Source organism: Mesoplodon mirus, assembly GCF_964341445.2.
Source record: "Mesoplodon mirus genome assembly, chromosome: 13".
In the NCBI taxonomy this organism is placed as follows: domain Eukaryota; kingdom Metazoa; phylum Chordata; class Mammalia; order Artiodactyla; family Ziphiidae; genus Mesoplodon; species Mesoplodon mirus.
Window position 1 is genome coordinate 39,877,891 of NC_138989.1, and position 576,716 is coordinate 40,454,606.

The 576,716-nt window shown below is 44.2% G+C and overlaps 6 protein-coding genes and 1 long non-coding RNA gene across 27 annotated transcripts; 4 read left to right on the plus strand and 3 right to left on the minus strand.

Annotated features, from left to right (window-relative positions):
* Positions 1–20,728: 20,728 nt before the first annotated feature.
* TMEM241 (transmembrane protein 241) lies at positions 20,729–128,267 on the minus strand. 8 transcript variants are annotated; one of them, XR_014295786.1, is made up of 15 exons: positions 128,142–128,267; positions 125,279–125,325; positions 118,654–118,731; positions 104,673–104,754; positions 91,296–91,373; positions 85,234–85,259; positions 81,679–81,730; positions 79,433–79,481; positions 78,018–78,063; positions 76,864–76,899; positions 73,586–73,620; positions 66,370–66,439; positions 62,531–62,624; positions 22,620–23,021; positions 20,729–21,749 (listed from the first exon to the last, which is right to left on the minus strand). XR_014295786.1 is itself a non-coding variant. In XM_082641297.1 (15 exons), exons 1-15 carry the CDS (start codon positions 128,211–128,213, stop codon positions 22,961–22,963), a joined length of 891 nt encoding a protein of 296 aa, XP_082497423.1. In that variant the 5' UTR covers positions 128,214–128,267; the 3' UTR covers positions 20,729–22,960. The 8 variants fall into 8 exon arrangements, 7 of the variants coding, with proteins under 7 accessions (XP_082497423.1, XP_082497422.1, XP_082497425.1 ...); XM_082641297.1 differs by adding an exon at positions 33,118–33,182 and having other exon boundaries at positions 20,729–23,021; XM_082641299.1 differs by lacking the exons at positions 20,729–21,749; positions 22,620–23,021 and adding exons at positions 27,204–29,102; positions 33,118–33,182.
* Positions 128,268–136,269: 8,002 nt separating this feature from the next.
* RIOK3 (RIO kinase 3) lies at positions 136,270–160,729 on the plus strand. Of its 2 annotated transcripts, none has more exons than XM_082640436.1 (13): positions 136,270–136,496; positions 144,136–144,251; positions 144,870–145,015; positions 145,109–145,216; positions 145,403–145,512; positions 146,947–147,090; positions 147,988–148,115; positions 153,338–153,535; positions 154,749–154,908; positions 156,848–156,928; positions 157,019–157,108; positions 157,987–158,094; positions 159,064–160,729. In XM_082640436.1, the coding sequence occupies exons 1-13, from the start codon at positions 136,434–136,436 to the stop codon at positions 159,169–159,171; spliced, it is 1,560 nt and encodes a 519-aa protein (XP_082496562.1). In that variant the 5' UTR covers positions 136,270–136,433; the 3' UTR covers positions 159,172–160,729. The 2 variants fall into 2 exon arrangements, with proteins under 2 accessions (XP_082496562.1, XP_082496563.1); XM_082640437.1 differs by lacking the exon at positions 159,064–160,729 and adding an exon at positions 158,256–159,043.
* Positions 160,730–161,264: 535 nt separating this feature from the next.
* Positions 161,265–172,889, plus strand: LOC309814501. The gene is made up of 4 exons (XR_014295701.1): positions 161,265–163,489; positions 169,692–169,751; positions 169,886–169,926; positions 172,440–172,889. It is a non-coding gene; the product is annotated as an uncharacterized lncRNA (long non-coding RNA).
* A 1,719-nt stretch (positions 172,890–174,608) lies between these two features.
* Positions 174,609–195,954, plus strand: RMC1 (regulator of MON1-CCZ1). Its single transcript, XM_082640435.1, has 20 exons — positions 174,609–174,802; positions 175,496–175,572; positions 178,266–178,350; positions 179,196–179,252; positions 180,591–180,677; positions 184,141–184,281; positions 184,591–184,694; positions 186,299–186,388; positions 186,480–186,585; positions 187,330–187,441; positions 190,338–190,382; positions 190,635–190,688; positions 191,320–191,448; positions 191,939–192,045; positions 193,721–193,840; positions 194,153–194,230; positions 194,528–194,632; positions 194,719–194,787; positions 194,879–195,104; positions 195,830–195,954. Exons 1-20 carry the CDS (start codon positions 174,701–174,703, stop codon positions 195,907–195,909), a joined length of 1,974 nt encoding a protein of 657 aa, XP_082496561.1. The 5' UTR covers positions 174,609–174,700; the 3' UTR covers positions 195,910–195,954.
* Positions 195,693–244,902, minus strand: NPC1 (NPC intracellular cholesterol transporter 1). The gene is made up of 25 exons (XM_082640434.1): positions 244,737–244,902; positions 233,995–234,117; positions 232,965–233,071; positions 230,841–231,016; positions 223,177–223,344; positions 222,361–222,610; positions 220,531–220,604; positions 219,580–219,950; positions 217,915–218,141; positions 214,866–214,966; positions 212,559–212,661; positions 209,503–209,692; positions 208,882–209,064; positions 207,996–208,110; positions 205,721–205,848; positions 205,485–205,625; positions 204,249–204,338; positions 203,655–203,845; positions 203,222–203,337; positions 202,441–202,570; positions 200,275–200,475; positions 199,166–199,397; positions 198,083–198,196; positions 197,105–197,267; positions 195,693–196,502 (listed from the first exon to the last, which is right to left on the minus strand). Exons 1-25 carry the CDS (start codon positions 244,791–244,793, stop codon positions 196,420–196,422), a joined length of 3,834 nt encoding a protein of 1,277 aa, XP_082496560.1. The 5' UTR covers positions 244,794–244,902; the 3' UTR covers positions 195,693–196,419.
* A 13,417-nt stretch (positions 244,903–258,319) lies between these two features.
* ANKRD29 (ankyrin repeat domain 29) lies at positions 258,320–301,956 on the minus strand. Of its 9 annotated transcripts, none has more exons than XM_082640303.1 (11): positions 301,802–301,956; positions 298,059–298,182; positions 290,937–291,047; positions 287,304–287,402; positions 284,415–284,513; positions 280,887–280,985; positions 276,721–276,819; positions 268,633–268,731; positions 266,943–267,038; positions 264,609–264,707; positions 258,320–259,316 (listed from the first exon to the last, which is right to left on the minus strand). In XM_082640303.1, exons 4-11 carry the CDS (start codon positions 287,382–287,384, stop codon positions 259,233–259,235), a joined length of 756 nt encoding a protein of 251 aa, XP_082496429.1. In that variant the 5' UTR covers positions 287,385–287,402; positions 290,937–291,047; positions 298,059–298,182; positions 301,802–301,956; the 3' UTR covers positions 258,320–259,232. The 9 variants fall into 9 exon arrangements, with proteins under 9 accessions (XP_082496429.1, XP_082496430.1, XP_082496424.1 ...); XM_082640304.1 differs by having other exon boundaries at positions 290,918–291,047; XM_082640298.1 differs by lacking the exon at positions 298,059–298,182.
* Positions 301,957–325,259: 23,303 nt separating this feature from the next.
* On the plus strand, positions 325,260–566,858 carry LAMA3 (laminin subunit alpha 3). Of its 5 annotated transcripts, none has more exons than XM_082640137.1 (75): positions 325,260–325,658; positions 345,687–345,839; positions 380,086–380,203; positions 381,483–381,601; positions 382,838–383,008; positions 386,073–386,164; positions 389,430–389,545; positions 392,775–392,893; positions 401,362–401,452; positions 403,372–403,503; positions 404,884–404,946; positions 418,146–418,280; positions 425,617–425,754; positions 428,718–428,764; positions 429,702–429,801; positions 430,489–430,541; positions 430,753–430,858; positions 431,605–431,704; positions 434,973–435,129; positions 437,588–437,720; positions 440,419–440,561; positions 443,526–443,623; positions 444,130–444,283; positions 450,573–450,733; positions 453,679–453,787; positions 455,895–455,992; positions 456,875–457,019; positions 458,617–458,743; positions 458,826–458,965; positions 460,469–460,584; positions 461,724–461,935; positions 462,896–463,100; positions 475,354–475,498; positions 476,200–476,340; positions 477,804–477,965; positions 480,843–480,941; positions 483,361–483,444; positions 485,789–486,019; positions 490,024–490,137; positions 493,653–493,762; positions 496,207–496,287; positions 502,707–502,813; positions 505,682–505,732; positions 506,645–506,796; positions 511,951–512,061; positions 512,181–512,292; positions 512,503–512,670; positions 514,120–514,316; positions 515,496–515,612; positions 516,595–516,749; positions 517,028–517,169; positions 518,013–518,115; positions 520,088–520,204; positions 520,290–520,469; positions 521,020–521,162; positions 529,780–529,950; positions 531,607–531,758; positions 531,921–532,083; positions 532,511–532,644; positions 533,501–533,645; positions 535,677–535,796; positions 536,562–536,695; positions 542,579–542,696; positions 543,071–543,211; positions 545,432–545,571; positions 546,991–547,122; positions 547,945–548,098; positions 552,186–552,355; positions 556,531–556,714; positions 558,917–559,057; positions 561,430–561,589; positions 561,705–561,835; positions 563,858–563,951; positions 565,197–565,316; positions 566,311–566,858. In XM_082640137.1, exons 1-75 carry the CDS (start codon positions 325,365–325,367, stop codon positions 566,454–566,456), a joined length of 10,017 nt encoding a protein of 3,338 aa, XP_082496263.1. In that variant the 5' UTR covers positions 325,260–325,364; the 3' UTR covers positions 566,457–566,858. The 5 variants fall into 5 exon arrangements, with proteins under 5 accessions (XP_082496263.1, XP_082496260.1, XP_082496261.1 ...); XM_082640134.1 differs by lacking the exon at positions 425,617–425,754 and adding an exon at positions 437,311–437,364; XM_082640135.1 differs by lacking the exon at positions 425,617–425,754.
* Positions 566,859–576,716: the final 9,858 nt, after the last annotated feature.

Below are 576,716 nucleotides of genomic sequence, written 5' to 3' on the forward strand. Positions count from 1 at the left end.
ATAGGTTAATTACTATTTCTGGGGCACCTACTGTTTATGAGGCAAATTGGGAAAGAAACAGGAAGTGTTCAGAATGTCTCCATCACCTGAATATAACCCGCCCTTGACCTTCCTCTGCTGGTGTCTGTCACCTGCTTCTCCCTGATGACCCCACCCTGGTTCCCAGCCCACTCAGCTCCCCGGTGAGGGTCCGGTGGGTGGAAAGCCTCTCAGAGATGCAAGGCCACTGGCATCTAGAAATTGTAGCTCCCCGCCACCCATCTGCCTTGAGTCTCCCGCCAAGCTCAGGGGATATCCAAGAGGTGACAAGGGCCACCGGCCCAGATGTGCGGAGGGCAACACCCTGCGTCCTGCCTGTGTCTTAAAGCCAGGCTCAGGTTCTTGGGTTTGGGGCAGTTTGGTTTGGGGCATTTATGAGGTGGACTTAAGAAGTTGTGGGTCCATTTTTTTTAAGACAATTTAAATATCTATTTTGACCTGTGGGTTTGTTAAGTGGGGAGTTTATTGGTTTTAATTCAGTTGGGAAGGAGGCGGAGAATGAAAGATTTTGTCCAGAGGTCTCCTTTTCCTTGTCCATCACATGAGCTTTCCGAAGGAAAAGGGGAATGAGGCGGAGGCCAGGGCACCAAGGTCACTGCCGGCGCCTCCTGGGATGTGGTGACTGCCAGTCACTTCCCAGCCTCGGGCTTTGGCAAGGAGTCGTGGAGGCAGCCTGTGCCTGTGTGGAGAGAAGGCGGCCGCTCAGCAGACTGTTCTAGAAGACCCCGAGGCTCTGCCCTTGCACCGTCCACCACAGCGGCAGGTTTGGACCCCTTGCAAGCCCTGCTCCCTCTCGGGTTGCCTGAAGCCTCTGCAGTTCTCCTCAAGGCCAAGGGTCTGGGGAAGCCCACGCTCCTCGGGATGGCAGGAGCCGCCCCACCTGACTTGGTTTCCCCAGACTGGCCTGGTGGACCGGGGGTGTCTCTCCTCTGGTGCCCTGACTGTGAAGTCAGGTTAAAGATGGAAAGCAAGGAGCCGCCGGCCTGGTGGCGGCTGCCCTGTCCCCAAGCAGTGGGCCCACTGTGCGCCCTGCCCGGGCAGGATCAGTCCCCATCCCCCAAAGGCCTTGAGGCCTCAGGCCAGTGACAGTAGAGGTCACTCCTTTCCCTTCTTTCCCCCCAATCAAACCTGCATTAAAGCAGGAAATCCGCACCAAAGGCAAAGCTGTTTGTTTTCCTTGGTTTTTTTCTCCTGACCAAAACTTCCTCTATTCTTTTGGTGGCCCGCCCAGCAGACCCATTCTGGGCCTCCCCGTACTCTGCACAAACCACTGTGTACTGCGGGCCCCTCCGTTCCCGCGGCAGCACATAGGTCTGTTTACCGCCCTACCGCTGAGCTCTTTCTCAGACGTTTCCAGTTCAGTGCGGAACGGCCCGCCTTCTTGCCTGCGTTGCAATCTGCCTGTGCAGAGGAGGGGTAGGCTGGAACAAAGCAAATGTGAGCCAGGTAGTTTTGTTACCTGTTCATTGTTTTCTCTGTGTGGGGCGGAGCATCCCAGGTCTCCCCTGCCCCAGGGCTCCCCTGCCCCAGGGACAGCCTGAGTTCAACTCCTAGGAGCTGTCAGGACCGTTTGGTTAAGGACATTGCTGGCCAGGTCCCAGCAGGGCCAGGTAGAGTGTGGAGGACCGGACAAGGGAGGAAACATCAAGGCTATTATTTGGAGTCACATATTGTCAGCACCAACCTGAAAGTGTCTTCCAGGAGCGCAAGTGCAAGGCAGAACAAGGCAAAAAGCTATAAAAGAAGAAAATAATAATTCAAGGGCGTGGTCCTCTCACTGTCAAGGCAGGGGGTGCTCGCTCTGACAGCCCCCATTGCACAAAGGGCCATGCAGACTTCTAAAGAGATATTCCAGAAAGTCTGCAAACACTGGGCTGGCTGAACCCTGAAGACACACCTGGCGAGGATGGCACTTACCCGTGTACCGTCTCCCACTACCATCTTGCTACTCAAAGTGTGGTCTGAAGACCAGCAGAGTTGGCATCCCCTGGGGCCTTGTTACAAATGCAGAATCTGCATCTCAACAAGATTCTGTGGACATTTGTATGCATTAAAATCTGAGAGGTATTATTCCTCCATATATGCATAGGAAATAAATTTTGTCTGAAAAAAGATACTATTCATGTATAAAGTTGTCTAAAACAGAGGAACTGTAGATTTTTTTTTTTAATCTAGTGGGAAGAGTGGCATTGTTTTACTTTCTTTTACAAATCTCTGTAATGTCTTTTTTTTTTTTTTTTTTTTGGCTGCGTTGGGTCTTCACTGCTGCGTGCAGGCTTTCTCTAGTTGCAGTGGGTGGGCGGCTACTCTTCATTGCGGTGCACAGGCTTCTCACTGCGGCGGCTTCTCTTGTTGCGGCGCAAGGGCCCTAGGCATGCGGGCTTCAGTAGCCGTGGCTCGCAGGCTCAGTAGTTGTGGCTCACAGGCTCTAGAGCGCAGGCTCCGTAGTTGTGGCGCACGGGCTTAGTTGCTCCGCGGCATGTGGGATCTTCCCGGAGCAGGGCTCGAACCTGTGTTCCCTGCATTGGCAGGCGGATTCTTAACCACTGTGCCACCAGGGAAGTCCTGTAGATGGTTTTTAATACCAAAAAGAACAGTGCCAGTCTCTCACTGAAAGGTAGTTTTGACAGTTGTTTACCTAAATGCCTCATTTAACATTTTTGTGGATGTACATGGCCAGAAAGATTTAAATTGGATAAAGATACAGTTAACCGATAGTAGGTCCCAAGCGCAGAGCTGGCTTACAGGGATCGCTTCATCTGGCATTGACTAAGGTCACTGCCTGGATGAGGCCTGTATCTCAGCTTCTCAGGTCCATGCCCAGGTGGAGAGTTGCGATAGTGGAGGGTCAGAGCCGCAGTGGGTGCTGGAGCATGAGCCCCCTCTACCAGAGCTGGGGAGCTATACAGTCATGACCTTGGGACATCATGATGAACAGATCTCCAGTTTAATTCCAGACTGACCTTCATTGAGGTCCATGTAGCATTTTATAAAATGTGTCTTACCCTGTGTTCTGTGGGTGACAGCAAGGACCCCATGTGCCTGCCCCTGAGATGCTTCCAGAGGTTGGAGAGAGACCACTGGAAGTGAGTAGAAGGCACCCTCTCCAGGTGCCGTGATACTGTTCTCCAAAAGGCCCCAACAGTGGGGATGCTCCAGGGGCAGGACAGACTCCCCGGATGGACCTGGAATGGACGAGCCCAAGGCAACAGGGTTGGAAATTGCCACTCAGGAATCAGCCTGGCACACAGGTGACAAGGTGGGCAAGTTAGAGCAATTGTTTGGTCCAGTGAGTGAAGATCAAGAAGACAGGATGAAATCAAGGAGACTCCTTACTGGGGCACCTGGACAGATTGGTGAGAAGCCAGAGACGGAGATAATCCCTTGGACACAGTGTTTGACAAGGGCCCTTAATCACCAAGCAGATAGCACCTGCCAGCCCTGTGCTTGGCCCTGAAAGCCCATGTTCTTATTTTACCCTTAACAAACAAACTGTAAAATTAGGTATCGTGCTCCCATTTCAGAGATGAGGAAACTGAGGCTCTGAAAGTTGAGTTTACTTGCCCCAGCCATGAAGTGGCAAAGGCAGGGGATTTCATATCCAGGTCTATCTGATCCCCAAGCCCAACCAACTGTGTTGCCTCGAGCTCGGGTCAAAACAGAGAAGCTAAGAAAGTGGAGAGGCCAGAGCCAGGCTGATGTCAGATGTCGCTCTGGACCGGCTGCACTCATGGCCTCTCTGATGAGGTGGGGCCTTCTCCCCACCCCACCCAGCAGCCACCAGCCCTTCCATGCAGCGGGGAGAAGGGATCCAGAGCTGCAAAGTCCAGACCTCCATCCTCTCAGCTATGAGCAGCCTTCATAGCTGATGTGGGACACTGTCCTGAGCCCTGGTAGAATGTGGGCTTTGGGGGAAATGTGCTTCTGCAACAGGTGAGCTAAGAGGCTTTCTGAAGTAAGCAGAAGATCACAGTGAGGGTAACACGGCCAGGGTGGGAGTCCACCGGCGTTCGACCCATCAGTTTCTCATTGCGCGCGTATGGCTTTTCCACGGTGTGTCCCAATGAACACAAATTCTCTTTGCCCCTCTGCTCTGCGTGTCCCTTGGCTGCTGTTCCTCCTGTGTGTGGCTAGGAAATGCACATTTGTTTTGCTCTAAAGCTAAGCCAAGTATACCTCGGGCAGGCCATCCACTGGCAGGGAAACTCACATCACACAGTGGAGCCAAAGAATGGCTTAGGGATTGTGAGTTGTTTGAGACTATTCGCGCCTCAGCCCCCAGTCATCATATGCAGGACTCGGGCATTTGTCAGAGGTTCAGAGAGGCACTTTCACGGTCATTAGCTGCTACTCTAGACCACAGGGTTCAGAAGGGCAGGAACGGTATCCATTGCCGTATCCCTCGGCGCCCAGCACAGTGCCTGGCACATGGAATTTACCCAATATTGGTTGAGTTGAATGAACCATCACAAAACAATCACCACGCTGGGCGGGTTGTTCTCTGCAGCTCTCAATTCTCTCCTCGGGTCCCACTCAGGTTCCACCCTGCAGACCACACCACCCAGGTCCCCTTGCCCTCCAGCTGCTGAAGAGGTTCTGACAAGGAGAGACGCTGAGGGAGAGGGAGAGCAGGAGGAAAACCAGGTCCAGGGATGTGTTCCACAGTCAGCCCCCACCCCACCCAAAGGACCCTGCTCATCCCCGGGTCTCACCACCGCTTCCTGGTCCCTTAACCTGTCCACGCCTCCATAAATAGTTTCCTCACTGAACTCACTTCACTTGTCGCTGCTGGTGCCAAGCCCGCCTGACACAGCCAGCTGGCAGAGTAGAGGGCAGGGTGTCCCATCAAGGATGGCCTGTCCAGGGCTGCCTGTACTTCCAAAGCATTCTGGAAAGCAGGAGGACATGGATGGGAAAGCTCACGATCACACAGCCCTTAAAAAAAGGCGGTTTTTTTGGCTACAGTGAACCTGACCTTGAACAGCCCTCCTCAGGGCACTGGTGGTATCCAGTCCCCCTCTACCAACTGGGCTTTCCCTGGGGACCTCGGATTCTTGGTGGTTTTCTAATGAGGGGTTTCTGAACAGGAGCTCATCATAAAGGCTGACCAGAAAGAAAATTCGGGGGTCCAGGGGGGAGGCTGATGGGATCTCTGCCGGAACCACTCACTCTCTATATTTTTTTACTGACTTAAGAAAAAGGAAGCAGATCCCCTTTGAGGCATATCTGGAAGTCCCTGGGGAAAACTACAGACTGTTTTATGAGATTCTAAACCAGGTACAGTTTTTTCCTAAGGCAGCTGCCTTCTCCCATGAAACCAATTTTCATTTTTATTTGCAAACTATAAACAAGACACAAATGGAATAGATTCCTTTCCCCTCTCCTTATGTATTGGAGAGAGGTGCGGAAGCAGTTTTCAAAGGGAGACTGCAGGCAAGAGATTTATCTGGGAAGAGCATTCAGCCAGAAGCAGGAGGGCCCAGAACGGGAAGGATGATTTTCAGTAGCAGCCCGTGGGGAGCCCAGAGGCAGTGACCCTGGGAGAGCTGGGCAGAGAAAGGAAGGAGGGGGGTCCAGGGCCGGCAGACCGGGTGACCTCAAGCCAGCCACTGAAGGGTGCTGGCCTCCTAAGGGGGTCTTAACACCTCCCATCAGAGGGGTTCTGGAGGATCAAGTGAGATGCTACAGTAGACACCTGTAGGTGTTCCACAAATGGACATCATTATTTTTATAACTGAACTTCACTGAGTTAGCAAAGAATATAAATAAAAAATCCTGCTCTATAGAGGAGGCTATTGGAGCACAGATATGGCATCTAGGACCAGATGGGGAAGGTACAGTAACTCACTTGGATTCCCAGGGTCTAGGCGACCCAGGGTCTCCATGGAGTGCACAGCTGTGCAGCTGTGAGGAGGTGCTGGGAGGCAGGCTGGACTTCAGCTGTAACTTCACCCACCGAGTTGTGTCCATGGCACAAGCCTGGAGGAAAGGACACCTTTCTGACTGCTGTGCTCAGAAGATGACCTTCTGCCAGGCAGCTGGAGAAAGGTAGGTCTGCCCCTGATCCTTCAGAGGAGCTGGGTGGTAGGAGGGCAGGGAACAGAGGGTAGGGGTAGAGGGAATGCCGGGACCCCTACAAGCCTAATGAGATGAGCCCCGTCTCATGGGGCAGCTGGCTGCTGGAGCCGTGTGGTGCAGCTGGGTGATGTGACCCCTCAGAGGACCAGTAGGACACGTTATTTATGGTCAGGGGTGCAGAGGGTGAATGAGCTCCCTAGAGACCCAGAGGAAATGGAACGGCCTCTGTGCAGGCCAAGCAGGGGTGGTCAGGGCTGCCATGCAGAGAGGCAGCAAGGACCTAACTGCCTGGGCCACTGGCCAGGGAGGGAAGAGGGTGGTGGAGAGGCCAGAGCATGGTGGTTATGGAGGAGTGGTACAGGGCGCAGGGACCCAGCTCTCGAACCATCTTTACCTGGCGGAGGCTGGGCAGGTGGTCACCTCTTGGAAGGGGGTCAATATAAGGAGTTTGGCGAGGCCTATTAACACCTGGGAGTCCTACTTCACCTTGACTCCCAGACGCTCTCCTGGGACCTCTCCCCCTTCCCTCACAAGGTCACTTTCCTGCAGGCTAAACTGGGGGAAAGACAAGGACACCAGGGGCCTGAAGCCAGCACTTTACCCACTGAGACAGGGGCACAGATGTTTCCAAGGAAGGGCCTTCGGCTCAATGAACCCCCGAAGCGGAGCCGACGTTGCACTTGGCCTCTAGGTCACTTTCGTCCAGAGTTCCAGGCCACCCACCAGCTTGGGTTTAGTCAGACAGACCAGCCCTGGGCTGCAGAGCTTGGAGTGAGAGGATGGGAAGGGCTGAGACCACCTGCCCTGGCCTCTGATGGACCCTAGACTTGAGGAGTTCGGATCTCAGGAGACTCAGAGAGATGACAAGGAAGTGTCCTTCCTCAGCGATCCTCCAAGTGCCCTGATTCCATTTCCTGCTCCCAGCCCATTTCTTTGGGTCCAGCTGGAAGTCTCCTGATTCCCATGGCATTTCACTCATTTACTCTCCGCCACCCAGCCCAAGGGAGTCCTTGTGGCTCCTTTCGTGTCCCCACTGCTGGGCAGACACTGGTGCTGGCTGCCCCTTGGCGACCCAGCACTTGGGAGAGGTGGCAGATGGGCTCTGGGTGCCTTGCTGCTCCAAATTACCCCCCAAGTGCTGCCCCCAGGAACTCGACAGGGAGATGATGAGGCCCCCGTGGCATCCAGGCTTTAGCGTAGTGAGCCCTGCTTTCCAGGGAGCCAGGGAGTTGCAGGGCTAAGGAATGAGTGGGAGGGGAGAACATGGCCTCAGCAAGCAGAGAAGGGTTTTTCTGAGAAGTGTAGTCGTGAACAGGAGGAAGGAGGAGGGTAGAAGCTCGAGGTTGAGAACCAGAACGTTCTACCCACCCTCAGCCTAGGTGAGGGAAGTGAAACCACCCCTTACTGCCCACCCACAGTCGCAAGATGGGGCTCTTCTATTATCTTCATTAGCATTTCTTTACTCTTGGCGGGACTGTCCTCCCAAGCAAATAGTGTTTGCTATGGAAACTGGCCCCAAGACAACTCTTCCGTGAAAAGCATCTCCAGTTTGTGCCTGAAGATTCTTTGAACCCCTCACCTTGCTGTCTCCACGCATCCTGGACTGTGGTATCGTGATCGTTACCTGATCCTAAACCCCCACACTGAGATACAGGACTCACTTCAAACCAAAATTCTGACCTTGTCTTCCTGGCTTTGAGATCCAAGCGTTGCTGGTCTCCCCTCCCTGACAGGGCAGCAGTGATGCCCTCGGCTTTGTCTTATCGGGAGGTGTGTTGGTCACACTTGGCGAGCCAGCTTATGACAGTGAGGTTAGAGAAAGAAGTCAAGTTCGACATTTTGCATTCTTGTTTTTTTGTTGTTGTGTTGAAAGACTTGAGGGTATGTCAAGCCAGCTGACAGGGAAAGTTCAAATAACCAAGAGAGGGCAGGTCAGTTTCCTGAGGAGGCAGGAGGGGTCGGAATCAAAATGAGCAGAGGCGAGGGAGTCACGTGAAGTTGGAGAGGAAGGACTTCTCAACTGGGGAAAGCAGGGGAGAGACGTGCCCGGGTGAGCAGGTTTGTCCGGATGAGATTGGGAAGGTGACAGCTCTCCTCTGACAGCTTCCATTTTCCCATTAAGTGGCGGGGCCCACCCAAACGGGAAGGAGGAGGGCAAGAAGGGGGTGGGGCTTGAAGAGAGCGAAAATGTTTGGAATAGTTGTAGAGACAGGGAAAGTGAGCCAGCCTGAGAAATGATTGTTTCCATAGTGCAGGGAGCCATGTGAGGTTGGTGCTTTTGAACGTGTAGAGAACGTAATCTGCCCTGTTCTGTGACTTCCTGAAGGAACGAATGAATGTGTGAGGGCTTCTGGGTGACAGCATGTTCCACGTGCTAAGAGATCTTAAAGTCACTCTACCGGGCTTCCCTGGTGGCGCAGTGGTTGAGCGTCCGCCTGCCGATGCAGGCGACACGGGTTCGTGCCCCGATCCGGGAAGATCCCACGTGCCGCGGAGCGGCTGGGCCCGTGAGCCATGGCCGCTGAGCCTGCGCGTCCGGAGCCTGTGCTCCGCAACGGGAGAGGCCACAACAGTGAGAGGCCTGCATACCGCAAAAAAAAAAAAAAAAAAAAAAAAGATGTTAAAGTCACTTTACCTTGTTGTCACACTCCATTTGCTCGGACACCCCAAGTCCCCTGCCACAAAAAGCCAACTGCTAGGGAGAGTCCCAGATGATGATAAGGGTCACCAATAACACTTATGGCTTATGATGTGCTGGGTGCCGGGCTAAGCACCATACAGTCATAAATGGTCTGCGTGCGGTGCACGTACACGTACATGTGTACAGACATGTGTGGTGAATGTGTGTTTACACATGCATATCATATAGACATAGATAACTTTTTCCTGTGTAAGGCTGCAAACCTACGAGGGTTTAGATTCTAGATTACCTTTCCCACTGTAAAGAACTGGGGCTCCGTGGGGTTCCTCAACTCCAGCCCAGAACCCCCTGCCCAATAGAGGCAGCCATGCACCCCCCTGACCAAGGGGGCTGGGAAAGACCACGCAGGAAAGGCAAGTAGAGAAGTCTCAATAATGAAGAATCAGCTTCAGAATGAAAGTAAAGAATGAAAATAAACTCCTTGCCTGAGGACAAGGTGGAATTTATTGTCTGGTGCTCCTGCTGGGGGCGAAGCTGATGGAAGGCAACCTGAGAGTCCCTGGGGGTGAGACACTGAACAACAAGCCGCCAGTCCTTGCCCCTCCTGGCCCTTACCTTCCCCCTTCCCTCTCCCCCCACCGCCTTGGGTGTCCTCAGGCCCTCAGGCCTCTTGAGGCCGCCTCCTCACCTCAAGGGCCGCCTCTGCCCACGGCCCCCAGGTGCTGTCCCCAGGGTGCCAAAGGGCCAAAGCAGCACTGCGCTCTCAAGGAAGTGAGAAAGAACCCTCTCTCTCCCTCTCAGGGTCACCTTTGACCTCACGGCTCACAGCCCCCAGGGTCCTGTAGAACACATCTTTGATTTATGCCCGGGGTAGCCCTCTCACCTCAGGCCTTGAAAACATGAGTCCCTGAGGCAGGTGTGAGCAAGTGTGTGAGTGTGTGAAAGAGTATGTGTGTGAGTGTGTGTGTGTGTGAGGCTGTGTAAGCTGCACGGAGGAGCAGCAGAGGGTGGAAACTTAAATATTCTGCATTTTCCCCATCATCTCCTTTACCTCATTGACTCATACAGACAAGCTGCCTACAGACCTCAGGCTCCACCGGGGTGTTCCGACCCCACTGGGCTGGTCTGATTCCAACCCACCTCAAGCCAGGGCTTCTGCTATTGAGGCTCAGCTTACTTGTGGAGCTTTTGACCTAAAACTGGGCCCCTTGGGGCTGCTCAAGGAATGTGGACCCTGCCCTCTGGGGGTCGGTTAGACAAACCTGAGGCTCACAGTGACCTCGATGCTCCCCATCCAACTGGAGTGAGTGCAGCCAGGGGTGCGGAGCGGGTGGTGAGAACAGCTGGGCCCAAAAGGCGGAAAGGAAAATGCAGGGCGGGGCATCCTCACAGCTCCTGTTCAGTGTGGTCAGGAAGAGTGATTTGTGTGGGGTTTTTTTCTTTATTTAATTTTTTTTTTTTGCGGTACGCGGGCCTCTCACTGTTGTGGTCTCTCCCGTTTGCAGAGCACAGGCTCCAGATGCGCAGTCTCAGCAGCCATGGCTCACGGGACCAGCCGCTCCACGGCATGTGGGATCTTCCCGGATCGGGGCACAAACCTGTGTCCCCTGCATCGGCAGGCGGACTCTCAACCACTGCAAAACCAGAGAAGCCCCCGATTTGTGTGTTTTGTTTGGGGATTTGATGGGGACAGGGACACCCCAAGGCCAAGGTCTTGTAACCCGACACTTGCAGGTCAAAGGAAGGGGGATGGGAATTAAAGAAAGTGCATAGCCCTGGTGGGCTGCTTTTCAGATGTCTGGAAACAAAACTTTTGGTAAGAATAAAGGGCTGAGGTACTTCCCTAGTGGTGCAGTGGTGAAGACTCCATGCTCCCAGTGCAGGGGCCCCGGGGTCCATCTCTGGTCAGGCAACTAGATCCCACATGTATGCTGCAACTAAGAGTTCGCGTGCCGCAACTAAGGAGCCCAAGTGCCGCAACTAACACCCAGCGCAACCAAAAAAAAAAAAAAAGAATAAAGGGCTGAGAGGCACAAAAGGACAAATACTAGTTGGCCCAAAAGTTCATTTGGATGTTACAGGAAAACCCGAACAAACTTTTTGGCCAATGAAATATATGATTCCACTCAAATGACGTACCTAGAATAGGCAAATCCATAAACACAACACCTAGAGTAGAGGTTACCAGGGGCTGGGGGCTGGGACGCCGGGGAATAGAGGGAATGGGGAGTTATTATTTAATGGGTACTGAATCTCTATTTGAGATTTTTTAAAGTTCTGGAAATGGACAGTGGTGATGGTTGTACAACACTGTTAATGTACTTAATGTTACTGAATTGTACACTTAAAAATGGTTAAAAATGATAAATTTTACCTTATGCATCTTTTACCACAATTTTAAAAATTAGAAAAAGAGTAAAGGGCTGAGGGGGCAAGAGAAGCTGTGGGGAGGACAGGAGGCCCGGGCAGGGTGGAGCCCCGGACTGAGGAGGAGAACGTTCGAGGGGCGACTTTGACTCCGGCACAGGGTGCGCTCCACCACTGACACTGAATAGCTCAGTCCCAGTGCCTCCACTTGAAGGGATTTGGAATACAGGACTTGGTTGTTCCCTAGCTGGCACATCCCATGAGGGCAGCCCCGTAACTAGCCGGTCCCTCCTGCCCAGTGCCCCATCCTCCCTCCCTTCTCTGTTGCAGCCTGGTGCCTGTGGGACCCACACAGTCAGCTGCAGCTCTAGTCCCTGCTTTCCGGCAGTGGCAGCCAAAGACACAGGGCTGTCCCTCACTATCGCTACGGGAATCGTAACACCGTGCAGGACCCACGGTGCTCAAGACAGGGGGAGTCTTTCAAAAGGTCCTGCTCTGCTTTTCTTCCCTTTTCTTCTCCTCTGTACCGATAGGCTTTTTTTTTTTTTCTTTTTTTTTTCTTTTTTTGCAGTACGCGGGCCTCTCACTGCTGTGGCCTCTCCCGTTGCGGAGCACAGGCTCCGGACACGCAGGCTCAGCGTCCATGGCTCATGGGCCCAGCCACTCCGCGGCATGTGGGATCCTCCCGGACCAGGGCACGAACCCGTGTCCCCTGCATTGGCAGGCGGACTCTCAACCACTGCGCCACCAGGGAAGCCCCTGATAAGCTATTGACACAATATTGCTGCAAATCAAATCACCCCAAATCATAGTGGTGTAAACTAACAAATATTTATTATTTCTCATGAGCCTTGGGGTCGGCTGGCCTGAGCCTAGTTCATCCAGTCTTGACCTGGCTTGTTTATGTGACCGCAGTCAGCTGAGGGCATCTGGTCTAGGACGGCCTCAGCTGGGAGGACTTAGTTCTGTTCCACGTGGTCTCTCATCCTCCAGTAGGCTAGTCTGGGCTTGTTCTCATGATGGAAGCAGTCAAAGAAAACGTGTATCAGGTAGAGTTAAACAGGCAAGGAAAACTTCATTCAAGACTACTGCAATAGGGGTCAAGACGATTGGAATAGGAGATAAAAATTGAATGCAACTCTGAACACAACAGAAGCAGCTGGGGGGGGGTGCGGATTTATAGCCAATGGGCAGGGTGAGAGAGTCAGTGGATGGAAAAATACCAAGAGGAACTTGGTTAGGTACCAAGTGGAGGGAGGGGGTATTCTTGCTAAACTGGCTTGGCAGGATTCTTGCTGAACTGGTCAAGAAGAGGGCTCAGAGAAGTCTAAGAACACAAGTGGAAGTGTCTGAGACTTCTCAAGGCCTTAACCCAAAATTGGCAGTGTCACTTTCACTGCATTTATCAGCCAGAGCGAGTCACAAGGCTAGCTCAGACCCAAGCAGTGGGGAAATGGCTCCATCACATTGCAAATGGCCTGGGCACTGGGAAGGGTGGAACATTGGGGCCATCTCTGCTGCTCTCTTCATGGGAAGGCCCTCTTCTATGACCAGGACCATCAGATAGAATGTAAAGCCCCCCATGCTCCCTGTGTCCTGACTTAGATGATCACCAAGCTGAGCATGGAAGGCTTACCTGCACTCAAACGGACAGACTAGGAGATGCCAGAATTGGAACCCAGGCAACCCAGGGACTTGTGTACCAATAAGGTTCTCAAGACCAAAAGAAGTCAAAGAGAATAAGACGGGAACCTGATGAATACAATGTGCGTATGTCAGAGACTTGCTCTTAGGACAAAGCAAAAGTCTGGTCATCAGAAGTAAATGGAGCATCACACTGGGCCTAGAACTAGGATTTTGTAGAAAATGTGCTCTTAATACTAATAAGGACTACCGTTCCTTGGACATTCAACAAATGCTAAATGCTATACATTTATTCATGTTTCATCTTTAATACAGCCCTGGTATTATAACCTCCTTTTTTTATCATTAATGAAATTAAGACTCAGAGTCCAAGAGCTGGTAAGTGTAGAGGATTTGAAATCTGTTCAGATCAACACTCAGTGACCACTTTTATGTGCAGCTCTGTGCAAGGCACCAGGAAAACAAAGACAAACAGACATGGACCCTGCCTTTAAGGAGCTCACAATGTAGGGGGAGGGCAGACAAGCAGAGAGGTCATTTCTATGCTGTGAGACAACTGTGTGTATAAAGGGTCCAGAGGAGGGTCCAGACCCAATCAAGTCTGTCTCGTGCCAAATTATTAATACATGTCTTCCCCACGGCACCATCCTGGCTCCTTGGAGGCTTTTTCCATTAGGGTTGCCATCGGGGGCTAGTAACAGAGACTAGAAATAACAAAGGAGAATTTTTTATTTTCCCTCACTTAAAATGGTTGGAGGTGGGCAGCCCTCAGGTGGCATGGTGGCCCCTTTATCTCATCAGAGACCCAGGCTCCTTCTAGCTTCTGTTCCACTATCCTAAGGCCACAACTTCCAAGTTCAAGGTTGTCTCAAGGCCCAAGATAGATGCTAGAACTCTAGCTATCATGTCCTCAACCCAGGCAAGAAGCAGAAGGAAGGCAGAAGATTTACCAATCTGAGCTCTTTTAAGCAACTGTCCCCAAAGTCTCACCCACCAACTTCTGCTTACATCTCCTTGGTTGGAACCTACTCAGATCAGCTGCATGGTTACAAGAGAGGCTGGGAATGTATCTGTTAGCTTTATACACAGTCACTCAAATAAATCTAATTTCTATTACTAAGTGTTATGGGTTGAATTGTGTCCTCCACCCCATAAAGATATGTTGGAGTCCTCACCCCCAGTACCTCAGTGACCTTATGTGGAGATAAGGTCTTTGCAGTGGTAATCAAGTTAAAATCAGGTCATTAGGGTGGGTCCTCATCCAATATGTCCTTATAAAAATGGGGAATTTGCATAGAGAGGAGACCATGGGAAGAGATAGAGGGAGAGAGGCCAGGAACAGAGCCACACCTCTCAGCCGTCAGAAGGAACCAACTGCACTGACACCTTGATCTTGGACTTCCAGCCTCCAGAACTGTGAGACAAGACATTTCTGCTGTTTAAGCCATTCAGTCTGTGGTACTTTGTTACCAGAACCCTAGCAAACAAATACACTAAGGAAGAGGAAATGTATAAGGGGTTAGCAATTAGCCATCTGGATCCTGAGCTCGTCTGGGTCCTGGAGACAGGCTCAGAGCCCCAGAACTCCTGGGGCAGCTGGGGCCAAGCTGAGCCGTAGCCTGCAGGACAGACAAACGGACATGGCTGGGAGGGGTGGGTGGTGGGCAGCCGAGGGGGCAGCCACGGACCCTCCGTCATAGAATCTGTTCCCCATGCGCAGAGGTGAGGTTACGAACTGCCTCCACCGTGAGGCCAAGGCTGGGGCTGGGGCTGGAGACAGTCAAAATAGTAGCTTTAAAACGAAACATTGAAGAGGCGAAAGAATTTTCTGTAAGTTGCTTATCATTGGTCAGAATGCTGTTCTGCTGAATTACATTATGCAGCATAAACCTTAGGTGCTGTTAGGAAGTTGAGAACTGCCTTTCTCCCCCAGGACTTCTAAGGAATTGCTACAAGTGATTTTTTTTTTTTTTTTTTTGCGGTACACGGACCTCTCACTGTCATGGCCTCTTCCGTTGCGGAGCACAGGCTCTGGACGCACAGGCTCAGCGGCCATGGCTCACGGGCCCAGCCGCTCCGCGGCACATGGGATTCTCCCAGACCGGGGCACAAACCCGCGTCCCCTGCACCGGCAGGTGTACTCTCAACCACTGCGCCACCAGGGAAGCCCCAAGTGATCATTTTTAAATGCTGCATATATCTTCATGATTTTCTATATTTCTGTTAAACTCAGCTATAGTTAATGCCAGAATCTCCTACTATGAGTAAATATTTGGATGTATTATTTAAATCTACTGAAAAGAAACTTGTACTTCTTGGGGGGATTAGGAGATGTGAAGAATATACATTCACTTTTAAGTTATTGAAAATATGTGCAATGTTCTAAATAATAGCAAATATTAGTTGGAGGTAATGTTCATGGTTTGGTTATTCAGCTTAACTTTGAACTGTAGCTTATTTTACACATGCTGTTGATATACATTTTTTCTGATTGTTTTCTATGGTTTCAAAATTCTCACGGCAGTGCCCTTGGTTGCCCTCCTGGTCCACGTCCTCTGTCACCTGTGGGCGTGAGTCTGTTCTGTCGAGGGCGAACCTGCAAACCCACCACGTCTGTTCTCTCCTTTCTCCCGGGAGAGAGTGTTTTACTTAGAGAACGTGTGATGAGTAGTCGACACACACACACACACAAATAGAATGACGGGTTTGACTCCATTGTACCTTCAAGACCCCTGGAGAGACAAGGACAGATCTGGGAGCTTTTTAAAGTGGTACCAGCGGCTGGATACTGGTGGCCGGGCCTCCTCTCCCCTGTCCAGCTTCACCACCAACGGTGGACCCAGGCCCTTTATTCCCCAGAGGACAGCCAACACCAGGCTGTCCTGTGTAACAGACTTTACTGAAGCCCTGAGGATCATAAAGGGCGTTGACTAAAAAATAAACCTTAACCGTGGCCACCAGGCCCTGGAAGAGTATGGCCCACCCCCACCCACTGCCGCTCCCTGGAGTTCCCTCACGCACCTCCAGGTGCTGGGGGTCCCTTCTTCCCACCCGCAGTTTTTCCATGCTCCATGTTCAGGATCCCACCTCACCCCTCATCCCACCCCCAGGCAGGGGCATGGCTGCTGGGGAAGGCAGCCTTTGGTAGAAGGACATGAACTGCTCAAAAACCTGAGTCCAACACAAAAGGCCACATACTGCATGATCCCTGTTCATAGGAAATCTCCAGAACAGGCACGTGTGTAGAGATAGAAAATGGATTGCCTGGGTCAGTGGGAGTGGTGGTGGTGGGGGAATGAGTGACAGCGGGTACAAGGTTTCTTTTGGGGGTGACGGAAATGTTCTCAAATTAGATAGTGGCGATGGTTGCAGAATTCTGTGAATATACTAAAAGCCACCGAACTGTACACTTTAAACGGGTGCATTTTAGGGACTTCCCTGGCAGTCCAGTGGTTAAGACTTTGCCTTCCAATGCAGGGGCTGCAGGTTGGATCCCGGGTGGAGGAGCTAAGATCCCACATGCCTCACACCCAAAAACCAAAACGTAAACCAGAAGCAATATTGTAACAAATTCAATAAAGACTTAAAAAAAAAAAAAAAAAAGAAACCCAACACCTTAAACAAAATGGTACATTCTAGGGTATGTAAATTATATCTTAATAAAGCTGTTATTTTTTTAAAAAATATCAGTCTGCAGGTCTTCTTGTCTTCTCAGGGCCTCCCTGAGAATAGGGAGGGTGTATTTTCTGTACTCGACAGTCACATAGAGGGTCGCCAGAGCTGCTCCGCCAGGACAAGGGACAACTTGCAGCTTTCTCCGTGCGAAGCAGACCCTGCCCACAGCCTCCCCTGTGTGAAGAGCCGGGCCTCCCCTCCAGCAGCGGCCAGATCTGCGGGAGAGTAGGTGTGTGATGAATGAAGGGAAGAGGAGATAAATGAAGGAATGATTGCTATCACTTGCCGTGGCGGTGAGAGAGCCTGGACAGAACCTAGGGGTATATCTCCCACTTAGAGCCCTTTTCGCTAAACAGCTACTCTTAATGCGTCCTGCAAATCCACTGGCCAGGGAATGGTGCCTGGATTAAATCCCCACGTTTCCAAGGGCTCCACTGCTCTCCCGGAGGCTCAGAGTGATGGGTGTGAAGACAAACAGGCACAGAGGCCTTGTGTTCGCCCGCCCGTGGGCCTCTTCACACAGCGAGAAGGAAATAAATGACTCAAATGTTCCTTTTGGCTCAGGCGGTTGTTTAAATGGGATTCCACCCTCAGCGGCCAAGGGAGGGGAGCTGGGGGGTGGAGCGGGGCGCGGTTCCTTCAGACCCCTCCCCGGTTGGGCCTGGATGGAACTGGAGGAAGGTCTGTGTGCCAAGGTTTGCTTTTGCACAGGGCAAGCCTCTGCTGGCCAGGCCACCGAAAATCAGCTCACAGCAGGAGCAAAGGATCCCCCGTTCCACGAGGAGCACAGGATGTCTGAGTCTCCGAAACGTCTCCAGAACAGAGAGGGAGCCCCGTGTGAGCTCCAGGATGGGCTCAGCCTTCCCAGGGGTTTACTGCCCAGGTCAGAGGACCCAGGAGCTGCCAGGCAGACGGCCAGTGTGGGGTCCGAGTGGCCGACGCCCACGGGGGACAGCACTGCCCTGGACCTTGTACGAGGGCCACCAGTGGGGGGCTTGGCTCGTCTGGTTTGTTCAGAACCCAGTGGTCCGTGGTGGGGGTGACGCGGGCAGTGCCCACAGACAACGCATAACACAGCACGGGCCAGGGCAGAAAGGTCGTGAAAGCCATCTTGGAATCTTAGCTCAGGAGTGGTGAGCGTGGCGAGGTTTCCTGTCCGGTCAGGCTCTCGGAGGCGTCCTCTGTAAGTCCAGGGTTGTGAAGACGAGGTGACACAGCATGGGGGAGGCACCTGCACCCCATCTAGAGCATCACGGGTGCTCACGAACATAATTTCCCAGCCAGGCATTCAAAACACCCCTTGCCTGACCCAACCCACCTCCTGGCCTCTTGGGCCGTGCCTCACCGGCGGTTACTGCCTGAGCGTGGCTGGAGCCCCCAGCTCCGGCTCTGCTCACTCGGGTCCCCTGTCACTTGCGTGGGGAGGGCAGACACCGTGGGAGCTGACAGGCAGGGCTGGGAGGTCACAAACGTCCCTCAAATCCTCACGCACCCTCCACCGAGCTGAGGGCCTCAGGGATGTGACTTACCTTCTCCGTGTCTGCCTTCTCCTCTGCAAAACGAGGCCAATGGCAATTCCTCCGCCAAAGGCTCCTTGTGAGGATTAGCTGAGACGTCTCAGGAGTGAAGCCCTTTGGGCAACACTCTGCACGGCCCACAGTAATTCTCGGTGATGGGCTTCGCAGCTGGGACTTCTCCCTCCCGGCATCTCTCCAGGTTCCTACCAGGTGCGTCATGCCCTTGAAATGGACCATGAGATCCATGTTCAAGTCTGCGCATCTCCACCACACCAGCCTGAGAGTGCCCCCGAGACAGGGCCGAGCCTTCTGTGGCCGCCATTGTCTGCACAAGGCCTAGTGACCTGGCCTCCACTCAGACCAGTGGGGGGCGGCAGCACATTCCACTGTGGGCACCCCTGACTTCACCCCATGTCCCCCAAAGAGGTTCTCACTCAGTTGTTCTTAACCTGGAATCCAACAGAGGCCCAATAGATGGACTTCAGGGAGAATAAATCCCCCAACTACATGCTTAATTGTGTGTGTGTGTGTGACTGCACATTTCAGAAGAGAAATTCCTTACTTTTCATCAGATTTTCAGAAGAGTCTGTGTCTCCATCTGGGCTTTATTTCATTAAAAGCACTAAACTCTCTCTGAAATTCCATTATTTACTTGTTTATTGTCTGTCTCCTCCCCTAGAAAGTAAGCTTCAGGGGGACTCATCTTATTCATGGATATATCCACAAGCCCAAAACAGAGCCTGGCACACAGTGGGTTCTCGGTACTTTCTGAATGAATGAATGAGTGAATGAGGTTCTTTGACCCAAAGGCACAGATCCTGCCCTGTAACAGGGTTCTGGGAAAGTCCTGGACACTCAGCGGGGCCCCCTTCTCCAGGCAGCTCCAGGGTGGAAGGCAGCTGGAGCAGACTGGTTCTCCTGGAACAAGTCTGTTCAGGGGAGGGTCTCAGAGTGCTCAGATTGGATCCACCTGAGACGAAGGGAATTCGAGGCTCTCTATCGTATAACAAGTTTTCCCAAAACTTAGTGGCTTCAAACAATTTTGCTGTATCTCATGATTTTGTGGTCAGGCATTCATGCAGGCTCTGATGCTTCTGCACCGCGTGGCATTGACTGAGATCACTTGATGGCACTCAGCTGGCAGATGGGCTGGTCCTAGAAGGTCCAGGGTAGCTCCCCTCACATGTATGGTGGCCTGGTGGGGTGGCGAGAAGGCTGGGTGCAGCAGCGACTGTCTACAGGGCTCCTGTACCTGGTCTCTCCAGCACAGCAGCCTCAGGGGAGTCAGACTTCTACAAGGCAGCTCGGGACTCCCAAAGGCTGTTCCAGAAGATCAAGGCAGGCGCTGCAAGGCTTTCAACCTGGCCTTGTAAGTCTGGGATCATTCCTTCTATCACCTCCTACTGGCAGCAAGCAAGGCAGAGCCAGACCGGATTCAAGAGAAAGAGACCGGAACTGCAAGGGGTGTATATACCATTGAGGTAAGTAGGGGTGGGGCACCCTCTCAGTACTCAACGGCCACACATGGCTGGTGGTTACCCTACGGGACAGGGCAGGGCTAGAGGGAGGAGTTGGGTGGACCTCCCTCTGCAGAGCTAAGTGGCCTGGATGCTGGAAGAAGTCTGGGCCTGTGTTTAAGATGCAAGAACTCACTCCCCAAGGATAACAACCTTTTCTGCAATACTCTCCTGTCGAGGCTGAAGAGAAGAGAAAGGCCAATTACCGAGAAAATATATGGTTTATTTTTCCTTATATCCATAGCAGATTAGTAATAATACACAATCACACAGAACTTTGCTTCTCCTGACAGAAAGTGTATTCGTTATTTGGACAAATAAAAAGACAAAACACCCTGGCTTTGACATGGGGCCAGCAAGGACATGACCCAGATAGGACATGACCAAATGGATCATTTCAGGTAAAAGGGAGCGCTGGGGTAACCTGAGGATTCCCCACCAGGGGGGCCAGGGGCCCAGAGAGCCACAGAGAATGAGAGCAGTAATCTAGGCCAGTCCCTTGATTTACAGCCCTCTAGGCTCACCCTGAGTTCAGAGCTGAGCACGTGAACTTGGGCATAAAAGATGGTGGTAAAAGCTTGAAGAAAAAATCCCAAGAAGAAATGGAAGCTGAAGGAAACAGGATGGTATATTGAAGAAACATCTTATCCTTTGCCCCTTGCTAGTGTCAAAGTAAGAAAAGACCTGAGATTTTAAAAACAATGGGACTCTGGAATGAAGTTAAAAAAATCACACAAACAAAAACCAAAAAAAATCCTTGTTAGAGATTCTTTAAAAAGAAAAAAAAAGGTCTAAAACTCTGCAGCAGAAATTTTGTTTTTTGGTTTCTTGAGGTACATTTATTTCTTTTATTGAAGTATAGTTGATTTACAATATTGTATTAACTTTCAGGTGTACAACATAGTGATTCAATATTTTTATAGACTATACTCCATTAAAAATTACTACAAGATAACGGCTATAATTCCCTGTGCTGTACAGTATATCCTTGTTGCTCATCTTTTTTATATATAGTAGTTTGTATCTCTTTTTTTTTTTTTTTTTCTTTTTGCGGTATGCGGGCCTCTCACTGTTGTGGCCTCTCCCGTTGCGGAGCACAGGCTCCGGACGCGCAGGCCCAGCGGCCATGGCTCACGGGCCCAGCCGCTCCGCGGCATATGGGATCCTCCCAGACCGGGGCACGAACCCGTATCCCCTGCATCGGCAGGCGGACTCCCAACCACTGCGCCACCAGGGAGGCCCTGTATCTCTTTTTTGCGGTACGTGGGCCTCTCACTGTTGTGGCCTCTCCCGTTGTGGAGCACAGGCTCCGGACGCACAGGTTCAGCGGCCATGGCTCACGGGCCCAGCCGCTCTGCGGCATGTGGGATCCTCCCAGACCAGGGCACGAACCCATGTCCCCTGCATCAGCAGGTGGACTCTCAACCACTGCGCCACCAGGGAAGCCCAGTAGTTTGTATCTCTTAATCCTATACCCCTAATTTGCCTCTTCCCTTCCCTCTCCTTTTTGGTAACCACTAGTTTGTTTTCTATATCTGTTTCTGTTTTGCAAATACATTCATTTGTATTATTTTTTAGATTCCACATATAAGTGATGTCGTACAGTATTTGTCTTTCTCTATCTGCTGCAGAAGTTTTTGAGGTCAGTCCTGCTGGAACAGGGGACGGGGTTTGTTAACTGTACATGGCTCTTTCTAGCCTTAGGAATCTCCATTTGCTCAAATGAGACTTGGAAAGACAGACATAAGATGACATTTGGACAGACACCACTTTCTGCAAAGAGAGAACTGGCCTCAGGTGTACGGACACGGTTTTGTGGGAGCAAAAGAACAAAGAAACTTGTAAACCCAGATTTTCTATTTGATCCTTGGTAGAAGGTTTGACATTTCAGGTTAGGAACAAAAAGCAAAGTGAAACTATATATGTATAAAGGTCACTGAACATGTTTACCTTAAATGACAAGCAGAGACCAGGAAAAGACAAGGAAATGAATTTAAGGTACTCAAGGTCCAAATATACTAATCCATTCCTATTTGTTTCAACTTCTGTTTCGTTTTTCAACAACTTGGAGAAAAACTGCAGGAAGAATGGCCTGACTGAGCTGACCTTAGTCTTCACAAGGCCAAGAATGGACAAGGCTTGTTTCCCAGATGCTGGAGGTGGTCCTTCATCACTAACAGGGTGTCCAACCCTGCAGGGCCTGGATCCTTCCTGGACAGGACTCCCTGGGCTTCATTACCTTCTGTGTCTCAAAATGACGAAAACTGACACCTGGCAGAGTATAATGCATTCAGAAAACCTATTATGAGCAGGAATATTTGGAGCTAGACATTATTTTCTTAAACCTTCATTGGGGTTCAGAATCAAATGACCATTTCATGCAAATTCATTTCTTTTGACTCTCATAAAGGCAAGGTTTAGAGTTTTCATCCTATTTTTAATCTGGCCTGAAAAATATATTTCAGTGTTCAATGATCTGAAACCTCCTCTGAGATATCAGGGAATTAAATGGATTATGAATATAACTGTGTGTGCGTTTACACATCTATGTTTTTGCTGTTTGTTTGTTTTTGCGGTACGTGGGCCTCTGCACTGTTGTGGCCTCTCCCGTAGCGGAGCACAGGCTCTGGACGCGCAGGCTCAGCGGCCATGGCTCATGGGCCCAGCCTCTCCGCAGCATGTGGGATCTTCACAGACCGGGGCACGAACCCGTGTCCCCTGCATCGGCAGGCAGACTCTCAACCACTGCCCCACCTGGGAAGCCCCTACATAACTATGTTTGTTTGGTGTTTCCTCCACCAGTGCTTATTAATCCTATTCCCTCTGGTAATCATTAGTACCAAGTTAACCTAGTGGTAGGCAAAAAAGGGTGTATGGAATTCAACACAACACACAACCATAAAAAGGCTTCAGCACGCACTCTGGAGAAGTAGTGTCCTTGCTGGTGTCTTACTTGGCCCAGAACCCCCATTTACCTCCTCCACCCCCGCCCCGAGTGTTAGCCCCGCTCGAGGAATTCTCTCTGCGCCCCTAGGTGGGGGAGTATGAGTTCTAGGCAAGCCAGCCTGACAGCAAGGAAAGGGTGTCGGAGTCTCCAAGGATGTAAAATCACGAAACAAAACCAAAAAGGCAACGCAATACCTTGGGCCCACTAGCAGGCAGTGAACGCTTATCTGGGAAGGGTGTTTAGTAAGGAGGCTTGCGTGGCAATCAAGGTGGGCGGAGCCATCCCCATGCCGGTGAAATCCTGCATCTGTTTCTGCACAGCTGGGCTCACAGCACAGTCAGCAGGACTTGGGGGAGCCTCTCGACACAGTCCACTCTCTGCAGCGGCCCAGAAACCCCAGAAAAAGTTCTCCTCGACACGGCGAGCAGCAGCGTCTCATCGTTCTTGCTTTCTTCATTCTATCGCCGGGACAGGGAGCTCCAAAGCCCAGGGCGGTGTTCTCCACCTGCAGCCTGGGAGTCCACTTTCCCTGTGTTTAGGAGCCCTTCCGCTCTGAGAAAACCAGCAAGGCCTCTCCAAGGCCGCCGAGCAGGAGGCTGCAAGAAACAGCAAGAGGTCATCTTTCCCCTCCCCGGAGCCTGGGGGCTGTGGACGCACGGAGTTGCCTGGTGCCCACATACCACAGGGCAAGGGATGCCCCCTCATCCCGCAGCTGAGCATCTTGTCCCCCGCCCGCACTGCCCCGCTTTGAGGTCAGGCCCAGGGACTGCCCAGTCGTCCAGGGTAAGCCTCAGCTGTGCGGGGGGAGGGGAGTGGGCTGCAAGGTGGGCTGTGATACCTCCCCTTAGGGAAGAAGGTGATGTATCCCAACCATCCTGACCAGGTGACAGTGACTGCCTTTCGTTAATACTCTCTGGCAGAAATGTTGGAGGAGGGCTTCCCACAGAGCCACCTGGTACTTTTTGCCATAGAGGGTTGATGAATATAAAATCATGCAGATATCCATAATCTTATCATTATTAAGCTGACAATCTCTGAATCCTTTTATTTCATTTAGACTAACAGAACACTTAAAAACAAAATACAAACAGGGAGGGGACATCCCTAGTGGCGCAGTGGTTAAGACTCTGCGCTCCCAATGCAGGGGCCTGTGTTCAATCCCTAATCAGGGAACTAGATCCCACACGCATGCCGCAACTAAGAGTTCACATGCCACAACTAAGGAGCCCAACTGTGGCAACGAAGACCCAGCGCAACCTAAATAAATAAATAAATATTTTTAAAAAAAGAATAATGAAGAAAATACAAATGGGGAATCATGAATTTCCCACCAGAGCAGAAAGATATATATGGTCAGTGATTTGAAAATGAAAAAATAGCAGGAGAATGGAAGAGTGTGAGAAAGAGAAGAGCTGGATATTTCAACATGCCTAAAATGTAATACAATGAAAGGTCTGCACATTTCCTATTTTAAACTTCTCAGCAGACAACCTGGTGTCTGTCTGAATCCCCTGTCATTCTTCCCCAAAAGCACTTCTAAGGCCTGGGCTGGGCCATGAGTAAAGGATTTTGATGGGGGTCCCTGAGGATGAAATGCTCTTGTCCAGAGGTGCCAACAACCCCACAATCCCACCTTCTTCTTCCTTTTTTCTCCCATTTACCCGCCCAGTATCCCACTCCTCCTATACACCCACTCCTCCTATACACCCACACACCACACTCTCACATTTGGGCTATTGCATCTCCATATTTGTAACATATACCTACGGCACCAAATGTATGAAACACACTTAGGCTGTGCATATCCTGTTTCCAGTGAAAAATGTCACCTATGTGGGTGACTTTGACATAAAGGTAACTTGTACCATGGACCATTTCCAGTATAGCAGTGAACTGAATAAGTGTGAGAATAGAAAAACAATAAGCTGAGTTCAAACTGTGCTCAGGTGTTTTTAGCTACGTAATCCTGCAAGTGTTATTCGTAATCCTGCAAGTGTTATTCGTAATCCTGCAAGTGTTATTCGGCTGTTTCCTCAGCTGCACCACAGGAGACAATCACATCTAATCATCTCTGTGAGGCTTAGAAGGACATACTTGAAGCAGCTGACCCCCATGTGTGGCCGACAATGGGCAAGCAATGAAATTATTCTTTTCTCGACTGCTCTCCCAGAGTACGGATCCCTTTCTCAGCAGCCCTCACCACTGGCTGGCTTCCCCAACTCTGCTAGAAAACTCCTTGTGAAGGACGCATCTTGCTCTGCAAAGCCAGCTCTAGCCATGGGATTCAGGCAAGCATCTATGGGCATCTACGGGCATCTTGTGGCAGGTCCCGGGCACAAGGTTCTTCCCTCCTGGAGGAAGTCCTGTCTCATACTGACCTGACAGCTGCTTCTTACAACCTCAACTGTGAGTCTAAGTTCTGCTTTCTAGAGCAACAGAGAACAAATCTACGCCCCCATCACCCATCTGCCAACCCTACAGAGTGGGAAGATCCCCTAAACCCCCGCCATGTCCGCTCCCTGGTGATGTCAGGCCTCTCTCTCTGGGTGAGGGCAGAGAGGCGCTAGTCAAGTAGCCAGTCACTGGGGAGTGGGCTGGGAGGATGACCCCCGAGCCCGCTAACAAGGGGGAAAGCGAGGAGAGGGGCCCGAGGGAGATGTCTGCCTGACAGCTTAAGCTCCAAGTTGGAATGTACTTTCCTCTTTCCTACAGAAGTATTATAATAGTGACAATAAGTTGATGAATTCTCTTTAATGCATACTAAGCTCATAATAACGTAGCTGAAGTTTGTGTCTATATTTCGAACCGAATAAATTTCTGAGGACTTTCCTAGATCTATATTCATCATTTATAGGATTGTTCCTGGGAGAAACTAGGGTCCAAGTTCCAAAAGACCGTACTGTGAAACATGACCCATTTGTGCTTGTCCCTGGTCTAGTTCAGGGACAGACCCAGATGCTGGTGGTTTCTATTGCCTCTTCACTTTGGATGAAGAGGAGCCTGGGAAGGGGAAGCCGTTCGTTTTGTACACAGGCTCACCTCTAAAGATCTGGCTTTTCCTTCTTAGCCAATCTGCTGTTTCCTTCAACAACCCTTAAAGAACGCACAGACCAGCTTCTTAAACCCCTGGGAAAGCACAGAGTCACCGTGACCTGATGCAAGATCTGTACAGAACTTTGGCTTTGGAAGAGTTTTATTTCTGCAAATGTAATGGGGGGCGGGTCACAGTCATTTCCACTAATCTTCCTTAATCACCAGGGAGAACAGGGTATCGATTGGCTCTTTGCCACCCTCACACCTGCAGCCTTAGAACAATGCTGCAGCATAATAAACTTGCATTTCATCCCCTTGGCTTAGCGAGTTAATGAAACACCTAGCAGCTTAGGGAACGCGGACAGGAAAACAAACCTGGTTCCGTCTACTGTTAAGAGACCCAGGGAGGTGAGCTTTGATGCTGTCTTCTAAACAGCGGGAGATGCTGACACAAGGAGGGGGGCAGGAATCTTAATCGCATTACAGCTGGTTAAGTCAGAGCTTTACTGGACTGTTTGCAAATCTTATAATCCCCATCATTCCTGAAATGAACAAACTTCATGTAACAAGGCATAAACATCAGATTGCAGAGCAGAGGCAGCCAGAAATAGTCATCACTCGCTTCTCTTCCAGGGGGTTATTTTCAGCGTCTCTCCACTCCTTCTCTTTTCTCCCATCGGGCGCCAAAGGTCCCATCTCAATTATACATTTATTACTGTGGTGATTCAATGAATTCCTATGGAACCCTCCAGACAGAGGACAGAGACTGTATCCTTTCCCCAGCTGCAGGCCTAGCACTTACCACAACACCCAATAAATATTTCCTCAGTGAGTGATGGAATTCTTGTAACTGCTCCCCCTTTTCCCATCTGGATTCCAAACTAGTTTTGTTTTTTTCTCTTTTCCTCACCAAAACTAATTCACCACTCCCTTGGGGACTTGCTGAGTGACAGTTCACAGTCTGATAAACTACTCTGTGTCGAAATGTAATGAGCATAGTTATGAAGGCCTTTCTCAGCATTTTAAAGAAGAGGTTTCAAATTTTTAATTCAGATGAAAAACTGAAAAACCTCAGACACTGTGATCCTAGATGCACTTTGGGGTGTGTGGAAGTTCTTTCTTCACCCCCAAATTCACTCTTCCTACAAAGAGACTTGGGCAGTCTCCAAGCATTCCCTAAAATGAAAGGCACAGACATCTCTACTCAGAGAGGATATGACCATTTTCTAAAGACTCTTGGTGTTAATGAGGTTGGGACTGGGATCAAGTTGAAGCGATCCTCATGTTTGTAGCCCAGGATCAATGGCAGGCCCGGTGAATGACGGGCAAAGGGGAGGAGCTGATCACGAAATCCTACAAACAAACAGGATGTGTTTTGGTTATTCCTTTCTCTCCTGGTACCTAAACCATTCCACAGAGAAGAGTGACTCTCTTTGTCTAAAGAGGATGCGAAGAGGAGGCACACACAACTAATTCTACTCGACAGGAACAGCACTCACAGTTCAGAATTTTTTTCTTTTGTACGTGTTGAACCCCCTTTGCCGAAATTTTGGAATAGAGGGAATTCATTATCGATCTGCACCGTAAAATGTTGTTCATTAAAAAATGAATACATACTAATCTGGAAATTTAAATTACTGGGCTTGCAATAGATATTAAAATACTGGGCTTTTATAGTTAAAAACAAGGTAATTAGCTGGACAAGAGCAGTTGCTTTTTTATATATATATTTATTTATTTATTCATTTATTTATTTTTGGCTGTGTTGTGTCTTCGGTGCTGCACACGGGCTTTCTTTACTTGTGGCGAGCGGGAGCTGCTCTTCGTTGCAGTGCGTGGGCTTCTCATTGCGGTGGCCTCTCTTGTTGCAGAGCACGGGCTCTAGGCACGCGGGCTTCAGTAGTTGTGGCACGCAGGCTCAGTAGTTGTGGCGCACGGGATTAGCTGCTCCACGGCATGGGGGATCCTCCCGGACCAGGGCTCAAACCCGTGTCCCCTGCATTGACAGGTGGATTCTTAACCACTGCGCCACCAGGGAAGTCCCCAAGAGCAGCTGCTTCTAATTAAAGGCTTTAAAAGTTGACCAATGTTGGGGACTTAGGCTTATCATTTTTCTCGGGTACAGGATTGAGAAGCCTAGTACCTGTTGATTCAGCAAACGGTGCCAGAAGGAGAGACGCAAAGGTGAGCGAAACGTGGCTCCTTTCCTGGAGGAACTTCAGCCAGCAGGTGGGCAAGGAGTGCACACCTGTCACGCCGTGTGGTACATGCTGATCGTGGAACACAGAGCGGGCAGCAAGCGCTGCCCAGGACCTGACCCTGGAGCTGATCCAAATCTCTAATTAGGAGATAAGCAAGTTCCTTAAGATCTTGCTGAAATTTCAAACGGCATGTCTCCACTAACCACCTCACAACTTCAGATCCGTGATTCCCAACCGGGGCGATTCTGCCCCTAAGGGGACCTTTAGCAATGTCCTGAGACGTTTTGCATTGTTACAGTTGAGGGAGTGCTACTGGCATCTAGTGAGGTGAGGCTCAGGTTTGCTGCTAAAAATCCTACAGGACACAGGACAGCCCCTCACAACAAAGAATTATCTGGCCCAAAACGTCAACAGTGCTGCGGGTGAAAAACCCTACTTTAGACAATGAGCTATTTTGTGCCTCTAAGCTGTTGCCCACCCACGAAGGTGGACAATTAATTACCTGGGCCCTCGTCTCCTAGAGGGTGACCTCTCTGGGGTCTTGGACTGTGTCAGAGCCCAGCAAGCACTTCTTATAGAATGAATGAACATACAAGCAAATGCAGGCGAGGATATCCGCTGATCCAGGGTCCCCGCCCTCAGCCAGACTGCAGCGGTGGCAGCTACGCTCACTCACGGAGCCTGTGTCCACTGAGCAGGCAGCCTCGACCCACTCCAGCGACTGCTGCTGTGTGGACGTGCAGGCCCAACTTAACAGCTGTTCCGTATTTTCAAAAGAATCTGGAGATCTGGACTTTTACAGGGAAATCACCTGATTTCTAAATGCTGAGTAATTTGAAATTTGAAAATCAAAAAAGAAGAAACAATGACTATACAGGCAAACACAGTAGGTCCAAACAAAACAGGCCTGCAGCCCTGCCTTCTGACTTCCGATCACTCTAAGCTCCCACAGGACAGAGACTGGCCTCGGATCCCTGCCCAGGATCCGCGAGCTGGTCACCCAGTCACAGCTTGAACACACCCAGTCTATGGACAATGCAGATCAGCTCTGTGCAAAAGACAGGAAATCTGAAACACAGTCTGACATTCCTCTTCTGGTCGTTCACTTTGTGGTTGGAAAATTCTTTGAGGCTGAAAACACACGATCCTTAAATTCGAGAGTTCTCAAAAATCAGGAAATTCCAAAGTCAAGGTTCCTTTTGCAATAATCACACGTGCTGTTTCCTTGATTTGGGTACACACAGCCCTTCTTTCCGTCTTGTTCAGGGCATACCACGAAGTCCACAGGATGTGGAACAGCCTGGAGATATGGCCTCGCACAGACGGCTGCTGGAACCTTCAGATTAAGCGCGGCCTCCCCACTGGAGAGTATCTCAGGCTTATTTCTCACACTCAGTTCAACACCTGGGTGTTTTTTGTTTTTCTGCTGTTTTTTAATTCATTCTGAAATTGTATACAACATATAATCAATGAGGCTTATTTGTAAGAAGGAAAATTACTGTCAAGAGTTGAGACGATCGCTATGAAGGGTAAGATACAGAAACTGGGAGAAGAGTCGCGAGGATGCACCAGGATATCTTGGCAGTTAGGTTTTTGGACGTCAACCTGCCCGTTTGTGTCCTGCCTTCCCAGAAAGACAGGTGCAGAGTAAGGAGGAGGGAGTGTAGGATCAGCTCCCTGCCCCCCAGCACCAGCTCTGGTTCCAAATCGCGAAGTCTCACCGTTGGCACCTCTTCCCCTCCATCCTTCCCTGTCCTCCCAGGGCCGTAGGGACCAAGTACTCTTCCACCCCCAGTCTGACTAAGCCTCTCCCTTCTGCATCAGGTCCAGTTTCAAGCCAGTTCCAAGGCCCTCCTGCTCACCCCACCCTCTATCTCTCCTCCAGTCTTCACATTCATTGTGCATTCAAACGGTTACTATCTTACTGCAGAAATTATCTTTACGACTTCTTCTCCCGAAAACTCTTTGAGGGCTGGATGATGTCTTATGTTCCACATGCTTTGCATACAGCAGTCACTCAATAAATATTGTTAGTTGATTAATAGAATTATAGTCTCTAGTATTAAAAATCTAAGGCAGGACTCCCCTGGTGGCGCGGTGGTTAAGAGTCCGCCTGCCAATGCAGGGGCGCGGGTTCGAGCCCTGGTCCGGGAAGATCCCACAAGCCGCAGAGCAACTAAGCCCGTGCACCACAGCTACTGAGCCTGCTCTCTAGAGCCAATGAGCCTGGAGCCCATGCTCCACAACAAGAGAAGCCACCACAGTGAGAAGCCCGTGCACCGCAACAGAGTAGCCCCCGCTCGCCGCAACTAGAGAAAGCCCGCGCAGCAATGAAGACCCAACACAGCCAAAAAATAAAAAATAAAAATAAAATAAATAAATTAAAAAAAGAAATCTAAGGCAATGAAATCCTTTTCCTAAAAATGTTCCACTGGACATTCTTAGTTCACCGTGTCAGCCCCTGAACAAGAAATAGAGCCGTTTTGTCCTGGGTAACGCTCCTTCTGTACTCCTGCCATATCATCTAGATACTCTTTATAAATGATCAGATTGGTGGGAAGAGAAACATTTAGGCCAATGTCTCTTCCACCTCTCCATGACCTGCTTCTACCTAGACACTATTTACGCTACTGCTAAGTCCTTGGCGTTTCCCACGTCATTTCTAGGGAGGTATGTGAAGTTTATGGGATGTTGGACACACACAGACCTGGGTTTGAATCCTGGTCCAATCACTTAGTAGCTCTAAAATCTTGGGACAATCAGTTAAATGTCTCTGAACCTCAGCTTCTTCATCTTTAAAACGGGGCTAACTTGGAGGGTTGTTGTGAAAGTTAATGAGATAATATTAATATAAAAATGTCTGAAATATAGTAGTTGCTCAATAAACGGTTATTATTATTCAAAGGAAGAGGTGAGACTAGGAGGAGGAGGAAGAAGAGGAGGGTGTGGGAGTATTTCCTAATTTTTCTTTTCCTTCCGTTTTTCTTCTTGGGGCAGGAAATGCCCCATTAGGGGCTCCTGAGAGGAGTTGAAAATCGCTTTCACTTTCACCGAATGCCATGAGCAAAAAGATTCATTTCTGTCAGTCTGGATGGTTTAGGTACAGACCTGCCCTCAGGCAGGGAGATGAGCAATAACAGACATCCCAGGGGCAGTGACTTTACACTTTTATCCGAGAGCTGTTCCTGGCACACAGACCCCCAGGAAATATCTGTTTATTGAACCAACCCCTTCCAGCCCAAAGCCACATGAGATGCAAAGTCACCTCTTGGACTTCCTCATCATGGTATTCCCAAAGCCTGGTCCTGACCCTCGCATTTATCTTGCAGGAACCTCATATTGATGTTTAAAAATGACACCATTTTTGTGTGTGTGGCTATGACGGCACAAGACAGGGGATTATTTGCAAGACGTCCTGGGAGAGGGGAGGCTGCCCTAGACACACCGAGCATGAGTACCGGCCCCACCAACCAGCACTGTGGCTTTTGAGCAAACAGGTGACAATTCTGCAGGTCCAATGTGCACATGAATGCAAAAAAGTGGAGGGAGGGGGTGGGAGGAACCAACCCTTAGGATTACTCTCAGCCCCAGAATGAGAAAGAATATGGATTTTCTAGAACTACGGCTTAGTTGAGCAAAGCTAAGCAACAATATGCTTTTTCCTTCCATCATGCTGGTAAAGAAATGGAAAAACCTATTCCAAGACTTGTCTGCAATTCAGTTTTGGAGTGCCATTCTTGGGGCAGGGGTGAGGGGGGATTGCCAAACCATGCATCCAAACTGGAATGGAAATAAGCATTATCTTCAAGTGGCCCTAGGCTTGTTTTCCTTTTTAAAACAGAGGTTAAGAGACCAGTAAGTAGCAACAACAAATATGACTTATTCTCCATAATGTGCTGCATTAGTGATTCAGGCCAGACAGCAGGCAGCCGTGGTCATAGGGGAGGAAAGCTGTGGGTCATCCGGACAGCAGCCGGCAGGCTGGGTGAAGACTTGGCAAGGACTGACCCATTCCCGGGTGACTGAGAGGCTTGTCTTGCTTGACAGGCACCCGTCGGTGTGGTTTCACTTGGCAGATGATAGAGCCCACCTCCCTCAGCGTGGACATCCTGACCAAACGGTGCATTGTTCTCACTGTTGAGTCAAACTGGTGTGACTTCTGGCAAGTGGAGACAGTGGAAGCAGAGGATGACAGGCCTTTACTTTTTTTTTTTTTTTTTTTTTTTTGCGGTACGCGGCCCTCTCACTGTTGTGGCCTCTCCCGTTGCAGAGCACAGGCTCCGGACACGCAGGCTCAGCGGCCATGGCTCACGGGCCCAGCCGCTCCGCAGCATGTGGGATCTTCCCGGACCGGGGCACGAACCCGTGTCCCCTGCATCGGCAGGCGGACTCTCAACCACTGCGCCACCAGGGAAGCCCAGGCCTTTACTTTTTACTCGATGCATTTCTGCATTGTCTTAAACGTCTCACAAATAGCACCCGTTACTATGAAGATTTACAATACATAAGTATATACCCCCAAAATAAAGCACGCCCACTAATGAGAGGAGCATCAGCAGTCTTAACAGTTTAAACTCACCATCACTCCCCACCTCACCTCATCTTCCCTGAAGCTGACAACCACAACCCTTGGTAATGATCACATCAGCTGGTTTGAATACTAGCAAGCTGGAGTGGATCAGAGTCTTCACTCCGTCAGCTGTCCGATCGGCCGTCTGTGTAGAGAATTCAGAGGTAGCACCCTACAGCCCATCTTCCACACAGCAGACTGAGGAATGTGTTGTAACCTGGGAGTGAGTGGCTCCTCTGCTCAGAATCCTCTGATCGCTTCCCCCTCACTCTTACAATGGCCTTTAAGACCCCACGTGGTCAGCCACCAACCAGTCTCATCTCCTACTACTCTCCCCCATCAACCTGTTCCGGCCACACTGCTCCTTGAGCAGACCAAGCACACTCAGGGCCTTTGCACTTGCTGTTTCCCCCCAGGGTCCCCAGGGTTCGTTCCCCCACTTCCTTCAGGTCTCTGCTCAAATACGGGAGGGAGAGGCAGTGCTGTCTTTAAGCAAATGTATGGGTGCGTTCTAAACAAGGATGATCTGGAACTTGACTAGGAGAAAATGAATTGAAGGGCCAAAGGCAAAAACACAAACATAGTTATAGTTATATGCACACATAATTAGTGGTTCACCTATAGTGGTTACTCTTGTGTGGATGAGTGGCTGAAAGGTATACCATTGAGGCTCTGGTTCCTGCTCTGGATGCTGGCTGTAGCAGGTGTGGTATATTCAGTTTGTGAAAATATTCATGATAGATGCACTCTTCTGAATGTATATTTATATGTCAATAAGATACATACCCAAACACACACCCTTTCTTCAACATTTGAGAGCAAATATTAGTATCCCAAGGAAACACAAACAACGAATTTTCTTCTCCTCTCTCTATGCAAAAGACTTACCATCCCACGGTGGCCCTGGTCAGGATCATATCAAACAGCAATATCGATAAACCAGCCGTGATCACCTGCAGAAATCATTTCAACAAAAGGTCATCAGAGCAGCAGGACCTCGGCAACCTTCTCCAAAGCCATTCTTCACAAGCTTAGTTTGTGCTAGTTCAGATCCCAGACATCAGCCATGCCTTCCCACTTCATGACTTTTTCCCCCAAACACTTCCTAGTCCCCCTAAATAGCTTTCCCAAATACCCCTGTATTTAGCGGAAAATGCTAAGTTCTAGCCTGTATTGAGGTGAGAATCTTCAAAGAAACATTTAACTTCCAAACTCTTCAAAGGAGGAGTTTGGAAGCCAACATCCAAACTCATCTCTCCCCTGGGCAGGGGCATAGCAAGAATCCCTGTTTCCATCTTGTCTCAGCTGTGCAAAAAGAATCCTCAAGGTCAGAAGTACTCATTCACCTGTTCCCAGATCCTCCAGCTAAAAACCCAGCTGTCAACCTGCCTTTGCTAACAGCACCATCTCTCGCCCTGCCCTAATGCCCCTGTCTTTCCGGCCCGTGACACACATTCTAAGAAACCAGGTACTTCCTAAGGGAGGGAGCAATGAAATTAATTAATTACTTGCAAACATCTAGAAGCCACAGGAGAGGGAAGAGGTTAGTCCACATCTCTCAGAGCCAGAAATTACATAAAAGTCTCTTAGGAATGGCAGTAACAGGACTCAGCCTCCAGCGGTGCCTCTAAACATCAGCACAAAATAGTTTTGAGAATCAAAGACCCAACTTTGGAATGTCTGCTCAGGAAAGATGAGCAGAATTCCCAGAATTCTGCATTCTGGAATACAAAATGGCTTCCATGAGGAAGGTCACCCTAAGGACTTGCTTCCTTGCAATGAGAAGAAGTAAGAAGCAAGCCGTATCGGGATGGGTCACGCAGGCCGGATGCCCTCGGAGATGTCAACTGCCATCTCACTCAAGGGGACGTCATGTCCGGTCTTGGAGGCCTCTTCAGGTCCCAAGCAGGGAACAAGGCAACAAGCAGATGGTCAGAAGGAGGGAGTGTGTTTAATGGGTCTCATCTTCATTCAGTTACCATCTCAAAAAGAAGTCTGGAAATATAAACCAGGAATGTTCAGTACAGAAACTCTGTGAACTCTTAGAACCTTTGTAGTAGTTTATTCATTTAAGGTCACTTTCTGTTTGCTTTCCTTGCTTAATTTGCAGCAAAAACCTTGATAACGAAAAAGACCTGTGGTGTCTTCAGGAACAAAAAAGAAGTAGCAACAAGGTCACAGAGACAGTTGCAAAGTAGAAAGCAAAGGACAAGAGGAAACAGATTTCTCAAAGTGAAAACGGAGCGGTGGCTGTTATCTTAAAGAGCTTTTATCTCAAAGAGCAGTTCTTCTTCCCCCATCCTGCCCTCTTCTCATTTGGCATTTTATTTAGGACTTTTGTGTCTATGGTCATAAATGAAGTGGGCCTAAAATTTTATTATCTTGCAATGCAATTGTCTGGTTTTGGAAACAAGGTTATACAAACCACATGAATTAATTCAACAGCTTCCCTGCTTCTTTTCCTATAAAGGATACAGATGGTCTTTACTGTGGTCTCTACTCTGACCTGACTGCCTCTGGACCTGGAGCTTCTAGTTGGGGTGGCCTTTAATCCTAATCAAGTCTTCTCTTTCTCCTGGATTCAAGTTTCTCATTTTCATTTTTTCCAAAAATGTTTTTCATCTATGTTTTCCACTCATTAACATTTAGCAGTTTGGAGAAATATTATTTTATCTCATTTGTGCCCATTTTTATCACCTTCCCTTTATTTAAAATAAATTTAGTTATTTACTTTTGGCCGCGTTGGGTCTTCGTTGCTGCACGTGGGCTTTCTCTAGTTGTGGTGAGCGGGGGCCACTCTTCATTGCGGTGAGCAGGCTTCTCATTGTGGTGGCTTCTCTTGTTGCGCAGCACGGGCTCTAGGCGCGCGGGTTTCAGTAGTTGTGGTGCGCAAGCTCAGTAGTTGTGGCTCGCAGGCTCAGTAGTTGTGGCACACGGGCTTAGTTACTCTGTGGCATGTGGGATCTTCCCGGACCAGGGCTCGAACCCATGTCCCCCATATTGGCAGGCGGATTCTTAACCACTGCGCCACCAGGGAAGTCCCTAACACCTTCCCTTTTGTTCTTAGTCATTTTCTCTTACTTTTTTTTTTCCTTTCCTTCCTTAGTCTTAACCAAAGTTAATCTTGTTAATCCCTCTTTACTTTTGCAACTTCTTGGACATTTCCTGGGACGGTGCCAACAGAGATTTATTTCTTGGAAGTGCTGAAAAGGCCTCTATTCTGCTCACGGAGGTTAGTGATGGCAGCTTGGTGTTAACAGAACAACTCATAACGTTTCTGAAGACTTTCTTAACTCTTCACCATTGTCTTCATCTCCTTTGCCCTTTTTACCAGCTTTTTTCTTTTTTTCCAACTTTACTGAGGAGTAGTTGACAAATGTAATTGTATATATCTAAATTGCACAACATGATGATTTGATATACATATACATACATGGCCTCCTCTAATTGTCTTCTCTGATGGCTTTTTTCGTATGACTTACAGTCTCCTTTGTGGAACCATCACCTCCCACATGCCCTGCAACAGTCACAGCTGAGGGCTTGTGGCTCTGTTCCTCTATGGGTTTCTTCAGCTTAGGAGGAATCTCGTCTTCCATGAGATAGACAGCTGGCCTGCTTGTTCCTATTAACTGCACCTTGCCAAGAAAAACACCTCTGAGAATTTTCAAACCAGCCCTTACTTGAAAATAAGGTTGGTTTATAGCCAGACTGGTGCCTTTCCATCTGCTGCTTCCTGGAAACATTTGCATGGTCTCCTGCCTTTCTCCTGGGCCCCTCTTTCAAACTTCTCTAAATTTTTCTCTCTCAATGAGCAAATCTGCTGGCTGAGACACTCAGTGAAATTTCACAAGGAGGTTTGTCTTCTTTCTGTAGGGAATTTATAGTGAACTTGTTTATTCTGTAGAGCTACTGGGGAGGCAGATGGGCCACTTTTTAATCTATTTCCAGAAGGACCCTCAGTTTCTTAGGCTTCTCTGCTTTCTTTTACCTCCATCACCAGCCCCAGCAGTCAGCTCTCTTTTTAGAAGCATTTCCCATCACCCTCTTCCCCGCCCCCCCGCCCCGTGTGTGTGTGTGTGTGTGTGTCTCTCTCTCTCTCACACACACACACACACACAGTCACCAAAGTTCTACCACTTCACAAAAGTCACAGTGTAAGAAGGGATGAGTAGCAGCCGACAACACCCCACTGAGGGGTGGACCCTGGGCAGGTGTCCAGCCCGACTCACCCACTAAGTGACTTGCACCCACACATCCATCTCAGCCTGTATGAGCTTCAAGTTCCTGCCCCAGCAAAGCAACAGATTTCCATATGCCATGGGCCGTCAGGGCTGCTCAAAAACACTGGGAAGTGTGTGAATGACAAATCTACTTGTGCTAAGAGTCCACTCCACTTCTAACTCCACCGAGGAACAAACAGAAGCCAGGTGAACAGACCTTTCACCTTCACCGCTGACTGTGCAAGTCTGGGTACAGAATGTCCCATGCAAGGGCACCTGGGGGCAGAATTTGGGGGGTGCAACCGACTCCCTAAGCTCAGAGGTGGGGAAACTGTGACCCAGAGATGGTGTGTGACTTGCTCCAGGCCCCGGCGACTTCATGGCAGGGAGCAGTGGAGTCAAGGCCCTGACTCCCAGGTCAGCCTTCTCTCACAGCCAGAAAGGCCCCACATGAGCTCCATGCAGCTTTTTTGAAAATAAGAGTCCACTAAAAGCAGGGACTCAGATATCTGCAAGCCCATGTTCACAGCAGCATTATTCACAATAGCTAAAACTTGGAAGCAACTCAAGTGCCCATCAATGGATGAACGGGTAAGCAAAACGTGATATATATATATATATATATATATATATATATATATATATATATATATACACACACACACAATGGAATATTATTCAACCTTAAAGAGGAAAGAAATTCTGACGTATGCTACAACACGGGTGAAGCCTGACATTATGCTCAGTGAAATAAGCCAGATGCAGATGGACAAATACTGTATGATTCCACTTATATGAAGCACTTAGAACAGCCAAACTCATAGAGATAGAAGGTAGAATGGGTGTTACCAGGGCCCGGGAGGGATGAGGAGTGGGAAGTTAGTGTTTAATGGGTACAGACTTTCAATTTAGGTTGATGACTGTCAGTAAAAGGATAAACTTTTTTTTTTAACCTTTAAAACGGCTAAAATCTGCCCATGAGAAAGACTCCAAGTTACTCTTGGGGCTTGCCATTCAGGAGATGGAAGTAGCAGCCATACTGTCAATCGCTGTTCTTGCTTTCAAAAGGCATTTAAAAAAATACAAATCTAAAAAAAAAAAAATACAAATGTTTCCCCAAAGAAGAAAGAGCCCTGTGGTCTGAGGAATGTCTGCCTTGCGCACATGAGGACCTGAATGACAAACACCAGGACCTGCCGCAGTTCGGGCTGCCAACAACAGCAGAACTCAATACATTGTGTCAACGGCGGGGCTTTGAACTTCCTGGATTTGTCAATGGATGTCACAACCTCCGTGTTATTTAAACAGATTTTAGTATTTAAAGCAGATCGGGTTTGTTTTTTAAACATTCATTTCGATCCTGAGACAAATTTCCTGTTTGTTTAAGGGAAAATACAGAGGAACAGTTGTTGATGGGAACCCGCGAGAGTCCTGTATTTGGAAGAGAATCAGAGACTGTTTTGCTGTTTGTTATTGTTTTGATGTTGCTGTTGTTGTTGTTGAAACACATAGGACGTAAGGAAAAAGTGGCCGATGGCAGCGTGTATACAAGGCCCTTCACCGAAACTGCCCCGGTTCCAGCCATGCACCTCCCACGTAAACTGGTTACAGGTTTTCAAACCCTGTTTCATCCCATCATCTTGCCTTTGCTCAGCAAGTTTTCTCTACCTGGAATAATTTCACAGGCCTCCTCAAACAATCCCTACTCACCTTTTGAAAATCCATTTCTAAAACTTTTCCTGAGTGGATCAGAAGCTTCTTCTAGGGGCTTCCGTAACCCCTTACCATTTCACATGTCAAATTCTACTGAAATGGTGGTCTCCCCACACAGGAGGTGAGCTATTCATCTTTGTATGTTCGGGGCCCAGCAACAGAGACTTGCATACAGTAAGTGCCTGAAATAGTTTACACAAATGCACTTGATCGTCAGAGCTGGTAACATAACCCCAAAGTGTTGTTTATTTTTAAATCACTTTTCATATATTAGGGACATTGGAACCCAGACCTGAGAACCCTGGGGACAATCTCTCTGTCCCTCATCTGTGCCTCTTGGACCAATTACCTCCATGGGGCTCCACAGAGAAGATCTGAGACTGGCTCTCTGGTTCCAAGTCCAAAAATGCCAGGGAAGGTTCTGATTGGTCCCTGAACCAATTGACTGTGGCCTGGGAAACAGAGTAATGTAAGAACATGGAAGCTCACCCTTGAACTTCATGGTTGGAATGGAGGAAGGAAGGTTTCCCTGGAGGAAGGTAGGGAAAGTGTTGGGCAGACAGAAGAACAGCTTTTTCTATACCCTTGCCATCAAAACCATCTGGGAGCTTGCAGGAAATGCAGGATCTCAGGCCCTACCCCAGACCGACTGAGTAATATCTACAGTGGAACAGACCTCTGGTGATATGCATGCACATTAAAACGTGAGGTGTTCTGCTGCACACCATCCAACTCCAGCACTGTCCAGATGGTACTGCCACATCTCCAGGGAAGGGTGGACTCTAGCTTTCTCACAGGCTGTAGAGGCACATGTCAGACTGTCCTGGAGTCCATCTGTGTTTCAGATTCACATATGAATGTAATCAACCCAGCCTTTCTTTTAGGTTAAAGAGTAAATCTAATAAAAATGTATAATCTTGGGCTTCCCTGGTGGCGCAGTGGTTGAGAGTCCGCCTGCCGATGCAGGGGACACGGGTTCGTGCCCCGGTCCAGGAAGATCCCACATGCCGCAGAGCGGCTGGGCCCGTGAGCCATGGCCGCTGAGCCTGCACGTCCGAGCCTGTGCTCCGCGACGGGAGAGGCCACAACAGTGAGAGGCCCGCGTATGGCCAAAAAAAAAAAAAAAATGTATAATCTCAGAACAGGCTGTCTTTCTCACCTAGGACCAAAGAAACTATGCCAAATCCACTAGACAGAAACCACATCTAAGGCTGAGAACTCTGTTTGGTGTTTTATTTATTTATTTTGGGGGGCTGCATTGGATCTTTGTTGCCGTGCACAGGCTTTCTCTAGTTGCAGCAAGTGGGGGCTACTCTTCATTGCGGTGCGCAGGCTTCTCATTGTGGTGGCTTGTCTTGTTGCGGAGCACGGGCTCTAGGCACGTGGGCTTCAGTAGTTGTGGCATGCAGGCTCAGTAGTTGTGGCTCACGAGCTCTAGAACGCAAGCTCAGTAGTTGTGGTACATGGGCTTAGTTGCTCCACGGGATGTGGGATCTTCCCGGACCAGGGCTCGAACCTGCGTACCCTGCATTGGCAGGCAGATTCTTAACCACTGCACCACCAGGGAAGCCCCTGTTAGGTGTTTTTAAAATATTGAATTAATTTATTCAATATCAATCCTATGATTTATTCCAGGATCAGTTAATGACAGACAAATCATGCTAAACTCCAGGCACAGATATTAACAGCATTTGGTATCACCTCATTAAAATATACAATGAGCCATTACTTTTTCAGGTATCAAAAAATGACATTTACCATAAGCACAGTGGGACTGAGAATATAGCTGAGGAACATAAAGAGATCAAGGTCATGTGAAGAAAGGATAAATTCTAAACCTAGAGAAACCTCGGATGACTTTTAACAAACTCCTACATTTTACGGAAAAAGCAATAATAGAACAAAATTAGAAAAAAAAGTGACATAAATATCTAGTTCATGGAAGGTAAGAGAAGAAAGTAACCAAAATTTAAAGAGGGCAGGGACTTCCCTGGCAGTCCAGTGGTTAAGACTCCATGCTCCCAAAGCAGGGGGCACGGGTTCAATCCCTGACCGGGAAACTAAGATCCTGCATGCCTCACGGCAGGGCCAAAAATTTCTTTTTAAATAAAGAGGGCAAAAAATGTCCCGGGTGTCAGGCTCAGCAGTGTCACATGTATGAATTCATCTGCTCCTCGCAACAACCCTCCATAGGAGGGGAGGGTGCTTTGTCCCATTTTACAGACGAAGAAACTGAAGCTCCTTGAGGTCAAATATCTTGCTCAAAGCACACAGTCACAAAAAGGGAAGCGTGCAGACTCAAACCTAGGTCTCCTGGTTCCTGTGCCAATCCTCCTTTTCCACTTCCAAGTTAACCGTCAGTGGTAGCTCTACTTAACCCTGGAGATGTCAACTTGACTCAGTAGCTCTCAACCCTGGCTGCATAACAGAATCTCCTGAGAAGTTAGAAAACAAAAACAAAAACAAAAACAACTAAAGTCCTGTCCCATATCAATGAAATTGGAATATCTTATAATAAGGTCCAGGTATCAGCATTAAAAAAAAAATTCCCTAGGAATTCTCATATGAAGGTAGGGTTGAATCCCTCATTAGCGATGTATTCTTTTTTTTAATTAATTAATTTATTTATTTTTGGCTGTGTTGGGTTTTCATTGCTGCATGCGGGCTTTCTCCAGTTGCTGCAAGCAGGGGCTACTCTTCGTGATGGTGTGCGGGCTTCTCATTGCAGTGGCTTCTCTCGTTGTGGAGCACAGGCTCTAGGTGTGCGGGCTTCAGTAGTTGTGGCTCGTGGGCTCTAGAGAGCAGGCTCAGTAGTGGCGCACGGGCTTAGTTGCTCTGTGGCATGTGGGATCTTCCCGGACCAGGGCTCGAACCCGTGTCCCCTGCATTGGCAGGCGGATTCTTAACCACTGCACCACCAGGGAAGTCCCTAGTGATGTGTTCTTAATTTCAGTAAAAGTATCCGCAAAACTGCCAAAATTCACAGAACCACTTTATAACATTGATGAATAAGCCAGAACCTGGTAAATAAGACATCATCATTACCATCATCATCACCATCTTCACCACAGGAATAATTTATTACACCATTTTACATTACCACCACAGTGTATGAGGGTTTCAATGTCTTCACATCCTTTTTCTTATTTGTCTTTTTTATTCTAGCCATCCTCGTGGGAATGAGGTGGTATCTCACTGTAGTTTTGATTTGCATGTCCCTAATGGCAAGTGATGCTAAACATCTTTTCATGGGCCTATTGGCCATTTATTTATCTACTTTGTAGTATTGTCTCTTCAGATTCTTTGCCCATTTTTAAACTGTGTTATCTTTTTACTATTGAGCTTTAAGAGTTCTTTATATGTTCTAGATACAACTCCCTTATCAGATATATGATTTGTCTGTGAGTTGTCTTTTCATTTTCTTGATGGTGTCCTTTGCAGCTCAAAAGTTTATAATTTTGATGAAGTCCAATTTATCTATTTTTTTCTTTTGTTGCTTGTGCTTTTGGTGTCAAAGCCACATTTTGAGTAGCAAGGAATTCTAAATCACTATTCCATCCAACACCTTAACTGATTCACTATACATGAATCATACCATTATATCACAGTTTCCTTTTTATAAAGCCATTCATTCATTCTACCTTCAAACATTTATATTCTACTTTAGAACATGATCTATCCAAATTAAGTACTACTTTACTTGATTAATAATGAGTTTCCAATGTGAATTTTAGAAGCCAATATCATGCTATGTGATGTGAATCCAAGACAACAGAAATCTGAGAATTAGGAGATGAAATAAGCATGTATATTTAATGAAAAAGTCTAGAAAACCTCAAGTAGTAATTCTCCAAACATATTCATAGTAATCTTGAAGAGGCTGGTGACTAGTTCTTTAAGGTAGGAATAGAGGAATGGAGTGTTGAGATTATCTAATCTATCCCCTAAATTTCAGCACTTTAAAGATGTCATTCCATTGTCTGTTGGTATTCATAGTTTCAGTTGAAATGTCAGTTACTTTTTAAATTTAAGGTAATGTCTTTTTCCTCTGGTTGACTTTTAAGATTTTCTCTATCTTTGGTTTTTAACATTTTAACTAGGATATGCCTAAGCATACTTATTTTTCTTTGTATTTTTAGTTTGGGGTTTGGTGAGGTTCTTGAAGCTGTGGGTTGATGTCTTTCAGCAGTGTTAGAAAATTCTCAGCCATTATTCCTTCATATATTGCTTCTCTCCTTACCTTCTAGAATTCCAAGTACATATATATTAGACATTTTGACAATCTCCCCCATGTCTCTTATACTTTGTTCTATTCTTTCCATTCTTTTTTCCTCTCTATGCATCACTAATCCTGTAACACTGTGTCCAGTCTACTCTTAGACCCATCCACTAAGTTATTAATTTCACACATATTTTTTTTCCATTCAATAACTCTTTGATTTTTTTTTTACAGATTCCAATTTTGCATTGAATTTCTCCCATAATTTAATTCATGTTTTCCACTATTTTCTTTAACATATTATTCATAGTCACTTTTAAGTTATCACTAGCTCCAACACCCAGATCATTTGTGGTTATGCTCTCATTATTTTTTCCACCTAATTATCAGTCATGTTTTCCTGCCTCTTAACATGTCTACAACTTCGTACGTTGAACACTGCATGTAAAAGAACCACAATCAGGGATTGAGTAAATCAGAGATGGGCTATAGCTCTAGTAAGGCTTAGTCCACCTCTACTTTATCTAGTTCTTCAGGTATTGCTCTTCCAGACTTGTGTGTAAGAGCCAGGTAGATCTCTGACTTCTCATTCCTGTAAGTTCTGCCTTTCAGAAATTTTTTTTTTTCTTTTGCATTACGCAGGCCTCTCACTGTTGTGGCCTCTCCCATTGCAGAGCACAGGCTCCGGACGCACAGGCTCAGCGGCCATGGCTCACGGGCCTAGCCACTCTGCGGCATGTGGGATCTTCCCGGACCGGGACACAAACCCGCGTCCCCTGCATCGGCAGGTGGACTCTCAACCACTGTGCCACCAGGGTAGCCCCTTTCAGAAATTTTGACCTTAGCTTTTTAGCTTCCCATCCCATGTAGATTCAAAATCTGGCAACAGTCTTTAGGGGAAGAGTCATTGTATATTTGCTTCAGGCTCCTCTTTTTAGCAAGATTTTGTCTCCTAAGTACCCCCAAGATTATGAGCTTTTGCTTTGCCTTTCTGGGCCAACCAGAAACCTCCAGAACTGCTCCAGAGTTCAGCAAACGTCTCCTGGGAATACTGGACTTGCCTTTGGGGCTCCTCTAGTTTCCAATCCATCAAGCCAGTTCCACATGACTGCCAAACGCTCTGCTAGTTTCTCTTTCCCACAGAATATTTCCTTTTCTTGGACAAAGTCAGATCCTTAGGCCACACCCAGAATCAGCAAATATCCTTCACCTCCTCCAACCCCATGAAGAAAATAGCCTGTGTCACTCAGTATACCTAGGAAGGTTCTTCCTTCTTGGGAAATGTTTTTAATTTAATTCTCATTGCTTTCACAGATCTCTGATTTCTTTAAACATATGATTTTTGCAGTTTACTTGCTTTTCCCCGGTTGTTTCAGCTGAATGTTGGCCTGTCACAATGTACAACAGTCTACTCTGCAGTAGAGGATTTCCGTTTACTATACAGATGAGAAAACTAAGACATAGAGAGATGGTAAGACACTGGTTTTCAAACCAGATTTGGCTGACCACTATTTCCCTAGAGCCACCTTGGATGTCATCATGGTGAGGCAAGGTGGGGAGGCTTTATTTGATTTGTTCTGAACATCTTCCTGATCAGTGACAATCTTATTAACTCATCATTACAATTTAAATTAGCTTTGTATTTTCATCATAGCCTAGGATCTTGTATATATCAGCCGAGGGCAACAGGACTTTCTTAAGGGCACAGTTTCTTTCTCTTCGGACACAGAGATTCAGATATGATGCAACTGGTGATGATTAATAAGGCAGACTGGAGGTGAGAGGAACATACAGTTTCCTTTCCTCATGATTCTCTCTGCCTGGGGGGAGGAAACTCTTCTGCTTTCCATCCTTTCAATCTCTTCTAAGTTCACTCTAATGGGAAGAATTATTCATCTGATTGTACACTTAATGAGGCTCATTACACTAGTTAGTGGGATTCCAGTGTTTTAAAGGCAAGAATCCAGACTCCACATGATTTATTTCTTCTCTTGAATCCATGCAATAAAATTTTCTTTACCCTGTCTTCACCTGTTGGGGGGTGGGAGTGGAGGATGGAGAGGAAGCCATGCCTCCTATAGGGAGCAGAAAGCCTTAAGTCTCTAAACCAAGGTTGAATTTTCCAACTCAACTTTGTTTCCCACTTGCCTACTATTCTTTGCCCATATGTTCTCTTAGTCCATATATCAAGAAGGGAGAAGTGGGTAGAAGAGTTCAAGTACCAGAACTCTGAACTCTTTAACACATGCTGTATGCTGAAAAGACCCGTGTGTCTTTTATGCCATCTGACACTGATCCCTTGGTTCCAGCTTCAGAAATCTGTGACCTTTGGACCTTTTATCTTGGACTTGCAATCTTCCTGGATCAGCAGTGCAGAAAGTGTTGGCTCTCCCTCAGAAAGGGTTGGGTGTCAGACTTTTCTCTTCAGTACTCACGTTTCTCAAGAGGCTATATTAAATCATGTCTGCTGAAGCAGTGCTCCCTGGTACCTTTTGGGGGGCTTCTTCCTTTCACCTATCTCTCTGGGCATTCCACTTCAGCTCATCCTAAAATACCTGATTTGGTTGGGTTTTTTGTTTTGTTCTTGTTCTTGTTTGTTTTATTTTCTATAATATACTACAATTTCTTTGAATAAAGGGGCTATAATTTGCCAAGTATTGCTCCTTTGCCAAGAAGTATAAAGAGCAAAATAATGTAGACATACTCAGAACATCCAATCGTCAAAGACAAATGGAGAATTCGAGACTACTCTAATTTTCCTTCAAATTCAATTCAGCCTGGTATAGTATTAATAGATTCTTCATTCCAGTATTTTTTCTCAACTTTTTCAGTCTCATTTTATTCAGTAAATGTACTCACTTATTGACAGACTTACTTTTAGAATGATGGATTTCTGCCAAAGTTATTTTTCAAACTTTGCCTTGTTGATTAAAAAGTTCTATCAGTCTCCCAGCTAAGCAGTACTCTGTGCTTCTGGAAAGGAGGAGCATGCAGCTAAGGTGTTTTTATATTCTACGTTATTTTGATCCTCTCAAAGAATAGATCTAATCTCTGCAGTCTATTTTTAGAAATGAAATGAATTTAAGCTCAAAGGAGCTTTAAATAAAAGCACCATAATTACACCTACTCCAAGGTCATGAGGATTTTTTCATCTCCATTTAACAACAACTTCAATTCATGTTATTGTTATACTTAGTAATAATGGAGGTGAAGGAATAGATTTGCCAAAAGATATACAACAAGACCTGCTTAAAGATAGGAAATGTGGTGCTCATTTGGTAAAAACCTTTTTGCTACTTCTAACCTGCCTTCTTCCTTAATCCCAACAATTCCTGATGAAATATCAGTTGGGAGAAGTGAGCCTATGATGTCGAGGGCTATACCCCAGCTCCAGGTCTAGTCACACCCAGTTTTACATGACCAGAGAGTGAGAACTCCTTAGAAATGTACAAAGCTTGCACAAGACTCACTCTACCAGCTCAGTTCCACTTGAGGGATTTACACAAACCATGAAGACTTTCTAGCTCTTGTTACACAACTCTTGGCACTCACTGCAAAACGTCAGTGGGTCACCTGTGCACTCTTTTGCTATGGACTGAATTGTATGCCCCTCCTCCACCCTAAATCCATATACTGAAGTCCTAACCTCCAATATTATGGTATTTGGAGATGGAGCCTTTGGAAGGTAATTAGGGTTAGATGAGGTCATAAGGGTCGGGGCCTCATGATGGGATTAGTGACCTTACAAGAAGAGGTCAGATAGCTTGTGCCCTCTCTCTGCCATGCAAAGACAGAGCTGAAGACAACCACCTACTACCCAAGAAGAGAGCTTCCTCCAGACACCAACCCTGCTGGCACCTTGATCTCGGACTTCCCAGCCTCCAGAACTGTGAGAAATAAACGTCTGTTGTTTAAGCCACCCAATCTATGACATTTTGTTATGGCAGCCTGAGCTAAGACATAATTCCTTGCTCTTTTGGAGAGTTTACAAAAGGAAAGCTAAAAAGACAACAAACTGTTTAGGAAGAAGCTTTCACTGAATTAGAAGTGAAAAAGGAAAAGGGCTTTGAGTTATTGCTGGAAGGACACTAAGGCCAAATTCCCTTCACTGAGCCCCTGGCTAGGAACTAGAGAGGCAAAAATGAAAGGCAAGAACCTGCCCCCAGCACCCCATTCTAGGTTAGCTACTTCCAGAGGTTACTAAGCCAATAATGTCAATACCATATGATAAGTGCTAAGACATGGGTATACTCAGTGTTGCAGGAACAAGCCCACATCAAGATGATGCCTGAGCTCATCTTGAAGGACAGATAAGAAGTACCAGGTGAGGAAGGGTGAAAAGGGCTTTCTACGTGGAAGGAACAGCAGGAACAAACTCACAGACGCTAAGCCACTGGGTATTAACGGAAAATGCAAAGTGTGAGTTGAGTGGAGGCCACCATTAAAGCTGAAGGAAACCTGAAGAGAAAGAAAAAACCAGTAGCTGGAAACTGCTTTTTCCTAGCAAGGTATTGAAAAAAATCCCATGGGAATCCTATTCCCTTAAAGACCGTAGGCAGCTGGGTCCAGGATGACTGGGCGTGTAGCATGTCTGGACTTGGACTTCAAAAGAACTCATCCCAATCTGTTCTTGTGCCGTGTCCGTGGGAGAGCAGCGGGCCAGCACTCTGAGAGTCCCCAGTGTCCCCTTGCTGTGTCACAAACTCACTGACTAATCTCAGGCTGGCCGTTCCCCTCTCTAGATTTCAGTTTCTCCCTCCCTAAGACAAAGGAATCATCTATAAAGTTATTTCTCAGGGACTGAAATTTTATTCTCTCGCTTACAACTTTCTTTTGAAAGGGATGGGGGAATTTTATTCATTCCTTGACTTGTTCCAGTGAGAATTTTCAAGAAGCTTAAAAAGACAATCTTTACAGACTTACAGCATCTGTAGGAAGTAGATAAGAGAGATGAAGATAGGGGGAAAACAAAGACAGGGAGGCAGAGATGAGGCTATGACCCCAAGTCCACGCCAGAGATGTCTACTGATGCAGTGGGGAGGGGACCACACGTAGCAGGGGAGGAAGCAGCTCAGGAGTTTGGCTGTAGCCACAGCTGTGAAGGTCCATGGTCAGCCACACAAGCGGTGTCCCTAAGATGCAGGCAAACGGACTGCTTGGGAGAAGCCATTTAATGTCAGTCTGTCTCCGAAGTTTAAACTGAAAACATAGTTACAGACATTCAAATACATGTTTCAAAAAAGCATAGAGCAGTTAATTTAGGAAGCCTGTCAAATGCCACAGTGAAGCCCAGTGTAGTGACCCAGAGGGAAGAAAATGTCTTGTCTTGTTCCCATGCCATTTACAAGGTACACCCGTGTACAATTTAGGAAGCTGAGAATAGAGAAATCTGCACCACGGTCCTCGCCTGGGTTCCATTACAGAAAGCAGAAAGTCTGAGTGCAGGGAGCTGGCGGTGCAGCCAGGAGCCCCGCCCGCCTCCATCAAGGAGACAGCTTAGCAGAGGCTGCTTTTCTCTGAAGAAACGGTAAAGCCTGTGGAGCAGAAGCAGACCAATAAATACTTCTGCAACGCTACCGGGAAGCCTGAGCTCACTTTCTTTACATTGGCACTGAGCTGAATATTGATTAGAAACCCTCTCCAACCATGACATTTAAGAGAACTGGTGGCCGGTGCCCAGAAGAGTGAGGCACCACTCTGTGGGTTCTTCTCTTTCCCCAGTAAGTGAAACCGCAGACCATCTGCAGTGCAAAGACAGGGTCAAAGCCAGAGGTGGGAGGGTCTGCTGGACCCAACACCTGGGCTTCCCAGGGACCAGCAGGAGAGGAGGCTCAGCTGTGCTTTCTGAGGATGGCACCACTGCAGCACCCACATCAGATTTTTAAAAACTGAATCATAACATAAATAAAGTAAAATGCACGACGAGCTTGAATTTTAAGTGTAGGGCTTGTTGAATGTTTACACCTTTAAACACCCATGTAACCACCACCAGACAGAGAAGGAACCTAGGTTCCTTCCCAATCAATAAATCTGAATCACCTATGTGGCTGTAGGCTCTTTTTTTACTGCAGTCTACTATTCTATTGTATGGAGAGATCAAACTTTATTTCTCCTTGATTGATGTATGGTCTATTTCCTCAGTTTGGGGCTGTCATGAGTAAAACTACTGTGGATATTCCTATTATGGATTTAAAAAAAATAACAGTCTTACTGAAATAGAGTGCACATACTATAAAGTTCACCCTCTTAAAGTGTACAATTCAATAGCTTTTTTAGTATATTCACAGTCATGCAACCATCACCTCTAATTCCATACCACTGAACATGTCTTGTGGGCATACGTCTTCATTTTTCAATTGAGTGTACACCAGGAGTGGGGTTGCTCAGTCATAACAAACCTTATTTAGCTTTAGTGTTTTCTAAACCAGAAATGTTATGCCACATCCTCACCCACACTTGGTATTGTCAGTCTCTTTAATTTTAGCTGGCCTGGGTTGGGGCGGGTGGTGTATGTGTGGTTCCACATCAGATTTAAAACCACTTCTGTCTCAAATCTCCATTCTCTTACAACCAACCTGGCACAGACTGTGAGCTGCATTCCCCTACTGAAGACTCATCCAACAATCTTTAGGATTGATGCTTCTTCTTTTCCTTTTTCTTTCTTTTTTTAAATAAACACCTGTGACTTCCAAAATATTCCATCAAATGATAAATTAGGTGCCCTGAGTTACTTGAAAAATTGAAAAAAGAACTTTAAAACCCACGGTGCCACTTGAATCCAGTAATTTTAAATTCCTCTTGACACTAGAATGACAAAATGGAGCAAAGCAGAAGCAAAGGTTCTCTAACTACAGGTCAGCAGTTCTCAAATTGTAGCCAAATCCCAAATACAGAAAGCGCTTCAAACGTTTCTCCATCTGCAAGGGAAAAGCTCATTCCTTTCAATTAACATGAACAAACATTAACTGCTCAACATACATTATTTCATAGAATCCCTGCAATATTTCTGTAAAGTTATACAGTTACTCCCATTTTACACATGATAAAACGGATACATACAGAGGCGAAGGAATCTTTTTAAAGTTACACTGCTGGAGAGTGGGATTCTTATCCAGCTCTCTCTGTCTCCAAAATGCGGGGCTATTCGTCACTACTCTCTGCTGTCTCAGCTTCTTAGCCTGGAATATGACAGGTCACTCTATAAATCTCTGCTGAATAAACTTGCTGAATATACATTTTCTCATAAAGTAACTTGAAAAAAATTTTTTCAGGGAAAAGAAAACCCTCATAAGAAGCATGAGGGGCTTCCCTGGTGGCGCAGTGGTTGAGAGTCCGCCTGCCGATGCAGGGGACACGGGTTTGTGCCCCTGGTCCAGGAGGATCCCACATGCCACGGAGCGGCTGGGCCCGTGAGCCATGGCCGCTGAGCCTGCACGTCTGGAGTCTGTGCTCCGCAACGGGAGAGGCCACAACAGTGAGAGGCCTGCGTACCGCCAAAAAAAAAAAAAAGAAGCATGAGTACTGAAACGGAGTCATGCATTGTGTAATTCTTAGAGTGAACAGTCAACCACCCAAGGATAACATGAAAATAAGAGTAACTCTGACTGGCTTCACAAAAGATAACGGCAGGACTTGATTGGATCCAAGTGGTTCACACAGCGTAGCTCAACCTAGATGTCAGAGCAGGGATATTTCAGTGGAAAAAGCACCAGTTCACTGGGCTCAGAACTGGGCTGGTTTTTCCCTTCAAGCGAGAGTGAGAGATGTCCTCACCACCTCAGGCCCTGCATTCCCACCTTAGAAATCCTACCCTAAGCAGTGTCAGCACCGCTATTCCAAATTGCCAAGTGTTTGCTGCCATTTGGCCACACCATTCAGAGCTTTTTACTTCTCTCCATGCACCCTTAAAACGTTAGGATTTGGGGGACTTCCCTGGTGGCTCAGTGGTTAGGAATCCGCCTGCCAATGCAGGGGGCACGGGTTCGATGTCTGGTCCGGGAAGATCCCACATTCCACGGAGCAACTAAGCCTGTGTGCCACAACTACGAAGCCTGTGCTCTAGAGCCCGCGAGCCACAACTACTGCAGCCCACGTGCCTAGAGCCCGTGCTCCGCAGCAAGAGAAGCCACCGCAATGAGAAGCCCGCGCCCTGCAACAAAGAGTAGTCCCCGCTCGCCGCAGCTAGAGAAAGCCCGCACGCAGCAACGAAGATCCAACGCAGCCAAAAAATTTAATTAATTAATTAATTTTAAAAGTTAGGATTTGGGAGCTCAACACTTTGGGAGAGAGGGTTTTGGCAATTACTCGATTTCCCCTTTTGCTGGAGTACACTTTATATGTTTCGTCCTTCACAGATAGCTAGAACATTCGAGAAATTAGAAAAGGAGTTGTTCACTCCAAATAACTGAAGGAGAGGTGTCTCTTTGTATCCCCCAGGGCACCCCCAGAAGTCACATGACAAGAAGACAGATGTGGAAATGTAGACAGAGAGAGCCTGTTCTCCTCATAATCTACCCCCCAAAACCACCCAGATATGCAGAGAAACAATCAAATAAAATTACAAACACAATCTAACACTAGTTTACATGGTATCAGGCAATTCAGTATTGACTGAAAAAAACCTTTCCTGCCACATATTTGACTAACAGACTGGCTATTTTGGAGTCACATAAACAAGCACACCTGCTTGTACTTAACTGCCTGGCCTTACAGTTAGATGCAGTCTACTTATAGAAAAACAAAAACATCAGAAATCTTAACCTAAAGAACCACTGGGTCAGTTCAAAGTGACGATGAAGAGTCAGGAGGGGAAAAGCAAGTTTGGACTACTTTTTGTAAGGGAGGACATTTTAAACAGGAAAAAAAATGAGCAAATGATTATCATAAGCAAATTCCACTCTGGGGGATAAAACAGGAGAACAAGTGTGGGGCGGGATCCGATGGGGTACTTGGGGGCCCCGGGGGGCCAGGCCACCAAGATGTCTCTAAGGCACAGCGGGAGAGAAGAGCTATTTTCACAAAATGGCACCAAGTAAATATCTACTAAGTCTTTCACATCCACATGTCATTCCTTTCTATTATGTGTCAAAACTTAGCTGTCCCATAATGAAACTATGTTTCTTCAGATTTCCCAAAAACTGCTTCATTTTATTAGCTCTGATTACGCCTGCTCATTCTCTAAGGACACGGGCAGTTGGTGCTGCCTGAAGCTTGCCCTCTGGTTTGGGCACATACAGGCCATGAAATGCTCCTTGCTAATTACCCCATGTCCGGCCATACCTTGGGGGACTTAGTTCTAGTGATTGAGATAGAAGATCTTCATAACGAAAGGTGAACTCAAACTGGATTAATGGCACAATTAAGGGAAGGAATATGTACATTGCAAGAGCATCACTGGGGGCAGTGGAAGGTACTTCCATAGATACATGTGGGATTGCACCTCTGTTTCTGACATGAGTGCACAAACCTGCCAAGATGTGTAAAATAAGATCAGTGTGTTTAAGCATTCACTTGGCACTCATTTATTCGATGCTATCCTACAGTGAACCAAGGACACATTGATTCATCCCCCCAACAGAGGCTTTGTAAACTTTCCCAATGAACTGGCCTTTGTGTTGCAAAAAATCACTTTAATTTAGGTGTTATTAATTGTCTTGGACACTGACAGCACTCTTATAAACCTTGCAGTCAGAATATTTACAGAAATTCCAGGCATTTCCTTTAAAGCGAATTCATTCAGGTCAAAAGTTGAGAAATCCAGAATCGTTATCATATTTTTGTAGTACAGAACATTGGGATGATCAATGGTGCTAAAAATAGCCCAGAAAAAATTAGGAGTTCATAATCGGAAACAAGAAAAACAACAACCTTCTCCAAAATAGCAAAATGTCCATTAACATCACTCACTTCCTTAGGAATTATTTTGACAATAGGAAATGGAATTTAATTTTTTTTCCCTTTAATCCAAAACTGTATTTCCCCTCCCATGTGTCCTCTGGGAAAACCTTGCTTATAAACGAATCATTCCCAGATAACCAGCTTCTTGCTGACTGTTTCCATACAGCTCAACAAACACAGAGAAGCTCCTGAACTTGCTATTTCACGTTCCTGTTGCTTCAGTGGTGATGTCATGGAAAGACACAGACATGTTATTATTGCCCAGCTAGAGACCGTAAAGGAAAGTTATGCTGTGGCCTCTAGGTTTCCATTTTCCAATGAAAATTATTTTCATTGCCCTAGCCGCTTAGACTGTGAAAAAGAAAAATGATTTAATTAGGAAAACAGTCATAACTCAATTTTGTAAGCGCATTCTTTCAACATAAAAATTACATGACAGCACAGCTTCATTGGGTTTCATCATTTATTTTCATCGGACCATTCTAGAACACATCAAGGTGCTGAATAACAGCTCGAGGAAGTAAATTAAAAAAATATGAAGCTGCTCCCCAGAAAGGAAAGCTCCTCCCCAGAAAGGAGTGTGGAATCTTAAGAAGCTGAGAAAATGGGAAGAAATGCAAATAGCGAACTGAGAGGAGTGGCCTTCTCTTTTGTGATTGCCTTTTACCATCCAGGAAGGGAGGAAAGACAGCAACAGGCTCTGCACACCCAACAGATGGTGATGAAGATGATGAAGATGATGATGATAAAGAAAAAGAAGTAACTGTGCTTGTTTCAGCAGCACACATACTAAAACCAGAATGATACAGAGAAGGATGACATGCAAATTCATGAAGCATTCCATATTTTTTTGTAACTATGGGAGCTGAGAGATGTTAACTAAATATATTGTGGTAATCATTTTGTAATATATACAAATATCAAATCATTATGTTGTGTACCTTAAACTAACACAATGTTATATGGCAATTAAATTTCTATAAAACTGTTTTTTTTAAAAAAAGGAGAAGAGTAGTAACGGAGCAGGAAGTAGAAGGCAGAGGAGAACTAACACTGTTGAGCATAGACTAGACCCAGTGAAAACGAAACATGATGGGGGTCATTAACTATACTTCCAGGACTTGTCTATAGTCTGTCCTTGAGTGTGTATGTGTGTTTGTGTGTGTGTGTGTGTGTGTGTGTCTACGCGCACGCACGCGTGTTTGCATGCACCAGAAATTGAATCTAAGTCAGATTCCAGAACCTGGAAGATTTGTTTACTTGTCACCTCCTCAGAAATTCAAGGTGTGATTTCACGTTAAGCTCTGGAACTTCCCTACAAATATATCTAAAAAAAATTCAGTGGAGAAAAAAATTATGTTATTTAGAAGTCATAAAATCTGTGTGATTCCAATATAAAAGACACTAAACTTCTTTTCTTTCTTTTTTTTAAATTCCACCAGAAACAGCAAGCATTTCACCCATGGTCTTGGGAGACATTTGAAAATTCTGAACATCAAACCCTGAGAGCATCTGTTGAGGACACTTTTACAAGTTCATCCTATATTTAAAACAGGTTGAATTTTACCTAGTAAAACTCACATAGCCAAGCCTCCTTCTTAATTCAATATCTTGGCAATAGGTCAAGAGAAATATCAACATGTCACTGGAAAAAGAAAGATGTCAGGCCATGCTCCCAAGACCTGGCCAAACAGCCTGAGAGAGAGGCGGTCAAAACTCAAGAGAAATTCCTACCCACTTAAGAGTTCTTCATAAGGATGAATCAAACGGAGGCTAAAACTTACCAGTATAGTCTTCTCAACTCTTTTAAGAGAAACTCCTAAGTGGGAAACACAGTTCAGGACTTCGGTCCCTTTACTACACAAGGATGTGTTGTTATGGGGACAGCTTTGCAGGCTCCCTGGCAACCCTGGTGTATAATTAAGGCCAGTGATCACAGAACAGCCAGAGGTGGTCTCCATGGAGACCAACAAACACACATTTCCACAGGCACAGCAACTGTTCTGAATCAATGACTCTTTATATAGGTTTAAAAACATTGTGAATGGTACATCAATTGCTTCCTTTGTTAGGCAATGCCTGATTAAAAACACGGTGAGAGAGCTGGTTCTCTTGCACCCTAAATTCTGAGCAGTGCCTAGATAGGCAGTTCCCAACTCAATTCATAACCTAGAACTAGCGAATACAAATGGAAAATCCAGACTCAGGAATCACTGGTTAATCTGGAGGAAGAATTAAACTAGTGGTCGACAGAGCCAAGGAGGGCCTGCCAGCTGCCGGCACTCACTATTCCAGGGCTGTCTAAATATTATTGAACCCTCTAGCAAGGTAGACATTATTATTATACTTGTTTACAGATGAGAAAATGAAGCACACACCTAGAAAGTGTGGCCGAGCTGGGACTCAGAGCTAGGTCAAAATTAAGTCTTGGTCGGGATTTAAGTAACTTTACATAATGCTCTGTGTTTGCATAGCACTTTGTGGTCTCTCTTCTTATACATTCTGCCTTTTTCTTGAAACGTTGAGGAGTCAGGTTCTAGAATTTTCTCAGTTTGCAATATTTCACCCCTTGTTCCTTGCCTCCCTGCACCACTTCTGCACCCACCACACGCTCCAAGTTCAAAGACTCACGTGGGACCCCATGTCAGGAGGCTGCACCAGGCTTCCCTGGTGGCGCAGTGGTTAAGAACCCGCCTGCCAGTGCAGGGGACACGGGTTCAAGCCCTGGTCCAGGAAGATTCCACGTGCCACGGAGCAACTAAGCCAGTGCACCGCAACTACTGAGCCTGCGCTCTAGAGCCCACGAGCCACAACTATTGAAGCCCACACGCCACAACTACTGAAGCCCACGCACCTAGAGCCTGTGCTCTGCAGCAAGAGAGTCCACTGCAATGAGAAGCCCACACACGGCAATGAAGAGTAGCCCCCGCTGGCCACAACTAGAGAAAAGCCCGCACACAGCAACAAAGACCCCACGCAGCCAAAAATAAAGAAATTAATTAATTAATTTTAAAAAGAGCTAAACCTATAAAACATATAGAATAAATCATAAAGGAAAATCTTACTGACCTTAGATTTGGCAAAGATTTCTCAAATACAACCCCAAAAAAGAAGGCTGCCCCATCTTCCACCTGGACTGCATGAGCAGCACTCTAGCCTAAGCAGCAATGGGAAGGGAAACCCCATTCCCTAAGCTTGAATTGTGACTGTCCAAACTCTAAAGAACAGGGACAAACATTCCAATTAACCACATATGGCATTTATACATAATCTTCCCTGAGAGAAGGAATTTGGTAATAGAGATGGAAGAAGGTCGTATTGCTGAGTGGTTTCCTACTTTACTCTGATCGGTTCTATTAAAGACTTTTTAAATCTGGCACATGTTTCATTAAGTAGGCACTGACAGCTAATGATATGGTTCCCAGCAGATCATCATTATATATAATCCTACAATTGAATGTAAATGCCATCAGCATTCAGTCCCAAGTATCAGATACAGTCAGCACTGTCAGAGCTCAATTGAATCACATTTTTGAACTATCTTTAGATCATCTAGTCCAGACCCCTTGCTTTATGGATGAAAAAGCTGAGGACTAGAGGGGTTCGGAACAGAGTGATCAAAGCCGAAGAGTCCTTCCTTCCCTGAAACCCCTGAAATCCGAGTTCCCTGCCACGTGACTCAAGGAACAGCCTCCCTCCGACCTTTGCCCTTCTGCCAAGGCTCAGGATAAAGGCTTTTCATTTTCTCTAAAGTTAACCGCCCCCACTCTTTCCATTTCCCTTTGAAACTCATTCTCCCAGTTTCCCCTCACTCTCTGGCATCGTGAAGTCTCTGTACACAGGTGTCTTCCAGTCTCAAGCACGCCCAAGTCCTTCTTTTCCTAGAACAGAAGTTGTCTTTGTTAGATCTACCCACCGCCAATCACAATCTTCTATCCACTTTTTATGTATTCTTGAGTATTTATGATCCGGCTTTTGCCCCACTCCGACCCCTGCCCTTTGCCTAAAACTGTTTCCTCAAAGGTCAGCAAAGTCCTTGCTCTAGTCTTTTCTCAGTCGGATCTCTTTGACCTCTTGGTGGCATTTTGCTTTAAAAAAACTCCTTAAAATTCTCCCTTAGACTTCCCCGCTCTGAACTCTCCTGATCCCCCTTCTACCTTCCGGCTATTACTTCTCTCTCCTGCTCATTATTGGTCCCTGGCATCTAAGTATCGCCCAAGCTAAGTTGTAAGCCTCTTCTCTGTTCTCCCCAAATTCTTTCACTCTCTCAGTGAACTCATCAATTTATACATTTTCTTGATTTCAGCTCCATCTTTCTACAGGCGAAGCCCAAATGGACATGCAGAGCTCCAAGCCCTTGCCTACCTTTGACCCCATGTTTCCAACAAAAAAGAGCTCCATGTAGATGTTTTATCACCATACACATTTGTCTAAAATGTATATCACCAGCTTTCCTCCCCAAAGATGTTCTTTCACAATCACCCCCATTTCTGTCTGTAATGCCATGGATTTCCCACGTCTCTAGCTACAAACCTTGGAGCCATGTGTGACCTTCCATACCCATCATTCCTATGTCCAAACTATCCCCCCACCTGTTCTAAAATGATTTGTCTTTGTTATCTAATTCTTTTATCACATCACAGAACAATTATATGGTAAGTTGTGTACTTAAAATGTATTTTCCTTCTAATTGTAAGTCAGGTTTGACCTTTCACCTTTCTTCTTGCCATCACTACCTTGATTCACCTCCCTTCTGAATGGTTGGAAGTCATTTCCAATCTGTCTTAAGCACTGCCGCTATATTAACCTGCTTAAAACATTACCCTTGGTCAGTCTCATTCTGAGGTTCACAGTGGTCTCTGTGGCATGGCTTTTAGGGATACCTATAATCTAACTCTTCTATGCCCAGTTTTTCCCTTCCCCTCTACATTCTCCTCCCCCTCTAGCTAAATTTATTTCCTCCTGGTTCCCCACCTGCACATCCTTCTGCTTAACCTCTCTGCCTGTGAGTTTTTCACAGAATCCAAATTCTCCTCTGGGCCAACGGAACATCTTTTTGAGTCACTTTCTGAATATACTGGCACCCAGCAGAGTCGCAATGACGTGGGGGAAAGGCTGTATGGCTAAGTACAATTATGTTGTACTCCAAATGTCAGCACTTTTTTTTTTTTTTTTTTGCGGTACGCGGGCCTCTCACTGTTGTGGCCTCTCCCGTTGCGGAGCACAGGCTCCGGACGCGCAGGCTCAGCGGCCATGGCTCACGGGCCCAACCGCTCCGCAACATGTGAGATCCTCCCAGGCTGGGGCACGAACCCGCGTCCCCTGCATCGGCAGGCAGACTCTCAACCACTGCGCCACCAGGGAAGCCCCAAATGTCAGCACATTTTGATGTATAAGTGGTCCATTATGATTTGCAAATATTTTCTCCTAGACTGTGGCTTATCTTTTCATTTTCTTAATGGTGTCTTTTGAATTACAAAATATTTTAACTTAAATGCAGTCTAATTTATCAATTATTTTATGGCTCATGCTTTTGGTGTCATATCTAAGAACTCTTTGCTTAAACCAAGGTCATTAAGATTTTTTCCTGTGTTTTCTTCTAAGAGTATTCCAGTTTTAGCTCTAACATTTAGGTCTATGATCCATCTTGAATTAACAATGCAAGGCAAGGGTCTAAGTACTATTTTTTCCCAGCATACGGACTGTTACAGCCTAATTTGCTGAAGAGAAAACCCCTTCTCCATTGAACTGCCTAGGCACCTTTATCAAAAATCAATAGACTGGGGCCTCCCTGGTGGCGCAGTGGTTGAGAGTCCGCCTGCCGATGCAGGGGATACGGGTTCGTGCCCCGGTCTGGGAGGATCCCATATGCCGCGGAGCGGCTGGGCCCGTGAGCCATGGCCGCTGAGCCTGCGCATCCGGAGCCTGTGCTCCGCAACGGGAGAGGCCACAACAGTGAGAGGCCCGCGTACGGAAAAAAAAAAAAAAAAAAAAAAAATCAATAGACCTTGGGACTTCCTTGGTGGCACAGTGGTTAAGACTCTGTGCTCCCAATGCAGGGGCCCGGGTTTGGTCGCTGGTCAGGGAACTAGATCCCACATGCATGCCGCAACTAAGAGTTTGCATGCCACAACTAAGGAGCTGGTGAGCCGCAACTAAGACACTGTGCAACCAAATAAATAAATAAAATAAAATAAAATAAAATCTTTAAAAAAATACATTGACACCCTTTAAAAAGAAAAAAAAGAAAAGAAGATCAATAGACCTTAATGTCTACCCTTATGCCAATACCAAAATGTCTTGATTATTCTAGCTTTATAGTGAGTTCCAAATTATGTAGCTCAAGTCCTCCAACTTTGTTTTTGTTTTTCTTTTGTTTTGGCTATTGCATTTCCAAATAAATTTTAGGATCAGTTTGTGAATTTGTACAACTTAGGAAGAATTTCCATCTTAACAATATTGAGTCTCTCCATTTATTGAGATCTTCTTTAATTTCTCTCAGAAAGGTTTCGTAGTTTTCAGTGTATAAATCTTACACCTTTGTTAAGTTCCTAAGTATTTTTTTCTTTTTGATGCTATTGTGAATGGAATTGTTTCCTTAATTTCATTTTTTTGAACATGACTGTTCATTATTAATACATAAAACTACAATTGATCTTGCACCCTGAGACCCTGAGAAATCACTTATTAGTTCAATTAGGGTTTTTATAGATTCCTTAGGATTTTCTATGTATAGGATAATGTCATTTGTGAGTATAGACATTTTTTTTTCTTTATTTCACTGCCCGAAACCTCCAGGATAACGTTGAATCGAAGTGGTGAGAGTGAAATTGTTGTGTTGCTCCCAATATTAGGGGGAAAGTATTCAGTTTCACCATTAAGTATAATGTTAGCTATAGGTTTTTCATAGATGCCTTTTATTAAACTGAGGAGGTTCTCTTCTGTTACTAGTTTGTTGAAAGTTTTTATCATGGATGGATGTTGGATTTTGTCAAATGATTTTTCTGCACCTATTGACATGATCATGTATTTCTGTTCTTTATTTTATTAATATAACATTAATTTTCACATGTTAAACCAACTTTGCATTCCTGTGATAAATCTCATTTGATCATTGTGTATAATCCTTCCTGTAGGTTGCCAAATTTGGTTTGCTAATGTTTTGTTAAAGATCTATGTTCATGAGGGATATTGGTCTGTAGTTTTCTTACAGTTTTTTGTCTGGCTTTAGTATCAGGGTAATTCACCTTACAGAATAAATTGGAAGTTATTCCCTCTTCCTCTATTTTCTACAATAATTTGTAAAGAAAATATATTTCTTCTCTAAATATATGATAGAACTCATCAGTAATGCCAACTGGGCCTGGGCTTTTCTTTGTAGAAAGATTTTAAAATTACTACTTACATTTATTTACTTGTTATGAGCGTATTCAGATTTTCCATTTATTCTTGAGTCAAGTTTCCTATTTTGTGCCTTTGGGGAATTTGTCCATTTCATCTAAATCATCTATTTGCTGGCATAAAACTATACAATACTTTTAGTTTCTATAGGATAAGTGGTGATGTCCCTTCTTTCATTTCTAATTTTGATTATTTGTATCTTCTTATTTTCTTCATCAGTCTAGCTAGAGGTTTGCCAATTTTGTTGATTTTTCAAAGAACAAACATTGATTTTCTCTATTGCCCTTCTGTTTTCTATTTCATTACTTTCCACCTTGAACTTTATCATATCCTTCCTGCTGCTCATTTTGGGTTTATTTTGTTCCTATTTTTCTTGTTTCTTAAGGTGCAAGCTTAGGTTATTGATTTGAGACCTTTTTTCTTTTCTACTGCCTTCTGGCCTCTGTTGTATTTGATGAGAAGTCATCTGCTGATTGTCATTTTGCTTTTTCTTCTAACCTTTCTTCTTCTGGAATTCTTATTATACATTTGTTGATATTCTTGATGTCGTCCCACAGGTCTCTGAGCCTCTGTTCATATTTCTTCAATTTTTAAAAAGTCTTTGTTCTTTAGACTGAATAATTTCTTTTGTTCCACCTTCCAGTTCACTTATTCTTTCTTCTGCCCGCTCAAATATGTTGCTGGGTACCTCTAGAGAATTTTTCATTTTATTTCAGTTACTTTTCAACTCCAGAATTTCCATTTGGTTCTTTTTTTAAAAATCATTTCTACCTCTTTGAGACTCTGTATTCATTGAGTCTTTCCTTTAATTCTTTAAACATGGTTTCCTTTAGCTGTCTGAACATATTTAAATAGCTGCTTTGCAGTCTTTTTCTGCTAAATTCTACCTCTGAGGATAGACATTCAGGCACAATTCCTATTGACTGCTTTTTTCCTGTGCATGGATTATGCTTTCTTGTTTCTCTGAATGCCCTAATTTCCACTGAGTACTGGACATTTTAGATAGTATAGCAACTCTGGATTCTGACTTTTTCCCAGAGCATTTTCGTTGGCATTGTTGTTTTGCTTGTTTAGTAATTTGCCTGGACTAAGTCTGTGAAACCTGTCTCCCATATAAGGTACCATTGCTGCGGTCTTCACTCAATGTTTTTTTCTTGCTTTTATTTTTAAGCCGGCCTTCCTAGGGATCATCCCCAGTCTGCATAGCTTAGTGTTCTGGCAAAGACTAGTCAAGAGGTTTTGCTCAAACACCTTAAGCCAGAAAGCTTTCTCTCTGCTTCTGACTCTGTATGTGGGCTGGGGAGCACATTCAAACTTTAGGCTGTTTTCATGTCTGCCCCGGCTTTTCTTTCTGCTGGTCTCTCATGTGTCCTCTGTGTGTGCACACAGGCTCTGTTGACCAGGGACGTGTATGTGTCTTGGGCATGCTCCATCTCTGCTGCTCATGCACACAGACTAAGGTAAATCTGGCATTTATGGAGAGCTAGCAAGCCCGGTGGCTGTCTCACCTCCCAGAACTACCTGGTAAGTCCCCAGCTAGACCACTGGTCCATTGCTTGCCCCAAAGAGGTAAACTCAAGCTAGTGGAGCTTCCTGTTCATTTACCACCTAGACGGCCCCTTTACCTGACAGTACTCCAAAGAGAGTGAGCCCCTTCTGGAAGCAGAAGCAGGCCTGTTGGTTTTCACAGCCTGCCCTGCTCCGGTTGAAATAGAATACTTATAGAGATGGGGAGAAGGGAATGAGAGCAACCTAAAGCAAGAACACCACTAACTCATGCTGTTCCTACCCGAAGTTTAGGAGTTTTCATGAACAAATGCCTCTCAGTTTGTTGTGTGCTTTTGGTCAATTTTTAGAGAGCTGAAATGGATATCTTTGACAGTCTTTTTCCAGCTTTCTAGTTGCTTCTGGGGGAGAGGATTTATCAACCTCGTCATTCTGTCATGCTCTAAGTCAGTATCACAGCCAACCTTTACATTCTTCTGGAATGTGAATTATTAATGCTATTAGAAAGTAGACAATGCAGGTGGAAACATCGCTGTGAAATCTTACTTTCAAATAAAAGCGTTTGTTTTTGCTTTCTGGGGGAAAAATCAGCCAACAAACATAAAGATGGCTAAAGGTACAAGTTTAAATGATTACTGTATTAGATTAAATTAATTAAGAAATCTCACTCAGTGGAAGCAGCACCTAGGGCACTGTAACTTGACTCCTTTACAGATTTTAGGGAAATGAAATGCTCCACTAGAAAGAGCTAGCCCCAAAACATTAACATCCTGCATCCCAGAGCTGATTTTTCTGCTCCTTCTTATTTTCCCACCTCTCTATCTTATGCTTCAACCATGATCAATACACACTGGGCATTTTTATTAGTCCCTTTTTTGAAGGGTCCATCAGAGTCCCCCAATCAGGCCATCTGTCTGTTTTCCTTTTTCAATTGCCTCTGACAGGCTGAGACCTGGGCAAGTCACTGGAGCTCTGGACACCCTCACAGCTCCCAGGAAGGAAGATAAGAACTGCCCCATGCATCTGGGGGTCCAGTCTCTTCGAGCAAGAGAAGGCTTAGAGGTGTTTTGTTTTGTTTTGGCAAAACCTCTCTTTTTCAGATGGGAAAATTAAGGCTCTGGGAAATTAAGGGGCATACTCAGGTCACCTTCCAGGAATGTGAGAGATCAGTATGTCATGCTGATAAAATAGGCAGAAACCCTCAGAAATTGTTACCTGAACAAGTGAAGGATCAGGCTCAGGGCCAGGGACTAGAGATGACTCCATGAAGACCAACCTGACTCTGAGAACACTGGACACAAGGGCTCCTGAGATGGATTCTTCCCACCCCTCCCCTCTCTCTTACCTTAGCAAAGAAAATCCAGGCTGCACACTGCCCTGGGGTCATAAGGCTTTTTAGCTTCACTGTGTTGACCATGAGAAAGAATCCTAAAAATCCACTGGAAGGAGAAAATATACTTTTGTTAGTGAGACTTGCCTTCCTATAGCCAGAAGCTAAATATTTCCTGTTACATTTTGTATTTACCTTTACAAAAATTAGTCGATATTTAGTTATTACACCACCCCTATCTCATCTCTGTTTTCTAGTGATCTCTGGATAAAAACACCCAAAATTAAAAAACCCATTAAGCTCTACTATGCTAAGGAGCTATGAAGAGATCATTTCCCTGGAGGCGGGGAGTGGGTATAGAAATTTGGGAGATCTCTGGCTAAATCATGAAAGAAAAAAAAAATCTGGAGGACAGTATCTCCTGCTTCCTCCTGTATTACTTCTGGAGCTTGGTGCTTGCCAAGGTAGAGCTTCAACTTTTTTTTCAAGCACAACAAACTGTTAGGAAAAGACTTCCAAAGAAACACTCACCATATGAAGTCAGAGGGTCTGGACTGGCCCCTTGGTTCAAGGTAAGAACCTAAAGGGGAGGGTTGCATAACAGAAGTCCCCTAAAGCAGGGTGGCCTACACAGACGCTATACTTTGGGAATGATGTCTGAAAAAGCCCTCACCTCCCAAGGGAGCCTGAAGCTGGACAGCATCTCGGGGGCTATCCAGAGGTTTGGAGCTCTACATACCTCCTCCTTTGTAGCTCCAGGGTGTCGGGTGCCACACTGCCATCTGACCTCTATTATAGGTGCTGGGGTATGGCTCCCACCCAGATCATGAGCCCTGAGAGGGAAGGGCCCCATCTTGGGCTTCTCCATATTTCCCCAACAGAGCCAAATAAGGTGCCCTGATCATAGCAGGTATTATGTAAATGTTTGGCAGGTGTACTTGGAAGCAGGTTGAATTGACTAAACGCACCTAAGGCCAAATTTCACAGAAATGTGCGCCTTCATTTCATTAGATTTGATTAGGTCACAGCCATATTCTTGGGGCAGGACCAGGGACAGGGATTAGGTTTCCTCTATATACATTTCAGCCTGTTTGGCCTAACTACCCACAAAGTTTGCACAGGTCTGCACTTGCAGTCATGGGAGCCTGGGCACTGATTAAGGCGTTGAGTCACTCTCACAAGGAGCCCCTGTGGGGAAACAGGAAGCTGGAAATCAAGTGATCCAGGATTCTATTCCTGGCTGTGCTCACCAACCCTCATAACCTTGACCAAATCCCCACTTTTTTTCCCTCTTTTTCTTGCCCCAGGTTCGGTTCTGTGGTCTTAAAGCAGGAATAAGCATAGTGCTCTTCATCCTATTTTATGGAAATCAGAGATTTTCAGAACAGAAAGTTTCCCCAGCCCCAAGTCTCACTTTATTAACAAGCAAACTGGGTCACAGGCGTAATGAGAGTCCAGGTTTCCTGGCTCTTCCGAAGCTCTCCCCGGCCCTGCAGACCTCAACGTGGAAATGTGCTCTCAGCCAAAGAGATGGAGTGAGATGCTGCGGGTGCCCAAGGTCGCGAGGCTGGTAGAGGACAGTGAGGCAGCCAGCCCTCCAAGGCTCCTCTTGATGGTGTCCACCCCCTGCATCCCCAACAGGTGCCTGTCCCATCCCCCATACCTCGGTCCCCTTTGGGCTTCTCCTGTCCTCTCCATACCTGGCCAGAGGAGGGCATAGTTCCACGTTGACCCTTGCCCTCAGCACAGACTCTGCTACTAGGACTGAGTGACCGCTGGCTTGTGACCCACACGCTCCTGAAAGCGTCCATGACTCTTTCCCATCACCTGACTTGCATGTCGGTGAATCATTTGTAAATGACTCATGGATCCCTCCCTCATCTCCCTCATCTGTGTCTTCCACTTCCAGCTTGTCTACCCCTTGCTGTGGAGGCAGGTCTTAAGAGCACTGGGCAGATCCCAGGAGTGAAGGAGCCTGGGGCTCCCTATTCACGGGGTCTCCAGGCCACGGCTACCACTGACCCCTGAGGCCTCCATGACCCCTCCTGAGCTCCCCCAGGACCTCTGAAGGTGACAGCTCTTAGTCTGAGGTACGGCTATGGGGGAGTCATGAGATGATGTGGGGAAAAGCGCCACGTTCTTAAAAGAGGGTAAGCCAGAGGTAGAATGTAATAGAGAGTTAAACCAATTCAGATAAAGATTTCCAAATCTTTCAAATTAAAAAAAAAAAACAACACCTGAGTTTTCATGTTGGATTAGAAAAACTTGCAGATTAAAAGGGGGCAGAAATGGAGGCAGAAGGTCACCCTACAGGGACTTCCCTGCCGGTCCAGTGGTTAAGACTCTGCACTTCCAGTGCAGGAGGCACGAGTTCGATCCCTGGTCAGGGAACTAAGATCCTGCGTGCCGCGCAGCGTGGCCAAAAAAAAAAAAAAAAAAAGGTCATCCCACAAAGCCATCACCAACAGGCTATGAACTGTCATGCTCTGTTCCAAATAACCAAACCTGGTGGCCCCCTTGGCACCCTGGCCACCCATGCGGCCAAAGAAGCAGGCCCAAAGGGAAGCAAGTCCACAGGCACCAGAGTGGCACTGACACTCCTGCCACACAATCCTAGCTAGTGGGCAAGTGACAAGGCCTGACCAAATGGATAGGAACTGAGAAGACAAATTCTGTCAGTGTTTTCCTGCAACTTTTCTGAGAATGATAAGAAAAAAAAATCATTCTGAGGCTCAAATGCAGATGCAAATTCTATAATACTGATTTTTTCTGTCCTAACACACCCCCATCAGAAACAGCACCTAGCTGCATATCAGCTCTTTAACTCTCTGTGAAGAATCACTGCTTCACAAGATACACTCTCTTTTGGGTGGAAATAGGTGGTCTGGCTTTTATGTAGCAATTGCTTCTGGTCTGTTGACATTTTATCTACAGATAATAATAATGCCCATCATTTGCTGAGCCAGGCAAGATGCTTCGAGCTTTGTGTACCTTATTTAATACACACAATCACCCTGTATTAGTATTATCTTTCCACTTTACAGATGGGAAAACTAAACTAAGGTTTGGGAGAACTAGGATAACTTGCCCAAAGACACAAATTAGCAAACAGCAAGGCTGAAATTCAACCCAAGTGTGGTCTTTCAACCATATCAGAATCCATGCTTTGAGACTGTCCACAGAAGCCTTTCCATTCCTCGGCACAATACAGTCAAGCGAGGTGGGGGTCATGGCAGGAAAGGGGGCGGGGGTAGGATGGGGATGAACCTCTTTGTATCTAAATGTATCCATCTAATTGGTCCACATCTCTGATACTTCCCAAGGCCAAATATTAACCATCACCTTGTGGTCTAGACAATTCCTAGTCATTGGTTTCAAAATCTGTCTCTCAGAGTCTTAGGGTTCAGTCAAAAATTTCTGGAGGCTGCCCCTTAGAAACAAGAGAGAAATCAAGGTAGATGCTGAGAGGGTGTGATTCGGTACCCAAATCGTCCCTTGAACTGAGTCAGCGTCATCATTTTTATATACCGAAGTTCTGTTTAAGAATTGCTTGTGGGGCAAAAAAAAAAAAAAAAAGTGGGAGAATTCTCTCTTTTCTGCAAGTCTGAAAACCACTGCCCTGGCCGAGAAAATTCTTCAGGACAGGGGTCCTCGCAGGTCCCAGGCCAGCCCTGAGCATGTTCGTAACAACCCTCTGATGGCCGACGGGTCAACTTCCTCACCTGCACCAGGCACCACTTTCTTCTGACGCTCATTCAGAGAACAGACAGTGACCCTGGGCTTCACGAAGACACAGCTAGAAGTACAGAAACATACAAATCCACAGTGCAAGGGGTTTTCCGAGTTAAGATTACCTGGCACAGCAGCTGCCGTGGAATCTGTAGAAACACAGGAACGGAAAGTCCAGGACGCTGAGGAGATCACCTGAGGCAAACAGCAAGGGTGAGACACACACAGCCTGAAAGCCCCCTGCCCCCGGCTGCCCGGAAACACAAGGCAAGGATCTTAATTACATCAGCCCTCTGAGCGTTGAGCTGGCCAGCAGTGAATTCACTCCAGCATTCGAGGGTTTCTGTGTCATTGGCATTGTCTTATTATAATAATAGTACGATGATAATAACACCCATTTAGTGAAAGCCTGCCCTGTGCAGGGCCCCGTGTGAAAAGCTTCCCGAACATCGTCTCTTTCAATCCTTGTAACAACTCTGTGAAGCTTTGTTATCCCCATTTTAACTGCAGCTCAGAGAAGTGATTTGTTTATGTTTGCACAGCTCTCTAACTGTTGAGCCAGAAAGTGGACCCCAGTGACTTCAAGTCCTAAGATCTTTCCTCTTCACCAGGCAGCCATCCCTGGCCCAGAGCGTAGGACAAAAAGAATCTTTTTTTAAAGATTCTTCTATTCTTGTCTGCCTTATATCTAAAAAAGGATCGTGAACGCATGCCTCTGACATCTTCTCTCATCTTTGTGTTTAATTACCGCACAAACAGAGGAGGGGCCAACCGCCCGTGCATACTCATTTTAGTTTAAGGTCCAAAGGGTACATTTATTTCTAGTGAAGTAAGTTCATTCTTTTAGTTCCACTTGGTGCAAGAGGAAATAATCACACATATTGGCCGCTTCCCTCTCTGGAATTTGAACTTGGTCACAAACAAGAAGTCAGGAGATTAAAAAAGCAGAAAGCCTTCCAAAAATGTCCAGAGAAAAGGAATTAAGCATTTCCACAGCAGATAGCCTAATCCTTCCAAATCTGGAATTTCTGAGATTCTGGAGGCGCCAGACCTTCCAGACCCCTGGGCCTCGGTCTGTCTCTCAGTTCTGGATGGACTGGAGCAAGAAAGGTTGATTTTCCTGAGTACTCACAGCACGTTAGGGGCAGTGGAACATCCTTCATCACTACACTTACTAATCAAGAGTTTCAGAACAAAAGACACAACACATCGCTACACTTCCTTGTACCTAAATGATCTCAAATGATTCAACCATCGACTGGGAAGGAAAGGTCTGAATTCCACTTCTCTGGATGGTTGCTTTTTTCTACCATAACTATTGTTATTTTGTTTGATTTCGTTTGTACCTATGTATGTGTATTTAACTAAAAGGAGAGGTCCCCTAGGATCTGGTTTTCGTGCAGCCCAACAAAAGACTAAGAGTTTTTGTTCTCTTTCTGCTACGGCTCCACTGGACACCCCTGTCATTTCCTAGGGACCTATACTGGTGGAGGGACTTTGTAACTGACATCAGGCCCAGACATCCAGTGCATGAGGAGCTCCACTGCTTCTGTAGCCCCTTTTCCCACAAGTGGCAGCCGAGGAAACCCTGAGCGCCCAGATCCTAGCAGGCGTCCCCAGCCCCCTGTAAGGTGGGTGAAGGCATGTTCGTGGAGGATTTGCTCCGTCTCTTTGGCAGCTCTTGGTTCTTGGCTTTTTCCCAACCGCCCTCTCAGCGTGAGAGAAACTGCAGCGCAGTCAGTGTGATCAGGAGGACTGAGCAGAGAAGAATAAATTAAACGCAGGACCTCAGGATTCAGGGGAGGGGACCTGGACTCCCGGTGTGGCCCAGGCTATGGAGGGGTCTGAAGGGCAGTGGAGTGGGCGGAGGTAGACTGGGAGGAAGGAAGATAAAGAAAAAAATCACCATCCTAGGGAATGGACCAGCTGCATAATAATCCTCACTCAAATCCTAAAAATGCATCCTGTAAATTATTGCGAGCAAGAGAGAGAACAGCTCGCTCTTCTCTTTGAGTCATTTCTAAAACCTCCACACATTTCTCACGTAGCGACCTGCATGACTGTCTCTCCTTCTAGAGCCATCAAGTCCTTGCGAGCAAGGATTCTATTATACTCAGCACTTGTATCCACTGTGTTAGGACCATCTCTGACAAATAACAAGCACTCCTGAACCAATAGTATCTGGAAGACTTCAACCCCTCTTGTTGTCCCTGGAGAGAATGTTCCAAACACTTTCCACTTGGCTCTGCTGGTCCTCAATCTCAAATTGGCCCCTGGTGCTTCCCCCCTGATGCCTTCAGCCGGCCTCATCTTTTACTTCAACAGAGAGGGTGCACACCAACCTCTAAACAGCAAAGGTTAATGACTGTGCTACAAAGATAGCCCCGAAAGGGTTGCAGTATGTGGCTAGCTGGCCCCAACCACGTGAGAACTAGACCCAGGAACTAAAAACTGTGTAAAGATGCTCAAAAGACAACACTTCTGCACCACCCAGTGCAGAATGCACACTTTAAGCACAAAGTAAGTGGTTCAAGCTCTGTAAACAGGCTTTGTGGCATCAACATGCAGCTTATGCACAGAAGTCTGAGTTAAGCCTTCATCCCTGTGCTCCACAGTTAAAATTCTGCTGACTCTCTGAGTGAGGGAGGGAGTCCCATCTCTCTGAAGATAATGGAGCATGAAATCGCCACGGTGCAAAGTGTGGCACAATTTTACCACATCAAGAACAATGGATACTTGAACATCAAGAAAATTTCCTCTCACCACATTTTAGTCCTCAGAGTCAGTGGAAAAGTGGAAGGTCAGCTCCAGGATGTAGTTAGTACTGCTTGCTTTATCTCAATACGAGCAGTAGGCACACCACGTAACAAGGTCATCTCTGGTCAGATTCCCGAAAGTCTTCCTGCCCTTCTGGTTCCTTGAAATGTTCTCTCTTGAAAATGCCACAGCAGAGGGACCCCATACAAAGATGAAATGCAGACTTTCAAACAGAGGAAGAATTTGTTTTCTCTACTATTACTTAAAGCAGTCCTGGGGGTGCAAGTTTCTAAGATTCTTGGAGCTTCTGCATGAACTGTGACTCTGAAAGATTAGAAGGAGAACTAGATCCCACCCATCAAGAAGCAAACCCAGTGCCTGAAATAGGAAAAGTGTCAGGGTCTGCACCTAGGACATGGAGAACTATCTACCTGGTCCCTACCTACCACTATATCCCAATGCACCCCAAAGGTGGTGACCCAAAGCCACACCATCCGCACTGCAAGAAAGCCTATCTTTCTAGTCACTCGGGAGTGAGTGAGAAGGGCTGCTCAGTCAAAAGCACTACCGAGAGACCATCACCCACCTAGTAGAATAGCTAACGTAAGACAGACAACACCAAATGTTGGTGAAGACATGGAGAAACCGGAACTCTAACGCACTGTTGGGTGGGAGGGTAAAATGGTACAAATGCTTTAGAAAACTGGCACTTTCTTTAAAAGTTAAACATATATCTACTGTAAGACTCAGAAATTCTACTCCTAGATATTTATCCAAGAGACATTAAAACATAAGTCCACCAAAAGCACTGTATGAGAATCTTGATGGCAGCTTTATTCATAACAGCCCCAAACTGGAAACATCCCAGGTGAGCATCAGTAGGTGAATGGATAAACAAAAGGTTCATATACTGGCACACTAGTCAGCAATAAAAGAGAATAGACTAGTGAGGCACCCAACAACCTGGATGAATCCCTAAATGCTATGCTGAATGAAAGAGCTAGACACAAAAGAATACTTCCTGTGTGTTTCCATTTATATGAGGCTCTAGAATAGACAGAACTTATGTATAGTAACAGAAATCAGATCAATAGGGGCTTCTGGTGGTCGGTGAGAGGGAGTGACTAAGAAGGGACGTGAGGAGACTTTCTGGAGTGACAGAAGTTTTCTATATCTTGATAGAGGTGTGAGTTACATGGGCATATACATTTGTCAAAATTGATCAAGCTGCACATTTAAGATATGTGCATTTCCTACGTGTAAATCATATCTCAATTTTAAAATGTTTTGAAAGTACTACTAAATAATGAAGATACAAGTAAAAAAAGAAAAGGTAAGAAGAAACCAAAAAGAATAAAGCCCTGTTTTAAAACATGAGAAATTAACAGAGCCTTTAAAAATAAATAAATAAATAAGGCTGCACCCATGGGTCCTGACTCTTACTGTGTCTTAATTGGTGCAGATGTGGGAGAATCAGGAAGCTGCTCTCCCTGACCCACACCCAGGCCTTGAAGTGGACATTCCAGATGGAAATTATAATAAGCAAGTGCGAAATAACGAAGTGCTGTTCTATCTTAAAAATGGGCTGGACCACCCACGGGTCCAATGAGAAAGCTAACAAATTGGCAGGAATTGAAGCTTCCCAATCAGAGCAGTCATCGAATACTTCCAGAGGAAAGAGATTTTCCTCAGCTGTTTTATTTGCTTAAATTTTGTAATCAACCTATGCTCCTATGAGAAGACATCACCAGGACCCATCAAAGAGTTTAGGACAGGGCTTCCCTGGTGGCGCAGTGGTTGAGAGTCCACCTGCTGATGCAGGGGATGCGGGTTCGTGCCCTGGTCCGAGAAGATCCCACATGCCGCGGAGTGGCTGGGCCCGAGAGACACGGCCGCTGAGCCTGCGTATCCGGAGCCTGTGCTCTGCAATGGGAGAGGCCACAACAGTGAGAGGCCCACATACCGCCAAAAAAAAAAAAAAAAAAAGGGTTTAGGGCAACTGACCTGGCTTTATAAAGCTGGGAAAAACTGATCCCCAAGGGGTCTTCTAGATTCTCAGCTTCCATAATCTCCCACACCAAATTCCTACCTTCATATCCATCTGCCTTAATTAGCTACTCGAGCAAACCTGTGTGCTTTTTGAAACAATGGGCCACTGCTTAGAGCTGCACAAGGTTGTGCATTACACAACTTCAGTATAAACAACTGCACTGTTTATAAAGACCACAATTGTATTTGTTACTTAATTCACGTAAAAGTAGGTGTGGCTCCACAGTGTTTCCCTGGGATGTTCTGGAAGGCTGCCGCCAGTTCGTAGGTAGCCTCACACCTACCTTCCCTGGGACCTTTGCCTGAGCCCTGCTACGATGGCTACTGAGGCCCACAGGACTCCTGACCCCTACGGCTGTGGGGCATCCCCTCGCAGGGAAGCTTCAGCTAAACTCCAGTCTCCCTCTGCTACTTACCTCCTCATCTTGGTCACATCACTTAACTCCTCTGGGTTTCAATCTCCTCATTTGTAAAATGTGGTGGCACCTTGGATAATCACTAAGGTTCCTTCCAGCTCTGATAAGCGTGAGTGTAACAAATGAACTAGCATAACCTCTTAGTGAAAGGCAGAGTGACTTCTTTAAGTGAATATCATTCACCCAAATCCACTAGAAATCACTCAGGGAGAAAATGAACATGTAAACCAAGAAGAACCAGCAAGCATAACTCTCCAAAGGTCTTTTTTTTTTTTTTTTTTTTTTTTTTTTTACGTGGGCCTCTCACTGCTGTGGCCTCTCCTGCTGCGGAGCACAGGCTCCAGACGTGCAGGCTCAGCGGCCATGGCTCACAGGCCCAGCCTCTCCACGGCACGTGGGATCTTCCCGGACCGGGGCACGAACCCGTGTCCCCTGCATCGGCAGGCGGACTCTCAACCACTGCGCCACCAGGGAAGCCCTCTCCAAAGGTCTTTGATTAAAAACCTATTTGAAATGCAGAAGACACTTAGTAGGTTCTGAAATATCTGTTGGGTGGCAACCCTATGGCTGCACGAAGGAATGCTGAGAGGCAGGATTTGGAGGCGGACACTCAGCGGTACAGGTAAATGTTTAGGGTCAACACCAGGGTTTCATATGACTTGTAATTTTACAAAGGATAGGTTTTCAGGCTATGGGAGTGGGCAGAAAACAGTGGATGTGCTTCAGTATGGGCAAGTGTAGAAGCACTCATGGAGAAAACGTAATTCAAATTATGCTCATGAGACAGCGGTTCGGATATGTCCTGTCCAACCTAGAAACATGACCCGAGTCACCATCAGCAGGTCCCTGAGGATATCAGTTCAAACAGTCTGAAGCAGCTAAAAACACACACAGAAAGGGGTTGCTGTTTGGGGCACAGTAGGGAGCTAGAAGGGGCTTCAGAAATAATCCAGTCCACCTTTCTTAATTTCCGGATAAGAGACTGAGACCCTGAGGGCTTGGGTAATGCCTCATGCATGGCAGAGGTCAATAAACATTAGTTTAAGGAGTGTGACCAATCAAATGTGTATTTCCAGCCATGCTGCACACAGGTATTTTTGCTTTATCTTTGCATCAACTTCAAAGCCTTTCAAAGTAAAAAAACACAATGAAATAGAGTATTATGGAAAATTCCTGAATTTGGAAAACAACTCTAGGGTAAAAGGAGGCAGCAACAGGGTAAAGGTAAGTTTTCTGGTTTTTTTAAAATTTAATTCTATTTATTTATTTTTTACACAGCAGATTCTTATTAGTTATCTATTTTATACATATCAGTGTATATATGGGTGAAGGTAAGTTTTAAAATGACTTCTTTAATCTGGAATTATGAAAACTGGATAACAATATATGATAAAAATGTACAAAAGGCTGTCACTGAGAAAGAGGCGCAATTTGAACTTCTCCACCAAATCTTTAGCCCTAGGATTGAAGAGCAATTCTGGATGCTTGAAGGGAGAATTTTAGAAAAGGACAAAGCAAGCACTAGTTTATTTGGCAGATAATAAACCTGCCTGTATACCTGAGATTGCACCAGATGAAAACATCCACAATAAAAGATGGAAAAAGGTTAAATTCATGGGCAATAAATCCATAACGGGATACTAATAACAGTTTCAAGTATGTGGGCCATTCCTCACCCTTAAATTTGACACCCTGGAAGGCAACTACATTCTCTTACAAAATTTCCCCCAGAGATATAACCAGGGGCTTCCCTGGTGGCGCAGCGGTTGAGAATCTGCCTGCCAACGCAGGGGACATGGGTTCGAGCCCTGGTCTGGGAAGATCCCACATGCCGCAGACCGGCTAGGCCCGTGAGCCACAATTACTGAGCCTGTGCATCTGGAGCCTGTGCTCCGCAACAAGGGAGGCCGCAATAGTCAGAGGCCCGTGCACCACGATGAAGAGTGGCCCCCGCTCGCCGCAACTAGAGAAAGCCCTCGCACAGAAACGAAGACCCAACACAGTCAAAAATAAATAAATAAATATTAAAAAAAAAAAGAGAGAGATAAAACCAGAGTCAGAGCACTGGGTCGAATGGGCAATGTAAGATACACAAACAAACAAACAAAATGATGCTTACCTGTGGGGTGAGATGCAAATGCCAGGAGCACCACACTGAAAAAGAAACAGCAGACTCGTGAAAGAAGCTTCCCCAGCACTGAGAGTACAACATCCATTTTCACCCATTCTACTTGGAAATAGTGAGATTTGCCTAAAAGCAAACTATCTGCACTGAATGGTCTCATTCTGCCTAAATCCAACTTGTCAGGGAGAGAGTGAGAATCTCCTGAAATGCCTCAGGTTTTGGCAAGAGGGCTGGATTTCCCCTGTGATGGACTCTGAGGGTCCGTGCCCCTCTTGGAGGGTCAGCCCTGCCACTAATGATTATCATATTCACCTAATCTACAGAGAGTATTTGTCAGCTAAACAAAGCAGAGTCTAAATTACAAATAGGCTGCAGCCTAAATGTTAGCTGTTGAATGTGAGCTAAATCTATTTGGGTGAGCTAAATCACAAAATTAACTACACAGAAGAATAGGCAAATTTCCAGGAAGCTAGCCCACAAAATGACCCATGCCATCCACCCTGTGTCTGAAAACTACCTGGACCAATTTGCAGTTGATGCTGTATGGGATGATGCAGGCCATACCTGTGCTTGACTCTCTCCCATCTTCAACTCTGGAAGCCTGTCCCATCTCCCGGCGCCTGTCTACAAGTGCCTTTGTGCGGTCCTAAGCCCACGTTCCATACCCTCTTCCATCAAAACTCATGCCACGCAGGCAGCTGATTTAGTTGGAGGTTAGGAATGAAACTTCTAATTCAAATATAAGAAGGAAAGTTTTCTTAAAGCGCTGGATGGCCTGCTCTGGTTCTTAACCCTGGATACACATCCAAATAGTGTAACATCCTGGCTAGAATCTCTAAGGGTATGGTCCGGGCATCCATTGTTTTTATTTGTTATGGCTCCCGGAAGCTATAAAGTACCAGGATCAGGAACCACTGCCACAAATCTCCAGTTGGTGACATGATAGCCAGGGAAACCAATGTTAGCTCCTCAGCCCTGCCCTGCTCTTGGGTTATTTCCCAGCATCATTTCTGTTTTTCTGATGGTTTTCAGAGGAGCAGCATCACAGAAAGAGGCAGGAGGAGAGGAGGGTTGTGACAACGGCCATAAGAATAGTCACATTCTGGTCATTCGGAAGTTGTAGGTTTGTGAGACAAGGGTTTACAGGCAGCTAGCTGTAAAACAATACACACACTACAGACAAGACTGGAGATTTCCTGTCCTTCTCATGGGCGTCTGCTTGCTGTCTCTTCTTTCTCCGGAAAACACATACCCTGTACATTCTCCATTATTCTATCTCGCTAGATCCCCTTTCAGCTTCAACTTCAGCAGCCGAAGTTATTGCTCCTACGGCAGGATGTGAGGGGCCCCTTTCCATCCCAAAACATCTCCCAGGGCCTGACATGGTATCCCAAATGCCATCATTGGAATCATCCCAAAGGGTGACTCTAAAAGAAAACACTAGGGAGTTAAAAATAAGAGATAATTAAATAAAAGAGTTGGCTCTCTAGTCCATGTCTGAATTTTGTAAATATAGAGTTACACCCTCCTAATCCTAATCCCATATTTTATTCATCTTTGGAGCTCACATATTTAGCAGGGCCAGATACATAGCAGGTCCTCCCTATGTTTTCAAACCAGCAGAGAGAGATCAAACCAGCAGGCAGAGCTCTGGGCTGGCACCTACAGGTACAGCTGCCCTACAGAGCTGAGTGAATGCAGATGTCTGGAGGCTGATACCCAGGGCCTGTGGGAAATCGAATCTCAGCCCTGGCTCATCTTCATCACTTGTACTGAAAGAAGACGTGGAAACAGCAGCGTGGCTTTGGCGGGGTGTGCAGTGGGCTGAGGCAGGAAGCCTTGAGCACCTGGCTCCCAGGTAGTGAAACCCTCACACGGGGGAGGGTGGGCAGGGGGGAGGGCAGGAGAACTAGCTGGGGGTCACAGTGGCTGTTTTTTTCCACCCCCAAAACCCTCTGCTGCTCGCCTTGGCTATAAGCTCTGTGGGGAAAAAGAACTGTCTAAAGTAGTCCGATGTCATGGAAACATTTCAAACACCAAGAGTCTTCTGCATTTTCAGAAACATCTCTTGAAAAGGCAGCTGGTGGGTCTGAGCAGAGTGGAACTAATGACTGTTCCACTGAGTACAAAAGAGGCCCCAGCTATGTTTGGGTTGAATCCTGTCTTCAAAAAGGCATTTTCATAAATACTAAGATATTTAGGAACTTTACCTATAGGTAGAGAACACAGCTCTTGAACGTTTTAAGCTAACTTCCTGCAGAAATCCATGTGGCCAAAGGCTGAGAGGCACCTCTCCGACCTTGGTCCTCTGGACTGAATGTTGTTGCATTAGGCAAACTTGAGTTCTAGACAGCAAAACCTCACTTTCTCAATTAGGTCCCTCAGTGCACCATGTGGGACTCTCAGAATGCAAGAAAACTCCCCAGCTATTCTATTTAGCAGCCAACCCCTATTCTTTACTCGGCTTGGGGCAATGGTACAAATGGAAATCCATATACTACACTTACAGATTATAAATCAAGCCTCAAACTTCATCCTACCTTAACAAATACACCTTCAAAGCAACCTGAAAGTCCAGACTAAAATTTAACATTCTTGGAGTCCTTGGAGCTTCTTGTCAGAAGGTGTTAGTGTGGGGACATCCTGCCTCTGGCTCCCGGCTCCCAGTGCACCCTCTTCTCTCCCGACACCAGGCTCCATCCTGCACCCGAGGACCTCAAACATGTGTGTGTGGACACCTCAGTCTGCAAGCCCACCCTCCATGTACATCCCTCATACTAACAGCCTTTCTTTGGACATCCATTGGGTCTCGGAATGAGTTAAGAAGACAGACCCAGAGAGGCCTTGGAATCCACTTGGTAGGAAATTCCAAGGCCCAGTCTAGAAGGAAGGGTGTGGGCTCTTAGCCTTACAGACTCCATATGCCTTGGGGAGAGGCATGGCTCTCTGAAGTGTGGGGCTGGATGGAGGCCCTTCTTGCCTGGCCTAACGGCAGGACTACTATTTAGTCTCCACAATTCTGATCATCTCACCAGTTATTTAGCTTGCCTTCCTGGCAGGCAGGCACACTGGCTCAGATCTCCCTTATCAAAATATTACTGGATATAACTGACTCAATTTGTTGTACAGCAGAAACTAACACAACGTCGTAAATAAACTATACTCCAATTAAAAAATGAATTAATAGAAAATATATACATTATTGGAAAATAAAAATCCATTAGCTCTAGAAGAATATGAGTTATTCTTTGAAAATTTAAATTATATTTTACCTGAATAGATAGTTTAAGTACTGCTGGTCAATGTCACTAAGAAATGAGAAAAAAAAAAACCATAAAAGGTGAAATAATATAAGTGTTTAACATACACAAAATAGTCATTTTCTTCCATTAATAAATTAGATCTATGTACAAGTTCCTACATTTATAAATCCTTAATAAACACTAAGAAAAGTACTTTATATTCAAAACCATTTCCTGGCTCATTTTTTAAAACATTTCCAATTTAGTACTATCACATGCATTTTCACTTGTGGCCGATTATGTGTACATTTGCCATTTTAAAAGGAGTGTCAGCTCTCTCAGGTCACTGGACGGGCTTCTAGGGCTACCATACTTGACAAATAAAAATACAGGACACCCAAATAAATCTGAAATTCACATAAAGAATAATGTTTTAGTATAAGTACGATATCCAAATATTGCATGAAACATACTTAAACTAAAAAAATTATGCGCTGCTTCTCTGAAATTCAAATTTACCTGGGTATCCTGTATTTTATCTAACAACTCTACTGGCTTCTTGCTGAAAAAACACTTTATTCAAAGAAAAAATGGTGCTCTAGGGACCCATCACATACCCTCAGCATGTATAACCTTCTCCCAGGAGTCAGTCCCTTCAGACCTTTCTTTGTGGGCCTCAGACGGCCCCGAAACCCAGGGGCCAGCTGGCCAGTGGAGGGCTCTGACCTGGCGGCTCCAGCCCAACCAAGGCCTGAATTCTCATCTTTTTCATTTACATTCAGCAACTCTGTTCCACTGACTGCCCTCAACAAAGGTCTCATTTTACCCCAGAACAGAGCTGGTGACGGGGGAGGTTTCCGGGTCTAAAGTTAGGAAGGGGTTGGAGAAACAAGAAAAAAGACTTGTGCCTCTGAGCTGGAGGAAGTGAACTGGGGCCCAAGGCAGCTGGTCACGCAATTGTTGTCAAAATGTCATCTAAAGGGCCGCCCTGAAGGAAGAGGAGAGAGACTTCCAGCCTCTTTGCACATCGCTGGCAATGGTTCAGGTACTGATGGGCCCGGTCTGCTGCCCTCCCCCCATCCTGGACTCATGGAGTCTCTGGCTGATGAAAGAAGCTCACGACCCCGTGGGTCTCACCCCTTTCCTTTAACCAAAGGACGACTCACCAAACTTTAAAAGTTTACCTTAACGCGTTGGGTTTCTGGGATTTCTGTAGTATCTTATAAGCCCCTGGAAAGGAAGCAACACAAGTCACTGGCACGCGGCATTCTGTGGAGGGGGCGGCTGGTGCTTCCTGGGAAGCATGAAACCCGCAGGGAGAAGGGTCCCTCCTCCCTGCAAGGGTCACCTTTAGCCAATAGGGGGCGACCAAGAGCACTTTGGAGAATTTCAAGGATGCACATTCGATAATCCCCCAGATGATGCAGTTCATAGAGAGAGTGCTGGGCTGGAAAGGCTCGTGGTCCCCAAAAGGACACAATTAACAGGATTGTTAAGCCTGGATTTCCTTTGATGGTGCACATGAGAAACACCGCTGGACTTCTGACCCATGTGTCACAAAGTCAGGGCACTGTTTTTCCCCCTAAGACTACAGATAGGAAACACTGGTTTGAAATAAAGTAGATGGTCCTTTTATTTCACCCAGTTAATTTTTTTTTTTTTTTTGGTATACTGCTGAAAGAGAGTGTTTTTTGTTTTGTTTTGTTTTTTTTTTTTTTTTTTTTGCTGTACGCGGGCCTCTCACTGTTGTGGCCTCTCCCATTGCGGAGCACAGGCTCCGGACACCAGGCTCAGTGGCCATGGCTCACGGGCCCAGCCGCTCTGCGGCATGTGGGATCTTCCCGGACCGGGGCACGAACCCATGTCCCCTGCATCGGCAGGCGGACTCTCAACCACTGTGCCACCAGGGAAGCCCGAAAGAGAGTGTTTTTGACACAAACCTCTGGATCTGGATCTCTTCTCACCATTTTTAGAGAAGACCAACCAGCATTGCACAAGTGGATTTGAGCAAGCAAAGCCTGGGCCCTGGCGAGTTAATTAATGTTTGTCATGAGAAAGGCGAGACTCTATGGAAACTGCAAACATTTCAGGAAAGCTCCAAAACAGAAAAATCAAACCAGAAAAATGCCCATTTATTTTCAACCTTGACACCTTGGATTTCCTCTTCCTATTGTCCAGGATCACTAAAAAGTGGATACATGATAAGGAATAGTAAGTCTCAATTGTTTCAGTAAGACTTCTGTAAAAACTTACCGACAGGGCTTCCCTGGTGGCACAGTGGTTGAGAATCCACCTGTCGATGCAGGGGACACGGGTTCAAGCCCTGGTCCGGGATGATCCCACATGTCGCGGAGCAACTAAGCCCGTGCGCCACAACTACTGAGCCTGCGCTCTAGAGCCCGCGAGCCACAACTACTGAAGCCCGTGCACCTAGAGCCCATGCTCCGCAATAAGAGAAGCCACCGCAGTGAGAAGCCCACACACCGCACGAAGAGTAGCCCCCACTCGCTGGAACTAGAGGAAAGCCCACACAGCAACAAAGACCCAACACAGCCCAAAATGAATAAATAAATAAATAAATTTATTTAAAAACCCTTACCTACGCAGAATAAGTGAATTACAGCCCAGAAATAACCATCTGGATCGAACTGTAACACAAGATTAAAAAAAAAATGGCTGTAAGTACAGACAAACAGGATCCAGCATGATGATCAGAAACACTAAATGTCAACGCACAGTGCCAGGCATGGTGCCAGACAGGACTCTAGGGCCTTGGGCCAGTCCCTCCTTATTTCTCACCCAGTTGCCTACAACATTTCCTAACAGGGCTCCCTGCCTCTAGCATCTCTTTCCCCATCCCCTCCACTCCCCAGCACTGCATCTCTAAAAAGTAGACCTGATGGTGCCGCCTATTGTTTAAAATCATCCAGCCATGCCCCAGTGACTTCAGGATGAAATCCAAACTCAGGACACCCAAGAATCCCTATGACAAGCTCCTGTCAACCCAACCAGTCCCATCCACTGCCCATCCCCCTCCAGACAAAGAGAACTTGCACGTCCCTGGCCAACTCAGCTGAGGGGCACTCCCGCCTCTTCTTCCCTTCCTTTTTCCATTTATCTCACCTGACACACTCTGTTTTACTTGTGACCTGTCTCTGTCTCCACCCCGCACTAGATGATTAATTCCAAGAGGGCAGGAATTTGCCCAGGGACGCACACATAGTAGGTGATCAATAAACTTGAATCACAGGCCACTTAGGACACCTCTAGGGCTCTGTCCGTACCTGCCTTCTTCTCCTGGGTTGCTCCTCCTCACCCTTCAAGATTTAGGTACAGTAAGCAGAGCCTGGCTCCAGCATCAGAAAGATCCGGGTTAATTCTCTTGCCCCCTTCCCTTCCCCACATCCAAAAGACTATTGCCCATCTGCTATAAACTAGCATGGTAATTAAAAACATGTCTTTTGGAGGCAGACAAGTCTAGGTTTGAAGACTGGTTGTGCCACCATCTATACACTGACTATACCAAGCAGCTGAAAAAATTATTTTAATCTAAGTCTGTTTCTTCTTCTGTAAAATAGGAATCCTAACTATTCAAGGTTTGTTGTGAGAATTAAACGAAACAGAATATACAAAGATCTTAGCACAGTGCCTGGCACACAAGTGTTCAATATATGATAGCTTTCATGTTACTAATACTTGATATGTTAACTGGAACAAAATAAAGGATCAGTGACTTAAAAAAAAAAAAAGAGGGGCTTCCCTGGTGGCGCAGTGGTTGAGAGTCTGCCTGCCAATGCAGGGGACACGGGTTCGTGCCCCGGTCCAGGAGGATCCCACATGCCGCAGAGCGGCTGGGCCCATGAGCCATGGCCGCTGAGCCTGCGCGTCCAGAGCCTGTGCTCCACAACAGGAGAGGCCGCAACAGTGAGAGGCCCGCATACCGAAAAAAAAAAGAAAGAAAGAAAGAAAGAAAAAAGAAAGAGCTGGGTTAAATTCTAAAATCCCCACTTATTTGTTAGCTGGTGACCTTTCGGGCCTCGCTATTCTTCAGCTATGAAACGGAGATAATAATAGCTGCTACCCTTGTGGAATTGCTGTGAGATTAAATAAAATAAGGCACTAAAGCATTGGCACAGAGCCTGGCACACAGCAAGCTCCCTATAATTGCTCCCTACTCCTGCTCTGAGCCTCGAAGGATCCCACACCTCCCCGGACAGAGCCCTGGCCTCCGTGTTATAATGATCTGTTCATCGTCTGCCCCCTCCCCTTTGCTCTGACTAGACTCCCACTTCTGCCTGGATGACGGCAATTCCTCCTTGTGCCCCCAGAGCCTGGCTCGGTGCCTGACACTTGATGGGAACTGAATAAATGCTGGGGAAGAAAAGAAAGAAAAAAAAGAGCCCGAAAGGAGATGACTCCTGGAGGTGGGGGTGGGTTCTCAGTGCCTAATAAAGAAAAACTCAGTCTGACAAAGTGAAAATCACTGTGCAGATGAGGCCCTTGGGATGAGGGGAAAAGAAAATCAACTTTGCCTCAGTGTGTGGGGCTGGAGTCATTTGGATGTGCAGGTCCTCCCAGCACGTACAGAGGGTGGACCGCCCCCATAGCGGCACCCAGAGGCCCGAGGTCTGCGGGCTCCCCTGCTGCAGCCTTGGGAGGAGGCAGAGACCTGAGGAGAGGTGTTGGCCTGGCCAAAAAGTGCCCTAGGGCCCCGAAAGTTTGCTTTTACATGCCTTTGTATAGGCCAGGGTTATCCTGCTTCTCAAAGGAAAGATTCGGAAATTCTGCTCATCCACGCAGGCTTCAGAGATACCTGGAAGGCAAAGTGAGTCTGCCTGAACTCACCTGGGAGTCGTTGAAGGGCAGGCACCCTGCGGCAGCCAGGAGGAAGAGGGCACTGTGGAGAGGAGGTAAACACGCAGCTTCACTCGTCAACATCAGGGGTGAGTCGCGGAGAGTGTGGAGATTGAAATACACGGACTAGAGCTCGGATGAGGCAAAGATCTCGCGAGACCACATCCAATTCCCCCGTTCATCCTCTGAGAAACTCACTACCCGTGTCTCTGGGGCTCGGCGAGCCATCTTCCCAGAGACAGGCATTTGCAGGACATGTGCAAAACCACAGCTGGCTCACTCGAGAAAAACAGTATATATAAAAGGAGGCTTCTTTAAACTACCGATCCCCAAAAATACACTAGTGGAAAATTGGGCAAGCAGACTACACTTATTCCGCTTACCAATAAGAAAACACCACGGAAAGCACATTACAAACTTATCGCCTTATCCAAATGATCAAACTTAACATCTCCAATAGTGGGATGGAGCTGCATCATGTGCCTCCTGATATGATGTACTGAGAAGGGCACAACGTCACTCATGTGGTATTCCTGCCAAATATGCATAACCTGGACTGAATCACAAGGAAACACTGAGACAAACCCAAATTCAGGGATAGTCCACAAAACAATGGGCTTACACTATTCAAACTATGAAGGCAATGGAAGGCAATAAAATGTCGAGAAACTGTTCCAGATTAAAGGATATGAAAGAGACATGACATCTTTGGGGTAAGAGATTACTATAAAAGACAATATCGGGATAATTGGCCAAATTTGAACATCAACTCAATATTACATAACAGTATTGTATCCGATGTTAATTTTCTAAACTTAATCATTGCACTGTGGTTATACAAGAGCTTCGTATTTTTAGGAGATACACTTTGCAGTATTTAGGGGTAGAGTCATAACCCCTGCAACTTATTCTCAAATGGTTCAGAAAAAAAAGAGTAAGAATAATTATGTATATATTCTTACATATTTTATGTGATATATATGTACATATGTATATATGGAGAGAGAAAGAAAGCAAATACAAAAAACGTTATCAGTGGGTGAATCTAGATAAAAGGTATATGGGAGTTCATTGTAATATTCTTGCAGCTTTTCTATCGGTTTAAACTTTTTCCCAAATAAGGGAATTCCCTGGCGGTCCAGTAGTTAGGACTCGGCGCTTCCACTGCCAAGGGCAGGGGTTCAGTCCCTGGTTGGGGAACGAAGATCCTGCAAGCCATGAAGCATGGCCAAAAAAAATAATAATAAAATAAAACAAACAAAAAAAAGTTTCATTAGAAAAAAATCTCTTATACATACCAAAATATTTATGGCTGAAATGCTACAATGCCTGGGATTTGCTGAAATGAGGCGTTGGGTAGAGGCTTAAGTTGAAAACTATTGAATCTGGGGGATGAGTCTACAGAGCTTCATTATACTGTTCTGTCTACTTTTATATCTATTTAGAAATTTCCATAATAAAAGGTTTTTTTAATAATTCTTGCACAAAAAAGTAACATTGCCAATCACGATATTTTCATATTTTCTCATTCATTAGAAAGTCGATTTGGAGATACTTTTTGGCTTAGAAATCAGTGGTTTTTAGATGGTATATGGGCTTCATATACCAAAATATCTTGGCCTATGGCTTTTGCCAGTCATTCTCTCCTCCTAAAGAAAGGCACCAGAAAACACAAACCCAAAGGACCACATGCTCTTTCACCCTCTTTCCATTTTATGATGCAACAACATATTCAGGGTTGGGTCCCTTCTGACCATTGCATTACGTGGCGAACAGCAAAGGATCAACGACATAAACGGGGGCAGTGAATACAGCATTTTCACTGTTAGGGGACTTTATCATATGACATCTCACACCAGTATATGTTCTATATATGTATCAAATTCTGTATTACTTACATATATATATGTAATACACAACCACCTGATACTCATAACCTAAGTAGGCTGGCAATAGTGATGCTAATCAATTCTGTCCACAACGCCCCCCCCCACAGTCCTCACTGTTGTCATCACACATAGTGTGTAACCCTTAAAAGACTAGCATGGCTGCTGGGCCTGAGGCAGGAGGATGGGTACAGAGGAATCCTCAGAGCTGGGGCCTAAGGGCCTCAGGAAGGGCAGGACAACATGGGACAGGTTCTAACCACTCCAGTCCACCCACTCCTATAGCCTCGCCAACTTTAAAGGCACACACTCAAACAGCCTTGAGACAATTCCCTGGCACCCGACTGCTGAGGGATTTGGAGGTCAGGGTCGGGTGAGAGGAGGGAGGTTGTCCAGGAGGGTTTCTGGGACTGCACAGGAATAGGCAGGTTGTAGGCTGGGGGAGAGGAGAACCCTCATGGCTTTGGTGTCTGCCTGCAGTGGACAGAGGCTTTAGAGGATGCGGGATGCTTCCCCATCCACAGGCAATGAGCTTAGATCCCCTCAAGCAGACAAGCCCTCAGGGCTGAGGGGAGAAGTGCCAAGTGTGAGGCAGCCCATGGTTTCCCACCAAACTTGGCCTTGAGCAACACCTGATTACATCAGGCATAAATGGGGTTTTTTTTGGGGGGGGGGTTGTGGTACGCGGACCTCTCACTTTTGTGGCCTCTCCCATTGTGGGGCACAGGCTCCGGACGCGCAGGCCCAGCGGCCATGGCTCAGGGGCCCAGCAGCTCCGCGGCATGTAGGATCTTCCCGGACCAGGGCACGAACCCGTGTCCCCTGCATCGGCAGGTGGACTCTCAACCACTGCGCCACCAGGGAAGCCCCATAAATGGGTTTTAATGCCTCTCTTTAACACCTGCTAATCTTTTAAACAAGAGGATGCGTCCTGACAGTGGGATTTTTTTTTTCTTCAAGTAGCAGCCTGTAATAAAGGCAAAAAAAGGAGATTGGATGAAAGCCCAGAAATATATGAAACAAAAAGTCCTAAATCCACGTATCAAAACATTCTGCTGGTTTTCTATCTTCAGGACCGAGCTTCACAGCTACTGCCGAGGAAGCAGGAAGCCACCAAAGGACAAGGCATCCAGGTCAGAATTAGCACAACAGGAACACAGGGACCTTCCAGAGGGTCCAGCCCAGTTCATGTTTCAGCTGGGAAAACTGAGGCACAGAGAGATATGAAACCTGCCCACAGTCACGGTGCTGTGTGGCCCAAGACCACGACTCAGATCCGTGGATTCGCAGGCCAGTACTTTTCCACCATGGGAATTCTTAAAAACCCAATGAGGTTCAAACATTATTTTTAAAACTTTAAGTCATTTCCATTTTTCCATTTTCATTCTTCATCCGTATTGCACAACTCTTAGTGAAATTCTGGGCATCAATGGCTGAAATCTAGCATGAGTTGTTTTCCCCTTAGGGATAAAATATTTCAGAAAAAAAAAGAGCAAATTTGAGAATAAGACACAAAATAGGGATATGTGAGTGTCTGTAATAAATTCCTCTGTCAACTCTCAAGTATGAACTGTCAACAGACGGTTTCTCATGAAAGTTAACATCAGATTAAATCTTCTATTTTAGATGTTTGTGAAGCTGTTGTTTTTTTTAAACTTACCTACAGATCTTTGCAGGAGACGTTTTCTGTATGAAAATAAAGAGACATACAATTAGTCTTTAAAAACTCTTTTTTGTTCCCCTTAAAAGTAAATATTTAGATCAAGAGGCACATAAATTATGAATAAGTTTATTGGGGGCTTAACAACTTGCTGCACTTCAGTATTTATTGAGGCTTTTTCTGCTTGGACCAAATGAAGGATGATGACTCAGAGGTCCAGAGTTGAGTCACTTCGGCAAAGCACTCTGGATGAGTAGTTTTACCACTCTCACCAGGAGAACTATGTTTACCCACAAAAAAGCAAAATGACGCCACGCCCAAGCCTTCGAATATCTTACACACCGTGAAAAGGAGAGAGAAATCAATGTACCCTGTGTAGGAAAAGAAATTAAGCTCTTGTTCAACTTCTCTTCCGGTCTGTCTCTTTAAACTTTCCTTTCATTAATCCAGCTCTGACCCTGAGCAGTGCTATAAATTCTCTGGTATGATGTGTAAATTAGGAAACAGAAAAAAGGAGAAGGGACATTTGACTCCATCCCTAGAGAGAAGGAAAAAAGGGCAGATTGGGGAAATCTAAAGTTGCCGTTTAGAGCTCCCTGAAATGAAGAAATTCTAATGCATACTCTACCTTTGTTACCTCCTTTTTATTGGTCAGTTTAAGGGAATTAGTCCTTGGCACTTGGGAAGAAGGCTCTAGCAGGAGGAAGCATAGATTTTTTTCATATTTGACAGGGGAAATGGTCAGGCAAGATAATAGATTAATTCCGGACATTTCAGAAGGATTATTTTGCTAGTTGAGGACAAACTGCAATTTTCTTTTACTCCAGTTCAGATAAAGTGTGAACTATGAACATATTGTTTAAAAATGAGGCACTCAGTCCGGAGCCTGTGCTCCGCAACGGGAGAGGCCATGGCAGTGAGGAGCCAGTGTACCGCAAAAAAAAAAAAAAAAAAAAAATGAAGCACTCAAAAGGTACAAAATTTCAGTTATTATAAAATAAGCAAAGCCTGGGGACGTAACATACAATGCGGTGACTATAGTTAACAACAGCATATTGTATTGAATATATTCGGAAGTTGCTAAGAGAGTAGATCTTAAAACTTCTCATCACAAGAAAAACAAATGCGTGGTGATGGATGTTAACTAGACTTATTGTGGTGATTGTTTTGAAATATATACATTGAATCATTATATTGAACACCTGAAACAAATATAATTTTATCTGTCAATTATATCTCAATTTTTTTTAAAAAGTAAAGCACTGGCAAGAGAAACATGTGGTTTGCTATGAAGGCTATCTTAAGCTTTCATGTGTGACTAAATAATCCACATTGCATTGTTTTAATAAACACATGATGTGTGTGTACAAAGCAGTGGCTCCCATCTTTAGATCCTCTGCTATCTCTTATACGTTATCTCTCATCTTTGTGGAACCGGCCTCAGCAGAGACCAAAGGCAAAGCCAACCTTGACTCCACTGCCCCCCAGTGGGGACACTTATCCCTCAATACAGAAAGGATGACACACGCAGAGGTGACCTGGCTCCCACCTGGATAATTGCCCCCAACATGGGAAAACGTGTCACTAAAAGATTCTGAGCTAAATAAAGCTGACATCTCCAGAGTCTGGAGGAGGAGAAGGAGTGGAGAGGATGGGAACAAAAAGGATGCTCAACTCTTCCATGAGTGACATGTTCACCAGCAGGTGCTCGGGGGCTTCCGTTACAGGGCAGCAAATCAACCTTAGTGCCCGAAGGAGTTTGCCCATCCCACAGAGGAGAGAGTCCTTTTTATTTTGACCTCCTCTGACTACAGGAGCCCAGAACCTGAGACATGGAGAGTGAAAACCAGCAAGAAATTCATTACGGAGCTCCAGCCCCCAAGGCTCCGAGAGCAACTGAGGAGTCTGTGTCCGGGATTCCCCTCCACAAGGCCCTCGGTCCCCAAATCACCCAGTGATAAGTCCGAATGACATCTCAGCTCTGCGTGGGTCCCTATAGCTCTTCAAGAGTCACCTTGCCAAAGTCGCAGTAAGTAGCTGACACCGCTCTGGGTAAGCTAACGCGCTCTGAGGACCGCTGGTGCTGTCCTAGGTACTCAACACATATTGACTCGTGTCACTACGGGTTAATGTACAGTCCTGGGTTACGTGCTACAGATGAGGATGCTGAGGCACAGAGAAATCGGGTAGGTTGCTCGGGATCACAGGGTGTGCGCCCAGGCGATCGGGCTCCAGAGCCTGACCCTTTTGGACTCTATTCTGTCACAGCCAGTCCTGCAGTGATACCCACCGGCCCTTTCAGGCCCCTGGCCTTCATTGGCTGCTTCCTCTCTGCCTGGAGTGCCCAGAAAATTCCTACCCATTTGTGTGACTGGGTTCAAATCTGGCCCTTGCAAGCAGACTTACCAGCGGTCGCCCCCCAGTGCACCCACATGCCTGTTCCATCTCATAGGACATTCTATGGGCATCCCAGCACCTGTTTACATGTCAGCTCCCCATTCAGCCTGAGTTCTGTGAGGGTGATAAATGTGTCTCTCCACATCTGTAGCTGTAGAGCTTGCAAGATGTTTGACATGTAGCATATACTTCATAAATGTTGAGTGAACCAATGAATGAATAGCAGTATTCTAAGGTTAAACCGTGACAAATATATCTGCAAGTTAGTGAGAGTAATTCCACAACCCACACGCTTGGAGTCAAACCGTGTGCGTGTGTGTGCACATACACAAAGAACTAGTTATGGACGGTGACAATGAACCACAGCCCAGATAGAGCTTATTGTCATCATCTGGGAGCGAGGTCATGAGGAGGTCAGCTCTACTCTCCCAGGGCCATTCTAGGGGAACCTGACACATAACGGACCAAAGAGCCCACGTCCGGAGTCACAGGTCAAGTCTGAGAGGTGGCGTCCAACCATGTTCCTCATGACACCCGGTCGCTTGGTCATGGCTCCAGGCTCAATGATCAGGAATGTAAATCATATGACGAACATATCACGGTCATCTTCATCACAGAGCAGATTTTAACACCAAACTACTAGAAACCACCTACAAGTCTACAAACAGGGACTGGCCAACACACTGCATTCCATGTGGAGAGAAATGAGGCATTTAGGGATTCCGACAAATCGATCAATGGAAAAACAGGATGTATTTTATCATTTCTGTAAATATTCTACATACGTTTGAACTGAAAGAATGAAGTCGTTTCCTCTAGGAAGTAAGATCACAGTTGATTTCTGACATTTTTTTCCTCTGCATTTTCTACGACTTATTACATCTTATGATATTCGTAAAGGAAAGAAAGGGTTTTTTTAAAAAAAATAACTAAATAGATATGTAACCCACTCAATTGTTTCCTAATTTGCCCTGACAAGAAATGATGTGTTTTGTGTCAGTAATGAAATGGAGTTGAAGATTCACAATATTTTGGTATTCACCCAATGGCTTCCGAGGAAAGGTCCTCTTGGCCTGGGAGTCTGGCCCTTGGGCTCTGCTTGGTGGAAATACACTGAGGACCCTCCAGCCCCATGTCCCACCCTCACCTTCACCTACCTGATCTGACTTGTCCATCAAGAAGCAATACCCCACTGAGGGACTTCCCTGGAGGTCCAGTGGTTAAGACAGCGTGCTTCCAATGCAGGGGGTGCAGGTTCTATCCCTGGTCAGGGAATTAAGAACCCACATGCCAAGTGGTGTGGCCCCCCCAAAAAAGAAAGCAGTATCCCTGAAGATGGCTGGATCTCATCCCTAGACCAGGTAAATCTTCATTTTTAATTCACACAAAAGGTATCCATTTTGTGAATAAGAAGTCTTCTTTGGAATTTGAGTGGAATTGAGTCAGGGTCTGACTAGTCTCGCAGAAGCTGAGCAGCTCATGGAACCTAAGTGACCAGTTAGTGAATATTTCAGCTCAGCTCCAGTCCTTGGGCTGAGACCTGGGGCTCCAAAAAACACCCAACCACAGGGTCACTGCAATGAGAGGGCTGGAAGCAGGCAGAGATACAGGGAAAATCATACTGTATTTCACTGAATTTAAGATGCCACTGATTGTAAAATTAGTATTTTTTATACTACTAAGAAAAAAAAAAAATTAGACCAGGACATACCATTGACTATAAAAGCACCCTGATTTTAGATAGTGAAAACTTATTTTTTATTTTTTGAAGAATTATTTTATTTTTATTTATTTATTTTTTTGACCACACCATGCAGCATGTGGGATCTTAGTTCCCTGACCAGGGATCGAACCTGTGCCCCCTGCAGTGGAAGCACTTAACCACTGGACCGCCAGGGAAGTCCTGATAGTGAAAATGTTAGATGTGAGAAAAAGAAGCACACGTTAGAATTGATGAAATATGGAAATTGCAAGCTGGTGTGATAAGTAAAATGTCAGCTGAAGGTGCCCAAGTTGCCTGAGGTGTCAGGGAAGGTTCCCACGGCAGGCAGATTAGCCTAAAGTATGGAGCCTTGCTGGAGTCACTACAGGCTTCCCTCGCCTCCTGTAATCCGTTCTCCTCCGCAGAAACTGGGGGAGCTTTTAACACTGTGAAGCTGCACAGTGTCTGTGGGCCTTATAACCCAACCGGTTCCTCCCAGTGCACTCAGCATAAATCCCAAATTCCTAGCTCAGCCCCAAAGGCCCGCCTCCAGCCTCGTCCTAAGCGCCCCCTCTCTTTCTCATCAAGCTCCAGCCACACAGCCCAGAATGACTTCCACCAAGTCCCTTCCTCTGTCTGGTCCTTTGCCTCTGCTGCTTCCTCTTCCAGGGCGCCCTCCCCTCCCCACCATGTCTAACTCCTGTTCATCCTTTGTCTGGGTTTAATGTCACTTCCCCAGAGTGGCCTGCTCTGGCCACACAATCGAGCAGGTGGGTCTAATTCTTAGTTTAATGTCTGTCTCCCCTTCTGGGCTGATGCTCTGTAAGAGCAGCAATCATGCCTCTTGCTTACGACTGTAGACCCGGGCCTGGCAGGGTGGCCATGCACACAGGGATGTAGAAATATTCACAGAGTGAATGGGACAGGGGTGCACGAAGAGGTTTGCTGACAGATCAGATGAGAGAAACACTATGACATGGTCTAGGGAAAGTGAGACATTTGGTTGTGGCTGGAATTTCTGAAGCCAGAGAGGTGGATGGGCCCAAGTGGTGAAGGGCTTTGCAGGCCTCCAGGTAGCTTCTGGGTGGTCCTGAAGGGCTGTATGTAGGGGGACATGATCAGATCCATGTGTCAGAAAGGTCCCTCGGGAGTGGTGGTGTGTGGAGTGGCCTTGGCCACAGGAAAGGTGTCTCTCTGTCCCTGGCACACCTGTAAGAAGTGTGCTGCTGCCTGCATGGCCCACTAGCCTCTCTCGAGCTTAAAAGTTCCAAAATTTTGATGTGAAGTCATTTGAAACAGGCAGATGTCAGAAAAAAGGAACTCTCAAAAGAGGTACCAAACTAAAACCACCACTAACATTAAAAATCATAGCTAAACTACATAGTAGGTACAAAGCACCTACTATGTGCCGGAAAGTGTTGGGAGCACCTACCAGCACCTGTGCTGCATGGTGTCCTCCCAATGACTCTTTGAGTGGGTGACATTTTTCTCCCCTTTTCATGGATGGAGGCCCGGAAGGTGAGGAAACGTGTTCCAACTGGTGGAAGGCAGAGCCGGGGTCGGGAGGAAAAGAGGATGTCCCCAGGGTGGGCTAAAGCTCCTAGCACCCTGTGGGAAGCTCGCCAAATATTTCCTCATGGTTCTGGGATGCGGTGGGGGGAGGGGGGGAATGCCCCCCCCACCATCCAGGCCCACAGTCATCTCTACCTTGGCCCCCCAGGCCCTGGCTCAGCGCTGGCCTGGGGTTGAGGTCCATTCAGACCCACAAGCATCCCCACGTATGTTTGGTGAACTGAAGGGATGTCAAAACCATGATCCTTGAAATTAGTGACCACCGTCAGGCAGGCTTGACTGGAAACAGATGGCAGGAAAAGGCAGACACTAATATGGACCATACATAAAAAGCACGTCTTTGAAATTTCAAGCAAGGGAAGTGAAACTAGCCTTTTGCGTAATCATTTACCTCTTTCTGAAAACACTTCTGGTGCCCACAGATTATAACTTCGGCTACATTATGCAAAGTCAGAAACACAGGAATGGCCTGAAAGAAAACAAAGGAATAAGCATGAAAATATTTTCTTGGATCTCATAATTACATAATTCTTGATTTATGCTTAAAAATAAAGATCTGTGGGCACTTTTGGCATTCACGTTGATACTGCTCTCCAGCAAAAATTCTTCTGCGTGGATCAGTGTTCTTGCTTGCAGCATTGTGCTCAGTAGGGTGGATGTACAGGCTCCCCTCTTACGGGTATTCTCATCATTTATTAAGCACCTACTGTGTGGCAGGTGCCATGCCAGGTGCAGGGGACACATCCTGTGAACAGGTGGACATATGTTAGAGAGGCTGTCCCTATTGAGGTAAGAGCTCTGACCGAATGCACAGAAAGGCATGACCAACCCAGTGTGGGCAGAGCACGCCTTCTCGGAGGAAGTGAAGTGCAAAGTCTAAACGAGAGCAGAATGATGAACTAGAATGAGCCCAGGGACTTCCCTGGTGGTCCACTGGTTAAGACTCCACACTCCCAATGCAGGGGACGTGGCTTCGATATCTGGTTGGGGAACTGAGATCCTGCATGACGCATGGCATGGCCAAAGGGAAAAAAGAAAAAAAAAAAAGAATGAGCCCAGCAAAAAGAGACAAGGCGGGAGAGGGCTGGAGGCACACACAAGGGCGCAGAAGAGTGAGGAAGCCCACCTCCTCGGGGAACCAGGGGGACCTGAGTGGGGTGGAATATAGTGTGGAAGGGAAAAGTGGGGGAGAGGAAGGTGGAGAGGTAATCATGGGCCCTATCAGGGAATCAGGACCATCCCAAGGCCCATAAGAGACACTGAAGAGTTTAAAGCCCACCGTGCATGATTTGATCTGCATGTTTAGGGGACCTTGGACTGCTGGGTGGGGCAAAGGAGGCAGAGATGGCTGCGAAAGTTCAGTGGTGTGGTAGACGGAAAAACGGCCCTCCAAACTATAGCTGCATCCTAGTCCCTGGAACCCATGAACGTCACCTCATAGGGTGAAAAAAGGGCCTTTGCAAATGTGATTAAGGTGAGAATCTGGAGGTGGGGAGGTTACTCTGGATTATCCGGGTGGGTCCCAAATGCAAACACAGATCTCCTCCTAAGAGACAGGCAGATATCTGACACACACAGAGGAGGAGGCGATGTGACCCCAGAGGCAGAGACTGGAATGATGCAGCCATGAGCCAAGGAGTGTCAGCAGCCACCAGAAGCTGGAAGAGAGAGGCAAGGAGCAGATTCTCCCCTATAGCCTCTGGAGGGAGCGCAGCTCTGCTGACACACCTTGGCACTCACTTCAGACCCCTGGCCTCCAGAACTGGGAGAGAATAAATTTCTGTTGTTTGAAGCCACCTCGGTAGGTGGCAATTTGTTACAGCAGCTACAGGAAACTAATACAAGGAATGACAAGATGGTGGCCTGAACTTGGTAGTAGCAGCGAAGATGGAGAAAAGGGGCCACATGAGGGAAATATTTAGGAGATTGAACTGCAGTAAATGATGGGATAACTGGGATCAACTTTGTACCCTCAGAAAGGGGGGGAGGGAGAAGATATAAAAATAAGGTAACACTCCAGTGGGTTATCAAGATACACAGAGTACCCACTGCACATTGACTATCGCTGGGCTGTTTGCTAAGAACAGCAGTCTTTCCTAATTTGATAGATAATCTTGACAAGGTAAAGGGGAGGGATTAAGGGGCGAGGGATTGTGCTATTGTCTTTGTTGCTGCTGCTGATGATAATGTCTCCTGGAAAGCAGACAAAGATCAAGAATAATGCATGGGTTTTGGCATCAGCTGGGCTTCAGGCTCCAGCTCCACCATCTGCTAGTGGAGCAGGGCACGTATCCAAACAGTTTGCTCCTCTGTAGTATGAGGATAACAGTATCTACGACCTGGAGCTATAGGGAGGAATGATGGAAATAATGCAGGAGCACTGCATGAAGGCTGTCAATATTAAGAGGTACCAAGCCCACGCTCAGTGGCCTCGATGGAGGACCCTGAGCTGAGAAATTTTTCCAGCTTCGAGGACTCTTAAGTGGGTCTTTAAGCAGATGTTGCTGCCCAACCACTTCCAGATGGATGTATTCTTCATCTTTTGGCTGCGTTGGGTCTTTATTACTGCGTGCAGGCTTTTCTCTAGTTGCGACGAGCGGGGGCTACTCTTCGTTGCGGTGCACGGGCTTCTCATTGTGGTGGCTTCTCTTGTTGTGGAGCACAGGCTCTAGACACGGGCTTCAGTAGTTGTGGCACGTGGGCTCAGTAGTTGTGGCATGTGGGCTCTAGAGCGCGGGCTCAGTAGTTGTGGCACACGGGCTTAGTTGCTCCACGGCATGTGGGATCTTCCCGGACCAGGGCTTGAACCCGTGTCCCCTGCACTGGCAGGCAGATTCTTAACCACTGTGCCACCAGGGAAGTCCCTGGGAGTATATATTTTTACCTTGTCTTTAAGGCTTTTATAACTGTATAGCTCTGACCTATTTTAGTATTTTGTTCTAACTCACACTGTTTCATTTCATTCTGAACTCTCACCTTACATTTTTCTTGCCTTTTTAACGTTCTCTACTCCTTTAAAAGTTCAGCTGAAACTTTTTTCCTTTTAAAATCATCCTTTATTTTAATTATTTTCTATGTTTTTCATCTTTTGTGCTTCTTTTTATCCCTCTTAAACTTTTATATTTTCAATTATTCTTTATGTATTTTAAGATTATTAAAGAGATTTTTTAATTGGCTTTATCCATTGGGCTCATGTTTGGAAAATGTGGGCCCTGGCCTTCTAGGTCTGAGCCTAAGAAGATAGCACAGAAAATCTTAGAGAGGTTAATCCTGTGGTACGTGACATGAAAATGAAAGGGCAACCTGGATCTTATTTATTTAAAATTAAGCCCTGATTTAAAATGCTTTTGCCTCCTTGACTATAAAATCAGTAAGGAAACGAGATTTAGGGTGACTCTAGACGCTAACTCTAGACTTCAAGGAGGCTTAATTTTCTCAATTTTATAAACCGTGGACAGGTTTCTCCATCTCCCTAGGAGATTCTGATCAGATTCTGGAAAAGGATCTATCTACACATACAGAACTGATTTTATTTTATTTTTTATTCTATTTTATTTTTAATTTTTTAAAAGAAAGTTGCCTTTTAATTTTTTTAATTAAAAATTTTTTTTAAACTATTTATTTATTAATTATTTATTTTTGGCTGCACTGGGTCTTAGTTGCAGCATACAAGATCTTTAGTTGCAGCATGTGGGTTCCTTAGTTGTGGCATGCTAACTCTTAGTTGAGTCATGCATGCAGGATCTATTTCCCCGACCATGGATCGAACCCAGGCTCCCTGCATTGAGAGCGTGGAGTCTTAACCACTGGACCACCAGGGAAGTCCCCAGAACTGATATTAAAGTTCTCTAATAATAGATACCAACAATGTGTTCAGCACAGTGCTAATTATTTTAATTGCATTCTCTTATTTAAACCATATCTCAACAACTGTATCCACGGATGCTTGTTGCCCTGATTTACAGACAAGGAAACTGAAGCTTAGAGTGATGGGGCAGCTTGCTGGCGAGCTCACAACTAGTTCTGGGTATGACTCCATGACTCCAACCCAGTAATGGCAACGCCCACGCTCCCAGCCTCGATGTTATAGGAGCCAAATTACAGCAAGCCCCCAGTGTAAACTTCCTGGACCTACAACTGTGCAAAGTCTAATACCATTGTGTTCCAAATCCTGCCAGTCTGCTTCCTCCAGCAATATAACTGGTATGATCTAAAACAGATGACCTCGGAGTAAACTCTATGCCATTTTTTAAAGGGATATCTTCCATTTCCACTTAAAAAATTTTTAATCTGAATTTCTCAAGCCATTTTTCCGACTGAGGAGCTAACGGGCTTTAGAAACAGTAATTCTACGACTGATTTTATCAGCCTCCATAGAGATCTATCAAAAACAGTATTAAGGCAGTCTGCAATTTATGATTACTGATTTTCCCTTGGCCTCTACCTCTGTGCATGAAGCCCCAGTCTGAACTACATTATTAGTTCAAGAGACTCCAGTGACTGATTATTTTAGAAAACCTGCCTTTTATCTTTATGGAGTGAGGTTCAGCAGGACTTATTTTTGTGAAATCAGACAGAAGTGCTGGGAAATGAGGAATTCCCTGGTAATCCAGTGGTTAAGACTCCACGCTTCCACTGCAGGGGGCACAGGTTCGATCCCTGGTTGGGGAAATAAGATCCCACAAGCCACATGGTGCAGCCAAAAAAACAAACAAAAAAAGTTCTGAGATATGATAATAATAGCTAATATATACTGAATACTTACTATGTACCAGACTCTGTTTTGTTTTTTTTAATGTTACTGCTGTCACTGTGCGTTTTATTTTTTTTATAAATGTATTTACTTAATTTTGGCTGTGTTGGGTCTTCGTTGCTGCACGTGGGCTTTCTCTAGTTGCGGGGAGCCGGGGCTACTCTTCGTTGCAGTGCACGGGTTTCTTATTGTGGTGGCTTCTCTTGTTGTGGCGCATGGGTTCTAGGGTGCACGGGCTTCAGTAGTTGCAGTGCACGGGCTCAGTAGCTGTGGCTTGCAGGCTCTAGAGTGTAGGCTCAGTAGTTATGGCACATGGGCTTAGTTGCTCCGCGGCATGTGGGATCTTCCCAGAGCAGGGCTCAAACCCATGTCTCCTGCACTGGCAGGCAGATCCTTAACCACTGTGCCACTAGGGAAGCCCCCAGACACTGTTTTAATTGCTTTTACATATTCAATCATCATAATAAATCTATGAGGGAGATACTATTAACATTCCCGTTATACGGATGAGAAAAAAGGAAGGATATATTTTGGTTCTCCTTTTTAACCTGCCTCTTAATAATTTGAAACCACTTTTAGACGATCTAGACACTAGCTTGCTGCTATAGAGAACAGAAAAACAAGTCTGTTCTTTCACGTCAGGACTCTGGGAACGGCCTCAATAACAAAAGGTCCCCACCATCTTTCATCAGGAAAAATGGCTCAAGATCAACTACCATGAAGCCCAAGTTATCACTTTTGACACAAAATGTAATTGACCGAATTCAACTACCCTACAGTTCAATTCATTTCATTACTTAGGGGCACAGTTTGCAACTAATTTATTCTTAAAATTTTAACATTCACTTATAATTTTACATTGCATCCATGTACCATTGGAGATTTTTCTCTGGATGTAAAGAGAAATTGGTAGTTATTACTTAAGATTTTTCATTATTCCCATGCTTCCCAGAGTGGAATTTTCAAGCCTTGATTGTTATTTGTTCAGGTGTTGGAACTGACTTAAAACAGTTTTCTACCGAAAATCCTGGCCCTGCCCACAGGCATGGCCTCGGGTCACGCTGTAGGAGTGGGGATGACTCCCTTAGCCAAGTCTTGGGTCGACTTCTAAGTTTTTATAGAAAAACATCAATCCTACCTTCAGTTTGGGTGATTTTTAAATATGTGGACGTGGCCTTAATCTGCGATATACAATTGCTGGCCAGGCCCTTGCCAAAGAATGTAACTTTGAACCGTTGGCTGCCTAGTTTTCATCAAAATCACGCATGCCAGACATAACTGTTCCTACAGGAAGGGAGCCGGATAATTGGAGAGCAGAGATTTTAGCCCCAGAGAATTGCTCCCACTGAACTGCGCTGTCATTAGGCCTCCGAAATGCACTAAGAATCCCAGAAATCAGGTTACCATTGTGTTTGTTATAAGGACGCAATTGAAGACCCTAAGTAGCCCAGTTTACCCTTTATGAGGACTCAGGACCTGACAGCAAGGAAGAAGCATGTCTGCGGCAACAACCTGCTTTTCTCTAAAGCACTGAGAGTCTCATAACTTCTTCATTCGGCTGCAGAAAGCTGAGAGCTGAATCCAAGGCCCAACTGTATTTATTTCAAAGGCATTACAGCATAAATTTCTATGTGCTAAGTCTCTCTGTGGTCTCATCTAGCTCTTCTTCAATTACCCTTGACCTAGATTTCTTTTAAATTCTATTCATAAGAAATGCTTATCTTATTTTCATCATCATTATTCTTTTAAGCCACAACACATCCTTTTGGGAAGACAGTTGAGGTGTTTGAATATGTTTATGTGTACATATAAATGAATGTGTTCACAAATTGATTGGCATGAGATAAATTTGAGTGCTTATTTACATTAATTTTATCATTCTGTCGTTAACTGGCCAACGCCTTTTTTTTTTTTTTTTTTTTTGGCCTCACCAAGCGGCTTTTGGGATCTTAGTTCCCCGACCAGGGATCGAACCCGGGCCCTTGGCTATGAAAGCACAGAGTCCTAACCACTGGACCTCCAGGGAACTCCCTGGCCAACTCCTTGAGGGCAGAGGGCCAGACTCCCTCTTTGCCAGAGTATCTCCAGCACCAGCTTGGAGGCCACGTCCCTCCTTCATCTGCTCATCACATAAAGTAGCTGACCTGTGTTTAGGGGCCTTTTTTTTTTTTTTTTTTTTTTTTTGCGGTATGCGGGCCTCTCACTGTTGTGGCCTCCCCCGTTGCGGAGCACAGGCTCCGGATGCGCAGGCCCAGCGGCCATGGCTCACGGGCCCAGCCGCTCCGCGGCATATGGGATCCTCCCAGACCGGGGCACGAACCCGTATCCCCTGCATCGGCAGGCGGACTCTCAACCACTGCGCCACCAGGGAGGCTAGGGGCCTTTTTATTTGAAAAATAGGCAGCTTAGAATACCAGCTTGTAAGATGCATGGGAATAAGAACCTCACTTGGGGGCATAAATGCACGTGCTACTACAGAGGGCAGGTTGGCCCGCTCTCAGTGAACTGCTATTTTTCTCACCCTTTTTTAAACGAGTGCATAGGAATGAATTCAGTTAAATTAAATATGCTCCTCCTATAGCACCAGAAAGGGCTCTGAGGGAGGCGAGTGAGAACATATCCCCCTCCCCCATATAATCCTCAAGAAAATCTCTGTTGTAGCCTGGGGAGGGGAGTTATAAACATATCTTTTTAATTGTGGTAAAATATACATATAACATTTACCATTTTAACCGTTTTTACGTGTATAGTTCAGTGGCATTAAGTACATTCACATTGTTGTGCAACCATCACCACCATCCTTTCACAGAACTCTTTTCATCTGAAATTCTGGCCCCATTAAACAATAATTCCCCATTCTCCCCAGCCCACAGCTCCTGGTAAGCACCAATACTCTCTGTCTCTATAAATTTGACTATTCTAAGTAACTCATATTAGTAGAATCATACAGGACTTGACCTTTTGTGACTGGCTTATTTCATTTAACATAATGTCTTCAAGGTTCATCCATGTTGTAGCACGTGTCAGAATTTTCTTCCTTTTTAAGTCTGAATAATATTCCATTGTACTGATATACTATTTTGTTTATCCATTCATCTGTCAATAGACACTTGGATTGTTTCCAACTTTTGGCTACTGTGGATAATGCTGCTGTGAACACAGGTATACAAAATATCTGCTCAAGTCCCTGCTTTCAATTTTTTTGTTGGGTCATATGGTAACTCTATTTTCAACTTTTTGAGGAATCACCATACTGTTTTTCATTGCAGCTGTACCATTTTGCATTCCCAAAAGCAGTGCACAAGAGTTCCAACTTCTCCACACTCTCACCAACACTTGCTATTTTCTATTTTTTTTGATAACAGTCATCCTAATGGGCACGAAGTGGTATCTCATGATTTTGATTTGTATTTCCCTAATGCTTAATGATGTTGAGTACCTCATCATGGGCTCAGTGGCCATTTGCATATCTTCTTTGGAGAAATGTCTATTCAAGTCCTTTGCCCATTTTTCAATCAGGTTGTTTGGTTTTTGTTGTTGAATTTTAGGAGTTTTTTATATGTTCTGGATATTAATCCCTTATCAGATAGATGATTTTCAAATATTTTCTCCCGTTCTATGAATTGCCATTTTACTCTGTTGACAGCGTGCACTGATACACCGAAGTTTTTCATTTTGATGAAGTCCAATTTGCCTGTTTTTTTCTTTTGTTGCATGTGTCTTGCTGTTATAGCCAATAAATCACTGCTAAGTCCAGTGTCATGAAGTTTTCCGCTTGGAGCACAGTTTTAATAAGTCATTTTATAAGGGTTATGGAAAACATCTTTAGATGGGGCAGGAACATAACAAAATGCAGAGGACGGGGTTATTATTTTGCCACTGCGCCCACATCTTAAGTAATCCTTGCAGTCGGACTCTGATCACCTCTGATGAGAAAACCATGTGAAAGAGGAGAACTGCCTCTAACCACAGTGACAGGGAACCTTAGGGGAAGGGTCTCCATTCTATTGATAGATCAACATTTATGTTCTTTTCCCTATGGATCCAAGATCCCTTACATGATATTGGAGCCAAACCAAGTGGGAGGGAACCCACAGGCTCCAGTTTGCTTAACTGAGTAATTTCACTCCATGCGAGTCTGATTATCCATGTGTGTTTCCTCACCGACACCCCCGGCCAATCTCTATTCCATTGTGTTGAGTGAAGACAGAAACCCTGACAAGCAGTTAGGAAAGGCTCAAGATCAAAGTGCTGGGTAGGTAACCAAGGCCAGTCCTGTCGAGATGCCTCAATTTAGATTTGCGGAGTCTTCCAACTGCTGACCCTGAGCAAGAAAAGAGCATGGTTTGAGCAACCAGATCACCAGCACTGGGATGGCTTCTCCCTGGCAAGGTCCCGAGTGTGAGAATCTGCACATCTGTTCTAAACACTCACCAGCACAGGCTTTGAGGCAATCCTGTCCAGCTGAGAAGGGCTGCGACAGGGAAATTATCATAAGAGTAATAACGACTGGTTCAAGTTGTCCTGTCCCTCCAAAGGCTGACATTCATGCCATCAGCCCTCATCACTGTGACCTTACTCAGGGCAGGAAAGCTGGCCAGGCAGAGCCAAATTAGCCCCTGTAGAAGGGAGGACAGCCACACGGCTCCTCTCCCCTCCTCCCAGCTCCATCCTGATGGGCTCATCTCCTCTGCTTGTTGTGATTTAGGGAGGAAAGAGGGTAAGCGTTGCAAATGAACCGCTATCGTTGGACAGGCTTGAGTCTGCATCTCTGCTTTAACATTTACTAGTTGGTGACCTTGGCCAAATAATTTGCATCTCAGTTTCCTCAACTGTAAATGGGAGTAATGAAGTCCTACTTCATATGTCATGAGGGTTGACAAGAGGAAGTGCCCGGCACACATATATAACACTGACTATTCGCGATGCCTGTTCCCATGGTGAGTTGTGTGTCTCTCATGGATTCCCCTGGAAGTTCTTCAAGGTCAGGAAGCAGGTCTTATTCCTCATTAAGCCCCCAGAAGTAGATTCCCCAACAAATATTTGCTGAATGGAGAGCCACAAGAATAATCTCCTTCCCTTAATTCTATCATTCGGTTGTGAGTTCCAGGTAGAAAAATCAATAAAGAACTGTCCCCACCTCGCCTTTGCAGAGTTAAATCAGCTTGCTCTCAGGAGTTGCACATCAGAAGAATAGCTTCAAATTCTTGTCAGATTAAGGAGGCCTTTATGGAGCAAAGCAACTTCCTAAGTGTTTTGCATAACAACACACCCACGGATTTTAACTGAGCATGTTTCCCCCAGGTCCTCGTGGATTCATGAAACTGCCAGCCTGGCACCAGCATACTTACACGGGTTTTCCATCTAACACAAGCTGTACGAGTGCCTCGTGTTTCATCCACTCTGTAAATTTTTAAGCAACTATGTAAAAACAAAAAACTCAGAAAACAAAGAACAGATGCTGGGTTGAGTTATTTCACTAAAAAAAACAATAATAAGTGTCTCCTTTCTGTCCTCCTCCCACTCTAATCGGGTATATTTGGTTTGGGGTTGTTTCCCTTTGCTCAGAGTTTGAATTGCAGCAGCTTCGTTCTGCCTATGAGAGAAGTCTGTGCTCTAGGCCAGGGGCACTCAAATGCGGTCCCTCCAAAAGATAAGGGGCTCACACAGAATATAAGTCAGTGCACTGCTTCCTTCCTCAAAAAGTCCTGCTATGAAAAAAAAAAGTCAGCTCAAACTAATCAGCGTGTTTAGTGCCAAGCGTGATGTTCATTCTGGCACAATCTCCTTACAGACAGGTAACAAAGAGCTCACAGGCTATCACCTTCTGTGGACCACACTCTAAGAAGCATTGTTCCAGGTTACAGAAATCTCCATCTGCCTGAGACATACTAGATTGACATTTACAATGGACTTTTGAGGGGTTTTTGGCCACCTAGCCTCCTTATCCCTTCCTTGGTAAAGCACTCCAATATAAAGCATCTGCCTCACCCTTTCTCAGTCTGTGGGTCCAGCTGGGGATCCTGTATGGCCAGGGCTGGCCAAATGCCCTGAGTCTCTCCAGTCACAGTGAATGGTTCAGAAAAGTCATGATCCAGGACTGGTCAATCAATGTAAATCCATCCAGCTTTTAGACCTGGGATGGGCAGTGGTCCTGATTGATGCAATCAGGGTGAATTGTGAGACTCATGCAGAAGCTACAAGGAAGACAGTCTCTCCATTAGACTTAAAATTGTGAGGATGTCAGCCTGAAGTCAACAACACCCATGAGGCGAGAGCCTGGCTCTGAAATGAAGCAAAGACAGAGAGGAGAACTGAAAGAGAGACAGAAGCTGGATTCTGAGTAGGTCATTGGAACCTCTGGGTCAAGCTATGCCTGAAGCAGTTTCTACACTATGACTTTTCATTAATGTGAACCAGGAAATTTCCCTTTTCTTAGACCAGTTGGTGAGCTTTCTAACACTTGCAACCAAAAGTCTCAAGTTTATGCATGACTACTGTACCCTGGGCTCATTCTAAAATCCATATACATTGATCCTAAAGAGACAAATCTGAAAAGGCAAAAGGTGGGAAGTCAGAAGAGCTGCCATTACCTGGAACTAGAGACAGGTTACCAAGACTTCCCACACCTAAGTGTTTTCCTCTGCCAGGTTATTAACATCTGCCTCACATATCAGGTGACTGTGAGACACATGAAAAGATACAAAGGAAATCACTCTGGAGAACACATGAAAAAGCACTATACAAACAAAAAATTATTAGCACAACACCTTAGTTATTCAAACTTCAAAACTCTGGCACCCATAACTATCCAGAGCCTACAAAAAATTTCAAGAACTTTTGTACAACAATAGATTGTTTTTTGTTTTTTTTGTTTTCCAGTCAAATCCTATACTCTGCTATAGAAGAGGAAGCTCCCCCTGCAGGCCAGAGGCCGTAAAGAGAGGCCATGGACTTGGAGGAGCCTGACAGCATCAAGAGCGGCAGCTGAGAGCCAGCCTGGCCCCCTGTTCTGGGCTCAGCACCAACGTGCTCTGTGTCTCACTTCTTAGGTCACCCAGGCTATTTTCTCCCCCATCACACACATCATCCCATCTACTCAAGCTTATGAATCATGAAAGGAAAATGATGATTTAATTTAGAAATTATCGATTTAATTTAGAAATTATCGCAGTTAATTCTCAGCCACTATTTTGCAGCTTTGGAGTTGTCCTAACAATACTATTATTATCCAGAGAGGCAGATTTTGTTTTTACTGTTTTCATATCTGAGGCCTAAGGGGCCAACATAACAACAAACTTTACATTAAAAGACTGAATTGTTTGAAAATTTCGCATTTTTTCAAACATTAGAATACAATCATTTTCTGATAGATTAAAAACAGCAATTAGAGTATAAAACCATTCCTGAAGACCTAAACAGATGTTTCTCCAAAAAAGACATACAGATGACCAACAAACACATGAAAAGATGCTCAACATCACTAATCATTAGAGAAATGCAAATCAAAACTACAATGAGGTATCACCTCATACCAGTCAGAATGGCCATCATCAAAAAATCTACAAACAATAAATGCTGGAGAGGGTGTGGAGAAAAGGGAACCCTCTTGCACTACTGGTGGGAATGTGAATTGGTACAGCCACTATGGAGAACAGTATGGAGGTTCCTTAAAAAACTAAAAATAGAACTACCATATGACCCAGCAATCCCACTACTGGGCATATACCCTGAGAAAACCATAATTCAAAAAGATACATGCACCCCAATGTTCATTGCAGCACTATTTACAATAGCCAGGACATGGAAGCAACCTAAAGTTCCATTGACAGATGAATGGATAAAGAAGATGTGGTACATATATACAATGGAATATTATGCAGCCATAGAAAGGAATGAAATTGGGTCATTTGCAGAGACGTGGCTGGACCTAGAGTCTGTCATATGGAGTGAAGTAAATCAGAAAGAGAAAAACAAATATCGTGTATTAACACATATATGTGGAATCTAGAAAAATGGTACAGATGAACCTATCTGCAGGGCAGGAATAGAGATGCAGATGTAGAGAATGGACATGTGGATTCGGTGGGGGAGGGGGAAGTGGGATGAATAGGGAGATTGGGATTGACATATAAACACTACCATGTGTAAAACAGATAGCTAGTGGGAACCTGCTGTATAGCACAGGGAGCTCAGCTTGATGCTCTGTGGTGACCTAGGTGGGTGGGATGGGGGGTGGGGTGGGAGGGAGGTCTAAGAGGGAGGGGATATATGTATACATATAGCTGATTCACTTCGTTGTACAGCAGAAACTAATACAACATTGTAAAGCAACTATACCTCAATTAAAAACAAACAAACAAAGAAAACCTTAACTATATGAAAAAAAAGTTCCTGATTTTTAAGCCACGTTCTGAGACTCTGGTCAATGCTGATATTTATGGATTCTCCTCTGGTGGCAAAATAACTAAATTTTTGGAGTTCCATATCATATATAACATAGCTGGAAGAAATCTGTTCTTCACAGTACCCTCCTTTGAGGAGCTCAGTCCTGGGGTCTGGGTGGGAGGACAGAATGAACACTTGTTTCACTAGTGTCCCCGTGTACTGGGCATCAATTCCGTGCCAAGCATGCGAACCCACGACTAAGCCCAGCCCACCCAGGCCGTGTTATTGATGGGCAAGGTCACGGTCCCCGGAAGCAAGGAGCAGACTGAGCCCACCCTCCCTGATCCCAAGGACGGGGTGTATCCACGCAGAGGAGACTCCACAAATATCACTACTTCCTGCATCTCCATCTGCAGCTCTCCATCTTGTAAAACAAGTCAGTCCTTCCCTGTTATCTGGTTATCTTCAATTCAGGGAGTGGGAGCACTCCATGTTGGCCTCAGCCCCAAGACTTGTTCTTCAATCTAGCTGTACCATCGTTAAAGCTGTTGCTTTGCCCCCTATTGATCCAAGGTGCAACAAGTTAAAGGCAAAGGGGAAGAAGGGAAAGGGACCTCTAACACTTACCAGTCTGGACAGTGCTCTGGAACCAGCATAGATGATACCCACAAACAGCACTGAAGCAGGAAGCCATGTCAAAACATCAGATCTGTAAAAGGGAAAGAGGCCATAGATTTCTGTCACTTTATGTCCAAAAGACCTCGCTGGAAGGTACGACGCTCGCATACACCAAATACAGCACTCATGGTTGTCTAAACATCCCCAGGTGACTTGTGAAGCATGATTTGCTCTGTATCGTTGAGAGGGACAGAAGCTGACCAAGCCATCCTGCCTACAGTCCATCACTCAGCCAACGATGCGGCGTTACTGATCCCACAATCGGGCACAGACGGGCTGGAGATGGAAAAGGTTTCCTGCAGATTGGGAGAAAGAACAGATCTGATTTTTTTTTAAAGAAGCAGTGAATGTTATTCTTTGGAATTTAAGTAGCCGGAGGCTTTGAACACATGCCAAAGTATTTTTAAAAAATTTTAAAGGCTATTTACCTAGGCAAGGTACCAAACAGCTCCAGGGAGCCACAACAAAAGGAACCACAGTGTGAAAGGATGGAATTGAAAAGAGTGCCTGAACTTGAGCTGGGTGGCCACGTGCTGAGCCTCAACCGTTTACCTGGGATGCCAGTTCAGGGAATCTCCGAAGACCTCTCAAGGGCACATTTCTTTGATTCCCTTGTGGCCACACCAAGAACTGCTTTTTCTTTTTCTTTTTCTTTTTTTTATCTTTTTTTTTTGGCCACACTGCGTGGCTTGCAGGATCTTAGTTCCCTGACCAGGGACCAAACTCGGGCCCCTGGCAGTAAAAGCATGGAGCCCTAACCACTGGACAGCCAGTCCCAAGAACTGCTTTTTCAACAGTTTAGAATCTTGCTCTCCTCAGAATACCTTTCCTGTAGTTTCAGTTCTACAGTGAAAACCTGGGGGAAGAAACTTCATTTTCTTCTTTGCACAAATCAGAAAAATAGCTACTGTGCAGTTTCCTTGTTGACAGCAGATGGACTGGACCAGTAGTGTTAATTCAGATTTAAGAAATTATCTGAATCTTGGTTTGAGTAAACTTGTGATCTGCATGCAATATTAACTAGATCGGATAGCTTTTATACTTTCATACGTACACATAGGCTCTCCCCACCCTCATCAACATCCATTAGTTATTGAACTTTGTGAACTGGCATTGAAACATTACAACAATGTTTTGTTGCACCAATTTTATAAACTTTTACAGTGCAGTACGGTTATTTTTCAGAGACAAACCAAAGTTTAATTTCTCAAGGTTCATGCTGTTTGCTTTAGCAGCATTTGATGGTGGATCTTCTATACACATTTGTTAAAGATGAAAAATAAGCCAGATTGCAAATGCTTTTTCTTTCTTTTTTAAAGCAAACCGTGTACCACGTTTTTTGGTCCAAATTGTGTAGGATAAGTTAAATTTCATTCTAATAACCAATATGAGTGTATTTCTGTAAGTATAGTTATGTTGAAATAAAGTTTTAAAAAGCAAAAAAAAAAAAAAAAGCAAAATCTCAGTCTTTCCATACAGTACACATCACTGAGGGTGCAACTTGCTTCCCCCATCAGTTACAAATGCATTCAGTTCGCTAATTCAAGTTCCCAGAGTTATTCTAAAATAAATATAAATTAATGAAGACATTCCAGCAGGATATAACATAATAATCCCAAGTAACTCAATGAACTGCTCTCCTGGGATGGAGACTGTTCAAGAAGTGTTCTTTGTTAATTTTATTAACATGGGCAGGCACTCTATCATCAGACCTGCTTTTGTACAACTTCCCAGGGAACACGGCATGAAAATGTTTCTAGTCTCAGATAAGGCCTTCGAACCCTACTTCCTGTATATAGTCATTCAGCCAAACTCACAGCAACTTGCAAGGTGCTCACAGCGCCAGAGTTAATATTAACAGCAGCATCAGGGACTTCCCTGGTTGCACAGTGGTTAAGAATCCACCTGCCAATGCAGGGGACATGAGTTCAAGTCCTGGTCTGGGAAGATCCCACATGCCACGGAGCAACTAAACCTGTGCACCACAACTACTGAGCCTGCGCGCTAGAGCCCATGTGCCACAACTACTGAAGCCCACGTGCCACAACTACTGAAGCCCGCACACCAAGGGAAGCCACCACAATGAGAAGCCCACGCACCACAACGAGAAGCCCACGCACCCGCAACGAAGAGTAGCCCCCGCTCTCCACAACTAGAGAAAGCCCGCTCGCAGCAACAAAGACCCAATGCAGCCAAAAATAAATAAATTACTTTAAAAAACAAATCACAAAAAAAAAAAAAGCAGCATCACCAATGACATTTTTTGAGCCCTTGCTACAAACCAGGCACTGTGCTAAATGTTTTCTACACTGTAATCTTTTTAAAATCTGTGGGAGTTCCCTGGTTACCAGTGGTTAGGATTCCAGGCGTTGACTGCTGTGGCCTGGGTTCAATCCCTGGTAGGGGAACTGAGATCCTGCAAGCCGTGCAGCGTGGCCAAAAAATATTTATCTAAAAATAGATAAATAAAAAATAATAATAAAATAAAATCTGCACAACAATCTCACGAGGAAAGTATCATTATTATTATTATTATTATTATTACCCCCACTGTGCAGATGAAGAAACCGAGGCACAAAGAGTTTAAGTAATTTGTCTATGGTCAGAAAAGCTGGTAATGGCAAAGCCACAATTTGAATTCAGGTCTGTCTGACTTAAAACCTTGCTTTTAACCACCTCTCATACTTTACCCTCAAGGATCTCATAATAATCTAATGTGAGACAATGATATATAAATAAATAAGTTGCAAACACAACATGATTTTGCTCTGGTAGCAGCTCAAGCAGCTAGTTATCTGAGAAATATTCTGCTATTACTAGTCCTGTTGCCATCACAGACATCTGTACTTCCAACCAAAAGGTGAACAAAGAATGGAAATGCCAGCCTCCATCCTAGAGGGCCACGCTAATACCGACCAATTGCTACTCTTCTAGGAAAACGCTTTCCCATTAGACATTAAGGGCCAAGTCCCATGGCCTGCTGTGCCCTAGAAGGAAGCCCAGAGCATGTACTGTGGGGAGCATGATGAGGAAGGAAGGAAGGCATGTGCAGGGGGGAAATAGCGGCTGGCCCAGCTGCGGCAAGCCCGACACTTCAGAATGGAAGGTCAGTGAGGCCCCAGACATGCGTGCCCCACCCACTCCTAAACAAAGAAAACTCCTGCCGACTCGCATACCTACTACAGGCGATGTCAGGGTATCTGAATGGCCATGGACGTGAGGAAAAGAAAACAGCGCTAGGGAACCTCTTGTATTTTAACCCCTCCGCCCTAAAATACAAAGAAATAACTTCAAAAAGAAAGTTTAGGCAAAATTAGAAGATACGTATAAATATAATTTTTTCTGGGGAAAAATTTCTGAAAAGGAATTGGGACCTTTGAAAACTTAAGATGTACTGTGAAGTTTTGTAACGTAAAAAATGCGGGAAAAATTTCCTAATTGTAACAAATTCTTTACAGCCAAAGACTTTTTATCCCGGTGAAACCATTTTGGACTTCTGAATTCCAGAACTGTAAGATAACAAATCTGTGTTATTTTAAGCCAAAAAAAAAAAAAAAATTCCATCTCTGTAAGTACAGAGCATAGCACAAGGTCTGACTAAATTTTCCTCTGTATCTTACTACTAGAGTAGAATTTTTCTCTCAATAAAGGATAAGTTTCTTTTTGTTGTTAAAAAAAAAAAAAAAGGAAGAACTTCAACCAGAAAAAATATACACAGGAATTAGAATTTGGACCTCTGGCTTCCAGGGTTTCCACGACTGTAAGTGTGATCTTACAACATGGAGGGGTCAGATCTTTCAACAGCTACTGGGGCAGATAAAATTCATGATGACTGAATTTTCCATACTCTTCCAGGCAGTGTGGAAACAAGGTGAGTACCAGCTACAAGGGCGGTGCTTCTTTGTGTTTTTGCCATCTCTTGAAGTATTTCTTTAAAATCCTTTCTTCAGAAAGAAAGGAAACTAATTTTTACATCCTAGTTACGTCTGCTAAAACTGAGGATTCTTTCCTCAGGAGATATAGCAATAAGTGATGGAAACTGTACCTGGTTCTGGGCACTGGACAGTATAATCTTATTCACATGGTTGCTCAAATCTTTGGAAATTATAATTAGCTCTCTTCACTCCCAAGGAATGTTCCAGCAGTTAGCTGAAAACTTTAACCAACAGCTCTGAGGGATGGACAAACTTCACACATGTCCCTGGGCTGTGCCCTTTCTTCTAGGTCAGGGCATCTAGGGCTGGGATCATCTGGGGGTCATCTAGGTTATCTAGAGGTGGGAGTAGGAAGGATGCACAAGTACAGAGCAGGAGGCTCTGTGCAGTAGAAAGAATGTGGTCAGGCAAACCTTCCTATTTAGAAGATTTATATCCAACTCTAAAGCTAGTTGATTTATATCCCAACTCTAAAGCTAGTTTGCAGTGAGAGCTCAGTTTTACATTTATAAAATGGTGATAATAATGCTCAGAAGGCTATTGAGACAATTAGCTAAAAGAATGAATACGCAGCACTTGGGGTAGTACGTGGCACATTGAAAACAACAACACTCAATAAATGTTCTCCTTCTGGCTTTTCCACACATAACTCCAAGTTCAGATGCCACTAGGAAAGACTGACAGATCCACCTAAGATGGCCATAAGATCGCCAAAACACCATAAAGAAAATGAAAAGATGATTAGCAAACCAGGAAAAACACTGGTAACATATAAAACAGGTTGGAGTTTAATATCCTTGATGTATAATGAGTGTTTACAAATCAATAAGAAAAAAACCAACTCCCCAAAAGAAAAAAGAAAAACACTCAAAGGACAGAAATAGGTAATTTTCTCTCTCCTTTTCCTGTCTGTCTGTGTATGTGTGCGTGTGTGTGTCTCTCTCTCTCTCTCTCATACACATACACATACACACAAGAAACACAAATGGCCAATAAACATGTGAAAAGTTATTCAACTGCCCTAATACTAAAAGAACTTTAAAATAAAACAATGATATACCAAGTTTTGCCCAAGAAACTAGCAATTTTTAAGAAATGGTATCTTATACAGGGGGTCATAAAATTAATGCCTTCATATACTGCTGTGGGATATAAACTGATACCTTTCTGGAGGCTACATATATACTACTTGACTACACTTTATTATTTATTATTATTGTTGTTGAGGTATTTAAAGATATCTACAGTGATGTTTCCATTTACAAGTGGAATAAAACTGCTTCTGACCTCATGGTTGATCATCAAACATTCTTCAGCCTGGAGCCCTCCCCCTCCAGATACCTGCATGGTTCACTCCTTCACGTATTCAAATCTCTGCTCAAAAGTCATCTTATCCATGAGCCCTTCTTACCCACCCTATATAAAATAACAACCCCCCCCATCCACTGGCCCATACTCAGGCACACAGACATACACATTATCCACTTACCCAGCTCTATTTTTCTCTACACCTATTGCATCATCCACTTTCATTTTTAGTTGTTTCTTGTCTGTCTGCATCAATTAGAATGTAGCTCTATGAGGGCAAGGATTTTTGTCTGTTTCGTTCATTATGCACCCCTTACACCTAACACAATACCTGGCATATATAGTAGAACTCAAATACTTACTGAATGAATCACCGTGTATTATTTTTGTAACTTAAAAAGTTGTCCTTTCTCTTTTGTTTGGTACAAAGTTTGGTACAAAGCAGCAAGATACAACAGGAAACTGCAGTCATGACTCTAATTCACATTTCTTCCTCTGCTTTTCTCAAGTGCTTCAGAGACTTTGCCCTGAACAGAATTGCTGGCGCTTACAGCTACTCAGTTGTCAAAGGCAGGGATGCAAGCAAAAAGTTCCATATCCTGCCATCTGCCTGTGTGAAATGGCCCCAATGCGAGAATCCTAAGGATTTCAAATTCAATAAACATTTGTAACGATAATGTTGTAGCCTATAACTGTGACAACAAAAAACCAACTGCATTAAAAAACAAACATGTTTTTCTTCAATAGACGTGAACTTAGAAACTTGAAATGGAGGCAGTTATTTTGTTTCCTATAATAATTTATCTCTTTTTCTTATTAAAAAGTGGTACCTTCCATGTTAGAAAATTTTGAAAACACAGATTATCAAGAAAAACATTATAATCACAATCCTACTAGCCAAAGATAACCACTGTTCATACCTTGTTCCATCTCCTTCCAAACAGCATCCATATGCACGTATATGAACATTTCAACCAAAATGGGATGCAATTGCACAGGTTGTTTTATAACCTGCTTCACATCTTTCCATGCCACAAAAGTCATCCCCAATTTGTTAATACTTGAATACCAGGCTACTGCTGGACATTGAAGCTTATCTTAGGTTTTTACTATTCTAACACAGTAATGATTATCCTTGAATATATTCTCTGCTCATATTTATGATGTTTTCACAATATTCAGAATACATTTCCTGAAGTGGAATTGCTGTTCCAAGATACACACGTTAAAGTTTGTGACTGGTTACAAAATTGCCTTCCAGAGATGTTATACTGACTCATTCTCTGCTATGATCTGCAGGTTTATGTCCTCCCAAGATTCGTATGTTGCAACCCTAACCCCTAGTATGACAGTATTTGGAGGTGGGGCCCTTGGGAGGTAATCAGGTCATGAGGATGGAGCCCTCATGATGGGATTAGTGCCCTTGTAAGAAGAGACACAAGAGAGCATGCCTCCTCTCTCCATCTCTCTCTCTCTCTCTCTCCCCCTCTCTCTCTCCCCCCCACACACTCCCACCATGTAAAGATGCAGGAACAAAGCAGACATCTGTAAACCCACAAGAAACCCTCAACAGAAACCAACCAGACTGGCACCCTGATCTTGGACTTCCCAGCCTCCAGAACTGTGAGAAATAACTGTCTGCTGTTTAAGCTACCCAGTCCGTGGTCTTTTGTGATAGCAGCCTGAGCTGGCTGAGACGCTCTTTGGCAGCTCTAACACTGCATGATTCTGAGACACCCAACAGCCTGCGCATTAGGAACAAACGAGGCACATCTATTAAGGCACCTCCTCTCCACCTTTAATCCACAAGGTGGCACCATCTGGGCCTTCTGTGCTGACGCAAGATGGGATTAAATCCTAAGGAGGTCCTGACAGAATCTTGAGTCTCTGTGGTGTGAGGGCTGAGCCAGTGTGTGGTGTGTGTGTGTGTGTGTGTGTGTGTGTGTGTGTGTGTGTGTGTGTGTGTGTGTGTGTGTGTGTGTGTGTGTGTGTGTGTGTGTGTGTGTGTGTGTGTGTGTGTGTGTGTGTGTGTGTGTGTGTGTGTGTGTGTGTGTGTGTAGGAACTCCTTGGGGGAAAGACTGCAGGCTGTACTCTATTGAAGGACTATTTGCTACAGGGTCTGCTTTGAAAATAGTGGTGATACACAATTTTTCCTACGTGAGTTATAAGCACAAATGCTGCATCTTGTTTGCATCGTGTACTTTTTCTTTTCTGCTTTTGCACGCTCTACTGTCCCTAAGAACCCTGATGAATAAAGCATTTTACAAGAAGCTAACAATAGTCTGTTGGCATGAATCATAAAACTGTTGCTATTGAGATGAAGGCTAATTAAATTAAATCATTTGTTTTTCAAATAGAGCATGCATTATTGAGGGAACATCTGCTCCCTGAAAACACTTCGTTTATCTGTTCATGGGAGCCTGGTGGGATCCTTGAGCTGAATTCTTAAAAATTCTCTGCATTACACTGACACCTAGTGACCTCAAAGCAGTTTCCAAACATGAAAATAACACCTGACCAAGATACCAGAGTTGATGTGTTGACTATTGATTGGCACTGCCTAAAACAGTAACACACCTTATAACTGTAAAATCAGTATTTGCTTTACAATTCAAAAGGACTTCTGCATACATTAACTTCCTACTTATAGAAGACACCTAATTTCATCTTTTTGGTCCATTCCTGGTGAATATAGTCCTCAAAGTGTCTTACTCCCTTTTCCCACTGTTTCCTCCTATTCTTAGACCTTTCTCCTTCATTCCTTACTCTCTCCCTGACTCACAGAGGGCCACACTCCTTTGTCCAGCCCTAATATTACTTGGACCCAAGAACCCTGTGATGACACCGTTTCTCAGAGAGGATAGCTTAGAGCCGGGAGGCAGCAAACAAGGGCCCGCGGGCCAAATCCCGCCTGCTGCCTGTTGCGGAAAATAGCATTTTATTGGCACACAGCCACACCCATCCGTTTACGTTGTCATGGCTGCTTTCCCACTACAACAGCAGATTTGAGTAGTTGTGACAGAGACTGCATGGCCCACAGAGCCTAAAACATTTACTTTCTGGCTCTTGTTTGCTGACCGCTGATTTAGAGTAAGGCAGCTTGGGTCCCAACGTCTGGAACTTTTGAGTGGTGGTACCCTTGGGCGTCTCACCCCTCCCCTGGGAGGACCAAGGCTGGATGTGCAGTTAAGTGAGCCTTAGGAGACAGATGGCAGGCATGGCACAGAACAGAGAAGTCAGTACTAAGAAATATAGTCCAAAAAAGAAAAAAGAAAAAGAAATATAGGCGACCCAGGTCCCCGAATAATAAGTGAGGCAGGATAGAAGAGGCACATATCTCATCTCTAATAGATGTAAGAAAGAAAGAAAACCCAGTACAAGCACCTTGCCCATGCACAGTCCACAAGGGACTGCAAATCCAAGCTAATGTGCAAGACATAACTCCTTTGATCTCAGTCTGGGGAGGTTTACATTTCACACCATGGACTTAAGAGGCCAGAAAGGGTTGTATGGACTCAGAGTGACTTCCACACGTGGTGTATCTATGACAAATCGTGAGTTCAGCAGATTCCTATGCACTGAGTGGCGTGGGCATGACCTGCAGGTGTCAAAGGTCAAAATATCCCATCCCGAGAAAGACAAACACTGCATGGCATCACTTATACATGGAATCTTTTTTTTAAAAGTCAAACTTATAGAAACAGAGAGTAGAAAAGTGGTTGTCAGGGACTGGGAGGTGAGGGGAACAGGGAAAGTTTGGTAAAAGGGCACAAACTTTCGGCTGCAAGATGAATAATGTATATTGATTACTCATGAATGATGAATAACGTATCCTATGAGGATCCAATGTATAACATGTTGACTACAATTGATCACATTGTACTGTATAACTGAAATTTGCTAAGAGACTAGAACTTAAATGTTCTCACTAAAAATTAAAAAAAAAGGGCTTCCCTGGTGGTGCAGTGGTTGAGAGTCCGCTTGCCGATGCAGGGGACGCGGGTTCGTGCCCCAGTCCGGGAAGATCCCACATGCCATGGAGCAGCTGGGCCCGTGAGCCATGGCCGCTGAGCCTGTGCGTCTGGAGCCTGTGCTCCGCAACGGGAGAGGCCACAACAGTGAGAGGCCCGCGTACCGCAAAAAAAAAAAAAAAAAAGATAAATATGTGAGGTGCTGGATGTGTTCATTAACTAGATGGTGAGAATCTTCCACAATGTATACATACAGTAAATCACCACATTGTACACTTTAAACATCTTAAAATTTTATTTGCAAGTGACACTTCAATAAAGCTGATACTTCAGAAACTCCTGTCCTTTTGCCATCGCTGGCCTCCTGGACTCCCCCCAGGTACCAGCCCAATCACCACACCAACACCAATCAGCTTTTATTCAATATTTTATCCTTTTGGTGGCTCTAAACATGTTTCCTGAGGAAGTTTTGAAAGTTCACTGTATTATCCCCAAAAAGTAATTTCAACATATGTATATATGTAAAGCATTCCTCTGGAGAGAAAACAACTGGGAAGAATATCAAAAATACTTGAATTTGAGTGCTAACTTTCCTCTATGAGCAGAGATGACTTTTTAGAAAACTAAAAGAGTCACTCAAAATGAAATATCAATACATTACATGATTTGGGAAATTCCAACCACCAGTAGCTTTCATAAAGGTGGGCTAGCTCACTTAAAAAACAATAAATAATCAATAATTAAAAAGAAGTACAATCTCGACCCTGATTGTCTCACTATTCATTTCTTTAGGGAGAAGGATGAGTTAATTTGGAGGTTTTATCAAAGATATTCGTTATGCTTCCCCAGCAAAGACTCTTAATGTAAAATTATGGTGTGAGGGCTTCTTTATCTATTAGAAATCTCTGGTCACAAAGGTATTATGGCATAGGTTTTTTTAACTTAGAATTTCTCATACTTGAAAATCTTGAGAATCAAAATTTTACTCTCATATGCATAGTGGACACAAAGTGGCATGTGGGTTAAAGATTACTTTCAAAATGTTTTTATTTAAACATGCAGCCTGGTAATATAGGAGCCAGGAGATGGCATCTAAAGACTCCAATGAAATCATGCCTGAGTCGGTCCTCAGCGATGATTCTAGAATCTAACAGAGTGACACGGTCTCACTGTGCTACCAGACTTCCAGTCAGCTGAAACAGGTCAAAGTGTTCGTTTAGGATCATGTTTTAGAAATACAAAAAGCTTTCAGCACAGGACTTCCAACATCTGCTAGAAAAATCACTTCAATGCTCTGCAAAGTCTTGGCTACAACAGTTGCCACCACATAATGACAAGCTTGTGACTGAAAACCAGTGTTATCTTTCCCAAGACAGAGGCTTCCAGGGCATCATCCAACACCCAGTGATAACAACTGGCTGCCAGGGAAACATCCTGGGAGAAGAATGATTCCATCAGATCACTAGGTGGAGTCAATACATGATGTGGCCAGAGGCTGACAAACACAGCAGGTATGGCCTCTTTGCAATGTAAGAAACATGGTGCCAGGGTCTGCGACTTGTTTGCAAGGGAATCTGGGATTCTGCTGCTGTGCTCCAGGCTACAAGGACAGTCTAAATGAGCTCTCTATGGCATATGCTATTAAGGACCAATTTGGGGCCCACCCTCCAGCCCCATCACTATAACTCCATGATGACATTCCATCATGCCATCAGGGACTCCAAACTGTCTTCCACCTGTTGTTTCCATTTTTAGTAGAGCCCAACCTCTGCTATCTCTGCACAAGTACACAGTCACACAGCAAAGCTGGGCTTTGGTTCTCTAATGACATCATTAGAAAACCAAGCCCAGTAGGAAACAGCAGCCACAGCAAACACAAACCCAGCCCAGGCACACACAAAGGAGCACTGGAGCTGGGTCCTTGCTGCTTGCTACCTGCTAACACCCCTTTGCCCAGGGCCCATGGTAACTGGAAATGCTGAGCAGTAACAGCAGTTATTAACCACAAGACCCACTACAAACTAAGACACTAGAATCTTTGACGAGATGCTTAACTGAGCTGACATCATGCGTGCGTGGCTGTGAAACCACCTAAGGAAGTCCAGGGGATAGAGGTGAAAAAGTCTCTGGGAGATTTAGCAAGGGGACCAAAAAGGGATACGATTATGGCTCTTCTGAGATGGGTGGCACCTAGCATCATGCAAGTTAAAGAGACAACAGTGTCTAGTGGATCCTTCTCTGTCAAGGACCACTTCTTCCAGGAAAAGCATCTTGAGAATCTTTGACTTCACCCAGTTCTACTAGTCATCCCCTCTACCCCCCTCCAAAAAAAGCAATAAAAATATGAAGAATTCCATCAATGGATGAATGGATAAACAAAATGTGGTATATAAACAAAATGTGCTCTATACACACAATGGAATATTATTCAGCCTTAAAAAGGAAGGAAATCCTCACACATGCTTCAACACAGATGAAGCTTGCAGACATTATGCCAAGTGAAATAAACCAGTCACAAAAGGACAAATACTATATGATTCCATATAAAGGAGGTACCTAGAATAGGTAAATTCATAGAGACAATGTAGAACAGAGCTTTACCAGGGGCCTGGTGGGGGCGGTGGAAGGAAAAAGGGGGAGCTATTGTTTAATGGGTACAGAGTTTCTGTTTAGAATGGTGAAAAGGTCTGGAAATGGATGGTGGTAATGGTTGCATAACATTGTGAATGTACTTAATGCCACTGAATTGTACACTTAAAAATTGTTTAAAAATGGTAAAATTTATGTTATGTATATTTTACATACAAAAAATGTTTGAGTATGAACAATGGCATCGCTTTTAAGGAAATATGACTAAGGTAATGTTTATTTTATTTTAATTTTTTTTTTTTTTTGGCCGCACCACACAGCCTGTGGGATCCTAGTTCCCCAACTAGGGATCGAACCCAGGCCCTGGGCAGGGAAAGCACGGAGTCCCAACCACTGGACCACCAGAGAATTCCCTAAGGTAATGTTTAAATGACCATTATGAACAAGTAAATAATTCACATCAGAAGTTATAAGATAATCATAGTCAGGGACAGTGTAAAAGAGGAAGATCCATGTTGATCAGCACCGGTGGACCCCAGTGCAAAACCTGACGGCCAATTCTCTGATTCTAGTCCAATCTCTTGCTTCTGTGGAGGAATACATTCAACTAATTAGAGTCAAAATGCTTCATCATTTAACTAAATCTTAGAACTATCACAGTCCTTGTGAATTCAGGGCTCCTATTCGTTTAAATGAAGACCCATTCTCTTTGAACTATCCACCATAACAATGAGGTATAAAGTAAGACCTGTGCTTAATATCACATATAAAATCCCCAAATTTTATATTTTGGGGTTTTATCAAGTGGAGGACGCTCTACCATGGAAATGTAAAATTATGACTTAATGAACTACTCCTTTGGATTAGTTAAGCATCTTGTGTGTGATAGTCTTTCAGAATATGGACTGTGATGTAATAGGGTCAGGGAAATTAATCCACACCTGAGTTCCCAGGGCCTCTCCCTTGTCAAACTTCATCATACCAGTGTTTTGCTCTCCAGTTAAATATTTTCAGAAGAAGCCAAACTTATTAATATTTATACTGGACTCATTCTCAAAGCTTCTCCAGAGTGCCAAGCCAAGGGATGACTTAGCAATGAAGCAGTTAATCTAATTCATGGAGAAGTTGGGCAGATAACTTGGACCACGAGGCAAATGATTTGGCCTGATCATTCAGTTGGGTTGTTTACCTTATTCGTGTAAACCTTGACTTCATTTTCTTTTCATTTTGTGCATGATTTCAGGCAAGGCATGATGTTCTCAAAGAATCTGAGGGTTTATTTGGGTGAGGCAGGACTGAACAGCCAATTCGGATTACAATTTTGGTTGAAAAATGTCATTGTCTTTGACATTTCTTTTAAATCTATTTGAAAAGCGGTCTTAATAGGATCATAACAATAATGTGTGATTTGAATCGGACCCTGGATCAAATTTTTGTGGAGAGGGCTATAAAGAATATTACTGAGAAAACTGGCAAAATATGAATCGGTCTATACATGAGATAATAGTATTGCATCAATGTTAACTTCCTCACTTTGATAACTACTGTAGTCCTGTAAGAGAACATCCTTGCTCTTAGGAGGTACATGCTCAACAATTCAGAAGTAAAAAAAAAAAATCTGCAACTTACCTTCAAATAATTCAGAAAAAAATTACATATATACAAATATGTATGTATATATCAAGTGAAACTGATAAGAGAAGCAAGGTGAAATAATAATTGGGGAATCTGAGTAAAGGATATGGGACTTCTTTGTACTATTTCTAACTTTTCTGTAAGCAGGAAATAATTTCAAAATTAAAAATTTACCCCCCAAATTTAAAGCTGATTTAATAACTTATTCAGAGTAGTCCTATGATCTAAAACAAAGCCAAATTAATATGGTATTATAAATTGTATATCTCAATTTATTTTAATATTAAAAGAGTGGCATTATTAACCAGGAAAACACTACTTGAGCTCTATTTGATTACAAAATCATTTAATCTCAAGATTAGAAGGGAATTAAGAGATCATACAACTCAAATAAACACCCGTGTTTCCCAATGTAACACCAGAAGAAGTTAAATAATACACAAGGAAGCTGGGTATGAGTCATGAATCAATCACAGAAGAGGTGGTCCTACCTTGAACTGCTGTTGATCTCCGCCCAGCCCAGTTTCCATGACACATGAAGCAAAAGTCCACCAATTAATGTCTGCCACCTGAAAAGGATAAGGGCCAATGTGAATTTAACAGAGTGCCATGGTCTCAAATGCCATCCACCCCCAGCAGATCTGTCGAGTGACACAAATATACACATGTGATCCTTCTTACAACTCCTTTCTCCCACTTTCTCCAAATTATCATCCCAATTCTCAGACCCATCCTTCTCAACCTCTACTATTCCCTGAGTCCAGCTGTACCATTCAGTGCTGACACTGATGTTCTCCTCTTCTTATTCTAGGCTTTTCCCGAACAATCTCACCCACAGCCACCACTTCTCTATGACCTCTGCACTAATGATTCCCATATCCCCCTTCTCACGAGGATATGGCCACCCTGATACCCCACAAGCTCCCAATGATAACATGCCTAAAACATTACCTTGAACTTCCCTCTCCCCATCCTGGTCATTCTCCTACTATCCCCAATCAGCCAAACCAGAAACCTAGATGTCATCCCAGCCCTCCTCTGTCGTCACCTCCCTCAACAACTTACAAAATCCTATTGACTTTATCCCCATAACCTCTCTGAAACCCGAAGCCTTCCCCTCCATCCATCTGCTTAATTCAGACTCTCATCATCCCACACCTGGACCATAGCATCAGTTCCCTAACCGGTCCCCCTCTCTCCAGGGTTGCCCTGCACCATCCATTCTCCATCCTGCAGCCAAAGGGTCTGTTCTAAAATGCAAACCTAATTGTGCCCCTCGCTTGTTTTAAAAATGGCTGATTCTTCCTGGTGCTGTAGGCAGCAGCCCTCAGCCTCTTTTCTGCTGCAACACACTTGGGGTCATGAAGCTCACGTGAGGCACATTTCCTCACGTGCAGAGTTAGGGGGAGCACAGGTGACAAGATAAACACCCCTCCCTCTCCCACTGCAGAAAGCACAGCAAGATGCCAAATGAGTGACCAGTACTACAGGCATAACTGTATCGTATTCCACACTAATTGCTTTTACTCTATTTTTGGTGAGTCATTCATAAATTTCAAAACCTTATTTTTAGTTATGACTTGAGACACCTACCTCGGAGGTTATTACAGCACACCCGTGTGTTGGGACACAACACTGGAGAACCCCTGGTCTACAGAACAAAGTCACTTGCATGTGACATAGAAGCCTTCCAGGACTTGCAGCTGCCCCTCTCCAGGGTCAGCTCCTGTCCATCTGCCAGTGGCAGCCACATTCCAGCCACACCGAACAGGCCATAGCCTAGGTAATGTGCCAGGCCATTTCATACTTTTTAGAGTTTGCACATGCGGCCCTCATGACCCATAACGTCTTCCCTTCTCCTCCGTGTTGGTGGACGCCTGCTCATCCTGTAAGATCCAGGTGTTACGTCTCCCTTGTGAAGACTTCAATGACACCGCCAGGTGGAGTGGACAGATATGCGTGGTGTCCTCCAACAGCTTGGTCTAGAGCAGTGGATCTCAATCATGTGGATCTTCCCCTCCAGGGGACATTTGGAGACATTTTTGGTTGTCACAACGGGGGATGGGGGAAGGGTTGCTACTGGCACCTGATGAATAGAAGCCAGGATGCTGCCCCACACCTTACAACGTGCTGGACAGCCCTCCACAACAGAGTTATCCAGTGCAAAATACCAATGGTGCTGAGGCCGAGAAACTCTGGTCTCGAGGGAAGGAAGCTAATTAACCAATAATTACCATAAACTGTGATACAGTCCTAATGGGAAGAGTACCAAGTAGCACAAAACACCCTAGCAGAGGCAGTTAATCCAGTCTAGGGGGTTGGGTGACTCTTCCTAGAGGAAGTAAATTCAAGCAAAAGCCTGAAGCCTGTTCAAAGCGGGAGGCCCAGAATGGACCAGGGCCCACAGGTAAGAGAGACAATGGCTCCAGCAAAGCTTCTTAGAGAGGTTCAATTGGCCTGACCTTAGCATGTGAGTACTCAAGGCGGGGGCTGGTCATGAAGGGCCATGTCAATCGTCAACGAGCTGGGGCTTCAAACTGGTGACCCCCTGAAGGGTCTGCAGCACAGGGGCGACACTGCCACATTTACCTTGGGGAAATCTCTGTCCCTTTACAAGGGAGAGAATGTTTGCTGAGAGAAGCAAGACCAGGGGCCAGGAAGCAAGTTAGGAGTTGTTAGGGTGATTTGAGAGATGACAGTGGCCCAGGAAGAGGTGATGAAGAAGGTGGACAGGTTCTATAGATGTTTAGAGGTCCTAGTTGTTGATTAGACGTTGCGGTGAAGGAGACAAAGAAATCAAGAATAACACAGGTTTCTGAGTAGGGCGAATAGAGAGAAGGTACCATTCACCGCAGGTAAACTGAAGAAGAAATGAGCAGGCTCTAGGAGGGCAGGGATTTTTCTTTCCTTCACTGAAGTAGTCCAAGTGTCTAAAACAGTGACTGGCATATGCATGTGATCAATTTTCTTAGAATGAGTTATTCTGTCCTACTATGTGCCTCCTGTGTACCTGGCGTGGTTCTAGGCATCAGGGATACGCCAGTGACAAAATGGATTTTTTTTGTTTAATTCTTGCATTTGTAGACCTTACATTCTATCAGGGGAGGTGCATTCAGTCTGATATCTACAGAGAAGAAGAGGAAAAGGCAACTGAGGTGAAAACATCACCTTTTCCCACTAACTTCCTTAAATCCCTCTACCCGGAGAGAAGTGAAAGGACAATCAGAATCAGAAAATGAGAAAACAGGGACTTCCCTGGTGGCGCAGTGGTTAAGAATCCGCCTGCTAATGCAGGGGACACAGGTTCGAGCCCTGGTCCGGGAAGATCCCACATGCCGTGGAGCAACTAAGCCCGTGCGCTACAGCTACTGGGCCTGTGCTCTAGAGCCTGCAAGCCACAACTACTGAAGCCCGCATACCACAACTACTGAAGCCCACGTGCCTAGAGCCCAAGCACCGCAACAAGAGAAGTCACTGCCATGAGAAGCCCGCACACCACAATGAAGAGGAGCCCCCGCTCACAGCAACTAGAGAAAGCCCGTGTGCAGCAACGAAGACCCAGTGCAGCCAAAAATAATAAATAAATAAAATTAAATGAAAAGAAAAGAAAATGAGGAAACAATATCCCAGCTTTATTGACTGAAATATACACGATCATGGATGATATTTTTTTTTAAGTTTTGCTGTGAAATATTATGGAGAAACGACGAAGTAATTCTAAAGTTCATCTGAAATAACATATCGGTGATAATATAAAGAACAAAAATTCAAAAGCATAAAAAAGTGGTGAAAAGTCTTCTCCCCTTCTCTGTCCACTATCTGCACTTCCCTGTCCACCACCTTAGTGGTTTCCTAACGTAACCACTCTTACTAGTGTCTTCATCTTTTTTTAAATAAGGAAAACATACACACATTTCTACTTGATGGTAATGTGCTATACTGTTATGGACTTGCTTTTGTTCTCCATTAAATGAATCTTGAAGACCTTTCCTTGTCAGTACACAAGAGCTTCCTTATTTTTTAACATTTGAATAGTATTCCATTAGGAATACAATATAATTTATTTAATTGGTTCTGTATAGATGAAAATTAGGTTGTTTAAAAATGCTCTCTGGGACGTCCCTGGTAGTCAGTGGTTAAGAATCCGCCTTCCAATGCAGGGGACAAAGGCTCAATCCCTGGTTGGGGAACGAAGATCCCACATGCTGAGGGGGAACTAAGACCCGCGACTAAGACCTGACACAGCCAAATAAATAAATATTGAAAAAAAAAGTCATTATTAAAAAAAGGCTCTCTCGTGGATGGACCTAGAGACTGTCATACAGAGTGAAGTAAGTCAGAAAGAGATAAACAAATATCATATATTAACGCATATATGTGGAATCTAGAAAAATGGTACAGATGAACCAGTTTGTAAGGCAGAAATAGAGACACAGATGTAGAGAACAAACGTGTGGCCACCAAGGGGGGAAAGCGGCAGGGGAGGGGGGGACGAATTGGGAGATTGGGATTGACATGTATACACTGATATGTATAAAATGGATAACTAATAAGAACCTGCTGTATAAAAAATAAATAAAATAAAATTCAGAAAATAAAAATGCTCTCTGTCACAAACAGCTGCAATGTTTCACATGTATGTCTTTGTACATATTTCATTTACATAAATGCAAGTAAACCTCTCAGGTAAATTACTGGAAGTGGAATTGCTGGATTGAAGGATTCAAACTATTGCTATATTCTGCCAAAGTGCCAATCATAGATATTGTACCAGTTTGCCACCCATGATCAATATATGAGAGCACCTGCTTTCTACATCCTCATCAATGCTACGTTATCAAATTTTGAAGTTTTATTTTGCAAATCTTGTTGGTAAAAATATAACTCAATACAGTTTAAAGTTATATTTTCTTATGAATGAAGAATATCTTTTATATGTTCAAGAGCCCTTTGTAGGTAGGGATTTTTGTTTTTGATATAAAGATCTGGTTTTAGTGCACTGGGATTGTATAACTGCTTTATATTTTTTAAAAATAATTGATGGGGCTTCCCTGGTGGCGCAGTGGTTGAGAGTCCGCCTGCCAATGCAGGGGACACGGGTTCGTGCCCCAGTCTGGGAAGACCCCACATGCCGCGGAGCGGCTAGGCCCGTGAGCCATGGCCACTGAGCCTGCGCGTCCGGAGCCTGTGCTCCACAACGGGAGAGGCCACAACAGTGGGAGGCCCGCGTACCGCAAAAAAAAAAAAAAAAAAAAAATTGATGTTTTATTCATGGTGAATATTCCATGGGCATTCGAAAGGGGAGCATAATCTCTATTTTCAAGATACAGAGTTTGATATTTATCTATTAATTGTATTATTTATCAAATAAATATATATGTTCTAGTGTTTTGTTGGTCCAATTGATCTGTCATGGAAAAATAGTAGTAAATTTGTCTCCTATCACTAGTATGTTCCTATTTATCCCTGGTATTCCTGCTGTTTTTATTTGACAAATGACGATGCCCTGTTGTTTGGTTGATAGACATTCATCACTGTTTTATTTTCACTTTGAACTGCATGCTCTGGCATTATAATGTGCCTTTTCATTTTGAACTGCATTGCTTTAGCATGGTTAACGCAGCTTTCTTCATTTGCTTAATGTTTTTGTCTTGAATTCAACCTTGATTGATATTAAGATCTCTATCCCTGCTTTTCCGTGTGCAATTGTGTGATACGTAAAAAAAAAAAGGAAAAAGACAAGAGGGATGGCGGACTCTGCCACATATTTAAATGCTATAATAATGAAAACAATTTACCACTAGCCCCTTTCCATAAAAACTGACAAATAAGTGCTCAAAAATAGACCCTAGAAAAATGACTTTACATATGATACTAATGACCCAAAGGCAGAAGGAAGGATTATACAATAAAATATAATAAATGGGGCTAGTATAAATAAAAAACCATTAAGGGAGGAATGATTTCTTCACATTGCACCATACACTAAACTAAACGGATCATAATTAAGAATTGAAAAAAGCTTTAATGACTTATAGGTGAATATCTATATGATCTTGTGATAGAGAAGAATAAACATAAAAGCAATGGTAGCTATCACAAAAGAAACGATCAATTTAAAGCTAAAATATATTTTTTTAAAAGATGGGGGCGGGGGTGGAGGTTTGAGGTGAGAACGGGAAATGTGAACGCCAGAGCACTCCATGCTGCCTCTACCATTTCTCTAGACTGTTGACCTGACTCTACATCATTTTCTATCTTCTTCCTAATAATAGCATCTCTCAGTCACAAGATCACACACTGGATTCATCTGTGTTTCTCTTGCTACTTCATTCGTATGTTCAAATGATGAATTCTCTATGATGTCACTTAAAAAAACTAAATAATCAAGGTAATTATAAACAAAATGAAATGGCAAAGAAAAAATTGAAAAAAAAAGAAATTCCAATAAATGATAGAAAAGTGGTTGACATCCTTTAAATATGAAGAATTCATTAAATAATAAAAAAAATACTAAAACCCTAGTAAAAATAAAAGGGTTAAAAAAAGAAAAAATAAAATAAAAGGGTAAAAGGCACAAATAGACACTAAAAAAAGAGATACAAGTGGATAACATAAGAAAACTGTCCAATTTCATGAATAATCTAAGAAATGATAAGACAAAATAATATGATACCATTTTTTGCTCATGAAATCAGCAGAGAGAGGGGAAAAGTAACAGTCATGGTTTGAGTACAATATCATAGAAACTTTCATACACAGGCTGGGTTACAATGTAAATTGGTAAAAAGATTCTGGAAAAGAATTTTTTAATATTCAAGCACTACTAAAGAAGTTCATGTTCTTTAATCTAAATTTCTTATATAGGAATCTATTCCAAAGAAATAGTTAGAAATTTGGCAGATTTGAATGCAAAAAATGTCTGAGAACATTGCTGTGTTTATACCCCCAAAATGGGACACCATTCAAATGCCATTAATAGAATGACTAAATAAATTACAGTATGTCTATCTAATGAAAAAATCTATGCAGTCATTAAATATATTTTGAAGAACATTAATGATGCTGGTTGGACATTTCCTACAAATGTATATAAAGTGCATAAAAGATACTCACCCTTGGAATAATGTAGGATAGGTAAATTTCAAGACAGACAGGACATACTGAAAAACAAATACCAAATTAATGGACATTTTCAAATTATAGAGAATTGATAGACCATATAATCAAAGAAATCCCTACTAAAGAAACATAAGTATACTCAAGTTTCAAAAATGCTTTTTTTATTCCTCCCCCAAAAATCACACACTGGGAAAAAAAAATGACCTTTCAATTCATACTAAAGAGAGGGACTAAGTGAAGTAAGTCAGAGAGAGAAAGACAAATATCATAGCACTCACTCACATGTGGAATCTAATTTTTTTTTTAAGTGATACAAATGAACTTACTTACAAAACAGAAACAGACTTACAGATATCGAAAACAAACTTACGGTTACCAAAAGGGAATGTTGGGGGGAGAGATAAATCAGGAGCTTGGTATTAACATACATACCCTACTATACATAAGATAGATAACCAGCAAGGACCTACTGTATAGCACAGGGAACTCTACTCAATATTCTGTGATAACCTATACAAGAAAAAAATCTGAAAAAGAATGAATATATGTATAACTGAGTCACTTTGCTGTACACTTGAACTAACACAACATTGTAAATTAACTATACTCCAATAAAATTAAAAAAAAAAAAAGAGAGAGAGGGGAAACTTGCTTTCCCCAGGGTCACCAGAAGCCTGACCATCTCTCAGTTGGGGATGCAACAAAGTGGAACACACAGCAGCTGGGCCAGATATTGTGGACATCTGACCCCTCAGCATCGTCCCAGACCCCGGAAGTGCCATGTTATAACTGCGGCAACTCCAGAGAAAACCGGACAAACCCCTGGACACTGTCTGTTTTCTCAGGGTATCCACTTTATCTACTGCCCAGTTTACCTAAAAATCCACCGCCTTCTGTGTTTCTCTTTAATAAGAACTGCATCCTGTTCATTCTTTCCTTTGTTTTCCTTCCATTTTTAGGGTTTTGTTTGGTTTTTTTTTTTTTTTTGGCCGTACGCGGGCCTCGCACTGCTGTGGCCTCTCCCGCTGCGGAGCACAGGCTCCGGACGCGCAAGCCCAGCGGCCATGGCTCACGGGCCCAGCTGCTCCGCGGCATATGGGATCCTCCCGGACCGGGGCACGAACCCGCGTCCCCCTCATCGGCAGGCGGACTCTCAACCACTGCGCCACCAGGGAAGCCCAAATGGAAGCTACGGTTTTTGGGGTTTTTTTTTTGCGGTACGCGGGCCTCTCACTGTTGCGGCCTCTCACGTTGCGGAGCACAGGCTCCGGACGCGCAGACTCAGCGGCCATGGCTCACGGGCCCAGCAGCTCCGCGGCATGAGGGATCTTCCCGGAACCGCGTCCCCTGCATCGGCAGGCAGACTCTCAACCACTGCACCACCAGGGAAGCCCCTTAGGATTTTTTTTTTCTAACTAATTCTTCTTAGGTATATTACATTTTTAGGTGTGTTTTTTAAGGATTTGTTTAAAGCCAACTCAGCTAAGGTCAACTTGTATTTCTATTATGTCTTTTAACCAAACTTACAGCACATTATGAATGGGAGAACTGTATTTTATCCTTCTGGGTATCTTTCTCTATTTTTTTCTATGACTGAACACTTTAAGAATTTTTTAAAAGCCTAAAAACCATTAAATGGCTTTAAGCAAGGGTTCTACTGATACTTCACATGTTCTGAAAAGCGCAATAGACTGGTGTTGGGCAAGTTTACATTTATATTTTTTCCCCCATGGATTAATCAACACGTAATTCCCCCTGTATGAGCTCCTAAATGCCACAATTATGGTTAACTACCTGTGCTCTGGTCTGTGTTTCCTAGAAATGGACCTTCATTCTTCTCTGACGTCTATTTACTCATACAATTCAGTTTGTTCCCCTCCACTTTTCCATGATATTTTCTTTGTAAAACTGAGACAGAGAAAGGATTGAGCATGTGGGCCATGACCTACATCATCCTCAACAATGTTCATGACTATAACAAATGCTCATTTATCGCTATTTGCTAATAGTTCTTTTCCAGACAGCAAGAGGGTTTTATTCTCAAGAGGGAGTGGGGAGAGAGCAGTCAAGACCTTACAGTGGGGGAAGGTGGTCCTGAGCTCCCTATTGCCACTTTGGCTTGGTGTCCACCCTGGAGTCCACGACAGGGGGTGATGCCCCACCCTAGCCCACAGGGATCCAACATTTCCCTGCATGGTACCAAATCCAAGGCCAGCTTCTCCCTCCTAACAAAACAAAAACATGGTACCACTGCTTTTCTGCCTCTTCATCAAAAGGGTTCTATGACATTAAACAAAATTAAGTTTACATCTTATTTTTTAAAATAATTCCATGAAAAAATCTTGAATATACTGGAAGTGCCTGGGATGGAGACATAGAAAAAATAGGTTTGAGAGAATCAGTGGTGTGAGGCAGAGATGGAGATGGATTGATATCTTCTATTTAAAGGTTTCTGGAACCTTGTGGGGTACTGGGGCAGGGGCATGTTTAGAAGAGAAAGCAGGATATGTATGATTTCTTCGCCTACACTTCCTCCTCGAGGGAACAGGAGACAATTGCTTTTTCTTTCCCTAAAAAGTGGTCCACATATCCAAAAATTAAGTTCCTGGGAATTCACCAGTCAAAAAATCCAGTTTCCCAGGAGATGTAAAGAATGCATTACAGGACGAGAAATGGGGACAGTACCGTCCAACAAATCTTATTTCTAAAAGAGCATCGTACACAGAGTCGTTTTCTTCTCCATCGTCATCAGGAACAAATCAGGTAAAAAGCTGGAGGCAGCATTTGTTCTACACACGATTTAGGGGCTCAGATCCCCCACGGGCAATCATCAGCACCCCGCGCCCGCCCTCCTCACCTTGTTCGTGAGGTAAGAAGCCAGGTAGCAGGTACAAAACGTGAGGCCGACCAGGCACCTCCTCATGCACATCTGTTAATTTGCGCCCCTTCCCGGGGACCCGCAGGAGCCCCACGGCCGCCGGGCGAGCCGGGTCACCGCCACCGCCGCTGCTAGGACCGCCACGTGGCTGCGAGCTCAGCCAATCCGCGCAGGGACCGCCCCCGGTGCCTGCCTCTTAAAGAGGCCGCGCCTTCGCCGGCCTCGTAGCCTCGCGGTGGGCGGGGCGGCACCCAGCTGCACAGGACAGCGGAGGGAGGAATAGGTCCCCCAGGGCTGCGACCGCTTGTAGAGCAAGAGCGGACAGTAGTCGTTGTAAAGAAGTAGAAAATGGTAGAAGTGGGGAAAAAAGCAGCTGACAGAACAGTTCACAACAGTCCATTAGCATTTAAAGAAAAAATGCCCATAGCTAGCTCTAAGCGGTGGGAGCAAAATGTTGTTTGTGCTTTACTGAATTTTCCCAATTTTCTTCATCGAGTCTGTACTACTTTTGCAAACGACACAAGAAAGCTAACAACAAATGTTATTTTAAAAGGGGCAGGAACTATAATCAGTGTAGTTTTTTCTTTAGGAGAAGTCAATCCAATTGCTTTGAAATTTCCATAAAATAAATACTTCCAGAAGTAGAGTTTCAAGCACAGCCCCTATTTCTAGTCTCTAGGGAGGAAAAGTGACCTAGTTAGGCTTCGGGCAGACAGTAGTAAACATGCACAAAAACATACTGAGGGACTTTGTCAGGAACTAGAGGTACAAGTGTCCGCACATATAGAAACATACAGATTTTTAGAAATACCTCATGCACCAGGAAGCCTTCACTCTTTTTTATCTGTATGCCCAAGGTAAAATTGCTTATCAAACTGTATTATCCAAGAAAATACTGGATATATTGTCTCCACATAAAACACAAATAAACTACAAATTTATTTTTCCTTGACAATATTTAGAAAACCTATTTCAGAGCTAAACAGTCCTTACAAAGAAAATTTTTGCCCAATAGAATTTGCTTGAAATAAACGGTTGTTATATACCTGAGATTTCCCTGAACTCTTTTAAGAGGTGAACAAATTCAATTCAGGCCTTATTATTTCCTAGTTATTGCTTAATTTATTTTCTTTGACAAAATTTGCTTAACAAGCAGGAACAACCAGAACAGTAAAGAACCATGCAAATAGAAGTTGACATTTGTAGCAAAAGTGCTGTAGACCTTACCAGAAGTATTGATTTTTCCAAAGCTGCATTATTCTGTTCCACAAAACAAACTAAACTAATACTGAGTAAAAATGAAATTATCAGGTCTTACATTGTTAAACAACAAGCTGCTATATATGAGACTGTGTTAGACCTTCTATTCACACAAAAAGATTTAACTAGTTGTATTGTTAATTGAGATCTTTGAGACTCAAGGGTCATAGTCATTAATTTACTTTTTGAAAATTGACTGATAAGTGCTCAAAAAAATGTTTCTTGAATAAACAAAGAAGGGAGCTTGGATTAAACAATAACTTGTGGGGGGTTTCCCCTCACAAATCTTTTTTTTTTTTTTTTTTTCGGTACGCGGGCCTCTCACTGTTGTGGCCTCTCCCGTTGCGGAGCACAGGCTCCGGACGCGCAAGCTCAGCGGCCATGGCTCACGGGCCCAGCAGCTCCGCGGCATGTGGGATCTTCCCAGACCGGGGCACGAACCCGTGTCCCCTGCATCGGCAGGCAGATTCTCAACCACTGCACCACCAGGGAAGCCCACAAATCTTTTTTTAATAATGAATTTTTTGACAGCACACATGGACAATTCTCAAAAGACGGCAGAAGTGGCTGCACACTTTTTGAAACTTCCTAAATTTCCCTTAGGAAAAAAGAATATCAATATCTCTTATGGCTATAGATGCAAAACTCCTCAACAAAACACTAGCAAATGGAATCCAGCAACATAAAAAAGGAGTATACACCATGACCACATGTGATTTATCCCAGGAAATAAGGTTGTTTTAACATCCAAAAATCAATTAATGCATTACACCATATCAATAGAGTAAAGGACAAAAACCACATCACCATCTCAAATAGAAACAGATAAAGCATTTGACAAAGTTCAACACCCTTCCATAACAAAAACATAAAAAGAGGAACTTCCCTGGCGGTCCAGTGGTTAAGACTCTGTGCTATCACTGCAGGGGGCATGGGGTTCAATCCCTCATCAGGGAACTAAGATCCCACCTACATGTTGCAAGGCATGGCCAAAAAAACAGGGACTTCCCTGGTGGCTCAGTGGTTAAGAATCCGCCTGCCAATGCAGGGGACGCGGGTTAAAGCCCTGGTCCGGGAAGATTCCATATGCCGCGGAGCAACTAAGCCCGTGCACCACAACTACTGAACCTGCGCTCTAGAGCCCACGAGCCACAACTACGGAGCCTGAGTGCCACAACTACTGAGCCCTCGCGCCACAACTACTGAAGCCCTCACGCCTAGAGCCTGTGCTCCGCAACAAGAGAAGTCACCACAATGAGAAGCCCGCGCACCACGACGAAGAGCAGCCCCTGCTTGCCGCAACTAGAGAAAGCCCGCGCGCGCAGCAACGAAGACCCAACGCAGCCAAAAATAATTGAATAAATAAATTTTAAAAAAACATAAAAGAAATTAGAAAAGGAAGGGAACTTCCTCAACATAATAAAAGTCACCTACAGTTAACATTATGCTTAATGATGAAAGACAATGCTTTCCTCCCTAAGATCAGGAACAAGACAAGGATGACCATTCTTGCCATTTCTATTCAACATTGTATTGGAGGCTCTATCCAGGAAAATAAGGCAAGAAAAAAACTTTAAAGGCATCCAGATTGCAAAAAAAGTAAAACTATCTCTGTTACAGATGACAGGATTTTGAATACAGAAAATCTTAATGAATCCACTAAAGAAATACTATTAGAACTAATAGATGAGTTCAGAAAGTTTGCAAGACACAAGATCAAAAAGTCAACTGTATTTCAATACACTTGCAATGAACAATGTGAAGAAGAAATTAATGAAACAATTTCATTTGAAATAGCACCAAAAAGGGGAGCTCCCTGGTGGTCAAGTGGTTAGGATTCAGCACTTTCACTACTCTGGCCCGGGTTCAATCCCAGGTCAGGGAACTGAGAGTCTGCAAGCCCCACAGCTGTGACCTCATTAATTAATTAATTAATTAATTAATTAAAAATAGCACCAAAAAGAACAAAATATTTAGGAATAAATTTAGCAAAATAAGTGAAAATTTATACTCTGAACACTACATAACATTGTTGAAGGACACTGAAGAAGACCAAAATAAATGGAGAGATACCCCATGCTCATGGATCAGAAGACTTAATACTGTTAAAATGGCAATATTCCCCAATTTGATCTACAAATCCAACACAAAACCCCATCAAAATTCCAGCTGGTTTATCTGTAGAAATTAATAAGCTGATCTTAAAATTCATATGGAAATTCAAGAGACCCATTATAGATAAAACAATCTTGAAAAAAACAAAGTTAAAGGACTCATAGTTCTTGATTTCAAAGATTACTACAAAACCTCAGTAGTCAAGACAGTGTGATACTGGCATAAGAATATATATATATAGATCAATGGAATAGAAGTGAGATCCAGAAGTAACTCCTCGCACTTATGACCAATTGAATTTTGACAAGGGCACTAAGAGAATCCAAGAAGCAAATTTAACCAGTAGTTCCAGGACAACTGGATATCCACATGTAAAAGAATGAAGGTGGACCCCTACCTCATACAACATACAAAAATTATCTCAAATGCTAAGTGAAAGAAGCCAGTCACAAAAGACCACATGTTGTGTGATTCCATTTATAGAAATAGCCAGAGTGGGCAAATCTATAGAAACAGAAAATTGAATAGTGGTTGCCTGGGGCTAGGGGAAATGCAGAGTGACTGCTAATGGGTGTGGGGTTTCTTTATGGGGTGATGAAAATCTTCTAAAATTGATTGTGTTGATGGATGCACAACTTAGTGAACATACTAAAAAATAATTGTATTGTACACTGCAAATTGGTGAATTATATGGTATGTGAATTATACCTCAATAAAAATGTTAGGGCTTCCCTGGTGGCGCAGTGGTTGGGAGTCCACCTGCCGATGCAGGGGACGCGGGTTTGTGCCCCGGTCCAGGAGGATCCCACATGCTGCAGAGCGGCTGGGCCCGTGAGCCATGGCCGCTGAGCCTGAGTGTCCGGAGCCTGTGCTCCGCAACAGGAGACGCCACAACAGTGAGAGGCCTGCATACTGCAAAAAAAAAATATATATATATATATATTATAAGAAAAAACACACACCTCTAGCAAAACCACATCCCATGGAGACCACCAACTTCAAAACTAAGGGAAAGAGGATAATGACAATCCTTGAGAGTGCTAGGATTGGAAGTGGCCATGAGGGGTAGCTCTGGAGTGCTGGTACTATTCTGTTTCCTGATGGTTCCATGATGTGCTCACTTTGCAATATTCATATAGTTGTGTATGTATTACTTTGTATGTGTATTTTACTTCAATAAAAAGCACACAGCACAAAGAGACAAAGATATGGAAAATATGAAAATGTGGTTAAGAGTCATGGTGGGCAGAATGAGCAGGTCTAATTCTATTTAATATGAATTCAGGGACTTCCCTGGTGGTCCGGTGGTAAAGAACATGCCTTCCAATGCAGGGGACGCAGGTTTGATCCCTAGTCGGGGAACTAAGATCCCACATGCCACGGAGCAACGAAGCCCATGCACCACAACTACTGAGTCTGAATGCCTCAACAAGAGAGCCCGCATGCCATAACTAAGACCTGACTCAGCCAAAATAAATAAATAAATAATTCAGTAAAAAGAGAATACATAGAACGTGAGAGGCATTTTTTCCCCAGAACTAATGTAAGGCATGAATGCTCAGATACAGTGAATCCTGAGCAAACCAAATGAAAAGAAATGCACTCTTAGACATACTTACATATTCAAATTCACATTTTTATTGTATTAAAAATATACAGCATATAATTTGTTATATAACCATTTTAACCATTTTTAAGTGTATAGTAGTGTTAATTACATGCACATTGTTATGCAACAGATTTCTAGAACTTTTGCATCCTGCTAAACTGAAGTTCTATACCCACTGAACAACTCTTCTTTTCCTGCTCTCCCGGCTCCTGGGAACCACCATTCTACTTTCTTTCTACTACTTTGGATACCTTATCTAAGTGGAATCAAGTACATGTATTTTATTTAAAATTATTCACCTTTTGTTTATCCTTTATAATCAGAACATTACATCATTTTTTATTTATTTATTTATTTATTTATTTATTTATTTTTGTGTTACGCGGGCCTCTCACTGTTGTGGCCTCTCCTGTTGCGGAGCACAGGCTCCGGATGCGCAGGCTCAGCGGCCATGGCTCACAGGCCCAGCCGCTCCGCGGCATGTGGGATCTTCCCGGACCGGGGCACGAACCCGTGTCCCCTGCATCGGCAGGCAGACTCTCAACCACTGCGCCACCAGGGAAGCCCTACATCAATTTTTTAAAAGTAATGTGCAGTAAAGAGAACAAAACAAAATATTTGTTATTAGAAAATGGCAGTGGGGAATTCCCTAGCAGTCCAGTGGTTAGCAGTCTGGGCTTCCACTGCCAAGGGCTTGGGTTCAATCCCTGGTTGGGGAACTAAGCTCCCATAAGCCCCACAGCTTGGCCAAAAAAAAAAAAGAAAGAAAGAAAATGGCACTGGGTTGCATAACGTTCAAAAGCCACTGTGTCCCAACTGAACCTAACTGACCTATATCCATAACATCCCACTCTAGAAACCTTATGAAAATACTGAGTCATCACTAAACATATAATGGACTTTCCTATCCTTATACCTAGTCTTATACTGTTCCTTTCAGCTAAACTAGCTTTATAGCTTCTCTCCAAACTTCGTGGTCTAATTTGGTAACATCTCCTCCATGTAGCCTTTCCACATCTCATCAACCCACAATGAATCCTGAAACGTTTGTTGTCTATAGCTGTCATGTGGCAATTAATCATGCACACTTTCTAGACAGAAGTGTTGTATTATCAGTCAATGTTGTTATGTGAATATGTTATCTCTCCAACCATATCTCACAGTCCTTTTTTTCTCCCACAGGACTTTAGGAATATCCTAGGCAGTTAGTAAATATTTGTTGATTGCCTGAAACAGGTACTTGCAAAATAGACTTAACTAATTTCAATAATAAAGACTAAAGAGCTTTATTTCTGTTCCCTTTAGAGACTGAAGAATCTGCTGATTCCACATGCTGAGGCAGTGCAAATTCTAGAATAGCTTCATCTCTGTTGATCACCAGCGAGTTTATCAACAGAGATGATAGGAGTAAAAACTGGAACTAAAACTTTTAAACATTGTGCTTATTCCACTTCACAGCAAAATGGCGTTACACCATTCAAGAACTCACTATTAAATAGCATAGGACTAAACAAACAGATAACATACAATAACATGCTGTCGTTGGTAAACCCCATTTTTCCTATTACTAATATTTGTAAATGTAAACTGTAAGTATTGTAAATTTCTATTGTCCTTTTTAAGGAGCACGTAGTTGGTGGCATCAGGTATATACCTTAACTGTTGACACACAACCATTAAAATTGTTAACCCACAAACTCTGTTCTAACCTGGAACTCCAACTCAGGATGAATAAACTTCCCTTGTCCCCACAGCCCACCCTCTCTCTTCCCTGTCTTGAGTAAAACCTTAGCGTCCTCTGAGACTATTCATTTTTGTCTAGTGTGCAAGGCAGGGTAGAGGGTCTGCACTCTTTGCTCTCTCCAGTGCAGCTCCCAAAACATGAATCCTGCTGCCTCAGGAATATGGCTCTCCTCTGGCATCTCTGCCCATCCCGCTGTCACTGTCTCTAAGATTCCCTAGCAGCAGCATCTACCAACCCCTCTGGATTACAATCTGCACATCTTCTGAAGACTAGCACCTGCTCACACTCTTCCAATTCCACCCCAAGCCCTGCCATCTTGCTGGGTAATTTCAAGGCCCATGTGCATCACCCATTTAACACGCTGGCATTCTACCCTGCTCCCTTAAGCTTCCCGACCTCATCCTCACCATTGTTTCACTGTGGTTTCCTCTGATCTGGGAATAACCTACATCTGCTCTACCCCTAAAACCCTTAAGGAGTTCACTCACACTCTCTCTCTGAGGTGAAGTTCACTTAACATAAAATTAACCATTTCAAAGTGTAAAATTCAGTGGCATTGAAGAGATTCACGATGTTGTGCAACTATCAACTAATATCAAGTTCCAAAACAGTTTATCACTCCAAAAGAAAACCCTTTACCCGTTAAGCAGTCACTCCCCGTTTCCCTCCTCCCCACCCCATTCCCTGGCAACCACCAGTCTGATTTCTGTCTTCATTGATTTACCTATTCGGGATTTTTCTGGTCACGTTATGAAAATCTCCCTACAAAATACTGAATCAAAACTATGCTTCCAATGCAGGGGGCGTGGGCTGGATTCCTGGTTGGGGAACCAAGATCCCACACGCTGCGGGGCGGGGCCAAAAACAAAACCAAAAATAAAACCTTTTATTATGCAGTTCTCTTTTTGCTCAAAGTTACATTTTACAAAATTTCACATTCCACGCCCCGCCTCCTTCCGACAACTGCAATAAAAACAAAATCCGACCGTCTTCTTCAGTCTCTCCTCTCTAAACCTGCTATTTTCTGTCTCCCATACCATCCCAGTTTAGAATTCACCCGGGAAATAATACATGAACAGAGAGCCTGATTTGCTTGTTTATTTATAGTCCATGCAGTCGGATTCCGTTCAAAGAGATCCAGCTGCCCTCTCGGGCAACCGGGTAGGCGCTTCAGGGAGAGGGTACAGCCTGGCCAGCGGAAGCCACACCCATCCGCTGCTCTCCCGGGCAAGGGCGGTCGCCACCACCAGTCCCGGGCGCCGGGCAGGACCGGAAGTGCGGTCCGCCGGGGGCGGGGAACGGTGACCCAACGCGGAGCCCGGGGTGGCGGCCAATCGGAAGCTAGCATTCCAGCGTAAAGGGCGGAAGAGAAGAGGTCTACTTCCGGACGCGGCTGCCGCCGCCGCTGTGGCCGCCATCTGTCATCTCAGCTCCGGCACCAGCACCCCGTCGCCCCTACCCCGCTGCCTATCTCCTCGGCGGAGGCTGCTTCCCGATCCTGCCACCTCTCTGCTCTGTTCTCGACGCTGACTTCTTCCCCCACATGGATCTGGTCGGAGTGGCATCCCCTGAGCCCGGGCCGGCAGCGGCCTGGGGACCCAGCAAGGTGAGTGGCGGTCGAGACTGACGTACCTGCCACAGTCGCCTGGGCTGGTCCTCTCGGAGGGCCCGGAGAGGGTGGCAGGCGCCGAAGCGGCTCCGCAGGCGATTCGGGAAGTTCTGGGCGGGACCCTGACCACCTCGGAACGGGGGACGGGCGGCGAGGCTGCGGGGCTCGGGGTGGGAGAGGCAGGGAAGGGGCACAGGCTACCAAAGTCCGCCCTGGGCGGTTTAGAGTCTCCGTCTAGTTCTACACTTTGATTTCTGAACCTCCGTAACATATATTTGGGCAGGACTCGCTTAAAGGTGCTGACGTTTGACGGAAAACAAGCACGAACTTGTTTTTCACCGGCCACATGAATCAGTTCAGTTATACACAGAAAGCCCGACAGAAAGGTGGTTTAGGAAGCTGTTTCCTTAACTTGGCAAGCGTGGTTATCCTACTTGGGCAGTTTCTTGTTTTTGAAGTAGTAAAAGGTAAATCCAGGCGCACCCTCCTTCGGCTCCAGGCTAATTCTCAAGTGTTTACATACTGTTAAGACGGTTATGAAATTCTCATTTGCCTGGGTTTTAACGTTTAAGCTTTTCCCTGTAATGGCCAACTAAAATGTTTATTTCACATTTGGTTTCTGGTTTCAGGCTGCTTCTTTTCATGATACTTTCATTAGAAGGATGAAAAGATTCTTTTGCCACTTTATGGAGGGTTTACTTGAAAGCAAAAGTGGGTCAATTGGGATTTTGTGTTCCTCAAATTAAGGTTGTGAAGGTTTTTTAACTTCATAATGGTTCTTTTTTGATTTAATGGACATATAACAACATATTTAAGGTGTACAGCATAATGATTCGATATGTGTATATATTGCAAAATGCTCACCACAATAAATTTAGTTAACATACAGGATTACAATTTTTTTTTCTTGTGATGAGAACTTTTAAGGTTTACTGTCTTAGCAACTTTCCAATATACAGTACAGGATTATTAACTATAGCCACCATGCTGTGCATGACATCTCATGCTTTATTTTGCAGCTGGAAGTTTCTACCTTTTGACCACCTTTACCCATTTCAGGCACTTCTTTACATGCTAACACAGAACATTTGTTCCATATAAAGGGTCACTCATGATTCTTACTTGATCTTCAGACTAGGTCTTAACAGAAAGTGGGGGAAATAAGTAGCTTTTAGGTAAAGCTTTTAGGTAAATTTTTATAAAAGTTCTCATACAACCATAGAGAGAATCAAATATTCCATTGGCAAATGTGGTTACATCTGTGTGTTACTTTGCGTATTTTTTTCTATCAAGGCTTTGTTTTCAAGGCCAAGATCAGTAGACATAAAAGGATGAAATCAGTAGAGAGATACTAGTAAATATATACTTTACATGTTAAATTCCTCCGGGTAGGCATCTATAAAGCTTGTAAAAATGTCAGATGAAACAAACGTTGCTTAGAATACCTAACCTCAGAACAAACTTACAAAACTAATGCAGTAATAAAATATTTGATATCAGTCATTTTCATTTAGGTGTACATCATCAGAACTATCAAATTTCATTTTAATTGTTCAACAAAAAATCATCTTGGGGTTTATTGGTGTTCTGTTGAGAAGACAGCATTTTCATATGCAAAACAAATAGAAAGATGCTACAAGTATTACATAATCATTTCCTTCTCTAACCTCTTGAAAGACTGAAGTGATTGTAGAAGCCTCTGTGGAGGAGGTAGAGGTTTGAGGAAAGTCTTGGAAAATGGAAAGAATATTAAAGGCTGGCAGTTCTCAAAACTTTTCCATCAGGACTTCTTTACACTCTTAAAAAACATTGAGGACTCCAAGAATTTTTGTTTATATTGGTTATATCTATTGAAATTTGTCATATCAGAAATTAAAACTGAGGTATTGAAAAAAATGTTTATTAAGTGATTATGTTAATATAAGTAACATTTTTATATTAAAAAACCCCCTATTTTCCAAAACAAAAAATCAGTGAAGAGTAGTATTGTTTTGTATTTTTGCAAATCTCTTTAATGTCTGACTTAATAGAAAACAGCTGGATTCTCATAGCTCCTTTTTTCTTCAATCTGTTGCGATATGTGTTAGTTGAAGTATATGATGAAAGTCTATCCTAACAAATATGTAGATTATAGCAGGCATAATTGAAGATGGGTAATAAGAGCACGGTAGACGCACTAAGAAGAAACTGAGTTAATCTCTAAAAATGCACATTTAAAAAAATACTGAAGTATAGCTGATTTACAGTTGTGTTTAATTTCTGCTGTACAGCAAAGTGACTTAGTTACACATATACATACATTATTATTTTTTAAATTTATTTATTTTATTATTTTTGGCTGCGTTGGGTCTTCGTTGCTGTGCGCGGGCTTTCTCTAGTTGCGGCGAGCGGGGGCTTCTCATTGCGGTGGCTTCTCTTGTTGCAGGGCATGGGCTCTAGGCATGCGGGCTTCAGTAGTTGTGGTGCACGGGCTCAGTAGTTGTGGCTCACGGACTCTAGAGCGCAGGCTCAGTAGTTGTGGCACACGGGCTTAGTTGCTCCGTGGCATGTGGGATCTTCCTGGACCAGGGCTCGAACCCATGTCCCCTGCATCGGCAGGCGGATTCTTAACCACTGCGCCACCAGGGAAGCCCAACATACATTCTTTTTTATATTCTTTTCCTTTATGGTTTATCACAGGGTATTGAATATAATTCCCTGTGCTATACAGTAGGACCTTGTTGTTTATCCATCCTATATATAATAGTTTAAAATGCACATTTATATCCTCAGCCTACTTACTACCTTTGAAAAGTTGAGAAAACATGAGAATACACATGCACACATTCTAGTAGCCACCAGAGTGCTGCCATCATATCTGATACAGACTCTGGAAAACCTCGCTCTACACTCTTGAGAGAATGAGAATGGAGAAGACAAAAACTATCTTAGAACTACTATGAGAATAATTTTGACCTCTTAGACACCCTGAAAGGGACTTGGGGTCCCCAGTTACAAAATCCCAAACTGCTGTTATGAACCAAGAATTTTAGGGAATATTCCAAGAAGGGAGAATTGACAAACTGTAGGCCAAAGTGAGGAAGTGTGTAGCTCTGTTGGAAAGAGCTGTAACAAATGGATTAGTGGTACTCCTCAAAACTGTCAAGGTCGCCAAAAACAAAGTCTGAGAAACTCAGAGCCAAAAGGAGCCTAAGGAGACATGATAGCTAAATGTTATATGGTATCCTGGATGGTATCCTGGAATAGAAGAGGGACGTTAGGGGAAAACGAAGGAAATCTGAATGAAGTATGCACTTTAGTTAATAATAATGATTTGGTTCATTAATTGTGACAAATGTACAGTATTAATACGGGGAAGCTGGGTATGGGGTATCTGGAGACTCTCGATACAATCTTTGTGATTTTTCTGTAAATCTAAAAATACTATAAAATTGAAAGTTAAAAAAAAGAAAGATTAGTGTTGTTGTACAGACCCAGATCACGTTTTGCAGAGATCCCTGTTTTGAGGAGTAAAATTACCCACTTAAATATTTTGCCTAGATTGTCTTCTACCTGCATGCATGAGCAGAAAAGGGACCTTCCTGTAGGGTTATGGTTCTGTTGACTTGCTTCAAGTTGAGGACTGAATTTTTTTTATTATGTGCCTCCTTCATGTTTGCTTTTTTTTTTTTTTTCAGTTTACTTGATTCTTTCCCCATAGTTGTGTGCAGTAAAACCTTAAAAAAAAAAAGTGGGATGGGCAGCTGGGGATGCATCTTTAGGAGTAGAAGGAAGGGGAAATGATTTCCCGCTAATCTGCAGCCAGCCGGATGTGGGAGAATGGTAGTTGTGGTGACCCCAAGTTACTGAGTTTAGTGGCGGCAGTTTCCCAGAGGAGAGGAAAACAGGGTGGGTGAGGGGTCTTCAGCGAACCGGAATCAGGGAGCTAGTGATGGGCTTGATAGATGTCATTTAAAGCAGAATAACTAACTGGAAAGGATTGTGTGGCATTTCCCATCAGATCTTGATGCAGTGGGAAGTTTATGTTGGTGAAGGGAGTAGTGGGAAAGGACGTTGGATCGCTAGGATAGAGCAAGATGATGAAGGGCCTTTTACTCTTATCTCCTTAGATTTATTATTATTTAAACATTTGACAGAGTTTCTCTGTTCACAAGGAGTGTTTGACTTACTGAAGAGTTACAAGATGACGACACAGGATTCGCCTCCATACACCCCCTGGTGCCCATTTGTGGGAGGAGCCCCCAGTGCCTTTTGTAAGCCCCCCTCAGGGTGGTGAACCGCTTGTGCCTGTGGAGCACTGTCCCTGCCCGGCAGCTCTCCCTCCAGCCCAGAACATTTTATGGAGGGATTTTGGCTACTGCTTTGAAGAGTTTGGATTTGATTTCAAAGTTTAGAAGTTGGCACACTTTCGGAAGTCTTCACTTATTTATCCCACCCAAGGAGACTGGCTCAGTGTGAGGTTGCCCAGCTGAGCCAGTCAGCAGAGGTGCAGGGAAGTACAGCTCTAGAGTCTGAGGCTCCGAGGAGCAAGATCAGTAGGCGTGGGCAGTTAGGGTGTCCTGGTGCCCTCTTGGTCTCTGCATGTTTCCCTTTCTGATTCAGTCTATCTTGGGGGTAGGTAAATCTCTGCCACAAAATAACACAGTTACTGCCTCTCATTTTTGCCTCTCCGGGGGATTTTCCGCTGATGTTTTAACACCTTAGAATTGATTGACTGCTGGCAAGAGATTAGAAGCATCAGAAGTGGGTGGGCAGGGCTTCCCTGGTGGCGCAGTGGTTGAGAGTCCGCCTGCCGATGCAGGGGACACGGGTTCGTGCCCTGGTCCGGGAAGATCCCACATGCCGTGGAGCAGCTGGGCCCGTGAGTCATGGCCGCTGAGCCTGCTCGTCCGGAGCCTGTGCTCCGCAACGGGAGAGGCCACAGCAGTGAGAGGCCCGCGTACTGAAAAAAAAAAAAAAAAAAAAAAAAGTGGGTGGGCAGGGACTTCCCTGGTGGTCCAGTGGTTAAGACTCTGAGCTTCCACTGCAGGGGGCACGGGTTCCATCCCAGGTCAGGGAACTAAGCTCCCATATGCCAAGTGGCACAGCCAAAAACAAAACAAAAGAAATGGGTGGGCAAAGCGGCTGACTGCAAGGTGGAGAGAAGGACTTTAATATAGGAGGGGTGTAGAAAGGCACCAGACCTCTACCGCCTAGGCACAGCCTGGCAGTTCCATGAGATATCTCCAGGTTTCCTTTTGGCACATCTTGTTCAGTAAATACTTGAATGCCTCTTTATGTGTGAAGCTCTACACTGGACTCAGAATGAGAAGACCTTGTCCTTCAAGGGGCTCTTGCTGTGTTGTGGCTGATGCATTTAACTATCTAACACTGATATGGGAAGATAAAGGAAAGGACCTAATTTTGTCTGATAAAACTGAGATAACCCTATGGAAGAGCTGACACTTAATTGGGCGAAATAGAGAAGGAAGAAAAACCTTTGAGAGAGAGGGGGATGTGTGAGGGGTGAAAGGCGTGGAAGGGTGAAAGTATGCCATATTTAGCATTTAATTAGTGTTGCCAGAGTCTAGGATAGGTGAGAGTCAAGACTGGAAGGATAAATTAGGTCAAGCTGTGAAGGGCATTCCTTCCTGAGAAATTTGGATTTTAGACTGCAGGCAGTACAGCAGTTTGCTTCTCCCATCCCAGGACAAGGTGCTTAGGGAAGCAGTATAGCAAAACACTCTCAAGCCCTACTGCCTTGGTTCAAATCTCAGCACTTCCATCAACAGTGTTATCTTGGATTAAAAATCTTTTCTGTGTCTCAGTTTCTGAATCTATAAAATGGGGATGATATTGCAACTACTCCAGTGTGTCACTTAATCTATGTAAGTTAGGTGTATTTAGCCAATATAGAGAATATCCCCGTGGTGCCTGTTATGCTACTGTTAGTCATTGCAAAATGTGATTGACAGTTCTGAGCTAGAGAATACAGTTACTTGCCTTTTGGAACCTGGACTTTGATCAGACCAAGCATTTCTAGGCTAAGAGGCAGCATTTTATCTTCTACCTAGAAGATGCAGAAGCAAGTCAGCAGAGTCATGTGGCCAAAAGATTAGCTATATTCTCCAGATTACAGAGAGCTTCAAGAGTACAGACCTCAAAATCCTCACCAGGAGAGTGCTCAGTTGCTGACAAGATCTGAGTCAGTGAAAGTCATACCACCTTGAGGAAACCTCCCTGTTGTTTCCAGGCCTGGCCTTATAGAAGGCCAGAACAGTTCTGCAATAGGCTAGTATAGGTGGGGGTTGGGGGCATCTCACCAGTCTCAGGGTGAGACTAGATAAAACTTGATTCTGATTCACTTAGGCATAAATATAATGATCATTTATCACCCTTATGTGCTTCACCCTAACAGTTTGAACCAAATAAATCCCTAAACCTCAACGTTACGGAACTTGAGCAAGGGTAAGTTGCCCAGTTATCCCTGGGGGTCACCTCAGCAGGCCCTTAGACCAGCTAGAGGGCCTGTACTGGCTAAACTTGATAAAACAATTTTGTGGCCAAAACACTTAATCATCATATGCTATATTCTAAATTAGACTCTCAGTAATAGTTAAGCAATGAGTTTGGGTTTTATCCTAAAGGCAGTGGGAAACATTAAAACAATAAAGAGCTTTAAGTAAGGAACTGAACCAATCAGATCTGCATTTTAGAAAAACCATTACGCTGTGGTGTGGAGAATGGAAGCAAGCAGAAAGATGAGTTAGGAGGCTCTTATAGTAGCCCAGTGATGGGAGGATGTTACCTTGGAAAGGGGATAGAGAGCTGGGCAGGTTCAGGAGATACTTAGACATCTTATTCAGTATTAACGGTCTTAATCACTAGACTATCAAATGGAATCATTTGCTGCTGCTAAGTAAAGCCTGCCCCCCGCCTCAAAAATTAGGAGTTGTGAAGTAAACCTACGGTTTGTACATATTTCAAGAGGGCTGAGATAGTGATGCCATTGAGGAGGGCTGAGTGGCTGGCCGCTCTAGAAGAGTCTCACAGAGTATTACTTGGCTCTAGTAGTATTGTTTCAAGAATCTATTTCTCAGCTTCCAAAGTTCAGAAATATAGGATTCATTGTTTGTTATTGCTGTTTTTATTTTGGCATATTCCAAGGTGTCTTGAAAGGGGCTGCCACACACTTTTTACATGTAGAAGACTTACTGCTTAAATTAGAAGGAAGCGTAACTTCTAAGTGGGCTTTGAATTGTGGTAGTTGCTATAGCCTGTTCCTGTAAGAGAATCTGCCCAGAAGCCAAACTATAAGCAGAAGGTTGCTTGGTGAGCATGGAGTCAGAACAAGGGGCATGACATGAACTCACTGGCTAGTTGGTGATGCTGGAGTAGCCTGTGCTTCCCCTCAACTATAAGGACATACCCACCAGGCAGGCTAGAGAGTGCTTTTGGCTGTCGTAGTTTAGGTTTATCTGTGATTAGATTTGAGCTGGGATATATTTTTACTTCTAAGAGGATTTCTGCAAAAAAGGTAAGCATTCCTTTTGAGTTGATTTAGATAGTCTAATTCTCAAAAGATAACCTTATTTCCAAGTTTGGAAAGTACTTTAAGTTCATTATTATGAATTGTATTGCCCTTTTTTTTTCATAGTGTCCATGGGCTACCCCTCAAAATACAATATCTTGTTCTTTGTCTGATGTAATGAGTGAACAGTTGGCTAAAGAATTGCAGCTGGAAGAAGAAGCTGCCGCTTTTCCTGAAGTTGTGTAAGTAAAATTCATAGAGACTCTATTTTATCTGGCAGCTTGTTATAGCAGTCTTAGGATTTGATTAGTGATTGTCATGACAAATGGTTCAGAAATACATTTAGAAAAGCAGTGCAATAGAAAGAGCACCGTATTGGGAGTTCACTGATACATGGGTTTTGGTCCTAATTTTGTGACTAGTTTTCAGTATTATCTTGGGCAAACCACTCTGTTTCTCTGGGTTTTAGTCATTGCAACAGTTGAACTCTATGATCAAATAGATTAAAAAATAATGAAGTAGGGTACAGTTTTGATCAAATGTTTGTTGTTTATCTTTTCATACATATGTTATCTCTCCTTTGATCAGAACACAGAACGAATGAATTTTGGGTCTGTTTGGTTTTTATTATAGGCCCTTTAGCTTTCTCTTGAAGCTCTCCTAATCCTAGTTGGTGCTTTCACAGGTGCCTGCTATTGGTCAGAGGGCAGCTGGGCAGGAGAGGGTGAAGGGTTTGGTAAAGTTATTTTCCATTGTTTCTTCAATACAGTTAACACTGAAAAGGCACATCTCACCCATAACTGGTAGCATCTCTTTACACAAGCACATTATATTAGTCTATACTGCCTTGTTTTGAATAGTGTTGCTGAAGGACCATTTATTACTGGAGAAAACACTGACACTTCCAGCGACCTAATGCTGGCTCAGATGCTACAGATGGAATTTGACAGAGAATATGATGCACAGCTTAGGCGTGAAGAAAAAAAGTTCAATGGAGATAGCAAAGGTACTATGACCTTATTGTGTCAACTCCATCGGGTGGTAGAAAATGCTTGTAATGTGCCCCTAAATAAATCTTCAACCATTTTTGCCTTTTAAGTTTCCATTTCCTTTGAAAATTATCGAAAAGTACATCCTTATGAAGACAGTGATAGCTCTGAAGATGAGGTTGACTGGCAGGATACTCGTGATGATCCCTACAGACCAGGTATCAGTGCTTTTATTTTCTGGGGGCATAGAATGGGGATGTAGGAAGACTAAGTATTTTATATTTGTCTTTGAATCTCATTTGGTAACTTACTATTAGGTTCAAATATCTTTTTCAGATAATAGTGAATGCAGCAATTTAGTCTTTGCTATTTTTACCTACTTGGCTTGTCTTAATCACCTTTAGCAAAACCAGTTCCTACTCCCAAAAAGGGTTTTATTGGAAAAGGAAAAGACATCACCACCAAACATGATGAAGTAGTATGTGGGAGAAAGAATACAGCCAGAATGGAAAATGTAAGTTACAGAAGTATTACTGTGAATCAAAAGTTTTATTAGAATAAGTTAAAAACATAGCATTCTAAATACAATATCTTTAAATTTCTAAAAGTATCCTTCATCCTTTCTAAAGATATTTTAGATGACAGTATAGCAACACCGTGGAAACTGAGCCACTAATGAGAATATAATGTACCTCAGAATAAAATCCTACATCAATATTAAGAAAACTAGTTTGATTTACATTGATTCTAAAATTAGGAAATGGTTCTTCTGAAAGTAACATTTTTCAGCATCTTATTTTCCATAAAATACCCGAGAAATAGATAACAATGGTGATTGGGGGTTAAGAATGGGAGATAAAAATACTTTCTACTGTATACCCTGTTATAATTTTTGAATTTTTTATCTTGTGCCTGAACTACCCCTGCAAAATCAGAAACACAATGTAATTTTTAAAAAATAGGAGAGGGCTTCCCTGGTGGCGCAGTGGTTGAGAGTCCGCCTGGCGATGCAGGGGACACAGGTTCGTGCCCCTGTCCGGGAAGATCCCACATGTTGCAGAGCAGCTGGGCCCGTGAGCCATGGCCGCTGAGCCTGCGCGTCCGGGGCCTGTGCTCCGCAATGGGAGAGGCCACGACAGTGATAGAGGCCCGCGTACCGCAAAAAAAAAAAGGAGAAAAAGAAAAATGGCATTTTTTCCTCCTTCATAATTATCGTGGTTAATATAAAACATTTAGACTTTAGAATACAAATACTTGTTAAGTAAACATATTCTAGAAATAATCCAGATCTGACTCTAGAACAACCCTGTCCAGTAGAACCTTCTGTGATAATAGAAATGTTCTGTGTCAGTGCTGTCTAATATGGCAGCCGTATTCGACAATTGAGCACTTGAAATTTGGGTGGTACAACTGAGGAACTGAATTCTTAATTTTATTTTAATCAATTTAAATTTAAATATTCACATGTAGCTAGTGGCTTCCATATTGGACATAATTGTCATGGTGTGGGCATAGCTTGTGATTTTAACCCACTCTTCAAAAATAATTGGCTATGAAAAATTTTTTTTTTGGTAAGATTTGGTATGATTTCAAAATATAATGTATCCTTTGTCTGATGTAAAAGCATAAGGTATTTTAGCATATGTTCAAAGCATATGCTAAAATACCTTAGTTTTTAGATGTGTTTGGATGTTTTCTATGCATATAATAAACCTTCCCTTCCTTTGGGATACAGTTTCTTTAAAAGCCTTGTTTCCCTTTCTGTTGGGCTTACCAGTGAGTTATTTTGCTTTTCCCTCTGTAATACCTGTGGGTTCTGCTTTCATAGCATTATCATCTATTGAGTAGAAAACCCAGTCCATGTAAAACTGATTTTCTCATTGTTTTTTGTTTTCACTTCCCCATTTTAAAGTACTCAGATGCTAATTTTTCTTCTTCTTTTTGGCAGTTTGCACCTGGGTTTCAGGTAGGAGATGGAATTGGAATGGATTTAAAACTATCAAACCATGTTTTCAATGCTTTAAAACAACATGCCTACTCAGAAGAACGTCGAAGTGCCCGCCTCCATGAGAAAAAGGAGCATTCTACTGCAGTAAGTATTCTTAACGTTTTTGTTTCTGTTTTTTTAGTGGAAAGATTCATATTAGAAAACTTCATGTTCAGGGAAAAAACAAGATAAAACTTCATGTTTGATATTTTTTTCATGAGATTGACTTTTCAAATCAAAGATGTAAATAAAACCCAAGTAGCTTTGCCATTTGACTTTTCAGATTTCATGTAGTGGTTATTGATCACTTATTCAAAACTAACATTTCAGTGGTCATAATTAATTTGGACTGTATAGTTTACATTGCGTATGAAAAGTTGTTTCCTGTCATGACATATTTATAATAATAGTGTATAATGTTTTACCTTAACAAAGATAGTATATAGTATCTTTTTTTTTTTTTTTTTTTTTTGGTGGTACGCGGGCCTCTCACTGTTGTGGCCTCTCCCGTTGTGGAGCACAGGCTCCGGATGCACAGGCTTAGTGGCCATGGCTCACGGGCCCAGCCGCTCCGCGGCATGTGGGATCTTCCCGGACCGGGGCACGAACCTGTGTCCCCTGCATCGGCAGGCGGACGCTCAACCACTGCGCCACCAGGGAAGCCCAGTATATAGTATCTTAAGAATAATTTTTAAACCTTTACAAAAACAAACTAATGGTAAGTACATTAGGAGAGCCATTTAAAATTCGGAGATAAAATTTTGACTAAGCTAGAGTCTGATTTTTAATGGTTCTTTTAGATACTCACTTTCAAAGACATTAGAGTTACAGAAATGAATTGTATCTTGACAGCACTCTTTTAAGAGCCTGTTGTATATACACCTAGGTAAATTAATAAAGGTTAAAAAAAGTGTATATTTTGAATGTTAGATATTAGAAATGGCTCAGAAAATGTTTTGTGATTACCAGTTATTTTCACTTACAGTGCTTTATCTTTTGCAGGAAAAAGCAGTTGATCCTAAGACACGTTTACTGATGTATAAAATGGTCAACTGTGGAATGTTGGAGACAATCACTGGCTGTATTAGTACAGGAAAGGAATCTGTTGTCTTTCATGCATACGGAGGGAGGTAAATGAGCAAAATACAATACCATCATATCAACAAAAGCTTAGCCCCTTCTCCCTGATATGAATGGATTTATACAAAATCAAAGTTCATTCTGCATGGCAAGCAGTAATTTTTAAACTGTTACTGTAGGAAGTCTCAGCAATATAGGGATGTATAAAGAAAAACACAACCAGGGGAGTTCCCTGGTGGTCTAGTGGTTAGGATTCAGCTCTTTCACTGCTGTGGCCCACGTTCAATCCCTGGTTGGGGAACTGAGATCCTGCAAGCCGTGCGGTGCAGCCAAAAAAAAAAAAAAACCACAATCATCCCAATTCTGCCATTCAGAGATAACCATTAATAATTATGTGTAGACTCCTCCAGTCTTTTTTCTATGAATATATTATTTTTCACATTATTGTAATTATACCATAACATACAGGCAGCTGTAAGTGGCATAGCAAAATCTGAACCTGAGTTTGACTCAAAACCCACGTCTTTCTACTGTGGGACCCTTTGGTACCAGGTTGGGAGGGCCATACTTAGATCAGTTACCAATTCCTACCCTTTTCATAATGCTTTCATTATTTAAAGAAATGTCTTTAAAGATCTTATGCCATTTTAGAGCTAACCCACTTTACTTTTGTTATGAGGGCTTAGTTGAGTAAAGGATGTTACGAGGAAGAGAAAAAATTTTAAACGTGGATGCTGTTGAGAGAACGTGCTTAAGCCAGGAATAGGAAGTCATCTAGTTACTTAGCTTTGAAGTCTTACTAGTTCAGCAAGGCTTACTAGCTCAGCTATTCCTTTACCTGAACATTATTTATAAAGAAAAATGTTAAAACAGATTACAGATTATTCTAGTTTTTTTTAGGTTTAGAAGGTATTTATTGTATACTTAAGGGGATTCAAACAATTATCGGTCAAGTCCTTGTCTTTGGTTTTCTCAATTATTTAACTAGTCTCCCTTTCTAAATGAGACATATAAATATAATCATGTATTGAATTATACTAAGTTCCAAAAGGAAAGGGATAAAATGAATTTTAGGATAAAATGGCTCAACATTTTTCAAGCAACGTGATCTGGAGCAGTTTACTAAATGTCATTTAAAAACTGACCCTTACCTCATAGGATTTTGTTGGGGGTAAATGAAATCATGTTTTATAGTACCTGGTATATATTAATTTTAGTAAACATTTATTTTTTTCTGGCTTTAAGCTCTGTTGCCCTCTTTCCAAATTTCAGTTGAGCTTTCCCTGAGACCAGGCAGACATAACTTAATTGCACAAATTATTTTAAAATGAAAGATTACTCGTGGTAGAAATTAAACTGTACAGAAAGGATTAAAATGAAGGTAGCCTTCATCTTACCAACTGTCGCCCCACAGGTTTTTCCTCTAAGGGTAACCACTGTTAATAGTTTTTAGTCTAGCCTTCCAGAAATTTTTATGCATGTATTTCTTATTTTGTTTGTACGAAAGAGATTATATTCTGCATTCAGCATCTTCATTTTTCAGTTAATGTATCTTATATCCTTTTATATTACTGGTTTATATCATACCAGTTTTATAGTAGAACATTCTACTTTGTGAATATATAGGAATATCTTTGTACCTATACTTTGGTGTGCTTTTGCAAATAAATCCTTAAGCTAAATTCCTAACATTTGAAATTTCTGGGGCAAAGACTACATGCATTTTTTTCCCCTTTCTGTTAAACAGTGGAAGGTCTTACTGAATGGAAAGTACCAGATTTTGCTCACTGTTTGGGCCTCTGAGCTGGCTATTGTAGCAAGCAATATTTCTTGATTTCTTTTATTTATTAAAACTTAACGAAAAATTTTTTTCTTGTGTGTCACACCAAAGACCAGAAATCTCGAATTTGTGTTTACATTTTAATGGTAGGGCAGATGCAGTTTTCTCTACGAGCTAGTCAAATCCTCATACGTTCTGAATGTCAGTAGGTACTACCAAATTGCCCTATGAGAAGGTTGGCCAGTTTATGCCACCACCAGCAGTGCGAGCCTGTTTTCCTCATCCTCATCAGTGCCTAGTCTTATCAAACAATACTTTGTTTGTCAGTGTGAGAGATGAAAAGTACCTTTCTAATATGTTGGTGTGCATTTATTTACTATGGTTAAGTTTTGTTTTCTTTTTGAGTGTATTGGCCTCTTAAGTTTCTTTTTCTTGTCAGTCGCCTTGTTTAGCCTTTTCCATTTTCTGTTTTACTTAATGACACTTTGACGTAATGAGTGAGCTCCCTTTCCTACTGGTGGAATTGGTATTGTAATCTGTACTTTGGCATTTGTAAATTAGCAAAGCTAGAGAGCATTCGGTTTTCAGCAACTGAGTAAATATTTTTTAAAGTGTATGTTAGTTTTCTCTGCTACATAACAAGTTACCACAGATTTAGCAACTTAAAACAACACCTATTTATTATCTCATGGTTCCTGTTGATCAGAAGTTGGGGCAGGCACGGCTTAGCTGGGTTCTCTGCTCAGGCTCTCCCAGGGCTGCAATCTGCGTGTCAGCTGGGCTACATTCCTTTCTGGACATGGGTTCCTCTTCCCTTGGCACAGTTCAGTTCCCTGCAGCTGTAGGACAGAGGTCTTCACTTTTTGGTTGGCTGTCAGCCAGGGGCTACTCTCAGCTCCTAGAGGCCCCTGCAGGTCCTGGTCATGTAGCCCTTTCATACTGCAGGTTACTTCTTCAAAACCAGCGGGAGACTCTCTCCCTTCAGTCTACTGAGACTGAGTCTTAGACAATGGAATGTAATCCTGGGCATGACTATACCATCACCTTTGCCATATAATGTAAGCTATTCAAGGGAGTGGCTATCCCTCCCACACTCAAAGGGAGGGGCTTATACTGGGTTGTACACCAGGGGCTGGGATCTTGGGGGCCATTTTAGGTTCTGCCTGCCACAAAGCTCTTCTGGGTTCTGTCACTCTCAGGTTGGCCAAGTAATCAACAGTTATTTGAATAGTAACATGTTCTAGATTTTTCAGGGAATAAGTGTATAACATGTTTTCTACTGTCAAAGAGCTTATGGTATAGCCAAGGGGAGAATGTTACAGTAAGAACCGTTATGGTCCATTAAAGATAATGCATAATAGAGTACGCAGTTAGACAAGTGAGACCTCGGGATAGGAATAGAGAACAGAAGAAGATCATTGCCGGTCACATTCAAGGAAGAGGTCATGATGAAGTTGGATCTCAACCTGGATTTTAAAAATAGGTTAAAAAAAAAAAAAGACAACCCTCCCCACCCCCCAGTACTGTGTGCAAAAAGCTAGTTGCAGAATTTATACAGTATACCATCTATTTAAATTTTTAGTTATACAGAATGTAACATACATGGTTTTTTAAAAATGTATGTTTGTGGATACTTACGTATGTGTGTGTATCTTTTTAAAAAGACTAGAAGGCTACTATTCATGATTGTGATTGTCTCTAAAGAGTTGGAATGGGGACTGAAACTACCAGGGGTGGTAAATAATCAAAGGGAACTTCAGCTTTATCTGTAAAGTTTAATTCTTTAAAAAAAAAAAAAAGTGGGGTGGGGCAGGGGTGCTGAAAATGGGAGGATTGAAATTTAGGCGATGAGATTTGTCAGTGAGGAAATTAGAAGGTATATATGTAGAGGTGATAAGATGTAAACTTGTGTAAGCAAACCAGAAATTGGTAAGGAGGGCCTTAAAAGCTAGGCAGAGGGATGTGTAATTTAGTGAGAAACACAGAAGTTTTTTTAGTAAGAGAATGACGAGATGAATCTTACAAATTAGATTTTATCCTAGAGACCTTCCAAGTTAGGGATCTTCTAAGTGGTGTTTTTGATAGGGCCTCATCTACCTATGGTTAAATTATTTCAGTGACAGGAAACTTACCATCTCAAAATCCAAAGACGTCTATTATAACATCTTTAAATTATTGGGAATTTCTTCCTTGTAAAGGATCTCTAGTCTGTCTCCCTGAAAATTGGTTCATTCATTCACCAAGTGCAGCTTCTGTGTTCCAGACTCTTCTAGGTGCTGGGGCTACAGCAATGTATGGTACAAGGAAGGTCCCTGCTCTCATAGAATGTGCTTCCTCCCCACCCCTCCCTTCAATCCCCTTCCAGGACTATCAGATATGTGCTACGCAAATAGATAAAATAGGGTGATGTCATAGTGACTGGTTGACTGCTTTTTATCTGTAGGACAGGGGAACCTCTGATGAAGGTTTTGAAGGTGAGGTGTGTTTCAAAGGTGAGAATGTACAGTCTGTGCTGTTGGATTGGATGTGGGGTGTGAGAGGATAGATTCTTGGCTAGAGCAGCTGGGTGGTGCCATTTACTGAGGTGAGAGGCTGGGGATAGGCAGGTTTAGGGTACAGTTATCAGGAATTCTATTTTGGGCATGATAAGTTTGAGGTGCCTTCTCGACATCCAACTGAAGTCAAGTAGGGATGAGATAAATAGGCCTGAATTTCTGGAGAAAGTCAGGACTAAGGATAGAAATGTAGCAGTTATCTGTATTTAGATGATATCTAAAGCCATGGAGCTAAGTCACACTTCTTAGGAAGAGAAGGCAGTTAGGAAGAGAGGACGTTACTTAGAACCAGTTAGAGTTTGTACTGTAGCCTTCTGAGGCTACCTGGAGGAGGAGGAGTCTGCTGGGAAAATATGGTCCCAGAAAGAGGGGATTGGGAGTTTGAGTCAGATTCTGTGCTCTAGATATAGTTCCTTTCTTTTCCAGATTAACATCCCTTCAGAGGTTCAAAGGTAAATCTTGTCTCTCCTTCCACCTTTCCCCTTTGGTTCGAACTGCCACCACCATGATTCAGATCCTCTCAGTGGCTCGCTGTAGTGGGACTGTTGAATTAGCACCCTAAGCATCGTCTAGACTCTTTTGCTCCCTTCCATCGAGTTTTGCCTCTGAACCATCCCAGGCAGACCATAGCCTATTTTAAAGTGTCTAGGTCTTCACTGTTCCTCAAGTTTAATTCCATAGTCATTAAATGAAGATTATATTATGGGTTGTTGAAAACTGTTGAGAATTTATTTGAAAGTGTGTTTTATTAAAAAAGCTAAAACCTAGGCTTTTCTTAAGACCTCAAACTTGAAGGCTTAAAATAAAAAACAACCCAAGGCTTGACATTCTCAGAGAAGGCAGGTCCACTTTCATGTCATAAAATCTTTATTTTGAAATTGTTTTGAATTGTTATCTGGTGACTTGAACTGACTTAATGTTTGTTTCTTCCACTTAGCATGGAGGATGAAAAGGAAGATAGTAAAGTTATACCTACAGAATGTGCCATCAAGGTATTTAAAACAACCCTTAATGAATTTAAGAATCGTGACAAATATATTAAAGATGATTTCAGGTTTAAAGATCGCTTCAGTAAACTAAATCCACGTAAGATCATCCGCATGTGGGCAGAAAAAGAAATGCACAATCTCACAAGGTAAAGAAAATCATTGTGCTAGAAGTCATCTTGGGTGATCACCTGTTTGTATTAGGCCTACCAGCCAGGCAAAAAACCCACACTTTCTTTTAAATTCATTTATAGAAAGTATGAAAGGCCTTGAAATTCTAGTGCTTAAGGAAAGTTTCTGTAAGAAAACATTTCCATGTATATAACCTGAATTCATACTTGTAGGATTAAAAATCCATTTTGTTTTTCTTTCCTCAGTAAAGTTCGAGGGAAATTAAGTCATTTTCAACTGCAGATATTTTGTCATGTATCTAAATGCTATCTTTTCCAGTTTCCAGTTAGGCATATTACAAACAATGATTTCCTTTTTTGTTTCAGAAAATGTTTATTCCATCTAATGTTTGTTCATTTGGTGAGGGCAGGGTTTTACCAGTCAAATTGCATTTTGCTTTATTAGACTTGTTTCTCAATTCTCTACGCAGAATTTTTCAAGGAATTTGTTTTGTCAACCAAGAAATTAATAATCTTTCTTACATACAAACCTGCCCACATCTGAACCGTGAAAGCTTTTAATTTTAGTTTGCTTTTCCTAAAGATGTTTGCTTTCAAAAGTAATTATATCTGTTAGCTGCAAAAGTCTTCTACTTAGTAGGACTTCTAATTAGAATAATTTCCTAAGAGGTCTTGCTGCCCTCCGATCTCTTTTCTGGATTACTAAGATCTCATCACTGCCTTTCTTAAAATTTTTCAGTGGCTCCCATAGTCTTTGGTGTAAAGTTCAAAGTCATCTTGTGATGTGGAGCCTGCCTGTCTCTGTAGCCTAAACCCACATTGCCCTTCCTCCTACTCATGATCCAGCTGTGTTGATTTATACACACTCCCCGCATGGACTGTGCTCCTGGACTCCTCTGTGCATCTCCACAGCATCTCCCCACAGCATCTCCCCACAGTTTGAACCTGGCTAATTCCTATTTGCCTGCTTCTTCCTTGATGCCTCCTACCCCCACCTCTGCCAGTGCATGTACCACATTGCACTGTAATCATCTCCTCACTTGTCTGTTGTTTTCACCAGGCCACAGGCTCCGTGAGGGCAGAGGCTGTTCTTAACTGCCTTTGCCTTCCAACATTCCCCAGATTACAACATAGTGCCCCCTCATTTCAGGACCTCGTTAGATATTTGTTGAATAAATGAAATTTCCTCTCCTTCTGATCTTTACATTCTTAATCATTTCTTTCTGTATAGAATGCAGAGAGCTGGAATTCCTTGTCCAACAGTTGTGTTACTAAAGAAACACATTCTGGTTATGTCTTTTATTGGCCATGATCAAGTTCCAGCCCCGAAATTGAAAGAAGTAAAGCTCAGCAGTGAAGAAATGAAAGAAGCCTACTATCAAACTCTCCATGTAAGTTGTGCCTTTCAGACCATTCACACCCCAACTTTAAACAATATTTCCTCTAAACTAAAAAAGAAATTCCTAAAATAGTACTATTTTAAGGCGATATAACGAGGACAAACTGAAGTTTGTGAAGGAATGTTAATATTGAAGAGTTGTCTTTATGTCATTATGCGTGTGTCTTGAGATGTTTTAGGAAAATCATAGTGGAGAAAGCGAAGGCTCAGTTGTTAGCATTAATGACATAGAAGCCAGAAGCTATTGTTGACAAAACTTCATTAAATAAAATTTGATGTTACTGTATTTAGCAGATACAGTGCTTCATTAGTTTGTATGCCTTCTTGAAACAGTGAAGGAAATACCTTTCCTGTTGGGAAATTAGAAGGAAGCAAATTTGGTCAATCAAAGTAAGTGATGATGGGGCTTCCCTGGTGGCACAGTGGTTGAGAGTCCGCCTGCCGATGCAGGGGACACGGGTTCGTGCCCCGGTCTGGGAAGATCCCACATGCAACGGAGCGCCTGGGCCCGTGAGCCACGGCCATTGAGCCTGTGCGTCCGGAGCCTGTGCTCCGCAACAGGAGAGGCCACAACAGTGAGAGGCCCGCATACCGCAAAAAAAAAAAAAAAAAAGTAAGTGATGATGAAAAGAAGATAGTAAGGAGTGGTTTCTCCATCTGTGCAGGCATTAGAGCTGGGAGGCACTTGTCAGGAGTCTTGAGGAGGCTATTTGTACTTTGGGACAGCAACCAAATTCAGTCTGGGGTCCTTCAAGCTTAAGAAAATGCTCATATTGTTGTTGTTCCTCTGTATTGTCTTTTTTTTTTGTCTTAATTGAATAGTGGAGAAACATGTTTTCTTGGTTTATTTATTTATTTATCTATGGCTGCATTGGGTCTTCGTTGCTGAGCATGGGCTTTCTCTAGTTGTGGTGAGTGGGGGCCACTCTTCGTTGCGGTTCGTGGGCTTCTCATTGCGGTGGCTTCTCTTGTTGCAGAGCACGGGCTCTAGGCACGTGGGCTTCAGTAGTTGTGGTGAGTGGGCTCTAGAGCGCAGGCTCAGTAGTTGTGGCGCACGGGCTTAGTTGCTCCGTGGCATGTGGGATCTTCCCAGACCAGGGCTCGAACCCATGTCTTCTGCATTGGCAGGTGGATTCTTAACTGCTGCGCCACCAGGGAAGTCCAAAACATATGTTTTTAACACAGTCTCTGCGTGGAACTCTTATATCATGCGGCAGTTGATGTGAATGTGAACGTATTATCCAAATTAATTTTTTAAGATATAGTTAGAGAGATAATCCAACTTTCTCTGCCTTCAGTTGGAAAACATTCAAAGAAAATTAAGCCAACTTTTCTGGCTTCTTTTGGCTGTGGGGTGGCTGGGGAAGAGATGAAGTAGTGATGTGCCCTTCCTACTTGATTCTATTAAAGCTGGGAAACAAAGCATTAATGCTGATTTCTACTATGAGGCTAGGGCTCACCATCAATCATGAATATATAATGCCACTTAATTAAGAAGAATACTTCTTTCCCACTCTGTCTGGCAGGAAGTACTTTTTACCTTGGAGTTGTATACACTCCATAGAGCTTTCAGTGGGGTGTTTGCCCTTTTATGAAGGATAAGCCTAGGTCCCCTGGTTAGTGACCATAGCTGTCTTACGTATGTGGGAATCCAGGACTACCCTTTGGTCTCTTGATCTCATTGCTGTCACATGGATAGGGAAGTAGAGTGTCACGTGCTCTTCCCTTCCGTTGTCTCACTGTGCTCTCACCCTCCTTCAGAGTAGGAAAAAAAAAAACAAAACCAGTCCTAGACTGTACAAAGAAGAAGTAAGTTCTTTACCCTAGTTTTGCTCTTTATGGAAGATATTGGGTGACATAGACATTTTATTTGTGTAGGTAAATTAGAGTTTTTCCTTCATTTTCTAAATGTCTGCCTTGCCTCCTTACAGTTGATGCAGCAGTTATATAATGAATGTACGCTCGTACATGCCGACCTCAGTGAGTACAACATGCTGTGGCATGCTGGGAAGGTGAGGAGCATCTTGTTAACGTTCAGGTTAAGTGACGTGATGTAAATTACTGAAGGTACAGAAATCACTGTGTGCTCTGTATTTAAATAGGTCTGGTTGATCGACGTCAGTCAGTCTGTAGAACCAACGCATCCTCATGGCCTGGAGTTCTTGTTCCGTGACTGTAGGAATGTCTCACAGGTAGGCATGTAAACTGTCTTTTTTATGGGCTATAACATATTCAAACATTTTTCTCACTCCTAAGGCAAGTAAGGTGACTGTATTCTTAGAAATTAAAGGAAGGGTTTAGTTAACTGGTTGCTTTCAAGGTAAAGAGACAAAGATTTATCAGATTTCATTGTTTGCAAGAATTTGATTGCATGCCTCACGTTTGGGCCACGGAATTAAATTTCCAAGAGAGTAAGTTTTTACTTTGGTTCTAAATATTTAAGCAGTCAAGTAGACATTTAATATATGCACAGTGCTTTAAGGAAAGCTGGCCTGAAGCAAGCCTGCATGCTTACTGCCGTTGTTATTATACTAAAAGAATAGTTTTCCTAGTGGTATAGTCTGACCACATTCTCTGAGGCAGGGTGAACAGACTAGGGAAGGTAAAACTCAGTAATCACAGAGTTGGGAAGCATTTGTTTGCTATTTCTAAAGGAAATAAATTGTCAGCAACAGATTCAGATAGAGATGTTCTTTCTAAATATGACAGAACAACTTTATTTTGGAAATACTTTCTGAGCCTACTGGAAAATTTTACTTCATGGGATTTAGTGATTATTTTGTGTCTACTCATTCAAAGCAGTGCCAAACAATTTTATATATACCACTCATACATAGCTATAGAAGGTGCAATATGACAAACTTACTAAATCTAGAAGACAGCCCGGATGTGTGAGGACAGTAAGCAAGTAGAACCTGAGTGTAATTATACTTGAATTGGAAACATCTGTAGCTTAAAAATTATGGAAGGAATTCACTGGTGTTTTACAAGTACACCATTCCCTGTTTTTGTTTGTTTCTAGGAGAACCTTGCTAATAAGTCTACTGACTTTCTTATATTTCTTTACTAGTTTTTCCAGAAAGGAGGCGTAAAGGAAGCCCTTAGTGAACGAGAACTCTTCAATGCCGTTTCAGGCTTAAACATCTCAGCAGATAATGAAGCTGATTTCTTAGCCGAGGTAAGTGTTATAAGGCTGTTTTTCACCTTGCTGATAGTGGGGACCTGGATAGAGTAAATAATGAAACCCAGAGCTAAGTTTATCCTCTCATCCCCTCAAAAACAAAATTAATTAGAGATTTTTCCTTTCTTGAGATATTGTTTTTGATCCTTCTTTTCCAGGCTTAAACCCTAGGATAAACATAACAGCAAAACACTTCTTCAAGGAGTTCATAGTTTGGTTGAGATGGACAGATAACACATTTCCAGTATATGCCTTTTTCCCTGACTGGTAAACACTCCGGGTGACACAAAAAGCAGTAACACTTGGTCTCTGCCTGCCTTTAACTGAATACAGAGATTCAGCAGTGGCCATCCTTGGAAATACCCAGTCATTACAATATGGATCTACAGAACAGTACAAAAAAAAAAAAAAAAAAAAAAACCTCCGGGGAAGGTCTCTTAATATTGAACAAAAACTGAAAAGTGAAACAGCAGCTAATTATTCCCAGCAACCTGCCAAAGCAGAGAATGATTATAGAATCTGTTCCAGAAATCCCCATATTGACTTGAATTTGGCCAAGCTGTGCTGGAGTCTAAGGCCAGAAGCGAAGTAACAGGAAGATTGTAAATCCAGCCTTTTGTTCAGTTGTTCTGTACAGTTACTGGTTATTACTGCTGTTGAATCAACTTTGGAATTTCCTTTTTCTTGTTCCCTGAAAGCTGTTATATATGTTATATAGTAAAACGTATCTGATGCCAATTGCTAGCTTGATAAAGACACTAAACATCAACCCTGGTAATGTAATCAAGTAAAAACATACATGTATGTGACCCACTGTAATATGTGTCACACACTGTAATTCTAATTCAAGGCCAGTGTCGTTAGGAATGACCTCGTTTTAAGAGAGTAAAAATACTGGTTCAGTCTCAAGCATGATTGCTGTGAAGTAGGATTTTGACAAATGGATTTAATATATTAATTTTATAGATAGAAGCTTTGGAGAAAATGAATGAAGATCATGTTCAGAAGAATGGAAGGAAAGCTGCTTCATTTTTGAAAGATGATGGAGGTCCGCCAGCCCTATACGATGAATAGCACTAATATCCACTGCTTTCAGTGTTGACACAGTGGTGATTGTCAGCTGCCATTAGCAAATGAAGTTATGCGTGACTTGAAATACTAAAACGTGCGGAGTGTACAATGGTGCTTCTGTGCTTTTTTTCCCTTGTAACCCGTATGCCAGGTATGTGGCATTTTTAGCTCGGCATTGAGAGACTGAAATGTCAACTACCTCTCATGATATGAATAGGATAATATAATTCTTAACAGCTACAGGTTATCTAGCTGAAATGAACCTGATTTTAAGGATTTGTGGCATAAAATGTTTTGATGAGAATTTTTAACATTTCCAAATATGGGAGGAAGGACAGATGTGTTTACAAGGGAGGTTTTTATTACAACTTACTTGCTTTTTTCACCTCCCTGTTTTGTGTTGCGTCTTTCCTCATATATTTTATTTGCCTAAAATTAGCCCTTCTCAATTCTTTTTCCAGACTGTGACCATGATTCTAAAGGGAAATTTCTTCTCTTTAGTAGCTGATATAAATGGAAATTTGGTTTCAGAATGGCTGACAGAAATAGACATAAGCAAAGTACTTTTTTTTGGTACATCTTGAATTATGAACTGAATTCTTCTTTTCCACACTCATATGCGAGGAAAGGCATCATCGGTTTCTGAAAGAGATAAATATATAAGTACTTTTCAACTATCCAAATTTTTTAAATTTAACTTTCAGCTTTTATACATTTAGGTGAAATGGTTAGGATATAACTCACGGTGCAGCTGCTCTGCATTTATAATGAAAATGTAAATTATCTAGAAGGACAAAATGGAATCTTTAACCATGTTTGACATATTTTAATGAAGTCAGTGAAACAAAGTTCAGTTTACGTTTCACTCAAACTATATACTTACTAATCGATTTTGAGAGAAATATAGCAAGCTAATTAGAAACATTGTACCATCAAATGATGAAATAATCAAATGATGAGAAGTATGTATAAAACAAGTTGGGTACCAAATTAACCAACTAATTTGAACTATCTGGCCCCACTTTTAATAATGTTTAGTACTGGCTGGACTCCACTTCTTAATGCAGCCAAAGTACATTGGCTTTGTTAGGATTGAAGCTCATTCACTGCAACAGAATCATTCCTCCTATTGTTGGAATCAGATTGGAATCACTAAAGACCTAAACTTTCTGTCTGGTAATAGAAAGTAAAAATCTGAACTTTACACTTGAAAGCTTCTACATTAAAACTATTTTAAAATGCCAAATATATTCTTTCTAGAAAAATATTTTTGTTTCTGTTGTATAACTTTTAATTGCATTTCAGAGAAGTGTGATTTGGGGTACTCATTACATTTCTGAAATGTTTACCACTATGAAAGAAATATTTAGTTGACTGGTGATTATTGGCTTTACAGAAGTTTCAAAGAACCAATTTTAAAAACAATTAGCCATTAAATTTTGTTTTGTTTTGTTTTCTGACATACTCTGACAATAGCAGCAAACTGTTGCTGTGCGGCATTCTTGGAGTGTGCTGTGAACATGCTTTTTAAGAAATTAAAAATGAAGAGATCATTTTAGAATTGGTTCTTTGTGTGGATTCTTCCTGTTCCTTGGAAGTGTTAACTTATGTCCTGGCACCAAGTTACCCCTTCTGTTTAAGTTAAACAATGCTATTTTCAGCAGTTTTTTTTCCTCTCAACTTCCCATCTTTAGATTTCACTTTTAAATGACCTACTTCACATTAGAAACAGGTTTTTCCTCTCATATAGATCAGAGAGTAAATTTTTCACACAGTGGAAAAAGAAAGTGAAAAATACTGGTTTGCTAAATAGTCAAATACAGATGGGAAAAATAAATGGAAATAAGCATATTTTGTTTCACTTTAATGGAAGTGGATATATGAATATCTATAAGATAAATTATCAAAATAAGGAAGATTATGTGTAGAGAATTTTTATTTCAACAAGATAATTTTTTGCCAGTTTCTTTTTTATTTAAAAAAGAATCATCGGGCTTCCCTGGTGGCGCAGTGGTTGAGAGTCCGCCTGCCGATGCAGGGGACACGAGTTCGTGCCCCGGTCCGGGAAGATCCCACATGCCGCGGAGCGGCTGGGCCCGTGAGCCATGGCCGCTGAGCCTGTGCGTCCGGAGCCTGTGCTCCGCAACCAGGAGAGGCCACAGCAGTGAGAGGCCCGCGCACCGCAAAAACAAACAAGCAAATAAGCAAACAAATAAATAGAAAAGAATCATCTTTTCTGCTTACAGGAGTAAGACGTGCATGCTCGTTTATTTGATTTTTATTTTATTTATTTATTTTTGGCTGTGTTGAGTCTTCGTTGCTGCACGTGGGCTTTGCTCTAGTTGCAGTGAGCGGGGGTTACTCTTCATTGCAGTGCACGGGCTTCTCATTGCGGTGGCTTCTCTTGTTGCGGAGCACGGGCTCTAGACGTGTGGGCTTCAGTAGTTGTGGCTTGCGGGCTCTAGAGCGCAGGCTCAGTAGTTGTGGTGCACAGGCTTAGTTGCTCCGAGGCATGTGGGATCTTCCTGGACCAGGGATCGAACCCGTGTCCCCTGCATTGGCAGGCAGATTCTTACCCACTGTGCCACCAGGGAAGCCCGTGCATGCTCATTTAAATATAAATATTATAGAAATTCAGAAATGCTAAAGTAAAGGTCCCTTGCATTCCAAAAATCATTGCATATAGTGGGGCATACACCCCTGACAATTTTTTTCCCTCAGCAAATGTTATATTCTCTTTAAAAAAAAAAAATCTTTGAACAGAAAGTGAGATGAAGCGAGGTGGCTGATGGTGAAGTGATGATCATGGTAAACCCCTAAGGAAGATGAAGGAGATGGAGGCCCTGAGATACGGTAGAGGCAGTACATTTTCTGTTGTTGCTCATTTAGACCCTGGGCATAAGAAGAGATTGTTGTCTGCGCCTTTGGAAAACTTCTGAGCAGTTTCCAACCCTTTAGAAATTGCTAGGGAAAAGCTCATCTGATTATATTTTCAAACCTCAATACTTCTATTTTTGAAGATACATATTTTAAGCATGATTATAAGTTCTCAAAGTATGTTTATTTTTAAATTTATTTATTTATTTTTGGCTGCGTTGGGTCTTCGTTGCTGCACGTGGGCTTTCTCTAGTTGCGGTGAGCAGGGTCTACAATTCGGTGCTGTGCACAGGCTTCTCATTGCTGTGGCTTCTCTTGTTGTGGAGCATGGGCTCTAGGTGCATGGGCTTCAATAGTTGTGGCACGTGGGGTCAGTAGTTGCGGCTCACAGGCTCAGTAGTTGTGGCACACGGGCTTAGTTGCTCTGTGGCATGTGGGATCTTCCCCTACCAGGGCTCAAACCCACATCCCCTGCACTGGCAGGTGGATTCTTAACCACTGCGCCACCAAGGAAGTCCCTGAGTTCTCAGAGTTTATAGTTGGAGCCATATCAGTTTATTCATTTCAAAGCCTGTTGTTTTTATTCTTTGATTTCATATTTGTTTCCCAAGTCATTAATATAAAACAGTTACATTTGGGAGCAGCCTTACTTCTGCTGTCCTAGGCTTTCCAGCTTTTCCCCAAACGTAGCTAGCTTTTTGAGGAGTTAAGACCAAATATAGTAGAAAGATAAGAACAAAGCAGATGGAGGGGGAAGGTGGGGTATTCATTTCAGAATAAATGAGTGAGATACAACTTATAGCTCTAAACTGTTTTTCTCTCTCTAATGCCTTCTGGCAGGGAAAGAACACATAATCAAATAGAATGCTTGATGCAAAACCATAAGAACAGTATCTGGGTAAAGTGCCAAATGATGAGCCAAAATTTATGAAGAATGTGGGAAATATCAAAAAGGATTTGAAAAGTTAAATCTTAAGAAGAAGCACGAGTCCATTGCTTGAAGTTTTAATATATTATTATTAAGTAACAAAAACAGAACTACTCATTTCCTATTTCATCTTTTTGAAGTTGAGTTATATTCGGAAAAGGATAAAACAAATATTGGACAGAGTAATTGAAGCCTTTTCCTCCAAATGTTTTCTCCCCTAAATCCATATGAAGCCTTAACCCCTATTAGGAAAACTGTATTTAGAAATGGAGCCTTTAAGAAGGTATTAAAAAAAAAAAAGAAGGTATAAATGTTAAGTGAAGTCATAGGGGCCCTAATCCAACAGGACTGGTGTCCTTATAAGAAGAGGAAGCGACACCAGAGATCTCCCTTCACGCAAGCACAGAGGAAAGGCCATGTGAGGACACACGAGAAGGCAGCTGTCTGCACCCCAAAGAGAGGCCTCACCAGACATCAGCCCTGCACTTTGATCTTGGACTTCTATCCTCCAGAACTGTGAGAAAATTAATTTCTGTTTTTTAAGCCACGCAGTCTGTTGTATTTTGTTACAGTAGCCCAAGCAGACTAATACAAAACCCAAGGTAGATACGGTGTTTTTGGTGGGTGGGATTTGGGGAGGGCATCCTACTCCTTCAGCTAATTTAAGAATTTTGCTAAGGTGAAAAATATCCAAGATATTTGGGGAAATTTATAAAGAGAGAAGATGGTATATGGTAAGACAGTATATTGCACATACAGAATTATTAAAATTATGTTGTTACCATTTGAGCTTGCATGAATTTCTAAAAAAGCTATTAAGCAGGGTTATTTTTTTTTTTTTTTTTTTTTTTTTTTTCCGTACGCGGGCCTCTCACTGTTGTGGCCTCTCCCGTTGCGGAGCACAGGCTCCGGATGCGCAGGCTCAGCGGCCATGGCTCACGGGCCCAGCCGCTCCGCGGCATATGGGATCCTCCCAGACCGGGGCACGAACCCGTATCCCCTGCATTGGCAGGCGGACTCTCAACCACTGCGCCACCAGGGAGGCCCAAGCAGGGTTATTAAAATAGGGAAATACAACAGGTAGGATTTGGGACTTTAGGTATCTCTGCTACCCACCCCCCTAAGCTAGAAGAATGTAGACAACATGATGGTAACTTTAGGTTAGTTACAGAGCAGCTCCAGACCCTTTGTGTCTTCAGTCAGACCTTCACGTGGCAGCAACCCAGGCCAACATCATAACTGCAGCTCGGGTGGGTCCCTGAGCCAGAGCTACCCAGGGAAGCACGCCCAAAGTCTGGTTCACAGAAACCGTTAAAGAATAAATGTGGGGCTTCCCTGGTGGCGCAGTGGTTGAGGGTCCGCCTGCCGATGCAGTGGACGTGGGTTCGTGCCCCGGTCCAGGAGGATCCCGCGTGCCATGGAGCGGCTGGGCCCGTGGGCCATGGCCGCTGGGCCTGAGCGTCCGGAGCCTGTGCTCCGCAACGGGAGAGGCCACAACAGTGAGAGGCCCGCGTACCACAAAAAAAAAAAAAAATGTTTGTGGGAACTTCCCTGGTGGTCCAGTGGCTAAGACTGTACTCCCAATGCAGGGGGCCCGGGTTCGATCCCTGGCCAGGGAACTAGATCCCACATGCCACAGCTAAGTCCCAGCACAGCCAAAATAAATAAATAAATAAATATTTTTAAAAATCATAATAAATGTTTGTGGTCTTAAGCCATTAAGTTTTGTGGGTAATTTGTATTGGAGCAATAGATAACTAATACAGTGGATAAGAGGTTCATTCAAAGTTCAAGAAAGACCAATGGATTTTAATGTAACAGAGTACAAAAAATTCATTGATAGTTTTGGATTCCACATTGCAACTAGCCTTTAAGAAATTATGACTTGTTGAGTATTGGTGTATTAAAGAATATTTACAATGATCTGAAAAGGTCATTTATTTACTTTTTCCAACTACCTATATGTAGGAGGCCCGATTATCCTCATATACTTCAACTAAAACAAAATACCTTAACAGATTGAATACAGAAGTAGATATAAGAATTCAGCTGTCTTCTGTTAAGTCAGACATTAAAGAGATTTGGAAAAATATTAAAATGCCATTTTTCTTACTGAAGTTTTGGAAAATACAGTTATTTTTTACTTGCAAATATCCTTTATATTGACATGTTTTGTTATTTTTAAGTTTTTTTAATTTCTCAGTTTTAATTTTGAATATCAGTATATTTAACTCACATAAACAAAAGCTCATTGAAGTCTTCAGTAATTTTTGAAAGTAAAAAGGTGTCTTGAGGCCAAAAGTTTGAGAACTGCTGCTCTAACGGATAGAAGCATGAGAATGTACTTAAAGGAAAGCAGCTTGAATTGGGCTAGAAATCATATCATGTTTTATGTGGATTAGCCAAAGAATTTGAAGGTGGTTAGCCTGGAAAAGATTTAGGACCTAATGTCTATCTTCTAAAAGGAAAGAAGCATTGATTTGTCATAAAGGCAATGTAGAATGGGAGTTAACAGCAGGAGTTTGGTAATCAAACAGACCTGTGTTTGAGACCCATTTATGGTATTAAGCTCTGTGGTTTGAGCAATTAAATCATGTTTTTCCTTCCTCTTTTTTTTAATTTGATTTTTTAAATTGTGATTAAACATACATATCATAAAATTTACCATTTTAACCATTTTAAAACATACAGTTCAGGGACTTCCCTGGTGGTCCAGTGGTGAAGAATCCGCCTTCCAATGCAGGGGATGTGGATTTGATCCCTGGTCGGGAATTAAGACCCACATGCTGTGGGGCAGCTAAGCCCACATGCCACAACTACTGAGCTCGCGCGCCTTAAAGAGAGAGCCTGCGTGCTGCAAACTACAGAGCCCACACACTCTGGAGCCCCCGTATGCCACAACTAGAGAGAGAAAACCCTGCAGGCCACAACTAGAGAGAAGCCTGTGCACCGCAACCAGAGAGAAGCCCGAGCACCACGGTGAAAGATCCTGCCCGCCTCAACTAAGACCCGATGCAGCCAAAAAAAAAAAAAAAAGCCATACAGTTCAGTGGCATTAACTGCGTTCACATTTATTTTTTAATTTATTTATTTATTTTATTTATTTTTGGCTGCGTTGGGTCTTTGTTGCTGCACACGGGCTTTCTCTAGTTGTGGCGAGCAGGGGCTACTCTTCGTGGTGGTGTATGGGCTTCTCATTGCGGTGGCTTCTCTTGTTGCGGAGCACGGGCTCTAGGCATGCGGGCTTCAGTAGTTGTGGCTCGCAGGCTCAGTAGTTGTGACGCACAGACTTAGTTGCTCCGTGGCATGTGGGATTTTCCCGGACCAGGGCTTGAACCCATGACCCCTGCATTGGCAGGTGGATTCTTAACCACTGTGCCACCAGGGAAGCCCAAGTGCATTCACATTTTTATGCAACTGTCACCACCATCCATCTCCAAAATTGTTTCATCTTCCCAAACTGAAACTCTGTATCCATCAAACACTAAACTCCCCTTTCCCCCAATCTCTGGCAACCACAGTTTTACTGTTTCTCTGAATTTGGGTACTCTAGGTACCTCATATAAGTATTAGTCAGTTTGTGCCTGGCTTATTTCACTTAGTGTAATGTCTTCAAGGTTCATCCAGGTTGTAGCATGTGTCAGAATTTCATTGTTTTTAAGGCTGGATAATAGTCCATTGTATGGACATAGCGCATTTCCTTTATCCATTCATCTGTCAATAGACACTTGGGTTGTATCCACCTCTTGGCTATTCTGAATAATGCTGCTGTGAACGTGGGTGCACAAATATCTGTTTGTGTCCCTGCTTTTTTTGTGTGTATATACCAAAAAGTGGAATTGCTGAATCATTTAGTAATCCTGTTTAATTTTTTGAGGAATCTCCTTACTGTTTTCCATAGCCACTGAACCATTTTACATTCCCACCAGCAATGCAGAAGGGTTCCAATTTTTTCTCATCCTCACCAGCACTTGCCATATATATTTTTAATAGCCATCCAAATGCGTGTGAATCCGTGATTGTTTGAAATTTAAGTTTTCCAACTTTATTTTGAAAAAACTCAAACTTACAGAAAAGTTGTATGCCAGTCTCCTAGATTCACCTGTTAACATTTAACCACATTTGCCTGTCTCTTTATATTCTTCATTGTTGTTTTCCTGAATCATTTAAAGGACATTGCGGACATCATGCTTCTTCATGCCCAAGAACTGTCCTTCAAGTGTGGATCACTTAAGAAGGATAGTCTACAAATTAACATACTTCTATTGGGTTGGCCAAAAACTTCATTGGGGTTTTTTGGTAATATCTTATGGAAAAACCCCAACGAACTTTTTGGCCAACCCAATATATATTGTCTAATAAATATGCAGTTTACATTCAGATTTCCCCAGTTGTCCCCAAAAATGTTTTATAGGGTTTTTTTTTTGTATGTAGGATTCAAACATGTTTCACTCATTGAATATGACTGTTATATCTCTTTAGTTTTTCTTAATCTAGAAGTGCCCCACTTAGACATATTAGGTCTCTTTGTTTGCATTAAAAAATAAAGATAACTGTAGTATATACTGTTTTATGAGTCTTATATGTCATAATATAGGTGAGGCTTCACTAAAATGTAAGCTTTATGGAGGGAGGGATTTTTATGTTTTTTCACTGGAATTCCAGCACCCTGAATTGTCTTGCATACAATAGGTGCTCAATTAATTTTTGAATGAATGAGTGAATGAATGAATGCCTAACTAAATAATGAGTGGAGGAAGGGAACTTAACGCTGTACAACATTTTCCAGTTTTTATACCCAACGTCTTTACTTGGACATCTGGTGGGCATCTCAAACTTTCTTTTGTGCTTCACATCTAATTAAAATGTATCTAGAATCTGACCACTTTTCATTGCATCCACTGCTACCTCCCTAGTTCAAGTTAGTCTTTTAACTGGTCTCCCTGCTTCTGTTCTTGCCTGTCTCTCTTCCTGTTTCGAACAAGTCTCAACACAACAGCCAGAGTGATCTTTTTTTTTTTTTTTTTTTTCGTGGTACGCGGGCCTCTCACTGTTGTAGCCTCTCCCGTTTCGGAGCACAGGGTCCGGACGCACAGGCTCAGCGGCCATGGCTCATGGGCCCAGCCGCTCCGTGGCATGTGGGATCTTCCCGGACCGGAGCATGAACCCATGTCCCCTGCCTCGGCAGGCAGAGTCTCAACCACTGTGCCACCAGGGAAGCCCCAGAGTGATCTTTTTTAAACAGAAGTTAAATCAGGTCACTTTTTTGTTCAAACTACATGCAATCGGGTTCAGTTTAAAACAAGTCTTTACTAGCTGTTCAAGAAGGGAACAAGTTCTTTGGCAGGACGTGAGCTTCTTACTACCTGAGTTGTAGATACAGGGGCTGGATGACCTCATGGTGGTGTATAGAGGGGCATGAGATGGTTGGTTAGATTAGTTAATTGTTAGCGACTTTTCTATATCTTCTATTACCCTAAACTTAAAAAGAAATTTTTCTGTTTATGAAGACGATGCACATTTATTTTTTTAATGCAAATAATGCCAAAGGTAGAAAAAAACCAGAAATTACCCACAGTACGAGACAGCCACCATCAATACTATTCCTGACACTTCTTGTATACACATATACATGCAAATACATATATGTAAGGAAACATGAATTCACACACGAAATACAAAATGAAAAGTAGGTTGTGAAACAGTGATAGTCAAGATTTGCCAGTAAATATAGGCATACAAACTTTTAAAGATAGTTCCTTTTATAAAAATTACACTCATTGTAAAAACCAAGGGGAATTTGAAAAGGTCAAAGACGAAAGTGAAAGTCACAGGCCGTGAGAACTGATATAAAAATGTTGATACATATCCTTCCAGATGTGTCATAAAGCCTGAAAAAATTAAAAAATAAGACAAAACAAAAACAAAACTCAGACAAACAGAAAAGCCTGTGTGTTTTGTGTTTAGGTTTTAGAAGCTGTCAGAAGCACCTTTTAAGCTACTACGGGAGGAACACAAGCTTGTAAAGCTGCTTATCTTAAACACCAGGAGTTACACTGAGCTTTCGGTGGCTCTGGAAAACACAAGCCCACAGTAAAATAAGAAAGAAGAAAAAAATAAACCAATTATGAACTTACAGCTGATTCACTAACACTGGGGCAGTCAGAGCTGGGCAGGTGACCCTAAGCCCATTAGGGGTTGAGCTGATTGGAGGCCACCCCTGTTTTCCCTTCTGCCGATTTTGTAGTTTACCTACTCCTCCTGGGTAGGCGTGCCCTTTAGGGCATCACTGAAAGCCTGGTGGGTACCAGCACCACTCCTCCACTGCAGCCCCGAAGGTATCTAAAAATACAGTTTGCTCAGCTTCTCAGCGTCTTATCTTTCCCCTTCCGCTCAGTGCCTCAGCCTCTCAGCCATCGCTTTCAAAGCAGCAGTTTCATTGTGGAACAAAGTGGCAGCAATGCTGGACTCTCATCTCTGGCCTCCCTGCTCCCCAGGATCATGACTTCTTGGGCTCCAGCTGCCTTGGTAGTTCTCCAGCGCCTTCAGGGAAGATACAAGATCTCCTGCTTTCCCCAAATAATGAAAACAAAGATCCTAATCTTTTTGCTAAATATAAATAATAATAATTCACAAACTTCTATGACTTTAAGTTTGGTTTCTGGAGAACTGTCATTTTCTTTTTGTGATACCGTGTTACTGTGTTTTTTTTTCACAGTGCTTGAAGAGTCGCTCCTCTTCCAGATATTTGAAGTAGCAAAACACCTTTCTTATTTAGGTAACCTTTTTTGGTATATAAAGTTACACAAGTAAATTCTAGAACTAAAAATAATGCAAGTAACAAAAATTGAGAAGTATGGGGGAAAGGGAGGTGAGAGGCAGACAACGTGCTAAATTCCTCATCTTTTTCAGAGCAGAAAGTAACATATACTACGTGAAGCTGATAAAACAAGGTAAGTATCTGAGAGTTAACGGTGTTATCATCAGAGCTAGAAAGAGAAATTAGTAACAGTGGCTTCCTCTGGGCTGTGGCCTTGAGAATTGCTGGGGAGGAGGAATAAGGAGATTTTTTTTCACTCTATATCTTCTGTACTATTGGAATTATTTTAACCCCCATAATGCACTCCTTTCGTATGACAGCATGTTTTTGTTGATTATTTTAACTCTTTTTTTTTTTTTTTTTTTTTGCGGTACACGGGCCCCTCACTGTTGTGGCCTCTCCCGTTGCGGAGCACAGGCTCTGGACGTGCAGGCTCGGCGGCCATGGCTCACGGGCCCAGCCGCTCTGCGGCATGTGGGATCTTCCCGGACCGGGGCACGAACCCGTGTCCCCTTCATCAGCAGGCGGACTCCCAACCACTGCGCCACCAGGGAAGCCCTATTTTAACTCTTGATTCTGACAACCAGCTGGTTGGTTCATGGAGCCATTGAACTAGACAGTCTTGGGAAAAGTCTTTGAGCTCAAACACTCCTGTGAGCTTTTACTCCAGGAGAGTCGCAAGCAGGGTGGGCAAGAGGCCTACTGTCCTTCCATGGGTTTCAACGTAAAAGCAAGTTTTTAGGAAATTTTGGCTCAAATTATCTTCTAAAACAACGCAATACAGTTAAAAGAACAATGCTTTGAAATTGTTTAATGAATTATTTAAAAATACAACTTTTAATTCCCAATAAAAGTGAATTTTATTTTATTTTTCTAAAGGAAACCAGGAATTTTTTTTCTAATTTTATTTTTTGCTGCGTTGGGTCTTTGTTGCTGCATGCGGGCTTTCTCTAGTTGCAGCGAGCAGGGGCTACTCTTCATTGCGGTGCGTGGGCTTCTCATTACGGTGGCTTCTCTTGTTGCAGAGCACAGGCCCTAGAGCACGCAGGCTCAGTAGTTGTGGCGCACGGGCTCAGTAGTTGTGGCGCACGGGCTTAGTTGCTCCGCGGCATGTGGGATCTTCCCGGACTAGGGCTCAAACCCATGTGCCCTGCACTGGCAGGCGGATTCTTAACTACTACGCCACCAGGGAAGCCCAAAAGTGAATTTTAGATATTAAAATTATTCTGATTTGTATAATGAAGTTTTATTTTTCTCTGAAAATCAAATTGAGCAGAGAAAAAGTGTGGCAGCAATGAAAAGACACCAACACAGAGGTAGAGCTTTGCATCCCTTCTTCGATTTAATCTTTAAAAGAAACAATGGAAACAAACTGTTACACAAATAACTGAAATGAGGAAGGAAACATTTACCTAAGTAACAAAGGAAATTAATGGAAAGAACTTTCTGGTAACAGAAGTAATTATCAGGTGTGGGGGTGAGGGGACGCAAGACAGAGAAGACTCTCGATTCTAATGCTGGCCCGTCATTCATGGTGATTTCCAAGCTGATGCTGGGCACCTACAGATTTGAGTCCCGGTAACATGTGGAACCTCAAAACTCTAGAAATGTCTGCTGGTCCATTTTTAAAGAGTCTTGTTGTTTCCCAATGAAAAGATAACTTTTTTAAATCTGGGAAGAATAGGGAATCCTATATGAGTATGGGACAAATATTCAAGTTGTCTTTAATGCTGAACTCTACAGAAAAACCTAAGCTTGCGACTGAAAGAGATGGAGAGGCAAAGACTTGGTTTGCCCAGGGCATTTCTGGATCCTCTGGATTCTTTGTGGCCTACAGTGGCTGCCCACGTGCTCAGCATTTCCCGGGCCACAGCCGCTGTCGAGATCACTGTGTTCCTGGGCCTCTTGCCCACAGCCGGGCAGATCTCAATGCTGCTTGCAGACCCAAGGTAAGCTGCGCAAAAATTAAAAGCCTAGGGCTTCCCTGGTGGTGCAGTGGTTGAGAGTCCGCCTGCCGATGCAGGGGACGCGGGTTCGTGCCCCGGTCCGGGAGGATCCCACATGCGGTGGAGCGGCTGGGCCCGTAAGCCATGGCCGCTGGGCCTGCGCGTCCGGAGCCTGTGCTCCGCAACGGGAGAGGCCAGAACAGTGAGAGGCCCGCGTACAGCAAAAAAAAAAAAGAATTAAGCCTCGTTGTCTGTCAGGAGCAAAAGTCTGCCATAATCGACTGAAGCTACCTCTCAGGGAAAAGGGATAAGATCCCCAGAGTCAAAGAGACACAACCGTCTTTTCAGAGCGACCCTCACCCCCCAGCCCCCCACCCCGGGCCGACACAGCACACTACCTCCCTTGCTGGTGTTTGGCCAGCATCCCTGTGGGAGTTGTGTTCAAAATACGCTCTTCTGTGGAGAAGCCTGGGTTCCCTTGGGAGCCCCTTCAATCTCCAAACTTTTCTCATTCCCAATTGATGGCCTGTTGGTGTTAGGGCATGGGGATGGTGAGAGAGGGGGAAGTGACCAGGAGGACTCCAGCTTCTTGGTTTGTGCAACTGGATGGATGGAGGTGCTGTTACCAAGGCTGTTACCCCAGAATTACCCCCCTGCCCCTCCCTCGACTAGAAACCAATTACTCGTATCTGAGTTTCAGGAGAAAGCTGCAAAGAGAAAACAAGAACTGGTTAGAACCAACTAGGCCCAAGATGGCGGCAGATTTGACTTCCTGTGGACCTTAAGCCTCATTACCTGCTCATGATAATACGTTAGCTAAATGCCATGCCCACCAGCAGCAAGACAGTTGACACCTGCCATGACAACAACCGGAAAAGCCCACATAAGGACTGAGAAGGAGAGTTGCATCAGTTCTGGGTCCAAATAAGACCCCTGTTCTTGAATAACTCATGAATATTCCTCCCACTCTTTCCAATTCCCTCTGTTTTACCTCAACCCTTCTATATTTTTGGTGTCTCTGCCCAAATTGGGTTGAGAGGTTGATTTGCAAACTAGGTTCTTGCTTCTCCATTCTCTGGCCATTGAATAAAGCTTGTGCTGCTCCAGTCTCCATCAGTTTCACGGTTGGCTACGCAAATCTGATTGGAAAAAGAGCCTCCTCTGTGGTCAAGACAAGGGGTCTCACCCGGGCTAGGACCCCGGCCGGAGTGGGTCCAGTCAACCAATTCAGTAACAGTGCCGTTTACTGGGATAGGGGACCCTTGGAGAACACCCTGGTGGGGGTTGATCAGGAGTTTTATTTTAGAGATGTTGATTTCCAGGTGCTTTGAGACATCCAAGGGGAGATGAGGAAGTAGGCTACTGATGTAAGGGGCTGAGAGACTGATACAAATGACAGCCCCTACTCTCACGGATCTCACAGTGCAACAGGAACAGATTATAATCAAATAATTACAAAAATAAATATCAACAAAGTTTCAAGAGAGTGAGGGAGTGATTAAGAGGCACTGAACGCTTCTGGGAAATAACATACAATGGCCGAAAAATCTTCACAAACATAGTGACACGGAGGTCTCTGGGGACCCTGAGGAGCCGTGTTTTGTTCAAATTGATGGGGCAGCATCTGAAAAACGCAGGAAATATGCATGAGATACTATTATCTGGGTACTTAAGAGAGGAGCTTCAGTAGGGGATATGGGGGAGGGGGTCTATCCCAGGAAGGCTCAGTAGGGTCCTGCTCCGGAACATTTTCAGTGCTCTCTCTAGCCGACTTCCCAGCGCCTTTGTCAAAGCGGACAGCACCCGCTTCCTGAAACAGTCTCCACACGCAGCTCCAGAAACAACCCTCTCCCTGGTTTTCTGTCTACTTCTCTGGCAGGCTCTGCTTGTCCTCCTTTGCTGATTCCTAGTCCTGGCCTCTAAAGGCTGGTTGTATGTGTGTTTTCCTTTATGTCCCTGTCTCAGGTGATCCCACCCAATTCCACTGCTTCAAATATTCCAATAACTCCCAATTTCTATCTCCAGTTTTGTTACTCTTCTGATGAGCTTCAGACCTACATATCCATCTGTCTAGCTGTCATTTCTCTGGATTCACATGTTGAAAACCCAACTCTTGATATTTCCCACTTCCCTGCCAAACTTCTCAAGCCTCTGTATCTTGGAGAATGGTGCCAAAATCCATCTGGTTGTCGAGAATGGACACCTAGGGCGTCATCCGTGATCCTCCCTTCTTCCCTCCCATCTCTCTCTTCTATCTCTTGAATGAGGAGCTACCCCCACCTACCCCCGCCCTCCCCCTCAACTATCAAAGCCATCAAAAGAGGCCTTCAGACCTGCAAGCTAAACTAGGTTTCCCTGTTACAAGCTCACAGCGTTCAGGTGCTGACCACAGTACTGTTCTCCCTTACTAAGCTCCCACAGAGGCAGGCTCAAAGAAGCCCTCCCAAGAGAAAGGATGAGCTTTCCCTAGATCCGGGGGCAGCCTTGCCCCCCGCGAGCACGCGGCCCTGAGCAAGCCTCCCGGAACGGAGTGGAAGCCAGGCCCGGAACGTGTCAGCGAAGGTACGGCTGGGATCCAGGGCGCCGACGCCCTCCCTCGGCACCCGACAGGCTTCCGGGTCACCCCTCGCTCGGCCCTCCGCCCTCGGCTCTCGGCCCTCCGCCCTGCGCCCGGTGGGCCGCAGTGGGACCCCGCCCTCCCGGAAAGGGGAGGAACCTCTAGCCGAGAGCTGGCCGTGGTCTCAGCCGGTGGGGCGGGCCCCCCTCCCGCGGCCAGGGGGCAGGCGCCGCGAGTCACGTGCCGGAGTGCTGGGGGCGTGGCACCAGGAAGCGGCCTCAGCGCCCGCGAGATCGCCGCCGCCGCCGCCGCCGCACTGCCGGAGTCCCCGCGCCCGGCACCGCTAGCTCAGCTCCACGCTGGCGGCCGCCCCCGGGCCCACTGCCGCCGCTGCGGCGCCCGCCATGGGCGAGGAGGACTACTACCTGGAGCTGTGCGAGCGGCCGGTGCACTTCGAGAAGGCGAACCCGGTCAACTGTGTCTTCTTCGATGAGGCCAACAAGCAGGTGCGGGCAGGCCCGCGCCCTTCTCCCCCGCGCGGCCCGGCGCGCCCTGCCCGCCGCCCCCGGTGCCCCTGGGTGTCCCGCGCGCTGGGGCCGGGAGCCCGGGGACCAGGCCTGGGGCCTCTCCTGCCGTGCGGGCGCGGGATCCGCGCCAGTCCCTTCCTGTGGGACCAGGCTCCGCCGCGGCCGGGGCTTTTCCCCCCCGAAGTGACAGCGGGGCGGACCCCATCCCCCGCGCCGACCCTGCGCCCCACGGCCGGTGTGGTCAGCTGGTAGCACTCCGGTGTTTCCTCGGCTCCTTTTGTTGTCAGTATTTGTCATTAGTTTCCCTTGCATTCAAAGATGTAGACGTTGAGATTTTCATTATTGGAATCTTGTAAAGGGGCGGGGTACGGGGGGCAGCGGGGCGGAGGATCAGGGTGTGCGCAAGTGCCGCCGCGTCGCCTTTGCCGAAACGGATTAAAACTTGGAGCCTTGCTCGGCGGGCTGCTCTCGGAATGGGAGACTTTTTTGGTCTCTACTCTCTTGTTTCTGAAGATTCATGTGGACACCAAGCCTCTGCACTTTGCTATGCGCCACGTTAGTTTAGTTGAACCAAGGGTAGGGTGTAGCAGAAATCATCGTTGCAGGTTGGTATATGTGCCTAAAGCCTTTAAAAGTTCAGGCCGTTAAAACGTTGCTGCTTTTCCCTCTCAGGTTTTTGCTGTTCGATCCGGTGGAGCTACTGGAGTGGTAGTTAAAGGCCCAGATGACAGGAATCCCATCTCATTTAGGTAATGATTGTATTGACGTTTTCAGAATATTTCAGCATGTAAACAAAATGGTATTTTTCTGTTGTCATTCAGAAGATTGTTTTAAATTTTGTCCTTGTCTCCCCTAAGAGGGCTGAAGTGGGGGGCATATCCCAGTCTGTAGGAAAAGGGAAGCAGACACCTGCTGTGCAGTCTTGGTGGCACAGCTCAGTACCTCCTGCAGAGTGAATGTGTGGAGGCCTTCCCTGTTGTTTTGGGATCCAGATACTCCAGCGCAGGGCACCTACTTCCTGGCACTTGAAATTAGCCGGTCGGTGCGTTTATGTGCCTATTTCCGGTTTCTTGGGGGGAGGGCCTTCATTTCCTCTTTGGGCCCAGGGTCTTTGCAGAGCGTTTGGGAGGTGGAGAAGATCCCTAGGTCAGTGTTTCCCATCTAATACAGTGCATTAAAATCTCAGCTTCCACTATACTTAAGGGGAATGAATAGCAGCCTCTTTCACTTTCAGAGATATCTCAGTTTGGATGATAAACTATCTGGTCACCTTAACTCTTTTGATTACAGAAGGGGAAAGTACAGTGTATGCCCTCACTTTACATTTTACAATTGGCTTGTGTAAATAGGAAACAGTTTTTGAAGCAGAAAATGAATCAGCCTCTTTTTCTTTGATCATCATCTGGAAAACACTGATTGCAGCCCCTGTGCTGGGCACCAGGCGTGGGAAGGCTTTGAGTTAGCTTGGCTCCCTTCTGGAAAAGTCATACATTTAGTGTGGGAGGCAGGTGAGTGGACTCACACAGTTGACTGTGGTAGGTGCTGCAGTAGTGCTCTGTTCAGAACGTGGCCCCAGAGAAGGGACGGACGTTGGTCTTGGGATGGGCTGGGGAGGACCACTGCCCAGGCGGGGGAAGGCCTCCGAGTGGAGCGAGGCTTGAGAGAGAAGATTCTAGGTAGAGTCATCCAGAAGAATCTTCTGGATGGAGAGAACAAGAAGGCATGCAGGCACCGTGTTGGGGGGACTCCGAGTGTGACTAAAAATGAGGTTTCATGCAGGGAAGGGGTGGGTGGTGGTGTGACCTCTGGCAGCAGTCGGCTATATTCTGCTGTGGATTTCGGGCTTTATCTCGTTCCTGAAGGTAAAGGTGGGGCGTGGCTTGATGAGATCAATGTTTGGAAAGAGCGCACTGTTGCAGCATTGAAGCTTGATTATTGGGAGCCTGTCAGTCAGGGATCCCATTAAGAGACAATTGCTATAACCTGAGCAAGGCGCAGGGCAGACCAGCCTGAAGGCACTGTAGACCAGCAAGCGATAGGCACTCAAGGGTTGCTTAAGAAGGTCTGGGGTAACACTTGGTGGTCTCTTGGGTGTGGAAGCTGAGGGTGAGGCCATGATTATCCAGATTAAGGGGCTCGGGAAGGCTTGAAGGGGGAGATACTGAACTTAACCCTCTTTTAACAAAACATCTTATTTACTTTTAATAGCTTTATTGTGGTCTGCTTATCATTAATTGCATATATTTGACATATGCAGTTGATGAGTTTCGACACGTGTATCCATGAAACCATCACCAGTCAGGACAGTGAACATCCCCTTTCCTCTGAGAGTTTCCTCTGTGGTCCATTTCTTAACTTCCCATGTAACGTCCGATTGAGGCAGTTGTGAGACCCGAGGTGGAGCCCACCTGGTGGTGCAGCCCATTGGGTACTGGGTGGCAAAGAGTAGACTCCTTTCAAAAGCGCTGCTGTACGTCAATCAAAAATAAGTAAGGAGGGCTTCCCTGGTGGCGCAGTGGTTGAGAGGCCGCCTGCTGATGCAGGAGATACAGGTTCGTGTCCCGGTCTGGGAAGATCCCACATGCCGCGGAGCGGCTGGGCCCGTGAGCCATGGCCGCTGAGCCTGCGCGTCCGGAGCCTGTGCTCCGCAACGGGAGAGGCCACAACAGTGAGAGGCCCGCGTACCGCAAAAAAAAAAAAAAAGTAAGTAAATAAATATTTCACAGCTGCCAGCATCTCAAAGAAAAAAGAAAGTGCGAGGGCGATGGAGAGGGAAGGCGGCAGTGTGTGGAGAAGGTTACTGCATGGGTCTAGACTTAGTTACGCCGAAAGGGAGGCTCAGGTGGAAGTGCACTGTTCTCAACACCTCAGTCACTTGTTACCTGCAATTCTGTCGATTTCTCCCGCCACACCCGTTGCCAGTTGGACTTTGTTCTTTGAAAAGCAGTCCTACTGATAGCTTCAGAAACATAGTTTTAATTTTAAACTAAGATTTGCTGCTTCCCGAATTTTTTTTTTTTTTTTTTTTTTTTTTTGTGGCTGCGTTGTGTCTTCCTTACTGCATGTGGGCTTTCTCTAGTTGTGGCGAGCGGGGGCTACTCTTCCTTGCGGTGCGTGAGCTTCTCATTGCGGTGGCTTCTCTTGTTGTGGAGCACGGGCTCTAGGCGCGTGGGCTTCAGTAGTTGTGGCTCGTGGGCTCTAGAGCACAGGCTCGGTAGCTGTGGTGCACGGGCTTGGTTGCTCCGCGTCATGTGGGATCTTCCTGGACCAGGGCTCGAACCCATCCATGTCCCCTGCATTGGCAGGCGGATTCTCAACCACTGCACCACCAGGGAAGTCCCTTCCTGAATACTTAACTTGTCTTTTTTCTTCTCACAAAATGATAGATGCTAGAATGCAGTTTTGAAGTGTAACTCATAACCTGCTCTCTCTTCTTTTAAAGAATGGAGGACAAAGGAGAAGTGAAGTGCATTAAGTTTTCCTTAGAAAATAAGATATTGGCTGTTCAGAGGACCTCAAAGACCGTGGTAAGACATATCTTTAAATACAGTATGAAGAAAAGGACATTAGAAATACATTTGGAAGAGAATGAATTGCAAAATTCCAGTGTTAAAGGAACCATTTATTATTTTAATGTCATGGAAGCTATAGTTATGCTGCATTGTATTTGAGCCTTTGGATTCTTGAAGGTGAGAAAGACATTTAAATGGGTAAATACTTATGGCCTTAGTTTTTTTTTACTTAATTTTTTTTTAAGTAAGTTGGAACCTCAGGTATCTTTTGTATTGATTAAGATCCGGCACCATAAGTTATGCGAAGCATATCTTTGGTGACTTTGTGAGTTAAGCTTACCAGAGTAACTCCATTTATTCAATTCTCTCATCTTTGAATGCTCAACCTAATAGGAGCAGATATTCAAAGCTGGAGCAGCCCGTCGGCATTTTAGTCTTCATAAATCTTCACCATCGCCATTTGTGAAGTAGAGGAAAAGCTGTCGGGAAGGAGGCAGAATCCTGTTTCCTTCTGTCAGTATTAATTACTAAAATTTTTGGAAAGCCCCTAGTAAAATACAGTAACCATTTCTCTGAAATCAACCATTTGAGGAATGAACTCTCAAAATCAGTTTCTAAACCCGAACAGTATTTGGATTAACTCGTTTTTAAAAAATTGAATTGTCGACCTGCTGCTATTAAGGGGGCAGCTTGTCCAAATCAGTCTTTTTATTTTTCCTGTCTTTGGGTTTTGTCAAGTTTTTTTTCTGATCACTTTTTAAATTTATTTGTCTTTTTCTCTTGTCTCATTGTATACCAAAGTAGGTCGGCAGTATGCTGCCCAATCCACATTTCTCCTCGTGTGTGTTTTTGTTTTCCAGGATTTTTCTAATTTTACCTCAGATAGTCCTCAGCTGGAGTACACTCAGGAGTGCAAGGTATGGGCCTGATCCTTTCCCAGCTGGTGAGCGTTAACTCCGGGGGTAGAGGCACAGGGTGGCGTGGTAATTTAGAGCACGAACTTGGAAGCAGGTTGTGCTTGAATGCTGGGATCTGCCTCACGTTGGCTCTGACTTTGGACACTTCTTAAAGTTTTTAAAGCCTGTTTCTTCGTCTGTAAGATGGAGCTGGAAGAATTAAATGGACGCAGGATGCTGAACACCGAGCCACGTCAGCACTTGGTGGCTGTTGTTTTCCTGTTGCCCCTGCCCTCCTCTGCTGGGCGGCGATAGCAGCCTCTTCGGAGGTTTTTGGAAAAGGAGTTCTTTTTCCCTTTTTCCTGACGATGTTTTCTTTTCTCGACTTGTGCTCTTCGTGTCCTTCCCCTTCCCTCCTCCCTCCCTTCCTTCCCTCGGTGGAGATTCTAATCCATTTTAATTAGATTTGCTGGCTACGATGAACTAGGCTAGTGGGGGCTCAGCTCAGCGGGCATCGCGGCACCCGGGAAACCCGCAGAAGCTGCAGGTGGATAGGGTATAGCTTTTTCATTTTTGTGACGGTTTTGCTGATTGGGGATCCAGGTGGGTCCCTCAGCAAGGAGGGGTCCATCTGCAAATGCCTGAGCCCCTGGCAGAGCTCTGGGTCCTCTGTGTGCAGCAGAGCCCTGGCCCAGCTGCCCCTTGGCTCCCAGCGCTGCTCTTCACCACGTGACTTGGGACAGGGCTCAAGGCCTCCAACCCCATTTGGGGCAAGAGCCACAGAGAATCTTTAGGCCTTTATACTTTTTTTTTTTTTTTTTTGCGGTACGCGGGCCTCTCACTGTTGCGGCCTCTCCCGTTGCGGAGCACAGGCTCCGGACGCGCAGGCTCAGTGGCCACGGCTCACGGGCCCAGCCGCTCCGCGGCATCTTCCCGGACCGGGGCGCGAACCCGCGTCCCCTGCATCGGCAGGCGGACTCTCAACCACTGCGCCACCAGGGAAGCCCTAGGACTTTATACTTTTATAATGCTAGCTTTTATGATGTGTTTGACTCAGAGTGTCAGCTGTCCTTTGATTCCTAAAGTAGAGGTTGGTATCGGTGAGTGCTGGGCAGTTGCCTTTCCCTCTGTCCTGTTGACGAGAAGGACTTCAGATTCAAGTGCTTCAGTGAGGCGTTACAGGTGAAAATCTGGGAGCAGTGTATTTAAAAGAAAGTTTGATTTGTTCATAAGTAATCAAATCTCGGTAACTTTAATTAAAGAGCAATACAAACAACAAGGTATTTTAAGCTTTTGAAGAGAATTATACATACATTTTTTTTCTTTTAATTAAAAAAAATCTTTTACAATTCTTTTCAGACCAAGAATGCCAACATACTAGGATTCTGCTGGACCAGTTCTACTGAAATTGTCTTCATCACAGATCAAGGAATCGAATTTTACCAGGTACTGTGTTACTTATGTGTGCTAGAGAGAGGTCTGTGGTCATATTCTGGCCACCTTTTGAATTCACTAGATAGATATTTTGAGATTCCAGAGCTTTAGTCTTTCGTTTGGGTTTTTATTCTTTTTTTCTAATTACAAGTAATACATGTTTTTTGTAAAACATTCAAACGTTACCAAGATATATGGAAGGTAAAAGTCCCCCATAGTCCCTAGAAGTAACCATTATGAACCATTTGATGCATCTTCCTCCATTTTATTCCTACACAGGTAGCAACATTTAGTTTACAGAAATGGTTATGTTGTATATAAGCTTGTGGCTGGCTTTATTTATTTATTTATTTTGGGCATAGCTGTCATTAGATGTCTTTCCATATTTGTTCTGGCTGGTATTCTGTCGTGTGGACCTGCTACAGTTCAACCAGTTCCTGTTGAACTTCATGCTTGCTTTCATTATTTAGTGATTACAAACAATTCTACAGTGATTTCAAGCAGTGAACGGGTTTGTAACCATTGTTTTATATTCTTAGGTGAGTCAATTGTTGGAAGGGAAATAACAGCCTAGGTACGAACATCTAGAAAGCTGAAAAGATATCACTGAATTTCTTCTAGAAGTTGCATTCTCACTAGCAATGTAGGAATCTCCATTTTCCAAACCTTTAGCAGAACTGGATGTTATAAGTCTGTAGACATTTGCCAATCTGAGAGGTGGAAAGCCATTTTAATTTGTATGTTTCATTATGAGGGAGGTAGGCATCTTTTGTATATTGTGTTTCCTCTTGAACTGCCTCTTCCTCTTAAAAAGAATTTTTTTTAATTGTGATAAGAAGCACATAATGTGAAATTTACCGTCGTAACCATTTTTTAAGTGTACAATTCATTAGTGTTAAATATATTCACATTGTAGTGAAACAGATCTCTAGAACTTTCATCTTGTAAAACTGAAACTCTGTACCTATTAAACAACAACTCCCCCATTTCCCCTTTCCCAGCCTGTGGTAACCACTGTTGTTCCCCTGTTTCTATGAATTTGTCTGCTTTAAGGACCTCTGCCTCATATAAGTGGAATCATACAATGTCGGTCTTTTTCTGCCTGTCTTATCTCACCTAGCATAATGTCCTCAAGGTTTATCCATGTTATAGCATGTGTCAGAATTTTCTTCCTTTTTAAGGCTGAATAATATTCCATTGTTATACATACACCACATTTTGTTTATCCATTCTTCCACTGATGGACACTTGGATTGCTTCCATTTTTTTTGGCTGTTGTGAATAATGCTGCTATAAACATGAGTGTGTAAGTATCTCTTTGAGACCCTGCTTTCAATTCTTTTGAGTATGTACCCCTAAAATGGGATTGTTGGATCACATGGTAACTCTGTTTTTAATTTTTGAGGGATTACCATACTGTTTCCATACTGTTTCCAGTGGCAGTTATGCCATTTTACATCCCCACCAACAGAGCACAGGGTTCCAGTTTCTACACATCACGACCAACACTAGTTGTTTTCTGTTTTATTGACAGCGGTCATCCTGCTGGTTGTGAGACGGTATCTCATTGTGGTTTTGACTTGCATTTCTCTGATTAGTGATATTGAACAACTTTTCATGACTTTTTGGCCATTTGCATGTGCTCTGGACAATCTCTATTCAAGTGCTTTGTTATTTGGGTTATTTCTTTTTGTTGTTGAGTTGTAGGAGTTCTTCATATATTCTGTATATTCACCCCTTATCAGATAGATGATTTGCAAATGTTTTCTCCCGTTCCGTAGGTTGCCTTTTCACTCTACTGATTTTTACTTTGCACCTTCCTCTTTATCTTCTAATATGTTCTAGCTGCCTGACCTATTGGGAAAGCTTCTGAGATCTCGCTAAGTGGAGCCAATGTGGAGAGTGTTAGTAGTCTTTCAGGTGTTAAACTTTGTTGCCCTAACGAAAGCAGTGTAATTTAGAATGTACGAATGGAGGAGATACACCTGTATAACAGTGTGCAAAGTGAATGTTGTGGTGCTTTGCTGTAGGGCTGTAATCAGAACCTTAGCTGACCAGCAGAAAGAAAGAAAAACTACACGAATCCCATACGTACAGAAATAGAATTTTGTACCTATGATAGCAAATGACTGCTTGCTTTACAGAAGGGTTCCCTGGGGCAGTCATTTAAAAGTATAGCTTTCTGTTCTCAGTAGTAGAAAAGTGTACATTCAGGTCATCTAGATGGTTTTCAGATCTTCAAGAAATAAGTTAGAAAGAAAGAGGACTCTAGCACATCTTTATTTTATTGTACCTGGATTATCGAGAAACCCACGCCCCCAACCCTGACTTCCAGGTCTGTTCTGCAGGGCAGTGTTCTGGGAGCATTAACATCTTGGGGCCGTATTCAGCATTCCTTGATGTATCAGAAGATTGAGAGTATATTTGAAATGTGCCTTGATTATAAAATGCTAGGTTTGCATGCGGAGTCTCATGAACATGTCTGTTAGAAGAAGGGAGCCCCTCCCAGCCTCAAATTGAGACTGCAGGCTGGGTGGTGCCTGGTTTGGTACACGTGGCTCCAGGGGCTCGGGTTTGTTTTGACCGTTTCCATGACGAGTGAGGATGCTGCTCCTCCCTGCCCTTCGGTGGACGGTGTCTGGGAATGAGGAGGCTCAGCGCTGCCCTGCAATGAAGTGGGCTGCCTAGGCTGTCACTGGGCAGGCAGGTCCCCTCCACTCTCCGAGCCTTATTTTCTCCCCTCAAATTGGCCTAATGATGCCCAGCTCTCAGCGTTGTGGAGAGGGTAAATGAGCTAAGATTTGGAAGCGCTAAGCATAGGGCTGGATAAATGGTAGCTGTGATAAATAAAAATGATTATTTTCTTCTGTTTAACCTACTGGGTTTTTTCTTCTGCTTTTTATTATTTTATTTACTGTGTCAGTCTTAAGACTTTTTTTTTTTAATTTATGGCTGCGTTGGGTCTTCATTGCTGCGTGTGGGCTTTCTCTATTTGCGGCAAGTGGGGGCCACTCTTCATTGCTGTACACTGGTTTCTCATTGCAGTGGCCTCTCCTGCTGCAGAGCACAGGCTCTAGGCGCGCGGGCTTCAGTAGTTATGGCGTGCAGGCTCAGTAGTTGTGGCTCGTGGGCTGTAGAGCACAGGCTCGGTAGTTGTAGTGCATGGGCTTAGCTGCTCCGTGGCATGTGGGATCTTCCCAGACCAGGGCTCGAACCCGTGTCCCCTGCATTGGCAGGCAGACTCCCAACCACTGTGCCACCAGGGAAGTCCCAGTCTTCAGACACTTTGCTGTTGTGTTTGTTTGTTTGTTTGTTTTTGGCCAAGCCGCGTGGCATGCAGGATCTTAGTTCCCCAACCAGGGATTGAACCCGTGTGCCCTGTAGTGGAGGCATGGAATCCTAACCTCTGAACGACCAGGGAATTCCCCATTTGCTGTTTTTAAGTGAAGGCTCTCTTTCTTGAACTTTGCATCAGGTATTACCAGAGAAACGGAATCTGAAACTCCTGAAGAGCCAGAACATCAACGTGAACTGGTACATGTACTGTCCTGAGAGTGCTGTGATTCTGCTGTCCACCACGGTGCTTGGAAATGTGCTGCAGCCCTTCTATTTCCGGGTGAGAGTCAGCTTCCCTTTAAAAAAAATGTCCCCTCCTACCTTGTTCCTCTAACATCCTAACTGATCCAGTAACTTCAAAGGGGCACGGTCCTCCAACAAGAGCCTTGCCACTTCCAACCACCAGAGGGCACCCCGTACCATCCCATTACCGCCAAGAATGAGTCCTTCTGGGGACAGGCCCCTGGGACCCTGGAAAGGATGGAAAGACATAGTGCGTGTATATCCTCAATGATTTGATGTGGCAAGTGCTAAAACATCAGAGGGGGTTTAATAAGCTTTTCTTAAAACTTTTTTCTTCCCCAAACAGGCTGGCACTATGTCAAAGCTGCCCAAGTTTGAGATCGAATTACCAGCTGCACCTAAGTCAACTAAACTGAGCCTCTCAGAGAGAGACATTGCCATGGCGACGATGTACGTCTGTTCTTTGAGAGAATTCCTTCTCGTAATTGCTTTCAGGGATATCATGATAGAAGAAGCATGTTGTAAGAACTCCAGGGCTGCCCGTGCTCCAGTAGCCTTGGAACACATGATAAGGACTCCGCCTTCCCTGCTTTGTACCCAGATCTTATGAATGTAGAAAGCCCATCATCTTCTTGACATTCTTTTTTGATTTTATTAACTGTGATCTTAGGGAATTTTTCACCGTTCTAGTCTGATAAAATGAGAACATTGAACCGATTTATTTCTTAGGTTTCTTAGTTTTAGAAATTTCTTTTCAATTGGTGAGTCAAAACTTATCACACATTATTTTTTAGCTAAAATATATCATACTTGTTCTAAAGAAAAACAGTTTACATTTTTGATCTAACAAATGTAGACCTGAATTACTTATGTAGGAAGGTATATTTTCATTTGGAAATGCAGATATCTCAAATTTTAAAACTTTATTATGAAAGTATCAAACACACAAAAATAGAAACTGATACAAAGAATCTCCTATATACCCATATTCAACAAAATATAAACAGTTTGCTCCTAAATTACTTCTGATTCTTCTATGGTTCTTCTATGGCCTAAAACAGTGGTTTCCAAACAGTAAAATTTTTTAGCATTTAGAATGTTTTTTTTTTTTTTTTAAGAAATCTGCAGCATCCTGGTTTAGAAAAAGATAAAATGAGAACAGTCCTTGCAAAGGGGGAGACCCTTCCCCCCGTCTCCTCCTTATCCCTGAGGCAGCCCCAGCAAAGTGTGAACTCCTGGAATAAAAATGTACATGCAGGAACTGGTCACGGCAACATTTATCAGATGAGGCTTCAAAATCAAGAGTGATAATATTTTCCTGTGATTAAGGAATGTACTTATTATATAAAACTCGGAAATTACAGAAAGTTAAAAAGAAAATGGACTTAGCATATTACTCAAGGGTAGCTATTGACAACATGTATTTCATTCCAGTAGTTTTGGACATTCTGCATAAGTCATTCTGCAGAAGTTTGTGTTTTTCTTTTGAAATATTGTGATCAAGCTATATTTAGTTTTGTTTTTTTAATTTTACTTTTGGCTGCGTTGGGTCTTCGTTGCTGCGCGTGGGCTTTCTCTAGTTGTGGCGTGCAGGCTTCTCACTGCGGTGGCTTCTCTTGTTGCGGAGCACAGGCTCTAGATGCACAGGCTTCAGTAGTTGTGGCTCGTGGGCTCAGTAGTTTTGGCTCATGGGCTGTAGAGCACAGGCTCAGTAGTTGTGGCGCACGGGCTTAGTTGCTCCACAGCATGTGGGATCTTCCCGGACCAGGGCTCAAACCCGTGTCCCCTGAATTGGCAGGCAGATTCTTAACCACTGCACCACCAGGGAAGCCCAAGCTATATTTAGTTTTGCATCCCCCCTTTTCACTTAACTTTATAATAGGCTTTTTTTTTTTAAGCTAACTGCACTGTCTTTGTAAATATTTGTTGGTTGCGAAATACCCCATTAAGTGAATATCTCTTAATTTACTTAACTATGGCCTTATAACTCTGCAGTTAGAACGGAGGGACGTCAAACAGCCAGCCTGACTTACGTCTCTTTGTTCTGTGATTAGATACGGACAGCTATATGTTCTCTTCCTGAGGCATCATTCTCGGACCTCCAATAGTACTGGAGCGGAGGTAGTCCTATATCACCTACCACGGTATATTTAATGCTTTCTTCCCTCTTCTCTGATTGTAAAATAAGAACTAAAGCTTGTCGATCTATCTTTTGACCTTTCTGTTATCCTACAGAGAAGGCGCCTGTAAAAAGATGCACATGTTGAAGTTAAACCGGACAGGGAAGTTCGCCCTGAACGTGGTGGACAACCTGGTGGTCGTTCATCATCAGGACACGGAGGTACGAGTGTTGGGGGGTGTCCTGCTTGAAAGAGCTGTGAAAATGGACAAAATATTCTGAAAGAGACTAGAAAGTGCTTTTTATGCTCAAAGTTTTGATCTTCCAGGTGGAAATGGGTTTGGATTTCTAGATGGTTTAGGAAAACCCTACCAGTTGATTAGCATAATTAAAAACTGTTTCACAAAGTAACACATGTGAGGAGATTGGACTTTGGAACAACTATTTGGTCGAATCATCTAAGCTGGGGATTCCCTGCCGAGCCAGTGTGTTGTGTGAGCACGTGAGCCCTGTACTTCCTCTGTGAGTGTAGATGATGATGGCTTTGAGGCTCTGTGGCCACAGAGAAAGAACTAGAATGATCCTGCTGCTTCTACCCCATCAGCTGGGTGTCTGGTGGGAGACAAGCCACTTCCCTCCTTGCCTCCTGGAGGCTGGTAACACCCGTGTCGATAACTAATAAAGATGTTGCAAGTTAAAGTGAAAAAGATCTGTTCAAGTCACTGGAGCTCTTCAGAGGCAGCATGTCATAGATTCCAGGAATACTTCTGAGAGCTGATAGACATGTACCAGAGAGCTGGGATGTTCCAGCAGGTTCCTCCTCAAATAAGAACCAGCGTGCAGGGGTGGAACGCAGACACGGGGCTCCTTCAGCTCATCCCAAACAGCAGATGTGAGGTCACGAGAGGGACGGGTGGAACCGTGGTTTGTCTGGGCTGATACCAGTCTTGTCTTTCTCCCCCTCAGACATCAGTGATATTTGATATCAAGCTGAGGGGGGAGTTCGATGGCACCGTTACCCTCCATCACCCGGTGCTTCCAGCTCGATCCATTCAGCCCTATCAGATCCCTGTGGCAGGTAAAAGGGAATCTCTGTGTGTGCATGGATGGGGGAGTAGATAAAGGGCTTGCCAAATCTGTTTGCTTTTGTAAGGGGTGATTCTGTTTTTTGTTTTGTTTTGTTTTTTAAATGATACTTCTGCTGATTCTTTAAAATTGTGTTCTTGTGAAAGTGTTTTTTTATTTTTTGGTCCTGTGGGATCTTAGTTCCCTGACCAGGGATCAAACCTGCGCCCCCTGCAGTGGAGGTGCAGAGTCTTAACCGCTGGATCGCCAGGGAAGTCCCATGAAAAGTGTTTTATAAGAGAGAAGAATCTTCCTTTGAAGAAAATAGAATGATTCTCTTCTCTGAGCTTTAAAATGGAGAGTTGTGATTACCCATTGAAGCCCAAAGATTTTTTTAATGTTGAATAAGACCTTGACATTTCTGTTGGTCTGTGCTCTGTAGCCCTGAGGTTAAATTTGGCTGCTTATGGCTGTTGTTTTAACCTGGGATCACTTTTCCTTATCTTTCTCACATTCTGCGTCATAATTATAATAAATGCTGCGTTTTCCCTTGGCTGATGGTCACAGTAAGTACTTAGGCTGTGGTCCTGAGGTTATTCTGAACCACTCCTCCCACCTGAAGAGATGGCAGTAGGAAGTCAGAGAAGAGAGAGGCTCGGGATTTCAGAAAAAGGGAAGGAAACCATTTGGTTCCTTTTGCTTTCTCCCAGTGTCATCGATTTTAAGGTAGAACTCAAATCATATTCTCTTCTTTTTAAGGAGATTGGAGTCTAGAGTAAGCTAGTTGACGTTTCAGTGTGTAAACCGTCGTCAGATGGTACACATTTGGAACTCTGGCAGGAGTGTTTTCTTAAAAGGAATCCCCGTCAGATAGCTTTGGTGTGTCAGCCTCGCCTGCTGGCAGGATATCCTTGTACCTGTCACAGGGAAGAATCAGATCAGGCTCTGGCTGATGATAGTTTAGCAAGAGCACTGCCTCTTGCCTGCCCGCCCAGTCTTGCCAGATCAGCCAGAAGCTGAGCAGAGGTTGAGAATAAGCTACAGTGGAACCTTGAACAGTGGGGTTAATCCACATATAATTTATGGTCCGCCCTCCATAGCCGAGGTTCTGCATACAAGGATTCAACCAACCACAGTGGTTTTTACTGTTGAAAAATATTCCTGGGCTTCCCAGGTGGCGCAGTGGTTGAGAATCCGCCTGCCAATGCAGGGGACACGGGTTCAAGCCCTGGTCCGGGAGGATCCCACATGCCACAGGGCAACTAAGCCCGTGTGCCACAACTACTGAGCCTGCGCTCTAGAGCCCGCGAGCCACAACTACTGGAGCCCACGTGCCATAACTGCTGAAGCCCATGTGCCTAGAGCCCGTGCTCCAAAACGAGAGAAGCCACCCCAATGAGAAGCCTGTGCACTGCAACGAAGACCCAACACAGCCAAAAATAAATAACTTTAAAAAAAAAGAAAAAAAATATCCCTGTATAAGTGGATACATGCAGTTCTAACCCGCCTTGTTTGAGGGTCAGCTGTAGTTCGCACGTTTGATTAGGTCTCTTGGCCCTCTGTTCTTTCCAGCTTCTTCCTTTTCCCAGGGTAGTGATGTTTAAAAGGGTAGAGTGTGTCAGATGATTGGCTTGTATCTGCTGCTCACTCAGCATGAAGGTAACTGCTGGCGAATTGGGGCAGAAACAACTATAAACGTTTCAGCCCTTCAGCTCTGTTCCAGTTGTTTAGGACCAGTAAGAAGGTAGTCAGGGTTCTGATTGGCTGTTTATATAAAGCAAAGGCCAGGTGTGGCTAAAACAAGAGCCCAGAGATGAATAAGAATTCAAGAGTCCGTGAATCTCTGGGCTTCTAGAGTGGGTTGGCAAAGCGTTTTTTGTGGTTAATGACTCTTTGTTTTTCCTGCTGGACTCCAAGCCCCTCACAGGTTTGTAGCATCTTTGTATCTTGCCCACCTGAGCTGTCGCAGGTCAGGAAGAGCTTGTTGGACTACTCTGAAAGACGAGACCAGCAACTTGGGGAAGAGCCAGCCTCCCTCATTTCCCCTTCTGGTTTTGGTCTGTTCGACCATTGGCTCTCGAGCCGGCTACACGTTAGGATCACCTGGGGGGCTTTCAAAACCGAAGCCATCTGGCTGTCACCTGAGCGCATTAAGTCAACGTGATGAGTAGCCAATCAAGGCCCACATGTAGGACCCTCACTTGTAGGTTTCAAATGCAAGTGTTCTTTGCCTCAGCTTGTCTGGCCCTGTCCTCTACTGGGGGGTCTGTGCAAAATTACCACCTTTTCCAACCTGCCGATTGAAACCTATTTTCCGATTGTACCTGGGTAATTGGAACAGAACTAGGAATAGTCATGTTCAGTTTGCAGGCTGCATTTCTCCAGGTCACTGTGGGCTTCCCCCACAGACATACACACTCGAGCAATGTCACTGGTCGTTGTGAGACCCTGTCACGTGAGGGTTTTTTGGGGGGGGTCTGCTTCCCAGGTGAGATCTCTGCCCGGACCTACTCTGCAGTGGAGAATTGAGCTCATTATTTAGATAATTAAGCCACAAAACACTTTATTTGAAATAGTCTCAGTGAATTATCTGAGTATTTGATTCTGAATCACTCAGGTGAATTTCTCAGTTCTTTAATGTGCACGTGTGTAAAAAAGAAAACGCTGTGAATTGAACCTTGACCTGCTTTCTCCTTGGCGAGACATCTTCATGGATGGTTCTCGACTTTCCCCTTCCCCCTTCTAGGTGTTATCAGTGGGACACAACAGTTCACTTCTTCGTTATTTAACTACAGTCGAATGAACAGTTACTGAAGGAAGTATTAAGTGTTACCTTTACGTCCCAGTGTTGGCAGCACTTTCTGGCCGCATCACCAGCCCTCACACACACGTGTCTTCTCTCTTTGTAGGTCCTGCTCCCGTGACCAGCCAGTCCCCCATCCCGTGTAAACTCTGTATCCTTTCCGAAGGCCTTGGCCGGGCACAACAGGGGAGCTGTCACCTCTCCTTACACTGGGGTCTGAGGGTGGTCCGAGCCCCCGGTCAGGTGTGAATAATGTCGTGGGAAGCGCCTGTGGGGTTTCCTTCCCATCGAGGGCCGGGCACCTAGGGCGGCCTCAGCAAACAGGGTGGGAGGATGCTAATCGGAGCTGGGTTTGCCTTTTGTCTTCATCTCTTCCTGGTTTAGAATTTCCTATAACATGTAGATTCTTCATCCTGGATTGTCTTTCAACCTGACATCATCATCAGTGCAAGCCAAGGTGGGTCGGGGTGGGGGTCACCCTGTTAGAAAGCTGTGCTTGCTGATGGTCTCCCGTCTGTCTTGAGGGGTGCCAGCCCTGGGAGGGTGGAGAAGGGGGTGACTCAGATCATTTCCAGTGAAGCCTTTGGTTCTTCTCTCCTGGAACCCCAGTTGAGAAGGGCTCTGCCCGCCTGCCTGGCAGTGTGGGTGTCAGGAGGTTCAGGGCTGGTGGATGGCTGAGTTACGGAGCTCCTTTGGGAGCCTCAGGAATTGCCTTTTGACTAATGAGCCAGAGCAGGAGAAACCGGAGCCCAGGACCGAAGTTCGTGCCCTGCAGACACCCGTTCTCCCTTCAAGGTCAAAGGGGGCTGGTCAGGTGCGGGGAAGGGTCGCCTGTCTGTATGCAGTAGACACTCCACGGGTACACGTGGAGGGTCACTGTGAGGAGTCAGCCGACACGCAGAGATGCTTTGGCTGCCAGTCCCACTGTTGTCAGACGTGTCTGAACATTGCAGCCTGTGCTTTGGCGTGAGAAGCAGCCACTGGCTGTGCTTTGCAGCACTTGCCCCCATGAATGTTGAGGGGAACCAGCTTTGCGGCTTTTGTTTTGGTTTGCATCCCACTGTTAAATTTGCTGCCTCTCAATCCAGGTTACCTCTGGAACCTCCAAGTGAAACTTCAGCCCATAGTAAACCTCTTGCCAGATAAAGGAAGGCTCATGGACTTCCTCCTCCAGAGAAGGGAATGCAAGACCGTCGTCCTGTCGGTGTGCTCGCAGAGTAAGTGGGGTCCTCACCCTGCGGTCTGATTCCTGACACTGCCTGTGCCGCCCCCTGGGAGACGGGCCACATTTTTATCTTGTCTGCAGCCGGTAGGCTCAGTGACAAGTGGCTTACTTAACCCCCTGGAAAGGCTGCTCAGTATAAAAATGACTTGTCTCTACGAGACATTTCCTGGGTAAAGACTAAATAAAGCAGACCTAAACATGGGCACACATGAGGGTAGAGGCTGCCCTCCCCAGCTTGAAAACAAACCTTTTTCAGAATCCAAGTCACTCACGACATTTATACCTACTTTGAGAACCTTCTGACGCCCTCCGTAGCTACGTTAGTAACCAGCAAGGGCTGGCGAGTGCCCTTGGGCGCCGGTCTCTACACGTTTCTCGGAATGCCCTGGCGACCGCAGGAAATGAGTCATTTCTCTCACAGTGTTTAAGTTCTAACGTTGACACAAGGTTGGCCGACCTTTGTGAACCTTGACTCCTTCCAGCGTTGACAGAGTCAGACAGAGCAACGCTGCCTGTGATAGCCACTGTTTTTGATAAACTCAACCAGGAGTATAAGAAGTACCTGGACGCCGAGCAGAGTTACACGCTGGTAAGTTGTATGTACGTGATGAGGGCCTCCTCCCCACCCCACCCCGGGTATATTGTCTGTGTAATTATGACACAAGATTCTGACAGAATGACACCACTGAGGTTTGCCGTGTGCCAGAGGGCAAGGTGGCCGGCTGTAGGGAAAACGTAAATCCAGAGTCCCTGTGTCCCATGAGCTAGAGGCTGAACATCATTTAATGTCTTCACCTTCTTTTGTTGTTTTTTAAAAATAAATTATTATTTTTTCTTTTGGCTGCGTTGGGTCTTTGTTGCTGCGTGCAGGCTTTGTCTAGTTGCAGCGAGCAGGGACTACTCTTCATTGCTGGGCACGGGCTTCTCATTGAGGTGGCTTCTCTTGTTGCAGAGCACAGGCTCTAGAGCGCAGGCTCAGTAGCTGCGGCCCAGAGCATGGGCTTAGCTGCTCCGCGGCAATGTGGGATCTTCCCGGGCCAGGGATCAAACCCGTGTCCCCTGCATCGGCAGGCGGATTCTTAACCACTGCGCCACCAGGGAAGCCCTCTTTTGTTGTTGTTGTTTTTCCAGTACGCGGGCCTCTCACTGTTGTGGCCTCTCCCGCTGCGGAGCACAGGCTCCGGATGCGCAGGCCCAGCGGCCACAGCTCACGGGCCTAGCCACTCCGCGGCATGTGGGATCCTCCCGGACCGGGGCACGAACCCGTGTCCCCTGCATCGGCAGGCGGACTCTCAACCACTGCGCCACCAGGGAAGCCCTCTTTGGTTGTTTTTAATCTATGTTTGATCTTACACGTAGATAGCTCCTTGGTCTGCCTTCATTTTATGGATAAGAAAATCAGTCTCAGTTTGGTTATTTTATGTCTTTCTGCCAATCCAGAGCCTAGACTCAGTAAATCAGAAATATAATCATTTTGCCGCTTGTTCTTCCTTTCCTTTGAGGATGTAAAAGCTATAAAAAATAAGACGTGTCCTGGCATTCAGTCAAGATCCCCTTAGGACTGTGATGACTCAGTATTAGCACTGTGCTTTTCCTATAGTAGGCTCAAGTGTTTGTTGTGAAGGGCTGGAAAAAACTAACATGGCTTATCAGGGTCTGCTGTACTGTTTGTTTCTTATTGTATCTTCTGAAGGTAGAAAGAAGTTCAGGACAAGTGGAATGAATGATTCCACTTCAAGAATCTGATTAGTCCAAAGGCTAAAAATGGAAGTGGTTTTAAACAATAACAAAAACCCCAGAACGCCCGTCCCCTTCAGCTTACTCAGGGATACCCAAATGCTAGATGGTCTGTGATTAATAAAATTAGGGAGTTATTTTAAGAGGTTAAAAAAAAAAGTCTCCCTGGCAGTCCAGTGGTTAAGACTCTGCGCTTCCTCTGCAGGGGGCGCAGGTTTGATCCCTGGTCAGGGAACTAGGATCCCTGCATGCAGCACGGTGCAGCCAAAAATTTTTTTTAAAAAGTCTCGATAAAACTATGACTTAGGCTTTTTAGTTCCACCCGTGAACACTGGTGTATTTCCTGACCTCCTAAACTCCTCCCCGGCCAGCACAGGAAAGAGTTTTGTCCAAGTAATGAAGTTAAGTGTCATCCTCTGCTCACGTCTTAGGCTCCCAGCATCTAGGGGTTGAGTCTTTTTGGATTAACTGCGAACACGCCATGTCCCGGAAGACGACTGAGGTCCCGTCTGTGATGTATTGTGCAGGCACTGGAAGCAGGGCAGAGCCGGAGCGGCCCGTTCCTCAGGAGGCCGGCGCGCACCCAGGCCGTGGTTGACCAGTCTGACATGTACACCCACGTGCTGTCGGCGTTTGCGGAGAAGAAGGTAGGGGAGGCTCGCCGCCCCTTCTGGACTGAAGATTCCCAAAACAAGGATCTCACTTGAAGGGGACTGAGGAAAATGAGTAGAACTCAGAATGTGATTAGAGTAACCGGGTTATCTTGGGTGAGGACTGAATGCTCATGGTTTGGCTTCTAAGACTCAGGCCTAAAGATGATCCCCGACCCGGGAGGTTCTGGAGGGGTTTGTGCAAAAGCAGCCAAGTAGAACCCTGGAAGCAAGGGGGCAGATAAACAAGGAGCTGTTACACGGAGCCTCCTCTGCCACTCGGGTTCTAAACACTCTTCCCCTCTGTAGGAGATGCCTCAGAAATTCGTGATAGCCGTGCTCATGGAATATATCCGCTCTCTGAACCAGTTTCAGATCACAGTACAGGTACCTTCAAGCCAGCATCTGTGGTCCCACGTTAGAGGGGCAGGGGGCTATTAAAGTAAAAGCACTGACGGTGCCTTAACTGAGATGACCCTCTACGCCACAAGAGCCTGCACGCGTGTCTCAGACTCAGTGACCCTCCTCACGTGACCCCATGTTCTCAGGTGGGATGATCAGTTTCAGGCCAGGTCGGGCTCTTTCACCTGTCACTTAGAGCAGCCGTGGTCTCGGCATGCTGAGCCTCTCGTCTGTCGTAGTTGAGCGACGTGGACCCCGTCTCTCCTTCTGTCTCTGTCTCAGCATTATTTGCACGAGCTCGTCATCAAGACGCTCGTCCAGCACAGCCTCTTCCACACGCTGCACCAGTTCCTGCAGTACCATGTCCTCAGCGACTCGAAGCCTTTGGTAAGTGCCACCCAACGTTTACTTTTGTAACTTACAATTTGACCTTTCAACACATGGCAACTCTAATCTGAAAATGGGTCTTCCAGGCTTGTCTGCTGCTCTCCCTGGAAAGTTTTTACCCTCCTGCTCATCAGCTGTCTCTGGATATGTTGAAGGTAACTCTGATACAGCAGAGTTTTAAGCCCCATAGAAGGCTGTTCCTATTGCTTGCACTGACCCGGATTTCTCTTTCTCCCTTACTTCTAGCGACTTTCCACAGCAAATGATGAAATAGTAGAAGTTCTCCTTTCCAAACACCAAGTGTTAGCTGCCTTAAGGTTTATCCGGGGCATTGGTGGCCATGACAACATCTCTGCACGAAAATTTTTAGATGCTGCAAAGCAGACTGAAGACCACATGCTTTTCTACACTATATTCCGGTTTTTTGAACAGCGAAACCAGCGTTTGCGAGGGAACCCTAGTTTCACACCAGGTGAGAATATAGCTGCAGGGAAAAGACCTGGGGCGACCACAGACTCGGACAGTAGCAGGAGAGCACTGGCAGCTGAGGGGTGTGCGAGAAGCCTTTTGGTTTGGAGAACTCTCAGGTTAGTTTTTAAAAGACAAAATTTTGTACCAGCCCGCATAATCCTTAGCCTGTTGTAGTGAGAGTGGATTCAAGGTGCTGATGGAACTGGAGTTCTGCTCTGGAACTGCAGTGGGGTGTCGGGGTAGAAGGTAGGGTAGCCTGGGCCCAGCTCTGTCTGACATCTGGGCCTGGAATGGCCCTTTCTGAGACAGGAAATGGCTGCCCTGCGGAGGGTTGTAAATGGCCCGGGGCTTGTTGATGTTTTAGCTTTAGGCAGAAAGCATTGGCTAATCACTCTTATCTCCAAAGTTATGAAATCTAAAGCACCCTCTTCCTTAGGACGGGGAGGAACCTGTAACTCTTTGAGGGCTCCCAGCATTTACTGATCACCCTGCGTCTCCCCCATCTCTCAGGGCAGAGGGCAGTTTGCTGGAGGCTGTAAAGGTTCTGTAGTGGCACAAGCTGGGTAAACAGAAAGGACAACTCAAGAGCTTAGGAAAACAAAGTATTTTATGAAAGAAAAATAAGTTAAAACCCAGTATCCACATCTAGGAGCTGCAAAGTGTTCATTCTTGTTTTCCTCCTTTCGTGCCTTGTCTAACAGATTAAACCTGTATTTTCCTTTACAGGAGAACACTGTGAAGAACACGTTGCTTTTTTCAAACAGATTTTTGGAGACCAAGCTCTAATGAGGCCTACGACGTTCTGAGGTCACTTGCTAGTTTTTTTTTATATATATATATATAAAATGTGTACAAAGTTAATTTATTGCGTTAATAAAGCTCTTTAAACTACAAGATGTTGTAATAAAGTATATCTACGACATCCTCAAATGTTACTAAAAATATGGTATAGAACTTGTGTGATGGCTTACTCCTACAAAAGGAGAAACATTGCATTGACTGGCCTTTAGAGAGTGTCAGTGAGCAGACAGCAGCCTTCCTAGCGTCCCCTCCTGCCTGCCCGGGAACCAGGCTTCGTTCCTGGAGAACCGGAAGGCGCTCCAGCGTCTTGGGGCTACCTCCAGGCTCAGTAATACTGCTTCAAGGCAGAGTCTGCATTCCTGAGTTTAAAAGCGCTATGGCCGAAGCTGCTGCTGTTAAATAGCCTGACATCTGCTCGCACTCAGGGTTCAACCGAGCCTTGACAATGCAGCTGCTGTCCAGTGGTAAACCGACCAACTGACCTGCAGAGTCTGTCTCCGAAGCCCGTGAGCGGGCTAGAAATTGAGGAGCTGCTCTCGCTCTGTACCTCTGTATCGCTCTTGAGCGGCCAAACTTTTGGCTTTATTTATCGATGGTCCTGTGAGGGATAAAAAGAATGAACTTTCGGATCATTTCTTTAGGAGAAAAGGAGATAGTTTCTACTGTAACACAACTTCCTATCCCCCAGAGATTAAGGGGGGGGAAACCCCTCATTTTCTTAATCACAAAGCTATAAATCAAGCAAATTAGTACTATTCTTTCAGCCACAGGTCATTTACAGAAGCTGAAGTGACCACAGAGGCAAAAAGATCCTAAGGAGAACTCCAAATTAGAGATGAACAGCAGAGGCAGTGTTCTGCTAGAACAGCGAACGGAAATGAAAGCTGTTCCAGGGCACCGCTGGGCTGTGGCTGGACTCGTGTCCTTCACCTCAGCAGCGAGGAGCCCTGGGCTGCTGACGCACAAACTCACTTCCAATCTGATGACGCGAGGCCTCCAGTTCTCTAATGAAGTAGTATGGACGAACATGAAGCCCCAGGATTGAAGTTCTTCTCTTAGAAGTTTTTTTACTCAGTGTTATTTATCAAATGACCATCAGTATAAGTACATTTAAATACTTCAAAAGAATGTTTCAGGGTATCCTTTTCCTTTAGTATCATGCGTCCTCCATCCCACTAGGTTAAAAATAAAAACTCTTACCTATGTAACTGAGCAAGACAGGGAGGAATATTAATCCATGAGTGGCTCCCAGTAAGACCATAGCTAAATACATCCTGAAGTAAAATATCTGGAAAATTTGAGATTTGGCAAAGGCCAAAACCATAATGCCTCCAAATTTTGTTAGTGTGATTCCACTGAATACCTAAGAGAAGAGAGATGGGGTTAGAAGCAACTTTTATCAACCTACCGTAATTGAACACTTCCTCATAGAGGGATTTCTTAAAAGCCAAGGTCCAAAGTAATGGGGGACCGAACCCCAGCTTTCAGATTTACTGATAAGTAGCATTAGGCTTTGCCTAAATTGTTTTATTTGCTACTTATGAATCTGAGGGGGGAAAAAAGGTGTAATAAGGGTAAAAGCTGTGTATTCTGCATAGACCCCATGGCAGCCCTGCAAGTCTAACAGTGCCATTTTTCCAACAGCATTATTTTTCAATTAAGATATGTACTATTTTTTTAGACAATGCTATTTATTACACACTCTTTGTTGTTACTCTGTAACAATGTTGTCTGGTGGTAAAGTAACTGGTTCATAGTTCAGCCCTGTATCCTGGTTTAGCCTGAGAAGATTCTCCAAATGTGAACCACAAACTGCACACTGGGCTCCAAGCATGGCAGCTCCCCTGCTTTTCAACACACATGGCTGGCCTGGGTTTTAAACGGCTCTCAAATCAAACTTCTCTGTTTTCCTGCTTCAGCCATACTGTCGTCTGCAAAGGAGGCTCCAGCAGTAACAGTTGTAAAGAATTTCAGGGTGGAGCTCTGTATGCAGGATACAGCTATTTCATTAATTGCCTGAAAACTTGGAATCCTTAGGAGCTGCTGCTAAGTAAAAGATACAAATTCTGCTTTCCCTACTGAATCTTACAGTTCCTTCTCCTGAGAAACACTCAGTCACCAAGCTGGGTACTTCACGGTGAGGTACCTGCCCGAGTCACCTGCTCGGGCTGTACTCACAGAGCTGCCCATGTGGGAGAGCGCCTCTTCCGCCCGTTCCGTGCGGCTTCCCTTCGTGCTCACCGTGAACGCTCTCGTGATGTGGCTGCAGAACTCCACGGAGATGCCACAGCTCTGAAATAAAGTGCTTCCTTTACAAGTGCCCTTCTCCAGTTAAAAACAGTAAAAACAACCACCCCTTTCCCGGGATCTGTGGTTATCAGGGCACCTGGGAGGTAAAGGAGCCCGGAGCACCCCCTCTAACTTGTAAGACGAAGCTCCCATCACACCAACTTAAACTGTCCCAGGAAGCTTGTGGAACCCTCCAGGCACAGTTTCCTCCAGCAGATCTGCCTCTATTAGGGGGAAGCAGCTGAAACTTCTCAAGGTCCCCCCAACCCCCAGCCAGACAGCACACTGTCATTTCTTTAGCTGGGCCTCACTACCACTCCCCCTGAAGCCACATTCCGTTCGTATCTGAAGAGCAGATGCACTGTGTCTGTTTTCTGTTAATACTTTCTCAAATGTGCACGTATTCAAGACTATTAAAATGCACCTGGCAACCACGTGGAAGGCAAAAGGTCTTGGTCAGAAAATTCCATTGAGAAGGGGCAGTTTTTCTAACTGAAAACTGAACATCATGCTGTCATCAGGCTACATACTTTGGCAAAACACCCTTCAGAATAATAATTTTTTTTTTTTTTTGCGGTACACGGGCCTCTCACTGCTGTGGCCTCTCCCGTTGCGGAGCACAGGCTCCGGACGCGCAGGCTCAGCGGCCATGGCTCACGGGACCAGCCGCTCCGCGGCATGTGGGATCTTCCCGGACCGGGGCACGAACCCGTGTCCCCTGCATCGGCAGGTGGACTCTCAACCACTGCGCCGCCAGGGAAGCCCCAGAATAATAATTTAAAGGCAGAATGCCTAAGCCAGACCATGACCTCACATTTCCATTGCTATACGTACCACCCACGTCCAACTCCACCTGCCACTGACCCCACCTGACCATGTGCGCCAAGAGCTGGCCTTGATCTCTCACCCCAAGAAACAATTCACAGCAGTGACATAAGGAGTGAGGGACAAACTGAGTGGACCAGGACTCACCATAACCAAGTTGACCAAAGAAACCGCATTCAAACTGATGCCCCAGAGCCACATGACACCGAACATGTTGACCAAGATCATAGCGATGGTGATGCACATGATCACTGCCGACCACAGCTCACAGCCCAGGAGAACCACGGTCACCAAAAAGATGGCACCCAGGGACACACCGAGGTTAAAGATAGTGTCGTCAATCACGGTCAGGTACTGTTCGTAGAAGACGTAGAACACACTGGAGAGGGGGAGAAGGTTCTGTTACAGCTTGTTTTTGCTTCTGGAATCTTTCCTCCTCATCCTTCCACAACTGCAAAACGGAAACTACCTTGAGAGACATCCTCACATAAAACCTCCCTGTTTGTGCAAGACTCACCTCCAGCAGTTAAGCTGGACCTCTGACCACTGACACCCAAAGAAGGGCCTCCGAGATGTGTATTTTATATAAGGTTTTTGTTCATGTGCCCAATCCATTCTGCTTTATAGGCATTTATCGACAAAGAATATTCCATGGTATTTTGGGAAAACAAGCCCTGGTTTATCCTGAGGGCTACCCCCAGCCAAACAGGGTCTATGCAGGGCCTGAGAAGAAAATGCTTTTTTGGCAAAGTTAACCAGCTCCTCTAAGGAGTCAGGACACCCACTCCAAGAACTCCTTCCACAGGAAAACAGGCTGTCCTCCTGCCAGGAACAGGTCCAGACTCCCTTCAATGAGATTAAAGGGGTTGGGGGGAAAATCACTTGTTTCTCCTACTTTTCTATATGTTCCAAATTCAGTATTTCATAAAATATTTTCTTTATGAGGAAAAAAAAGAAAAACAATAAATGAAAAAAGAGAAACCTCCATAAAGGCACTGTCCCCAGCCATCAGTTGCCGGGCCCTCTCTGTGAAGCTGCTCCCCAGGCACCGTGACCCCTGTCCCCCGCCTGTTTTGCAGGGTGTGAGCTCCAGCCCCGAGACCTCAGTAGGTGCTGCAGATTCTGGCCCAGGTGCCGTTTCCTGAGACAGGCTTCACCTGTGCTCAGGACGGAGCCGGGTTCAGAAGGAAAGCCGAGTGTCGGCCCCCCAGCAAGGGAACCCCAGGGTACCCTCATTTACAAAATCCACACGTTACCTGTATGGGAACACACGGTGATCACTTCCTTCCAGGCCCATGGTTCTGGTGATGTTGCTGGCGATGAGGCGGGCCTTTTCCATGGCATCGATGAAGTCAGCGGAGGTCTTGAGCACCGTGTGGTAGGTCATGAAGTAAGTGGCTCCGACGCCCGTGCCGTTGCTGAGGATGTTAACTGCCGCACTGTAAGCGGCGTGTCCCCTGGGAGAAGACAATGGTATCAAAGGCCACACCTCGTGCCGTACCTGCAGAATCTGAGCATCAAGGCTGAGTGGTGTCACCTGACCCTGGACTCAGGGATCAGACCAGCTGTCAATTTCAGGGACAGGGAAGCCCCTGAAAAGGCGCGATGAAGGTTTAGCTCATTCTTTCCCACACTGGCTTTTCTTTGCTGCTTTGGTTTCTTTGATGCGTAGCTGCTACTGTTTCTGTAGCTGGCTCTGCTCACAGCCCAGTGTGTTCTTCTACAGGGTTTGCTCAGCAGTGCTGTGTAACAGGAGGCGCGAATGGACAAGGGCCCTGGAGTCAGACCGCCATGAGGTCGGCCTCAGCGCTGGAACCCTGGGTAGAATTACTAAATTTGGGCTGCAGTGTCATCTGCAAAGGGTATACCACCACCTACTCATGGGGCTGTGTGGTGAGTCAGTGAAATACTGTCGGTGAGGTGCCTAGCACAATCCTGGCACACAGGAGGCTCCCTGTCTGTTGCCCTCCTACGAGGTGAGTTCATTCTGACTTCTTTTATGTAGCCGAGCATTCAGTCTGCCAGGAGACCAAGCTACAGGGTTCATTTCTTCTTTATTTTTAGGGACAGTCCTCCCATGGTACCTAGTCTAGGTCTCAAAACACAGACGTGAGATGTATGACTGACGGGACTCTGGTCACATTATGTATTTTTATGAAGAACAGGGATATCCAGCGTTTACCTAATGTACACCTGGACACTCACCTTCCTACCAAAACATCCAAATCTGCCCAACTCCAGACTTCAGTCATCTTTGCTATTTCTGGGCCAGAGATCCTGTTTCCACGGTAGCTGGCTGCCTGGCTAGATGGGGGAGTCAGACAGCCCATAACCTCATGTACAGACAGGCTGGCAAGAAGCACAGTGGGGCTAAAAGAATCTAAACCTTCGGGGCTTCCCTGGTGGCTCAGTGGTTAAGAACCCACCTGCCAATGCGGGGGACACGGGTTCGAGCCCTGGTCCAGGAAGATCCCACATGCCGCGGAGCAACTAAGCCTGTGGGCCACAACTACTGGAGCCCATGCACCGCAACAAGAGAAACCACCGCAATGAGAGGCCCAAGCACCACAAGGAAGAGCAGCCCCCACTCGCCACAACTAGAGAAAGCCCGCGCCCAGCAACAAAGACCCAATGCCGCCAAAAATAAATTTAAAAAAAAAATCTAAACCTTCATCCCGGGTGACATCACCAGAGCAGAGCTGCAGGGCCCCATATGCCCCAGACACAACTGGACAAACCTTTTCCCATCCTGAATCGCCCACATCCCTCCCCGCGATCTGCCCTGCCGGTGGTCTGCACAGGACTGTGTCCTTCACGCCGCCATGAGGGGCGCGTGAGACAGAATGCTCAGGCCAGGATGGAATCGGGCCAGAATGAGGAGGAGTTTTCTTTTTTTTAACATCTTTACTGGAGTATAATTGCTTTACAATGTTGTGTTAGTTTCTGCTGTATAACAAAGTGAATCAGCTATATGTATACATATATCCCCATGTCTCTTCCCTCTTGCATCTCCCTCCCACCTTCCCTATCCCACCCCTCTAGTGGGACACAAAGCACCAAGCTGATCTCCCTGTGCTATGCGGCTGCTTCCCACTAGCTCTCTATTTTACGTTTGGTAGTGTATATATGTCTATGCCACTCTCTCACTTCATCCCAACTTACCCTTCCCCCTCCCCGGGTCCTCAAGTCCATTCTCTACATCTGCGTCTTTATTCCTATCCTGCCCCTAAGTTCTCCAGAACCACTTTCTTTTAAGATGAGGAGTTTTCTTTAAAGGCGTTTTGGTTTTTCTGCGGGACAGGGTGGGGAGTGGCAGAGAAGAGGACCTTCCCGCCCACCATTCCCACCCCAGCCCTCCCCAGCTTCCCAGTGCAAATTAAAGGGGAAGCGGGCACAGAGCTGAATGGTTCCGTGTCACTTACCCTTTGCCACACTTGGGGTTCGGGTTATCGGAGAGGAACATGGGCAGGAACCTCATGAAGTCTGCGCCCTGAGGCCTCTGCTTGCCCTCTGGAGTCAGAGGCCGGCAATGGACGCAGGCAGGGTCAACCACTGTGCAAACAGGTTGGGGGAGCCACGGTGAGAAGGATGGGTCTCCATATTAAAACATTTAAAAATAATGATAAAGAAGTGACGGGAATTCTTTTCCTGAATCCTTCTGTTTATCCAAAAGCTTCAAACACATGGTTTTCACAGTCAAACTTGAGGTCCCATCTTCATCTAACACAGGCTATACAAATTTTCTTCCCCAAGGCAGGTTTCCTGCTTTAAGGACGACCTCAGTATGTTATTATCAGAGCCCAGGACATCCATGTTTTTATCAAGAAAATCCTAGGACAGACTCAACGCTTTTACAAAACCATATGGCAACAGTGATAAACAAAGAAAAGCACTCCCATGAGAAGCTACGGCCAGATACCAACCAAGAGAGACCAACAGCATTGTTGGGAAAAGATGACAAACCTGAAAACCAGGGTCCCCTGACCTGGGCCTTGTTCAGCCTGCAGCCTCATGGGGGGCTGGAAAGGGGACAACAAGGTATCTCCAGAGTGAACAATGGAGGAAGGGGATGATGACAAGGGGAATGAGATGCAGCAATGGCAGACAAACAGGTGGACGTGGAGGTAAAATGCAAATGATTTTTAAATTATAATGTTAAAGTTCTTCAGAAAAGAGGGAAAGATCTGGAAAAGGATCAAGTACCTGACGCATTGCAGAACCGATCTGTGCTGTTGTAGACTCTACAGCAAGACGACTGTGGCTTGACCCAGTCAAAATAATCGTCAATCCAGGACGAGGGAGCAAAGCCTATCCGGGTACTAGAGAAAGGAGAGAAAGGGTTACTGATGCCCCCACAGGGAGGAAGTCTTCAGTTTCAGTCCCTTTTCTTGAAATCCAAAACTTCCTTTTCTACACCTTTTAATGCCACCCAGTCAGAAGACAAACCACATTAGTGCTTAATGGGAAAAGCTTCAGAATATGAGGTGGTAAATTTGCCCTTTAAAAGGTTTTGCTTAGGTAAAGCTAGAGTCAACCCACATTGTACAAGATAGATTTTCCAGAAAAAGCTATCTTTAGAGAGAGGTTTCAGGCCGAGGTCCCGGGCCAGGAGCCCGTCTGCGGCTGGGGTACTGACTAGTTGTCCAGCTGGGCGGCGGTGAAGATCTGCTGCACCAGCGAGTCATTGTTGCAGCCCAGGCCCCCGCACACCATGTTCTGCCCTTTCAGAGAAGCGTAGTCGTGCCCTCCCTCCACGACAAAGTACACGGGCGGGCCCGCGTGCAGGTAGCGATTGAGGGACTGGAAATAATCCGTCACGTAGGAGTCCTGAGAGAGAGAGAGAGGACAACAGGACACAGTGTGAACGTCCTGTGCAAGCGAGAGGGGGGCTCCTGGCCGAGATGCCTCAAGCCCAGGTTCCTGACTCCCTCCACAGCCAGCGCCCCCTCCCTACCCTGGGCCCAGGGGCTTTTCCAGTTGGTCCCACCGTCAGGAGGGCACCTCAGGAGGTCAAGACCGGCTGCTCGCGTTCTGTAGCCATGCCCAAGGCCTGTGAGCTCAGAAGGCCCGGGCCTCATGGGCAGAGCTCTGGGGAGGTTCCTGCAGTGCGGGAGAGCCTGCCAGCACCCACGTTTAGAAGCGGACATCAGCTGAAACACCCGCGTGAGTATTTTGAAAAATGCATTCACCATGGGCTAAATGAGTTAGAATAAAAAAGAAAGCGTCTTACATCCGGCATTGACAGAGACTGATCCAAGCCGATTTCTACTTTGTTCAGGACTGCGATACTGAATGACAGAACACCCACAAATACCGCTACCTGGAATGCGAAGTGAGTTACAGAGTTAGAGTTATCAGGATTAAAAACATAAATCATTTATCTATTTATTTATTTATTTATGGCTGCACTGGGTCTTAGTTGCAGCATGCATGCAGGATTTACTTCCCCGACCAGGGATTGAACCCGGGCCCCCTGCACTGGGAGCGCTAAGTCCTACCCACTGGACCACCAGGGAACTCCCTAAATCAAATCTTAAACACACAAAACAGGACTTTCCTAAACGAAAAGCAAGTTTAAATGACACGCTAAGATAACAAGGAGTCTGGGACAGTAGCCGAGGTCACGGTCTCAATAGTCAAGCCACCTGGGTTCAAATCCTGGCTCTGCCACTTACAAGCTGAGTGACCCTGAGGAAGTCACTTAACCTCTCTTAGCTTCTATTTCCTCCTCAATAAAACAGGAAAAATAAGACTTGTAACATCAGATAATTTTGTGGATTAAATGAGAAAATTCTAGGGATAATCCAGAATTTAGTGTAGTACCTGGTTCTGAGCACAATACCAGATATTAAGTGTTCAGTAAATGTTAGGTGTTACTATTACTTTTACTGGAATGAATTTACATTCTTTTAGTGGAAATGTGATAGATTATAGCTGTTGGTTATATCCAGTGTGTAAACTGTACTACAAAATGCTCTTGCATGGTTGCTGGGGATGAGGGACAGTGCAGGGGAGGGAGGTGGGTGACACTGAAGGTGCAGGACGAGGGTGATGGAACAGATCTATATCTTGGTGCTTACACGAATCTGCACATGTGATAAACTGACACAGAACTGGACACATACACTGTGCCAATGTCGAACTCTTGGTTTTGATATTGAACTACAATTATGTAAGACCTTGGGAGGAAACTGGCAAAGGGCAGCTGGGTCCTTCTCTGCACTACCTCTGTGACTTTCTACGAATCTGTAATTATTTAAAAACAAAACAACCAACTTAAAACAGAAACTCTTGCTTATATTGCCTGCTAAAAATATTTTATATATTTGTATATATTTGCTTCTGCATTCTTGTATACACACACACACACACTTAACAGCTGTCAGAATCCTTCCCAAGCACTCTGATTTCTTAGAAGGCATGTGACAACTTTGTTTGGGGAGAAAAACCACAGACAGGCTCCTACCACAATGGGCCGCATCCAGTCCTTAAGCAGAAGTGGAGCATAGGCGTCTCTGAAGAAGCGAAATAAGCAGCTCTCCGAGGCCTGGATGCCTGCTCTGTCTGCCGCGCCCCCGACACAGCAGAGGACATCCAGCCGGTTCTTCTGAGGGGATGAAGAGGAACAGAGGTCACCCTCCAGCCGCCTCATCTAGATTCTAGACTCAGATGAAACAGGCTGCACGCCTGATGACAACTTACCTCTTGCCGCTTTATGTCTAACCCCAAGAGACTCACAAAGCAGGTAATCTGAAGGAGGAAGTCAATGAGGACCGCCATCCCCGCAAAGAGAGAGAAGGTGTGCACAGCCGGCATCACGGACAGGCCTCCTGCGGGGAGAAGAGAGCAGCCACGTCCTTCCCAGCTGAGGGCTCAGCAGGCCTCACAGGCACATGCACGTATGAACACGCAGCACCAGAGCAGGCCAATCCCACAAGAAGAATCCCCCCAATCCTCCCACCCAAAGGCACTCTGCGCAGTCTGCGGGTGTCACACCAGAACCACCTGGGGAGGTTAAAATGTACGTTCCAGGGACCGGGCCCCATCCTACTTTATCAAGACAATGGGAATTCAACCCTAATTCTACTGTTCAGAATTCTGTGATCCCAACTCTATAATTTAACAAGCTCTCCAAGCAAATGCATGCACTTTCACATTTGAGATCCATTAACACAGGCCATTTCTTATACCACCTGCTACGTTTCAGTCCACAAGAGGGATGGTATTTCCCATCTGCTATTATATCATCCAGTCAGTCTCTCGGTTTAGTTACAAATGAGGATGCTCCAAGCGTCCTCCAGGCTAAGACTCAGAAGCTGAAAACTGGCTGCCCATGGGCCAGATATATATAAACCCATTTTAGAATTTAAAAAGTTTTAAAAAAATAAGTAGCCAATATTTAACAATGAGATTCACAGTGTCACTTGAGAGAAAAAAAAATCTAGATTCACAGCGTCGCTTGAGAAAAAAATTGGACCTGGCAGCACTGGGCCAGCAACACATAGCTGCCTCTTGCAGATGGGAGCCCAGACTCTGGGTGCCACGGTCCCCGCTGCTCCTCCTGTCCCCCCAAAGTCACTCCAACCTTGAGGCCCAGGGTCAGCTGCTATCACCAACACACTTGCACTGGGTTTTTTTTATAATAGAAAAAGAGGAAGTAACTGTTTTGCATCTGTATCCATCAGAAGAAACCAAAAGAGCCACAGGTTTGTTTCACAGTGCACTGCTTTGTGGAAATGGGGGATGATATATGCTAATGGCGTGTCTGTGTCCAAAGACCACACATACGATGTCCCTCCCATGGCCCCCTGTAAGATGACCTGGTGGCCCCTGCAGGCATTTCCATTGGAACCCACGGATAGTGTGTCTTCCCTGGACTTACTGGGCGATTCTAATCAGCATCCTCTGCAGAGGATGTGATCAGTTTTCTCTTACTACATGCCATACATGGGGGTGGGGAGTGCCCTGCTGGTAAGACTACCGATTTCTCCACACGAAAGAATACAGAAGTGCTGGGTTTTGTGCCAGCTTATTCTGGCTCCTTGTATTGAGGAAAGATTGAAGAACTTCTGCTCATTTACGAGGCTGCTTCCCAGTGACCTGTGTGTGCAGAGGTGGGGAGACTGCCTTTCGGAACAGTGGCAAACACCTTGCGAGCTAATAACGCCTGTGATTTTGGAGTTGCTGCCGAGAGTGCTGTGATGGGAAGGACTCTGTGGCTGTCCTTCAAGAGTGCTATTTTCAAACCCCAGCACTCGCCATGGGTGCCCTAAACGTGGAGGGGGAGGAGTCCTAGGTATCTGAACCCCAGCATCAACACCATCCTGAAACAATGTGATAAGGAGGACACTTGCTGGAAATTCCCTGGTGGTCCAGTGGTTAGGATGCCATGTTTCCACTGGTGGGGGGGCACAGGTTGGGGCGCGGGTCCAATCTCTGGTGGGGGAACTAGGATCCTGCATGCCACGTGGTGTGGCCAAAATTTGAAGAAATTAAAAATTAAAAATAAATAAATAGGGCTTCCCTGATGGTGCAGTGGTTGGGAGTCCACCTGCCGATGCAGGGGACACGGGTTCGTGCCCCGGTCCAGGAGGATCCCACATGCCGCGGAGCGGCTGGGCCCATGAGCCATGGCCGCTGAGCCTGCGCGTCCGGAGCCTGTGCTACCACAACGGGAGAGGCCATAGCAGTGAGAGGCCCGTGTACCGCAAAAATAAAAAACAAACAAACAAACAAACAATAAAAATAAATAAATAAATAAATAAATAATAAATAAGAAAGAAAGAAAGGAAGAAAGTAGTTTAAAAAAAGAAGACACTTGCTAATGGCACCTGGGATACTGCCACCAATTTTTCTCGTGCTCCACTCTGACACTTTCCAATCACAGAATAAAACTTAAAAAAGAACGCAAAGGGTCATATACTGATACACCCAGGCTCAGCAAACCTCAGGGTTGGCAGATTCAAAGAGTAATTACCTAAGAAAAATGCTACCGTCTCTGAAAAGGACGACAGGAAAATACTTGGAGCCACTTCTCCCAGGACCCGGCCCACCTGCTGGTCCAGCGTCTCCCCTTGGAGGCGTTCATCTCTCTTAAAAATAAAAAAAAAAAGTTAAACACATGACATTAAAGTTTCTCAATTACAATGCCACCTTTTTGCTTCTTTGGTGCCTTGTGTTAACCTGATGATAAAAAATGATTAGTAGCATCTACTTGTTGTTTGTAAACTTTATACAATAAAGCGGAGGACCCCAAACTTCTCATGTTGATTCATTCGGGATATTTCTGAAGCCCGGAGCCAGGTAACAGGTGAGAATCTAAAGGAAGGACTGCATCAGGTTATCAGGAAAATACATGCAACGCAGGCTGCAGGTGGCTGGACCTTTAAATAACACTCCTACATGCCACTGGGTCTTTGCCCAGGTAAGCGCTACAGGACAAGGGACCCTGGGAGAACCAACGGATTGACGTCATTTTTTACATCAGTGGGTCCTGTGTTGACCTTTTGCCTTTTAGTGGCACCTCTGACAAATCCCTCATTCTTCTACACTATATTGAGAATCATTTTAATAGCTGTTGTGCCCAAAATATTTTCCACAAGTGTGTTAGCCCTTTTTGCACACATGTTGCACATATTTTAAAACCAAATTCTCACTTTATATCTATGCCACCAACCAAAGAGAATGTTGGTCTCAATCTTCTTGGTCTCAAAATGTCCAGAACAAGTTACAGGCACCAATAAGCAACACAGAGGAACGGAAACGACGTCTCCACGTGTCACACTCAAATACTCTGCATGGAGCTGAACAGCCGTATGTGGAGTCTGGTACTCGGTCAGACTCTGTGAGACTCTGAAATGCACCTGGTAGGTCTGGACCAGAATGAAGATGTTGTCCACTCCCACAGCCAGCACCAGGAACGGGATGACTTCTATCACAATGAGGGTGAAGGGGATCCCGATGTAGCTGAAGATGCCCAAGGAGCACACCACCGAGCTCAGCACGATCAGGATGCCCGCGATGCCCAGGGAGATTTTCGAATCCACCTGCAGATGCCACAAAGACATAAATCCTCATTTAGGGTGTTTTTTGTCCTGTTCCTAAAAGGTCCTCATTTTCACCTCTTTACCTGGATACTGCCCATCTAGATTTAAAAGTACAGTTCCCGGTTTGAGAGAAGATACGAAAAGTTGTCTAGGTCTTCCCTAGCAACATATTTTATCAGCCTACATTCTTAGGTGATGGCATGTTAGAAAAAAAACTGGATTATGTGAAATAAACTTTAAGTTGAAGATAAGAAATTGGAACTGAAGAAAACAGATGCAGGAAGCAGAAAATGTGACAAACAAGTAAAACACAGGACAATTTAAGGCAGTTCTGAACATAATGAATTAGGATTAAGCAGAGGCAAAAACATGCCATCACGCTGTGTACTGCCATTTCCCTCTAACACACACACACACACACCTACACACCCCACTTACCAGAAACGTGCTACAGCTTTTGATATGCCCCAAGGCTATGGAAATATATAAAAACATGATGCCATAGCTGATTAGAACAGTGAAGACATCACTGTTACTTTCACGGTTTATTTCATCTTCAATACTTCGTTCAGCCTTAAAAGAAATGGTCAGATTTGGATTCTTGTAGTTTTTCACAAAATTAATAAACCTAAAAGGGTAAGCAAAATTTTGTATTTTTAGTTAAAACTTAGTGACAACTAAGTAAGGAACTTCTTCTTAACTTCTATGACACAAAAGCCACACTTAACCCTTATACCTCATTAGGACCTTCTACACTGGCAAGGAGAAGGTAGGACACTTCCAGATTACGAAGTTCCAGACATGCTGAGTTTTCCAGTATTTAAAACAGGTTTAGAACAAGTTTAAAAACTGCTTCATGGTCTCACTTCTTTTTTACTAAAAAAGATTTCTAAATGAAGTATATTATACTACAGACATATGCTCATGGAGCAAAAAATTTAAAAGTTGATCTACAGATTCAATGCAATCCCTATCAGAATCCCAGCTGACTTTTTTGTAGAAAGACAAGCTGTTCTAAAATTCACATGGAATTGCGAGGGGCCCAGAATAGCCCAAATCTTCTTTTTCAAGAAGAACAAAGTAGGAAGATTCACACTTCCCAATTTCAAACTTAATACAAACCAATAGTAAGCAAGACAGTGTGGTTACCAGCACAAGGCAAGACAGGCATACAGATCAAAGGATCAGAACTAAGAGTCCAGAAATATGCCATGTATCTGCCTTCACCTAATTTTCAATAAAGGTGGCAAGACTATTAATGGGGGAAAGAATATCTTTTCAACAAATGGTCTGGGGCAACTGGAGAGCCATATACAAATAAATGCAGTTGGACCCTTACCTCACACCATGTATAAAGATTAACTCTTAACTCAATGGATAAAAGACCTTTTAAATGTAAGAGCTAAAACTATAAAACTCTCAGAAGAACACAAAGGTGTAAATGTCTAGGTCCTTGGGTTAGGCAATGGTTTCTTGGCTATGACACCAAAAGTATGAATAACAAAAGAAGATAGATAAATTGGACTTTACTGAAATTAAAAACTTCTGTGTTTCAGAGGATACCATCAAGAAAGGCAAAAACACAGACTGGAGAATGGGAGAAAATATTTGAAAATCATACATCTGATAAGGGACTTGTAGAATATATAGCAATTCTTATAATTTGATAATAAAACTACAAATAACCCAGTCAAAAAAGTGGGCAAAGGATATGAAGAAACATTTTTCCAAAGAAGTTATACAAATCGGTGCCTGAAAAGATGCTCAAATTCATTAGTCATCAGGGAAATGCAAATAAAAACTGCAATGAGGGAATTCCCTGGTGGTCCAGTGCTTAGGACTTGGTGCTTTCACTGCCGTGGCCCGGTTCAAGCCCTGGTTGGGGAACTAAGATCCCGCAAGCTGTGCAGTGTGGACGAAAAAACAAAACAAAAAAACTGCAATGAGATACCACTTCACACCCACTACGATAGCTAGAATCAAAAAGTCAAATAATAAACAAGGGTTGGTGAGGTGTGGAGAATCTGAAACCTCCATACACTGCTGATGGGAATGTAAAATGGTGCAGTCACTTTTTTTTTTGGCTGCGCCACACAGCATGTGGGATCTTAGTTCCCCAACCTGTGGAAGCAGAGCCTTAACCACTGGACTGCCAGGGAAGTCCCATTGGTGCAGTCGCTTTGGAAAAAAGTCTGCCAGTTCCTGAGAGTTACCGTATGACCCAGCAATTCTACTCCTGGATATATACCATCCAAGAGAAATGAAAACATGTTCACACAAAAACTTGTATACGAATGTTTGTAGTATTATTCCTAATAGCCAAAAGGTAGAAACAGCTCAAATGTTCATCAACTAATGAATAAATTTAAAAAATGTGGTATATCCACAGGATGGGATATTCTTCAGCCATAAAAAGGAACGAAGTACTGACACATGCTACAACTTGGATGAATCTTTTTTTTTTTTTTTTTTTTTTTTTGCGGTACGCGGGCTTCGCATTGTTGTGGCCTCTCCCGTTGCGGCGCACAGGCTCCGGACGCGCAGGCTCAGCGGCCATGGCTCACGGGCGCAGCCGCTCCGCGGCATGTGGGATCCTCCCAGACTGGGGCACGAACCCGTGTCCCCTGCATTGGCAGGCGGACTCTCAACCACTTGCGCCACCAGGGAAGCCCGGATGAATCTTGAAAACATTATTCTAACTGAAAGAAGCCAGACCCAAAAGTCCACGTACGTGATTCCATTCATATAAAAGTCTGGAATAGGAAAATCTAGAGACAGAGAGTAGATTGGTGGATGTGTAGGGCTGGGTATTAGGAGGGTGACTACTAAAGGAGACGGGATTTCTTTCTGTGGTAAAGAAAATGTTCTAAAATTGACCATGGTGATGTTTGCACACATCTGTGAATATACTAAAAGCTACTGAACTGTACGCTTTAAATGGGTGAACTGTATGGTATATGAATTATATCCCAACAAAGCTGTTCAGAGTCCCTGTCCTCCTCGGTCCCCTCTTCCCATTCTCTAGAGGTTATACCACAGCTAACCGGTTCCCAGGTCATTTTTTGATATCTTTTCTAGGCATGGATGGCATGCATAGCATATATTTGTCCAAACATGCTGACTGCAGTTTTTATTTACTATCTTGAACCATTTATTTATCTCACCATCTTTAATGACGAAATAATATTCTACTGTACTTCTCCCTACTAATATACACTCAGCTTGCTCAGGTTTTGCTGTTAGAAAATAATGCAAGGAACATTTCCGCATGGATACTTTTGCATTCTTGTTGCAGGGATATGTATTAAAAGAATGTTTATAGGTAAATTTATTTCTAGATTTTTTTTTCGTAGCGCCACCAGTACCAAGTGAAACAAATGGCATAACTTAGATCTGCTGTTGGTTAATTTAGTTGAACTAAGTGTAAATGCCTCCTGCTACGGCCCACCTCCCCGCAGAAAGAACAGCTTGTTTAGACCCTGTGAGCGACTCACTCTCTTTCCCAGGCCTGGGCCCTCTGGAGCTTCTCTGTATCATTACGGTAATTATTGACAGGAAAGGTAATCACCAGGGCTGTGGCGTTATTGTAGTTTTGATCTAGAAAGGAAAAAGGTGACATCAAAAAGCAGATTACAACCTTGCAGAAAACTAGATCAATACGAGGGGAAAATCACAAGCCAGTTAGGTGCCTGGTTTCTCATGGGGCTGGAGCCTATACACACCTGAGCTCGAGGAACACAACAGGAGATCTGGTGCCCGTGTGGTTCAGCTAATGAAGAAAAAGGACCCTCGTGTGGAAGTAGGCACAGTTGTCATTCTTATCATCATTACTACACGGCACGTGCATGGTGACAATTTCAAACAGAGCGGAAAGGTGTTCAGGGACAAGCCTCTCTCCTCCCTGAGCCCCCGTCTGTGTCTCAGCTCTCCTCCCCACACCGTGGCACTGTGACTCCTTCCAGCCGCGGTCCACGTGCATGAGCACAGTCTCCCCTTCCCTCCTTGTTTACACAAGCACTGACACACCCTTCTGCAAGTGCTGCTTTTAAAGTCACGTCCTGAGAATGCTCTGTTTTACTACACAGAGAGCGTCCTTATTCTTTTTTCTGCTGTATGATATTTCCTAGTGTAATTCAACCAATCTCCAGTTGATGGCTATCTTTGCAAATGTTTTTGCTATTATATACAGAATTACTACAAAGAATAACCTGATATTTCCAATATGTAAGATGTAATTTGTAGAATCAATTCTTATAAGTACCATCACAGAATCAAAAAATATGTGCATTTCTAATTTTGATAGATTCCCCCCAACCGCCCTCCAAAGAGGCCATCCTGTTTTTCATTTCTTTCTTCAACAATATATTTACTGAGACCTACTCTGTGCCAGACATTATCTTAGAGACCATGGATACATCAGTGAGCAAAGGAGATAAAAATCTCGGTCTTCCTGGAGCTTATATTCTAGCAACCATTTATACTTCCACCAACAATGTGGTTTCCCCACATTCATCCACAAAAGATTTTATCAGGCACTTAGATCTTTGCTAATCTCTTATGTAAAAGATTGAAGTGAGAGGCATTTCACTAATTTGCAGTGAGGTTCAGCATTTTCCCCATGTAACTGAAAGCCACTTGTATTTCTTCTTCTGTTAACACTCATACGGCTCTGCCCACTTTTCTTTTGGGTGGCTGACCTTCTCTCTTTTCTCCAAGAGCTCTCCACGTATTAAGGAAATGCTGTCTGTTATGTATACTAACTTTTTTTTTCTCTCCAGTTGGCTGTTTGTCTGTTTTTTAAACTTTATGTTTGTTCTCTACACAGGAATTTTAAATTCTCATGCAGTCAGATTCATCAGTGTTTCCTTTTGTGGCTTCTGCATTGTCTGTCCTGCTTAGAAATGCCTTCTCCATTTAAAAATTATTTTAAAAAATTCATCCTGCATTCTCTGCTAGTACTTTAATAGTTTCACTTCTTATATTGTAATCTTTGTTCCATCGGAATTTACTCTGGTGGAAGGAATAAGGTAGAGAACAAATTTAATTTTGATGGCTGTGGCTACCCAGCTGGTGACACCATCTTTTCCCCACTGAGTAGAAACCACATTGTGTTACATAAGGCAGAGTAAAATTTAAATACAGCTCACAACTTCTCCCTTCCCACTGGATGAGGAGAAGAACATCTGGCTTCTTCATTAGGCTGGAGAAAAACCTGTTAGGCTGCCTGTAATTAGGCTTCAGATGCCAAAGCTGTCACATGATTCATTACCCCATCATACCTAATATAATCTGCTCCAAGGTGCTGCAGGAACCAGCAAAGAGCAAACCCACAGCCTCTCCCACTATAAAAGTGTTTGAATTCTTAGCCAACTGGTTTAGAAGGAAAAAATCTATCCACTTTGTTTCTTTCCCCCATTTCACATATTCTCTCTCCCCCATTACAGATGTTCTTAACCAGAGGGCCACAGACTCCACAGGGGCTCTCTCAAGGAGTTTCAAGGGTTCCATGAACTCCCTGAAACGGAGCAATGTATTACGTGGATGTACACAATGGCATTACTCTGGGAAAACGTCCTTAGCTGTCGACAGCTTTCCCAAGAGTAACCTAAAAATGGCTAACACCACTTCCTTCAAATGCACAATAAAACCCAAAGCCAAAGGAAATATTATATTTGGGACCCAATATACTGGGTAAATAATAAGAGTGCTCGATAGATGAAATCGTCGTTAATTACCACTTGACTGTTAATGACAGAACCAAGACTACGTTATCTAGCAGGAAAAGTAAAAGCTTCTCTCACCATCATAGCCTCCTAACACAAGCCACGGGAACACTGGTCCACCAAAGGTCCCCAGGCAAGGATCGTGGAGCAAACTGGTGTCATTCAGGGAGGCGGGAGCCCTGCCAAGAATTCAGAAAACACCACCCGATTAGAACAACCTTAAGACGTCACAGAGACCTAAACATTTACGCAGCAGTCATGAGGCGGATTAAGAATGTGGGCCTGAGGTTGGTTCCCTGGATGAATAACAACAGTTCAGTAGTTGCTTTTGGGAGCTCAGCATCACTGAGAGGCAGGCACGTGCAGCGCAATGTGGTTGATGTCACCTGCTGCACAGAGGAGGGGGCCGCTAATCCGTGGGGAAAACCGCCACCGTAAAGAGAAGAGCTGTAGGGCCTCCCTGGTGGCGCAGTGGTTGAGAGTCCGCCTGCCGATGCAGGGGATACGGGTTCGTGCCCCGGTCTGGGAGGATCCCATATGCCGCGGAGCGGCTGGGCCCGTGAGCCATGGCCGCTGAGCCTGTGCGTCCGGAGCCTGTGCTCCGCAACGGGAGAGGCCACAACAGTGAGAGGCCCGCGTACAGCAAAAAAAAAAAAAAAAAAAAAAGAGAAGAGCTGTACAGACCAGGTCTCTAAGGCTGAGGGGGGCTTCACCTGGGAGGGAGGAAGTGAGGGCTTCCACACACCACACTGGCGGGAAGAGAAGAAAGAGCGTGAGGACAGGTACAGGAGGGGATAGAGTGGACGGTGGCCTGAGGGACCACAGGAAGTCCTGGGTCTAGAGCATGGGGTACCCATGAAGGGGGGCCTCCCAGGCAGGGGGTGGGGCTAGGAAGGAAGAGGGAAGCAGTGGAAAAAAGGGGTAGGCGCCGTGCTAAGCAGTTTGGATTTTTATCCTGTAGGCACTGGGGAACAATCAGGTTTGGGCAAAAGGGAGGTCATGAGCTGTTTGACAAAGATAACTCCGGTGGCAAAGTGGAAGGAGGTCTGGAAGTAGGAAAGAAAGAAGCAGGGAGACCAGGCCAGGGACGCCAGCAGTGCACGAGAGACAGACAGACAACCGGTGACAGGGAACCAGCATTTTAGCACAGAAGTCAGGCGGAACCTGGGCACACGTGAAGGTATATATATATATAATAATGTGTATATAATGTGAACCACCGCCCTTCAGCGCCGAGGGACAAGGGACAGGCTCAGGTCCTGGAGGTCAGGTCACTGCTGGGGGCGAACAGCAGGGCTTCAGGGCTGCACAGAAGCTGAGTCCTGTCAACCCACACATGTGGGGCTCTGCCGCCACACTGCAGGCTTGAGGGCTCATGTTGAGGTTAAAACCCACAAGAGTTACATGAGGAAGAGTCCAGGCATCCCATAAGCGGTAGGCGTTGATGCCATCATGTGATGCGGAGGAAGCAGGAGGTCTGTGCTTGGTTCTGGGCCAGCCCGGCTCCTGCAGGGCCTGCGTGCCCCCAGGGGGAACAGCCCAGGGAAAGGTGGAGGGTGAGGAGGGAGCTGAGAGCTGGGGACGCACAAGCAGAACCACAGACAACACACACCCCTGCTGCGCAGGAGAGGAGGTGCTCACGGTGGCGTTTCCACACCTGTGTGAACCACGCTCCCCTCGGGCAAAACACCCATCTCATGCGTCTCCCCTGCGGCCAAAATTCTGTTGATTTTTATTTTGTAAAACAAACAAAGAGAAAATAACTTTTTTCTTTAAAAATTAAAGTTAAATAATACTGAACCTTTTTTTCCAATTGCCCGTGGCTGCCCTGTACCACCTGTCCTTCGGAGAACACTGCTTTGGGTACACGGGCTACACTTATTGTTTCACGGGCTTGTGTTTATAGATGTGACATCCTGAAGAGAGTAAACACAGCCCAACCACCTAGAGTCAGTCATATTCCAGTAACAAAAAGAGACGGAACCTAAGGTCACCAAACCACAGGTGACAAGGAATAATTTCTCTGCTTCCATAATGAAGAAACAGCCAGGGCTTCCCTGGTGGCGCAGTGGTTGAGGGTCCACCTGCCGATGCAGGGGACACAGGTTCGTGCCCCGGTCCGGGAAGATCCCACATGCTGCAGAGCGGCTGGGCCCGTGAGCCATGGCCGCTGAGCCTGCGCGTCCGGAGCCTGTGCTCCGCAATGGGAGAGGCCACAACAGTGAGAGGCCCGCGTACCGCAAAAAAAAAAAAAAAAAGAAAGAAAGAAACAGCCACAGTGGTGGTCTGATTGGCTGAACAGCTGTCTCTGGGCCAGATATCAGGCCAAGGTACATGGCATCCAGAGACAGCAGCCGCAAGCCGCTCCTCCTGCCGCGGGACAGGCCTAAAGATCACCTCACAGGTCACCAAGCACGGCTTCTCTGTGTCTAATTCAAGCCACACACGCACCCTGCCCAGCCAGTCGAGCCTCCGAGGGGAAGCAGCTTCAGTGCCCTCCGATCTAACTGCGCTCTAACCCAGCCCCCACTCCTCGAGGGGCTGCTGTACGTTCTAAAAACTCAGTATCATGAAATAAATTTATACTTGAAAGACAAGAAAAAGCACTACAGGCTTCTATTTTTGCACTATTTAACCAGCTCAGGAATGCCTGGGGTGGTGTGGTAGATGCAACTATGTGTTATCAATCCAGGCGGGAGTCAGGGGCTGAGTGGTACCTGCTGTTCCTCAATGACACACCATGAACGCCCCGCCCCAGGGCCTTTGTACCTGCTGCCCGTCTACACGGAACACTCCCCCCACCCCCCCACCCCAACTCTCCCAGGCCTCTGTCTTCCCTTCTGCTGAGCAGGTCTCCGCTGCACCGAGAGGAGCACGCCCCCTGCACTCCCCGCCCTCGCCCAGCTTCCTTTCCCCACAGCATCGCCTCGACCTGGCACCATCTCAACCCGGGCGTCAGGGCCAGCGGCTACCGTTCACCCTCTGCCTCCCTTCATTAGAACGAAGGCTTTGCCGGGAGGATCCCGCTGTTTATCCCTGCTGGGGCTCCAGTACCTACAGCGGCGTGTGGCCACAGCAAGGGCTCCAATGTTGGAGGAATGAAGGAAGGACTGTCCCCGCCACTTACCGAACGCAGTACAGGAAGTGTGTGTGGTAATCCGCGTACGCAAAGTAGTAGTCTCCTACTCTGTGGTCCAGCACGGAATGGCTGTTCTGGAAGTAATTTAACACGCTCATGATGGTGCAGTGCTTGTTATATGGTGAGAGGGGGGCCAAGCAGATGTCCTGGAGAGTCACAGTCTCATTGTTGTAAGATGCAGTAATGTTCTCGATGGCTGTCTGGAAGTCAAGAACCTGAAGGATGATTTTGAAAATAAACAAACCCAGAAATGTATCAGGTTTCCCTCAGAGGTTGACTAACCGTTATCACCCGGAGGGGTCAGAAGGTAAAGAGTATTTGGCGAAACTCCTTCCTGAGACAGGGAAGGCTGAGACACACGATGGGTAAAAAAAAATAAAATAAAATAAAAAAATTTGTCTTTAAACATATGTTTGGTGACTTCCCTGGCGGTCCAGTGGGTAAGACTTCACCTTCCAATGCAGGGGGTGAGGGTTCAATCCCTGGTTGGGGAGCTAAGATCCCACATGCCTTGCAGCCAAAAAACCAAAACATAAAACAGAAGCAATACTGTAACAAATTCAATAAAGACTTTAAAAATGGTCCACGTCAAAAAAAAATCTTAAAAAAAAAACAAACATATTTTTGCTGAGGAACAGCAAACTGGGATGGAGACCCCACCTACAGGCACCCAGAGAGAGGAGGGGGCACCACGAGAGGTCAGGTCCCAGCGCAGGACACACGAACATCTGCCCTCCCACCCTTCTCCACAGGGACCCACGAGGCCACAGAGGGGAGCCTGGGGTCATCTGCCTGATCTTCCTGACACTCCCTCCCCTCACAAACAAATACCACCTTCCTCCATACTATGATTATTTATGTATATTCTCGTACTTTCTAATAGAGAATATATTCCAGGAGGTAAATGACAACATTTGCACCTTTTGCAACAAGCTGGGAAAAAGCAACAGACAGTCATTGGGTGGAAAAAAGATCCTACTAAAGTCTTGAGAATATTTTGATGTTTTTTCAAGCTATCAAGACTTTCTGTAGGGCAAGAGCAATGTTTATAGGAAAAACCATGCAACTGTGCAATTGTTCATTAAAAAATAAGTGGATGCAGTTTATTTAAAGATAAGTGTGATAAGGGAGAACGGGCAGGTTTAAAAGCCTCTGTAAGACCACGGGATGGATCTCGTTCCAAATGCACCTCCCACCAAATGCAGGCAGGGAGCCCACATTCAGGCAACACTAAGTTCATTCCTGCAGGTGGATCAGCAGTGATCCAGCAGCTCCTTCCTAGGTCCCCAGGACAGCGTAAGAGGCTTTATCCCTTTAGGTCCTGGTGTATTACTTTTTAATTACCACGGGAAAAATTCCATAAGTTCTTAGGTGAATTATAAATACATTCTGTTTCAAAAGAGAAACGCTCATCTCAATTTCAAGCAAGACCATCTGTATGAAATAAATACCAAAGCGGTCTACAGGAAATTTTTCATTAAATTCAACAGCTATCACTTTTTTGAAAATTAAGTGAAAAGCGCCTTTACTTTTATCATTAAGGTTCACAAGATAAACCACCACACTCAGCCTCAAACCCACATCAAATAAACTGGTCAAAACCTGACAAAGTGCCATGTCCCCCGGAATTGATTTCTGCAAAGAGCAGATTACCTGGTGCAAGATGTCTATGGCAAGTGGAGGCCCAAAGGGCACGTCGGCTCCAGAGGGGTAGGGCTGGTACACGTGCGGCTGGGTGAGGGGGGCTTGGATGATGAGCTGCTCGGTGCGGAAGAAAGGTCCGAAGTGTGTGTCAAAGTACTCCTTCTCCCGGCGCGCCTGGCTGCCGGGCGCAGACCAGAGGTCCACCGGGTCTGTTGTGACCTGCACGAACACCAGGCCCGAAGAACAGGCGGCGATGAAGGCCACGGAGAAGAACACGATGCATCCGGGGTGTCGGACGCAGAACGAGCCCCACTGTGCGAAGAGCCGCTGGAGACGGGCTTCGAAGGCGGCACCCAGAGAGTCACAGCAGGACGGCCCCCCTGGAAGAGCGGGAGAGGAAGAGAGGGTGGAGGTTAAGAGCCAAGCCATTCCTGAAAGTCGGAACGGGGAGAGCATCAGCTACCACTGCCCATAACGGGACTTGCGCCCACACAGGACACACCGGGACGTGCACAGGACGATCCCCTGCCCGCCCCCCACCAGCTACTTGTCTGCTCTGGAAGCGGCCCTGCTCACCTGCCCACACCTATCCCCACCCCTAGAGGAACAGTGCTCACACACAAGCCTCGGAAAAACAAAGTGCTCTCAGCACTCTGTCCAGAGTAGTTCCCTCCAACCTTTCCTGCTACCCTGGCTCTCAGCCCGCCACGCTGGCGCCTCCACAGCTCTCATCCCAGGCCAGGATCATTCTACTGCTATTATTAACTGCGTGGCTCTGATCTGCCACCCTGACCAGGTTGTTAGTGCCACAAAGGCAAGGACCCTGTCTCCATCACAGCCGTGTCCTCGGCACAGGCTCAGGGCCTCTCCTGGAACAGGCATATAAACGTTTGTCAAGGAAACGAATGCTCTCGTGCCAACATGGTCCCAACCCTTTTAGTTAAGTACTAACGTGCCTACCTTTGTCACTGGCATTTACAGAGAAAGCAATATTGCCATCAATGGGGGTGTACTCGGAGACAAAATACCGTTTTCTGGAAAATAAAAGCATGCAAGTCGTGTTCATGGACCTCGGCACAGTGAGGCTGTTCTTCTAACGTTCCCACGCGAGCTTTCCCATTGAAAGCTCACTTCCTCATCCTGTTTGCTTCCTCCCTAATTGGTGCCTGCCTTCCCTTAAGTTCTCTTGCTCTGGGTCTCTCTGCTCATCAGTCTCAGGGGAGAATTTATGAGGGTATTAGAAAAAAAGTTAATAAAGGATAATTTCACCTTGTAGCCCTCATTTACATTTAAAAGTTTTAGGTTCTTTAAAAACACAGTAAACACTATATTGCAGGAGCCACGAGCACATCTAGTGCCTGGATCTTGGTTTCCACACACCAGTGTCCAATGAGAGGGGCCAGGACTCCTCGCAGAAGAGGACGCTTCCAGGGCTGGAGCAGGGCAAGTAAGAGAACACCTTGTGATTCCAGAAAATAAGAACAAGCTTGAGAATTGGGGGGGGCATGCTTAAAAAAGCATAGGAGCCACCAGAAGATGCTCCCAGTGGGTGAAACTGGGAAAATTTAGCAATAAGATAAATGATGATACTGAACAGAGACCACAGAATGTTTTTTAAAAGTCCATGATGTAAACGTAACTGAATAAATAAATAAGTAGAGAAGAAGGGATAACCCTGTACAGAGTAAGCCCAGTTAGTAAATGGAGAAGGAACGAGGGAAATACAAAGGCACCAGCAGGCAAACACCACAGGAAATAAGTGTTGAAGACAAGATCCACGGGTGGATGCTAAAATCAGTGGGCGACAGTTTGAGGAGAAACAAGGTATTAACATAGTCTCAACATACCTCCTCTAAGATACTTATCAACTCCAAAGGGAGAAATAGTAACTTCACTATTACTGTAGTGGAGAAACCCAGCAGACACCTTCTTAACCAAGTGATCGAGGCTAACCTCACCAGTGATGAGACATATTGACATCATAAGCCCTTGATATGATACATTGAGAAAGACACGTCACTTCTGTGATATTGTCAAAAACACCTAACCTCAACCTAATCACGAGAAAATATCAGATAGAGCCAAACTGGGGCACATTTTACAAAATAACTGACCAGCACTCATCAAAAGTGTCAAGGCCATAAGAGAAAAGGAAAGATGAGAAACTGTCACAGATTGGAGGAGATGAATAAAACAAAAAGTGAACGTGACATGGGATCCTGAAACAGAAAAAGGGTGTTAGAGAAAACACTGGTGAAACTTGAAAAAAGACTGTGGTTTAGCCAACAACAGTAAACCAATGTTATTTTCATGGTTTTGATTAAATTATATCCCATGGGTGATGTGCGTTGTAACACTAGAGGAAGCCAGTAGAGGATATAAATAAACTCTACTATTTTTGTACCCTTTCGGTGAGTCTAAAATTATTTCAAAATAAAAAGTTTTAAAAACATGTGTTGTCCTAAGTCAAGACGCAGATATCTAAAAGGACTACAGTATTGCATTTGAAAGGATTTGAATCAGATTTGGCTCATGAGACTCTGTTAAAGAATGGCTGCTTTAAATCACATGCCATTTTGAATAAATCAATAAAACTGACTTCAAATGTTTCAATGGCTAAATAGGCTTTTGATTATTGACTAGTTGCAGGGCATAAGCAATTCGTGGAATGGTATTCATGCAGATATTTGTTTCCTATTCTAATGAACCAAAGTCTACTGAGCGAAAGCTAGAAGTGCCACTTGGGTAATTTTGCTCTTCTTGTCCTGGAGGAAAAACAAAACGGATTACCTGTAGCACCACACGGCAAAGAATGCACCAAAAAACACGAGCAGGAATGCCATGTAGGTGCTCCACATGATGACGTACATGGCGTCCAGACCCAGGATCCTCCAGGGAACAGGAGGGGCTGGGGGCTGGGGCTTGGGCCCACAGACGATCGAGCAGTCCTGGCAGCTGCAGGGCCCCGTGACCTCATCCACGGACTCGTCACAGCCCTTGGTGGCATTGTTCATGGGCTCCATCCCATGGGCTGGCAGATCTGTGGGAAGGATTGTGTTGAGTGAGAAAATTTCCATTAAAAAAAAGCAAACACTACAAGGCTTGTATTAAATTCTATTTAAACCCAATGACAAGCACACTGAAAGAAGTAACACAAATGGAAGAATAAAAAGGACTGGAGGTTTCTGGGGGATCAAGTTATGTTTTGCTGCTTAGTCCTGTAAAATTTTAAGTTAACCTCTATAACTCTGGGCATAGGGTTTGTCACTGAGATCCAAGTCCACCACATTCCACAGTAAACCTTCAATCAAGTTTTATCTCCACTGAGGAGCTAGTCTAATGCTATGGCAGAGCTTTTGAAAAAACTTTTTTTAAAAAACAGCTTATTCCTTCAATTCTGTAGCAACACCTGAAGGCAATTCTTCTCTCTCCACTCCCATGCCCAGCCCCTAACCAACCAGGGGTAGGATAAATGCTCTAGTTACCTCTCTCGCTGGAGGAAACTCTAGGACCTAGGGATCTGAATTTATCTTCCTACTGCAGGTTAAGGTTCCTGGGCTTTAAAAGAAATCCTAATACACCAAACGTGGAGGTCTTCATCCCCACCTGAAAAGACGGGCGTGATGGTGAAGGGCGCCTGGCCGTTGTCCTTGTTGAACATGTACTCGATCCAGTTAGTGGCGTTGCAGGCTTCGGCCTCCTTCCCACACAGCAGCCCCAGGGCTTTCTCATTACTTGAGGGGGCCTCCACGTCCCTGCAGGCATTGTACATGGCTGGCAGGGGAGTAAGGGAAAAGGCTGAAGCTGCGCTGCTTTAACTCACCAGATGAGATCTTACCAGAGGCCTCTCACGTGTGACCTTGGAAATCCAGACACACTGCAAGCGGGAGCCGCGGGCTGGGACTCGGGACAGTAAACACTAAGGGCGGGATCGGAGGTCACCTCTGAAACCAGCTTGTCACCCTACAAGTAACATCAGGCCAGGTTCCAAGCAACTTAAAAGTCAAAGACAGTAAAGGCTTACATCATCCCGGTATCACCCCCAGTGCATGCAACAGCATCCTGAAGGCCGAGCAAGGAGAAGCGAAGGATCTGAGTGCCTCTTCAGCCAGCAAAGCTGGTTCCAGGAAGCTCTACAGCTGAAGAATGCTGGCACTTCCAGGGTGAAAACTGGTTTCAGGACAGACTTCACATATGAATGACCCTAATACCACTCTCTTTTGGGGTTTTATTTTAGTATGCATAAAGACAACACACGAAGTAAGAATGTCAATGACATTTTGCACATAAGGAAGCAGTGGTAACGGGTCCTATCTTAATATTCAATTACCCGTCCCTGCTTGTTAGAAACCTCCCAGGACCTTCTTCCCCTAAACTTTAAGGAGCTACTTATAAATTCATTGTGCTTTACCCTCACTCTTGAAAGACAATTTAGCTAGAGCGATAGTAGCTTCTTTAGAACTATGATAATTCCATTGCCTTCAGGCCTCTATCATTGCTGGTTAGAAAATCTCCAGTTGTCATTCTTTTGAAGTGATTTCTATCTTTTCTCTACTTGCTTTGAAGTGATTTCTATCTTTTCTCTACTTGATATTTGTCTTTAGAATTTTATAGTTTTTATGAGCTATATTTAGGTATGGATTCCTTTTTTAAATAGCTTTATTGAGATAATTCACATACCATACAATTCATCAATCTAAAGTTAAAATATAATGGCTTTCAGCATATTCATAGATATGTGCAATCACCACCACAGTCAATTTTAAAACACTTTAATCACCTTAAAAAAAGAAACCTGGTATCTTTAACTAATGCTCCCTTATCTCCCCCTCCCCTCAAGCCCTAAGCAACCATTCATCTACTTTTGTCTCTATAGATTTGCCTATTTTGGACATTTCATATAAATGTAATCATATAATATACAGTCTTTTGACTGGCTTCTACCACTTAGCATGATGTTTTCAAGGTCCATCCATGTTGCAGCATGGATCCATATTTCATTCCTTTTTATGGTCAAATAATATTGCGTCATATGGATGTACCACATTTTGTTTATCTATGTATCAGTTGATGGATATCTTCGTTGTTTCCACCTATTATGAACATATGTTTTCATTTCTCTTGTGAGTGGAACTGCTGGGTCATATGGTAACTCTGTGTTTAATTGTTTCAGGAACTGCCAGACTGTTTTCCAAAGTGACTGCACCATTTTACATCCCCACCAGCAGTGTATGAAGGTTCTAATTTCTCTACATCTCCGCCAACATTTGTTATCTTTTTGATTCTAGCCACCCTAGTGGGTGTGAAGCGGTACCTCATTGTGGTTTTGATTTGCATTTCCTTGATGACTAATGATCTCAAGCATCTTTCCATGAGTTTATTGACCATTTGTATAACATGTTGGAGAAATGTTTACTCGTTTGCCCATTTTTAAATTGGGTTATCTACTTATTGAGTTGTTAGAAGTCTTTGTATATTCTAGATACAAATCCTTTATTAAATACATGATTTGCAAATATTGCTTTCACCTCTTTTTGATGGTGTCCTTTGAAGCACAAGTTATTTATTTATTTAGTTAGTTAGTTATTTTTGCGGTACGCGGGCCCCTCACTGTTGTGGCCTCTCCCGTTGTGGAGCACAGGCTCCGGACATGCAGGCTCAGCGGCCATGGCTCACGGGCCCAGCCGCTCCGCGGCATGTGGGATCTTCCCGGACCGGGGCACAAACCCATGTCCCCTGCATCGGCAGGCAGACTCTCAACCACTGTGCCACCAGGGAAGCCCAAGTTTTTTATTTTGATCAAGTCCAAGATATCTATTTCTTCCTTTTGTTTGCTCATGTTTTTGCTGTCATATCTAAGAATTCATTGCCAAATCTGAGGTCATGAAGATTTATCCTGATGGTTTTTTCTTTTTTTTTAATTTTTAATCCTGATGTTTTCTTCTAACAGTTTTCTAGTTTTAGCTCTTACATTTAGGTCTTTGATCCATTTTAAGTTTTTAAATGCAATTTTTAAAGGATACACTCCATTTAAAATTATTGCAAAATACTGGCTATATTCCTCATGTTGTACAGTACATCTTTGAGTCTATCTTATACCCAATATTTTGTACCTCCCACTCCCCCAGGTTTATATGCTGCCCCGCCCCCGTTCGCCACTGGTAACCACTAGTTTGTTCTCTATATCTGAGTCCCCTTCTTTTCTGTTATATTCACTAGTTTGTTGTATTTTTTAGATCCCACATATATAAGTGAGATAATAACAGTATTTAATTTTGTCTGTCTGACTTATTTCACTTAGCATAATGCGTCCATCCATGTTGCTGCACACATTTTAAGTTAATTTTTGTATATGGTGTGAGGTAAGGGTACAACTTTGTTCTTTTACATGTGGCTATCCAATTGTCCAAGACCACTTGTTGCAGACTATTCTTTCCCCCATTGAATGGTCTTGACACCCTTGTCAAAAATCAGATGACCATAGATGTATGGGATTATTGTCAATTCTGTCTCATTTCTTTGTATGTCTATCCTTATACCAGTACCATACCATCTTGATTTCCACTCCTTGGTTAGTAAATTTTGAAACTGGGAAGTGTGATTCCTCCTATTTTGTTCTTCTTTTTTAGGATTGTTTTGGCTATTCTGGGTCCCCTGTAATTTCATGTGAATTTAAAAATCAGCCTGTCCATTTCTACAAAGAAGTCATTTGGGATTCTGATAGGGATTGCACTGGCTCTATAGATCAATTTGGGGAGTACTGCCATCTTATAACAATATTAAGTCTTTGATCCATGAACACAAGATGCCTTTCCATTTATAAAGATCCTCTTTCAATAATGTTCTTTAGCTTTTAGAATATGTTTCACACTGTTTTTGTTAAATTTATTCCTAAATATTTTATTCTTTTTGATACTATTGTAAATGGAATTTTTTTTTTAAATTTCACTTCCAGATTGTCCATTTCAAGTGTATAGAAATACAACTGACTTATATATATATATTCTCTCTCTTTTTTTTTTTTTTGGCCACGCCATGCAGTATGTGGGATCTTAGTTCTGCGACCAGGGATGAAATCCACGCTCCCTGCAGCAGAAACAAGGAGTCTTAACCACTGGACTGCCGGGTAAGCCCCTATTCTATTTCTTCTTAATTTACCTGGTTTAAGGATTCATTTTCTTTTCCTAAGTCTGAAGATTCATCTCTCATCCATTTTGGAAAATCCCCAGCCGTTATCCTTTTGCTTACTGTCTCTCCCCAGCTCTCTTACCCCCATATGTCACTTTTAATGATTTCCAGAACTTTATATCTCTGTGCTGTTTTCTGAGTAATTCCCTCATATCTTCCAGCTAACCATTTGGTTTTCAGGTTTTAATTTATCAAATAGTTCAAGGATACGGAAAATATGGAGAATATGATTCTCATGTACTTGCCACCCATCTCTACCGATCTACTATTTTACAACATTTGCCTCAACATTAACAAAAACACATTATAGATATAGCTGAAGCTCCCTCACTATCCCTTCCTATGGGCAGCCCCCCTTCCCCAAGGTAATCACAATCCTGAGTTTGATGTTTATTTTTCCCATGCACGTTTGTGTACTTTTATGATATACTGTATCCATAGATATGTAGTACTGTTTAATATAAACATACTACATATGTTCTGTTACTTTCAGTCAGTATTTTTAAGTGTCATTCACGTGACTGACACAATCCTAATTCATCCATTTTAACATAACAGACTATGACTATGCTCCAGTATACTATCTGTTCTCCTCTTAATTAGCATTTAGTGTCTCCAATGTTTTTGTTAAATGGCCTTTATTTTTTAGAGCATTTTAGGTTCACAGTAAAACTGAGCAGAGCGCAGAGGGTTCCCATATAACCACTGCCTCTACACAAGCACAACCTCCCCACTATCAGCAGCACCAGAGTTGTGCATCTGCTACAAATGACGAATCTACATTGACATCATATTCGCCCAAAGTCCACAGTTTATGTTACGGTTGACTCTAGGTACTGCACATTCTTTAGAGTTTTGGCAAACATATAATGACACACATCCACCATTATAGTATCAACTATTAGTTTTACTGCCCTAATAATCCCTGTGCTCCACCTATTCGTCTCTCCCTGTCCCCAACCCCTGGCAACCACTGATCTTTTTACGGTCTCCATAGTTTTGCCTTTTCCAAAGTGTCAGAGAGTTGGAATCGCACAGTATATAGTCTTTTCAGGTTGGCTTATTTCACTTAGTAACATGCATTTAAGGCTTCTCCATGTCTCTCCATGGCTTGATAGCTTGTTTCTTTTCAGTGCTGAATAATATTCTGTTGTCTGGAGGTACCACGGTTTCTCCATTCACCTACTGAAAGACATTATTGGTTGCTTCCAAGTCTGGCAGTTATGCATAAAGCTGCTACAAACATCCACGTGTGGGTTTTCATGTGGATATGTATTTTCAACTCTTTTGGGTGAAAACCAAGGAGCATGATTACTAGAATGTGTGGTAAGAATGTTTTTCAGTATACATATAACTGATTCACTTTGTTATACACCAGAAGCTAACACAACACTGTAAAGCAATTATACTCCAATAAAGATGTTAAAAAAAGAATATTTTTCATTTTCTAATAAGTTGCCAAATTGTCTTCCAAAGTGGCTGTACCATTTTGCATTCCCAGCAGCAATGAATGAGAGTTCCCGTAGCTCCACATCCTCGCTAGCATTTGGGGGTGTCAGGGTTTTGGATTTTGGCCATTCTAATAGGTGTGTAGTGGTATCGTTGTTTTTTTGTTTTTTTGTGGCTGCATTGGGTCTTCATTGCTGCGTGCACACTTTCCCTAGTTGCAGCAAACGGGGGCTACCCTTCGTTGTGGTGCGCAGAGCATGGGCTCTAGGCGTGTGAGCTTCAGTAGTTGCAGCACGTGGCTCAACAGCTGCAGCACACGGACCCTAGAGCACGTGGGTTTCAGCAGTTGTGGCACGCAGGCTCTAGAGCACAGGCTCGGTAATTGTGGCGCATGGGCTTAGTTGCTCCAAGGCATGTGGGATCTTCCTGGACCAGGGATTGAACCCATGTCCCCTGTGTTGGCAGGCGGATTCTTAACCACTGTGCCACCAGTGAAGTCCCTCGTTGTTGTTTTAGTTTAGAATTCCCTAATGACATGATGTTGAACATCTTTTCACATGCTTATCTGCTATTCATGTATCTTCTTTGGTAAGGTGTCTGTTCAGGTCTCTTGTCCACTTTTCAATCAGGTTGTTCACTTCCTTATCGCTGGGTTTTAAGAATTCTTCATATATTTTGGGTAACAGTCCTTTATGAGATTATGTCTTTTGCAAATATTTTCTCCCTGTCTGTGCTTGTCTTCTCATTCTCTTGATGTCTCCAATTTTTCATGATCACAGAAATGCTACAATGAACGTTTTTATATGGTTCTCCCTCCTTACATGCATTAAGAGTTTCTCTAAGGTAGGCACCTCTAAGTGGACTTTCTGCGGTGAGGGTATATTTATCTTCAAGTTTACCAGGTATTGCAAAACTATTTTTCAAATGGGTTTCAAACACTCACACCGAGCTACAGTTTCCAGTGGAGTAGCATATTAGCATTCCTCTGCCTCTACATCCCCACCAATGTTTCGAATTGACCAATTTTTAAATCTGTGCCAATCTGATATGTGAAATGGTAGCTCACTGTTTTAATCTGCATTTCACTGATTGCTACAGATGCTAATTATCTGTATTTATAAATCCTTTCACTTCTAGTTTCTGCTTTTCCTCTCTTGTCTAGAATCCTTTCTTACCTTAAAGTCATAAAGACATTCTATATTTACTTCTAAAAATTTCCAAGATTAGGATTTTTACTTTGTTAATCAAAAATAAAAATTAGATGAATAATTAATTGCTCACTCCATTTATCAACTAGCCCACTCTTTCCCTTAATGATTTATAACACCACACCTGTATCAACTGTCCACATGGATGGTTCTGTTTCTACACAGAATGATCTCTCTTCATCCTGTCAGAGTGTCTTTTATGTCACATCTTTTGGTAGATTTATTCCTAGGTACCCTACTTTTTGTTGCTTTTGTGAATGGGATCTTTTTTCTAGTAAGTTTTTTTGTTACGTTTTTAACTGATCATTATAATTAAATTTATATGTTGCTCTTATAGTCAACAACTTTGATGAATTATTTTATTTTATTTATTGTTTTGGGGCACATTCTTTATTCAGCTGCATCTAATCTTCTTTTAATCCACTTAAATGACTATTCCTTTTTTTTTTTTTAATTTTTGGCTACATTGGGTCATTGTTGCAGCACGTGGGCTTTTCTCCAGTTGTGGCAAGTGGGGGCTACTCTTCGTTGCAGTGTGTGGGCTTCTCATTGCAGTGGCTTCTCTTGTTGCGGAGCACAGGCTCTAGGTACGCAGGCTTCAGTAATTGTGGCACACAGGCTCAGCAGTTGTGGCGCGCAGCTCTAGAGCGCAGGCCTAGTAGTTGTGGTGCACAGGCTGAGTTGCTCCATGGCATGAGGGATCTTCCCAGACCAGGGCTTGAACCTGTGTCCCCTGCATTGGCAGGCGGATTCTTAACCACTGCCTGCCTGTTATATATCTTAACCACTGTGCCACCAGGGAAGCCCTACAGTTCTATTTCTAATCTGTTCATTCTTTTTCCTTAGTGTCCTATTCTTATAGAATTCTTTCATTTCAGTCATTTTCAACAAACATGACATGGTCTTTTTCAGAGTGTTCTATGATTTCTAGTTGCTGGGGTACCCTTCCTCCTATTTGTTATACCTGCTTACTTTCCCTTCTCATGATCTGTTTCTTTTTTTTGTTTTTTTTGTTTTTTTTGTGTGATCTGTTTCTTTAAGGTCAAAAATCTCTCCTCTGCCAACTAGCTCTACCTTCCACCCCATCTCCTCAGTCTTGCAGTAATTCATGAAGTTATGCCTTTCATGTCCACTAGAACCAAAGTTCCAATGGTTTCTAAAATGTATAGAAATAAGCTTGCACATACTAAAAATTTCCATGTGGGAACTTATACTTAGGAAGGCGTTAAAGCAAATACTTTAAGGAGATTGTATAAAAGGTTGTAGCTCAAGTCCCAGGATACAAGCAAAGCAACAACTCACATTTCAAGGCCAATGGAACTAAAAACTGTCATTTTCAGAGTTGACAGGACAACAAAAAGGGACAATTTGATCCACTGTCCTGATACCAAATATAAAAGAGGAATAATTTAAAAGTTTACTTACCATTGGCAAAACTGTCTCCAACATAGTATTGTAATTCTTTTACGTTTGTTTTTGTCTGGTTTGTAACAGGATCAACATAATCTTCCATTGCTGTAACGTTCAGAAACTGACTTTGTCGAGGGCTACATGTCAGCTCACAAAACAGGTTCATTAGGTTATAAAAACAGGATGGACATCTAAAAGGAAAAGTAAACTACTGTATATGATTTCACGGATAATACGGCCAGCAAAAAGAATGTTTAAAATTTATTGTAAAATGGCAAATGGATTAACATGAGGACATATTAAACCCAGCAATTCCAAACCTAAAACCTCATGTTAAAATAGACACCTGTTTAGAAACTGCCCTAATTACTACATTTGTGCTGCCCAGATGTAATTTCAAAAAGAGACAAATGCTCTCTGAATTCTGCACTTTATAATTCAGACATGTTTTCTCTGTCTTGAAGTTAGAAGGACTTAGAAGCATCATGGTGACAATTCTGACTGAGAAGAAAAAAGGGAAAAAATGAGATTTACACATTAGTTTTCATCTTATATCCTACTGAAGGACTCTCTTCCGATCCCCAGATAATCCTAGGCTCTCTCTAAACACAAGAGGATTTCCCCGTGACATGAGAAGATAAAGAGAATAGCAGTGGGATCCCCTGGCTGCATGCATTTCAGAAGCACCCGGGTTTTCATAAGAACCACAACTGTCTGCTGTCTTCCAGGTTCAAAGTTTAAGCTTCTAATGTTGACCAGTTATGTGGCAGAAGACCTCTCTCTCCTCTTTGGTTCACCATTATCTGCAAAAGCTATTGCTTCATCAGACTTGCATTCTGGCAACAAAACCAATCAAGATTGCTCTCTACTCTGAACCCATCCAGACGACCACACGCGGCGACACAGAACAAGGAAGGTGTGGTCCCAGCCTTCAAAGCTTCTGGTCTAGTGAAGGAGCAGACACCCACAATGACTTGCTTTCAGGAGTTCCGTGCTTTACTGTGACAAACAGGAACAACAATTACACCATTCAAACAGAATTCGCTCTTGGGGTGCACAGTTTTCTACTACTTTCCGTAAATTACAAACCTCTTTCTATGTTACTCCATTTAATCTCTACAGTCATCAGTTTGGACAGCTGCATAGTATTCCATATTAGCATCTCACTGTTTGCTATTATAAATAAAGCTTTGCTACCTCTGACAACACGGGGAAAACTTGGTTATCTTTTGATGTTTACACCCATAATACCTCACTTATGCCCATAATACCTCACGTAGAGCAGGTGCTAGATAAATGTATTTTGGCTAACTGACAGCTCCAATCTGGCTACAGCAACATCCACTAGGCTTCCTTCCACAAGATAAGCTGGCCTGATTAGAGTCTCAACTTTCTGATCTATTATATTGTTTGTTGTCCTCAGAGAACAATTTACAGATGGTTTTCCACTCTACATTGCCGACTGAAAATCTGAGAAGAAGCAAGGTTTCCTAGCGGACACCGACTTGTGCCCTGTCACCTGCAGTGACACCTGCATAGAGAAGCACATGTCCTTCCCATCTGCCTTTATCACGGTGCTCAACGTGCTGTTCTAAAGACCACCACCAGTTCGTTCTTCTGCACATTCGAGAACCGCTGGGTAAGTTTAGAGAACATGTATTACGAAGCCCTTTTCACTGCCCGGGTCACACAGAACACACTGGATGGCAAACTAATTTTGACAAAACCAGCCGACTCTGCCAAAACAAGCTTTGAGCAGTTACCAAAGGCCGGCTCTACTGAGGCCTGGGTCACCATAGGAAGAGAGAACCACGCACAAAGCAGGGGAGGGAGGCAATGCAGAGGACTGCTCGGAGGAGGGTCTCAGGTCAGAGAAATGGGCAGAAACCCCTCTCCTCCCCACAGCACGAAAGGGCTCAAGTCTGAAAGGACCCAGACCCCAGTGCAGGTCCCCTTTGGGATGAAGACATCTCAGAGGAAAACCAAGTAGCAACTCTGAATGTAAAGAGAGAACTGAGTCTGATAATTATTACTTTATCAGAAGTTACTGTTTATTTCTGAGAAGTCGTAAGATAGCATTCTTAAAACAAGAACTAACTTTTAAACCCATTTTTCCTGCATGCCTGGCGGTCAACCCACCTGGACAGAAACTGCAGAGGCAGCTGCAGGTTGTCTTTCAGTGTCCGAAGCTGCTGAACATCACAGCAAAGACTGACGTTGCCGAAGAAGAACCCTGGACAGAGTTCCTTTCGGGTGAGAAAGCACGGACATCAGAGGAGCACAGTTAAATAAGGACAAGCATTCCTCAAATATAAGACCATTTTATTCATATCGCCCTTTTTAGGTACACAAGGGTGAGACACCTATATGCAAAGTGCTTGCAGAATTCTTTTAAAAGGTTATCAGATTTACTGTTTATAACTAGGGATTCACAAAAGTAGAGGCAGTAGAAGCATTTTAATTTTTTTTTTCTAATTGGGAAGCTCACTTTCCTCCCTTGACCATCATTTTACCTCTTTTTAGGTTATTTGGTTAAGTTTAACCAGAATGCTATTTACTCTTTCCCTCAGTCACTCCAGGGAATGTCGAATGCCTTTAATAATTCTGATGAAAGGAGTAAGTCCAGGTGACCCGCTATCGTGTCAACTGCAGCCTCTAAGACCCGTCTTTCCACCTGGATTTTTCCAGTTCTTTTCTAATATCCCTGTGTATCAGGGATGGGGAAAGAGACAACAGGAAACAGATTCCTGGTAGCAGCCAAAGTTCATAGGCTCTTGGTGGAAACCGGAGGAATCACTAGAGTGAACAAAGGACAAGGGAGTCACAGCCACTTAGCAGCCTCGTCCACTCAAGTCCTGAAATCTAGGAACAAAAAGAGGTAACTTTGAGTGTATTTTGAAGAAGCTGCTAAAGCAACATCTGAGGTACCAAGATCAGTTCCTAAGTAGTAACCTGATAATGGGAAACTTTATGAGCAAGGTATAGTCAGCCCCCAAAAATTACACCTCTGGAGTTATGTTATCTTCTTTGTGCTACAAATAAGAGTTTAGGATAGGAAAAGCCCATTCATTTCATCTCTATCCCCACCCCACAGTAATATTTAAGGTATAATTGCAGAGGATCTCTGATTAGCATTTTGTGTTCCCAACGCCCAAGACAACTAACTCACCTGCACCAGGTCATAGCCATCCTCTGGCAACGGCTTTGGTAGCCCAGAATATCTGCAATTGTACCTCTTATCTCCAGATGCAATTCCACACTCTCCATACCAAACACAGGACTGTGAAAATACCTACAAAAGTCAAGCCAAAACTCGCTTCATTAGGGCCTCAGGGATAACACAAAGTTCAACAGCAAAGGGCACCCACTCAAGCCCCATTCACAGAAGCTTCCAAGGTTACCTGCAAAGCCAAGTAACAGCAAGAGGCACTGGTTAGTTTAACATTTTGACAAATATTAATTAAAATAGACCAAAATGGACTTGTCAAGTCAGTCAGCGAAGGAGGTAATAGAAATTCCTCGTTTACATGATTTCTACTTCCTGCTAGATTATTTATTAAAAAGAGGAAGCTACAGTTCCACATAAGAGTCACTAACAATCAGTGTAGAAGAAAGCAAGATAGTATGTGAGTCTGTGATTACTAAGGCTCTATTTTTGCACATCTGTAGGAGGAACTGTGTCAGGTCTAAATAATGAAAGATCATTTGCGTATCTGTTAAGGTTAATTAATATCAGCACACCATGAGTAATGTGAAGAAAAGACCGTAAGGAGGAGAAGAATGAATACCTTGTCCTTGAGATTTAAGTAAAAGGCAAGAAATGTGCTCACTTTAAGGAAAATCCCCTCAGAATCTTAAAAATATAAAACCTCTTGTGTAAAGATTTCTCAAGAGCCACTCCTATTCCCCACGTGAGAGTCACACAGCAGTGGGGTTGGGGGGAGGAGGGCACCACGTGACTCATCCCATCAGCAAGGCCACTGAGCTCCACCAAGCTGGCCAGGGTCACGGCCAGCGTGACCTTGCAATCAGCTATCGTGTAGGGAAACAGGGACTGTCGAGAAGCAACCATGGATCCCAAGATACCTGGTGGAAAAGCCATTAAAGAAATATCGGCATAGAAGCAAGAGAGTGAATTCTCTCTAGGGGCAGTGGCACGTGGGCCGCACACCGCAAGGAGTTAAGCTGGGCTGTGTTGGTCGCCAGCATCAAGACACAAATCCTACAACAGGCCCTGAAAACATGAAAGGAAAAACAGGCAGGAGGTTGAGGGGTGTTGAGGGGAAATCTAAAGGCCCAAATGACTTGTCTCTGAATTCATTCTTCAGATATTTTAAAACAGAAATTATGACTTACCCCATCTTGTTTCATTAAAAGTCATATGTTTAGGCCACAAGGAAGGGAAATTATACAAATGAGGAAGCAACAAGCATTTAACAACGTCATATCCCAAACCTTTGGCAAGAAGTTGCAAAATTCCACCATTTCTATATAAAAAGACTCATAATTATGTCCATAAACCTAGCGAATCTAGAGAAAGTACTGCTCTTTCCAAAACTCTGGGTTTCCCACTAAAAGGTCATTATCCATCTACTGAAGTTTGAAAAGGCAAATAAGCTAAGAAGGGGTGACAACTGCTGATACTGACCCATAATTTACACACAAGGGACCCGTCCCTTGGACTCCCCCTCACAGAATTCTCAACAGACCAACAGGGCAAGCAGGTCCCGGCCAGGGGGCACTCTGGCACGTCACCCACAGGTGTGGCAGGAATCCAGTCATAAAACTGCAACTCTGGCATGACTAACAGGACGGGCATCTGGAGTCTAAGTTCCCCTTCCTCGGCACTTAGCACTCTACGGGAAAATAAAGATGACCCAATACTGTTTGGTCCCTATTTACAAGATCGTCCTTTATAATCTACACCATTTGTTTCAAAGCAAAGTTGTTTCCACCCACCAAGTAGAAGAGATGGGGCGGGGGGGGCGGGTAGGGAGGAAGGGCTGAGGGTTGAGCTTGAGGGGCGGGAGATCAGGAGTCCTGGGTTCCTCAATAAATGCTGACCCCGGCTGCACCTGGAGCAGGTAACCTGGCTGAGCAGAGCAGGCGTCTCCCACCTGTGAACTGCACTCATAACCCCGCTTATGTCACAGTTCTGGTGTGAACACTGAATGCGGGAATAAAGGAGCAAGTGCTTAGGAAACTAGAAAGCACTACCACTCAAACATAAGGAATTATTCTTAATGCCTTCCAACTGTTTGGGACCTCACCAAAGAGGATCCAAAGACCTGAAGAAAATAAACTGCTCGTGGTTTCTTTGGGGCCAGGAAAAAACTGGGCTTGAGTCACTGCTCTTAGGTTTGCTTTCCCAAGTCACCTACCTAAAGAAGCATGAACCAGCGGGGCCCAAAGGTACTCACAGGCCACTCGCTGTGTGCCAGGCACTGTTTTAACTGTTCTTACATATTAACCCAATGAATCCTTACAACAAATGCATGAGGGAAGGTTTTTTCTTTTTTTGGCCACACCACGCGGCGTGCGTGATCCTAGTTCCCCGACCAGGGATGGAACCCGCACCCCCTGCAGTAGAAGCACAGAGTCTTAACCACTGGACCGCCAGGGAAGTCCTGGGAGGTGCTATTATGCCCAATTTACAGATGAGCAAACAGAGGCAGAGAGGCTAAATAACTTGTCCAAAAGCAGCAGAGCCAGGATTCAAACCAGAACATTCTAGTTCCAGAAACAGACTCTCAATATATAATTAAGGTCCTCCCTCAAGGGGGTCCATCACCCATCCCTTGTGCAGGCCTGTGCGCCTGTGCACTCACTCACACGGCTGCACGGGTTGGGAGGCCTCTTCCCCACCTCAAGTCTCTCTCCCAGCCTCCCCTCGGCTCACCTACAGCTGAAACCCGAGCATCTCCTTCAACCGCAGGGCCCGGCTGGTGCTGAGCCCCCCTGGGGACCTCCACCACCTGGCTTCCTCCTCATCCACATGTTCAACCTCATCTGTGTTGGTCCCTTCACCTGCTCCTGCCCACGAAGGCTGCTCCATTTCACCCTCCCACTCAGTCAGACCACCCACAACTCCTCTCCAGCTGCACCTCCAACCACCTGCTGCACAGCCCAGGTGCTCAAAAGGAAACCAGTCTTTCCTCCATCGCCAGGCCCTCTTCATCAGGGGCTCAGGCCCAGGTACCTTTCCCACCAACCTCCCGGGAAGCCTCGCCGGTGCAGCCTCCCTCACCCCTTCCCCCCCGACCCCTTCCCTGCGAGCCCACAGCCATCCTCTGTCCACCTCATCACCTCCCACCACGTGGTCTGCTCCCATGGGGGTACACCACGCCCACGGCACCCAGGCACTGGATAAGGGTGCCCCTGTCACCTCAATCCCGCAGCAGATCTGTGAGGCTGGCACTAAAATAACACCACTTCACATATGAGGAAACTGAGGTAAAGTGACCCATCTGAGGCCACATGTGAGAACGGCAGAGCCAGACCCGACCCAAGGCCTGGCTGGTTTAGAAGCTGGAGCTCTTACTCCTTATGCTGCACGAGGGCCACTCCTCAGCGGACCACTGACTAGGCCGAGCTCATCTATGCAGCCCGTCAAGAACCTAGCCGACATCCGAACAACTGGGGCTTCCAGGCTCCAAAGCGCCAGGGCCCAGCGGTCAGACTTTATCAACGAAGACAACGGCTCACCTCAAGATCCCTGGAAGATTTCCTGGAACGTCAGGGCGGCACAAGCCGACACCAAGACCAAGGGCACGCCGAGCAATCAAGGGCTCAGGTACAGGCCACATACTTCCTTTCTCAGGGAAGCAAGGTGTCTGGGTGAAAGCTGCCTTCACTCTGATACAAGAACAGCTGGTGCTGACTTCACACCAATGATACTCACCTGGGGAAGGCCATCTCCTGCCCGATACTGAAATAAACCCACCAAGGCTGGCGGTCTGCCAGAGCCCAAAGGGCACCAGACTGCATGTGAGCTCAGCTCCAGAGATGGACGGTGGCGGTAGTTGCACAACATGTGATGTACCTAATGTCCTTGAACTGTACTTTAACTTAAAACGGTCGATTTTATGTGTATTTTATCACAAAACATGGGCTCGGATGCCCTTCACCATGGAAGAGAAAAGCCCAGTGGCAAGGACTGCAGACAGCACGTTCTTGGTTATACTGAGACTAAACAGAGAAGGGTGACCGTCAGTTGAAACACCATGGGTCTGAGTGTCATGCGACACAGCCAGAGCCTCTAATAACAGGTGTTGCCAAAGCTCCACCTGGGGTCGTGGGGGACAAGTCCAAAGGATGATAATTCTTCACAGTTCATCTCATGGGCACCGACCAGTCTTACAGAGCTATTCATGACCACAAGAACTGTCTTATTTAAGCATTTAAACATTTGACCGATTCCTAAAATGTTAAATGAGTGTAGATTCTATTTTCCTTAATTACAGAGTACCCACCCATCACAAATATTCAAACATTACAGGTGTATATGAGATAACACCGGAAGCTCCCCCTCACCTCTCCACTGCCACCCCATTCCTCAGACTTAACCAATGCTAACTTATTAGATCTAGGTCTTCTGGGCTTTCAATTCCCTCCCACAGGCAAACCTGTAGACATATATCCACGCAAACACACACAAATGCAGTAACTTTTACATAATCTCTACTACCCTCCGTGACTGGCTGTTGACTCTACCTGAACTGCCTGTAACTGTATTTATCGGGGTTCCCAAGGCCGGACTCCAGCCCTTGTCTGCTGTCCCTCGTTTTCTCCACACATTTCAGTCCCCCCCCCATCTTGGAACGGCCTCCCTTTTTACAAGCCTCACCCAAGACTCACTGCCTCCACTAAATTTAACTCTGACTCCTATCACCTGGATCTGGTCACGGTGCTCCCCCGTCGGGTGAGCTGTCCTGGGGCAGAGGCAGGTTGGCCCCAGGCAGCACGTGGCTGGTGCTCACGGGCATCCATCCTCACTGAGTCAGCAGGTGTCCTGCACCCAGAGCTCAGGCGAACCATTTCTTTGTGACTTACATTCCACAAGCTCCCCTGGGGATCCACCAGGACGCGGTGGATAAACGTTTCCTTAGAGGGCCAAATATTAAATATGATAGGTTTGTGGGCCCTAAGGTCTCTGCGCTACATACTCAACCTTGTCTGCTGTAGCTCAAAAGTAACCACAGACAATGGGTAAAAGATGGGCGTGGGTGTGTCCCAAGAAAACTATCCACAACTACAGGCTCTAGCCAGGTCATAATTTGCTGGCTCCTGCTCTAAGATCAAGGAGAATTTATGAGCATCACAAAGTTGTGCATGAAGGCAGAGGTTGCAAGAGTATTTTCTTGTGTTTGTCTCGAATGCCCTGTAAGACCACAGAATCCTAAAGGGCAGAGCCCAGGTGTTATACTTCCTTTGAAATTTTCTATAGTATTGCATCCAGTGTTCACTGATTCAGAAACTATCAAACCGTACAAGATGAGTTAAAGGAGCTTGACTGGATTATGTAGGAAGTTGCTTTGGCTTTAACCGAGAATTTAGTAGTTACAAGCCTAGGCCATCTCTGCTTTATTTCACAACATGCTCTAGAGTTTAATTATTGGATATATGACTGCACAGGGAAGCATCTTTCAATAATAATAGGAATAGTTCAGGAAAGTTAAAAAAAAACATGCCCCTTCTGCTACGTCAGCAACTCTAGCAGCTGCTAAACAGACTGTACTTGGGAGCTCCCTGAAAGCGCATCTTATCACAGGGAGAAGCTCTGAACATCAGCAACAGAATTCTATACTCCAGGGTGAATATTAACTCATGTTCAAATGCTTAATGAACATCAACCGAGGGCCAGGCACAAAGTTGAGTGATTTCTCCCTCACTGCCTCGTTTATTTCTCGGACATCCCATGGAGTAGTATCACAGAATTTTACAGGTAAGGAAACTGGAGCTCAGAGAGGATTCTCTGAGGTCACATGGCTCATAAGTGACAAAACCAGTAATGAGAAACAAGATTCTGAACGCCAAGTTAAGCATTCTCCCTCCTATTCACCCCCATGCCCACCCCACCAGCTGCTGCACTGTTCAAACTTCAGCTCAGTTTGTACACGGACGTATCCTTAGATTGTGACAATGTGCTAGGGATGGGCTGTCCCCTCCACTATCATCCTACACAGGTGTCCCTCTTTCCACACAGCCTTGTTCACCTACAGGACCAATGACTACCATTTACATACAACTCTAGGCAGCCGTCAAGTCCTGACTCACTTTCTCAGGACCACTGACTGTCCTCAGCCCCAGGCCTGTACCTGGCCATCCCATGCAGATGCAGTGCAGGGCCTGGGCCCCTCACCTCTGCTGCTGTCCTGGATGAGTAAAGCTCACGATGGAACCTGGAGACACACCCAGCTGCAGCTCTGGCGAGGGGTGGAGCTGAGGGGCTGGCCTGGCCAGTCAGGATAACCCAGGAGGCGGTGGCCCAGAGAATCCTGTCCAGAGATTAAGCTGCCTGCTGTGTCCTTCGGGGTCAGGTACGCAGAACAAACAAATATGACAGGACATTTGGGGTGGAGGCTGGTCTGCTCTGACTTTTAATGACGGAATTCTCTGGAACTCTGTTTTATAGCCAACCTGGGGTAAACATATACACACAACAAAGGATAATTTGTGTGAGCACCAGGCGCGCCTTTAGATGGGTATTTTAGATATATTTTTCGAGTTAGATGGGCTCAGGCAATCTTCACTTTACAGATAACCCCTCCAGCTTGCCGTTTAACTGACTTGCCCAAGGTCACACTATTAGTTAGTCTTAGACATTTCTGAGCTCCCACACTCACAAGTTTGAAAAATAATCCAAAAGCCACAAGGCTAAATCAAAACCATGAAAGTGGGTGGGGGTGTATACTGTCCGCAGGTTTTTTCCTAAGGAATGTTCACACAACGTGACAATTAAACCAAGGGTCAGGCCAGTAGGCTAAATCCACACCTGATCTATCACAGGCTTTTGGAGAAGCCACACTGGAGCCAGGAACATGCCTTGAATGTTACTGGCCAAGTAGAACATCTGCTAAACACCCATTCAACAGAGCTTGCTAAATATGAATAACCTGGCGGCAATATTCTGAATTTGAATAGAGCCCGGAAGTCAGAAGACAGTGGCTCAAGCCCCAGTCTGCCATTTACCAACTATGACCTTGAGACAAACTTCAGCCTTAATATCCACATCTGTAAAACAGGAAAAACAGCATCACACCTATCTTAAGGAGTCTTGGGAGGTTAAAACAAGACCAGAGGTGTCATCGCAATGGAGTACTATGCAAAAATTAGGCAATTCCTTTTTCCTTAGTCTCTTGTAATCCAGGATGCCATTTAAAAATATTGAGATAATTTACATACCATAAATTCACCGTTGAAGTGTACAGCTTAATGGTTTTTAGTAACAACTGGGTAACTTTCCCCCCTATTTTCTCCAGTTTTCCTTTCATCCGCCTGATAAGCATTAATTCACCCTCCAACACTCAGCTCGAAAATGGACTCCCCAGCACATTCTGTCCCTTTATTAGAGCACACTTTTCTTTGCACTGTAATTTTTTTTATGTATCCACTCGTCCTCCCATCAACTATGAACAAGACAGGGATAGTGACTACTAACTTTTACATAGCACTTTACAGTTTATAGACAGACCACTTTCTGGCTAGGTGATTCTTTCGATCTACTATTGTATCCTACACTGCACTCACTTCACATTTATGAAATTACTGAATGACGGTAATTTGAGTTCCTCCGTGGCCCAATTCTAAAGATTCCCTCTCAAATCCCCCAAGAGCACACTTGCATCAGAGAGAGCAGGGGTTTTTTGGGTTGGTTTGTGTGTGTGTGTGTGTGTGTGTGTGTGTGTGTGTGTGTTTTAAAGTTTTCTTGCCAAAGCAAATATTCTAAAGACTGAAAATAACAAGCATGTTGCAAGCAAAGGAAAGCCTGTCGGGCCACCGTTGATCTTCGCAAACACCCAGACAACAAATGCAAATCCAATTCTGATCTCTACTAGCCTCTGAATGCCCCACCGATCTTATCCCCTCACCCAAATCCATGAAGGCCCAATGATTTGTTGATTCAGGCCACGCTGGAGATGGTAAAATATAGTTCTTGCCCTCAAGGAGCCTGCAGCGTGGTAGTTCAATTCAAACAATATTTCTCTGTCTTTCCACAAGCACCCTGAGAAGCAGGCGAAGTTGTTAACCCCCTTTTACAGAGGAGGAGACTGCCTTTGCCCAAGATCACTCCTGGTAAGAGGAAGAGTCAAGACCCACACCAGGTCTTTTAACTCCAAGTCTTGTGCCAGGCCGTAAACGCCGCTCCTGCTGCAGCAGTTTAAACAAAGATTGAGAACTTCAGAGGGAAGGCATTCTAGTTGGGGGAACAGAATGACAATGTCACAGATGAAGATACTTTTGAACTGGGCCTTGGAAGATGGGCAGGGTTTTGACAGCAAGTAGTTTATTTGGCTGGAGAGCTGGTGCCCTTCACAGATCTGTGGGTGGAAGAGCAGACGAGGCACCTGAGCTCAGGTTAGAGACGGCCCACTCCAGGCTTCCGCACAGGTAATATGTCATCTGTAAAACACCCCTGAAAAGCATCCCTTTTAGGAGGAGTGGAGGGAGGGGAAGGGTTACCCAGGAAAGAGGATTCTTTGTTCTGGGTAATATGACAAACACTGAAGGAATACAAAGACCTATTCAGCAAGGCGTTTTCTTTCTGCCCACTTGCTAATAATAAAAAGCCTCATTTTCCCTTGATTACTTATGTTAGTAAAATAACTGATCACAGCATCAATCAAGGAATGAAAGAGACTGGGGAAGATTACCCACATTCGCTCCAATTTCAGAAAGTTATTCTTCAATGCTCTCAGGCTGAAAGATTAACCCGTTCCCGATCTCCTCAGGAAAAGCAGTTTTAATGGCTTAATTCCTACCCAGGCCTCATTATGGTGCAAGTCCCTCAGGAAAAAGCTTATAAATATTACAGTCAGGAGAGATGTGTACTACTACTCAAAACTGCACACATTATTTGGATGAGCACAAGGTTTAAAAACCACGCAGTCTTAGTAATGTGATTTCATCATCTGTAAAACTTAAAAGTTAAGGAAAGCAAAAATCCCCCACCCCCCAAAGGTATTTCAGACTTTATGAAGGACAGTTAGTCTGCAATTCCGTGACAGAACTTTACTGGTGCTCAGACTGAACCCAGACGAGCTGCTTATCACTGGTGAGAATTCTAAAAGTGGGAACCGCCCGCCCCCCCATCACATTGCAGGTGTGAAGAAATGCAGGTACTGAAAGCCTCTGCAGACATGAGGGAGCTAATCTTAAAAATATCAACACGAGGGTCTCCAGTTCATATTTGCAAACCTTCTCAAGGCTTCCAGGCGTTTTGCAAGAAACTTGTGACCAACCCCTGACCTATCCCAAAAGTCCTAGGAGGAGAGGCACTCATTTACCATCAGCCCTGGCTGCTACCTTGAGGTAAAAGGATTTCAGAGATAAATTAAAGCTACTTAACCACGTGAAGTCTGCCTGTTAGAGCCTAACCTAAAACTCTCGGGAAATTGAATAGTTGTATTTTCAAAGCAAATAACTGCTGCTATTTCTTGAGTTTTTACTACAGTGATGCGGTCTCTCCAAACATCATTATGCATGGAGGGACCTCAATGATCGTACGAGGTATTGCTTATCTTCAGAAAAAGTGAGGCTTGAAAGAGTAATGAGCCCAAAGCCACAGGGCGAGCAGGCGGTCTACCGGTTGACCCCATTCCAAAGCACCTCCCCGAAACCTGCTTTCCTCTGCCTCCCCTCCCCACCAGGTGTGTGCTCTTCCACAAGCCCACACCCCTGGCGATGCCCACACGCACATACAGGAGGCCCTTCCCGGGTCAGCCACACCTACCCCCCTGCTGAGAACTATGCAGACGTCTCAGGAGAGCTTTTTCTGGTGCAGGAAACCCCTTGATCTGCCTTCCCCTGGGACTCACTGCCCCCTCATCACTGACACATCTATGAGTGGGCACGAGAACCTGGGATTCCCATCCGGATCTGGTTTAAACGGCACTAAATCCTTAGACATCCCTCCGAACACCCACAGTTTTAAAGGACAAAACTGAAGACACACAAATAGCAGCGAGGCGCTCATGCCCAGGGCTTCTACCAAACCAGGGGAGAGCCGACCCAGGGAGTTCCAGGCCCCATCCTCTCCACGGCTGGTATTGCGAAATCCAATTAACACGTGAACCTGTCAGCCTCAGCTTCTAGAGATGTAAAGGGAGTCAGTAAGAGGTAACTTGCACTCTTTAGAAGACCAAGCTGCCTTCTGTAAAGTACTTAGGGCTGTTCCAATCTGGGGCCTGACGGATTGCTAACTTTATCTCCCCTCCCTCCTTCACCTTTAGGGGAAGAGGAGAAGAAATAAAGTGGTCAGATCTTCTAAACACATTTACAAAGAATTCGCGTGCATCTGGCAGAAGTACGGGGGGAAAGGCAGGTTAAATAATACGAACCCTATTTCCTCTCTGCCCATGTTCTTCCTCCTCTCTTCACCCCACACCCTAAATCCAGAAACGAGGTGACCACAGGTGAAAGGAGCTCCAAACAGGTCAAACAAGCAGCCCCCAGTTGCCACCTTCTTCCAGACCACAGGGAAAACTGCGTGGCCGGAGAAAGGCACCGGAGAGCTGGGGGGGACCTCCAGGGGCTCCATCGCTAGACCAACTTCCCCGGGACCCGCTGGACCCGCATTTGGTCCTCTCTGGGGCCGGGGACGCCTGAGCCGCTGGACAGCCCGCCGCCCTCCCCGCCTCGCGGCCTCACTACGTCCCCCACAGCCTGCCCGGGTCGCCGGCGGCCGCTCACCTGCGCCGGGCAGAGCAGCAGCAGGAGGAGACCGAGGGCCGGGCCGCACGCACTCATGCTGCCGTGGCGCCGGGCTGCAGACGTCGGTGAGAGTCGGCTGGCAGGCTCCGCTCAGCGTCCGGGTCTGTCTGGGTCCGGCGCCGGCGGAGGGAGTGAACAAGCGCCAGCTGCGGCTGATTGCGCGCGCAGGTCAGGAAGGACGAAGGCGTCGTCGGCTCCTCCCACTTTTGGGTGGGGCCGTTGCCAGCACTGCCTGGACCCGCCCTAGACCTGTCCTGGGGCGGGGCCGGCCCGGGGTGGGGAGCGGGACAGGGGCGGGGCTAGTCGGGACCCCACCGCCGGATCCCACAGCGCCCTCCCCAGTCCCAGCTCGGCACTTCTCCGCCTTGAAGCGCTTGGGGGCGCAGCCTCAGGCCAGTGACTCGCAGACCCGGGCCCCTGAACATTTGGAATCCGGCCCGGGAAGGATACTTCTGGAGCTGTCCCAACGGCGTGTGGTTTTGATGATTTAACTCCTTTCTCCCCTTTTTGTCTTTCCTCGATTGGAGACGGTGGGCGAGGTTTTAGCACATGGGATTGCGTGCGGACTATCTTCCCAATTAAGACCCCACTTCTCAGCGGGTCCAATTAGCACCCTAAGCAAGTTCTCCTTCCAAACCCAGTAACCCAAAAGGAATCCATGCCTGGGCACTTCTAGCAAAGCGGGGGGCGGCGCCACGCAGTGGCCTGACAGTGTTGTGATCCGAGAGCTCCAGGGGCGGTGCGTGGCTGTGGACGATGCCTCAGAGCTACCCAATCTCTGTTTTCTGTCCTCTCAGCCCACTTTTGGAAAAGCGCTAGAACCGCACCATCTGCTGGCGGAGCCAAGCGTGGCAGGGAATGTGCGGACGTCAGAAGAGCCCGCCACCAGCCCGGGGGGAGGTTTGACCCAGAGGTGGGACCAGAGTCCGTTAATTTCTAGGTGAAGTGAAGTAACACAAAGATAAAGAAGCATCTACGTTTTTAAGTCTTACACTTATTATATCTTTCTACACTTATTTTTGTTATATGTATCATAAGGTAGTATGCTTCATGCAGAGATACTCAAATAGTTGTCACTGAACCAGCTGGCAGCACCACCACCTGGGAATTTGTTAGAAATGCAAATTATGGCTCCCACCCTGGACCCACCGAATCAGAAAGCCTAGGGGATGAAGCTGCCCTTTTTAGTTTAACAAGCCCTCCTGATTGTTCCAATTCACATTCCAATTCAAGAACTACCTCTGTAATGTATTCCCTGGATCCTGGTGGGTTAGTTACCCTTCCAATTTTACCAAAGTCCTTACGGGGGAAGCAAACAAACAACCTTTACTAAATAATTGACTTGAATAAAGGTAATTTTAAGCACCACATGAAACATTTCTGGGATGGGCAGAAATTTTGATACCCAACAAATTATGTCTACTATTCACCAAAATAGTAACTAAAAGATCTTTTAACTATATATATTTTTTCTGGTTCTGTTTTTTTGTACAGCTTTGACAATATCCAAAAGGCTAGAATATATTTTAAAAATAAACTATCATATTTTGAAGAGAAATTTGTTTTGCTGATAAAGTAATCCATGCTCATGGTGGAAACTTTGAAAATACACAAAAGTTTACAGACAAGAATAAAAAAGTCATATATAATTCCACCATTATGGATAATCTATGTCACATCATGGTGTATTTTCTTCTTCTCTGAAAATTGTTTTCACTCATGTAAAGAAAAAAAAAAAGTTGCCTGCCATCCCAATTCTACAAGAATGAAGCCTTTAACCACTGCAGTTGCTAATGTGTGCACCCTGAGGGGCATTCAGGATGGAGAAAAACTGGAAGCATTCTGTGCATTGGATATACTGACCACTAGGTAGCTAAGATAGGTAGCTAAGGAAAAATTTCAAAAAGACCCTAGATTCTTTCATCTTCCCCTACTTAGAAAAGCACTAAAATCATTAACTTGAAATGTCAGTTCTTTGTGATTAGCAGTGATCTTTTTATGCTTGATTACAAGTTTTTTTCCAAGCAGAAAAGTTCACATACATCCTGGTTCCTCCCTTACCTCTTTGGAGCAGTTTCTCAGAGCTCTCTGAGAGGCTGTCTCCCAGGCTCTGGTCCTCAGGAAGGTCCCCAAACAAAACTTGACTCACAACATTTACATTGTGCATTTTTTTAAGAAATATAGATTTATTTATTTTTGGCTGTGTTAGGTCTTCATTGCTGCCCATGGGTTTTCTCTAGTTGCGGTGAGCGGGGTGTGGGGGGGTCTACTCTTCATTGCGGTGCGCGGGCTTCTCACTGCAGTGACTTCTCCTGTTGCAGAGCATGGGCTCTAGGTGCGCGGGCTTCTGTAGTTGTGGCACGAGGGCTCTAGAGCTCAGGCTCAGTAGTTGTGGCTCATGAGCTTAGTTGCTCCGTGACATGTGGGATCTTCCAGTGTCCCCTGCATTGGCAGGTGGATTCTTTACCACTGTGCCACCAGGGAAGTCCTACATTGTGCGTTTTTATTTCAGTTGACACATGGTTGAGGTCCTAAGAGAGACTTTTTGTTTAAATAATACTCAATACCTCTATCATTATAAACACCATTCAGCATTGACTGCATAAAAATAAAGGACAAAACAAGAGGGTCAATGAAATTATTACATGTATGCATCTTTAGAAATGTGCAGAAACATCCTCCAGAAAACATCTATGTATTCGAAAACATGTACGTGAATAATATATGGATGGGCTTTTTAAACAAGTGGGAACATACGGTATACAGTTTACAGCTTGCGTTTTTTTACATTTAGCAATATGCTTTTCCACCTCAATACTTTTACTAGCTTTATGGATTTCATTGTGTGTATATGACATTTCTGAAGCTAGCACTGTAGGCCAGTCTCAGAGCTGTGCCTAAGTCAGTGAAATAGAGTTCATCACCAAAAAGTATTTCAAAATGACTTAAGCCTCAAAATTGCATTTCTGAAACATGGGAAGGGTTTGTATATCTCTAGTAATATTGTATAAATTCACCTTTCTTTTCCTTATGCCTCCTCACATTCCTGAGCTTGTCTGGATTCCACAAAGCTTTGCATCTTTCTGTGCCCTCTGCTTTCCTCATGGTATTGCATCACAGAAGTCTAAAAGCTATTGAACATTTTCCTTAGGGAGAGAGATGAGAACGTTGACCCAAAACAAATTTCTTTTTACCTAGCAGATGGAAGGGGAAGGCTAGAAATAGTCTGTTAATAGTTTTTGATCCATTACATAATTTATTTAATCAATCTCCTGTTTTATGTTTGGTTTGTCACTTTTGTTACAGGAAACAATGATGCAGTGAACATCCTTGTACCTAAATCTTTACAATCATATACAAATAGAACTGTCAGAAAAATGCATATATTGTTGGATCAAAGGAAATGTGTCTTTTAGTTTTGATTATTGCCAAATTGCCCTCCAAAGAGATTGCAATTTACACTTTTGCTAACAACATATGGAAGTACTCGATTCCACCTCTTTGCCAACACTTATCTTTGCCATTCTGTTAGGTGAAAAATAGTATCTGTGATTTTAATTATTTTGTTTCTTATTATGATGCTTTAATTTGTATTTTATTAATTATAAGTGAGATTAAGAATCTTTTCATACACTTATAAATTTTATTTCTTTTTCTGTATTCTTCATTTTCTGTTAGTTTTTTTATATTGATTTGTAAAAACTATTTATTAAGAAAATTCACCTGTTGATCTAGCAAATGCAGTGCAGAAACTTTTACTAATTTACTAGTTTACAGGGTTATAAAAAATTATTCCATGTTTTCCTTTAGAGTTTTAATGATTTCATGAAGATAATGATCCATCTGGAATTATTTTGCTGCAAGGAGTGATGTAAAGATCTGGCTCTCGGGCCTCCCTGGTGGCGCAGTGGTTGAGAGTCCGCCTGCCGATGCAGGGGATACGGGTTCGTGCCCCGGTCTGGGAGGATCCCATATGCCGCGGAGCGGCTGGGCCCGTGAGCCATGGCCGCTGGGCCTGCGCGTCCGGAGCCTGTGCTCCGCAACGGGAGAGGCCACAACAGTGAGAGGCCCGCATACCGCAAAAAGAAAAAAAAAAAAAAAAAAGATCTGGCTCTCCACCTCCCCCCAGAGCCTCAGCAATCAGATGGACACCTGCTCTTCTAAAAGTCATCACTGGTTTTTGTGTTGCCAAATCAATGACAACTCCTTTGTTCTCATCTCACTTGCCCTCTTAGTAACATTCAGCAGATGATCACATAGTCTTCATAAAACATAGTCTTCTTTAACCCTCATTCTCCTGGGTTACCTCATTGGCTAAGCAACCACTGCATCTCATTTTCTAGACTAGGGATGTGATTTGAGCAGGATATTCATGTTAATAAAATTTTATTCCAATAAAATAACTTTGAGTTCTTCTAATATAGAAACTTTTTCTTTTTTTTTTTTTTGCTGCTGCTGCTGCTAACTTGGAACTGCAAAGTAGGCAGTGATTCAAGTAGGCAAAGAAAAAAGAATGCCTAACCTCTGCACAGATTGCAAGCTTGCCTAGTTTCTAACTTGAAGGCTGAAATTCAATAATAGGAAATGAAGATAGAGCTGGGCCTTTGGGGTACTAGGATACAACTGACTTAATCTGGTGATACCTGAGACCGTTCCTGTTGGACTCAGCATGTCTTCACTTTGCTCTTTTTTTTTTTTTTTTCCACTTTTCCCTCCTTGTATTAGTCAGCTCAGGCTGCCATAACAAAATACCATGGACTGGGTGGCTTAAACATCTGGAATTTATATCCCACGGTTATGGAGACAGAGAAGTCTAAGATCAAGCTGCCAGTGAGTTTTATTTCTGGTGAGCCTCCACTTGCTGGCTTGCAGACGGCTGGCTTCTCATTGTGTGTTCACATGGTCTTTCCTTGGTGAACGTATGTGGAGAGAGAAATCTCTTCTTCTTTGTAGAAAGTCACAGAATCCTATCGGGTTAAGGTTACACCCTTATGACCTTATTTGACCTTCATTACCTCCTAAAACCCTGTCTCTAAATAATTATATTGGGGGTTAGGGGGACATATAAATTTGGGGGAGGAACTGTTCAGTCCATAGCACGCCTCCTTGTGCTCAGGGCTGGGTTATGACTTTTGTTGGCTCTAAGTACCTTTGCCTTTGGGGGCCCCTCCCTCCTTAAGAAAAAACACTTAAAATTATATTTTACAACTGCATTTGGTATAAAGATGGATATAATCCAAGCTGATTTCATTATTATATATTTATTATTATTATATTTTTATTTTTCTTCTGATTTTAAAATAAATTGATGTTAAAACATTTTATGAGACCTTGAAAGTGTCAGGGGCCCTAGGCACTAGGCCTACTGGGCTTAATGGAGAAGTCGGCCCCACTTTTGTAGACATTGTAAATTTTGCTAACAGCCCCGAAAAAGGTCCAGGAAGAGCAGCTAGAGCTGACTCTAAAAGCACCACCTGTACACAGTCGGAGGATGACCAGTTCAACACAGGGAACAGGAGAAGGTGACCAGCTCACACATGTCTCCCTCCGTCTGGCTACACACTGCGAACACATTTTGGTGAAATATAGGAGACCTTGAGTTAATGCTTCTGCCAAACCTCTAGGGAGTTTCAGGTTGAGTGTTTTTGACAGCCTCTTTTTGGTAATAGACTTTTTTCTTTTTTATTATTATATAACCCATATATAAAGTATATAAAACTTGCCTGTACAGTTCAATGAATTCTTACATATAATATACTTATATTATCTATTACTTGATAACCAATTATCCCAAAATGTAGTAGATTACAAGAAGAAACATTTACTATATCAGAGTTTCTGTCAGCCAGGGATTAGTGTGGTTCGGGGTGGTTTTGGCTTGTGAGGTTGTGGTCAAGATGTCAGCTGGGCTACATCATCTGAATGCTTGACTGGGGCTGGAATATTTGCTTGCAACATGCTGCTGGCAGGAGGCCTCAGTTCCTCTCCATGTGGGCTTCTCCACAGGGCTGCTTGTGTGTTCTCAAGACTTGCAGCTGGCTTCCTCCAGAGCGAGTGATCCAAGAGAGAGCAAGACAGAGCCTCAACTCAGTGGCATGCCATCACTTTTGCCATATTCTGCTGATCACACCAAACAGTCCTGATACAATGTAGGAGGGGGACTATACAGGGACAAGAATTCCAGAGGAGGGGAGCATTGGGGACCTTCTTGGAGGCTAGTTACCTCAGATCCATGTAGCCACCAACCAGAGGAAGCCTATAGAACATTTTCAAGACCCAGAAGGCTCCCTCATGCCTTTTCCCAGTCAATATCATCCCCTCCTCCAACCAAAAGATAGCCACGATTCTGACTTCTATCATCATAAATTGCTTTTGCTGTTTCTGAACTTCATGCAAATGGAGTCATATTCTTTTGTGTCTGGTTTCTTTCACTCGACATTATGTCTGTGAGATTCATCCCCATCACTTATAGCAATAGTTCATCTTTTTTTATTGCTCAGTAACATTCCATTGTATAAAAATACCATGGCAGACATTTGGGTTGTTTCCAGTTTGGGCTATGATAGAGTTGCTATGAACATTCTTGTACAGGTCATTTCTTTGAAATAAGCCCTCAATTCTTTTGGGTTCTGCAATAGAGTTTTAAAACTCCATATTTAAGCAAGCCAAATTTTACAGACATCTTCATTTAAAATAGATTACAGACACAACTCATGACTTCAGTGTCAGTGGTTTATGAGGGTTTCAGGAATGGGTTATTTTTGGTCAGACTTATGGTAAAGTATTACTCACCATACTAAGGATACTTGAATTGGTGATTAATCCAGTCATGGGTTGCGGTGTAGCTTACAGTCACATAGGATGCTATTAGCATGGGGATACCTTGAAACATGGCTGTCAGTGGTTTTCACTTGGCATTCCCTAATCTGGAGGATTCAGTCACATATTACAGTTTCCCTCATCTGGGGTGGCTTTTGCTCTTATCTTTCCTAAACTAGGGAGTCTAACTTGTAAACACAAGACTTTTCTAAGGCTATTCTTAAAAGTTCAACTGCGAGAAATAGGAACAATAACAGCATTTCCTTCATTAAAAATTAGAGGGTTAAATTCTAGTGAGGGAGAGAAGAAGAGACCAGCGATGGGAGAAGTGATTCTTTCTGTTGCCAGAGATAAAGCTGACAAGGCATCTAATAAAAACTGAAGATCTTGGGAATTCCCTGGAAGTCCAGTGATTAGGACTCGGCTATTTCACTGCCTGGTTGGGGAGCTAAGATCCCGCAAACCTCAAGGCGTGGCCAAAAAAAAAAAAAAAAGCCTGAAGATCTTTAACTTCCTTCAATTGTTAAAACATGACTTCACTTATATTTTTAAATTATCTTAAAATATTGCCAAAAAATAAGGGTAAGTCACCAGGAAAAGATTCTAAGACTTTCCAGGCCCAGTAATGCATAAATTATTTAACTGAGGACTAACTACAGTCAGAGAGCTTGGAGAAAACACCTCAGTTAGTATTAATGGCTTCTCTCATTATGTTTGGTAAGTTAAACAGAGTAAAGAGACAGGCCAGTCTCAGTCAGAGGAATGTGAAATAAATTATTCTAAATTTGCCCAGAGAGCATAGAACATATTTTTTGTCTTATTTCGTTTTGATTTTGGTTTTTGATTTTCTCTGTATTTTGAAGCACAGGTAAGTACATGGGTGTGAGCTGATGAGGGGAAATGGCATGAATAATCATCACACAGTGTGAGTCTGTACATAGCTGGGTCTCAGCATGGTTCTACATGCTCATTTTTTAGCACCTTCTCACAGTGAGATAGAACTCACTAATTAAGACCAACTGACCAGCATAGATAAGTATATTTTCTTGCACTTTACCAAGAAGGTAGTAAAACATTAACTCTCAGGCACCACACAGATCCTGCACCAAGTTCCTTGTTGGTGACAAGCAGAGGTAATACATTCTGATGGCTGCCAACAATCCCTAGAAAGTGTTAGGAGTGGTTTCAAAAAACAATTCTACCAAGATAACTAGAATCATTTCAAGTCAACCATTTAATTTATCATTAGCTGCAGGTCCTGACCAGACCCTATGCTTTTCCTCTCCAACACAGGGCCAGAGTTCTTTGACGACTGAACAAGTTCACCAAGGGCAAGGTTGTGCAGCAAAGGAGGTCTGGAATTTGCCGGCCTTAGTGTTTCATGGCGACACTTCTTCACGGGGTTTGTTGCCTGCTCTCCTCTTCTTGAAACTTTCTCCTCCCTTGACCCACGTTTCACTTCCCACTCCTGTCCATTTCATCTCTTCTCCTTTGCTGATTCCCTTCTTCCTTCCAATTTCCTTCTCAGCTATTTCCTCTCACCAGAGTCTTTCTGGGGACCTCATTTGTCCCATGACTTTGACCATCACTTCTATGTAGATGATGCCCAGATCAGGAAGAGTCTTGTCCTAAACATTAAGCTGCTATTTCCAACTGCCTTCTGGAGTCTATTTCACACATTCTTCAAATCGAACGTGTCCAAACTCCCTCTCTCTCTGTCCCCACCCCAACTCTGCTGTTCTTTATTTCCTAGAGAAAATTTCACCATCCTCCATGTAAACCTTGTATGTGGGAAAGAGCACCGCAGACCTGAGACTGCTGTCTATAGAAAGTCTTGCTTACAAGGTTGGCTGCTGGCTGGCATCTGGACTCTTGAGTGGCAAATAGTTCCCTGCACTGATAGAAAATTTTCCCTAAGTGATAATGGCTCACTGTTCCTCTGCTGTCTACACAAACAATGTGGTTTATGCTAAATGCCTGATTTCCTTCTGGAAGTCTGGAATTCTAGTAAATGCTAAGGCAGAGGGTGCCTATGTGACTAGCTCCCAGCTAAAAGCCTGAGTGAGCCTCTAATGAGCTTCCGCAGCAGATAACACTTCGTAATGTTATCACAAGACTTTCCTAGAGGAGAGGACTCTTGGAAGCTTTAACCTGGTTTCCTCTATATCTCCATTTCATTTCCCTTTCCCTTTTCTAATTTTGCTATTTATCAATTTCGCTGTAAACTTAGCCATGAATATGACCATACAATGAGCCTCTTGAGTCTTCCTAGCAAATCACCAAACCTGGGAGAGGTCTTAGGGTCCCCTGACACACCTTAGTATAATTTCTAATTCTTCTTTCTTTTCCTCACCCTCCCTGTTCAATTAATCACCTAATTATCATTAGCTCTACCTCTAAATATTAAAAACAAAAAAAGTCCCGTATTCTCCACTCTCACTGCCTTGATGCCATAATCATGACTCCATCTGGGCACCATTCTCCCCCCTTTCCCCCACTATAAAAAGCAAAACCCAAAGATCAGAGGGTTTAGCATTGGCCTCATAGCATTGGGAGGTTATTTCCTGTTTAAAAAAAGAACTCAACTGAGTACATTTGAAGACCTATTTGGCTTTATTCAAGGATTCATGGGAATTCCCTGGTGGTCCAGTGGTTAGGACTCTGCGTTTCCACTGCACAGGGCATGGGTTCCATCCCTGGTTGGTTTACTAAGATCCCTAAAGCCATGCGGGGCAGCCAAAAAAAAAAAAAAAAAAAAAAATCAAGGATTCATGAATTGGGCAACATCCCACCTAGTAAGTAGAAAGGAGCTTTAGGAGCTGTACAAAATGGAAGTTTTTTAAAGGTAGAAAGGGAGTGGGACAAGGAAGTCATAAAAAAGAAAAAAGGTTACAGTATTTCAGGCAAAGTCACCTTCCTTTGGGGGAAGGGCGGGGATCTATCATGCAGTTCACCTCACAGGTGCTGATGTGGTAATTCCAGATTGACGGCTTAAAGTTCACACTCCGAGGAGTAGCTGAAATTGAAATTAAACCTTGGTTTGCTGTCCTGGGGGCAACTGACTCCATTTCGGGCCTGTTGTTTCTTTTTAAAAACACTCTTGGGACTTCCCTGGTGGTCCAGTGGATAAGACTCCTTGCTCCCAATGCAGGGGGCCTGGGTTCGATCCCTGGTTGGGGAACTAGATCTTGCATGCATGCTGCAACTAAGAAGCCTGCATGCCTCAACTAAGACCCGGCGCAGATAAAGTAAATAAATAAATAAAATAAATCTTAAAATAAATAAATCTTAAAATAAACAAATCTTAAAATAAATAAATTAATTAATTAAAAAAACACTCTCAAAGCCCATTTCCTCAGCTGCAAGATGATGATGATAATAGTGCCTGTTCCATAGCGTTGTTATCAGGGGTAAATAAGAAAATGCATATAGGGCTTCCTTGGTGGCGCAGTGATTGAGAGTCCGCCTGCCAATGCAGGGGACACGGGTTCATGCCCCGGTCCGGGAGGATCCCACATGCCGTGGAGCGGCTGGGCCCGTGAGCCATGGTCGCTGAACCTGCGGGTCCGGAGCCTGTGCTCCGCAACAGGAGAGGCCACAGCAGTGAGAGGCCCGCGTACCGAAAGAAAAAAAAAAAAGAAAATGCATATAAACTTCATGAGATTATCTGTAGAGTGCTGAGCACATCCTTTAACAAATGTTAACTGCTTTTTCTATTGTTAGTACTAATAATCTGTAGACTCCACTTGTGAGGCTCAGCCAGTTCCAGCACCAAAACCACTTCATAATGAAATTAGGACCTCAGCTTCTCACCCCTGTAATCTGCAGCACAGGCCCACCCCGAAATGCAGGCATCGCCGTCAGTTTCCAAGTAGCCTGGCTTTGGGGGGTTCTCTTTTCCTCTGAGTAGGTGCCCCAGTGTGGGGTAATGATGAGACATAACTCTTCTGTGGTTGTGAAAGAGGAGGGAGGGGGCAGGGCACAGCAGTTAAGGGGACTCCCCTAGCGGTCCAGCGGTTGGGACTCCGCGCTTCCAGTGCACATGCCGCGGGGCACGGTAAAAAAAAAAAAGAATAAATAAATAAATAAGTAAAATAAAATAGCCTATTCCCAAGCTCTCTTAACATAAAACAAAATAAAATAAAAGAATAACATAGCTGTTGAGAATACGACAAAAACTGGTTAGAACCGATTCGGTCCAAGATAGCGGAAGATTCGCGGTGAACCTCGTCATACGCTCATTGTAATACATCAGCATATTAAATGACATACTGACAGGCACCCTGACAGTTCTGAGGCTTCCAATAAAAAGCCAAAGAGTGGGCGGTGGCCCAATTCCTGGAAATCCCGGCCCCTTCCCCCAAATAGTTGAAATAATCCTCCCACTCCTTAGCCTGTGAAATTACCCAGCCTGTAAAAACTAACCGCCCCATATTTCGGGGCCTCTTGTCTTCTGAGATGGCCCACACTCTATATGTGGCATGCATTTCCCCCAGGGCTGCTCTTGCCTTTTGAGACAGACCGCATTCTGTCTATGGAATGTGTATCTCTCTAAATAAATCCACTTCTTACCTACCACTTTGCCTCTCCCTGAATTCCTTCTGTGCTGAGACATAAAGAACCTGAGCTTCATTAAGTCCACGTGAGCATTAGACCACGTGTGCAATCTTAATTAAACGACAGGATTCAAGTCTCCATCTGGGTTTTGGCTGGGTTTGAGTCCCATCTGAGTTGTGCGGTTTCAGTTGCAGAGGGTGGATGGAACAGGGGAGGACCCCAGAACGGCCATGGAGTGCTCCAGATTCCTAGAGTTACCGTTGCAAATACTTGTTTCCTAAATATGAAGTTGTGCAAAAATCCTCAACTATTGCAGAAGAAAGAGCCAATGCAAAGGACTGAAGAGCCAGGAGCATCATAGATAATACAAATGGATATTAAGACTTTCTCTCACACACACACATAAAGATCGATATGTGAGGTGATGGATGTGTTAATTACCTAGCTGGGGGAATACTTTCACAACGTCTACAAATATCAAATCGTCAAGACGTACAGCTTAGAGTTTCATTTTCAGTACCTTCCAGTACTTTCAGGTACCTTTCAGTACCTTTCATGACTATCCCAGGAATTTTTGTTTGAATAAAAAACCTTTTGGGATCATTACAAAAGTTCTCCATGGTAGAAGTAATGAAATCATAGGTCCATAAAGCTTAACAATCCTATTCAGTTTCCAAATATCAATATATTTATCAACAGAGTGGAATTATTCACTCTAAAATTCCATACTATTAAAAATCACACTGAAAGAACTTCTGATTAAAAACAAACAGGAAAAATCAGCAAAGGCAGACTGGGTAGTACGTTAACTTTATTTTGAATTATAACATGGAATTTGTCATCAAACAAATGAATGTAATGAAAAGCTTTGGGGGTTCAATTAAGCAAACGATTTGCATAGGAATTGCTGCTTCTACGTTCTCAGATGCAGAGCACTGAACTGTGAATTAGATGAACATAAAGTAAGAATCATCCACCTGTGTGCAAAATAAATGCAATTCAACTGTATTAAAAAAAGTGAAAAACGCAATTTAATTTTAAATAACAGAACTTTTGTTCAGTCTTTGGTGAGGGATTAATACAATCTTCTTCCCTGCTATGGATAATATTGTCATCTCATCTCATTTAGACTAAATGTGATCCTTCTAAGCTAGAGACCTCTTACCTACAGTTAAGAAGGCCACCTTTCAATATTGTTAAAGCTACTGAATTCATTCTTTATGCCCCTAATATTGGTCAAGAACATTATCCATTTTAAAGGATCTAACAAATAGGCCCAGGACAACATGCTCTAGTGAAAAACATTAAGTTTGTCAACATTACATTTGTCATTTCATCCCATTTTGTCTTTTGGAACTTTGTTATCAGTACCCATTATACTGTTTTGATTTATATCAGTGATGAGCAACCTTTTTTTTTTTTTTGGTTGGGGAAAAAAATAAAGCACTTCAGGCCACATTATTTTCCTCTTCGAAATGAATATAGCTTTATGAAATTCCCATAAAAGAAGATGTATTTGTACAACGTTGTTGAATAAAAGAAAGCCAGTGAGGAGATGGGCACCGCTTTTTAACTACTAAAATGTTTATATCTGGATGTTTTAGCAATACAGACAGCTTTCTAATTTTTTAATCCAGAAATTAGATTGCAGGCTCGTTGCCTGGCTGATTGGGCTGTAGGCTTCTCTGGGGGCCCTGTGGGTTGCTCATTACTGGCTTCACTTGTGACATGGATTAAAATAAGCTGATCTTTGTTGATTGATTGTTTTACTGATCATAACAAACTTTAAGAGAATATCTTCTAATTTCAAAATTATAATTCATTTACTGACATAAAGATAATACTTTTAGTACCACTGCAAGTTGGTTGAAAAAATATATATATATGGTTTAGAACATTTCCCTCCATCTTAACATAGAACATTGGCTGGAAAACAGAGCAGAACATGAACAAGAAAACTAAAGATGTGTTTAAGTAACAAAATGCCATCAGTGTTTATTATGGTAGATTATAGAAAGAAGGTTTAATTTTTGTGTGTGCAAATAGGCACTGACTGAGGCATTTAGACACCATTGATTATAAAGTGCATTAAGTATAAATTTTGACCCCCCTCAAAGGAATAATTCAACAAAACCCAGGTTTCTTTCTTGGAATCAATCAGCCCCAAAACACGCATAGATGAACACTTATTAAATACTAGTAACAGTCTTTTATTACTTATACTTCTGCAATAGTAATAGCAACATATTATATCACATTTTATCCAAGGACTCCAAAGTTATTGTATCGAGCAATTGGTGTTGGAAGCTCAAGATTCCACAGCATACTTAGTTACGGCACAGGAAATAGATTCCCAGCAATAGGCCCAAAGTAATGGTTCAAAGAGACAAGCCTACATTTCTTGTGGTTTGTAATTTTCTGAATTTCCAAATTTGCCACTTGTATCCTACCATACCTACAACATTGACTCCAGGTAAAAATGAACAATTTTTCTTTTTTTTATAGTTCAACAGTCCATCATTGAAAAGCACATGGTTGAATGTCAGAAGTGGCTTTTCAATAATATAACTTTATACATTATTGATTCATAGAGGAGAACATTTTACACTGGAATGACATACATATATATGTAAAATACGATGGAGCCATATCTTTGAGCACACATACATTTAACACAAAAGCAAAAGTGCACCAATTCACTAAAGGTCAGACTTTCAGTCTTTTTAAAGGAACAAAGCTTTCTGCTTCCTTTCTGTTTCTATTTTTAAGACAGAGGGTTTAACTCTATCTTAGAGTTTAACTGAAAGACCCAAGTTGATGTAGTTTAAAACGAGTTTCTGTGGAATACACGAACATGCCAGGCCCCCTGGAGTGGGGCTACAGGCCAGTGTGAGAAGTCCACTACATGAGAGGAAGGGGCCCCTGAGCTGCTCTGTTTTTGACTCAGGGCACGAAGCACAGCTCTTCTTGGTCAGGGACCCAGCATGGGCATTCTGGGCATTTTCTTTCTTCTAGGAATTTCCAACACTATTTGAAAAGCAATTTCTTTTTGGACAATATGATTAAGCTTTCTATCTTTCAGTCTAATATAAAACTAAGTTAGCTCTTCCTGTGTCCTTCTTTACTTCGGAGGAGATGCAATATACGTTCATTTTTGGTTAGTTCTGCTGGAAGTTCATTGGCCTGAAAGAAGATAAGATAGGTATGAGTGAGTTCCCACAGTTGGTGTGGTTTCAGGGACTCCAAAGAGGGGCCCCTGACCCACACTTGCTCCTCCACTGATGAAAAACCCCACTGGACTCAGTCTTTTGTATCAAGGCATTAAAGGTTTTCTTTAGATATATTTAAATATAAATATCACCAGTTACTTTCTTATCTCATTGTTAGTTATTTTTCTTTTTAAAATTTTTTGGAGTATAGTTGATTTACAATGTTGTGTTAGTTTCAGGGGTACAGCACAGTGATTCAGATACACACACACAAACACATACATATATTCTTTTTCATGTTCTTTTCCATTATGGTTTATTACAAGATACTGAATATGGTTCCCCATGCTATACAGTAGGATCTTATTGTTTATTTATTTTATATATGGTAGTTTATATCTGCTAATCCCAAACTCCTAATTTTTTTTTTTTCTTGCGGTACGCGGGCCTTTCACTGCTGTGGCCTCTCCCATTGTGGAGCACAGGCTCCGGACGCGCAGGCTCAGTGGCCATGGCTCACGGGCCCAGCCGCTCCACGGCATGTGGGATCCTCCCAGACCGGGGCACGAATGCGTGTCCCCTGCATCGGCAGGTGGACTCTCAACCACTGCGCCACCAGGGAAGCCCCCCAAACTCCTAATTTATCCTTCCCTCCCTTTCTCCTTTAGTAACCATAAGTTTGTTTTCTATGTCTGTGAGTCTGTTTCTGTTTTATTAATAAGTTCATTTGTATCATATTTCAGATTTGACCTATAAGTGATATCATGTGATATTTGTCTTTTAGAGTTTTCTATCTAGCCATATCCATTACTAGGCTATAATCTCCAGGAGGCCGGGGTCCATATCTTATTAATCACTGTATCCTCATTTCTAGCACAATGCCTAGCTTATCTAGTATGTTGTCAATAAATAGATTTGATAACCTGTTTGTTTATTATATAAGGCAGTCTCTCTGCTAGGGACTTGAGACTCATCTTTTGATGAGAAGGCAGAGTTAGGAAACATCCAGAGCATAAGACACATGGGGAAGAACAGCTTCAGTGGCCCGACACCCCACCTGATCCAGCCTCACTCTATGTCCTTTCTTTTCACAGTGCTGCTGAGACACGTTCTGGAAGCGTTTACTTTGTGAGCGAGTCCCTATCTTAAGAAATAGACATTATAGGGCAATGGTTCCCAAACTTTTTAGTCTCAAGACTTCTGTACACTCTTAAAAATTATTGAGGACCCCAAAGAGCTTTTGTTTTTAACTAATCAAAAATGAAAAAAATTAAGTATATTTATTAATTCATTAAAAATAATAAACCCATTACAGGTTAACATAAATAACATATTTATGAAAAAGAACTAAATTTTCAAAAACAGAAAAGTTAGAAGTGTAGCACTGTTAACAGTTTTGCATATTTCTTTACTGTGTAGCTTAAAAGAAGATAATTGGATTCTTATATCCGCTTCTGTATCCGATCAATTATCTTAAAGCTAAATTGCCACGTGGAATTTGAAACCACATCAATGAATTTTTCTACTCTGTTGCATTAAAATCCATAGGTCTATCTATCTGCAGGTGGATTTTTTACCTATGCATGTTTGTAACATCATGTACCGGCCATTTAGAAAATAGTAGCTGAGTTATACAGATCTTCCAAATGTTGACACATTTCATTATACAATTCTCAAAGCTCACATCATTCATTAATATTATCACTGATTCATCAGAAAAGCTACAGGTATCAGGAAGCTGTCAGGCTCATGTGATGGATACGAGCCCATTCTTTCAAGGAAAAGTGGAGATCCCCCCAAAAAGTGGCTGGCTCCCTTTGCAATTCAAACAATGGCACAAGTGCTTTCCCTGAGACAACCATGTGCTTCAGCCTACAGCAGAAGTGCTTGGTGCAAACTTCGAATTTTGTTACATAGTAAAAAGACATACAGCAAGGGTCAAGGTTTCATAAAATTAAAATTGTTTACTGCTTCATCAAAGACATTCTTAGGTAAAACTGGTATTTTTATAAAATAATCTACAACGTGTAAAATGAATTAGAGGTTTGTAAAATCATTTGCCACTACAGTTTGTGACCCTGCTTTGATGTGTGTTAAGGTGCCAACAGTTTCATCTGCCATTACCTTTGCACCATTACGGCAAATGTCAGCACAGTGAAAAAGGGCAAATAGCGTCTCTGTATTATTAAGAATATTGTTTCAACCTATTAGAACCCTTGAAAGGGTTTTGAGGACACCCCAAGGGTCCACCGACCACACTTTGAGAACAGTTGTTACAGATGAATAAAAGGATGTTCTTGGGAATTCAGGGGAGAGGCAATTAAAGGGTAGAAAGGCAACCAAATCAGGGAGAGAACTTGGATGTAGTTTTTTTTTTCCCCTGCAGTTAAACCTGGAACCCCAGCTGCTTTATCTGAAACCCTGATCTTAGGTGAAGCTCCTGCAATACCTACCTTCTAGGCTGGATCCTGCTCTCTGACCCCCACCTACTGGCTGGGACCTCACTTGCTGGGAATGATGAGTTTGCCACGGTGGTCTGCTGTGCAGCATGTCCTGCAGCTGCACTCCTGCCCACCCAAAGGACCCCTGATGCTGGTGCTGGACTGACTCTAACAAGAGGTGCTATTCGATGCTGCCTTAGACCAGAGACCCCTCTGTGGGGTTAATTCTGGTATTAGCTTAGTTCCTGCAGGAGCAGATGTTGTACAGGCCTAATGCCTGGGGCTAAGAATAATGCTCCTGGAGAATGGACCTGAGCACCATCCAGTCAGAGTACCCTCAGGAAGAACTAAGTGTTTTGCATCGGTTACTGGTCCTTGGTGACAGGCTGGCAGGTAGCCAGAGGATCCTCTACAGTCAGGGAGAGGAGTGGATCTAAGAAGCTGTACCTCTGTCTACAAGCTTGTTAAGTTACAGTGTGTGTGACCATCTCCATGAATGTCCATATCCATTACCATTAAAATAGGCTTTATACTCTCAAATTGTGTTGTTTCAGTCAATCACATCACTGTTCTGTGTGTCATCCACATAGTTTTAAAAACCTGGTCTCACTCCTCCTCTCTCAGGAGGGTCCCCACCGAATTCTCAAGTTGCTCAGGTAATGATGGCTAGTGCCCAGGCTAGCCCCTAAAGGCCATCTTATTCATTATGGAGCAGGACCATAGGTCCATCCTCATGACCCACAGCATCACACCACTCTCTGTCCCTACTGCTCCTGGGAGAAGATGTGTTCTGAGTCCTCAGCTGGGGGTATCAGGAACATAGGATCCCCACACCCATGGGGATGGCTACGGTGTGGGGAGAGGTACTGGGCCATTGGTTACCCTCTCCTCTGGCATCTGCCCCAGAGCAGAAGTCCTGGAGCCCCTAGAGCAGAAGGGTGCTTCTGTACTAGCTGAAAAGTGACTCTCTCCAGGAAGCCTTCGATAGCATTCTTCACTTCCTGCTGACAGCCCTTGTCACTGTGTGTTGCAATTGCTTGTTTAATTATCTTTATTCTCCAGTAAACTCTGAGCCCCATGAAGACAGACACTATGTGAATCTCTTTCACTATTATCTCCCCATAGACAATGTTCACAGCACAGTGCATGGCATCTAGCAGGCACTCAATAAGTGTTTGTGGGATGAATGAATAAAGGTCAAGGATACCCCCTCAAGAGTCCTGAGTGGCTGCTGGAATCCCAACACCCTCGCTTCTGAAGCTGCCTCTGAAGAGCCTGGCTTCTACAGGCTGCCTGGAGTGCAGGCGGGCAGCTTCCTGGCAGCTACTCCCGGCTCTCCAAGGGCTTCTGCAGGATGAAACTCCAACACAGGCAGCTACACAGACACTCCAAAGACCAGCATTTTGGTCACTGGAAATTCCCCATAACCATTACTGCTGAGATTCCACAAGACACACAAGGAATTGCATCTTTCAGTTTCTATGTAAAGAAACTGCCTTAATTCAGTACTGGGTGGCTTAGCAATGAAGACTGATCTTTTTAGGACATCTGTGTCCAAGGTGCAAAGATAAGAGAGCAATTGTGATTTCAGCGGGCTCATCACACAGCCAGACCAGCTAATGGAAAACAAACCCATGTATCTCAGGAAGAAATAAACAGAAATGTTGTCTTCAAGCAGTTCAATGGTAGGAACAGGGGAAGTAATAATTCCACGTGCTAAGTGGAATGAGAAAAAGCGGCTCTTGGCATGTTGTCTAATTGCACTTCTTAATAGTTTCTTTTAAAAATATCATGAAATGTTATATGATTTTGGTTTTATTATTAATAAAATCTAACACAGTAATAGATGCTTATAAAAATTCAAACACTATCTAAGTATAAAGCGAAAGTTGCTTTTCATACTCTCCCCTGTTAATAAGTCCCCACCATACTTCCTCCTTCAAAAGTCAGTAGTTTCAGTGTGCTTCCTCTAGACCTTTCCTAGGCTACTATCCCACCCCCAGTCTCTACATGTGACTGCTTATGCAGCCCTTGAGTAGGAGGAAATACAATGACAGTCATTTTTTACTGGGCATCCTCCCACCTCCAAGTTTGGCTTAACTGAAAACTAAGAAAATTTTTGAGCTATAAAAAAATATGGGTTGGTTTTGCTCAACTATACTTCAATTTAAAAAAATATGGGGGCTTCCCTGGTGGCGCAGTGGTTGAGAGTCCGCCTGATGCAGGGGACGCAGGTTCATGCCCCGGTCCGGGAAGATCCCACATGCCGCGGAGCGGCTGGGCCCGCTGAGCCTGCATGTCCGGAGCCTGTGCTCCGCAACGGGAGAGGCCACAACAGTGAGAGGCCCGCGTACAGAAAAAAAAAAAAAAAAAAATAGGTTGTTTTTGGAACTGTGGGGCAAAGTCCTGTTAACAATATAAAAAGCAACATCTTCCCCGTGAGGTCACCAAATAGAGCACAGGCAGTTCTCAAGGTACCAGTATCCAACTCACGGAGGATGGTGATTAAACTACCGGAACTTTGACATTTTTAGGACACTTCTCTGATGATAGAATACTTATAACCTTACTCCCCACAACCACTGCCCCCTACCCCTGCTCCACTGTTAGCTGAAAATCGCTGATAATATAGGGGTTTTAGTATAATCCTCTGGGTCCAAATGTACTGCTCACTCATAACCTATAATGACAACATTTTATGCCCTTACTATGCCCAAGGATGAGGATAGTGACTGGAGCCAGAGATGCTGTCTTGGCTTCAGTAGACGCCACCTTATCTCTTTGCACAGGCGCCCGATGGAGGGAAAAGATGACTAAGACGGTACCTTGTTTCTCAGGGCTGGGTCTGCCCCTGCTTCCAGGAGCAGCGCGACTGCCTTAATATTTCCGCTGAGCACTGCCACGTGGAGTGCCGAGGTCCCATTCTAGGAGAAAAGGACAGTGTGTGTCAGGAGAGAGCTCACAGCCATCAGCACTCGGCCTGATGAGACTGTAATGCTAGAGCCTTGCTCATCCTTATCTTCCCTTTTCAAAGTCACATCAGCACCTAGTACAGTGTCCTCAGGGACACTGTGTATGGTCAGTATAAATATTGCCAATAACCTTTTGCAAGTGAAATAAGGCATCTGCCCAGCATGTACATGACTTCATGCTCACTTGGTCTGTTGTAGAGGCATCAGAACTTGCTGTGGGAAAAACAACAATGCTACGTCAAACTTTTTTTTTTCTTAAGGTCTTTGTGCTTTTGGTGAGCACACTTCTGCAAGGCTGGAGGAATAGCCTGCTCACCTATGGGCCGAGTTGTCAACCCAGCTGAACACACTCCACATGCACAGGTGGGCAGGAGAGCGACTGGGAGCTACATGGCTTAAGAGTAAGAGTAGGTGCGTTGAAGACCACCCCCGACCCCAGCCCTGAGTTGGAGCATTTCTGTGTACTGAGGGGTCTAGTGGATAGGTTGCTGACATTTTATGGAATTTACTGCAAATATTTATTGACATAAGGAAGCAGCTATGCGCAGCATGTAGCTGGATTCTGGGAGGGGAAAAGAGAATATAACAAACCCAATATAAGAATGATGGGCAGTCACAAGACATCTGTTCTAGAAGGTACATATGTCTGTGAATAGTACCTAAATGCAAGCTTAGTTTTCAAATTAACTACTTCATATATATACGTAAAACACTTTCTGATCTTGTAGGCATGTTAAATGTCATACCCAGAGAAAAACTCCAGCAAAGTAGCCATTTATCCTGTTTGCTTTACCATGTTTGCCATGTGCAGCAATACACTAATCTGGTAATATTTCACCTGTCAAAATCTTAACCAACTTATCAGTGTTGCCAAAGTGCAGTGTGGCTAAGAATAAAAAACCAAGCCTAAAAAGAGCTGTCTGCAACACGACTAGTTACTGCAAAGTCCATTTCTGAAGCTAGTTTCTTTTATTCATAGAGAATTCATTTTCACAGACTGTTTATTCTTACTTCCCAAACAATTTTTACAAGGACAAAGTACAGATTTTTTGACTCGCAAGCTCATGGAAGATTAGAATTAGCTCACTGGGGCAAGAGAGAACGGCATACCAACAGCAGCTCCGTATCAGCTGACAGCAACAATGGAGCCTAAACACATAAAGATCAGACAGAAGGCATCCAAAGGGCAAGTAGACTTCAGATAGATCAATAAATCCAAAAAGGTGCTAAACTACTATCCCAAGTTTAGAACAGGTTTGGTGTCCTCTATTTAACAAAACACTAGAGTCTATACCAGGAGTCAGCAAACTACAGCCCGCAGGACAAATCTAGCTGCCCCCTCCCCCTGCCCCGCCTGTTTTTCTACATCCTGATGAGCTCAGCATTTTAAAATTTAAAAAAGAAGACTATTTTGTGACACATAAAAATATAAAATTTTAGAAACACAACATCCATAAATAAAGTCTGATTGGATGCAGCCAAACTTTTTGCTGTTGCCATATTTTCTATGGCTGCTTGCTTTCTACAATGGCTGAGTGGAGCGGTTCCAACACAGACTGTATGGCCCACAAAGACTAAAATATTTGTACCTGGTCCTTTATTGAAAAAGACTGCCAACCTCTGGTAGATACTCTAGTTGAGGAATATTTTAATCCAAAATGATTACAACTTAAAAAAGGAGTTTTGGTTTTCTGTTTTCTGGAAGACACAGCCCTCCAGAATGACACATTCTCTGACGTGTCCAGATGTTTGAGGCTTTTTTCATTCCACCTAAGGTAACAATGTGGTTCTTTGCCCCAGATAATGAAGAGAAGGAATGTGAGTTCCTATCTCTCATGTTTCCTGGGACACAAATCATGTGTTTCATTTGTGGAGGATTTCACAAATCTTCCAATGATATATCAATATGGGTGACTTCCAATTTAGCAATTTCAGTACTATTGTTTAATTTTTTTTCCCCCTAGAAAACTAGGTACCTACAGACTCCGGTTCACTCTTCTTATTACCTTCCCATTTCTACCAGTGCCCAGGAATCTCTAACATGGATAAGTTGTAGGCATATTCTCTCAGTAATACAACTAACCATGCAAATGGTACCCAGATTCGACTGCAGTCCCCAGTGTGGACTTCTTAAATTTCTAACCTCTCTCTTTTACAGGTTGGTAAAATTTTCTCTGTAGGTCTTACCTTCAAAATACCGAGGGTGGGTGAGAATTTCAGCAACTCTTTTATAACATCATTATACCCTTTGTTGGCTGCTTTCAGTAATGCTGTTGTACCATCCTTTACAGAGAGAGGAAGAGAAAAGTTGATTATTAACATATGTGTGTGTTGGATAATAATGAAATGTTGGTTGAGAACTGGGAATGTGCTTGTCAGAAGGAGGCAAAATGTGTAAACTAAAGCAGAGGCCTGCAATGTCTCTTAATCTAAAATCATTTTAGAGCATATTAAACAGTTAATTCTGTGTGAAAGAATACCAGACAAAATATGTGACTTATTACATTATCTTCAAACCCTGCCATCTGGGAATTCATGGTCTTCTAGTCCCTTAGAATATTGGGTACAGGAACAAGGGGAATTTCAGGAGAATATTTTTAGAACATAGATGGACTAAAGAGGCATTCTCTGCAGTTCATGACTTAGAAATTAATTGTTGAACTGTTTCCTTTTTTTTCTAAGTTTTTTTCACTGTGTGGCTTGTGTTTCCTGCCAAGGATTGAACCTGTGCCCTCGGCAGTAGAAGTGCAGAGTCCTAACCACTGGACTGCCAGGGAATTCCCAGTTGAACTGTTTTTAATGATTTAAATAATTGTTGAACTGTATCTACTGTTTTAAAATTTTAAATTGCTTTTCTTTTTGCCTTCCCGTGTATACAGCCTTGCTCTAGTTTGTCCTGGGTACCTGCCTGCCTGTGGTAGTGGTGATGGGGGGAGAGTAGGAAGGGGAGAGATTGAAATCTGTTAAAAAAGAATGCAAAGACAAGTTCAAAAATTAATATTAAGCTCTGTCATCCTTTTCTGGCCTGAGAAGAGATTTTCCAATTCCCCCTTTCTCCTACTTTCATGCATCAATTTCTGTATTTGGAGGATTTTGCTCACAGAGTTCTCCTGTAGTAAAGGAAACACCCCAGGCTGGGTCTAAAGGTTTAGGTGGAATCAGGAGGAAGATGAGAATAGAGGATTTTTCCTTTCTGACTTCAGAGATTACGGGAAGGAAAAAAGAGAGGGGAGAGAGGACAGAGAAGTGATCGGGAACGTGTCTTTTGGTTTCCCCCTTTGTGGGCTCAGACTTGGGAGAGTGGAGGTGGGTCACACAGGCAAGGGTAATATTAAGGGCAAAAAGGCCAGATACTGTAAAAAAAAAAAAAAATGAAGTGACCCCAACAGAGGCTAAGTGGAGGCCGATGGGGGATGTGGTGGGGGTCTGCAGCTCGGGGAGCCGGGGCACCGAGGACCCCAAACCACAGACCCCGCGAGCCAGCTGCACTGTGGCTTGGAGGCCAACAGGAGGCGCAGCGTCAGGCAGACCAGCAGCCTCTGGGGGACACATCCCCAAGGGCAGCCGAGGCCTGAGGCTCCTACCTGGTCCTCCCGGGTCATCCAGAGGTCAGTCCAGGTGGAGGAGGATCTCAAGGAATTCAACACTTTCCCCTTAGAGGGACTGAGCAGCAGTTGCTAGGTTTCAACTGATTCAGAATTTTCCCTTGTTTTCCTGCTGAAGAGCAGGAGGAGGTTGGGAGAAAACCCCGGTGAGGAAGAGACAGAATAAAGCTGCGTCTCCTCCGCACGTTTCGGCTGAGTTAAACTCGGAGGTCAAGGCTTCAAAGGAAGGCGTCCCCATCCGAGCCCGCGCACGCGGCCGTCCTCGCACTCACGTGGCGGGCGGCGTCTCGGTCAGCTCCGCGCAGCAGCATCACCCGTACCACCTCGCTGTGGCCCATCTGCGACGCGATCCACAGCGGCGCTGTGCCGTCCTGCGGGGAGAGGACACAGCATCCACGGGATGGCGGGTTACGCCCCGGGGAGGGCTCCCAACGGCCCACGACGAGGGTGATTCTAACCCACGTAAGTAGGCTGGCATTTGGCAGTGCCCGGACTACTTGGGTAAGTGCCAGTATTCAGATCTTGGCTTATAAAAGCCATTGCACGGCAGGACCTTTCATGGCCGAGTGTGCTGCGCGGCTCCAGGGAACACGCGTGGGAAGCGGCTGTGCTGCAGGCATACCAAGCAGAACCAAATTCGACAAACCCGGGGAGAAGCCAGCCTGTCCTTATTTTGCCCAGACTCTGCCTGCTTGCTTTACTGGTGGGTTCACACAACACACCCTGCTTCGTGGGGCCCCCTCATTCCTACAGGAGAGGGGGCGATTTCCTCTGAGGCCGGTCTGAGGGTCAGAAAGCTAAAGACATTGCTCCCACTCTGCTCTTGTGTCCAGAATGCCTCCAAGCCATGTCATTCTCAGGGACCATAATTTTATGCAGGATGTGATACTGTGTCTTCTGGGGGCTGCTGCACAGTGCCCAGCTACAGCAGACTGATAGTTTTGGTAAAACTTGCTGTGTATTACGTGCCCAGTGACCCTTTTTCTGTGAACACTGGGCCATGAAGCTGAGGTATGTTGCTCCAGAGAAGAAGAGGTGAAACATCCAAGGGACAGAGAAGGAGCTGACAGGAAGGAGGGTGGTTCCTGCTGGACAGAAAGGAAACCAGAAAACCCTTCTAGTGCAGGAGGGAGGCACTAGAGAGGAATTGGGGAGGCAGGGTCATGAGTGTCTATGTTTTCCTCCTGCTCTGGGTTGAATCTGGGTTGGGTAAGCTAGGATGCTAGAAACACCCAGATAAATTATAGTGAATTCCAGTTAGGAAAGGATTTTCTCCTGTTCTTGGAATGAAACCCAGGAACACTGCAAGCCCCCTAAGGAGCTCTGCCCTTGGCTGGTGCCTCACAGGTAGAAGAGAAACGGCCGTGGAAGCTGTCTGGACCCATATTGGACACGCCCCCAATACCCCGGGCCCCCCAGGGGTCCCTACCTGCCTGCCTGCAGGAAATCAGAAGTGCTGGCTGAACAGCGGCCTGGAGTAAGCCTGGGTTGGGGAGATAAGGCCACGGGACGTCAGGGACATAGATGACGGCAGGGCCCACATATGGTGGACCAGCTGCGCCTTTGGGGACCAATGCAGGATGCTCAGGGACCAGGGAGGCTGACAAGCCAGCACAGGGAGCAGACACGAGCATCCCCACCCCAACTCCAATGCCAGGGTGACAGTCTGACCTCTGAGAACTTGGGTCACCTGGAGAGAAGGTCAGGAAGAGGGAGAACCCAGAACTGACTAACCTTAACCTCAAACTCAATTAAGGTAATGGGACCCAGAGAGACTGCCTTAGTCAGATAAGACTGAATTATTCATCAGTGGGACTGCGGGCTGAAGAGCAAGATGATTCAGGTACAGAAGCTAAAGTGTCACTTTCTGCTGGAGGATATCATTTCAGCTCCAGTGTACCACCTGCAGCAGGCACAGGGTCACTGCCCACTGCTGTCCTGGCAAAGGGACAGAGGACCAAGACCTTTGAGTGGGGTGATGGCAAATCAGGAGCCTAGAAGGATCTGGGGGAAATCCAGCTGGCTACAGCCCAAGGGTTGTGGGCAGGGCCCCGGGAGGCCGGACAGAGGGTCTGGGCTCCACAAAGGATTTTCCTGGGCTCAGGTGCGGATGCACTTTCCCCTCCTGCCCGCTGGGGCTTCATCTGTTCTTTGTCATCACCGCCAGAGGGCAGGCAAGGAAAGGCAGCCAGCAGGCTGTTCCCTGCGCTTTCCAAGGGTTTGGTTGTTTTTAGTTAAATTCTATCAATTGACACTAATATGTGGGAAAGTGCTGAGAGGTGCTATATTAGCAACAACTATTAATATCATTAACAGCAATGTCTCTATATTTTATCAAATGTTATCACCTTAACTGCAATAGTCATAGTAGGTGGAAAAAGAAGTCACCACTTCCTGGTTGTGAGAACTTAGGGAAATCCCTCTGAGCCTCATTGTCCCCTTCTGCAGAAACATTAGCCTCACAGAGATACTTGTGAAGGAGAAAACATACAGAAATGTGCTAAGCACAAGGAGTGGCCAACAGATGCTTAGAAAATGGATCTGAATATTATTTATCATGAAAAACAGTAAGTAATTTAATTTGTACTTTTGTCTACAAAGCATTCCGTGTGCTTATTTAATTTGATTCTCCCAGTTACCCTGTGAGATAACTGATAGAGCAGGTAGGAACGATTGGGAAAATGAGATTTGGGGAAACCTGTGTATTTCCTTACTGGTGCTTACTTCTCCAAAGCTGATTTTTTTTTTTTTCTTTTTTTTGCAGTACGCGGGTCTCTCACTGCTGTGGCCTCTCCCGTTGCGGAGCACAGGCTCCGGACGCGCAGGCTCAGCAGCCGTGGCTCACGGGCCCAGCCGCTCCGCGGCATGTGGGATCTTCCCAGAGTGGGGCACGAACCCGTGTCCCCTGCATTGGCAGGCAGACTCTCAACCACTGTGCCACCAGGGAAGCCCCAAAGCTGATTTTTGAACCCAGGAAGTTGAATGTGAATTAGAGAACTCTTGTCAGATCCAATTACTTCTCAGTTGATTATCTAGTTTGTGAAGAGGAGAGGTTTTCCTCTTCCGTACACCTCAATTTCTGCTTTGTCATATATTTCCCTTCTATTACAATAGTCAGAATCTTCATTGTGAAGATGCCTTCATAATAAAAATGAGGGCAATTAAGTCGATTTAGCTTCTTTTTTGTAGAGCTTTGGAGAGAATCGGAATAGGAAAAATGTCTGAAAATATTTATGTAAGTTTTAAAATACTTCTTGACAAAAATATACAGTTTTAAAGTATATTAAATCAAAGAAATTGTCATGAAGTAGACGTTACAATCTCAGCTGTACTTTTTTTTTTAAGAAATAGAACATTTAGCTTGAAGAAGATGGGATTCACCTGGGTTATGACAGCTGTTGTTTACTATTTGTGTGCATGACAAGCGGAAAAAAATTTAGACTTATTTTGCATACCAAGTGGTACACTGGCTCAATGTAAGAAAGGAATGATAAGGAGGGCTGGTTAAAGACTAAATGAGCTGATGAGGTAGTAATGAGTTCCCCAGGCCTGGAGAGGTTTGACAGTGGCTGATTACCAATCAGCTTCTAGTACCTGATGGATGGTTAAATAGGGGACCTTTGCAGTTCCTTCCAGCTCTGTTATTCCCTCATTCCATTTGAGATAATATTTTCAAGTCTCCTCTAATATATTTTTATAGAGAGGTCACAGCATGAGATGGAGTATATGATGTGACTTGTATTAGAGACTAAATTTTATTTGGTCTTATTTAGGCTCCTAAAGATGATTTAGAAAAAAGAATTAAAACCATAAAGCCATTCTCTCCCATGGCAATAAGTGTATTAAGTGGCACTAGCTCTTTGCTTCTACTGCCTTCCAGTACCTATACTTAAGACTACTTCACCTGCAGGCTTGAGCCAGACAGCAAGTGCTGGGGACCAATTCTATTACAAGTTGGGGGTTCAAGAGATTATAAGGAACCTCATCAGTAACACAGGGGGTTCAATATGGAGACACCTTTGCTACCGGCCCTGGAGCCCATTTCTCAGTACTGGGTCCCTCTACTCTGTGTCCTTGGTCCAGCAAATGAATCTGTAAAAGATGTTACTAGATGCCTTCATTGCCCACACCCTGACCCATTCTCCCAGCCACAAGTGATCAGACTGAGGATGGGCAGGCCAGCCAGTCCACTGTGGCCTGGAGGGCAGGGATGAGCTGCGACAGTGACATGGCTACGCCAAGAGTCTGGGAGTCTGACCTGTAAACTTGGGGACTGCATACAAGATACGTAGGCAGAAGAAGCTGATCCAAATGAAAAGGAGTAGGGAGAGAGAAAGAGAGTAAAGAAGGGACTTTGAGATGACAGAGACAACTTGGCTTACGAGGGAAAGAGAGCAGCCTTGATTTCTGATGGGTTTTCTATTCCAGGAAGGCCTGGATGGAAATGATAATACCATACCTAACATTTACTAGGTACTCGGTTTATACTGGCCACTGCATGAAGAGTTTTGCAGGGATTGTTTATTTTTTTAATTCTCACAGTATTCCTATAGCAAAGGTACCATCATTATCATGGTTTTACAGATGAAAAAAATGAGATTCAGGGAGAGAAAGCGATTTGTTCAAGGTCACACAGTGCATAAGCAAAACTGGGACTGTGTTTCATTTTCTTATCCATATCCCTGTAACTACAAAGTTGCCCACTTGCCCCACCCACAGTCCCAGCCCCGAGACGTGGCTCTGGCTTCCTAGCTGGCTCTTAGAATCCTCCTGTCCTGCTCAGGAGCCCGGGCCCTGATTCGGAGCCTTGTTCCAGTTCCCGGTACTGATCACCATGCCCTGCAGCCTTCCAGGCCTTATGGGCGCTCTGCCCAGGCCACAGTGTGCCCTCTGGCGGTCAACATGGTTTTTCTGCGAGTAGAGGGCATGCAAGCAGCAGGGCCTCCCTACTGTGGTCCGCTCCCTTCTCGGAACCCTCAGGACACTGCACCCATCTGCTGACTCTATGTTGCCCGTTGCCCACCACTGGGTTGCCCTCCAAGCTTACAACCTGGGAGAAAGGATACTGTCTGGGTCCCAGCATCTCTGCATACAAGTCCAAACCAAGGCTTCTGATAGAGAAGGCACTTTATGAGATGGCGTTTTGGTCAGGCTTCAAAGAAATGCTGATTAGCATATTAAGAGGACTAGACAGAGATGAGTGATGACAGGCCAACCTCAGCCCCAGGTAAACAGAGCCCGACCTTCGCCTCTCTATAAAAGCATCATGTTAATGGGCTGCGTGAGTTGAGTTAGGAAAAGTATATGTCAAAGCATTTTGTTGGTAGGAAAACAGACTAACTAGCCATCTCGGCTAGTGATTAAAAAGGTTTGAGTCATATCAACTCTACTTGGTGAGGACACATAGAAAGAACTGAAAATGAGGTTTTAAATGACTGTGGATTTCAATTATGTCTGTGACTCTTGACCTCTTTATTCAGGACAGCTTAGAAGGGAAATTTTTCAAGTTTCAAAAGTAATTTAGTCTTTCCAGGGATAAAAAATTAAAAAGAAAGAAAGAAAGAAAACGAAATTAGTCATTCCAAAACCTGCCTATGGCTTGCTTTATGCATATGATTCCTTCTACAAGAGTACTAAGAAGGTTTTCAGTTAGTTCTTCAGTGATAGAATTACGAGGAAAAGTCATTTCTACTACCGTTCAGGTTCCCTGAAGCTCAGATCAAATGTTAGCTGAATAATTTCAGTGCAGCTTCATTCACATCCTGGCACAGTGTACCATAAAATGTCAGGACTCTTTGGAATGGCAAAGCAAAAATTAGAAATCAGATTTATCTAAAAATATTAAGAAATTAAACCAGGCAAATATCCTTGTCCTCATTTTGTAAATTCAAGAATTTTCTGACAATGATTCAATGTGTCAGCTGAGATTTCAGAATAAAATATTGGCTTCCAAATGTCCTACCTATATAACCGTCTACCACGTACAGGCCATTTTAATGGAAACTTTTAATTAGACTTTTTTTTTAACCTCTTCATAACTTGTGACAAAGTCAGCTGGGGTTGATATCACTTTTGCTGTATTCCTGACACTTCTTGTTTTCTTGGAATGGAATTAAACATGCAAAGTTTACTCTTTTACAGAAGACAGAACTTGGACTAGTCTGACCTGGCTAGATCACCTTTAACTATAAGCTTGTGGTAGTAAAAAGATTATGGTGTGAGGGTACAAAGGGGTTACTGCACTCTATGAAAAGGAAAAATTTCATCGCTTTCCCCCCCTAAAGCAATTCTTATTTTATAAAACACCTCTCCCTAAATAACAATCTTTTCAGATCTGGACACTCACAATTCCAAACAGTTGCATTAGATGCAGTTGTTGGAAGGGCATGTCACTTGCTCCTTGACCCAAGGGTGGGCTCCTCCCGTTCCCAGGCTGGGTAGCCCACTTTGCCCAGGTTATCCTCACTCCTGAGGGATGAAATACAGCTGCGGTGTGTTGTGGCTACCACGGCGCTGATGGCTTACTCTTTAACTTCTTGGCTTTAATGCCATCACACGACTCAATTTAGGGTTAAATGGACATAATTCAGGCAACATTTGAAATATGATCTCTTATGTCAACTTGGTTTTTTACAAACAGTACCTTAGGCATACAAATAATGCATCTTTACAACCAGAGTTTTTGAAGTGCCAGATGTACAGAGAGACTTGACCATCTTGATAATCTCTCATTTCTAAATTCACATTGGTACCCTCAATAATGGCCTCCAAATCAAACTGAAGCAATCTAAAATAAATTCCTTTCATTAATTTTCAAAAATGAAGACTCTGATTCAGAATCAATCAATGATTTCAAAATAAGAAGGACCAACAAGAAAATACTAAATTCCAATTCCCAAATGTCAACATTGGAAGGTATGGAAGTGCTGTTTTTTTCTAAAAGCATCCTTTCCCAGGAGTATTACTGGGGCCATCCAAACCTAAGAACATCTTTAAAATTCTAAAATTATGATCTTATATTCATAGCAGTGTCTGTCACGTGACAAGTGCTCAAGAAATACAGATTGAACATTGAATAAAACAATTATCAAAATTTGGGAACTTGAAGATATTATCAGGATCATTTTGTCCAGCCTTCTAATTTTCAGATAAAGTTAACAGAGGTCCAGAGAGGTTCATTTACTTGTTCAAAACCACACAGCTAGTTAGTGGCAGAGCTGGATCTAAAACTCAGGATTCCTGACCTCCAATCCACTTTGCCCAAAGGCTCTTTTCTTTTCTCAGGTTGCTTATGCACTTGGATTTCTAAAGTCTGAAGAAGCCTGTGGCCAAGAGCTCAGGCCGACCTTAAGGTTCCTATAGCTATTCACTAACGAGCATACAGGTCTTCCCACATCAGGCCACATGACAGTGGGAATCTGCCTGCATGTCATTTACTGGTAAGTTATCAGCTTGACTTTTCCCTAGAAAACTACCTTTAAAGTAATGTTACCTTAATCTGAAATGTTTCGTTAAAAACAAATGGATTAGTGCAGAAATAGTTATGAGAGGCTAATTATAATTATAATAAATAATAAATATATTATAAATATATAATTTTATATATTTTATAAATATATAATTTATAAATATATAATTATATATTTATAATTATATAATATATATAATTATATAAATTATATAAATTATATTTATAATTTATATAATTATATATTTAAAATATATAATTTATTATAATTTATAATAACTATATAATAAATTATATAATTTGGATGGTTCTATACCATTTATAAATGTGTCCTGTATTACCTTGTAGTCCTGTTCCTTTAAGTATCAGTTAATTGATTTGCCAGATAACTTCTTTTGGTAAATGAAGTCTCAATGGTGTTGTAATCGTGAGAGATGAAGGTGCGGAACCCAGTAATAATTCCAAGAACATGGACTCCTCTTTGGCTCAGCACAAGAAGTGGTGGGTAAGAGATAAGGCAGCATATCAGCAGAGGGACTGAGCAAGGGCAAGGCTACCTGACCCGCCTCTATTTACCTACGTCCCAGGCTAGCCTACTCTCCTGACCCCAGTACAGCCATCATTTATTTGAACAGGAGGTGGCAGAGTATGTACTTGACCTCAGACGCCAAACATCTGAATAGTGGCGTCAGCCTGATTTCCTAAGCTTTCGGGTGAGCCCAAGGCAAAGAACAAGGAAAACCCTAATCAAAGATGAACTTTTACCCAGAGGCAAAAGGGTTTAGAGACGCCCGGTGCTGACTGGTTATCTTAGGCACGTGCTGCCACAGGACCACAGGCCCGCACCCCCCCCCCCCCCGCCTACCGCCCCATGCGCACGCGCAAACATTACCTGCCTCGGCTGGTTGACTTTTGCTCCTGAGGACAACAGCAATCGAATCACATCCAAATAACCACCTTGGGCAGCTAGGAAGAGTGCGGTGGCTCCATCCTGACAGATAGCAAATTGAAAGTGTTAACAAGTCATCTTTCACATTTATTATAAAAGAAATTAGATTTTTATTTCCTCCCCTCCCCCCTTTTAACATGTGTGGCGTTTTCTTCATTGAAGAACCATTCTAAAACATCACACTAAGTCAGGCTGAAAGGTAAAGTTTAAAATAGACAGTTGTATAAGGATGAGTTACGACATATGTAATGACTGTTCACTCTATAAAATCTTGGTCATACAGCTTATGATACATCTAGTTGGAAAACTCAGGTTTTCCAAATAATCATCATTTTCCTCTGTCTGCATAGGTTTCTCATTAGCTGCCTTCTGCTTTTGTTGCATGATCTCAGAGTCCACCCTCTTGTGTTTAGATTTTAAAAAACATACACATTTAATACAATTTTCCATTGCAATCCTTTTGTCACTAAGAGCTAAGTGTTCATTAAAAAACAAAAAACAAAATAAAATCTGTTAATAAAAAACAGGGCTTCCCTGGTGGCACAGTGGTTGAGAGTCCGCCTGCCGATGCAGGAGACACGGGTTCGTGCCCTGGTCCGGGAAGATCCCACATGCCGTGGAGCGGCTGGGCCCGTGAGCCATGGCCGCTGAGCCTGCGCAGCCAGAGCCTGTGCTCCGCAACGGGAGAGGCCACAACAGTGAGAGGCCCGCATACCTCAAAAAAAAACCCAAAAAACAAATCCCTCAAATCTATTTTGTGTGCTCTAATGAATTGGGAATGAAAAGTATCCTTTTAATTAGATATTCCCTACTCCTTTCTCTTTCGTGCTCCCTTATCCATGTTCTCCCAACATGCAGTTCCTCTAAGCTTTAAAACACAAGATGCTTCCAGAATACCCACCCTGGTAAGAATGTCCATGAATTCTCTCCGTGCCAGCCCAGCGGACGCCAACAATACCTATATACACAACTAAGCAGTCGTGCATAAAAAGCCCAAAGCAAGTGCTTGTTTCCAATTTTCTTTAGTTTTCTTTTTAACTGGGCCTGTACATCTTTTGGGCATTTCTTTTTTCTTGAAGACGTATCATTGGTTAATTTCAGCAAGTACATCGGTCAGTCGAGAGCACACCTCCTGTCCAGGTGCTTACTTCACACAGACAGCATTCACAGGACAGAGTGAGCCTCATTACTTTCAGACCTAAGTGGAAAACTACTTAACCCAGCTAATTACCACCCCTCTCGGTCAGGAACACTAACCACAGGATCAAAGCACCTTCCCTACAAGTCCAACCAGGCAGAGGGTGCTGAATTTCCAGTGGGTGTCAGCTGAGCTGCCAGACTGCCCTCAACGCAATCATTAAAAAAGTAATCAGCCTGTACAGATTCTTTCTTTGTTTTTGGCCATGCCACTCGGCATGTGGGATCCTAGTTCCCTGACCAGGGATCAAACCCGCACCCCTGCAGTGGAAGCTCAGAGTCTTAACCACTGGACCGCCAGGGAAGCCTCAGCCTGTACAGATTTTTAAGCAAATGTTTGATATGGGGATACAATTTTCAGCTGTTCCTTACTGTGTTGCCACAGAAAGTCTTCCCTGCCCTTAGCAGCTGATAACTCTTAGGAATTTTCCAAGATGGATCTCCATGCATTGGATTTTTTTTTTACTGTGCGTTACACATTTCTGTTCCTAGAAGTTTTCAAGAATCATTGACACTCCCTTCCCCCTGCCCTGTATTTCAACTGTTTTTAATGGAAACATTTATATTTGGACTGTTTAGGTAAGGGTAAAAGTCTTAATACAAAATGGAAGTTCTGGTGCATGAAATTTCTAGGTTACCTTATAACAGAGAGGAATTTACCATGGGAATGGGATCTCCCCAAACTCTACATTTGTAAAATTAAGTGTTGCTTCAAGGAGCCTTATGGAAGAATGTTATCTAACAGTACAAAATCTATACCCACAGTCAATTTGGGTTGCTGACTATTAATGGTAATGCTATGAAAATCATAACCCATTTCCCTTTTCCAAAGACAGGGGCTCTTCCTATTCAACCTGCACATACATATACTCATACACACTCTCAGATACAACTTCACTATATACAGTTGAAGAAATACAGAGCTGCAGACCCCTGTTTCTCAGATGTGGCCACATGTCAGAACCACCTGTTGCCCAAGCTGCCCTCAGAGAATCCAGTTTAGTTGGTCAGGGGTGGGCCCAGGAAGTGGAATTGTTTTTTAATGATCCCTGGTTCTAATGGACAGCCAGAGTTGAGAATCACTCCTTCAGACCACAGTCAAGTAGTTTAGTCATTGAACCAGGAATGCTACAGGTTCACAGAGTGGTAACAGATTTTGAAGTGCAAAGCCTAAGGCTAGTTTCTATGGATTTCAAAGAGGCCGGTGATTTGTCAGAGGTATCTGTGTAAACTCTGCAAAGGGTGTTCAAGTGGAAAAGTTCACACTTACTCATCTCATTACACGTCTATGAAAGTATAGCACCCCTGGGCATAGGGCTCATGTCTAGTGGTACAATAGCCTAAAATATGGTTCCTAGACAAATGGAAGCAGAAATTCTTCCACTCCTCACCATGAGACTGTCAAGTCACTTTATCTCCCCATATTTTATTTTTTCCTCCAAAACCAGAATAACATTTGCCATAAATTCTACGGAATTAGAGTGACCATTAAAAATGCTTGGGTGGGGCTTCCCTGGTGGCGCAGTGGTTGAGAGTCTGCCTGCTGATGCAGGGGACACGGGTTCGTGCCCCGGTCCAGGAGGATCCCACATGCTGCAGAGCGGCTGGGCCCGTGAGCCATGGCCGCTGAGCCTGCGCGTCCGGAGCCTGTGCTCCGCAACGGGAGAGGCCCCAACAGTGAGAGGCCCGTGTACCGCAAAAAAAAAAAAAAAAAAAATGCTTGGGTAATGTGCTAATTGTCAATTAGCTGCAAACAGACCCACACTGGCAGTGAATGCCTTTCAGGGTCAATGGCGTGCATGTATTTCAGAGGTCTTCATTCAACCATCCTCACTTCTCTTCCAAATAACTTGATTTCTCCTTTTTTGTGTTCTTCCTCCCAAATAACTTTACAACAGGAGGACTTATGTTGGTTTTCAGCAAGTCCATACACTGGGCTTGTCATGTTACAAATAAGTATGTATCACATTATTTTTGAAGCTCTTAATTACATAGGTACATGAAATATAAGTGCAAGAGATTTAAAAGGGCAGAGCAAAGATGGGTAAATAAGATTATGGGTTTCTACATAGAAAAAGCTCACCTGGTTTAACTCTATCTTTTTCCTTTGATGTCTCAGACGCCAATTCTTTTTTTTTTTTTTACCCATATTCAAACTGTTCTTTATTCTGCCTAACATGCATTGATACAATTGTAAGCTGAAGGTCACCAAGGAATATTTTCTTGGTTCTTCTGTTCTTTTTAGATCCATGAGATGATCAGACAAGAAATTCTGGAGCAAGTCCTCAACAGGGTTTTTACCAGAGGATCCTCCCCCATCACTCATTTCATAGGTATTGAACTTTGGAAGGGTGGATAAAGTTGTCAGGAACATTTTTATTTAAATGTCATAATGCTTTTGGTCCTGGAAAAAAAATTTAATGATACAGTAGATTGACATCTTTAATGACATCTTTGATTATGATGCCAGTAAAACATAAATGCATTTATATTGTCTATGGTTGTTAAGAAGGAAAGGAGCATATAACTAATGAGTGAAACTCCTATCTTGCATCAACTTTCTCTCTTTTTTGTTTTAATACTTCTCAGGTGAGTGCTGTCCTTCTACTATCACTCACTGACCTCCCATTCTCTTAACCCTTGACATTCTGACTTCAGTACTGGTCTATTTGGTGACCTCTGAGTGTTTTGCTCTTTTAATACATATATCCTAATGCCTAAATCCACTGGTCATATCTTAATCACCAACTTTCTTAATTTCTCTATCATTCTACACTGTTTACAACTCCCCTGAAGTTCTCTGATAACTGTAATAATTTATATCAGATGCTACTTCTGGCATAGACTGCGATGCTATGTGTGATGAGGGAATGAGCAAGTGTCCTCCAAGAGCCCCCTTGAAACACACTCACATAAAGTTGGTCGTGGATGTTGGCTCCGTGCTTCAGCAAGGTCTCCACCACCTTCATGTGCCCATACTGACTGGCGGCCAGCAGGGCAGTGCCCCCGTCCTGCGGTCATGAGAAGTATAAACGCATTAGAAACAGTGAGAGCACACATCTTACCAGCAGATGCTCTTCACATGGTGAGAACTTTGGAAAAGAACTTCCCATACATAATAACAAACTCACTTTTCCTCTTTTATCTCTTTTACTTTTTCTTTATAATCATGACAGAGTTCATCTTAAGGGCATCATTATGTTGTATACTGGGGTGACTTGTTTGAGATATATTATAGCTACTTGCTAAGTTATTATAATTAATTTAGAAGTTTCTCATGTCAAACGCAGAATCATCTCTTGGCCTCTCAATAAAGGAAACAGAACAGGAAGTCTGTACCAATTGTATCTTGGAATCACCAGAATCATCTCCTGTGGTTTCACCAGAGACCCAACTGACAAACATCGGCTTCTCCCTGTGGGTCCACCCAGTTGTAGGTCTCTGAGATTAAGGTGTTTTTAGGGAGTAGACCTCTTGGGCCCCTGCCTTCACGGGACGAGATCTGCATGCACTGAAAGCGGGGATAACTGCAGCCTATTCCATGTGCTTCTCACTCTCCTGCTTTGCATTTTCCTTTGAACATGTGCCAATTTGTCCAGACCTCTTTTAAAATGGGCGCTAGGACTCAACAGAGCACTGCAAAGTAGATGCGGCCTGATGGGACATTCCTTGGTTCCCTCTCCTCTACTTTTATCTCTGTGCCTAAATTAAAATTAGCTTTTACGCCAACCACACCAAATACTGACTCACTGAGTTTGTGGTCAACTGAAACCCTTTCTTTTTTTTTTTTTTTTTTTTTTTTGGCTGAGTTGGGTCTTCATTGCTGCGTGTGGGCTTTCTCCAGTTGCGGGGAGCGGGGCTACTCTTCGTTGCAGTGCGCTGGCTTCTCATTGCCGTGGCTTCTCTTGTTGTGGAGCACAGGCTCTAGGCACGCAGGCTTCAGTAGTTGCGGCATGCGGGCTCAGTACTTGTGGCTCGTGGGCTCTAGAGCGCAGGCTCAGTAGTTGTGGTGCACGGGCTTAGTTGCTCCGCGGCATATGGGATCTTCCCGGACCAGGACTCAAACCCATGTCCCCTGCATTGGCAGGCGGATTCTTAACCACAGTGCCACAAGGCAAGTCCGTTAAGCCCTTAATGGTTTTTCTCATGTGCTGGGCTGAGGCTTTCTCTTTTCCCATCTAGGATTGTTGTGTTGTTTCTTTGGCTCTGTGAATGGGTATGTGGACATTTGAGCCAACTGTAAACAATCGAAGAACGTGGAATGTGGTTCTAAAATACAAGTCATAGATATAAGATAGTGTGGTTTCTAAATTTGGGCATAGAGTGTTTATTCAAAATGGCTACCCTCGCAGCCCCACCCTCAGATTCAGTAGGTCTGGAGTGAGGCCCAGAAAGAGGCATTTGACCAGCCATGTGAGGTGACCGAGAGGTGCAGGAGGCAGGTGGGCCTCCTTTGGAGAAACACTGCTGCACATGGTCCTGCATTCACAGGTAGGCAAGGTGCTGGGGGGTGCACATGGCTGAGTAAGGCTTCAGCAAGGGCCCGGCTGTGTGGTGGGAAGAGCTGCGTTTTGAAGGGTGGGGAATGGAGGAGAGAGACTGGAGGGCTGAGGCTGGTGGGGGTGGGTGTAGGTGGAGGCTGGTGGGCACTAAGAAGTTGCTTATTAAGCTATTAGCAGCAACGAGCACCAACGTTTCCAAGTTTTGTTGTGTCAATCTTCCCAGCTCTTTGCCTAATAGGTTTAGAGAACAGATAAAACATGATGATCATCATAGAAGAGCTGATACCTTTTATTTTAAAAAACACATTTTTGGGGACATAGGTTCAATTACAATGAGAACAGTTGACACAAAGTCAGTTTGGTTTTTTTTTTTTTGTTTTTTTTTTTGCGGTATGCGGGCCTCTCACTGTTGTGGCCTCTCCCATTGCGGAGCACAGGCTCCAGACGCGCAGGCTCAGTGGCTATGGCTCACGGGCCCAGCCGCTCCGCGGCATGTGGGATCTTCCCAGACCGGGGCATCGGCAGGCGGACTCTCAACCACTGCACCACCAGGGAAGCCCACAAAGTCAGTTTTGATGACAGGATCATATTAAAACTCAAAGCGTCCTGACACTGTCTTCTTCCCATGGAAAACTCTTGGCCACCTGCAGTTGACCTAATGGAAACATGTGGAACTGCTCGCCCTGGGTCCCATGTTCCATGGATTTCTGGGACAGCACAAACTGGCTCGTGTACAAAGGCCAGCATTAACTTGTTAGCTAAGAAGAATGAAGCAGCCATGTGGTCACACACGATCATTTGACGTAGTTCAGAGTTGAGTCAGGTTTGTAGAACTTTTAATTTTAGTTGTATCGCTTTTATAATTAAAAATAAAATGATATTTAATATAAAATATTTGTACACATGTATTTTGGATTACTGTATATTATATTCAGCATGTCTGGAGGCATGTACACAGTCCAACAGTAGGTTTTAGAAAAGACAGAAACCCTTTCTGAAATTCAGATCTACTTGATAGTGTTTTAACAGGAAAAAAAACTCCACTGGAAACTCCTTTGATATCAAAATATCACATACAATGAATTAAGAAAACCTAAAAGTTTCCAACGAGGGCAAATTTTTAGGAATTTTTTATGACTGAAGTCATTTTTTATGACAGAAATAAGTTTTCAATTACAATGTGATGGCAGTTCAAATTCTTCTGCTACAAAGCATTGTCATGAAAAGTCACGTTGTGAACACAAAAGTTATCTTTCTGCAGCCTCGGTTTTCTTATCCACATGTCAAACATGAAGAATCAATGACTTCTGCAAAGGAAGAACCACAACTTGCCCAACTATATAAACTGTAAAAACTGTTTACAGTTTTTAGTTTACAGTTTTTAGTTTATAGTTTACGTTAAACTATATAAACTGTAAAAACTATATAAACTATATAAACTGTAATCATATGTTATATATTTCAGTGAGGACATTTCAGAGAGTAAACTGCCTGCCAAACCCTCCTTAGAAATCTCTCAGATTCACTAGGATTGGCTTAATACTTCCAACAATTCCTATCATAGCACTGGGATTAACCTTGAAGCAGAAAAAAGCATATGAAAACAGGGAAAGTTATAAAGCACCTGCTACTGTATCCATCCTGATAACAAAATTTAGTGTCCCAGAGTAGAAAGTTACCAGTACAAGAAAGAATCTAAGCAATTCCTCCCACCCCGAGTTCTCCAATTGTGAGCCCAAAGTAAAAATGTCATGTTTTGAATTGGATTCCTAGGACTACCCCTGAATCATTACAACTTAACCTTGTGAAACCCACCTTCTTAGGCTTGAAAATCTTGTAAAAAGCAAAGCAAAAATTCATACTATAGATGAAGAGAAATGAAAACTCATGACTGCTGAAAGTCTTCAACAAGGTATAAAATCAGGAAAATTCTCTTACTTTGGTCCTGAATTCAGTGGATGCTCCAAATTCAAAGAGAAATCTCACAACATCATTATGTCCTTGTTGAGCAGCGAAGAACAGGGCAGTTGTACCTGACTGAGAGAGAGAGAGAGGCTGGTTTTAAAAGATATTTGGCTACATTACATTTGATTTATATGCTTGTAAACAAAACAAAATCCTTGCATATAAACTTCCAGCCTAGGAGGGGGCTATATTGAACAGACTGTATTCCTTGTTCAGGTAAGTGACCAGTGTCGAGGCTGCTGGGTTCCAGAAATGTTAAGATGTAACAAGGTCTGGATGAGGAAACTGGGCTAGAATAGGAAAATTCTCATCTTTTTTTTTTTTTTTTTTTGGCTGCCCTGTGCACATGCGGGATCTTAGTTCCCTGACCAGGGATCAAACCCGTGTCCCCTGCAGTGGAAACATGGACTCCTAACCACTGGACTGCCATGGAAATCCCTCACCTTCTTAATAGACATGAATTTTAGAGACTACCAAAGTGTGCAAACGCTATGTGTCTAGAGAGCCAACTAAAGGAAACAATGGCAGGTACATCTTCAGGAGACAAATATTCTGATATTGCAAAATGGATTACAGATGAACCGAGGAAGAAGTCTGCTCTAAGCGTCAGTTCCACAGCACTGCCAGGCACTCTCTTCCAGCTTCCAAAATACGCGGGGTGAGGTCAGGGCCTCTCTTTGGCTATTTTTCCAGACTGACCTGGCTCAGGGAATTCAGGGGGTCACCGGGGACCTACACGTCATCGTTATTTGCGCCACACAGGTTACCTCTAAACCCAACACACTTAAGTCCTCAAGGGCCACTGTGTTCAATGCACAATAGTTTTCATCTCCAAGAACATTAGTTGAGCAGTTGGAACCAAACAGATAAATATAAAGACCATAAGAACCATACATTGGGTGGAAATCAAACGTTTCTCTTCTTCTCCCAGCTTCTCTCCGTTCTTCTTAAGAGATTTTTGTGTATGTTGAGCTAGCCCTTCACAATAAAGTCTTTGAGTAAGCAGATCTGGACCGTATTGTTTTTTATTAGAGAAAATCTGTCTTTTCTTTAAAGTTAAAATAAACAAAGGCTGTAAAGCAGAGAGGAAAAATAAAAAGATTAGGGAAGTTTTAAAGTAGAATTCTAAGGGGGCCCAAACATCTTCCTTCCAGAAGAAAATCAACTACTGAAGTGAAAATGACCTAAAACGATGATTCGGTGTTGTGGAAATTACTCAGAAGAATCTGAGTTCCTTAAAAAACTAAAAATAGAGCTACCATATGATCTGGCAATCCCACTCCTGGGCATATATCCAGAGAAAACCATAATTCGAAAAGATACATGCACCCCAGTGTTCAATGCAGCACTATTTACAATAGCCAAGATATGGAAGCAACCTAAATGTCCATCAACGGAGGAATGGATAAAGAAGATTTGGTACATATATACAATGGAATATTACTCAGCCATAAAAAAGAATGAAATAATGCCATTTGTAGCATCATGGATGGACCTAGAGATTATCATACTAAGTGAAGTAAGTCAGACAGAGAAAAACAAACATCATATGATATCACTCATATGTGGAATCTAATTAAAAAATGATACAAATGAACTTATTTATAAACAGAAACAGACACAGATTTCAAAAACAAACTTACAGTTACCATAGGGGAAATGTGGTGGGTGCGGAGGAATAAATTAGGAGTTTGGGATTAACATATACACACTACTTTATGTAAAATAGGTGACCAACAAGGACCTAATGTATAGCACAGGGAACTCTATTCAGTATTCCGTAATAACCTATACGGGAAAAGAATCTGAAAAAGAAAGAATATATGTATATGTATAACTGAATCACTTTGCTGTACACCTGAAACTAACACAACACTGTAAATCAACTATACTCCAATAAAATTTAAGAAAAATTCCATAAAGTTCCAACTTGCCATGCACCAGCAACTATTTACATAGCATTTACATCGTATTAGATATTATAAGTACTCTAGAGATGATTTAAAGTACATGGGAGGATATGCGTAGGCCATATGCAAATACTATGCCATTTCACATAAGGAACATGAGTATCTGCAGATTTTGGTATCCACGGGGGGTCCTGGACCCAATCCCCTGCGTATTCGGAGGGATGACTGTACTCTATAGTCCTTTTTAACAATTCACTATTGTGAGAGCTTCGCATCTCTGCCACCGGCGTTATTCTTTTTTTTTTTTTTAACATCTTTATTGGAGTATAATTGCTTTACAATGGTGTTAGTTTCTGCTTTATAACAAAGTGAATCAGTTATACATATACATATGTCCCCATATCTCTTCCCTCTTGCATCTCCCTCCCTCCCACCCTCCCTATCCCACCCCTCTAGGTGGTCACAAAGCACCAAGCTGCTCTCCCTGTGCTATGCGGCTGCTTCCCACTAACTACCTATTTTACGTTTGGTAGTGTATATATGTCCATGCCACTCTCTCGCTTCATCCCAGCTTACCCTTCCCCCTCCCTGTGTCCTCAAGTCCATTCTCTAGTAGGTCTGTGTCTTTATTCCCGTCTTGCCCCTAGGTTCTTCATGACCACGTTTTTTTTTTTTTTTTTTAGATTCCATATATATATATATGTGTTAGCATACGGTATTTGTTTTTCTCTTTCTGACTTACTTCACTCCGTATGACAGACTCTAGGTCCATCCACCTCACTACAAGTAACTCAATTTCGTTTCTTTTTATGGTTGAGTAATATTCCATTGTATATATGTGCCACATCTTCTTTCTCCACTCAACTGTCGATGGACACTTAGGTTGCTTCCATGTCCTGGCTATTGTAAATAGAGCTGCGTTATTCTTATTCACGTGCAAAACCTGACTTACCTCTCTCTGGAGATTGATGTCAGCTCCCTGCAGGACGAGCTCCCTCACACAGCCTATGTGGCCAGCATAGGAGGCGACCATGAGGAGTGTTGTGCCGTGCTGGGTGGGGGAGACAGATGAGCAGTCAGGCCACATGACACCAGAGAGGTGGCCTGGAGAAGATGCTGCAGACGTCAGCTCTTCCCAGGACACGTCCGAGCTGAGCGCAACATCTCCCGCAGTAAATAAAAGTGTCTCGTGAATAATCTTATAATGCAGACCAAACAGGAAAAAGCAAAGTGACAAATTGCTGAGGCTGGAATTTTCAGTTCAAACATTCACTTACTTCCATTACCCTCAGACACGCAGTCCAAGTGAACCATGGTTACTGCATTTTGAGGCGGCTGTGATGTAGTGGCCTCGTTTTATGATTCCTGAGCCAAAACACTTGTTACTAATGCAAAAAAGTGGGTTAAGTGGTACTAGTTGGTTTTCTGAGTTTAGAATTCTTTATTTTCAAACTGATTCAGGTAAAGATGCAACGAGAGATTACAGAAGTGCGAGTCAGGAGCCCCGGGGTCCATCTCTGTCATCAACCAGCAGCGTAACCTGGGGCACACTGCTCACAATTCCTGGGGCTCATTTACTTCAGCTTTAAAATGAGGAGCTGGATGACATGATTGCCAAGGTCCCTGCCAGCTTTAAGATTCAAGGACTTGAGACGTACCACCTGATATTCCAATTCAAGTGGACTTTTGTGGTTTAATTTACATTTGTTTTCAAGGGCTCGAAACTGTAATCTGAACCACCTCTTCTGTGTGGTCAGCAGCCTGCTTCTGTGGAGAGGATAAGAGAGAGACAGACGGCTCTGCCTGTGAGGAAGCCTCACTAGGTACGGGGTGGTGATTCTTAGAAGCCTCGTGCTATATATTCAATACATCTGTGGGATTTTGTAGGAAGGCAGTATAGTTGAGTGGTCACTGACAGTATGATTCTGGGCTGGTTATCTGAGCTTTCAAAGGCTCATTCACCTCATCCGTAATGCGGAATAGTAAAAGTATCTGCCTGGTTAAATTAAATGGGAAAAAGCAATAATTCAGGCGATGTGCTTAGCTTAGTAATGTTAAATATTCAGTAAGAGTTAGATGTTAAAATAATATTATGATGCCTCAGTAAATGTTAGATTATTATTTGGTTTTTGTTGACTCGTGTGAAAGACAATCCTAGTTTGGGGAAAGTCTTGTTTGCTATAAGTAAAAGTACAGGTAGAATCAAGAAGAGCTAGTGGCTTCACAGAAGTGCTTTATGATATTCTACCCCATGTGACCGCATTTGGTATTTGAATGTTAAGACCTTCATGTTGGCTGTACCACCTGTCATTCAGGGGGACTCCTTCCTCCATGTTCTTCAAGATTAGAGTAGCAAACTTGGAGTTACCAACTTCCTGTTGAATGTGAGAACATTTTTATTCAGCATTCAGACAGAAGATTCCTTGATTTAAAGCCAGTCTGAACAGGCAAGCTATGAATGTATCCTTTGCATGAGAGATGAGAAAATTTTTTCATCATGGGTCACACTGGTCTCAAAATACAAATCAATCATGAGCTAGAGGAACCACAGAGCACTTAACTTGGATATTTTAAAAAGAAAATAAAAAACATCAGGCTCATCTATTTTACAGTAAGGGAAGATGAATGAAACAAATAACCAAAATGCTCCTTTATACATTGTATTTCACTTCTACATCATGGTCGAGACCCAACGCAGCCCAAAATATAAACAAATAAATTAATTTAAAAAAGAGGAGGGGGCCTCCCTGGTGGCGCAGTGGTTGAGAGTCCGCCTGCCGATGCAGGGGATACGGGTTCGTGCCCCGGTCTGGGAGGATCCCATATGCCGCGGAGCGGCTGGGCCCGTGAGCCATGGCCGCTGGGCCTGCGCGTCCGGAGCCTGTGCTCCGCAGCGGGGGAGGCCACAACAGTGAGAGGCCCGCATACCGCAAAAAAAAAAAATAAATAAATAAAAAATAAAAATAAAAAAGAGGAGGGATCTGTGGATGTATTAAGCTACACAAAGCTGGAAGTCAGGAGAAGGTCGTAGGGGGTGTCTGAGAAGGGGTGACTAAGAAAAAGGAGTAAAGTGGTCATCAACATGGTCAGTGGGTGAGGCCACAATGAAAACGGGCATTCCCACTCCAGTTCTGTCCAGTGTGGCACTGCTGCCCAGCAAGACCCAAGTAAGACCCGACGACCAGTTCACAGATGCCCAAGGCCCCATATCAGTTTGGGTCCTGGCAAAGAACAGATGGTACATTCAAACTGGGATAACTGGACGAAAGTTTAATAAAGAGACTATTTATAAGGCTATGCTCTGGATGTAGGGAAACCACAAAGAACAGTACTGGGAGCTAGTAACAGCGGAGCTGCACTGCTAGCCCAGGCCCGAAGGCGCGAGGGACAGGTGGTGGCTCCCAGGACGGAGAGGGTGAGCGTCCTGCTGCCAGACAGGATGGGGGGGTCTAGACTCCTCAACATCCCTGTCCTCCCTCCCTCTGATTCCTGCCAACGCTCCCACTGGCCAAACCCTACTGGAGGCCAGAGGGAAGCCAGTCCCCTGGGGCAGGCCAGACAGCTCCAACTCTGGGACACAGAGCAAGCTGGAGAAAGTTACAGGTGGGTCTGGAGGTGCACCCCAAGCTGTCCTGCACTGATGCCCGGGGTGGGGCAAAGTGGAGCAAACTTTGATACCTCGCTTGGGCTGGTGGCTGACATCACCTACCAAATTTGCGCAATAAAAGCTGGAAATGGCACACCCTGTTATCAGGAAAACAAGGCGGCTCCTGTGAAAACATTTCTATTTAATCCCTAAAATCAAAACATCTCCTCTCTCCTCATCTGAGGTCCTCTTAGTCCCCAGAGGTGCGACGTCCCGCTGAGAACAGAGAAATTGCTGCCTCTAGCCGGGGAAGAAAGGGCTCTCGCAGTGATGCCTGAAAGTAGGTGGGAGGACCTGTTTTTAGTTCCCCTTCATTACCGATGAGGGTACTGGTGTTTGCAAAGGTAAGGAAGGGATAAGAGGCTGGGTGGAGGCTTCCATCTCTCAGTAGATAAAACCCAACTCCCCCATCCGCGGCAGCCCCCTTCCGTTCTGAATCATCTCCCCCTTTTCTTCTTGGACTTGGCCGATTCTGATTCCCAGTGACGTGTCTCTTCCCCTATTGTGGCCCCTCCTGTTTTATGCAGGTAATGGCTTTCCCAGTATGTTTGTTTGTTTGTTTGTTTGTTTTTGTGGTACGCGGGTCTCCCACTGCTGTGGCCTCTCCCGTCGCGGAGCACAGGCTCTGGACACGCAGGCTCAGCGGCCATGGCTCACGGGCCCAGCCGCTCCGCGGCATGTGGGATCCTCCCGGACCGGGGCACGAACCCGCGTCCCCTGCATCGGCAGGCGGACTCTCAACCACTGCGCCACCAGGGAAGCCCCCCAGTATGTTTTGAAGTTCCCCATGGTACTTCGGACTTTTTGAAAAGGATGAAGCAAGCAAACACATGAAAAAGCGGACAAACACTGTGAAGGAAGGGTATTCAGCAGGCGCTCTCATGCGAGCGGGGGATGGCAAGCTCCCAGCATGCGTGTACCGAATGGACAGGTCCGTACACTGTCCCTGCAGTCCACGTCCACTCGGCCACTGTTCAGCAGCAGCCTGAGCAGAGCCAAGTTGCCCCTCCTCGCTGCCCAGAACACGGCGTTGGCAAGTGGGGTTTCCTTCTGCAGAAGCAAAACAAAACAGGATCTTAAAATCGACTTTCATTAACACGACCACTTCTACGCAAGTACGCACTACCATTCAAAAGGGAGACCTTCCAGATATGTCTGATCATTTGAGAGTGCTCCTCTGGCAACAGGTGATTGTCGTGTACTTGGTTATGGGAAGCAGATACCCCAGCCATGGGGCTGTGATGAAGAGCCGTGTTGTTGATTACACAGCACTATTAATACCCTATTTCCCACCAATGTCCTCACTTTCCTGCCTCTGTGTCTTTGTTCACAGTTTCCTTTTTGTGTGAAATGAATTTTCCCCCATCCTTCACGGCCAAGGTTCTGCTTAAAGGTTATTTCCTCCCTGAAGTGTTCCCAAATCTCTCTTTGCCTCTAAGCAGAGGGAAATCTCTCCCAATTCTGAGTTTACAGGTACCTTTTCTGTGCCCTCAATACTTTCTACCTGATTCCAGCTGCCTGGGTAAATGCCTCACTTTCCCTCCACCAAATTTTCTCTGTTTCAGCTGGAACTTGCCAGAGGTTTCTGCTGAGAACAAGGAACTTTGGGCAGAAAATGTTGCTGTGAGTCCTTTAAGAAAAAGGAGTAGGGGCTTCCCTGGTGGCACAGTGGTTGAGAGTCCGCCTGCCGATGCAGGGGACACGGGTTCATGCCCCGGTCCGGGAAGATCCCACATGCCGCAGAGCAGCTGGGCCCATGAGCCATGGCTGCTGAGCCTGCACGTCCGGAGCCTGTGCTCCGCAACGGGAGAGGCCACAACAGTGAGAGGCCAGCATACCGCAAAAAAAAAAAAAAAAAAAAAAAAAAAAGAAAGAAAGAAAAAGGAGTAAAGTGGTCAGCCACATGGTCAGTGAGTGAGGCCACCATGAAAACGGGCATTCCCACTCCAGTTCTCTCCAGTGGATCCTTCACTCCACTCCTGGGTTATTTTAAAGTTGCTAAGTTAACACTGGAACAACTACGGAAGGAACAGAGCTGGAGAAGAGTTCTCCTGAATCAGAGCTGCAGCGTTGACTGTAGTACCACCACCTTCTCTAAAACAGATCAATTTGAATTTGCAGAGAACAGTCCCTGGTGGGGGTGAGGGGCAGACAGAACCAGTCAGCTCAGGGTTTCCACCCCAGCCCTGGGCAACGGACTTGGCCCCGCTGAGGCCTGGATTCCTCTTGCTCAGATGGAGATCACATTACTGCCTTGAAGTTTATGGTAAAAATTAAATGATGCAGGTTAATTGGCTAATACGGTGCCCAGCACATCATCCATGCTTACAAATACTAGTTTCTTTCCTTCTGTTCACTTTCTTTACAAAGTTAGAATCAACAGGCAAAACTGAACTCAGAGTATTGGTACTAATAAAGAATTCTGCTGGTCTCAGGAAATTTTCTAGTATTCAAATTGTTTAACAAAAACACTTTTTGGGGTGGGCTCAAAGCACATATCTGACCCAGAGGGTCTTTTATGCAATACGTCTTCTAAGTATATGTATAAGGTATGACATACAAAACCTAACTCACCAATGCTAAGTTAAAAAGAAAACACCGACAATTTCAGCTGCTTCACCGAACCATCACAAGTGAAAGTCCAGTGGCAGCAGAGGGGTGACGGCACCTGTGGGTGTGAGGGTTTAATTTCAGGAGCTCTTCAGCACATGCACAACACAGCTTAGTGTTCTTGTGCGTTCTTGGACAAGAGCGTGGCAAAGTGGGGAGTGATAAGCAGATGACAAACATACTTGGAATGCTTCCCTGGCTCAGTTAGGAGGAAAAAGTTCACCTTAAATTCCAGGTGAATAATTTGCTTCCCCTGAAGCTGTAAGTTTTACTGTCCCAGGAGTTTTCACACCCAGTGTCTGTGTTTTTTGCACCAGGCTGGGTCTGATGTTACAGTTGTTAGTAAGTGTGTGAAGCAATGGCAAGGCTGGTTTGACTTGTATAATAAGTCATGAAACAATGCCCCTTAAATAGAGAGATTGCACAAAGCCAAGATGAAGTTTGGGAGGGCGAATCAGGAAGACAAGTTAATATGCACCATGGAACAGCTTTGTTGGCTTTTCTGGAAACATGAAACCTTGAGAGTCATAAACTAAATCATTTTCAATGATTTTGTTGTTTCCCTTTAACCCCAAATACCTTTCAAAAAACCATTTGCAAGCCCCAAACTTCTATTGTCATAACAAGCTCTCCAGCCAGGAGCCTCTCCTGCCTTTAGGATGGCCTCGGGGATTCCTCTCCTGCACGGGCTAGACATCCTGGTTTCCTACAAGGTTCTAGAAACTGAGCTTTGGGAAAAGGTGTAAATCCTTCATTTTCCCTCAAGAGCTTGATATACTGGGAGGTGGAGGCATGATAGAGTAGTTGATTTGGGGTGAGAGAGAGCTGAGTTCAAGTCCTGGCCCTGCTACTTCCCGGTTCTGGGACCTTGGGCAGGTTATTTAATTTCTCTCTGCCCTAGGAAAGCGAGAATGATATTAATAGTGGTGGTATAGTCAGCATCCTCGGGGGATTAGACCCCCTGCGGATACTGAACTCTGTGGATGCTCAACTCTCTTATATAAATCAGCACAGTACTTGCATATAACCTATGTATCTCTTCCCACATACTTTAAATCATCTCGAGATTACTTGTGATATCTTACACATGTAAATGCTATGTAAATAGTTGCCAGTGCAGGTCAAATTCAAGTTCTGCTTTTTGGAACTTTCTGGAATTTTTTTTCTGAATACTTTTGATCTGTGGTTGAATAGGCAGATGTGGAACCTGAAGACACGGAGGGTCAACTGTACTTCTGTCATGGGCTGTTAGAGGCTAAATGAAGTAATACGTGCAAATGCACTTTGACAGCAAACGCTCAAGAGATGCAAGCTCTAGATGCACAGTCCTCACAGCCCTTTAAGACCTGTCCAGGAGAATTCATTTGCTTGGTCACTGGCATGTGCTTGGGACAGTGGCACTGGCCAGGGGCTAGGACTAGAGGTACCAGTCAACCTTGATCTCTGCTCCAATGGCTTTATGGGCCAGTAGGAAACGAGCATCCCAGGCATGCAGGGTGCTGATGCAATGACATGGGGGCATCCTGGGAACCGTCACTAGCTCGGAAGGGCTGGAGTGAAGGACGTGGGGGGAGAGAGGGCAGGAGATGCTGTAGGGCAGGTAGTCAGGGCCACATCCTGAAGGACTTGCTGTGCTATGTGATGGAGCTTGGACTTCATCTGGTGGGTACTAGGGAGTCAAGGAAGGACTGGAGCCGGTCTGAGGACTGGAGCCAGACTGAGACTGGTGTCTACAAGGTTAGGAGACACTGTACAGACAGGGAAGAGATGGTGAGCTGAGGCTACGATCGTGGGGACAGCAGGATGAGACAGACGGGAGAAATTTCAAGGAGCTAAACTGAATAGTCTCGGTGTGACTGTCTGTGCAGGAGCAGAGGGAGAGGGAGCCTGGCAGATGTGTTGCCACTCATGGAAGTCGGAAGCTCTGGCTGAAAGGCAGATTATGGGGAAAAGTGATGGGTTCAGCTTTGCACATGCCGAGTTTCAGATGCCTATGGGGCATCAAGGTGGAAATGTCCAGCAAAGCAATGCATAAGTTCTCCTATCACACTGCGGCCAACCCGTTTTACTGGAGTGCAGGAATCCTGAGCTAATACTTACCAAGTGCTTATTCTGTACCAGTGGCACATCCTCTGCAGACCAGCTCATTTAATGCTCATCACAGCTCGGGGAAGTGGGTGCATTATTATCCCACCGCTCAGATGACGTAAGTGAGAAGCGAGAAGCAACAAGGCAGGCTTCAGCCCCAGGCAGTCTGGTGCTTGAGGCTGGGCTTTCAGCCACCCTATCGTCCTGCCTCCTGCGGAATTCTCCTCCTGAGACAGCAAGGAATAGGCAGTGTGGACCCCAGTGACCTCCTTCCTACCCTCATTCCAAGTCCTCTTCTGCCAAGATGGAAAGTCCCACGACCTTCTTTCTCTTTGGGGTCTACAGACCACATTGCCTGGTTAACTTCCAAACCTCCTCTGGGTACAATCTGCACATAATCATAAAATGCTGTTTACAAAGGGCAGCCCTTTAAGCCTTTAAAGGAGCTGATGCATGTGAAAATGCTTCACACAAATCTTAAGGCACTTCACCAATCGTGTGATTATTAGTTAACCTCTTCCTTGTTTTTTCGGGTCTCTGCAAGCAGGCTGTTGGCTGTGACACTGTCATCACAGCAGTGACAACCTACGTTGGGTTCTTGCTCTGTATCAGGCGGTGTGCTGAGTACTCTCACTGTTCTAACGCTTTTAATTCCCAGAAAAACCCCATGAGGTAGGTGTTACTGTTTCCATTTTTAAGATGAGGAAACTGAGGCACAGAAGTACTTATGTAAGGTCATCCAGCTAGGAAGTAACGGGATTCAAACCCAAGTCTGTTTGGGTCCAGAGTCTGAGATCCTAAATCTTACCCGCTGTGAGAAAACCTGAGTATAACCTTCCACATATGCCACCTTCCCTTCTCTTTTTTCCCCCTATTTACTGCCAGAATTTTGGCTCACACAGTGGTCATCAGCACACTACCAGAAATTAAATCCGGGAAGGAAGGGGAGAGAAACACAGAAGGGAAGTTGTTACTTGTACAGAACTGGAATTCTGATTAAAAGCTAAGAGGCGGTAGAGATCTAAACTACTGGTTTAATTTAAAAAAGGGTTGAGAATAATGTGGATTTCATTTGTATAATTAATCTAATCAAGAGAACATTAGCTTTGTTCAACGATGAATTTCTCTGATGTTCGAAGCCGCATTAAACAAGGGGATAAGGAGGGTTGAGGGACCACGGGGCAGGAGGAGGCTTTGGATATGTCACCATTCCACTTTGTGCTAAATGGCTGAAATTTACAGAATTGCTTAATAAACATTCACTGAGAGTTAACCCTGTGTTGTAAGCATCATTACACTTCTGTAAGTGATAGGAAACCTAAGAGGAAAAAGTAAGTGATTTATTCAGCCAGGCATTCTGCCTAAGAGGTAGGCCTGTATAACACTGGCGTTTCCAAACTCAGAACTCAAGACCACGTTTAAGGTCTGTTTAACACATATATGTTCCGAATAGGCCAATCGATAGAGGTAGAAAGTAGTTGCGCAGTTTTCTGAAACAAGGGTGTGTGGAGGAATACAGTGACTGCTAAGAGGTGTATAGTTTCTTTTTGGGGTGATTAAAATATTCTAAACTTGATTGTGCTAGCGGGTGCACAACTCTGTGAATAGGCTAAAAACCACTGAAACGAACACTTCAGCTTGGTGAAGTATATGGTATGTGATCTGTATTTCAATAAAGCTGTTAAAAAAATACATGGCTTTGTTAATTTATTCTCCTGTGGCTCATCCAAAAAATTTCAGGTGATTGATGAACTGGAGTTGATTTTGAGATAATTTACATACCTTCAGAACATAGATGAAACATACAAGTTCCTGTACCTCTGGCCAAGACATGAGCAATTTCCATCACCAAGATAAAGCCTGGTATTGAGATGCTTTATCCTCTTGGGTAAGACGAGAAAGACCTAGGTATTATTCTTTATCTAGTGATGATTCCCCTGGGATGGTGACCTCCCTCATTGGGTTAGGGTCTAACCCCCAAATTGTGCCAGACTTTTGGCAACCTCAGCCTTGGAGAAATAGTTGTTATAAAGACAAAAGTTAATGTACTGAAATCCACGAGCTTCATTCCACAAAAAGACTCAGACCTGCACTTTGAGTTTGCTTTTACTTTAAAAACAATCCCAACAAACATGTATCTCTTTTCCCAACCAGAACAAATTGGGAGTTGCCAAGCGTGAAACAGGAAGTTTACCGGAGAGGCAAAGCGCTACCAGCAAGAAGGGACTGCTGACAGCATAATGGACAAAGGATAAAAAAGGGTGTCCACGTGATATATACACTACCAAATGTAAAATAGATAGCTAGTGGGAAGCAGCCGCAGAGCACAGGGAGATCAGCTAAGTGCTTTGTGACCGCCTGGAGGGGTGGGATAGGGAGGGTGGGAGGGAGGGAGATGCAAGAGGGAAGGGATATGGGAACAGATGTATATGTATAACTGATTCACTTTGTTATAAAGCAGAAACTAACACACCATTGTGAAGCAAATTATACTCCAATAAAGTTGTAAAAAAAAAAAAAAAAAGGGTGTCCACATGGTTCAGAAGCAAATAGCCCTACAAGTGGTGACTCAGTCATCGAGAAGAAGCAAAATTGTGGCTTCTAACGCTCTGTTTATCCTCCCACAGACTCAGCCAACAATGCTGGGTCTTTTCAATGCAGGCCTTGGAGATCCAGGGCCTCGGGCCTACAAGCCTTTCAGCTGCCGATGAAAATGAAACAGTTAATCTATGGCTCCAAAATCAAAGTTAATGAAAACTTGATTCAGTATGTACGAAGTGTAACATGTTGTCAACTTTACTAATTGCTAAAATTGGTATTCATAAAATGTCGCTGACACATGAATATAATCGGCAGGTCTGATTTTCTCACTATACAAGAACTACTGAATTGCAGAAAAATCCTGGACAGATGTAAATTAAATGTTATTTGTTGCTAAATAATTTAAAAAGCAATAGTATACAAATCCTTCCAAAAATGTACAACAAAAGTGCTTGTGGGATCTTAGTTCCCCAGACGGAAGGAACCTGGGCCCCTGGCAGTGAAAGTGCTGAGTCCAAACCACTGGACTGCCAGGGAATTCCCAAAAGTTGCTATTCTCATTGTGGGCTGAGGGTACATTTTAATACGTTTGGTATGATGTGAGCTGGGGCTAGTGCAGGGTTAGTCACCGTCCTGTGACTGCTCCCCTCCTCCACTCCCCCTCAAGCCTTCCCTCTGTGCCTTTTGGAACTCCTCCACTTGCTGGAAAATCAACTGTCTTTCTCCTTCACTTAGCACCGAGCTTCCTCTGCCTCCCTGGTGGAGGCGGGGCCTGCTCCCACCCCAGCCCTAGGGTGGAGAATGGGGCTGGGCCCTCCTCACCTGGCTTCCAGACACTGCCCTTCTCACCAGGTGTACATCTCTGCTGCTTCAAGACTCAGGCCATCCCACCTTCTCATCCTCTGCCTCACCTCAAGGTAGTTGTCGCCTCCTGACATTTTCTTCACTGAAAATGAACATTTTCTTCACTGAAAACGTTGGCACCTTCCTTTCTGCCCACCCCAAATTCTGACCGCATCCTGGCCTTCACTTTACAAAACATCAATATCTCTGCCCCCCCCCACCTCCTGAGAGCTTCAGCACTCAGCTCAATCATCCCCTCTGTGCGCAAGCCTTCTCAGCACTCCCTGTTGTCATCTTAAAATACTTTTTTATTGAGATATAATGTACATACTATAAAATTCATCCTTTTAAAGCATATAATTCAGTGGTTTTTAGTTTAATCTCAAGGTTTCACAACCATCACCACTATTCCAGAACATTTTCATCAACCAGGAGAAACCTCGTACCTATTAACAATCACTCCCCATCACCCCCTTCTTCCCCCAGTCCCTGGCAACCACTAAGTTACTTTCTGTCACTATGGATTTGCCTATTCTGGACATTTTGTATAAATGGAACCAGATAATACCTGGCCTTCTGTATCTGGCTTTTTGCACTTAACATAATGTTTTCAAGGTCTATGCATGTTGCTATGTATGAGTGCTTCATTCTTTTTGTTGGTTGTATGATATTCCATTATATGGATATACCATGTTATGGACTGCATGACTGTGTCCTCCCCCCTCCAAGTTACTATGTTGAATTCCTAACCCTCATTGTGATGATATTTGGAGGTGGGGCATTTGGAGATAATTAGGTTTAGATTAGGTCCTGAGGGTGGAGCCCCCATCATGGGGTTAGTGCCCTTACAAGAAAAGGAAGACATTAGAGCTCCTTCTCTCCCCTTTCTGAGGAGACAGCCAGAAGGTGGCTGTTTGCAAGCCAGGAAGAGGGTTCTCACCAGACACTGAACCTGCCAACAGCTTGATTGTGGACTTCCCAGCCTCCAGCACCATGAGATATAAATTCCTGACATGTTTTCATTTCTTGTGCATATACACCTAGAAGCAGAATTGTTGGATCATATAGTAGCTCTATGTTTAACTCTTTGAAGGATGACTAGACTGTTTTCTATTATTTCTGCATCATTTTATATTCCTACCAGTAATGTATGAGGGTTCCAATTTCTCCACATCCTTGCCAACACTTGTCATTGTCTGTCCTGTTGACTGTAATCATCTTAATGGGTGTGAAGTGGTATCTCATTGTGGGTTTTTTGTTTGTTTTTTGCGGTATGCGGGCCTCTCACTGTTGTGGCCTCTCCCGTTGCGGAGCACAGGCTCCAGACGCGCAGGCTCAGCTGCCATGGCTCACAGGTCCAGCCGCTCTGCGGCATGTGGGATCTTCCCAGACTGGGGCACGAACCCGTGTCCCCTGCATCAGCAGGCGGACTCTCAACCACTGCGCCACCAGGGAAGCCCTCATTGTGGTTTTGATTTGCATTTCCCTGTTGGCTAATGATGTCAAATATCCTTTTAGTGGCTTATTGGCCATTTGTATATCTCCTTGGGACAAACGTCTATTCAGATCCTTTGACCATTTTAAAATTGGGTTGTCTTGTTTATTGTTGAGATGTCTATTATCATTTAAAGATGCTCAAGTCTCTACCATTTTAAAGCAAACAAACCCTTGGCCAAGTCTGGATTCCTGCTGCAGCCGCTGTTTCCCGAAGAATTTTTTGAAAGAGTTCTCTCCACTTGTGGTTTCCACCCACTCTCTTTTCAAGCTATTACAATCTGGCTTCTGAACTCAACATTACATTAAAACTGTTCTCAGCAAGGTCACCAGAGCCTGTTTTGTTACTAAATTCAAGGGGCACTTTTCGATTCTAAGCTTGTTTGATTTCTCTGTGGTATTTAACTCTGCATCCCTCTCTGCCTTTATGGAAAGACTACAGATTCTTGGCTTAACGATAGCACATGCTTCTGATTTTTCTCATACATTTCTGTCTGCTCCTCTATTTTCTCAATGGGTTTCCTTTATTCTGCTCATTCTTAAAGTCTTGAGCTTCTTTAAGATTTTGTCCTCAGTCCTCTTTTTTTTTTTTAAATAAATTTTATTTGGGTCTTGGTTGCTGCGCGTTGGCTTTCTCTAGTTGTGGTGAGCGGGGGCTACTCTTCGTCGCGGTGCGCGGACTTCTCATTGCAGTGGCTTCTCTTGTTGCGGAGCACGGGCTCTAGGCTCACGGGCTTTAGTAGTTGTGGCACACGGCCTCTACAGCACAGGCTCCATAGTTGTGGCACACGGGCTTAGCTGCTCCGTGGCATGTGCGATCTTCCCGGACCAGGGATTGAACCTGTGTACCCTGCGTTGGCGGGTGGATTCTTAACCACTGCGCCACCAGGGAAGCCCAGTCCTCTTATTTTCTACTTTTAAGTGATCTCACTGATCAATCACATTCATCCCCAAGGGTTCAATGACCACTTAACACTGCTCACTCCTAAATCTCATCTCTATCTCCTGCCTAGACTACTCTCCTGGGCTCCCAGTTTGTACATCTGTCTAACCAACATCTCTACTTGGACTCCTGTCCATCCTTAAACTTGACACGTCCCACCCCAAACATTTTATCTTTACTTCTCTGGCCTTCTCTAACTCAGTGAATAACATCAATTACCGAATTCTTCTGATTAAAAATTTTTTTGTCACTCACATTTGTCTGCTTCCTCCCATCCTCAAAAGCTGTGCCCTAGTCTGGTACCATTTAACAAGATGACCCCAACATCATCCTGACTGGTCTCCCAGCTCCATTCTCTTCTCCAAACCATAGCCAGAGATCTTTCTAACATGCAAATCTCACCGTGTCATTCTTCTGCTTACACGAGCTACTGTAAAAGGTGGGATTACACTGGCTTTGGAGCCAGACACACCAGGGTTTCAATCTGAACACCATTCACACACTGGCTGCACGGCTGTGGGAAGAGTTATTTAACTTCTCCATGTTTTAGTTTTCTTATTTGGAAAAAAAAAAGTGGGGGGCACCAAAGTACCATCTCGTGGGTCCTCCTGAGGATTCAGAAGATGCACCATGATGCCCTTGGTTCAGAGTCGGGCACATTTTATGTGCTCAATACATTTTAACTACTATTTTTATTAAACCCTTCAATAAAGGCATATCAATGAACTCATTTTCATCCTAAAATGTGGGCGTTAAATGAATGACTTTAATAACCTCTTTGGACACTGAAGTCTGGTAATCAATCGCAGCTCCACTCTGCGCTGGTCACTCAGCTTCAGGGTCAAAAAAAGTCCTGTGGGGAGGAGGCAGCAGTGGTGCGGCTGGCGTTCGGGAACGCGGACGCAGGATCGGGCATCGGTGCCGCAGCCCTGGTCCCTAAGAGGGGCGGCCGCAGAGGAGCGCAGACCCGGGGCTTCTTCCCCGCCCCCGCCCGACTGTTACCCCGGCGACAGTCCTCGCCGCCCCTGCGCCCCGCGGGCGGGCTCACCGCACCTGCAGCCAGAAGTACTGAAAGCCTTTCGGGCAAAAAGCGCACCCCTAGACCACAAACCACAGGAGCCATCCAGGCCTGGTCGCTCCCTCCCGTCCCCCGCCAGCACCCCCGGGGCGGCGGCCACCCCACCCTGCGGGCCCGCGGCGGGTCCGGGCGGACGGTGGGTGCGGGCCCCGCCGCCGCAGGTTTGCCGCCAGCCCGGCGCGCCCTCCCGGAGCCCACGGCGCTCACCTTGAACGACATCCTGCACATGTCCGCGGCCGCCCCGCCGGGACCGGCGCGCTTCCGGCCCGGACGCCCGGCCCAGCCCTCCCCCACTCTCCCGCCGCCTTCCGCAGAGGGGCGGCCTTCCCGGCGCCGCGCGCTCTCGCTGCCGCAGACGGGGCCGGGGCGGGGGGAGAGAAGAGGGAAAGGGGGAGGGGAGGGGCGGGGGGAGAGAAGAGGGGAAGGGGGAGGGGAGGGGCGGGGGGAGAGAAGAGGGGAAGGGGGAGGGGAGGGGAGGGGAGGGGAGGGGAGGGGAGGGGAGGGGAGGGGAGGGGAGGGGAGGGGCGGGGGCTCACACGCGACCGCCCTCCGCGTACCTACCACACACACACACTCCCAACTCCGCACGCACTGTGCACACTCTACACACACACAGGTTCACACACACACCACTGCACGCTCACAACCTCACATCACTCTTCACACATCCAGGCTCACTCTCCCACTCCAAACTGTACACCTCACACTGTGCACACTTTCCAGGTTACACACACTCAACCCTAGCCCCACGTTTTAAACCTACTTGATACCCCGTGACAAAGTTGATTTAAGCTAACTGCATTCATTCACAGGAGAAATAAGCATATTAATGATTCAAAAGTTGGATAAAAATGTTTTCTGTTGTAGTTCAATATGTTAACATCTTTATATGTCATGTGTTATGAAAAATTTTCGTATGCACTAAAAACTTAATTTAAAATAAAATTTTGGTTCAGGAGGAAAAAAAAACCACACCCACACCCCTCACACACCCACCTTCTCTCTCATGCACACACTCCATGCACATCCACATTCCTCACACACATACACTGCAGTCTCTACACAGACTCTACATTTCACACACACAGGTTCACACACAATACATAATTCCACACTCACATCCATGTATACACAGTACACACACATCCACACACAAATCCACACACACCCACATCCTCCAGAAGGGCATGGTCTTCATCAGATGACTCTTGACCTTCATTACAGCACAACTATGATGATGATGGAAATGAAACATAAGAAAAATATTCACCCATCATCCCACCACTCTTTCAAATAACTATTTTCATTTTTGTTTCTGACCTTCTAGGTTTTCTTTTCTTTTTCTTATTTTTCTTTTATAAGAATCTGGGATTTTTCCTCCTGGGGAAAGAGCTGGGAAACAAGCCTTTTGACTAAAGGAATGATAAGTGGTATTTTCCTTTTTGAAGGTGAAGGGCACAGTTTGAAATAGACACATATTACTCTATCTTTTTACCACACCGATCACCTCCTCCTCTTGGCCTTATCCTGCACACCTGCAGTATCACAGGAGCTGTCCACTCCCTTGAACGTACTGCTTGCTAATTGCCCAGGGCTGGTCTGAGGGGAGTAAAAGTGGGAGAGTCATATTTTTTAATTAAAAAATATATTATTTTTAAAGTATAAACAGCAATAATATCCTTTCTAGAAAATTCGAACGCTAAAGTAAAAGTGAACGTCTCACACCCTCACACTACAGGAATCCACTCATCCTCCCCCTCAGCTCTGTTTGAGCCTCCTTCTTTTTTCCAATCAATTTGTAATGATTTTTTAATTTAAAAGTTAAAAAATAACTGAAAATTAAAGTTCATAAAGAACATAAAAATGTTTATCTTGTATGGATAAATTGTATTACTTTGTGTTTAAAACAATTTTAAGGAAAGTTCCAAAATTTGATAGGAATTTCTAATTTTTAAAATCAAGTTAGACTCAGGGACTTCCCTGGCCGTCCAGCGGTTAAGACTCCTTCTTTCCACTGCAGGGGGCGCGGTTTCCATTCCTGGTCGGGGAACTACGATCCCACGTGCTGCATTGTGCTGCCAAAAAGTAAAAAAAAAAGACTCAAAACTTTTCCCCTGCCCTGGGTGCCTATGGATGAGGTAGTTTTGAAGTAGCTACATGACATTATTATATAAAATCAAGCATTGGAAGTTTTACTTTATTAATAGTTTTGATAAACAAAAAGAGGAAGGGAAAGAATTAATATTTTGAGTGCTATGTACCAGGAGCTTCCCTTGTAAGAATGCTATGAGGTGTGTATTATGCTCAGTCCACAGCTGGAAAAAACTGTTTCTGAAAGATGAAGTAATTTGCTAATGAGTGGTCAGACTAGACCTTTAATTAGGTCTTTTTGTGGGCTTCCCTGGTGGTACAGTGGTTAAGAATCTGCCTGCCAATGCAGGGGACGCGGGTTCGAGCCCTGGTCTGGGAGGATCCCACATGCCGCGGAGCAACTGGGTTCGTGTGCCACAGCTCTTGAGCCTGCACTGCAGAGCCCGCGAGCCACAACTACTGAGCCTGCGTGCCACAACTGCTGAAACCCGCGTGCCTGGAGCCCGTGTTCTGCTGCGGGAGAAGCCACCGCAATGAGAGGCCTATGCGCCGCAGCGAAGAGTGGCCCTGGCTCGCCGCAACTAGAGAAAGCCCGCGTGCAGCAACGAAGACCCAACGCAGCCAAAAAAAAAAAAAAAGTCTTTCTGGCTTCAAAGCCTGTTTCCTTTCCACTCAGAGTTGTTTTGGGCATTGTCTCTGGCCAGGCTGCTGATGGGATTCTTGTCAAAGGAAAGAAAATGCCTGAATAAAAAGTTTAAATGGTAAAAAAAAAAAAAAAAAAGAATGTGCATATACACCATCCCATACACGTGGTTCAGCTTGTCTTCATGAAAAAGCCCCCAAACAGAGCAAAACTCTCATGACCACAGCCAGGCATCTCCTTCTAAAGTCTTCTACTCTGGAACTTAGCAGGAACCCACCAGGCCTAACACAGGAAATTCAATCCCTGTAGCCCCACCCTCCATATTCAAATACTTTCTCACTCCCCCAAAAGAAGGGCTCCACACTTGTCCTAGGCGTTTCCTTGTTATCATCCTCCCCACCCCGTCCCCATGGCTCGCTCGTGTCTTCCCTCTTCTGTCTGCCCTAATCCCAATCTTGACCTAGCGGAGTTACTCCCAGCTCAGGTCCCTTCCTGCACCCTGCCCCTCAGCCATCTCTCTCCCAACTTTGTTGAGTTCTTGCTGTAATTCTTTTCTGCACCACATCCGTTAGCCCGAGGTATTTCTCTACACTTTGCTTCTGTTACTTTAGACTCCAGCAGAGTCTAAATTCTTCAAAGCCAGACTCTGAGTCTTATAATATGTCTTTTATTTTTTTCAGGGGTTAGTTTATGGAGATATGGTAGGTGGTCGAAATGTATTCATTGTTGATTGAATAGAAGATTCAGGAATTGTGTTCTCCACATCTACACGGTCAGAAAGCCCACCACTCCTTTGCAGACACCCATGACACATAAGCACAGCCATCTGAGTTCATTTCAAATGAGGCCATGTTTGTTATCACCGCGGTTTATACCAGCACAGACTGTAATGTGTTTGTTCTCGATTTTGCACTCTCAGTTTACGCCCTAGCAGGACTTGCTCTAGTAGGTCAGGCTGGTCTACTGAGCCCTCTTGCTCCTCTTTTTGTCATCAGGCCCCTTCACCCCAATTAAGAGTCTACCCTGGACAATTTGCCTGTCTACATCCCTTGTCTACTTTCCCACCCCACATCTCCAGCTGGTTAACTCAGTCTCTCCTTTTGGAATTTACACCAGACAAGGCTTCCTACAGCTGGGAGTGTAGCAGACACGGCATTGAACAATCTGCCCAACACCCATTGCCCCTTTCTTTCCTGATCAAGACACCAATTTTGCTCAGGCATCTACTGTACTGCACCTTGGGATATGCTTCAGGGACCCCAGCCCTATTTTCTGTCCAAAACTTTCTAATCTAAGCTAGTGACAATGCTTGGTTTGGGTGTGGGCGTGTGGCATATTTTGGTCTCTGAGACATGAGAGGAGGTGTGCTGGGGGCTTCTGAGAAAGATTTCCTTGCTTCTAAGAGAGATACCCAGGAGGAGAAAGTCTTTTCTTCCTTGTGATGCTGTCCTGAACGGATGTGATGCCTGGAGTTGCTGCAACCATCTCGTGACCATGAGGGGAGCTACCTTCTGAGGGTGGCAGAGCAAAGAGATGGTGTCACTAAGGTCTGTGTTGACTAACTGGGGCTGCCCTGTCCCAGGACTTCTTGCTGTTTAAGCTACTTTCCATTGAAAGTATTCTGATCCTCGGTGAGAATGAAAGCAAGGGGTGGGGGACAAAGGGTCAGGAACTTAACCCATGTTAATTAATGTCCATTACGTGCTGGCACTTTAAATGTGCCATTAAATTTTACTCTCATTCCAGCTTTATATGAAAGCATTCTTGATGATGAAACTGAGACTCAGAGTGGGTGAGAATTTGTTTATAATCACAGGGACGAAAAGTAAGAATGTGGTATTTGAACCCAGGCAAATTTGAGAGTAAAACTCCTGCTGTCTCCACTATGCTATCTTTCCAGGTCTGTACATAACAATGATATATATATATATAAAATAATGATATAGAACAAAGGTATAGAACAATGACCTTTAATATAACTTCCTAGAGTTATCAGTTGCTAACTATGCCCCTGATCTTTTAAAAAGCATATAATAACATAATTGGAATCATGTGTATTCTGCTTTTTTACAAACATGCTAAAGAGGACGTTTTCCTCTGGCATAAAAATTCTTTGAAAATCTTGCTTTTTTTTTTTTTTTTCTTTTTGCGGTATGCGGGCCTCTCACTGTTGTGGCCTCTCCCGTTGCGGAGCACAGGCTCCGGACGCGCAGGCCCAGCGGCCATGGCTCACGGGCCCAGCCGCTCCGCGGCATATGGGATCCTCCCAGACCGGGGCACGAACCCGCATCCCCTGCATCGGCAGGCGGACTCTCAACCACTGCGCCACCAGGGAGGCCCGAAAATCTTGCTTTTAATGACTGCATTTAAAATTGAGGTATACTATAATTGACTTAACCTTTATCCTATTACAAGACCTTTCATTGCTTTTAGTTTTGTGATTAAAAATAATCCTAGAATAATTATTTCATACCTAAACTTTATCCACACCTCTCATTATTTCATACTAGGATAAATTTCTAGAATTCCAGAGCCAAATATATGAACATTGTAAAGGCTGCTAATTCATATCTACCAATTGCTTTACAGAAATTCTCTGGCAGTTTTATACCTCCATCCAGGCTGATTAAATTATTATTTTGGATTTTTCTGAATGCTGACTGTGTAGGCAAACATCACATGCACTAAGCTTTCTAGTTATTTGTTTGCTTATTTATACCCCTGCCAGACATTATTTAAACTCTCTTAAACAATTGCATAGAATAAAACAAGGTAAAAATAAAATAAGAAATAAAAAAATGGGACAAAGAGAAATTGAAAACAGGAAAGGTAACACAAAGCCAGGAATAAGAGAGAACACAAAAGGGGAGGCAGGAGGGACACACTTGGCTTTTCAACAACCAGCACAGAGCCGGGACACCATCATTTTTATGGTTCATGAATGTCCCTAAGATCAAAACTCTCCAGTGGCCTGTGAAACGGTCAGCTATTACAGGCAGAACTAAAACTATACAGAGCAACGCACAGCTTCTCAGCATTATCGTTATGGTAAATGCATTGGTAAATTTCACAGAGCTGATTTGGGGCTATTCCTTCATGCAGGCTGACAACCTAACATCAGAGGAATTCAGGAGAACTCAAAATAGTGCAGCTTAGGTACAGCATCTGCTGGGTTGGCTTCCAGGAGGTTGGGGGGAACCACTGACTCTTAAATGATCCTCTATAAATACTGTTCTTCTCAAGTCATTGAATGGCTCAGTTTGAGGTTCATTTTCCAGCAGGTACCTGGAGCTCAGTTGGCTTAGGCATGGAGTTAAATCATGTAAACATGGAAATGAGAACTCCTTTCTAATAATAGCTCAGAAACCTGACATGAACTTAAACGGGAGACTACCCACCCAGCCAGAGAGTAGATAAAGCCCTGGAAGAACCCAAGATGGACGCTGCTGAGCCCTGGTAAAGACAGAGTGCTTGACCATGAACATCAAGTATCAATATGGCCAGAAGTTTCCATCATGAGCTAGGTTCTGTCATAAGCTTGAGTGGACCCAGCAATAATCCATCATAAGGTGGAAGTGGTACATCTGAGGTTGAGTCTGAGCAGGATCAGAGGACACAAGCAAATCTGTATGACTGTACCTCTCTCAGCTTACACTTGCTGATTTATGGGGTAGCCCTTTGGCCAACCAGATGGATCAGGAATGAACTGAAGCCTGGGTCTTGGCCTGCCTGGTAGGATGGGAGATGTATATGAGTATAAGCTAATATGGATTGTGGCTGCACTGTAGTCCCATTCAGAGGTGGCTTGAAAAACAGAACTGCAGGTGGAGGACATGGTCATCCACTTTGCATGGAAAGAGAAGTGGCCCAAGGTGAGTCTATCTATGACTCGTGGCAGAGGAGAATGCCTGGACTTGTGGTCATGTCCTAGGAAGAAGAAATGTTGGAGGACGGGGGAGAAGGAGCTCTGGAGGAGTCCTGTGGGTGACTCATGAGAGTGGGCAGAAAGTAAGAAGAGACTTGTAATACATATTAATGCTCAACAGAGAGCATTCACCACAAGAAAGGCACTAAATGACCAAACAGAAAAAACAACTTACCAGTTGACATCAACCAGCCTCTATCATTGGCCTCCCCAGTGCTGGCATGATGGGCTTGTGAGTGATGCAGCTGTGGTGGCAGGGATGAAGGTCATTGAATGGGCCCAAGGGTATGGGCTCCCACTTACCAAGCCTGATCTAGCTACTGTGGCCACTACATGGCAAATAACAGGCCTCAAAACTGAGCCTCCAGTATGCCGTCATCCCTTGAGGAGATCACCTGGTCATTTGCTGGCACATTGACTATATTGGACATGTTTCATCCTAGAAAGCCAATGATTTCTTTCGATAAGAATAGACACATTCTAGGTATGGGTTTGCCCTTACTCCTGCCTGTGGGGGGTCAGCCAGCACCACTATCTGGGAGCTTATGGAGTGTTTGTTGGACTAGTAGACTAGCACAGGATCCAGAATAATGTTATGTTAAACCAAGAGACCCACTTTATAGCAAAGGAGGTACCGTCATGGGCTGAAGCCCATGGCATTCACATTACCCAAAGCTGACACACATTTCACTGTTGGGGGTGGCTTGTTGAAAGCATAGCTGAAGGACCAATTTGGAGATGGTATTTTACAAGCATAGGGTACCATCTTCCAGGACACAATATACAGTTTGGATCGAAGAGCTGTCTATGGCGCTGTGTCCCATAGAAAGAATATGAGGGTCTGCAGACCGGGGGGTGGGGAGCGAGAGAGGCCCCACTTACCATCACTCCCAGTGATCCACTTGTGTTCCCTGTCTCTGCAACTCTAGGCTCTGCCAGTTTCCAAGTTCTGGTTTCCAAAAAGGGGAAGACTTCTACCAATGGGCATTAGTAATAGTTCTATTGAACTATAACCTATGGCCATTGCTTGGACACTTTAGGTTCTTTGTGTCCAGGGGCAGCAGGTGAGCAGGGGAGTCACCATCTTGGCAGGTGTAATTGACCACGGTCATAAGGAGGAGGGCGGGCTGCAGTTACACAGTGGGGCGAGGGGAATACTTATGGAATTCAGTTGCTCTACCTGGGTATCTCTTGACCATTTGATAGTAAATGGACAAAGGATGAAACTCCAGCCTGAGAAGTCTCCAGGATGGGCAGACATGCTGGCTGAGGATGAGGGGAATCTGGAACAGATGTTCGAGGAGTGAGATGAGGAGCGTTAGCTGCAGTCCTGAGACCAGCTGCAGCAGCGGGGGCTGTGATGTGTCTCACCAACTTTCCTCTTCCATGTTTCCTCCCAGGAAGAGGGGCCCCCCAGAATCCTAGAGGAGCTGCTCCGGGCACACGTATGAAGTGGTTCTGAATGTACAAGGTGGGGGGCTGTCTGGGACATGTGTGTCCCTAACTGGATTCTTCTGCAGAAGGACCTGTCACCCCAGTTATTCAAGTGCTGTCGGCGGATAACTCTCAGCTGCTAGCCCTCTGGGACGGCCTCAGCTACAGAGAGCCACCTTGCTAAGGTCATGCTGTCTTCCTGGGGCCCACATCTCATGACATTGACAATGGGAGTATAAAGACCCAGCCTTCTTACCCCTACGCAGCGCTACTCTGACCCAGTGGACTAAGTGCTGGGGTCGAAATGCCAACCCAGGAGCCCTCATCCCTTGGTCAGATGTCCAGATTTTGCTTGAAGTGTTTGATTTTTATTTTATGTCTAGCATTACCGTGTAACTCTCTCAGCTGCCTCGGTTTCCAACATTTGTTTAAAGAGAGTCTGGGTTAGTGACTGGGAAGTACTCTATCACTGGGCTGGTAATCTGGCCCTTGGTAATAAAAGCATGTGTTATGGGTGGGCCCAGAGGAGGTGCATCCTAAGTAAAGCTGCCTTCAGCATTCCGCTGAGGCTTTGCAGTACCATGCAAGGGCTTTATTTTTTAATGTTTGGAGGACCCTGAACACTGATCAGCTGAAATCTCAGCCCTTACACGTTATTACCAAGTTGTTAAACCCATAGGGGCAAAAGTGTAGCAGAAATGTGCACACAGGTTAAATTATTTCCAAAGTTGTGACTGGTTTCACTTAATCTTTATTATTTATTTATTTACTTAATTAAAAAATAAATTCAGGGCTTCCCTGGTGGTGCAGTGGTTGGGAGTCCGCCCGCCGATGTGGGGGACGCGGATTCGTGCCCCGGTCTGGGAGGATCCCGCGTGCCGCGGAGCGGCTGGGCCCGTGAGCCGTGGCCGCTGAGCCTGCACGTCCGGAGCCTGTGCTCCGCAACGGGAGAGGCCACAACAGTGAGAGGCCCGTGTACCGCAAAAAAAAAAAAAAAAAAAAAATTATTTATTTTTAAAATAAATTTATTTATTTTTGGCTGCGTTGGGTCTTCATTGCTGCGTGCTGGCTTTCTCTAGTTGTGGCGAGCAGGGGCTACTCTTCGTCGTGGTGCACGTGCTTCTCATTGTGGTGGCTTCCCTTGTTGTGGAGTGTGGACTCTAGGAGCATGGGCTTCAGTAGCTGTGGCATGTGGGCTGAGTAGTTGTGGCTCTTGGGCTCTAGAGCGCAGGCTCAGTAGTTGTGGCGCACGGGCTTAGTTGCTCTGCAGCATGTGGGATCTTCCCAGACCAGAGCTCGAACCTGTGTCCCCTGCATTGGCAGGCAGATTCTTAACCACTGTGCCACCAGGGAAGTCCCTCACTTAATCTTTAATTGAACAAAAACCATTTAAGAGAAGCCAAAAAGGCTGAGTTCAATCCTTAGGGAAGATGGACTAGAAGACTCCCTTGCTATGGAAATTCTCTCACAGTCTTACATGGGAGCAAGAGTGGACTTCAAGTTTAATTTTGTTTGTGGAGATAACAGACTGACTTTGGAGCTCTTGTTTGGCAATTATATAGTAATGTACCAAACTGTGTCTTAAAATTGTGCAAGTTTCGAGTGTGGCAAGAGCTTCATTCTTTCAGTGAAGATTTCTTAGTTGGCTTCTCACAGCTTAGAGGTAAGTCTAGGGTTACGCTGCAAGGCAGCATAAGGTTACAGGAACTTCATTGAGACTGAAAATTAGACGGTGAGCCACTTTAAATCAGAAACCATATTTGCCTCATTCTCTTTGTAGCTCCAATGCCAAGTCCAGGCCCTGGCATAAAGTAGGTGCTCACTGAGTATTTTTGAAGGAATTCTCTCAGATTACCTGAGGATCTACAAGCTTCTCAGATACGGAATCAAAGCTTCTGATGCTCTTTTCTCTAATGAGATTTGGAGTCTGTGTTTGTGAGGTTCTTCTCTTACTCAGGAATCTAAGGCATGTAGCTACCAGCCTGTAAGGGAGGCCATTGGGCAGGCAAAAAAAAAAAGAAGTCCTATTTTTGCACTAAGGGGCTGTGACTCTATCTTTGTGTGTCTGTGTGTGTTTAAATGAACTGATACTCCATGTATATGTATGTGTGCTCCGTGTGTGTGAGTGGGGGTGTGCTCTGGAATTTTGAGTTGAATGAGGGACGTTGTGCTGGTACGGGACACTCCCATCACCTCCCCCCTACTCCCCACAAGGTGCAGCTCAAACAAACTTAGGTCACAGCCCCTCACTGGCCACTGCTGGCTTCGATGCCTTTTATGCAGGTGTAGGATTCTCACTTCCCCCAGAAAGTGGGATGGGGCTGAAGAAGGAACCCTAAACAAAAAGTGGTAGGATGTGTGTGGGGAAATCCAAAGGATTTCATTGGAAAGGGAAATGTCAGCAGAAGTTCCCAGGAGAGCCACGATCAAACATGGTTTCTAGACAAAACGGGTCTTGTAGGGCTTCCCTGGTGGCGCAGTGGTTGAGAGTCGGCCTGCTGATGCAGGGGACACGGGTTCGTGCCCCGGTCTGGGAAGATCCCACATGCCGCGGAGCGGCTGGGCCCGTGAGCCATGGCCGCTGAGCCTGCGCGTCCGGAGCCTGTGCTCCACAACGGGAGAGGCCACAACAGTGAGAGGCCCGCGTACCGCAAAAAAACAAAAAACAAAAAACGGGTCTTGTAATATTTGCCTTCAGCCTTGTGCCAGCATTCTGACCCGGAGGTGATGTACCAATCCCAGGATGGGACCAAGGCCTTGACTTGTTGCATAGCAAGTCCTGTCAGAGCTGGGGCTCAGCAGGTGGCCTGAGGGCCAGGCCACTCTGGCTCAATCCCGGGGCTAGTCGGACTCACTGAGGGGGCAGGGATCCAGAAGCTCCCAACAGAAAGTGAAGAAGCCTGGGGACCAGTGCCGTGTCCTGGGGAATCTGGGGGCAGACCGTAGGTGGTCGGCAAGGCAGACCAGCTGACCAGAGGATCTGAAGGCTGTGAGAGCTTCCATAGGACTCCTGACAGCCCTCTAGGATGCTGGGGCTCTGGCGAGGTAAAAAGGGCAGCAGCAGAGGTGGTCAGCAGGTAGAAGCAGAAATGCGGTCGCTAAGGACTGATGCTTAATGGCAAGAGCAAAGAAAGCTCCAGGTTCTGAGAAATCAGGATCCTAGGCAGGCCCTGGGGCAGATATGCAGACACAATCGGTCAAAACTTGTTTCTGGAACTGGGCGTAAAATAACAATAGCTGGCTTAATTCGAGGCGTGCTATGTGCTGTCATTGCTTTTGATCCTTGAGAAGGATGACTTCATTCAATAGTCACAAATCTCTCACCATGGGTAAAATTTTTCAGATGAAGGAACTGAGAGTTAAAGAGCCTAAAGAACTTGACCAAAGTCATGAGGTCACAGAAGCTAGTAGATGGGGGAGTTGGGACTTAAACCCAAGTCTAGAGCTCTGCAGTTTGTGGGCTTAACTACTACACTGCACTGCATGGTGAAAGCTTGGTTGGGGAGCAGCGTCAAGGTGAAGGGCGAATGACAGTGAACTCCAACTGGGGCCGGTCCAGCGCTGCCACAGACGCGTTCACACGCGTTATATCATTTACTCTTTACAGTGCCCTTGTCCTCATTAAAAAAACAATGTTCCAATGAGTGATCTGAAGCACGTAGAGACTAAGTGGCTTGCCTAAAATCACACAGGAAGGAGGCAATAGCCCAATTAATGGGACTGGGGCACAGGTCAGAGCAAAACCAGCAGCAAGGCTGCCCTGAAGCTGATGTGCTGTGGGGAAGGAAGAGATCTACACATCAAAATGTAATACCTGCTGTGCATTCAGACCTTCTTAATCCGGAATCTGAGTTAGTAAAGATCCCCTAGGATAGGGAGTGATTTTAAAGACAGACAACTTCAAGGAGTCTGACTTCCTGTACTAGGTGTAAGGAGAGGCTTTCACCTGATATAACCCAATGATGCATTTATTCTTCATAAGGAATGAGTCATGGATTTAGTCCTTACATTGAGCTCAGCACCTTACGCCATCGCCCTGCTCAAAGACAGCTGAATCCGTCAGTGCTATTATGGAGTAAGTGAAAGCTAATTTTAACTTTAGCATATGTGTCCTTTCTTTCGAGTTCTCTAAATTTGGGTATCATTAATTAGTCATACCAAGCCAAGAGAATTAGTCAGGTTATCATGCCCTTTTAAAAAAAGGTTGTAGGGCTTCCCTGGTGGCGCAGTGGTTGAGAGTCCGCCTGCCGATGCAGGCGACATGGGTTCGTGCCCCGGTCCGGGAAGATCCCACATGCCGCGGAGAGGCTGGGCCCGTGAGCCATGGCCGCTGAGCCCGCGCGTCCGGAGTCTGTGCTCTGCAACAGGAGAGGCCACAACAGTGAGAGGCCCGCGTACAGCAAAAAAAAAAAAAAAAAAAAAAGGTTGTAAAACTCTGACTAAAACAGTACATTTGTTGTATGTACTGTTTAGTGAATGGTAAAGATTTAACACAATATTAGAGCATCGTAGGATTAGAAACTACCCATCAGGTAACCATCAATCAATCAACAAATGTTTCTTAACTGTCCACTCTGTGTCCCACAGTGTTCTAGGCCTGAGGCTGGAAGGTCACTTGGAGAGATCATTTAGACTAGTGCTTTTTAAACCATCTGTGAAGAAAGACCATTAAAAAAAATTCCAATCCATCGTTGACCAATATTTTGTAATACACAATAAAACTGGGTTATGAGAAAAACGATCACATGTCATGGCAATATGAAATTGCTAAAAACGTTTATAAACACTCTAGTTTTCGCTCTTTTTCTCATTGCAATAACAGTTCATGGACTGGAAGTGGTCCACAGACCACGCTTTGATCAGTAATGATTTAAACAAGGCATGACCATTCTGAAACCATCCAACAACTGAAAAACGAGCTTTTGCTTTTTCTTCCAGTTTTAGAATTCTTTTTGCTTATCATGTTAGTGGACCTTCCTATGCTTGATGAACCTATTAAAGGCACTATTATTCAAGGTAAACCACACTTTTACCAACTGAGAGATAAGGGAGAAATAGTTCCTTTGGAGACCAACCTATGAAAGGTACGTAAAGAATGAAAGAAGGAAATATAAAATATAAACCCAAGCTGAGGGGAAAAAGGGAGGCCGAGGTCTCACAAATGGTAAAAATCCTGCTTTCACAGAAAAACTATGATTTACAAGATAGCTGCTAAAGGAGTATCTGACTGTGTGGAATTCACATAGATACAGAATGAAGAAACCTATTTTTATAGAATTGTCCTTTCTGGCACAGTTCTTGATGCCGTGGCAGAAATCATATTCACAAGAACTTTTTTTCTTTTACTTGGAATGAAGTTAACAGAGCATTTTGGCAAGAGCAAAAAACAGGGCCTAAAATTCATGAGGTCAAATTTTTCTTTTCCCTAGATGCTTACCCAGGGGCAAAAGCCAGGAAAAAAAATTAGAAGAGATAAACTTAAACTTAATTTGTCTTAAAGACATCAACTACATAGAAAAAATTCTAAATGCAAAAGTCAAATTCTAAAATTTCAGTTTCCCAGAAGTGTCTAGAAATAAAAACTTTCTCACTCTAATTGGAAAGAGTATTCATATTTCACTTTTAATGCTAACTCAAGGCACTTAAAAATAGAACCTGCAAGTAGTAGGTGATACTGATCAGCTCATATTGATGAATAAGAAGAGACAAATTTCTGACTGTTGTGGTTGTCTACTGTTGTGTAAGAGACCATAAGCCAGTGGCTTAAAGCAACAACTCTTCATTTGTTCATGATTCAGCAACCTGGGCTGGAATCAGCTAGACAGTTCTGCTGGTCTCACCTAGGATCTCTCATGCAGGTTGATCTGATGGCTTGAATAGGTCTTTTAAGACCAAGCTGGCTTTGCTCACATGCTTTGCATGGTCTCACATATTCCAGAATCTCTCTCTACATACCTTCTTTCTCCAGCGGTATGGTTGGACTTCCTTACAGTATGCAGTCTATGTTCCAAGAGGGAGAATTCTAAGATGACAATCACTTGCCAAATCTCTTCTTGCATCAAACTTGCTAATATCTCATTTGCTAAAGCAAGTCACTGGACCAAACTCAGACTCAAGGTGGGAAGGAACAACACAAGGGCAGGAGTTCTGAGAGGCGTGGTTCATTGGGGGCCACTGATGTAACAGTTAATTATAAAATAAAAAATTTTTAAACTAAATTATGTTTAAAAGTTATATAAATACAAATTCTGTTTTTCTGAATAAGGCAGAATTACATTACTTGGAAAATCCAGCTGATGTTCTAGAGATTGTAAAGTGGCATCAGTATTTGGAAACACTCTCAGTGGCATGAAGGACTATAAAAACTCACCAGATTACACCAACCAAGCCAACCGATCAATAGTAAATATTTACTGAGCACCTATTAAGTTATTATCACTATGCAAGGTGGTATGGAAGACACATTTTTCTTGCATTCAGGATACCTATGATGGAGTTGAATACAAATAATATTTAATGTTGGAAACAGTGTAAGACAATATAACCATGTGTTAAATTGTGCAATATAGACTACAAAGCAGTAAAGAATTTCAGACTTTTAGTCATCTCCTTTCAATATAGGAGATATGGTCTCAGAATTGGAACAATCCATTACGAATCCAAGTCTGTGCATGCAGACTTGACTACAATACCTGTTTGGCTCTACTAGTACTCCTCTCCGGGGTGGAGGACACTGGTTTTATGAATGCAGAGAACAAGGGCACTCAGACACTTAAAGAAAGGTGGTTATACATTCTCAAGGCTGAGTCCTTGTTCTTTCAGAAGGCAGGTGCCTTGCAAGTCAATTTGTAAGCATCTTCCTGGTTCTCCTTTTTGTTAGTAACCTACAGTCTGGCCACAGGGCTACGTTCAAGTGCACTGGGAGGGGATAACAGCTGGATAGCTACACCGAATTGTGGAGAACGTGACGGCATTTGGAGCAGCTGAAGAGCAGGGAAGAAAGAACACTGATTCTCCTCTAGGCACCTGCTTCTGTTCCAGACACTCTGCTAGACCCTGGGGATACAAAGTGAATTAAACCTGGTGCCTGTCCCCAAAGAGCTCCCTGTCTCATAAGTAGGCAGGTCTAAATGCTCCATAGAGGTGTGGATAGTATGCTGTGTGGGCACAGTGACAGGAGCGGCCAACTCTGAGAGTAAAGGGAGAGTCCTGGGTAAGACTATGGAAAGTCTGCTGAGTAAGGTGATGCTTGAAGTGAAGTTTCAAGAGCAAATTGGAGTATACTTGTCACCTAGGTGGAGAAGGACATTCCTGACATAAGATATAGCCGTGTGCAAAGTCATGGAGACTCGCTGAGGAACAGGAAATCGTTCAATAAGGCTGAAGACTATGGTCCAATGCAGGCAAGTAATAAGGAGATAGGGCAGAATGGAAGCCTAGGACCAGCTTATGGACCAACTTACAAACCAACCTACTAAGGAGTTTAGACTTTATCCTAAGCAATGAGAAACATTAAATGTGTTAAGCAGGGTAGAGAGATGATCAAATTTACATTCTAGCAACAGCACTGCCCAAAGGAAATTTCTGCAGTGATGAAAATGTTTTATAATCTTCTCTGTTTAATATGGTAACCACTAACCACATGCGGTTATTGAACACTTGAAATGCAGCCAGTGTACCGAGGAACTAAATTTTTTTTTTTTTTTTTTTTTTTGTGGTATGCGGGCCTCTCACTGTTGTGGCCTCTCCCGTTGCAGAGCACAGCCTCTGGACATGCAGGCTCAGCAGCCATGGCTCACGGGCCCAGCCGCTCCGCGGCATGTGGAATCTTCCCGGACCAGGGCATGAACCCATGTCCCCTGCATCGGCAGGCGGACTCCCAACCACTGCGTCACCAGGGAAGCCCTAAATTTTTAATTTTTAAACTTAAATTTAGATAGCCACATGTAGCCCTTGGCTACCATATTGGACATGTCAGCTTCAGAAAAATCCCTCTGGCAGCAGTGTGGAGGATGGATTGGATGTGGACAAGACTGGAGGGAGTTGGAAGACTGTAACAACTCAGGTGGGAAAAATGAGGTCTTGAATTGAGGCTGGGGCCATGGAAATGCAGTTGAGGCAACCAAATTGAGAACTATTTAGGAAATGAAATGGACAAAATTTGGTATCTTATTTGACAGGAGGGAGCAGCCCTGATCATGAGAAGAAGATGGGTACTCAAGAGTAGGGACAAATAAGTACACTTAGGAGGATGAGGCCAAATCCAGAGTCTGTGGAGCAGTAGGAAGTTGGGCAACACCTTGATCTGGCACATAATCCTGGTCTTCCACTGTTACGCAAAATAGATTGTAAGAGAGAGAGACTGGAGGCAGCGAGAGCAGCAGGGTAGCTGCTCTTGGCGTGGTTGAGGGTGGTCTGGATGAAGGTAGAGATAGCAGGAGGGAAGATAAGTAAGTGAATTCAGGTGAATGGCAACCGATGTCATTTAAACATAAGGGATCATGGAAAAAGAATAATCAATGAGAAGGCCATGTTTTCCAGTCTGATAGAGGAAAGAAAAGGGACAAGTGAATTAATGATTGTTAAGCATCTATTAATTAGCGCTATGGTATATATGTTCACAAAAATTTTTCTCTGGGATACTAGACAAATTGGTGTTGTCACTGATGGAAATGGATCAGTTAAGAAGGGGGCATGTTGGTAGGTCCCACTGCATATATTTTGAAAATGAGGTATATCCTAAGTGGAAGATCTTTTTCTGTGTATGTTTGTTGAGGAGGTGAGAAAAGACAATTAAGGATGTCTAAACCGTAGGATTAAAAAAATTATGAACAGTTTTAAGAGATTTCTTTGATAGTGGGTAGTTTCAAGGTAACAGATCTCATATTATTTTATTTGCTGGCCCACATAAATGGAAATAGCGAAAAGGACTTTGGCCTTCAGAGTTAATAGGAAAATAAAGAATGCTAAGCATAATAGAGTGCAAGTAACAGGCAACAACTAAACCAAACAGGTGTTTAATGTTATTGGTCCAGCTAAACCCAAGTGAACCCAGTTCAATATTCCAACATAATTTTTTTTCTTTTTTTTTTTTTTTTTGCAGTACGTGGGCCTCTCACTGTTGTGGCCTCTCCTGTTGTGGAGCACAGGCTCTGGACGCGCAGGCTCAGCGGCCATGGCTCACGGGCCCAGCTGCTCTGCAGCATGTGGGATCTTCCCGGACTGCGGCATGAACCCGTGTCCCCTGCATCGGCAGGTGGACTCTCAACCACTGCGCCACCAGGGAAGCCCCAACATAATTTTAAAATAAAACAATAAACCTACTTAGTTTGTGAGATGAGAAAAATGGAGTCATGACCCATGTGATAACTTAGTTGTAAGGCCTTGGTTAGCTTCTCATTTACCATTGAACATTTCATTAGGAGGGTCTTCTTTCTGCTCCCGTATATGTAAAAATATTACAACAATAATAATTCAGATGTATTAGTTAAGGTAACACCACTTTAACTTCAGAAAACCCCCCAAATCTTGGTGGCTTAATTTAATGAAAGTCTGTTTCTCATTTATAAGAGTGCAGTGCGGGTATGTAGGAAGCAGACTCCCACATGGGACTCAGGCTCCTTCCATCCTGTGGTCCTCCACCTTCTAGGGCTTTGGAGCCCTGGGCTTCCAGGCAGGAAAAGAGGTAAAGCATGAAGGATCATGCAAGAGGTTTTTATGGACCACTTCTCACTTTTTCATTGGTTCAGAATCAGTCAAGGACCACACCTAGATGCAAGTCGGGTGGGAAATGTATCCCTGGAGCCACCAGCCACTTCTCAGAACAACTCTACGCTATGGAAAGGGAGAACCGCTCCTTGGTGGGCAGATAGTCATTTTATCCCACCAGACTAGATTATGTTGCGAGTCCCCATGACTCTTTGGTGTCTCTTTTCCTCACCTCTTCGTATTATTTACGTACCATTGACTCTGTCCCTCCCTCATCTCCTCCCACCTCCTCAGAGCCACGCATGAAGTTCACTCATATTTTCCAGTTGATTTATAGGCCTGGTTGTCTAACCAGCCACTCTCAGAATCATCCATGAAGAATGCAGTGTCTGAGATAAGGAAATAGCTTGTGAGTCCCATAAACATCATTCAGTACTCTACTATAAATCTAGAGTAAAAAAGTAGAGAAATGAGCAAGTTGAATCTACATTGACTTCTTAACAAGTAAGTATTGTATCATATGATATCACCTATATGTGGAATCTAAAAAAATGATACAAATGAACTTATTTATGAAACAAATAGACTCACAGACATAGAAAACAAACTTATGATTACCAAAGGGGATAGCGGGTAGTGGGGGAGAGATAAATAAGGAGTTTGGGAATAACATATATACACTATTATATATAAAATAGGTTAACAACAAGGACCTACTGTATAACACAGGGAATTATACTCAGTGTCTTGTAATAACTTATAATGGAAAAGAATCTGTAAAAGAATATATATGTATAACTGAATCACACTGCTGTACACTTGCAACTAACAAAACGTTGTAAATTAACTATACTTCAATTAAAAAAAGTATTGAAGTTAGCACCCCAATTTGTTCTGTGAACTGTTCAGCATTAAGAGGGTTATTAAAGAGATGAGAGATTTCATTGATTATATGGTTACAAAATTACCTATTAACACTGTGTTCTAGGGCTCAAGTGAAATTAATTCCATCTTGGTAAATTGTGACAGGTATTTACCAACCTGTTGCTCTGTATAAGGTACTCCTATAGAGATCTCAAAGGATACCAAGAAAAAAATCTTTGGGCCAGCCTCTGACCACAAGAGTTTTCATCTTTTATTGTGAAATAACCTTTTATTGGATCTTTTGGGCAAATCCTTACCAAAATACATGTCTCTGAAGTTACGTATTTTTTTTTCTTAATTTAATTTTTATTTTATATTGGATTATAGTTGATTTACACTGTTGTGTTAGTTTCAGGTGTACAGCAAAGTGATTCAGTTATACATATATCCATTCTTTTTCAGATTCTTTTCCCATTTAGGTTATAATCAACAAGGACCTACTGTATAACACAGGGAACTCTACCCAATATTCTGAGATTCTTTCTACATGGCAAAAACTCTTGCTGGTCTTCTCTGGGTACCATCATTGGGCTGAGATAGCTCCAATCATTTTTTTATTTAATCCTCGTCGAAGTGAGGTATTTTGGACGTGGAAACAAAGTGCAGTATGGCTAAACATTGCCAGTAGTGTTGCCTCCTGTGGTCACAGAGATAATTCAACTGGGTTCAAATCCTTAAACTTAGGGTGGCCCAAAAGGAGAAAATGTGAAAATGACTCAAGAAGATAATTTAGAGGCTGCTTTCTAATTTTCACTCAAAATCTCTGCCAGATAAGTTACTTAACCTTCATGTCAAGAGAATGAAGGCTCCATTTCTTTTCTTTTTTTTTTTTTCCCTGTGGTACGCGGGCCTCTCACTGTTGTGGCCTCTCCCGTTGTGGAGCACAGGCTCCGGACGTGCAGGCTCAGTGGCCATGGCTCACGGGCCCAGCCGCTCCGCGGCATGTGGGATCTTCCCAGACCAGGGCGTGAACCCGTGAACCCGTGTCCCCTGCATCAGCAGGCAGACTCTCAACCACTGCGCCACCAGGGAAGCCCAAGGCTCTGTTTCTTAAATCTCCACTTAGCCTGAGCCAGATGATTTAATTACTCACTACCTTATTTTCACTCATCCACAGAATGAGAAGAATAATAATGAGAATAATGGTCCACTTACCTTTCAGGGTTAGCTCTGGGCTGATAGGAAAAAATTTCATTGTAAACTTACCTAGGTTTAGCCTCTCTTTTATCCTCACACTACTGCTTGTAGTGACACACACTTGGGGTGGAAAAAGGAATCCTCCCTAATAACAAATGTATAAAATTACCTTCTCTGCCCAGCTGCATATTTCACACAAAGGGCAAACCGGAGTGTGTGCAGCAAGAGCTGGAGAGGAATTCATGTAATTGGAATGTGAATGCTTCATAGGGCCTTCGGTGGAGCTAACTACCAGAGAGTGCCCTGATGCAACGTACCAGTGTCAAGGTTCCAACCGAAGCTGGGATCTGCCTGTAGTGAGCAGAAACATTGGATACTGAGACTTCCGCTCCACTTCGGTTAACACTGGGGTTTCTGAGCTGAGACGATGAATCAGACACAGGCCATGTGCCAAGGGAGCATCACTACTTTACAAGGAGCCATTAGATTAGGGGTCTGGAGCAGGGGGCCCACCACAAAAGGCAGTGGGGGTGCTGTAATCCCAGGCAGGCACAGGCTGGGCTCTGGACACCATTTTGTGGTAATGAGGACTTGGTCAAGTCCCTTAACCTTGACTTCTGATCTATAAATAAAAGTGGGTGGTGTTAGATTCATGTTTTCCAAAGCCCAGGGGTCTAGGGGCAATTCTCAGTTTTCAAAATGACCAGTAGAAACCCTGCCTTTATTTAGCCACATAGGCAGATGGAAGCTCACTTTCTCCACTTTGAGCTGGAATGATTAAAGCTCAGGGTGGTCATGCTAATTACTTCATGATAAGCCAAAGCCTATATTGACAGTTATATAGATCTTTGATAACATGGAAAATATTTAAGAAATACAGTTTGTGAAATTCTTTCCAAGCAGGAGGTCATGGGAGAAGAGTAATAAAAGGATATTAATATATATCCTTATATTCCTATATTTTATGATAGAATGGTTGGGTTCCAAAAGATGCTGTTGATCTTTGGGTTTGCAGTGAAGCTGGCCAGTTGGACAGCAGAACTTCCCTCATCGTTTAGTTACCCCTGGTTTTCAGGGGGAGCTCTCGCCGGGCTCTTGTGTGGTATTACAAGAAGCAGTAACACCTTCTGTTTTTCTGTTTTGTTTGTATTCTTTTCACTGCTGTTGGTGACCCACATACTGCTGTTGGTTTAGAACAACGTCATTGTTTTCTCTGTGAAGTGATGATACAAGAGGAAAAGTGCAACTTGTTTTTAAAGTGAGACCAACCAATGGTAAGGTGTAGTTTAACAATACAATTTTAAGAAGAACAGTAATAATAAGCAGGACCCAGGATTTATATAATCCCAGTTCATATTCCTAGGACGACTTGGGAGGGCAGAAGGAAGAGCTGCCATATTGGGGGGGGTAGAAAAGAAGGAGAAGGAGAAAATCTATGCTTTCACCTAAAGAAACATCAGTCATGAGGATAACGTTAGGCCCATCACTGTATTAATGGCACATGATCGAGTCTGACTATGCCCTTGCAAGACAGTGAGTTTACCACCCTTGCGTGTCTACATTCTTGATTCTAGGGAAATTCTTTGTGACAATGGCATGGCAAGTTGCATTTCTATCTTAAGATCTGAAGGACACAGCTATGCATGAATCACTACTGAAGTATTGAGAGGTCAGCCAAACCCCAAATTCACTGTGTTAGTTTGGGTTTGTTTACACCCAACTATGCATGTCTTTCACACCCACCCCTCTAGAGCTAAGTAAACCAATAGCTCCTCTTGTGCTTGGGACACTTCTGAAGCCTTCACACCTCACATGGGCCTCACCCAGGTGGCTTCCCCCACCCCCCGCCCGGAGTCCTCCTAGGAGCATGAACTAAGAATCAGAAGCTATGGGTCCTGCTTATTATTCCTATTTTTCTTTAAACATGGGCAAGTCATTTAATTTCTTCAAGCATCATCTTTCCCCATGAAAACATAAGAGCCCCATTTTGCCTTAAAAACACAAGTGTCCCTTCTGTTTGCTGCCTTAGTGTTTAAAAGCACTTGCTCATACATTTCTTCATTTAAACTTCAGAGCAGCCTTTCTCCCCTCTCCCAACCAAAGTATCATTATTCCCATCATATTTCCCATATCTAGAACCACGGAGGGTCGGTGCTCCCGGGATGTTTGTTCTTGATATGTAGCCTTTACAGAGAGAACTTTACTAACAAATATGAACTTTAGACATGTACCTTTTATTTGCTCATCTTTAAAGCTATTCTCAGTGGGCAAAAACACCCTTTGTGCCCTGACTTCACAAAGTTATTTTTCAATTGCAATGATATTATATACCTTCTGACTAGGGAGTGTAATAAAACATACCAAAGAGAAATGTTGTCAGGTACAATACAGCAATTTGTATGTCATGCTCGTAATTTTTGCCTTTTGGAGCAAAATGCGAAGTTCTATGAGGAAGAAGCATTGTTGTGAATCCACAGATGGTCAGTTCTGCTGCTGAGGATTCTGACATCAGAACCTCTCAGTGAACAGGCCTGGCAGCGTGGGGAGTTACTGGCTGGGTCGAGAACAGTTACTTCAATGTAGATTTTGCCTTCTTATTTGCCTATTGATAAAGTAATTTTGGAATCTTAGCTGTTTGTTGAACGTTTTCCTGCAAATGATCTTGTCGGGAAGGACTTTATAAAAAGAATGTAAAAGCTTTCTCACTTTTCTGCAATCTTCTTTCATCAGTTTAGATAGGACCATACCACCTCTGCAAGACTATTCCAGGTAGTGCTGGGCACTCGTTCAGTTGCTTTATTAAAATATGAATGTTCTTATTAGGGCAAAGCAGTGTAGGTTCGTGACTGGTTAGTTCTCTCTTCTTTCAACTGTTCCCGCTCAATCCCCATCTCAGTCTTTGTCCGAGCAGTGCTCTCACACACTCCCTCGTTTTTCCTTCTCCATCTTTCGAAGCTCTCGTCCTTCTTCCTCTGGGGCACTTGCGTCCGTCCTGGCCTGCAGCAATGACACCTCCGTCTAATTGTTAGAGGCCTCTGAGGGCTCCGTTTTGGTGAGGTGTCCTGCATGCAAGACCAAGCCTCAGCCCTGGGAGGTGGGGGGTTCGCATCCTTCTCCCCAGAGGCCAACGTTGACAGCTCGAGTAATACACTCGACGTCTCTGTTCACCTGTAAAATATAGCAGATGGGGCATCTGAAGAATTTCCTCCAAGTACCTTTACCTCTGGGCACACTACAACTTGCACTAGTGGCTGTCCTTAAATTGTGTACGTTCTGCCACTCCCAGTTCCCCAGAGCTCCTTTGATCCCACACTCAGTACGCGCGTGCCGTGCCATAGGTATCGTTGGCGCCCAGGGTCTGAGGATTGACGGGACTTGTCCTCTGACAACTGAAACTCATCTGGGAAACCACAGTGTCTTTGGTGTAGGTCCTGCAGGCAGTGGCAGTTGCCTCTGCTGTCTCACCCCATTCGCCGCGAGCCTCCTTCCTGCTAGTCCGAGATCCAGCGTGAGGCTCCGGAGAAGAGGACTCTCGGATCTCTGCCCCGGCCGTGGGGAGGTGGGGCGGTCCAGGTCCCCGCTTCAGCCGCGGGGGTGGGAGCCGGGGACACGCCTTTCGCCTTCCCAGCCCGCAAAGCTGGCAGCGCGCAGCGCGCTGGCGGAGACAACGTCTGCGGGCCGAGGCCGGGCGCTGTCAGTTCCTCATCCGGCGGGTGCCCGCTGCGGCCGCAGCACGTTCCAAACCGGAGGAGCCGCCCCCTCGCCGCGGGCTCCCGGCGCGTGGGGCGCGGGCGCGCCTCCGCCGACACCGCCCACACTCGGGCCGCGCTCGAGGATCGTCCGCCGGGAACGCGGTGTCCCCTAGCCCCTTCGCAGGCCGCCGAGGCAGGAGGACCGCGCGCGGCGAGATGGCGGCAGCCGGGCGGGCTCGGGGCTGGGCACCGCGGTCAGTGCTGCCACTGCTGCCGCTGCTGCCGCTGCTGCTGCCGCCGCCCCCCGCCGGGTGCGCGACCGCTCGGGACCCCGCGGCCCCGGCGCGGCTCAGCCTGCATCCGCCCTACTTCAACCTGGCCGAGGCGGCGAGGATTTGGGCCACCGCCACCTGCGGGGAGCAGGAGCCCGGCAGTACGCGGCCCCGGCCCGAGCTCTACTGCAAGTTGGTGGGGGGGCCCACCGTCCAGAGCAGCGGCCATACCATCCAGGTAAGGTCCCAGGTCCCTCCCGGGCGGGCTCCCTTCCCCGCGCGGGCCAGCCACCCTGGGCGAAGGGGTCGGGCCTTTTCCCCGCACTCTCGGGACCCGAGGCGACCGGGAAGGGCTCCCCCAACCCCTGCGCGGGTCGGCGACCCTGGGAGGTGGGTTCCCCCCGGGAGTGGTACTGGGGAGCACCGCCTCCGCCGATGCGCCACTCGGGGCCGGGATGGGTATTCTTTGCCCATCCCGAGGTGAATGCAGGCTGAGGTTAAGTTTGGGCTTGCCCAGGAGAAAGTCCGAAGCTGCGCTCTCGGGATGTATTGAACTGTGGTCCTGTCCTGCCTCCGTCACCCAGGTAGCGCCTGGCCAGGGCTTGAGCCCCCCTGGGCTTCACCGGCGCCCCTCCTTCGAGGCCCTTCATCTCCCCGGCCTTATGCAGAGAAGCTGGTAGCAGTTAGATTCCGTGGTGTATTTAAAGAGAGAACTTTTAGATTGTATCAGTAGTACCACTCCCATCTCACCAGAAAAACGCGCCTCACCCCACAGCCTGAAGTGCCACCATCCAGAGCCATTAGGCGCGAGTGGACAGAGACACGGTGCTCAGAGTCCATCGGACTCCTGCGAACACCTGTGTAAATGCTAGTGTCACTGGTGCTTCATCAGCATCTGGAAATACGCCAGGTCCTTACACACGAGCCTCACAACAGCGCTGGGCACTGGATCAGGTGACCAGGTTAAGAAATGTGCCTACGTCATCATGGAGGACATCTGGATTTGAACTCAGTCCTGACTCCAAATCCTCTTTACACTAAGACGTCGTTGCCTCCCTCCCTCTCCCGGGAAGTATTGCTGAGGAAATTGTTGCCAGAAGAGGGAGTAATTTTGGAGTTTGGGCTCCAAAAGCGAAAGATTATCATTCCGAGTCTAGGTCAGTCTTTTAGAAGGTCTTTTGACTAAGCACTCCCATAAATGACAGGTTGTTGAACATGCAGTATATTCTTATGCGATAGATGCTAATTTATTTATAAATTACATGCATGTATGACTTTATTAATTTGTGTGTACTATAAAATATACAAAAATAGAAATAAAAATAATAATGATGAAAATGCTTTTTTCTTTATTAAGAGCCCCAAATAGGGCTTCCCTGGTGGCGCAGTGGTTGAGAATCTGCCTGCCAATGCAGGGGACATGGGTTCAAGCCCTGGTCTGGGAAGATCCCACATGCCGCGGAGCAACTGGGCCTGTGGCTCACAATTACTGAGCCTGCGCGTCTGGAGCCTGTGCTCCACAACAAGAGAGGCCGCGATAGTGAGAGGCCCACGCACCGCGATGAAGAGTGGCCCCCGCTTGCCACAACTAGAGAAAGCCCTCGCACAGAAATGAAGGTCCAACACAGCCATAAATAAATAAATTAATTAATTAAAAATTGCAACCTCCCTTAAAAAACAAAAAAAGCCCCAAATAATTTTGCTTTCTCTAAATGTTTTGTGACTTTGTGTAACGTTATAAACAAATATTCAAGTGTTAATCATATATATAATTATTTTTGACAAGTGTAGTTTAGCACATATGATATAGCCATTCATAGTTAGTTTTACATTAATACTGGAATTTAGTAGTTGTCATCACTGAAAAAATACCTCAAAAATATGTAAATTCAAACGAAAGAACTGCATTGACTCCTGAGTTCCAGAACCAGCTGCATAATTTACAGTCTATTGCAAAATGAAATGGAGCTGCTTGTTCAAAAATTATGAATTTCAAGATGTGGGGATGGCAGAGCATTAAACTAAGTGAGGGGCCTTTCTAGGAGTGGGACCCTGTGAGAGTTTCCTAAATTGTGGGACTCATACTTCTGCTCCATCCTCCAATTATTCTAAAAGTTTTTTTTAAGTAGAAACTTGGCCAGTATATGTTCATTTTTCAAGTGGAATTCAGTACTTCCTGATAGGAAAGTGTTGTGTTTTAATGCTATAAACAATAGATTCGAAGTTCACTCTTCATTTGGAAAAAAGTTACAAAATTCTGTTTCCGTGTTTTTAAAATGTGCAAATATAAGAACTTTTAGAGTAACACAGTTCCATCTTTTCAGCAACAACAGATGACACATTTCCAAACATCTGTTTTACGAAATGCTCTTTCCAAAGTATGCATTTCTTTAGAACAGTATTTACTTTTTCACACACTTTTAAAACAACACCTTTTCTTTGATGGAACAAAGTACTTCTATTATTTTGTAAATATCTATCAGGTAGTATATTACTGGCAGTCACTTGTCATCCCAGCAAAAGTCAGCCAATTTGGAATTTTTGTGAAAAAAAATGTATAACTCATCTTTAAATTTAAGGGGTCTTTTAAGTACTTTTCCGTGAGAAAACCAGTGAGCCTGTGTAGTCAAAAGTATTTCATAATCACTCCCCATTTCAGTACAAGGTTTTTACTCTTCTGCTACTTAGGAGAATAGAATCCACATGTCCACTTTGCCAGGTGCACATACGCTTCGTGTGTCCTGATCAGATGATAGCCTGGTGAAATCTCTCCTCTTCCCTTGAACAGACACTCAGGACTCTTGTGACCTGCTAACTTGTGGACTGGATGAAGGCCTTTAGGCAATCTGTATATTAAATATTAGAAAAATTGAATTTCTTCACTTTAAGTAAAATAAACAGTTTTTTGTTTGTTTGTTTTTGTGGTACACGGGCCTCTCACTGTTGTGGCCTCTCCCACTGCGGAGCACAGGCTCCGGACGCGCAGGCTCAGCGGCCATGGCTCACGGGCCCAGCCGCTCCATAGCATGTGGGATCTTCCCAGACTGGGGCACGAACCCGTGTCCCCTGCCTCGGCAGGCGGACTCTCAACCACTGCGCCACCAGGGAAACCCAAAATAAACAGTTTTAATATTCCCTTCTTGCACCCCACTAGATTGCCTGGCACACCCAACTTTGGAGAGAATTGTTCTAATTGTGGTGAGAGTAAATGTAAGGAGAAGGAAGTTATCGAGGAAATTTTCAGCTGTCTCTTCTCCCCAGGTTTGCCTAGAATTGGGCCAACTCTCATTCTCCTCAGCTGGAATTTTTATTAAGTGTCATAAGTTGGCACTACTGTTTTGGGAAGTCCAGAAAAGTCACGTTTCCTGTTCTGATTGAGTTTCCAGAATAGGTGCTTAAACCTGGGTCCACAGGCCTAGATAGAGTAGGAAGTGCCTTTCTGAGCTCATTCAACAGACTGCATTTCTAGGCCAAGGTGTAGCCTGCAGGAAAAGGATGCTATCTGGTGTTTTGCCTTATTCTTTCTCTAAAAACAGGGTGAACAAAAGTGCTTTCTGCTTTCACAGTTGAGGGCCTGAGCAGGTGCACTGATTGTTGATGTGAGAGGTTCTCGTGTAATGAGGAGAGAAGCAAGTTGGAGACAAGAAGGAGAAGGCAAATTCCAGAAGCTGGGCTGTTAGACACTTGTTCTAGCCCAGTGCTGGCAGCAGCTGGTGCAGAGCTGCCTTTCAGAAAAGTGGGTGTGGTGGGAGATGGGTGGAGGAAAGGAAGAGAGATTGTGATTAATCATCTGGCTGTACCTGAGTGATAATCATTTTTTTTTTTTTTTTTTTTTTTTTTTTTTTTTTCTTTTTGCGGTATGCGGGCCTCTCACTGTTGTGACCTCTCCCGTTGCGGAGCACAGGCTCCGGACGCGCAGGCCCAGCGGCCATGGCTCACGGGCCCAGCCGCTCCGCGGCATACGGGATCCTCCCAGACCGGGGCACGAACCCGCATCCCCTGCATCGGCAGGCGGACTCTCAACCACTGCGCCACCAGGGAGGCCCTGAGTGATAATCATTTTTAATCTGCTCATGTACAGCTCAAGATGGGGAATGGAGAAGAGTTAACAAAAAAAGTTCTACTTCTTTGAACTTTCTAAAAATAGATCTTTGGGAGCCAGCCAGAGTTTAGAATTTCAGGCCAAAAGGATGAAAAAAATGTAAAAAAATGGATAAAAGTCACATCTTAGAAAAAAACCCAGGGTTTATGGTCCTGATTCTATAATAACAAATGCTGATGCTTGAACGGTAGCGTGTGTCAACAGGCAGAGCATTTTAAAAGTCTGCATTTTGTTTGTTGGGCGAAAAATGTTTGCTGTGGCTTCTCTGGACTTAAGATTCATTAAATAAGATTTTATATACTTGCTACTGCTCAGACATTAAGTTTTTGGTGTTTGAGAGCTCTGTGATTCAGGGATCCTATCTGTCTGGTTCACGGCTATCTCTCCAGTGCTGAGCACAAAAGCCTGGAACAGAATAGGTGCTTGGAAAATATTGAATGAAAGGATGACGGAGTGAAGGTACAGTTGAAGTTAATACAAAGAGTAGACAAGAAAAGTATGCAAATTAGTTCTATTCTGATGAAAAGTAATTATAACCGAAATATGTCACAATTTGCACTTTAGCTTTAAATGTTTACTTACCTATGGAGTGTGAAGACATTATAGTCGGCCCTCAGTATCCTTGGGTTTCGCATCCACAGATTTAACCAACTGTGGGTCAAAAATACGTGGGAGAAAAAGAATCCAGAAAGTTCCCCAAAGCAAAACTTAAATTTGTCCTATGCTGGCAACCATTTACATAGAATTTACATTGTATTAGGTATTATAAGTAATCTGGAGATGATTTAAAGTACGTGGGAGAATGTATGTATGTTATATGCAAATACTATAATGCCATTTTATATAAGGGGCTCGAGCATCTGCAGATTTTGGTATCTGTAGGGTTCCTGGAACCAGTCCTTCACAAATACCAGGGGAGGACTGAATTTACTGACATCTGATAGAGGTGATGATAAAATGGACGTGGAAGGCTGTGTTGAAAATATAACCTTGGGTTTGGTTTAGCTTGACATAAACACTATGCTCACAAGAAATGACCTGCACGTATTTACCAAACATATGATCTTTTTTTTCCTTTTTTCTGGCCACACTGTGCCGCTTGTGGGATCTTAGTTCCCTGACCAGGGATCAAACCCGCGCCCCCTGCAGTGGAAGTGCAGTGTTACCACTGGACCGCCAGGGAAGTCCCAGCAAACATATGATCTTGATTTTGTACGTCGACAGTTCAACATATTTTTATAAGTTCTTTCAGTGCACTTTGATTTATGCATAAGAATTTGTATTTAACCTAAATGATATTGATAGAGAAGTACACTCACCTGAGTTATGGCTAAGAGCGAGCATGCTTGCCACAAAGCAGTCCCAGTTGTGTGTTTGTGTAACTTGCACTAATAGCCATAAAGGAAACTCAACTTCACTAAGGCTCTGTTTGTAGAACTATTGTGAAAGAGAGCCACGTGTTAACTTCAGCAAGGGCCTTTTCCTTTGTGATATAGATGTGAAAATTTTGGGGAAATCTAAAACATTTACTGTGTTCATTGATATATTTGTAACAATTATTATTATTTTTTAATTCTTTTTCTTTTTTATTTTTAAACCCCACATTTGTTTATTTATTTATTTTTTTGGCTGTGTTGGGTCCTTGTCTCTGTGTGAGGGCTTTCTCTAGTTGTGGCAAGCGGGGGCCACTCTTCATCACGGTGCGCGGGCCTCTCACTGTCGCGGCCTCTCTTGTTGCGGAGCACAGGCTCCAGACGCGCAGGCTCAGTAGTTGTGGCTCACGGGCCCAGTTGCTCCGCGGCATGTGGGATCTTCCCAGACCAGGGCTCGAACCCGCGTTCCCTGCATTAGCAGGCAGATTCTCAACCACTGCGCCACCATGGAAGCCCTGTAACAATTATTAATAGAGTTATTTCAAAACTTCAAATGATTACAGTCAGCAGTTGAAGGACAAATGATTCTTTTCTTAAAATAAATTTATTTATTTATTTTTGGCTGCATTGGGTCTTGTTGCTGCGCGCGGGTTTTCTCCAGTTGTGGCAAGTGGGGGCTACTCTTGTTTGTGGTGCGCGGGCTTCTCATTGTGATGGCTTCTCTTGTTGCGGAGCACGGCTCTAGGCATGTGGGCTTCAGTAGTTTTGGCATGAGGGCTCAGTAGTTGTGGCTCAGGGGCTCTGGAGCGCAGGCTCAGTAGTTGTGGCGCACAGGCTTAGTTGCTCTGTGGCATGTGGGATCTTCCCAGACCAGAGCTTGAACCCATGTCCCCTGCATTGGCAGGCAGATTCTTAACCACTGCGCCACCAGGGAAGCCCGAGGCATAATTTAAATACCATAACATGCATCCATTTTAAGTGTGAATTCAATAATTTTTAGAAAGTTTATAGAGTTGTGCAACTATTACTAGAGTCTAGTTTTAGAACATACATATATATATATATATATATAAATCCATTCTGCCAGTCTCTGCTTTTAACTAAGTCTAATCCATTTACATTTAAAGTGATTATTGATAATGTAGGACTTATTTCTGCCATTTTGCTATTTGTCTTATATATAAGACAAATGTCTTATATATGTCATATATATATGCATTATATATTTTTTGGTTCCTCAGTTCCTCTATTACTGTTTTCTTTTTGTGTTTAATTAATTTTTCTAATGTGTCATTTTGATTTCCTCCTCATTTCCTGTTCTGTTAATTTTTTTTTTTAATTTATATTTTGGCTGTGCCATGCAGCATGCGGGATCTTAGTTCCCTGACCAGGGATTGAACTTGTGCCCCCTGCAGTGGGAGCTGGAGTCTTAACCACTGGACTGCCAGGGAAGTCCCCTGTAAATTTTTAAAAGTAATTTTCTTAGTGCTTACTCTGAGGATTACAATTAACATCCTAAATTTATAACAATCCAATTTAAGTTGATATCAACTTAATTTCAGTAGCATCTAAAACTCTGCTCCTATATAGGTCTGTCCCCCCTTTTATGATGTTATTGTCACAAATTGCATCTTTATACATTGTTGCCCCTTAAGATAAAAACATAATTATTGTTCTATGCATTTTTGTTTTAAATCATATAGGAAAAAAAGAGTTACAAACCAAAAATACAATAATGCTGGCTTTTTTATTTACCTATGTAGTTACTTGTACTGGTGTTCTGTATTTCTTTATATGGCTTTGAGTTACTGTCTAATGTCCTTTATTTCAGTATGAAGGACTCCCTTTAACATTTCTTGTCGGGCAGGTCTACTAGCAACAAACTCCTTCAGCTTTTCTTTGGGAATGTCTTAATTTCTCCTTCATTTTTGAAGAATAATTTTACCAGGTATAGAATTCTTGATTGACAGTTTTTTTCTTTCAGCACTTTATCATCTCACTGCCATCTGGCTTCCATGGTTTCCAGTGAAAAATAGGTTGTTAATCTTATTGAGGATACCTTATATGTGATAAATTGCTTCTCTCATGTTGCTTTCAGATTTTCTCTTTGTCTTTTGACAGTTTGTTTATAATGTGTCTCAGTGTGGATCTTTCTGTAGATGACTAGCCTTTTTATGGCCCAATTTTCTTAAAAGACCAGGGAAACTCCTGTGAGGGAAAATACAACATCATCTCACTGTAGATATTATCAAACTACTCTCACTTAGAGATGAAGAACTCTGGCTCTACAATCATGTAGACCTGAGTTTGAATTCTAACTCTGCCAGCTCTCTGACCTTGGAAAATTGCAAAATCTCAGTTTTCTTATATATAAAACAGGATTAATAAACCTGTGTATCTCACAGGTTTATTTGGAGGATAAAAGCACTTAGTATTTTTCTTGGCACATAGTTAGTGCTCAATAAATGTGTTTTTTCATGGAGAGAAAAAATTCTTTTTAAGACTTCTAAAGTGGTAAGCTACAAAAATGATTTATCACAATAGTCATTTTAAATTTTTGAGTAAAAAGTTCTTTTAATGATGAAGTGTACAGTGCATTATACACTGAACACGTTTGGCAAGCTGAATAATCCACAGGCATAAAGACATTTATAGCCTTCTATAGAATAGCAATGTTGAATTGTTTTGGTAATGTGTTAATAACTAGTTCAGATATTATTTATGTAGGGACTTCATTTATTTATGTACTTTGTGGTACCACAAGATATTCCAGGGTCACTTTTAATTTTCTTTGCTCCAGTGTTGGAACTAACTACTTTTCCAAAAAGCTCTGTTTTTTTTTTTTTTTTTTTTTTAAATTGAGTGTGGTATGTAGAAACCAAGTCTGGATATGAGGTGTGCTCATTGTTACCGGTGTGTCATTGCTTCTAGACCCTTTCAGGGGACAGAGCTAGGAGTTATGTGTATATCTACTAATTCCTATATACACACACATCATATATACACTCATTTTTATCAGCTAAGCTAACATTTTTGGGGAGGTATTAAATTTTTAAGGTGAATTTTGGTAGCACTAATACATTCTTCCAGATCATAAATTTATTTCCTGTTGTGATTTAGGCTTTCACGAAATCTGTGTTAACTTTTGCTCAACATTCTGGAACCATTTGCCTAGTGAGGAAAAGATTTATTAAATGATACCTCAGTGGTCTTAGTCAATAGAACTGCCTGTGTTGTGCTGTATACATGGGCTCCTGGCCAAGGGGGCTGAAAATCCAGCCCAGGCAAGGCTGTATCTGCTCAGAGGCAGGGAGCCCTTTTCTGCTTCTCAAAAAAGAGCTGTTTGCATGAGCTAGCAGATCCTTGATTAGATCCCTCCTGCCAACAGGGTGGAACCTGCCCTGGGGAGAGCCAACTCATTGAGTCCCATGTGTCCTGCCTGTTTCTCAATATCGTAAGCATATTGTATTCTCTTGGTCTCCCATCCTAGATGTTTAGAAAATACATGTGGACGTAGTAAATGAATATTAGCTTGAGAGAAATATGGGTTTTAATTAGATTATCTATGCATATCTTAACTGTGGGGTATAGATGTAGTTCTCCATTACTTTCAAGTTGCACTATATACTGTGTACAGGAGTGATACCAAATTAAGGGGGACGGGCAGAATGGGGAATAGGGAGAACAGCCTAGTAATCAGGAGACTTGCTCCCCTGTTGTTTTTTTCTTTTTTTGGTTCAATAGCTCCCCTGTTTAATGTGGAGTATTAATTTAACACTTAACCGATACCTGGCACTGTTCTAAAGCCCCTTTCACAAACTTCCTAATCCTCACAATTTATAAAGGAGGTACTCTTAGCATACTCAGTGTACAAATGAGGAAACTGAAGCACAGAGAGGTTAAGTGATTTGTTCAAGGTCATGCAGCTAGTACGTGGAAAAGCCAGGTACTCTGGCTGCAGAGTTCATGCCTTTACCTGCTGTGCTATGCTGCCACTGCCGAGCCAACTACTCTTCCCTCAGAGTTCCAGCCAAACTCTGTGCCACCTCCCTAACTCCATTCATGGCCTTGGAGCCATTGATTTTCATGTCTGTATCCTTATTAATTCATGAGATTCCTGAGTGTGAGGCCACATTTTCCTGTTGTTTGTCTTCCCTGCGGCAGCTTATCACAGACACTTCATAGATGCTTTTTGGAGAAATGTTCAAAGGGCAACACCATCATAGAATTTTCCTACTAGAGCAACACCTTGATGGAAGTGCTGTTTGACAAAAAAAAATACCTGACTTTCAACAACCTGCCTTTGGAAGACAGTTGTGGCCCTGGTGTGTTGAATTTCAAAGTAGTGCCTAATGTAGTGGCAGAGACCAATGACTAGGACTGGGCCACCAGAAGCTGGAAGAGGCAAGGAAGGATCCTTCCTCTACAGGTTTCAGAGGGAAAGGGGCCCTGCCAATGCCTTGATTTCAGACTTTCAGCCTCCAGAACTGTGAGACAATAACTTTCTCTTGTTCTAAGCCACGCAGTTTGTGGTACTTTGTTACGGCAGCTCAGCTTAGTCCGTTTGGGCTGCCGTAACAAAAAATAGATTGATAGTTTATAAACAACAGAAATTTATTTCTCACAGTTCTGGAGGCTGGGAAATCCAAGGTCAAAGTGTGGGCAGATTCAGTGTCTCATGAGGACCCACTTCCTGTTCGCTGATTGCTGTTTTTTCACTGTCCTCACAAGGTGGGAGGGGCGAGGGATCTCTCCAGGGCCTCTTTTATAAGGGCACTAATTCCGTTCATGTAGGTGGAACCCTCATCCTAATACCATCATCTAGTGGGTTAGGTCTTAACATATGAATCTGGGGGAGGGACACAGATATTCAGTCCCTAGCAGTAGCTTCAGCTTTGAGCCAGATAACCAACCTCTTGGTCAGTCAGCAGTGTTTATTGACCAGCGTGTGAGTTATCTGTGTATGGGAGGGTGGAGGATGGGGGGACTACATGAAGCTCTTGGGTGGTCCTAGGGTCTCTGCTTTTGAGACTTTGCAATCTGATATTCAAAATTAGTCCCTGAACAGAATAAGGAGAGCTCTTGGTTGAACAAATATTTAGGGATCACCCATATTGAGAGTAATCCTTAAATATGAAGAACATATCAGCGGGGCATAAAATAAGGATTGCCTAATAACACAGACGGGGTGGTGGGAGTCTGGGGGCTCTGGACACAGTGAGCTGCACACAGCCCAGTGGTTGGGTGATTCCTTTACTAGTGAGGACTCTGGGGGCTGCATCAGGGGAAGGATGGGGGTGGGATTGTGAAATGAAAGGCCCAGCTCCTTGTTTCCTGAGACTGGCTCTGCAGAGACTGAATATGGCTGAGGATTTGTGTGTACAAAAGACATCGGTGGCAAAGATTCTATGCCAGGTAGTTTGCCTAGTGATTTGATGAGAACACAAAAATTTTAGACTTTCAAACTTTCCTATATGTCTTATCTGTTTCTAAGTGATGTTCCTATTTCATTGTGACAGCTGATCACTTAATGTATCTTTAATGTGACATTGAATTTCGAATGTTTTTAATGTACCGGAAAAAATAGCAGAAGTTGCTGAGAGACCTCTTTAGGAAAATCTTTTAGTAAGATTGCCAGAAACTAGTTGATTTTTTTTTCTGTTGTTTTATTTCATTATCTTTTAGGTCAAATAGTAGACTTTTATTTAAATAAAAATATACCTTGAAGGCACTTTTTCTAATAGAAATACCAGGACCTGATAAAGTTTTCATTCCCTTTCTCTGAGCACCATGCTGGCTTTGAAGTAACTCTTCGTACCCCTCACATACTTGGTGTTACATGCAGCCACCTTTTTCTTTGATCAGTTGCTTGCTTTGGTTCTGGAGTGTGGTTTTTCCCTAGCTGTAATAGATAACAACTGTCACTGTAGTTTAGGAAGACCATAGCTGAAAGAGTAAATCTGCTTGATTAACCACAAGGAAGATGAGGCCAAGGGCCTTCACAATCATGATAGGAATGTTTGTAACCAATGGTTCTCCATCTTCACTGAAGACAAAATACAAAGGGTGGTGTAGCTTTGCAGAGCGAAGGATTGAGTTCAGCTGTGGAGAAGGACTGCCTCCAGTGCACTGCCCCACTGAAAGGATTTTCAAAGAGGAGGGCGAGAAGGCTGTCTCCAGGTCAGAATCGTCAGTGTGATTTTAGGTTGCATCATAGGCAATCCAAAGGCTTTAATTGGGGCCTGGCAGGGACAGCTGCCCTCCCCATACCAGTGCATTGCAGTCTTCTGGAGGGAGCTGCAGTCAAGGAGTGAAGCCCCCGTGGACCAGCCATGCTCATGTACTTATCTGCATTCTCCGCCTTAGAGCCTCTGTTCGGAGGCCTCCACTGAGACTCCTTTTTGGGGTGCTATCGGGGTGCTATGGGTGAGGCCCTTTCCCCCACTCCAACTTGGTACTGTTGTACTCCTCTCTGCATCCCCCTCCCAACTCCCTGAGTGCATAAGAAGGCAGGAGCCTTTTGTTTGTGGTTCCTGAGCAGTGAGATCATTCTCCTGTCATCTGACCCTTGCCTGGTGCCCTTCCATGGGGGAAATGGAACCCTGGGGAGCTGGCATCTTTCTCCTTTGCCTTTTGCCTGCACCGTCAGGCACAGGAAGCGAATGGTCTTGATTGCTGCTTTCTAATTAGCCCCTTGTCCTCCTTGACTACCTAACACCTGGCAGCTCACCCAGAGCTGGCAGCCTGTCTTTTGTGGATGATCCCTATTGTAGCTTTTTATCACCTAAGGAAAGAACTGCCACCTGGAAGCATGCATGTACACATACTTGTGTGCAATATTCATCCACTACCATATTAACAAATATTTATTGACATCTATGTGCCAGGCACAGAGGACAGGGATATGATGGGCTGGGAGTACAATTCCTAACAAGGCAGAAAAGGTCCCTGCTTTTAAGCAGCTAACCTTCTATGGGGAGACTGTAACCAGTGAGCAAACTCATATGATAATTATAGATTGTTATTGTGTCTTGGAGAGAATAAATGGGATTTTGCGATAGAGATTAAAGAGGGAAGCTTCTATAGGTCAAGTAGTTGGAGAAGCTTTTCTAAGGAGTGTTATTGGTACAGAAAGCTGAGGGTTGAGAGGAAGCCAGCCCCAAGAAAAGGCTGGGAAAATGTGTTCCCGGCAGAGGACCAGCAGGTGCAAGGGCCCTGAGGTGGGAACATGTTTGGTGTTTCTAGGAACTCAGAAAGCCACGCTGCCCTAGTTGTTATATGTTTTCAATGTTACCTCTGAGTGAGACCACTTTCCAGAATTTATAAATACTTCATTTTATTTTTGTATGTATGTATTCCCTTTCTGGTTCTCAAAAGAATTTAGGTGACTGATAAGATTTTAAAAGGATGAATGAGAGAGTTGAGGGCATTAGGACAATGAGAAAATAAAGTGGTAAAGAATGTAGTTATTTCATAAGGAGATTAATAACTGACATGGAATTGAGGGGGAAATATTTGGTTTGAGGAATGCATCAGGTCAAGGTCAGACTCCCTCCTGAGGACAGTATCTGGCCCTTAGCAGGTCCATAGTTGACGGTTGGACGAATAAACTGTCAAGGCAGAGCTGCTTTTGTAAATCTAGGCTTTGGGCTGAAGCTCTAAAGAGGAAATGCTTTAGGTTTGGGGCATTGAGCGGACAGGCCTAAGTGTGGCCTGGCCCACCTCAGAAACCTGAGTTTATTTGCGAGCAGGCCAATTACCTGCAACTACAGGTACCAAGCGACCCCTTATTGCCAGTGATATGCCAACACTATGTATAGGGAACAAGAGAATAGAGGGAGAAGTAGAAGGAAGAGGATTATATGGAAACCATTAAAAAGATGGGCTTTACTTGTACACTGTTGGTGGGACTCTAAATTGGTGCAGCCACTGTGGAAAATAGTATGGAGGTTTCTCAAAAAACTAAAAATAGAACTACCATATGACCCAGCAATTCCACTCTTAGGTATGTATCTGAAAAAAACAAAAACTAATTTGAAAAGATACATGCACCTCAGTGTTCAGAGCAGCATTATTTACAATTGCCAAGATATGGAAGCAACCTAAGTGTTGATGAACAGATGAATGGATAAACACCCCAGTGGTTCTGATGGCGGTGCGATCACTTTATGGATGGCGTCTCATTGAATCACCAAAATCACCACGTAAGGTTGGTGGTGTTAGCCCGTTTTAACAAACAGAAAATGGAACCCAAGGGAGACTAAATAATTTGACTAACATTTTGAAGCTGTAACTGGTAGAGGCAGGATTTAGACCTCCATCATTCTACTCCAAAATGCATCTCTTTGAAACAAATTAAAAGAAAAACCCTCTGGAATTTGGTCTGAGTGGACATAGTTTTTGAGTAATAGGTATACATTTTGCAGATATTTGCTTATCTGCCTTAAAAAATACATACCTGGGCTTCCCTGGTGGCACAGTGGTTAAGAATCTGCCTGTCAATGCAGGGGACACGGGTTCGAGCCCTGGTCCGGGAAGATCCCACATGCTGTTGAGCAACTAAGCCTGTGCGCCACAACTGCTGAGCCTGCGCTCTAGAGCCCGCCAGCCACAACTACTGAGCCCAGGTGCTGCAACTACTGAAGCCCATGTGCCTAGAGCCCATGCTCTGCAACAAGAGAAGCCAGTGCAATGAGAAGCCTGCGCACCGCAAAGAAAAGCAGCCGCCGCTCGCCACAACTATAGAAAGCCCGCACACAGCAACGAAGACCCAACACAGCCAAAAATAAAGAAATAAAAAATAAATTAATTAAAATATACGTACCTGGAACCAACCTGGAGCCCCTTGTTTGGTCTCTCAAATCCCTTCCTCCACTACCCGGCACACTAGAGGGCAAAGCGCCCCCTTCTGGTGGGGTGAAAGCTGTGTGTGGGCCACAGAGCTGGGCGCTCTCCTGGGCTGTGTGATCGCCCTTCACCCCACTCTGTGCAGATGTTTAGGTGCTCAGGACATTTACAAGATGCTTGTCTTAGTTGTAGGTAACCACGCCCACGTGCTTTGTGCCTCTCAGAAAGGAGAACGTTCTGAACAAGGTTTTGGTAAAGGAGCAATCCCAAGTTTGGAATGGGTGCACTCCAGAATGTCCTCCGCATCAGGGCTCCAGCTGGCTTGGGTCTGGCCACTTGAGACAGTGCCTTTAAGGCCCGTAACCTCAGGAGCCTCGGTGTGTGATGGTGAGGAGGAGGGTTCGTGGTAGCGCAAACGTGGTGATCATGAAACAGGGCTGTCGATGGGTGAGCGTGGTTAGATCTTGCCGTGTTTTCTGTGCCTGCCGCAGGGCATGGGTGCAGCTAAGCTTCTGTCAGACGGGGTTCTCTCCTCAGCTGGATCTCTTCCCACACATCTGGTCATGGGCAGGTGTTTGGAAAACCACATAATTGCTACTGCAGTGCGGCCTCACACTCCATCCAAATCTAAGACGGGGCTCTTTGATGCAGCTTCCAGAGCAGCCAGGCCAGGATGGAAAGCGTTCTGAGCTGTAAGTACTGTGGCCAGACCCACACACGGGTCCTGGTTCCTGCACGTCCCGGCTGTGTGGTGTGAGGTGAGGCCCTTCACCTCTGTGAGCCTTCACTTCTGGGTCTTTAGGTCCTGATTTGATACGAATCTGAGATTGTGGTGGAGATTTGGCAGGGAAGGCGTGGTGTGTCTCTCCTGGGCTCCCACGCCCCACACGCTCGCTTGATCCCAGCACCTGCTGGTAATAGGCTGTGTTTGAGTTACTTCTCTTCTATCCCACTGAATTTCTTCCGGGGCCAGGTCCAGCTCTTAGCATTTGTTCCTTTGTTTTTATCCCAGCATCCAACACAGTGCTCCACACATTGGTGGCGATTTGGGAAAGTTGAATAAATGAATGACTGTTGAGACAATAAAAGAAGTCGTGTTAGGGAGTGGTGCTGTAATCAACCTCTAGTTTCTTAGAACAAGACAGTGTTTATGCTGTGAATTCAGCTGCACAGTATTATATACGAGAGGCTTTTGGTTAAGGAGAATCATCAAAAATGTGAGCAACTAGGAGAGACTATTTTTTTTTTCCATCTTTCTAAAAGAGGGTAGGTCACTCCGTGGGCTTCTGGGCAAACACTAGCTTGTCCTCTGGGGACCTCCAGCCTTGGATCTCAACTCTCTTTTTGTTGTTTATTTGAACAGTTTTGTCCCCTTTCCTTCTAGCCCCTTCTATTACATTTGCTGTTTCCCACACGACTAGGCTAATAATTGCTTTGACACAATTCAGAGCGTGAGTCCCTTATCTTGTTTATCTTTCAATATTCTCATCTCTGTCTGGAATAGCTTCTGATACAGAGTACATGGTCAATACCGGTTTGTTGCCTGGATGGATGAATAACTGAACACAAGGATGTAAGAATCCTCTTTGTACTCTGTCTGTCCCCCTCTTCTCTGACTTCTACCAGTTTTTGTCCTGCTTTTATTTATTTATGGTTATTTAAAAAATATTTGACCTCAGGTGCAGAATTAGATTAGATTATGGATTGTTCATGACCCTCAGTTTAAGACATGCTTTCGTCATTGGTCCTTGCATGATAAGCCTTAATGTGTATGTGGATGGATGGATTTTAAATAGTATAACAAGGGACTCCTCTGGTGGTCTAGCGGTTGACTCCACCCTTCCACAGCAGGGGGCAAGGGTTTGATCCCTGATCGGGGAACTGAGATTCCGCATGCCGTGCAGTGCAGCCAAAATAAAAATTTTAATAGTATAATAAGCACCCATGAACTTGCTACCAAAACTCAAAATAGGGCCTTAGCAATAACTTATGCCTAACCATATGGTTTCCCCACCTCCTGTCTCTCTTTTTCTCTCAATCTGGGGTAACCATCATCCTGAATCCTTTATTAATTTTTCCTTTCTATATAGTTTTTATTACATCTACATGCATATTCCTAAAAAGTAAGTGCTTTTCATTTTGGTTGTTCTTAACTGTATAAAAAGTATATCATTGTTGAATGTTCTATTGCTAAGATTCATCTGTATTGTTGCATGTTGTTGTGTATATTCATTTATCCATCATTGTTCATGTATTCATTTGTTGTGTGAATATACCTCTGTTGATTCATTCACACTCCTGTGGCTGGGTAATTAGGCTACTCCCAGGATTTTGTTTTTTGTTTTTGTGAACAGTGCTGCCATGGATATTCTTAAACATGATGCATCAAGTTTGTGCAGAAGTTTCTTTTTAGGTTGTGAGCTCGAGGGTAGAATTCTTGGGTTATAGGAAATGTGAATTTTCAACTTTAGGAGGTAATGTCAAAATAGTTCCCAAAGTCTTTGCACCAATTCATACTCCTACCACACCCTTTCCAATTCTTGTTATCCTCAAACTTTAAATTTGGGCCTATTGATTGGGTATAAAAAACAGTATTACACTGTGGTCTGCTCTGATCACCAGTGATGGTAATGGTGAACATTTCTTCAAATGTTTATTGACAAATGTGTTTCCTCTTGTGTAAAATGCGTTTTCTTTCTTTTACTCATTTTTTCTATTGAACTGTTGTTTATACTTTCCTTATTGATTTGTAGGAGTTTGATACGTATTTCTGATGAGAATTCCTTGTTGATTTTGTGCTCTTTGTTCAGTTATTGGTTCCTGTGTAACAAACCATCCCCAGACTTAGTGGTTTAAAATGAAAACAATGTTTTTCTTATAATTGTGTGGGATGACTGGGCTCAGCTGGGCGGTTCTTCTCCTCCATGTGTTGTCAGCTGGGGAGACTCACTGAGTTGTAGTCAGCAGCTGGCTAGGGTAGACTGGACAGTCCAGGGCTTCACTAACATGCCGAGTGCCCCTGTGTTCTTCCATATGTCCTCTCCACTTGGTTAGCTTGGGCTTTCTCATGGCGTGGTGATTGGGAGTGGTTGAACTTCTTACCTGGAGGCTGTCTTCCAAGAGGAAGGAAGTAGAATCTGTCAGTCCTCTTAAGGCCTCTGCTTGAAAATCCCAGAATGATGCTTCTGCTATAGCAAAGCAAATAATAAAGTCAGTCTGGATTCAAGGGGAGACAATAACCTCCAGGGTAAATAGCCTCCACCTGTTGATAGGTGGAGCAGCAGACACACACAGAGAAGGAATTGATGGCAGCCATCATTGGGGATTATCTGCCACTGTGTATTGTGACTATCATTCAGTTATTAATTTTTCTTTCTACTTCTTGAAGGTGCCTTTGATGAACCAGTGTTCTTAATTTTTTAAAATTAATTAATCAATTTTTGGGGGGAGAGAATGATTTTATTGTTTAACATTAATTTCTTTTTTAAAAATAATTGAAATATAGTTGATTTACAATGTTTCAGGTGTACAGCAAGGTGATTCAATTATATATATATATATATATATATATATATATATACACACACACACACATATATATATATTTTCAGATTCTTATCCATTATAGGTTATTATAAGATATTGAATATAGTTTCCTGTGTTCTACAGTAGGTCCTTGTTGTTCATCTATTTTATATATAGTAGTGTGTATCTGCCCAAATTTCCAATTTATCTCTCCCCCCTTCCCCTTTGTTAACCATAAGTTTGTTTTCTATGTCTGTGAGTCTATTTCTGTGTTGTAAATAAGTTCATTTGTATCATTTTTTTAGATTCCATGTGATATCATATTTGTCTTTCTTTGACTTCTTCACTTAGTATGATAATCTCTAGGTCCACCCATGTTACAGCAAATGGCATTATTTCACTCTTTTTTATGGCTGAGTAGTATTCCATTGTGTGTGTGTATGTGCATATGTATATATATATATACCACATCTTTATCCATTCATCTGTTGATGGACCCAATATTCTTAATTTTAATGTACTCAAATCTGTCTCTTCCTTTGTGGTCAGTGCTTTCTGAATCTTGTTTAAGAACTCATTCCTTGCTCCAAGTTCTTAAAGGTATTCACCTTTATTTTCCATTGAGAGATTTTAAACTTTTATTTCTAATGGTGAGTCCTTAATTCATCTATAACAACAAAAAAGGAACATCTGCATTCCTCATATCTGTACTCTGGAGATGGAAATGAATGTAGATTATAAGCATCCACATCCTTGGAGGAGATTTGCTTCTATCACATGTAAATCTTCTAAACTTGAAGAAATAATAATTTAATTCCCTCACCAAATAATTAAACTGGTAAAATGATTTCTAGGGAGAAAATGGGAAAAATAAAAATCATTAAAGGGCAAAATACTCATAAATGTTAGTATGTCCTAGCTTAAATAGTTATCAATTATACTTACTATAATAATAAAATTTTATAGAAAGGACTCAAACAGTTTTTTGAAAAACCCTGAGGGGTTTATTCCTTTATTGGGCTTCTATGACAGTCTAAGCTAAAGTGATATAGGGAAGGCAAGACACATGTGGACTCTGGGCTCGTGAACTGATGGGACTGCATACCCCACGGTGCTGCTTCTGAGTTACAGAAGTATCTTCATGAAGGGTCAAAAGATAAAGTTGTACATAATATATCACCACATATGAAAGAACCCTCTGTAACACACTCGATGAAAACATTCGGCCACACATTTAGTTCCACACCAGGATTGAATTTATTCTTGAGCATTAAAAAATTAACTTCCAAGATGCTTGTCTGGGGCAGAGTTACCCTTTTGTCACAGCACGTTTCTGGAGGGGCTGCGGGTCTAAGTTTGCTTCTCTATCCTTCTCCTATGTGGTAGTTATGCCCTTAGATCATTTAATTGGGGAGCAAAGCAGTTCAATATGTGACATCCACTACTGGGTAAGCACAAGGCTTTGAACCAGTTAAAAGTATATTCAATATATAAGAAAGGCCTATGTTCAGCTTTTTGAGTGGTAATGGTGCTAAAATTCATTACAAAAGCAAAACAAAATAGAATCAAGAGAATTTGCCTACTAAAAAAGAGTAATTCAGTAAGAAGATGAGATGATATCAGTAGAATCAGAATTCAGTAGAGATGATAATATCAAATAAATACCACTCCAGGTAAAAATGGATTCCCACTTACCTACTAAATTAACTGCCGACTTCTCACTCCAGTATCCACAGCCCAGCCACATCTCCCCCACTTACCCCTCAGGTGTGGTTTTCCATTACTTATGCTCTTGTTCAAATGGACCAGCTGGTCTCTCTGCCTTTGCTGGTGCTCGTTCCTCCACCTGGAACACCTTCCTTGTTGACTGCTCACTGACACTTACCAACCTCCTCTCCATCCTCACAGGCAGCTGAAATCCCACCTCTTCCGCCCTGCCTTAGACCCAGCGCTCTATACTCTTGACAAACCTACTTCCTTTATGGTTACTTGTATGCGTATCACCTCCACCGGGGCTGTGAGCAGGGATCCTCTTTGTATCCCAGGGCTTGACACAGAACTTGCAGAGGAGGATGTAAAGAGCAAAAAGGATTTGCTGAAGGAGAACATCATTGCATCCCAGGCCCAACAGGCTCTTCTTAAAGTGTCATACAAGACAAGAAAAACGTAGCTCTAACTGATGGAAGATAAACATAATGTGTATCCTAGAAACACGATAAACAGAGGTATAAACAGGTGATATGGTTTAAGACTGAATGAGAAAGAGAAAGCCTTACTACTGTCTTCAGAAAACATTATGATGAAATTCAATAGCTGAATTCTCTAAGCTATAGAAAACAGTCTTTGTTTCAATTACCTCTTCTACTAAATTGATAAGAAAAAACTACTTGACAATAAAACAAGAGCTTTATTATTTCAGGGCCAGTTCTGTGACTATTGCAATTCCAAGGACCCCAGGAAAGCACACCCCATCACCAACGCAATTGATGGATCCGAACTTTGGTGGCAAAGCCCTCCTCTCTCCTCAGGCACGCGATACAACAAAGTCAACGTCACCTTGGATCTGGGGCAGGTGAGTTGGGGCATTTCATCTGGAATGAGGAAAAATCAGTTTGGATCATTGTTTCTGTGGTTATTTCTTTTTTAAATTACTTTTTTATTGGAGTATAGTTGATTTACAATGTTGTGTTAGTTTCTGCTGTACAGCAAAGTGAATCAGTCATACATATACGTATATCCTCTGTGGTTTTTTCTGATATAATAATGATTATTTTAAAAACAAACTTCAGTTTCAGTTCACTAATCACTGTGAAACCTGTTACATTAATATTTGTGTCCCTTGACACCCAGCACAGTGCCTGTCATGAGGCAGACACCCATACCCGTCTATTAAATGAGTTAAAAAATAGCTGTAAGTAGTATAATTGGCAAAGGTGTTTTTTATTATTATTTTTGGCTGTGGTAAAGTACATATAACATAAAATTTAACATGTTAGCCATTTTTAAGAGTACAGTTCAGTAGTGTTAAACAGATTCACATGGTTGTGAAATCAATCTCCAGAACTCTTTTTTATCTTGCAGAACTGGCCCTCTGTACTCATTAAACACTAACTCCCCATTCTACTTTCTATCTCTATGAATTTGACTACCTTTGGTACCTCATATAAGTGGAATCATACCGTATTTGTCCTTTTGTGACTGGCTTATTTCACTTAGCAGAATGTCTTCAGGGTTCATCCATGTTGCAGCATGTGTCAGAATTTCCTTTCTTTTAAAGGCTGAATAATATTCCATTGTATGGGTATCACATTTTGTTTATCCATTCATCCATCACTGGACACTTGGGTTGCTTCCACCCTTATGCTATTGTGAATAATGCTACTATGAACATGGGTATGGCAGAGATGTTTTTATAGCATTCTCTTTCCTGGAAATTCTGACTCTGTGGACACTGACTACCACAGTTTTTGTCCTTGTTTGGCCAGCTGGTCCACGAGGGTACCTAACCCAGACCTGTCCTCCTGTGGTAGGCTAAGATGGTCCCCACAATGCTTCCCTCCTGGTGTACATGGCCTTCTCTTTTGACTGTGGACAGCACTAGAAATATGATGGATGTCACTTCCTTGATAAAGTGGCATCATATGACAAAGATGAAGGGATTTTGCAGATACGTTTAAGGTCCCAAGTCAGCTGCTCAAAAGGGAGACTATCCTGAGGGACCTCTCCTAATTAAGGGAGCTCTTAAAAGTGACTGAGTCCTACCCCAAGGAAGAGATTTGAAACATGAGAAATTTTCCTGCTGACCTTGAAGGGGAAAGCCGCCTGTGGTGATGGCCACATGGCAAGGACCTAAGAGTGGGTTCTAGAAACTGAGAGAGGCCCCAGCCAACAGCCAGCAAAAAAAGCAGGAACCTCAGTCCTGCAACCTTAAGGATATGGATTCTGCTAACAACATGTGCAAACTCGGAAGTGGGTCTTCCCAGGCATTTGGTGCTTACCTTGATTGCAGCCTTGACCCTGGGCAGAGAACCTGGCTGCATCATGCCCAGACTCCTGACGTAAAGAACTACAAGATAATAAATGGTGTTGTTTTATGCCACTAAGTTTGCGGTAATTTGTTAAACAGCAGTAGAAAATTAATGCACCTTCTTTTTTCCTCCTTCAGACCAGGCAATGCCTCCCATATATTTCACCCTATTCCTTCAACAAATATTTCTTGAGTACCTACTATGTTCCAAGTACTGTTCTTGGTGTTTGGGATACATAAGAAATACAAAAGGGAAATGCATCCCACAGACTGGAAATTGAATGATACTAAGATTCCTTCCAATGAACATGCTATCTTCAGTTTGGTGATAGAAGGGTTTTCCACCTCTTCTGCCCATATGTTTTGTTAAATCAGGCCTCTCCTGAGAATATTTTCACCGTCAGTTTGCATCTGAGATAATTCAGGGAGATCTGTCATGGTGTGAAAGACTCCATAACCCCAGTTTCAACTATGAATTAGTCTTATCCTTCTAGCATTAATTCAGTAGAGATTTTGCCTATAATGACTAGGATTTACCTGTCATACCACTTTTTAAACTGAGGATTTCTGTAGTTAGCTGGGAATTTTAACCCATTAAATGATGTTCACTGAACATACCAGTGCCTTGTGGATTTGCTCTTTTTCCCTTAAGGCTATTTTTAAAAAAAATCTACCTTTTAAAAGTACCCTTTTGATGTATCGAAAAATCCTTAATTAAGATAGATGAATTAAAAAAACACCAGCATAGGAACAATTTAGTAATTTGCTGGTTGCTGACAGACATGAGCCATGGTAAACATCTTCAGGAAGACTGTGCCCACCCACCTCCATCCTGGCTGGGATGCTCCTCTGTAGGTGACTGAGAGTGTGGGTCCTAGGGTCAGCCCACCCCGGTTCATGCCCTGATGCACTGCTTACTCTCTATGTGACCCTGAGCCACAGACTTCACTGCTCTCTCTTGCAGTTTCCACATTTATAAAGTGAGATGATACTAGTGCTCAACTCATAGGATTGCCGTGAGGTTTGAATGAGTTGACTACTTTGTTTCTAAACCTCTTCAGGCTGGTGGTTTTTAAGTAAGTTTTTATTTAATAAAATAAAGTGAACTTTAGTAAACCCTCCTTATTAAAACAGACTGACTCCTAACTTCTGCTCCTCTAGAAAATACTGTATATAATCCTGTAGAAAATACTCTAGAAAAGTCTAGAAGCAGGGAACGCAATATACATTATGTCAGACTGAGGATGTTTCTTTTTCCTTGTGTTGGAGCAACACGTGCTTTAACAAGCATGTTTTATCTTGTAAGAATCATTTTACGCCCCAGTAGTTGGATCTGTATTTTCTCCTTTTTTGCTGGAATTAACCATGAAAGTGTCACTGAGAGGTTAGATTTCATAATTGAATAGCGACCTACAGACCTTAGATTTAGGAAGTGCAAATCTTTCTTTTTCTTAGTTCTTTAAATTTATTTTTTAATTGAAGTATAGTTGATTTACAATGTTGTGTTAATTACTGCTGTACAGCAAAGTGATTCCGTTATACATATATATACATTCTTTTTTTAATATTCTTTTCCACTATGGTTTATCATAGGATATTGAATATAGTTCTGTGTGCTATACAGTAGGACCTTGTTGTTTATCCACCCTGTATATAAAAGCTTACATCTGCTAACCCCAACCTCCCGCTCCATCCCTCCCCCAACCCTTTCCCACCTGGCAACCACCAGTCTCTTCTCTATGTCCATGATTCTGTTTCTGTTTCATAGATAGGTTCATTTGTGTCATATTTTAGATTCACATATAAGTGATATCATGTGGTATTTGTCTTTCTCCTTCTGACTTAAGGAAGTATGAATCTTGATGCACAGTTGGGAAATCAAATATAGGCCATGAACTTGTTATTACAAAACCACTTTTTTTCTAGCTATTGAGAACTGCAATTTGATGTGCTGTAGTCAGTTTGACAGCTTACGTTGTTGCGAGGCGGTTACTTTTCTCTGTTGTGTTTTGGACTGCTTGGTGGTTTTCATTGTTGTTTTTCTTGGCCAACACAGTTTGACAAGTGACAACATTGCCTTCAGGACTTGATCTTGAAGGGCAGTTTTCCTCCTTACAAGGTGGCAAACGTAGGAAGGTTCTGCAATTCTCCAGGGGCAGTGGCATATTCTGGGGCCGTTCAAGTTCATTACATTGTATATTACTAATCAGTTTCAGGCTATAGAATAAGAACAGAATGTGTTACTGGAAACTTTCGTCTTGTCCGGCCAAGTATAATGAGTTCATTTTGACATTTGAAGCAAAATGTGGATGTCCAGTTTTTAAAAGGGGAATTTTTGGAATGTAGGGACATTTGTTTCTTCCTGGTGGGGCGTGACCTCTGGCCATCTCCCCCTGTGAGATAAGAAGGTGTAGCAATGGGCTTTAGTTACGCTCCTGGATTTCCTTCAGAATCAGAATGAATCTTACTCTGTGGACTCCCTATATTCACTCTGCTTTTCCTCCCCCAGGGTGAGGTATAAGGAAAAACACGTGAATGTGGGTGAAGCAGGGATTCTCATGGTCCCTTGAAGTCAAGGTGGCCGGGAGGTTGGGAGGGGCTGGATCTCAAGTGGGAAGGAAGAGGGGGACCAGCACAGGGGCAAGACAGGATCCCCAGCAGAACAAGCCTGACTCATGGGTTCCAGGGAACAACAGGAAAACCGTCTCAAGAAGAATTTTAAGGCTTTTACACAACTTGTCATAACCTCAAGAGTACTGTTTTTAACCTATTAGTAGTAAAAATAAACAAAGACAAAGCAAACAAACACCCCTCCCCCACAAAACCGCAAAAGGAATGAATGTTTGCCGCAGAGGCTGGAGGTATGAAAAGATGCCATTGCGCCCTGTTCTGCAGGGTTGCTGGGGAAAGGGGCCTGGCTGGATAACACAGACCCCTTATCTTATCTTACCGTAGATAAGACAGTCCTTTGGGCCTTGTTAGAGGCAAAGGCTTTGAGGCCAGGCCCTGCCTTCAGCCCTCCGGGACCTCTGAGTGTGCAGCCCGGACCACAGCTCCTGTGCCGGTTCACACATATACCATCTCCAGGGCCTCCAGCTGACTCCCTGCTTCCTGCCTGAGGGCTCTTTCCAGGCCCTGGGAGTTTTCTTAGCCTGTGTTTAGAGTAGCTAGCTGTGAAGTGCAGGATTTAATGCCCCCAAGGCAACCCTCAGCCCAGAAGAGACAGGAGTTGGTGGAAAATCCCCTCATTTCCCTGCCTCTTCTTGGGACAATTCCGAGGAGCTTTCTTCACAGTTCTTCAGAGTCTCCACCAGGATGGAGCCCCAGTTGGCCCTGGTGGAATCTGCCTATTAACACCTCAGTCATTGGCTTTTCTCCCTCCTCTGTGTCCCTCTCCCAATTTATACTTCTTGAGATCAACTCCCAGATCAACTACCTGTACCCAAGTCTTTATCTCAGAATTGGTTTTATTTATTTATTTTTAAAAGTTATTTATGTATTTATTTTTGGCTGTGTCGGGTTTTTGTTGCTGCACGAAGACTTTCTCTAGTTGTGGTGAGTGGGGGCTACTCTTTGTTGCGGTGCGCGGGCTTCTCATTGTGGTGGCTTCTCTTGTTGTAGAGCACGGGCTCTAGATGCACAGGCTTCAGTAGCTGTGGCACACGGGCTCAGTAGTTGTGGCACACGGGCTGAGTTGCTCTGTGGCACGTGAGATCTTCCCAGACCAGGGCTCAAACCCATGTCCCCTGCATTGACAGGCGGATTCTTAGCCACTGAGCCACCAGGGAAGCCCCAGAATTGGTTTTAGAGAGGACCCAAACTAAGACAGGGAAGAAAGGGGCCAAGACTGAGGTCCAGAAACCCCACTAGGCGTCCACACAAGCAAATACTATGAACAAGTTATTTAAAATGCAGTAAGTAGAAAATCCAGAAAAATGTTTCTGAATCTCTCAGATTAAGAGTAACGAAAGAAACAGCATTATAACTTTTAAAGAAAAAAAATAGGTCACAGAGAAATTTCCCATTAGTCTACCTATTTTTTCATGAACTCAGCATAGATTGTGAACTCCTCAGGGTCCAGATGCATCTGAGAGTGAATTTAGTATTCAGATGCCTTCTAGGAGCTTTTTTTTTTTTTTTTTTTTCCTGGTCCTCTTCAACTTTTATGAGACTTTGGTGGATGAATCCAAAACATTCTTTGTAGCCCTTGTCAGTTCTGACTCAGATGGGAGGAAGGCCTGGGCTACTTTCTGATTCTTCCTGAGTGTGTGGGTTTGGGGGATTAAATTGGTTCTCGGGTTGCCTGAGTCATTAAGAGTCTGACTCAGTTGGGTCCCTGGGTGGATACAGTTCAATCCAGAAAGTGGACGACTATTGGATTTGACTCAGTCTTCTAGAATTTCTAGGAATTCTCTAGCCTGTAAGGTTCAGGAAGCCAGGGACAATGTCTTCTTGTGTTCACTACATGATATTCTGCTCCCAACATCTTGCATAGTGTTCAGCACATAGTAGATGCTCAATAAATATTTGTCAGGTGAATGTAGAATGAGCCAAGGATGACTCAGGGTCGGTCTGAATTTCCTGGGCATGTAGTACCAGTGGAAGCATATTGCTGTGAGACCAAATCTCTGGGTGGGAGTGGACCAGCATTGGCCCTGTAATTAACTAGATAATTGGTTCCACTTATAATACTTGGGTCTCTTTGCAACATCATTTAAGTATTTTAGAGGAATAACACAAGATAGATGTCTTATTCAGAGCAAATTTATAATTAAAAATATTCTATTAATGAACATATAATCATGAGACTCAACCCTTGAAAGCAAATAATTTGCTAGTGGGTAGAAAAATAGGGGCTGATAAAATCTCCTGAGCTACAAGGGATGCAATTTTATCCTTTATGCTACCGTAATAACCTTAAAATGGCAATTTGCTTTTGAAGTGCTTTTTAAGGAACTTACACATTAGGAAGAATCTGGCAGTCTGGGATTTTCTTTTCTTTTTTTTTTTTTTTGCGGTACGCGGACCTCTCACTGTTATGGCCTCTCCTGTTGCGGAGCATAGGCTCCGCGGCCATGGCTCTTGGGCCCAGCTGCTCCGCGGCATGTGGGATCTTCCCGGACCGGGGCACGAACCCGCATCTCCTGCATCGGCAGGTGGACTCTCCACCACTGCGCCACCATGGAAGCCCTGGCATTTTCTTTTTATGTGTGAAAAACTCAAAGAAGCTACGTGGATCCATAGCTACAGAATAGAATCCTGAGATGTCACCTTTGCTTTGGTCTCTGAATCACTATCCCAAACAACATCGGTAATGTATGTTTGTGAATAGATTCCAAGATCTTTAAACACTACTATAGAAAATAATGCCCGGGAAATAGTTTCTGACCTAAAAACGGTGTATTCTCTGGCCATGTTGGTTGTTTTCAGTATTTTTTTCCTCAATTGATGTATTCTTTTTTCTCAATATATTTTTCCACCATCTACCCATTTCCTCAAGCCGTGAAGTTGAATTAACATTTACTCCATATATTACATAAGATTATTACCTAAGGTTACTTAAGACTGAAACAGATAGATCTGATGCTAGTGGCTAAACACAATACTAGTTTATTTCTCATTCATGAATAGTTGAAGCGTAACCGATCCTGGCCTGGTCACCCCCTCCAAACAATGGTTCAAAGACTTAGACTAACTAACTACAGAGAAGGCAGGAAACGTAGTCTAGCTGTTGCCCTAGAAGGGAAGCAAGCTTTCGAGGCAGCCAGGCAATCTCTTCTGTGTGCTGCAGGTGGCCCCTACCTGTGGTGAAAGCTGAGATTGTGTATCTCTTCCCAGCCCTGTATCCACTGACAGCAGCCGTGGTGGGAGCATTTACACCACAGGAATTAGCCAATGTTACACATCAAGGCTTCTTTCCAGGAGCCAGTACACCAGCATACGACTCACTGAGTCTCTTCCACATTCCTGCATTTCCCCCTCCTGCCGCTCCTTACCAGCTGATTAATTATTACGTCTTGATCCTTAATATCCTGGAGTCCCGTTCCTCCTCTCATCAATACCATGCTATCCTAGTTGGTCCTTTGACAGCTTTACCTGTGATTAGTCCACCAGCCTTCTAACCCATCTCCCAGCCTCTGCTCTCAGGTCCCTCCCCTAGTTCTGCAGTCACTCATGGTGCAGAAAGATGAGCTGAGAAACAGTAGAGATGACTGAGGTTGGCTGTTTTCCAGGCATCTACCTGTCAATCTTTCTCACTGCTTCCAGAGCGAAACAAAGGTTTAAACGTGTCCTTCTCCCTGATGAACATCCTCTAGTTGGCTCCGCATTACCTTCAGAATAAAGTCCAAGTTTCTTGGCGTGGCATATAAGTCCCCTCACAGTCTAGCTCCTACCTTTTCACCAGCCTCTTTTCTAGATGCCACTTTCTCCCGCAGACTCTACGTCACATCAGTAGGGACCTATTGGTAATTCCCTAAACACTCCATGACATTTCCTGCTTTGTGGCCTTGTTTGGGTGCTGTTCATGCTCACCACCTGGTCTGGCTACCTCCTTCCCAAGGTAACTCAGGTATCACCTGCTGGAAACCTTCCCTGACTGCTTGCTTCCCTCCCTTCTGTTTCTGTTTACTCTGAGGCAGTTGCTACGCTCTGTCATGAAGGCTTGGTACACCGTGAGCTCCTTTAAGGTCAAGGAGCATATCATAGTCTTCTTTTTCTCCATGGACCTTAAAAGTCCTGGAAGGGGGCTTCCCTGGTGGCGCAGTAGTTGAGAGTCCGCCTGCCGGTGCAGGGGACATGGGTTCGTGCCCCAGTCCGGGAAGATCCCACATGCCACGGAGCGGCTGGGCCCGTGAGCCATGGCCGCTGAGCCTGCGCGTCTGGAACCTGTGCTCTGCAACAGGAGAGGCCACAACAGTGAGAGGCCCACATACCGCAAAAAAAAAAAAAAAGTCCTGGTAGGTCCTACATCCTCAATACATGATGAATTAAATGGAAAGAAACATTTCAATATTATTGTTTTTATAGTATCCCATTTGATTATGTGTCTTGCTCTAACCATGAACAGCTGGGCTCTATGTTTTAAATATCCCTATTTACATTTACATTTGCTAGTTCCCATATAACCAGCACCACAAGTAAAACAGACGTAACAGAAAATGAGTTAAATATGTTTCCTTCCAAAACATTCAGTAGGCTGTAGTCAGACAACATAAAACCAAGAAGCAGAAGCAGGGATAGGAATTGTACTAGAAAGCAGCAACACTTTTCTACTGGAATTTTCTCCCAAACTCTCTATGAATATATGTTAGTATGATAAAGTGCTAAACAGAGGTCACTGTGACTTTCTTGGGACTCTTACCAGGTCACCCTGAGTCTCACACCATTGTGACTCTGGTGTTCAGCTGTGTGCCAGGATTAAGGCCATGGCAGAGTGGTCAGAGGGGTCTTTCTTGTCAGGAAGGGTGATAACCAGGGTTGGCCTCCCATGGGAAGGTGAGGTCTGCAGTCCAGGAAGAGGCACTAGAGGGGGTAGCCCCCCGGCTCTGGGTCAGCCCCCATCGAATTCGTTTCTCAAAGAGCTAGACGGCAAACACTCACCGGGGTTCATTTCTTGAAAACTCCCTGGATCATGGCTCAAGCTGCCGAGAGAAAAATAAACAGAAACAAAGCCCTTGGTACCTTCTAGAAAAGGTTAATCCTCTTTCTTTGAGGACTGGCCATGCCGTTAAGAAGATAGGAGGAAGGTGGCATGCCAAGGCACTGGTATTGAGTTCTGTGGAACTGGGAATTGACCAGAAGGAGAGCCACTTGGTTTCTTGGGAAGGACCCAGGCTGCTGTGCCAGCCTTTGGCCCCAGCAGGGTGGTCAGGGTGGCGAAGAGACTGACTGAGGCATAGAACCCGGGCAGGCTGGGGTTGGAGTGTCCTGGCAGGCCCTCCCCCGTGTGTGTGGGGAGGACTCCCTGCTATGGCTGGAGACGCTTGTGAACAGTGTTGGTGAACGTGCTTTGATCCTTGTGAAGCACTAGGCAAACATAGACTAGTACTATCATTACTTAGAGAAATTGTCACTGACACCCCTCCCTCTCTCCTTTTCTAGGCTTCCAATAAGCTTACACTGCCTTATCTCTTCCAAGTGAGTGAAGGTTCTATAAATATATTCACAGTAAAGTTCTGGAACCTCAGTACTGATGTTACGTCTTCCCAGAACGTTTGCATCTTAAAAAATTATTATCTACGTTTGCCATGGAACTAGTACTTCTAGGAATTTATCCTAAGGAAATAATGAAATAAGTGCTTAAAATGTTTGAGCAAAGATATTCTTGGGAGCATTGTTTATAATTATATAACGTGGGAAACCATCTCACGTCCAGTAAAAGGGGACTGATTCATTGAATGGATTAACTGGCAACCATTGGAAGGGTGCCACAGAGGGGGTCTTTGTTGATCTGACATACGTTCGTGCTATAGTGTGAAGAAAAAAAAGCAAACTATATGTAAGCTGTATATATAGCGTGGTATGATTTCATTTTCTTTGTGTGTGTAAGCAAAGGAAAGAGGGAATCTAAAATGCTGAGTGCTTTTTCTGGATGGAGCAATGATTGATTTTTACTTTCTTCTGTGAATCTCTTTTACAGTGTGATTCAGCTGCATGGCTCTGGGTTATTACATAGGTACAAATCTGGCTCCAGAACTTTCCAGCTGTGTGACACTGGGCCCTCTAGTTAATGTCTCGGGGTCAGTTTCTTCATCTGAGATTTGGGGATGAATCTAGAACCACCCTCTTAGGGTTGTTGTGAGGAATTAATAAGGTCATGCAGAAAAGCTCTTAAAATTATGCCTCATGCACTATGGGAACTCAGTCCATGTTAGCTATTATATCTGTACTTTTTTTCACTGAACATGTATTACTTTTAGAGTTAGAAAGACAGTAAAGACAATTGGGAAAATCTCTCCTTTTGGGGAAAGAAGAAGAGTTCAATACAGAGAGGGCAAAAGGCACAGTTATTCCCGGTGGGATTGAAGGTATTGATGGAAAAGCTCACTTGGAGCTTTCCTGATGCCCTCCATCCCCCACATATAAACTTCTGACCATTTCCTCCCTCAATGAGGTCGGCCTGCTAGAGATCTTCAAATGCCAACAGAATCAGAGAAATGCCCAGTAAATGGAAATTTTTTAAAAAGAGCCTCTTTTATTCTTTAGCTAATCTTGAAAACTGTTTCTTCCCTTGTGAAACTTTCGTGATTTCAGGCTTATTTTAGCTTTAAATCATGGCAGCTTTCCTATTACTATTAATGGCAAGCATATATAAGGAAAAACTGAATTTCATGAATTCTTCACAAGGGTTCCAACGAGAGCTTGTGTTAAATGTAACGTCTCGGGGCATCCCTGGCCCCGGCGCCCTCCCTCCTGTGCCCGCCGTCCTCCAGGGCCCGCACCAGAGCCTCTGCCCCTCTTTCTGCTGGTGGCCCTGGAGCCTTCCTGTGCCACTAAACATTTTCCTTCACTCTTTTCTTCCTGAAGCGTCTCCTTTCCCTAGTCCTGTTTCTGTGCTTTTCACTTTCCATTCTTCCATTGCATTTCCTTCCTTTAGAGAAAAACTAGAACCAAATCAAACCACCACCTTTTCCTGGTTTTCCTGCCCGCCTTCAGGAGGGGTGCTGTGCGTGTCCCCGGCCGCCCCTCCCAGCCCCAGAGTGGTGGCCCGAGGAGCCACGTGGGAGGGTTAGGGCTCCACCAGGACCAGGCTCCCTGCCTAGCTCCAGCCCTACCCACTGGCCCAGCCTCCTATGGCCTCACGACGTGGGCAGCATGGACATCCTACCTTCTGGGACCTCTGCAGCTCCCTCCAGACCAGAGGGGCCCGGCTTTACGTGCCCCCATCCCGTCCCGAAGTTTCTGCCACTCTTCCTCGCGAGGTCTCCTTGGCATGCAGCCTGCGGATGAGATGCTTCATGCCCTCTCCTTTGTCTCTCTAACTCAACAGCAAGCTCCCGTGCTATTTGCACTCCTCTCTTTAACTCTCAAACCACTAACGGCAATGTCCTGCGGTGTAGGAATTTCCCGATTCAGTACATCCTGCATGACGAGCTCTGTGCCATATACTTTAAGCACCCTGAGCGATGAGATTGCATGTTTACCTTTACAGTTCCTCAACATTGCGGAATAACCGGGATGAACCTTGGGGTCTTTCCCCTGCCTCTCGCAATCACCCTGGCCCAGCAGCCTCTCGCTGTCCCCGCATGGCCGGTTCTAAGCACACGGTGTCCCAGGAGCTCCAGCGTGATGGAGGGGGCTCACCAGGGGCGGGGAGATGCAGCGCCCTCCTCCTGCTTCGGGACCTTGTCCTGCTTCACCACCATCTGCGGGGGGGGGGGCGCGCCCAGCAGCACGAATTCAGGCTGGTGTCTCTATCAGAGGACGCAGGTGGGCAGAGCCAGGGGGCAGGTAGCATCAGCGTGAGAGAGCAGAGCCCGGGGCCTGGCTGAGGTCAGGTGGACCACAAGGAAAGCTGAGTCCAGCCTCCTTACTGCGGAGGGAGGCCAGGGCAGGGTGACTGGGTAGAGGGCAGCCATTTTGCAAATTCCTGTGTTTCAGGGCGAGGGTATCTCGCCAGCTCTGCATGGCCTGGGCAGGGCTGGACCTGGAAGCGTCTGGTGTTTAGGACAGGTGGGTTTGACAAGTTGCCCGGGCTGCCCGGCTTGCCCCCGTTGCTAGGTTGCTATGGTTTGAACTCCTTTTATTACTCTCCCAGCCAGCCTCCACCTCAGCCCCAGATTCTGCTCTCCTCCCTTCTCTTGTCACTTCCTCCATCCGTGTGTGTCCCCTCCTCTCCCCAAGGCTGCAAAAAACCACCGCCCAATCCAAGGGCACATGAAGATTCGAGAAGCACTGCTTAGACCAGGGCTCCTCAAACCGTCTGTTACAAGGGACCCATTTTTTTTTTAAACATTTCTAAGCTGTCACAGACCAGTACCTTTGTAAAATACAATAAAAAGAAATTCTTAGAAAAATGAATTGAAAAATAAAGCCTAAAGACATACAAAATATAAGCCTCATTTAATAAAATCAGATTCAATAGATGCCAACTTATTCTTCCCAATTGTTATGAAGGTTTCTCAGTGCTCACCCTTGGTTTCTGTCCTTGTTTCACTGTGGATGAATCACAAGCAGTCCACGGACCACACTCTGAGTAGCGCTGCTCTAGACCATGAACTGTCATTTTTCTTCAGCGTTATTGATGCTGGCCCTGAAAAGTCTGCTTCTCCTTTCTGTGACCATGAGTCTCTTCTCTGGCTCAGACTTGGTTACGCAGGTCAAGGTGCGTTTGCTAATTGTCTAAGACTGTAGCCTCGAGTCCCCCTGTGACCGGGATGGTCTCCCTCCCCTCCCTCCAGCCACCCTCCGCCCTGCTCAGTGCCCGAAGCAGCTGACCTTCATGGGCAGAATCTATATTCTCCCTGCCCTTGGGCTTCTGGCAGAGTCTGGCCAGTGGGATGTGCATGCACGTGCTCAGCTCAGAGGGCAGAAGGAGAGTGAGGCTGGGGCGTCTATCCCCCACCGACTGCAGGATCTCAGTGCTTCTGTTGAGGCGCTTGGCTCCTACAGCAACAGCTCTGTGTCAGCTTCCTGTCCTTGCCCTTCAGGTCCAGGGTGGGAACGGCGCTCAGATGCTCTTAGCTGTCACCCCTGCTCACTCCATTGTAGAAAGCTGCTTTATGAAAGTCTCCTCAAGTACTTCGTTCTAGTAGGTCCTCCGTCTCCCGCTGGGGCTCTGAGTGACACCAGCACTCTGACTTTTGAAGGATGCTTTTTGACTGGTTGAAAGTGACCAAAATCCCCCCAGTTGTCACCTCTGAAAGAATGAAAGGGAATTATTGAGGAGGTGACTAACTGTAAATTTTTAGAAAGTACATATAATGTGTGTGTGTGTGTGTGTGTGTGAGAGAGAGAGAGAGAGAGAGAGAGAGAGAGAGAGAGAGAGAGAGAGGAAGAGAGGGAGAGGGCTCAGTTGAATTATGACCATGAAATAAGGAACAGTACTGTGTTCCTTCCTATAGAGAATGCCTGGTACACAGAAATAACTCAGTGAATGTATGTTTAATGTATGAATGAATGAGTGTCCAGAGAGTTCCTTACTATATCTGTCCAGTGTACACATGTCCCTCATACACCAAAAGCCATACGTATGCAACAGATTGTAAAATATTTATCCCTTGCAATTTGGAGCATATTGAAGACATAATGAAAAAGTTGGATTTTTGGTCACTTACATTTAGAGTATTCATTGAAACATTTAGAAAAAATAGGTGGTAAGAAGGTCTGTTGCCCTTTTCCTTGTGGTAGATCCACTTATGAGTCTTAGAAAATTCTTCAACATCTGCTTCACAAGATGAAGCAACAGTCATAACACTTTGCTTCACAAGATGAATAATTTAGAATTGAGAACCTTAAGTTCTATGGCAGCTATAATGTGAATTTAATGCTAACATCCTTCCTATGCTGGAAACCGTTCTAAGCACTTTTCAAGTATGAACTCATTTCATCCTCACTACAACCTTGTAGGGTAGGTTCCTATTTCCTAGAAGAGGAAACAGAAGCTCAGGGATGTTATGTAGCCTCCTGACCCTATGACTGATGGTCACAGGTGAGCACTCAGTAGACACAGGGTTGGCACCTGTGCAGTCTGGCTGCAGAGCCGACCTTAGGTGCTGTGGGATGATGTTGCACGTGATGCTCCCGTTCTGTCCCTACTCCAGTTCTATGAACCTCTATGGCCCCTGGGCTGGGGTGTGTGTGTGTGTTTGGTTAGAACCATGTCCCTCTCTCAGGATGTTGTCCATCACCTTCCAGAGTGTTCCCCTAAGAAGATCCATTTGAGAAGTCCCTTTAGTCCCTGAAATAATTGTGCTTCTTTGGGGGCATTAAAAAACAAAACTAGGGCTTCCCTGGTGGCGCAGTGGTTGAGAGTCTGCCTGCCGATGCAGGGGACACGGGTTCGTGCCCCGGTCCGGGAAGATCCCACATGCCGCAGAGTGGCTGGGTCTGTGAGCCATGGCCGCTGAGCCTGCGCGTCCGGAGCCTGTGCTCCGCAACGGGAGAGGCCACGACAGTGAGAGGCCCGCGTACTGCAAAACAGAACAAAACAAAACAAAAACCAAAACTAAACAAAACATATGGACACTGGGATCCTGTTTCCCTATTTATATTGGCTACTAAAAGCAAATTTATGGCTACGCTGTGCAAGTGTATAGAACTTCATGACCCGTATTTTGTGTGCAAACTTCACTGTGGGCTCAAGATTTCATCACTATTGATCATTTTCCTTTCACTTCTTTTGTTTGTTTGTTTTTGCTCTTGGGTAATTTCATATTGCTGTTTTCTGTACATCTTTTAGGATTTAGGGTTCTAAATCCCTCCCAACCCTTTTTTCTTAAACAAAATGGGATGTAGATGAAGACAAGCAGTATATTGATGAAACAGTAAAAATATAATCACTGTTTTCATTCCAGTCATACATTTGGTTAACACTTAGAATAAACTGTCAAGACGTATTTTACCTGACTTCATGATTATTCTAAGCCTGAAAGATTTGTATATTCATGTAGAAGCATTTCTTATTTTATAGTGTTAATGATATTTCTGAGTCCTTTTGAGAAGTACAGTGAGATTCTATAGAAAACACTCGGACTTTGTAAGCTGGCTAAGGTTCAGTTTTCGATTCTTCTTCTTCTTAAGTGGATTGTCACAGAGAAGCTCAGAGTCAAGCAGAATGACCAAGCATTAAATGCTGTCTGAAGAGCATGCCAGGTTATAATTTTCCTTTTACAATACGTAACTGACAAAGAACCTGCTTTTACTAAGCTATTTCCTTTCAGAACTGATGTGATATGGTCTTTTTCCCTTGAGCAAATATATCCTTTAATTATAAGGCCTCATTAGCTATTGTACTATTTCATTCCCAAATATTTTTTCTTTTGCCCCTAAATGTTTCCAGTGACAGTAGGATAATAATGTGTGTGTTGACAGCTGAGAGAGGGTTCATTTCTAAATATATGGGGATTTATCCTAAGCATGCATATCATGACTCATAACACCTCCTCAAGGCATTCTTTCAAAAGACCCCTTCTCGCCCACATTGTACCTCTTCCTACCATTATCGCTACTGTTGCTAAGAGCTATTGCTTACTTTGGAGAACAATTGGAGCTTATTTAATAAAGCATGTTCTTTGCTGAAATTTCTTGCTCGACATGTTATCCTAGAGAAGATAGACTCGCACAATTAGCTTGTAATTTGGCTACCTGAAATACTTATTTTGTCCCCCAAACTGGTCTGTAATCATAGCATGGAGAAGACATAGTCCATTGCTGGAAAAACTGGGCCAGCTTTCTATGGAGATGGTTTGGCGGCTGTGGGCATGGTGTGATTTCAGGGTGTAGAGCAGCCTGTCCACCCACCCCTGGAATTCCTTTCACCGAGGATAAAGCTGTTCAAAGGCTAATGCTGTTGGGAGACGTAATACATTGACTTAAAACTCACTTGAGACTGGGTTTCCACAGGAGAAAGAACAGCGCTGGCAATGTGCGCCTGATGGAAAAAAGGATATATATTGTGGGCTGGGCCAGTGCCTCTCGACTTGAATGTACATCTGAATCATCTCTTCAAATGACAGGTCTGACTCAGAAGTTGCAGGCGTGCCTCTAGATTCTGCATTTCTGAGATGCTCCCAGTGATGCCTGGCTGCTGGCCTGGGGGCCACACTCTGAGCAGGGAGGGGCCGGAAGGGCTCTCTGTTCATCAGCCGGCCTCCCTGGGGAGTGAAGAGCAGGGCGTAGGCTGAGCCAGAAGCAGGGCGGGCAGTGGAGAAGATGAGGTCTGGGGCGGGGGGCAAAGCCTCCCATCGCCAGTGATAAGAGATACTCTGCTAGGGACACACAGACCTGGAGATTGGGGCAAACGTCCTCACAGCCAGGTAACTCTTTGTGTTCCTCCAGTTGCTGGCTTTCTTGTGCGTGGTACACACAGGGTCAGAAAATCAGGCTGTGCAGCAACTTCTGACTCTGGCAGGACAACCAGGGAGGAATGACTCCTTGAAGAAAGGACCACACTCCTCCTTTGGCCCCGTCTGGCCCCGGGGCTGCCTGCACAGCTAACTGCATACCAGCCTGGGCTTTGGAATCAGACGTGGGTTTGAGTCCTGCCTTTGTCACCAACTCTCTGTGACCATAAACACGTTCCGTGTCTTCTGCAAACTTTAGTTTCTGCATCTATGAAGTGGAGAGAATATTAGTACCAAAACACTAGGGTTATTGTAAAGGCTACCGAAACACAGAGGCATTAGTACCCGGTACATCATAAATCCTCAACAAATGCTAGTTTTTCCCTCCCTCCTCCTTACTATTATGGTAATAATTCGACTTGACGAATCCTTCTCACAGGTGTCACCTCTCCCTCTTCTTCCTGCGACTGCAGCCACCTGCTCCGTTTTCCTGTTTCGTGGCCCTGCATTTCCTCAATCTTGGGGCACTCATCCCAGCAGACAGAGCTTCATGTTGTGGACTGAGCTGCAGGCCAGTGAGCAAAGCAGAGGAGCCCGGGTTTCTGGCTCAGGGACCGCACTTGGTTGGCCTTGAGCTGTCCTGGGGCCCCACTAACATCAGGTCCCCACGTCACACCTTAGCAACGGGGTCCTCTCCATCTCTCTTCTCCTTCCTCGGCATTTATGACAGGTTCCCTCCGGTATATTCACATAAAATTCTGGGATTTCACGTGCTTCTTGGGGAGTCAAATGCACGAACGCAGAATCAGCGTGCACCCTGAGAAGTGTAACCACCATGGAGTGAGCTACGACCTCTGCTTGAGGAGTGTGGGGAAGATTTCACAAGGCAGCAGCCCTTCCACTGGTCTTTCAAAGATAAAAAGGAGTTCGTTGGGTCAGTACTAGGCCTGGTCATAATGTGACCAACCGTCCCACTTTGCTGGAGTCTAAGGGCTTTTCTGGGATGCAGGATTTTTGTTACTAAAACCAGAACAGTCCCAGGAAAACCAGGATGGCTGGTTACCCTACGAGTTCATTATGATGATCTGTCTGGATCTTGAGAGTCTTATTCTCTTTCATCAGTTATCTGAGAGCATGTAGTCTGTGGCTGGGACCCTGATATCTAATTCTAGAACACGGGGAGACTTCCTGCCTGGAGCGGCACCAGCTCTCAGAGTGGCAACCCTTTTGTCCCTCTCCTGGGTGCTGGGACCTGTCTTGATTACCTGCTTCAACTGGGTCAGTCTGTCTTTAAGTCAGTGCTTCTCAGAGTTGGTCCTTGAATCCCTGTGCTAAGGAGGGGGACCCAAGCTTGGGGCTTAATGCCGTCTTGAAATCCTTAATAACTTTATGTTTGAGTTTGTGTTTTGGAAGTGAAGTCCAGTCCATCACGGAGTGTGTGCTGGCTCATGAGCCATCCTGCCTCCCGACAGGTTCTAGGCCACCTGCCCCCCCAAGTCCTGGTGCCTCGATTCCTCCAATCCTCTTCCTCCCTGTCCCCACCCTGCCACCCTTTGGCTGGGGTCTGGGAGCAGGTGCAGGGAAGGTTGGCTGCATGCACACCGTGAGGAGGAGGGGCAGGGCGGTGCTATCTCCATCCCAAGCTAGCAGAACAATGGGCGACTTGACAGGGACGAGCCTCTTGTCCATCCTGCATCCAGGTACCAAGCTCATCCCAGTGTGGAGGTTCCAGTCCCTTGAGGATCGTCTGTCTGTGTGGGTTGGGCGGTGGGCCCATGAGAAGGGGAGGGAAGGGGAGATTGACCTCGCCCTTGACCAGGGCACGGTGCGTCACGTCAACCCAGCAGCGATCGGGAGGGGATCCTGGCGTGTGCACCGCCAGCGGCAGAGTGGGGTCCCTGTGCGGGTCTGCATTCACCGTTGCCCAAGGGAGTGCAACATTAAATAGCAAATAAAAGTCACCATGATAGGTCAAGAGAGGAACTGTGGAAGAAAGGAAAAAGCATATTTTAGTACCTTTAAAAGCACTTTTTTCCTGCCTTTAATCAAGGACCCCTGTGTTTTCATTTTGCTCTGAGCTCTGCAAATTGTACAGCTGGCCTTGTTTCTAGGCCTCACTGCAGACCTACTGAACTGGAATGTCTCGAATTGTAGCCTGGGAATCTTCACTGTGACACACCCCCAGGTGCTTCTAATGCACACCTGAGTCTGAGGGTGCAGTAGTGACATTTTGCCCCTAGTTTGGCCGAATGCCCAGAATTGATCTTGTCTTCTCTCAGCCACTGTCATCCTCTATGGCCAGTGTAGGTAGCCTGGGTGATAAAAGAAAGAACCCAACCCCTTTGAAATCTCAACCTGCACCACCATTAATTCCCGACTTAGGAACAGCAGGGCCAAATTGGCCTGAACCAGGGTCCTCTCAGCATCAGCACCTCTGCGTTCCTGGCTCAGCAGAATTCCCAGTTCTTCTTCTTCTTCTTCTTTTTTTTTTTTTTTTGCGGTATGCGGGCCCCTCACTGTTGTGGCCTCTCCCGTTGCGGAGCACAGGCTCCGGATGCGCAGGCTCAGCGGCCATGGCTCACGGGCCCAGCCGCTCCGCGGCATGTGGGATCTTCCCAGACCGGGGCACAAACCCGTGTCCCCTGCATCGGCAGGCGGACTCTCAACCACTGCGCCACCAGGGAAGCCCCCCAGTTCTTCTTCCAGGCTCAGGACAGGGCCGCACCTGCCTGTGTCTTTGAAGGAAAGTTTGGGGGCAGGACCAGCCTTGGTGCATGACATACCACATTCCCTTCCTGCCTCAGTGGCGTTCCAGACATACGGACTCCATTGGTTTGTGTCCCTGTGTGAGGAGGACATGGAGCAGGGTCCACCCTCAAGAGACATGTCACACGGACGAGATACAAACAGATGCATAGCTTTGAACCACTGAGATTTTGGTGTTGCCACTGCAACGCAACCAGCCCACTCCAATGGACTGGGCTCCACTCTAATGACTGTGACTCTCTAACCATTTTCAAGTCCTTGACTTTTACGTAAAGCAAAAGGCGGGTGCACAGAACTTCCCTCATTGATTTCCTGGAATGGGGGAGAAAAAAGCAAGGGTTTCCTTTTAGAAGTCCCTGAACAGAAACTTCGATTCTGATGATGAGATAGCCCCACGTGCCCATCCTCAGGCCTTTGTGCCCCCCCACCTGCACCAGCAGTTTCAAGAAGTGACCAGTTGCAGGCTTGGCTCATGGAAAGGTCTTGCCACCCTGAAAGGAACACCGAGAAAGGAAGGTGCCAGAGGTTACAAGGTCATGGAGCTGTAAGGCAGGAGCAGGATCGAGCCGTCCAAATGGATAGTTTCAAGCTCAGGGTGTTTTCCCAGATTTGGGGTGGATTTATTCCCTGGGGGCCATTAGTGGAATTGCAGTTCAAGTGGAATCAGCTTTCTTTTCTTGCAAGTCTGGCAGTGAAGGGACCCACATGTCTTAGCCAGTGGGAATGAGGAGAAAAAAACCCTCTTCATTACTGGCGGCCCAAACCACAAGAAAACAATTCCTTCTAGGGTGCCTGTGCACGCTGGTGTCTGCATTCATAAGGATCACCCCGGTCAGGGCATCTCCCCGCCTCCCGAACAAGAGGCCACTCCTGCTGCCAGCCTGGAACCAGGGCACAAGGTGCTCGTGGCCATTTCGAATGGTTCTTTGAGATTTTTGCCAAGTCACTTGACCAGGACAGGAGGCAATATATATTTTGCGATGACTAAAGGCTGATGTTCCATTTAGGTTTGTATTGTCTTATCTCCTTGGGAAGCAGTTGTTGGAGGATTTTAGAGATATGGTCCCCACTTGGAGATGAGCGCACAGCATGTTATGAACTGTGCCCCTCTCGTGCTTTATTCTTCTATCTCCCCTATCATCCTCAATTCCCACTCCTGTTCCATGGCCCTTCGCAAGCATCTGTTCTAACATCTTTGCTACTTAATCTGAAATACACTTGTGCCCTTAAGACACACTCACTTCCATGGGTTAGGTCCTCACATGTGCCAGGCTCTGTGCTGAGTGCTCTCCGGGCATCGGCTCTTTTACCCCTCACACCAGCCCTCTGTGGGATGTGGTCACCGACATTCCTCCTGGGTCATGCTGCCAGCCTCTATCAGGCCCCTCTTCTGGGTGGTGAGTGTGAATCAGGAACTGGTCATGCATGGCTCTGTCCTGTCCCTTGGGAGCAGGTGTCCAGAGGCAGGCACGTGCCCTTCTCTGCTTCTCCTGCCTGAGACACATGGGCCACCGGCCCGGGACATCTCACCTGGCGGTCACCATCAGCAGACGCAACCTGTGTCCTCCAGGATAAGCTCCACCAGAAGTAAAGGCGATATTTTGTCCCCATTGCCCTTCTTCCTTTGTCTTACTTCTCAACTGGTTCTGAGCCAGATAGGGAGGCGGGATGCTTTTTATTGGGCCCTTTCAAACACTCCCACTTTAAGCACTATTATTATTCCTTTTTACACATGAGGGTACCAAGGCATAAAAAGATGAAGGGAATCGCCCAGATTGCCCAGCTCAGAACCTGGAGCGAGACATTCTGGCCCCAACACTGGCCATGTTATGTTCATGTTATGAAGGTTCATTGATGGTGTCTGTGTATCTATTTCCTTGCTTCTCACCACTACATGGTTGGTATTTGTATGGTCATTAGTCAGATTGTCTTTCACGTTGATTTTATTTAATAGAATATTGCCTGGGGGAGTCATATATGGGTGTAAATGAGGTGCACCAAAAGTTACATCAGATATTTAGAACTTATTTTGCATTTTTATTTCCCAGAAAAATTTATAAATAAGGAGCTCTAAGCTATGCCTTAAAACCCACTTAGTCCCTAGTGTATTTATAATAGTGTCATATTCCACATTTGCAAGACGGGTGGTATAAACATTATGGTATAATCCTCCCCCCTCTGTGTAGCTTCTGGGGTATGGGGAGAAAAGGGGCCCCGGATTGGGGAAGAAAGACCAGGGAGTAAGAGAGTGGGGGAGGGGCAGAAGTGGACCCCCAGGAAGTGAGGGGGTGGGCAGGCCATTGTGTGGCATTTGGATGATGGAACTTTGGGGCTCCACCCACCCTCCAGCTCCAGACTCTCCTTTCCGGACCCTGGCCGCTCACCCCCGTCTACCATCTTCAGACCCAGACCTCACTCCTGGTGAGGTGGCCAGATTGCTTTTAGTGGGATGGTTCCTGCTGGCACTTAAGGTGTTTTTCCCACATCAGTCCCCTTCTCCGCCAGTGGGCAGAGCAGGAGTGTGCTGCGCCCCTGCCCACCAGGCGTGCCTGGACCTGATTAGCCCCGTTCTTCCGTTTGACCCACCTGCGGTGGAGGATCCGTCTGGCTGCCCTGCCCACTTCCCTGGCTCGTGTTCCACTTCTCATCCCCTCTGGGGCAGGCTTGAATCCCTGCCCTAGTTCCTAACAGTGTCTTGCCTGGAGGAGCTGGATTTCAGGAAACTGAGGCTCAAAGTTCAGCTCACTCACCCAAGGTCATCTGGTTCCCCACTGATTCCGAGCCAGGCACAGGACTCTCCAGTTCTCCTGATGCCCGTCAGCCCGGCCACACTGCTCTCTGCTGCCCAGCCACTGTCCCTCACCCACCCAACTCTGACCCTTCACACCCAGGCCTCCCCATTCGCCCTGCTATGAAGGATGGCTGCTCGGGGTCCTTGCGGGAGCCAGAGCATTAAGTGGGAGCATTTGGGACACAGGAGGCCATCTCACGTCCAGATCTGAGAGTTCAGCTGGGGATGCACCTTTTTATCACAGTGAAAGTGACTTTGAGCATCCCGTTTTTTGCCAAATAAGTGCAATCCTTAGGGTTTGCCGACTACCAGCGTCACCTTGATCCAGGCCAAGGGTGGGCCCTGGCCTGGCCTACAGCTACCTGTAGCCAGAGTATTCCTGCTGCAGTTCGTGAGTGGGCAGGATAATCAAGCTCACATCCGGTATTTACAGGCCATGTGCACTCGAGCCAGGAGTATTTATTTAATTACTCCTGGGATGAGTGTTTTAAAGGAAAAGTACAGTGTTCCAGGAAGCATCAAACACAGGTATCTCACTGAAGGGGAGGAAAGCTGCATTGAGACCTACAGTTTCCATAGGAATCAGCAGGCTCCAGAGGGCCAGGATGAGGCTTCAGTTGGGTCACATTGAGTTGAGGTGGTGGTGAGGAATCTCAAGTGGAGATTAACTAGGCTGTTGGGTCTGAAGTTTATGTGAGAAGTCTGGGCTACAGGTATATAAATCGGGAGTCAGTGGTGTAAGATGGAAATAGAGTGGAATGAGGTGAGAGAAGGCTGAGAACAGAACTCTGGGTGAACTAGAGGAGAGGTGAGGGAGGGGGATACTCCACCCTTTGCTGAAGTGTGGCTGCATCGGGAAGAAGGAGGTAGGTGGACCTAGAGGAGGGTTTGGATGGAAGGAGAGGAATTTTCTTGACTTCGGATGGAAGAGTCAGTTGAAAGCTGATGGCTGGAGGGTATTATGCTTAGTGAGATAAGTCAGACAGAGAAAGACAAATACTATATGTTTTCACTAATAGTTGGAGTCTAAAAAATGAAATGAGTGAATATAATAAAATAGAAACAGATTCACATATACAGAGAATAAACTAGTGGTTACCGTTGGGAAGGGGGTAGGGTAGGGGCAAGATAGGAAAAGGGGATTAAGAGGTACAAACTACTGGGTATAAAATAAATAACAATCGGGGCCTCCCTGGTGGCGCAGTGGTTGAGAGTCCGCCTGCCGATGCAGGGGATACGGGTTCGTGCCCCGGTCTGGGAGGATCCCATATGCCGCGGAGCAGCTGGGCCCGTGAGCCATGGCCGCTGGGCCTGTGCATCCGGAGCCTGTGCTCCGCAACGGGAGAGGCCACAACAGTGAGAGGCCCGCGTACAGCAAAAAAAAATAAAAATAAAAATAAAAATAAAAATAAATAACAATCAAAGGTGTAAGGTGCAGCATAGGGAATATAGTCAATATTTTATAATAACTTTATAAGGAATATAATCTATAAAAGTATTGAATCATTATGTTGTACACCTGAAACTAATAGAATATTGTAAGTCAACTGTACTTTAATTAAAAAATAAATACCTAAGATAAAAGCTGATGGGAAGGATCCAGGAGAAGGCAGGAGGGGAATGAGATCCAGAGCGCAGAGGGAGGAGGCTCCTGTTCCATTGGTCCAGAGGGAAGGGAGGAGGATGCGCAGATGCAAAAGTGCTCATGGATTTGGGATGGGAAGGCAAGGGGTTCCTTGTCGATAGTTCTAATTGTACTGGTGAAAGAGAAAAAGTCACCTTTGAGGGTGGAAGGAGAGGACGGGGGGTAGTGGGTGAGGATCTAAGGATCGTAGAGAATCAGGTTCAGGAAATGGGCAGAAGCAAAGGAGGCAGCACGGTCAGAATCACAGGTCCCTCTGCGAGGACAGAGCTGTGGCTGAATGCTGGTTGCTGCCGCTGGTGACGACACAGTCAGCCTGGATCCTGGACTCAGTACGCCCTGCTGGGGTCAACCACTGTCCCCAGAAGCCAGAGGGGGCTGCCATATTTGTTGCTTCTAGAAACAATTCTTCAGTGTCCCTGCATTTTTGTATCATTTGCTCTAGATGCAAAATCTCGGAAGGAGACATCAAATTCACTGAGCCTGGGTCAGGTACCCGTGCTGCCTTACCTGCCAGGAGAGCTGGAAAAACTGGCATTTTCAGCTTGTAAAGGTGGGGGTGCATTCTGTTCCCAGCAGGATTCATAAGGTGGGAAGGGCATTTGGATCCTCAAAAGTCCAACAGACAAAAGACAAATCCTCCAACAGGCCCCTTTCTCCAGCCTCCCCACCCAGAACTGGCAGTGGTCTTTCTCAGGGTGGAGGTTGATGCCTCTTCAGGTGCATGGTCTCTCTCCTTATTTGGGTTTGTTATTGTGACAACCAATAAAATACCCCAGATGGTGATACCATCCATTTGGAGAACTGCCACACTAGGGGATTTAGTGTTCAGAAAGTAAGGACAGCTTTCGGCCAAAGGACAAGTTCTAAGACAAATATTTAATCTATAGTCCAGCTGATTTGAAACCACACTTCAGCCTAAACCTTATTCCAAAAAAAAAAAAAGCTGACTAATAAAAATGAATATGCTGAGTCAATTTAAGTGACCAGCATTATGCTTTACAGATATGCACAGCTATTGTCAAAAAGGTCTCCGAAGTGCCCTGCCATTAATAAGAGCAATGGAAACACAGCCAAAAGGAAAATTTTAGCTTTAGGTAACACTCTGATTTAACCATGGATGCTAAATCTCAGGAAAGATGTCACAGGGAGAAAGGAAGAGATGTGACTAAAATTAGGAAAGGACCATTATGAGTGCAGGTTAGAAACGAGAATACCCTTTAGGGAAAAAGATATTGGCCAAGAGGAGGACTGGAACATTATGGAGGAAGTGGACTCATTTATGAAAAATGCTGATAAATAACATCATTTAGAATCTGATTTAGGGTAAATCATCATTGAGCAATACTTTGCTGAACTTTATCACAGTGTGAGTCACCTGTAGAAATCAACATATTTTTTAGGAGTTGTTGAGTTAAAAAAATTTAGATTAATTTAGATTGGTTTGCTCGTTACGAAAGTTGAGTTAGTTACATCTCTTTGCCTTGGAAGAACAAGATTATCATTTCCCTTGTCCTGTATAGTTTGTCAGACAAATTCTTAGGCTGTTGATCAGTTCAGTGAGTGAACTAAATGTCATACCCAATTTTATTATAAATTAACAACAACAACAAAAAAAAAGCGTGAATGAGGGAAAGTGAGTTTTATAGGGAGAATCAGGTCCTGGACAAAAAAAATTCCCTGACAGTTGAGTGTAGCTGTAAAGCGTTGGATAAAATATTAGACTTCATTGTGAAATTGAGCTCAGTTCTTGGATTCCAGTGGGCTTCAACTTATTTAAAATCACCACCAAATCTATCTGTAAATTGTTAGTTGTGGATAAAATGCTCTTGAGTAACATATGTTCGTTTCAAGCTCTGCCCTTTGAGTCTACTTGGGGAATAATAATGTCCACAAGGACTGAAAACCATGCTATATGTCTTCAATCTCTTTTTTCCTCCAAAGTTAAGAACTCATCAGTCATAGAATACAGATGCAAATGTTTCACCTTCTCCTTGTCTTTTGATTTTTTTCTTGAAATCTTCCATTAAAAAATAGCGGGCTTGTCATTTTCCAAGTTATTGGAGTGATCCAACACTTTAGACTCGATTTTGGTTCAGGATTTTTATTTCTAAGGTTATTGTAGTTATTTTTAATGAGGAAGCGAGATACTTTAATTCTCTTCCCCTTTCCAGTTCCTACCCTAATCCTTGCCTCCTGCTGACTTGAATCTTAATTCATTAAAAAGAACCTAGGGAGATGTGGTGTTGGTATTTAAATTCTGGGCAGGCTGTCATGTGGGATAAATGGTAGAAATCTGTGCTACCCCAAAGGGTAGGTGGGGGAATTATGAGGAAAAATTTTCAGGACAGCGAGGAAGCATGTAGTGGCCAGAACTTAACAACGCAGTGGGTCTCCTTTCCTCTGAAAAGGAGATTCTAGCGTGAAGGTTCTTACCCTGGGTGAGAGATTGACCTGGGACCTCTTGAGTCCCTTCCTGTAAGTTTCTGGAATGATCGACCTTCCCTCAACGGTGAGCAGGTGCTTTTGGGAAACAGTAAGAGGACCTGAAGGACACAGTGACTTCCCTCCTAAGCACTCTCTTTTCGATGGTGCCAAGTTCTGGGTTTTATAGGACAGGGTGATGATAAACCCGAAAGAAGTGCCCTCGCCAAGCCATTGGCCGATGTGCTCTTTGCACCAGGATTAAAAGGATCCTTTTTCAGGCCAGCTGAGTCATATTTTCATCACTGGCCTTGATCGTTTAATGAGGATTGTACTTCATTTTATAAGAAGTTTTCAAACAAGTTTACTAAAATGGAGTTTAATTCCACTTGACCTGCATATTTCCTTCTCAATTAAAAAGTTTCTATAGGGACTTCCCTGGTGGTGCAGTGGTTAAGACTCTGCGCTCCCAATGCGGGGGGCCCGGGTTCAATCCCTGGTCAGGGAACTAGATCCCACATGCATGCTGCAACTAAGAGTTCGCATGCCACAACTAAGGAGCCAGCCTGCAACTAAGACCCAGTGCACCCAAATAAATAAATAAATATTTTTTAAAGTTTTTATAAAGTTAGCTCATTAGATAAGTTTTTCAAATGGGCATCAACCTTAAAGGAACTATAACTGATTCTGTATCTTGGGACTTATTTTTCTTAACTCTTATTTGTATTTTTACATGGATAGTAGGAACGTTTGTAATTTAGTTAATAAAAATAAGTGTTTCAAAATGTCTCTCCATGGGTTACTTATTAATGACAAAGGTAGAAAGATAACTTTGTAAAGGGGAAATCTGGTGTACATCTTCTCAAGCAAGTGATCAAACATAGCATCACTGATAACAGGACAACCTGGCATCCCGTGCTCCCTGGCGTGGTGCCATGAGAAGAGGATGTCCCATGGGTAGTAATCCTGCCAAAATGTTTACCCTGAATCAGATGATGAGAAAATAATCAAACACATTCAGATGGGGGAATATTCTGTTATGGAAAGATGCCAATGTCAGGAAAGAAAAATCGTGGGAGGACTGCTCTAGATTAAAGGAGACAAGAGACTTGGCAAGTAAATGCTATATATAATCCTTGATTGCATCCCAGATTGGAAAAATGCAATGGGCGGTATTAAGAGGATCAGGGTAATTCTAATATGTACGGTGTGTTGTGTAAGATTTTTGTATGAATGGTAAAAGTTCCTAGGCATCAAAATGTTGAGTTTATGTAGAAGAAATGTCCATGTTCTTGGGAGGTACATGGTGAAATATTTAGGGTTGAAGCATAATGATGTCTGAAACTTGCTTTCAAAGGTTACAAAAAGGTGTGTGTGTGTTGTGTAGACAGAGAGAGAGAGAGAGAGAAAGTACGAATGTGGCAAAATGTTAACATTTGGTGAATCTAAGCGAAAAGTGTAGGGATATTCATTGTACTGTTCTTTGAGCTTTCCTATAGGTTTGAAAATTATGCAAAATAAAAAGTTGGAAGAAGCAAATCAGGAAACACTGCATTGTGGAACAGTATGTTTATCAATTATAAGGCTATGATAATAGATTTATTTCACATTATAACTTAGACTCTTTTGGAGGAGAGAGTGCTGTTTAGTTGAGTAAGAAGCTAATTTTGGATGTGACTTTAAATACATGTGCATAATATTTTTCAGTTTCACATGTCCCATTTATTAAATTTAATTGCAATTCAATGACATTTATTAAGCATCTACTCTGAGGAAACAGGAGTGATTGAGACACAAAGATGTCAGTCTAGTGGAAATGACATATGAAAACACATATATGCCACAGAGCATAGTAAGTGCTCTTTCAGATGGAGGATGTAAGATTTGTATGAAGTGGATATTACTGTCCCTCACCTGTGTACTTAAATATCTTTTTTGATTGTTTTATGTTATTATTTTATGGGCAAGGAAATAAAGTCGCAAAATGCTTCAGTGATAGACTTAGAGTCACATGGCTGGTGGGTAGCAGAGCAAAGATTTGCCACCAGGAGTTGATTCTCCTATGCCATTAGCAGTCCACTGCCGAGCATGGCACCCAACGGTGCTAACTGGTGCCCACTTCCCAAACTCGGTGGTGACTGCACAACTTTAATATTCATCCATTCACTCATGGTATTTATTGAACAGCTACTACCTGCATCTGGGAAGGCCATGGAATGAAATAGATGCTGGGCTGTAGGAGCTGGAATCTCAGAGGCTTCAGCATGAAGAGCATGAGGATCAGAAAGGGCTGGCTTGTCTCACCTGCTCCCCCTGAAGGCTTTTGAAGTCAAAGTGCCTCTTGCTGCACCTTTTATGACTATTATCTGCTTCATTAAAACATTATTTAAAAGACTACTTTGTACCTCCATCTAATGCTCATCAGCAAAGGTCAAGCCATCTTTAGCTTGTTTCAGAAGCATGTGGAGAGAGGATGACAACTCAATCCTTCTCGGTCACTCTTCCCTCCTTACCTTAACTCCCAAACGTTATTTCTCCGAAAATGCACAACTTGGCCTTTGCTTTTCTGCTTCTAGTGACTCCATCGCCTGGTGCTTTCTTGTTTTCTAAAGGGCCCTCATTTACATCCATGCATCTCAAGTGTCACTCAGGTGTGCTTTGAAGAATGTTGAGTGATCAAAGAGCAAACATAAGTAACCGATAACAGGGCTTTAACAGAAGGAGCCTTTTAGAAGGCACAGCATTTAAAATTATCAAGTAGAAGAGAATAAATCCATACCTGTTGGTTTAACATGCGTGACCCCCCTGTGAACCCACTCCGGAGGCCGCCTCTCAGCACCATTTTGAATCTACACATCGAGGGGAGATTGGCTGCAGAGCTGGAGTGCTTGGCAAGTTGCACCACAGTGGTAGGGAGAGAGAAACAGAGTCTGTCAGTGCAGATGGGCTCAGCAAGAATGAAAGGCAGCCTCCCAGTGTCAGGGCACATAATCCTGTGCTGAGGAATCTCAGAATCAAGTTCCTAAGATGAAAGTGGGAGGGAAGCATTTTGGAGTGGAAAGTCCTGTCTGGTAGGTGCTGGAAGATGAGTTGGTGGAACCCCAGAGCTTGTTAAATTAGGTCCAGGTGGCAGGTTTATGTAACATGCAGAGGGGACACATTGTGGCATGCCTCCCCTTGCTGCTAGATGTGGGATTTTTAACTGATGTGCTGCCTTAAAGGGATCACATGTTATCTCAGACAGGATGAAACAAAACAGAGAGGTTCCCTCTGAGCTACCAAGGCTATTTCATTTATGGGGATTTGTACTAGCAGAAAGTGCAGCTTTAGAAATCAACACACTCAAATAACCATCGAGGTGTATTATCACATAGCTCCCTACCTCCAGGCTCCCTGTAATGGACTTTTAGCATATTTGGAAATAATGATGTTTGGAACTTCGTTGACAGTTATTTTCCCCAGGATGAAACAGGTTAAATGTTAAGTATCTATCAGGTTCAGTGGTATATGCTAATGATCAGTGAGTAGAATATACAAAGGTGGTGGACTTTTACACCTGCAAGATGTGGACACATTATTTCACCTCTCGAAGTCACACATTCCTCGTCTGTAAAGTGGGGTTAATAAAATCCCACTTTCATTGTGAGAATGTTTCTGAGGTGCTTGACATAGTACCTAAACATAGTAACCATTAGGTCACACACTATTAAATAAATAGGGTTTTTAGGGGACATGCTATGATTATAGGATTTTGATGGAAGAGATTAAGAATGTTTTAAATGATTCCTGTATCCAAAAATGTTGCATTTGTATTCTCTCTTACATATCTAAAAGCAGTCTTATTTTGATGTGGTCTAAGAGAGATGTGCAGTCTTTAAGGAAATATATTTGTTCTGACTTTCTAAACTGGGAGTTCTTGGATTTCCTATGAATTCCTTCACTATGTAATAATGGTACATGTATTCTGGAAATTATTTCTCCTTCCTTTAGGTATTGCTTTATGGTTTTCAGAGTACCTTACAATTCCTAACTAGCTTTTTTTTTTTTTAGCTTCTTTATTGGAGTATAATTGCTTTAAATGTTGTGTTAGTTTCTGCTGTGTAACAAAGTGAATCAGCTATACGTATACATATATCCCCATCTCCCCTCCCTCTCACATCTCCCTCCCACCCTCTCTATCCCACCCCTCTAGGTGGTCACAAAGCACTGAGCTGATCTCCCTGTGCTATGCAGCTGCTTCCCACTAGCTATATGTTTTACGTTTAGTAGTGTATATATGTCAATGCTACTCTCTCACTTCGTCCCTTCGTCCCAGCTTACCCTTCCCCCTCCCTGTGTCCTCAAGTCCATTCTCTATGTCTGTGTCTTTATTCCTGTCCTGCCCCTAGGTTCATCAGAACCTTTTTTTTTTTTTTAGATTCCATATATATGTGTTAGCATATGGTATTTGTTTTCCTCTTTCTGACTTCACTCTGTATTACTTCACTCTGTATGACAGACTCTACGTCCATCCACCTCACTACAAATAACTCAATTTCGTTTCCTTTTATGGCTGAGTAATATTCCATTGTATATATGTGCCACATCTTCTTTCTCCATTCATCTGTCGATGGACACTTAGGTTGCTTCCATGTCCTGGCTATTGTAAATAGAGCTGCAATGAACACTGTGGTACATGACTCTTTTTGAATTATGGTTTTCTCAGGGTATATGCCCAGTAGTGTGATTGCTGGGTCATATGGTAGTTCTATTCTTAGTTTTTTAAGGAACCTCCGTACTGTTCTCCATAGTGGCTGTATCAATTTACATTCCCACCAACAGTGCAAGAGGGTTCCCTTTTCTCCACACCCTCTCCAGTATTTATTGTTTGTAGATTTTTTTGATGATGGCCATTCTGACTGATGTGAGGTGATACCTCACTGTGGTTTTGATTTGCATTTCTCTAATGATTAGTGATGTTGAGCATCCTTTCATGTGTTTGTTGGCAATCTGTATATCTTCTTTGGAGAAATGTCTATTTAGGTCTTCTGCCCATTTTTGGATTCGGTTGTTTGGTTTTCTGATATTGAGCTGCATGACTTGCTTGTATATTTTGGAGATTAATCCTTTGTCAGTTGCTTCATTTGCAAATATTTTCTCCCATTCTGAGGGTTGTCTTTTGGTCTTGTTTATGGTTTCCTTTGCTGTGCAAAAGCTTTTAAGTTTCATTAGGTCCCATTTGTTTATTTTTGGTTTTATTTCCATTCCTCTAGGAGGTGGGTCAAAAAGGATCTTGCTGTGATTTATGTCATAGAGTGTTCTGCCTATGTTTTCCTCTAAGAGTTTTATAGTGTCTGGTCTTACATTTAGATCTTTAATCCATTCTGAGTTTATTTTTGTGTATGGTGTTAGGATGTGTTCTAATTTCATTCTTTTACATGTAGCTGTCCAGTTTTCTCAGTACCACTTACTGAAGAGGCTGTCTTTTCTCCATTGTATATTCTTGCCTCCTTTATCAAAGATAAGGTGACCATATGTACGTGGGTTTATCTCTGGCCTTTCTATCCTGTTCCATTGATCTATATTTCTTTTTTTGTGCCACTACCATACTGTCTTGATTACTGTAGCTTTGTAGTATAATCTGAAGTCAGGGAGCCTGATTCCTCCAGTTCCATTTTTCTTTCTCAAGATTGCTTTGGCTATTCGGGGTCTTTTGTGTTTTCATACAAATTGTGAAATTTTTTGTTCTAGTTCTGTGAAAAATGCCATTGGTAGTTTGATAGGGATGCATTGACTCTGTAGATAGTCTTGGGTAGTACAGTCATTTTTACAATGTTGATTCTTCCAATCCAAGAACATGGTATATCTCTCCATCTGTTTGTATCATCTTTAATTTCTTTCATCAGTGCCTTATAGTTTTCTGCATACAGGTCTTTTGTCTACTTAGGTTAAGTTTATTCCTAGGTATTTTATTCTCTTTGTTGCAGTGATAAATGGGAGTGTTTCCTTAATTTCTCTTTCAAATTTTTTGTCATTAGTGTATAGGAATGCAAGAGATTTCTGTACATTAATTTTGTATCCTGCTACTTTACATGAGGTTGGATCATTTTTTTCCAAGGATCGGTAGACAATCTGAGAGCATTAATCTGAACCCAGGGAAGCAGATTTTTCAAGATCAAAGAGCCAGTGTTTGAGACAAAACTGGCTGAACTTAGGGTTTTCAGTAATTGGTGTGACAATTCTTCCTTCCACAGTGAAGTAAGCAAAGGGGCTTCTTAGAGCAAAGGATAATCTCTGTGACCAAGATCAGTGGTTCTCGAAGTGCGGTTGAGAACCCATGGGGTTCCCAAGACCTTTCCGGAGGTCCACAAGCTCTTAGGTCCTTTATCCTATTATAGATCTATGGGAGGCCAGATTTTCTTCAAATACTTCAAACAAAACAACGTATTACAACAAACTGAAGAAGTGGCTATGAGAATCCAGCTGTTTTCTATGAAGGCAGACATTGAATGAGATTTTAAAAATGTAAATCAAAGCCACTCTTCTCACTATAATTTTTATGTTTTGGAAAATATAGAATTTTTTCATAAAATATGGTATTTATGTTAACATGTAATGGTTTATTATTTTAAATGAATTAGTAATATGTATTTAAAAAATTTCTCAGCCTTAATTTTTAATATGGTATTTCTTAATTAATAGACATAGCCCATGTAAAGAAAAGCTTTTGAAAGTCCTCCATAATTTTTAAAACTGTAAAGGTATCTTGAGACTAAAATTTGAGAACCATTGCCCTAGAGATTTTGGCTTCTAGTGTCGAGTTGGGAACATTCACAATCAACTAGTAGCTCTGAGACTTTAAAAAATATTTACGGGGGCTTCCCTGGTGGCGCAGTGGTTGAGAGTCCGCCTGCCGATGCAGGGGACGCGGGTTCGTACCCCGGTCTGGGAGGATCCCACGTGCCGCGGAGCAGCTGGGCCCGTGAGCCATGGCCGCTGAGCCTGCACGTCCGGAGCCTGTGCTCCACAACGGGAGAGGCCATAACAGTGAGAGGCCCGCATACCGCAAAAAAAAAAAAAAAAAAAAAAAAAGTATATACATATATATATATATATATATGACTCTTACCATACTATTGTATGTGAAAAATATACAGATGAAAATCCCTTATTTTTTGTCCCCTAAGAAATAGAAGGATCCCACAGGGTCTGAGTACTGCCTCTCTCTCTAGATGAGCTCATTGTTCAAATGGCTCTACTGGGCTAGTTAATAAGGTGGCAGAGTCTTCTTGTGAAAGTCACTATGAAATCTCTTCCTTGGGGTTAGGGAGTGGGGGGTGGGGATAATCCCCACTTCTTAACATGTTAGCAGATTTGTTTAACACCCATGTTGATGAACAATGAACTCATACTAGGCACTTTGCTAAGCATATAGACTCTCAGGGTTCACAAGTCAAGCCAGATATAAGTTTTGAGGGAAGTGGGTGGGAGTGGGCTGCAGGGACTCCTGGGGTCCATCATGGAGGCATACTGGGATTCAAGAGTGGGAGGATGAAGAAACTGGACCAAAGCCGCACTTCATCTCTCCCATATGTTTGCATTGTCCTGGCCATGGGCAAAGAGTGATGAGGATGAAGAAGAAAATCAGTAAGAGGGAGAGAAATCAGGAAAAGAGGGGGTGAGTGGAGATGGCACAGGAGAAGGAGGTGCTGCACGCTACCAAGCAGCCGCTCAGGTCTCAGTTCTGCAGCCGTGAGCTCTCCAAGATCTGGAACCAGGGCTGTGTCACTCGCGGGAGACGCTCAGGGCTGTACTATCGGCTCTTGCTCCTGGAAGAGCTTAGCCCACGATGATTGTTGTTTGACGTCAGACTTTTCTGAATGTACAGACTTGAAGGTGCTGTGTAGGCTGGTTGAAATTCAAGGGTATAATGATTAAGATGTGACAAAGATTAATGTATAGATTCGGTGGAAAGAGAAAAAATGATTATTTTGGTTTTGAACATGATAAGCTTGAGAGGCTGCATCCAATTAGAGATGTCCAGTAGGCAGTTAGAAATGGGATCTGGATCTTGGGAGAGGTGTGGCTAGATGTGTTGCCTTGGGAACCAGCATCATATAGAGGTGATGGAGGGTGTGGACAGATGCGGTGACTTGAGTAACTGTATGTCCTTTGCTTTATCAGCTTTTCCAGGTGGCCTATATTTTAATTAAATTTGCAAATTCTCCTCGCCCTGATCTTTGGGTCTTGGAAAGATCTGTCGACTTCGGAAGCACCTACTCACCTTGGCAATATTTTGCTCGTAAGTAATCTAGCCTACCATGTTATGAGGGGTTTGAATTATTGGCAGCAGATCAAGACTGGGTTTAAGTAGAAAATTAGTCTCTCAGTGTGGCTAGTCAGGGGCTGGTCAATTTTAACTTTCTAGGTTACCCTTGGAACATCCCTGTTTCTCAAGCGCATTTGCATGAATTCCAAGGATACACATGTATAACTGGGGTTGAAACACCTCTTATGATAATGGTTCTTGCTACTATTTAGGGGGAAGCAGTGTACCTATAACTGGGCCATAGCTTCAGTCCATTTCCTTTTTTAATATATATATATATATTTTAAAAATTTTATTTATTGTATTTATTTGTTTTTAGCTGTGTTGGGTCTTCGTTGCTGCATGTGGGCTTTCTCTAGTTGCTGTGAGCGGGGGCTACTGTTTGTTGCAGTATGTGGGCTTCTCATTGTGGTGGCTTCTATTGTGGAGCACGGGCTCTAAGCGCACGGGCTTCAGTAGTTGTGGCACGAGAGCTCAGTAGTTGTGGCGTATGGGCTTAGTTGCTCCGCGGCACGTGGGATCTTCCTGGACCAGGGATCCAACCTGTGTCCCCTGCATTGGCAGGCGGATTCTTAACCACTGTGCCACCAGGGAAGTCCCTATTTTTAAAAATATTTTATTTATTTATTTATTTATTTGGTTGTGCCAGGTCTTAGTTGCAGCAGGCGGGCTCCTTAGTTGAGGCATGCGGGCTCTTAGTTGTGGCAATTCATGTGGGATCTAGTTCCCTGACCAGGAGCAAACCCGGGCCCCCTGCATTGGGATCATGGAGTCTTAACCACTGCGCCACCAGGGAAGTCCCAGTCCATTTCCTTTTATGTAGAATTAGGAACTAAGCTCCATCTTTACGGATCCTGCCTTTCCCATTACTTACCTTGACCTTGTCTTTTTCACTAATGAAGAATGTCTGGGTCTCTGAACCCTGTGACAAATTGAGGTGGACAGGAATTTGGCTTACAAAGGCACTGGGTTTTCCAGGAATGCTCCTTAGAGGGTAAACTTGCCTAATGAGGAGTGAGGATTTAGAGCCATATCTCCAAACATTTCTGTTGAAAGTCACGTGGCCTGAAATGGCTTGGTATTTTCTTTCGTGAATTAAGAATTTCATTCTAAGCTTCTGTCTAAAAATCTTAAATGCTTCTCTGTTCTTCCCCTTTTCATGTATATTCTTAAGTAAACATAAGATTTCTTAAGAGATTTACAGCAAGATGATAATATTTTATTATACAATATTAACATGTTTCCTTCCTAGATTCTAAAGTAGACTGTTTGGAACAGTTTGGACAGGAAGCAAATAGGGCGATCACGCGAGACGATGATGTACTTTGCACTACTTATTATTCCCGGATCGTGCCATTGGAGAATGGTGAGGTAAGTAGATTTGGGAGGCCTTGAGAGATAAGACTCAGAAATGTACATGAAGATGCCACATTTTTCATAATTGTGAACCTTGCACTTTCAAGGAAATCTAACCTAGATGGAGAGGAATCACATCGAAGACTCCCAGACTGAGTTGGGTTGGAAATCTTTTTTTTTTTAATTGAGGTATAATTAACATTGCAAATTCTATTTGAGGTCTAATTTTCCTTGGGAATTCAGGATTCTGGATTCACGGCCCACAGGTCTTGAACTCTTTTTTCTGGTGGACTATTTAGAAAGTGGGTCACTGGTGATTGTGGTGAAGACCCCTCCCACTGCTTCACAAGCACATTACCTCCCGTAAGAGTGGGGAGAGGAGGGGTTGGTGGCAGAACAAATCCCTGATCCTTTTTGGCAGGATGGGCATCATCTGTAGGGGAGAAAACAATTGCTGTCTCATTGGGGTTGCATGTGGTCCTTGTGAAGTCAGCCAGGCTGTTGTTAGGGAAGATGAGAAAAGAGAGTGGGGAAAATCAGAGAAGCATCCCACGGAGTGAGTTTCAAATGAACTTCTTTAAAGGGTGTCAGTCTCGTTCTCCTTAGGTAGAGGGATCTTTCTTGAGCAGCTGTATCTAGTATCTTCCAGTGATCGGTCAGCGTTCCATGTCTCAGTAACTGGTTGGGACTTGGACTTCATCGCCTCAAGCTTTAAAACAAAACCTGGGGGACTTCCCTGATGGTCCAGTGGTTAAGACTTTGCGATTCCACTGCAGGGGGTGTGGGTTTGATCCCTGGTCAGGGAACTAAGATCTCGCATGCTGTGCGGTGTGGGCAAGAAAAAACAAAAAAAAAACCCTAAACGTGGGTTTTATATAGATTTTTTTTTGTCCTCTTCACTGTCAACTTTATATCCAAAGGCTTCCTTTTTTCACCCTCTTTCGGGATTTTAGATTACTTTAGCTTTGTTTCTTTGATGCAGCTTGACAAAAATTGTTTCTTTATATTTGTAGATTTTAATGTTATACTTTGAACATTTCATAGTGTTTATAGCTGCACAATGACAGTGATAGAACAAAGGGTTTGTAAATGAAATGATTTACAAAACCTGAGAGCCCAGGTTTTGAAACATCTAATGACTCAAAGAAACCAAGTAAGTGTTTGGGGGCATGTGAGTTATTTTTAGTTACTTGCAGCTAAGTTTTGATAAAAGGACTTTTTTCCCCCTCTATGTGTGTGTGCTTCTTTTAGGTTGTGGTGTCCTTGATAAATGGTCGTCCAGGTGCAAAAAATTTTACTTTCTCTCACACCCTGAGGGAGTTCACCAAGGCAACAAACATCCGCCTGCGTTTCCTCCGAACCAACACTCTTCTTGGACACCTCATCTCCAAAGCACAGAGAGATCCAACCGTCACTCGGCGGGTGAGTAGTGCTTTTAAGTGCCAAGACAGCAGCTTTTGGTACCTTGTTTGTTTATCAAATTCATTGCCTCAAACTCCTTCAAGTAAACTTTATAGCCAGTAATGTCATAGGCGTAAGAGTTGTTCTTGTCTGAAATACTAGGTATAGCTTAGAAGTTTGGTGGTTAAAGACAAATCATATTCAGAGAAGATGAAAGGCAAAAGAGGACAGCCACCCTGGTATTAGTCTGCTATTATGACAAATAATCCCCAAGTCTCAGAGGCGAACCCAATAAAGGTTAATTTTTTGCTCATGTCACAGTCTAATGTGGTTCAGCAGGTGGGATCATCTCCACACAGTTATTCAGGGAACCAGGCTGTTTCTCTGTAGAGGCACAGCCATCCTGTAGGACCTCGGTCCTCCTCTGCACCTCCTGCGCCTGGTCAGCAGATGAGGGAAGAGAGAAAGAGCATAGGAAGGAACCATCTCCTAACCGCAGAGCTCACTTCCATTGGCAGGAACTGGTCATAGAGCCCCGTGGAGATGCAGGAGCCTGGGTAATGTAATCGAGCCAAAGCAGAGGGGTGTGGGCGTCGGTGAGCAGAAGTACCCTCCACTAGGGTTAGATGAACATCGTTTACTCTCAGTGCCAGGATGGTATCCTGTCACCTGGGCACAGAGGGAACCAGCAGAATAAATACCCTGAGCTCACTCTTCTCCCACCCTCCCATTCCCTCCCAGTTCCTCCCAATGGTCAAACCTAACAGGAGGCCAGAGAGCAAGAGGCCCTTGTCATCCCATAAAATTTAGCCCCAGGGCAAAGGGCAGGGTGGAGAGGGGTGGAGAGTGGACCTGGGAGGGTGAATGGAAGATGCCAGCTTACCTTACAGAGTTTGGCTTCTTAGGGAAGTAAGTCAGGGAGCTGGGAAAGGAAGGGAGAGAGAAAAGTTAAGTTTTGCTACAGTTTTGAGCATTTTCCAAAAAGGCCAGTCATCTGGAGTGTAGGTGGCCTGTTTTCTGACTTTTTAAGCCCCCTTAGCTCCCTCTGAGCCGTTGTATGTAGGAACTACAACTGGATCCAAGAACGCAATTTACAAGGGTGAGCCGGGCTTTCTGATGAACTGTAGCCAGACTGCGTTTCCATTCCTCCAGTTGTTTTGGAGCCTCGCCACAAATGTACCTCACCACTTTTTTTTTTGTCTTTTTAGGGTTGCAAAATTGGTACTCGTATGTATGTAGATTTCTTTTCACTTAGGTGAACGTAGTCTTCTCTATGAAGTAATTTTTTGTGAAGTGCATCACATATATAATCTTTTTTTTTAAATTAATTAATCAATTTATTTATTTATTTATTTTTGGCTGCGTTGGGTCCTCGTTTCTGTGTGAGGGCTTTCTCCAGTTGCGGCGAGCGGGGGCCACTCTTCATCACGGTGCGCGGGCCTCTCACTATCGCGGCCTCTCTTGTTGCGGAGCGCAGGCTCCAGACGCGCAGGCTCAGTAGTTGTGGCTCACGGGCCTAGTTGCTCCATGGCATGTGGGATCTTCCCAGACCAGGGCTCGGACCCGTGTCCCCTGCATTGGCAGGCGGATTCTTAACCACTGCGCCACCAGGGAAGCCCCACATATATAATCTTGACACTCCCTCCCCAGCGGTCTAGGTTGCTTCTTTAAGTGGACGAGCCAGAATACCAGGTGTCCTATCACACGTATCATGTGTGCTGGGGTGAAGGCTGATGGAGGGCTTCTCTCTTGCCGCTGCTGCCCTAACCCATGTGTAGAGAGAAATTTCTGTGGTGATCAGCATGAAAGCTTCTGAGTGTGAACTTGTCACAGAAGCCCTCCAATACTGAATTGTATCCATATGAACAAGAGGGATTTTTTTTTTTTTTTTTTTTTTTGCGGTATGCGGGCCTCTCACTGTTGTGGCCTCCCCCGTTGCGGAGCACAGGCTCCGGATGCGCAGGCCCAGCGGCCATGGCTCACGGGCCCAGCCGCTCCGCGGCATATGGGATCCTCCCAGACCAGGGCACGAACCCGTATCCCCTGCATCGGCAGGCGGACTCTCAACCACTGCGCCACCAGGGAGGCCCAAGAGGGATTATTGATGCCTTTAGACTAAGTAAGACGTTGCCGGGAAGCTAAGACACTTAACAGCTTTTAGGGAGGAGATCAGAACAGAACCCCAACCCTGAGTGACTGTGGGGAAGTTTAGGATGACTAATCTCAGCAACAACAAAAAGGTACAAAACCCCTCTTGTCCCTGTGAATTCACAGACTTCCTCACTGACAGATATTCTTACTGGTGGCATGACCTCAGTGAGAAAGATGATTTCACACCCTCTGAATTCCTTACTGAGTCCTGTGCCTCCTGCCAAGTCTGAGGAGTAAGGGAGCTGGCGGATGGTGCCACCTATGGTCACAAGTGGAGAGGCCTCCACTACGCTGGAGACATGCCTTGTCCACGAGATGGGCTATGCATATCGTTGGCCTGGTGTAGGGACCAAGCCTCAGCTGGGTCTGAAACTGTCTGGCCTTCTGGAGCTTGAACCTCTGCCTTTGGCTTTATTAACCCTGACCTAGTAAGGCTTCCGCAACTGCTAGCGGGTCCTGCCAGTCTCAGCGCTGTATCTGATCCATCTTGGTGAATATTCTCTCCTTTCCTGAAGCATAAACACAGTAGTTACAAAATTTTTGTTATAAAAATTATGTTTTTTGGTAAATAGATATGTCCAATTTATGGAACTCAGATTTACATTTAAAAAAAAGAGAAACGAGGAAGCACTTAATCCCTTTCCCAAAGGCTATAGCGTATGATTCTTTTCCGAGGTAATTTCCCTCCGTGCATTTAAAGCATTTGATTTTTAAAAATGGACAAATTCAGCAGTGTGCTATTAAATTTGATTGGGGAATGTATTTGCTTTGTAAGAAAAGTTACACCCAAACGTGGCTCCTTTTGTGTTGAGGGAGGCTCAGGAGTACAGGATGGAAGGAAGCAGGGTCAATACAGATGTATGTTAAAGGTTAGTAAAGGAAAGTTTACATTGGAGTTTAGTAAAACTGACACATTCTGTTTTCTGTTCTATAGTATTATTATAGCATAAAGGATATCAGCATTGGTGGGCGGTGTGTTTGCAATGGCCATGCTGAAGTGTGCAGTGCAAACAATCCTGAAAAACTGTGAGTACATTGTACACATTTTTCAGCTTTCTATGAATAAATCTAATTGTTTCAGTAGATGTTTACATCCTATTAAATACTTCCTAAGTTCCTGGCCGCAACAAGAATGTTGCAATGTCAACAAGTAGGTGATGTGTATGTCTCCCCTCCTCCACCCCTACACTTCCCTCTCATCTGCAACCAGCCCATAGCAGACATAGTTAATCAATCACAGCACTCTCTGCATGATCAGGTACAAAGCCACCCAAACTCCCTTCCCCCACCCCTGCCCCAGGCAGCCACAAATAATTGAGTAGAGCTGGCAAGAAAAATAATATTTGTTTGTCATCCCTGGTCTAGTGAGATCAGGGGTATATGTTTTCAAATCCTTTTTCATCTTTAAAATTGTGGTGGAAGTGTACATAATATAAAGTTTACTGTCTTAACCTTTCTTAAGTGGGGGTGATTAAGTTCACTAGTGTTCAGTTCGCTCACATTGTTGTGCAGCCAAGAACTCTTTTCAGTGTGCAGAACTGAAACTCTGTACACATTAAACAGCAGCTCTGCATTCCCTCCTCCCAGCAACCCCTGGCAACACCATTCTACTCAATGAATTTGACTACTCTCAGTGCCTTGTAGAAATGGAATCACACAATATTTGTCTTTTTGTGACTGGTTTATTTCACTTCGCATACTGTCCTCACTATAGCACGTGTCAGAATTTCCTTCCTTTTTAAGGCTGAATAATATTTTATTATATATACACCATGTTTTGCTTACCTGTTCATCTGTTGATGGACACTTAGGTTACTGCCATCTTTTAGCTATTGTGAATAATTCTGCTATGAACATGGGTGTAACACTGTTTTGCTTTTAATTGAGGTATATTTCACATACAGTAAGATGCATGGATCTCAAATATTGTGTTATGCAATTGTATACACTCGTGTTATCACCTTAGGAAGGATACTTTGAAGGGCTGGAAATTACCAGACGCTGGATATAGTAATGATTGTCTCTCAATGTTTTATTTAAAGTCTCCAATTACACATGAGCAGCATTTACCAGGGCTACATTTTACTGTTAGTCAGATTCAGGTTTGTACATCATAAGGCCTAGCTTCATGGTCAGGCAGAGGTGCCAGCTACCAACTTACGTGGTAAGTTTGTGGCACCCTTCTCCCTGTCTAGAAACCATCCCTAAGGCTGTCAGCCCTCCTTCAGGGATCCGGTGGTGCTCTCTGAGATAGCAGTGTGAATCCATCAACTGACTAGTCCTTAATCAGCAAGGAGCTTATTAATGATTAAACCATCACTGCCATGTAGACTCCTGAAGGGTAGGCCCTAAGGCACTAGAAGCCGGGTCAGGGAAGACCTGAATTGGAACGAGAGGGGAGAAAAGAGGTCACTCTTGGTCCCTGAGCCTGAGATAAAGTGGTGCCACCTGGGAGAGGAGGAGAAGCCATCGGAGAGGGGTTGAGCTTCCCACTTGGAAGAGCTGCCGAGCCCTGTGCCCTTGGCAGACCTGGGGGGTTCTGCACTGAGCAGTTTACTGCTCCCAGTGTGTGTGAGTGGAGAGGCTGTCTCCCCATCCCTCAGTGAAAGGCTCCGTTTGCCGCTGGTCTATATCAGCACAACTGCCTTGCCTCCCCCTGCCTGTTGTGACCTGCATAAATGACTCATGGAGGCCTCCATGAATAGGAAAGAATCTTATATTGAAGGGGATTCAGTGACAATGGAGGGAGCCATGGCTGGACAATCAGAAATCAAGCAGAACCTATTGATGAGGCAGAGGAGGATTTAATCAAGCATGGGTACCATGCTGACTTTGATGTATGGAAACATGGATGGATCACAGATTTAATTCTGAGCTTCCTGGCAGTCAACTCAAAAAGGGAGACCTGCTCAGTTTCATATTTCACTATGATCATAATCTAAAAAGTAATCAGTTGTGTAGAAGATGAGTGTTGATGCTAGGGCCAGATGAGATCTACCTGGAGGTGGATGGAGTGGCCATCGTGAAGAGGATTCTCCAGTCAACATCTTCAATAACATCCTTACAACTGATGCAAGGACAAATTTTCTACATCAACCATCAACCTGGGCTGAGAGTCAGAAAAAGCAATTATTTGGGAGTGACAATATGATTCAGACAAGTTCCCAGCTCTGTTTTCTTTTTCAGTGCTCAATGTGAATCTCCCTATAAGAGTAGCTGGACTCCACAATAAACCCCTCCTCCAAAAAAAAAAAAAAAAAAAGAGTAGTAGGGCTATATGTTCTTCAAGCAATTTTCCCTAAATATTCTTTCAGTTCAGCTTGCAAATAAAAACATCATTGGCAATGAGCTGAAATTGCATCTCTGACAAAAGCCCATTTGGACTCCAGCTGTTCTGTGCTGCCAGTTAAATCTATGTCCATTTGCTTTAACGGGGAGCTGAGTTGGGAGAGGGATGACACCTTCCCGTAGGAGCATAACCATCCCACCTCCCCTCAGAAGAGCTGAGGGGATCCCCATGGGCACAGCCAAGAGTCTTCTTAGACTCTGTTTTGAATCCTCTTTCAAGCACAGACGAATGGAAGCTCAGGGCTTGGAGTTCTCATCTAACACCATGGCTACAACGATTTCATTTTAGCTCAGAAATGTTCTAAGGCAGGTGTATAGTTCTTTGAATGTCGAGTTTTGTCTTTACCCCATTGCCTTGTTGAGTAATCTGAGCTCTGGTTCCTGTGATGGAGCTGTTTATTGGAGCTGGCATGGACTCTTGGAGCAGGGTCCTCTGAGATCTTGTTAGTAACTGTCTCTTGGATTTGGTGAATCTCTGCACTAGGCCCCGGGTTGAAAGTAAAAAACCTGACCCCTCTTACAGGACTACTCTAGATTTTTGTGAAGATGTTGATATTCAACACACCTCAGTACACTCAACACTTGCTTGCTTCTGTGTTGATTTATCATTATATAACATAATAGAGAAGAAACAGCTGGAACTTTGGAGTCAGACAAACTTAAGTTAGAAATCTGGCCCTCGGTTTATCACCTCCTGACCTTTGGCAAGTGTTTAAATATCTCCGGATCTTAGTGTCACCACCTGTAAAATGGAGATAGTAAGCGAGATCGGGGGACTTGAAATAGCGTCTGCAAAGTGCTTTGTTCTCATAATCACTCAATGGTACCATGCGTGACCGTGCTGACTCAGTTTTTCACACAGGAGCAACGGATCTTATACTTCAGTTAAACAAGCAAACAAACAACTTTTCAGTAACTGAGGTGTGCTTTGCTACATGCCCAGGTTTCGGTGTGAATGCCAGCACCACACCTGTGGGGAGACATGTGATCGCTGTTGTGCAGGGTACAATCAGAGGCACTGGCGGCCTGCCACGCGGGAGCAGCGCAGTGAGTGTGAAGGTGAGTGTGGGGGAGGGGTGCTAGGAAGCGAGGCCCCACCCATGGTCCCCATCCCCCCCATCTCTAAGGACTGATGCAGTGTTTTCCCCATGCTCATGAAGAGGGCGAGATCATGTCGGTCTTAGGGGCTCAGAACTGTCTGATGCAGCAAATAACTCACAGACTGGAGGTAACAGTGCCCCACTCTAAATTCAGATACAAATATGAGAACAAAAATAACAACAGTAACGCTCGTTAATATATATTAAGCATTCACTATATGCAAGGATTGGGCTTTGACAATTGGCCTTCCTTTTTAGCAATCTAAAATGTGTTGCAGCCATTATTAAATGGTAAACCCTTATTTCTTAGGATGTGATACTGGATTGGAATCCTAATTATTCTGAGGACCGAGATGCAGAGAAGGTGGTGAGATTGATGTCTAAACAGAGAGCTGGAAGTATTGAGGGAATAGGACTGAGGGGGATGCAGGATGGAGGGGACCAGAGAAGGAAGGAAGAAAGAGGAGAGGCTGCTTTTAATTATGGGCACAATATAAAGTAAGAAGACTGTTATTTAAACAAACAAGCCCACGACATCCAACTGAAGATTTTCTTTTAAACCCATCTTCTTAGAAGGCCATATATTTATTCCAATTGCTGGAAACATTTTTGGAACTTTTAGTTATTGGCTTTGGAGACTGTGGCCTATTTTTTCTGAATATTCTTAGCATTTGAAGACGGATTTTTTTTTTTTTTTTTGTGGTACGCGGGCCTCTCACTGTTGTGGCCTCTCCCCTTGTGGAGCGCAGGCTCCGGACGCACAGGCTCAGCGGCCATGGCTCACGGGCCTAGCCGCTCCGCGGCATGTGGGATCCTCTCGGACCGGGGCACGAACCTGTGTCCCCTGCATCGGCAGGCGGACTCTCAACCACTGCGCCACCAGGGAAGCCCAGATTTGTTTTTTTGAAGTGACCAAAAGGCGTTTGGATCCAGGTTTGTTGAACTAGATGTGTGAGAAAGAATCTGTACTTCATACTTTCTGGCCAAATAGTTCTTGTAATTTTTTAAGAGATGAGACTGATGATCTCTGTGACCAGCAAAATTACTGAAAATGCATTTCCAGTGGGGAATTCTGAGCACGCTTTGAGAGATGCTAACATTGTTGGAAGGTGTTGCTCAAGGTGAACGCTCAGGTGATCTCTAGGTCCAGGTCGTTACCCGGATGGCCATTCTCACTTTAGAGTCATAGTTAACAGGTTCCTGTGCAGTGAATTCCTGAGTCCTCCCCCTAGATAACAGGGCCCCAAAGAGGGAAAAGTAATAATCGGGGGTTGTTTCTTCCAATACTTTCAGGTGCTGGTTTAGGATACTTTGACTGAATAAGTACACTTTTCTTTTTACACTTGCCAAAATGGTTAAAAATTATAAACAGCCTATGGAAATCAGACCTGTTACGATATATGTTAGATGCTTTCTAAATTCCATTTGAGTTACTGCAATTCAAAATAAATAGACTTCTTAAGAAATAACTGACATAGTAAATGTAAATGCTTAGAATTAAAAAAAAAAATCATGGCACCACTGAGGAAATGAAAATAAGAAAGGGCTCAGTCTGTTAAAAACAGGGTAACTTGAAAACCTAATCCTAATAGATTTATCCGAGAACTTGGTTAAAACACATAAATTCCTAGAAAGACTTGGAAAATTGGATCTGGGTGCAAAGTAGTGAATATATATTCTGCCTAAGAGAGAATGAGTGTTTTACTTGTTAGACCTTTTTTCATCTTGGCAAAGATGAAAATCCTAAATGGGGTTTAAATCATATTTCCTAATTTTAGAAGCATCATACAGTACTTGTAGATAACTTGGAAATTTTTTTTAAGTAAAATCATTAATACTTTTACTACCCAAAGAGAACCACTATTAATATTTTGTTAGGTATTTTAGTGTTTTTTTCATGCATACTTTAAATGCTCAAGGGTATATTATTTATACAATTTTATATCCTGAGCTTTTTCACTTGATATTTTAAAATATTTTCCCATATCATTAAAAACTCTTTGACATCTTTTTTGATGGCACATATTCAATAGTATTGTTCTCTGGATTCAAGTGTATTTAAAAAGTGTTTGAGTACTTACTGTGTGCTGGGGACGATGCTCTATTACAGACAACAGAGGAGCAGTTCTTGACTTCACAAAACTGACAGGCAAGCAAATATACTGTTGTTTGCTTAGCCATTTCCCTATAATTAGATATTAGGATTATTTCCAATTGATCACTATTATAGATAGTGCTGGGATGAAAGGCTTAGAGTGTTGACTGGGAATAGGTTTTGGAGTCACAGAAAGACAAGTCAGGATTCTGCCTCTCTTACTCGTGAAGTCTGTGACTACGTGCACGTCCCTTAACCTCTCTAAGCCTCAGCCTCCCCATCTGGGCTACAGGCATAATAGCACCACCCTTAGAAAGTTATTGTGCAGATTAAATGAGATAATGCACGTAAAATGCTTTTCACAGTGTACCAAGGACTCAGTTATTCTTATTTTTTATTTATTTATTTATTTATTTATTTATAGGCTGCCTTGAGTCTTAGTTGTGGCACGTGGGATCTTTGTTGAGGCATGCGGGATCTTTTTTCGTTGCAGTGCGTAGGCTCTTTGTTGTGGTGCGCGGGCTACTCTCTAGCTGTGGAGTGTGGTTTTTCTCTTCTCTAGTTGTGGCGCGTGGGTTCCAGAGCGCATGGCCTCTGTAGTTTGTGGCAATGCAGTTGAGGTGCACGAGCTCAGTAGTTGTGGCACTCGGGCTTTAGTTTCTCTGCGGCATGTGGGATCTTAGTTCTCTGACCAGGGATTGAACCTGCGTCCCCTGCATTGTAAGGCGGATTCTTTACCACTGGACCACCAGGGAAGTCCCTCAGTTATTCTTGACAACAGCAGTAGTAGTAATATTCTCTTTGTGCATAAAGCTTAATTGGCATTTTGGTTTAACTTAATTTGTAATTATATATCTTATTTTTTAAAAAAGAGAAACCTCTCTCACTTAATATCAGATGAAAGAAGGTATAAATTGCATATGATTATAGGTGGGTCTTTGTGTAAAAATCCCCCAAATTTTCCACTGGGGGTATCCCTGGTGTTCCAGAATAGACATTCTTGTAGCTCAGTGAGCAACAATACTCTCTGGGGGAATTTACGAAGGCTCTCATAGTCACGGTGGAGTACTAACTTAGAATGCTCTTTTTTCAGCATGCAACTGCCATGGCCACGCCATCGACTGCTACTATGATCCAGAAGTTGAGAGGCAGCGGGCAAGCTTGAATAGCCAAGGCATCTACGCAGGTGGAGGGGTCTGCATTGACTGTCAGGTGAGGCACGATTTAAGTCAAAGTAGGAAATGAACACTCAGTAAGCCCTGCTCTAAAAAGATGTCAAGAAAGTGATATGCAATTCTAAGGGTTTTCTGACACCGTTTCTCCACTTTTGTACACAGAAAGCTTCGTTAGCTGGATGTAATTTAGGGAAAATGGACTGAAGCATGTTTGTCCAAACTCCATTGATTAGATTCTTCATTTGGGTCTTTGCCTAAATGGAGGGGAGAATTCCTGGCTGTCATCCTGACTGCTATCCATCTTATATTAGAAAGGCTCTAAGATAGGAGGGCAAATAGGTATCAACTTCTGTGCTGACTCTAAATCCTATTTTCAAATGGATTCTGAATCTAGAGGAAGTATATCATGATCAATTAATGATGTCTGCTGTTGACACTAAATAAGAAAAATGGATTTTTCATCCCTCCTATAAGGACGATTGGGTTCACTGGAATTTAGGTAAGAGGAGTGTATGGCAGAGGAGGGTATATGTATATCTGCCTTGAGATATTCATTAAAAATTGTGTAAAATGAGGGCTTCCCTGGTGGCGCAGTGGTTGAGAGTCCGCCTGCCGATGCAGGGGACACGGGTTCGTGCCCCGGTCCGGGAAGATCCCACATGCCGCGGAGCGGCTGGGCCCGTGAGCCATGGCCGCTGAGCCTGCGCGTCCAGAGCCTGTGCTCCACAATGGGAGAGGCCACAACAGTGAGAGGCCCACGTACCGCAAAAAAAAAAAAAAAAAAAAATTGTGTAAAACGTTCATGAGTTTGGTCTATATTGTCATTCTGTCTTGTGTGCTTTTAGAGTGATGTTTCATTAATGTTGCCAGTAAGGAGGCACTCTTTATGTGAGATGCCCGTTTATGTGGAACCAGGGCTACACACCCTTAGAGAGACCCACCATTCTCCACCTGTCTCCCACTCCACACATTTTATATCATCTGTCACCATAGTTAATTAAAATACAAGTAAATATAAGTCATAGGTTTGTTACAAATCACAGGGTTTCACGGATAAGTGAAAGATCCCAGGATCTTCTTAAAGCTATGCATTACAAGACCTTCAGGTGATTTGCATGCACATTAAAGTTGCAGAAGCACTGGACTGTCTGCAATCTGATGAAGGGTATTTATGAAAACCCTACAACTAACATCATATAAGTGATGAAATATTGAACTCTTTCCTTCTAAAGATTGGGAACAAGAAAGGATGCTTGGCTTTCACCACTTTTGTGAAACAGTGCCGTGGAGGTCCTAACCTCTGCATAAGACAAGAAAAAGAAACAAAAGGTATTAAGATTGAAAAGGAAGAAGTAGAACTGTTTCTATTTGTAGATGACATGATTCTTTATGTAAAACCTAAGGAATGTACAAAATAATTACTAGAACTAATTGAATTTAGTAATATTGCAGGATACAATGATAATATAGAAAAACCAGCTATATATACTAGTAGCAAACAATAGGAAAATGCAATTAAAATTCAATTAAAAATAGTAACAAAGAACATAAAATGCTTAGGACTAAATTTAGCAAAAGACATGCAAGACCTCTATATTAAAGCTAAAAAAAGTTTTCTGAGAGAAATCTAGAAAGACTAAATAAATAGAAAGATGTAATATATTTGTGGATTGGAAGATTCAGTATTATTAAGATACCAGTTCTCCCCAAATTGCTCTACAGAATTAATTCAGGTTATTTTTTTTTAAAAGAAGTTGACAAATGGATTCTAAAATTTATATGGTTATGTAAATGACCTAGAATATCCAAAACCATCTTGAAGAAACAGAATAAAATTGGAGAACTTATATTATCTTACTTCAAGATTAACTATAAAGCTACAGTAATGAAAACATGGTGCTATTGACATAAGACTAGAAGAATAGATCTGTGTAGCAGAACAGGGAGCACAGAAACAGACTCACACGTGGACATTTTATTTTATTAATTTATTTTATTTTATTTATTTTTGGCTGCGTTGGGTCTTTGTTGCTGCCCGCGGGCTTTCTCTAGTTGCGGCGAGCAGGGGCTACTCTTTGTTGTGGTGCACGGGCTTCTTTTTGCGTTGGCTTCTCTTGTTGTGGAGCACAGGCTCTAGGTGCGCGGGCTTCAGTAGTTGTGGCTCGTGGGCTCTAGAGCGCAGGCTCAGTAGTTGTGGTGCACAGGATTAGTTGCTCCGTGGCATGTGGTATCCTCCTGGACCAGGGCTCGAACCCGTGTCCCCTGCATTGGCAGGTGGATTCTTAACCACTGCGCCACCAGGAAAATCCCTGAACATTTTATTTTTGATAAAAGTACCAAAGCAATACAGTGACAGGGAGTGGGAGAGAAGAGATAAGTCCTTTCAACAAATGGTTCTGGAGTAACTGGATTTATATGGGAAAAAAATTAACTCGGACCCCGACCTCAAATCATACACAAAAACTAAATTCATATGGATCAGACCTAAAGTAAAATTAAAGCTTTTGAGAAAAATATAGGCAGATATCTTTGTGATTCGAGGATGAACAAAGTTTTCTTAGTTCATAGGAAGCAATAACCATGAAAAATTGACAAATTAGACTTCATCAAAATTAAAAACTTCTGCTCACAAAAGACACTGAAGAAAATGAATAGGCAAGCCATGAATAGGGAGAAAATATTCAGAAAACATAAATCTGACAAATGGTTGGTATCCAGGATACACAATATAAAGAACTCCCGCAGCTCAATAATGGAAAGACAAATAACCCAATACAATTGCAAATGATGTGAATAGCCACTTCACAAAAGTGGATGTATGAATGGCCAATGAGCATACAACAAAGGGCTTAACATCATGAGTCATCAGAGAAATGTAAATTATAGTTACAATGACTTACCCCCAATTTTGGTGAGGATGTGGAGCAACCGTACCTATCATGCATTGTTGGTGTGAGTGAAAAGTGGTACAATCACTTTGGGAAAATATCTGGCAGTTTTAAAAATATAATTAAACATACACCTACACCATGACTCACAAATTCCATGCTTAGGCGTTTATCCATGAGAAATGGAAATGTGTGTTTACAAAAAGTTTATAGCAGCTTTATGCACAATAGCCCCAAACTGGAAATAGCCCTGGTGGCCTTCAGTAGTAGAATGGAGGAACACACCCTGGCATATTTATACAGTGGAATACCAATGGGCAGTAGGAAGCAACAACCTATTGATGGTGCAACAACGTGCAAGAATCTTAACAGCATCGTGTTAAGTGAAAAAAAGCCTTCCCAAAAAGAATACCGATAGTATGAAGACCATTTAGATGAAATTTTGGGACAGGCAAAACTAATCAATAGTGGAGGGCTTCCCTGGTGGCGCAGTGGTTGAGAGTCTACCTGCCAATGCAGGGGACACGGGTTCGTGCCCCGGTCTGGGAAGATCCCACATGCCGCGGAGCGGCTGGGCCCGTGAGCCATGGCCGCTGAGCCTGTGCTTCCAGAGCCTGTGCTCCACAACGGGAGAGGCCATAAAAGTGAGAGGCCCACGTACCGCAAAAAAAAAAAAAAAAAAAAAAGTGGAAAAAATCAGAACTGTGGTTGACTGTCGGAGCTGGTGGTGGGGATTGACTGGGAAAGGGCATGGGGACACTTTCAGGGGTGGTAATATTGTTCTGTATCTAGATAGACATCTGACTTTCACAGATATATGCATTTGTTATAACTCAGTGAATGTACAAGAGTTTTGCCCTTGTGTATAAATTTTATTTTATTTTATTTTATTTATTTATTTATTTTTTTTGTGGTACGCTCCTCAGCATGTGGGATCCTCCCAGACTGGGGCACGAACCTGTGTCCCCTGCATCGGCAGGCGGACTCTCAACCACTGCGCCACCAGGGAAGCCCCGTGTATAAATTTTATACCAAAAGAAAAAAACTATGAACAAACATTAAACTCCAGTTAATTATATGCATAACTTTAGCTATGCATATAATTAACTGGAGTTATTATAATAACAGTTAATATAAATAGCTAAAGTATTTAGGGGACGGTAACTGATATCTGCAATTTATTTTGAAATGCATAAATAAGATGGATTAATGGATGGATAGAAGAATGAATAAATGGATAATTATGTGAAAAAACAAGTGTAGTAAAATGTTAATGGTACACTCTAGTAGGGGGGTATAGGTATTTATTGTGAAATTTGAATTTTTTGGTCATAAAATATTGGGGGAAAGAGCAATGAAAGAAGGCAAGAGCACAACATTTTTGGATTGACTCCTTGATTCCTTTCTGTCTGATAAAATATTGTTGCTCTTAATTAAGGTTGAAGATTACCCATGTTATTTTAGATGATGCTGGAAGATACTTTATCTCCATTAACTAAAACAGAGTCTTTAGCTTCTTCCATGGAGACACGACTTCTAATCTAAGTCTTGAACTGTGTGTCCCTAATGTGTTCGTCTCACTATTTCCAAACTGTTTGTTTTTCTCTCTCTTTCACACACACATACACATACCACACAAAGCTAAGAGATGGGATCAAGAAACAGACGGAGCACATATGGCTACGTTCCCTTCTGCAACAAATCCTACAAAATGACAGAAAAGATACCAAACAAGCAAAATACTCTCTCCTTCCAGAATCCACAATAGCATGAAAAATAAGAAAGAGTGTTATCAACAGACCAGCAGTTTCAAAAGATTCCTGAAAGATAGAAAGCAGAAACAGATACATGCAGGAGAACACAGCTGTGATTATTGGAACAATTTGGAGGTACTCCAAGAGGCAACAGATAGAAGAAATTAACTGTGGAGCTACATTTAAACCTATAAAACATTATTGAAGTTTATAAAAGAAGACCTATATGGAAAGGCATAATATGTTTCCAGACTCAGTATTGTAAATATACCATTTTTTCAAAACCAATCTATAAATTCAGTGCAATTTTAATCAGATTTTATTTATTTATTTATTTATTTTTGGCTGTGTTGGGTCTTCGTTTCTGTGCGAGAGTTTTCTCCAGTTGCGGCAAGCGGGGGCCACTCTTCATCGCAGTGCGTGGGCCGCGGCCTCTCTTGTTGCAGAGCACAGGCTCCAGACGTGCAGGCTCAGTAGTTGTGGCTCATGGACCCAGTTGCTCCGCAGCATGTGGGATCTTCCCAGACCAGGGCTCGAACCTGTGTCCCCCTCACTGGCAGGCAGATTCTCAACCACTGCACCACCAGGGAAGCCCTCAATCAGATTTTTAATGAAGACTGTCAGACTGATTCTAAAGTTCTTATCAATAAAAGAATATATGAGAATAGACAAGTAGCTTAGAAAAGATGAACAATGACGGGAGAAATTTGTCTTGCGAGATATCAGAATATACCGTGAATCTGTATTAATTGAGTGTGGACTCAATGCAGGGATAGATAATTCAATAGAGCCTAATAGAGAATTTAGAAACAAATTCATGCAGATATTAAAATTTGGTTTGTGGTAAAATTGGCATTTCTGATGGAAGAGAAAGATGGATAGTACATAAATGATGTTGAATAATTGGCTCTTCATTTGGGAAGAAAATGTAACCCTATCTTATGCCATATACAGAGGGACATGGGGAGTCTTGCACAGGAAGGGAGGAGAACAGGTGCAGCTACAGCAGGGCAGATGATTTGGTGAGCTACGTGGTGATGCTTCAAGATGAAATTTGAGTTTGCTGGTAGAACACGCATACCGTACAGCAAGGTCTGCCTATCAGAAACCCCGCCGCCTTAGTCACTTCAGGCCGTTATAACAAATATACCATAGACTGGGTAGCTTACACAATAAACAGTTATTTCTCATAGTTCTGGAGGCTGTGAAGTTCAAGATCAAGGTGCCAGCACATCCAGTGTCTGGTGAGAGCCCTCTTCCTGGCTGGCTGATGGCCATTGTCTTGTATTCTCACATGGAGGAGAGAGAGAGAGAAAGGAAGGAAGCTCTCTCTGTCTCTTCTTATAAGGGCACTAATCCCATCATGAGGGCTCCATCCTCATGATCTGATTACCTCCCCAGACCCCATCTCCATATACATTGGGGATTAGGCTTCCGCAAATGAACTTGGGGGGAACACGAACATTTATTCCATAGCACCAGCTAACCTGAGTGTTTCCTGCCTTTTCTGTGCAGTGCTGGTAATGGGAGAATGATGAAATCTCTGCCATCAGTCTGGGGAGGTAACAGGAAGTGGGAACATCACAGGCAGGCTGGTCCTGGGGACTTTCAGGTAGCCAAGCAACCAGCATGTAAGAGCCAGATCGTTATCCTGCAGGGCACGTGGTTGTCAGAGATGGCTGTTTTCTCACGTGGTATTGATTTCGCTTTTGTTTCTTGGGTTTACTATTTTAAGTGTTGGTTTGGGGGTATGTGACATTTTAAATAGGGTGGTCCATTCTCTGGGATATGGCATTTGAGTAAAGACCTGAAAGAAGCGAGAGAATGGACCAGGCATCTGTGTGGGGGACAGCTTTCCAGGTGGAGGGGACGGCAGGGCAAAGAGCCTTGAGAGGGAACAAGGGGCCCTCATGGCTGGAGGGGAGTGAGCAGGGCTAGATGCGTCAGAGAGGTCACAGAGGCCAGATCACTTTGACCTTCAGATGGAATATCAGATGGGGTCTTCCCAGGAGAGTGTGGCCAACGAGTGGACTAGCCAATAGTCTTGTTGTACTTGAGGTTAACGGAAGTAGAAGTCAGCAACAGTGTTGTAGGTGTGGTCAAGGAATTGAGGGAAAGAGAGAGAGTCAGAGAGAGATGGCGTTTAACTGAAGATTGAAAAGCATGTAGGAAGAGTTTTGTTTGGAGGAATTAGGACCTGAGAATTATCAGAGCAGGGCCTGAGGTTTCTAGGTGGGCGTTCCTTAGAAAGCCTCTCTAGATGGTGCCAAGGGAAAAGGAGTAGGTGGGGGTGGGCTTACCTCCTGCACAGATCCCATCGGTGCCCACCCCACTCTTTAGCTTGGGTAATGGAGGCTTTCTCATCTCGTGTTGTGTCGTACGTATGCAAATCCAGACACCCACTCCTCCCGGCAAGAGTGCTTCCTAGGTACCTCCAACGTTGAAATCTGGAGCCACTACTGTCCTTGAGTCTCCGTCTGGTATTGGTCCAACCATGACCTTGGTGTCCATGGATAAGTGGTGTATCTTGCCCTCAGGTGGTGCGGGTCCTAGAGAACCACCCAAAACTTGAAGGCAAACTACAGGTATTCTTAGGGTGATTTGTTGCTGTTCTTTGTGTTTTAAAAATATAACTTCTTTGTGGCAGGTGCTTCATTAGACAAACCTTGTGGTAAAGGGGAGAACCCAGGGTACCCACTTGAGAGAACTTTTTCTCATTTCCTACTCCAATGGGAAAAAAATTGGGAGCCAAGGTTAACCTGATGTACTCTGTGTATTATAAGCCACAGTAGCAAACAACAGAGTTGAGAGGTTCATTGGCATTTGATGGAAGAGAGGGTGGACTACAGCTGTTTCCCCTTTGTCCAAGATGTTTATGCATGTAAACCTTAGGTCAGAGAAGTGGCCAGTATGGTTTTAGACCTCAATGTTAAAGTGAATTCAGATTTTAGCCCGCAGGACAAGGAGTGGTAATAAATAAAATTCTGTAATTAATAAAATCATCTAAAAGGGTAGAGAATACAGAAAGGGTCTTTGTTCTCCTCTCTGTGTTTCTATGCAGACTCCTTTTAAGTCAGTGTGTTATATTTGTTCTTTTTAACTTCCTATTGCCTTTCCTTTCATTAGTGAAAGAACACTGTCCTTCTAATTGTTTCCAAATTAAAGAGAGAGAGAGAGGTGGAATTGAGCTAGATCCATGGTATATAGTTCTTGGAAATTGATGATGCATGTTGGGTAATTTGATTTTCTGGCAATTACAAGGATTAGCCGTGAAATATGAAAGCCTGCCTTGTATTGTACTTTAAAATGAGCTCTGTGTATGAAGCACATGCCTACATTTTCCATTCCCGTAGCGGAAATGTTTGAGAAATGGTTTCAGACTAAAGCAGAGATAAAATTTTGGAATGACAAGAGAAGAGGATCTGTACGTGCAGTCTTTTCCAAAATTGGAGAAGATAAAAATACACACATAACCCTTTATTCCTTGGGTTAAACCTAAGGGTGATGTATGATCCATTCATCACTACCGAATGAAGCTTTGAAGAGTGGTCCTCTAGAATTTTTGCTCACTCAAATGTCAGGTGCTTCATTAAGTGGTAGAGAGGAAAACTTGGGTTGTCCAGTTCATGGAACTTACCCTCATTTCCTCTTCCAATGGGAAAAAAAATCCCAGAGCCAAGTTCAAGCCAGCGTCCTGTGGTAAATCTTAGAGATTCAAGGTCAGGATCAGTGCTTTTTTTTTTTTTTTTTTTTTTTTTTTGTGGTGACTTTTACATTACAATTGTGTATGACAGAATTATTTCTCTGGATGAATAGCGCTTGTCCACTACTCTTCCCCCTAAGTTTCTTTTGTTTCTTTCTAGCATAACACAGCTGGTGTAAACTGTGAAAAGTGTGCTAAGGGCTATTACCGCCCTTACGGCGTTCCGGTCCGTGCCCCCGACGGCTGCATCCGTAAGTTTCATTCCAACTTAGTGTGTCTTAGACTTCAGGGAGGTCATCAGGCTAAATTCTGATTGGCTAGTAATTTCCTTCATTTTCTCTCTGTCTTCATATTATTGGTTCTACTCCTTACTAGCTGTGTGACTTCAGGCAGTTACATAGTCTCTCCGAGAATCAGATTTCATATATATAAATGGAAATGATAATCTAGTCTCTAAGATTAAATGAAATGCAATCAAAACCACCTAGGAAAATACTGAGCATTAGGCTTGTCGCATACTAGGCCTGCAACAAATGTTTTCTGTTGTTTTGACACGTTTCTATGATCTCCGGTAATTTTAAATTTCATCAGAATTCGACTCAAGGCAACATAGTAATGATTTCACAAGGATGTAATAATAGTCATAATATTCAAAATAGTTATGATTTATTGAGCACTTGCTATATGCAAGGCATTGCCTAAATAATTTCACAAATGTCTTATCTAATTATCATGACAAACTTAAGATAATGTATTATTAGTCTCATTTTTAGATATCAAGAAATCAAAGGGTCTGAGCAGTTAAATATTTTGGCCCAGGTGAGAGAACTACTAATGGGTAGGTCCAGGGTATAGTTCATATCTGTCTAACGCTGCTGTAACATACCACTGCCATTATACAGAAGAATGCCACTGTTTTCTTTTTCCTGTGGAATTATCAGTCATAGATCAGATTATAGACTTTTTTCTGCATGTGTATTTTATTTGGTTCTTTTATGTTCTCTGGCTATGGCAGTTAGAAAACAGTTCCAGTCCTGAAATTGGCTTCTGTGCCCACCTTCCCCCCCAAATTCATTCATCATATCATTAATGTTTGAGAGCATGAAAATCCAAAGAATGTGTAAACTCTGATTTGTTCCTCTGTAGGGCATCTTAGTTACTAAAAGTGTGTCCTTGTTTTCCCTTGCTTTTCCACATCATCCTATGAAGTATGCCCATGATTTATCTTGTGCCCACGAAGAATCAGCTTTGGCAAAGGAAAACAGGACATCGTGAATAAACTCATGCCTTATTAGGAGCCTCAGTTTTCCATCACTTTTCTCGTTTCTTCCTTCATCACTGAAGTGGTCTCGTGGAGATATTAGAGGCTTAGCATAAAGAATCCACAGGACACATAAATCCTAAACAAATTAAGCAAAGGACACCAGGAGAAGCCAGGCTAGGGGGTTGCTTGGTGCTCACGACTTCTCCAGCCTCCCAGTTCCTCACAGGACAGGGACTCAGCTGAGCTATGACAGTGTTTTTGCTGTCCAAGGTGAGGACTTTTGCCAGGTCAAGGGAAGCTCCCAAGTGAGGGGGTTCCCGAGTGTTTTACACCCAAGTGTGTCCCTCTGGAATGCAAACCCAATAGTCAGGCTGGTTGCAAAAACTGCTTTCACTGAGCTGTATCACTTGATTCTAACATTTGGGTTACGGGCACGATCTTGCTGTACTGTGCACAGATCATATATCAATGTCTAGGCATCCCACACTTGTGTCCACATCACAGCTGTGTAATGACGACCACTCTGTGGACATTCATAGTTGGCTCATAGCTGGGAGAGGCTATGCCCAACAGCCCTGCCAGGAGCCATAGCATGCGCCCACCCCGCCCCTCCGGTGGTGGCTTGTGCAGGGTTGCCCCCTACACGGTGAACTGGGCGGTGCTCAGTGTAATAAACCACATCCTCGAGAACTTCTCGGTGTGACTGCTCATTAAAGCTTGTCTCTGAGGGTCCATGGGGTTCAGTCAATGCAAACCATCAACCAGGTGTGAAGTGGAAAACAGGCTGTGCCCTTTCAAGAATCCCTGGAAGCCAATGATGAAGTAGTAAACATTGCCTGAGAAGGATTAGGACGTATTTGCCTTAAGAGGTGCAGTGAAGGACGGACTCTTGGGGATTTCTCTTAGCCTGCAGTTGTCACCCCGACCACGCGGAGGACTGTCAGCAGGGCTCGGGCCGCTGCACCTGCAAGCCCAACTTCCGCGGAGACCACTGTGAGGAGTGTGCGGCTGGCTACCACCATTTCCCGGTTTGCTCCAGTAAGTCCCAGCGGCGGAAGGAGAGGCCTGGCTTCTTGGCGCTGACCTGGGCTTTGTGCATCGATCCCTGAGTGCATGGCAGGCATGGGGCAGGGGGGTGGTAGAAGGACAGAAATAGGGCCAGGAAGGTTTTATTTGTGTGAAAATGTTCCCCAAAGTTGGGAACATTACATTTTTATAAGTATGTTTTATAGTGTTATTTATCTCCAAAGTGTTAGGCTGTGCCATAGACATTACCATCTCAGCAGGTCAAAGGGTCGGATAGTGGCAGTTTCAACGTAATAGGAATCCATGTGTGGGGTTTTCCTTCATACACCTAGAGTAAATGTCGCGGGCTTCCAGATGTTCGCGTGGGCACACGTAGTGTGTGTTGTAGTTCCAGTGGCCGGGGGGATGTGTCTGTTCTTTCCCACTGTACAGTAGAGCCCTCACCTTATCCCACTGCCGTGATCTAAGAGAACATCTCGGCATCTTGGAGAGAAATATACGTGTCTGTTAGAAACAGCGTAGAACGTGGAGCAGGGGAGTGTGTGAAGTCGGCTGTGCAGACTGTTCCAAGAGCCATGACCCTATTTGTTCTGCAATTAGTGTAAAACCTGGACTTTGGGGTCAGGACGGAGAAACACGCTCTCAGGAAGAGGCTACCCCATTGCCGCGTTAGTTCTTGCCCATTCCCACCTCACAACTCTGCCATCCCCGGAAAAGCATGTTGAGTTGTGGGGCTCTGTGGACAGGAGTGCACGTGTCCTGGCTCCCACCTGCTGTCCCAGGGTCATTGTTAAACGAGCACCCACTTCCACTGTCAAGTGTCCCAGTTTGGAGGATGAATTACATGATCATCTTAAAGTTAAAGGAACCAGTTTTTAAGCCCAAACATAGTGACACTGAATCAGGGCTCAATCAGTTTAGAATCTATAATGACTGGATGGAGGCTGAGCAGAAATTGCATTTTCATAAGCAAAGTTTTAGGGAAAAAGACTTGAAAGAAAACATTTTTAAAAAGCTAGTCTCAATGCTACATTAAAAAACAATAAAGATACTAAAGAAGTCCAGCTCAGCCCTGCTAGACTGGGACTTAGCTACTGTGAGCACGAAATATCCCTTTCTGTTCATTAATGTACAAATTAGAATGTCTGAGCTATTGTGAGCACGAAATATCCATTTCTGTTCATTAATATACAAATCAGAATGTCTGACCATCCTGGTTCTATTACTAGATGCATTTTAAGTGTAGCAACATTTCCTTTCTTTCAGTTAGTTTCCACATGCTGCTTTCACTAAGTCTGAGAGGGCGTCTTCCTAGGTAGTGCAATTTAATGTTTTACTTTACTGTCTACTTAATCATCCTTCTCTGTATTTTTTGATAAACTATTTTTCTAGGAATTCCCATTTTCCCTATTTCTACACCAAGTTCAGAAGATCCAGTAGCTGGAGATATAAAAGGCAAGTAACTTCTCTTTTGGTTTAACTTCAGTGAAGATGTTATGCTCCATATCCCTTTTCTACTTCCTGTGCACATGGCTATGTCCAAGTTCAAGTCATCCTCATGGGACCATGGTGGTGCCTTGCAGGTGTGTCGTATTTGGGCTTCTCACCTCCCACCATTCTCTACTCCAGTCTGTCCTTTGCAATGGCACCACCTGATGGAGACTAAGAAGAGTTTTTAGATTGTATGTTGCTAAATTGCTCAAAAACCTTCAGTAGCGGTCAGTTGCCTGCTGTGTTATTTGGTTCTCCATAAAGGGACTCTGAGAAAAGAATTGAGTGCAAGTAGTTAATTTGGGAGGTGACACCAGGAAACATCAGTAAAGGAATGAGTCTGAGATTGAAGGAAACCCTTATGAAGATGCGTTAGTGGGCATGGTCCTGCTGTAGCTCCTGGAGCTGCAGCCCTCGGAACAACTCTGGGAGGCAGCAGAGAACTTGCTCAGCGTTATCCCAATGGAACGGATAACTTCAGTCACCTGATGTGCATGGAGGGCTACCTCTGGGGCATTAACTTTCTGGGCCCGGCCTGCAGGGGGTCAGAGGAGCTCCTGCAGCCAGAAAAACACCCAGGGAAGAGAGTGGCAGGGGGATGCAGGAAGCAGCCTTTGGGGTGGAGAGATGCTACACCTACCTAATCCCTGATTCTGCAAGTATTTTATGCCACCTGCTATGTGCATAGCACTGTTCTGGCTGCTGGGGACTTAGTGAAACGAATTTCCCAACTCTCCTGGAGCTTATATTTCAGTCGGGGGTGGGGGTGACTCCTACAATAACATATTTAGTATACAAACAAGTAAAATCACTAACGTGATAGATTATGATATGCAGGGTTGTGTCCTGCACAAGGTGTTGCTTTTAACTGGGAGTCATCCACATTGTAGGTGTAAATTAACCCATATGAGAGTATTCCAGGCCTTTGGGTTCGATTCTGGAGCTGTGAGCAGTTGGCTATGTGAACCCACAGTGGTGCTCACAGGGACACGCACGCTCAGAAGGGTGCGGCACATTGCATGCACACAGCCCACGACCATCTGGGTCAGGCTTGGGTAACCCACCTGGTCTCGTCCCCCAGGATGGGGAAAGGCCTGATGGTCATGTGCTCATCTCACTGGGAGCACATGGACCCCTCTTCCTGGTGCGTCTGGAGTGTGAGTGGGCAGGGAAGGGGCACTGGTGGCCAGACAAGAACATGGTCTCTGGAGGCCCATCCTTGGTCAAGGAATTCAGGTTCTACAACAGTATGTTAGCTCCAGGTGCGTCGGCCATCAGTGCTGTGGAATAAATAAGGCCGAGAGAGAGAGGGTAGGAATGTGAGGTTTGCACATGTAAGTAGGTTGTCAGGGAAGGCCTCGCTGAAGAGATGATTAAGCAGGGTCGTCAGGGGGCTGAGGGCTGAGCTCTGCAGGTGTCTGGGGAGAAGCATCTAGATGCAGGAAAGAGCAAGTGCAAAGTCCCTGGGGCAGGACATGCTGGGGGTGTTCCCTGAACAGAGAGAGACCAGGGGTGTGAAAGCAGAGTGAGCAAAGGGGAAGGGGTGAGGGGGGCAACCCGGGGACCAGATTGCAGGCCCTCGTCAGCCACTGTGCGGACATAGCCTCTACTCTGATGAGCCAGGAGAGTTCGGCACAGGGAGACAACGTTGCATTGGGGTGTGGCAACTGTGTTGAAGACCAACCGTAGGAGGAGGAGAGAAGAAGCAGGGAAGCCATCACGATGATGATCCGTGAAGAAGAGATGGTGGTGGCTGGGACCCCGGAGGTGTCAGTGGAGATGACAAGCAGTGCACAGACCGTGGATATAATCTGAGGGTGCAACCCACAGGACTTGCCTGGGGGTTGCTGGGCAGAGGTGGACTTTGAGAGCAAGAGGACTGGGGGTGGCTCCCTGGCTTCTGGATGGAGCACACAAGGAGCGAAGGGGAGGGGGTGCCATTTGTTGAGCGGGAAAGGCCGTCAGAAAGGAGAAGGCGGAGCGCGGGGACGGGCTGGGCAAGGGCCTGCAGACCCGTGGCGGGAGCCTGTGGATGCTCTCTTCTGGTCCTTCTCTTTTTCTTTGCTAAATAAGAATCAAGATGGGGGCAGAAACTGAGGCTGGGGAGAAGGCCTTGGAGTTGAGGAGAGAGAAGGTATGAAAGAGGAACGCGGGGAAGTGAATGGGCTTGGGGAGTGTCACGGGATTTGGGGCAGCACAAGGGCTCACCTGAGGTCAGCTCTCACGTGACCCACTTTACCATCCTGTGCCATTTCCTGCTTGTGCCCTGCCCACACCCAGCTCCTCTGAGCAGACCATGGTGCTGGGGTATTATGTGGGGTATTGTCTTTAGCTTTCATCAGACACTTGGTCATTTGGGGACGGTAGCTGTGCCTGACTCGCTTTCTAATCCCCATAGCACCTGCCGTGGTATCCTGCCCACAGCGGGTATCAGCAAGTGCTTGCCTAAATGTTTGTCATTTGACTAGAATGGGACTCAACTTTTGAGCCTGGATTATGACACACATCTCTGGTTTCCTTCCACAAACATGTTTTAGATCTTTCATTTCTGGTCTGTTTCCAGTAATCCCTTTGTTATCCCATTCTTTTTTCTCCCCAACTAGATTGATGGTGACTTCAGGGAAGGAAATTTAACTGAACTTGAAGGGAAGTTCAGACGTCTATTACAAAATATGAGGGAAGCCTCAGAACACAGCCTCGAGAAAAGAAGTTTCAATTAGTGCAGTTAGATTTATTTGGGCATTTGAAGGCACAGATACCCACTTCAATTTGGTTTCCACTAATGCATTTTAAAAACACCCAATTTGGGGCCTAACTTCTGGCAGTGAACATTAGAAGCACAGACATCTCAACTGCCAGGAGATACACAGCACTGGATGATACCAAGTCCCTCCCACCCCAGAGAATTTTATTTCATTAAGGCTCACTAATGCTTTTGTGTTTTCTGATATAGTGGTTCTTAAACAGGGCTATGTTTTAGAACCCCATGCTTTTACAAAGTATAAATTCCTGTGTTTCACCCCTAGATCTTTTTTTCCCCAGTTAAATATCTTATTTAAAGTTTTCCATATATACATATAATTTCCTAAAGTTTGTTTATAAATTTCTTATGTATTTGTTCCTTTGAAGTTCCACTGTTCTTTTTTCTTTTACTCTTTTTTTTTAGTTTCTGCAGATACTAATTCCATGTTATGTTAATAATAGTGATGCATTTTTCTAAAAAAAATAGTATAACTTTCTAATTATCCTAAAAGATTTTACTAGGCAAATATCTAACTATTTAGCTAAAATAAATGTCCTTGCATTCTTATAGGTTAGTTGGGCCTGAAGTCAGCTACACAAACTCTGAGAGGCTATTTTTGGAATGAATCTTTGCATACTCAAAGCACATGTAGCATAGTTCATTCTTTTATTTTTAAATTTTTTTAAACATCTTTATTGGAGTATAATTGCTTTCCAGTGTTGTGTTAGTTTCTGCTGTATAACAAAGTGAATCAGCTATGCGTATACATACATCCCCATCTCCCCTCCCTCTTGCGTCTCCCTCCCACCCTCCCTATCCCACCCCTCTAGGTGATCACAAAGCACCGAACTGACCTCCCTGTGCTATGCAGCTGCTTCCTACTAGCTATCTATTTTACATTCGGTAGTGTATATATGTCCATGCCACTCTCTCACTTCGTCCCGGCTTACCAGTCCCTCTCCCTGTGTCCTCAAGTCCATTCTCTACGTCTGTGTCTTTATTCCTGTCCTGCCCCTACGTTCAACAGAACCTTTTTATTTTTTTTTAGATTCCATATATCTGTGTTAGTGTACGGTATTTGTTTTTCTCTTTCTGACTTACTTCACTCTATATGACAGACTCTAGGTCCATCCACCTCAGTACAAATAACTCAATTTCATTTCTTTTTATGCCTGAGTAATATTCCATTGTATATATGTGCCACATCTTTATCCATTCATCTGTCGATGGACACTTAGGTTGCTTCCATGTCCTGGCTATTGTAAATAGAGCTGCAGTGAATATTGTGGTACATGACTCTTTTTGAATTATGGTTTTCTCTGGGTATATGCCCAGTAGTGGGATTGCTGGGTCGTATGGTAGTTCTATTTTTAGTTTTTTAAGGACCGTCCGTACTGTTCTCCATAGTGGCTGTATCAATTTACATTCCCACCAACAGTGCAAGAGGGTTCCCTTTTCTCCACACCCTCTCCAGCATTTATTTGTAGATTTTTTGATGATGGCCATTCTGACCAGTGTGAGGTGATACCTCATTGTGGTTTTGATTTGCATTTCTCTAATGATTAGTGATGTTGAGCATCCTTTCATGTGTTTGTTGGCAATCTGTATATCTTCTTTGGAGAAATGTCTTTTTAGGTCTCCTACCCATTTTTGGATTGGGCTGTTTGTTTTTTTGATATTAAGCTACATGAGCTGCTTGTGTATTTTGGAGATTAATCCTTTGTCAGTTGCTTCGTTTGCAAATATTTTCTCCCATTCTGAGGGTTGTCTTTTGGTCTTGTTTATGGTTTCCTTTGCTGTGCACAAGCTTTGAAGTTTCATTAGGTCCCGTTTCTTTATTTTTGTTATTTCCCTTTCTCTAGGAGGTGGGTCAAAAAGGATCTTGCTGTGATTTATGTCATAGAGTGTTCTTCCTATGTTTTCCTCTAAGAGTTTGATAGTGTCTGGCCTTACATTTAGGTCTTTAATCCATTTTGAGTTTATTTTTGTGTATGGTGTTAGGAAGTGTTCTAATTTCATTCTTTTACATGTAGCTGTCCAGTTTTCTCAGCACCACTTATTGAAGAGGCTGTCTTTTCTCCATTGTATATTCTTGCCTCCTTTATCAAAGATAAGGTGACCATATGTGTGTGGGTTTATCTCTGGGCTTTCTATCCTTTTCCATTGATCTATATTTCTGTTTCTGTGCCAGTACCATAATGTCTTGATTACTGTAGCTTTGTAGTATAGTCGGAAGTCAGGGAACCTGATTCCTCCAGCTCCACTTTTCTTTCTCAAGATTGCTTTGGTTATTCAGGGTCTTTTGTGTTTCCATACATATCGTGAAATTTTTTGTTCTAGCTCTGTGAAAAATGCCTGTGGTAGTTTGATAGGGATTGCATTGAATCTGTAGATTGTTTTGGGTAGTATAGTCATTTCCACAATGTTGATTCTTCCAATCCAAGAACATGGTATATCTCTCCATCTGTTTGTATCATCTTTAATTTCTTTCATCAGTGTCTTATAGTTTTCTTAGTCTTTTTTTTTTTTTTTAAATTTTATTTTATTTTATTTTTTTGCTTTATAACAAATTTAATCAGTTATACATATACATATGTTTCCATATCCCCTCCCTTTTGCGTCTCCCTCCCACCCTCCCTATCCCACCCCTCCATGCGGTCACAAAGTACCGAGCTGATCTCCCTGTGCTATGCGGCTGCTTCCCACTAGCTATCTACCTCACGTTTGGTAGTGTATATATGTCCATGCCGCTCTTTCACTTTGTCACAGCTTACCCTTCCTCTTATAGTTTTCTGCATAGAGGTCTTTTGTCTTCTTAGGTAGGTTTATTCCTAGGTATTTTATTCTTTTTGTTGCAATGGTAAATGGGAGTGTTTCCTTAATTTCTCGTTCAGATTTTTCATCATTAGTGTACAGGAATGCAAGAGATTTCTGTGCATTAATTTTGTATCCTGTTACTTTACCAAATTCATTGATTGGCTTTAGTAGTTTTCTGGTAGCATCTTTAGGATTCTCTTGTACACTATCATGTTATCTGCAAACCGTGACAGTTTTACTTCTTTTCCAATTTGGATTCCATTTATTTCTTTTTCTTCTCTGATTTCCATGGCTAAAACTTCCAATACTATGTTGAATAGTATTGGTGAAAGTGGGCAACCTTGTCTTGTTCCTGATCTTACAGGAGATGGTTTCAGTTTTTCACCATTGAGAACAATGTTGGCTGTGTGTTTGTCATATATGGCCTTTACTATGTTGAGGTAGGTTCTCTCTATGCCTACTTTCTCTAGAGTTTTTATCATAAATGGGTGTTGAATTTTGTGGAAAGCTTTTTCTGCATCTATTGAGATGATCATATGGTTTTTATTCTTCAGTTTGTTAATGTGTATCACATTGATTGATTTGTGTGTATTGAAGAATCCTTGTGTTCCTGTGATAAACCCCACTTGATCATGGTCTATGATCCTTTTAATGTGCTGATGGATTCTGTTTGCTAGTATTTTGTTGAGGATTTTTGCATCTGTGTTCATCAGTGATATTGGCCTGTAGTTTCTTTTTTTGTGACATCTTTGTCTGGTTTTGGTGTCAGGGTGATGGTAGCCTCATAGAATGAGTTTGGGAGGTGTTCCTCCCTCTGCTATATTTTGGAATAGTTTGAGAAGGATTGGTGTTAGCTCTTCTCTAAATGTTTGATAGAATTCGCCTGTGAAGCCATCTGGTCCTGGGCTTTTGTTTGTTGGAAGATTTTTAATCACAGTTTCAACTTCAGTGCTTGTGATTGGTCTGTTTATATTTCCTAGTTCTTCCTGGTTCAGTCTTGGAAGGTTGTACTTTTCTAAGAAGTTGTCCATTCCTTCCAGGTTGTCCGTTTCATTGGCATATAGTTGCTTGTTGTACTCTCTCATGATCCTTTGTATTTCTGCAGTGTCAGTTGTTACTTCTCCTTTTTCATTTCTAATTCTGTTGATTTGAGTCTTCTGCCTTTTTTCCTTCATGAGTCTGGCTAATGGTTTATCAATTTTGTTTACCTTCTCAAAGAACCATCTTTTAGTTTTTTTGATCTTTGCTATTGTTCCCTTCATTTCTTTTTCATTTATTTCTGATCTAATCTTTATGATTTCTTTCCTTCTGCTAACTATAGGTATTTTTGTTCTTCTTTCTCTAATTGCTTTAGGTGTAAGGTTACGTTGTTTATTAGAGATTTTTCTTGTTTCTTGAGGTAGGATTGTATTGCTATAACCTTCCCTCTTAGAACTGCTTTTGCTGCATCCCATAGGTTTTGGGTCACCGTGTTTTCATTGTCATTTGTTTCTAGGCATTTTTTGATTTCTTCTTTGATTTCTTCAGTGATCTCTTGGTTATTTAGTAGCATATTGTTTAGCCTCCATGTGTTTGTATTTTTTATAGTTTTTTCCTGTAATTGATATCTAGTCTCATAGCGTTGTGGTCAGGAAAGATACTTGATGCAATTTCCATTTTCTTAAATTTACCAGGGCTTGATTTGTGACTCAAGATATGATCTATCCTGGAGAATGTTCCATGAGCACTTGAGAAGAAAGTGTGTTCTGTTGTTTTGTTTTGTTTTTGTTTATAAATTTATTTATTTTATTTATTTTTGGCTGCGTTGGGTCTTTGTTGCTGCATGCGGGCTTTCTCTAGTTTCAGCGAGTGGGGTCTCCTCTTCATTGTGGTGCGTGGGCTTCTCATTGCGGTGGCTTCTCTTGTTGTGGAGAATGGGCTCTAGGCACTTGGGCTTCAGTAGTTGCAGCACGTGGGCTCAGTAGTTGTGGCACATGGGCCCTAGAGCACACAGGCTTCAGTAGTTGTGGCCCGTGGGCTCAGTAGTTGTGGCTCACGGGCTCTAGAGTGCAGACTCAGTAGTTGTGGCACGTGGGCTTAGTTGCTCTGTGGCATGTGGGATCTTCCCGGACCAGGGCTCGAACCCATGTCCCCTGCATTTGCAGGCAGATTCTTAACCACTGTGCCACCAGGGAGCCCTATTCTGTTGGTTTTGGATGGAATGTCCTATAAATAGCAATTAAATCCATCTTGTCTAATGTGTCATTTTAAGCTTGTGTTTCCTTATTTATTTCATTTTGGATGATCTGTCCATTTGTGAAAGTGGGGTATTAAAGTCGATTTCCCCTATTATGGCTGTTAGCGTTTGTCTTATGTATTGAGGTGCTCCTATGTTGGGTACCTAAATATTTACAATTGTTATATCTTCTTCTTGGATTGATCCCTTGATCATTATGTAGTGGCCTTCTTTTTCTCTTATAATAGTCTTTATTTTAAAGTCTATTTTGTCTGATATGAGAATTGCTACTCCAGCTTTCTTTTGATTTCCATTTGCATGGAATATCTTTTTCCATCCTCTCACTTTCAGTCTGTATGTGTCCCTAGGTCTGAAGTGGGTCTCTTGTAGATGGCATATATCACCCCCAGATCTTAAATCTAGATTTCGAGGGTGAAGTTTAGGCTGGTATTTTGCACAGGTTTTCCAGATGATTCTGTTATATGTCTCTTGTTAAGAACAACTGCTCTAGTTAGTAGAAATTCCTGTTCAGTGGTTGGCAGACTTTCCTGTAAAGATAAAGATAGTAAATATTTTCATCTTTGTAGGCAAAGTTGCGAGTACTCAAATCTGCTGTTGTAACATGAAAAGAATCATAGACAGTATGTATAATAAATGAATGAGCTTGGCTGTGTTCCAGTAAAACTTTGTTTACTAAAACAGAGATGGATCTGGCCCTCAGGCCATAGTTTATAGATCCTGGGATTATATCAGCATCTCTGAGTGTGGGATTCCACAGCTAGGCAATGATATTTTACCAGGAGATTCCAGTGTGCAGCCCCAATTGAGAACTACTGGTTTAGAAAATCCATAGGCTCAATTCCAGACACTTGAACCAAAGGGGATGTGAAGCAAAAGGACAGAACAATTTTGCAGATCAGAATGTTTTTAGATTTTTTGTTATATTTCATGACTGGATATTATTTGGATTTTCTGGGTCCAAGTGATCATTTATAACCACTTAATATTTATTGTTAGGAAGTCAGTGTTTAGTAGACACATCTTCAAGGGCTCTTTTTGAAAATGACAGGATACACAAAACATTCACTCTAGAGGGACACTGGCCTCTGGGCATGGGAACAGTTTTATTCCTCCAAGTTCAATCAAAGAGCGGTGACAAGCAAAATCAACAGCTGCAGGAAAACTCCAGGTGCTTACCTTAGGAGATTGATACAGTCTTGGGATGATTTTGTAAAGCAGCCCATTTGGCCTGAAGACATGGCTGCCCAGAGGTTTCTTGACAAATACCATGAAAAGGTTTTGATTCCCCCATCACTTTGTAAGGAGCTACTTGCCATTGCCGAAGTGTTGCGTCAGTGTGATCGGGGCCGAGGCACGTGCTAATGATGAGAACTCTGAGAGATGGGGCGACCGCCACTAGGGCATGCCTTCCTGCTGCCTGTCCCCAGGCTGGGCATTTCACCTGCCTGGCAGGGTGGGGCATTCATTGTTGGCATGGAGACAAACCAGATACAGCTTAGAGATGAACAGGTGAATTCTGATATCTCGGTTTGGCAGCTCTGTGCCAATAAAATAAAATTCAAGGAATGGTGTTTACCCAAGAGAATTGTCATCTTGAATATTTAGCATATTCTTCATTCATTAAACTCCTATTAAGTGCCTCCTCTATACTAGGCATGACCAAGGCAGCTGCCTCTCATGGTCCCTGCTCCCTGGAAGACCCCAGGCCTGTGGGAGACACACAGACAAGCAGTTAGAACAGCAGGAGTTGATGCTATGACAGGGCAAGAACACGGAGCCATGGGGGCAAACACAAGGGGCATCTTTACAGCTCCTTACAAAGGGAGGGAGGGAAGGCAGGAAGGCAGGTGGGAAGGAGAGAAGGAAGGACGGAAGGAACAGTGGAAGGAGGAGGGAAGGAAAGGAGGAAGGGAAAAGGCAGAGGTTCTAGAAGGGCTTCCTGGGACCAGGAGGAGGGGGCATTGAGGATGTGGCAGATCTGTATATATATGGTGACGATTTTACAGCAAGTGACAGGAAAGCACCTTGAGGAAGAGACACCTTTTTCTAGTTTGCCTAGAGGTGCTGCATGGGCTCTGGCAGCCTGAAGATTTTGAAGGGTCTGCTGTGTCACACATGTCGAGGACTTTGGATTGTGTACTGAAGGCATTGGGTCACCGTTGAGGGGTTAATCTGGAAACTGATATGCAAAGATTGGCCTTCTAGAAAGATCACTCCTGACACCAGGGTGGAGAGTGGGTTGGAAGAAGACAGGAAGCAGACAGCCTTGTCAGGAGGCTCTTGAAATAATCCAGGCAAACGAGGATGAGGTCCTGGAGGAAGGCTCTGGAAGTCTGGAAGGAGAGGAGGATTGCGGGCGCTTTCCTGAGATATAAGCACTACGGCCTGGTGAGGAGGCGTGGGAGGTGAGGGTGGGGGAGAAGTGAGGGACCTCAACGGTTTCTGGCTCCTGCACCGTGTAGGAGTATTTGCCAGATAAGTTAAGTGTCAGGTGAACGTGGTAACCACTACACTATGAAAACCATGCCTAAGTTAAAAAGTGAATTTCAGAAACAGAAATTTAGAAATGCATAGGCACTAGATGCTTCCTTTCTGTTTACAAGTGGTTGTAAACCCGGATTCCTTGGACTTCAATGCCATTGTAAAGTTCAAGTTTCTTACTGAATTCCAATGCCTGGTCTAATGCCAAGACTGTAGTTGACAGTAAACCTTTGCATTTCCCTGCGGTGTTCTCAGCCTGTGGGGCCCTGGCATTGGGACCTTGTATGGCAGCTGTGATGGACAGCTGCTGTGATGGACAGTCAGGGCGGTGCTCATGCCAGCCTGGGTTCCAAGGCTTCTCTTGTGATGAACATGCCCTTGGACACATCCAGTGCCCTTCTTGTCAAGTTAGGTGACTGTTGAAGTATAAACAAGTTAGAGATTATGCAAAGACTGTAAAGTTGCTCTGATTTACCCTCATCTTTTTTTTCTTAATTATTGTAAAAAAGTAATTCCACAACTTTGTTACTAACCTTTTACCTGAAAAAGGGCAAAGGGAAGGAGTGGGATTTAGCTAACTTTTCAGATTATCTATTATTCTAACCCTTGTAGAAAACCTTTCTGAAATGCATGAGACTTCCCTTTCATGAGAAGTAGGGGGAACCCAGTCAAATCTTTGAGTCTTTCAGGATCTTCCTCAAGGGACCATGTTGCAGGTTTAGATGCTAGTGTTCTTGGTTTTTAAAAAATCTTTATTAAGTATAATTGCTTTACAATGTTGTGTTAGTTTCTGCTGTACAACAGAGTGAGTCAGCTATATGCATACATATATCCCCATATCCCATCCCTCTTGAGTCTCCCTCTCACCCTCCGTATCCCACCCCTCTAGGTGGACACAAAGCACCAAGCTGATCTCCCTGTGCTACACAGCTGCTTCCCACTGATGCTAATGTTCTTGATAGAAATGTAGATTTTTAAATATGAGAATGGTTTGAATACATACACTAATCTGGAATATACCTTGAACACAGCTTTTAAAATCAGTTATCAGCTTGTATTCTTGGCATCATAGAAAGGGCATGGGCTTTAGAATCAGACAGACCTGGGTTCAGAGCCCTACTTAGCTCCTCTGGCTTTGTGACCTTGGGCAACTTAATTAACCTTTCTAGCAACCTAAATGTCCATCGACACATGAATGGAGAAAGAAGATGTGGCACATATATACAATGGAATATTACTCAGGCATAAAAATAAATGAAATTGAGTTATTTGTAGTGAGGTGGATGGACCTAGAGTCTGTCATACAGAGTGAAGTAAGTCAGAAAGAGAAAAACAAATACCGTATGCTAACACACATATATGGAATCTAAAAAAAAAAAAAAAAGTGGTACTGATGAACCTAGTGGCAGGGCAGGAATAAAGATGTAGCCATAGAGAATGGACTTGAGGACACAGGGTGGGGAGAGGGGGAAGCTGGGGCGAAGTGAGAGTAGCATAGACATATATACACTACCGAATGTAAAATAGCTAGTGGGAAGCGGCTGCATAGCACAGGGAGATCATCTTGGTGCTTTGCGACGACCTAGAGGGGTCGGACAGGGAGTGTGGGAGGGAGGCTCAAGAAGGAGGGGATATGCGGACATATGTATACATATGGCTGATTCACTTTGTTGTACAGCAGAAACTAACACAGCATTGTGAAGCACTTATACTCCAATAAAGATCTATTTAAAAAAAATCTTTCTGAGCATCTTTTTCCTCAACTATAAAATGCTTGCCTATCTTGCAGGGCTTTTGCTTGACTTCATTATTTAATCCATCCATAATAAAGTCAAGCAAGAGCCCTGTCTTCTTGGGAAATATTTATTGATTGAGACATACTGTACATGGCAGTGGGAGTCCTGAGGTGAACTCTCCCTAAGTTTTCAGTTTGATAGGTGTTTCCTTCTTCTATTGCTATGTAATAAATCACCCCAAAATTTAGTGACTTAAAACAATAAGGGTTATTTCTCGCAGTCCTGTGGCTTGGCTGGGCAGTCTTTCTGCTGGACTTGCTGGAGGATCTGCTGGGGCTCGGTGTCTCTCTCCATGTGGCCTTTTATCCTCGATGAGGTCAGACAGGGTACCTCCCTGGCGGTCTCAGGGTTCCCAGACCGTGAGAATGGAAACCACAAAGCCTGTTGTGACCTGGGCTCTGAAATCCCACAACAGCACTTTCCTCTCATTCCACTGGTCAAAGTCAGTCATGAGGCCAATAAGTGATTTCAATAATTAAAGTGTGAAAGACAAACACAGCTAAATAGAGAGTGGGAGAGGGAAGGGGGAGCTGCTGGTACAGACTGGGTGGGGAAGGCCTTCCTGACCGAGACCTGAAGGTTGAGAGGGAACCAGGGGAGGGGTGTTACCTGCCGGCCAGAGCAGAGGTGCTGAGGTAGGACTGGAAGCAGCCTGCCTGCTGGGAAGGGCTCATGCCTGGAGGATTGAGACAAGCCGAGTGAGGTCCCCCAAAGCCACATCTGGCACTTATTAGGGCTAAATGTATGTTCATCTCTTTGCTTCTGAAAAATGGAAGTAGGAATATGTTTAATTCAAGATTGTCATTCGATGGGAATCTATGAAGTTGAAGTTTTACTAAACAAGGCTCAGTTTGGGGAAAAAAAATTGTTCCCACGGGGGTAGATGCTAGAAGATTGTAGGTACTTTGCAAACCAGTGCCTGCCCTGGATGTTTCTGAATGGTATCTCTGATCTTGCCAGGAGAGATGTTTTACTCCCCTTAAGATGCAGTCTTCTGGGTTAGGAATGTATGTAAACCACAGATTACTCAGAATCTGTGGGTGAGGGGATGGAGGATGGAGACCCCTCTGAAAACCTCTTCCCTTCGCAGGCTGTGACTGTAACCCGGCAGGAGTGCTCCCCGAGATATGTGATGCCCACGGGCGGTGTCTGTGCCGCCCCGGGGTGGGGGGCCCTCGGTGCGATGCCTGCCGCTGGGGTTTCTACTCCTTCCCTGTTTGCCAAGGTAAGTGGGCCACACGTTCGTAGTGATCATCAGTCCCCCGAGGTAAGTTTCCCCCTGAGGAGATGCAGAGGCTCCTTTGGGCAGAGCTGTGTGGCCTATTGTTTAATAAATGAGCCCCTGGTCTATATATGTATGTTACACTTGACTGTCCTCAGGGCCAGGCCATGTTACCTCCCCTCCTTTGCCTTTTCAGCCTTACTCTTCCTCCTCCCAGGTGGTCAAGCCCATGGGCTCTGGAGTCAGCACCTGGGTACAAATCCAGGCTCTGGGCAGGAAGTGGTACCTGGATCGTGTTGAGGAAACTGCCAAGGAGACAAGGGCAGGGAGCAGGGTGTTCCGGCAGAGGGAACGGCACACACAAAGCCACAGACTTGGTTGGCCTCTTAGTCCCCCATCCTAGTAAGAGTCACTGAAGGCGCTGGAGGGGAAGGGGAGGAGTCTGGCCCAGTCCCTAGAGCATGATGGGCCATGATGGGTGTGCGGTACATGTTGGGCGACCGGCAAATGAATGAATGAATTTGCCCCCCTTCTCCTTCTCCGCCTCCTTCCCATTGCCTGCCATTGTTCTCCTCGGTGGCTAATGTCGTAGGGAAAATGAGGGGAGAGAAGAAGGGAAGGTGATCTGTCAGGGCTCAGGGCCGGAACTAAACCCAGCAGGGACTTGCTGTGGGTTATTAGGTGCTGACCGACTCAGTTAGCCTCCAGGCTGGGCTTCCAAGGAGGCTCCTGGTGTCAAGCCTAGACTCCTGCCATGCAGCTCAGGGACAGGGGGACTGCGGTCTTTCTGCCTCCACGGCCATCCAAGGCCCCCAGGGAGCCAGCCAGGGCACAGCAGCAGAAATGCTCAGCCTTTCTAATCTTATTCAAGTAGTTATTTGCAAAACCCGATTGGCACCCAGAGCCCAGCTCCAGGAGAATCTGGGAAGTGCTGTTTCTAGCTTCCAGCTTCTGAGCACAGGAGGAGGGTAGCATCGGTACGGAGGCATGTCACCCATGAGGGCGGCCACGCTAAGGAGCTGGGAGAGTGGGGCAGGAGCAGGAAGGTCCCTCCCCGACGCAGGAGACAAAGTGGCAAAGAACAAGGTTCACAGTAGCTATCAACCTGGGCAAGTTCTTACCCCCACTGTTCCTCAGTTTCCTGGTAATAGTGCCCGCCCTGTGACATGTCGTGTGGGTTACGTGTGTACTGATGTGTAAAATTCTCAGAGCCCGGGAAGCACTCACCTGTACGGTAGCTGCTGTTCCTTTAACCCTCCTTTCTCTGCCTTCCCTCTACATCATTTTAAGAGCCTGTAGCCTCAATCCTGGTTGATCTCCCTGTCTGCATAGGTGCCTGTGTGCCGTATCCCAAGCCCTTCTTTTTCCTCCTGATCCCCTGACACGTCCTGGACCTCTGTCCTCTGCCCCACTTCCCAGCCTTTGCCTCTTGGGCCACAGAAGCTCTCGGCAGTCCCTGCCCAGAGATTTAGGTCACCTGGCAGGTGGAAGGGTAAGGAAAGGAAGGGGTATCTTTTGTTTCCCTGCCTTGACTTCAACCAGAGAAGTTCAGTATTAGAATTTGGAATGCCCAGCACATTTCCTGTGGAAACCTCAGTACAGGTGATGCTTATGTTGGAGGTTTTTTTTTTTCTCTTTTGCGGTACGCGGGCCTCTCACTGCTGTGGCCTCTCCCATTGCGGAGCACAGGCTCCGGACGCGCGGGCTCAGCGGCCATGGCTCACGGGCCCAGCCGCTCCGCGGCCTGTGGGATCTTCCCGGACCGGGGCAGGAACCCGTGTCCCCTGCATCGGCAGGCGGACTCTCAACCACTGCGCCACTAGGGAAGCCCCTATGTTGGAGTTTTATGAATCATTCTAGAGGCAGATTCAGTGCTGAGCTGGCGCTACGGCCTGGTGTGGTCACCTTGTCCTTGTACATATATTGTTTCTGTTGAAAGACGTCCCAAATAATGAAGTTTTGGAGCACGAGTTGGGGGTGCTTACCTTTCTGTTTCAAGCTGGAGGCACTGAATCTCTCACTGACCAAATGAAGAAGAACTATCAGGAGGGAGACGGGATGGAGGCCTTCCACTTCAGGGTCCACTAGGGGCCAAGTCTAGAGGGACCTCTGTGGGGAGCAGGCAAGGTTAAGAGTAGTGAAGACGAGGTCTGTCGGACAAAAGCAGAAGGAGAAGGTTCAGGTCAGCCTCCTTCCTGGTGGGGTGTAGAGGTGTGCCCTAAAGTTTGTTCTTCCAGGTTTGAACCATTAGGCTCTGGAAGCGTTTTGGATGCTCCTACATTCTGTCAGCGATGGTCTCCCTTCTCTAGTGCTTGCTTTTTCTAACAGCTTTTGTGATCTTTAAAATTTTTTCCTCGGGGGCAGCGTTGAAGCCAGTGGCTGAAGCCCAGACATGCTGAAATCTGAATCTGGTCTAGCATCAAGGTCTGACCCAGTGTTTTGTGATCTTTCTTAGATGAAGTTGATTGCTTGGCCCATGGAGTTTTAGAATCAAACCAGTGTGGCCCCAAATGCTACATCAGATGGTCTGGTATATTCTAGCCAAAAAATGTTTGTGTGGCTTTGTTCTATATTGCTTTAAAAATTTAAAAAGTCTTCTTAAAAAGCAGTCTAAAACCCTTCTCATTTGCGCTTGCCAACTGCAGTCCAGCGTTTATGTTTTGCATTAACTTAATTTACTCCAGACTTTAAGCACAAGGCCATCTCCTTCTCAGTTTTTTTTTTTTTTTTTTTTTGTTGGTACGCGGGCCTCTCACTGTTGTGGCCTCTCCCGTTGTGGAGCACAGGCTTCCGGACGTGCAGGCTCAGAGGCCATGGCTCACGGGCCCAGCCGCTGTGCAGCATGTAGGATCTTCCCGGATTGGGGCACGAACCCGTGTCCCCTGCATCGGCAGGCGGACTCTCAACCACTGCGCCACCAGGGAAGCCCTCAGTTTATTTTTGACTCACTCAGGTGCCCTGCAGTTTTCTTTCTTGTAGCTGAAAGTCAAATCGTAGATGTGAGGCCACATAGAGAATTGTCTCTGTGTATTTCAGTTTTACGTTTGTGTTGACGTCTGACTCAGCTCTTTATGTGCAACCACAAAACACACCACGACTCTCTGGGAACTTGGTCCTTTGGGGGTTTGCTGTTCCTTTTCCTCCTCTCCGTCCTGTCCATCGTCATTCCTGCCTTCCTGTCCTTCATCTTTCACTTCCTCTTCTTTCCTTCCTCCTCCCCCCTTTTTCTTCTGGTGCAGTTTGCTTAGTCGCAACTAGTCAGCACTTAGAACAGAGGCCAGGAGGGTGGGAGTGTGGAGACAGCGGTCCTCCCATGACTTGGCACTGAAGGCACTCAAAGTGCAGCTGTCCCCAAACCGCAGTGGCCCAGGGCCCGAACTGTCCCCATTGGAGTTTGCTCTAGTCCTTGGGTTGTAGTTGCAGACCTTTCCTTAAAAAAGTCCTGGCAACATATGTTGCCAGTGCAAGATTAACCTCCTTCTGAGTGTCAGCATATTCTCATGAATCCGACAAACTGGCCCCAGGAAGAAGCCAAATGCACCGGCAGATGGCAGAAGGCACCGCAGGGGAACGTTTCTGACCTGAGATGCTCCCGGGAGAGCCCTCCCGGCCTTTCCAAGGGGGAAAACAAAATCCATAGGTCTGGGCCAAGTTCTGTGCAATTTTGCTTTGAACTGGCCCTTGGCTTTGTAATTCAACGTGTATCTAGGAGAACATTGAGGTGATTGCAAGAAGCCTTGGGATTTTCTGTAGATCTGATCTGCTCTCAGCCCAGTTAGCCAGAGAAGTGGAGGGTGCTAAGTACTGTGGAACTGAAATGTTGGTTTTGCGGCTCTGAGTCAAGAGCGCCAAAGAAGGCACCAGCCTGCTTTTCCAACAGAAGGAAAAGCTCTAAAGTCACGCGCGACGAGAGCACCCCTGAAACAGTAAGGAGTTCTGTGTCCCTTGCCATTTCTGTGTTGTCTCGTACTGTCACCTCACTCTGTGAGCTTATTCCCTGCAGGGGAAGAAGCTGGCCTCCCTCAGAGCAGTGCCTCTCACAGCAGCGCTGCAAGAGTCAAGGAGAGAATGCACATCAGTAGAACTACAGGGCTGGACGTGGAAGAGCATTCCAACAGCTCTTATCCCTTCATGTAACAGACATCTGTTTGGCGTGTACTAGGGACCAGGACTGTGCTTGATGCTGGGAGATTTGGGGGGAGCACAGCAGACCAGCTCCCTGATTCCCTGGACCTTTATTATCTTTTTTTTTCTTTAATACTCTTTGGGAATAAAAGTGTCTTAAAGCAAAAGCACAGTGAGGAGCAGACGAGAAGAAAATACTCCAGAAACTCCGAAGGACCTGGCTCAGAACAAAGAGCAGAATTAAAACATTCACAAAGACGTGTAGTATTTCCAAGAGTGAGAAAAGGCTGCCAACGTTGGGGTTCGGGTTTGGGATCTGGCAACTTTCGCTGATAGTTGGATTGAAATGCGAAGTGTGATGCCAGATTGAGGAATTCAGGACTTAAAATAACGTACCTGCGTTTAAGGCTGCATCTTTGTTTTCACTTCTGGGGTGTAACTGCGTCTCCTGAGGCTGCCTGGACAACCCCTTTGGCCCTGGGAGTCAGGGTCGGTGTCACCCACGTGATGCTGGCTGGAGCTGCCACCTCTGTGCTCCAGGATCCTGCTGCTGCTACCCTGACTGCCTGCACGAGTGGGTCCTCTCTGCCTTCACTTTCCTTAAAGGAAGAATAGCAGAAAGAACCTGTGTTAGGGTTCTCCAGAGGAACAGAACCCACAGGATATGTGTCTGTATATATAGATAGATGTGGGGATAGATAGATAGATTTATTTTAAGGACTCAGCTCCCAGATTGTGGGGGCTGACAAGGCTAAAGTCTGCAGGGCAGCAGGCTGGAGACTAGGAAGGAGCTGATGCCGCAGCTGGAGCCCACAGGCCTTCTGGAGGTGGAATTTCTTCTTCCTCTGGGACCTCCCGCTTTTCTCGTTCATGTCTGCAACTGATGGGATGAGGCCCACCCACTTCGTGGAGAGTAACCTGCTTTACTCAAGGTCAGCTGATTTAAATGTTTGTCACGTCTAACAAAACGCCTTTACAGCACCATCTAGACTGGTGTTGTGCAAACATCTGAGCCCTATAGCCTAGCTGACATGAAAACATTAACCATCACAAAGCCCAAGAACGTTTCCTCAGTAATCTGACCCTGGGGAGGGACTTGATCTCTGCAGACAGGCCTGCGGGGAACATGGGGCCATGAAGGAATGCTGACCTAGACGGCAGAAGAGCTGAGTCCTTGTCCTGCTGCCTGCCAAGAGCTGGTTGAGTGGCACTCGGCCCGTTTCTTCCTCTGTCTTATGTTTAGTTTCTCGGCACCATGTCAGTCATGCTCTAGCCCCTCTCCTGGAGTTCTAGCTCGATGTGGTCAGGGAGTGTGTGTTTCTCATATTTGCCTCCACCCTGACACCTGGTCATGGGGCCGTAGAACACAATAGGGCTTCAGTCAAGGTCTGCTGGATGGATACATGTAAAATAGGAGGGTGGAAGGATGGTAAATGCTCCTAGGCCTGCCACTTCCTAACTGGGCCTCTCAGAACAAGTCACATAGCCCGTTGAAGTCCCAGGTAACTTGTAAATGAGAAAACGAGCCAAATTCCCTTCCAGCAGTGAGTTTATTTGGTGATTCTAGTGACAACTTGGGTAAACGCTACCACTGTTATCACAGAAAAGCGCTATCAGGGTAACTCACCGCTTACGGGCCTGGGCCGAGTGCTGTCAAAGAGAATGAAAATGGCATGGTCTCGTCCCTGTGGGAGCTCTGTGCTTCAAGGCTTAACGATGTGGACCTTTACAGATCCTAAGGATGCCTGTAAAGAAATCACTGGAACTGGCACTTTATCTCATCTTTTCTTTCCCAAGGCCTCACTCAGCAAGTGTGGAAATTTTGAAACCTCGCAAACAAGGTCGTGTGTGTGTATATATATATATAGTTAAGTGGGGTTTTTTTTGTTTTGTTTTGTTTTGTTTTACTGCATACACCGAATATAAATTTGGAAGTCAGGAACACTAATCCACTGGTTCCCATTAATGCATCATGGGATGGTGTACAGAGCACATCCCGAGCACTGGGGGACTCGGATGGTCACGTTAGTAATGTTAGCAGGAGTGAATGCTCCCTGAGCAAGCGCTGCGCACGCCGCCCTTCTTGTCTGTGGCTGCTGATTCTCTAGTGACCTCATGGGGTGGGTACTGTCATCAGCTCGTTTCTAGAAGAGGAACCTGAGGCTTGGAGAGGCTAAGCAACGTGCCCGTGATCACACAGCTGTTCAGTGGCAGAGCTGTTACTTGACTCTGGATGCGTCTGCCCCGGAGACTGAAGCCCTTTGCTACAGGCTCATTCGGTGACCTTGGACAGACATGTCACTGAACTTCTGAACTTCACTATGTAACCCTGGAATTCAACGAGATAATCTCTCCAGTCCCTTCCAGTTCTTAAGGTGTGAAACCCTCCAGCTCAGGAAATAGTGGGCCGTTTCCACCGCTCTCCTCTTCCCCAGAAGCTGGTCCTCGCAGAGTGAGTGCTGAGTGAAGCTGAGTAACTGCCACCTTGTGGGAGGTTAGCTGCAGGGACCGGTAGGAACCTGACCCAGTAGGAAGGAGCAGAGAGGGGAATGTCCAGAATCTCTTCTCTCCATCCACGCGTGTTTAGTCACCTGCTTGAGGGGGAAGAAGGGAACCTGGGATGCTTTTCCTGTCCATTCCCAACCCTGCCTGCATCACTTTTTTCGTGATTATTCAGTTACACCTCACCTTGAGAAACTAAGTATGAGGAGAGGGGAAAAAGGAGGGGATCAGTGTAGGCCAATCTGGGCTGGAATGGTTTGCATTTGATCCCCAGTGGGATGTAGAATTAATGTGGCCTCTCCATTGACTCACATCCCCAATCAGCTGTTCCCTGCGTCTTCCTCTGATGAGCACCGTTACTGAGTGCAAGAAGCATCCCCCAAATCCTCATCCACAACCAGCCAGTCTTGGTCAGTACGAAATTAACAACAGACAAAAAACAGCATTTATTGATTGCTCAGTATGAGACAGGCATTGGACCCAGCTCTTTATCTAATCCTGGCAACAATCTTGTCAAGTAGATGCTAATATTATTCCCATTTAAGAAAGGGGAAACTGAGGCTTAGAGCAATTGAGCGACTTGTTTCAAGTTCCATGTCTGATAAGAGGTGGAGCTGGAACTTGCATTTGGGTCTTTCTGGCCCCGCCTCCATACTCTTATCCGGGTCCTGTGCCCCCCTGCCCTGGGTCTTACTGAGGTCTTTTCATCCAGCCTGCCAGTGTTCAGCCCTTGGCTCCTACCAGACGCTGTGCAGCCCAGTGACTGGACAGTGCGAGTGTCAGCTGGGGATCACAGGACAATGGTGTGACAGGTGTCTCCCAGACGCCTCTGATTTCCCCCACTGCCAAGGTAGGGAAGACATCAGAATGCCGGAGGGCGGGTTCCTCTCTAAAGTATGTGTGGGCAGCATCCCAAAGAAGCCTGCAGACCCCTGTAGACCCACCACTGGTCACTGCTACACTTTTGACCCTAATCTGCCTGGTTCCTCCCCAATTTGAGTCCATTGAAAACGGGTATACCAGTTATACATCTTAAAAGAAATCTAAAAATGACTTATTCCTAAAATTTTAAAAGTTATTTCATGTGCTATAAATTTGTGTTTCTTCTTTTCTTTTTCTTTTTTTTTTTAATATTTATTTGGTTGCACTGGGTCTTAGTTGTGGCTCGCGGGCTCCTTAGTTGTGGCATATGAACTCTTAGTTGTGGCATGCATGTGGGATCTAGTTCCCTGACCAGAGGTCTAACCCTGGCCCCCTGCACTGGGAGCGTGGAGGCTTAACCACTGCGCCACCAGGGAAGTCCCCATAAATTTGTGTTTCTTGATTTGCAAGTAAATTCTCTGTGTAGCAGTGTGGCAGAGGTGACCCCTTTTAGCTAAGCTGAGCAATCTTGTCCCCCTTCCCAAGGCAAAGTGGCTTCTCTCTGGTCCTGGGTGGCGGCACTGATATGTCTGTTCCGTAATTTCCTGCAGGTGTTCTAACAGGTCCCCCTGCAGACAGGCAGAGCAGGGATTTGCTGGGGTTCTGCTCCCCTCTCTTGCCTGCTACCGGCCTCCTGGGGGATGGTGTCATCCCACATCAGCCCAGGTGTGAGGGGCCGGGGAGTGGGGTGGACCAGAGTCCATTCAGTTTGGAAAGAGTGAGCCAAGGATTGAAACACTGTCCTGGGTCGGTCCTCATGCCTGCAATGAGACGAGAGATGAGAGTGTGCCAGGCCCGGTGACTCAGGGCACAGACCAAAGATGCCCAGGATGGGCTTCCCTGGTGGCACAGTGGTTGAGAGTCCGCCTGCCGATGCAGGGGACGTGGGTTCGTGCCCCGTGGGTTCTTCCCCGGTCCGGGAAGATCCCACATGCTGCGGAACAGCTAGGCCCGTGAGCCATGGCCGCTGAGCCTGCACGTCCGGAGCCTGTGCTCTGCAATGGGAGAGGCCACAACAGTGAGAGGCCCGTGTACCGCAAAAAAAAAAAAAAAAAGATGCCCAGGAATCTCCTTGTGCCCCTGGAGTGTGCAGCCCCCAGTGGCAAGTAGCTCCTGACTGCTGCTTTCAGAGACCCTTTCTCTGTTGAGAAGCGGGTGTTTGTGAAAGGCTGACCCAGACTTTGCGTCAGGAGACTGGTTTTCTCACACCCCTTCCTGCTCCTGATGGCGCTTGGAGCCTGGCACGCGGGACCATCTGAAGACAGGGCTGCAGCTCCAACTTGATTCCCCAGAACCTCGCTGACCAGAATCCTCAAGAGACCAGGCTTTCTTGCCGGTGGCAACAGTAGCCAGCAGTCAGAGGGGACTGCTCACTTTGGAGAAGGCCTGGAGGTCCCTGGAGAGGGAGGCTGTCCCATGCTGGGTGTCCTCACCTCCCCGGGGTCAGGAGTGGAAGGAAGTGCTGAGCAGTGGGCAGAGGGGCTGGTCAGCCAGGACAAGTTCCCTGGAGCTGGATGGGCTGCTGGGCAGCTTGGGGAGGAGCCAAGGGCTGGGCGGGGCCAGGTTGGAAAGCAACAAGGAGCTGGAAGGTTGTGTTGGCTTGTTACAGAAGAATTCAGGAGCATCAAAAAAGGAAGAGACAGAGGGCTTCCCTGGTGGCGCAGTGGTTAAGAATCTGCCTGCTGATGCAGGGGACAGGGGTTCGAGCCCTGGTCAGGGAAGATCCCACATGCCACGGAGCAACTAAGCCCGTGCGCCACAACTGCTGAGCCTGCGCTCTAGAGCCTGTGAGCCACAACTACTGAAACCCGCACGCCTAGAGCCCGTGCTCCGCAACAAGAAGCCACCGCAGTGAGAAGCCCGCACACCGCAACGAAGAGTAGACCCCACTTGCTGCAACTAGAGAAAGCCCACCTGCAGGAACGAAGACCTAACTCAGCCAAAAATAAATAAATAAATTTGTAAAAAAAAAATGGAAGAGACAGAATATCATCAAGGGGGAAGTTGAAACAAAGAGAGGAGACAATAAAGGCAAAAAGTCTAGGGAGCAACATGTAAGAAAACAAGATCATATTATGGGTTTATTTAAATTATTTGAAAAAGGCTCAGAGCAGGCTTACCCAAAGTCTCTTCATTTTTATTATTTATTTATTTATTTTTTTGGCCTCACAGCTTGTGGGATATTAGTTCCCCGACCAGGGATTGAGCCCAGGCCCTCGGCAGTGACAGTGCCAAGTCCTAACCACTGGACCACCAAGGAGTTCCCTCTTCATTTTTAATGCAGTGTGATAGTAATGCTGAGACACTGCAAGACCCTAACTTGTTGAAAAGAGATTATTACATTGGGTTTATAATACTATATTGACTAAGGCAAGAAAGCAAATTAATTAATTTTAGAAATCATTTTAATACAAGTGGAGGACAAGGGGGCTGTGATAGTTAAAGAATTGTCTTGAGTAACTAAAAAATATTCTTACAAATTCTGTGACATCTAATTGGACAATTAAAAAATCTCTTGGTACAATACTGCCCTCTTCTGGATAACCCTAACGATGTTCAAAATTCTAGACTCCTTTACCCAGTCGCCTTTGTTATCAGTTGGAAGTGAACTTTTAGTAGTAGGCAGGGAAGAGAGTTGTTCAGTGGCCAAAGGGGTGATTTGGGGATTAAGGACCATGAAGATTGTTCAAGGTGTCTTTTTCTGAATTACATGCAAAGTCCTTGCCACCCATCTATCAAAAAATACAAATGTAGATGCACCAGTTTTAAAAACAAGTAAAACTTAAAAACCAAAACCAAAACAAAACAAAAAAACCCCTCAAAACATCAAAACAAAGGGACAAACAAACATTAAAACCCCAGACATTTACACCACTTCTAAATCATATACAGGCTCCAGCAGTGTCTGTGACCCAGCCGGAACCCTGGACTCCAGTTTGGTAAGTAGAGGATTGTAAAAGGGTTGCGATTCTAACTATTGTTCTGATACTTATTTGAGACCGACACCTTTGGGAGCTTCCTGAAATTAAAAGTAAATTAAAGTAAGACCTGAGGCCAAATAGCTTGAAGAGACCATTGCTCTTTTTCAAAGTGCATATGTGATATTGTGATTTTCTGCCCAAAACAAAAGAATACGGTTTATTTAAACTTTGAATTGTAGAGTCCTAGCGTTACTCTGAGGGCGTTGCCACCCTGGAAACCTGCACATAAGCCTGCCATACATAATTAAAATTAAGGAAATCAGAGGCCAGTACACATTTAATTAAGCTGTGTACAAAGTAATTGCAATTTATTTGCTGTTACTCCAAGCACAATACCATGGCATTCTGATTCATTTTCTAAGCACTTTAGAAATTATGTCTTCTTGGCCTCAGAGCTTGGAGAAGCTGGAACTCCAGGCCCTGGAGGGAAAGGGGAGAGACATTTTGCCTTTTCACTATGGGGCTTCACGATGTTTAAGCAAGGCAGCGACTCTGGCATGTTATAGACACACTTGCAGATAAACAATTTTCTACTAGCTCTCAGCATGTTAAATATTCAGATATTTTCCGTTAAGGTTTATAGTCCATGCTGTAACAGAATCAACAAATGATGACAGTGTTATAAATGAGTCGTTAAAATTCTTTTTCTTTTTCTGAATTTTCCAATTTTGCTTTAACCACGTATGTGGCTTATGTGTGTAACAAATAAATAAATAATAAAACAAAATCAATTAGCAGACTGTTGAAATCAACCTAGTACTTTTATTCCGCCTGGATACACTTAGTTTACATTTCGTGACCAAAATATATTTCTGTGACAAGCTTCGTTCAGAACACTTGTTTGGAAACCTCTTAATTCTGAGATGTCAAGCATTAGTTTGATTTTCTTTTAAAGGGGCATTGCCGATGCAAGCTTCATGTTGAAAGTCCTACGTGTAGCATCTGCCAACCATTATACTGGAATCTGGCCAAAGAAAACCCCAGTGGATGTTCAGGTGAGGTCTCCTATGAACAATATTTTACTATATTGTAACTTCCTCTTGATTTTCTTTACCTCAATGACTAAACTCACAAAACAGCTACTGAGTTAATCTGTTCAGTTTGTTTGAAATTCTGTATAAATGTCTTGATTTTTTCCCCCACTTTTGGCAGAACTTCTGTCATTTTCAAAATCTCAGCAAGGGATTTATATCCTGTTTCCATATGTATCATGTTTGAGAAGGCAGCTGCTTGATAAATGGTTTTTCTGCCTTGTTTTTATAATCCACACTTCCCGGTTTAATTGTATTTTCATTTTATGCTTAGATTGAAGCCAGTATAGGAACTTGGAAACACCAAGCTTAAGACAGCTAAGTGGAGTGAATATCTTTTAATAGGGTATATTTTCATGGAAGCATATCGATAATGACCTTGACATAAGAATCATTTAAAAATCCCATGATGTTGCAGCTTTTGCGTTTTATGAGCGCTCATGAACAAACCGGTACTCCTTGTAGGTAGATGGTGTTGATCTGGCTGCTGGGTTCTGCTGACCCCAGAAAGCAACTCAGTTTTAGGTCTGACTGGTGCAAAGTGGAGTTCTGCTGAAGCATGCTAGAAAGTGATTGTAGTATTGCTGGTGTGTCCTGTTCCCAGAGCCCTTTTTGTAACCTTGGTCCAAGGATGCTCTCTTATCTTCCCAGAATGCCAGTGCCATGTGGCGGGAACCGTGAGCGGAATTGGAGAGTGCGGGCAGGTAATGTGGGCCTATTTTTCCTGGGATGCCGGTAGAATATACTAGCAGTTAATTGTGGGGTTTCTGCAGGAGGGTGTTAGTGCCATCTTCATGGAAGTTTTCAGATCCCAGCTACCCTGCTTCATATGACACAATGAGCCAGTGTGAAATCTTGAAGATTAGCAAATTCTGTAATCTCACCAAATTTTGTCATCCTCTCATTGTTCTGCAGTTAGATGGTGACTGTCACTGTAAGTCCCACGTCGGTGGTGATTCCTGTGACACATGCGAAGATGGATATTTTGCTTTGGAAAAGAGCAGTTACTTTGGGTGTCAAGGTAAATCCTTCCAGGGGGTCCTGAGTAAGGCAAAAGGACAAAAGATGGACAAAGACTGGCAGAGTAACCTTGCTTCTGAGTTCACTGTCTTCTTGCAGGCTTTCTGATGGGATGGGACTGAAAAGATCTGTCCAGGGAAATTGACCAAACATTCCCTTAAAACTAGAAATAAATTGCAAACAGGGCTGCTTCCACTTTTCTTCTACCAGCACACTGTTGGTTTAATTATAAAAAATCATAATTGGGATGCGGGGGAGCCATAGGGGAGATGTAAATAACATCAAGACTTAGAGATTTTAAAGATAAATTTTGAAATATTAAAAAAGCTCACACAATAATATTGTGTGATAATATTGTGTTACATAATGAAGTTGCAGGAGCCCCACAAGGCTACTCTGGTATCTCTCAAGCAGCCTCTCCTTAGCACCCACTGTTTGCAGTAGCACCATATGCTGTGAAATCGTGTTTAGCTCCTGGGCTGCTGTTGCCTTACGTGGGACAACATTGTTGGAACTGGTCTACAAGTGCACCTCCAACTTTCAGCTGGACTCTTGGGGGGACTTGCTGTCTTACTTTGGGAGGTTCCTACGTATTTCAAACACCTGCCAGATGTAAGGTGTGGCAAGGGAAAGAAGGCGCAGCCCTGCAACCCTGGGCTTCCTGATTTCCACTTCTCGTAGAGGGAGGGGAAGCCTCCAGCGTGGAGATGCTTTGATGGGTGACCACTGCTGTTTCCCAACTCTCAGGGTGTCAGTGTGACATTGGTGGAGCCGTCACCCCTGTGTGCAGCGGACCCTCTGGAGTCTGCCGGTGCCGAGAGCACATCATAGGGAAGACCTGCCAGCGGTGAGTCTTCACGGAGGTCCCCTCCATACTGACGTCGTGAAGCCTCTCTCAGAGTCCTGTCTGTGCCGACAGTTCTGGGGGAGAGAGAAGCGGTCCCAAGGTAAGAGGGCCAGTGAAGCTGTACTGTCGTTTGCAATCTGGACACTTGTCAGTGAGGCCAATTAAAACAGGAGGTAAAGTTGCCCTAAAAATGGTTCCACTTTGTAGATCACAGAGTGGCCTCACTGGAAAGTTCCCAGAGGTGCAAAAAGCCAGGTGAGTGAGACTTAGGCTGGATGCATGAGGTGGGTTCCCACAGCTGAACCTCCACGGGAAGTCACAGCCTGGAGGAGCCCAGCAGATGCAGCTCCTGCTTCTCCCACGGGATCCGTGACTGTGGGGCTGGGGGTTAAGACAACTTTAGAAGTGGGAGGAAGTCCCTCATCTCATGCAGAAGCAAATCAAAATGAACGGAAGGAGCAAGGGAGCCAAGTGGAGGCTGAGGTCCCAGAGGGGCTATAGCAGGTATGGAGCACGCTGCCTCTGTCCTGCCTGTTTAGCAGTTTCTATATTTATATGAAACCATGATCCATCCATAATTGTCCAATAGTGGAAGGAAGAAAATTTTTAATATTCTGACTTTTAAAAAAAATTTATTTTATTTATTTTTGGCTACGTTGGGTCTTCGTTGCGGTGCGCGGGCTTCTCACTGCGGTGGCTTCTCTTGTTGCAGAGCACGGGCTCTAGGAGCAGGGGATTCAGTAGTTGTGGCTCGTGGGCTCTAGAGCGCAGGCTCTGTAGTTGTGGCGCACAGGCTTAGTTGCTCCGCAGCATGTGGGATTTTCCCAAACTGGGGCACGAACCTGTGTTCCCTGCTTCGGCAGGCGGACTCTCAACCACTGCGCCACCAGGGAAGCCCAGCCCTCTGACTTTTAATCATACACTGAAACTCTTGTGAAATGCAACTTCTAAATCTCAAGTACCTTCACTACTTCTGCATTGTCAATAGGTTAATAAAGAGATCTTTAATGTAATCAAGGTGAACCATATGTATTGGGTTGGCCAAAAAGTTCGTTCATGTTCTTCTGTAACATCTTACAGAAAAACCCAAACGAACTTTCTGGCCAACCCAGTACTTAGAATGACACGTCTCTCCTTTTCCTCGATGTTTCCAACATTTGAATTCTCAGGATCAGAGCAGCTCAGCTGTGCTTTCTTCCATTGTTTCTAAATGACAGTAAAAGGGGCCTCATAGTAAAATGTATGTGAAGAAAGGCACGTCTGTAGTTGTTTTCCTGCAGACGAGCAAGGTTCCCCATAGACCAGAGGAACTTCATAAATTGGCTCAGAAACATTTTCCATCCATCTCTTCCCGCCTTCCTGTTGGTAAAGTGAGCTTTCCCCCTACTTAGTCAGCATGAGTTTTTTCTCCTTCCAGCTATGTAGGTGATTGGCTAATTTGGGGGTTGAAATAATGCGTCAGAATAAATTACCCACCCTGAGGCCAAAATATTGACATTACAGTCAATACATATATATATGGAATTTAGATTACCCTTTGATTTAGTAGTAAATGATAAATGACATAAAAGGATAGCACACCAACAACATGGATGTCACAGCACCTTTTTCCAGATGCAAGATAAATCTTGCGTCTTTTTGTCCTAAATTCCTCCAAATGTTTGTTTACGGTATTATTTGTGTATTTTTAGTTTTTCTTACAAGTTTAGAAAGCATTCACATTCACTTTATTTTCTAAATAGTTTTTGTGATAATGTAATATGTGTTACATTGTAAAATTTTAATAAATACCTAAAAGTAAAAAGGCAAATCTTCATTCTGCTGCCCAGAGATAACCCCTTTTAATATATTTTGTATATTTTCTAGGCTTTTTCTATGAATAAAAATTAGTATTGTATTTTATCATATAATTTATATCAATTTTTTCACATATCATGAACATTTTCCATTGTAATTAAGTAGTGTTCAAAATATTTAATGGTTATATAATATTTAATAATTTCTTTATTTCATAATTGTACATATATTTTGTTTCCAAGTTTTCACTGTTGTAGACATTCTTTTATGCTAATTTTTTTTTTTTTTTTTTTGGCTGTGTTGGCTCTTCTTTGCTGCGCGTGGACTTGTCTCTAGTTGCTGTTGTCTTCGTTGCAGTGCATGGGCTTCTCATTGCGGTGGCTTCTCTTGTAGTGGAGCATGGGCTCTAGGCACGTGGGCTCAGTAGTTGTGGCACGCTGGCTTAGTTGCTCCATGGCATGTGGGATCTTCCCAGACCAGGGCTCGAACCCAAGTCCCCTGCATTGGCAGGCAGATTCTTAACCACTGTGCCACCAGGCAAGCCCTATGTTAATTTTTGACCCTATAGAAAGCATTCTTTAGAATATATTCCCTGAAGTAGAATTTCTATGTCAATGGGAATGAACATTTTTAGGGATCTTCATAAATTACCTCCATAAATTACATTCATAAATTACCTTCATAAATTGTAAGCACTCCTAATTCTACTTGCAATATAGGAGCATGCCCTTTTATTTCCCTTGACTAATTGGTCTTTATGGCTTTAAATCCACTAACAGCTATTAGCTTGGGACTGGATTGTCAAAATGTGCCATTTTGAAGAACTTCAAGTAGTTTGAATATAAAATGTCACACAAGCATTAGAATATTTTTGATCCCTCTCTGTGACCACCATTACCAGACTCTTGAAAGGAATCCATTTATAGGCATATAGTTTAAGAGAAAACAAGACATAGAAAAGTCATTCTAATGATCAAAATATATATGTATATGTAGAGAAAATGTATCTAATTTGTAAACTTGGCATACGACGTATTTTATGTCGTGTTCACTATTATATCTGCAGTGCTTAGCAACAGTGCCTGGCAAAGATACTAATATTTGTGTAATCAGTGAATATGAGTATAAATGAACGAATTTATGGTAAATAGCCCAATTTGACTTTTTGCTAAATCGTTGGCAACCATTTAAAACATTTTAAAGGGTGCTACCACTATGGGCTGTTCTAAATGCTTTTCTCATTTGACTGCTTGGAACGAGTAGTGTTGGGTGTTTTCTGTGAATGTTTACATGAGCGAAAGCAATAATTTAGAGAAAAAGCAGCCCCCCTCCCCCGCCAATTTGTCCTTATTTAATGTGCTCTGTCAATTTGGTGGGAGTTCTCTCACTGATAGCTATTGGGATTAAAGGATATCCAGATTATCAACGAACCTCACTTTCTGTATCCACATTTACATTTTATTTATAAAAGACCTGAAAACAACTACTATTTCCCGGATTTGCATCATATGAGGTATGAGATTGAAGATGGCACTACACCCAACAGAAGAGCACTTCGGTTTGGATTTGATCCCCTGGAGTTTCCTGAGTTCAGCTGGAGAGGGTATGCTCAGATGACCTCGGTACAGGTGAGCAGCCAGGAGGAAGCAACCTCCGGGTAGAGCAGCCCATACACTTGCCCACAGCCCTCTCAGCAAGACCCCCAAAAGGTGAACTCTCTCAAAACTGATTGCAGGACTCTTGTTCTTGAGAGGGTAGATGGGGTGCTGGGTAAGGTTGGATTTTAACTGATAAGCATATATATCGATTTCACAGCTTATTGTTGCTTTAATTTGGTCACCAAATCAGAAAATGAAGGGATTAAAGAAAGATGGTGCTTATCTCTGGAGACTTTTTATAAGAAGTTTTCCAGATGAAATTAGGCTATATTTTAACATGAGAGACATTTTTCTTTAAAGCCATTTGTGGAGAATAAAAATGAGTTAACTTGGGCTTCCCTGGTGGCGCAGTGGTTGAGAGTCCTCCTGCCGATGCAGGGGACACGGGTTCGTGCCCCGGTCCGGGAAGATCCCACATGCCGGAGCGGCTGGACCCGTGAGCCATGGCCACTGAGCTTGCGTGTCTGGAGCCTGTGCTCCACAACGGGAGAGGCCACAACAGTGAGAAGCCCGCATACCTCAAAAAAAAAAAAAAAATGAGTTAACTTAATTCCAGTAAACTTGTGTTGCTGAATTTTGAACAATGCTTTTTTTTTTTTTTTTTACTTTTTATAACTCCGAATTACTATATGAACAGAAACTAAGATAAAGGAGGAGTTTTAGTCAGTGCTATTTAATTTTTCTTTCCCATATTTCTCCTGTCCTTCAGTCTTCTCTACCGTATCCATCTCTCTTGGTTTTGCAGTGGAATAATTAAGGAATTTACACATTGTCTGTTTACCTTTAGAACTTATACAACATTTATAACTGAACATTTCTTCATAGTCATTGAGTAGTTTTATCCTCAGAATTTCTCTTTGAGGTTGCTCTCTTCAAGCTGTTTCTCAGTGGAGAAATTCAGAATAAAAGAGGCAAGTTGATGACGATGGTAGCTCTGTATGTTTCCTTAGCAGATCCAGGACTAGTGCTTGCTATTTCTAAATCAGGCAGCCCTTAGAGAAACAGGGGCGGGGTCACAGTTCCCTAGGAGCCCCCATTAATTCTAATGTTGCTTCTTGCCTGGCAAAGTGCCCCATCTAAGATGCCTTTCGCTAACAGTACCTGGGATCTTAAGACACTTCACTGTTTTCTCCTTCTCCCCAAATACAGCAATTCAGTTTCTTTAGTTCTCTGCTTTTACTTCATTATTCACAAAAAAGCAGTGCATTCCACTGAGTCATAATAGGATGTGAATGACTAAGAGCCCAGTCAAGGTATGTACCTCCTCACAGGTGTTTGCAGTTTGAAAGAATAGCTGGTAAACACGAAGGAATGAATTTCTAATGATGGATTTTTCTGTAAGTATTTTTAGTCAGAGGACTTGGGTGGTGTTCCCTGGAATCACCACTTACTTTACTCTGCCCTTAATATGTTCTTGCATTTTTATTTTCCGATGTGGAACTAACCCTTAAAGATGAATTCTGTCAAACTGAGAGGGCCAGTTGGAGTTCCTCAGTGTGGGTCAGCTGCAACTCCTGCTTCCAGAGCAAAGGATTCTACCCAATGCCAGTCTTTATTGCCATGGATGTCTTGTTCAACAAAAGTCCCCTTCATTTCAACCAAAGGAGTTGGAGGAAAGACCTAAAGAACACTGGTTTAGAAATTTCCATGTTTCATGAACTTTCCTTGGGCCACAGCTGGATCTGGACATGTGGTCTGTGGTTCAGAATTGAAATAGTCTAGTGTCTCCTTCAAGATCATGGGCCCAGCAACACTTACAGAGCATTGTGTTGGCAACAGGACCTGGGGGGACCAGCAAGAACCCCTGTCCCCAGCAGAGAGCCCACATTCTTCTTAGACAGGGACTGAGATAAATTCCATATGATTTAGCAGGCAGATTTTAGTTACATCTAGATTTCATCGCTAATGTGTTTGGGATCTTATAACCTCTCCTTAGCCACCACTGGTTTCTGTGACTGTTTCAGACGTTACGTATGTGAAGTGGACTCTGGAGTGCTGTCTCTCTGGGGCTGGTGGTGTTAAATAACATACTTTCTTTTCCTTCTGTTCTGCCTTTTTATTTCTCCCAGCTAGTGGTGGTTGCCCCGTCACTGCTTCTTTCCCTGAACTAATCCATCTAACATTCCGCTCTGTCTGCCTGATTACTAAAAGGTCAAAAGAGGATCTCGGTTGCTGAGGGAGTGCGTTTTCACTGAACCTTTAATTGTAAGTGATTTTAATTTATTGGCTGACTAGCCTGTGTTCATCTTCCGCAGAGTTAGTCACTTGGTGTTTGTTGAGTGGGTGTGAATGTGTGTGTATATGAGTGTGTGTGTGTGTGGTTTCACTACAAGCTCAGTAGTGAAACTGGAATGCCATCACTGTTTGGCTAACATTTCTTTTAACCAGCTGTCTCTTCTATACTTTATGGGTTTTGGGTATTTTTCAGAATGAAGTAAGGATCGTGTTGAATGTGGGGAAGTCAAGTCTCTCCTTGTTTTGGGTTGTTCTGAGATATATTAACCCTGGAGCTGAAGCAGTATCTGGCCGTGTAACTATTTATCCATCCTGGGCTAAGGCAGGTGAGTAAATTTTCAAGCCTCTTTTGGATAAAGAAGTGATTAATTAGTGAAACATTTTCTCTAATTTTCACAGAGTTGATCTTTAGAAAACACGAAGCCTGGGATATAGTCTGATTGAGACACAGATGCCTTGTCCTTTGTACCTTTTCAACCTCTAAATGTTCTGAGTATTTAAATTTTACTGTTAAATTTGTTATTAACTGTCATAAAAGAAATCAGTGTAACAACCTATGTACCTTGGCTGAACCCCATGGGTTATGATATCACCACAGGGCAAAGCTAATTTATAACTCATTCAGGTAAAGTGGGTGTCACCTTTGTGGTGTTACTTGAGAGCCCCTGGCCTACTGCCCTAAATTCTCCCATTGTTTCAGGCAAACCAAGTAATTCAAGGAGAAGTAGGTGAGGACAGGAATTCTTAAGATGAATGGGGTAAAGCATAAAGCCAAGAGAGCTCCAGGGAGGAATATGCCAACCTCATTCAGGGGTGAGGGATTCCTGAGGGCAGACGAGGAGCCGCAGTCAGAGGGCAGATCTCACCACAGTCAGGGATGAGGCCTGGAAGTCTGCTCTGCAAAGAGTGAGGGCTTCCGCTAGTCCAGGAACAGACTACTGGGAATTCCACAAGAACACAAAATGGCGCCAGTAGAAATCTAATTTAGGTGCGAAATTTAAGCGCCTTCGTTTAGTATCCATGGCAGAGTCGGACTTGGGGAAGAAATGATGTACCCAGTTGTGTCAGCCAAGCTTGTAAGGCTGGAGGCTGATTAGACAGTAACTACTAGGAAGAACTGGCAAGCTTGCTTTATCATTTACAGAGTACTTTGGCACCCATTTCCTCACATGATAAGAACTTTGTGAAACCGAAGAAGGTTGAGGAGGGAAACAGCTGAGAGGCGTAGTAAATTTTCTAAGCACACAGCTGGTCTTTGTAGACAAGACCCAATCTTCAGACCCCAAACCCTTTCTTTTTTTTCTTTTTTTTTTTTTTAACATCTTTATTGGAGTATAATTGCTTTACAATGGTGTGTTAGTTTTGGCTTTATAACAAAGTGAATCAGTTATATATATACATATGTTCCCGTATCTCTTCCCTCTTGCATCTCCCTCCCTCCCACCCTCCCTATCCCACCCCTCTAGGTGGTCACAAAGCACCGAACTGATCTCCCTGTGCTATGTGGCTGCTTCCCACTATCTATTTTACGTTTGGTAGTGTATATATGTCCATGCCACTCTCTCACTTTGTCCTAGCTTACCCTTCCCCCTCCCCATATCCTCAAGTCCATTCTCTAGTAGGTCTGTGTCTTTATTCCCGTCCTGCCCCTAGGTTCTTCATGACCTTTTTTTTTTTTTTCTTAGATTCCATATATATGTGTTAGCATACGGTATTTGTCTTTCTCTTTCTGACTTACTTCACTCTGTATGACAGACTCTAGGTCCATCCACCTCACTATCAAATAACTCAATTTTGTTTCTTTTTATGGCTAATATTCCATTGTATATATGGGTACATTTTCTTTATCCATTCATCTGTTGATGGACGCCCAAACCCTTTCTAATGGACCCACTGCCTCCCAGGGGACAATGCCATCAGCAGTTTGCCCTCCGTTAACTCAGACAGGTTTGTTTTCTTGTTCTCTGGGACACCTTTCCTAAGCCCCCATGTCTGAGTCAGGAGCCCAGTTGTGTATTTATTCCTTAGTAACCTATGCCTCCTCCCAGATGTCACTGTCCACGCTATACCGTATTTTCTTCTGGTCTGCAACCCACCACCTCCCCTGTCCCCACTGTCAGGGAGCAAAGGCCATGCTGGCTGTGTTCACTGCCTGGTCCCCAGAACCTAGTTCCAGCCCTGACACATAGTGGGCCCCGTAGATGTTTGTAGAACAGGAGAGTGAATGCAGGTATTTGGAGTAAACATTTCTTCTAAAGAAGAAGCCTCCATTGGACTCCGATGCAACAGTTTTGTTTCTGAACCTTCTACAGAAGTTCCTCTGTTTGTTTAATGCAGAAGAAAACATTGCATCCTGAAAACAAAAGAAAACCGAAACTTTTTCTTATTTCAAAATGATTGCCTGTTCTTCAACAGAAATCAAAAAAATTTTAATTACATATAAACAAAAAAGGAAAAAAATAGTTTAATATCTAATGTAATATACTGAATACTTACTATGTGCAAAGAACTTTTCTAAGCAGTTTACATGTCTTAATATACTTTATAAATTTAAAGATTACAATCCCAGGGCTTCCCTGGTGGCGCAGTGGTTGAGAGTCCGCCTGCCGATTCAGGGTTCACGGGTTCGTGCCCCGGGAAGATCCCACATGCCATGGAGTGGCTGGGCCCGTGAGCCATGGCCGCTGAGCGTGCACGTCCCAGAGCCTGTGCTCCGCAACGGGAGAGGCCACAACAGTGAGAGAGGCCCGCGTACCGCAAAAAAAAAAAAAAAAGATTACAATCCCAGCATAGATAGCCACTGCTAACATCTTATTAGTGATATCTTTCTAGTCTATTTTATACATAGATATATGCATTCATGCAATTGTTGAAAATAAGATCAGTAAATATGATCAGTTCATATTATCAGTAAACTATCTGAAACCTTTTAAGATGTCAACTGAATGTTCAAAGCTGAGTATCTAAAGTCAGAACACTGGCTGCTAGAAGAATGCCCTAAGCAATTCTTTTTATTTCTGATAGATGCTGCTCAAAGCAAAGAGACCATCTTCCAGCCGAATAAGGAGCCGGCCTTTGTCACCGTACCCGGAAATGGTTTTGCAGATCCATTTTCAATTGTACCAGGAACATGGATCGCTTGTATTAAGGCAGAAGGAGTCCTCCTGGTAAGAGATGGTTCTGAGGGGAGATTCTTCCCCTCTTAGAGAGGGTCCATCCACAGTGACCCACAGTGACCAGAAGATAGAAAAATCATAGCTGGTTCCCTTTTAGACACAGGAACCTATGGTGACATTTGCCCTCACATGACATAATGACATAGGAGCCAACTTAAAATAGCTTTTATATTCTTCCAGCCAACTTCTCACAGGCTAAAAAAAAAGAAATTTTTTACTCAGAATGACTCAAAGATATTAAAATAAATGCACAACCTTTATGAGCGTATGTCCCAGCCTTTCAAAAGTTTCTTTGGGATTTTTCATCATGAATCAGAAGGGCAGTAAGAAAAAAATTAACCTCTCTGGGAACTGTGCACAACGAATCAGAAGGAGCTAGAGGAAGAGAAGATCCTAACATGAGTGAAGTTCTTGGTGGTGAAAAGCGAAGGGAGAGACGAAGAGCCAGTGCCTCTCTGTGACATGCTTCCTGCCCCTTCTGCCTTGACTGCGGCAGTAGCGTCATCAAACAGATTGCCCTGGACAAAGAACTCTTCATCAGGGGGAGGGCTGTGTCCTCGCACATTAATAGAATAGCCAGAGAGGCCAGGGGAGTTGTAGGGATGAAGCCTGCTATTTCAGATACCCCTCTTTGATGTCTGCTTTCACTTATAGCAAGGTCTTTTCAAAATCATCTTTGGCAATACTTGGCTTCATGCACTCAGAGTGGAACACAGAAAGCTTTTCCTTCTGGCACAACTCTTTTGATTGGCTAAATGAGCAGATCTCAGGCAAGTCCCTTAACTCCAAGTCTGCCCCATACAGTAGAGACCATGCTTATCCATGTAGGTCCTTTCCAAATCTGAGATCATATAATGTGAAGGTTTAAGCTGTTCATTCAGTCCCTATTTTTCTTGCACTTCTTGGTAGAAAGGTTTGTTGCTTTACTAAAGTTTCTGAATGTTTCACAGATATTAGACATGAGGAAGAGGAAAATTCCATTGAGTCCAGTAACAGGGCACAAAGTTGGACTAATGGAAAGAAGAAGTTCATGGTAAAATTACTGCATAGGCATGGAAGAGTGTTCATGACCTTTAGCCACTGCAGTTGTGTCATAATTCATATGTATGCTTCCATATTATGATCTCATTTTCTCTAAAAATATTTTATTGAGCACTTACTATCAACCTTTACTGTTTTAGGATCTTTGGGACCATAAAGTAATGAGGAGATATGGTCCCAACCAAAGGAAGCTTACTAATAGAGCAATAGCCATTTAAAAATTAATATTAGAGAAATGTAAATCAAAACTATAATGAGGTATCACCTCACACCGGTCAGAATGGCCATCATTAAAAAGTCTACAAATAACAAATGCTGAAAAGGGTGTGGAGAAAAGGGAACCCTTGTACTCTGTTGGTTGGAATGTAAATTCATGCAGCCACTATAGAAAACAGTATGGAGGTTCCTTAAAAAACCAAAAATAGAGTTGCCATATGATCCAGCAATTCCACTCCTGGGTACATATCCAGAGAAAACTCTAATTTGAAAAGATACATGCACCCCAATATTCCTAACAGCATTATTTACAATAGCCAGGACATGGAGGGAACCTAAATGTACATTGACAGATGTATGGATAAAGAAGATGTGGTATATATATATATATATATATATATATATATATATATATATATATATATGTTTTTTTCAATGGAATACTACTTAGCCATAAAAAAGAATGAAATAATGCCATTTGCAGCAACACGGATGGACCTAGAGATTATCATACTAAGTGAAGTAAGTTGGAAAGAGAAAGACAAATACCATATGGTATCACTTATGTGTGGAATCTAAAATATAGGGATACAAAGGAACTTATTTACAAAAGAGAAACAGACTCACAGACATAGAAAACTTTATGGTCACCAAAGGGGAAAGGGGGTGGGGGAAGGATACATTAGGAGTTTGGGATTAGCAGATACAAGCTACAGTATATAAAATAGATAAACAACAAGGTCCTACTGTATAGCACAGGGAACCATATTCAGTATCTTGTAGTAAACCATAATGGAAAAGAATATGAAAAAGAATATATCAATACACATCTGAATCACTTTGCTGTACACCAGCGACTCACACAACACTGTAAATCAACTATACTTCAATTAAAATTTTTTTTAATTAAATTAAACCCCACTCAGATAGAAGCCCGCTGAGCCCCTACTTTTCCTCTCCTGTACAGTCTCCTCCTCTCTGCTGTAGACATATTGAGGGCTGTGAAGAGACAAAAGCCTCATGGCCCGTGTACAAGTCTCTCACCATTGTGGCAAACATTCCCTCCCTTCTTCCCTTGGTAGACAGTCAGTGATGCCAGGATTTGTAGAAGCCCAAACTCTGCCCTTTCCGGAAGAGTTGCTTCTGAATTCCCGCTGTGGGCTCCACGTGGCACCCTCAGTGGAACACATGTTCTTCCTCTCCTGACCTAGGACAGGCAGTGGGCCAGTTTCAAGCTATGATTTACCAGGATCGCAAAACATCACTTTTTTACACAAAGCCAGGAGAGCGTTGCTCTGGTGTGGGAATAAAAAGCCAGTATACATGACCCTACAACTCAGGGTTCTATAGGGATGAAGGCAACCAGCATGTCAAAGGAGTGTCTCATCAATTGACAGGTTATTATTGTCTTTATTTCTGAATTTATTAACAACCCAGAAGAACCGGTAAAACTTCCCCTGAGATTTGAAAATAAAAATGTTTGCCTAAGGCGCTTATCTCCAATGCTTGAAGCTCCTGTGAGAGGTTGCTTTGTGTGTTCCGGTGAATCGGGGGCAGAACAAAGCAGTTGATGCGGACAGTTTAACTAGAGTGCTTCACTTGGTTATTATTAGTTTAGCTAGTATGTGTAGCTATTTTATTACTAACGTATGGCCTCCCTCCTAATGAGTAATCGTCCTTTCGGTCTTTATTTCCTAGGACTACCTGGTGCTGCTCCCCAGGGACTACTATGAGGCTCCCTCACTGCAGCTGCTGGTCACAGAGCCGTGCGCCGACGTAGGCCCTCCCCGAGAGAAGTTAGTATGGGCAGCGGGTGCATTGTCAGGGGCCTCTAACTCAGGAGCCTTGGGTGCAAGGATTTTCAATAGGCTTCAGGGTCACGACTGAACAGAGTGCTCTGGTTAATTCCTTAATTGTGGTTTTTCTCTGTGGCAGTGACTGTCTTTTGTGTAAGATTCACAAAGTACTTTGCACACGGTTTCGTTTCTGGCGCGTAAGAGTGACTCACCCTCTCGCATGAGGAAGTGGCGACGCATGCCCAAGTAATACCCTCAGGGTCATGCATCCGGTGAGGGGAAGCACTTAAAATGGTATCTAGGTTTGTGGACCTTTGCTTCTCCCATTCCTCATGCAGATGAAAATGGACCATCCGATTCCTGTAGTAAGCACTTAGTAAGAGTTTGCTGAAGAATGATGAGTGAATGAATGAAAGACGGAAAGGATAAGAGCCCTGGGGATGCACTGTGATGTTCTGTGTTCTGTTCTCGGTCGTAACTGTCGTATTTTATTGTTGTTGTTGAAGTTGCTTGCTTTACCAGCACTTGCCAGTGACCCGATTTCCCTGTGCCCTGGCTTCTGAGGCCAGACACTTCCTGCTTGACGGGGAGCCAAGACCCTTGGCAGTGAGGCAGCCCACCCCTGAACACCCAGTCATGGCGGACCTCAGTGGGAGAGAGGTGGGGCAACCTTTTCTTTACTGTCAAAACTGTTATTACTTCCCAGTCCGTCTGCTGAAAACCCTTGGCTGTAATTGCTTCTCACATGCAGGGGAACCTGGAAGACTTCCTCAGAGGTGTTAATTAAAGGTGTGCTGAGTTCTCTGATTCGGGCTGGGGCTGGGTGGTCCAGCACACTGACCCATGAGAGGGCTAGGCTCTGAGCACATTCTGCAGTAGATGTGGTGGGGAACATGGACGACCACAGAATCCTTTCCTTTTGATCCTCTGGGCTTATAAGGGGGCATCCTGTTCTGTCTGATTCAGGGCAAGATCTCTCTACAAGGCTTCCAGAAATTACACAGCTTACCCTAAAAGGATACAATGCTCCCTGACTGCTCATCCCCTCAGGCTAGGTGATTTGTAGCAGCTGAATTCCTTGAGCTCATAATCTGGAACTGCTACTCCCAAAGGGACCTCCTTCATGGCTCAGAGGACCGGTTAGTACAGATCTTGGCATTACTTTTCTTCCAGGAGTTCTCTGAGCCTCAAAACAATTTAAGACTACACTGTTTTAAGATTGAGTTAGAAGTATTGTGTATCAACAATTAGAACTCATTACCTCAAAAAGAAGACACTGAAAAGAAAACTTCCTCCACCATATTTCCATTCCTTACTTTCTACAATGTTCTGTGTTTCTTACCCTTGAGGAAAATGTTTATTTGGGGGATTAAATCTGTGGAATGAAAATATATATGGTACTCTCACTGACCATTTAGATGTGTACCTTTTTGTAAACTACATTCCTAACATTTTCAAGGTAGAAGTTATAGGATTTTAAGGATATTTCTTAAATTTAGTCTTCATTTCATTTTATTTTATTTGAGTTTTTATTTTACAAAAATATATACTTGTTATAAAAAGTAAAACAATATGCATAAAGAAAAACGAAGCGATCTTACTTCCTCTCCATTTTAATATTCAGTCCACTGTCTCTCTCCCTACCCATGCTCTGTGTGTATACAGATGCATATACATGCCTACGCATATATACAAACGTGTGTGTGTGTGTGTGTGCGTGAGCGTGCGTGTGTGTGTGTGTGTGTTCCCCACACAGCAGGGAGGTACAGTTGGGAAGGGCTGATCTCCAAGAAGTGATGCTGATGATTCATCAGGGCTGTCCCTACCTCTGACTTAGCCCAGAGCCATAGCACTGAGCTATTCTATTTGCATGATGCACAAAACTAAGCCCTGGGCTGTCCAGTTTTACTTAACAGTCATTTTTACTGTTTTATCTGAGTGCTTATAGACTTGTGCTGTCTGATGCAGTAGCCACTAGCCCCATGTGGCTATATACATTTAAATTAATTAATCTTAAGTAAAGCTAGAAATTCAGTTCCGTGGTTGCACTAATCACATTTCAAGTGCTCAATAATCATATATGTCTAGTCGTTCACCCTATTGGACAGCACAGATTACAGAATATTTTGCCATCACAGAAAGCTCTACTGCACGGCATTAATAGATCACTGTGCTAAAACTCAGAGACAAATGGAGATAGAAGAGGTCTTAGGAATCGTCTGATTTCCCTTCCTGTGAAAGAATTCTTTCTACATTATCCTTGTCAGATATTTATTCATTTATCCTCTGCTGAATACTTAAATTGACGGGGACTCACTTCTTCTAGAGGTAGCCTAATGCAGCACCTGTGGTACCTTCTGATTCCCAGTTCTGTGGATGCAGCCTGCTTTTCCTTTCCTAAACCTTTCGGCATCATCTTTTTATTTTTTTGTATTCTGAAATTTCATAAGGATGTGCCTTGATATAGGTAGTTTCAGCCAGTGTGCTGGGCTCTCGGCAGACCCTTTTAGCCTAGAAACTTCTCTGGGAAACTTTCTTGAGTTATTTCTTTGATAATTTATTTCTTTATTTTTCGTCCACCTTTCCAATCTCTTTATTTAGTTTTATGTTTTGGGAGGTTTCCTAGATTTTTTTCCAACCCCAACCCCAACTCAACCCTACACACACACACACACACACACACACTTAGGTTCCAACTTTCTTTGGTCTGTTTAATTAGTTAACATCCATTTGCTTTCTAGCTTCCAAACTTTTGTATATCTCTGGTCTGTTCTTTTCCACTTCTCAATTCTCTTTTCTTTGTGGGTTTATGATTCAAAAAATATTTACTCTTATTTTTGTGGATTTCTGAGAGGGAGGATCAATAAATATGTGTGCTAAATCCAGTATGTTTAACCGTAAGTTCTAAGATGGACTTCTATTTGTGATATTCTGAAGTTTTATTACGATATGTTTAGGTGCAGATTTATTTTTGTTTATTAGTTTAATACTCAAAGTGCACTTTCAATATGAAGAGTCATGTCTTTCATCCTGGGAAATTATCAGTTAGTATCTCTACAGATATTACTTTGCTGCTTGTCCTTACATCTTCTTTTCTGAAAGTCAGACTGGAAGAATGTTGGAGCCTCTCAATCTGTCTCCAGACTGCTCTTTCGTATTTTTTTTTTTTTTTGCGGTACGCGGACCTCTCACTGTTGTGACCTCTCCCGTTGTGGAGCACAGGCTCCGGACGTGCAGGCTCAGTGGCCATGGCTCACGGGCCCAGCCGCTCCACGGCATGTGGGATCTTCCAGGACCGGGGCACGAACCCGTGTCCCCTGCATCAGCAGGCGGACTCTCAACCACTGCGCCACCAGGGAAGCCCTGCTCTTTCGTATTTTTATATCTCTTTGGCTCTTTTGATGCTTTCTGGATGACATCCTCAAGACTCTGTTAGAATACATGAATGCTCTGTTTCACTATCTCCAGTCTAGATTTTATTCAGCCTACCAATTCCATGTAATTTGTACTTTTAGTCTCAAAAAATTTCTCATTGGCTCTTTCTCATATTTACTTTTTCTTGTCTCTCCGCTGCCAATTTTTATTTCATAGCTTCATTTGCTTTTCAAAGAAGAGTTACTCTATTGATCTTTTTGAATATCTGAACACCCTTGGAGCAAGGTATATTTCAGAATTCAGAATTTTTAAGATATTAAAAAGATAAAATGATACACACATGCATAACATCTATAGTGGGGTCCGGGATAGCACCTTGTAATCAAACAGGTTAATATTTCTCCAATGAAAAGCATGAGTAGGCACACCAAGGGAGATACATGAAGACTATATACATGGACTTATATCAGTTCAGGTCAGATTTTGCCACCAAGTGCTGCCTGGTTAGGGCTAGGTTAGGTTTTGCCATCAAATGAGTTACAAAAACATGATTTCCTTTTCAGATTTTGGGGGTTCCAGATAAGGGACCAGTATATTTATTTTAAAGCCTTTGTTAGACTGTTTCATAAAGTTCATTTCATCTGAAGTGAACTCATCTTCAGTTGATGATATTGTTGCCTGTCTTTCTTTTTTTTTTTTTTTTTTTTGCGATACGTGGGCCTCTCACTGTTGTGGCCTCTCCCATTGAGGAGCACAGGCTCTGGACGCTCAGGCTCAGCGGCCAGGGCTCACGGGCCTAGCCGCTTCGCAGAATGTGGGATCTTCCCGGATCGGGGCATGAACCCGTGTCCCCTGCATCGGCAGGTAGACTCTCAACCACTGCGCCACCAGGGAAGCCCAGTATGGTCATTTTGATAGAAGTATCTAATCATCACTGACTTTCTCACCCCACCCTCACACATACACAGTTGGAACGTTACAATAACATCTTATTGCTCTTAGGATAGAGACAAAAATTTGTATTGTCCTCTAAGGTTGCCCCTTTTACCTCCCAATTTTATCATACCTCCTCTTGCTCTCTGTTCCTTGTCACTGTGGCCTACCTTCAGTCACTTGGACGTACATTATAGGCTACCCTTTATGTCGTAGGCTGTTCCCTATGCCTGAATGCTTTTCCCTCCCCTCTTGGTCTGGCTGTCTGTCCCTTGTCCTCCAGCACTCAGCTTGGTTGTTGCTTCTTCAGGGAAGTCTTCCCCTCCCCCCTCATCTTCCTGACTAGCTCAGGCACCCCTCTTAGCCCTTCTTCAGAGCATTTGTCATACATGTAATTTCACATTGCATTTGTCCACTTATCTAATTATTTGATTAAAGTCTGTCTGAGGGCAGAGACCAGATCTGTCTTGTTTACCATTGCATGTCCATCACTTTGCTGGTGGGCAGACATAGAGTAGGTGTTTAGTAAGTATATGTTGACCAAATCATTTTGAATCCTTACTTTAACATCAGGCAGGTTAGTTATCCCTCTTAGCTTTGTGTAAGCAACATATTTGATACACCCACCTTTAATGTCTTTACCCTGAAACACTGATAACTAGGTGAAGACAGTTTTGTGCCATAAAATGGGAAAGATCCCTCCAGAGTGACACTGGTTTCATTAAAGTTCCCTTTTTCAAAGCTAATAAGTGATAGCAAATAGCGACAGTAGGGTTTCTGTTTTCCATCATTTACATCTTTTGTCTGACTTGTCAAAACCCATTATTACCATCAAATACATTCAAAACCCTTCCAACAAGTCTTCCAGAAATCAACCCATAGGACTCAGAGTAGGAAGAATAATAGAAATTTATAATAGAGTGCTATGATAGAACTGGCAGCCAATGATAACTCCTGGGAGAAAGCTCATCATTGGCTTGTGTGTGTTCCATGGTGGGGTGAAGACAGACAAGCCCTGGTCTGGAGGTGCCCAGAGGAGAGATGCTGGCAATAACCTCCCCACATGGACCAATGGCAGCGTCATATTTCACTGTAAAACACAGAGTGGAAAGGTGGTGTGGATAATCCACATTTTCTCCTTGAGGAAAGTCTTTCTATATTTAAGTGATAGAAAAATCACTGTGGAAAACAGCAGTTGTGGGCTTCAGAGCTGTACAGAAGGAACAGTAAATGTGAATTTCCTGAAGGCAAGGGACAAGAGGATTTTAATTAAGTGTGGTGAAGCCTGGCCGGGCCTGCACTCACGGGCTGAAGTGGGTTAAACTGCTAAGGAGTGTAGTTCTAATATTGGCTCAGGCATTAAATATGCACATACACTTTGATCCAGCAATTCTAATTCCACTTCTAGGAATCTTACAGAAATACTAGCATAAGGATATAAATATAGATATAGATTCAGATATATACATAGATATATAGATATAGATAGATGATCATATAGCCTTATATGTTTTAGGAAAAGTTAGAGACAACCTAAGTGTCTATCAATAGGGGATTAGTTAAATAAATGATTTTACATTCATACTATGGAATGGTAGGCAGCCAATGGAAAACTGAAGTATATCTGTATGTACTGGTATAGACACACTAAATACTACTGAGTTAAAAAAAGAAGTCGTGGCAAAAAGCAAGAACCAGAGTTGTAATCATCGTTTATATAGTGCTTACAACATGCAGATACAGTTTTAAGAGCTCTTCACATATTAACTCACTTAATCCTCATAATCTGCAGAGGTGGGTACTACGTTATCCTCATTTTTACCCAGGGGGATACTGAGGCATACAGATGTTAAGTAACTTGCTCAAGGTCACACAGCTGGAGGCACAGTGATTCCAGACTGCATGCTCCTAACCATTAGGCAATGTCAGGGGTGGGTGTGCTTTATCTGTAGAGGGCCAGGTAGTAAGTATTTTCAGTTTTGCAGCCCATATGGACCCTGTCGCAACTACTCAGCTCTGCTGTGATGGTACGAAAGCATCCATGTTTGCCTACAGATTTTCTTTTAAAAAAAAAGTACATATGTGTGCATTGTGCATTTTCAGATGTAGAAAATGGTTTGGAAGTATGAAAACCAAGCTATTATTAGTCATCATCTCAGGAGAGGGGTGTGTGTATCACTTTACATTATTTGCATTCATACAAGTCATTATTTGCATTCATAAAAGTCTCTTTTTTAATCAAAGAACAGTTAAAGAGCTTCAAGGCATACTTTCATTCCTTTTATCTCCCATTGGAAATTCCTTTTCACTTCAAGTTTTGGAGGATCTTTGGCCTTGGGAAACAAGGCAAATATATGGGTAGAAGGAGTAGAGACTAGGGTCGCCAGATTTAGACAATAAAAATACCAGATGCCCCAATAAATTTGAATTGCAGTTCAACTATAATTGTGTGTTACTTATCTGCATTGCAAACTTAACGGAGCGTCCTGTGTTTTATTGGGCATTCCTACGTACAGGACCACATTTCTTAGTATGATGACATATAAAACTCTTCCTGGGGTCTGCTCAGCCCCAGTTTCACTGTTGCCTATGGAAACGCATCCAGTACGTCTCACATCTGTCCACTTGGGCTCTCCGACAGGTGGAGCTGCGCCTGCAGCTACGGGTCCCGAGGGTCGGCCACTATGTGGTCGTGGTCGAGTATGCCACGGAAGCAGACCAGCTGTCTGAGGCCGACGTGCACGTGCAGGGCCCTGGGGCTGACCTGGCAGGCCGGGTGAACATCTACAGCTGCAAATACAGGTAACCATCCTGCCTGGGTGAGTCCTCTGTAACTGGACAGGCAGGAGGTCAGCTGTGGGGACTTTAGTTTTTATCTAACTTGGGAAGTTGTTTCCTTTTGGAGGCTGAGCTTGAAAACCAGCAGGGGAGTAGTTGTGCGACCCAGCATCTTCCCCAGCGTGGTATCAGCAGGCTTCTCCCTAGGCAGTACCTTGAAAATCTTGCATTTTCTTGAAAAGCTGTATGTTCTACTTACCATTTTGGCTCAGATTCACATGAAGCAGCACAACCTTTTTGCTTTACTCTGTGACACCCTATGGGGGGCAGTGAACCCAGGGCTCTCCCCTCAAACACCGTGTAGAGTACATGGGTGCCTGGCACATTCTCCACTACTCCTGCCTTCACAACACGCCCTTCAGAACTGGGGATCATTAATGTTTGATGATCGTCAGGTGAAAAATAATTTGACAAAGGAATCTCAGATTCACCCTGACAAAGTTCATCTCTTCCAAGAGCGCTGACAAAGGTTTATTAAAAATTGTTTTCTTTGTATAATGTTTAAAGATGTATGCAAATGTTCAGAGTATACTTTAATTAAAGAATCAGTGCAAGGGATGTTTCCCCATGAAATTAATTGTAGAGTAAATGGCACTGGAAGGCAGAGGCTCCTGAGAGGGCAGGGGGGTGATAACTACAGCGAACCCTCCCAATTCTTGGCCAAGACCTTGAACATTTTATAACCTCTATGTTCATGTGCTTTTTGTCAAACCCAAGATGACTTGAGGTAGTTGGACATTTTCCCTGTTTTGCAAATAAAAGAACTTATGAAAAATATTACTTTTGGTAGCTTAGAATGGAAAATTTTATGAGACTTGATGAAATGGTTATTAAATTAATATCACACTCTTGGCAACCCTACAAAATAAACTGTGAAAGTTTCTTTTCAAAACCTTAAAAAATCCAATCTTCCCTTTTCCCTGGGATAATGATTAAAAAAAGAAACAAAGAATGTAATTATATATGCATTTTTAATAGGAACACCAGATGGCCCAGAAGAGTTCCCTAGAATGTTCTGTCATTTTCTAAAAATACTAGTTTCATCTATAGGTGACATCAGCCACCACTGGGATGTACACTCACCCCCTGAGTCCTGGAGACTGTTGGCCACAGGGCCTAGGGCATGGCTTCTCCATACCCCATCCATCCAAGCCCACCCTCCAGTTCAGCTATCTGACCCCTTCCACCTTGCAGATCAGGGCTTGATCCCTGCTCCACAGGGTACGAAGTGGAGATGGCCCAGCAAACAGGAGGAAACATTCTTAATGACCTTCATGACTCTTGACTATCTCAGAAGAGGCTGAGACTATCTATGCCAAGCAGAGGAGTGATTTCAAAACTAAAGAAAGAAAGAACACCCTTCCAGGGTTCCGCAAGCTATAAGCATTGTTTCAGGACCTTTGTCTGAATGGTGTTTTAAGGAGAGAAGTACCTGATATTCTGCAGATCATTTGGACTTTGGACGTGGTGACAACACCAAAGTTCTCAATCATTAGATTTCCAAGACAATACTGCATTAGACTAGGAATTACTATTATTGTATTTCACCACTCCTAGGGAAGTCCCATGGTATCTTTTCACTTGTCTAAAATATGTCCTTTTTCTCTACTTTGCATGTCATGTGGATAAGTGAAAATGACCAGGCTGCAAGTAATAGAGTCCAAAAATATGATGCACTTGGAAAATATTTGACCCATAAAAACCTATTTCAATGACAGACCCTTTCAACATGGCAGCTTCTCCTGCTGAGGTTTGAACCTTTCCCAGCATTTCTCAAGTGAGGTCTAACTATGTTGTTATAAAACAATATCCCAACAGAAAAGTAGTGGTGCTCGTAGGAACACCGCTTTCCAAAATAGTGCTGTGATAACTGATAAATCTGATCTGCCCTCCATAAGAGAGGTGATCACTAATGATCCAATCAATCCAGTTATTACTGTTAGTCTACTCTTAGTAAGAATTGAATAGAGGATAAAACTCAATCTAAGGGAGTCACTTAATGTAATCACTTGATATATTTAACTCCCAGAGTTATGGTTGAATCCAATAGAAATGCATTTTAATTGACACATGTATTTACACCCACACACATGCACAAAAGGGAAAACAGCTATTTATTGAGTTTCTAATGTATGCCACAAACCATGGATCTTTATACGTTATCTCATTTTAATTCTCAGCTCAAAAGTATTGCATTAATTATTTCAAACGTTTTGCAGAGATGGTCATTTTCTTTTAGTATGTCTCTAGTTCCAAATTATATTTATAGACCGAAAAGTTGCTACTTTAGAGGATGAAGTCAGAAGCATTCCTCACATAATACTTCCTTTATGGGTTTTACTACGAGGCTGTATTCTTTAGTTCAAAATCTTACTTTAAACGTTCCTGAGCTCTGTATGTCCTCTGATGCCGTGGAGGGAAGGAGCGCCACTGGTAGAATGAGGAAGGAGCATTAGGAGGAACAGACTGAGCTTCTAAAGGCAAACTCGGGGCTTCTCAGCCTCATTACTGACGCGGCATGAGATGGTCATTGTGAGGTCAGTAGGCAACTTTAATCTCCAACAGTACCAATGATATTGGTAAATTTCCAAGAAGGCTGTGTCTTAGACATCAGACATTACTGGCCCTGGGGCTCTTTCTCCAGATGACCAAACCAAGTATTATAAAGCTGGGTGGAGAAGGTGCGCAAGGCCGTCAGCCCTGAGAGGTGCAGCTCAGAGCACAGTGGGAAGGTTCTTTTTCCCCTACTGATCATGGACTGCATCCCTCCTAAACTCCACCTCCAGGGAAATTCATTGTCAGTGACCTGGTTAACAACAGGAGAAACTGAAGCGCAATCAGCCACCCCACAGGGCATAAAGTGAGGGAGACCAGGGGAGTAAGGATAAGAAAACTGTTTCCTCTTGTAGCGTCCTCTGCCGGAGCGCTGTGACCGACAGCAGGAGTCGCCTTGCTGTGTACGAGCTGTTAGAAGATGCAGACGTTTGGCTCAAAGCACGGATGGCTCGATTCCTTCTGGTACGCTTCTGTTTTGACCACTGAATTTTAGAAGTATTTTTATTGGTAACCATGTATATTTTTAAAAGCTTATTAAAGTTTTGGCTGGGTTTGTGTTACATCTATAAAGTTAACCTGCAGAGAATTGCCAGTGTTATGATGTTTATTTTCCCATCTAGAAATCTGTTTTGCCTCTTCATTTGTTGGAGCCTTTTCTATAGCATCCAATAAAGTTTAGTCATCAAATTTGAACACATTTCACAAAATGCCATTTCATTAATTTGTATTTGTTGTTACTATTAGGAACGAACTATCTTTTGTTGTTATATTTCCTAGTTTATTATTATTGCTGGTGTATAGAAATGCCATTAGTTACTGTTTATTTTCTTTCCACTTTACTATTTTATTATGTCTATTAGCTTCTTGACAGATTCCTTCAGAATTTTCAAGGTTGTAATCACCTGGTATTTTTTTTCATTGAGACCCTTGTTACTCAATTCCAAGAAGAGTATTTTCAATTAATTAGATATATACTATTAAGAGTTAAAATGCCAGCTTTGGCAGATTAAATACCCTTTTAATAGCATAACTTAAATATTGAGAATTGTGATGAACAGAGGCAGTGGGATCTGGGCTACGAAGGAGTGGTCAGGTTTACAGTAAATATCTCAGGGAACATAAGGTTATCTAAGCATGAAGCAGCTTCCTGATACTGCTAATATTAAGCATGTATCACTCTGGGAAATGCCAGGCCAGCCTGTTCTAATATGTTTTAGTTATTCGTGCTTGACAGTATTAAAAATGTTGAGCTTTCTCTTAAGAACTATCTGGAGTTTAGTTTTTAAACATTATTATATAAACTATATAATAATTTAAGACTTTTTAAAATGATGACTAAACATAATAAGTCAAGTGAATCTTAACCTCTTCATTTTTGGAAATTATAATGGGGCTGAACGTCCTTCTTTTAAGCATAAGTTTGCCCTTTCTGGAATAGTCAGATGTCATTCAGAGTCAAGGCTGACTGGAAAATAAGCTCCATGAAAGTAGGAGTGTGTCCATCTTGGTCTTGCAGAATCCCACCGTCTCAGTGCCGAGCATATAGTAGGTGTTCAATTAAAATTTTGTTGTTACCGAATAGCTTTGTGATCAAGCTGGTAATAGTTTTGATTTAAAATAAAAGGTATGGGCTTCCCTGGTGGCGCAGTGGTTGAGAGTTCGCCTGCCGATGCAGGGGACACGGGTTCGTGCCCCGGTCCGGGAAGATCCCACATGCCGCGGAGCGGTTAGGCCCGTGAGCCATGGCCGCTGATCCTGCACGTCCGGAGCCTGTGCTCCGCAACGGGAGAGGCCACAGCAGTGAGAGGCCCGCGTACCACACACACAAAAAAATAATAAAATAAAATAAAATAAAAGGTATTAAGTTAATGACTGAATTTCTTATGTGACTCAGAAACTAGCTCTGGACACAGAGCCCAAATGTGCCTGAGATACAAGTCATCCTCTATTGAGAAGGATTGTTTGTAGCAGGAGCAACCCTCTTTCTGAACAGCAGGCTCCCTGGTTGCCCACCACATCCCTGCCTCTCCCTGCCAAGGGGTCTGAAGAGCCAGCATCGGCCCAAGGCAGGAGAGAAAAAACTGTCAAAAGTCGCTGACAGAGAGTTGCTTTTGAACTTTCACATGATTTTGTTTATTCATATAATTATTCCAAGAGCAATTTAGTCAGTGATCCTGCATAATAGTAAAAAGGATTTGTTGGACGTAATGATGCCAGAGGGAGTGCTCTCCTATGATTTTTACTGCTTTACAATAATAGTTATAATTCCTCTGGATGAATTCTTAACGGCTTTTTGTTGTTGTTGTTGGGTCTTCATTGCTGCGTGCGCGCTTTTCTCTAGCTGCGGGCGTGCAGGCTTAAGTAATTGTGGCACACGGTCTTAGTTGCTCCACAGCATGTGGGATCCTCCCGGACCAGGGCTTGAACCCGTGTCCCCTGCATTGGCAGGCAGATTCTTAACCACTGCACCACCAGGGAAGCCCTCAACAGCTTTTTTAAAAGAATGTGTTTGGCTATAACCTTGACTTTGCTGATAACTGGGATGTCCCTTCTTGTATTTGCTCAACAGCATCAAATTTGTATCATACCCACTGAAGAATTCTCAGTGGAATATTTGAGACCTCACGTCAAATGCATTGCCAGTTATGGGAGATTTGTTAATGAAAGGTAATGTGTTTCCTTCCTTTATCCCTTGTTTGTGCTGAGTGATACTTAATGCTTTTAAGGCTGTAGATTTACATTTGACTTCAGAAGTGATCACAGGCCAAGGTGCTAAAGGCTGGTGATGCATTAAAAAAAAAAAAAAAAGAGCTAAATCATTCATCCCAGCAATCTTTCCAGAATTGCATTATATCAGGAAGCTGACACAGTAGCAACTGGGGGAAATGTTTAAGCCTCACCCTTGAGGGCAGTTACTCTGAAGTTCTATTCTGAGCCTTCATCAAGACTCAACTTAGTTCCAATCCTTTAATCTCTATGTCTGAGACTCCTCATTTAAAAAAACATGAAAATAATGACCCATCTCACAACTCTGTTATGAGAATTAGCTAACCAATGATTATTGGGATTTTGGGAAGGTTGTTTGGATGTAGATTCAAAAATAATTTATGGATACAGTCATGACATCTTATGCATATGGTTGAAACCACCAAGACAATGAAATCTGGCTGTGCCTAAAAGAAATGATAGGCATGTGTTCTCTTTGTTTTTGTATAGTTTTACGTCAACATTGATGTTTAGAGGTGAATAATAATGTTTCATTGCATTGATCTCATTTAACAATGAATTTTAGTCCTAGAGAGGGAAGTTTTAAAAAGTTTCCATCTAGCTTACTTTCCTTCAAAATTAAGATTTTTTTTTTTCTGTCTTAGCTTATTGTATTAAGCGGGCAGCCGGAATACACTTGGCCAATCCAGAGCACTGAGTATGTTTGTATAAAGATCTCCACAGGCTGGTGGTTCTCTGGGTCCTTTTGATGCTTAGACTCTGTATCTTCACCGGGGGACAGTTGTTCGGGTTTTGGTTATTTTTCAGTATTCTCTTTTTCAGTGCCACCTGTATCTCCTTGGTCCCTGAAGCTCCTCCAACAGCATTAATTTTGGATGTTCCGAGTGGTGGGTCTTCCCCTCTCCTGCCCCAGGACCCTTTACCTTCTGCTGACGCTGTTACTGGAGTCACCTTGAAGGCCCCACAGGTAGGGCTCCCCCTCAGTGTGTTACTCATAAACCAGTGGTTCTCAAAGTGTGGCCCCGACCAGCAGCGTCTCCATCCCCTGGGAGCGTGTTAGAAATGCAAATCTGCAGGCATCACCCCAGAACTATTGAATTAGAAACTCTGGAGAGGGGCCCAGGAATCTGTGCTTTAACAAATCCTCCAGGGGATTTGGATGCCCCTAAAGTTTGAGCACCTCTGCTCTCAACTGTGGAGAATCCCAGGCATGAGGCATCCGGTTAATCCTGTCTGTGGCCGCCCCATCCTGATGCTCCTTTTCCCTCCTGCATCGCTGTCTACATAGTCATTTGGCAATTTTTCATGACCGATCTCAGGATAGGTCATATTTTCATGGGCTACTGCTACTTAACGTTGTTGAGTCATTAATTATCTTCCCAGATCAGAACATAAGCGGTTTTAGAACTCTAACAAATTTTTTGCAGCCCCAACGTGTAGGCAGGACATTCCCAATAAACACATATTGATTAATCATCTAGAGCACAAAGGTGAAGTATATGAAGGGAATATACCTTTTTTTCACTGTAAACTACACAATTGCAGGACTTAATGTTTGTTCTGATGCCATTATGTCCTTCTAATCCTAGAGATGGCTTGTGTCAGTTCACATTGCATCAAGATAGGAAATTAACAGGATTTGGGAGAGAAAATTTCATAAGATCCCGTATGGGCAAGGCAACCTAGAATAGTAGGGGGGAATGAATTGAAATCATGACAATAGATCTCTACTCCTGGTTTTGCTATAAAATTAGTCAGTCACCCTCCAAGGCACAGCTCTCATCCGAAAGATAATCTTTTATTGTTGTTATTCTTGCAGGGTTTTTTTGTGGTTTGAAAAGACTTATTACTCACATAGTGAGGCTTTCTGGGGAGAGCAGGGCTCACACTCAAACCTGAGCAAGCATTGAGGTCTCAATCTGGTTTTCGTTGTGGTTAGGAGGGGGTGGAGGGGAGTCTGGGTGAGGGCTCCCTCTCCCATGGGCTGGAATTTGTGTGGTTAGAACTTCCCACGTGTGCCAAGGGATGAACACCTGGGCTTTCTTATCAGCTTGTCCAGGTGTAGGACAAAAGGCAATAGGTGAGTGATGGAGCTTGAAAACTGACAAACATAAAAAATGGAGTCTGACCCTTTGTTACACGGTTATTACAAGTAGTACTTGAGTTCTGGGAACATTCTTGTATGGCCTTTTGCACACACAGTGTGCCTTTCTGTTGTTAAATACCTAAGAATGCAATTGCTCAGTTATATGTTCAACTTTGGTAAAAACCACCGCATAGTTTTCCAAAGTGATTTTACCAAAAGCCACTCCCTCCAGCATCATTTATGGTTGTCCCACGGTTGGTTTGTCCATTCTGCAGCTGAGGGTTATTTGGTTTGTTTCCAGTGTTTGTGATCACAAATAAAGCTGCTCCAAACGTTCAAGGGAAGGTTTTGTGTGAATGTGGATTTTCACTTCTCTTGGGTAAATACCGAGGTTGTTTTGGTTTTTAACCTCAAAATATCCCGTGATTCTAATTATTCATAACTCTGCAGCTTGAGGAGTATTTTTTTTCCCACCCAGAACCAAGTGACCTTGCGAGGACTCGTACCGCGTCCGGGTCGATATGTCATTGTGGTCCATTTTTATCAACCAGTGCATCCGACGTTCCTGGCACAGGTGTCTGTTGACAGAGGACGGCTGCAGCCAGGTGAGCTGCGGGGAGCAGGGCCGGCTGCAGGGCTCACCTGCCTTGGCAGGAGTGTGATAGGAACGCCTCTCTCTGCCCCCAGGCATCTTCCGTGCCTCTTTTTGCCCCCATGTGCTTGGCTGCTGGGACCAAGTGATCGCCGGAGATCAGGTTGAGTTTGACATCTCGGAGCCGGAGGTGGCTGTGACTGTGAAGGTTCCAGAAGGAAAGTCCTTAGTTTGGGTGCGTTCTGCTTATTTCTCAGCTTGCTCTTCACGTGGTTGCCTTGGTTGGCTGCTCTGTGTGTCAGTTTTGGCTTGTGACAATAATTCCTCCAAGGAATTGGAGCCAGATTTATAAAAAAGTGTTTAAAATTTGCAGCTAACTTTACCAAAAAAAAGTCTTTCTTTGACAATTAAAATCAAGGGAAAGCAGAATAACAGAGAAGTGCCTAGGAAGAAAAACCTCCCTGCACGAGCCCGGAGCCCTCTCCTTCGGCCCCTCCTCAGTCTCCTCTGACAGGTCTCTCTCTGAAGCCTTGAACACTCATTTGTTCTTGAAAATTTCTTTCTTTTTGGCTTCCATAGCTACTTTCTCTTGTTTTTTTTTCCCCCACTTTCTCCACTGCTCCTTCAATGATTTCTCTTTCCCTTCATCCCCATATGTCGCCGTTCCCTTGGGCTCGACGGTGAGCCCCCTTGTTCTAAGATTTCTCTTTGAATAACATCGTCTGTGCCTGTCGATTCTGTTCTCTCCTCTGTGAGAATGACACCCACATCTGTGAACTCATTTCTCATCTTTCCTGAGCTCTTGGACCATCTACTGCACATCCCCATAGCCAGAGAGCTCACAAGTCCCTCCAGCTTAGCCTGTTACCAGCCCAGCCCCAGGCATCCTCTACCCTGTTCATTACCTTGGTCGATGGAATCATGGTCACCCAATGCCTGTAAAGCCTTGGAGAGCCAGGAAGCACTGCCCAGGCCTGCTCTGTGGCCCTCCAGTTCTTGCTCACACCTCCTCTCTCTCTGAGGATGTCACCTTCCTAGGGACAGGGGCCTGGCTTTATTCATTTTGTATCCCCTGTGCCTGGAACACCGTCTGGCACAGGTACTTGGCAATGTTTATTGAACTGAATAATATGAGAGCAGTAGACTCTGTAAGCTGTAAGTTGGTGAGTAGTTGATGAAGATGTTTGAAATTTCCTGCAGCATTTGTTACTGGCGCAGTCTGGTTTATACAGGTACAGAGAACTGAGCAGTATTTTTAAAGACTGGGGCTACAATTATTCATGATAGAGTATCTGATAGGATATGAATTTCAGGGACAAGCCACCATGTGAGTTTCCCCATTGGTCCTGCCATTTCGGTTCGCTCAGATTTAAAAACACAAAATGCAACCTCTGGAGATCCAGGGTCATCCCAGGCATGGATCACACAGGGCCCTGGCTGTCCTGCTCACCCCTGACGTCTCCTGTCCCCGCCCAGCACCTGAGGCTGTTGCTTCTCTGAGCAGGTGCTCCAGGAGGTCTGCCCCCAACTTGTTATCATTTCCTGCACGGAAACATGGCCTGAGCCTTCAACACTGGCTTAAGGTTATTTTGTGATTCTTTTTTCATAAACCCTGTTTCATATGGTCTTGGGCTTAACAATAAAGAACGTTGATCTTAGCGAAGAGAAAGTGTGATGCAGAGCCGTAGGTATGCCATGCTGTTGGAAATCCAAAGACATGCCGACAGCTTCCCTTTAGGTCCGTGTCCTAGTGGTGCCTGCGGAGAATTACGACTACCAAATCCTTCACAGAAAATCAGTGGACAAGTCATTTGAGTTTGTCACCAATTGTGGAGGGGACAGTTTTTATATTGAGTAAGTATCCTTTGTGGAAAGGCCCTGAGAGGCATGCAGCTCTCCCACATTCCCGACCAGAGCAATAGGCCCTGGGAGGGGTGGCCCTTGGGTCTGTCTCTTCCTCTGGGAGCCTGAGGGAGGGGCACTGAGTCCCGGGTCCTCGGCACACGCTATAGCCGTTGTGCACATCTGGGCGAGATTCCCCCCTCAACTTTGATCTCAGCAGATCACCCTCCAAGCTGGGATTCACAGGCTGCTTGGGAGTTTCTCTTCCTCTTCCCTGCTTCCTCTTGGCCGACTCAGATTCCTAAGATACCACACAGGGCTTCCTCCGCGGGGAGGCATGTGAGCCCTGATTCCCACTCTCCTTTGCCCTCTGATTGAGTGGGGAGCATACAGAGGGGTGGACCTCCCCATCTTCCCTCTGTGGGTCCCTGAATGCTAAGAGCCTAGAACAGCCCTGAGTATCAACTCCTGCCATTCTTTTCTGCAGACCCACCCTGCCCCCTTGTAGGTTTCCCGAGGAACTGAGGCTGCCGGGGGCCAGATGCCTCCTGCATAGAAAATATTAAGAACAAAGGCTCTGAGGTCAAACAGCTATGGGTTTGAGTACCTGCTCGACCACTTCGTAGCTCTGTGGCCTCGGGAATGTTGCCTAATTTCTAGAACCCTCAGTTGCCTTATCTGTGAAATGGGGCTTAGGGACTAATTGGTTGGGTGGTTGTGAGGTTAAGTGAGGTGTAGGCAAAAATTCTAACACACATGTTCAATAAATGTTGGCAATTCACCTCCTCCTCATTATTATTCTAATTGGTGTATCATTACACATGTAGGTGTAAATTCTTTTGGTGACTACTTTATTGAGATATAATCCACACACCATACAATTCATCCCATAGGTGAATTTTCACCCATTTGTTCCAGCCACCGAAAGTTCCCACCCACCATCCTGTGATGTGTCCTGGAGTGGATGGGGATGGGAGGAGGGGTGGCTGGCACCCACTGTGAGTCCAGGGGTGGGGTTTTCTCTAACTTCCATCCAAACTCCAGAGCCCCTCCCCCAAAACACTGCTTGGTGAGGCATGTGGGAAGAGGAAGGTTGGGACTGTTTCTGGGCACGCCTCCCAGGATCTCACCATGAGTTTTTGTTTCCACAGCCCCCAGAAAGCCTCTGGATTCTGTAAGGATTCTGCCAGGTCCCTGGTGGCCCTTTACCATGACGGTGCACTGCCTTGTGAGTGCCACCCCGCCGGGGCCATTGGCCATCACTGCAGCCCAGAGGGCGGGCAGTGCCCATGCCGGCCCCATGTCATCGGGCGGCAGTGTACCCGCTGTCAAGTGGGCTACTACGGATTCCCGCAGTGCAAGCGTAAGTGCATGTTCAGGTCAGCCAGGGTCATCTCTGGTCCCAGGCGGATGACGCTCACCTAGGGCCAGGTTTCTTGAATTTCACCGTGCTGGAGACTCACCTGGGGATCTCGTGAAAATGCAGATTCTGACTCTCAGGCCTGAGAGTCTGCATTTCCAGTAACCACTCAGAGTATACCCATGCTGCTGGTCTAGGGACCACACTATGAGTAGCAAGGTTCTAGAAGATAAATATTTATGTTTCCCATGCTATGTGACCCATACGCTTGGTAAAGCAGGTGAAGGGAGATAGCCTTAAGCCTCAAAATATTGGACAGCTCAGTTCTCTTCTTAGTGGAATAGTAGGTTAGGCTTCAGTTTTTGCACCCTAACCAAAGCTCAGCTTGAGGTGGGAGGAGAGCCAGGGTCACAGGGCGTACTCCTCACTGAATGAGGAGGCCATGGATCTTTATCTAGGAAATGTGCTGCAGCCCTTGATGAGGGTCAGCCCAGGCCATGTGAAGGGGGCAGAGTCCCCGCATGGAGGCCAGCCTTTGCCTAACAAGGGCCCCGCTGCTGCATCCTGTCCTGACCTTGGGCTCAGTGCACTGGGGTGACGTGGAGGCCCTTCAGGGAGCCTGAGAAGAGCTGACCCTCTGACGGAGGACAGGCCTCACGTAAGAATAACATGTAACTGCAGCTCGGGGTCAGGGGGCGCCTTAGGGTGTCTACCTTGGTGTCAGTAGCTCCAGCTGTGCCTCACTCAGCTTCTGCACGTTGTGTCCACCATGAGCGTTGGGTGTGGTCGGTCTTGGCCCCAAGAAAGAGGCCTTTCAGATAAACCACACTCAATAATACCATAAGGGAAGAAAAGCAAGACCTTTCTCCCAGACCCCTTGGAAGGTTCTGGAAACCCTGGTGCAGTCCTGCTGGAGGTCAGGGGCATCTAACCCTTTCACCGTGTCTCTTCATTCCCGGCCAGCATGCACCTGCGGCCGGCGCCTTTGTGAGGAGACGATGGGGATGTGCCTTTGCCCGCCCCGCACGGTCAGGCCCCAGTGTGATGCGTGTGAGACACATTCCTTCAGTTTCCACCCGCTGGCCGGCTGCGAAGGCTGCAACTGTTCCAGGACAGGCACCGACGGGGCTGCCATCCCAGAATGTGACAGGGACCATGGACAGTGCAGGTGAGGCCTGGAGGACTAACCTGTTGCATCCTACGGTGGGAAGGGAAGATGCTGTCCGTCCCCACACCGGTCCCCATTACTTCCCGCTTCACATGGGCCCCGAGACTGCTTGAGTTGACCTCAGGGTGTTGCTCCCACCTGGGATGGGCATGGTGTGTGGAGTGTCTGGTCCCCTCAGGCTCGGGTGGCCTGGCAGAGCCTAGGTGGGCAGATGGCTGTCTCCCGAGGCCCAAGCAGCCTCGCCGTCCACTCCAGCCTCGTTCCGCGTGTGCATGCGATACGTGCATGATTACGTGATCAGTTCCATCTCCTTGGTCACTGGGTGGTGAGCCATCTGTTCGTTTGTACTGAGGTCTGGGCTCCAAACCTTCACTCTCGTAAGCTGGTAGTTTTTTTGTTTTTTTTTTTCAATCATGTATATCTTCCCTCTCCTCTTTTTTTTTTTTTTTTTTTACATCTTTATTGGAGTATAATTGCTTTACAATGGTGTGTTAGTTTCTGCTTTATAACAAAGTGAATCAGTTATACATATACATATGTTCCCATATCTCTTCCCTCTTGCGTCTCCCTACCTCCCACTCTCCCTATCCCACCCCTCTAGGTGGTCACAAAGCACCGAGCTGATCTCTGCGGCTGCTTCCCACTAGCTATTTTACGTTTGGTAGTGTATATATGTCCATGCCACTCTCTCGCTTTGTCACAGCTTACCCTTCCCCCTCCCCATATCCTCAAGGGCTGGTAGTTTTGTTAAGGATGGTGCTTGATGTAGTCTAAAATCCCTAGCCTGCTGCCCTGACTCAGATGGGGGAGCCGGAGGCGGTGCAGGGGCCTCCACAGGGGGGCTCCATTTGGGTAGGGCGGCAGAGTGGGCAGTACCCGCTGGAGAGCCTGACCTGAGAGGCGGGGCTGCCTCCGGGGCCACCGAGGTCCAGCACACAGCTGCTGAGAGACAAGAGGCAAACTGCGGCGCAAACAGATGCCAGGGGGCCAAGAGGTTCGCTCAGCAGGTCAGCTCCGCATTGGAAACCAGAGGGTGTTGTCACGTGATACCAGGTCATCAGCCTGATCTCGGCAGGACCAGAGAGTGGCCACAGGGGGTGAAGAACGGGATCCAGTCTCCTAGAAGAAAAGGTTGGAAAGAATCTGATAGGGGTTATGTGGCAGGAAAGCTGAAGCAGAGCTTCTGCCATCCAGGCCGGTGTGACCTGTGCAGGAGAAAGCGTGAGGCTTGCCCCCGCCCTGCACTCCCCCCTCCCCCAACCCAGGCACATGGACGTAGGCGTCGGTGCCTGTGATCCCGGTGAGAGACCCAGGAGGGGCCGTGGCTGTGAGTGGCAGGCGTCTGCTTCTCCAGCTCCAGGGCAGCTGTGTTCGTTTCCCGTGGCTGCTGACAAATGGCCACAAACTGGGTGTCTTCAAACAACAGAAATATATTCTTTCATGGTTCGAAAGGCTAAACGTCTGAAATCAAGGTGTTGTTCTTTCTAAAAGCTCTAGGAGAGACTGTTCCCTGCCTGCCTCTTACCTTCCCGTGTTGCCGGCAGTCCTTGGAATTCCTTGGTTCTGCCTCTGTCATCTCATGGATTCTCCTTGTGTCTCTGTCTTCACATGGCTTTCTCCTCTCTCCTCTCTGTGTGGGTCTGTGTCTTTCTTTTCTTTTTCTTTTTTTTTTTTTTTAGCCTTTGAATTTTTTAAAACTTTAATTAAAAAAGATTGACGTATAGTTGATGTGCAATACGTATTGTCTAAGTTTCAGGTGTACCACATAGTGATTCACAATTTTTAAAAGTTATACTCTGTTTATAATTATTTTAAAATATTGGCTATATTCACTGCGCTGTACAATATATCCTTGTAGCTTATTTATCTTTTTTTCCTATTTTTCTTTTTTGAAGTATAGTTGATTTACAATGTTGTGTTAGTTTCAGGTGTACAGGGGAGTGATTCGGTTATACACATATATGTATTTCTATATTTTTTCTATTTTTTCCATTATAGTTTATCACAAGATATTGAATACAGTTCCCTGCGCTATACAGTAGGACCTTGTTATTTATCTACTTTATGTATGGTAGTGTGCATCTGTTAATCCCATACTCTCAACTTATCCCTCTCTCCTTCCCCAGTGGTAACCATAAGTTTGTTTTTTATGTCTGTGAATCTGTTTCTGTTTCGTAAATAAGTACTATTTTTTTTAGATTCCACATATAAGTGATGTCATATAATATTTGTCTTTCTCTGTCTGACTTTACTTAGTATGATACGCTCTGGGTCCGTCCATGTTGTGGCAAAAGGCATTATTTCATTCTTTTTTTATGGCTGAGTAATATTCCATTGCATGTATTATATACACCACATCTTCTCTATCCATTCATCTGTTGACGGACGCTTAGGTTGCTTCCATGTCCTGGCTATTGTAAATAGTGCTGCTCTGAACATTAGGGTGCATGTATCTTGTCGAATTAGAGTTTTCGTCTTTTCCAAATATATGTCCAGGCATGGGATTGCTGGATCATATGATAGCTCTATTTTTAGTTTTTGAGAAACCTCCATACTGTTTTCCATAGTGGCTGCACCAATTTACTTTCCCACCAACAGTGTAGGAGGATTCCCTTATTTATTTTGTATATAGTAGTTTGTACCTCTTAATCCCCTACTCCTATCTTGCCCCTGCTTCCCTCTCCCCACTGGTAGCCTCTAGTTTGTTCTCTATATCTGTGAGTCTGTTTCTGTTTTGTCACATTCACTAATTTGTTCTAGTTTTTAGACTCCCCGTATAAGTGATATACAGTATTTGTCTTTCTCTGTCTGACTTATTTCACTTAGCATAATACCCTCCAAGTCCATCCATGCTGTTGCAAATGCAAAATTTCATTCTTTTTTATGGCTGAGTAGTATTCCATTGTGTATATACCTGTGTCTTTCTTTTTTTATAAGGACACCAGTCCTATTGGACTAGGGCCCGCCTTACTCCAGTATGACCTCATCTTAACTTGATTGTGTCTGCAAAAACCCTATTTCCAAATGAGGTCACAATCTAGGTACTGGGGATTAGAACTTGAACGTACCTTCTGGGGACAAAATTCAACTCTCTATAGCAGCAACGTTTTCTTTTCCTGAGGAAGGACCTTTAACCACACTTCTGATTGTTGCCCAACGTCTAACAGTTCCTTTGTCCTCTGGGAAGGAAGCTGAGTGAGAATTTGAGTCATGGAAGATTCCAAGTCTTTAAAACCACAGGTTGTGAGTCCTCCGTGAGTCAAGTCGGTTGCCTATCCTTCTCCAATTATGAGCCTAAATGTAATGTGACTGGTACAAAGAATTTTGAGGTGTCATAAGAGAGTTTTCATCACATACATTTGGTTCTGGTCCCTCCAGTGCTTACGCTATGCTCTGGAAGGAAGTCAGGCACTTAGTTCATTACTAAAGACTTTGCATTGGGTGTCGAATGCACCAGTAGGCCTGTGAAAATGTCTGACCTATTTCCAGTAAATTCCTGATTCATGGGCACTTAGTGTGGAAGCACAGGCTTCTACCAGGACCTGCAGGGATGCTACAGAACAAAAAGATGCACTGTGCCCAGGAGTTGCTTGCTGTCTTGTGGCTGGAGAAGATGGATAAGTGGGAAGCTCAAAGGACCTAGATGTGCCAGTCATGAGTCAATCAACTTTGTAGAAGAAGTGAGAGACCAGACCTAAAGAAACTGTAGGATTAGAACTGGCTTCAGAAAAGGAAATCCAGGGTGTTATAAAAAGGGAAACAGATTGAACTAGGAATAATATTCCTTTTCGTATATTTGAAAAAGAAGTCTAAGGAAAGAATCCAACATCTTTATGTGGAATGGGTTTACACGAATCCTTCAGAGGAAAGAATAGTCTGACAAATAAGCGGGATAAGCAGAGAGGGAGGTCTTAGCATTAAAATCCTTTGCTGACTCAAGGGACGAGGAATCTGGATATAAGACAGGCTGAAAGAACAAGGTTCCGTTTGAACAGCAGAATGAGCAATGCATAACCTTGGGAAAAATAAAGAAAAAAACTAGACGGAAGAACAGGAGAGGAGATAAACAAGGGGACGTGGAACAGTTTATTGGGAGATGGAATCCTGGCAGAGGACGAAGCCCAAGACTCTGTAGTGGCTCCAATCACAGCTGCATGAAGACACTCAGAGCCCTAAATACTGAAAACATTACAGTGCCTCCATATTTAATTAAAAATAAAAACTCACTAAGCCACAAAATAAGTGCCAACAAGTCCAACAAAGTTCTGTTTTTCCATAGTGACTACTTCAGTTTTTCTTTTGAAAACAGAACACCCACGTGAAGAGTTTGGGGCTGGGGGTAGAGGCTGGGGAACCATGTACATGGGTTAGAGTGAGAGAGGACCCCAAGGAGAAGGTGTGGACACACAGGAGGGAAAACAGGTGTGGGTCCTGGAGGGGGTCCCTATGTTTAATCATAGGAGGCAAAGGAGCCAAAGAGGTGGAGAAGCAGTTTTCAGGCAGGAAGAGAAGCAGGAGAATTCACTGTCTGAGAACCAGTGGGAGAGTTTTAAAAGGACGTGGATGGTCAGCAGAAGAAATTGCTGCAAATAGGACCTCACACACAGTTTCTCAATGCTGCCACCACAGAAAAAGGAAACTGAGAACGCATTAAAAACTGTAAAAATCAGTTAAGGCACCATCTATGAGAGAGAGATTTACCATAGGATGTTAGGTACAAATTCTAAGAATTTAACAAACCTTCACTAGCCAATGACAGTTTAGTAGACTAGAAAATTCCTAACTCAGGACTGAGACATGTTGTGTAGTAGTTTTGCCCTCACCCGAGGGAACATCAACAGAAATGGAATCTCATTGACCTGTATGACGCTCAAACCAAGATGTGAAATTATTTATCCTGACATTACCAAAAAGACTGTAATCACCTAATGGGATGACACATCTTTCCATGATCAAAGTGGATTTGTCATGAAAGGGCCTTGGCAGATAATGTAAGAAAAACTTCAGTTTATTACATGACTGTAAATTGCACAAATTACCCATGATAATTCCAGTGTTGATGCCAAAAAAGCTTTTGATTGCCTAAAGGATTATTTCTTTAGAAAATATTAGAGGAAAGAATGCTCCCCGCTGCCCCTGAAAATATCCTAATGAAAATGAAGAATGTGTTTAGAGGAACCTAACATTCAAGTAAAAGAAGTAATCAAAGATACCTGGAACTTGCAATAGAAAGAAAAACATATCCTTTCTCAGTGATACAACAGACTCTCTTACAGTTGTACAAGTTATCACAAATCACAAAGCTGAAAAATTTGAATTTTCAAATTTTATTTGACTATTTAGAAGTGTTAAAGTTTATCATACTAAAGGGAAATCAAACTGTTATAAATATTAATCTCCTTTAAAATGAATTACAGAAATAATTGCAGCAATCCACAATACTCAATTTGTTCTTAATTGAAACTAGTGCTGTAATTTTAGACACAATTGGAAATAAATTCAATTGGAGCCATAAAATTGAGTTCTTGCTTATCTTTGTCATGAACTAGCCAGGAGACTCTGGGCAAGTTGCTTTGCCTTCCTTGGTCTCAGCTTCCTAATGGCTATAAAATGAAGCTTGGTAAAATCATCTCCAACTTCCCACCTAAATTTAAAACTCTGATTCTGTTTCTTCTTCAATCTCTGATTGTATCATGGAAAATATTACAAAAGTATATTGTATAAATGATAAAAAGTCCATTGTTTGGCACGACTCTATTGGGATTGTGGTCTTAAAGATGCTTATATTGATCAAAATTTCATTTTTTTATAGCATCACAGTAATTGAATCAGATATAATAGCAATGAAAAAGTACATTTGCATCTGCTTTTAATAGTGGATGATTGTGCCATCAGATTCTTTGAACAAATGAAAGAGCTAGAATAGCCTCAGAAGATTTTATCAATCAGATACACAGATGCTGGGAATCGCTGCTTTAAAAGACTATCATCACGTCGATGACTTTCAAGACATTTTAAGATCGATTATAGGAGATGGCAGTTCACCTGGACGTCCAGTGAAACCACGTGTGCAAACGTGCCTCTTCAGAAGAGCAGCAGCAAAAGGAAAGCCGTTTTGGGGGGACCTCTATCTCAGCCAGTCTCACAGATTTACTAAATGTGTTAGATGGAGAAACAAAATACCAGAAAAGGTCGTAGACTTGGCATTCTGGGAACAGAAGTACTTCCAGGTCAGCAGAAATCCACAAGCCCTAACAACCTGGAGAAGCAATCCCTTTGATGCACCTCATCAAACAATAGGAATGCTAAATTCCAGACGGCGTGCAGGCAGGTGCTCGGACACAGTGGTGAGCAGGATGGATGGGGATGGACTGAGCTCAGAGTTCTCACTTACGTTTCCTCTGTCCCAGAGGCACCTACCTTTTAAAGTTCTTTAGAGGATTAAATATCCTGTGTGAAAACCCTTAGAATAGTACCTGACACACACTTGCACCCAGTATTAGATGTTGTTATTATTTGCCAGGCACTTGGCTGTCTGCCTTCTGCCCTTTATACTTTGTCCTCCTGAAGCCCCACCCATTCTCCTGGCTTCAACCACCTGACCCTTGATGATTCCCAGATCCAGAGCTCCAGTTCTGGTCCCTGACAGCTGTCTTATCCCACATTCGTTGAAAATCAGTTCTACCTGGGTTCCCCTATTGGCTTTCCTTAGGGGGGGCCTTGGCGGACAAGTCCCCTGACCTCTTTGAGCTCTTGTCCCCTCACATGTATAATGAAGTGTTAGATTAGATGATCTTTAAGGGCCCTCTCTACTCCTAAATTCTACACTGATTCCATATCTGAAACCCTTGCCATTGTCTTGCCTTTCAGGCCATTCCTCTCTTAGAATTTTTTAAAAAATTTCTATATATTGGTGACAGCCTCCTTCCGGTCCCCAAAGCCTGAAATCTCAGCATTACCTTAGAGTCAATTCCTTTTTCCTACAGTCAATCGGGTGTCAACTTCTAGCAAAGTGTGTATTATCCCCTTTCCTTCGATGGCCCCCTGCAGGTACTTCCACCTGGTGAAGTCCTTTATTACCACTTCCTGTGTGAATGAGCTTGACAGTCTCCGAATTGACCTTCCTTTTCCTGGCTTCCTTCCTTCCTTCCTTCTTTTCTCCTTAATTGAAGGGGAATATGCTAGTACACAATTATACTGGGATTTAAAAATCGATTTTCTCCATAATTTTTTATTAGTGCATAGAGAATGTTGATAAATGCACATATGTTTATGATTTCATCTTCTTGGTGTGTGGGTTTTTTTAAAAACTAGGATGAAACATTTTCTTCAGTCCCTGTGATTTTTTTTTTTTGGCTTTAAATTCTATTTTATCAGTTAGTATGTTTTATGACTCAAACCATATCCAGCGCCTACTCCAGTCTGGGTGCTGTGCTTCGTGCTGAAGGCACACATACCTGCTAACGAGAGGTCATGGTCTGGTAGGGGACCCTCTACTAATCAATAATGACAGTGCAGCATAATGAGTGCCATATTGTGTGCAGGCTGCTGGGGGGTGGAAGTGACTCTGACTGGCACCACGTCCGTCACATTACTCTTTGCATAAGAACCTTCCTCAAGTCTCCATTGTATGAGAAAATAAAGACCAGCTTTCCGTGGTGATCTGGCCCCCACTTACCTAACTTAAGCCTTTTTTCAGCTTCTCTGGTTTTTCTCACTTTCTCTAGACACTATTTGCCTAAGTTCAGTTCTTCAGTTCTCAGCTCTCCTTTCCCCTCTTCTGTTACCCCCAAATTATCCACATCCTTCAAGGATTCTGTATGAAAGGTACAAATGTGAAGAAGGCATGAAGCCACTGCAAGCCCACAGAGGTATCCTTGTCATCTCCTTGCCGAAAGCTAGTTCTAAGCTTAGCTGTCCCATCTCTCACGTGATTACCTAACTTTCTGCATCTCTATGTCCCACGTCCTCAGTGAAAATGCACGAAGGTCAAGACTGGCTTATTCTACTTTTTCCCCTCCCTCCCATGTCCCCTAACACGAGGATGTGTATATATCAATAGAGGGCACTCAGTAATTATAGGATGAATACATGAATGACTATAAGGTAGACTTTGGATTCTAGTTGAAAACTGGACTTGAATGGAATGCAATATTAAGGGATCCCTGGTATTTAATGAGCAAAGGGTAGAGTTCACCCTAACGCCTGAAGTTCTGGTGACCTGTGAGACACGTGAGCACCCACACACGTGCAGGTGTCATTTCGTAATGTTTGGCCCTGAGCTCATTGCCATGGAGATGACTTCACCGGACCCACATGCTCAGTGCTGCTCCTCCGCACCTCCTGGCGGCAGCAACTGGAACCTCCTTGCCGTTGCAGGAAGGCCAGCTCCCCCGGTAGCACAACGTCTCCCTGGAGGCGTGTGCAAGGTCAGGCTGACTTTAGGTCGTTTTTAAAAGGCATTCAGCCGGACCTGGAGGAGGAAGTTTCCTTTTTATTCCCTGTTGTCATGGCACCACCCAAAACTCCTTTGGTTGCCTGTTTTTGCGCAGGATTCACGTGTTCATTGCTCTCGGTGTTGCACTACACAGAATCCAGACATCGTGTTTTCCATGTTGTGGTGAACCCTCGCCCATCAGTCCCACCCGAGGTCCCCGGGTTCAGCTCCCAGGCCACTGCTGCTATCACTCTGTTCAGCTTTTTGCTTTTTTCTATCCACTCTTCTGTGCTCGCTTGCTACCTACGTGCTGAGTGAGACTCAGCGCTTCATCCCATGTTACCGACGCGGTTACACCCTCTCTGCCCAGCTCTCCCTCCCACCACGTCATCCCACGGATGCCCTGAAATAAACAGGCAGACGTTTCTCCTGGTCTCGACAAGGGGCTTGCGCAGCTGTCCGCCCTGCAAAATACTCCCCTTCCTGTCTTTTCCAGTGAAGTGAAAATATAAGAAAGAGGCTCCCGTCTGCCTGTCCTCACCTTCAAGGCTGGGGTCCAGGTCAACACTCAGGGTCACTTGTCCCCAAGAGGCACTCAGGGTGTGAGAGGCTCGTGGGCACCAGCCTTCCGTGAATGCACCTGTTGGCCAGCAGCCCTGTGTGTTTGCTAAAAGAAGTGTCCTGGACTTCAGGACGACAAGCTTCCTGGATGGCACTTTGTGACAAGAGCACTGAGCACAGCATCCTTTTCCTCACTGCCGGGTGGGAGGAGCAGGGAACGCCCAGGCTGAGTCGGGTCACTGCCAAAGTTCCTCCTCTGACCTAGGTTTCTTCTTCCAGACCATTTTATTTGGAGGGGTTATCTGTACTCTCCCTTCCCATCTCTCACCCACCAGAGTTCTTGTGCTCCAGAAATACGGAGTCATCTGGGAACAGTCAATTTTCTGCTGGCCCGTGATTGCATTTAGTTTGGGATTCACAAGAAGAGAGTACCTGTTATTAACCTGGGCCTAGGAACAAAATTGTGTGTGCTAGAAAGAGAGAGAGAGAGAGAGGTGATGTAACCTGTGAGTGGGTGGAAGTACTTTTCTGAGATGGCCCATAGTTTCTCCAGCTTCCCAGAGGGTCCCTGACCTCTTCCAGAGTTTGCAGTCCCGAGTCTGCAGCAATCGCTCCAAGCAGACTGCTTCCACCTTCCACCTAAACCACTAGAGGTGTGATTTGGAGAATACGTTTCTTCCTCACGAAAACAGTCCCTGCAGGTATCAGGGAGGGAGGGAGATGAGGGGGTGGGGCTGTGCTGAATGACATTTGACCTGTCAGCAGGCCTTGCCGGTAAAAGTGATTTTGTCTTTTTAGGTGTGGTGAGTGGGATAAAGGGAAACACATGTGCTCCCCTTAGCTGATACCATAACAGGAGTAATGATAGCAAATGCTTACATGTGCACGGCACTCTTCTAAGATTTTTAGATTTTTATTTTATTAAATTCTCACGGTAATCCTATGAAGTGGGTATTATGAGCTACAGATGAGGAAAGTCAGTTGTAAAGAGATTAATTGCTCGAGCTTCCTGTAAGTAGCAGAGTTTGGATTCAAACCTAGGCCACCTGGTCCCAAGTTTGTGTTCTTAATCACGTACAGAATTCTTTACTTAATTATAAGCAGATATTTGCCCAAGGCAAACTTACTGGGATATAAAGTTATATTTGTCTTTTTTGGGGATGGTCCCTGGGGTGAGATTATTTTTTAAATTGAAGTATAGTTGATGCACAATATTATATAAACTACAGGTGTACAATATAGTGATTCACAATTTTTAAAGGTTATACTCCACTTACGGTTACTATAAAATTGGTGTTGTACAATATACCCTTACAGCTTATTTTATACATAATAGTTTGTACCATTTACTCCCCACTTCCCTCTCCCCACTGATAGCTACCAGTTTGTTCTCCATATCTGGGAGTCTGCTGCTTTTTTGTTATATTCACTAGTTTGTTGTATTTTTTAGATTCCATACATAAGTGAGATGATACAGTATTTGCATTTCTCTGTCTGACTTATTTCACTTAGCAGAACACTCTCCAAGTCCATCCATGTTGCTGCAGATGACAAGATTTCATTCCTTTTTATGGCTGAGTAGTATTCCATTGTATATAGATACCATATCTTCATCATCCTCGAGTGAGATAGGTGATAGCTTACATTTGGTAGCAAGTTAATGAGAAAATATTTCAAATCAGATTGTACTCCTAACAGTCTAATAGAAAGCAGATTTCCTAATACTTTCTTTGGACCTACAAGAAAAAGTCAGTATGTAGATCTATCAGGCTTCAGCTGTGGAGCTCAGTGACCCAGCTGCCTCTTCCTCTCCTCACCTCTCGGGTGTTGGGCTTCTCAGCCCTGAGAAGCCTCTAGTGTTTTCTCAGCCACTCTTGTGCTCAGAGCTCCCTGGAGCCTCCTTGGAGCCCAGCCCCACACAGGCCGTTGCCCCCCTCCCTCCCTGTCCAGCCAGACCACTGGGGGTCCTCCTTGCCTTCTGTCCTCTCACCCAGACCACGACGGGCCCCAGCATCCTCCCCCTAAGATAGTTTGGAACCCATCCCCCCATCCATACTGAGAACCTCTGCCCTCGTTCGGGCCCTCATCTACCTGCCGTGGAACCGATCTCAGCTCAGTCCTTCACACACAGCCAGCCTCCCTCCTTCCTCTCTGAAAGCTTTTCAAGATGACGGTGGTCCCGGGAGGCAGCGGCTACTGCTTCCCATCTCCCTCAGACGAGAAAGCAAGGCCTTGAGAAGTTGGATAACTTGCTGAGACGCTGTCTCTAATACATGTGAGAGCGGGGGTGGAACTCCGGCCAGTCCGCCTTCAGTGTGCAGGACTCAGCCCCACGCTCCAGGGCCCCGGGACAGTGTCACAATGGCCAGCATCTCCGTCCACATGAGCTGGCCCCCTCCCGCCTCTCCAGGCTCGTGGTTCAGCATCCCTGCTCATACCCCTGCTCCAGGAGCACCTGCTGTGTTCCCTGCACATGCCAAGCCGTGTCCCCCTGTTCCTGCTGTCTGGAACGCCTGCCCCACCTCCTACCCCGGGACACTTGGCCTTTTACACTCAGCTCAGGCATCACCTCCCCCAGGGATGCTGGGTCTGAGCTGGCCCTCTAACCCCTGTTTAGATCCTGTGTGTATATCGTTCACATTTCCACCTCAACACTTAAGAGCTCTCAGGCCCAGAGACTGTGTCCTTCTGTGCACCCCAGAGCCTAGTACCAAGCCTGGCCCTTGGAATCACATCAATGATGGTCATTGTTTTTTTTTAATTAAGGTATAACTGACATGTAACATTATATTAGTTTCAGGTGTATACATAATGATTCGCTATTTGTGTACATTGTGAAATGATCACCACGGTAAGTCTAGTTAGCACCCGTCACCGTACAGTTACAAATTTTTTTTTCTCATGATAACTATTCTTAAGATTTTCTCTCTTACCAACTTTCACATATGCAATGCGGTGTTATTAACTACAGTTGCCATGCTGTACATGACATCCCAGGACCTGTTCATTTTATAACTGGAAGTGTGTATCTTTTGACCCCTTTCATCATCAGGATGACGGTCACCTTGAGCTACTTTGTGTGAGTGCCTTGTATCTGCTTCTCTCCATTCTGCCTTGGACGCTAGCACCCCGTGGACAGGCCCTGTGTCTATTTAACTGGCTTCATACAGCAACTGCTTTGCGGCAGTGCAGGTCGGCTTTAGAAGTGTGTGTAGAAAGATGACGAGGACCTTTGCTTCCTTTGCTTAAGTACAGATGCAAGCCCAGAATCACAGGGCGGCAGTGTGACCGGTGTGCTTCCGGCTTCTACCGCTTCCCTGAGTGCCTCCCCTGCCAATGCAACAGAGATGGGACTGAGCCAGCAGGCTGTGACCTGGAGACAGGGTCTTGCCTCTGCAAGGTAAGATGGAATGTGCAACGCTGGGGACGTTGGCCACTGACCATTGTGGAGGGTCTTCATGCTGAGTCATTGTATAAAAATCGGTGGGAAATGGGATTGATCCAAGATAGATTTCCATAATGACTATAGCATTTTCTAGTCATTCTCATTGGATAGAAATAGTCAGAAGCGAAGACCTCCCCCCCCGCCCCCGCACTGCTCTTGTCCTTTGAAGAGGCCACAGACCTCCTTAAGAATCTGATGACAGATATATACTGTCTTCAGAAAATTCAACACAAACGTTTGTCTATAATCTCAAGAGGTTTGTGGGTTCCCCTGAAGCCTATTCCTGTCCCATGCACCCCAGGTTAATCATCTCTGCTCCAAGGCATTCTGCAGGGTATAGGAGAGCTCCCGAGTCCCAGTGGATGTTCTAAAGTGGTAGTTCCCCCCATATTGTGAATCCTTCTGGTGCTCTTTCTCTACCTTCAGGTTGCCAAAGGGCATCTTATGAAATTTAGGAAATCCTCTCTTCCGTTTGTACATGGTATAAAAGTTTAAATAACGAATGTGGTAAAAAGCTTAACAGCCATGTAACTGTGCTTGCTTTGTTAGCATCCATGTTCTATCATCTTATGTTGATACTTAATTTGTACACGTAGCTCTCTCCAATCAGAGAACCTTTAGAAGGAATGATCGCGTTTCATGTTTTTCTTCAATAGGAAAATGTGGAAGGTACAGAATGTAACGTGTGTCAGGAAGGGTCATTCTACCTGGACCCAGCGAACCCCAAAGGTTGTACCAGCTGCTTTTGTTTCGGAGTCAGTCATCACTGTCACAGCTCACATAAGAGAAGAGCTAAGGTAGGCAGGGCATTAGACTCCTTTTGTTTCTATTTAGTACTTCCAAATGAGGAAGTAATGCATTGTCATGAGACGTGAAGGGTTGTGGGGTTTTTAGCATCTTGCTTGGTTAGAATGTTAAGCGTTGTGCTCGCTGGTCCTCAGCCTGCGGTGTTCTGTCCCCAGATGTCCTCATGTCCCTCAGTTCATCAGCTCTCTGCTCAAGTGCTTAGAGATGCCATGCCTCACTCTGTGGCTTCACCCTTCTCTGTGTACTTCATAGCATGTATCACAGTTCTAAAGGTTGTTTATTACGTATCTATTTTCTCCACCACTCACATGTAAGCTCCTTGATACAATCCCAGTGCCTTGAGTAGGCTCTGAAACATAGTAGATGCTCAATAAAAACTCATTAAATAAATGGAGTTAGTTGTTCTTGCCCCTTGTTTCTTCTTATCTGCTTATCTTCCGGTTTTACTTACCTTCTCACCCGTTTTAACCACATCTTCTCTTTAGCCACTTTTAAAATTAACTCCAGGAAACTAAAACTTTTGTTGCTTTCATGATTCCATGAACCATTAGTCTCATGCTTGCTTTCTTGTGTGACATGTCTTAATGTCCAACAAATATTCAAAGAAAGATTGTTTTCTCTATTTTACTGCCTGCCTCCTGAAAGGAATGCAGGCTTGTAATGGGGGGGAAAAAAGTTTGTAAATCCACCCTGAAGTCTCCTCTTCTTACCCTCAGGGGAACCCGGAAGCATTATTCTGACTCTATGTCTTGTCAGTTCCTTCTTTTTCTTCCCCTCATAGTTTAACTCCTGGCTTCCTTTGTGATCTGGGGAATATTTAATTTTGATGCTTCTTGGGACTTCCCTGGTGATCCAGTGGCTAAGACTCCGTGCTCCCAATGCAGGGGGCCTGAGTTTGATCCCTGGTCAGGGAACTAGATCCCACATGCCACAACTAAGAGTTCTCATGCTGCAACTAAAGATCCTGCCTGCCGCACCTTAAGACCCAACACAGCCCAATGAGTAAATAAATATTTAAAAATAATAATAATTTTGATGCTCCATTTAGAGAAAAATAATGACAGCGGTCCACTGTATTCCACATCACATTTTCTAAGGAGCTCACCATTAAAATGCGCCCACAGTCCTCGTTATTATTCACACCCTTATTTGTGTATTATTTGAATATTTTCTGAACACCTACTAAATGTCAGGAACCAGGATGTGTGCTGGGCAACAAGGATAAGTCCCACGTGCATCTGGTCACTACCCTTTGAGAATTCCTAGTTGCGATGGGTCAGGTGGGGGCTGAGTGGGAGTGGGCTCCCTCACTGGAGTCAGACACGAGAGGAGATACCGGAGGGAAGCCTTTGAAGTAAGGTGGCTGCCCCACAGCTCTTTCTACTCTGCATAATTCAACTATCGCCAAAGACGCCATGGGCACACGTTTCCATCCGTTGCCTCTGTGTTTCAGTTTGTGGATATGATGGGCTGGCGCCTGGAGACGGCAGACAGAGTGGACATCCCCATCTCCTTCAACCCGGGCAGCAGCAGCGTGGTGGCCGACCTCCAGGAGCTGCCCTCAACGGTTCACAGCGTGTCGTGGGTCGCCCCTGCTTCCTACCTGGGGGACAAGGTAACCATGTCCTGCTGTTCTCCCGTGCTCTTGCTGGACCTCCTCCGTCACTGCAGGGCATCATTTACTGGATGTCTGGAAGGAAGGTTCCGGAAGTTCAGGTTACTAAAACTGAAGAACTTCAGTTAATCACAAATGCAGAAGATAGAGAGGCTGAGGGTGTACGGGCCTCAGGGGCCCACATGGTTGCTCACCAGCAAAGGAAATCCTGCACCACGTTCTTCCTGATTTTCACTTAATGCCAAAGAAATTTCCTCTGGGGAAATAACCATTTAAATAATATCTGCCGCGAATGGCACATGTATGTGTTTAAATGCCAATGCTGAGAATTCTTTGTTTTAAAGCAGAAGAAGGGCCCCTTGTCAGGAAAACAAAAGCTGAGAAGTGACTCATGAGCTTATTAAAAGAAGCACAGGATCCAGTGACAGCACGGCTTTCATTAGTAGAGTCACGTGTGGTTATGAATACATTTTATTTCTTTTTAAAAAATGTTTATTGGAGTATAGTTGATTTACAATGTTGTGTTAGTTTCAGGTGTACAGCAGAGTGGATCAGTTATACATATACATATACCCACTCTTTTATTAGATTCTTTTCCCATATAGGTCATTACAGAGTATTGAGTAGAGTTCCCTGTGCCGTACAGTAAGTCCTTATTAGTTATCTGTTTTATATGTAGTAGTGTGTATATGTCACAGATGTAAAAAACAAACTTATGGTTACCAAGGGGGGAAAGGGGAGAAGAGGGATAAACTGGGAGACTGGGAGTCACGTGTGGTTAGACGCTCCTTGGGGAGCTTATAAAGGAGTTGCTTTTCCTTTGCTGCGTAAATTATTATTCCAGGATCTGACCACCTACACTCATTTATATGGACAGAAGTGTGAGCATCCCATAGAGACATCCTCAGGTGACATATGCACCTGGTGGCCCAGGATAGAGCTTTGGAGAAGGGGTGGATTTCACAGGGCCCAGCCCAGGTGATGCCGTAGTCTCACATCTACAATGACTAAATATTCGTCCCTTGGCAGCCTGAGCTCTCTGATTCTGTCTTCAGGTTGAAGGACTATGGATTTTGACCTCTGAGTATGGGGCATGTTGCTTCTCTCATATAACCCCACTTCTCCCTCATGTGATATGCCTCTTCACGTCCACATGGCGAGCCCTGTACTTACTGGTCATCTAGTCCAGGCTAACAAATGACCCACAAACTTGGAAGCTTAAAGCAACAGGTCATTATTTTCTTGCCCAGTTTCCATGGATCAAGAATCCAGGAGTGGATGGCTCAGGTTCTTTCATGCGGTTGTGGTCAAGATGTCAGCCAGGGCTGCAGGCATCTGGGACTGGAGGATCCACTTCCAAGCTCACTGGCGTGGTTGTCAGCAGGCCAGTGTTCCTGGCTGGCTGGTGGTCAGAGGCCTCAGTTCCTATTCACGTGAGGCCCACCATAGGCTGCCTGAGGGTCCTCATGACATGGCAGCTGGCTTCCTCCAAAGCAAATGAGGGAGAGAGAAAGAGGTGGGTGGGAGAGGAGAGGAGAGAGAAAGAGAGAGAGCGACAGGGAGGGAGAACAACATTTTTGTAACCTCATTTCAGAAATGACACACCGTCACTGCTAACATATTTTGTTCAGTCACAAAGCCCAGCCCACACTCTGGGAGGAGAATTAAGCTCCACCTCTTGAAAGCAAGAATATCAAAGAATATGTAGACATATTTTTAACCTCCTCAGTCCATCAAAAAGGCAATACTTAATCTCAATAAGATGATTCAAGATGTTACCTTGGAATACTTCCAGATTCTAAGGTCATTACTCTGTGAAGCTGTGTAGGCTGTAGATTCTAGGGAAGAACTTCAGTGGATTGGGAGCCCTGAAGGGCTGCCCCTCCTCCCTGCTCCAGCTTATTTGCATCTCCAGTAAGGGTATTTTGTCTGCCTTCCCTGAGATGATGTTGCCTCTGATTTCCATCTTTCAGTCACTCCTTCCTTCTTGATCAGTTTTTTCTTTAAGGGTGGGAGATATCAGGACCAGAGGTGAAGTCGCTGTCTAAAAAACCCATGATCATTCACCTCCATGTTTCCACCACCGTCATGCTGCGGAGGCAGCCCTGAGAGGACGCCCGTATACCTGGTGGTACAGGCGGACATAGCCTATGCATCCAGGAGAATGCAGAATCACTTAGGAAATATTCACCATCTGCCCTCAGGGGAAGGTTTTTTTTGTTTTTTGTTTTGTTTTTTGGGTTTTTTTTTTTTTTTTTGCGGTATGCTGTGGCCTCTCCCGTTGCGGAGCACAGGCTCCGGACGTGTAGGCTCAGCGGCCATGGCTCACGGGCCCAGCCGCTCTGCGGCATGTGGGATCCTCCCAGACCGGGGCACGAACCCATGTCCCCTGCATCAGCAGGCGGACTCTCAACCACTGTGCCACCAGGGAAGCCCGGGAAGTTTTTTTTGTGACAATTTATTTTTAGAGGTTCATTTTGTAACTGATAGATATTAACAAAGTCTCTCCATTAAATAGGAAAGCAATGGCCTAGATTTCTTAGAATAGCCATGGATTAAATAGACATTTTGGTTTAGTCATCATCTAGAATAAAAGGATCTTATTTGTTTCTGCATGACTATTTTTCTTTTTAACAGAAGTATCTTCTTGCTTGTAAAATTCAATCATGTTCATATTAAACATTTTAATTGATATAAAATGGTATAAAGTAGAAAGTTAAAATGCCGTCTTCAATTCCACTCAGTAGAAATGACCATTGTTAACAGGCTGATTGTGTATCTTTCCAGATCTATGTGCCAGTGTACTTCGTAGATGAGTTAATGTTGCCATGTTCTCTTTTAATGCTTGTGCTATTAATCCTACTATTTCAATTTCAGGTTTCCTCATATGGTGGCTACCTCACCTACCAAATGAAGTCCTTTGGACTGCCTGGTGACATGTTTCTTCTGGAAAAGAAGCCAGATGTGCAGCTCACCGTAGGTGTCAGACACGACCCAAGTAGCAGAAAGTGGCGGTTGCAATTGGAGCCAGTCCAATTTTAGGATATCTTGTTAAGTGGCCTACAGAAAGTTTGGATTAAGTCATTTCCAATATTTTGTAGAAACTCAAAGCGAAGTTTAGAGCATGTGGCACCTCCTCAGGACCCTTGGTCCCTGACCATCCCAGCCCCAAATGGTTTCTCTTTTCTTCCCTTCCAGAGAACTTAACCATCTCTCACTTGGAGTCTCACAATCACTGCCTCAACATAAACTTGTTTTATGTTTCTATCTTTCAATTTTGTCTCACAAACATTTTTGAGACCTCCCTGTTTGCCAAGTCACATTGCTGGGCTCATAAAGGACAGGTGATCCCTGCCCTCAAAAAAAAGTGTAACCAGGAGGGGACATGAGAGAAATGACCAAAGACCTACAGTCCACTGAACATTAAGCCTTTGAGACAAAGTTCAGACAAGACTCTGTGGGAGCTGGAGTCCAAGTGGGGGCTTATGTAGTCGGTGCCCTCAGAAGAGTTCATGGAAAAGGTTAGTTTTGAGCCACGCCTTTAAGAATGAGCGTGAGAGGGCTTCCCTGGTGGCGCAGTGGTTGAGAGTCCGCCTGCCGATGCAGGGGACACGGGTTCGTGCCCCGGTCTGGGAAGATCCCACATGCCGCGGAGTGGCTGGGCCCAGGAGCCATGGCCGCTGGGCCTGTGCGTCCGGAGCCTGTGCTCCGCAACGGGAGAGGCCACAACAGTGAGAGGCCCACAAACCGCAAAAAAAAAAAAAAGAATGAGCGTGAGAGGAGAAACACCCTTCCCCTTCCCCGGCAGAGAGTAAGTTGAACCTAGGCAGAGGAGCAGCGCTCCAGGGGTGAGCAGTCCAAGTTGGCTGTGTTATCAGCATGTGCCGGGCCATTGAAAACAAGCCTGGAAGGGTAGGAAGGGGTGTGTTTAATGCCATGATGAGGAGTTTGGCCTGAGGTAGACAGTGGGGAGCCCCTTTGGTTTTCTGAGAAGTGACACCCGCATGCTGTGTGCCAGGCACACAGTCCAGAACTGCAATCTGGAAAATTTCCTTGAGGTAAGGGGTGATATCACATCCTGCATTGAATCCCCTACAATGTACAGAGCCTCGCACATGGGGTGAGGTGCCATAGCCTGAACTTGTGCTATAATTAATGCGATGCAATTCCAGCTTCCTGAAGGGTTTTCTTGTGTCATTCACGGTATAAGAGGGGACTGGAAAATCCCACATGCCTCATCCCAGATGAGGGCCTCGCATTCTGGTAGCTTTTGTGTTCAGGCATGGCTGTGTTGTGTTTTGTTTCTACTGGCACCCAAGTGTATTGAACTGTTGTTTTAAAAGGTTCTCAAAGGAACCTTTGCAAAACAACTTGAAAAGGAAGCATTCAAGATTTTAGAGTTACAGTCTAAGGAAAAATAGTTCCATGATAAAAATACTGTTATGACATGTTGTATTTCAGCTTCATTATTTTTGCAGAGCATCTCAAATTCAGGCCATTAGTATGCCTATATTTTACTGCCTATATTGTTATGCAGACTGTTGGAATTCATGGAGAAGTGATGACCAAAATTTCTTCTTAATTTATCTTCAAACATGGAAAGTACTTTAGGCTCATGAAACATTTACTCCACTGCTTTGTTCCAAACCACTGAAGTTAAAAGCCTATGGGCATGTTTCTTAGATTAAGGTTTTCAATTAGTGATCGCAGATAATGCTTTTGTTTCTGAAAACTGGCTCTAATGAATGAAACCCTTTGGGGTTTGGTGCTACAACAGAAAAGCTGTACTTGTGTGTGTGGGTGTGGGGTGAGAGTGCTGCTCGTGGGTGCTGACCCTCCCATGGGACCTCGAGAGCCACCGTAATGGGGACGAGCGTGCGGAGGCTAAGTGAGCAGGGCTGGGTCCTGCAGGGTATGGGCTGCAGGGCTAATTCCTCCACCACGTGCCAGCTCTGCTGCTCCCTATCTATGCAGCCTGCACAGGCAGCCCTGCCAACTTTCTACCCTCCCTGCCCTCCCCACTTACCCACCCCTCAAAGCACTTTCTTGCTACCCATGCGGTCCTGTAGGCAGTAAGGAAACCAGCACCTCATGCATTGACTACAAAGCATCATTAAAAAAAAAAAAAAAAAAAAAAACTGTTTCCATCTTTTTAAGCCACTTTCAGTCAAGAGAATTTTCCTGGTTTCCTATTTGTGAAAATGAACCGTGTTAGGGCTTATTATTCCATTTCCACGTTACTACTCCTTTTGCCAGTCAGTTCATTTTGCAGCTACTTTTTTAGAATCAGGCATCTCATGTAATGCAGGTCCATAGACATTTGTTCCTAGATCAATCATAAACCTCAAAATATCCCAACCAAGCCACTAACACATTCATGTGTTTCTTTAAACAGGGTCAGCACATGTCCGTCATCTATGAGGGGCCGAATCACCCCCGGCCAGACCGGCTGCATCATGGGCGAGTGCAGGTGGTAGAGGTAATGGAAAAGCAAGCATGAAATTCTTCTTGATGAGCCTTTTTGTCCCACGATTTAGTTCTTTCAAAGAGTTGTTTTTCTGACTTATTTTATGGATTTAAAATATTAACTATATTTATATAAATGTAATTTAGATATCTAAATTAAAAATATAAATTATATAAAATATACAGGGCTCCATCCTCACAGGGCTTTGTTGCACCATCTTTATGGCTCTTACCACCGTCTCTCCTGTTTTACACCCAAGTATCCTTGTTTTGTCAACTCTGTGAGTCTGTAAATGCTACGACGTAGCTCCCTGTCATCCTCAGGCCTCCCTCAGTGCCTGGGACCTGGTGACTGTCCAACAAATGTTTGGGGTGAATAAAAAGAAAAGTCACAAAAACATCTAACACCAAAAGAAGTAAGAATAATATAGCTAAATAAAGGAAAGCTCATCAAATTATAAAGCATTGTGTTAAACCTACATGGTTACAATTATTCCTTTAGAGTGTTCCAATTATATTATTAAATACGTCCAGTGAGGATTAGTAAATACATCCTCAAGGTGATACTTTTTCAAGTACCTTGAACTCCCAGACACACTGTAACATTTCTGTACTGGTCCACCCATACAATGGATTACTATTTGGCAATAAATGGAACAAAGTATGGATACTTTCCACACTGTGGATGCACCTCAAAAACATTATACTGAGGGAAAGAAGCAAGACACAAAAGCCCATCTATTATGTGATTCTGTTTATATGAGAGAGGTGATGCCAGCAAAAATGGTGAAGAACCTGTTTTTCCTCCATAAAAGCAATGTGGCAGAAATGGTCAAAATCAACTATTTTAGAACTCTGACAATTAACCAAAGGCTTGTGGAATCTGAAAAGCATTTATTCAAGAAAAATGGCTGAATCTTTTTCCAGTAAATGCACACTACTACATGACCTGCAGTTGGTTGAATTTGCGAATTTGTAACCACAGGTATGGAGAGCCAACTGTGAAGTTATACGCAGAATTTTGACTGCTCAAAAGGTTGGCGCCCGCATTATTCAAGGGTCAACTCTATGTTCAAACGAACTGAAAACAGGATTTTGAAGATACTTGCACACCCATGTTCATGGCAGCACTACTCGCGATAGCCAAAAGGTAGAAGCAACTGAAATGTCTACTGACAGGTGAATGGATGAAGAAAACGTGGCATGTACATGCACTGGAATATAATCCAGCCTTCAAAAAGAAGAAAGTCCTGTCACATGCTAGAACATGAATGAAACTTGAGGACAGTACACTAAGTGAAATAAGCAAGTCACAAAAAGACAAATACTGTGTGATTCCCCTTGTAGGAGGTATTTAAAGCGCTCAGATTCAGGGCTTCCCTGGTGGCGCAGTGGTTAAGAATCCGCCTGCCAATGCAGGGGACACGGGTTAAAGCCCTGGTCTGGGAAGATCCCACGTGCCGCAGAGCAACTAAGCCCGTGCGCCACAACTACTGAGCCTGCGCTCTAGAGCCCATGCTCTGCAACAAGAGAAGCCAACGCAATGAGAAACCTGTGCACCGCAAGGAAGAGTAGCCCCCGCTCGCCGCAACTAGAGAAAGCCCACGTGCAGCAACGAAGACCCAACACAGCCAAAAATAAAAACAAATCAATTTATATTAAAAAAAAGTACTCAGATTCATAGAAACAGAAAGGAGAATGGTGGTTGCCAGGGGCTGCGGGAGGAGGAAACGGGAGTTATTGCTTAATAGTTGCAGAGTTTCAGTTTTGCAAGATGATAAACTTCTAAAGATCTGTTGCACAATGACGTAAATATAATTAACACTCTTGTGCCCTACTGTTAAAAATGGTTAAGATGGTAAATTTTATGTTACATGTTATATACCATCATAAAAATAAAATAATATGAATGTGTGTGTGCAAGAAAAGATTGTACTATCACAATAATGAACATTTAATGAACGATCTGAGCTGTGTGACTTATTCAGTGTCCATGTCTCTCTCCTGTATCTTTCTCACTCTCACTGCTTGCACAAATAAAAGTGCATTTTACAATAAGCCTAACACTGGGAAATCTGATTTCATTTTATTGCTCCTTATTTCCTGCCTTCATTTTTTCCCGCTTCCTCGTGGCCTTCTCCCTTCTTGGAAATAACCCAGGACACGTGACTTCTGAATATAAATCCACTGTGTCTACTTACCTATCTTATTTTAGTATTTTTCCTGATGCATTTAATTTATTTTTCCCCTGAAGCATTTTAAATGGCTTTATTGGATTCCTTCTGGCTGGCTGTCTCTGAAGGCCCTGGGAGTGAGCTTACCACAGGGAGACCTTGCCTCTCTGCTTTCACATATAGGGAAACTTCAGACGCGCCAGCAGCGGTGCCCCCGTGTCTCGGGAAGAGTTGATGATGGTGCTGTCTAGACTGCGAGGTGTGCACCTCCGGGGCCTCTACTTCACCGAGACACAGCGGCTCACCCTGAGCGGGGTGGGGCTGGAGGAGGCCTCGGAAACAGGAAGTGGACGTCGAGCACAGAACGTAGAGATGTGTGCCTGCCCCCCTGACTACACAGGTGACTCATGTCAGGTAGGAAATGCTCCTAAACCATAAAATCCCCCCAGGGTCTCCTGTGGCTGGTGTACCTGTCTGCTGTCCAGCACTGCTGGACGATTTGGGGCCCTCTGACCATCGAACAAATTTCTGCTGGGCTCTAGCTTCTATCTTACCTGGACCACTTGCAGGTGTTAAATAGGAAAAAGAAATCACAAATGTCTCAAAATCCATCGGAAAGCCACAGAAGCTCGGTGGATCCTGGGGGTTGCAGAAATCTGGACTTTCTGGGAAGCAGGAAGGACCCCGCCCATGGGCATCCCAGTGGCCCAGTATGGGCCACTGCTTTCCCAGTAGCTGACCCAGGGTTCTCAAGCCTTTCTCTAATCCAGAGCCTCCCTCCACCACCCACCCCAACAGTTACAGTCCACTGAATATCCTGATTATTCAAAGGAAGTTGCAGTCCAAGTTTCCAGCTCACAGCAGATCCTCATTTGAGGCCCAGTCAACCTGACTGTCCTCAAGTGATTAAAAGGTGCCGCAAAATGAAACCATTTCATGTCTCAAACTGCAAATAATGGTCTCTTCCTGAAGAGAGGGAAAAAAACCACAGTGGTTAGTACAATTAACAGGAAATAGCAGGCATTGTCATTCTGAGAATTCCAGACATGCCTCGGATGTGGATTTAGCGACAACCTTCACTTTGCATCCTGAACCCTGGATTGCAGAAAACCCCAAGGTGATCTGCACGTCAGTTTCTTTTTTTAACCTGCAAATACAATATATTTGCAGGTTAAAATTATAATATATTTTGCAGGTTAAAATATGATCTACCCACCGTGGTTTTCTCAGGACCCCTACCATGTAACTTTTAGTCCACAGGTGCTTCTATTCTTCTTCCCCCTGCCTTCTCCCTCTTTTCTAGCCCGATTAAAAGAAATTCGGAGCCCAAGGGAAAGAGAGGGACCTCTGGATTACCACCCTCCTGCCAGGGCGTGTCCTTGGCGCATGACTCAGCCTGTGATTTACAGCGGCCTGTGCTGTCTGGGGGGTGAGGTGGGTAGAAGGTGATGCCTGCCCCACCTGGCAGGAATTACAGAGCGGCGCGCTTCCCCACGGGACTGTTATGTGCGCTCTCTCACAGGCTGACTCATGGGTGAAGTTTACAGGTGGGGCCTCCTGCCGCAGACAGCCTGCCTTACCTGAGTCAGCCGGGCCTGGGCACTGAGTGGGAAGGGCAGGTATAAGAGGAAGAGGCAGAGGTCTGCGTGCAGCCAGCAGGACACCCAGAGACCAGGATGCCCCCGGCAGTGTGGGGGTCCACCCGGAGCGCGGGATGGCTGTGGATCTTTGGGGCAGCCCTGGGGCAGTGTCTGGGATACAATTCACAGCAGCAAAGGGTAGTGCTTCTTCAGCTTCCCGGTCAAAGCCAACGGCAAGCAAGTTATGTGGAGTTTAAACCCAGCCAGGTAACGTCCCTTTTACATTTTGGGTTGGGATGGGGAAGGGTTCCCAGCTCCGTGAGATTTTAAGTTACCGCGATGAGTGAGGAGAGGGTGGGCTGGAGGAAGGGCTGATGGCTCCCCATCCCGTTGACAGGCAGTGTTGACGGTGCCTGACAGATTGCTCTCCTGAGCTGTTAACCACAAATCCTATAAACATCAGCCCACCTGGAAGTGCTGAGACACTAGAGTTTGAATGCCTGTGGGATGTTAATATCTATGAAACTCTGTGCCCTTTTGAGAGTAACCCAAGCCTCAGGACAAAAGAGTCTGTTGCCTATAGGCTTCCGAATTCTGCTTGGGAGAGAAATTACCCACAAAGTTAACCATGAGAATCAGTGAAATCCCTTTTTAAGAAAGTGATGAGATCAATTTTCTTTAATACCTAACAGATGTGCTTCAATTTGCCAGACATTAAACACTCGTAAATTCTGCTTTCACTGTCTTTAAACTTTCCGGATGGTACATGTATATTCACAGAGAAATAGATCATATGGCTGTGGAAGTAGCCCTGGAAACTTGATAGAGACGTAATTTTATCATTTGTACTACAAACGTTTATTGGAAAAGTTATCCTGAAAAATTATCACTTAAGAAAATGATTAGTTGCAAAGCCTCTTTACTGAAATAATATATTAGGATGCATTCATTTCCACTTAGAATAAGTCTTCAGTACAATCTAATTAGTTGAACGACATTTTATGTTAAATCTGGAGTTTGTTTGCCTTATAGAGGTGAGAAAATGATTATATTTCAGTAACTGACAAACATTCTGAGGGTCACATGATGCATAACTTGCAGAGTACTTTTCTGTTTCTAATCAAGAGCAAATTAAGATGGGTGATTTACTTTAACCAGGATAGACCATCCTACCCCCACAAAGCATAGTTAATTAAGGCTTTTACTGGACATGTTGTCATAATCAAACCAGATATATTTATTTATTTGGATAATTTGTTCTTTACCAAATTGGATTATTTTATAAGCATCTAATGTGATATATGGTGATAATTATAAGGCACTTGTCCCTTGTTAGTAGAGATTGTATATACGATCACACCACCACTGGCTGAATTTCATTCAAATGTATCTCTCAGTCGTGCTTTCAGCTCAAGAACATTCCTTTCATATTTGGATTCTCCTTTAGACAAGCCTATTCATAGAACACATAAAGTAATCTAAGTTTTTGCAATGCATTCTTTTGCCTAAACATGGTTCTTAATAGCTGAAGGGAAAATTATATTGTAAATTATAGTATTGTTATTGTGTACAATTTGGCATCATTGTGTCATTTTTGGAAGGAGCTTCTAGCCAAAACTGGAATATTCCACTCTAGGGAAGATGTGAGCTTCTTTCTCCCCCAGCACATTGGCTTCTTCCTCTCCCCAGCCTGGCCAGCTAGAGATCTTTAAGGCCATGGATGAATGAGAGCAGATTTCCCTTGACTGTAACCTCAGAGTCTCATAGACGTACGTGCTGTTTAAAGAGATTAGATAAAAGATGATCTTTTATGTTGAAGTATTAATTTTTCCTGATGCTTTAAAAAAAAGCTGTATAGGAGATTAATGAAAGAAACTAGGGTTAACATCTGACTTTAATCAGTGCACTGATTGGCTCTGCCAAAATAAAGAAAATGGCTATCATTCTCTTTAAAGACAGAAATCTAAATAATTTTTAATGGCTGGTATAATGATACTTGCTTTTTTTTCTATTGGGGACATTCTTCACTAGAATCCTTTTAAAAAATATCTGTTCATCAAAAGAAAACCGTAATTCTTTTCATCCACATGAAAAATAATCACGTGTGTTACACTGGAAAGAGACAATTCGTAGAGAAAGAATTAATCGAAGCAGTATTGAACAAGAGGAGACCACACTCTGGAGATTTCCTCAGGCTGGGTCTTGGTGTTCAATCGGAACCAGACATCCCTGCCAAGTTCTGTACTAGGATGCAAGCTGGTTGCTTTCCCTGGGGTTCCCTGTAGCCCATAGACCAGTGAGTGGCAGTGAAAGGGTCCCACCGGTTCTGCCACTGTTGTATAGATCCCAGTGAAAACCCCGTCTTTCCTCCTCCTCCCATACTGCTCCCCACCAGCCCAAACCCACACTTGGAGAGGGACTGGCTACCCAAAGAGAACTTGAACTTGAAGGGATTTGCTCAGAGGCCCTCCCCCAGAAGGACTGAGGTCCTGATCCTCTGCTTTTTCAGCACTCCACCCCTCCACTGGCCCTCAAAACCACTGGTGGGAGGAGAGAGGCATCCTACTTCCATACTCCCCCCCACCCCTCCCCCTGCTCTGATTTCCCCACCACACGTCTCCAACGTGGGCACCAACACACACACCTACCATGGTGTGAAAACAACAGAGAAGCTGACCAAAATAGCAAGTGGACCTGGCTCACATTTGAAAGTAGAAATCCACATGCCAACTAAAGGAGTGAAGATAGAAAGGTGAATCCTTGACAGTCAGAATGGTCACCTGCTTTGGATGATAATTTCTTTCTCTGTATTGACTAAATGCTCTGTTTGAAAAATAGGGTTGTAGCCCTGGATACTATCGGGATAACAAAGGCTTATATACCGGACGGTGTGTTCCCTGCAATTGCAACGGACATTCAAATCGCTGCCAGGATGGCTCGGGAATATGCATTGTGAGTAAATTGATGCCCTCATGCTACCAGCAGACAATCTATGTCTCCCCATCCCCCTCTACTAGGCCCTGAGATATCAAATGTCGCATCTCCTACCAAACCCTAGATAAAGGTTGCCGTGTGAACCCAGGGGTCTCCAGGTAACCAAGCTGAATTATTTCCCACTCACTTTTCCCTCCGTTTTAACGTGTGCCGTCAGAGAACACCTGTCTGAGCAATTGACTTATACCTTAGATTCTAAATCTTTCTCATTAGATGATAGTAGTGGGTAGATCCTGGGGCTTAACTCTTGCCAGGGTATAATAAACCAGAGCTACTACTTTGGACCCCAGTTTTGCTGGGGTGACAGGAGGTCGCGAGAGGAGACCTCATTGCTGTCAGGTAGCTCCAGAAAGCGATGAGAGGAGGAGGAGCTGCTAAGAAGGGCTGAGGGCACACACTCACTCACCGCCACGGCCGCCAAGGCAGTGGGTTTATGGGGGAAGACAGGCGAGGGGAGTCCCAGTGGTTTACGACTTAGCCACCGGAAAACTATCTTGTTTTGGAACATGTTAGAAAATTCTCGCACAGGAAATTAGATTCTCAGGAGATTTTTCTCATGCATCCTGACGCAGAACAGTTTTTATTCTGCTGGCTTCCTCCCTGTCCTCAGAGGTCCTCTCCCTGGGGGCCAGGGCCTCCCCATTAGAGGGAGGACGGACAGTTCCAAGGAAAGGAGAGCTCACCGGTGCCCCCAGGAAACCAGAGCCCCCGCTTCCGTTGTGCCGTTTGGAGATCCATTCTCCTGACGCAGGTTTCCTCTGCCTTGTGTAAGGCACCTAGAGTGTGTTTCAGCTCTTTGAGTTCCTAGACTATTTTATGCGCGTTTGGCATGTCCCGGGGAGCTGCTTCTTCCGCAAGACGGGACAGGCCAGGACAGGAAATTGTTGTAAAGAGCCTGATGGAATATTCTGTAGGATTTTAACCGTATGAGTTCAAAAGGAATAAAAGATGTTGGGTGATGTTGTCTTCCAGCTCTTAGGTATCTCAAATAATAGTTTGTGTTTCATACTGTATGATGTGTGTAACACAGGTAGACAATTTCATGAAAATACTTATCTTGTCGTTAAACCGTTGCTAGATGTCGAGTCCACTTTATAAAAACTGCCGAAGAAAAAAGGGAGTTTTCTCTGTGGTTCAGCCACCGGTGAAAAGATCACTCGTGAGAGTCGTAATTCATGTTTTAATCAAACAACAAGATTTTCTTTCCCACTTTTCTTTGTAGCTCCGTCTACACTTGTCCCTAATGGCCATGTAGCCTCTAGAAACAATTCATTCAGGGAACGCTTCCTGAGTATTTGCTCTTGTGGGAGGGACTGAGCAAAGTGCTGGGGGTTAAAACCATCGGCCATAATCCCTAGTCTCAGGAGGCTTGCTGTCTCGTGGGGGGATGTACCTGTGTGCACACATGCATGTATACACCTGCACACATGTACACACACGTGTACAGGCACACAGGTGCCGCTCAGTGGCAGGCAGTGAGTGCTGGCACTGCTCTCTGTCGTGGCCTTCGTGCGGGAGCTGAGGATGCCGCCCTCATCCTCAAAGAACAGAAACGAGGAAACCAAGCACCTTCCACTGGCAGATGGGACGATCTGCACATTGGCCTCTGCCTCTCAAGGTCCAGAGTCAATTTTAAAATCTGGGACCTTCACACATGTGCAAATCTCCCTGTTGTTTCAAGAATAAGGCTTTGATGTGTGAAAAGAAACCAGCCCGATCCCTGGCCAATAAAGCAGTGTGTGTCCAGTGGGGAGGGAGCTGGAGGTGGTGATGCATCCCGGGGGTGCTGTGGGCTGGAGGGAGCTCTGATGACGGGCTCCCTTCTCTCCACCCAAGGCCCTGCCTCGCCCTCTTCTCCTGGCCTTTCTCCCCACTTCCCCTGCCTTCTGTGCCCAGTCCCTTCCCCTTTCTCTTCTCATCCTCTCTCTTCAGTTTTCCTCCTTTTTACTCCCTGTTGCTGGAGCCTGTCTCCCCCTGCCCCCAGGATGATTTATCTGAAACTCACAGCTGACTCGGGGCTCCCCTGAGGCTCACAGCCAGATGTCCACACTCCTCGGGCGACCTCAGGGCCCCCTTGACCTGCGCTGCTGCTTCTCCAGCTGCATCCCGCCCCCTTGCACTTCACCCTGGGGAATACCAACTGCTTCGCATTGCCCACACACGCCGCTGCGCTCCTGCAAGACTGAGGTTCTGTGCACACTGATCCATGTGCCCAGAATGCCCTTCCACACTTCTCCACCCAGCTCATTCCTCTCCTCTGTCCCCACGCAGGCATCATCGCCTCCCCTGAGGTTCCTCTGCTCTTATGACATGCTGCCACACGTTTGTCATCGTCTTTCCCACATTATATTGAAGATGTCTATTCACAGGCTTCTGTCTACCCCTGAGTCAGGGTACTGATCCGTCTTTGCATCCCTGGTACCTAGCATAGTTGGGCATCTAGTTCGTGCCCAGTAGATGTTTGGTGTCCCATGGAGTTCGGAGAGCACATGCTGTGGGAGTGGATATGGATTCATTCATTCATTCACTCATTTACTTATTCACAGTAAAACAAGGAAACCTGATGGGCAGATGCCTCAAATTTGCAGGACTGATGAAGACCGATTCCGGGGCAGATACTTTCACCTGAGGTTGAGGGGCATTTCAGACATTCTTATGGGACTTTAGCAAGCGACTCATGTTCTGACCCCCTCCTACACTCCTCTCCCTGTGCCCCCATAAAGGACCAGAGTTCAGAGGGATTTTTTGTAGGATACAGGTGGCCTCACTGCAATTCTTGTTTCTCCACGTTCTTATTTCCCCAGTGTTTTCAGCTCAGAACTAAGTAGCGATAGGACTAAAATAGCTCTCTCCAGGAAGTTCTTCTTTAAAATTGTCATTTGGAGTTATAAAAGAAAGGAAACTAATGTGGAAAGGTAAACACTTAGTTCAAAAGAACAGATGTTTCTGAGAGAGTCAGGGCAGCCGAGCAAAGTAAAGGAAGCTGCCAGCACCCTCATCTGATGCCCCTGAGAGACTCCTCTGTGGATCCCACAAATCCTCCCAACAGCCTTGGAAAGTGGGTATTATTTTAACTGTACATTTTAAGAAAATTAGAATTGTATGTAAATCACACACCAGTAATATTGATTTATAAAAAAAACACTGAGGCCCAGAGAGGTGAAGGGACTTGCCCAAGATCCCACAGCTACTAAATGTTAGAGTGGGATTTGAACCCAGCTGGTCTCACTTCATTTCATCCTGCCTCCCGATGGTAACACCAAATAGCTAGCAGAAGGGCACTTCCTTTTTTTAGCACCAACCATCATTGGCTAGATAGGAAAAGCATGTGGTTAGCAAAACCAATATCACTCTGTAGTGTCAGCAGATTTGAGTTATAATTGTGTGAGTAATTAAGAAGACAATGATCTCAATAGCAGTAAAGGTAAACAGCAGTAAAGCTGTTATTAATGTTACTCTTTATCTGTCCCAAGAACTGCCAGCATAACACTGCCGGGGAGCACTGTGAGCGCTGCCAAGAGGGTTACTATGGGAACGCTGTCCACGGATCCTGCAGGGTCTGCCCGTGTCCTCATTCAAACAGGTACTGTGGGAGTTGGAAAATAATCTATAGAGACAGGAGGTAGTTTGGTGGGTGCCTAGGACTGGGGAGGGGGCGGTGGGAGGGAAATGGTTAGTGACTATTGAAGGGTATGAGGTTTCTTTGAGGGGTGATGAAAACGCTCAAAAATTGCAGTCGTGATTGTACAATTGTGGGAACATACTAAAAGCCATTGAATTGAACATTTGAGACGAGTGAATTTTATGGTATGTGAATGCTATCTTAATAAAACAGTTCTATTAAAAAAAAGAATTAACAAGAAATGCAAACCAGAACCAAGACAAAAACAGACGTTCCCAGTTGTATGCTTCTGGGTTTTGCCTTTTCCTCTTTTCTTTTGCTGTTCGTTCAGCCCCATCATGAGGCTGCCCTCTCTAGATGCTGGGGAAACTGCTGTAAAGAAGGCTGGCAGAGACTCCGATCTCATGAGGCTTTACCTGGAGAGTATGGGGAGAGGGGTGGGGGTAACCATCACACTCAGTAGATACGTGTGCAAATCAATCTGAAGTATAATTTCAGATGGAGATAGGTCATGCCCTTGATAAAAGGGTTATGTTATGGGTAGTGAGTAGATTCTTTACAGAGGGTGGTAGGAGGGCTTTCTGGAGTTGTTGGACAGGGACCAATGAACAATGAGATGGAGTAAGCCGTGGCATTATGATGAGGGTCCAAGGCAAGGAAGAAGAAAAAAAAAAAAAAAAACAGACGAGAAAGCTCCTGTGATGATGGGTTTGTGGACAGTAAGAAAGCAAGTGTGGCTGGATGGCAGTGAGAGAGAGATGGCCAGGAGATGAGGTTGGCGGGGCAACCAGGATTCAGATCCTGTACCTTGCAGGCTAGAATAAGGCACTTGGATTTTATGGATTTTGTCCTCAGTGTGATGGAAGGCAATGGACAGTTCTGTGCCACAGAGAGATGTGATCTGCATCATCATCCAGGCTCTAGTAAGGCCAGTAGACGCTGTGGGTAGAAAGCCACCATTTTCCTTTCACGATAATCCAGGTTCTGCTTGGCCTTGGCACTTCATCATGGTCTTTCTCATCATGACATGTTCACTGTGGGTCCAAACAAAATATAACAGGTAACTAAGTGAAGCAAGATTTGGTTTGAAAATCAGAATGATGCTGATAAAGTATCAGTAGTGCACAGGCTGTGGAACAGTTATGGACCACAAGGCTGATTGATATTAGCCGAGTTAGCAGAGAAATTGGGCAAGTCAAAATTATCAGAGGTCACCTGCCCAATGTGGCTTTTCTGGAGATGCATATTTGAAATGTGCATCCTGGTTTGCTCTCTGTGTATTTGATACTCGTTAAACCTGCCCAGTCCTGTGGCTTTATTTGTAAAGGGATCTATCACTTGACAGTTGCCCAGGCTTGTTTGAACAGAAGCTAGAGAGAATAAAAAGCAGCAAGATTTTCACGGGGTGAAATTTTGGGGGGAAAGCTGTTCATCTTTAGTTGCAAAGCATATTATCATCAAGGTCAGCTTCTAGCATCTGTGCAGTTTAAGTAACATTCAGTTCCTAAGATTTATCAGTAAAACGCTATTTTTTCTAATTCTCCTTCTGGCGATATTAATACTGCTGACAAATTTCTAACTGTCCCTTTAGAGGTGTAACTGTATCTAATTGGCCAAGAGAAGCTCCCCAAATAAGAATTCTTTTACCAGCCAAAGATAAATGGAGTTATTTCCCCTCAGATTTATGTCAGTGTAATGTTCAGTAGTCACAGACATTTCATAAGGAACAAGACTTTTTCATGGTCTCTTCGTTTAATTTTTTTTTTAAAGAAGCTTCTCAAAATACACCAGTTAAGAACTAAAAGGGAATTGAAATTCCAACAGCCTGATTGGAAAAGTGTGGAAATCACCAACGGCTGTGCCCACAGAAATACCTGGGCATCGAGCATGCTCTGTGCTTCAGTCGCCTCTGAGGCTCTGAGGGCCTGGCCCACCTACCACTGTTTCTTCCCAGAAGAGATTGTGCCCAATATAAAAGAAGTAAAATAAACAAGGAGAAAACATTTTTTCTTTAAAGAACCAGAACTCTCTGTTCTTTTTTTTCTGCCTAGACTTGTTTTATTCCTTCCTTGTTAGTTCTGGAAAAATGCTGTCTAATCATCTCTTCCAAAGTGTGTTACTTTACTCCGTCTTAAGGGAAGGAATGTATTTCTCCAAGCCAAAAAATGAAACAAAGTACATGCCTTCAGTCCTTATTCAGCCAAATTTGCCTGATGTCAGCTAAAGGCATTCATCATTATCTCTACAAGTCTTGATGGGCAAAATTTTCTTCACACAAAAGGTAGCCAGACACTTGGTTTCCAATTTCACTTAAGGCAAGTCAGGTTCTTTGTGGCAAAAAAATAATGAGTGTAAAGTCTATCAGCTTATGTTTCTACTGGGGTTTTTCTCTGTCGTTCTTCAAGTTTTGCCACCGGCTGTGCTGTGACTGGGGGAAACGTGAAGTGCTCCTGCAAAGCTGGATACACAGGAACACAATGCGAAAGGTGGGTGCCGCCCCACCCCCACCCCCTTCTCTCCTCCCCCCGTCTTGCAGGTAGGGGTGGGCTCTTCCGGCAGGCTGCTGCAGGCACCCTGGCTGTAAGTGGGGCTCTGCTGGGTTGAGGCTCAGAGCTAGGGCTGGGGCTGCTGGTTTCATTGAGGCTGGAAAAAAGTCTCTTGGGAAAAATACAAGTGTGCTCACTTGGTAAATCATTAACTTCCTTCTCTTTCTTGTTTTGTACCTGTTTTAGCCATTTGAGAATGAGGTCCAATATGCCATAGTCCTATACGCTCCAGCAAACACCCCTCTACATACCTATATATATACCTCTACATACCCCTACTCCCGGGCACACCCCTACATACCCCCCCAACATGTATCTATATACTCGTACCACCATATAAACTCATCCCTACATACTCCTATCCTCACATATACACATCCCTACTTGCCTGTACACAAATGTACAACTCTGCATACTCCTACACACTCACACATATCAGCAGCCCTAGGTATTCCTACACACACACACCCCCCTCTTAATGCCCACACGACATTATGGACACTTGGAGGACAGCCTGTGTCTCACTCATTTCTGAACCCCCAGTGCCTAGTGTGGTACTATTCATACAATGGGTGTTTGTGAAACAAAAGAATTCATGTTACAAAATGGGAAGTACATACTTGATCGTAAAGGGCCACAGAGCCAAGCTTTAGTTTTTCCTGAACAGTATTTCATGATTAGCTACTATGCCCAGGGCACTGCCAAGTATTGTGAAGGCTATAGAAGGTACTTGTCATCTAGAGGGGAAGAGAGCACACGTATATCTGGAAAAGTAACAGTATAACAAATGAATCATATGGATAACATTTTAAAATTTAAAATAACTTTAATATAAGATCAATACATTATTATTATAGAAATGATATAATACAGGTGAGCAAAGAACTAATATGTACCATACCCCTGCAATTGCCCTATGCTCATGCCTGCCCACCTACAGTGCTTGTTGTATGTTCTTACAGATCAGTTCTATATGCATAGATTTTTCTTAAAAGAAAAAGGTAGATTCCTATTTTGCTTTCTGTTTTGTTTTCTCATCTAATAGTATGTTAATAGTATATTTCCATATCAATAAGTGTTCATTGATCATGTCAGGACCAGGAAGTTCCCCTGAAGTTCCATAATCCCCCACTATTGGCCTTTGAAATAGTTTTACTGTTTTCCATTCAAAGCAGCACTAAAAGTGAATCCTTTTATCTAAATATTTGTGTACATAAATCCTCAAGATGTAATTATAGAAGCGATCCCTTGGGCCAAAGCATAAGGACATTTTTCAGGCTTTCGATACATTTTGCAAAATTGCCCTCCAGAAAGATTGTATCTGTTTACCATCCTACTGGCAGCAAAAGAGCAACTGCCTGCCTCCAGTGGATACTAAGACTGTTCACTTTTAAAAAATATTGCCAGTTTGATAGGGAAACATTGTATGTCGTTTTATTTTACATTTTTTGGTAATAATTAGATTGGATTTTTTCGTGTGCTTATTGACCATTTATAAATCTTTTTTGAATTGCTTTCCAGGTCTTTTACCCATTTTTTTTCTAGTGGAATGTTCTTTTATTTTTTTGTTGATTTGTACAAATCTTTTAGAGGAAACTAATGCTTCATACTATATATTGCAAATATACTTCTCTGTTTTGTTTTTCATTTGTATATTTTTTGGTTTGGTTTTGTCAATTCTAGATCTGCAGTAGTTAAGTTTTATTATATTTGTACCTACTCTTTTATTCTTTAGGGTTTCAGCCATTAGTGTCATGCTTAGAGAGGTTTATGCACATGCAAATGTTTATGCATATTTTGTTTTAGTACTTTTCTGGTTTTATTTCTTACATTCAAATCTTGATGGTGAAAATTTGGAACCTCAACTTTTTTGTGGTATTGCATCTCACAGGGCAGATAGATTTAGGGTCTACATGTCAGGCAAAAATTGACCAGAGCTGGCATAACCTTGAACGGAGCTGGCATAACCTTGAGTATCCCAGTGTCCCATATCTCAGTAATACAGGGGCCATGTTGCATGAAATGCATATGTCATTTGGTTACACCCAGAATCACACCCTGTAGGGTGAAACAGTCACTCTAGGAGATGCACAGGGAAACTAGACCAGTGGGGGAATAGCAGGTTCACACCTCTCATGTCATGCTCACTGCAGGACGTGTGCTCACTGAGATGGGGTGTCACTCTAGCTGTTTTTCCCTTACACTCATGCTGTCATCCTCTCATCCATCTTTGGCTAAGTACCTTTAGTTGAATTCACTAAAGCTAAATGTGTACAGAATTTCTTTTTTTAAATTAGGGGTTTGATTTCAGATTTTATTTTATATTTTAGTTTTCATTTATTTTTTGGGTGTGTTGGATCTTTGTTGTTGAGCGCAGGCTTTTTCTAGTTGTGGTGAGCGTGGGCTACTCTTCGCTGCGGTGCACGGGCTTCTCATTGCGGTGGCTTCTCTTGTTGCAGAGCATGGGCTCTAGGTGGCTCAGTAGTTGTGGCACGTGGGCTCAGCAGTTGTGGCTCATGGGCTCTAGAGCGCAGGCTCAGTAGTTGTGGTGCACGGGCTTAGTTGCTCCACGGCATGTGGTATCTTCCCGGACCAGGGCTTGAACCCCTGTCCCCTGCATTGGCAGGTGGATTCTTAACCACTGCGCCACCAGGGAAGTCCTGTAAATGTGTATGACATTTCTATACAAACTTGGATTTGTTTTGTACATTTTATTTGGTTCTTGTGCCATTATCACTTCTGTATCATTTCTGAAACTATAAAATGACTTTGACTATTTGGTTAAGCAAGTCTCCCCTCGTAACCCTTATTTAAATTTTTTCCTGGACCATTCTGGCATATTATTTTTCTGGATAACTTTAGAAGAATTTTACTTAAAAAAAACACAAAATTAATTCAACTGGATTTCATAGTAAGGGAGGGCTACTCTAGACTGGGGTTATCTGAAACATTTTATGGACAAGGTGGGACTTAGGTATGTCAAAGGGATGACTAGAACCCAGTGGACCTGGGAGGTGGAGGGGGAAGGCAGCTCAGGTCAGGGAAGTAATGCCAGAAAGTCCAAGGGCCTAGAGTGTACCTGCCACGGGCGGAAGGAGGCAGTGCCTTGTTATGGGCATCAGCTGAGAGTCTGGACACTATCCTATGGTAAAAAGGAGCAATTCAGAGTTCTTCTATTTTTCATTTCTGCCGGAGGAACATTGCTCGCACTTATTCATTCTTTCCTTCGATGAAAAATGGATGGAGATCCTAGTGTAAGCCTGGCCCTGAGCTAAGCATTAGAAACACATCAGCAACCAGAGCACAGACTCTGCCCTCAAGGGTTTTCCAGTCTAGTGGTGGACAGATGTACAAATAAGCTGTTAAAATAGAGAGAGAACATAACCGGGCTGCATCAGGCTGCAGCAGGAGGGGCATCAACCAGCCCTGAAGGGTGAGGGACGGAAGGCGCAGCTACACTGAGACAGGAAGGACAGGTGGGGTGGGGAATGGGCTTGGGAGGGTCTTCCAGTCTCCGTGATTTAAAAGCTATGCGACTCCCACCTGGGAGAGGCTTCCTAATTTAATCCTCCTTATGGTTTTGCACAGACAGTGAAGTGGAAAACGGCACCAGGCTGGAGGAGACATCCATTTGACAGGCAACTGATTTGAAAAGGGAAATTCTTAATTAACAGTTTTCTCAGCTTAGGTTTGTTAAGTTTGATGTCTCAGGAAAGCAAGCTATTGTTTTTTTGTTTTTTTTTTAAACTTTTCCATAGCTTAATGCCATTTTAATGTCGAATTTTTTCATTTGTTAACACTTACTGAGCATCCACTCTGTGCCAGGCTGCCAGGCATCATCTGGCACTAGTGGTTAACTATGCAATGATAAATACAAGCACAGAGTAAGGTGAAAAGTAAGCATAGGGCTTCCCTGGTGGTGCAGTGGTTGAGGGTCCGCCTGCCGATGCAGGGGACACGGGTTCGTGCCCTGGTCCGGGAGGATCCCACATGCCGCGGAGTGGCTGGGCCCGTGAGCCATGGCCACTGGGCCTGCGCGTCCAGAGCCTGTGCTCTGCAGCGGGAGAGGCCACAGCAGTGAGAGGCCTGTGTACTGCAAAAAAAAAAAAAAAAAAAAAAAGTAAGCATATATGCAGGAGCTAGCTGGGCAGAGGTGGGGAGGGAATAGGAAAGGCTTCCCTCCTCATCCCGTGCTCTGGGACACATTTCTCCCTTGGCCACACAGAGCCGCAGGTGACAGACGTGCTGTCTGCTCTTTATTTGCTGTACCAATGTCATCTATGAAATCAGGAAGTTTTAGTTTAGTCCATTGTGTTTAGCACTACCATAAAATGAGAATAAAAGAACCAGTTATTTCATAATCGGTAACTAATGCTTTGCAAGATTAAGGAAGAAGCAGAATCAAACTTCCTGAATATTTATGTAACTTTAAATAAGGTATTTTTTAAATATGTATCTTTTACATAGAAAGTTTAGATATAGGTGAGACATCTAAAGAAAAAGTATTTTAAACCGAGATCTTCTGCGTAGCATGGTTTGTTAGGCAGAATATGGGGCTGATCACTTCAAATAAAGCCCTATTATTAGGACAACCTGCTTAGTAGACTTGGATAAGCCACCTCAGCTTAGTTACCTTCTTGATATTTAGGAAATACATGGGTTTTCTGCTTCCTATCCATTTTCCGAAATGTAGAATTCCAAATGACACCAATTACACATACATACATATATATGAATATTTTATCATGTCTTAAAGTGGCAGTAGGTACCTTTTACTGAATGTCTACTATGTGCAGGCATTGTACTAGATTCTTTACTATATTATCTTTTATCTTATATCCACCCACCAAAATAGGTATTGTTAGTACAGTTTTTCATTCATTCATTCAGCATATACTTACATCTGACACCTAATATGGATCCAGGCATTATCCCAGGTGCTAGGGATGCATCAGTGAGCAAAACAGCCCACCCAAAAAAATCCACAACCTCATGGAGCTTAACATTTTCATAAGAGGAACAGATGAAGAAACGGAAGCTTGAGGGGTTAAGATAACAGCCCAATATTACATGGACTGTGGTGGAGACAGAGATCTAGCCAGATCTTCCTGATTCAAAACCCGTGTCCTGACTTCCCTGGTGGTCCAGTCGGTAAGACTCTGCGCTCCCAGTGCAGGGGGTCCAGGTTCGATCCCTGGTCGGGGAACTAGATCCCACATGCCAGCCACAACTAAGAAATCTGCAACCCTGCGTGCTGCAACTAAGACCCGGTGCAGCCAAAATAAATTTAAAAAAAGAGATCTCCCATTCACTTTGTTATACAGCAGAAGCTAACACACCATTGTAAAACAATTATACTCCAATAAAGATGTTAAAAAAAAAACCCAAAAAAATCTGTGTCCTTTGCACTATATCACCAGTTTATCCATTGGTAAAGCATATTTAAATTGCCTCAAAGTTCTTTGATGAAAAGCTTAAATATGAGAAAGTCAAATGCCATATTTCCTTGATTCTATCAATTCCATTGATGACAAAACACCACACACACATAAATTTAATGACAATTTAGGGGGGATAGAGTGGAAGTGGAATTTTGCTAATGAACAGAAATATTTTAATTTACATCCCAGTTCCAGAAACATTAACATGTGTTTGTGTTATTTTTTGAAGAAAACAGAAACTCACAATCAAGGAAATATGATCTTTTACCTTATAAATAAGGAACTGAGTTCTCATCACTAAATCATCTAGAATAGTAAAGGCTCAGGCTAAGGCGGCAGTTGTAACTGCTCAGTTGTTTAAGCCTCTTATGTACATCACTGCAGCAATTAATGCAAATAAATGTGAATTATGCAGGCTTGAAATAGTACAATAGGAAATATTAATAAAATCCCCCTTTATGCAAAATATTGAAATTATATGAATTTTACTTTAATTTTTTTCTTGGAGGAAGTTAGCCATAAATTAAGCAGTGTGTATTTGTGTGATATCTTCAGGAACACAACTCTTGTGTAAAATTCACCCACCCCTGATTTCCGTATTGGTCAAACCAGTGGCTCCTGTATGCATTTTGTTCATCTGCCATTTGGCTGTCGGGATGATTGAGGACCTTGTCATCTGGGGTGTCATCTGTGTCCTTTGGAGGAAGGGAGCAATCTCTGCCTGCCTCCCCCTCCTCACCATTCTCATTCAAGTCACAATGGCTCTGTACTGAGACACATTCACTCTTGCAAATCTATGTCAGCCCTTCTTCTCATAGGGTTACAATATCCCAAACAGGGAGCTAGAAGTTGAGAAACTGGGTGGAATAAATGATGAGCCCTTTGGGTGTTTCCCCTCTTTTTCTGTATTCTGTGTAGGTGTGCACCAGGATATTTTGGAAATCCCCAGAAATTTGGAGGCAGCTGCCAACCATGCAGCTGTAACAGCAACGGCCATTTGGGCAGTTGTGACCCCCTGACGGGAGGTAAGATCGTCTCACACCTCTGTTAACCTACCTTTTTCAAACTGGTATAAAATAGCTGGCAAAGAAGCCAAACAAACATTTTCAGCAAGCACATGCACAATTCCAGCTAACAAGTTGTCCCCTTGTTTTGACAAAGTTGGGAATGCTTAGGTAGTATTCACAGGTTTGGTGAATAACTTACTTCAAGTAGGTTTTTTTTTTTTAGGTAAATTGTTTTTAAAACTTCACTAATTATAGCCAAAATAATTTCAGACCCTATTTTGGTGATTTTTGCTGAGAGCTCCCTTTGACATTATAAGGTAATCATCTCATTAGCTTCCTTCGTGTATGTATCTGAAGAAGTCAGAGTGTTCTTTCTCTTAAAGCAGTAACTGTTCTAGGATGTGGGTGTGTAATTGAGATGGCTTTTACATACCAAGAAAAAAACATTAACTGGGAGTTAGTATAGGTTCATTAGGAAAAAAAGGAAGTTTGAAAAACAGGAAGACTCTCCATGTCCTTCTTTGATGGAGAATATTAATGTGATTTATCAGGAAAATGCCATTGATATAGTGTAATGCCAAATCCTTAGATAAAATCTCTCATCTTATAGACAAGATGAAGAACTAAACCCTGGATGTGTGGATTAGATCCAGTCAAGTGACTGTTCCCAAAGGAATGCAGAGTAAATGGAGTCTTATCAGTCTAGAACGAGGTGTCTGTTGTCATGTTTGGGGCTTCATCTGGGCTCTGTTTTATTCAACATCATTGACTTGAATGGAAATATAGAAGGCCTACCCACCCAGTTATCAGGTGACACAAAGTTGGAGGAGCTAGCAAATGCCTCCTATGACACATTTAGAATAAAATAGGGCCTCAACAGCCTGGAATGAGGAGCCAGTTCTAACCAGACAAAATTATGTTGGGGTAAGCATGCAGTCAGTCCTATAGTTGAATGGAAAAAAAAATAAGTTTGTGATAAATGAGACGTGGCTAAGGTTTCAGTCAGCGGTGAGTTCAATATGAATCAAGAGGGTAACGTGGCCCCTTAGACGCCTTGTACTATCTCCACTGAGTTCTAGTGTCCAAAACCAGGTGGCCTGCCACTGTTCCCTGGTCTGCTGCCCATGCAAGTCCCCATGAGGGGCCCGTGTCTTTACAAGGCAATAGACAAGCTACAAGTTTGTTCAGAAAGAAGGTGAGGCTGTGGAGGGACTTGGAGCCCTGTGACATGAGGAAGGACTGACAGACCAGGACGGTGGAAAGGAGACTTGGAAAGGATGGATCTGAAAGGCACATGTGTGGGAGAAGGGTGGGTCTTGTTCTGTGTGGCTTAAGGTATGGAGAACTCACACCCAGGAGTGGAAGCTAGAGGGAGATCTCTTTTAAATCATTCTGAAGAAGAAGTGTCAGATGTTTAAAGGTGAGAAGGACTGGTTTAAAAGGAGATGAGTTCTACTGTCACTGGAGGTGTTCAGGAGAAGTTTCGACATCAGACACATCGTACTCGCGAGATGAATGCTTTTTCTAATAGCAAAAGTAACCAACCTAAAATGAGGATGGGAACTCTTTGTTCCAGAAATGGAAGAAAATGCTCACCTGTGAGACACGTTTGTTCCTGTGAGCTTTTTTCCCTCTTTTTCATTCTTTCTTTCAATTAATAACGTACAGATTCCTTGGTGGTCAAAACTCAAACTTGTTGAGAAAATTGCACTGATAAGTCAGTCCTCTTCATAAGCCAAGTCCCCCATATACTGTGTTTGCAGGAGTTTGTGAAGGAAATAAAACCATGTTTCCTGCCTGTAAGGCATTTGCGGTCTAATTGAGGAAATAAAAGTGACACAGCTTTATGTCCATATAAGAGTGAGTAAAAGATTTTTTAAAAAGGATGAGTAAGAGAAACCTATGATTACATATAATAAAATGGCTACAAATATACTGTGAGGACACACTTATCGTCTTTGAGTGGTAGGATCAAAGATAATGTTTTATCTCATTTTGCTGATTTTCCCAAATTTTCCATAGTGAACTTATATATTTTTTTACAATTAAAAATAAATGTGGTTCAAAACGTATGTGTATACACACAAGGTGTGGCTGCTGAGAACACACTTGAAAGCCTGCCTGTAGCATGTCTAGGAAATTTTCAAGCTTAGAGTTTTCCTTTAATAAAGTCAGATGATTTTTCACAGGAAAATGAGAGGGCATTTCCGTGTAAGAATGCATGGTATGGGGAAAGGAGTAGAAGTGGGAGGAGTAAAGAATATCCAGGGATGACCATTAGGCTTTCCCGTCTATAGCTGAGAACCTCAATATTCAGCATATGTGAGCGGTAGGTGGTGGAGTCGGTCCACTAACTTTGTGTGCATATCTCACTTACAGCATCTGTCACACTGTTGTGAAATGTGCCTGTCTCCCCCATAGGACCATTAAACTACAGGACACCAGAGACTTTTGCCTTGCTATCTTTGTATTCCTGCCCCTAGCACAGGGCCATGGCACACTGGGAATGCTCAAAGGTGCTCAGTGTTTATTGCATGTTCTTGAATGATATTAGAAGAGACATCAGCAGTTGTATAGGAGGCTACCAAATGAGGACAACGCCAACGATTAGGAATTTTCATTTCATAAGAATGGCATGACCCTTTGTAGAGAAGAAACTGAATATATAATCAGAGAGGCCACAAGAGAAGTTCCTGTAGCAAGATTGTTGGGAGATGAGACAGCTCCCCAAGCAGTGGCACCGAGGAGGGAGGGAGAAGGGAAGAGCCGGCAATGCTGTGTGGTTGGGTGACTGAACACAAAACTAGCTTTCCCGAAAACCAAGTCAAAAAACACATGAAGAGTTAGTTTAATAACGCTGTCTTCTCTGGTTACTCCTCATTTCAGACTGCATAAACCAAGAACCCAAAGACGGTGGCCCTGGAGAAGAATGTGACGGTGAGAAGAGAAAGGGCCCCCTCCTTTCCAAGTTGTGGGGTTCAGCTTAAAATCCGTGAGCCCTACACTGGGACATGCAGTTTCGAGTCTGGGGAAGCAGTGGTGGGAGGTGGTGGAAGGAGGGCTACTTAGAGTCACATCCAGCCTCTGTCAACTAAAATCTGTATGACCTCGTGCAAATGACCTTACTTCTTCAAGCCTTGGTTTCATCATCTGTCAAATGGTAAAACTGAGGTTGGTAATAACTATACCAACCTCATAGAGCTGTTGAAAACATGCTTATAAATCCCTTATCATGATTCTTGGTAAATAGCAAGCACTCAAGAAATAAAAACTATTTATTACTCTTTTCCCACATACAAAATAAGCAACAAGTTGAATAGATTCACCATTTCTTTTTTTGTCCAGTTTTATGGAGATATAATTGACATGCAACATTGTATTAAAGTATATAACATGATGATTTGATATCTGTATATGTTGTGAAATGATCACCACAATTAACTTAGTTACCATCCATCACCTCACACATTTACAAATTTTCTGTCTTGCATTAGGAATTTTTAAGATCTACTCTTCTAGCAACTTTTAAGTATATAATACAGTGTCGTTAACTATAGTCACTGTGCTGTACGTTACATCCCAAGAACTTACTTATCGTATAACTGAAAGTTTGTGCCTTTTGACCACCCTCACCCTTTTTCCGCATTCCACCATTTCTTTGTCAAATGCCCCCTGTCTAGAGATCTCCCTTTTTCAGAATTTGCATCTCTCCCGGAGAAGTCCAGGATTGTGATTTTTGCCTGTGATGGCCTATGTGTGTATTAACTGGGCGGCACAGCCCTGGGGCTCTGTTTGCATTCCCGTGGCTCCAGCCCACAGCACATGTGCCTTTGATTGTGGCCCCCACAGATTGTGACAGCTGTGTGATGACGCTCTTGAACGACCTGGCCACCATGGAGGACGAGCTCCTCCTGGTCAAGTCTCAGCTGCAGGGCCTGAGTGCCAGCGTGGGGAGCCTGGAACAGATGAGGCACTTGGAGACCCAGACCAAGGACCTGAGGGTAAGTATTCTGTGGGTCCAGCATGATGCCCAGCCCAGAGCAGATACTTGGTGAAGAGAAATGCTGCATGAACGAATACTCCTCACATGAGAAAGGGGGGAACTTGACTCCACTTAAGTCTCAGGGGGGCTGTCCTCCTTCCTCTGATCTAAATGAAGATTAGATTTTTACGGGTGAAAAGTACCAGTGAACACACAAAACTAACACTTCTAAGTGAACATTCCTTACATACTGAATATTTCTGGGCTCATTTTTCTCATCTTTTAGCTTGCTGTTTTGCATTCGGAAGACTCGTACGAATTTGAGTACAGTTGTTATTAATTCTTCTTTAAATGTTTGATGGAATTTTCCAGTGAAGCCATGTGGGCCTGGGATTTTCTTTGTTGAAAGTTTTTTTTTTTTTTGCGGTACGCGGGCCTCTCACTGCTGTGGCCTCTCCCGTTGCGGAGCACAGGCTCCGGACGTGCAGGCTCAGTGGCCATGGCTCACGGGCCCAGCTGCTCCGTGGTATGTGGGATCTTCCCTGACCGGGGCACGAACCTGTGTCCCCTGCATCGGCAGGCGGACTCTCAACCACTGCGCCACCAGGGAAGCCCCGAAAGTTTTCTTTTAATTAAACTATAAGTTCAATTAAAAAATAGATATGGGACAATTAGGATTTATCTATTTCTTCTTGAGTGATATTTAGTAATTTGTGCCTTTCAAACAAATTTTCTATTTCATCTAAATTACCAAATGTATTGCAATACAGTTGTTTATAATTTTTCCTTATCCTTTTAATACCTGCAAAATCTGTAGTGATGCTTTCTCATTCATTCTGGTTATTGGTCATTTGTGTCATCTCTTTTTTTTTTTTTTTTTTTTTTTGCGGTACGTGGGCCTCTCACTGCTGTGGCCTCTCCCATTGCGGAGCACAGGCTCTGGACGCGCAGGCTCAGCGGCCACGGCTCATGGGCCTAGCCGCTCCACGGCATGTGGGATCTTCCCAGACTGGGGCACGAACCCGTGTCCCCTGCATTGGCAGGCGGACTCTCAACCACTGCGCCACCAGGGAAGCCCTTATCTCTTTTTTTGATTATTCTGGCTAGAGGTTTATCAACTTTATTGATCTTTTTATTTCATTGATTTCTCTCTGCTTTTCTTCAGTTTTCAATTTCATTGACTTCTGTTCTTATCCATATCTTTTCTTCCTTCTGCTTGCTTTGGGTTTAGTTTGCCATTCATTTTCTAGTTTCTTAAGATAAAAGCTTATTTACTGATCCAAAACCTTTCTTAATATAAGCATTTAGTGCTATAAGTTTTCCCCTTAGCACCGCTTTAGCTGTATTCCACACATTTTAAAATGTTATGTTTTCATTTTCATTCAATTCAAAAGATTTTCTAGGGAGCTCCCTAGTGGCCTAGTGGTTAGGATTCTGGGCTTTCACTGCTGTGGCCCAGGTTCAATCCCTGGTTGGGAACTGAGATCCCACAAGCCATGCAGTGTGGCCAAAGAAAAAAGAAAAATTTTTTAATTCCTCTTGTGACTAGAACTATATTGTTTAATTTCTGAATTGGGGATCTTCCAGATAACTCTGTGTTATTGATTTCTAGTTTAACTCTTTTAGGGTCAGAGAACATACTTTATGATTCCAGTTCTCTTAAATGTGTTGATATCTGTTTCATAGCTCAGAACATGTACTATGTACAGTTGGAAAGAAGTTGGTCAAGAGGGTATCCTAAGAAGTACTAGGGCCGAAAGTGCCCCACGGGCCAGAGTCAGGCTCCCTGGGGGGAAAACGGGGGCTCTTCTGCCTATAAATGGAGACTGAAAAAGCAACCTTGAAACTTTCCAATTCCCATTGTTGGACAATGGCTGTATGAGAACCTAAGAAAGGACAGCCTTGCAGCAGGATGTGGACAAGACTCACAAACCAGGATCTGTGCTGGAATGTGACATTCTCACTATCACCATAATGTGCAAGTCCTAAGCTGTCAATATAACACTTGGTCCTGGACTGGAGGGTCTGGGGTGGGAGTGATGATGACCACAAGATCACTGGATAGGGCACAGAGAGTGCAGGGAGAAGAAGAAATCTCCCTCTCGGAAGGAGCCTGCAAACACTGTAACAGACAGATAACAAGAAAGACATGCAGCAGAAGCAACAGTCAAGTGATGAGTTCCCTTTAGAGAAAATGAAAATCATAGGACAATCTGAAAATTACTTTAAAGAATAACATCCAGTAGAGGGAACAAGAAATTAGAAAAAAATTTAAAACACCAGAAACCAAACAAGAAGAGGTAAATATGAAAAGATCTAAGTAAAACTCGTGGAAATGAAAAAATATACTCAAAGTAAAACAAATCAGTAGATGAGATAAACCCTAAGCTAGACATAATGAAAGAGGGTTTGGGGAAAGTTTAGTAAGTGCTTTTGGAATGAGGGCTGATTGTAAACCATTAGTGGCTATGGTTGAGTACATACAGCAAAAACTAATGCTAGAAAACTTGTTCTTTTCCATCCCATTAGGGTAATTTTAGTGCATGGTTTGCAGGCTTAACATGGAGAGGAGGGGGGAAAGTCTTTAAGTTTTCAGAGAAAAAGAAAAGCCACTCGGGTTACTTTGATGTCATCAGTACAACCCTGCATTTTTTCAGTGAAGGGAAGGAAACCAACATTTTGGTATCCACCTATGTGCCAAGCTCTGTGCTAAGTGCTTTTCTACGTCTCACAACATCCTATGAAGAAAATAGTGTTATTTTTATTTAACAGGCCTGTAAAAGCTAAGTAACTTGCCTTCAATCACACAGCTAGTATGTGGTGGTTCCAGAAGAATTCAAGCCAAGGTGAAATTCCTTTTTTTTTTTTTTTTGGCAGCTTTATTTGCAATAAGCAAAAATCAGAAACATCCCAAAAGTCTGTCAGCAGGTGAAGGCATAAATAAATGGCTGTACATCTACAAAGTAGAATACTAGTTTGTAATAAATTGTAGTGAACTACTGATGCATGGGTGAATCTCAGAATAATTACTCTAACTGAAAGAAGCCAGACCAAGAAAAGTTCATATCCTAATGAGTGTGTGTGTGTTTATGTGTGACAATCATAAGTTGTGCACAGTTCTAGAAAATGAAAAGTAATCTAATAGTGTTTGTTCCTGGTGATGGGGAAGGAAGTGTCAGGGAGAATCGGGGGGAGGGGTTACAAGGGGCATGAGGAAATGTTTCTTATCTTAATTGTGGAGATAATTTCATGGGTCATGTGTCAAAACATATCAAATTGTGTACTTTAAACACGTGCCTTTTGTTGTATGTCAGTTATACCTCAGTAAAGCTTTTAAAAAATCAAATGAACAAAAACAGAAAGAGCCTCATTGACCTGTGGGACAACATCAAGTCACCAAACCTATATGTAATTGTTGTCACTGAAGAAAAAATAAGTGAGTAAGGGGCAGAAAAATATTTGTGCATTTAACAGTAGAAAATGTTCCAATTTTGAGGCAAAACTATGAACTCACAGCTCTAAGAAGTCCTGTGAATTCCAAGCAAGATACAGAATAAAAGTCTCACTAAAGCCCACCATTAATTAATTGCTTTAAAAACAAAAATAAGTTGACATACTTAAAAGCAGGCTGAAAATAAAAAGATGCATTACAGAAAGGGGAGCAAAGGTAAGAATGACTTTTGTCTTCCTGTCTGCAAAAATTAAAAATAAAACATCTGAAACAATCAGGGCATTGTTGCCCTGATTCCTGCCCATAAATTCCAGTTAGTCCCCTAGTGCAGATTATAATAAAACAGAATTAGTAAAATCTACATGTGTTAACCTGCTCTGTGAATGTAGAAAGTCACAGAAAATTGTAAACTTTTTTTGACAAACTAAAAGAATATCTACTCAGGAAAATGTCAGTCTGTTTTTATAGATTTGTATGAACTTGAGGAAAGTGTAAAAAAGATCCAACAGATAATTTTGTTCTCTGTAACCTCTGATGTCTGGGATTGGTGAGGGTTTTGAAAGTAGGGCGATTGATTGTCAACCATTATTCATACACAAGATGAAATTCTAAAGACCATACTTTACCCACTATACTTCTTACTTCTGATACTTCTACTAACACTCTTTGGAACGATGTGCCTCATTTGCCTACAACAAAATTAAAATAGAACTATCTTCTTGCAATATCACACAAACACTATGAAAATTCAGTAGGAATATGTATGAGAAAGCAACTAATTTTTTGAACGGTCATATGTATGTGACATTTTATAATGCATTAGCCCACTTACCACTGAAAACAACCCAGCAGCTTAATATTATCATCACCCATATACAGATGAAGGAGATAAAGTCCAGTGAGCTTATCTATTAAGTGGTGAACCTAGGGTGTGGACCTGAGCTGGAAAGCCTGTGCTCTTTTACCCAACGCTGGTTCTTGTGTGCAAATAGAGATAATAATTTTGCTTTTTCTTGTAAAAATTCTCAAGGTATTAACATATTTTTTCCCAAAAATTGAATATATTTACTACTCTAGATATTATATGAGGCAATGTCACCCTCTAAAAGTAACAAGGATGTTGAGTTCCCCAAAAAGGACAGGGGACCAGGATTTGAGTCCTGAAGCAATCAGTAATCACCTGTACTGCTGTGGCATGGATGGGTCACCCAACTTCTTTGGGCTTCTGTTTTCTCATTTTTTTTCATATTGAATAAGGGTATCCAATTAAATGAGCTACAAATTTCTCTCCTGCTCTATAATTCTTTGAATCTAATGAGTCCTTGAACAGAGTAGCCATAGGCACTTCTTTTTAGTATTATCAGGTAACATATAGGTTAAAAATAACTGAACAATTCTTTATAATAGAATCTAAACCTTAATACATCAAGTAAGTGGGATCACCCTCATTTCTATAAGGTTAGATCGTTAATTCAAGTAAAGTATCTCTTGTTTCTTCATGTTTTTAAATTTTACTACTTTATTTTAGAGCCATATCGCAACTTACATCAGAAATTTATTCTTCATGTGGCCTATTTCAAAGAACTGTATTTTTTTTCCTAATGATCAGCATTGGTCTTGCTAAATGAATCTTTTCACATCATCACCAGGTTTACCAAGTTGGTAAGACTTCCCTCCAAATTTCTACTCTAAAGTGAGATTAACTTTGTATATTACTTTCAGAGCCAGTTGCTCAGCTACAGTTCCACCATTTCAAACCATAAATCAAAACTGGATGGCTTGGAAAAAGAACTGAGTAACTTGAATCGCGAATTCGAAACTTTGCAAGAAAAGGTAATGTGTTAGGTCAATAACATTACCTTTTTTTTTTTTTTTTTTTTGCTTTCAGAATATTGTTAGTCTTTTCCTCCCATCAACTTACTTTGTTGCTCATCAATTTGTTTTTCATATAGGTTCAAATAAATTCCAGAAAAGCTCAAACATTACATAACAATGTTGATCAGACAACCCAAAGTGCCAAAGAGCTGGACACAAAGATTAAAAATGTCATCCGGAATGTGCACAGTAAGAAGAGTTACTCAGCCCAATTATACATCTTTTGTATTACTTTGTAGCCTTTGTTGTACGAAGAAAAAGTTCAACATTATGAAAAAGAGCCTGTAGTGATACTAAAAAACCAATATGAACCCTCCATAAAAATCTCGGCCTTTTTTTTTTTAGTAGTCTGCTGGAGTCCAGAATTCCCAGTTTAATAAACTGCTTGATGTTTTCCAGTTCTTGTGAAGCAGATCTCTGGGACAGAAGGAGAAGGAAACAACTTGCCTTTGGAAGATTTTTCCAGAAAGCTGGCTGAAGCGGAACGCATGTTGAGGGAACTGAGGAACCGCAACTTTGGGAAGAACCTGAGGGAAGCAGAAGCTGAAAAAAGAGAGGCTCAGCTTCGTAAGGACCCTCCCAAGTTCTTACATACAGTCTGTTCTAATTGGTTTGAAATACAGTGTGCAGAGTGCAATATCTAGTCACCGGTGCCAGGTGGAGGGGCTCGTCTTTTCAGCATATATTACTGGTAGAGGATCACGTGGTGAAAATAGGTAGCCCCTTCAGATTACTGAGAAGCCGTAGGACAGAACAACATTTTTTTTTAGCTTATTGAAGTATAGTTGATTTACAGTGTGTTAATTTCTGCTGTACAGCAAAGTGACTTCAGTTATACATATATATATACATTGTTTTTCACGTTATTTTCCATTATGGTTTATCACAGGATATTGAATATAGTTACCTGTACTCTACAGTAGAACCTTGTTGTTATCCATCCTATGTATAATAGTTTACATCTACCAATCCCAGACTCTCAATCCTTTCCTCCCTCCCCACTCCTTGGCAATCACAAGTCTCCTCTATGTCTGTGAGTCTGTTTCTTTTTCATAGATATGTTCATTTGTGTCATATTTTAGATTCCACATATAAGTGATATCATATGGTATTTGTCTTTGTTTGGCTTACTTCGCTTAGTATGACAATTTCTAGGTCCATCCATGTTGCTTCAAATGGCATTATTTCATTCTTTTTAAAGGCTGAGTAATATTCCATTGTGTATACGTACCACATCTTCTTTATCCATAGAATAGAATATCTTACCATCATGCAAAAAAAAAAAAGTCTCTTCTTAGATATTAGACACTGAGACCTCTTGTTCCTTTTTAACTGCATTTTCATTCTTCTTTCATTCCTCTCCACTCAGCTCTCTCATATCGTTTTTAATGGTCACCTCACCACCACTGAGCTTTTGAATCATACATTGATATCAGCACTACTGTTACCTCCAGAAGTGAATATACTAGAAATTAACTGAATATATCTAAAGGTTTGGGTTAGGGGAAAAGCCTCATTAGCTCAAAACTGTAAGAAATAATAATTTGGTGTATATTTTTCCAAATACTGACCTTTATTCTCTAGTAAAATGATGTATCAGTGGTTACAGATAGTAGCAGTTCTCTTTTAGCATTTGTATTGTTTAAATTTAATATTAGCCTTGGCTTTTAGCTGCAAGGAGACAGTGTTAGTAGTAGAAGGAGCATGTGCTTTGTGCTCTGCAGGTCAAGTTCAAGTCCCAAGGCTGAAACCTTGTCACCCAATTTCTCAGGCCATCCATTTTCCTATCTGAAACATGAGGATGATAATTACTGTTTTCATGTGGTTGTCACGAAAGTTAAATGAGACAGTGTGTGTATAACATAACATAAATGCTAGTTTCCTTTCCTGTTCCCTTGCAAGTTCAAGGAAAACCATGAAGTGAGTAGAAACTCAATTCTGCTTCTGTAGTCTTTATAAGTTAGCTTCCAATGTACTCATCTCTCAAGTGGAAAACAAAAAGGTGATGTATTACAGTGCTGATTCGGATGAGGAGCTGGCTGGAAAACCACCAGGTGGAGAACAATGGGCTTGTTAAGAATATACGAGATTCTTTAAATGAATACGAAGCCAAACTCAGTGACCTCCGTGCCGCTCTACAGGAGGCCAGTGCCCAAGCAAAGCAGGCCACCGGCCTCAACCGAGAAAACGAGAGGGCTTTGGAATCCATCAAGGTGAGGTCACGGTCAGAATCTGCATGGTTTGGTTAATGACAAGGATGAGGGAACAGGAATCTTTATCGTTAATAAAGTGGCAGAGCCAGGCAGCTGTCTGTACGGGAAGCCCTAATCAAATAGGAGCGAGGCATTAAATGCAAAATCAAAGTAGTTGGTACTCCTCAGCGGCCAGAAAAGTTTCTGAACTTAAAACAGAGAAAGCAGAGCAAATCGCTTCACCCCCACCCCTGGCTGATAGAGTGCTGGACCAATAATGTTGCCAAATAGGTGAGAAATTAATATTGTTATAATTAATTCAAAGTGTTCAATGTATGCTCTAAATAACTGACTTTTTGTGTCCTATATGTAAACATCATCATCAGAATCACCAGCAAAGGCATTTTAAGCCATTACTTGCTTCATAGGAAATACGTCAAAATACAGGCCACATGCAGGAGTTGCAATGAGGATTTAAAGCTCGAATCCTATAGTGTGTATTTCAATGGTGAACACTGTAGGCTAAAACAACAACAAAAGTGTGAGGGGCTATGAAATGACAGTAAGATCAAAGTGGAATAACATAGGACTGAACCCCCCCCCAAAAAAAACCCCAAGAATTTCGTAAAAGACAATGATTAATATCTTCACAGATGGTAATATGGTTAACTCCCAAAGCCTCTTCAGGTAGTAACACCTCTGTTGGAAGTCACTGATTTTGCCAAGGGGAAGGGAGCAGGGTCCAATTTTACGGGTCCCTGAACTCTGGCAGCCTCCACCCTGGCATCCTAAAGTCCTGTGTGTTTCCTTATTGAAGCGTCCCAACATCTTCGTTGGGACCGGCATGTAGAGTGTGCTGATGGTTGGTGCTGATTTCCTTAGTTAAAATCCCTCGTTCTGATTCACTAGCCAGAGCTTAATCATATATCCACTTCATGGGCCTGGTTGACCCCAGTGTAGAAACCTTCTCCAGGGTGACAACCATTGTTTCATTGGCATGTTGTCTGTGGAAACTATGACAACACACCTACACAACAAATTGAACTGATGTCTCACGGCTTTGGAGTTTCCTAGATGACCTTTAAGTGCAAGAAGACATTCTGACTCTGAAATTACTTCTATGCTGTTGTCCAATAAATATGCCTGTGCCTTCTGACAATATATCATGAAGCTCACAGACATTCTTTTTATTCTCTCCAGAGACAACTTAAAGAAATGAATTCCCTCCAGAGTGACTTCACCAAGCATCTAGCCACTGCAGACTCTTCCTTACTGCAAACTAATGTTGCCTTGCAGCTGATGAGTAAAAGCCATGAGGTAGAGGCAAAACTTGTTCTCTAGAAAATCAAAAAGCATTTAAATTATGTTTTGAGGAAACTATGAGATCGGCTAACCAATTTTTTCTCCAATAAATGTCTTTTAGGTGGAAGAAAATATACCAGAATGTTAAGAGTGGTTGTCCCTTGGGGGAGGGGTGAATGATGTATCTTCTTTATATCTATCTCTATTATCTAATTTGCCTGCAGTGAGTGAATGTTACTTTTGTGATAACAAAAAAAATGTGGTGCTGTTTTTAAAATATCATTTTCAGCTATAAGATGAATAAGGTCTGAGGATCTAATGTAAAGCAATATGACTCTGGTTAACAACACTATATTGTAGAATTGAAATTCGCTAGAAGAGAATTTAAATGTTCTCACCCCCACTCCCAAAAAAGTTAAGAGGATAAAATATGAGCTGATTGATATGTTAACTCAGTGGGGGAATCCTTTCACAATGTATGCGTATATCAAATCATCACTTTGTGCACTTTAAATATCTTACAATCATATGTCAATGATACCTCAGTAAAGCTGAAAAACAATTAAAAAATAAAATAAGATATCAGGCATACATTATTAACAGAAGACATTTAGGACTGGTAAAAGATGGACAACATTTCTTAGCAGCCCATTGGTCATTTTGAAAATATCTTTTATTATCGCTACTTCTAAATCAGAAAAAAAGGTATTTTGGTTTAGTACAACTATACACTAATGATAATAATGAGCTTTTATAAAATCTATCAAAGTGGGTACCCACCATATGGAAAATGTTCAAAATGGTGGTAAAACTTGGGAGAATATTATCAGTGTCAATATCTCAAGTAACCAAGGAGTAATTGGTGTGCTGACTGGGCTCAGAAAACAGTTTCTCATTGTTGCTTCCTGGAAACGTCATTTACGACAGAGGTCAAGAAAATGGCATATACATGCTTTGCTTAAGTTGACACTACCTCTTGTTTACTTGGAAAATATAGGAATATGAAAAACTAGCTGTCACTTTAAATGAAGCAAGACACGAACTAAATGACAAAGTGAGAGAACTTTCCAAATCGTCCAGTAAAGCATCTCTGGTGGGGGAGGCAGAGAAGCACGCGCAGTCTTTACAGGAGCTGGCAAGGCAGCTGGAGGAGTGAGTGGCCGGCCTGACGGGTCTAACTGCAGGGGCGCTGGAGCCTGGTGGGAAGGCCTCTCAGGGGGAGTGGGGTCTCCAGACCAGGGTGGAGGGCGGTGCCCAGGGCCCAGGTCCGAACCCGACCAGCCGCAGGGTCCTGATTCCCAGCTGCATCTTAGGGGCAGAGCTGCAGAGCCTGCAGCCCCAAGTCTCCATCTGTCAAATGAATCGGGAGGATAGGGGGCTCAGCTGCAGGCAGGGAGGCCACTGGAGCCCTCTCCTGTACCATTTTCTAGGATCAAGAGGAACACCAGTGGAGATGAGCTGGTACGCTGTGCCGTGGACGCTGCCACCGCCTATGAGAACATCCTCAATGCCATCAAAGCAGCCGAGGACGCAGCGGACAAGGCCACCAGCGCGTCTGAGGCTGCCCTCCAGGTGAGCACCTGCACTGGTACCTTCTCTCCAGGCACTCTGGAGACGACTCATTTTCCTATCTTCTTTCTGTGTGCACGAAGGAATAGAAAAAAGCATTATTTTAGACTAGAATTTGTTATATAGAATAGACTCGAACCTGCTCTAGATATAAGTCATTTCTGTATATACTTGGCTGTTTGATAAATGTAGCCCACTTTTAAAAATCATTTGTAAAACCAGATAGAAATCACACTGATTACTGATTTTGAACCATGAAAGTATTATACCCTGCTTCTTACCAGGTATGTTTTTATGCTGTGGCTGAGTATTGAGTATTAACATTTACCAAAGAAGAGAAATTTTTGTACACAATTTTATAACCACTTATTTCCTGTCATTTGTCTTACACCTGGGCATGTCTGTGGAGTCCTATGGGACCTTAAATGCATCATATAATATTCCTATGTCTAAAAATAAAGAACAAATTATTAACTATGAGAGAATTAGGGGACAGACCTCAGAAGGTTGAAGATTTTTATCTCCCGAAGATTAAAAGCCTAAAAACATTTTAGCTCTGTCCTCCATTATTGCAGAGGGTATTGTACAAGTGACAGTGAGAAAATGAGAAGGTGTCACACAATTTGTCATTATATCAGCAGAGATGGGTCCGCCTCCCCAAGCCACAGATGTCTTCTTATAGCCCTGACTGTATCTTTTAAGGAACAGTCTTTTTAAACCTCCTCCTTACCTTCTAACCTCATTCTTTAAAGATTAAAGATAAGGGCTTTGGGGTAGGATGAAAACTCTTACGCTATATTTCCTAAGGTGTATCACATTTAAAGCTGATAAACACTTTGCTTTCAGACAGTGATAAAGGAAGATGTTCCAAGAAAAGCTAAAACCCTGAGTTCCAACAGCGATAATCTGTTAAATGAAGCCAAGATAACCCAGAAGAAGCTACAGCAAGGTATTGAGGGTTAGGGTGGAGGCTGGGATAGTCAAAGACTTGGAAACAACCTATGAGACCAGGAGAGGCAGCCCTAGAAGCAAACGCACTTCTTGAATCTCAGTGTCCATGCAAATGATACTTTGCAAACTCATAGCTGGGATGTTTCTACCCAATATTCTAACATATACCAAATTAACTAGAACCTCATAAATCTAAGTAAATCTTGAGGCTGGTAGGCCTGCTTCAACCTGGCCTTGGGTTTGGGGGAGGGGATTCTTAGTTTAATCCCGTGTGGACCCACATAGCATTGAGGTATGTACAGTGCTGCTTTCTTTTCTTTAGGCCCAGGTAATTAGTTTCAGGTCATTAGAGCAAATGCTTCAAAATTTCTTAAGCCCTAAAATCTTAGCAACTGAAAGTACCAAAAATCACTACCACTATGGAGCATGAAGATTTTTAAATTTTTGTCTTTAAACTTTTTCTACTTATTTAATTTGATTTATTTAAAAATAATTAAACTCTTTCGATCTCACCAAATTCCTGTGTTCAGAAAATGCTGTGTCGATTTTCTCTGGTCTCCTGTGGTCATTCATAGCTGAGCAGCCATCCAAGCTCATAGCCCTCACTTACCTTCTTAATCCTTTCAAAGCAGTTAGATGCCTTCTACCAGTAAATAAATACAATTATTTATTTATCTTTTTTCATCTTTAAAAATTAAAATGAAAAATAAATATGAAAACAGGAAAAAGAAAATACAAAACAATATGTAGTCATTTGCCTAGCAAATTTCAAAAATTAAAATTTCCTGGTATGACGTCTGCTCTCTTTATAAAATTTGAGCTAAGAGGTGAAGATATGTGTTTTTAAAAGGATTAGGATACTGGACTTCCCTGGCGGCCCAGTGGTTGAGAATCTGCCTGCCAATGCAGGGGACACGGGTTCGAGCCCTGGCCCGGGAAGATCCCACATGCTGCCGAGCAACTAAGCCCGTGTGCCACAAGTACTGAGCCTGTGCTCTAGAGCCCACGAGCCACAACTGCTGAGCCCGCATGCCACAACTACTGAAGCCCACGTGCCTAGAGCCCGTGCTCCACAACAAGAGAAGCCACTGCAGTGAGAAGACCGCTCACCTCAATGAAGAGTAGCCCCCCTTGCTGCAACTACAGAAAGCCCAGGGGCAGCAACGAAGACCCAACGCAGCCAATAAATGAATGAATGAATGCATGAATGCATGCATGCATGCATGCATATGAACTTAAAAAGAAAAGGATTAGGATACTAACTACATTGTTATTTAAACCAGTCCTGGAATCACAGTTTAAGCCATATATCGTCAACTTGATCTTAAAGCATTCACTGGTCATTTTCCATGACCCCAAAGTGGCAATATTATCAGCTAGGAATGTCTATGAACTCTGTTCCTTTCACTAAATATCCTTAAATTTGTTTGGAAATGAGCAGAAACAATGCCTACTGTGTGTGTGAGTTTGCTTCAGTGAGGCTCTCTTAACAACACTCCTTTACTGTACTTTTGACTGAAGGGGCATCCCTTATGCATTATTCATTCATTTGTTCATTCATTCGTTTGTTCCATAAATACATACTAATATTAAGCCCCAGTGAGTGCCAGACATGGCACTATGTGCTGGGACACAGCAGCGAACAAGACAGACACATCCCTTTTCTTTACTAAGCAGAGACTTTCACCCTGAGCAGAGTGGAAGTTAAGCCTCCCTCTGAGTTATTACGCCTCTCCATTTCCTCATGTGCATTTCCAAGGAGACTGGTTCCACAGGCTCTATATGCTCCTGGCCTCTGTAACTGGAGGACCTGTGGGTCTAGGTGCATGCAGTGGGCACCTCGGGGATGACTGCTAAGATGCAGGTCTGCTCAATGCTGTGCAGACCTTGGCTACTTCAGGGGTCACCAATACCCACGGTGGATCAAGATCTTTAGGGTAATTGCCTCTTGCTGCTTTATTTTATTTTAGAAATCAGTCCGGCTCTCAACAACCTGCAGCAAACTCTGAAAATTATGACCATTCAGAAAGGGCTGGTAGACACCAATCTCACGACCATCCGCGATGATCTTCGTGGGATACAGAGAGGTCGGCAGCTCCCTAACCCACTGGACTTGGCTTCTTTTGTCAAACATTTTAGATACTTACCCCTCCCTGTTTGTGTGTGCATTAGATGACATCGATGGTATAATCAATAGTGCAAAGAGCATGGTCAGAAATGCCAACGACATCACAAATGAAGTTCTAGATGGGCTCAACCCCATTCAGACAGACGTGGAAAGAATTAAGGATACCTATGGGAGCACCGGGAGTGAAGACTTCAACAAGGCTCTCACTGATGCAGATAATTCAGGTAGCAAGCATTCTCTGCCCAGGACATATTATCCATTTTCTCCATCAGTATGTGCTTTGGTCAGTCTTAATTTTTCCCTGGTAAAGTCTGATCTTAGAAATTAAAATGTTAAAAACAACTTCACATAATCCATTCAAAGAGTATGGCTATTCTGTTAGTTAAAAGGACCAAGTAGGATTTTTGAAAAAAATCCATGAACATTGCTATTGATTTTCCCTTTTATAGAGTGGAGATATAGGTCCCTGAATCATGAGGAATTGAATTATTATTAATATTAAAGATCCAAAAGCAAAGATTTATTTTTTTATAGTGGTCGAGAAAGATGATTTGATATCTAGATTGCAGAATAAGATCCATGCTGTATTTATATAGAAATATGTATAATATATATTTCTATAATATAGAAACTGTATTACCTGATTCTGAGTCATCCTGTCCAACGTTTGGGACCCAGACATACCACTTGACAAGTACTATCAATGAGGACATCTGTATTTAACCTTTTCTCAACTCACAATGATAAATTTCTGTTTTGTAATCTCACCAACAGTAAAGAAATTAACCAACAAACTGCCTGATCTTTTGAGCAAAATTGAAAGTATCAACCAACAGCTGTTGCCACTGGGCAACATCTCTGACAACATGGACCGCATACGGGAGCTAATTCAGCAGGCCAGAGATGCTGCGAATAAGGTGGGTGTGTCCCCACATTGCCAGGCACCAAGGATCATTCTTTGATAAGTTACTCCATTCATTAAGAAAGGAAAGGTATCTATGTACTCAAGAACTGGTTGTCTTTTTATTTATTTATTTATTTATTTATTTATTTTGGCTGCGTTGTGTCTTTGTTGCTGTGCGCAAGCTTTCTCTCGTTGAGGCGAGCAGGGGCCACTCTTTGTTGCAGTGCGTGAGCTTCTTATTGTGGTGGCTTCTCTCTTTGCGGAGCATGGGCTCTAGGTGCGCGGGCTTCAGTAGCTGTGGTGCGTGGGCTCAGTAGTTGAGGCTCACCGGCTCTAGAGCACATGCTCAGTAGTTGTGGTGTATGGGCTTAGTTGCTCTGCAGCATGTGGGATCTTCCTGGACCAGGAATCGAACCTGTGTCCCCTCCATTGGCAGGCAGATTCTCAATCACTGTGCCCAAGTCCCCTGGTTGTCTTTCTTGCCATAATTCTTTGGTTGCTCCCAAGGTGCAAGTTCATTTCCTCCTGTCATCCTTCAAAAATACACGTCATCTTCATCCCTTAGATGATCTGGTACATCAAGGACCTGGAGCAGTTTCCTTCTCACTGACTCATGCAGACAGGAAGCAGGATTCTCCTCCAGGCTCCAGTTGGTAAAGTGTTATTGCAAGTTTGAGTAAGGGTTCTGTGATTGGAATGTGCAGATATGATATTGAACAAGACCTACCTTCTCATTTTAACTTGGAAGTTGTAGAATCCACTTTTATTGAGGATGGAGGAATGGTTCCTACCAACATGAGCAGTGTTCTGAATAGGAGATTACAGCAATTTTCCTTCATTGGAAAATTCCATCAGCCTTTCTAATTTTAATCTGACATTATTTACTTGAATTCCTTATGCTTCTCCCTCACAATTTGTTTTATCCTAAAATAATGTAAATGAAATATCTTGTATTTTTTCAGCCACCTCCCTATGAGATATTTGGAGATAGAGAGTTGGAAGGCCAAGTCAGAATATCACTGCCCTGGAGGCACCATGGTTGATTTGCAGGCTCAATATTATGTCTTTTGAGCCTCAAAATCTGCCTTTTCTTTTAGGAAAGAGAATGACTCCCAACCCAAAATTTTTAGCAGAAAAACAAAGAGCCTAAGGCACAGTTTGGCAGAAACTACCCTCTTCATACCCATACACATCTTATAAAAAGCAAATGAAAAAGCATGTTTCTAGCTTTTGCCCTTCTATGTTCATTCACTAATTTACTGAACGTAATTTGAAGTGTGTAAATAGCACAGTGGCTTAGAACTGGTTAACCGAGGCAGGCTGCCTTGTTTTGATCTCTGCTCTGTCGCTTATGAAAATAAGACTAGTTACAGTTTATAGATAAATGATATTTAGTAAAAATATTAAAACAGACATGAGAAGCTGGGCATGGGAATCCAAATCCAGCGTAGTGGTGACCTCTGAGAAGGGAGAGCAGACTGGGAACAGGGTGGGATACGTGATGGGATTCAGTCATAGCAGCAATGCTTAATTTCTTAAGAAGGTCATGCATAAGCAGGTATGGTCTCTTTTTTTGTGTTCATAAAATGTTTTCTTTTTTTATTTATTTTTTTATACAGCAGGTTCTTATTAGTTATCAATTTTATACATATTAGTGTATATATGTCAATCCTAATCTCCCAATTCATCACACCACCACCCCCACCACCACCACTTTCCCCCCTTGGTATCCATACGTTTGTTCTCTACATCTGTGTTTCTATTTCTGCCCTGCAAACCGGTTCATCTGTACCATTTTTCTAGGTTGCAAATATATGCATTAATATACAATATTTGTTTTTCTCTTTCTGACTTACTTCGCTCTGTATGACAGTCTCTAGATCCAGCCGCATCTCTACAAATAACCCAATTTCGTTCCGTTTTATGGCTGAGTAATATTCCATTGTATATAAGTATCACAACTTCTTTACATTTGTCTGTCGATGGGCATTTAGGTTGCTTCCATGACCTGGCTATTGTAAATAGTGCTGCAGTGAACATTGGGGTGCATGTGTCTTTTTGATTATGGTTTTCTCTGAGTATATGCCCAGTAGTGGGATTGCTGGGTCATATGGTAGTTCTATTTTTAGTTTTTTAAGGAACCTCCATACTGTTCTCCATAGTGGCTCTATCAATTTACATTCCCACCAACAGCACAAGAGTGTTCCCTTTTCTCCACACCCTCTCCAGCATTTGTTGTTTGTAGATTTTCTGATGATGCCCTTTCTAACTGGTGTGAGGTGTCTCATTGTAGTTTTGATTTGCATTTCTCTAATAATTAGTGATGTTGAGCAGCTTTTCAAGTGCTTCTTGGCCATCTGTATGGCTTCTTTGGAGAAATGTCTATTTAGGTCTTCTGTCCATTTTTTGATTGGGTTGTTTGTTTTTGTAATATTGAGCTGCATGGGCTGTTTATATATTTTGGAGATTAATCCTTTGTCCATTGATTCATTTGCAAATATTTTCTCCCATTCTGAGGATTGTCTTTATGTCTTGTTTATGATTTCCTTTGCTGTGCAAAAACTTTTAAGTTTCATTAGGTCCCATTTGTTTGTTTTTGTTTTTATTTCCATTACTCTAGGAAGTAGATCAAAAAGATCTTGCTGTGATTTATGTCAAAGAGTGTTCTGCCTATGTTTTCCTCTAAGAGTTTTATAGTGTCCAGTCTTATATTTAGGTCTCTAATCCATTTTGAGTTTATTTTTGTGTATCGTGTTACGGAGTGTTCTAATTCTTTTACATGTAGCTGTCCAGTTTTCCCAGCACCACTTATTGAAGAGACTGTCTTTTCTCCATTGTATATCCTTGCCTCCTTTGCATAGATTAGTTGTCCATAGGTGCATGGGTTTATCTCTGGGATTTCTATCCTGTTCCATTGATCTATATTTCTGTTTTTGTGCCAGCGCCATACTGTCTTTATTACAGTAGGTTTGTAGTATAGTCTGAAGTCAGGGAGTCTGAGTCCTCCAGCTCCATTGTTTTCCCTCAAGACTGCTTTGGTTATTTGGGGTCTTTTGTGTTTCCATACAAATTTTTTTTTTTTTTTTGCGGTATGTGGGCCTCTCACTGTTGTGGCCTCTCCCGTTGCGGAGCACAGGCTCCGGACGCGCAGACTCAGCAGCCATGGCTCACGGGCCCAGCCGCTCCGCGGCATGTGGGATCTTCCCAGACCGGGGCACGAACCCGTTTCCCCTGCATCGGCAGGCGGACTCTCAACCACTGCGCCACCAGGGAAGCCCTCCATACAAATTTAAAAAATTTTTGTTCTAGTTCTGTAAAAAATGTCATTGGTAATTTGATAGGGATTGCATTGAATCTGCAGATTGCTTTGGGTAGTATAGTCATTTTCACAATATTGATTCTTCTAATCCAAGAATATGGTATATCTCTCCATCTGTTGGTATCATCTTTAATTTCTTTCATCAGTGTCTTATAGTTTTCTGCATACAGGTCTTTTGTCTCCCTAGGTAGGTTTATTCCTAGGTACTTTATTCTTTTTGTTGCAATAGTAAATGGGAGTGTTTCCTTAATTTCTCTTTCAGATTTTTCATCATTAGTGTATAGGAATGCAAGAGATTTCTGTGCATTAATTTTGTATCCTGCAACTTTACCAAATTCATTGATTAGCTCTAGTAGATTTCTGGTGGCATCTTTAGGATTCTCTATGTATAGTATCATGTCATCTGCAAACAGTGACAGTTTTACTTCTTCTTTTCCAATTTGTATTCCTTTTATTTCTTTTTCTTCTCTGATTGCCGTGGCTAGGACTTCCAAAACAATGTTGAATAATAGTGGTGAGAGTGGACATCCTTGTCTTGCTCCTGATCTTAGAGGAAATGCTTTCAGTTTTTCACCATTGAGAATGATGTTTGCTGTGGGTTTGTTTTATATGGCCTTTATTATGTTGAGGTAGGTTCCCTCTGTGCCCACTTTCTGGAGAGTTTTTATCATAAATGGGTGTTGAATTTTGTCAAAAGCTTTTCTGCATCTATTGAGATGATCATATGGTTTTTATTTGTTAATATGGTGTATCACATTGATTGGTTTGTGTATACTGAAGAATCCTTGCATCCCTGGGATAAATCCCACTTGATCATGGTGTATGATCTTTTTAATGTGTTGCTGGATTCTGTTTGCTGGTATTTTGTTGAGGATTTTTGCATCTATGTTCATGAGTGCTATTGGTCTGTAATTTTCTTTTTTTTTGTAGTGTCTTTGTCTGGTTTTGGTATCAGGGTGATGGTGGCCTCATAGAATGAGTTTGGGAGTGTTCCTTCCTTTGCAATTTTTTGGAAGAGTTTGAGAAGGATGGGTGTTATCTCTTCTCTATATGTTTGATAGAATTCACCTGTGAAGCCATCTGTTCCTGGACTTTTGTTTGTTGGAAGATTTTTAAAGACATTTTCACTTTCAGTGCTTGTGATTGGTCTGTTCATATTTTCTATTTCTTCCTGGTTCAGTCTTGGAAGGTTATACCTTTCTAAGAATTTGTCCATTTCTTCCAGGTTGTCCACTTTATTGTCATAGAGCTCCTTGTAGTAGTCTCTTAGGATGCTTTGTATTTCTGCTGTAACTTCTCCTTTTTCATTTCTAATTTTGTTGATTTGAGTCCTCTCCCTCTTTTTCTTGATGAGTCTGGCTAATGGTTTATCAATTTTGTTTATCTTCTCAAAGAACCAGCTTTTAGTTTTATTGATCTTTGCTATTGTTTTCTTTGTTTCTATTTCATTTATTTCTGCTCTGGTCTTTATGATTTCCTTCCTTCTACTAACTTTAGGTTTTGTTTGTTCTCCTCTCCCTAGTTCCTTTAGGTGTAAGGTTAGATTGTTTATTTGAGATTTTTCTTGTTTCTTGAGGTAGGCTTGTATTGCTATAAACTTCCCTCTTAGAACTGCTTTTGCTGCATCCCATAGGCTTTGGATCATTGTGTTTTCGTTGTAATTTGTCTCTAGGAATTTTTTGATTTCCTCTTTGATTTCCTCAGTGATCTCTTGGTTATTTAGTAATGTATTGTTTAGCCTCCATGTGTTTGTGTTTTTTACATTTTTTTCCCTGTAATTGATTTATAATTTCATAGCGTTGTAGTCAGAAAAGATGCTTGATATGATTTCAATTTTCTTAAATTTACTGAGTCTTGATTTGTGACCCAAGATGTGAACTATCCTGGAGAATGTTCCATGCACACTTGAGAAGAAAGTGTAATCTGCTGTTTTTGGATGGAATGTCCTATAAATATCAATTAAATCTATCTGCTCTGTTGTGTCATTTAAAGCTTGTGTTTCCATATTAATTTTCTGTTTGGATGATCTGTCCATTGGTGTAAGTGAGATGTTAAAGTCTCCCCCTATTATTCTGTTACTGTCAACTTCCTCTTTTAGAGCTCTTAGCAGTTGCCTTATGTATTGAGGTGCTCCTATGTTGGGTGCATATATATTCATAATTGTTATATCTTCTTCTTGGATTGATCCCTTGATCATTATGTAGTGTCCTTCCTTGTCTCTTATAACATTCTTTATTTTAAAGTCTATTTTATCTGATATGAGTATTGCTACTCCAGCTTTCTTTTGATTTCCATTTGCATGGAATATCTTTTTCTATCCCCTCACTTTCAGTCTGTATGTGTCCCTATGTCTGAAGTGGGTCTCTTGTAGACAGCATATATATGGGTCTTGTCTTTGTATCCATTCAGTGAGCCTGTGTCTTTTGGTTGGAGCATTTAATCCATTCACGTTTAAGGTAATTATTGATATGTATGTCCCTATTACCATTTTCATAGTTGTTATGGGTTTGTTTTTGTAGGTCCTTTTCTTCTCTTGTGTTTCCCACTTAGAGAAGTTCCTTTAGCATTTGTTGTAGAGCTGGTTTGGTGGTGCTGAATTCTCTTAGCTTTTGCTTGTCTGTAAAGCTTTTGATTTCTCTGTCGAATCTGAATGAGATCCTTGCTGGGTAGAGTAATCTTGGTTGTAGGTTCTTCCCTTTCATCACTTGAAATATATCATGCCACTCCCTTCTGGCTTGTAGAGTTTCTGCTGGGAAATCAGCTGTTAAGCTTATGGGAATTCCCTTGTATGTTATTTGTCATTTTTCCCTTGTTGCTTTCAATAATTTTTCTTTCTCTTTAATTTTTGTCAGTTTGATTATTATGTGTCTCAGTGTGTTTCTCCTTGGGTTTATCCTGCCTGGGACTCTCTGTGCTTCCTGGACTTGGGTGGCTATTTCCTTGCCCATGTTAGGGAAGTTTTCAATTATAATCTCTTCAAATATTTTCTCTGGTCCTTTCTCTCTCTCTTCTCCTTCTGGGACCCCTATAATGCAAATGTTGTTGCATTTAATGTTGTCCCAGAAGTCTCTTAGACTGTCTTCATTTCTTTTCATTCTTTTTTCTATATTCTGTTCTGCAGCAGTGAATTCCACCATTCTGTCTTCCAGGTCACTTATCCGTTCTTCTGCCTCAGTTATTCTGCTGTTGATTCCTTCTAGTGTAGTTTTCATTTCAGTGATTGTATTGTTCATCTCTGTTTGTTTGTTCTTTAATTCTTCTAGGTATTTATTATTTAATTCTTCCAGGTCTTTGTTAAACATTTCTTGCATCTTCTCGATCTTTGCCTGCATTGTTTTTCTGAGGTCCTGGATCATCTTCACTATCATTCTGAATTCTTTTTCTGGAAGCTTGCCTATCTCCACTTCATTTAGTTGTTTTTCTGGGGTTTTATCTTGTTCCTTCATCTGGTACATAGCCCTCTGCCTTTTCATCTTGTCTGTCTTTCTGTGAATGTGGTTTTTGCTGCACAGGCTGCAGGATTGTAGTTCTTCTTGCTTCTGCTGTCTGCCCTCTGGTGGATGAGGCTATCTAAGAGGCTTGTCCATAAAATGTTTTCTTAATTAAAAATTTTTTTTAATGAGTAGGAGTTTTCCAGGTGACAGAAAGCAGAAGGGCATGGATAGACTCAGGATGTGTGGGGTATATGGAGGGTAGAGGGCTAGTAGAAGAGAAGGGCATAAAATGAACCTGTGAGTGTAGGGGAGGGGAGCTCCATCAGTCATGGGCACCTTGGAGAGACTACAGCTCATGCATCACTAAGCCCCCTGCCTGATGCCTTGCATATACAAGGTCCTCCATAAATACTTAAATGCTTGGGAGATAAAATGTAGAGTTGGTGTAAGTATCATTCCTAGAGTTATTCTTTAGATTGTTAGAGAATATTTATTTTCTGTGTTTTTAATGCAGAGTTACCCAAGGGGTTCCAAAGACCAGAGCTAGTCAGAAAACTTTTATTACTGTTCTGTTATATATACGTACAAAATTGAGAGTAAATGTTTAGAAACTTTCAATAATTTGAATTGCTTCAATATACAAGCATGGGATCAGTGGATGTGTATTTTGCATACCTCCTTTATTTCATTTTTTAGTAATTTAATTTCTCATATATATATATATATATATATATATATATATTTTTTTTTTTTTTGCATTACGCGGGCCTCTCACTGTTGTGGCCTCTCCCGTTGCGGAGCACAGGCTCTGGACGCGCAGGCCCAGCGGCCATGGCTCACGGGCCCAGCCGCTCCGCGGCATGTGGGATCCTCCCGGACAGGGGCACGAACCCGCGTCCCCTGCATCGGCAGGCGGACTCTCAACCACTGCGCCACCAGGGAAGCCCCTCTCATATATTTTATAAAAGTATTGATCCAGGGAAGAGTAGAGGGAAAAAAATAGTCCTTCACCCTGAGTTTAAGAAACATATTCTAGAGAACCCTGATGCACATATTTTTAAGGACTGAATGCCTGTAATAAATGCAGACATAACATGTAATATGTTAATGGCAAGTGGTTCCTTAAAGAGTTCTTTTTTTAAAAAAATATTTTTGATGTATTGTATATCTACTCTATGCCAGGCATCATGCTAAGTGCTTCCATATATGTTAGCTCATTTGCACAAAAACCTTCTAGGCTTGGAATAATAATAATTATTATTATATTTATATACTATTAATCTTATATATTAATAGGGCTATAATACCTATTAGTAAGGCTAATATAATATTAATATCATAACCCTATTATTAATAATACTTTGCATATAATGTAGTTTTATATTATACTATAATGTATAATAATATTAATAATGGGATTATAATATTAATATTATATTAACCCTATTAATATGTATTATAACCCTATAAATATAATACCCTATATTATAATAATATATTATCTAAAGCCCATATTATTCTCTATATTAATATGTTATATTATTATGATGATAGAAATATTATAACAGTAGGGTTAATACAAATTAATATTATAACCATCATAGTGATAATAATAGTAATAATTTATTATGATGATTACTGTTGCTGGCACAGAGGACTAAACGTGCTTCCCAAAGCCCCTCGGCCGAGGCAGGAAGAACACAAATGCTTTACTCCTCATGCAGCTGAGTGTAGACTCCAGGCCTAGGAGGCATCCACACTCCTTTGCTCCCTATCATAGCAACTTGGGAGCAGCTTCGCAGTCACAAGCCACCACCTTGAGCACCCTCACCTTCCTCATCTGGAACAGCTAACACCCTGGATCTTGTCCCTTGCAGGTCGCCATCCCCATGAGGTTCAATGGTAAATCTGGAGTGGAAGTGCGTCTGCCAAATGACCTGGAGGATTTGAAAGGATACACATCTCTTTCTTTGTTTCTCCAAAGACCTGAATCAACAGAAAGTGGGAGGACCGAGAATATGTTTGTGATGTACCTCGGAAATAAAGATGTAAGTATTGCTTTGACGTTCCTCTTGTTTTTAAAACAGAATATGGGGCTTCCCTGGTGGCACAGTGGTTGAGAGTCCGCCTGCTGATGCAGGGGACACGGGTTCCTGCCCCGGTCCGGGAAGATCCCACATGCCGCGGAGCGGCTGGGCCCGTGAACCATGGCCGCTGAGCCTGCGCGTCCGGAGCCTGTGCTCTGCAATGGGAGAGGCTGCAACAGTGAGAGGCCCGCGTACCTCAAAAAACAAACAAAAAAACAGAATATGGTTTTTGAGATGCGTGACACGACTGTGTCACTGCCATTGGCACAGCAGGAGGAAATCCCGCCGCCTCTGATGGCTCCACAGGGGGATCTCCCGTCAATTACCGATTGTCCTTGGCTGGGGGATCTAGAGGCCTGGCCTGATGGGCCCGGCATGTGGGCACACATGTGTGTACACGTGAGCATGTCCACACCTGGGCTTGAAGATCAGCACCCCTCCCCTTACAACCAGGGCAGCAGTACCAAGGCTTCATGGAGATCAGAGTAGTTTTTCCTCATAGCACTGGACTCTGTCCTCTTCTCAGGGCACCCAGCCGCAGACCCTTCCATGTGTCTGGGGTGGGGACCATCTGTGAATGAGACCTGGAGTGAAATGCAGCCTCTCCTGCCTCATTAGTAAGAAATAGAGTCGCCCCATCTCTATAATTCTAAATTTGTTAAACCACCACCATTACAGGCATTTAAAATAGTTTATTTTAGCTTTGAATCCCTCCTCTTAAAATACATCTATTCCACCTAAGTGTCAGAGGAAAAGGTAATCACTGACTAGGTTATGCTACATGATTGGAAAAGAAATTCCTGAAACACGGTTCTCAAAAATTCTGGGCAATTAGGAAATGGTTGGCTGTCACTGTGGACTTCGTATTTAAGGATTCCTAAATTCAGCACTGTTACTGGTCACCCGGTCATGCTTCAAGGTCCTGGGACTTCATTTGTACCTTTCTTACGACGTGACTTTTTGCTTTGTGTTACGGCAAAATGCACGTGACTCTGCTCCCTCAGCGAGTGTATACCGTATACCTACTAGGTACCATACCCTGTATTGATGATAAACAAAAACGTGTTTCCCAAATGTACTTCATGTACGCTTAAAACAGGTTAAAATGGTAAATTTCATGTTGTTATATATTTTACCACAGTTTTCAAAAATTCATTTTTACCTAAGGTGCTCACATTCTAACAGGGAATTAAGGTACATACGTAGCTGACCGTGATAACATAGGGTGAACAGGCGTGCCCAGAGTGTTGAGGGGACCTTGTATGGGGCAGGAATAACATAAATGGTTTATCTCCCTTGCCAGAACAAAATCAAATGGAGGCCTGAACCCATATATGGTTCATCTTTATGTCAGGTGCTTGGCAAATATTTGCAGATTGAGAGAACGGAGGAGTGGATAAATGAGTGCCCTCGTGATAACGTGAGCAAGAACAGCCCAGACATTGTTAATTAACTGTGCTGTCTGTCTTATCTTATACCAGGATGCGCCTCATTCATTCTGTCTACCCAGGGTGAACTGAATGAAAGCTGTTAGTTATCAGAAATGCGCTCTCTTGGGATGGGAAGTTGAGAGAATTCAGTATGTGAAGTGCTCTGAGGTGGCCTTTTTGTCTCCAGGCCTCCAGGGACTACATAGGCATGGCAGTCGTAGATGGCCAGCTCACGAGCGTCTACAACCTGGGAGAACGCGAGGCTGAACTCCAAGTGGACCAGACGTTGACCAAGAGCGAAACTCAGGAGGCAGTTATGGACCGGGTGAAATTCCAGAGGTGCGAGTCTGATTGATTACTACTGTTTGTTCATCTGACCTACACTCGCCAAACTTTCATTGTATGCATTGCTGAACCCCATTTTTAGTATTTTGGCTTTGATTTCTTCCATCTTCTCATAAATTTTTATATAACTTTATTATCTAATTTATTTTTAAACAGAATTTATCAGTTTGCAAGGCTTAATTACACCCGAAAAGCCACATCCAGTAAGCCAGAAACTCCTCAGTTCCATGACATGGATAGTGGGAATAGCAACACACTCCTCGATTTGGATCCTGAAAATGTTGTATTTTATGTTGGAGGTTACCCATCTGGTTTTAGAGTAAGTGTGAATGTTTTTTCATGGAATGAAAATATTTAAAATTTAATTTGGCATAATGATGTTTTAATCAATTATATACAAAATGGATTTAACTATGTATTCTTACAGGATATCCAGTGACAATGGCTAACACTTATTGAGTTCTTTTATGTGCAGTGATCTAGGCTTAAGTATATTAACTTAAACAAGCATCACTATCATTCCTGTTTCACAGATGAGAAAACTGAAACAGAGAGGTTGAATAACTTGCCCAAGATCAGACAGCTAGAAAATAACAAAGCCAGAGTATCTGGCTCTAGGGTCCCCATGCTTACCCCCTATGCTATGTTGATGGTTAAAAGTGATAAAAATTATACTGTTTCCTCGTCAGCCTGTTCACTGTCCTTTGTTCAATTAGTGGAAGATTTTTTGATTTTGTTTTTTTTAGCTTCCTAGTAGTCTGAGATTCCCTCCATACAAAGGTTGTATTGAATTAGATGACCTCAATGAAAATGTTCTGAGCTTGTACAACTTCAAAAAGACCTTCAATCTCAACACGACAAAAGTGGAGCCTTGTAGAAGGTAAATAAAACCTATAAGCTGGTGTCTCTTTGTGATTTCGGTAGCTTGCAGTTATATTACATTAAATATGTGTAATTGATATTTAAGGAATATAAATTAAATAAGAAAAAGTCTTTTCCTTATTTGTATAAAATATTAGATTATAGAATTTTCTCGATTTTGAAAAAATAAATCTTTCTTCAATTTTTGATGCCTCCTACCACAAAATATTCAGCATTAGTTGGTACCTGATTTAGGCACAGACTATTTATTTACTGTAAACTTCAGAAAAAAAATCGTGGTCCATAAAGTACACCATGACTTTGGCATATGAACCTATTTGAAAGTTACTGCCTTGAGCTCCTGACCTACCCTATAGTTTAAAAGATTTGGAAGATTCTAATACGAGACAGACTGAGTATTTGCTACTCAGAATAAAATTATATTTCAAGTTAATAATTCCTTATATTACAAGATCTTCAGCTGCTGGGCCACATCTTCCTAAGTAGACATTTTCAAAAGGGACTCCTGAATAGTATCTCTAGGGTTGAGCTAGGGTTTGATCATCATAGAGTGTAAGGGCACATCCAGGAGAAATAGTGGGCTGTGGTGAACTAAATGGGAAGGAAATCCAAAAAAGAGGGAATATATGTATACGTATAGCTGATTTACTTTGCTGTACAGTAAAAACTAATACAACATTGTAAAGCAACTATACTCCAACAAAAATTTTTTAAAAAAGATGTTTCCTCTTTAATAAAATTGTGGCAACTCGATTGCATGGGCTTTGCTTCCTTTTCCCTCTCGTATTAATAAGAGCGCTTTCCTGGCAGTCCTTTGCTGCTGTGTTCTAACTTACGATGATTGGTGTTCACAGGAGAAAGGAAGAATCAGACAAAAATTATTTTGAAGGTACAGGCTATGCTCGAGTTCCAACTCAACCAAATGCCCCCTTCCCAATATTTGGACAGACAATTCAGACCACCGTGGATAGAGGTTTGCTGTTCTTTGCAGAAAACCAGGTAATCTATAACAAGCATCCAAATACTACCAAATATGTCCATTCATTTGAGCAATTTGGGGGTAACTGGGTTATTACAAACAACCAACGGATCTGAAAAACAATGTGCAAATGTTAGCTGCATTCTTTCCCTTGGCCCAATTCTACTTTCTTTGCCTGTGCGAGTGTGTGTTTTAGTAAGGCAAGTAATCCGTAATTTGAGAAGATGCCACCAAAATGTGGGAGAGATTGCCCCTTTCCCATTCTTTTGTGTTGTCAGTTTTATTCTTTGAAAACTACTATTTGCCTAGTAATCTACTTATTTTCTGCCTAAAAAGCGTTAAGACCTCCTGGGGGTCTCTGAAAGCTAGACTGTTTGACCTCCCGCTGTTTGATTCTTGGTCGGACTGTTTCCAGGCTGTATGGGGTTTTGTCTCTGTCTGACCCTTAACTTGCCAGGTCTAGGAAGCTTCTCTGTTTTCAAGCAGCTGAGGTTCCTAGAGGCCATACTTAAGTCTCCTAGCTTAGAAAAGTCCAAAAGTGACCATCTATGAGTGATCGTCAGCGCCATCTGCTGGTAGGTGGTGCTGGACTTAACCTCTCCTGAGAGTAGAGTGCTTCTGTAGCTGCTGTGTAGGTAGTATTTGTGGAGAAATGTGGATCAGCCCGTGGGATCTCCCGTCTGAGACTGTAGGATTGATATGGAGCTTGGGATTTTACCAGACCCTTCTGTCTGCAGGGTAGGGACACAGACCTGGTCCAACTCTCCCCTCTGGGGTTGGTCTGGACCCCTCAGGAGATTCCAAGGCTGAAACAGTTCTGATGGTTTGGGGAGGTCCTGACCTGCCTGAAGAATGCAGAGAGCTGAGCAGTCACACAGCATCTTCAGAGCAAGGCAGTTGTTTTCCTGAACAAGGTCTCCTTTGTATTACATTTTGAAGTTCTGGGAGACTAAGAACCAGAAATACTACTTATAGTAGAAGAAAACTTATGAAATGCCATTAGGAGCCAGGTAAGAGAAAATTATCTCCAGTGCGGCTGTTAAGTAGGATGCTATTCTATTATTTATGAGTGTGATGAACCCTCACTGGCTTCTAAGAGCAAGGTTTAGGGTCCAGATAAGGACTGATTTTCCTTTTAGGTAAGGACTCTGGAAGTAGACTTCAAAGAGAGTTTCATTAGGAAACTGTGTAAGAGCCAACTTTCAAGTCCTATACCAGACATTCCTCAGCTTACCCTTCCACTAAGGAAATGGTTGGCTCAAGTATGTGCCTTACACCATGATGGGGATGCAATTATGACCCCTAGTAGGTTTGTGTCTGGCTAAGCAAGGTGATTAGTGACAAGAGAGAGAGAGAAAAAGAAGAAGAGAACAGGGTGAAGGACAGAGAGACAGGCTTGGGAGTCATGTAGAACATAAGTTCTGTTAGAGATATTCTGAATTTGAGATATCTGTGAGGCATGCAAGCAATAGCAAATAGGCAATCAGATGTACAGACCTGGCCCTGAAAAGACAGGTCTAGGCTAGAGAAAAATATTTGGGCTCATGGGCACACCTGAATTGGAACCACAGAAGCGACTGTGATTGCCAAGGCAAAGAGAGTAGCGGGAGGGAAGAGGCCCTATTTGGGGTCCCCAAGCAACACTTAAGTGAAAGCTAGAGGAGACATAGGAATATGTCAGAAAACACATGGTGGAAAATGTTTGGGGTTTGAGGAAGACCCTACCTCTCTCCAACAGGTAGCAGTCATATTTTCAAATGATATTAATGATCTGTAGCTTTTCAGTTTCCATTTTTGCCTGCTGGGTATGACAATAGCTAGCATTTATTGTTTCCTTCCTGTGTGCCAACCACTGTACATGATGTTTAACATGATTTGCAAGATTTAACTGTCATACTCGTCCTCGGAGTTGGATATTACAGCACTATTGTTCCTTTGGACTAAGGAGGCAGCTGAAGCTGAGGGCAGCCTGGAATTTGAAAGCATCCCTGGTTCCAGCGTTCTAGCTCTTCCTGGGTCTTATGGTAATCTACATTGTTTCCGTGCTCTAGGATCGCTTCATATCTCTCAATATAGAAGATGGCAGTCTCATGGTGCGATACAAACTGAATTCAGAGCAACCAAAAGAAAAAGGAATTAGAGGCATCATAAACGACGGGAAAGATCATTTGGTATATCCTTCGAGTCTGTTTATTTGAACTGTTAAATGTTCTTAGTCCTTTAGGTCAGTGCTCAGAACCCTTTTCTATTACCAGATGAACTTATAGTTATTAACTGAGAGACACGTCCTTTTTTTTTTTTTTTTTTTTTTTTTTTGCGGTACGCGGGCCTCTCACTGCTGTGGCCTCTCCCGTTGCGGAGCACAGGCTCCGGACGCGCAGGCTTAGCGGCCATGGCTCACGGGCCCAGCCGCTCCGTGGCATGTGGGATCCTCCTAGACCGAGGCACAAACCCGTGTCCCCTGCATCAGCAGGCAGACTCTCAACCACTGCGCCACCAGGGAAGCCTGACACGTCCTTTTAAAATCTGAACATTTTGGGAATGAAATATGTAACATCTGTGTGGCACAGATAAAACATGATTAATTTCAAATGCAGACATTTTGGGAATTCCTTGGTGGTCCAGTGGTTAGGACTCTGCGCTTTCACTGCCGAGGGCACAGTTTTGATCCCTGGTCAAAGAACTAAGATCCCGCAAGCCGCGTGGCACAGCCAAAAATAACAAAATAACAAAATTGAAAAAAAAAAGCAAACATTTCTATTTAAGTGTTTTAATAGTATAATTTTATGCAAATGAGCTACTGCTCAGAGCCCATGTATATATACCATGTATATAAATGAACCTGAAGGAAGGCAAACACATAATAGCTCCGAACCACTGTGAATAGGATTCTTTTATTTCTCATTGCTTGCTGATTCATCTCTCCTTTATTTCAGATTCTGATCAAAATTGGAAAAGCCCAAAAAGTTATGCGGATAAACGTGGATTCTCAAAACATTAAAATTGAAGGTGGTATATTTGATTTCAGCACATATTATCTGGGAGGAATTCCAATTACAATCAGGGAAAGGTAAGGTGATTTTTTCTTTTAAAGAAGCAAATCACTTCTCTTAAGAGTTATGATTGACACTGATTAGTCTACCTTTTTTTTTTTTAACGTAGATTTTATTTATTTATTTTTGGCTGCGTTGGGTCTTCATTGCTGCGTGCGGGCTTTCTCTAGTTGCGGCAAGCGGGGGCTACTCTTTCTTGCAGTGTGCAGGCTTCTCATTGCAGTGGCTTCTCTTGCTGCAGAGCACAGGCTCTAGGTGTGTGGGCTTCAGTAGCTGCAGTGTGTGGGCTCAGTAGTTGTGGCTTGCAGGCTCAGTAGGTGTGGCTCACGGGCTTAGTTACTCTGTGGCATGTGGGATCTTCCCTGGCTTGAACCCAAGTCCCCTGCACTGGCAGGTGGATTCTTAACCACAGCGCCACCAGGGAAGTGGTGGGGTCTACCTTTTTTTAATTCTAGCGAAAAGCAAACACAAAGAATTAACTTTTCAGTATTTACAGTGTTAGCCAACAGAGTAGAACAGGCTGTGAATACTGGATAACTGGACTGGCCATTTGAAAGAGCCTGGGGCGGGGCGGCAGGGGGAGGAATTGTGTGCCACCCCCCCATGGTCATTCCTGGGAGGAGAGAATCCACGAGGCGTAGGCTTGCTGTTGACAACGCTGCCAGTAAGAACAGGGGCTGTGGCCTGGGGCCCTTGAAGACACAGAGGAGAGAGCAGGTAGCCCCTGGCCTGACAGGCGGCCCTGGACACTGAAAGCTGGGGCCACTCCTTCAGGAAGCACCTCCTAGGATGGAAGGCACATCTGTATCACCTGCCCCCTTACGTTTATTGAGCATGGACTAGGGGCCTAACTGTTTCTCGGATGAATGAATACATGAATGAATTAAATTAATTTGAATGGAAGTAAAGCTTAATCTGAATGAGAAAAACGAACACCACTTTGAGGATACACTTAAAAATAACTTCTACATTTTATTAATGTGTTTGCATCCTACAAAAAAGGCTTTTAGATAGCTGACAATGATGTGTGTGGTACAGCCTCATGACTAAGCTAAGAGCACTCCCAAAACGTTTGGTGATGATTACTTTTATACAAGATCTGAGGCGATTTAACTCTCTTGCTGTTATTAGTCAGTTGGAAGGAGCACTGGCTGTGATGTATGAGGCCTTGTGCAAAGGCGGTCTTTCTTCTCAATTCCTTCTATGTTTGAGCAGCTGTCCAGCCTCAGGATGGAGGTGCTAATCTTTGTGTTACAGTTGTTAGGGGTTGCCCCCCAAGACACAGATGTGGGTTAGAGAGTTCAGCACTTTGATAGAGTTTGGGAGTGAGTGTCTTTACTCCCTAGATTACTTGAAGTGGAAGGGACCGTGCAGATCATGGTATGTCACCTCTGAACTTTAATGAAGAAATTGAGAGTCAAAGAGGTGATATTAATATTTAATATTATCAGTGTTAAATAGCAATTCAACCATGAATAGCTAGTTATGAATGGCCAATAATCTTGGTTTTATTCAATGAAGTGTAATAAATAGAGTTACCTCAGGTAGCACCATGGCACACATCTGAGGCTATCATTTATTTGTTCATTATACAAGCACTCACTGGGTGTCGAGTGGCATCAGGCAGTGTGGTCGGTGTTGGGATGACAACGACGAACAGGGCAGAGCCTCAAGTATAGCGGAAGGGAGACAGTAGACTGAGGCCAGTGCAATCAGAGGGGAAGCTCAGGGTGATAGAGGGCCCGGAGAGGGAATCCACCCAGTTGGGGTATCAGGAAAGTGGTCTCTGGCTAGGCCCGAAAGATACTGACATATGAAAGTCAACATATGTGAGGAGATAAGAATCGGAGAAAGTGTGAACTCTACAGAGGGCACCATGAAGCAGGCCAGGGATGCCACGCATGGCTGGTGTGGGAAGCAGGGGCCAGACCACAGAGGATCTTGAAAGTCACAGTAAGGAACCATTGGGGGCTCCAGCAGAGAAAGGACATGATCAGATTGGGGTTTTCAGTAGCTTGTTCTGGTGCAGGGAGGAGACTGGATTAAGAGGGAAAAGGCAGAGGCAGGTAGAAAGGTTGGAAGGTGAGTGTAACAGAGGTGAGAGAGGCGGGAGGCCCGACCACGGAAATGACAGCGCAGCTGGGGAAAAGGAAGTGGAGTCCCAGTATACTCAGGGCAGTGGATGGGCAGTGCTAAATGGTTGCTTGGGTTCGGGGAGCACCCAAGAGGGACACCTGGGCTTTGATCTAGTGCTTGGACAGATGGCCAGCACCAGCAGAGAAACAGGGCAGTGAGTTCAGTCTCAGACAGGCTGAGTCCCAGGAGCCCAGGAGACAGCAGGTGGAGATGCCAAGAAGGGGTTGGACAGAAGGCCTGGACCTTTGCAGAGAAGACCAGGCTGGAGGAAGGATGAACCAAGCTTGGGAACAGGTGGCCATTGAGATTAGGCGGGCAGGTGGGCTCCCAGAGCCGTGAGGGATCTCAGCGGCGATACGAGAGCCACTGGTTGGTGGTTTGCGTCTGTGTGGTGTCAGCAGAAGGTCCACAGACAGCAATGTGGGTGCCAACCAAGCAAGGTTTACTAGAGAAAAGTAATGGGTGAGGATCCAAAGAAATGGTTCTAGTTTCGGCTCAGCCACCAAATAGCGGGGTGACCTTGGGTTAAGTCAACACTCAACCTTTCTTTGACTTTTTATCTCTGTCCATTAAAGAAATACACATGGCTATCGTTATACGTATATGTACAGATAGACATATAGAATCTTCCTAGTCATTTGTTTTAAGGTCTTCCAAACAGGGACTGTTTCCTTTTTCTGGGCAAGTTTATACTTCGATTTTTGATCCAAACCACAATGACATGGAACATACAGGAGATAGAGGCCAATTGAAAGATTTCACTGAGCTTTTACTCTCTCAAAAGTAACATGCTAAACAATATTCAGCTTTTTCTGGCCCTGCTTCATCCCCCTTGTTTGGTTCAGAGTCCTGAGAACCCCCTCTGACGTGGGTCACAGAGGACTTCTCCCGAGAACCCAGCAATTCTTTCAAAGGAGGGAGACGCCCCGACCCCTGGCGTTAGTGGAAGACAGTCAGTGCTTGAACCTAATGTGGAGAGAAGCAAGCCTCGTGTAATCTCTAAATACAGTAGCTTTGACAAGAGAGCTTGTGGGTGTGGTGTTTTCTCCTCTCTCCCTGTCGTGTACCTTCTGGGAATGGGGACCCAGATCTTGGAATGACTTGTTTAGGATTACAGTCAGAAGTCACGATCTGTTAATCCCATCTGCTTCCCATGAGAAGAGCAAATCCTCCCCTAAGAATGCCAGAGGGCCTCAGACCAACAAGAAATACTTCCTGCGGACCTACATCATTGCATCACAGAGTATAATAATATAACGTTAAAATGAAAATAATTCAAAAAGTAAACCCCAGGCAGGGATCTGTTGGGCATTTACTAAAACCCAACCTGGAGTTTGGGATTGGATTTTGCTCTTCTGTCCTCTGAGATCTGCCCACGGCAGGTTGGACCTGGCTAAGCCTTTGTGAACCGATTGGCCCGTAGTGTGTACACACACCCTAGCGTACTAACCCATTCATACCACAACCTACACTCCTCCGCAGTCATGTTCCTCTAGCAAGTGTGCTCAGACCCAGAATCCTGGAGCAAACGTGGAACTCTAGGCCCTCAGATGAGCCAGAGTAACAAGAACACCTCAAAAAATAGTGGAAATAAATCTTTCCTCTTAACACCTCTGCTGTAGATAACTGTTCCTCAAAGAAAGAGTCAGGATCATCCCAGTGCTGTGGGTACACGACTGTATAAGCGTAAAGAGCAAGGGCTTCAAGTCACACAAGTTTGTGCGACACCCTGACCACACAGATCCCAGTGCTGCCCGCTTCCTGCTGTATGACTTCGTGCAAGTCACTTAACCTTCCCGAGCCTCCTTGTACATCTGTAACGTGGGCACAGTGATGGTCTAACTCTTAGAGTGGTTGTGAGATTCAGAGTAAAGGAGTTAGCGCAGTGCCTGGCACATGATAAGTGCTTAATAATGTCAGGTAAGAAAATATCTCTCTCAAAAGGTTATTGTGAGGATCAGATAATAGTACCTTGCACAAAACAGGTGCTCCATATCTGTCGGTGGCCTTTCTTTCCCCTTTACTTTTCTGCCACCTTATTCTTCCTCCAACCTATGCTTTATGGAAAAAAGGAATCAGGAGGTGTTGATGAGTCTAAAACATGTTGAAACCCAAGAGAGAATGCATCTAAATATATGTATAAATAGACAAGCTCCAGCAATGGCTATGAACTTTCCTCCTTTCCTGAGGCAGGAAGCCAACTTAATAAAATAATCAAGCTCGTGCTGTAATGCCAGTGAGGATTCATTTCTTCCTTTTCCTTTTAATGAAATTTAATTTTATGCATATTACATGTAGCTCAACTCTTTACAAAGAATTGAATAAAAATGAAGGCAGACCCCTTTCCATTTAGAAAAGTGAGCTGCTTTAGGGATTTATAATGAAGTCAGCTTTGTGTTTATCTTAGTACACCATTTGCTTAAGAAACACAAATATTTGCCCGGACTTCAGTCATTTCATGTATGTGAATGTTTTTATGTGACGTCAGCTCCAGACAGATCCAAAAGTCAAATCAAAGGGGAAATGTCAAAGCAGCCACGTAGGAAGAGCTGCTTTAGAAATTGTTTCGTTATAATGATGTGCTGATATGGGGATAGTTATAGACTATGCCATCTCACACTGAGTCCTTGCTCTGTACCGGCTACCACTTGAGTGTGTTAATGCGTAATATCTCATTTAAACTCAGGACAACCCTGGGAAGCAGATGACCACATGCACATTGTATAAACGAGGAAACAGAAGCACAGAGAAGGCAGCAGGGACAGGACTCGAACCCACGCAGCCTGGCTCCAGAGTCCATGGCTCCAGAGCAGCCCCTCTTAGAAGCACCTCCTGAGTGCATGTTCATGACCACATGCCACGGAGTGTTCCAAGCACTTCCCGGATGTTAACTTGTTTAATCCTCACAATGACCTCTTGCCCAGCTTGCACAGTTAGGAGGTGGTGGATACAGCATACGAGGCCAGACAGTGCTTTCCATTGTTCCAGCCTGGCACTGATTAAATACCAAGCCGCATTTTTCATAATTGACTAGGACCAAAAAGTAACAGTTTGTTTCTTCTGCATTTACAGTGGCTGACTTAAACGTGGACAGGAAAAAAAGAGCAGTTTTCTACAGTATTTCTGGCTCTTATAAGTTACTTATTAGGTTATTAATATTGAATATATATTTATATAACATTTATAGTATATTAAGTTATTAATATACTTTTTTTTTTGCGGTACGCGGGCCTCTCACTGTTGTGGCCTCTCCCGTTGGTTAGCACAGGCTTCAGACGCGCAGGCTCAGCGGCCGTGGCTCACGGGCCCAGCCACTCCGCGGCATGTGAGATCTTCCCGGACCGGGGCACGAACCCGTGTCCCCTGCATCGACAGGTGGACTCTCAACCACTGCGCCACCAGGGAAGCCCAATATACTTTTAATGCGTGATGCATTACCATGACTCTGGGAGGGGATGGAGGAGCAATTCCAGATATTGTACATCTTCTATGTCTCTATACCTTTTGGGGATGCTGGCCATTCTTCTGTCAACATTGTTGTGTTCACTTTTAAAGCTGAGAATGCAAATCACACAGAAAGGAAATAGATTTCCCTAGCATCACAAAATAAGTAGCATTCTAGAAATCCCATGAGAAGAGATAACCGTAAAACACGTACTTGTTCATGGGTGACAAGTAGTAGGGAATGAGCGCCGTGTTTCAGCTCCAGTTCCCCATCAAGCCTGCTGTGGTCCATCTCTCCCTTTTCTCGAATCCCACATCAGGTTTAACATTTCTACACCTGCTTTCCGAGGCTGCGTGAAAAACCTGAAGAAGACCACTGGTGTCGTTAGACTGAATGATACTGTGGGCGTAACAAAAAAGTGCTCGGAAGACTGGAAGGTAAGTGAAGAGTTCATTCAAAACCTCGCAGAGGAATGCTCCCCAGCTAACCCGTGCTTGGCATTCGTTAACACACCAACTTTTGACGTTTTCTGGTAGTACACAGTGTTACTGTGAACTGGTTCATTTATTACACTCCCCACGTACTTGCAAAACCTCTTCAGGCTTGCATATTAAATTTGTAGGAAAGTAGGAATACCAGCTGTACACACAAAAACGTACAGATGATTGGTAAATTATCATGCAGACAAGCAAACTATTTCTTCCCATGGATCACATGGATTGGTTCAAGTGAGGTGACATAGGTTAAGATACTGTATTTCAGCCATGACATGATTACAGTGCCAGTAATTTATTCCGTGTTTTCGTTTCAGCTCGTGCGATCTGCCTCATTCTCCAGGGGAGGACACTTGAGCTTCACCAATTTGGACTTCCCATTGCCCAGCCACTTCCAGGCCTCCTTTGGGTTTCAGACCTTTCAACCCAGTGGCATCTTACTAAATCATCAGACAGGGGTATGAAATATTGCATGAATACTGAACAAGATTTAAACCTGACTCAAGGTTTGATGTCAAAAACAATAGAGGGATTTTGAAGGTAAATTTGTTAGGCATTTTATCTATCCTCACACAGTAAAGGCTACTGTGGATTTCAAACATGGAAGCTGTTGCCCATCCTGGGGTAGGTCCTAAAAGAAATCAGGCTTAGAAAATACATTATCGTTTACAGAATTGAATTTGTGTGTATTCATGAACTCATTTTCGTTCTTTTAGGTATATTTTGTGAGTGAAGGTGAATTAGAACTGTTACAAGTAATAATGTAGCTTTAATTTTTAGATCTAAGAAAAAAATCAGAATGTACCCCCATTATTCCTTTGTTATTCCACAAAAGGTAGCTCTTCAGATTCCTTTTTTAGCAGCAGCTAGTTGGACAACATTTACATCGGAGAATGGGAGAGAGTAAGGTCCTTTGCTCTTTGTTCCTGTACAACAAGCCACAGAGATTCTATAACTTAAGAGGATTTAGCCGGTGTGGTCATGTAAGCGTAAAAGTCAGCTAATACTCAGAAATCGCCTGGCGGAACGAGTGGGATTTTAAAATAGAAGTAGAAGTAGGACACTGTTCTTGGATTTGTTTCTTCAGGATTGCCAGCACAACGGACAACTAGTATATGTTGAAAGGAAGGACGTAGCTGCCTCTGTGGTTATGTCGTAGTAGAACGCTTCTCCTCTCTTGCTATCTTTGTTCATCAGCAGTTCGAGATCTTTTTTTAAAAACAAAACCAACAAAAATACCCCTGAAAAAGCACATGCCAACATTTAGATTGTGAGAGTGGCTTTTCCATCAGAGCAGGATGTTTTGACCCAGCTCTTTTGACACACACTCCTTGTTTCCTCTACCAAGAGTGGGGACACTTAGTACCCAATATACAAAACGGTCCAAAATAGGGGGAAGAATGGGCTTAGCAAAAGATGAGATTAAAAAAAAAAAAAAAGATGAGATCACTCCTGGACAGTGCAGGAACCCTTCAAATATCCTAGGAACACTGCCCTCAACTTCTTAATGGATTAGCTAAGGAATACATTTCAATTAGCCTTCTTTTATCCAGTTTATGATGAATATTGCCAATTGAAAAAAAAATCAACATAAAGTGAAATTGACAATGGCTATAACCACACACTATAAAAATTGTTTTAGGCTAAAAGCTCACTGACGAATCACATCTGGTTGAAAACTGCAAAAATCGTACATGGTAGGAAAAAAAATTAACAAAATTAAAATGACAACTGCTAAAACTACACACATTTTTAAAAATTAAGAATTGACAGAAAGAATCAAATCATCTTGCCAAACTTTGGATCTTCAGAGTTTGACCTTGGAAAATTGAACGTCCTAGAAATTAGGATCCGAAAGTAAAAAATTCATGACTGAAGAGAAGCTATCGTTGTAGTCATCTATGAAAAAAAATTGATGAATCAAGTCTTCGTTGTAAAAATGTATTCAGAAGAACATCGATGCTGATGAAAATAACTTCAGCAAAATGAAAGTGAAAATAGGAAAATTTAGAAATATTTTAACTGTTTTGTATAATTGATGGAGAAATTAAGGGACTTCCCTGGTGGTCCAGTGGTAAAGAATCTGCCTTCCAATGCAGGGGATGCGGGTTCGATCCCTGGTCAGGGAACTAAGATCCCACATGCCATGGAGCAACTAAGCCCGCCACGCCACAGCTACTGAGCTCATGCGCCACAACTACAGAGCCCACGTGCCCTGGAGGCTGTGTGTCACAACTAGAGAGAGAAAAACCCGCAAACCACAACTAGAGAGAAGCCCATGTGCCACAACAAAGAGCCTGCGTGCCGCAACTAAGACCCAACGCAGCCAGTCAATCAATCAATCAATCAATTAAATAAATAAAAATTTAAAAAAGGAATGCCTGGATCAATTTATTTAAAAAATTTGATGGAGAAATTAAGGTGGTTTATGAATGTAGGTCCATAAAATGCTTTTGACAGATTCGTCAGTGTTGGAATAATTTGCTTAAGATTTTTATATTCATAAACATGGAGTCCAAATATCCAAAAATAATCTTTAGATCAAAAGAGCAAAGTCAAAACATTGGGGTCAAAACATCCTGTGTACATAGTTTTGATCATATATTCAGTATTAATACATTCATAATCATTAACTGCGGATGGATTGCACTGATGGGTACGTTCTGTGATGATTTCAGGCAAGCAGCCTACAGGTCACCCTGGAAGATGGCCACATTGAACTGAGCCGCAGGGACAGCAGCAGCCCAATTTTCACATCTCCACAGACGTACATGGATGGTTTACTGCATTACGTGTCCGTAATAAGCGACAACTCTGGGTGAGTGGAATGGCTCATCTGCCAGAGCACGAAGAATTTTACTTTATTTCGTTTAATGGAATCTTCTAGTATCTTTTCTGAGAAATATTTGTCCTTAGCATTGACACTATTTTACTAGTAAATCTTGGCCTTCTTCCTGGTTTTATATCAATTTTCTCATTTAAAAAATCAACAGTTGGATGGATAAATAAATTGAGGTACATTCAAAATGGGAGAATGAGAATGAAAGATCTACAATTGTGCACGACGACACGGATGAACCTTGCACTAAAGCCTGAGCGAAACAGGTCACACGTGAAAGAGTTTGTCTCCCATGATTTCATTTATACAAAATTCAGAAGCAAGCAAAATCAATCTATTCTATCAGAATTCAGGATAGTGGTTACTCTTGGAAGGGGAGGAAGTCTAGAGATGAAAGGGAGCCCAGGCGGGGTGCCTGGGGTGCTGGCTGGTTCTGCTTCTGGCGATGTTGGTGTTTTCACATTTCAAAGATTCATTGAGCTGTGCACTTAAGATGTGTGCTTTCTGTACGTATATAGGCACACCTCGGAGATATCTGCAGGTTTGGTTCCAGAGCACCACAATAAAGCAAATGTCACAATAAAGCAAGTGTCACAGTAAAGCAAGCCACACAAAATTTTCGGTTTCCCAGTGCATATGAAAGTTATATTTACACTGTACTGTCTATTAAGTGTGCAGTAGCATCATGTCTTAAAAAATCCCTGATGTACATACCTTACTTAAAAAATACTTTGTTGCGGGCTTCCCTGGTGGTGCAGTGGTTGAGAGTCCGCCTGCCGATGCAGGGGACACGGGTTCGTGCCCCGGTCCAGGAGGATCCCACATGCCGCAGAGTGGCTGGGCCCGTGAGCCATGGCCACTCAGCCTGTGCATCCGGAGCCTGTGCTCCACAACGGGAGAGGCCACCACAGTGAGAGGCCTGCGTACCTCAAAAAACAAAAAAAATACTTTGTTGCTAAAAAATGCTAACCATCATTTGAGCCTTCAGGGGGTTGTGATCTTTTTGCTGGTGAAGGGTTTGAAATATTGTGAAAATTACCAAAATGTGACACCAAGACACGGAGTAAGCAAATGCTGTTGGAAAAATGGTGTCAATAGACTTGCTTGAGGCAGGGTTGCCACAGACGTTCAGTTTGTAAGAAACCGCAATATCTGCGAAGCATACTTTTAAAATGAAGTACAATAAAACAAGGTATGCCTGTAGAGTACTTTAATAAAAATGTTATGTGCAAAAAGAAACACGTGAAAAAAATTTAAACGCTCTTTAAAAATAGTTTAGTGAGTTATTTCAGGTAAAAGATTTTGAGTCTGAATCAAAGACACTCAGTTGCCCACCTGGCGAGAATCGTTTTCCACAGCTGTTCTCACTCCTGTTTTGTTTTCCTCCTCTTTTTTTAGGCTCCGGCTCCTCATTGATGACCAGCCTCTGAAAAATAACCAAAGGCTGCTAGGCTTTTCAAATTCCCAGCAATCCCTGCGTCTGGGCGGGAGTCAATTTGAGGGCTGCATCAGCAACGTTTTCATCCAGAGGTGGGTGCCGTTTTCTGTGCACGTACAGCTGATGAGAATGGCCTGCGACCCAGGGGACTTGTCATGGCGGGCTGCACGCCGCTCTCATCCCGCTGACTTTCAAGATGCCCTCTTTGGCACGATACACACATTAAAAGCAAACTAACTGAAAGCTTCTGGGCTCATCCTACCTTCGTAGGAGCAGCCTTGGAACACAACCTTGGAAAAGGTTTAATTAAAATTTACTTTCAGATTATGGCCTTTTTAGATAAGAGCAAAACTCTACCCTGGGCAGAGGGAGAGCCCGGGACTGGTCATGAACCTTAGGCAGCCTGTTACGAGCTTGTGAGCTGCCATCAGGGCTCAGCAATAATCATCAGATAAAGCAGATTTACCCGTGAGATCTTCCTACTGAAATGCAGTGAGATAAATCCTCCCACAAACTCACTTCTGAGGTTTCCTCTTGTTCACCGTCATTCTAGGTCATCCAGTGTCTGTGTTTGTCCTCTCTGCATATTTCATTTTCATATTTCTATGTGGCTCCCACTCCAAAGAACTATAATATTCTGGCTTTGCTGCAACACTGGCTGTTGAAGGCAATAAAAGTTTCCCAAGGCCTCCTGCTGCCGAGGCATGGTGCTGGATATTTAAGGGAAGGCAGAGGTGGGCACAGCACATTCTCATCCGCTGTGAGCCTAGTGTTTCCTCTAGATATCCTGTACGGGGAGGAGATGAAAGTTTACCCAGAGATCAGGACAGTAAGAATGTGTAGTTTTGAAACAAATCCTCCCCGCTAGTGCGTCTTCCTTGACATGTCAGCGTTTGTTTCTGCCCTCATTCCAGATTATCAGAGAGTCCCGAAGTCCTAGATTTGGCCAGTAAATCCACCAAGAGAGATGTGTCCCTGGGAGGCTGCAGTTTGAACGAATCACCTTTTCTAACGTTGCTTAAAGGGTCTACAAGGTTTAACAAAGCCGAGACTTTCAATATCCACCAGGTGAGTATCAAAAAGCCTTACCCTGGGTTTTGCTTCTTTCCAGATGATTCTCATAAGAGAGTCCTGCCTCACCGGAGATGTTGGGGAGGGAGGGATATAGGTCACCTGATCTGGTGGTGGCCAGTGTCTCCAGGAATAATGGGTCATCAACAATTGGATTACACCAAAAGGTCAAAGTGGTTTTTGTTTTAGCTTTTATTTTGTATCTTGAACGTCTGACAATTTTTGCAGTCATAGAACAAATAGAACCTTGACTGCGGTTTCTCAATGTCTGCAGCTGATGTCTTGCTCTTTTGACACTTCTGCTGTGTCTCCAGCAAGTACAATGATGGTCTCTAGGATACAGGGCTCATGACCCTTCTCCTGCCCACAGACACTCCTCTGCCTGCATCCTATGACAAGATATACACATGCCCCCAGGCCTTGCCAAGACCAGTGTGGCTTGACCTTGACTGCACATTGGAGACACCTGGGGAGCTTTTAAAATCCCAACGCTTGGGTTGCATTCCACTCAATTAAGTCAGATGCTCTTCGGGTAGGTCCAAGTGGCAGGAGTTTGTAAAGCTCCCGGGTGATTCTAGTGTATAGAACTAAGAGAGGCTGAAAGGAAAGGAAATTCCTTGTTTGGAGGAGTGCAAGCTTTGTCATACACTGAACACAGGGTTAGAACTTAAAAAATTCCTTGCTCTGCCTGAGGTCTACAATGTGACCTCCGCATACCTGAGGTTACAATTAATATGATTAATGGATAACACTGAATACCTCCAATGTGCCAGGTGCTACGCTGAGCTCTTTAAGTGGATTTTCTTACTAAATCCGCACGTAACCGTATAGGAGAAGTACTATTACCAGCCACATCTCACAGAAAAGGATGCTGTGGCTTAGAAAGGTGAGCAGTTTGCCCAGGCTCCCACAGATGGAAGGCAGAGTTGGAATTCAAACCCAGGCAGCCTGACCCCAAAGCCCAGGCCCTCTCGAGAGCAATGCACTTCCATTCAACCCACGTTTCACTTAACATCAATCACATGCTGCTTGTCTGCCAATATTTCTCCTGCTGCACAATGATTTGGGGAGATGAAGAGATAGTACATAAAAAGAAGTGTTTTATGCTTTAAGAAGAAATATATTTCATAAATCCCAAAGGGTTGTCATTTTACTCTTAGGAAAAGAACACCTTTAGACCTGCCCCCTCAGGAATGAAGTCATAGATTCATTTATTTCCCTGTAATGCTGAGAGTTACTGAGAGATTAAATTAGCACAGTGATGGTGGAGATGGAGCGAAGGAATGGATTCAAAGCTATATAGAAGATGGAATGTATGAGACTCATATAATAATTGAAGGTGGGCGGCAAGGGAGAGGTGGGAGTTAATATAATTCTGAGGCATCTGGATGGAGGGAGAAGCCAGTTATGAAGAGATGAAAAGGACAAGCCTTTGGAGGGAACGAGAATGAGTGGAGTTTGTGGCATATTGAGTGACAGGTGCCTCAACCACGTGGAAAGCTGGTGGGAGACTGTCAGGTGTCTCTGGGGGCCTCAGCAGAGAGAGTGGGACTGGGGCTATTGATGTGGGAGCCCCAGTGAATACACTGTATTTAATGTTCCCCCTGTTCCGTGCAAGCCCCCAGATTAGGTGGAATAAGACATTAATTCTGCCTCCAAAAGTCCAATGACAGAGACAAGGCAACCAAGCTTTGTGGTTAAGTACTGGATTTTGGTGTCAGACTTCCTGGCTTTGTCACTTACTACGTGTGTGATCTTGAATGATTATCTAACCTCCCTGTGGGTCTATTTCCTGCAGCGTAAATGAGGATGTAGAACAGTACGATCTCACGGTGTTGTGAGGGTTCATGAGGTAATAAATATAAAATGCGTGGCACGTGGTAGGCGTGCAATAACGATTAGCTGTTATCATTATTATGCACACTAATAACCTAAGTGAAGGGGACAAAACGTGCTACAGGAGTGGCACGCCAGGTATTTTCCTGCTACAGAGATCAGGGGGGTTCCTCTGGAGGAGGTGAGACAGAGACTGGGTCTGGAGCATGGGTTGAGTTTAGATGAGTGAATGTTGTTGCTAGTGAGCAGAAGCCCAAAGCTGGGAGGCAGGGTGTGGTGGAACACGCAGGTGTAGATGCTCTGCATGCATTCTCTATGATCTTCACAAGCCTTCACTCTCTCTCTTTCAGTTCCCACCACACCACTGTGAGAGCAGAATAGAATGCCAACTTTACACATCAGGAAATTGAGTCTCAGAGAGGTTAAAAGAAAAATTTGCCCAAGGGCACCCAGTAAGTAAACTGTAGAGTCAGAATTGAAACTCAGGGCTACGGGACCCCAAAGAATGTGCCCTTCATAGGCACTTGCTTAGGGGGAGGTAAGCTCAGAGTCCCATGCTGCAGCCGGATCAGACAAGCCTCAGGTGGCCTGATGTAATTTTGACATTTTTTCTGTAGTCAGTGTGAAGCCATTGAAAGGAGTGCTTTAAGCCATGTTTAAAGACTAATAAACTGGCAGCAGCCTATGGAATGGTTTGGCCTAGGAAAGTTCTACAGACGTAACATCAAACTGGCAAAGTACTGGAATGGTCCAGGCAAGACAGTCAGCAGCCTGACTTTCAGGTAGAGGGACTGGGAGTGAAAGGGAAGGAGTGGAAACAAAATATGTCCCGGAGATGAACAGTAGGACATGGACACAGAGCACGTGCAAGAGGCCAGGTAGGAGGGTGTCCATGATGACCGAGGTGTGAGGCCTGGGTGCCTTGAAGGATGATGCTACCATTAAGAGAATTAAGGAGAAGTTGGTACCAAGAGTGTCTATGAAAACTGTTCATCTTGATGTTACTGCTGCTGACACACAAGAATCTTTCAGGGAGGGAGTGGGCCCCACTGGTGTGAGCCCCCGGCAGGAAGCTCCTGGAGGATCCAGGTCTGGCTATGATTTTAAACAACTCACTTAACTTTCTGGTGATGGAACATCTCCACTCAGCAGATAACTGGTATTAAGTCTGCATCCCAAGCACCCTATCCAGGAATCTGGTCAGGTTGGAAAACCTGATCCTGAAGGAATCTGAATCTGTTAGGAAGATTTCAGCTGCTAGGGCTTAACCCTCTGTGGGGATCTATAGTGTCACATTAAGGGACAGCTTGAGGATGAGTGTGCTGCAGGCCTGGCCCACGGGACTGGGCTCTGCTTCCCCATAGCCATCCTGGCTCCATCCTGGCTGCATCCCACACAGTTTGGGGCTCCAGACAGGGCGTTCCCTCACCAGAAGCACAGATCTGTGGCTTTCTCTCTATTCTGGAAGGAAACATTTCTCAGAGGCCCCGCCCCTGACCACCTCTTAAGGCACATTGGCCAGGAGGGTGTCACATGCTCGTTCCTGAACCAATCCCCAGCAGGGAGAATTCCCATCACTGGCTTCCATGAATGGAGAGCCCCACTGAGCCCTGAGCCCCATGGGAGGGACTGTGGACCCCTCATCAAAATCTGGGCTTTGCAGCAGAGAAAAGAGGGGGAAGGGCTGGAGAGTCTCAGTTCCTTCCAACAACTTTTCTAGACTCATGTGATGTTTATTATGCTTGTTTTTCTGCATTAAAACTCATTCCTGTTAAAAAGTTCAAAGCATCGTCCAGGTCAGGAGAGACTTCTGTGTGTGGGTCAACTCTGAGGAAAGTGGGGACAGGCTGTGGTCCCCTCCTGTTCTCTGGGTTCTTTCATGGCCCTGATGCTAAAGCCCAAGTGAATGGCCTGGAGGGGAGATGGCAGCTTGGCGGCTCCAGGTCCGCTGTCTGTCTGTGTGGGCCTCAGTGCTGCTGGCCATCTGCTGGCCCTCCTGAGGGACACTGTGGTTCTTCCGAAGCTCCATGGAGGAGAGGTGCTCTGGGTATCCACTGGTCCTACGTATAGCAGACCTGTGTAGGATGGGAATAACATGCATCCTCCCCAAGGATGAATTCATCTCTATTGAATTCAGCTCTTAGGATCAAAAGTCAAAACTGAGCAACGCACTTAGCAAGATAGGCATTTTCCAACTCTTGCCCCTGATAATCAGGTGTCCTGATTTTTTGGTTTCTCTCCCACACAGCCATTGTGTGACACGCCAGCTGCCTCCCCAAGGAGCTTGAAGGTGAGGGGAGATGCCCAGTCTTGCCCACCACTTCCAGAGACCCAGGCCAGCCACGGAGCCCTCAGGTTTGGGGACAGTCCCACCAGCCACTTGCTATTCATGCTTCCCCAGGAGTTGCTGAAACCCAGGTATTATTTCATTTTCCTGTCCCAAGCCAACTCAGAATCTGATTCTACCCTAGGGCAGGCTAGCCAGCACGACAGCAGGCACCTGTCACCAATGAAGGGGGCACTACCACGTTTGCGAAAAGAGGTGCTGGCCTACCTGAGACACAGAGCCTGGGGGCCCGAGCCTGCTTCCTCCCCGCAGCTGGGAGGCACACATGACACACGCTGCTCAGAGGCTGAAACAATCAGCTCGGCTCTGGTTTAGAATTGACGGCGTTCTAAAAATAAGGCTGATATTTCTTTCCAAAGGTGCTATTTATTTCTATGATAAATCACCTTTCTTCTCCTGCATTATACAGTTAGAGGGAAATCATTCTTTTAGGAAGACTCGGTGCCAGATCCATCATTTTTAGAGAATACATTTGGATTTTTTGTGCTAACAAGTTGCATCTCTTTTGGGGAGGAGGGAATGAGCAGAGATATTAATTCTGTCAGAAAAATAAAAGGAAAACAAGGCTTGTCATTTTCATGTGATTCGAAGGAGACATAAATAAAAAGGTGCCCAAAATTCCTTTACGACTTCTCTACAGAGGCAGAATGGCCCAGCGGTCCAAAAGACCTGGCTTTAAGACCTTGGCTTTCAATCCACCCACTCAGCCACTTGCTGGCTGCGTGAACTCAGGCCACAGGCCAGTTCAGGTCCTGGGGATGCAGAGGTCAAGATGGGGTCAGATGTGCAACGGAGTTATTATTCCTGTGCAGAATAAAAGGGGGAGAGCAGGAGCTGGCAAGGAGAGCCTTCAGCTGAGACACAGGCCTGAGGCCTGTGAAAGGAGAGGGAAAGGCAGGCGTGGGTGGGACAAGCCTCAGACAGCAGGGAAGCTCCAAGGGAGTCAGGCAGGCCGGTGGGCATCACAGGCAAAAATCACCCTGTAGAAGAGTCCAGCGTTGGGCACGATGGCCCGGCTCTAGTTCTGTCGCTGAGCTCGGTGCTTGGCTGGGGGTCACCTGTGTGCCACTGAGGTTCTGAGAGCGTGGCAGCTGCGGGCTGCCAGGCCGCCATGCCCCTGCAGCAGGGTCTCCTGAAGGGAATTCTGAGCTGCAGCTCCACGGCCGCCGCAGGCTGCTGTTCAACTTTTCTAAGCCTCAGCTTCCTCTCCATAACCTTGGCATAATTATGCCTGTCTCACATGTTTTTGCAAATTGCCACACCTCTTCGAACCTCAGTTTTCTCACCAGTTAAGTGGGGTTGATAATGTTTCCCTTGCAGGGAGGAGAGGTCATTGCTTGTAATGAGCTGGCCCTTGGAGGTGCACTCAGTAAGCAAGTGCATGATTCACAGGCAGGTGTGAAGGCTGGAAAGGGGAGGGGCCGAGTTCTAAAGGAGACCCTCGGCCAGCTGCTGGCATCTCCAGTAGATCCATGGAAATTCTGGGGATCCCTGATTTGCCAAAACTGTGCTAGTCGGAGACAGACAGATGGCAGAAGCGGTGACCCTCTCAGCCCCTCCCGGGGCTGTTCCACTCCATATCACTGCTCTGTTGGTCAAGATGACCGTAACGACAACAGTCTCCCTGCAGATGCTGCCCACGCTGTCCTCTTCCTGGCCTCCCCACCCTCCGGCCCCCCATCTCTGCCGTCCCCCTCCCTCCGTGGCCCCTTTCTTACATCTTCTCTCAGCACATTCACTGTGGTGAGTCATCCGGCTTCTTCTGATGATTCGACCCCAGCATCTTCCTGTCCAAAACTGAATTATATATGAAAATGGAAAAACTAACATTCTTAAAGGAAAGCAGGAAAAAAATAATCCTTAGTAAATATAATTAAAAAATTATTTTAGTCCCCAGTATTGTAGCAACCAGAGTATATTTTCAGGATGTTGCAAGATTTGGACTATTCTATTATTCTCATTCTGGTTTCTATTCTAGAAACTTTTGGCCTCTCCTGTAAAACCCTGTACCACTATTTTAACCTCATGGTGAATGTATAAAAATGCTACTTTGCTCTCTGCCTTTCCCTCCTATCCTCTAGCAATAAAGACTCATAGCTACAGTGTCATATGCCAGGATTTGAAGCTACTGATGTCATTTTTGGGTGTTAGTCAGTTAGTCTTTTCTGAAAGAAAATTGCTTTAAGAAATAATTCTGGAAAGCAAATGTCAAGTCTAATAACCAAGCCCGCATATGTAAAGTACTTTCATTCTATAGCAAGTTCTACTGTCCTCCTTAAATTGGCTAACCCTCGTTCTCCAAACCTCCGCACTAATACACAGCTACACCAAGAGAAATACTGAGCCGTGTCACCATTGGGTTGGTTTAATTTCACAAATATAGATTTCTTTTGCATTTTGAAGAACTATACCCTCAAGGAAACTTGCAGATCTGAAGAATGAAAGTGCATGTCCGTGTTTGCCCAGCCTCACGGTATTAAAAAGCAAACAGATGTAACAGTGTAATTATTTCTTCCACTTCCTGATTCTGCCTCCGCATTTTCCATTTGCCATTTAATTCAATTCAGTAACTGTTTCTTGAGGGCCTCCTGTGTATCATGCACTGGGGATACAGCTTTAAGCAGGATAGACCCTGTTCCTGCCCTCTGTCTGGTGTGCACTTGGACACAAACCACAAGGAATGGGTGATGACAGCTTTTTTTTTTTCTTTCTTTTTTTGGCTGCGCCATGTGGCATGCAGAAACTTAGTTCCCCAACCAGGGATGGAACCCATGCCCCCTGGAGTGGTAGTGCAGAGACTTAACCACTGGACCACCAGGGAAGTCCCTGATGGTAGCCTATTGACACCCATATCTCCCATTACCTTTTCCCAGTACACTTTTAGGCACCCCCTCAGGCACCTACACACCACAAACCACTCAAAGAATGAACCATCCATTGCTGCGTTCCCAGTGCCCACCATGGTGCCTTGTACATACAGCCCACTCATTAAATATTTGTTGAATGAATGAATAAATGGATGGATGGATGGATGGATGTGAGTTTTCATAGAAAGTAAAGCTTGCTTAGCCACATGTACCTATGATATGTAACCATCATGCAAAGGAATATTAACTTTCACTCTCTGCTTTTACTGCATGATGCTTGCTTAATTCCTGTTCCACCATAGATGAGGTATTAAGGTCCGAGAAACGTTAAGGGTAGGTGGGAGAAGGTGGATCTGGACTTCTGTGCCACTGTGTTAAATATGTCTTACGGGAGGAAAATGCTTACCCGATGCTTAAATCAAATCCTTGTTATTCAAGTTGCCCCCCGACTTCTCCTCATGACTTTCCTCTCCCTGCATGTATACAAAGTAGAAAGCATATTCACTGGGTTTAACAATCGAGGCTGCTTGGTGAAATAAGCCAGTTGCAAAAAAGACAAATACTGTGTGATTCCACTTCTATGAAGCACCTAGAATAGTCAAATTGATAGAGACAGAAAGCAGAATGGTGGTTACCAGGTGCTGGTGGGAGGAGAGAATGAAGAGTTGTTGTTTAATGTGTAGAGAGTTTCAGTTTTACAAGATGAAAAGAGTTCCGGAGATTGGCTGCACAACAGTGTGAAGGTACTTAGCACTACTGAACTGTACTCTTAAAAATGGTTAAGATGGTAAACTTTATGTTTGGTCTATTTTACCATAATTTTCTAAAATGTAGATTTTTTTTTTTTTTTTTTTTTGGTACGCGGGCCTCTCACTGTTGTGGCCTCTCCCACTGCGGAGCACAGGCTCCGGACGCGCAGGCCCAGCGGCGATGGCTCACGGGCCCAGACGCTCCGCGGCATGTGGGATCTTCCCGGACCGGGGCACGAACCCGTGTCCCCTGCATCGGCAGGCGGACTCTCAACCACGGTGCCACCAGGGAAGCCCTAAAATGTAGATTTTTTTTTTAAAGTAAGGCATCTTCCTTCTTGCCATGTGCTGGGACTTAACGCCACTAGCTGAGTTTGTCATAAAACTTCCTCTTATCTCCCAATATGGTAAGGAAATTATACAACAAAACTTTTAGCAGCTGAAATACAATGGCTTTTAAAAATTCCCAAAGAGATGGGCCGTTTGATCAAGAAGTGCCTTAGTTTATTCATTTAAATAATGAGGTTGTAGGGTTTTGTTCCTCACTGTCTCTCCCAGCTGTGGAGATTTGAAGAAACACTAAAAACCTCTTATTTTCCATCTTCGCCTTTTGCTTTCTTTTCCCCACAGGTCACAGTTTGCTGTGGACTTGCAGACAACGGCGTCCAGAGGGCTCGTGTTTTACACAGGCACTAAGAACTCCTTTATGGCTCTTTATCTTTCGAAAGGACGTCTGGTCTTTGCACTGGGGGCAGGAGGGAAACAACTGAAGCTCAAAAGCAAAGAGAAGTACAGTGACGGGAAGTGGCACACGGTGAGAGCTGGGGCTGTCCTAGAACCTCTGCTGGGGCCAAGTTCACTGCTGAATAGCTGAAGGCGGGAGTCTCAGCGTTCTTCCCGACAAGAGGGCACAAACACTGGGAGAGCTCATGGGGTCAGAGGCACTGAGCGCCCCAGCGCCTCAGCCCCAGAGACTCCTGCACATGCCGTGTGTGGATGACATCCTAAATGCCAAAACAGACTTTCCTCCCTGCTTCTTTACCCGCCACCCCCAACCCCCCATGCACCTCCCTGGGCTGCACCACTCCCCTTGCCTATTCCCACCCTTTGCTCCCTGGACCATTTCTCTCCTTCAGGACAGTTTCCAGTCTCCAGGCCCCCTGTGAGTCTGGAATGCCTTCTCTGTAGCCCAGGTGTAAGCACCCACATCCCTAGCATCTGAGCTCTTGCCTGAAGGCATCCCAGGGTTAAAGAAATACAGTTTAAGGCAAGAAGGGACCTATATATATATTTTTTCTGATGAGGGAATTGGAACTCAGAAAACTTAAGTGACTTGACAAGTTACACTCACTCAGTCATTCAACAAATATGTAATAAGCTGCCATCCTGGAGCACGTAAACAAAAAAATCCCCAACATAATGTCAGCTACTGCTTTGAGAAAACACTAAAGCAAGGTAAGGAAGTGGCCGAGTAGGGAGACTGTTTCAAATAGCGCAGTAAAAGAAGGCCTCCTCCAAGAGATGACAATTATATAAAGTTATAGGAAGGATTTCCAGGTAGAGGGAACAGCAAGTACAAAGACCCTAAGTTAGGAATTAGCTGAATGAACAGAACAGAAAGGATAAGAAGTGGGATTCAAGAGTGAGGCAGGGGGACTTCCCTGCTGGCACAGTGGTTAAGAATCCACCTGCCAATGCAGGGGACACGGGTTCGAGCTCTTGTCCAGGAAGATTCCACATGCTGCGAAGCAACTAAGCCCGTGCGCCCCAACTACTGAGCCTGTGCTCTAGAGCCTGTGAGCCACAACTACTGAAGCTCATATGCCTAGAGCCCATGCTCTGTAACAAGAGAAGCCACCGCAATGAGAAGCCAGCGCACCACAATGAAGAGTAGCCCCCACTCGCAACGACTAGAGAAAGCCCATGCACAGCAACGAAGACCCAACGCAGCCAAAAATAAATAAATAAATTAAAAAAAAAAGAGTGGGGGAGGCCCAGGTCATTTAAGCATTGAAGGCCAAGGTGAGGATTTGGGATTTTATTCTGAGTCTCTCTGAAGCTTTTAGAGAGTCTAAAACTAAAAAAGCGTTACACAAACAGATTGATATTTTCAGAACCCTCTTTAGCTAAAGTGTCTAAAAGGGAGTAAAAATAGAAGTAAGTAGACCAGATGGATGCTGTTGCCTTTGGTTCAAGAGGCTGAGGTAGAGGGGGAGAGAGTAGACCACCCAGGATGTGTTCTAAAGGCAGAGCCAAGAGGGTTGGCTGATGGAAAGAGGAGTCAACATCAAGTCCTGTGATTTGGGACCAGTGATTGGGTCAATAGTGGAACGTTTGCTGAGAGGGAGAAGATGGGCAGGAGGTGGGTGTCGCTAGGCAAGAGTGGGAGCTCTGTTGTCAACATCCTGCGCTTGAGCTGCCTATCAGACATTCAAGCCCAGGTGTCCGTAGATAGTAGAGGCCAGAGGTCACAGCTGGGCATCTACACTGGGGAGTCATTAGTGAATAGTCTCATAGCCATGAGGTGGTGGAGTCCACACCAGAGCCCAGGGATCCCGACTTTTAGCAAAGAGTTTAAAACACTTGATCCTCTTGTTGGAAGAGGAGTAGCCATTGGCCCCTTGCTCCAGGACCCCTGCTCAGAGGAGCAAGTGACTTTCTCCCGTCTCAGCTCTGTACACTCTCTTCCTTCCTCTCTGTTGCATGGATGTCTGTTTATTTATGATCCTTTGGTTCTTCAGTTATTTATCTTTTGTATAAGTTTCCAGTCACTTATATATTTTTGTTCACTTCTGAGAAATCTTTTTTTAGTTCATGTTTTAAGCTCACTGTTTAATATCTGACATAATCTCACAAAATGATGATGATGATGACACTGTGGAGAAAACTCTGATTTTTCAAAGCTACTTGAAGGGACAGAAAAAGTTTAAAAAACAATTTCCTGTGACCACTAATAAACTACAGTGCCAGTTGTCAAAGGTAAGAATACGATTAACGTATTTTCTTTATCCTTAAGGTGGCATTTGGGCAAGATGGAGAAAGGGGGCGCTTGGTTGTGGATGGTCTGAGGGCCCGGGAGGGAAGTTTGCCTGGAACTTCCACCGTCAGCCTGAGAGGACCAGTTTACCTGGGATCGTCTCCATCAGGGAAACCAAAGGTAAATAGTTATGCTTCAGAGCCACAGATAAGAACAAGTTTCCCTATAAGCTTTATAATTATACCATATATTCAAGGATATCAAAATACTTTAAATTATTTTAATAACTGAATCTGTATTTTAATGTTATTTGGTGACTGAAATAAAATTATCTCAAGAACCAAACTTGGGGAAAATTTGGGCTAAGGAGAAAGTCACAAGTCTGTCTGTCCCCAAGAAGGAGGGGTGCGTACCAGGATTTGTCAGGTTCAAAGGCTCCGATGGGACCGTGGCCCCAGGGTGGCGTTCTGTGGGTGCCCTCCCCCTGTCTTCTCCACGTGGCCAGAGGGCTCACTGCCCCTGATTACTTGGCGTGGCTGAACCCGCCTGTCACTCTTCTCCCAAATTTGCCTTTTTTGCCCACAAAGTGAAGATGGGCCGTCAACAGCTCCGGCCCAGGAACTGTCCTCCTCCGAATGCGCTGCCAGGCGCTGAGTCCCTCCTGCCCCTTCCCACTCCGCTGGTGCCCATTCTGGTGTGATGTGTGCTAGCAGCTGGGGGGAAGGGCCGAGACTCAAATCTGGGCCAGAAATGGACGTAAACAAAGCAGGTCACTTCTGCCAGCGTGGATTCTAGGCGGTCAGGCTAACCTGGCCTTGACCTTGGTGTCTCCACAGGGCTCAGCCTGGCCCACTTGAGTTTTGCACTGTGGTTTGGGCCAAAGCCCCAGCAAGTCAAAGTACTGTTTTACTTTGTTGTATGTAATAACTTTTGTATATGTATCATAAATAATATATAACATAGTATAGTATATGTATTATGGTCTCTAATGCATATATAACGTATAACATATTAATAATTGCTCAAGAGGATACTCAGTGTTTACTTCTCTGCAACCTCTGTACCTTTTTCCCTCTCAGAGAAATCACAGGATCGGGTAGTGATTCAGGGCCACAATTTGGGTGCTCTTTTTTTTTTTTGTGGTACACGGGCCTCTCATTGCTGTGGCCTCTCCCATTGCGGAGCACAGGCTCCAGACGTGCAGGCTCAGCGGCCATGGCTCACGGGCCCAGCCGCTCCGTGGCACGTGGGATCCTCCTGGACCGGGGCACGAACCCGTGTCCCCTGCATCGGCAGGCGGACTCTCAACCACTGCACCACCAGAGAAGCCCTGGGTGCTCTTCTGACTTGGGTAAATCACACTCAACATCCTAAAATCTGAGACAATCAGTAGCGCCCCATTTACAACATCCTTTACAAGCAAGGTCCTATTCGCAGCCTTCCTTCAACCTGAGGGTGCAAACCACTGAATACCCTCCTCCATGTCCTTTCAAAGGGCAGGCAACATCCAATCAACCAGTGGCTGCCTCCAAATACCAAAACCTGCAGCCAGTCTTTGGTGATTCCGTGTTGGGTTATGACGTGAACTGGAGAGCCGGAGCGTGGTGTCAGATACAGACTCTTTGTTATACATGATGGCAAATCTGAAGAAACTAACATTTCTTAGGGGCCCCAATCAGTACTTTATTGTTGACGCTGACACCACATGCATCTATAATACCACTAGATTCCCTTTAAATTATCATGTCTTGCATCCATCGTGTACGATTCTAGAGTCCTAAAGGCATTTACTCCAGAAGGGAGTAGAGGGATTTTGTTCAGCGATTTATTAACTTTTTTGAGAATTTTATGAAAGCTATAGCCCCTTTCTCCAGGAAAATACAAAGACATCTGGTATATAATTTAAGGGATCAGAGAACCCCAGAAGCTCATCCCTGAGCCCCAGGCCAGCTCTAGGCAGCCATGGGGGCTCCACGCAAGCCCCCTGATCCCGCACCCTGTGTCTGATCTTAATCCTGTGACATTCATGATTTGTTGATGGTGCACTGGGCCCAACAGTGTAGGGAGCTTTTTTACACTTCATTATTTTAGGAATGTTTTGGCCTCTTTTTTCAGCCAGCCGCCCTGCATTAAGCTATCACACAGGCTCATGAAACCCTAAGAAGTATTTTGTACCTGCAAAGAGATGGTGAGATCTGTGAACAGCAAGGTGGAAATATCCCCTGTTGCAGCTCTGACTGTGGCCCAGGGTCAAGTCACCCTCTGTATTCTTGTTTCCACACTAGGTAGCCATCTCCACTGCCCCTGCCCTTGGTTTGGTGGCACCTTCAAACTTCGACCACCCACCAAACACCTGGTATCTGGGTTTTTTGGCACCGTGGAGGGAGCCAAAATGGAGCCAGTCAGGCCCACCTGACTCTTGGAAGCAGGATGGATGAATCCCCCTCCTTCCTCCTTTTTTGGACAACTGCCCCTGCCCTTAACCTTGGCTGCGCATGGATTTCTGGGAGTTGTGGGTAATACAGTTTGCTTTCTCTTCTGCTTGGTTGCAGACCCTCCCCCAAAACAGCTTTGTGGGATGCCTGAGGAACTTTCAGTTGGATTTGAAACCCCTGGACACGGCTTCTGCAAGCTTTGGGGTGTCTCCCTGCTTGGATGGCTCTTTGGAGAAAGGCATCTATTTTTCTCAAGAAGGAGGTCATGTCATCCTAGGTAAGGAGCAGTTTGGAAGACTTTATATCTTTATAGCTTTGATTCTGAAGAACTCTTATCCTTTTTTTGGAATTATGATGTTTAAACTATTATTTGTTTATTTTTGTTTTGAAAGCTAACTCCGTGCTTTTGGGGCCAGAATTTAAGCTTGTTTTCAGCATTCGCCCGAGAAGTCTCACTGGAATTCTAATTCACATCGGAAGTCAACCTGGGGAGCACTTATGTGTTTATATGGAGGCAGGAAAGGTGTGTAGCTGTCGGATGACATGGGAAGGGTGTGTGAATTTATATTAGAACCAGACTCCACTTCTGGAGACCATGGTAGGTGGAGTTATGGTAGAGAGTGGAATCCAATCTTGTATTTAAGAGGCCTGACTTCAGGGCTAACTTACCCTTTTCCTTAAGTAATTTGGTCATCATGTTTTCTGTTCTTCATTTTTAAAATTGGGCAAATTCAAACAAGTTGGGCTGAATTCCAGCTCCACCACTTAGTTATAGGGCCCTTGGGAAGTTACCTAACCTCTTTCAGACTCAATTTCTTTATCTTTACAATGTGGAGAATGATGCTTATATTTAAGGGCTTTTGTCAAGAGAAGAGAAGCTGCCATATACTCAATAAATGTTCATTTTTCTCACCTCCCCTTCACGCTTGTCACACCTCTACTTTTATTTATAAGGGCAGCACCAGAATTCATGGGATGGATTTTCTCACCAGCCGTCTACACCATGTCACACCCTTGTCCCTGCCCCACATCCGCTGGGTCAGTTTCAGATTTCCTTTATCCTCTCTACACAGCTCACCAAGCCCTTCTGGTCCCTGCAGCCAAGCTGGCCACAGGGTCTCCCCCCAGCCTTCCTTTAGCTTTTCATGGCTTCCTTCTTCAGCCATGTGCTTTTGCTGCTCCATCTTTCCCATTGCTCACAAGCCTACTCAATATTATGTTCACCACCAACTTTTAATCTCTTTCCTTTTCAAAACAATCTCTTTCAAACCAAATCCTTCCAGGAAGTCTCTCTTAGTTAAGGCCTTAAAGCAGAGATTGATAATATAGCATTTTCTTTTACCTTCATCCTTCCAGTTTATTGAATGTGAGGGAAAACTCTCAGAATAAAATACAGTAGTCAAAACTCTTGGACACTTTTTTTTTTTTTTTTTTTCTTTTTGCGGTATGCGGGCCTCTCACTGTTGTGGCCTCTCCCGTTGCGGAGCACAGGCTCCGGATGCGCAGGCCCAGCGGCCATGGCTCACGGGCCCAGCCGCTCCGCGGCATATGGGATCCTCCCAGACCGGGGCACGAACCCGTATCCCCTGCATCGGCAGGCGGACTCTCAACCACTGCGCCACCAGGGAGGCCCTGGACACTTTTTATTTAAGTTACAGCTTTAAGTCTGAGCAGGCCTCTTGCGGGCCCGAGAAGCAAAGAACTACGCTTAATGGTGGTTCAGACAAAGCTGACTTTTCAGGGGAGGGGTTGGGGAGCGTCTTTGGTGAGAGCTTCTGGATAGGAAATAATCCCCCCAAAACGAAATCAAGACCTGATAACCTTCCTAACAGCTGTGACACCGTTTAGCTTGAAAATTGCCGGAGAAAAGGCTGCACTGTCTGCTTACATGCAAATTAGATGTAAATTATTTATCAACATGCTTATTTTAGTCCTCTCATTTCATTGACCTTGATTCAGCCCCTGGAGAATCCTGGCCCAGAGTGGGAATGCGGGATTCTGCACAACAGCACGTTGAGTGCCTGACCCCTGACACATGCCCAGTGCAAACTCAGTCAGTTAGCTTGCTGAATTCCTTGGACGAGAACCCTCTTGAAGTCCTGCGTTCGTGGAATTATTATAATTGGCTGCCCCCTGCAGCTGGATGTCGGCCTCAGCCAACGTTTTTGCCTTCCAAGTTGTACCCGTCCTCCTAAACATAGCTACTGTTACACGCTACTAACTAAGGCAGCTCTTCGATGCTAATCAGTAACCTTTGAGTCGGGCCTGATGGGACTGGGGTAGGGAGTTGGCGGGAAAGGCTCCTTACCTTTGGCAGTAACTCCAGGCCAGGCCCTGGGTTTGCAGCTCGCTTGCCTGGAAAGGGGTGCAACAGAGAGATTTCTGCAAAGCCTTAGTCCCTCTATGGCCACCTGGTGCGGGAGGGTGTACCCATATTTCAAATGCTCTTGGGCGGTCAGGGTGCAAGGGCTGGGAAGGGAAGATGGCAGGAAGTGGGCTCCACCTGCCTTTCTGAAGGAAATAGGAAAATGCATGTGTGTTTCAGGTCACGGCCTCTGTGGGCAGTGAGGCAGGTGGGATCCTGACATCGGTCACACCAAAGCAATCTCTGTGTGACGGACAGTGGCACTCAGTGACAGGTATGACGTCCAGTAGCCTATTGTTCACAGACGGAAACAGTCTCCCTTTCCATCTGGACTCGAACATCCCAAACGCTCCCTCAGTTCATCCATCCATTAGCGTCTGACCAGGGTCAGCCCACCACGTTAAGGTGCTGGGAACATGTCTATTCTCAACTCCAGTCATATTTATGTAATTCATGGCTCCAGTTCTCCATAACACACTGAGGTTTTTTTGGGGGGGGTGGGGGGTGGAACCCAGCAAACTGATAAGCTATGTTTGTTTTCAAGGTAGCATAACATTGGGATTGAGATTTTGGCTCTGAAGTCAAAGAGAACACAGGTCAGGTCTAAGTTCCAGCCCTGTGAGACCTTGGGCAAGCTACTTAGTTTCTCTTTATCTTCAGTTTTCTCATCTGTACAATGGAGGTAAAAATAGTGTACACCTCCCAAGGTTGTGAAAATGAATGGGATAATGCGTGTGAAGTGCTTAGCAGTGTCCAGTACATACTAAGTGCTCAGTAAATATTTGCTCTTACTATCGGTAAAGTTCATTGTTGGGTTGTTTTTTTCAACAACATTTAATATTAATGCCAACGATTTAGACAAACCACTGGATGGGGAACAGGCATAAACTCTCAAGTCGAATCTGCTATTTTAGGAATAACTTGAGCATACACGTTTGGAGATATATTAACCTGTATTGGCTAAAATATCTTTTGTTAAAAGTAGCTGCCTCTTGGCTAATTTGAAAGCTAACTGCATTGCAGTTGGTTAAGATTGTTGACGCTGGAGGATTTTTCTTTGGGAGGGTCAAAAGCCACTGTCTTTGGAGTCTGTTTTCAGCAGTCAGTCAGTGTCTTCTTGGAAGGAACCAGAGATCATGTGAAATAAGCCCTGGCCTCTGGAGACAGGAAACCAGGGCTTGAATCCCAACTTGTTTAATTTATAACCAAGCCATGTTGCCAAGCTCCTCAATGATTGAGGGTCACAGTCTCTTATCTGAGAAACGAGAGTGATGATATCTTCCTCACAGATTCATTTTAAGGATTAAATTCTATAATATATGTGGAGGCACCTAAACAGCACCTGGCGGGGAGAAATTAGTTGAATTTGTGTTTAGGTTGACGGAATTCCTGCGAGCCGCGCTCCCTCAGGTCCAACAGGAGTGAGTGAGAAAGAAGCCGATGATGATGCACGGTGTAGACATTATACAGTGGGCAGGGCTCTCAGGTGATAGACCTGACCTGCTTTCTTTCCCTGCAGTCACCATAAAACAGCACATCCTGCACCTGAAACTGGACGCAGACTATAGTTCCACCGCTGGACGGCACCCCGTCCCCACTGCCCGCACGCGGGAGCATCTGCACATTGGAGGTGTCCCAGGTAACTCCTGTGCTGACTTCTACACCCATGTTGTCCCATGTCAACTCTTAACATCTCCATCTTAACCCGTGGGTGGGGGCATCACATTTGTTGGGTTATCAGCAGGGCAGCCATTGGCTGGACCGTGTAGACAGTGAGACTCTTTCTCCAGCTTGTGGGGAAACCCGAGTGCCAGCAACAGAACGTTTCCCAGCAGCCCAGGCCACGTGGCTGCTGCTTTCTCTTGTCCCAAGCCCATAATTTATAAGCCTCTCCTAAGAGGCTGCATGAACCTAGAAGCCTGATATCATAAAGAATCAGAAAAGGGCCTGAGAAACTGGTCTCTCCCCTCCAGGCACTTAGTTTTGGTGACTTATTAAGCTTTGTGGGGGAATCAGGCAGGGTGAGATGGAGTCAAGTTCAAGACTGGAATTTTGCCTGGAAAGAGCCTTGTCAGCCTTCGTTGATTTATGTGCCTCCAAATGGTCTGGTTGTTAATGTTATAGGTCTTCCATGACCCATGAAAAGCACTAGAGTTCAGAGTCATTATCTATTGATTTGGGCTGTGGAATCTCCTTCTCTGAAGGATGTGCAGAGTAGCCTCGTGGCTGACCTTTCACAGCAGGGGGTGTGCTGGGTGCCTGCTTAAAGCAGGAGAGGACTGGGTGGACTGAGAGCCTGGATCCCTTAAGCTCTAATAAGACCGTTTCTTCCGTTTCTTTCTTTTCTTTTCTTTTCTTTTTTTTTGCTGTATGCGGGCCTCTCACTGTTGTGGCCTTTCCCGTTGCGGAGCACAGGCTCCGGACGCGCAGGCCCAGCGGCCATGGCTCACAGGCCCAGCCGCTCTGCAGCATGTGGGATCTTCCCGGACCAGGGCACGAACCCGTGTCCCCTGCATCAGCAGGCGGACTCTCAACCAGTGCGCCACCAGAGAAGCCCAAGACCGTTTCTTAACGGAGTGCATTCACTTGACAGTATGAATGAGCCATCAAATGCCTCTCCTTTTGCCTTTCAGCTACTTTGAAAACCCTGAAGCTTCCCGTGTCGAAATCCTTTTTTGGCTGCCTGAAGAATATTCAAGTCAACCACATTCCTGTCCCTGTCACTGAAGCTGCAGAAGTTCGGGGGACTGTGAGTCTCAGTGGCTGTCCTGACCACTAACTAAACCCATCACAAGGCAGGGAAGTTCACCTCCGGAAGTACTGATTACCCAATGCCCCTCCCTCTCCCCTCTCAAGGTCGTTCTTGACTTAAGACACCATCCCGATGGGTTTATTAGCAAATCTCATTTTTAATTCCAACCACACATACCCATCATTTTGGCATTCAGTGCTACATATATATTTTGCATAAAAATCCCATTTCTTGAAGAGGATGAACAAATCCTTATGTGCTTCTGGTAATATCATTTTCCACTAAAAGTTTGATGTCTTTTAAAGAACATTATTTTCCACTTGTTAAAAAAAATAAATATCTTTCAAAGCACTTTAAAAATACAAAAGTTTTACATGTGTTAAGATGTTATAATTTATGGGGTTAAATAAATGCAGTGTACTCTTCAAATTATGATGTTTTATTCACATAAAATGATTGGCTTGCTGGTCATTTTTAATTGTATTAATTCTTCAGCACCTGTTCAATGTGCTATGTACAATGCAGTTTTCTACAAATAATTACCAAGCACATGCTGGTGAGGTACTGTGTGTGCTCAATGTTGGATCTACAGTCAAGAAATATGCAATCCAATCGGGGAGACACATACTATTCATAAAATAGTAAGTAACAAAGTGAATAAATGAACCTGTAACTCCACTTGGCTTCCCACATACAGTCTGCTACCAACTAAGTCTAGATTATGATTATCAATTCCTTGAGGGCAAAAACTGTCTAGTAGAGGAGCTGAGATGGATGTACTGTATATACTATAATTAAAGCTTTGCATGAGAAGCTAACAGAAGTCAATGGGAAGTAGGAATCTAGTTTTATCTACAAAATAATGAACCATGTACTAGACCAATATTATTACCCAGCACCACTCTCACTAGCAAAGAAGGCTATCCAAGCACTTCTGTATCTCCTACATAGCATTTGTTCATCAGGATTAAAACGACAATTCTAAAATTTGGATGTAGTAATCCTATGTGGTATTCTTACAGCTACCTGCCCTCCACCTCCAGGAGGGAAACTGAGGCACGTTCCCTTCAAGCCAGTGCTCTTTTATGACCCTCACACTGCAGTCTCGTGGGCATGCTTTCTACCTGCCATACCTATGCAAACATGAACCGTTCTCCTGGACAGGTAGCAAGGTCCCTATCACAGGGGGTATTCAACAGAGGCTGGTTGGTGGGCTTTAGGGATGCTATGCTGGGTCAGAGGCTGAATTTCATGACCTTAAGTCATGTGCTTTCCAAAATCATTGATTTTCAAATGAAAATTCAACCAGGTGATGACCACCCAGACCCTGAGTCTGTGTGAAGAACATCCATTTCACCTGCCTTTGGCAGGTCTACACTAAATGGCTGATTCTCTGTTCCGGGTTCCTGGTGTTGACTTAAGTGAATCTACAGAGTTATTCATGAGTACTTCCCAGATTCATTTTAAAGGGGCAGTTGAGTCTTCATTAATACCACTGCTCTTCCCTCCATTTTGTGGTGGCTGAAAGAACAGCTGTCCCTCTGCATTTGCTGAATATAATCCCAGCCACCAGAAGGCAGCAGAGGGTGTCACAGATGGAGTTTGAGACCCAGAGCCCTCAGCGTGGCTCTTCTCAGATTGTAAATGTCTGTTCTCTGAAAGGAATGCTACAGCTCCCCACCTGGACCCTCACGGGAATTATGTGTAAACCGTGAAGTGCATATAAATATCATCGCTATTATCTTCCTCCTGGCTCACAGCCTATTACAAATTGGGCTGACCTTGGGGTGAGAGGCTTAGGGGTCAGCAGGATCACCGGTGGTTGACCCTGACCCGTTCATGACGCCTCCACAGTTGGTGTCATTCTGGTCCAGGCGAGTGGGGCCTGGATTGTGAGAAAATCAACTCACATCTCCCGAGGTGACAGTCACTTCAGGGGCACCCAGGGACTATGGAGCAATCGTGTGCCTTCATGGGCTGCCTCCTTCACCTCTTGACCCCATTCCTCAGGATGTAGAGTGGTTGGGTTTTTGCCACACTCATGATAACCCCATGTCAGAGGACGGCGGCCCCAGGCAGAACATGCTGACCTTCCCATCCTCCAAGAAAGGAAGTCACCTCACTTCCCCACAGAGAACTTTGAGTCAGCACCTTTCTCCCTCCCACCAACCCTGCCCAGTGCTGCCCTGTAAAGAACCCCAAATTCTGCCATTCCCACCACATTCACTCCCCTCTCTTCCAGCTCCCCGGTTCTCTTTTTACTAATTCCAACCTTGGGTAGGTCCATGCTAGCCCCAGAAAGGCCAGGTTCTCTCTCAGGAATGAGAACTTAAAGCCAGCATATGAGTGGAACCATTTTCAAATAACATTATGATACTGAATACAAATGGTATAAATATCGGTTATAGAAAAATTATAAAATCACCCATAATCTCATCACTCAGAATTCTATTTGAATTTGGTTACATGTCTGTTATTTGATTCTAAATGCATGTATAGTTCCTTACAAAATGACAATTATACTGTAAATGTTACTTTTTATGTTTTTTAAAACTATATGGTGTTTCCCAAGTCTTTGTGGAACATTCCATCAGATGAATTTATTATAACATATTTAACCAACCTCCAATTATTAGGCAACTGGGTCGTTTCAAATTTTTGCAATTATAAGCAACACCATAATGAATAAGTCCTGGAATGTAAACTTACTTATTTTCTTAGGATAAATTCTTAGAAGTAAAACTACTAAGTCAAAATACATGAACCTTTTTATATTTGTTGTTAGCTATTGTCAAATTGCTTCCTAAAATGTTCTATCCCCTTCCATTCAAATCTTTTTTTAACTGACTTTAGCCCCTGACATCACTAAATATAAACTCACCAAGGTCAGCTCATGGTCTTCAAAACAGGGAGCAGTGTTTGGATCAAGTCAGCTCACACGGATCCGCCACGCTCCAGGCTCATCTGAGCCAAATGCATACCACCTGGAAATGCAGGGGCCGCTGATGGGCTTTGCTGGGTGATTCCGCAAAACGCCTTAAGGGAGGGAGCAGTTCAGTCCTTCCGGAAAGGAGCAAGGCACTCCTCAGAGGCTTGGAAGAGTGGACTGTGCTCCCTGAGCAGCCGCCAAACCTCAGCCGTAGCAGCTTCTTCCTCCTCCACCTTGTAAGTTTGCTTTCTTTGTGATTGAAACGTTCATAAGGATTTGCTCAGGCAAAATTTCCGGGGCAAAAGCTCAAGTCCCCATCCCTCCCATCACCCTGCCCCCCAATAGAAATCCAAAACAGGAACTCGTTTTTCTTAACATGAGTGATTATGGTAATAACAGTGGTGGTAGGTGACAGGTGTGTCATGTTTTCTTAATTTGCTTAATTTGCCAAACAATATAACTTCTCAGCATAAAAATTCTAGCATAATGTCCTCATGCCTTTGTATGGAAGGCAGAGACAGAATTGGAATATCCCTGTTAATCATTCTCAGAGTGAGAAACAATTATTCTCCCAGAGTAAAGGGCAGGGTCCTGAGGTGATGAATACTATTTACTGAAAATGCTTTCTTTTCTCCTTGGCTCATGAAGAGTTCTATGACCCCAGAATGTAAAGCGTACCTTTCCATTGCCAGAAGGTTTTATTTCCCATAAATTTTGAATGTGTGGTTTATTTTGCTCTACATTGAGTCCTTGATAAAATGAGACTTGGGAGTTTCAGGGGGAAAGGCTGGAACTTCAGTCTTCATGCAGCACATGATAGCACAGCACACACTTACTGATTAAACCACCCCTGGCTCAAAAGGCTTTTGCTAATTAATCAGGAACGAATCGTTCCATACTCAGGGAGCATGCATTCCTGGACAGTCATAATGGAGCTGGGTGTCTGGTGATGTAGCTTGGTGTGTTGTCCATTCCAAAGGCAAATCTCAGTAGGAATTTAGTATTCCTACAGGAAATATGCTTCCTCAGAAATAAAGTCTATATTCTGGAAAATAAGTGACTGCATTATCTAGCATTCAACTGCAGTGCTGTCAACAAAATGAGATCCTTAATGTCATGTTTTTACAATGTCCGTGGTGAGGGCCAGGCCCCTGACAGGGAAGAAAGTGTCTCATGGGACTTCGGGGCAGCTTTCTGGACCAAAAAGTCCAGCTGCCGCTGTGATAGCTCCTGACAAGACCAGACCCCAGAAGGATTTGTCTCCTGCTGCACTGTTCCCTTGTCATCCATCTCGTCCCACTTCCCCTCCATAAGAGCAAAGCCCCTAAGGAAAGCCACCTCCACCTTCAGGAAAAACCTTTGCTCTTGGAAATCACTTGGCTCTGAGCTACTTCTCGTTCCCTTGGTCCTATAATTCCAGTTGCATTTCAAGCATGCAAGCTTTTTGTCATGTGGTTTCGAATATTCTAGAAGTTTGAGGGATAAAAAATTAAGTCTTTGGGCTTCTCTGGTGGCGCAATGGTTGAGAGTCCGCCTGCCGATGCAGGGGACACGAGTTCGTGCCCCGGTCCGGGAAGATCCCACATGCCGCAGAGCGGCTGGGCCTGTGAGCCACGGCCGCTGAGCCTGCGCGTCCGGAGCCTGTGCTCCGCAACGGGAGAGGCCACAACAGTGAGATGCCCGCGTACCGCAAAAAAAAAAAAAAAAAAATTAAGTCTTTTACTTCAGAGGTCTTCTCTGAGAGTTAACTGAGATGATAGATGTAAGAATGTTGGGAGAATATTATTGTTAATTTTACCACTGTTAAGAACACTGCAAAACATGGAGCAGAGGTATCCAAAGTTAGTACTTCCTTATGGCTTTAGTTACTCTAGGAGAGGAATTCAAATGTCTAAAAGCATGAAAGCTGGGGTGCCTCTGAGAAAGCGCTGACCCAGAGTGGGGTGATGGTACCTCATTGTGTCCAGGTCTTTCTGAAAACAGGTTACCATCTCCCATCTGCTCAACAGGCTACTGTCTTTACTCCAGTCCCATTTCTTGTCCCCCAACTTGGACAAGTGTCTCCCGCCTTTAACCTTTATCTTAATCAGCTAAGTTTCCATAACAAAACACCACAGACTGGGTGGCTTAAACAATAAAAATTTATTTTCTTGCAATTCTGGAGGCTAGAATTCCAAGAGCAAGGTTCTGGCCTGTTTGGTTTCTGGTGAGAGCTCTTGCTGGCTTGTACCTGGTCTTGCTGTGTCTTCACATGGCCCTTCCTTGGTGTGTGTACACGGTGGGGAAGGCAGGGAGCCCTTCGGTGTCTCTTCTTATAAGGAGATTAATCCTCTTGGATCAGGGCTCCACTATTATGACCTCATTTAAACCTAATTACCTCCATAAGGACAATATTTCCAAATACAGTTACATTGGGGGTTAGGCCTTCAACATGCAGAAGTGGAAACAGGAGGTGTGTGACAGGGAGAGCATAGAACGTGCTGAACGTGCCCTTTGCAGTTATGTTTCAATTGAGGGAAGCGAAGGGCCACTAAATTGTCTCCTTGTCTCTGCTGAGGGATGTGGTCCGGGAACTCCGCAGCCGTCTGAGTAAAATCAGCTGCTTCTGACCTTGTGGCAGTCACCTCCATGGCTGGTTGCCTAGCACAGGATTTAGTTGAAGATTTTAGGATAACAACCATTATGAGGGCCTGTCTCACGCGTTACCATTTACACCACATTTTCACGTCTCTTCTCACCTTTGACCCTTACCACAGGCTGACCCTTACTCTGGTTCAGGGAAGGGGAAGATGACCCCTTGCCTTCCTCTGACCTTGACTATGTCTTGCTGCCCGCTGTGGGCGCTCTTTGCAAAGTAGTTGCCCAGTTTCTACCGCTGTTGCACGTTAAAGGCTCTGCTTTTACCTCAGGGACATTGAAAGGCTGTAACCAGGGGGCTTATAGGAGCTGCCACCAAGGGATCCCCTGAGAGCGGGAGCAGTGGTGTTGGCTGTGGGTTGGAGACAGTCGGGGAGGGGGAGGCAGCTGAGCGGGCAACTTGCCTACTTTCCCACTGCTGGGCCTGCAGTCCCACAGGTGACCAGAGGGGGTGCTGTGCGGCATCGTTAAACCCCGCCTCCCGGACGCCATCCCGATTTCACCAGGAGTCGCACGCAGAGTGAGCAAGGTGCACGCTGGATGCTGCCCTGTCCCACCATACTTGTCACTCGTTTTGGCCACAAGAGGTTAGTCTTTGGTGAGGGAGGGGCCACAGGGCAGAGCTGCAGCGGGGAATGCAGTAGCTGAGGATCAAGCAAGTCCAGGAGCAGATGGGTCGGGGTGGGCCGTCTGCCTTGATGATCTAAACCGAAGGGTTCGGAAGCCGGAAGGTCCTTGGAGCATCTTCACCAGCGTCAGTTGGAGCGTTCTCGTTTTGTTTGTTGTTACTGTTTGTGTTTGCTCTGTTGTTGAGTTCTCACTAATATCTCAACCAGTAAAGCGGGTCCCTTTGGGTTTCATGCCCCCACAGGGATAAAATGGAGATACAGAGGAAAGAGGCTGGGTTGTGAGCTCAGCAGAAGGGCTGGAGGCCTGGCCCTGGTTCTGATTGGAGCTATAATCTTGGGCAGGTTTTCTCACCTGGCCCACCTGTAGCTTTAAGATAAAAAAGGCAAAAGACTTCTTGAGACTCACACAGTGCGCGTTAGCAGGGCAGAAGTCAAAGCTCTGCCTGATACGGGAGAGAGTGCGTTTGCCTAGGACGCCCTCTGTGCTCTGTACACCGAGGCACCCAACCACAGCCCAAGAGGAGGCTTGGCCAGAGTCTGGGGGACGGGGGCGCTCTGACCTCATCTCTTTCAGGAGTACATCTGACTGTGGGTGCGTTAGCCCCATCTTGCCCCAGGAAGCTCAGGCTCAGAATGCTTGAGCGATGGGCCAAATTCAAAGCCAGGTTCTGGGTTATAGAACTGGGACAAAAACTGGAAAGAGCAAGTCGGAGGGTCCATGAAGGGAAGTAGTAGTATGAAGTCTCTCTGCATCTGAACCTGACCGGCTGCTGACCTTGGATCAGGAGAAGGTGGGGCGGCAGAGAAAGATGACTGGCTGCCAGGGTCAGCTGAGCAGGGACTATTTCAAGTCCTAATTATCTGCTGTTGTTGAGCTGTCAATTGTTCCACAAATCCAAGAGCTAACATCCCTTTGTTCTGAAGACACTGCAGAATAATTACAAGCTGGATAAAGCCCTCAGGTGGAATGAAAAGAAAATTAAAACTAATTACTATTCAGGGCAGCCGTTCTCTGGCCTCAGACTTTATTTTCTTCTTTTGGTATTTTCATTTACACACTCACAAAAATGGAGATAAATCTAAACTAGAAGCAAACCCTGGTTACATAGCAAGAAAATGGTAAGGCATCCTGAGCTTCGTTTGCCCTGCTTCCTTCCACAAAATTCTTTTATGTAAATTGCTTCCTCCCTGTGCCTCAGACATAATAAATACTCATGGAAGGAAGGAAAGAAATTACACAAGTGGGAGATGAACTAAAAATGTAGAGATTCCCAAACCTCACTCTCTCTAGCATCATGGATTTTATTACTAAAGGTTAATGGGAAATTGATCCATTAATCAATCCATGGAAGACTTTTCAGAAATGACTTGGCTACTCATCTATTTGGTGAAAACTAAGGGAACCTCTTACCCTCCTGGGTCCAAATTTCTCTGGGGTAAACGGATTCATTTCAGCCTATGGATTCATGAAGGTGAGACCATCACCTATATGCAAAGCATCCCTTCAAGTATTTAAAATAATTAAAAAGAAAAAAGAAACTTCTGGGTACAGATGGGAGCTGCTTTCCAACTAGGAGAATCAGGTGTTGAAGGAACATATCCACCCTTCCTCATTCAGTGCCAAAACAACCCCCAAACTTCTGTAACCAGAACAACTCAAACTCTGTAACCAGAGCTCACAATCACCCCACTAACAAACATGTGTGCCATTTATTAAGCACTTGGCAGGTGCCACTGTGCCAACCTCTCGCCCACACAGTCTCATTCAATCTCAACAATTACAGTAGAGTCAGGTATTATTACTCCATTTAGCAGAGAAGTAAACTGAGACTCAGCGAGTAAGTCCCAAGGTTACACGTCCTGTCCTCACAGAATGCTGACCACATTATGTTAACCGTGTATTTCTGATGCTTTGACCTAGGGGAGGTAGGGGCCTGCTGACTGACCCTGGAGGGGCTGCCCCTCCCATGGTTAGCTGATTCCTAGAGAGCGTGGAGGGCTCAGCTGTGAGCACTGTGCCTTTCATATGCTAACCAACCAAGCCAGAGCCCACACCCTCACCACTTCCTCTGCGCCTCTCACACTCGGCCATTCCCTGCCCACCTCCCTGTGCCCCCCCCACCATAATCACCTTGGGGCCAGGTAGCAGACAACTAGGGACAGCTCCTGTGCCCCAGGGTCTACTGAAATTATTCAAGCTAGCCAATCCTAACCGTGTTTATCTGCCTCACCCATTCTTCCACAGAAACCACAGTGAAGGGTCCTTGCCCACATTGTTCCCTTCTTCTGCCTCCTGACAGACCCTGAATCTTCCTCATGTGGCTCCCCCGTGTCACGGTGTGTCCCCTCCTATTGGGATCCGTGAGTATAACAAGCTGTTTTCAGTGGCAGTTGTCTCCTGATCTCACCTGCATAATAATAATAGGACCTCCTTTTCTTGTTTTTTTGCTTTTGTTTTTTCCACTAAGCAATTATTTTTTTTTCTTTGAAGTATAGTTGAATTAATATGTTGTGGCAGTCTCTGCTGTACAGCAAAGTGACTCAGTTATATATGTATACATTCTATTTCATATTCTTTTCCCTTATGGTTTATCATAGGATATTGAATATAGTTCCCTGTGCTATACAGTAGGACCTCGTTGTTTATCCATTCTCTATATACCAGTTTGCATCTGCTAATCCCAAACTCTCCATCCATCCCTCTCCCAACCCCCTCCCCCTTGGCAACCACAAGTCTGTTCTCTATGTCCGTGTTTCTGTTTCATAGATAAGTTCATTTGTGTCATATTTTAGATTCCACATATAAGTGAAATCATATGGTATTTGTCTTTCTCTGTCTCACTTCTCTCAGTATGATAATCTCTAGTTGCATCCATGTTGCTGCAAATGGCATTATTTTGTTCTTTTTTATGGCAGAGTAATATTCCATTGTATATATGTACATCTTTATCCATTCATCTGTTGATGGACACTTAGGTTGTTTCCATGCCTTGGCTATTGCAAATAGTGCTGCTGTGAACATCGGGGTGCATGTATCTTTTTGTATTATAGTTTTGTCTGGATATATGCCCAGGAGTGGGATGGCTAGATCTTATGGTAATTGTATTTTTAGTTTTCTGAGGAACCTCCATACTGTTTTCCACAGTGGCTCCACCAACTTACATTCCCACCAACAGTGTAGGAGGGTTCCCTTTTCTCCGCACCGTCTCTAGCATTTGTTATTTGTAGACTTTTTAATTATGGCCATTCTGACCAGCGCAGAATGGTACCTCACTGTAGTTTTAATTTGCATTTCTCTAATAATTAATGAGGTTGAGTATCTTTTCATTTGCCTATTGGCCATCTGTATTTCTTCTTTGGAGAAATGTCTCTTTTGGTCTTCTGCCCATTTTTCGACTGGGTTGTTTGTTTTTTTGTTGTTGAGTTGTATAAGCTGTTTGTATATTTTGGAAATTAAGCCCTTGTTGGTCACATTGTTTGCAAATATTTTCTCCCATTCTATAGGTTGTCTTTTCATTTTGTTTATGGTTTCCTTTGCTGTGCAAAAGCTTGTAAGTTTGATTAGGTCCCATTGTTTATTTTTGTCTTTATTTCTATTGCCTTGGGAGACTGACCTAAGCAAATATTGGTATGATTTATGTCAGAGAATGTTTTGCCTATGTTCTCTTCTAGGAGTTTCATGGTATCATATCTTATGTTTAAGTTTTTTTTTTTTTTTTTTTTTTTTCTCTTTTTGCGGTATGCGGGCCTCTCACTGTTGTGGCCTCTCCCGTTGCGGAGCACAGGCTCCGGACGCGCAGGCCCAGCGGCCATGGCTCACGGGCCCAGCCGCTCCGCGGCATATGGGATCCTCCCAGACCGGGGCACGAACCCGTATCCCCTGCATCGGCAGGCGGACTCTCAACCACTGCGCCACCAGGGAGGCCCTCTTATGTTTAAGTTTTTAAGCCATGTTGAGCTTGTTTTTATGTATGGTGAGGGGGTGTATTCTAACTTCATTGAATTACATGTGGCTGTCCGGCTTTCCCAACACCACTTGCTGAAGAGACTAGACCTACATTTTAGTACATACATCCAGGGTTATCCCTGCAT

Bases quoted from the DNA above. Each gene is read 5' to 3' on its own strand.
- NPC1 (XM_082640434.1), bottom strand. From the start codon at position 244,793: ATGAGTGCGTGCGGCCCGGCCCTCGGTCTCCTCCTGCTGCTGCTCTGC. The intron at 205,626-205,720 runs GTAAGTTGTCAT...TCATCCCCTCAG, and splicing joins TAGACATAAAGCGGCAAGAG to AAGAACCGGCTGGATGTCCT. The intron at 202,571-203,221 runs GTACTTGATCCT...CTGTTTGCACAG, and splicing joins TCGGTTCTGCAATGCGTCAG to TGGTTGACCCTGCCTGCGTC.
- LAMA3 (XM_082640137.1), top strand. From the start codon at position 325,365: ATGGCGGCAGCCGGGCGGGCTCGGGGCTGGGCACCGCGGTCAGTGCTG. The intron at 455,993-456,874 runs GTAATGTGTTTC...TCTCTTTTTCAG, and splicing joins GGGAGATTTGTTAATGAAAG to TGCCACCTGTATCTCCTTGG. The intron at 556,715-558,916 runs GTGAGAGCTGGG...TTTATCCTTAAG, and splicing joins GTGACGGGAAGTGGCACACG to GTGGCATTTGGGCAAGATGG.
- ANKRD29 (XM_082640306.1), bottom strand. From the start codon at position 299,094: ATGTCAGGAATTTATATCTCATGGTGCTGGAGGCTGGGAAGTCCACAA. The intron at 267,039-268,632 runs GTGAGTGCGAGG...CTCTCTGTAAAG, and splicing joins ACCGAGACGCCGCCCGCCAC to GATGGTACAACAGCATTACT. The intron at 264,708-266,942 runs GTAAGACCTACA...CTTTTCTCCTAG, and splicing joins CCACCCTCGGTATTTTGAAG to AATGGGACCTCGGCACTCCA.
- RMC1 (XM_082640435.1), top strand. From the start codon at position 174,701: ATGGGCGAGGAGGACTACTACCTGGAGCTGTGCGAGCGGCCGGTGCAC. The intron at 193,841-194,152 runs GTAGGGGAGGCT...TCCCCTCTGTAG, and splicing joins CGGCGTTTGCGGAGAAGAAG to GAGATGCCTCAGAAATTCGT. The intron at 194,633-194,718 runs GTAAGTGCCACC...TGGGTCTTCCAG, and splicing joins TCAGCGACTCGAAGCCTTTG to GCTTGTCTGCTGCTCTCCCT.
- TMEM241 (XM_082641295.1), bottom strand. From the start codon at position 128,213: ATGTGCATGAGGAGGTGCCTGGTCGGCCTCACGTTTTGTACCTGCTAC. The intron at 76,900-78,017 runs GTAAACTTTTAA...CTCATTTCTTAG, and splicing joins CAGAAACCCAACGCGTTAAG to TGACATTGACCAGCAGTACT. The intron at 62,625-66,369 runs GTAATCTTAACT...TTCTCCTTCCAG, and splicing joins CACGGCAGCTGCTGTGCCAG to TGGATTTTTAGGATTCTTTC.
- RIOK3 (XM_082640436.1), top strand. From the start codon at position 136,434: ATGGATCTGGTCGGAGTGGCATCCCCTGAGCCCGGGCCGGCAGCGGCC. The intron at 145,217-145,402 runs GTATCAGTGCTT...AATCACCTTTAG, and splicing joins TGATGATCCCTACAGACCAG to CAAAACCAGTTCCTACTCCC. The intron at 145,513-146,946 runs GTAAGTTACAGA...TCTTTTTGGCAG, and splicing joins ATACAGCCAGAATGGAAAAT to TTTGCACCTGGGTTTCAGGT.